The following is a 523019-nucleotide window of genomic DNA, read 5'->3' as shown; positions in this document are numbered from 1 at the left end:
CTTTAAACCAAAATGGAGTGTTCTGTTTAAAGCAGATCAGAGATCCTGTAGATTATCCTTCATTGCACTCTTATTTGGAATACGGTATTTCCTTTATCTTTGACTATTGAACTCTTCCCCAGCACTCAAGGACTAGTTTGAATGAAACTTGTCCTTGGAGTCTTCCTAGGTCCTTCTTCTTGATAAATATTTTTCAAGCGCCTATGTGCCAGATACTACTATGGCCAGATATTGCAGATATGCAAAAAATAAAATAACCCCTTTTCTCAAGTAGCTTACATTCCAGTGGGAAAGTGTTTTCTTCCTCCTTGGTATAGATATAGTACTTTATCTGTGCCTCTCAGACACTTGTCATATCAAACACACTGCATTATTTGTCTCATCTTTCTTACATTATTTTATGGCCTTGTGGACAAAGACTGTCCCCTCCTACCCCATAAATACTCCTGGTAATATGAGCTGCAGAAATTCTTGTTGAATGAATGAACTCCTTTTTCTGTCAGTTCTATTCTTAGCTGTGCTTTCTCTTGTTTCTAATAATGGTGGTGTCTAAATCTAGGGCAGAGGTTTGATGTCTGTTTTGAAATTAGGGTATTTTTTTTCTGGGGGTGAGTGGGACTTTGGAATTTATAATTTCTCTGCTATGCTAACAGTCCTGTCTGTGCTCGTTCAAGATGTTTACTGGGGGATACTTCATGCTCCTCACAATGCTGGAAGCCCATGTGTTCTTTCTCTTCTACTTAAATGTCAGTGTGAAACAGGTGCTAGAGGTTTAAATGGGATAGAACAGAACACATACCCCAAAGGGCTATTTGCAGGGGTTATGTTTTTCTCAGTTGTCTGAATTTAATTTAGCATTACTATCTGAAATAGTTTGGTTAGGCACCAAAATGGCAATAGTACAGAGTATGATTAAGAGACTTCCCTGGAAATTTACTTGTAAAATTTTGTAGTTTTCATTTGACATAAATAATTTAATTGCATGTGTTTGTTCCTGTCTCAGAAGGGCTCTGGTAATTTGGTGGGGAAGTTATTATACTTTAATAAAATAGTAGATAAATGGCAAATGGAATCTTGCTTAAAGATAGAGGATTAAGTTACAGGACATTTAAACCTCTTTTTCCTATCCTATGATTCATTCTGTTAGGTTTTTGTAAAGCCACATTAGTTTGACTTACCTTCTACAGGTTATCTTGAGTTCTCTTCCAGTTAAAATTTACAAAAAGCAAAACTCATTCCCATATAATATTTGTTCAGAGGTAAACCAATGTCAAATGGTATGCCAATCATTTGACATTCAAAACCAGAGTTTGAAAAGCAATCAAAATGTCAAATTATTGAGCTATTGTATTATTATTTTAAATATCATATTAAAGTTCTATAAGAAAAGCTTCTAACTATGATGTAGTGGAAAGATGCCTGGACTTGGAGTCAGAAATTATCTAAATTCCAAGCCTGCCTTTGATACTGGCTAACCTGTAATTTTTCTTTCTTTCCCTTGCTCAAATACAGAAAGAACAGGTCTTGTCTCAAGAAAATAAATTATCTTGAAGACCAACACTGAAGATTCCCCCGAAACCATAGATTTCTTCCTTCCTTTGATTTTCAGCAATTTCATTCTAGTATAAAACTTGTTCATTCCCACCCTCCAGCAAAAACATCCCCAGTGTTTTAGCTACCAAAGCAGTCCTTCCTAAGAAATCACTTCTATTCTGAGATACTTAGTCCTTTCTACATTATTTCCATTTGTTATACTTGCTTTTTCCTCACTCCTTACCAGTGGGTGTTCATCTCCCTCCCCTCTACTCTTTAGGAGAAAACCAATTACTATTGCTTTGAAGGATGGACTGAGAATGAGACCCGACTCCAAAATTAAATAATGAAAGTTTAAGAAAATGGTGCAGTTACTATAAAAGAAGTTAATTTGAGTGATATATAGCACAAAGTGCAAAGGATTAAAAATCAGAAAACCCGAGTTACAGTTCTAGATATCTTATTTGCCTACCATCCGGCCTTTGTAAAATCTATTTTTTAGGGAACTAACTTCTTTACCCACAAATAGACAAAATGATCTCTTACATAAAATATTATAAATTTAAATTGTCTTTGCATAGTCAGGGTTTAAATAAAAGATATCTTGTTGAAGAGTTTGAAGCAATTTTAAAAGGATTATATCTAACAATGCTAATAATAGCTAACATTTATATAAATACTTTGTCATATAAAATACTTTAGAAATATAGTTTTATTTCACCCATTTACAAGCCTGAAGCCACATTTTACAGAAAGAAAAGGAGGCTTGAAGAGATTTAATGGCTTGTCCAGGATTATACAGCTAGTAAGTAAAAAAGCTGGGAGTCCCAACCTTGATTCCAAGTTCAATGAATTTTCCATTTTTTCATACACATATATGTGATAAATGTATTCTAGGTTTAATTATACTAATGATTCAAACTGATATGGCACTTTAAGATTTACAAAGTACTTTCCTCACAATAATTCTATGAGGTATTGTTTTTCAGCCTTTAACAAATGAGAAAACCCAGGCTCATAAAGGATAAAAGTGCATGTAAGGTGCGATAGGATTGGGCGAAATGTAGTATTTCATTTCATCTATCCTCAGATACCATTTTTTAGCACAAAAAATTATATTTCTATTCTTATAGAGCAAACCTAAAAATTAAGATGGTTAATTGATCATTAATAACATAGCAGTTTTCTGAAAATGAACACCTTTCCAAATGAATTGTTCCTAACAAGGAATTAGCACACTATATTAACAGTACGTTAGTGTGTCATCTCAGTCACTGATTTATACTCTGAGGGATCTCTTTTTATGGTCAATTAAATAAACTGCATTTTCAGAACTCAAAATGTGAAGACTCCTGCAGTTGTAAGGGTCAAATGATTTCCCGTTTAGCCCCTTTTGATTAAAACAGTGCAAGAAAAAGTACTGGAACCCTCCAAGATGATTTGAAGAAGGAGAAGTGCCCAGGCTACACAAATAGCAATCAGAGACCATTAAGAAAACTGTGACAAGTGCTTGCTTCATTTTTTCTTTTTTCAGACTGCAGGGTAAATGGTATTTTACATTTCAGTCTTGTTGCATTTAAAGTAAGGCCCCCCCAGCTAAGTCATTTTCAAGACCAACTCCAATCAAAAGATATTGCTTAAAATTTCCCTATTTACTGCAGAAGTGAAAGGAACGATTGTCTATGCTGATGAACCAAGAAGATTGCCTTGAAAAGAATTTGATAGTTTTGTCTACCATTCCCATTATAATGTGATTACAATCTGTGAAGCAGCTTAAAAAGAGAAAAAGATTGACTCATACTGAATATCAAGATGGTTTAAAACAGCTGTCTTAGGTTGACAATTTTATGGCATCAGTTATTTTGTTTTGCACAGAAGGGGAACTCTAAGCCTGGCATTTATGTTTCTATATATTACATTTCTTCATCATGATTATTTTATTTATTGATTTACTTATCAACTTATAAAATTCACAATCATGAACAAAGATGAACATTGTTACATACAAAGAAAGAGGACTGCATGCAAAATTGTGAATCTCTCGTGTATAATTTTATTAGGTATTAAAATTTTCATAGTAATATGAACACTGCCATTTTTGCTTAAATTACCTTTTAAATTTTTCCTGCTTTCTTTTGTGTATTTTTAAATGTTTGATGTTTTTTCTTTTGTCTCACTTTCCTTTACTATATAATTCATCCACACACTTGTGCCCCATCCCATAAATCACTTTTTGTTACTGTTCAATCATGTCCTAACTCTTCGTGACCCTGTCCATGAAAGCCATTGAATTTTCTTGGCAAAGATAGTGAAGTGTATGTCATTTCCTTCTCCAATTTCAGACAAGGGTTTTGTAACTTGCCCAGGGTCACATAGCTACTAAGTGTCTGAAGCTGTATTAGAACCCTGGTCTTTCAGACTTTAGGCCAGGGTCCTCAAACTTTTTACAGAGGGGGGCCAGTTCACTGTCCCTCAGACCGTTGGAGGGCTGGACTATAAAAACCTAACCCTAACCCTAATGCTAAAATCTCTAATTTCTAACCCTAACCCTAACCGTAACCAGGCAGCAGTATACACAGTGCGGAATCCCTTCCCCCAGATCACCACTCACCATGCTGATTTCTTCCATTGTGCAGCAGTGTAATCCTTTGCCTCATTCTAAGGTGCCACAAAAAGGATTATGTCACCGGAAGTAGTACTGTATGTGAGCCATGCAGTGCTTTGTGGCACTGCCACATACAGTGCTCCTCTCCCTGACCACCAATGAAAGATGTGCCCCTTCTGGAAGTGCGGTGGGGCCGGATACCTGGCCTCAGGGAGCCGCATGTGGCCCTGTAGTTTGGGGACCCCTGCTCTAGGTCCAGCACTTTATCCATAGAGCTACCCAGCTGCCCCCATAGTGTTTTGTTTTTTTTTAATATTGTATACATTTTTCCTGGTTTTGAATACTTTATTCTCAATCAGTTCTTTCTAATATTTCCAGGTTTCTGAGTTTTCTCTTTCATTATTTCTTATGGTCCCAAAATGTTCCATTATTTTATCCATGCCATAATTTGTTCTACCATTCTCTAATGGATATCTACTTTTTTTTTTCATTCATTTGATACAACATAAGGTGCTACTATAAATATTTTTGTATATATGGTTCCTTCCCTCTCTTAGATCTCTTTAGGAGTATATACTTAGTAGTGGTGCCACAGTGTGAAAGATTATCTATAGTTTAGTGACATCTTCCTATATAGTTCCAAATGACTTTTCAGAATGGTTGGATAATTTCATAGTTCCCAACCATATTTAGTTTTCTTGACCTCCCATATGTAACAGAAAATTAATAATGAGTGAGGAAACAATTTGAGTATAAATGATCTTTTAGCTAGACAGTTTAAAAAAATAAGTCATTAGATTCCTCAGTCAGTCCAAATGTCCCAAATATAGAGTAAAGCAGATTTTTATGCACAAAAAACAATCAAATATATCCAAAAGTTCAATCAATTATAATTATACATATTCCTATTAATATTACTAATATCAAATGATTATACAAATTACATATAATTATAGATAGTTATAGGTAATTACTAAAAAATAACCAGGATATAAAATTAAGTAATTAATGTCTAATTGGTGTAAAGTTTAGGGTGGGGGAAGGAGTTGGTTTCTGGGTTGTTTAATCATAAAATGAAAAAATGGTGATTAATTACATCCACCTGCATGTGTGATAATTCAATTCATAGCTTATATAATCTAGTTTCCCATCTCTGAATAACAAGAAGAGTATATATATACAGAAATATATATTAAGACAAGATAGAGTCTATGTACATGAGCTAGAATTTGATTGGTCCTTCTAATTCTCACGCTAAATTAACTGCATTTTATACATAATCTTCATTTTTTTCTGATCACATAGTATTTCTAACAATGGTCATTTTTCTTTTTTGTCATTTTTGCTAATCTCATGGGCATGAAGTAGAACTTCAGAGTTCTTTTAATTTGCATTTCACTTATCATTGGTGAAATGTAATATTTTAAAACATGGCTATTGATAATTTTCCTTTCTTATTTTGAGAACTACCTGTTCATATTCTTCAATAATTTATCTGTTGGGGAATGAATCTTATTCTTTTATATTTGTATCAATTCCCTATTTATCTTTGTACTAGATCTTTATTAGTGAAACTTTCTGGGAAGACTTTTCTCAGTTAAATTTCTCAACTTATAACAGCATTGATTTTGTTTTCTGCAAAACCTTTTCAATATTATACAAATAAAATTATCCATTTTATTCTGTCAGCCTCTCAATTATTTGTTTGTTAAGAACTCTTCTGTACATAGTTGTAAAATATTCCTTTCCTTTCCCTTTTTTTTTGTTCACGATTTACCCTTTTATGTATAGGTCATCCATTCATTTAGAATTTAAATTGTGCTATATTCTATTGGTCTAAACCTGATTTCTGTTAGATGTCTTTACAATTTTCCTGATTGTGTTTGATGAATACCCAGTCTTCACATATTGTGTAGGATAAAAAATAAATGACTGAAGATTTCCCACTTTAAACAAATTGGATCAGAGAGCAGCCATGATAAAGCAGCAATAGTTTTATTCTTCTTTCAGAAAGGTGGCAGATCTCCCTAATGGCAATTTGCAAAAGTCTGGGTGTTAGAACAGACTTTTAAAAGTACTCCTGACAGATATTCTCCTCCCTCCTCTATCCAGCCCCCATGTCTGGGAGTAGGAGTAGGGAGTAGGGGGGTTGTTGGGGAGGAGGCTGTTCAGCACAATCTTAAGCATATGAGCTACAGTACAGTGAAGTGAAATAAACACCACAATATACAGAAGAATTAAATCTTCCAACATTCTCACGAGTTAAAAAAGTAGCTGAGCTGTGCCATTTGTCCTTGAATCAAAAATGTAAATGTACTTTCCCAGGCTTGTCCTATCAATATCATCCTATTGGACTTCTGGACTTCTCCTGGAACTTTTTAGATAAACAATTAACAAGAGGTAACAAACCAGCCTCTCATATTCCCCTCTCAACTGAGATGCCTCTGCCCTGAGAATACTGGGGATGGGGCAGGTAAGTCAAATATTTTAATTTAGAATCATACACTTAAGTCCATCTCACTTCTCATTAGTATAGTCTAAAAAATGAATAACATATTTAATTCTTTAAGCCTTTATTTTCATAAAAAGTGTTTTGTGGTTACATTTTTTAAAACATTGTTTTATTTGGTTATTTTCAAACATTATTCATTAGAAACAAAGATCATTTTCTTTTCCTACCCCCCCACCCCCAACCCTCCCATTGGCAGCGATGCATGATTCCTCTGGGTATCACATGTGTCCTCGATCCAAACTCATTTCCATGTTATTGGTTTTTACTTTGGGTTGTTCATTTAGAGTCTTTCCTCCATCATATCCCCTTCACCCCTCTAGTCAAGCTGTTGCCTTTGTAAATTTCAAAACTATTCAACCCTATTCAGACCATTCTTTAGAAGATGGGATCTAGCTATTTCCTGATCAATAACAATAGAGATACTTGGAATAACAGAATCAGGTCTTGGAAACTACAATCTCCACCCTACTCAGGGTAACAAGATTAGGAAGGGCTGCAGCAAAACTCAAGATTTAATTATTTGAGAATATGGCCTTCAACAGACATGTGCAAAAAGGACAGACCTCTGGGCGGTCCTAGGTCAAGCTAGAGCCACCATTGGCACATGTGAGACAGAGGTAGAGGACAGCTCAGGAGTTCTCGTGACTTCCTGTGAGGAGGGAGAGAGGTTGTTAGAGCCTGGTGCTTGGAGTGGAGGAGCCCACAGACTTTTTCTCCATTTTGCTCACGTGAGTGATAGGGACTGATCTCTTTTCTTTGCCTCAGCTATCCAGGGCCTTGGGCCTTTGGCTCAGCCTAAGCAGAGTGGGTATTTAAGCCCTATTTCCTTCTCTCCTTTTTCCCTCTCTCTCTCTCTCTCCTTCTAATACTTTTCTTCCTCCTGTTTGTAATTAAAAAACACCATAAAAAAGGTTGACAGCTGACTTGAGTTTTCATTTAGGAATTACATAACTGAATTCCTTGGCAACCTTAAATTAATATATATTAGTCTTTTAAAGTGATTTCCATATCACACCTTTCCTCGGTGTTTTTATTCCCCGTTTGTCCTCTGTTTGAGGGTAGTGTTTTTTTCTCCTTGATCCCTGCAGGTTGTTCAGGGACATTGCATTGACATTAATGGAAAAGTCCATTACATTCGATTGTACCACAATGTATTAGTCTCTGTGTACAATGTTCTCCTGGCTCTGCTCTTTTTGCTTTGCATCACTTCCTGGAGGTTGTTCCAGTTCCCATGGAATTCCTTCAGTTTATTATTCCTTTGAGCACAATAGTATTCCATCACCAACATATACCACAATTTGTTCAGCCATTCCCCAATTGAAGGGCATCCCCTCATTTTCCATTTTTTTGCCACCACAAAGAGCGCAGCTATGAATATTCTTATACATGTCTTTTTCCTTATTATATCTTTGGGGTATAAACCCAGCAGTGCTATGGCTGGATCCAAGGGCAGACAGTCTTTTATCGTCCTTTGGGCATAGTTCCAAATTGTCCTCCAAAATGGTTGGATCAATTCACAACTCCACCAGCAATGCATTAATGTCCCCACTTTGCCACATCCCTTCCAACATTCATTACTTTCCTTTGCTGTCATGTTAGCTAATCTGCTAGGTGTGAGGTGATACCTCAGAGTTGTTTTGATCTGCATCTCTCTGATTATGAGAGATTTAGAACACTTTTTCATGTGCTTATTAATAGTTTTGATTTCTTTGTCTAAAAACTGCCTATTCATGTCCCTTGCCCATTTATCATTTGGAGAATGGCTTGATTTTTTGTACAATTGATTTAGCTCTTTATAAATTTGAGTAATTAGACCTTTGTCAGTGGTTTTTGTTATAAAGATTGTTTCCCAATTTATTGCTTCCCTTCTAATTTTTGTTATATTGGTTTTGTTTGTACAAAACCTTTTTAATTTGATGTAATCAAAATTATTTATTTTACATTTTGTGATTCTATGTCTTGCTTGGTTTTAAAGTCTTTCCTTTCCCAAAGGTCTGACATGTATACTATTCTGTGTTCACCTAATTCAGTTATAGTTTCCTTCTTTATGTTCAAGTCATTCACCCATTCTGAGTTTTTCTTGGTGTAGGGTGTGAGGTGTTGATCCAAATCTAATCTCTCCCACACTATCTTTGTTTTCCCAGCAGTTTTTATCAAATAGTGGATTTTTGTCCCCAAAGCTGGGGTCTTGGGTTTGTCATAGACTGTTTTGCTGATGTCACTTACCCCAAGTCTATTCCACTGACCCTCCTTTCTGTCCCTTAGCCAGTACCAAATTGTTTTGATGACCACTGCTTTATAATATAGTTTAAGATCTGGGACTGCAAAGCCACCTTCCTTTGTATTTTTTTTTCATCATTTCCGTGGATATCCTTGAGCCTTTGTTCTTCCAAATGAACTTTGTTATGGTTTTTTCTAATTCAGTAAAATTTTTTTTTGGAAGTTCAATGGGTATGGCACTAAAAAGATAGATAAGTTTGGGTAGGATGGTCATTTTTATTATATTGGCTCATCCTACCCATGAGCAGTTAATGTTTTTCCAATTGCTCAGGTCTAGTTTTAGTTGTGTGGAGAGTGTTTTGTAGTTGTGTTCATATAGTTCCTGTGTTTGTCTCGGGAAATAGATTCCTAAGTATTTTATTTTGTCTAAGGTGATTTTGAATGGGATTTCTCTGTCTAATTCTTGCTGCTGAGCTGTGTTGGAAATATATAGAAATGCTGATGACTTATGTGGGTTTATTTTGTATCCTGCAACTTTGCTAAAGTTGTTCATTATTTCAACTAGCCTTTTGGTTCATTCTCTAGGATTCTTTAAGTAGACCATCATATCATCTGCAAAGAGTGACAGCTTGGTTTCCTCATTGCCTATTTTGATGTCTTCAATTTCTTTTTCGTCTCTAATTGCTACTGCTCGTGATTCTAGTACAATGTTAAATAATAGAGGTGATAATGGGCATCCTTGTTTCATTCCTGATCTTATTGGGAATGCATCTAGTTTATCCTCATTGCAGATGATGTTAGCTGATGGTTTTAGATATATACTGTTCATTATTTTTAGGAAAGACCCTTCTATTCCTATGCTTTCTAGTGTTTTTAATAGGAATGGGTGTTGTATTTTATCATATACTGTTCATTATTTTTAGGAAAGACCCTTCTATTCCTATACTTTCTAGTTTTTTTAATAGGAATGGGTGTTTTATCAAAGGCTTTTTCTGCATCTATTGAGATAATCATGTGATTTTTGTTGGTTTGCTTGTTGATATGGTCAATTATATGGATGGTTTTCCTAATATTGAACCAGCCCTGCATTCCTGGTATAAATCCTACTTGATCATAGTGAATGACCCTCCTGATCACTTGCTGAAGTCTTTTTGCTAGTATCCTATTTAAGATTTTTGCATCTATGTTCATTAGGGAGATTGGTTTTTAGTTTTCTTTCTCCATTTTTGACCTGCCTGGCTTTGGAATCAGTACCCTGTTTGTGTCATAAAAGGAATTTGGTAGAACTCCCTCTTTGCTTATTATGTAAAATAGTTTGTATAGTATTGGGATTGAATGTTCTTTGAGTGTTTGGTAGAATTTACTTGTGAATCCATCAGGCCCTGGGGATTTTTTTCTTAGGGAGTTCTTTGATGGCCTGTTGGATTTCTTTTTCTGATATGGGATTATTTAAGAATTCTATTTCTTCTTCTGTTAGTCTAGGCAATTTATATTTTTGTAAATATTCATCCATATCACCTAGATTGGCATATTTATTGCCATATAATTGGGCAAAGAAGTTTTTAATGATTGCCTTAATTTCCTCTTCATTGGAGGTGAGGTCTCCCTTTTCATCTATGATACTGTTAATTTGCTTTTCTTCTCTCCTTTTTTTAATTAGATTGACCAGTACTTTGTCTTTGTTTGTTTTTTCAAAGTACAAGCTTCTTTTCTTATTTATTAGTTCAATAGTCCTATCACTTTCAATTTTATTAATTTCTCCCTTAATTTTTATGATTTCTAATTTGGTTTTCTTCTGGGGGGTTTTAATTTGTTTGCTTTCAAGTTTTTTGATTTGCATGTCCAATTCCTTGATCTCTGTCCTCCCTAATTTGTTAATATATGCACTCAGGGATATGAATTTTCCTCTGAGTACTGCTTTGGCTGCATCCCATAAGGTTTGAAATGATGTCTAACCATTGTCATTTTCTTCAATTGAATTATTAATTGTTTCTATGATTTGTTCTCTGACTAACCGATTTTGGAGCATCATATTATTTCATTTCCAATTGATTTTTGATTTTGCTCTCCATCTACCCTTACTAATCATTATTTTTATTGCCTTATATAGATCTGAAAAGGTTGCATTAATTAATTCTGCTTTTCTGTATTTGTATGCCATGTTTTTGTGACCTCGTATATGGTCAATCTTTGTGAATGTGTCATGTGCTGCTGAAAAGAAGGTATATTCCTTTTTATCCCTATTTATTTTTCTCCATATATCTATTAACTCTAATTTTTCTAAGATTTCATTCACCTCTTTTACCTCTTTTAAATTTTTTTTATTTGATTTATCTAAATTTGATAGTGGTTGGTTCAGATCTCCCACTAGTATAGTTTTATTATCTATTTCCTCCTTCAATTCTAGTTGTTTCTCCATTAGGAATTTGGGTGCTATACCATTTGATGCATACACGTTGATTAGTGAGATTTCCTCGTTGACTATACTCCCTTTTATCAGGATGTATTTACCTTCCCTATCCCTTTTAATCATGTCTATTTTTGCTTTGGCTTTGTCAGATATCATGATTGCTACTCCTGCCTTCTTTCTGTCAGTTGAGCCCAATAGGTCTTACTCCAACTTTTAGTTCTGATCTTGTGAGTATCTACCCGCCTCATGTGTGTTACTTGAAGACAACATATGGTAGGGTTTTGGATTCTAATCCATTCTGCTATTTGTCTACATTTTATGGATGAGTTCATCCCATTCACGTTCAATGTTATGATTGTCATTTGTGAATTCCCCAGTATTTTGATATCCTCCCTTAATTCTGACCTTTCTTCTTTTGCTATAACCTTTTAAACCAGTGATTTTCTTTAAATCAGTCTCCCTAGTACACTCCCTTGTTATGTTTCCTTCTCTGGCCCTTCCCTTTTTGTTCCCTTCCCCTCCCCCCTCTCCTTCTCTCCCTTTTTGTACTCCCTCCCCCGACTCCCCCTTAGTTTCTCCTCTCCCTTACCCTGTTGGATAAGATAGAATTCAAGATCCCAATGGATCTAGATGCTCTTCCCTCTCAGAGTTGATTTCACTAAGAGTAAGGTTTAAGTAATATCAATTAGCACTCTTTTCCTCTCCTTCTTATAAGAGAATTCTTCCCCTCCACTTTCCGTGTGTATATTTGTGTGACAAAGATTATTCTATTTAATTTATTTCTATTTGTTCAAGTATATCTTAGTACCATAATTGATTTCCCCCTCCCTTTTTTCTTTCTTTTTGTTTTTTCCCCTCCAAATCATGCTAATGTCCCGATCTTTCCCTATGAGTGATTCTTCTGATTACTCTATTATTGCATACAATTTTTGAAAGTTACACATAACATTTCCCCCATATGTTAGTATATATAATTTTATCTAATTGTAGCCCTTACAGAAGAGAGTTTGAATAAAAGAAAAAAAAACACTTTTCTCCTTTTCCCTTTCTTTCATATTTACCTTTTCATGTTTCTCTTGATCTTTGTGTTTGGATATCAAACTTTCCACTGAGTTCTGATATTTTCTTTACAAATACTTCTATTTTGTTGAATGCCGATACTTTCCCCTGGAGGTATATAGTCAGTTTTGATGGGTAGCTGATTCTTGGTTGAAGACCCAGTACTCTTGCCTTTCTGAATATCATGTTCCAGGCTTTGTAGTCTTTTAGTGTGGCCACCACTAGATCTTGTATAATCCTTATTGATGCTACTCTGTATCTGAAGTTCCTCTTTTTAGCTTCTTATAAGATTTTTTCCTTAGCTTGGAAGCTCTTGAATTTGGCGATTATATTTCTGGGGGTTGTCTTTTGGGGATTTAGTATAGAGGGTGTTCTATGAACCCTTTCTATTTATATTTTGTTCCCTTGTTTGAGAATATCAGGGCAATTCTCTTAGATGATTTCTTGTAGTATGGCATCGAGATTTTTGTTAATCTTTGGTTTTTCAGGTAGACCAATGATTCTCAAGTTGTTTCTCCTTCTTTTGTTTTCCTGGTCTGTCACCTAGTCAGTGAGATATTTTGTTTTCTTCTAATTCATTAATTTTTTGACTTTGCTTTATTAATTCTTGCTGTTTTGCAAGATCATTGGTTTCCAGTTGCTCAATTTGGTCCTTAAGGCTTTTCTGCTTTAATCTTTTTGGCATTCAGCTGTAATTTTTTGGTTCTCTAATATAATTTGATGGTTTTCTTTTTGAACCATTTCCCACTTCTCTTTCCAGAGGGCTTCCATCTTTCTGATGATAAGCTCCATTTGAGACTCTTCCAGGGCTTGTGGACAATTTTCTTTCTTTCTTTTTTTTTTTTGGTTTTGCCTTTGTTTGAGTTTTGTCCAGTATTTCCCCTGTAGCCTGGGTTTTTCCTCCATAAACATTTTCGAGGGTAACAGCTTTCTTTTTTGATTTCCTGCTGGGATTTTGAGGCTCCTATGCAGTTAGCCATTTTTTCTGGATGTTTTCAGTTCCCTCTTTAGTCAGAAATCAGAGTCTGCTGAGCAAGTTTTTTGTGTATGGAGTTAATGAGCAGGCTCTAGATTTTCCTCAGACCTTTGTGGCTTTTCTCAGTACATTCCTCCAGGGGGCGCTCGGTGTCTGTGCTGTCTTGCCCTCCTGGTTTTCCGGTTTAGCTACTTTCGGAGGTGAGTCCCCTGCAGACCTAGTCAATTCCCAAGGACCCCCCAAAACGCTCCCTGTTCCTTCCAGAGCCACTCCTGTCTCACTCTCTGGCTCTGGTGGGCACGCTGGCTCTGGGCACCTTAAGTCTGCGCTCTCTCAGGTCTTAAGTTTTTCTGCCTAGCTGCCTTGGGGGGGAGGTCCCCCTGCTGTCCTAGTCAGCTCCCAAGGGCGCAGAAGTACCCTCTCCTTGCTTCAGAGGCACCCCTTGCTCGTTTGTCTTGGTGTGCGCTGGCCCTGGCTCTGGCCCTATACGTGGGGGTGGGGAAGGGTGGATCAGCTCTCATTTGGGTAGAAGCCCTTTCCCCCTCTTATAGACTGGTAAATCCCTGATCCCACGCACTTTCACTGCTGCGCCCTGCTCTACAGCTCCTCCGCTCCTCTGATAAAAATTCTTAAGGTCTTTTGGGGTGATCCTTATCGGTGTATGTCAGGGAGAGGGAGTAAGCCACGTTTAGCTGGCCACCATGCTTACCTGGAAGTCTGTAGTTACATTCTGATAAGTCCATGGCATATCTTGGTAGGTGGCCCCCAAGATATTTTATGCATTCTGTAGTTGTTTTAAGCAGAACATGTATTTTTAAAAATCTCATCCCACTGAGTTTTGTTGGCAATATCCTGAAAGGCTGATGGTTCTTGTAGGTTAATTTGGCATACTACTGTGTTTCTTAAGTGATGATTATGGCAATTAGCTTTTTAGAAGCATTTCTAGGTTTATCTAAATAAATTATCAGATATTATCTGTAAAAAGTGATAATTTTGTTCCTTCTTTGCTTATGTTTATTTTTCAAATATATTTTTTCTTATCTTATTGCTACATATTACATCTCTAGAATTACATTAAATAATGGTTGTGACAATGGAATACATGCTTTACTGTTCATAATATTAGCTAGCATTTATATATTTATATATATTTTTTAATAACCTTTACCTTCTGTCTTGAAGTCAATACTGTATATTGGTTCCAAGGCAGAAGAGTGGTAAGGGCTAGGCAATGGGGGTCAAGTGATTTGCACAGGGTCACACAGCTTAGAAGTGGTGAGGTCAGATTTGAACCTAGGACCTCTTGTCTCTAGGCCTGGCTCTCAATCCACTGATTGCCCCCTAGCTAGCATTTATATAACACTTTAAAGTTTCTAAAGTGTTTTACAAATACTATCTCAATTTGATCCTCAAAATACCTCTGTCAGGAGGGTGTTTTTATCCCCACATTACTGATGAGGATTCTGAGGCTAAAAATGATTGACTTGCCCAGTGTCACAAAGCTACTAAATGTCTAAGACAGGGTTTGTATTTAGATCTTCCTGACTCCCAAGTGCAGCACTCTATCCTCTGTGACCATTGCTATCATATAGGTTGGTAGATAGATAGATAGATAGATAGATAGATAGATAGATAGATAGATAGATGGATGGATGGATGGATAAATAGACTATATATACACACTATTCAACAGATTAAAAAGTATTTATTTCTATGTTTTTAAAAAGTAAATTCTTGTCATTTTGTCAAAAACTTTTTTGCAGCTATATAATCATCAGTTTTATTGTTTTTGTTACTAATATGATTCATTAGTTTCATAATTTTGCTAGTACAACTAGATGGCAATTATTTCAAATAATGGATTCTGTGGTATAGAGCCAACAAATCCAGGTCCTGATCGTAGTATATAATCTTTCAAATATATTGCTGTAATCTCTTTGCTACTATTTTAAATTAATATTTTATATCCATTAGAGATATTGGTGCTTTGTCCCATTATAGCAAGGATATGCAATATCCTTAGTAATATATTGTGGGAAGTCAGCTATTTGCTGAGGCAGGCTGAAAGATATCATTTGAAAACCTTGCTTCAAACTGTGTATTTAGATTTTTTGTTTGGTCATTATTTCCAAGGAGTCTGGCTACATTTCTTGACATATTTTCCATATTAGTTGTTTTTATTTAGCAGACAACTTTCATGTTTTCTTAAATTTTCAGCCTTTTTTGTTCTAATATTTTGTTATTTTATAGAATTATTTATTTCTATTTGTTTCATCCTATTTTTTCTTGGATAAGTTTTTTTTCACATTCTGTAGGAAGTTTTTAATTTTCCTCCCATTTCCTCCCTAAAAAACATGAACTTCACATCTAATTTTCTTTTTTATATCTTTATTTCTTAAATTCACTTGTGGAGTTATTTTCTTCTTTTAGGGTTAGGGTTAGGATTTTTTGGGGGACTTTTTTGCAACCCATGTAATTTCTTCTTCTTTGTATTCAAAGATTCCTTTCATTTATTTACTTCTCTAGTCTTAGTTCCTGGTTGAAACTTTGTGTCAGGGCCAGAATATGTGCCTCCTTATAATGTTACGAGTGGCATGTTTTGCTTAGTCCAATCCCCTTTGTAGTACAGTATTACTGTTTTGTTCTCCTGCTTCTGTTTCTTCCTCTTTATGGCCTTGTAGTTGCTGGTGGCCCAACACATTTCCATTTAGAGCCCCTACATGCTTTAGTTTCTGTTGTAGGGGTGAAGAGGTACACCCCTGGGGTTCGGGAAGGATACCTTTTCTAAGAATGCAAGACTCCAAAACTTAGCTTAAAAATAAAAAGAGAAATTTATTAATTTAGAGAGTAAGGTTGAGAATGGCCAGGAGGATGATACAGGTGGAACAGCAAGATGGAAGGTTGCTCCCTGGGAGGACAGCATGGATGGAAAAGCTGTCCCCCAGATGACATTAGTTCTGGGGATTTTATACTCTTGCAATAAATGCTGTGTCAGAGTGTGGACGTGACTCTAGAGTGGTAGCCTCTTGGGCATTTGGTGGGGTGGGGTGGTCATCTGACTGGGGTCTGCCTGGAGACAGAGGGAATGACCCTCATAAAGATTCCTTAGTTTTAGGGAACAGACAGATGTTTGAGATGTAGCCTGATAGAATTGAGATATAGCCTGGAGGTGCATCTCTCTGTCCATCTTAAATCTAAAGGAGGATCAAAGGAGGATAATCATCTCAGGGACCTATGGGGGTCATCGGATGTTTTAGGCTAAGAGTCATGAGGATATAAGGGAGCAAAGGAATTTCCCTGATAATAGTTTGCCTGAGCTTCTAGGGGTACAGTGCCCATGTCAGTTTCTATTTACCTAAAGTTTGACTAATTTCTAATTCATTTTGCATGTTCCCACTCAGAGTTCTTGCAGGTTTCAGGTACTGTTTACCACCACCCTTTAGTTTCCACTCTACTCTCCCTTCCTTCCCTCATCCTTGCTCAGAGCTTTTACAGGCTTCATACTGTGTTCACTGAAGTTCACATTGGCCTCTACCTCCCCATGTCATTTCTCTCAACAAGCATGCATGGGCTTTGGATAGTCTGGACTATGTAGAAAAGTGTAATGCTGTTTTTCTTTGGTCTCCTTGATCATTGTGCTATCTGGTATCACTTTTAAATCTTTGCTGGGAATGTTTGTGAGAAAACTCAATGCCTCTGGGACCTTCCATGTTGCTATCTTGACTATTTTATTGTGATTCCTTTAAGGTACAATTATCAATTATATCAAATAATTGTTCATAAACCAACTAGATGCTAGGGTAATAAATCAGAATATAATTAATACAGAGAAAATGAAACATTATTACCACTATGTCAAATTCATTTAAACTACTTTGACATTTAAAGACTAAGATTATGGTTAATTGTGAAGTATGTCAGGTGCCATTTAACATGGTTTTATGTAATATTATAAAAGGTGTCCTACATTTAGTAGGTTCTTAACCAATATTTACTAACTCATAAGTTATTAGGTATAGCTTAGTTTACATAATGGATGTAGATGAATAACAAAAATCTAGACAGGGAGTCAACTTTGGATAGGAGAATTATAGATGGAAGAGACATTAGAAATCATTAAGTCCAAATTCTGTCATATTATATCTGAGGAAACTAAAGTCCAGAGAGCTGAATAAACTTGCCCAAAGTCACTTACATAGTAAGTAGCAAATCAAGGATTTTAAGCCAGGTCCTCTTACTCCAAATCAAATACTCTTTCTCTTGAGTAATATTAAGAAGAGACTTGTGAAAAAGAATGTTATCCACATCTACAGAAAGGACTATTGGAATAGAAATGCAAATGAAAACATATGATTTATCACTTGTTTATTTGGGTATATGATTTGGAATTTTGGTTTTATAAGATTATTCTCTTAAAAATGAATAATATGAAAATATGTTTTGAATGATAATATATGTATAACCCAGTGGAATTGCTTGTCAGCTCTGGGAAGGGGGAGGGAAACGGGAGGGAGACAACATGAATCATATAATTTTGGAAAGCTTATGTGTAAATTTGTTATTGGAATCAAATAAAGATTAAAATTTAAATATAAAAAACTTTAGACAATATAAAATACTTGGGAATCTGTCAAGACAAACACAGGAATCATATGAACACAATTACAAAAATACTTCTCACATAAATAGTCAGATCTAAACAATTGGAAAAACATGAATTGTTCATGGTAAGCTGAGTTAATATAATAAAATTGATAATTCTACCTAAATTAATTTTCTTATTCAGTGTCATACCAATCAAACTACCAAGAAATTATTTTATAGAACTAGAAAAAATAATAAAATTAATCTGGAAGAACAAAAAAATCAATAATATCAAGGGAATTTATGCAAAAAATGTGAAGGAAGGTGACCTAGCAGTAACCGATCTCAAACTGCACTATAAAGCAACAATCATCAAAACAATCTGGTACTGGCTAGGAAACAGAATGGTGGATCTGTAGAATAGATTAGGGGTAACTGACCTCAGCAATCTAGTGTTTGATCAACACAAAGATTCTCGCTTTTCTGATAAGAACCCACTATTTGACAAAAACTGCTTGGAAAAACATTAAGGCAAAAACTAGGTATAGACCAATATCTATATATTTGTCGATAGATGTTTTAGGGTCAAAATAGGGTCAAAATGAATATATGATTTAGACATAAAGTGTAATACCATAAGAAAATTAGAAGAATGTAGAATAATTTACCTGTCAGATCTATAGAGAAGGGAAGGAAGGATTCATGACCAAACAAGAGAGAGAGGACATGACAAGAAGTAAAATGAATGATTTTGACTACTAAATTTAAAAGGTGTTGTACAAACAAAATCAATTATAAATGAAGATCAGAAGGGAAACAATAAACTGGGAACATTTTTTTAAAACCAAATTTCTCTTTTAAAGATCTTATTTCTCAAATATATAAAGAAGTAAGTCAAATTTATAAGAATACAAGCCATTCTGCAATTGACAAAAGGTCAAAGGATATGAGCAAATAATTTTCATATGAATAAATCAAAGCTATCAATTATCATATGGAAAAAAATTCAAAATCAAGATGATTAGAGAAATAAAAATCAAAATAATGCTGAGGCACCACCTTACACCTAACAGAGTAGCCAATATGATAGTAAAGGAAAATGATAAATGTTGGAGGGGATATGGCAAAATTGGGTCACTAATGGATTGTTGGTGCAGTTGTGAACTGACCTAACCATTTTGGAGGGCAATTTAGAACTATGCCCAAAGGGCTATAAAACTGTGCATACCCTTTGATCAATCAATGCTACTTCTAGGTCTGTATCCCAAAGAAAAATTTTAAAATTGGGGAAAGGACCTACTTATACAAAAATATTTATAGTAGCCCTTTTTTGTAGTGGCAGAATTGAAAATCAAGGGGATGTCCATCAATTGGGGAATGGCTGAGCAAACTGTGGTATGTGATAGTAATGAAATACTATTATGCTATAAGAAATGATAAACAGGAGGATTTCAGAATGAGCTGGAAAAGCCTACATGAACTGATGCATATTAAGGGTAAAAATTAGGGTTTATTGACTGAATATATTATACTAGTGGTCACCAGGGATTAATTCAATCACAATAAAATACTCAAATCAGCTTGGGATTTTTATGGTGGTTTAATTACAATAGAGGGAAGAAATTAAGAAGAAAAGAGAGAGAGGAAAGAGAATTTAAACTGCTCCAGCCTGGGCTGAGCCAGGCAGGAGTTCAGAGGCTTTGGCCAAGGGGCCTTCTCAGTCTAGCTTGGTTACCAGCCACAAAGCCTCCTCTGAGATGAGGGGTCTCATAGGAGGATAGCTCTTTATGAGGTAAAGGAAAAAGGAATCAGCCTAAACCACTCACTAAGCATGCTAAAAATTTCTCCCAGTCATCTCACTGGCAAGCCACAAATGCCAAACCACCAAGATGCCAAGCACACTGCCATGAGCTCCCCATACTGCCAAGCCCAATGTCTCCACAAGAGAGAGTGAGAGGCAGCATGAGAGAGCCCAAGAGAGCACAAAAAGAGGAAGTGGCAAGAAACATATAGACAGTTCTTTACATCACTTCCTGCGTCTCATGTGTACCAATGGTAGCTTAAGCTGACTTAGGACAGCCCAGGGGGTCTGTCAGTTGTTTCTTATTTGTCACTTGCTAGTACATGTCAGTCATAGGCTATCCTACTCACAGTTAAGGTGAATAGTATAGGGTGTAAGTGGTGGTGTATACATTCCTTGTTTGCTGAATTTTTAAGACTAAGCAGGGTGTAGAAAATCTAAAATTTACATGCAGAATGAAAAAATCAGAACCAGAAGAACATTGTACACAGTAAGAGCAATATTATGGAATAATCAACTGAGAAGACTTCGCTACTCCCAGCAGTACAATGATCCAGGACAATTCTGAGGAGCTTATGACAAAGAATGCTATCCATCTCCAGAGAAAGAACTGTTGGAATTGAAATACAGATGAAAACATAATATTTTTCACTTTAGTTTATGTGTTTTTATTTTGGGGCTTTGGTTTTGTGTGAGTATTCTCTTAAAATGGTGTCCAATATGTAAATAGGTTTTGCATGATAATACCTGTATAACCAAGTTCAAATTGCTAACCATTTCTGGGAAGAGGGAGGGAAGGAAAGGAGGGAAACAATTTGGATCTTATAACTTCAGAAAACTTATGTGGAAAATTGTTATTACATGTAATTGATAAAAATATCTTTTAAAAAAAGAACTGGTGATAAGCTTCCTTTATGGCATCTGCTATTGCTGGCATTGGCTACCTACACTTATAGCTTTAAATTACAGGAGTGGAAGTGGGAGTAATAGTGAGTAGTGCTAGGGTAAGCATGAACTCCAACCAAAAGAATGTTAGTTAAGTATGTGGAAGAGAGAAAAATACTGAAGGAAGGATTTGCAAGGACTTTACAAGGACTGGATTTGCAGTGTTACCTCATGCAAGAAGGAGATAGAACTCTGGTTGCCAACAGGAGATGGAAATGGAATCTCCAGCTAAGAAAATCAGGAGAGCAGTTGGAGATACAGCTTTTTTCCCTTCTGAATTGAGGAGGAAAGGAGCAATTCTCACTGAGCTTATCTGGCTACAAATCCCTTGTTGAACTGAAGAGATCCAGACTAACCATCTGTCTTTATAATTGTTGGATAGAGACTTTTTCTCTTTGGGGAAAGAAATAGCCTATCCATCAGATTTTCTTCAAAAGCTATATCTCTGATTCAAGAAAATACATCATCTTGAATATACAAAGATCATAAGGTCATCTGAGACTCAGTCCCTAGACTTCTGTTTCAAACCCCTGAAGAAACTCTAGGTGGAAAATAGATCAGGGACTTCCTGTTCCCTCTTTCCTAACCTACTATACCAAACCCATCCTCTAATAAATAGATCTTTTAACTCACTGAAGAATCAGACATCTTCTTTAATGTACTAAAGGGATCCTATATACAATCAGCTAAAGAAGAGAATAGTAATAGAGATTAAAGGGGATTTTTTCTTACCCTTCAGCTCTGGTCAGAGTTTCAACTCCATTTTCTCTGCAACAGCTCTACCTGAGAGGGAGTGGTATTTCTCTTTATCTGTTCCCTCCCTCTCAGTTACCCATCAAACTTTGGTTCCTGATCCCCCACTAGTATAAGTATAAAATGGGGGTCAATGTTGACATGAAGTTAAGCAGGGTCCATTTTAGGTATAGATGCTTACCTACTTGGTGTGATTTGAAGAGGGTCCAGAAAAGCTCCCTCTTCCTAAAATATCACATAACCCCCCTACCCTCGTTACAGCTATTAATCATTTTTGGGCCATGGTGCCCTTTTACAATCAGATAAATCCAAATATTATGGTGGTTTGTCTCTATATTGAAGGTGAAAATAAAATTGTAATTATTTTCTTCATTTAAATTCATGGACTTCCCCAGAGAAAATATCTGAAAAAGAGACCATTAGAAATTTCTTCTTTTCCCCCTTCACAGTGTTGAGAGTGAGTGGTTGGAGGTTGTAGTGGTGGTGTGGTGTTAAGGTCTTTTTTTCAATTAAAATCTTCCTGGGAGAAGTCAAGCCATTACAATTTTATTAGTTATAATTTTTACTTGTTTACTAGTTCAGGCACCAAACTAGTGCTCTGAGACAATAAGATACAACACTAATAAACTTTTATTTCTTGGAAAGGTAGAAGGAAAGATTCAGAAAGTTGGATATAATACAGAAAAAATAGTGACTTGTTGAAAATAGAAAATAAAGTCATCAGATTTAAGTTTGGCTTATTTCACAATATTTTCTAGGACCAGCCTTGAAGCTTAGGGTTACATATACATAAAAACCAATCTTAGCAAAGGATAAAGTCTAATTCTTATTACTGTGCATTTCTGACTGGAGATAATTTGAAGGAACAAAGACATTTGTAATAGTAAAAGAAGGAAAGAGCAAGGACAGGCATTAAGGTGATAATGGTGGAAGAGGACAGATTCATAGGTCAAGAAGCCACTTTGCATCTCTGTACACATACCTTAATTTGGTTAAAAGGAAATCAATAGGACTAGAAGATGAGACCCCACTGGGCAGCTGTTGGGAACCAAAAAAAGAAATTCTGGCTCATAAACCTACAGTATGACATCACCATTGAAAGAAAAATTGAGTCCCATCACAGACTATAGTAGAGAATGGTTCTTACATCAATTAACCTCCATTAAGCCAGGAAGAGTCACAGTTTGAGGGAAGACTCACCTAGTTTGTTCTCCTTGACCTCCTGCCTGACCCCATTACACCTCTCCTATGATGGAGAGGCTTCCATTAGGAATATTGAAATATTAGTCCCATAAACCAGCATACAAGAGGCCAGCAAGATGAGTGCATAAGGCACATGACAAATTCCAGCCACAAAGATAAGGCTCTAGTAGTTTGGGGCATTGCTGATCAAAAGGTGCAGACTGAGCTCAGAAGGAGGGTTTGGAGAGACGTCCATTCTCTCCATGGAGCCAGAGTGCTGTAGCTTCTGATATTTATTTAACACATACCTAGTCCAGGCTTCATTTCTACTTTGGCTCAGTTTGGTGGACATTCTGTCTCCCTTGTGACCCCAAATATAAATACCATATAAGCCAAAGTAAGTTATTTCCCCATTCTGTGACAATGAATGATAACTGAGGCTTTTCAGAGCCAGCAGATTTTTAACACTAGGCATGTTTAGTGATGTTTTTATAAAGATCACATGATTTATTCTTGGTCTGATCAATGAAATAAAAATAGTTAACTATGTTCAGGCTAGGAAGTACAAAAGGAGACTTCCTTAACTGATGAGATATTTCTAACAATACAAATAGGAAAGTTGTATTCTTATTTAAAAAAAACAATAAAGTACAAAAAAATTTTGAGCAATTTGAAATTTTGAAAAAATTGAGCATTTAAAAATATGATTTGGGGGGCAGCTGAGTGGCTCAGTGGATTGAGAACCGGGCTTAGAGATGAGAGGTCCTAAATTCAAATCTGGCCTCCTACACTTCCTAGCTGTGTGACCCTGGGCAAGTCACTTGATCCCCATTTCCTAGCCCTTACCACTCTTCTGCCTTGGAACCAATACACAGTATAAATTCCAAGATGGAATGTAAGGGTTTAAAAAAATATGATTTGGATAAAACATATTAGCTCTAGAACTGGAGCCCCAGAACCCGTGTTAAAATACTGAATCTGTTTATTACTCCCTATACAATTTGGGGCAAGACATTTAAAATGTAGGACTTTAGTTTTCTTTTATATAGAATGGCAAGGCATGGAGTAAGAGGTTTGGATTATAAACTCTTTAACTAGTCAATTAAGTCAATCAATCAATAAGCATTTAATAGATACTTGTTAAGTGCCAGGCATTGTATAAACACCAAGGTTACAAAATAAAAATTAAAAGACAAAAACCAAAATCTTTACCCTCAAGAAATTAATTTTCTACTGGGGAAAATACACACAAATAAATAACTACAAACTATATGCAAAGGTGGTAACTCAGTATTTGAAGTATATCTACCAATTTTAACTACAAAAAGGTGTTAATTAACTACAAAAGGTGAACAAACCAAAAAATGTATAATCTAACCAAAGAAGGTGTGAACTAAAGAGTGGGCAGTCCTGAAGAGGAGCATCTCCTGTGATTGGTAGATGTAAAATTTAGGGGAGGTGACACAAGAGAAAAAGATCTTTAAAAAGAGAACCAGAGGCCAGAAGAAGATATATATATTCATTTGATTCAAGTTAGATGGAAGAAATCTCACTCGGAGGAGAGACTGGAAGACAGACACTTGAACTTGGCTGTGGAACTGGACCCCTAGAGGATCGTGTGCAGGAGACCTCAGACTGCTTTCCTTTTAAATGGTCACCATTGGTGAGTGAAAGGCTGAATTAGTAACCCTGCCTTTCTCCGAGGTGTAAACCTTGGAGAAAGGCCCATCATCTTGAGACTTTTTCCCTGATTAGGGCCTTAGAATTTCTACTTGGCTCAGAGGAAGCTGGAGTTCTCTCTCTCTCTGTCTCTCTGTCTCTCTGTCTTTCTGTCTCTCTCTCTCTCTCTTTCTCTCTCTCTCTCTCATTCCTTAATATCTTCCCTCTATTATAAATAAACTAACATAAATTCTGTTTTACTTTAGTAATTCATTTTGGGATTTAGAAATTAAATCCCTGGCGACCACAAATTTAAATAACCACCTAATTAATATATTCTAGTCTCAACCACAATTAAATTTAATACTATGCATACCTCTGTAGCAGTACTAGAAGTAGGGACTGAACATAATTCTGGAGGAGAAAGTACAAAAGTAAATCCAAATAACCCAAAGAAAGGATCATGCCTGAATGGTTTGAGGTTTACTTAAAAAATAATTTTTTAAATGGATCTGTGATTTCATCTATGTAGCCAACTCTTGGATAGGTAACTCCTTCTACTGTTACAAACTGACATCTTCTCTAAAACTTAGAATCTTAGTAGCATTGAGTGCCCAGGCTTTCAAAGAAATTATGTGTCAGAATTAGAAGTTGAACCTAGATCTCTTGATTTTGATACAGGCTGTCTATTCACTATGCCATCACTACCTTTATTGATGAGCTGATTTCAAGAAATCTATTTAAAGGTTAGGGTAGCTATGTGGAGCAGTAAATAGAATAACAGGTGTGAAGTCAGAAAGATGAATGGTCTCGGACATTAGTAAACTGTGTTGTTACCCTGGAGAAATCATTTAATCTTGTTTGCCTCAGTTTCCTCATTTGTAAAATGAGCTGGAGAAGGAAATAGCAAACCACTCTAGTATCTTTGCCACGAAAACCCAACTGGAATAATAATGAGTCAGAGATGACTGAACCAACTGAACAACAACAAATTTAAAGGCAGTCCACTCTTATGTCATGGACCACTTTTGCAATCTAATGATACCTGATACTACTATGGTTTATTATCTATGTTCACAAGTTTTTAAATTTTTATTTTATTTTTAATTCAGAAAACCTATAGTAAATCAGCTTCTACATCCTTCTTCCCGCTACCCATGTTTGCAAACATGAATAGTCAAGCAAAATAGATTTCTGTATTGGCCATGTCCAAAAGAAAAAAAAAGAAAAAATTTATTTATCTTATTATGTACTCTAAATCTTTCACTTCTCTTCCTGGAGGTGAGTAACATGTTTCATCATTAGTTCTCTGGAATAATGGTTAGTCATTACATTGATCAGAGTCCCTAATTCTTTCTAAGTTGTTTGTCTTCTTATATTGTTATCATTGCATAAATTATGCTCCTTATTCTGTTCACTTCACTCTTTTTTTCATTTTTAAAAATTTTCCCAATTACATGTAATAATTTCCAACACATTTTCTGAAATTATAAGTTCCAAATTGTCTGTCTCCCTCTTTTTCCTCTCCCCTCCCAGAGCCTGTTCACTTAATCCTGCATCATTTCATCTAAGTCATCTTAGACCTTCTCTGAAAACCTCCCATTTATCAATTCTCTATGACTTAATAGTATTTCATCATATTTATGTACCATTATTTGTTCAGCCATTTTCCAAATTATGAGAAATTCCTTAGATTTCCATTTTTGCCACTTTGAAAAGAACTTAGTTGGAGTTAATTTTACCTAGAACTCTTCCTCCTTTAACCTATTCTCCTTCTACTTCCCTCTTCTCCTTTATCCATTTTCCTTCCACTAAGGAAATATATTCCTATACTTAACTTTGCCCAGTTCACAAGAGAGTGAGGTTCAAATGTCAGGCAATCCTTTTACCTTTTCCATGTGTGTTCTGATGTCTATTTGCTCACTCTGGTTGGATGAGATAATTTTCTCCAGACTATCTTTCCTTCTTGCTCTAGTATTCATTTCCCCCTGTCTTTCTATTCTTCTCTTAAGATCAAGACATAAAACCATGCTCAGTCCTTCTTTGACTCCTGATTGATGATTTGCTATTATTTCTCTTCCCAATTCTCTCTTCCATAGCTCTAATTTATTTTTCCATTTTTTACCTATAGTACTCTTGTTGCTAAAAATCTTTTTTTTACTCTTTAAAAGAATCTTGATTCATCTTTTTCTAGGAACTCTAGTTGAAATTGTGACCAAGCTATCTTTTTCTTTGAGGTTTTGCTAGTAGATATTTGAATTCATTCTCTCATTTGGGTTTGTGTCTTTAGTATCCCTGTTGCCATTATAGCTTTTTAAATGGTAGGATTCTTTTTATTGTAGTTGGCTCAATTTTCTGGCTCTCTTCCTGAATTTAGATGATATTAGACTAGACTCGTATACTTCTGAAGGGGAGGCCTGAGTTATTCTTGTTGCTCTTTTCTTAGAGTTGTTGAGTATTGCTTATTGCTAAGCCTTTGTCCTGACCTCTGCAAGTTCCTGACCTAGGTTTGGGTCAGAACAATAGTAATTGCAATTTAACCAAACCACTGTCAGGAAACTCTGCTGTTGCAGTTACAGAACTACAAGCTTCCCTTCATTCTAAGATTCCTGCCCTTATTAGTCTTTGCAGGTTTCAGAATAGCCTAAAAGCTAGAACTGAGATTTTGCTTTACTTCTAGGATCAAGGCCACATTGCTACTGCTTGCTTCCCTCCCCCCCCCCCCCACTCCCATGAAAGAGCATAGTCACAGCCTTAGGACAGTTTTCTGGCCAGCTAGACATGGCTATAGACTGCCCAGAAGGACTCCACAATAATGTGACTCATTCACAGATTCATCAAGTGTATTAGTATATTGGTACTTCCATCACCCCTCCAATGCTGACTATTTCCAACTTGTTCTAACTTTGCCAGCTGAGTATGAGTTGGAATCAGTTTTTATTTTTTTTTATTAGTTTCCATTTCTGTTTTTATTAGTGACTTGGAGCAATCCTTCAATGACATTTACAATTCTTTTGAGGACTGTTCATTCATAATAAATGGCAATAAATCAATCAGTGTTTCTTGGACATGACCATTTCTTAATAAAGCCACAATGGCTTTTTGAGATAATCATTTCCTTTTCTCGATGTTAACTAACCGTCTCTTAAATAAAGAGTTGCTAAGCCTAAACTTACTAACCAAATTCATTAACCTATTGTTTTTAAACTTCACACTCTTCCTTTTTCAAAAATTGGAACATAATCCATTCTCTAATATATCAACCCCTTCATTCTTGTGAAGACTGGATTTGGCTGTCTCCTGATTGTAACAATGAAGGTACTTAGCTCTTTCTTGATAGTGAAGATAAAATTGTAATCCCCAGTCTATCTTTAGATTTTAATCCCCAAAGTGTTAGGTCAGTATTTAAAGTAGATCTACCCACTTTAATTACAAAAAGGTGTTAACTAACCACCAAAGGTGTTAACTAATTAAAAAAGGTGTGAACACACATTTCATACATTGAGTGGGCAGTCCTGAAGAGGAGCATCTGCTGTGATTGGTAGATATAAAATTTAGGGAGGTGACACAAGAGAAAAAGATCTTTAAATAGAGGAAACAGAGGCACACACAAAGGAAATCAAGAAAGAAGAGTCACTTGGAGGAGAGACTGGAAGACAGACACTTGAGGAGAGACTGGAAGACAGACACTCAGACTTGGAGCGAAAACACTTGGCTGTGGAACTGGACACCTGGAGGAGCTTGTGCAGGAGACCTCAAACTGCTTTTCTTTTAGATGGTCACCATTGGTGAGTGAAAGGCTGACTTAGTTTCCTTGCCCTCTCTGGAGGTATGGACCTCTGGGAAAGGCCCATAGTCTTGAGACTCCTTTCCCATGGCTAGGGCTTAGAATTTCTACCTGGCTCTGAAGAAGCCAGAGTTCTCTCTCCCTCTCTCTCTCTCTCCCCCTTTCTCTCTTCCTTAATATCTTCCCTCTATTGTAAAAATAAACTACATAAATTCCATTTTACCTTAGTAATTCATTTTGGGATTTAGTATCCCTGGCAACCACCAATTTAAATATTTGGTCAAACCACATAAAATCTAACATTCTCCTTGATTTTTCAGAGATCAGAAACATTAAATCAGCAATAGTTTGGCCAGCTCAATTAGCATCACAGAACATAGTTTGTCTGGGTCCTATGACTTCAATTTATTAATGGCAATTAGGTTTTATTTTATATCACTTGATTCAATTTGACAGATATATCAATGACCACTTTAAGTATGAGGCAGTGGACAAGGTATTGAGGATAAAGATTAAAAACAATTGCATAATGTTGATATTCAAGTAGTTTATAATTATAAGGAAAGAATAACTATGCATACATCTAACTACAAATTCAGAATAGAATATGATAAAAGCAAAGGAGAAATTTCTTTGTCCTAACCTCTTCCCTCTTTTGCATTGATTTCACTGAGTATGGAGGCATATGTTGATTTTATCCAGAGGATGCCACCGATAGAAAAATTTTAACTTCACTCAAAGTTAGTGAAGTATTGACTATAACAACCCACTTTAAAAATTATAATAGTCAAGTGAGAAGGAGCATGAAAGAATGGTTAGAGAACCAGAAGTGGAGTTGAGAAATCTTGCTTTCAAGTCTTTCTTCTGATATATATTGATTTTGTGACCTTGAATATATGTCCTAATCCTTTTTTAAAAAAACTATTACCACCTGTCTTAGAATCAATGTGAAGTGTTGGTTCTAAGACAGAAAAAAGATAAGGGCTAGGCATGGGGTTAAGTGACTTGCCCAGGGTCACATAGCTAGGAAGTGCCTGAAGCCACATTTGAACCCAGGTCTTACCACTCCACACCTGGCTTTCTATCCATTGAGTCATCTAGCTGTGCTTTGTGTCCTAACCATCCGGGGCACAAAGATTAAGTTCAGAGAAAGTACTTTTCTAAATTAAGATAGGGAGTGCCCTAACCTAGAGTTTCCTATGCCAAGGAAATTATAGGTATAGTTTTTTTTTAGTATACAAATACTCAAATAGAAATAAATCAAAGTGAGGTGGACCACAGTTGTACCCCTAACTTAAATGAGAGCAGTACAAAGCAAAAATTATCAAAACATGATCCCAACAGAATATCCCTCTAAAAATTGCTTTAAAAATTGCCTTTTCATTCAAATCTGGCCTCAGCCACTTGTTATTATTTGATTCTATGGTCCCTTGTTAAATATAATTTTTATTGCATATGACCTGAAAATGATGCATTTAATACCTGCTTTTCTGCATTTAATTATAAAAGTTTTATATCTTAACATATGGTCAGTTTTTGTGCCACTGAGAAAAAAGTACATTCATTTCTATCTCCAAATAGCTATCATGTCTAGCCTATCTAAGATTTTATTTATCTTCTTAATTTCTTTCTTTATTTTTTGGTTAGATTTTTTTTCAAATTCTGAGAGGAAAAGGTTTAAGTCCCATACTATTAAAGTTTTATTATCTATTTCCAACTAAAATTCCTTTAACTGTTACTTTAAAAATCTGGATACAATAACAATTGGTGCATATATATAAGCATATATATGTATGTTTACATATGCATATATGTAATGCTTCATTATCTATGATCCATTTCAACCTAATGTAGTGTCCCTGTTTATCTCTTTTAATTAGATCTATTTCAGCTTTAATTTTGTCTGAAATCATTATTACTGCCCCAACATATTTTTTTTTAATTTTTAAACATTATTTTATTTGGTCGTTTTCATACATTATTCACTGGAAACAAAGATCATTTTCTTTTCCTCCCCCCCCCCCCCCCCCACCTTTCCCTCTCCCATAGCCGACGCATGATTCCACTGGTTATCACATGTGTTCTTGACTTGAACCTATTTCCCGGTTGTTGGAATTTGCATTATAGTGTTCATTTAGAGTCTCTCCTCAGTCTTATCTCCTCCAACCCTGTAGTCAAGCAGTTGCTTTTCATTGGTGTTTTTACTCCCACAGTTTATCCTCTGCTTGTGGGTGGTATTTTTTAGATCCCTGCAGATTGTTCAGGGACATTGCATTGATACTAATAGAGACGTCCATCACCTTCGATTGTACCACAATGTATCAGTCTCTGTGTACAATGTTTTCCTGGTTCTGCTCCTTTCTCTCTGCATCACTTCCTGGAGGTTGTTCCAGTCTCCATGGAATTCCTCCACCTTATTATTCCTTTTAGCACAAGAATATTCCATCACCAACATATACCACAGTTTGTTCAGCCATTCCCCAATTGAAGGACATCCCCTCATTTTCCAATTTTTGGCCACCACAAAGAGAGCAGCTATGAATATTCTTGTACAAATCTTTTTCCTTATCCTTATCCTTTTTCTTTGGGGTACAAACCCAGCAGTGCTATGGCTGGATTAAAGGGCAGACATTCTTTTATCGCCCTTTGGGCTTAGTTCCAAATTGCCCTCCAGAATGGTTGGATCAATTCACAACTCCACCAGCAATGAATTAATGTCCCTACTTTGCCACATCCCCTCCAGCATTCATTACTTTCCATAGCTGTCATGTTAGCCAATCTGCTAGGTGTGAGGTGATACCTCAGAGTTGTTTTGATTTGCATCTCTCTGATTATAAGAGATGTAGAGCATTTTTTCATGTGCTTATTAATAGTTTTGATTTCTTTGGCTGAGAACTGCCTGTTCATGTCCCTTGCCCATTTGTCAATTGGAGAATGGCTTGATTTTTTGTACAATTGATTTAGTTCTTTATAAATTTGAGTAATTAAACCTTTGTCAGAGGTTTTTATGAAGATTGTTTCCCAATTTGTTGCTACCCTTCTGATTTTGGTTACATTGGTTTTGTTTGTACAAAACCTTTTTAATTTGATGTAATCCAGATTATTTATTTTGCATTTTGTAACTCTTTCTAATTCTTGCTTGGTTTTGAAGTATTTCCCTTCCCAAAGGTCTGACATGTATACTATTCTGTGTTCGCCTAATTTTCTTATAGTTTCCTTCTTTATGTTCAAGTCATTCACCCATTTTGAATTTATCTTGGTGTAGGGTGTGAGGTGTTGATCTAAGCCTAATCTTTCCCACACTGTCCTCCAATTTTCCCAGCAGTTTTTATGAAATAGTGGATTTTTGTCCCAAAAGCTGGGATCTTTGGGTTTGTCATATACTGTCTTGCACCCCAACATTTTTTTATCAGTTGAAGCATAATATAGTCTACTCCATCCCCCTAGTTTTGCTCTGTTTCCCTCATTTTTAAATCTGTTTCTTGAAAACAACATACTGTTGGCATTTAGTTTTTAATCCATTCTGCTATTCATTTCCATTTTGGGAGTGAAATCCCATTCATATTAAAAGTTATAATTATTTGTTGTGTATTTATTTCCCTTTATTTTGTTTTTCTTCACTTTTTTCTTCTTTGGCAGTTGTTACCCAGGTGGACATCTGACTTGTCCAGATTCAGACAGCTACTAAGTGTCTGAGGCTGGACTTAAATTCAGGTCCTCCTGAGTCTGAACCCATGATTCTCTCTGGACCACTGAACTACATAACTATGAGGAAGAACCAGAAGCTACCAAACACAACAACCCAAGAATACAACCTACTGAAAGAAAAACTGTCAATTTGAAAAGAATGGGAAAATTGGAAAGCAGCAAAGTACCACAATAAGCATACACTAGATGTTACCTAAATATAAATAGTTATGTAACAAAAATTAGAAAAGAACAAGAGGTACCTTTTATGTTTCTTGCTGAGAGGGAATTCTTAACTAAGCAAAGTTTAGAGATAAGTATAAAAAATAAAATAAAAAGGTTCAATATTATAAAATTATAAAAGCTTTGCATAAATAAAATCAGTGCAACTAGACCAAGAAGGAAAATGTTGAATGGAAAATAAATTTTCCATTAAATGGCTATAAAAAGGAAGTAACACAAATATGCATAACTGAAAGTCACACATAAATACATAATGGTCAAAGGATAGGAACAAATAGATGTTAAAAATTAGAAACTATTAAAACCAAATGAAAATTGCTCTGAATCACTAAGAAAAATAAAAATTAAAGCAACTCAGGTTTTTGTCTCTTACCCATAAAGTAAGGCAAGTATGATAAAAGACATTATGTTGGAGGGGTTTTGGAAAACAGACATTAACAAAATTTTCAAGTAGCTATGAATTGATCCAACCACCTAAAAAACAAATTTCATAACCTTTGGTCTAGTCATCTCATGAGGAGGAGTATATACCCCAAGAGTATAGAAAACATGAATGTTTCATCTATACTAAAATACTTACATCAGCACTTTTTCTTGTATCAAAAAAAATTGAATAAAAGTATGGAAAAAGTGAGGTGAATAAAATTTCCTCTCATTTGAAGAATGGCTGAATACAATATGGTATTGAATATAACAGTGTTATATTACTCTAAGAAACAATAGGTATGAAGAATTCATAGAAAGATATGAACTGATGAACTTATATCCAACTTTTTAAAAAACATCTCTCATCTATGTCCCATTCCAGATCTATCCACTACTTCTTTTGCCTCTCCATAATTAACCATTTTCTTTCATCTTAAATCTTTTCCTTTCTTATTCTTCCCATCTTATAGCATTTGCTTTTTCTCTTGATGATACTTCATGCCTAGATCCCTTTCCAGTAAAAGCTACACTTTGACTTATTCTCCTCAACTTACTGGATATGATGGTAGATTTGGAATACTCATTGCTTTGAAGTTCATACTATATAAATGTATCACCCAATTCAGATTCTGACTCCCATCATCTATTGACTCTAAGAACACCCTCTTCTCTTTCTAAATAAGTTCAGGGCTAGACTCACACTTTACTTCAACTATTATCCACTCATACTAGAGTTGTTTAACAAAAACATTGATGATCTTTCAATTAAACTAAACTTTTGGTTATTTTATCTACTCAGTACCCATGACCTACTCTCCTCTCTTATCTTAGCTATGCACAGAGAAAGTCATACAATGAAGAAAGAGAAAATGAGTGTTAGGGAAATTCTATTCCTTGCCTAGATATTCATTAATAATGTGTTACAGGATTTTCTCAAGAATTACATTCAAACACACTAGCTTACAATTAGCAGGTTCTTACCTGTTTGTAAACTTCTTCTCCAGTCCTATGATACCTCTGAAGGTCTCTTTTTCATTGTTGTATAGTCATGTCAGTTGCATCTGATTCTTTGGGGTTTTTCTTGGCAAAGATACAGAAGTGGTTTGCCATTTCCATTTCCACCTCATTTTTTTTAAACCCTTACCTTCCATCTTGGAGTCAATACTGTGTATTGACTCCAAGGCAGAAGAGTGGTAAGGGCTAGGCAATGGGGGTCAAGTGACTTGTCCAAGGTCACACAGCTGGGAAGTGTCTGAGGCCAGATTTGAACCTAGGACCTCCCGTCTCTAGGCCTGGCTCTCAATCCACTGAGCCACCCAGCTGTCCCCTCCACCTCATTTTACATGAGAATGCAAACAGGATGAAGTGGCTTTTCCAGAGTAACAGAGTGTAAAAATGGAGACTTGAACTCCAGACTCTAATCCCCAGGAGTCCTTGCTAGCTCCCAGAGTGCCCTCTAATCTCACTGAGATTTCCACCTGAGCGAGGTCAAGAATTTCTATTTAACCTGGCTGTAAAGGCTACTGGGTCTCTTCCCTACTTCTGCTTCAGAGCACATGCAGCTCTCCACCTAGCAGGCAAGATGTGAGTGGTCGTGAATAGGCTCTCTGGGCCTAGACACATGCCTTTCTTACTTGTATTTTCTTTATATTTTAATCTTCAATAAACCTCTAAAAATATAATACTCCTTGCAGCGAGAAACTAATTTCTACCTGCCACAGCTTGGCCCCCTAATTTTAACTGTTACAAGAGTTAGTAAGTGTCTGAGATCAGATTTGAAATCAGGTAGATGAGACTTCCTAACTGTAGTCTCAGCACTCTATTCACTGTGCCACCTTGCTGTCCTCTTTAGTTCTCTATCATCTTTCAAATATCTTTAACATTGACTCAGTATTCATATTAATTTATTTTTTTATTTTTAAATTTTTCCATGGTTACATGATTCACATTTTCTCCCTCCCCTCATCCCTCCCCCCTCCTAGAGTTGACAAGCAATTCCACTGGGATATATATATATATATATATATATATATATATATATATATATATATATATATATAAAACTTGAATGTATTTCCATATTATTCATTTTTAAAGAAATTTTTAAAATTTTAAAGAAAAACCCCAAATCACTTGCCTATATAAACAAGTGATAAAGCATATGTTTTCTTCTGGATTTCTACTCCCACAGTTTTTTTTTTCTCTAGATGTGGGTAGCATTCTTTTTCATAAGTCCTGCAGAATTGTCCTGGATCATTGCATTGCTATTAGTAACAAAGCCTTTGATTCTCTCACAATGTTTCTGTTTCTGTGTATAATGCTCTTCTGGTTGTGCTTATTTTACTTTGCATCAGTTCAAGTAGGTCTTTCCAGTTCTTATAGAAATCCATCAATTCGTCATTCCTTTTAACACAATAGTATTCCATTACCCTCATATACCACAATTTGCTCAGCTGTTCCCCAATCAAGACATTCCCTCGTTTTCCAATTTTTTGCTACCACAGAAAGTGCAACTATAAATATTTTTGTACAAACAGATCCTTGCCCACTATTTTTTTGTCTCTTTGGAATATAAACCCAGTAGTGGTATTACTGGAACAAAGGGCATGCATTCTTTTAAAGCCCTTTGGGCATGCTTCCAAATTGCCCTCCAGAATGGTTGGATCAATTCACAACTCCACCAGCAATGCATTAGTGTCCCAACTTTCAGCGAGTCAAATCTGCCTGTTCTTTTAGTATCATGGAATGTAGCTTATTTGGGGCATATTATTTGAATTTAACAAGGACAAGTAGATTCTTTCTTGCTACCTCTTTATTTCTGTTATATATAAATTCAATATCAGTCATTCTTATTTTAACATTTTCAATCCAAAGGTCATTAGTCCTTGGTAGATAAAACAGAAGCAAAGTGTAAGCTGCACAAGTCTTCAAACATTACTTAGAACTATCTTCTCTACCCCAAATTAAAAAATGAATATGAAGATTTTTGAGGTTAGGCAGTATGAATTTTAAAAGGGTCTCATCAATATGAATTTGTTTTTATTAATGAATTAAGGAATAAATAATAAATAGAAACAAATAGTGAGGATTGGGAATTAAAGGGAGATTGGGAAAGGGGCAAGGGTTTCAAGAATAGAATAAAGTCAAGACTGAATAGAAGAAAGTGATGCTAGAACATGTGGAATGGACTAGGAGAACATCAGTTTCAGGAGGAGTTGAAGTAGGAAAAGTAGAAACTTAAATATCTTGTCAGAAAGGAGAATTCTAGAGTTTAGGATTTTAGAGGTGCTTATAAGAAGACACCATTTCATATACTTTAAGAATTTGTCCTTTCATCAGTGTTGGCATTTTTTCCATTGATTCATACAACCTGTCTATAACTTAATAAATCATCTTTGAGAATTGCTAAGGCAAAAACATTCATCTTCCATTGGCCAAACTAGTGATGAACCTTTCTGATTTTAGCTAGACTGGACAATCTATGCAGTCTGTCACCAGGACTATATAAACCTTTTAAAGTTTTGTAGGACCTGTTGGAGTTTGTGCAATCCTGGTATAGGAGTTAGGGCAGCTAAGTGGCTCGGTGGATAGAAAGCCAGACTTAGAGACAAAAGTTCTTGGGTTTAAATTTAATCTCAGATGCTTCTTAGCTGTATGATCTTATACAAGTCACTTAATCCCCTTTGCCTAATCCTTACCACTCTTCTGCCTTGGAACAAATACACCGTACTGATTCTAAGACAGAAGGTTAGGGTTTAAAAAAAGAAAGATAACCACAATACATCTAAAAAACAAATAAAAACAAATGCTAGAGCAGTCAACCCAACAAGTTATTTAGTGTCACATAGGGGACATAGATGACATATGTAGTTACCTAGGCTGTTAATCCAAGTCTGTACTCAGTTGGCACCTCAACTGTAGGACAAAGTTCTAACAAAGTAGTCAGTTGGCATCTAATTGTCTAACAGACTGCCAAATCTGAAAGCTGCCAAGGTAGGAGCATCCCTTGAATGTGTTGGCTGAAAGCATTATTTCCCAACTGTGAAAGTCCAAACAGCTGTTCAAACTAAAATAGAAAAAAGAAAAAAAATGAGGATAGCTTCAGTAGCCAGAAAAAATTTTGGTTTGTTCATATTAGGAAGGGTTAGGATTTAAATGGTCAAATGGAGAGGAGCTGTGATTCCTTTTGTTCAATAGAATTTTTAAAATAAATGTGAAAAATGAGGGTAGTTTTCCCTCTGCTTTCTTTAGTCTTTCTGTTACAGGACAAAAATAAATTCTTTACACTGACTGAACAAATCAAAAGGTACAAGGCTATAACCTCCTCCAATCTGGGATCAAGTAAAGGGTGAACAATTCTACTCTGAAAATAGACTATATTTAACAGCTGAAATGGACTTACTGTGTCATAAAGGAGTTGGCATGGAATTTTGTACAAGGAATAAAATGAGGTACTCTTTCTAAATTCATATTACTACTAAATTTTTTTTTATAATTCAGTGTTCTCTCAGCCTCTACTATGCCTAAATAGAATTGGCTAATTTCTTACCAACAGACTTTTTGCAAATTGAAATAAAAATTGGAACATTTGAAGAATAGCTTTAGTCTTCCAAATGATAAGTTGAAGGGCAATACTTTGTGTTCCCAATGGTAACACTTGTATTTATAATTAGCCATAACAGTCAGAATCTAGAGCAACATGTTAAAGAATAAGCCCTCTCTATATTTCTGAAAATTTTTAATCTTAAATAAAGGGAAGGTGAGCAACAGACTGAATTAATAATAATTTAAAATGGGCTGCTCTGAAAGAATAGGAAACTATAGGGATTACACAAAAGTGACATTTCTCTGGTAGCTTGTTTTTGTTTTCTTTTAATGGTTCATTTTCTTCATCTCATCCCCTAAAGTGTGGGTGGGCATGGACCAAGGCTTTATCCCTGACCTTCTTTCTACTCTTTCTATTTCAGTTATCAACCGTATGCAGATAAATCCCAAATCTATATATCTAACATATCTAGTCCTATTTTTCCCTATCTTTTTAAATTCCCTGCTAGCCATCTACATTTGTACATCTTACCAGCATCTCAAACTTAATATGTCCAAAATGTAATCCATCACTTCCTCAAAAACAAAAATAAAAAACCTTTCCTTCCTCCTAATTTCTCTATTTTTATTCATAACCCCAACATTCTCTCAATAGTCAAAACTATGTTGTATCTATTAGCAATGTATAATTGTAAATGTTTGACTATAAGGAAAGCTGAGCACCACAGAATCAACAATTTCAAGTTGTAGTGGTAGAGAAAACTTTTGAGCGTTCCTTGGACACTTTGGGCCCTTCCTGGGCAACTTACTTCAACCTCTCTGAAGTTGTTTCCTGATTTATAAAATAGGATGATAATGATAACATCTACCTCATAGAGTTGTTGAAAAGATCAAAAGAAAACATATATAAAAGTACTTTATAAATTAAAGACTTATGTATGTGTCAGCTATTATTAGGTAGTTTGTTTAAATGAATTATCTAATCCCAAGTCATTTGTAGATTCTTCTGGCCTTTTAATATTCTAACTTTTCCATACATGTACAAGAATATTCATAAATGCGTTCTTTGTAGTGGCAAAAAATTGGAAAATGAGGGGATGCCCTTCAATTGGGGGATAGCTGAACAAATTGTGGTATATGTTGGTGATGGAATACTATTGTGCTCAAAGGAATAATAAAATGGAGGAATTCCATGGGAACTGGAACAACCTCCAGGAAGTGATGCAGAGTGAAAGGAGCAGAACCAGGAAAACAATGTACACAGAGACTGATACACTGTGGTACTGAAGTGGGGCACTTCATAAAGTGAGTCCAACACCCAGAATTTCAATTATTAGAACCATGATTTATTAATAAAAGAACAACTAAAAAAATCTACCAGCTGGGACAGACTTCCCTAGTGGAAGCTGCTCCAGGCTAACATTAGGAAACAGTTTATATAGGGTTACAGGATACAGAATTATTTCCTTTCACATATAGGTTCTTATCTGACAATAAAACAAACCTTAACACAGGAATGTGAGGTCAGTGATGGGGGGGCAATCCTCAGATTTATTGGGGGTTGTTATTTAGGGTTTTTTTATTTTCACATGCACTTAGTCACTTAGCCCTAGTCAAATTGTTTATTTTTACATGCACTTAGTCACTTAGCCCTAGTCGGCCATATGTTATCTTGCTTCCATCCTGACCTTTTTGATATTACTGAAATTCCTTTTGTCTCTTGCCCCTTTCTGATTCTCATCCCTCAAGCCAAGTAGAGACTGGTCTGCTATCTGCATAAACAGCTCAACCTCCTGGGGGAGGGAAGCCAGGTCTGTTCCCTAAAAAAATGCTGGCAGGGATTTATCTTCTTTATCTATTTCAATTTTACTATCCTCCCCTTTTGGCAGGATAGTATAATTGAATGAAATGGACTTCTCCATTAGTGGCAATGCATTGATCCTGAACAATCCGGAGGGATCTATGAGAAAGAACACTATCCACATTCAGAGGAAAAACTGTGAGAGTAAAAACACCAAAGAAAAACAATTGCTTGATGACATGGGTTGAGGGGGATATGATTGGGGATATAGACTCTAAATGAATATCCTAGTGCAAATACCAACAACATGGATATGGGTTCTGATCAAGGATGCATGTAATACTCAGTGGAATTACACGTCGGCTATGGGAGGGGAGGGAGGAATAGAAAATGATGTTTGTAACCAAGGAATAATGTTTGAAAATGACCAAATAAAAAATAATGTTTAAAAACAAAACAAAAAAATATTCTAACTTTTCCCATAGCTTTTCAAATCTGTAGTAGTAGTAGTATATTTTGTTTTATTGACTATCTAGAAAATATGACTACTTTTTAAAAATGGGATCTGATATAATCCATACTCATTAGAAAATCCACAAAGGTTTGTTGAGTAATAATACTATTATCTTATATAAAGAGTATTTAATAATAATACCTCAAATTTGTTTGCCCTTTTAGACTTTGGCTAATTTGTAAATACTAAAAGACAAGAATAGTTACACATAAAGTTTTAAGTAGCTGATTTACAAAGGCAGGAAAACAATAGTGACAATGGATTATCCTCCCCATCTCTTCTGATACCACTAAGAGAGTTGTAGGACAAAAAATTGGGGATTCCTTGCAAAGACTGATCTGAGAAATGTATTAGTTTAACATCATAAGTTAGAATAAGGTCTCTCACAGAAGGGACTTCAAAATGAATGAAAAGTGCTCAGAGATTGTATCTTTCAGCATTGTCACCTACTGTCTAGCTTAATAAAAAGAAAAGAAAAAACCCTCAGAGCCCAGATAAGAGAGCTGAACTGTAGAAGCTTCTAACGACCCTAGGTTAAGGGTTGCTACCCTTTCTGAAAGAGCACAATACTATTCTAGTTGAGGGTTACAGATGAGTCTGAGGTAGAAAGCAGAGAGAAGAGAACTTTCATTGAAGAGTAAACCCAGTTGAGCTAAACAGCTCATGCTAGAAACAGGGCAGCTTAGCTGAGCAAATTTATCAAAGTGACTTATTTAGCTGAAATATAGTGTTCTGTGAGGCACCAGCCCAGCCCAACAGCAGAGTGATTCAGCCTAGGAGAAGAATGGCCCTACTTTGAAATGAATGAAATGAGTAGGATGAGAAATTACTAGATTAGAATGCTTGAGGGAGTATCTATCCATTCTTCCCTCCCTCTATCCATCTATCTATCCATTCATCTATCTATCTATCTATCTATCTATCTATCTATCTATCTATCTATCTATCTATCTATCTATCTGTCTATGTTTCTTTGTTTCTGTCTATCTGTGTGTGTGTGTGTGTGTGTTGAAGTCACCTGGTATAAGGGCAGGAGGCATGGTGAGAAATATTGAGTCAGGCATGGAACTGACAAAAGAAGGAGAATGCAAAGGACTTGTGATTAAAAAAATGCAATCTGCTCCCAGAGAAAAAGAACTGATAGAGTCTGAATTCAGAACAAAGAAAACTTTTTTCACTTTCCTTCTTAATTTTTTTATTTGTCTCCTTCTACAAGAGCATTAATATAGAAAAAATTTTCACACACATGATTGCACATGTAAAGACTGCTTACCATCTCTAGGAGGGAGGGAGTGTTAAATTTAATAAATTTAATAAATTAAAGGGAGGGAGAGAATTCAAGATTCGCAATTCTTTGAAAAATGTTGGAAACTGTTTTTACATGTAACGGGGAAATATTTTTTTAAAAGAAGGGAGGTCTGTTGATAACAGCTACCTGAATTTTGATTAGGTAGTAGATATGGATTGAGTGAACATCAAAGGAGGAGAGGTAACTGAATGATAGTAGTACTGGGAGAACTTGGAAGTGGCCATGGGGAGCACAGAGTATTCTAAATCTAAATAAAGAGTATTTTGTCTTAACCCGTGAGTCAGGGGAAATGATTGAAAGTGTAGTCAGTACAATCCTGAAAGACTTACGACTGGGAATGCTATCCACCTCCAGAGAAAGAACTGTTGGAGTCATCTTTCACATCAGTGTATTTTGGGTTTTATTGGGGGTTTTGGTTGTGTATGACTTTGCTCTTACAATAATGACCCACATGGAAGGGTTTTTTGCATGAAAATAGAAAGAAAAGAAAAAGAAAAAAAATAGAAAACATTGGAAGGGAGCCAGTCTCAGTGAGAGCCAGAAAATGGGAGTGGACAAGAAAAAGATTTAAGCTGGCATTCCAGAGAGCACAGTGAAAGGGCAGGTAGCTTTTCAGTGGGACATTACAAGATTTGGGTTGGGGGAATAAAAATAAGGAATCAGGTAGGCAGTGTGGGCTGGTAACCAGGGCTTGAATGATAACAGCATTGAGTTCAGAATCACTAGGGAGGGGAGCAGTTAGTCCAGTTAGATTTTCGTTGTTCATAGGGGTTTTGCTGAGGGAAACAACTGGTACTGAAGTGTATAAGCAGAGAGCAAAGTCTAAGAATAGTGAGTCATGTTAGAAGGTTGTTTAAAATAGTTTAATGTCAATATCAAGAGGGAGGAAAGTGAAGAATTAATCCTAGGATTTGTAGTTTAACAGTGACATCATTGAGATCCAGATGATAGGGAAAAAATGCCCACAAATATAGAGATGACAACTGATGGGGTCAGGAGGAGGGGAGAGATGGTTATTGCCATGAAGAAGAGAACTGTCTTTCAACAGGTTGTTGACAGATGGGAGAGCCATTTCCCATCATTTGTTTCAATGATGCTGAACAGGAAGACTGAAGTTTAGTGTGTGGAGAAAGAAAATAAGTTGTATAAAGAGAAAATGGGAGACATTTTAGTTTAGGTGTCTAATATTTAAGAACTAAAAGTAACAGCTCTTCATTACATTACCATTTCCAGTTGGGTTTCATAATTTAAAACAAATTCATAGAAATTAAATAGGGTTTCAAAAGTAGAGAAAAAATAGGACCTAAGATTACTTAACCTGAAGGAGATATTTGGCTCGTCAGATCAGATATGGAAGAGACCATAAAGATCATTCAGTTTAATGCCTTCATTTTATAGATGGGGAAACTGAAGTCCAGAAAGGTTAGGTTACTTCCTCAAGGTCACACAGGTCATAAATAGAAGAGTTGGGATTTGAACAAATCCAGCTCCAGGCAGGCAAGTGTAAAAGGGCTAGTTAATTAAGATCTCCTTAACTGAAGCCAGTAGACACAGACTAGATCTTTATCTCATCTTAAGGCAGAATTAAACAAAATATACAGCACTGAGAATTTGTATAAAAACGATTTCCTGATGATGAGGGATATTATTACTAAAGAAAATGAAAGATCCTTCTTCTAAAAATATTTTAAAATAGACTAAAATTTGATCTGTCAGATACAAAGTGTAATCTTGCCTTCAAGGAAAGCAGATTATGTAACAGTGGATTCAGAATCATGAAACATTGGATTCTTTTTATTCTCCTCTTTATCAACTAGCTATGTAACCATATAAAATGAAAAAATTGGAATAGATAATCTTCATGAAGCCTTTGAAATCTAAAATTCTTTGACTAGCTTATATTTTCTGATGCATTAATATTCTATTTTTGATTAAAAAATCTCTAGATCTATGCTCAGAAAAACCCAAAAGAAAGGATAAGTAGAGAAAAAATAAATTCACATAAATATACTCATCACTCAGATACACACTCTTCCCTCTTAGTCCAAGTCTTCAGCATCTCTCACCTGGACCACTGAAATATTCTCCCAATTGTTCTCCCTTCCCCAAGTTTCTCCTTTACCCAATCTATTCTCCAAAAATGCCTGCCAAAACAATATTCTTGGAACATAGATCTGACCATATCTCATTCTATCTCAAAAATTTCATTGACTCCCTGAAATTATTTCTTTTATTCCAAGAATAAAGGTAGAATCCTCAGCTTGGGTTAGCTCCCACTTATTTTTTCTGTCTTATTTTCATATCATTCTTCTTCATGTTTTCCCTTTATAGTCAAACAGTACTGTTAGTGTACTGAGAATTTGTATAAAAACGATTTCCTGATGATGAGGGATATTATTACTAAAGAAAATGAAAGATCCTTCTTCTAAAAATATTTTAAAATAGACTAAAATTTGATCTGTCAGATACAAAGTGTAATCTTGCCTTCAAGGAAAGCAGATTATGTAACAGTGGATTCAGAATCATGAAACATTGGATTCTTTTTATTCTCCTCTTTATCAACTAGCTATGTAACCATATAAAATGAAAAAATTGGAATAGATAATCTTCATGAAGCCTTTGAAATCTAAAATTCTTTGACTAGCTTATATTTATACAATATTATATTTACCAACTTTCATGCCTTTGTACAAGTGGTCCACCATGAGTTTCTAGTTTCCTTCAAAGTGCAGTGCCTTTTCTGGTCCCTTTGATTGTAAGTACTTGAAACTATTTCATATGATTTTGTCTATACTGCCTGTCTATTTACCTATGTATAAATTGTATTTTCTTCTTTTAAAAAACCCTCACCTTTTTTCTCAGAACCAATGCTATGTACTGGTTCTATGGCAGAAGAGAAGTAAGGGCTAGACAATGGGAGTTATTGACTTGCCCAGGGTCACACAGCTAAGAAGAATCTGAGGCCAGATTTGAACTGGCTCTCAATCCACTGAGCCACCTAGTTGTCTCCAAAATTGTATCTTCTTACTAGAATGTAAAGTTCTTTAATGGCATAGACTTTTGTTCACATTTGTACCTATAAAACAGGACTTTGGACATACTAGGTACCTAATAAATGCTTCTGGAATTGAATATCCAAATGAAGACCACAAATTATAGCCCAAAGAGATTTTATGTCAAACGGTAAGTTTTGCTAATTATAACTTAGGACTTAATACAATTATTATTTCTCTCATGTTGCACTAACAGTTAATTCTATTTCAAATTCAAGTATATTAAATATTGGAGTTATCATCAGATCAGTAATCTACCATTCTAGGGAAATGCCACAATCTGCTCCAAGGGAGAGGGATCTGGGAACTGAATCAGGATTCTCCTGATTCTGTTTTCCCATTGTGATGTTTCCTTTTTGAACAGGAATATTTCCCAAGTGGTTAATCCTGACTATTATACCCTATGAATAATGTGAAACTCTTGAGGCATGATTGGCAGCCGTTCCATTAAATTACCTATGACTTTTATCTGAAATCAAACAGAACTAAGGATGCTTAATTCTGTTATGCCTATATCCAGACCCTGTGTGCCCTTAGGCTAAGGCCTGGAGGACTAGTCTTGATGCTGTGATAGCATCATATATATGTAAAGGGAACCCCTTCCTCCCAGGATCCTGAACTTAATGCTTATCTGAACCAGCCTATTAGAGACATGGAACTAGGAATTATAGGTCAGGATCAGAGAGACTTTGGTTCCTGAGATGTGGTAGACAAGGGCAGAGGGATAGAATGTGAAGTGGAGAAGGAGGACTATAAAAAGGAGACTGTAGGGGAGGCTGGGTCTCTTTTTCCTCTGGAGGTTGGTGGCTCAGGCAGAAGACACTCTTGTGGGCTGGTAAGCTAGGAAATATTTTTTAAATTTCTTTCCCTCTTTCTTTCTTAGACTATATTTATAGTAAAATTTAATTGTTAAAAGCTACTGTCATCCTCGTGACTTAAGGGTTAATTATTTTATAAACAGTGACCACAATGATCTTTTTAAAAACAATATTATATTTCAAAAAAATTCTAAATATTACATTTAGCATAATATCAATTTTTTAATATTACATGTAACATTTTTCCTTTTTTCACAGCAAATCTCTTTAACCCTGGTAAGTAAAACTGTAATATTTTTATATAGTAAATCTTCTTCGTGCCATGCTTCAGAACCTCTTAATTGCTACTAGGGAATGCAAATATAAGGTACCTTATTAGCTAGCCCATTTGATGTCATTTATAAGATTAGCTTCATAATGCTTAAACTGGTTTTCACCCATGTAAACTAATTACTGGAAGGCCAATATAATTTATACTTTATAAGATTTTACTAAATTATACTAATAGACTTCATTACTTATCACTAGCAGACTTTAGCAGCGTTATCTAAAGAAATCTGGTAAAAGTGTAGGAAATACCTCAAAATTACCTAACTACCACTACCATCATTATCATAACTAACATTTACATGTATAAATGTTTTTTAATAAATTTATTTATTTATTTTATTTAGAATATTTTTCCATGGTTACATGATTCATGTTCTTTCCCTCCCTTCCCCCTCAGCAAACAAATAATTCCACTGGGTTTTACATAAATCATTGTTCAAATACATATATAGATGTAAACTTCTATGTAAAATATGCATGTTCCTTTTGTGTGGATTTAATCATGGAAATTCATTTTGCACATTTATTTGTAGCATTTCTTTTAAATAAAAAGGATTAATTTTGTAGTACTCATTCCTAGTTGGGGAAGTAAAACTTGGATATTATACATGATCAAAACTAAGATGATATGTTTTTTAGGAGACTTCTGTTTAGACTCTACATTTTGAGAATAAACAATATGTAGATTTAAAAACATATATAATTTACATATATCAACATATATAAACTTTATGTGCCAGGTGATTTATAATATTTATCTCATTTGATATTCACAACAACCTTAGGAGGTAGGTGCTATTAGTATCCCCATCTTACATATGAAAAAACTGGAGATGACAGAGGTTAAATGATATGCACAGAGTTTCATTAGCTGGTAAGTGTCAGTGGCTGGATTTGAACTTGGGTCTTTTTGAGTCTGAGTCTGGCACTCTATTCACTGCACCACTTTTAGAGAAGCTAACATAATTCAATAATCATAACTTATTGTTAAAAACCTGAGAAGTAGGAAAGAAATGGTTAATCAAGTGAAATGAAATTGAAACAAATGTCATCAAAGGCTGGGCAATTCAGAGTTCAAGAACCTCTAGATTTTATATTCTTCAAGTTTGTAGTTCCTCTCAGGAAAAAAAAAAATTACAGCTCCCATTTCAGAGACTGAGAGAATAGATACTCCTAAAAATACAAAAAAAAAAAGGTTTCTGAAGAGAATCTGAAGTCCTGGTTGGGGGGGGGGGGATGAATTTGTGATTATTGGCTTATGCAAGGATTAGATTACTGTGATTTAGGAAGAAAGATTGAGAGAATTTAGGAGAGAAGCAAGCAAAACAAATTTTATTTGTTTGGGGAAAGAATACAGTTTGGCTGCTTTAACAGTTTTTGGGTTCACTAAGTGACAAATTTTTAAGAGAATTAAACTTTATTTTAAAATAATACTATTGATTTGAAATGTTTCAATTAAAATATAAATCAAATATGGAAAGAAATGTGAACCCTGGTCAGCAAAGACCTAAATTTTAATCCCACCTCAGACTTTTCTGGCTCTGTGATAATGGGTTAGTCATTTGACTTCTCTGCCTCAGTTTCCTTATCTATCAAATTGGTAGAATTGGATTCAATGATGCTAAGTCTATGGAGTCTATGAAAATTAAAACAGAAATAAAAGATTTACATGAAGGATTTATAATGATTCAGTATGATTAGTCAAGAACTTAATTTTCCTTTATACCCATGGACATACTCAATAAAGTTGTCACAAAAGGATAGTAGGAAACTTTAAAGTGGGTTGAATTCCAAATACAAATTATTAGAACTTTAAAATATTAGAGCTTATGTAATCATTGAGTATTTCTTTTTTATTTACAAATGAAGGAAATTAAAATGAATTTCTTTAGAAAAAACACTTGAAAATTTTTGACATTAGGAAATTTAATATAGTTTCAAGAATGAAAGAATTTTTGTGTATGTTCTTCTTATTAAGAACGTTAACTAGCTAGCAAGAGGCAGTACAGCATGGTGGAAAATGAGGGTTTGAATTCCATCTTAGACACTAAGCTGTATGTCCTGGGCATGCCATTTAACTTGTCGGAGTGTTAGGGCTATTAGAAATAAAATGGGATAAATAATACCTTTAGCTACCTCATAGGTTTGTTATGAGACTCAAATGAGATCATGTATGTAAAGTACTTGGCAAATTTTATATTTTAACTTAAATTTTAAAGCACTACATTACCTTTGAATTATTACTTTATTCTGTAAAATTGAGATTTGAACTCTGGACTTCAATCCCCACAAGCCCTTGCTCCACTTCCCCAAAATGCTTTGTAATCTCATGGAATTCTGAGGTGGGCGAGATCGAGAAGGTACTTAAGCTGATTGCAAAGGCTTTGAGCTCCCTCTCCTTTTGGACTTCCATTTTGGAGCAGACGTGGCTCTTTCCATAATGTAGGTGAGGTCTTGTCTAGGCCTCTGGCCTAGGCACGTGTTTCTTATCCTGTATTTTCTTTAATTCTTAATCTTTAATAAACCTCATAAAAATATAATACTCCTTGCAGAGAGAAACTAATTTCTACCTGCCTCAGTCTCCCCTAAATTTTAATCTTTACAATTCTATAATGCAATATAGATTTAGGGATTAAATTTTTTTTTCTGTGAATCATTTTGTCTTATGCCTTCTTTTCTAATCATTAATTTATAAATAAAAACATCCATTTTTTGGATAGTATTGCAATCTAAATGTTTAACTGTTATAGGGTAGACATTTAAGTAAAATTAACACCTCTTTTTTGAAGTTAATAATTTGGTTTAAATAACTGATTTCCTCCCCCTCCCCCAATTTAAAATGTATACTTGCTAACACTGCTGGATGGTATTTGAGATTTGAAATTTGGTACTGGATTGTAATTCTTTTTTATCTTTAAGTAACTTTTTTTTTCCAAATAAGGAAGGTTTAGTAAAAATTGAGCACTCGCGTAAAAGTTTCAAAAGATGAAGAAGGTAGAAATAATATGGAAATAAAAACAGCAAAAAAAAATCCTCACAAGAACCACAAAAACAAATACAAAAAGATTTTTATTTTCAACAATACTGGTTTAAGTGAGATTCCTTATCAGATTCCATTAAACCCCAAGTGTGGATACCTTGGAATACCCTAGGAACCATATTAAAGTAAATACACAATTATTTTTAAGTAAAAAGAACCATTCAGTTCATGCTTTAGAAAGAGAAATTTTAAAAATGCAGAGTTAAAATTTAGAAGAATTTATTTTTATTTATAGGGAAGGCTGCAGTTGCTCATGTGTTGATTTCAATTTTTTTCTTCCATTTAGAAAATGGAAGGGGGAATAAATTTTCTTGTCTAAATAGATTAAAGATTTGAAAGAGTAATGAATCAGTCAACATATATTTATATGGAATGTTCAAATTAATTTGATTTTCAAGGAAACATTTTAAATGTTGATTTGTAAAGAATGACATTTAACATCACTGCAAAGGGAAAGAGTATTGTTGGTTTTGTTGTTGTTGGGTTTTTTTTTTTGGGTTTGTTTTGTTTTTACCCTGAGTGATGTTCTGGGATATTTGAATTTTTATTATCCAGGGCAAATACAGAAGCCTGAATATAATTCTGATTTCAAATTGGAATTGCTTCATAACTTGGAGGTTTATTTCCATGAACCAAATACAAATAAAAAAAAGTCATTTCAATAAGAGCTGGAATTGTAAGCTATATTAAGGTAGTGATAATGGGAGTTAAGAAAAAAGAGAAACCATTTCATTTTATATTACAAAGAAATAATGCAAATTAAATGAGAAGGTATGTTGTAGTCCAAATATTTTAAATATAGTTTTAAAAGATAGAAGAATTCTTCAAAGAAAAACTATATTAAAATTTATGATTGTTATATCTACACATTTGTTTATAGTAAAAAAGAAAAAATCCAAAATAAAAAGGCAAGCCATTTCCTAAATTCTATCAGAAGAACTCAATTATTCAAGCTAATATAGTTAAGTAAATAACTTAAAATAACTTAAAAATAACTTAAAAAAATTGCTGATGGATAACAAATTACATTTATACTTATTTTGTGAAAAAAGATAGGAGTTGCACTTAAGTCAAAACAAAACCAAATCCATCTCAAAAGGTCAAGTAATATAATTAGGTTGAAATTACTTCATCAGTGGTAAAGGTCTTGATAATTTGTCATAACTATATAATAAATTATAATAAATGTTTATCCAAGAGAAACAAAATTCTCACATTCGCTGTGTCTAGAAATCTATGCCTTATTCTTCCCCCACCTCTCCCACCTTTCCACCTTCCCAAGAAGGGAGGTAATATGATACAGGTTACATATAATTCCCTATTTGTCATATTGTGAAACAAGACTCACATCTCTAAATTTTATTCATTATAGCTCCCAGTTTTATACATATAATTTTGAAAATTAAGAAAAAGTCCATTTCTTCCTATGCTTTTTAATGTTTTAAAATATATATGTATAAATGGAAGTTGTCTTTTGTAAAAAACTTTCTTGGCATAAAATGATATAATCATGTTATTTTTAGTTTGTTTTTTTGTTATTGTTAAAATGATTATTACATTTATAGTTGTCCTAAAATAGAACTAACATATCATGTCTTGTATAAACCCAACCTGGTCATAGTAAATAATTTTAAAAATATATTGATGTAGTCTCTTTGCTAATACTTAAAACCTGTGATGGTGAACCTATGGCACACATGCCAAAAACAGCATGCAGAACACTCTCTGTGGGCATGTCTGCATGTCACCTGCCAGAGTTCCTTACTGGAAAGTCAGAGAGATTTGGGGAGGAGCTGTTCCCCTCCCTCTCTACATATGCCTGAGGACATTCATTACTTCACCAGCCCCTCTGCCCAACAGTCAGTGGGAGCACTTCCTCCCTTTCCTGCCTAGGGCAAGTGTGGATGTGGAGCTCCATGGGGGTAGAGAGTGGAACATAATACTCAGTCTGGGGGTGAGGCCTGGCACTCCATCTCCAAAAGGCTTGTCATTATTATTTTAATCAATATGTTTGCATTGATGTTCATTAGAGATGTTTGTGACTATGTATTCTTTCTCTTCTCTTTCTTTGGTTTAAGTATTAGAACTACATTTGCTTATAGAAACAGTTTGGAAAGATCCCTTTTTTCCTTTATTTTTGTAAGCAATTTAAATGCTTCTGTAATAAAATGTTCTTTGAATTTTTGATGCAGCCTGCTTGTACATTCATCTGTTTCTGTTTTTTTTTTCCTTTCCTTAGGAAGCTGATTTATAGTTTGCTCAATTTCCCTACTTAATGCTTGGTTATATACATTCTCTATTTCTAGTTCTCTTAATCTGGGATTTTATATATTTTTAAATTTTCATCAAAGTATATAAATTTTGTTAGTGTATAATTGAGCATAATAATATCTAATAATTCATTATCTTTACTTCTTTATATATGGTGAATTCTACTTTAAAATTTTTGAATTTGGTAATTTGGTTTCCTCTTTACAAAAACCAAATTATATGATGATTTGCTCATTTTTGTAGTTTTTAATTTAAGGATTCTGTTGATATCATTTTGATTTTCTATTTTTGCATATAGTTGGGCTTTTAAAATTTGTTACTTTTCTACTAGGTAGGGCTTGAGTGAGTCATAAGTAAATTCCTCCATACATAAAAATTTAATCCATATCACATTAAATTAAATTTGTGGTAAGAGCTGTATTAATTTTTTGTTGATTTCAAGTGGGAAACTAGAGACCGTTATGGAGGAAGAATAACTAGGCTGCTATGCTTTTACACTGCTTAAGATGAAGCTGTGTTTGTGTCCCTGCTGGGACTTTGCTCCTTTCTCTTTCATCCTCAAACCCTCACAGTTCCTTTCTCTCACTTAAAAAAATTATTAACTTTACTCAATGCCCAAATACTTTGTAGTTCATCCAGTGGTATGTGGACCAGGCTGATCCTTTAAGGAGATGGAATTTCATTTGTCTTTTGTATGTTTTTAAATTTTTTTCCAATTAATTAAACTATCTTCTTTTCCTCACATAATCCTTCTACTGATTAAAAAGCAAATAACAAACCTTGTCAAGCAAGACAAAGAACTGCATTGGTCATGTCCCAAAACTATATATTTATCAGTCTGTACTCTTGAGTCCATCACCTTTCTGGCCAGAGATACTTTACCATGAATCCTTTTGAATTGTGGTTGGTGATTATGTTGATTAGATTCCATATAGTCTTTCAAAGTTAATTGTCTACAGTATTTTTGTTTTTGTATAAATTGTTCTGATTATGCTCATTTAACTTTTCATCAGTTCAAACATCTTCCTAGGTTTCTCTGAAATTATTCCCTCCATCATTTCCATTTGGCTTTTTGAAAATTGAAGTATAAGACCCAGTTTAAGGGAAATTGAGTCAGAGATTATTCCTGAGTCTCAAAAGGGTGTAGGACAACTTCCTAAGTTCTTGATCTGGTTAGATCACAAAGATGTAAGGACATAGCCTTTTATATCCTTTTAAATTTGAAGTTGTGTTCTTTTGATGGCTCATTAGGAAGACTGAAGAGAATAAGCATGGTATATTCCAGGGCACCATGCTAAGTGCTTCACAAATATTATTTCATTTTATCCTTAGAACCACTCTGTAAGGTAGGTACTATTATTGTCCCCATTTTATAGTACAGGAAATGGAGGGAAACAGAGGTAAAGTGACTTGCCCAAGGTCATATAGCCAGAAAGTTTCTAAGTGTCTAAGAATTTGAACTCAGGTCTTCCTGACTCCAGGCCAAACTCTGTATCCACTGGACCACCAGCTGCCTCTGGAAAGTCATTTTTTAAAAATCAAATTATTAACCATAGTATCTCATTACATTTTTTTTTTGGTGCTTTAAATTTTTTTAAGTTTCATTTTTATTCTAATTATATGTAAAAACAATGTTTTACATTCATTCAAAAAATATTTGAGCCTCAAATTCTCTTCCTCTCTCCCTCCCTCTCCTGGCCCTTAACTGAAATGGTAAACAATCTGATATAAATTTTACAATTATGTAAAACATTTGTTCATATTTGTCATTTTGTGCACAAAAATTTCAACAAAAAATGAAGTCCAGACTCCAGTTTTTTCTCTGACAGAAGATGGCATTTTTCACTATGAGTCCTTTGGAATTGTTTTGGATCATTGTATTGCTTAGAATAAGTAAATTATTCACAGCTGTGCATCGTACAATCTTGCTGTTACTGTGTATAATCTTCTGGTTTTGCTCACTTCATTCTGCATCAGTTCATGCAAGGTTTTCCAGGTTTTTCTGAAATCATCCTGCTCATCACTTCTTATAGCACAAAGCATTCCATTATAATCATATACTATAATTTATTCAGCCATGCTCCAATTGATGGGCATCCCCCCTCACTTTCCAATTCTTTGCTACAATAAAATGGGCCATTATAAGTATTTTTGTAAATATAGGTCCTTTTCCTTTTAGTTAAAAAAATCTCTTTGTGATACATATCTAGTAGTGGGTATATACTGTTTTATAGCCCTTTGGGGATAGTTCATAATTGCTCTCCAGAATAGTTAAATCAGTTCACAACTCCTCCAACAATTTTCTCAATTTTCCCACATCCCCTCCAACTTGGGACATTTTCTTTTTCTGTCATAATAGCCAATCAGATAGGTATGAGGTGGTACCTCAATGATTTAACTAGTGTACCATTTTTTTTATGTAGCTATAGCTTTGATTATTCATCTGAAAATTGCCTGTTTATATACTTTGAACATTTTTCAATAGGGAAATTATTTATATTCTTATACATTTGACTAATTTCTCTATTTTTGAGAAATTATACCTTTATTACAGAAATTTATAAAAAAAGTTTTCATTATTATGGTTACTGTGTATTATCCTCCATCCTATTTCATATCCTGTTTATCCTATTGTCTCCTTTCACACTATCCATTCTGAAAAGGGTTTGCTTCTGATCATCACTTTTCCCAGTTTGTCCTCTTTTCTATTTCCATCCCCCTGCAATCCCCTTCCCCTCCTAAATTCCTATAGAGTATGATAGATTTCTAAACCCAATTGAGTAAAGCCAATTCTAATGAAGGTAAGGTTCAAGCACTCTCTGCCTCATTTCCCCCATCTTCCTTTCCACTGTAAAAGCTCTTTTGCATCTCTCTTATATGAGATAATTTATCCAAAAATATCTTTCCCTTAACCTTTTTCTCAGTGTATTTTTTCTCTTTACCATTCATTTTATTTTTAAAGATATCATCCCAGCCACACTAATAAACTGGTTGTGGAGTTGTGAATTGATCCAACCATTCTGAAAGGCAATTTGGAACTATGCCCAAAGGGCTTTAAAAGATTGCCCGGCCTTTGATCCAGCAATACCACTGCTGGTTTTGTACTCCAAAAAGATAATAAGGGAAAAGACTTGTACATGTATAGCCATGCTCTTTATAGTGGCAAAAATTTTGAAAATGAGGGGGATCATTTCCATCCCCCTCGATTGGGGAATGGCTGAACAAATTGTGGCATCTGATGGTGATGGAATAGTATTGTACTGAAGGGAATAAAGAACTGGAGGAATTCCATGTAAACTGGAAAGACCTACAGGAATTGGTGGAAAGCAAAAGGAGCAGAACCAGGAGAACATTGTATAGAGACTGATACATTATGGCACAATTGAATATAATAGACTTTTCTACTAGCAGCAATGCAATGATCCAGAACAATCCAGAGGAACTTATGAAAAGAGCACTATCCACATTCAGAGAAAGAACTGTGGGAGTAGAAATGCAGAAGAAAAACACATGATTGCACATGGTTTGATGGGTATGTGATTGGGGATTTTGACTTTAAATGATCATTCTCTTACAAATATTAATAATATGGAAGTATGTTTTGAATAATGATGCATGTATAAGCCAGTGGAATTGCTTGTCAGCTCAGGGAGAAAGGGGGGAAACAACATGAATCATGTAGCCATGGAAAATTATTCTAAATAAATAAATAAAAAAACACAAAATACAATTTCTCTTTGAAAAATATCATTCCATCATGTTTAACTCATGTTCCTACCTTCTGTCTATGCCTCCCTCTAATTGCCCTAATAATGATAAAGTTCTTAGGAGTTATAAGTATCACCTTTACATGAAGGGATGTAAATAGTTTAATTTTATTGACTTCTTTATGAATACTCTTTCATTTTAACTTTTTTTATGCTTTTCCTGAGTTTTGTATCTGAGAGCCAAATGGCTCCAGTCTTTTCATCAGGAATGTTTGAATGCCCTCTATTTCATATTTGAATGCCCACTTTTTTTCCCCTTGAAGGATTGCACTCAGTTTTTCTGGGTATATGATTCTTGGTTGTAAACCTAGCTCCTTTGTCTTCTGGAATATCATATTCCAGGCCCTCTAAACCTTTAATGTAGAAGCTTCTACCTCTTGTATTATCTTGACTGTGGCTCCATGATATTTGAATTTACTTTTTGGCTGCTTATAATATTTTTCCTTGACCTGAGATTTCTGAGATTTGGCTATAATATTCCTGGGAGTTTTCATTTTGAGATCTTTTTTAGGAGGTGATAGGTGGATTCTTTAAATTTTTATTTTACTTCTAGAATATTTGGGAAGTTTTCCTTGATAATTTCATTTAAAAATGATGTCTAGGCTCTTTTTTGTTTTTTTTTTCATGGCACCAAAGTAGTCCTATAATTCTTAGAATATTTGTCCTGGATCTATTTTCAAAATTATTTGTCTTTCCAAAGAGACATTTTAGATTTTTTTCACATTTTTTCATTCTTTTGACTTTGTTTTATTGTTTATTTATGTCTTATGGAGTCATTAGTTTCTACTTGCCCAATCCTAATTTTTAAGGAATTATTTTCATACCTCCTTTCCCATTTGGTCAATTATACTTTTTAAGGTGTTATTCAGGGAATGTTTGTACATTTGTTTCCATTTGGTCAATTATGTTTTTAAAGAAGTTTTTCTCTTTAGTGAATTTTTATTTATCCTCTTCTATTTAGGGAATTTTCCTTTTTAAAGATTTCTTTCCTTCAGTGGATTTTTTTTTTTGCTTTTTTTATCAAGTGACTTGTTTTTTAAGATATTTTCTTCTCTTCTTTTTATGCTCTCTTTACCAAGTTGTCTACTTTTTCATGATTTTTCTGCATCATTCTTATATCTTTTCCCAATTTTTCTTTTATCTCTCTTATTTGGTTTTTAAATTCTTTTTTGAACTTCTCCAGGAATTCTTTTGGGATTAAGACCAATTCATATTTTTCTTGTTGGCTTTGGATACAGCAGTATTGACTTTGTTGTCTTCTGAGTTTATATTTTGCTCTTTCCTGCCACCAAAATACTTTCTATGTTGATGTTGAATTTCTTTTCTTTACTCATTTTCCCAGTTTATTTTTTTAACAATAATAAAAATTGTTAATGTTGGGCTCTTTTCCTGTGGTGAAGGGAGTACTGTCCCAAATCTCATGCCCTTTGTGCTGCTGCTTTCAGAGCTATCTTCAGGCATCTACATGTTTTTGTTTCTTCCAAGGTAGTATGGTCTAAGGACAGGTGTATTTAATAGTCTCCTGGTCTATGCTTTGGTTTGTGAGCAATCACAAGAACTCTTTTTGTGCCCTGGAACTGCATTCAGGGTCCCCTCTCCCCTGCTCCCATGGTGGCAAGTTTGCCATTTCCTTCTCCAGTTCATTTTATAGATTTCCTCATCAAATAGAGATAAGTGATTTGCTCAGGGTTACACAGCTAATAAGACTCTGAGGCTAGATGAGTCTTCCTGACTTCAACACAGAAATTTATCCACTGCATCTCAGACTAATGTTTAACAAAGGGACCTTCTTTCTCTTTCTCATACTATGCACTCCACTTCCCATTTCCATACCGCTGTCCTTGGTTTGGAATGTATTCCCTTTGTGCCTCACTTTCTTCTTTAAGATATAGCTCAAGCACTACTTTGTACATGACTTTTTTTTAATCCTGTAATTGCCGGCACCTTCTCTCCTTATGTTTATCTTATTTTTATGAATTTATTCTGCATTCAATTATATATGTTCATGGTATTGCTATTGATAGAATAAAAATTCTTGTAAGGATTGCTTTATTTTGTGTCTTTTTATCCTCAACATTTATCATAGTGCCTGGCATGTGAAGACTTCTCTGGTGGATGAGAACAATTTGTTCCAGCGGCTACAAAGGTGGCAGAAGCAGGTGCTGTGGAGTTTTTATAGCTTGGTTAGATATTGAAAAAGCCAAGGTCATCTGTCCATTCTGAGCCATAACCAGTTGTCCTGAATTTCAACTTGCCACTGTACTTCAGTGAACTCTGGAAGAGACAGTGAGGCTGATAACTTTGTGCAATTCTGCCTCACTTAAATCCAAGTCATGCAGAAGTCAAATCACTGTGATGTCATTTTGATTTTCTTTGAGTATAAAGGACAATAATCAACCAATCGTGGAGATAGTATAAATATATCTATTCACTCTTGAGGAATTTAAGACCCATATAAACCACAACTCATGGTACTGAAAATAAACAGACATGATGGCTGAACCACTCAAAGTCCAAAGAAGAAGAGGTGCTGTGCTATAGGACTGGAGAAGAGTGAATGTTGCCTGAATTTTCAAAAAGAGAAAAGGATCTGTAAAAAGACGCTAGAGGATTTCATTTACTGACCAAGCAAAAAAATAGACTAAAGGATTGGTTAATGAACATCTAGAAAAGGAAGTAGTGATCACAAAAAAGTCATACTATACTTCTCATTTTTTTGATAATGTTGTAAATTTAATTCCTTTTCAGGAAATATCTAGCTCCCCCCCCCCATTCTCACACGAAGCATATATCCCCCAAATATTTTATCAGTTGCTAGTTGAAAGGATCTATCCACTGATAGAATAGTTTATCTAGATGTTAGCCAAGCATTTGCCAATGTTTTTCAAGCGAGCCTTGTGGAGAAAAAAAATCAACAACAGGGATATGTGAGCTAGCCTTCAGTAGTTAAGGGATTTGGAACTTGAATAACCAGTTGAATGAGCAATTATTAAGTCTGTATTTCAACTTGAAAGGAGAAATACTTGATCCTGTATTTTTTCTCCCACATTTTGCACTCTGCTTTCCATTTCTATATCTTTGTCCTTGGTTTGGAATGCTATTTGTATGAAGTTAAACATGTCATGATTATTAATTTTGAAGAGGACACAAAGAGAGGAGATATAGCTAATATCAGATCATAGGATTTGGAATTATAACAGGTATCAGAGATCAACTAGTCCCAGGGTCTTTAACCTGGGGTCTGTTAATATTAAAATTTTTTTGATAACTCTATTTCCAATATAATTAGTCTCCTTTGTAATCCCAAATATCTTATAACCTTCAAAAGATTACTTTGACTGCCATTGTATTCCATGGCACAAAAAAGGATGACTCCTTCAACTAGTTTAATCTCATTTTTGAGATTAATAAATTCATGCTATGCAATTTTAGGTGGCTACTTTCTGCTGCTTGGTGATACTTTTGTTCATCTGTTTATGACTACATTCTCTTCAGTGAAAGTTTTCCATTTTCAAATCAAGGTTTCTGTCCCTTCCCCATACCTAACATTTACCAAACATCCCTTTTTAACCTTTTCATGAGGAATTAGTCACATTCATTATGAGTTGCTTCACCTTTTCATCCCCAAACCTGTATATCTTCACCTTCCCTCTCCATTATTTCTTGTATGGAGGATAGTGTCCTTCGTTTATGCTCTTGACCCCATTCCTTTCTTCTTGACCTCTCTTTATCATTCCTTTTGTCTTGTGCTTTCATTTTCTCCCTCTATATTCATGGTTCCTCATTCTAAAAATATGCTTGGGCCTGCTTTCCTTCTCAAAGTGCTGTACCATTTTTCTCACTGAAATGAAAATACTTGCATTTCCAGATATAACCTCTCTTGTTAGCTTCAGTAGTAGTATCTCAAATTCAGTGGATCCCCAAATGAACTCATCTTTCCACCTTCCAGCTCATTTCTTGACTTTTCTAGCTATAAGAGAACCATAATTATATTAATCACATTGTGAAATTTTGAGTCATCTTTGGATTTCTCTTCTCTTGTTTCTATCCTTCTCCTTGGGCTTCTATCCAACTAGTTGATAAATTCTGTTCTATTTGTGCATTGTTCCATCTATGCTCATGTTTCTATTATTGGCAATACCATGGTTCAGGCCCTCATCTCTCTTACTTCAAATATTGCAATAGCTTTCAAATGAATTTCCATATGCCTGATCTCTTATTCTTCCAAATCTATCAAATATACTAGTATGATCAATCTTTATAAAGCATAATTCCATTCATGTCATTTCTCCCTCTCCTCCCAAAGACTCTTCTCCCCCCCAAAGTTTTCAGTGTTCTAACTACCAACAAAATAAAGTCAAGAACCTCAAACATTCAAAGTTCTCCACAACATGGCCCCAGGCAATCTTTCCAGACTACCTCTACTCTCTTATATGTTTGTGATGGAGTCATGCCTGTGTTCCCACTTTGAAGCTTTCTTGAGAAGGACACTGGAGTGGTTTGTCATTTCTTCAGCTTATTTTATAGATGAGGAAATTGGATGAGGGCAAACAAGGTTAAGTGATTTGCCCAGGGTCACACCATGAGGGTCTGAGGTCAGATTTGAACTCATGTCTTCCTGATTGTAGTCCTGGTACTCTTATCTCCCTTACAAGTACCCAACAGACAAATAATTGCCATTGCAAACCCTGAATACACCCACATTTTCCTGTTTCTCCATTTTTGCTCATACTGTTCTGCTTGGAATGATCTTCCTTTTCCATCTCTGCCTATTATAATATTAAACATCCTTTAAAGGTTAGTTCAAATCACAATTCCTGAAGGAAAGCTTTCTTCATCCTGTCAATCTGATATCTCTCCCTCTTTGAACACCCATAGCCCTTTGTATCTTTTACCATATTTTGCCTTCTATTTATGTCTTCCACTAGACTCAATTCTTTAGAGAGATCTTTGAATACCTTGGATTACTTACTACGGTATCATATATAATAGACATATTTATTTGAATTGTATTATTTGGTGATGTTTTGAGGATCCTTATCATACCAGAAATTCAGGAAGAATGGGATAATACAAATAACATTAAATATGCATTAAGATTTAATTAATATGATCTTGTGGTTTTAGTTTTTTCCCGTTGTTATTCTATAGATGGTAAGTAGGTGGAGAAAATAGCAATGATTTAGCAAAATATTTTATTGATGTCACCATGTTTATGCTATAGAGATTATATCTAACTTTTAAATCTTCAGGGATTTGACAATCTCTTGGTAGCTAAATTATCCTGAAAAAAAAAATCATTTAAAGTACTATCTCAAGGACATAAAGGGGAAAAACTGACTTGTTCAGATGATTTAAAGGAATGATTTTCTTTACAAATTGCTTTTCTTATTGGTTTTGATAGTATTCCTATGCATTGTATTGTTGCTATTTAGCTGTATTTTCACAATGGAAACTTATTAAGCCAATGGAAAAATTTATTCAAAATATAAGGAAGATATAAAAATATCTTAAAGAAGATATATGCCATATGACAAGTGATAATTATTGCCTATGCACTTATTTATGTGTGCCTATGCACTCTAATCACATTTAAAATAAGTGATTACTCTAAAAAATTTGAGGGTATACATTATGCTGCCTTTAAAACTTATGTATTTATACTTTTGTCATCAAAACAATGTGTTATTTATATTTTGACAGGGGATTGACATTTTGAAAGGCACATTCATGTTCACAATTAGTAAATATGTAATATTTATATGGTAAAAATGCTGTTAGAAATTTACTTCATTAAGAAATGAAAATGGCATTCATCTGAAGTCTACAGGGCTGTTTTAAAACTCAAGTGTAGGTAGTCCAAGGTAAACTGAAGTTTATTTTGTAATAATGCTTTAATATTCCCAAACAGAATAGTTCTTTACAGACTAAATTAACCAGAGAAATATGCCAATTCTGACTTCATTTCCATCTCACTGAATGATTGCATTCATTCTCTTTAGCTTTAAAGCTCTTCATTCTACTGTTTTTCAACACCCTTTATAGAATTCCAGCTTGCTTTTCACCTGTCTCCTAACAGTTTATAACATAGATGGCTGGATCCAGTCCATTGTTCCAATTGTATATAGCTTAAAAAGCTCTGCAGTATTTTACTCTTTCCATTGTATCTGGCTTCCTTGAGTGCTCTGCTCACTGCATTTTACTTGTGCTCTCTGTTTTCTAAACCCATTTATGTCTATTCTTTCTGCAGAGACTTGTTCATCAGGGAGCTCAAATTGACTTCTCTCCATTCTGTTTCCCTAACTAAAAATGCACCATTAAGGCTGATTGAACTCTTTTGAAGCACTTCATAAAACTGAAAAGCCATAAGAAATTAGGCTAGCAGTGTTTGCAAATACCTGTTTTTAGCTAAATTGATAGGAAGGAATTAGAAATAATTGGAAACTTTAAAATGCTATTGATATATGTTCACAGGTTACTTTTTTTTAAAAATCATTAAAACGCTTGAAAAATATTTTTGGGAACAAACCCCCAAGAACTCCTGCCCGCTTCCCTTCCAGTTTAGAAAGTAAAAAAAAAAAAGATCAGTGAAAACACAAAGATGATTTTTAGAAATTCTTGGAAAAATATCAAGCTAATATGTTTTTCAGTAAGCAAGATATAACAATGGTAGCTCCATAGCTGAGAGCATTGCTTTGAGTTACACTGTTCTAGTTTTTTGGAGGGGAGAGAGGTTAAGGACCAATCAAATGATTATTTCAAAGTTTAAAAATAGTAATTACTTGCATTTTCTGGACTTTTTATGCATCCTCTTTAAGAATTTTTTTTTCCTTTTGAAGAGCTTATCAGATATTGTAAATGAAAACTACCAAAACAAACACTTTAGCTGCAATGAAGAACAGATCTTTTAGGAAGGTTTCACATCTTTCATTTTTAAGTTGCATACTAATATAATTAAACAACAATTTTATAAAATTATCACCAGGTGTTCTGTGTCTTTCTGGTCAATATTTATGAAAGGAAAATAAGACCAAATACAGAAAAGTTTCTACAAACATTACAGAATCTAATACAATGACACTAAAATTGAGCATTCCCTTTGTAGGCAATATCCAAAAAATGAGCATCCTCTTGATATTTTTGAATAGCAATAGTAAAGAGAATTTCAGATCTTAGGAATAAAGGGAATTTCTCCCTCCAAACCTGATTGGAGGTAAACTAATTGAATTGTTTCTGTTATGCTTTCAACCTAATAAGGACATTGTGGAAAAGATATAATAAAAAAAGTATATGTGTGTATGTATCTATCTAATTGTTTTGGATAATTCTTGAATCATTTTGTAAAGATGTTCAATGTTTTTAGGGCTAGAATTTTTTTTGGAGCTTTCAGAAGCTAAAGAATTTCATAACTTTAATATATGTAGGCATAGCTTAAAAATTTTATTTATATTTGAAAAAAATATTTACTTTTGCCAAATAGAAATTTCTAAGTTCTGAAACTGTAGGTGATTCTTTAAAATGTCTATTACCTGAATTTGCAAAATCTGATTTGGCAAGATGTAAATAAAGATTATGATCATATAAATACTTTAAATGCATTGTGCTTTTTTCTAAAATAGGAAATTAAAGTGGGTTCAATAGTGGTAATTATATATTCTACATTGTGGAATTGCCTTCAAGACTGGAACTAACAAATTTTCCTCCATAAATGCTGTTTTGGAAGAAAGAGGCAACACAATCAACAAGAAAAATAATTGAGTGAACTTCAGAAGCTCTGAGTTTTATAGTAGAGGTACAAGAAGAATCTGTCAGTGTCCATTTTTGTATGTGTTAGGCTCACTGTGATCCCCAAGAAGCCTTGCAATGTGTGCTTACTCCTATACTTACTGTCATGATGAATAATTTGTTATCTTTTATGGAAATAGTATTTTGCAGAATTCATGAGAATCCGTAATACAACTAAGGATAAGATTTTTAGAAAAAATTAAATACTTGGTAAAATGTGGAACTTCATGAATAAAAGCCAATGAAATTGACACAGTATATTAATATGTAAGCATTCTTTTTAAAATAAGTATTAGAAAAACAACTACCAAGAAAATACAAATTATAATGCGAGTAAATAAGCAAATGAAATACTTTTTTTTGACCAAGACAAATAAACTACTGAAGATTCTTTTACATACAAACAATTCTTTTTCTTTTGTTTATTTAACATCTGTAGCAAGTTTAAGATAATCTATTCTGATGCCTTCCTCAGGGCCAGAAATCTCAAGTTAGGCTCACTCTCTAATTTCTAGGCCCCAGACTCAGACCTTTTTCTCATTTCTGATGAAATCTTAAATAAGTTTTTTCAAGGGTGTCAGATGTTCTATTTCTTTATTTTTTAAATAAAATTTTGATAGCTTTTGTTTTTATGCCACTGACATTTCTCAAGGGGCCCTTCCCTTACAGAAAGCAATGCATTATAACAAAGAATTTTTAAAAAGAGGAAAATAACAGTTCAGCAAAACTAGCTAATATATTCCATCTTCCATCATTTACAAAAAAAGAGGGAAGTGAATTAGCATTCTTCTAAAACTACTTTTATGTGCATATGTATATGAAAATGTGCTTGGACACATAAACTTGTATTTTTAAAATTTTTATTTGGCTGAAAATAATTTTTCCATCTAAATTTAAATCTGTCATTGTATATCTGTAGTTGCAACATTTGAGAGCAAGATATTAGTAAAAACCTATATTTCATACAAGATAATTATTTTAACATGAAATAACAATGATATTCATTTATTCTGTGGTGCTTAAGAGTTTATAAAGTATTTTCTTAATTCTAACCACGTGAAAGTAGATAGGAAACAGATGATTTAAAACAGCATTTTCTCCAATGTTCTTTCCAATAAAATATCATCGTGAACCTGATTGATCTGATTCTATATTTCATATTCTACTCCATTCCTTTAGGGGCCTGGAAATAACTCTGTTTCTAATTAGGCTATAATGCATTCATCATCCTTGAAATCTCCAACCTTGTTTAGCCCCTTGGATATAAATATATCAAAAAATTCCATCTGATTCTTGTACTTTCCAAGTCCCTTTTGCTGGTCCTTCTATATTTTAACAGTTACAAATTACACGGATGTTAAAAATTAGCACAAAATTTAAAAGCATATACAAGTCAAAATTACTAAAGTTATGACTCTTTTGAACTAATTCACTAGTCCACCTCTGCCATTATTTTAAACTTAGTAGAGCATGGTCTTATTTCATATCTGACAATGTAGAAAAAGGCAACTATTAGACACTTCACTCAAATAACGCTGAGTTTATCTAGTTCATTCCATGTTCTCTTTAGGATGTGGAAGTTGAGATCAGAATGATGAAGTGATTTTCCCAAAGCCTGAGACCAAGAAAATGGTAGGGCTGGGATTTGAACTCAGATCTTCTCCTCTCAAAATACTACAACAAATTTGCTGTTTTAAAAATATATCATTTCCCCTTTAAAAGCTATAAATAGATGATTTAAAAATCACCATAGCCTTAAATAACAAAATTTAGTTCAATGGAGAAGAGTAACTCAAATTATTTATCACTTATATGTGTAAAATGAGATTCCAGCAAAAAGAAAGTCCATTTCTGCAGTCAGCAGAAGTACCAGAGTTGGCTTTAAATTTGTACAATCCAAGGATCAACTACGACACCTCCTGGAAGACATTGGAACTGCATGGACATTTTTTTGGGGGGGGACATTGTTTTGTTCTTTAAATAGTCTTACTCCCATGTAAATAGCAATGAGGTTTAAAAACAAACAGAATAAACACACATTAAACATTGAATAATCGATCTCCTATATGGTTTTGGTACTTTGAGAATTAGATGAATTATATTACTCATATGTGGTGCTTAAAAAGAAATATTACATAACACTTGAATTCTGTAAGATTTAGAATAGTTTTAATGCCATTTATTTTTAAAATAGCAAGATCATAAATGGCAAATATTTTAGCAAAACTTTCTTCTATGTTAACAGAGAATATTGTGAAAATTACATTCCATATTGAAACAAAATAATTTTCTATGGGTCATAAGGTCATTAAACTGATGTATTTCAAAATACAAAAGAGAAATTTTGCAACTTGTTTTATGTGTTACATTAAAATATACAAGATATTCAAAAACTGTAGCTGATTGTTTGAATTTACTACACTAAACCTATGCTATATAATACATTCTAAAAACCATTGTAAATGGAATTTAATCTTTAAAAAAAAAATTTAAGGTGAGCACCCAGATTAAAGATGCACTTTTAGAACTTGAAATTATTTGTTGTGTGCCTATTGACCAGATGTGATCACCATCGAGCTCTTTCTCATTTTTAGGAGCATAAATTAATGACTGATTCATTAGCAAAATTTAGGTTCTTATTGGTGAACATAATTCTGCATCAGAAAATAATTGTGAGATCATTTTGCTTTAAGTGGTAGCCATATTTGATAAGGAATCTTCTCTTGGCCTTTACAAAACCCTAAATATTTGTGTGTGTGTATGCATGCATGCATGTGCCTCTTGTGTCTCTGTGTGCATATATATATATACTCCAATTCAAAGTTGCTAATTTTTTATAGTTTTCTTTCGGTAACATGTACCTGGCCAGAATATTATTTCTATGTCTTAAGTAGCATGGAACTAAAAGCTTGACTCTGTTTCATAATTTCTTTTCATATCTACTTTTTAAAAAGTGATGTGAGACAGAGCAACTCATTATTTTTCTTTGAGAATCACTCCTGAGAACTGGATCGAAAGTATGAGATATTAGCAAACATAAACCACTAAGGGTGAGATTTAGCTTACTGCTATATGGAGCTAGAGAAGATGAAGCTATCCACATATTGGTGTTGAGTTTCTCCATTAACACCATGATTAGCATATTCACATTTTTCATTACCCACCACTATCTGCTAGCTTTTATTTACACTGTTATTAAACAGATATAGATTTCTTGGGTCATGTTCATTTTTCTTATGCAAATTACATTCGATTTTGTCTGGAAAAGTTGCCAGGCATCCTGTAAGAAATAAAATACTTCTTAGTCACACTACTTTGGACTTGGTTTCCTTAAGAACAGTTAACTTGCAGAATAATAAGATAGTCATAAGTCATATGTCATTGTTCATTTGGTGAGGCATGTAGAAAGAGGCATAAGAATCATATTTGAGTGTGCAGAAAAAAATTCTAGTTTCTACTTTTAGTTCTACTGCAAACTAATATGAGTCTGAGAAGGTTAAGTGGTTATTATTGCTGCTGCTGTTTTGTTGTTGTTTTCCTATGTACAAATAAGCAGAGCCAAACGTGTAAAGATTACTTTCCCTCCATGTTTAGGTAGGGGTGTCTTTCAACACTGGCACTATTGACATGTGTCTTTGAAACACATAAAGCCACCTGTTATATTTTTAAAACCATTTAAAACCATTTTCCTTCTCTCTTCCTCCTTTCCTCTCTCTTTTCCTTCTTTCTTTCTTTCCTTCCTCTTCCATCTTCCTTTATTTTTCTTTCCTTTTCTTTCCTTTCTTCCTTTCTCACTCTCCCTCAATCATCTCTCATTATTTAACTGATCTATAAATTGCTTGAGATAGAAAGTCAGATTTATAGGACTGAGTAGAATTGAAGGTGTAATAAAGGACATGATATGGATTTGCAAATAATCTGCCCCACATAATCTCAGATTTGAATTTATGTACTCTTTTATTAACAAATATGCTAGAATAATTAGCTAATTTTAAGGGAAAGTTAAAAATATCCAAGGCATTTTTCCCAATAGTCTGCTCAACAAAGATCTCTATTGTATACTACCTTGACAAATTTTAAATCCTTTGTGTATTCTATGTGAATTACTACATAATTTTTACTAAAAATTTTTAATGACTCTTTACTTAGATGCAGAAAAAATTCAAATGGAAGGTTGAAATACTACTAGAGAAGAGTAATGCCAAAAGAATTAGGGGAAACCATGTTATTTCATAGGGAAGTAGAATTTATAGAGTAGAGTAGAGGGAAACATTAAAGATTATCTAATTCAAACTCCTCATTTGACAGCTTTACCTTCCATCATCTCGGCTGCCTTGGTACATCTGTGAAGAGCGAGAAGCAACATTTACTTGTGACATAAAAGTTGGAGAGATATTTACTCCTCTGAGCTGCTGAAAAGTTATTTCTGCATTGACACTACGGGGATTATTTGTCATACTTCCTGAATTCTTCATTTTTCTGTCTGAAATACAGAATTCATGTTGTAGAAAAAATAAAAACAATTATTGCTTTTGCATGAGAAGCACAATATAATTATTTGGTTAGCATTATTCTAGATAAATTAACTCTAGATGACATATTCTCAATACATATTTTAATATACTTTTACCACTTGGAATATTATTGTGCCATAATAAGTAATAAAAAGGACAGAGTCAGATAAGCCTGGGAAAACTTGTATGAACTAATGCAGAGTAAATAAAGCAGAACCAAGAAAATAATTTAAGCATAACTATAATATTATAAAAGAAAGATATGTGAATTTTAATTAATTCAATGAATAACCATAGTTGAAGAAGACATCCCACCTCTTGACAAGAAAACTATTTTGTTAGTAATGAGACCAACATCTAATTTAGCCAATGGGGAAATCTGTTTTTCTCAACTATTTTTAGTTATTATAAGAGAAAGTATTTATTTTTTGTTTAGGGGTAGGGATAGTTATGGGAGAGTAGTTATAGTGATGTCCCGCTAAAGAAGAAAAGAACATTAATGAAACATTTACAAAATATGCTGAAAAATATGCTGAAAATATGCTGAAAAAAGTAGAGCAAAGTTTAGAAAAGAAATATGACAAGTAGATCAGTATGGGAATTTCTGTTAAATTTATTATATACTTTTAAAAACTTTCAAGCTATACATAATTGAGATTCTGTTTCACATGCAATTTTCTTTTTCTGTTTTTCTTTGTATATATAAATGATTGTGGTTTTTGATGGTTGCCAAGTTCAAAATTTTAAAAAGATATAAATGCTGACAAAATTATTTTCCACCTCAGATGACCACCTTTGGGGCAAACTATTTTTGTAAACTGGTTTTAGTAATGTCTTGTTAGAGGTCAATGCTACTGGTAAAAACAAAACAAAAAAAGCTGTCCAGCTGCAACTAATTTAAGGGGTGCTGAAAGATGGATCTAATTTTCCTTCTACATATATCTTTGATCCTATTCCCTCTCATGTCTTCCAAGCAGATGTCCCCCACAATCAAACTCTTATGTATTGGCTCCTTTTCTGCTGTCAACAAACATGTCTATGTCTTTCTGGCCTTAAAAAGACCCTCATTGGCCTTATCACACTTTCAAGCTATCCCACTTTCACTTCTCTTTCTCACTTCTTAAACTGGTCATATGGCTTATGTGGGTTATCATGCAACTGAAACCGGTCCCTCCGAAGTTACTCAATTGGAGCACCTGCTCTCATCATCTTTGCTGATGGTCATCTTTTCAGATGATCACTCTCTCTCTGGGTTTTAATAACTTTGCTCTCTTGATACTCCTTCTCCCTACCCGACCACTCCTTGGTTTCTTTTGCTATATCATCTTCCATTCTCTGAGATTTATGGCTGTGGGCTGCTACAAGCTGTCCTGGGCCCTCTCATCTCATCTCTTAATACATTTCCTTTCTGTGATCTCATTACTTCACAGATTAGTTATCTTTAAGCAGATAACGCATAGGTTTAACACCCTCTCTCTCCTGAACTCCAGTTCTGTCTACTATCTATTAGATATTTTGAATTAGATGACCTATAGGCACCTTGGATTTAATATATTTAAAATAGAATTAAATGATCTTTCACCTAAAATCAGCCCCTCTTTTGAACTTGGCTGTTTATCAAGGATGCTACTACACCATCCGAATCTATATAATCTGTCCATATCTTCTCATTCCTCCTCTTCCCACATATCTAATTAATTGTTAAGTCTTGTTAATTTATCCTCCAAGACATCACATGACCACCATTCTATGATTCCAACCCCAATGGGCTGTTGGAGGAACCAAGGGAGGAACCTTGGAGAGCCCTTTCTCTTTCCTACCTCAGATCCCTGTTGGGACTTTCCTCTGCCCAAGCCTGCCCAATGCCCAGATCCCACTGGGCTGCCAGAAGGCTCAGCAGAGGTACCAACAGACATGGAGAGGCACAATTCCTTTTGTTTGGATGCTAAAACCAGGTGGGAACATAGAGCCACCGTTCTATTCTGTTTTGAGGCTCATCCCTACTTCCTGATAGTCATGGGCTGAACTCTTCCAACTTCCTAGTGATGGGAAAATCTATTTCTATATCTCCTACTGCCATTTGATTGATGAGTCATCAACCACAATCCTTTCAGTAACATGGAAGGAAACTGAGACTTACCCTCTGCATGTAACTGCATCCTATGGATCATGACGGCTTATCCCCTATCCTGGGTTACAATCTAGATACTCCAAGTATTTCTAAACAACACTGTCTACCTCATCCTAAGACTCCTTAGGACTCTTCATCCACTTTGCGGCTGAGCTCTCCTATATGTGTTCTCTCACAATTAAAATGTGAGCTTCTCCAGAGCAGGGATTATGGCCCTGTTCTGTTGTATCTCTGATGATTAGTGCAAGCTTTTTCATTCATTCACTTTTTCATACATTCATACATTCTCTGTTCAAGTTCTCAGCTACTGCCTGAATTATTGGAACAGCACACTTATTGATCTCCAGCCTTAAGTCTCTCCCTCACTCAATCTAAATTCTACATGGCTGCCAAAAGTGAGATTTAAAGCGCATGTCACTCTTCTGCTTAATGAACTCCAGTGGTTTATTATCTCTAAGATCAAATAGAAACGATTCTGTTTTGCCTTTAAAACTCTTGCACTGGCCTCAACTTATTATATATTACTACCTCCCCGACGCCCCTACTTTACTTTTCAGCCAAATTAATTTTCTAGTTCTTTACAAAAAAAACCCATCTCCTTTCCCTATAGCCTCTGGACAAGCCTCATACCTGTGACATACTCCTTCCTTACTCTTACCTTTTAGAATCCTTAGTTTTCCTCAAAAGCACAATCCAATAGCCACTTCCTAGGGTGGAAATTTTCTTGATTACTCCAACTGCTTACACACCCTCCCCATCCCTACTCTTGATTTTATTTTGCATAAAATGGTGAGGCCAGTCTTTATGAACATTCACAGTGTGCTTGGCCAATGCAATCTTTACAGAGAATTTGGAGTGATCTCTGATGTTCTGTAACATTTCAGTTTACTAACCATGTGGTGAATACTGAGTCTTTTTGCCTATTTCTGTCAAAGGTGCCACCACACAAACCATGCTTGTTATCCATCCTTATCTTTTTACATCAGCATCAGGGCTGAGGTGAATTCAAAGGTTAGCTAGGGTCTTGGCTTTTTTCTTGCTTGGCCATCTTCCAGTTAGACAATGGTGTCATAGTTTTAGTCTCAGGTCCTCCCACTTAAGGCTGACATGTGGCCTGTGAATATAGACTTCAGAATTTTTTTCTTAGTCTTTTTTTTTCTCTATCTTTGCATTTATCCTTTCCTGTTTTAGGTGAAAGAGATCAGAGTTAGCTTTGAGATTTTGAGCTTCAAAAGATCAATAGAGTCCAGGAACTGAAGTCCATGCTAGGATTTGCTAGAAGCTAGATGGAGAGGGGGGAAATCCCAAGTGACTTGCTCAGCCCAGTTCAGTAGTATTATCTATCCATATTGGTCGTACCAAGTTTGGAAGTGAATATGATGGGAATGAATGCTATTTTGAAACTATGCTACTGGAACTCATTCTCCCCAGTGACTGAGGACATAGAAGATAGCTTATTGTACAAGTATTGGCAAGGAGAGACAGAGAATATTTATGCTTTTATTCTTGCTATATCCCATTGTAAAAACTAATTAATGTTAATTATCTTAAGGGAACTGGGGCACTAAACATTGGCAGTTAACAGTGGGACAACACACTAGAATGGGGGCTTGAGCCAAAAGCAGTATAGATACTCCAAGGCTACTTGGGTGGATCTGAGCACCTCTAAGGAAGTAGCCAGCCTTGCTCTGGGACAGTAAGTCCAGAATGCTTCTATACTTTTATATATCAAAGATTTAGAGCTATAATAGGCATGTGTAACTAGAAGGAACATCTAATACAATTTCTTCACTTTCTAGTTGAGGAAACTTGAGGCTTATGGAGTGGTTTAGTGACTAGCTCAAGGCCATGTTGTCTTTCCAGATAGAATATAAGTTGCTTAAGGGAGGAATTATTTTATATTTAGCTTTGTATTTCTAGCACTTAGCCCAATAGCTTATAATAGTAGGTCTTTAGTGTTTTGTTTTGTTTTTTGATGGATTAACGTGGGCAATCATGGAACATTTGTGTGAGAATTGTTTGAATTCTTATGAAGAATTCAAATCCTTTATGCCTATATAGCACTCTTTGGCCTGATACCTAGATTAGGTCTTTCTTCACTCTTCAGACCCTGTGTGCTTCTGATCTCAGAATAAGTTTATAAAGTAATAGAATCTTAGAGTTGGAAGAGGTCTTGAGAGGTCGTCCAGCCCAAAATGGACCTGAACAAAAGTCTGTACAACCTATCAAAGAAAAAGGCATCCAATCTTAGTGTGAAGATCTCCAGTGAATGGGAAACCTCCTTAGGAAGGAGCCCATTCCATTTTAAGGAATTTTTCCTTTTATAGAAGTGAAGTTCCATCCTCTGGAGGCAAGCAGAACAAATGTAAAGCTTTTTGCCATGGGACAGTACTTGAAATGCAGACAGCTTTCATGACCTGACCCAAATTTTTTCTTTTCCAGTCCTTAACTGGCACCATCTCAAAGTCCTTTCCTGTAATGATGACTTTCTTCTGGATGCTCGCCAGCTTATCCATATCCTTTTAAAAAGGGGGTGACCAGAACTGAAAATAATATTCAGATGTCATTTGAATAGAGTAGGTTCAGTAGGACTTTCACCTAGATATTATTCTTCTCTCAATGTATCCTTAGATTGTATAAAAGTTCTTTGGTCATCATATGACATGGTGTTTCTCACTGACCTTGCAGTCCACTGAAACTCAAAAAAATTTTTTTCTCAGATGAACATTCTAGCTTGTCCATGAAGATCCTGCCTTATGCCTGTGAATTTGAGTTTTTTGAACCAAAATGTAAGTCTTTGTATTTATCTGTATTTAATGAAATCTTAATACATTGGTCGAGATACTAACACTACTATTGCCTCTGACCTTCTAGTAAGGACATCTATGTATAACTAGCTTCACCAGTTTAGACTTTCACAATAAGCCACAAGCTTCTGGCCCCTAATAGAAAACATTCAATTTTAGTTCTTTTTAATTTTTTTCCCAGTTAAGGAGTTTTCAGCTTATACCATGGAAGGCATTAGCCTCCACCCAAAATTGGGCAATGCAAAGTCATGAAGCATACATAATTGTCCATAGATACAGACCCAAATTGTGAGCAAATGTGGTCCTCTCACATTCAGATGTTTGAATAGAAGCCCAAACTCAAGCATTCAAATGGATCACAGGATCATAATGTAAAGCTGGAAGGGTCTTTGGAAGTTATTAAGTTTAATTCCCTCATTTTATAGATGAGGAAATTGAGATCCAGAGAGGTGAAAGGGCTTGCCCAAGGTCACACTGGGAGGAAGAATTAGTCAGGATCTGAATATGGCTCACCTCAGAGAGGTGAATAGTTTCCCCCCAGTGATACATAGCACAGCTCATCTATACCTCACTATCCTGTATAATTTTCATCCTTCTGTAAGCTTTCTAGACAGCATCGACTCAACATGCTATGGCCCTGCTTTTCCTTTGTCTGACATCATGAAAATACCACAGGAATGCATGGGCTTTCCACTTGTTATTTTTCACTCTCGTCATGTAAACAGCCAATATCCCCCCACCCCAAACATGAGCTTCTTTGATGATAACCTTTATTGTAGTTCTTTGTTATAAATTCATATTTATTAAATGCTTTTGCCTGTTCACACCTACCATTGAGTTATTTCCAGAGTGAAATGTGAGTGATTTCAATTCTTTGACAACTATGGTATTCCATGACTCACATCCATACTATCCCATCAATTGACTATTGATATTAAAAAGGTAACTTTTTTTTTCCTGAGTGAAGCTTGGGGCATTAAAATTGCTGTAGGGCAACTGAGTGGCACAGTGGATAGTGCAAGGCTTGGAATCAGGAAGACTCATGTTCCTGAGTTCATTTCTGCCTCAGATACTTACTAGCTGTGTGACCCTGGGCAAATCACTTAACCCTTTTTGCCTCAGTTCCTCATCTGTAAAATGATCTGGAGAAGGCAGTATCTCTGCCAAGAAAACCCCAAATGGGGGTCACAAAAAGTCTGACGTGACTGGAATGACTGACCAATAACAAAAGGAGTTGTTTACATTTTTCCAGAGGCAATATCTTCCTTCAGTTTAATTCTAGGACCAACTCATCCACTTTCAATGTCTGTCCAAGTCACATGTTCATTCAATTGCATATCACAGTTTGGATAACAGGCATTCTTCATCTACTTGATTTTTCTTGTGTGGCGAGGCCAAACTCGCATAAGGGTCTATGAATCTTGTCTAGGAGGCTCTGCAGTGATCCAAAGCTTGATGTAATAGCACAATGCCATCCATAAATTGAACTTCGGGAGAACCTTATTTTCTACATGGAATCCTTCTTCAACTTGCATTCTGATCTGGATTTCCTCCATAACCGTGGCGAATACCTCAGAAGCATACATCTCCCTGTCTTTATCACATCTCAGTAATGAGAGGGTTCTTGAATAAGGTTATCTTTCGTTTCCATCTTTCATGGTATCTTGCACAAATACAACAAATTTCAGAATCTTCCAACTTATACTGCTTGTATAAAACTTGATCAAATATAAAATGTTCAGCAGTAGAAAGTACTAAGTACCTTTAAGAAATGGAAGTGAGATTTTAAAAAATGAAGTGTTTCATTACACTCACCCTTATTACACTCACTGGTTAAAATATTTTCATTTACAGGAGTAAATGTGAAGTCAGTTCCGAAGTAATGGCCAAGTCCTTCATGCAGAATTACATTTGTTATCTTTATGGGAGGAGCTTTCACTTGGCCATTTTGTCCATAGTCCACTGGAGAGCTGGCAACAGGAACAAACTACATAATAAAATGAAACAATTAAAAATGCCTCATCTCCCAAGCTCTGGTTAGTAGGTTTAGTCCTCCCTACAAACCTATGTAATAGGTATTTCTGGCCCTAAACTTTTAGAGAAGTAGAATTTTTGTACTTGGGCGGGCTGAAATTAGGTAACAATTTCCGACTTCTTTCATGTCTCAACAAACTTTATTACAGATTCTATTTTGTAACTAGTCCTACAGAAAAATACACATTTTCTGAGACTGACCATCATCCCCACTCTCCCAGCGACTTCTGGATGAGAGTTTCTCTTCCATCTCCATAGTAAAATAGAATACTGAAATAATATGTAGGCTGTGAAATTTTCTTCTGAAATATAAAAGCATAAAAATATATTTACATTAAGATGTTTTAATTTCTTCCTTTCTCATAGGGCCTTAAAAACTACAATAGACTACAAATAACAAATCTGAAAATTTTTTCTGTTTGTCCACATAAATAATCAAAATAGGTAAAAGTTCAGCTCTGCTCTAAGGAACCAGATAAAAACAATCTTCATCTCTGCTTAGCTTTTGAAGCCTTTTAGAAACTGGCTCCCACCTACTTTTCTGTTGGATAATCTCCTTTCTTTACTCTACAGTCCAGTCAAACTGGCAATTTTGCTGTTTCTCACACATGACACACTATCTTATCTCCTGGCTTTTAAAATGGCTATCTCCCATATCTGGAATGAACTCCTACCTCACCTCTATTAGAATTTCTAGTTTTCTTGTAAGTAGCTCAAGTGACACCTTATTTTATTATCTGTATATACGTCCTTCCTGGGTGTCCTCTAAAATTTCGTTTTGGCCTTCTACTTGCTATTTATTTTGTTGACTTCTGGTCCCATGAGTTTAATTATCCCTATATAAATGACTCACAAATCTATTTCAGCCTGAGTTTTTCTTCCATATTACCAATGGTTTATTGGACACTTCAAATTGTATATTTCACAGGCACCTGAAACCCTGCAGGTATAAAACTTAATGCCACCTCCCCCCCAAACCCCACCATTTTCCTCTTCTAATGTTTCCTATTATTTGGGGGGGGGCAACAGTACCATTCTTTTAGTCATCCAGGCTCATGACCATAGCATTTTGCTTGACTCATTCTTCCTTGCTCCACATGTCTAATGACCAAATCTTGTTTTTTATCTTCACAATATTTTTCTTATACTTTCCCTTTTCTTCACTCACACATCTCCCTACTTGGTTCTCCCTGTCTTCTCTTACCTCTTCAATTCTCTCCCTTTTCCAATAGCTTTAGAAGCGAATGGACACATCTGACCATATCATCTCAACTAACTCCAGGGACTTCCTGGGATCAGGTTTCTTCTCCATTAAGTTTTTAAAGTTCCAACCTCTCTTTCCAACCATATGATATGTTACTCCTTTCTTTGCCCTCTTTGGTGTGATCAAAATAGCATTCTTTCTGTTCCTCATACACTATCTGGAATGTGCTTGTATCTTACCTCAACTTCTTCAGGATACCTTATTTCCTTCAAAATTCTGCTTAAGGCATGAAGGTTTTCTGATCCTCCCTCCTTGAAATGCTTATGCCCCTCAAGTTATCTTGTAGAGATTAAAAAAAAAAATCCGTGCCTTCTGCCTTAGAATCAGTACTAAGTGTGGATTCCAAGGCAGAAGAACAGTAAGGGCTAGGCAATGGGGGTAAGTGACTTGCCCAGGGTCACCCAGCTAGGAAGTATCTGAGGCCAGATATGAACCCAGTACCTCTCATCTCTAGGCCTGGCTCTCAATCCAGCTGTCCCCCCCCCCCCATCCCAGTAGATATTTTATATGAACTTGTTTATCTCCCTTAAAGGACTATTTCATTTTTGTCTCACAGTAGATACCTAATAAATTCTTGCTTGAGTTTTTTTGAACTTTGGTAGAAAAGAGGTTTCTCATAAAGATAAAACTTTACTTGCCTCCCTCATTTCACTAAACTGGCAATCTTTATAATTTTAAAATCTTTCCAAATAAGGATCAATTTTGAAATAAAATGTTTCCTATATCAGTTTGAAAGTAAATTTATTTTTTGTGCATGAGCAATGTGTCACAGATAAGTTATTTGTGAATATTTTCACATGTGTTATCTTTGGATATCATACTTTAAAAATCAACTGCTAAATAATGCATCTTTTTAGGGCAGGTTGAGATTTATGTAATCTTTCCTATAAACAGCTCCTGGTGAATAAACTCCCTCCCTCTAAGCACTGCATATTGGCAACTGTTCTGCAACTTGTAGAGTTCAGAGTCCCTTGAGTTATGGAGAGGTTAAGTACCTGGGATTACACTAGCCAAATGTGTTAGAAGTAGGGCTTAAATTAATCTATTCCTGACTATAATACCAATTGTCTATTAATTACATCACAACGTCTATCAAATATGTATCATATTAGAGATTCTATTCCCAATATTCGTCTATCAATAAATATATGGGATATCAAGTCCAAGTCCTTGACAATAAAGACCTAATCATTTTCAATTTAAGTAATTTAGAAATACAAAAAAGGGACCTATAGGTAAAAGAAGTTTTAAAATGTTAATTAAAAATAACTTAAAATAACAGGGATAAATGATTAAATTTTAAGCTGCTAGGCATAATCTGCAAAAAAAAAGTTACTGTTAGCTCTGGGAATCACCTTGTTCCCTGGGGACTCCTATCCTTTTGTGGCTCCTGAAGAACAAGGGTGTTTGGATCATAACCATAATAAGTATACATAAACCATACTAAGTACAACTCTTAGCCTATATAAAAATAACAATGTTGTTATATTTAGGTATTCTTTTAAAGGTAAAATTAAGTAATTAACTCATAAACAGCTTATAACTCTAAGTTGTAAAGGGTTTGTTCTGCTTGATTCTCTTCTCTATATCTTGAACAGTGATGAAAGTTCATCCTCCTCGATATGAAGGAATCTTAACCTCCTTCCTCTCCCAACACCCTCTCCCTACCATAAACCAACACACACACTCACACCATGTTATTCATATTCCAGCTGTCAGCTGGAGATGAGTAGATAAAGAATTCTTAAGGATATGCTCCATGTGGCTCTTTTCCTGCCTGTCTAGTCCATGCCACCTTTTTCTGCTAGAAGGACACATGCAGCAGAAAAATAAATCATCATGGGCCTTTCTTTCACCACAGAGTTGGAAGAGGAGAGTCATTCCTTACCTCTTACAATCACCTTTCACTGGGAAAATAGCAAACAAAACCAAGTGGCTTGGCTAAAGTTAAACCACATGTCACCAGAAATGATCAAACTACGTTTGAGAGCAACTAAACAAATGTTAGTAAAGAAACTATAAAGCCCATCTTAGACACAATTAAAACAAGCATTTTTCAGACTTTCATTTTATAAAGATTTATACTTTTAAATAAAAAATTAGAAAAGAATAATAATCATTACTGAATTTTTCCTTGTTTGGGGTTCAGAGAAGTGAAATTCAGCTCTTGCTCTGTCATCATAATTTACAGCAATTCCATCTAACATTTGTAAGTTAGGCAATCGATATATCAGCATATGTCGATGTGAAACTTTACGAGAAATCTGAGGAAAGGTAAAATGACAAGTAATCATTTAGAGTCATTTTCAGTTAAAAATTTAATCATGTTAGAGAAGCAGATTTATCCTACACATCAAAAAATGAAAACGAGTTAACATGTTTTCCAAACGGCAGAAGCGTATTAAAAGTTTATTGAGCTCAACAGTTTAATTCTGAAACTTCTTTTATGCTTATATGAAAAAAATTAATTTCTGAAAATGTCATTGAAGTTGCCATGTAGAGTCCTGGGCTCTCTTGGAAACATCTGTTTTAGTAAGGATAGGGCTTATCAATTTGCTGTAACCCACCCTTCACTCTCACCCTGCTTGGGGAGCCTCATGGTGGTGACTAGAAAAAGAATCAGCACTATCAGGGAGGGTGAGGGCTGTCCTCAAAGGGAAACGGATGAGAAGACATTGGTAGTCTTGCCCTGGCTAGAACTGGCTGTTCATTCCATTCAGACAGCTGTGATACAAGAAAAGCCAAGGTCATCAGCAATCATAGGTGTTTGCCAACAACCAGACAGTGAGACTATGAAACCTACTGAGTTCTCGTTTACACCAGATCCTTCAATCCAGCTCCAGCGACTTGAATGGGCCACAACCCTAGAAGGATTTTACATGGAGTTGAAGTGGAATGGTGAGGAAGCAGGAGTGACAACAAGGGGCAGTTGGAATGTTGGGGGCAGGGACTGCTGGGAGAACAAATGGACTTTGATTGGAGTGGAGTTCTAAAACCCTAGACTGAAAGCAGCTCCAATTCCCATCTCAGGATTGAAAATGCATCATTTTCTGAGGATTTCCATGTCATATCCGATGCCCACATTGACTGTGAATTGATCCTGTTTCTCAACACTGTGTGGAGCTGCCTGAGAAGGTTTACCCTGATAGGCAGGCTGAGTCAGTCCTGAAGACAGAAATATTTCTCTCTGTGCCAGCTTTACCTAAATAACATTTGTTGTTTCTTTAATATTAGATTAGGTTAGCCAGCATAGGGGAAACAATAAGACAGAGAAAGCTTCCAGGCCAGTCCTTTTGGTTGTTGGCCTAAGCTGAAAGGATTCATCATCAATGTGTGTTTTAGCTTAGGGAACTCCTGTTTGACCTCTTCCCTAACCTCCCCCCTGTTAGCCTATCCCAAATAAATAGTTGTTTTAATTAGCAGTCAGATCTTAAAAGGAAAGAAGGAAGGTTGGTGGGTGGAGATCTGATAGGGGAGGAGGATCTCTATCAGATCCAGGTAAAGTCAAAACCTGAATGGAAAGTCATTGATCCTCCTCCAGCAAGAAGTTTGATCAGAAGGGGACCCAGGGGGTTAGGTTTTGCAAACTGACCAGCTGTCCATTCCCACTCCTGTAGTGTTCCTAATCTGGTACAGACCTCTGCTTTTACCTGTACCTTGGAGGGGGGGGTTCCCAATCAAACTAACATTTGTACTATCATCCCAGGGGTCTCCTCTCCCTTTTAACAATCCATAGTTCTTTCAGCAGCAACTGATGACCAGCCCTAAGAAGTTATCTAGAGGAACACCATGGGAAAAAGAAGGGCACAGACTGTGTATATCCCAGAATCCCTTGGTCTTGATTCTGTGTGTGTGTGTGTGTGTGTGTGTGTGTGTGTGTGTGTAAGGGATTTGGATCAAGGAATAGCAGTTATGTGTCAGATATTTAAATATTTTATTTATGGATTATGCTCCAGTTATAAGCTATTTACTGCTGGACAAGAATACTGCATATATTATACCAGCATGTATATATATCTACTTTCAGGGAAAACTAATTCCATTTATGTCAAAGCCATGTGACTAGAACTTATTGAAAATTCAACCTATCTAAAAAGAAATTGGAATGAACCAATGATTATGGGCTCAGAGCTCATTTTGCTTGGAAATATCAAGAAGTCCACAAACCCCTACACAAAATGGCTTTCCTCATAGAGGAGGCACCAAAGGATAGCAGATCTGCTACCTCTCTACTACAGAGAGCATGGTTTTAATTAAGCACTTCCACCCCAGGAAAGGTATACACAATGGTCAAGGTGAATGTGGCATTCTTTGGCACTCTGTGCTAAAACTATAGCAAGTCTGCTCCATAGCTAACACACTTGCTATCATTTTAAACTTTTTCCTTACTCACTCTTTTGATCTCATGGCTTTCTCTGAGACTTGGCTCCCTCCTGATGACAAAGTCTCCCTCATGGCCATTCCTAGCACGAGCTGTACTTTTACATTCTACACTAGTTGAGTGGGGGGAGTTGTAGTATTCCTTGTTTTCTTTTTCCATCTTTCTGTTTTACAATCTTTAACCCAGTTTTTAGTCCTCACTGTGACTTCCAATTCCTCTTTCCCTCAGTTATCCCAGGCCACTGGTCTTGCTTTGGCTACAATTTCTTCAATGCCCTGTCTTGGCTCCTGGGTGAACCAGTTTAACCCAATATTATCCTCTTTCCATAAGCTTTTTGCCCTTTCAACCAGTTGCTGACCATGATTTGCCAAATTCTAGCCTTGGACTACTCCTACTCTCTACTACCTTTGTTTCTATTCATCTGTTACTGAAGAGTTGGAAAACGTGAAACTAATACTGACTGGGTCCACATAATTTCATCCAGACTCTCATTGTAGTGCAAGGCAAACCTTTCCCACCTCCTTAATTGACTCATTATCCTACTTGCTACAGTACTTTTTCTAAACCTTTCCATCTCTCTTCAAACCTCCCAAGTTATTCTCTTCCCTACTTGCCTCTTAGCAGAGTACCTTGCTTCATATTTTATTGAAAAAAATTGAGGCCATTCATTGAGAGCTCATTCTTCTTCCTTTCTCCTTGTTTCACATCACTTGGATAGCTATTCCCACTATCTCCTCTATCACTCACATGAAGAGATGACTCTGCCCCTTGCAAAACGTTAATTCTTCTACTAGCAACTTGATCCTATTATATCTCTTCTTTTTATGCAGTTTTTCTACTCTTTGACTAATCTTCAGTCTCATATCCCCTACCTGCTTCCCCTAATGCATATAAACCACACTCATATCTTTTCAATCTTTAAAAATCCATCATCGTCTATTCCTGTTCAATGTCATCCCTATTTCTTCCTTTTTGTGATGAAAATCCTTGAGAAAGTTGTCTACACTTGATGACTTCACTTCCTTTCCTCTCATTTTCTTCTTAATTCTAACTTCTGGCCTCATCAATTAAGTTACCAAATAATCTTTTAATTGCCAAATCTAATAACCTTTTTTTCCCTCTACTTTCATACCTCATCTTTTATGTCTCTGCAATTTTTGGCAGTGTTGATCACCCTTTTATCCTAGATAATGTCTAGGTTTTTGTGACACTTTCTTTCCTTTTTAGCAATGCTACCACCATTCTTTCAGTTCCTTAGGCTTGAAACTTAGTTGTCATCATGGATGTCTCACCCTCACTCACCCAATACTTGTCCTCCCCAATCTCTCATAACTAGTTTGCTTCCAGGTCCTACTGATTCTTTGTAATTTATCTCTCTCTCTCTCTCTCTCTCTCTCTCTCTCTCTCTCTCTCTCTCTCTCTATTTCTCTCCATCCATTCATCTTTCTTTTTAAAATTAAAAAAATCTGAATAAATTTCCATGTTTTCTTTCTTTTGACACAGTTGATGCTCTGGTGTAGGCCCTCCTCCCCTCATGCTTATAACTCTACAATAGCCTTCTGGTTATTCGTTTCAAGTTTCTCTTCTCTCCAGGCTATGCTCTACTTGGCCAAAGTGATCTTTTGACAGTTTAAATCTGACCTTGTCACTCCCTCTACCCTCATTCCCCACTCAATAAATCCCATTGGCTAACTGCTTTCAGGATTAAATATGAATTCCTTTTGTCTTTTAAAGTCCTGCACTACTTGCCTTCTTCCTACCTTTCCTGGCTTCTTACACTTCACTCCCTTCCATGTACTCCAGAATATAGTGACTCTTGTCTTCTGTTTCTCTTACAAGATACTCTGTCTCTTAAATCTGCATTTTCTTTCTCCTTTTTAACCCTTACCTTCTGTCTCAGAGTGTTGATTCTAAGACAAAAGAGCAATATGGACCAGGCAAAATTGGGATTCAGTGTTTTGCCCAGGATCACATATTTGGGAAGTTTCTGAGGCCAGATTTGAATCCAGGTCCTTCTGACTCCAGGCCTGGTGCTTTATCCACTGTACTACCTAGTTGCCCTAGTATTTTCACAGACTGAAAATGCTATCCATGCGTGAAAGCCTTCTCCTTCCTCTCTCTGTCTCCTGGCTTCTCTTGTATCCTTCAAATCTAGTCTAAAATTTCACTTTCTGCAAGAAGTCTTTCTCTGGATCCCTTAATACCATATCCTTCCTTCTATCATCACTTCTAATTTCTTCTGTATATTTTTTGTTTTTCTTCCCTCTTGAGAATAACAGCTTCTTGAGGGATAGGACGTTTTTGCCATTTTTTGAGTGCCCATTGCTTAGCACAATTCTTAGTAAAGAGTAAATACTTAACTTGTTTTGACTTGGTGAATTACATCATTTGGTGATTAAATTGTAAGCAGGTTGTGTTCATTTGTAAATAGGTTGTTCAGGACTCAAAGTGCTTTTCCAAATAGTGACTAGATGCTCAGGCTAGCCTACAAATGCCTATTTAATTTATAATATTCTATGCTTTCCAAATATTAGCCCGAGTTCTGGGGTCCCAGGAGCAGTGGGCTATGTGTTGAAAGAAAAAGAGAAAAGGAAGGTGAGATCTCTCACTATTTCTCACATTTGTAGTTTGCAAGCACAAGCAATTTGTGTTTGGCCCTCTTCTGCATCCCTTTCTCCAACTCTCTTCCATGGTGAGTGTTCTTACCATGTTTTAGGTACCCCTAATACACACTCTACTCAAATTTGCTCTTTATCCTTAGAAGGGATTTCTTGTTTCAAAATTTAACTGTTTCTCCTATCCAATGAAAAGTCTTATTCCTTCAGAGAAAAGGCTTTTAGTTAGAAGCAATGTATCTGAATTAATTAAAGTGATGGTCCATTAACTTCTCAAAAATACTTGAATTTTTAACAAAATTAATATTTAAAAGCACAAATCACTATTAATGGGTAGGATTACAGAGAGTACTAAGGATGAAGTGGAAAAATCAGGCATTGTCAAGGAAGATATTTTTGGATAATTTTTTTTCTTCATTTGGAAAAAAAGAGCTTTGACTCTAATGGTCATCTGTCCAAAGTGATTTCTATTTTCTTTTTGTTGTTCTGAAATCCACAGGCCCTCATAAAGTCTGTCTCACCCTGGTTCTCACCTTCCCTCATTCCCTAAATACACACACAGAAGGGAGTAATTCCCATTACACTAGCAGCTCAGTTCCAGCATGGTGACGGTGGAAGTAGAGGGGAGGCCATTTGTATATTTTGACATTTTAAATAGAACGTTTGATAAAATAACTTTATCCTGAGAGAAAAAAAACATGGTCATGGAAAAGCAAATTATTACACATGATTTTGTGGTGGTCAGGGTGAGGGCAAGCAACTAATAGCTTGCCTTTAAAAAGTCTTTTAGCACTATGCCATCCCAAACTTTGAAGCACTATGGGATGAAGTATAACTAAAGGACAATGGACACATAAGAAAGTGATATTGATATGGATTCAAGATATAAAATGAGACAGATTTTTGGGTGATGATAATGTGGGACTTTGTTTTGTCTGACCATACATATTTGTTAGAAAGATTTTTATTTTATGTTGGGGAAAGGTAAATAAAGGCTTGTTAATTGAAAAATAAAATAAAATTTTAAAAAGAGTCTACTTAGCCTTGGAAGGTAAAAGATTAAACAATGATGGATACCAATGGAAATTTATTAGGAATATTGATTTAAATATATAAATTATTCTATATGCATTATATAAAAGTTAGTAATTACTGAATAATCAATATTTATAATTTTTATGTTTAGGGCATTTTTAATAAAAAATGAAAAGACAGTGGGTAGGCATTTACAAATTATTTTCAACACTATATCCCATCTTTAGGATCACACATCGACCAAAAGAGTATAGAATCCTGCTGTATATGTTGTTTTATTACCACACACAAAAATTGACCTATCCTATTATTACTATTATTTTTTAAACCCTTACCTTCCGTCTTGGAGTCAATACTGTGTATTGGCTCCAAGGCAGAAGAGTGGTAAGGGCTAGGCAATGGGGGTCAAGTGACTTTACCAGGGTCACACAGCTGGGAAGTGTCTGAGGCCAGATTTGAACCTAGGACCTCCCGTCTCTAGGCCTGGCTCTCAATCCGCTGAGCTACCCAGCTCCGCCCTCCTCCCCTATTATTTTTAATGAGTCTTTTCCCATCAAGAATGTCTAAATTCTTGTTTCCTCTCACATAATTCTATTTGTAGGAAGAATATTACAATATTACACCCAAAGTCACAATACCCATCCCATCATTTGTCTGATGGCAACTACTGGGATTACACATATAGTGTTGTAGAGATTAGCAATTTAAAGCAATATGTACATATATATGTATAAGCATAAATGTAAATATTTATATATGTATATAATTCTTAAAAGCAGAACTTCAAATGAACACTGTGCTTATCAATTTGTCCCTTGTAGTAATGTATATAGTAATAAGACCCCAGTATAAATTTTCTAGAGATAAGGATAAGATTCTAAAAGGAAAACCATACATGTTTAGCAAAGAAGAAGAACTTGTCTACCCCCTTAATCGATTTGTGCCATTCTATATTTGACTCTTCTCTATATTTGTGCCTTTATGGAAGCCTATAACAACTTGTATTTGGAAAACTTGTTTTTTGTGATTTTTGTGTATTTGGAAGATTTAAACATACATAATTACCTCACAGAAAAAACTGTATTAGCGACTTGTATTAATGACCTACATTGACTTGATTTGTATTTTATGACTCCTTTTTGTGAAAAATATTTGTATTTACTTCAATGTATTATTAGTTTTATACCTCATTTGCACTCACACTGTGGACCATGGTTAAGAGAAAATGCATCTCAATTCTTGGGTAAGAACCTTTATTTTCTACCCCTCCTTCAGTGACACTGATTCTAAGATATTTTTGATTATCACTAATTATAGGATATATATATATATTTGAAATTATAGCACATTTCTTATAATTGCATATGCAATTTAATTTTCCTAAGCACATGTCATTTACATAAATTGAAAGATTCTAGCTTATTACATTAATGCAAGTTTACTATGTCCATTAATTCTAATAGTAACTGCCTGCCCAAAAAGCCTTAGACTACTAAAACTACCATTAGTATTTAAACATTATGGGACTTAGTATATATGTCTGATTTGAAGAAATGGCAACAAAAGGAGCACAGATTTGATCTACATAGTGCCAAAGAAGCACATATTTAATCTGAATGGTGCCAAAAGAGCACACAGGTCTAAAAGAGAAACCAATCCTGCTAGATTGTTGAAACTTTCTATGCCAATAAAAAAAAAATTAAAAAAGGACTTGAACCTTGTGTGTGAGAATTGAGGTTGAGATGCTTAACATATATTAAGACGCAGGACTCCTTGTATCACACTCCTTGTAAAATTTATATCAAGTACCTAATGATTGGCTATTCTGGCTCCATATTCTATTCCTGAGAAGAAACAACGAAAGATGAAATATATCAGACCAAGGAATAAAAATCTAGTCCCTTTTCCTAACCTTCTTGCTGTGATGGGTGACTGTGGTCCTGGTTAGTGAATGGGTAAGTGCATGATGTTAGACACGGATTACTTTAATTGGGCATTATTCAAAGTCCTGTTGTAATTTTGTATTTTTTTCTTATTTAGGATTTTTTCATATAAAATTTAGGATTGGATGTTTAGAAATTTCATCCAATAGTTATTTGGCTTTTATGTGCTATATTTTTTCTGATGACTTAATTGGCAGTGATTCATATGCCTCATGCTTCAGACAAGTCTTCCCTATGTGATTTAAATGGTTTTTTAAAAATATTCTCCTCAGGGGGGAATGTGTTTTTATTTAAAATGAAAAGTTTTAAGTCATTTAAGGAAAAGAAATGCCTCCCAGAATCCAAATGGAGAGACTGCATAAAGACTACACATTACTCTAGAGAACCTGAGAAAAAACCTAGATGCAGTGGGCAGCTGAGTAGCTCAGTGGATTGAGAGCCAGGCCTAGAGACGGGAGGTCTTAGGTTCAAATCTGACCTCATACACTTCCCAGCTATATGACCCTGGGCAAGTCACTTAACCCCCATTGCCTAGCCCTTACCACTCTTCTGCCTTGGAACCAATACATAGTATTGATTCCAAGACGGAAGGTAAGGGTTTATAAAGAAAAAACAAATGAACAAAAATCCAGATATATAAAATCTTTTGGGGGGGTTAAAAATGTCATTTGTTTTTCTTAAAAAATTCACTTGATTTGGTTAAAAAAATTCATTATATATATATATATATATATATAGTTGGGAAGAAGGGGACTGCCCCCTGATTTCTTTGTAAAAAAGCGCCAAATATTTAATTTTATTTTGTTGTAAAATTGTTGCCATTTCCCCCTTGTATTGATGTATATTTTATTGTGATTGTAAATTTATTTGTGTTTGTTTTGATCCATTGGGGAGACTAGTCTTTCAAAGGATCACGGGGAAAAGTTCATTTTAAAATGGCTCTGAATCCTGGGAGAATACATATCCCAGGATCCTCTATCCCAGCTTCCTCAGATGCATCCCTCTCCTTTTGTGGGAGGTGTCTGAGAATATATAAAAAGAAGGGAGAAGTGCAAGTTTTGGCACCTTTTCTAGAGAAGAGCCTTGCCCTGGGTAAGATCTTTTGGTTCCCACATACCTGTGGGAGATCTAATTTTCTGTAGCCTTCCAAAACCTTTATTTTCCTGGCCCAATAAACCTAACTGGCTATCCCTAAAGTCTGGCTTCATTCAATTTAAAACTATTCCTAGCATAATTATAGACAGAAGGAAAAGCCTATCAGGCTACCAGAGCAGGAGGGGGGGGACCCCACTATCTTCTTTTCCCTACCCTCTTCCCCTCTATTTTCCCATTACAAAGTGTTGGTTATAAGGAATTGGTCATAAGATAATATATAATTTGGATATAAGATAACGATGAGAGCAGTACCTTAAAATATTTAGATTTAAGGATTTTATACATTCTAAAGTCATTTCAGCAAAAATGTATTCCCCTTGGGAATTGGTGAGATTTATGGTTCAAGTGGATCACTTTCTTGGATCACTTGAAAGTGACATGCAGAAGATTCTAGTTTCAAATAATTTGTCAGTTTGTCTAAGTGGATAGATGGGGGAAAATCTACATTTTTGTAGGGCTTATATCCATGTGATTTTACTTCTTTAAAGTTTATTGAAAAAGATAGTTTGTCTCAATTCTTTTTCAGTTGACTATAGGAGGTAATACTTTTGTTATTTTATAAATGTATATGTAGATTAATTACTCTGGTGAACTCTATTTACAAAGATGTTGTTATTGATTTTAATATATTTGCTAATATATCAAAAACCACTGAGCATGCCAAATATTTTCCATAGTTAAAAGAATATTTTCCACTTGTATAAAAACAAACTTATATTTATAAAACAGCTTAATTAAAATTTAATGTCATTTTCAAGTACACGAAGCTGAGAAATTTAAATAATTGATATTCAATAGTCCTCCTATATAACCTTGCTGAATTAACTTAGTATCTTATACCTGATTTAGAGCTGGAAGAGACCTGGGTGAGGTGTGTGAGGGGGAGAGTATGAAATTCAACCTCTTCATTTTTCAGATGAGGAAACCAAGCTACAGACAGTATAAGTAGCCTGTCCAGGAATACAGCATTAATAAGTGACTGAGGCAGGACTTGAATTCAGGTCCTCCCAACTCCAAATCCAATGCCTTATTGATTATGCCAGGGGGCTTCTTCATAATGATAGCAGGTAAGTGCTGCAGCAGATAGTGTACCATTTTACAGATGAGACCACTGAAGCTGAGAAAGGTTAAGTGACTTGCTTATAAAGTCACATAGCTAAGCAAAAAATGTCTGAAGCAAGATTCAAACTCATTTTTTTCTGGCACCAAGTCTAATACTCTATCTACCAGGATACCTCATTTGTTATTGTTATTATTCTGTTGTTTTGATTGTGTCTGATTCTTTATGACCTCATTTGCAATTTTCTTGACAAAGATCCTGAAGTATTTTGCCATTTCTTTCTCCAGCTCATTTTACAGATGAGGAAACTGAAGCATATGGGGTGACTTTCCCAGGTTACTGAGTTACTGAGTTACTGAGCCTGGATTTGAACTCGAAAAGATGAGTTTTCCTGACTTCAGGCCCAGCATTCTATCTGCTGCAATACCTAACTGGCCCTAGGACACACAGTTACCCTCCACCAAAACTGCCTAATGATTAAAATGTAAACCCAGATTATTCTTAATAGTAGGGCTGACCAGCGGCAAGATTCTCTTTGGTTCACTGGCCACTATCTGTCCATTTATTTCCTAACCTCCCTTGCTTACACAAGAGGGCCAGAACACATCGGATGACCCACGTGGAGCAGAGATGAGTGAAACTGTTCCTGGCAATTTCTGAGCATAACTATCTCATGCCCCCTGTGATGACAACAGGGAGAGGGTGAGCCAAAGAGAACCAGCTACTGGGCAAGGAGCCACCTAGTCAGCCTAGAGGGAGAGATAACTTCCTCCTGTACGTTTTTCTTCTATCTCCTAAACCTTTGGCTTAAGACTGACATTTCTGCCTTGAACTTCCTGGGTAGGAGGTGGGATTTTGTCTTCTCTTCTTCCCCAATAGCTTTGGTTGTTGCTGGCCCATGGCAAGAGCACATGTGTTACTGCATCTGGACCTAAAGCTTCTAGTTGGCTTTTCTGTTTTGTGTTTCTTTCCTTGAGCAAAGGTAACTGAATAGCAACCTTTGAGATGGACATTTCCAGTCTTGAAAGTTCTTCTAGGACTGAACTTGGTTTGAATGTGGGAGTCACCATAAGAGTCTTCTTAGTAGGAGAGAGTGTCCCTGCCCTCAAATCTCAGGAAATGTTTTATATTTGTTTCAGGTATTTAGTGTCTTCATTTCTCCTTTAATTCCTCCACTGCCCCATGAATAATTGTTCCGTGAGTTATATATACCTTCCTATGAATTAAAGTCCAAGAGGTATTTACATTTAAATATTATCTCTAATTGAGGAATGAAAAGGTTCAGTTAAAGTCCTTTCTGGCATCTTCAAATAGCTGGGGAGGTATTTTGGAGAAGTCAAGGAGACCCTACTTGCTGTTCCTGAATTTAACTGTAAACTTTTAAAGATGCTCTGGGCTGGATCTAAGTAACAATGCCAAAAAAGAAAGTGAATATACTCACTGGATTGCCATATATTGTAAGCTCTCTGAGAGAAGGAATAAACTCAAGCTTTTCCAATTCTATCAAATCCTATTAAAAAAAATAAAAAATTACCATTTGTCTAGCTTCAACATTTTCAAATATAAGACAATGAGAAATAATTATAGCCTCAGTTTAGAAACCTTGAAACAGATACAATGTATGAATAAGTGAGACTCAATAGAAATTAGAATTTTTAGACACAGAGATATGTAACATGTTTTTTTGTTTTTGTTTTTAAGAGTGGAGAATATAGCTAGAAGAGAATTTTGAAATGATTTATTCCTAAATTCTCATTTGTTCAGTTCTTTCAGTCATGTCTGACTCTTTGCGACTCCATTTGGCATTTTCCTGTCAAAGTTACTAGATGGTTTGCTATTTTCTTTTCCAGTTCATTTTACAGATGAGGAAATTAAGGCAAACAGAGTTAAGTGACTTGCCCAGGGTAACACAATTAGTAAGTATTTGACTATGGATTTGAATTCATGAAGATGAATCCACACTACAATACTTTGCTACACAGATATACAGTATATAGGGAACAGTATATACAGTATATAGGGAAATTGAGGTACAGAAAGGTTATGTGACTTGCTTAAGCAAGCTAGATGGTAGCAGATTTCGAACTAAAATCAAGGGTTCTTGGCTCCTACTTAAGAATTCTTTTCACTACAAAAATTCCAAAAAAGTAAATGATTTATATTTTGCTTATTATTTATATATTTACTGATGCCTTGATATTTCCCTTCATATTCACTGATCCTCTTTTTTTTGGACTGGGTATATCTATCATCCAAAAATAAAACTCCCTAAACTATATATGTTAGTTGCACAAGTTTGCCAAATAAAATATTTCTGTGTAAGCTAGTTGGGGAATAGACAAACATGTTGAATGTAGGGGAAAGAGATATCACTGCAACCTTGGACAACTCTTGGAACAAAGAGAAGTCCCTCCCCCCCCCCATATGACTTAATTGCATTATTCAATTTGACTGATTTCATTGCCAGAAATCATCAGAAACCAAAAAAGGATGAGTAGGCCATTTAGCAAAAGTCCATATTTTTCACAGGTATCCATTTGGAGGAGGGCGAGACATGCTGGGTGAATCTCCAGAGGGAAGGTTTAAAGGAAGATGATATGGGAAGGAAAGGATGGATTTTAGTCTGTATCACTGGATGGAGTGTAACCACAAGGATGAGGTCAAAGATTCATTATAGTATTAAAGCTTGTGCATCACAGAGTATTTATTTACATGGAATAAAACATAAGCACACTTCAGGTAACAAAAAATGCAACACAGGCAAAATTCTCATTACAAAGTTCCCGTAGGAGTTCCTATATGGGAAAGTTCCTTTAGGATGGGAAATTCATGTCAAGAGGTAAGATTTAAAAGAAAATATCTGATACCTGAATTTTGTTATATCCTAGGTATAGTTTTTCTAATTTTACCAAAGGCTGCATATTGGTCAGTTCTCGTAGTCTGTTTTCTTCCAAATGAAGTGCCACAAGAGCACTAGGCTTAACAAAGGCACTGTCGCTAATAGCTCTGATGCGGTTGTGATCCAGTACCAATTCTTGAAGGGCTGGCAAATTGTCAAGTCCTTCAACTTGACTAATTTCATTGCCTGCAAGAAGATCAAATGGGAACAAAGTGTCAGTGGGATTTTTCAAATTGCTCTCATCTTTCTTTGTTTAGCTATTTTCTTTTTTTTTTTAACTTTTACCTTCTGTCTTAGAATCAATATTAAGTATGGGTTCTGAAATAGGAGAATGTTAAGGACTAGGCAATTGGGATTCAGTGACTTGCCCATGGTTACAAAGCTAGGAAGTGGCTGAGGTTTGAACCCAGGACCCCCCTCCCTCCAAACCACCCAGGCGTGGCTCTCTATTCCTTGAGCTACCTATTTCCCTTATAGGTATTCTTAAAAAATCAAAATTACAGCCTAAGACAATGAATAAAGCAAACATAAATCATAAAGTAAGGATGTCCAACAAAGAGAAAAATGGCCCAAGATGTTTTCCAGCAGTCACTATCATTATAAAAATATTTAGTTTCTAAAATTCCCTTGACAAGTCTTACAGAATGAGTCTAAGTCATAATTGCAAAGAGCCAGAATAATTTAATTGTTTACTAATAATAGCTACGAATAGATTTTAAGACTGAAGGTAAGGGTATTTTTTTAATGCATTACAATCAAAGTTGCTTTTTATTATCCTTTCTATCCTTCATTTTGTCAAGTATATTTTCCTAATCCATGTCTATAAAAGGATTTACCCCTGCTCTCTTAGTTTTCTTTTGACATGGTCTTTTAAATCTTAGTGCCCTATCCATTTGGAGTTTCTTATGAGGCTGCTTTTCTTAACCTAATTTTTGTCACATTACTTTCCAGTTTCCCCAGTGGCTTTTGGCAAATAGTGTCTCTCCTGACCATTACTTGGGATCCTTAGGTTTAATAACCCCATACTATGTTTTTTGCTTCTAGATCTTATTTATCCAACTTGTTTCTCCAATCATATTTTTTTCTTTTGAACTAGTAACACTTTTGATGGTTACTGTTTCATAGAATATATTGAAGTGTGATACAAGTAGGTATTATAGGAATGAGTTCTTTTTGTCCTTCCCCTGCCCCATCATTTCCCTTGAGATTCTTTGCCTTTCATTCCTCCAACTGAATTTTGTTATTATGTTATCTAGTTGTATTGCCACTTGGTGTTAAGGTAATGAAGATGTAAATGAACTTAGTAACCATCATTGACCTCTTGGTTTTTTAGTTTAATATCTTTCATAAACAAATCTCTAATAATTTTTTTGAAAATTGTATGCTAGGAATATCAACCAAGAATAACAAATCAGATGAATATGCTAATAAAATGTTCCACATTATAAGTTCTATTACTTACCTTGGAGAAAAAGAAATTTTAAATTTCTTAGTCTGTTGAGCTGCAACTGTACCAAATTACAAATTCCATTGTATCCCAAATGAAGAACTTCTAAACTCTGCATTATTGGAGGCAAATTTTCTGTAAGACTTGAATCCCTGAAAAGTATAAATAAGTGTGAGCCCTGGGCCATAATTTCAGATGCAGTGTCTCATCAACAAACCAAATTCTTACATATGCTTAATGCAAATTAATTTTTTAAATAACTGAATTGTTTTAAAATTCAGAATGTCCTCTTTAATAAACAGATATAGATAACAGCATGCTTTAGTGGCTAGACAATAATCTTCCAGCTCAGGAAGATTCATTTTTGGATGCAACCTTGGTTACTTAGTAAGCTTAGAGTTTCCACACTGGGAGTTCCCTACACCAATAAAATCAAAAGTGCAAACCAAGGAAGACTAGACCTGGATATATATATCCAGGCCTAGTCTTGTGTATATATATATATCCATCTAAAAGATCATTGTACAGAATATAATTTAAATATATATACACACATTTAAATGGTTTTTAAAGGTAAGATTTGTCAGAGATTGATAACTCTGGGCCCACCTAGGATAAAGATCGGAGAGCCCTCATCAGAGGTTGAGATCTCACAGTCTGTCTGAGAAAAGGTCTGCGTGCCCTTGCCTCCACCTTCTTTTATTTTCCCCTAACAAGATTGCTGGATTCTATGAACCCTGGATGATTCCTGGAACTATTATCTTGCCCCAACCATTATCCTACCAGCTGCCCTATTTATATTCTTGTCACACTTTTCCCATGGACTTTTCTCATGGGTGATTGTTTTTAATTACTGTGGTTTTTACCTTTAAAAGTTGTTACCAACTAGCAATAAACTGTACTCATTCTGCCAGAAGCAGGTGAAACCCTTCTGACTCCACACTGCATCTTTTGATTCTTACCTTTTCCCTTGTTCATACCTACAGGCAAGGTCCCTCTAATTCTACCTTTGTATTCCTCTATCATTTTCCCTCACCCTTACCTGGGGAACTCTGGTCCCAGTCCTATCCCCTCTCTGGGCTTTTACAAAGAATAAATTTATTAATGGTGCTAGAGTAAAAAAAAATCCTACTTATAGCTAGGCATGGTGACACATGTCTCTAATCCCAGTTATTAGAGGAAGCCAGAGGTTGAAATCTTGAGTTTGAAAGTTCTAAGTTCTAAGCTACAATGGGCTATATGAACTGGATGTCTATACAAAGTATGGCATCGACAGGGTGGGCCTTCAGGAGCCAGAGGTCATCACGTTGCCTAGGGAGAGATGAACCAGGTAGGAAAAGAATAGGTTGAAATTACCATGTTAATCAGTATCGAGATTGGATGAATTGGATGAACCAGTGAATAGCCTCTGAACTTCTAGTCTGGGTGAAATAGGTAGACACAATCTTTGGAAGGGGAAAAAAAATTCTACTTGCAGTCTTTTGAATTTGCTATGTGCCAGCAAAATTTACTCTGAATCTTATACTTATAAAAATATATGGTTATATACAATCAAATCCACACTGTTTTACTTAAATATCAAATATATGAGGCAATTCTTCCTCAGAAATCTTGGACTAGTTACATGAAAAATGGGTCACTCTGAGTGGAAAAGATAAAGGAAACTTGCATAAAGTATTATGTTCCTCCTAATCTGACAGATCAATGCAATAAAAATCCAAAACAGAAGAAATTTTATACAATTTAGTGAACTCCCCGCTAAGAACAGTTAAAATCATAACCCCTATATGCCTCAGGTTAAGACACTGTATCATATATTAATTTGTTATTCAAATTTTATAAACATTATTATTACTAAACTATGTGAGAAATACAAATTCCATATTTATCACATCAGCCAAATGTTTTTTATATAATAAACACTTAACAAACATTAGCTGAAATACTATGATTTTTAAATTATTGGCATAAAATTTATTTTCAAACTCAAGATGAACAAGGCTACTAAGAAGTATAATGGTTTTAAAACTGTACTGACAAAGTAAACAAACTAGAGAGCTATTAAAGACAACAATAAGGACTAAAAAAAATACAGATGTAGTCGCCAATGTATAAACAGATTATATACCAAAACACTGTGTTTAGAATCCAACCATTTCACCATGGAAACTGCATTATAAATCATGGCTAAGTTATCAAGACAATTAATAAAAGCCAATTTAATTGAATCAACAATGTGGATACAGAAATGCTGCTAATAATTTTGGACCCTTTAGTCTTGTGCCTCCTAAGCCTAAGGGGAAGACTAGGGGAACTATTTGTATTAGAAGCTGGGAGAGGGGGTTGAGGAAAAGACTTCAGCATTTGTGTGGATCTCTAACAATGAGAGCAAGAAGAAGCAGTGACTCTAGCAAGAACATTGGGGAATAGTTCTTGTGTCTGAAAACTGAAGCTGTAGCAAATGTTCCTTTACATGAATCATTAATAACATGGAAATAACCTTGAATCTGAAATTGGTAAATGCTAGAGAACATTATGCAAATACTAGTAAGAAGAAACACTAGAAGGAGTATTCCATTAATAAGTAAGAGGTTTTTATTAAGTTATTTGGGAAATGAAACATATTAGGTAACAGGGATACGGTCTCAAAGATTTGTAACAATGGGCTGAATCTAATGAGTTTAAATTAAAATGACAGATATATGTATGGTAAAATCTTATGCTTGGGTTAGAAGCATTAGGAAGGAGGACTTAAGTTTAGTTAAAGCTCATATGAGAAAGACCTGAGAAGGTTTTGGTAGACTGTTAAGAAGGTCACTGAGTTTAATGAAGCAGCTAAAAAAAATTAATGAGTTCTTGGGCCTCACTAAAGGAGGCTTATTGTCTTGTACTATTTTTTGGTTAGACCATATCTGGAATGCTGGATTCATTTTGGGGTGGCACATTTTTGGGAAGGACTAATTGTTCCATAACACTTATTGAGAGAGTTATTAAGGATTATCAAGGAATTCAAAATTATGATATGCAAAGAATGATTAAAATTACTCCATTTAATCTAGAGAGGAAAAACTTCAGGGATGCATTATTATTGACTTCAAATAAATAATGGGCTATTTTGTAGCCATGGAAATAGAACTGTTTTGCTTGGCCCCAGAATCTAGAGGGTAGAAGTAAGTGGCTAGAAGTTACAGGGAAGGAGACTTTAGATGGATATGAGAAACAACTTCTTAAAAACATATAATTTTCTAAGAGTGGAATGAGTCCCTTTAGCAGTTAGTGAGTTCTTTATCATTGGAGGTCTTCAAGTGGAGGCTGCATAACCTCTTGTCAAGGATACAACAGTGGAATTACTGCTTAAAGTATGGCCTCTACTGGACAGTCTTATGGTCTCTTCCAATTCTGAGATTCTATAATTACAGAAGATAGACTCACTATATTGAATATATAGACTCACTATTGAGAGGCTGATTTCCATAGTTTTGCTTGAGAATAAGAAGTTATGAATGAATTTGTGTAGAAAAATGCAATTCTAGATAACAGAAATTTGAACCTACAAATATTTTATTATATATCTTTGAGTTGTAAAAAACATAAAAACATAAAAAACATAAAAAGCACTCAATGTACTTTTTGAATGATAATTTGAGGCAAAGACATTCTTTTAAAATCATATGAATTTTTAGTAGCATTACAATATGTTATTGTTTCATTACTTTTTTTCCTATTTATTTCTTTATCTAATAAACATTAACTAATATTAAAAAAAAACAGGCTCATACAGCACCTGTTTCCTTTTGGTAGTGCTTGCTGTCCATATCCACTGGAGGTTACCTTCTGATAGAGAAGCTGCCTATTGCTTAAGTGAGTCTGAGGCTTTATTCGGGGTATTATTGATTCTATGTGATTATAGTTGAGACACAATACCTACATAAAGCAAAACATAAATAAAATATTACAACAAAACCACCTTTTTTTTCAACTCAGAAGCTAGCTTGCTTACCACCAAATGTGAAAAATGACAAGGGGTTCTCATTCTGAAATGTGACAATATTTTAAAATATTGGTGTTAGAATTCATGTCAATTTTATACCAGTCATTCCATTTAATTCTGAAACCATAGCTATAAGGCACAAATTTAAATATTTTAACCTTTCATCTCTATGGACATTCTGCTAATCTCAGGTCATTAATATATCTGAAAAATTAAAATTTGGAAGATGCAGATAGTTAACTACGTGAATAAAGGTAAGTTAAAACCCCCAACTACCAAAAGAAAGGATTTTGTTTATAAATCTTAGAAATAAAATATGCCTATTATCCAAATCAAAAGATTTTCTTTCTTTGTCCCCATTGTTTTTAACATTGATTGATTCTTTTTACTAACATTCTATATTTGTATTACAACTACATAGATTTTTGTATTTCTCTTAAAGAATTTCTGTTAGTATAATTACATATTTATCTGAACAAAGGGCCAAAGGGCTGCAATGGTATGCTTTGGAGAGCCCTAAGCAGCCTTGTAAAGGGCAGGTAATTATGGATAATTACCAAGTTCTATATATTTTATTTTGAGTATTTTTTGGATTTCTATTTAAGTGTATCTGATATTTTAAGATTCACAATATTTCAAACAAAATACTGAGGTAAACAACTTGCAAGATGCTAAAAAGCTGCCCAACTTTCCTATCCTGTGCCCCAATCAATTTATATTAGGAAAAGATGGAATCATTCCTCTGATTAATGTAGAAAAGACTGAACTAATATATTAGTACAATTTCTCCAGGTTTAAAACACCTTTGATGATAGTTGAGCCAGGGAGGGAAGAAAGGAGTCAGCTCTCTGTTCTGGGAGGCTTGATTTTTCTCTAACCTTGATGAAGATAATAATAGCATCAGTAATAGCTCACATTTATATGTGTTTTACAGTTTATAAAGTGCTCTCCTCACAATACTGGTAATGTTCCTCTTTTACAGATTAAAAAAAAAACAAACAAAACTGAGGTTCAGAGTTTGTCTTGATCATGTCAAATTGCTAGTAATAAGTAGAAGTACTGGGACTAGCACCAAGGTCTTTTGACCCTAAGTCCAGTGTTCTTTCAACAAAATCATTCTCCTCATGTTAATGAAAACTTGCATTTACAAAGTAGTTTGTCACTGAACAATGATTTACATTCATCAACTCTTTTGATCCTTAAAACAATTGTGAAGCAGGCAGGATAAATTGCAGTTTATAGACTGAAGCAGAATGAGATTAAGGGTCTTGCTTAATAAATTGTGGAGCATTTTGCTGGGTTTCGAGTGCTTGGTGCACACAGAAGATGTGAGAACAAATTAATTCTGTCCACTATTCCACTAGGTGGCTATATGCTAGAGGTTGTAATGGATTGTGTTATTCCTGGGATCAGGAAGATTCTTCTTGAGTTCAAATCTGACCTCAGACACTTATTAGCTGTATGACCCTGAACAAGTCACTTAACCTTGTTTGCCTCAGTTTTCTCACCTTTATAATGAGTTAGAGAAGGAAATGAAAAACCACTTTGCCAAGAAAACTTCAAATGAGGTGATGAAGAGTTAGAGATGACAAATGATTGAATAACTATTCTACTACTGATGTTTTAAAGTTCTGAAACAGATCTTACACACAGAGAAGATTTAGAATTGATTTTAGATAATTGAAATTGATATAGAAAGCTGTATTTGTTCATAATTACTGAGTGATAAGATTAATTTTATGTCAAAAATAAAAGTTTAGGGTAGTTTATATTACTACAAAAGTTGCAACAAAAATTAAAAGTTTTATGAACTTACCTTCACATTAGGCAGATAGATTAAGCCACTGAATGAGGTAAGATTGTTGTTCTGTAAATTCACATTACTTATATTTCTGAATTGATCCACTGGAATCAGATCCACGGTTCTGTATTTTGAAAAATAATTATAATTTTATAATTGGAGTTTTATCAAGGTTAAAAAATTTAGGAAGATTCATTACTTGTGTATGTGGGCAAATAACCTCTTATTAAAGTCTTCATATAAAATAATTTCTCTATTACCTATGTAGAATTAAAAAATTAAATTTCAAAAGTGTTACATTTTTGGCATTAATTTATCTAAACAAAAGAAAAACACAGAAAGACTAAATTTATATGTATTAGTCTCCTGTAGGTAGGGTAGGGAGGGGCCACTACACTTGTGGATGGGATTTAGTATGCTGATATGAAGAAAAGTAAGCTAAACATATAGGAGATTTGTGATTTCATTTAAAATAATCTTTTTCTTTGCTTATGGAAATACTTGTTTTCTTTGGTTTTGTAAAATTTGAAATAAAAACAAACAAACAAAAAGAGTAATAGAAGTTGTAACCAGTTTGATTTCTGCTAGTGAGCCCTCTGTCATATAGTATAGATATCAAGTTATTTCCATGTTGATTTTATGCTGGACCTCACCCTTTCACAGGCTTACAGACTAATACAGACTATGATACAGGTAGGTAACCAGTGATCTTAGAGGCACTGCTTCTAAAGCTACTTTAAGTCTTAACCTGGAACCACTTTTGTGAGTATAGAAGCATTTGTACATAAAATAATAAAATATTTTTTTCCATTTAAAAAGTATTATATTATAAAATTTTATTCAGTATTATGGTTAAACAGCAAAGTACAAATTTGAAGGAAGTGCTCTCAAGGTTTTGGTTTTTATCAGGCTCAGAAGACTTTTTTTCAACCTCAGTTATAAAGTAAGTGGCCCTAGAGATGGTCTCTTCTATTATGTGAAAAATATGATGTGAAAAAAATGACTTTCATTAAATGTACATATAAAGTAATTCTGATAAAAATACAGAAATAAAATATAAATGACTGGTTATATTATTTACAAGAAATTTCTCTACCTATAAAGACTGGATGTAAAACTTTATTTATTGTAGTATAATGAAGTTGTAGATAGGGAAGCTAAAGGGAAGATTAGTCCTACGAAAATAGAATTATGCATATTCTCCAACTCATAGCATGAATAAAGTTTTACATTGCACCCTCTGAAAGCATTACAATTTATAATGATCCTTAACTGCCTGATAATTAGTGCATTGCTCTACTTTAGTTTTCTCTCCTAAATTGTTATTTAATCCAATGAAGAAAAGAGTTTCTGAAAAGGATGCCAAAAAAGAGCTCAATCTCTTTTCTTCTTCCCATTCTTTGAACAAAGGATAAACCCCAAAATTTTAATGTCAATCTGAAGAATCACAACTATCAATGAAAGCAATTAGTACATTTGGGACAACAAAGTTAACTGCTGCTAACAATCTTAGATAGACAATGAGAGTTTTGAAATAGTGTTAGGAGAACTGAATACTTTTTTGGTTGGCCAACTTTGAATCAGTAGGTTAACAGGAAAATTTATATTTTTAATGAATACTTCACCATAGTACCTTCCAATTTAGGCTGTATACTATACATGAAAGAGTATTTTAAAATTACTAGACCTGATAGTAGATGTTGTCCAATTTAACTCATGCATTTGGGTGAAGCTTGAATGTCCTTGCCTTTCTGCAATCATGTCAGAAGTAAGTCTGCCACCAAATAAGTCTTTTGCATTCTCAATCTCTGGAGATTCCTAAATGAATATATTTAAAAAGTTATATTCTCTTCAAGATGATAAGTTCAGATGAATTTTAAAAGAACCATTGTGGGTTATATATTTATTATCATCACTGAACAAATTCAGATGCCCTTTTAAGTAATTAACCACTGAAATCCAAATAATTGAATGGATCTATAATTTCATTAATGTAGATATTTTTTCAAATTATGTTTCATGTTAACTGCATTAATTAATGCATCGAGTATTTATTGAGCATCAACTAATCAACTATCAACCAATCAATTAACAAGAATTTAATAATGTTAGTCACTGTGGTAGGTACAGGAGGATTACAAAAATAAAAACTAGTTCATATTTTTTTCAGAAATATATGTGATGATAAAAATATCTTCTTGGGGATGGGATCAAAATAGTAGTAGGGGCCTTCTGAATCTCCTACCAACTGGTCACTACAAAGTGTCTGAAAAGTACAGAAATCAAAATTGGACATGTAAAGGGTCTCTCCCACTGGACACAGCTTGAAAGGGAGGAAGTGAGTGGTGATTCTCATGCTACAAGGGGGTGAAACTGCACTAATTGAAGTGCAAGCTGATCACCCCTCCCCCATACCATCTCCCATACCAGTTAGAATGAGGGTCAAGGCAATCTCCAAATTCTCAGGGGCTGGCTGAAAGCACCACAGACTTACCACTGAGGGTTGTGCCAGGCTGAGGCAGTGAGACCTGAGGCAGTGGGAAGCAGGGTATATAGTCACAAGGCAAAATACTTTGAAGTGCTACACCACAGACCTATGCCGGGAGCCAACAAAGATCATGCTGTTTGACACAGTCACATATGGAAACTGGGGACTGCAAAACAGCCTCCAGGAAACACTCACTGAAACCCCCCTAAGTGACTTTCCTTGTTAATATACCCTTATTATTGGAATTGCTATGATTATTATTCTTACTTAGCCCCAGGAAAAATAGATGAGAGCAACATGCTTGCAGGCTTAATACAGATATCCCACTCTGTCCCTCAGAACATTACCAAGAGATCCCATTTTCAAAATTAAACCTAAGGATTCTTATATACCCACTTAGATAGGACCTTCTTTTCTAGGCATAAAAAATTTCTGGCAAATTTGTGGAGAGTCATCATTCCTGCTGTCTGAGAGAGTCATAGTATGGGGAAATGGAGACTGTAAAGTAGCTCCCCAAAAGATGAGGCAACCACTGAACCCCCTTTCATGTGACTTCTCCTTCTAATTTCCCTTAACAATGGAATTACTATAAATAATCAATGCATATATCCCACTTTAATCCCCCCAGATTATTACCCCAAAAGATTATAATCACAGAATTAAAACCTAAGGACCCACTACCCCCTCCCTCCCTTCTCTCTCAAGCAGAGGCACACTTAACACTTCACACCCATTTCAGGGAAAGCATTAAAAGTAAATTACTCATTCCTTTGAAATACAAGTTACTGACACACTTCACTGGTTCATAACCAAGCAACCTTGCTAGGTGCCTGAATCAAGCACAAGAAATATACAATTTGGAAATTGAAGAAAATCCCAATTCTGGTCTGTCTTAAATTACCCTCTAATCCTGTTATGAAATGTTTTGTTACCTACCTCCTAAGTGATTGTGATTGATTGTGAAAGATGACCCAAAGTAACAATGATTCCCCTAACTGGTCATTCCTTAGGTCAAGGGGAACTAATCTCTAGATCACCCTGTTTATGTCATTCTTCTCTATTTCTGTGATAGCAACAATATTTTGTTGACTATATCCTTAGGCTCCATGTCTGTTGTTAGGTCCTATGGAAACATGTATGTTGAAAAATGATTGTGTGCCAAGAAAGTATGTACTCACTGAACCTATAAAATAAACCAACCCCTGTGCCATGGCAGAGCACTGTGTGATACCTAACACAGGATTGAGCATACAGTGCCTCTCATCATTTATCTGACTGAACCGCCACACTCTAGACAGAAGGACCCTCCCCTCTGAGAGACCACTGGCTTAGCTCTCAAAGCAAACCTGTGCTCTCAATTCTCCAACCTATATCTGGGTTATGTTGATTCTACCCTCTGACCCTGCTCTTAGCAACAATGTTTTGTTGACTATCTCCTTAGGCTTTGCATCTGTTGTTAAGTTCTATGGAAACATGTATGTTGAGAATGAAACTGTGCCAAGTAGATGTGTGATCAGGAGGGTATGCTCTGCCAAGGCGGAGCAGTTTCTCTGTGAAACCCTGTATTGCAGGTTGAATACAAAAGCTGTCTCCCATTCATCATTATTTTGCCTAAGTTGCCAAACCCGGTCGGGAGAAACACTCAGCTTTGGCTTCGCATTCTGCAGGTTGGCTTGGGAAAGACCTATCCTTGAAAACCCAAGCCACAGCATCTGAGGAAGATAGCTTCAGGGCAAAACACTTTAAAGTTTGTGCTACACGAAGAATATCACAGATCTACCTGCTCTCACTCAGGATTCTGACAGGGAAGGGAAGATAATACCAAGGCAAATCCCTGTGAGACTGAAGCTAAGAAAGCAATGACCACCAACATTCAGGAATCCCAATCCTCTGGTGGCAAAAGGAATAAGCAACAGCAAAAAAACTCCTTAACCTGGAAATTTTCTATGGAGAAAAAGAACAAAATACAGAAGCAATAGCAGAGACTGAGAAACAAGCAAACACATCCAAAGTTTCCAAACAAGCTCAGGAGGAACTTAGAAGAAAATGTGATGTACATATATAAGCAAATATATACAAATAAAATAAAATATAATAAAATGTATACAAAGTAAAAGCAAGATAATTGGGTAGATAGAAGAATTGGAAAAGGCCTCTTACAGGAGATTGTGTTTGAATTATGCTTTGAAGGAAAATAGCATTTCTAAAAAATGCAGATGAAGGGGCAGTGTTTAAGAATGATGTTAGGGCAGAGACAGAAAGTGGAAAGTCAGACATGAGGATCAGCAGCATAGAGCCAATTTGGAAGTGAATGAATCACATTTATTAACACATTATATGCTAAGCACTTAGGATACAAATACAAAAAGTAGGATTATCCCTACTGTCAAGGAGTTTGCATTCTAAGTTGGAGGGATACAGGACAGAGAGGGAAGTGGTGGAGTCACACTCATGTACTTACCAATGAGGATAGTATGGGACCCCCCAAAAAGGATGGTCTCTTGAATTCTGCTGGTCCATAGGGTGCCATGGCAGGTTAGAAAAAAAGATGACCACACTAATCTGGAGAGCTTTGAAAGGGGATAATGTGTAATGCTGATCTCTGGAAAGGTAACTTGGGGCTAGACTGTGAAAGTCTCTAAATGTCAAACAGGCAAGTTACTTTTGATCTCAGAAAAATAGGTAGCTGCTGGAACTCTCTGAGCAGAGGCATGATGTGGTCAGACTTCTACTTAAGAATCTCTTTGGCATATGCAGAGAATGGATTAGAGAGGGGAAGAGAATGGAGGCAAGGCAACAAACTAGAAGGCTACTACAAATATTCAAATGAGAAATGATAAGACTGAACTAGAGTGGTAGCTGTGTGCAGGAGAAGAGGTGCATGTCAAAGATGTATAAGTATAGTCAATATGATTTGGCAACTGATTGGACATGAAATGTGAAATAGACTGAGGAATTAAAGATACCTCTGAAGTTAAGAACTGGGATGACTAGAAGAGTGGTGAAAATCTGAATAGAAATAGACAGATTCTGAAGAGGGTTGGGTTTGAAGCAAAAAATAATGAATTATGCTTCAGACAAGTTAAATTTTAGCTGCTTTTGGGTTATTCAGTAGGAAATGTCCAATAAGTAGTTGGTAATATGGGACTGGAGACTAAGAGAGAGAATAAGACTGGATGTATAGATTTGGGAGTCATTTGCCTAGAGATATCAATCCACTTGAACTGATTAAATCACATAGAGATAATATACAGAGAGAAGAAGACCTTGGACAGCATCTTGGGGGTACATCCATAGTTAGGAAATGCAACATAAATGTTGACACAAAATAGGAGTTTGAGAAAAAGTAGCCAGACAGGTAGAAACCAAAAAAGTGCAATGCCACACAATTTATAGGAGAAAGTAATCAGGAGAGGATGCTCATTAATGTCAAATGAAGCAGGTAAGTTAAAGAAGATGAGGACTGAAAAAAGGTCATTATATTTGACAATTAACTTTGGAGAGGATAGTATTAGTTACAAGTAGGAGTTGTGTACAATTTAGGTCCAAGTATAAGGTGGGCCTTAGGGCCATAGGGCTACCTCTTCATCAAAGACTGCAGTCAATAAAAGCAAAAAAGAATAAAGGATGATGTCAAGAAGCTCTGAGATGTAGAATAGGAGAGAAAAGGGGGCTCCTGTGAGTATTTCCTCAGTAAAGTTTGCAACAAGATTGTTGTATAATGAATATAAAATATCAGATAAGGTGAAATGGACAATTTTGACTAAAGTTTTTTAAAAAGTTTTTGCACCAAAAAATCAAATACAGTAAAAATTAAAAGAGAAACAGGCAATTGGAAAAAATTTGCAACAAATTTTTTTTGATAAAGGAATCATTTCCAAAATAAACAAGTAACTGATTGAAATTATTTAGTCTAAGAGCCATTTCCCAATAGACAAATTATCCCAGGATATAAAAAAGGCAGTTTTCAAAGGAAGAAATTCATGCTATTAGCAATCATAAAACAATTCAAAATAACTAATAATTATAGAAATGCAAATTGAAGCAACTTCAACATTCAAATTTGCCTATAAGCCTGACAAAGATTATAAGAAGAAAATAACAAAGGGCAGAGGGCTATATGAAAATAGGCACCCTGATACACTAACAGTGGAGATGTGAACTGATCCAGCCATTCTGGAAAGCAATTTAGAACAATGCTCTGAAAGGTAATGGACTCTGTTTGCACTTCCTCTGCCCCAACCATAAACATTGCTAGAATATCCCCCAAAGAAATCAAAGAGAGAGGAAAATATAAACAAATATTTATGGTATTTCTTTCTATAGCAGTCAAAAACTGGAAACTAAACTGTCCTGTTGGGAAATGGCTGAATGAATTGTGGCATAAGAGTTTGCCAAGAGGGTAACCTAGCCAACATTTGTCATAGAGACACTCAGACTAAGATCTTCCTTGTTCTAAAGCTTTCTATTCACTTTATCATACTGCCTCCCAAGATATTTATAATGATAAATAAAATAAGTGTATGCATAGGAATTAAAATAAAATAAGTATATACAAAGAGCAAAGCACAAAGTATTATGAGATCAAATGAGGGAAGAGATCACTGTCAGATTGTGGAAGGGATAAAGGAAGGCTTTCTGGTGAAGGTGGTATTTGATATGAGTCTTGAAGATGGCTAAGATAACAAAGGGATGAGATGACATAGGAAGCATATAGACATGAGGAACTGAGGTGGAAAATGTGAGATATGTGTGGAGGATAGAATATAGAGCATAGACTGTTGGAAAAGTAGAGTGAGATAAGGTTCAGCATATAGATCAAGGAACCAAACTGTAGAGGGTTTTGGATACTAAGTTAAGGAGTTTAGGCTTTACCTGGAGGTAAATGGGAAGCCAATAATTTTTTCTTTTAATTCAGTGGTTTGATGGGATCAGAACTCTGCATTAGGGAAATCAATCAGGTACTGTTGTATACATGTTGAATGGCCTAGATACAGAATGGAGGATTGTTGGGAGGACTTTGCAAGATATGATGAGGGTTTGAATGGTAAAGGAGGGGAGAGTATATGCAAGAATTATTATAAAGGTAGAATCAATAGGACTACACTGGATATGAGAAACAAGAGACAGTGAGGAATCAAAGACTATGAACAAGAGTCACTGTAAAAATGGTGCTACCACTGCAGAAACTGGATTAAAGAGAAGTCAAGGCTGGAAGTATAATCATGTGTTTAGACATGGGAGTTGAGCTCACTAAGGGAGAAGAATATTTACATTACAGAGTCAGCTCCTCAAAAGGAAGTAAATCCAGAGAAGAAAGAGAATGTTTAGAGAGGAAGAAGGAAAAAAAAAAAACAAGTGTATAAAAGCATCAATTAATAAGCATTTGATAAATGCCTATTATGTGTCAGACACTGTAATAGATACTGGGGATAAAGAATAAATTAATCCCTACTGGCAAGGATCTTGCAACTGGGAAGATTGGATTTGGCTCTCCCCTGATTGTAACAATGAAGGTTAGCTCTTCCCTAATTATGAAGATTTAAATTGTAACTCATGTCTATTTTTAGATTTTAATCCCCATAAGTATAAACACCCAACTTAAAAAGTTAAACATGGAAACCAGCCTATTTTTTAGATTCAATCACAAAAAAGTTCAAACACAGTACTTAAAAGTATGAAGATCTAGATCTTCATTTAGATTTAGATCTAATCACCAAAAGTGCAAATATCCCACTTAATCATGAAGTGGGAGGTCTGTGACCCACATGTGCGATAATGGGTAACAAATCAGAATCAACTAACTGCCTTCTGGGCAGTCCTAAAGCAGAGCGTTAGCTATGATTGGTAGACATAGAATTAGGGGAAGTGACGCAAGAGGAAATGCCTTTAAAAGAGGAAAGTGCTACACAGAGTTGGGAATTCTTGGAGCAGAGTTCAACTTGGACTTCCACTTCTGCTGGAATTCAATTCTTCATGCTTTCAAGTTGAGGCTGGTGAAGAGGGTCAGAAGGATCTGCTGACTCGTGGTGAGTGAGTGGTGAGTGAAAATGCTGACTCTTCCTGGATATTTTTCTGAAGAGACTAGCCTCAGGAGAGACTTCCCCAGATCCTCTGCTTTGTCAAGGCCAGCTAAAGACCAACTCTCCCGGTCCTGGTTTTGAGCCAGTGACCAGGAGTAAATTACTTATGTTACCTTATCCTCTCTCTGATTTCTTGCTTCACTCTTTCTACATTTTGTAAATAAATTGTAAATAAAATCTCATTGGAATTAACTAAATTCCTGGAGTCCAAACTCTTAAATATTCAAGTCCAACCCTTTAAAAATTAATCTCTTCCCCCCCCCCTTACACATCCTAACAAGGGAAAACAAAAGTGAATATAAATAGAGAATAAATGCAAATGAGCACAAAGCAGTCAAACATAAGGTAGTTTGGGAGGGAGATTATTAGCATTTGGGTAGATCAAGAAAAACTTCATGTAGGTGGCTCCTGAACTGTTTCCTGAAGGAAGAAAGGATTCCATGAAGCTAAAATGAAGAGGGGGTCCATTCAGGGCATGAGGCAAGAGAATGTAAACATGAGATGAAGTATTATGTGTGAGGAAAAGAGGAGTTTGTCTGATTTCTGGTGTGGAAGGGGAAGCCTCTAGTGAGACTCAGAACATACACTGGGCCCAAGCTAGAAAAGGTTTTAAATATAAACAGAGTTGTTTATATTTTATCCTAGAAACAACAGGAATCCGCCAGAGTTGATTGAGTGGAGAATGAAACAAGTAGATATATACTTAACAGAAGCCACATTAGCTGAAGTCATGTAGGACTGACTAGAATAAAGAAATCTGAGAGAGGAAGACCAACTAGGAGACCAGTGAAAATTTAAGATGTTAAGTGAGATGTGATGGACCTGAACTAAGGTGGTACCTATCTATCTACGTTAGTATACAAAAGGGGAAGGTTATATGCAAAGGATGTTGTGCCAAATTATAAAAAAAAATCATAAAAATGATTTGGCAGTTGTTTGACTATTTGTTTGACTATCAGAGATAGAGGAAAACTGGGAGAAAAAGATAATGCTGAAGGTATAAATTTGGGTGTCTGGATCTTGTGGGAGCATTCATGGTTAGGAGATATAAAAATATCAAGAATGATAAACTGGGGCAGGTAGACGGCATAGTGGATAGAGTGCCAGGCCTGGAGTCAAGAAGACTTGAGTTCAAATCTGCTTTCACACACTTTCTAGATGATTGACCCTGGGAAAGTCATTTAATTCCTATTTGCCAATTATTGCTCTTCTATCTTAAGAGTGGTTACTGAGACAGAAGGTTAAGGGTTTGGAAAAAAAATGATAAGCCAACAAAGAAGTCTGAGGTATTATCAGACAGAAGGGAACAAGATAAAAAAGTGGTACCATGAAAATCCACAGAAAATAGGAAGAAATAGGATCCTAGAAGAAAGTAAAACAATTATGAATTACTTAGTTTGTGCCTGGTGCTATGTGTGTGCATTAGACACTGAGAACATAATGAAAGGCAAAAAGTTCATGCCCTAAAGATGCTTATATTTGAATGTTGGTGCAAACACAGAAATAGCTGTGCACACACACACACACACACACACACACACACACACACATAAATTGAAAGTAATTTCAGAGGGAGTCATTGAGGACTCGGAAAAACTTCTTATAGGTGGAATTTCAGCTGACACTTGAAAAAACACAAGGAAGCCAAGTGATGGGGATGAGGAGGGGGAATATAATAGGTATGGGGAATAGTTGGTGAAAGTGCAAAGTCACAGGGAAAAGTCAGTTACAAAGTCAAATGACTCCAACTGTTGTTAATGAAGGAGGAGGACTGAGGAAAGAAAGTCCATTAGATTTGTCCAACAAGAGGTTACAGGTAACTCTGGAGTGATATCAATTTCAGTAAGCTATGAGGTTACAGATTCAAAGGGTTGAAGGATGAGAGGAGGAAGTGGAGGTAGACCTTTTTAAAGCTGATACTATAATGATCAAGCCATAAAAGTTAAGACAAATCTGAAAAGAGAATATTGTACATACCCGTCAGACCTCATAAATGTGTTGGTTAGTTTTGTTAAACTGCCTTTTTTATTGTTTGTTTTATGTTTGAAGTTTTTGTAACAAAGGATAATTTTCTGAGTAAGAGAAGAATATATTCAGAAATAAATATGGTATATTATGAAGTGTACTAATAAAAAGATAAAATTTAAAAACTAGGACATGCCTTAGAATAGATGTTCACTATCACAAGACAATACTATAACTTGAAATTGGTAACAACACAGATTTGTCTTGGATTCCATTCAGCTGAGTTTTGTTAGAATTACCAGGACTTCATTATAGCACCTATAATCTAGTTCCATGTATAGATTTAAACTTAATTAAGCATAGTTTTACTAAAGCCAGAGGAGACATTAAAGTGATGAATGAAGTTCCATTTCCAGTGTAACCCAGTGTAATTACTTGAGAGCATCACTTTGAATCCAAATTCTGAAACAGGTCCTATAATAAATAGAACTGTGATTATGGGACCTCTTATAGATAATAACTATATACAAAAGGGTTCTACAACTCCTTTCCATTAACTTTATCAAAGTCTTGGTGGTGCTAATTATAATGTTGCCTTTATGTTTAGCTCTGAATATTCCTCCTGGGCACATTAATAGTATTTTCTCTACTATAAAATGGTTAAAAAAATATTATCATGCCAGTAGTGAAAAATAATTTTATTGTAAGGCTGGGATTTCCGAGTATAGCAATTTAAGTTCACCCATGATGCAGGCTCATTGATCTCTATTATTGTATGGACAATTTTTAAAGTGAATAGATATTGAAATAACCATCACCCCTATGAATATGTGTATTATGATATGCATTACAAATAAACATGCATATGTGCATACACACATAACTATATATTCACACACAAATATGTAGATATGTATATGATGAGGGGTCTGACACATGTGCCTCAAATGGCATCTCTCCTCTTGGAGAATGCCAGGGAATTACTTCCAGTAGTCATGATGATGTGTAAGAAAAGTGCCTTGAAGAATAGGGGCAGCATGCATGTACTTGGTTCCTACTGCCTAACTATGTGTTGGAGAAGAGGCTCTTGGATCGGTTGCTGAGTCATTCAGAAAGCCCCATCGGCTCCAGACATTTCCTCTTTTACTCATGAGGGAATCTTGATGACTCTCACTTATCCCACTGTAAGGGAAAGGCTTCTCTCTTGTGTGGCTATATGATATAGTGATAGGATTTCAGTTTTTGACTCTATGTTTGTTCTTTTTTTCTTCCAGGCAAAGGGAGTAGAAACTCCATGACATTCTGAGTTCAAATCCCATAGCATCCTGACCTCCAGAGGCTGGGCTATGGACACAGAGCAGAACCAAAGACCTGAGAAGCAGGGAATGACCTTTAGGATACCAGGCTGGTGGAAAGTTGAGATGCAAACTCATTTAGCAGTCATGGTGCACTTGGACATGAATTTGGTGGGAACAATGCTATGTAGGAACTGAGTTAGTCACTTAGTTCCCTAGCTTACTCTTTTTTCTCAAGGTGTTGTTGGGAGAGTATGCCACTAAGGTGTAGGGGAAATGCTTGTAAAGTGCTCATATGTAAAGTGCCCTGAAGAAAAGATTACCCTTTGTAAAAACTAACTGATGTCAAGTGTTTAAATGTTTAAGGATTTAAGGATGAACAGACACTGGTGTTACTTTGAGGATGGTAAATGATGGCCTAGAGGAGGCATCTCTCTCTTTGCTAATGCTATCATTTTCCTTTTTCTTCAAGTTATTAATTAATAAATTCTTATAGGAATATAATGCTTGATGTATTTGGATATTAATTTTTAATTTTACAAAGTGCTTAATAAATGCTCTATCTCTCAAATAAGCATTTATTTTATCATCTAGAATACTATATATTCACACATAAAAATTCACAATTTTAAACCCCTCTAAAAATTTGTTTTATAGGTTTGCATTTTTCTAAACTTAATGAGGCTGGACATCATAGTATAAATGTAGCAAAGCTCAAGATGATTATAACTAATTAATTTGAAAATACATGATGTACCAAAATACCGTAGTAAAAACAACTCACTACTGAGATTCCATCCAAAGCTTTGAGATCTGGAAGGTGAAAGATTACAAACAATCGGTAGTTTTCTTGATTCCATACAATAAGATTTCCACACATGTCTAAAATGATGAGATTGTATAAACCCTAATAAAACAAAAAAAAACATTTTGAATTCACATAAAGTTGCTATGTATGCTTTTTTAATTCTCTGAAAAACTTTAGTCACCTTGATCATGAATCACTAATTGACTCTATACTTGAGAAACAATGAGGCACATGCATTTGCTTAATTAAACCTCTTAGGTCACAAGAGTCTCTTCCTTTAATACTTGAAATGTGATGATGGGAAGGGGATAGCAAATCATCACCCACAAGAATTAGATGAAGGAACTAATGGTGATGTTTAATTGTAGAAGAGAAAGATTTAGGGAGAATATGATGGTTGTCTTCAAGTATCTGAAGGCCTATCATGTGGAAGAGGGATTAGACTTCTTTTGCTTGAATCTGGAAAGCAGAATTAGAAGCAATGAGTGGGATTTACAAAGAGAGGAAAGTTTCAGCTTCATAGAAGAGTAAAGGTAGGGGGCAAAGGCTCTATCAATTTTGGATCAGTGAATTTACATGTGAAAGGGCCAAGAATTCTGGCTGAGTATGAAGGAGACAATTATCTTATGGGCCCTAGGACTATTCATATATGGATGATAAGGTAAGATTTAGATTTCAGAAACCTAGGAGCCCCAAACCTCTAGAACTGATTGGAAATTACTAGGCAAATAACATTAACAAATTTATAGCCTACCTTCAGAGATGAAAATTTGGGGATTATATTCGATATTCATTATAAACTAAAAGGTGGTTTCTGATCATAGGGAACAAGCCCTGTATCAAGAAAGTAGCAAAATAATCAAAGCTAAGGACCTTAGGTAGGTGGGATAATCTTTTTCTTTATTCTAAAGAACTTGGTATCTGGGTATGAGAATCTACTGTTAGGTGGATGGGTGGTCTCTGAACTCAAATTCTGAGTAAATAAAAGGGAGATATTTTTTCTTGGTCTTAGGGCGAGGGTGTGTGTGTGTGTGTGTGTGTGTGTGTGTGTGTGTGTGTGTGTGTGTGTGTGTGTGTGTTTTCTAAAAGACCTAACAAAAAAAAATAAACAAAATTTCTAAAAGACCTAACAAAAAAAAATAAAACAAAACAAAAGTATCCCATAGTTAAATATCTGGTAGAGCCTGGAAGACCAGTAGGGAACAAGCTTGACTAGCAGAGTCTACACAAGACCTGTTTTATTAGGTATTGGCAGGAACAACATGATGTCATTATTTGAAGGCATTTGTGGTTCCATGGTGTAGAGGTTTGAGTTGCCCTTTCACACATATGCCTTGGCCACATATATTCTTTATGTGCATTTTTCCTTTTTTTCTACTTGTGCACCCACAATTGCTGCATATATTGATGAGAGAAAATGCCACAGGTTTTTGGGGAAAATATTTTGTTGCTACTTTTCTTAAAATGTAATTTCATTAAATGCCTTTGCTCTCAAATAGTTGTATTCCCTGACCAACCATTACTGGTAAATACAATGTTTATATACAAGTTATAAATTTAGGGGGTGCAGAACCAGAGTACCTTGAATTTGTGGGGGGGGACCTAGCCTGTGAATTGGGCACTGCTTTTAGCAGCCACATAATGAACACTTGTGCTCCCTTGACAACTGGAGCTTTATAAAAACAGAACTGGTTACTTGAGGAAGTACCAAATTCCCATTACTAGAGTTCTTCAAGAAGAGACTGGATGACTATTTGTTAGGGAAGTCATCAAGGTGATTCCCGTTTAGTTTAGGTTGGACTGGATGACCTCAAAGGCCACTTCCAACTGAAGAGATTTATTAATAATATGGTTCTGTGCAATTCAACAATCCATGAATGTTTGATATAGTTACTTTCTCCATCCATGCACATTACAATTCCTTAACACCTTACTAAATACTCTTTTATGAGTTTATGTGACCAAAAATCTCTATCACCTGGTTACATCTTTTGGTGATGAACCTCTTTTAATCTGGCTAGATTATTGTTTGAACAATACATGACAAAAGAACAAAAGAAGACTGGATATGGTTTCCATGAGTGTCTAAGGAACTCCACTAGTCCTTTCTCAATACCACTGAAAAAAAATGAGACATCTTTTTGAAGATCTAACTGTTGACAATTGATAAGACTGGGTGTCTATAACCTATATTTGTTCATTTATCCCAATAGAGATTCTCACATATGTGGACTCTCTCATTGGGATATAAGTAGGTATGTATGCATGTATGTAAATATATGCATATACTTATATTCATATATGTCTACACATAAAAGATTTAAATGTATCAGCAAATCATTGCAAACTCTACAACATTAAAATTTACCTTTAAATTGTAAATCTCTTGATTGGTAGCGATAAAATTATTGTTTATATATAATTCAATTATGGTATAAGCTTTTTGTAAACCAATCAATGAAGTGATCTTGTTATTCTCAAGTGAAAGGTAATGAAGATGAAGCATATTTTCAAAGATGTGCTTTTCCAACCCAGTAAGGAGATTATTATTTATGCTGAAACGGGTTAGTTTGGTCAATTTTGAAATGCCTAGGAAAATAATCAAATGCAAGAGAAAATTCAGTACAAAAGAAAAAAATTAGGATTTAAATGTAAAGTTCTGGCTGTATCCCTGGCATTCTTTGACAGTAACAGAGAACTTGAAGGACTGAAGCATTAACTTCTCATTTTATTTTCTTCCATGAAAGAGGAAAAGATTATAGATATGTTTTTAGACCAATCATATTTTGTTTTTCTCAATTGAACCATTGTTCCTTAAATGATTAGAAAAGGTACTATCTAGGAAATAGAATTTCACTTTCAATTCATCTTGAAATAGAGTGAGGGCAATTAGGTAGAACAGTGGACAGAGTCCCAGGTCTTGAGTCAGGAGGTCCCGGGTTCGAATTAGATCTACCCACTTGCCTCGCCCTTGCCACACTTCTTAGAACCAGGTAAGGATTTTTAAAAAGTAGAGTGACCAATTTTGATCATGAATGCCTAGAGTTCCTATATATTACCAAAGACGTCAAGTTATTTTCTGAAGATTTCCAAATTATTTCCAAATTATTCAAATAACTAGAAAATGGCAAAGAGTGAATGAATAGTGATTATTAATGCCTCATTGTTATTTATTGCCATTCAAACTAAATCCATCCTGGTTCCACTGAGTATTGTATTTGAAAGGCCTGAAAGAATACCTTTATTGTTTTGTGTGTCCTAAAGAATGATTGTAGAGAAATACACACACACACACACATATGTTTAATAGTCACAAAAATCAAAGGAGGCAGAAGTCTAGAATAGAATTTCCATTTGAAAAAAAAAACTCCCTAGCATGAATATTATGTTTATATATACTCCTATAGAAAAAAAGAGGATATAGCTATGCTCAAATAAAGAGTAGATGCATAGCAAGAATATAGATTGACTGGAAGCAGGCTAGTCACTCTCCCTTCTACTAGGATGAAGAACAGGAATATAACTGTAAGGACAGAAGGAATAAGGTTTGCTCTCCTCTCTATGTTCAGAAAGGTTCATGAGTAGCACTATGCTATTTAGGAATGAATGAAAGCTTTTAAGCTATTTAAAATAAGATTATAATAACTATAACAAAACAATCACTACTGATATTTATATCTGAATCCAATGCCAGGATTTTCCTGTCTTTCAGGGAACCCTAGTGTTTTACATAAAGAACATAGAGATTTTGTGAGAACACGTCAATGCAAAGACTTTTATCCTCTAAAATATAAAATTATTTTTGTGTCAAAATATGGAAATATTTTGGAAATAAGCTTAATATTTTTTTCTATTTTGCTTCAAAATTCACTTGTTTCTTTTTTATCCTAGATGTGTGTGTGTGTGTGTGTGTGTGTGTAGAAGGGCGAGGTGCCATACCCTACCACAATCTCTCAGATTAGCATTTGAATTCCCTCAACATATTTCAGGCCCAACAACTGCTTGATCACATGGGTTGATGGGGATATGATTGGGGGATTAGACTCTAAGCGATCACCCTAATGCAAATATTAATAACATGGAAATAGGTCTGGATCCATGACACATATGAAACCTAGTGGAATTGCTTATTGGCTACAAGGGAGGAGGGGAGGCAAAGAACTTGAATCATGTAACAATGGAAAATATTCTACATTAATTAATTAAATAAAAAATTTCAATTAAAAATATATTTCAAACCCTAAAGTATTCTTTGATTAATTTAGTTTGGGTATTGTGATATAAAATTGTAATATTTTTCTTTTTGTGTAAATATAATGCAGGGGTGGGGGGCATGGGAGGCAAGAGAACAGCTGATCAATTTGGCAAGATTAAAGTATATGAACCTCTGTCTGAAAGGTCACATCTCTTAAAGATAGACACCTATATGCCTTAGCCCCTTGCCCAGAGAGCACAGTGAACACTTCTTATGACCAGGTGCTGCTTTCAAGGCAACTGGCAAGCTGAGAGTGAAGGAGAGGATTCTTGTCAAAGGAGCTGCCCTAAGAGTGTAATGAGAGTAGAAGAGCTCTTGTTCAGTGTTAGCAAGACTTAGCCTCTTCAATGCTGAAGCAGAGGGAGTGAAGAGGAAGCTTTTGGAAATGCATTAAGAGATGGCTTTGGTAGTTCTCTAGTTGTACAGTCCCCTTTGAAAGGAAGAAAGGAAGGATAAAAGGCATAGAATAGGCAAGATAACTTGTTTACTTAGTATCCTGTAGTATGTTTGCTGGCCTTTTAGGTCTCCAACTGCTAACAATCAAACTTGAATAAAGAGAAGAATCCTGGAAAAGAAGTCAGAATAATTTTGTCCTTCTCTTGAGCCTGAAATTTTGAATCAAGCTGAACATTCTGCACTGCCTCTCACCATTATTAAGGCTGTAGTTAATCATGTTGACTCTACTTGATGTGATCCTTATGAAAAGTTTCATTTTGTTTCAAAATTTTTTGAATAATTTTTGTTTTTCTTTAAGTCTATAAAATTTCAAAATACAATTTTTCAGTTTAAAAAGAATTACAACGTTTTTTTCCTTTTGTTTCATGTTTTCCTTCTTGGTATGCCAATAGATCTTCAAGGTTAGAACAGAGAAGTATAGCAAGAGGTTGAAGGATATAGAAGCAGCCACCTCAGCATTTTTGTAGTGGAAAGAACTTTGGATTAGAGAACCTGGGTTCAAATTCTGACTCTATCATCACTGGTATTAGGCATTAGGCAAACCACTTTACTATTCTGTACCTTAGTCTCCTCACCTGTAAAATGAGGGTTTTGGACTTGATTTCCAAGGTTTCTTCTAGCCGTAAATTTGTGCTCTAATGTATTTCTGTAAACGAAGCACCTTTTGTTACTCACATCCCCCAGGAAGAGTTGCAATTCTTTGATTCTTATGCCAAGAAACTTGTAAATTTCCTAGGAAATCCTGAGGAAGTCTTGGTCATAGGCTCATAGATCTAGATTTGGAGGGGGCCTTAGATAACATCCAGTCCAACCAACTCACTCATTTAATAGATGAAGAAGTTGAAACTCAGAGAGGCTGTCTTTTCCCCAATGAGGTAAAAAAAGAAGTAAGTAGCAGAGCGAGGATTCAAATCCATGTTTTGAAAAACACTGTATTATTTTTTTCTTGATGTATTAAACATTTATACTGCCAAGATTTCTCATTTCTGAAACCCATTACCTTCTAGCTTTGAGATGCAGTTTCCATCTAAAGTGAGCTCTTCCAAATTAACACAAGATTCCAAACCTTCAATTTTTGTGAGATTATTATTGCAAAATGATGCCCATCGCAAATTCACCAATTTTTCCAAATTAGTGATTTCAAAGAGATTTTGTCCATCCAAGTTTAAGGTAGTTATCTGTAAAAAAAATACTCTAAATGAATTGTCAATTCTTTAAGAGATCAAAATACTTTAAACAAAATTTTATGACAGACAATTGATACCTGATGGTTCATGTTTCATACGTGTACACACACATTAAAGGAATTCTACTACAAACTGAAGAGTAAAACTCTCAAGACATACTTTATATAAAATTAAGTTATGGGAGATCCAAAGGTGTGTTTGTATAGCATCCACACATGTCCAGGAAGTGATATGGGTAGAATCAGAAGGAGTGGACAAACTCCAGGGTGGAAAGAAAAATTGCATTTTGAGTACAGCTCTGCCACCATCTAGCTATCCTCCAAACCTCATTATTCTAGTCTCTGGACATTGTGGCTGAATCCTATTGACTTCCTTGATATTGCTAACACAAGGTCCATTTCTCACGTCTGTGCCTCTATATCCTCATTTCTACCTTCTAGAATCCTTCACTTATTTAAATATTCATCTCAAGCATTCCTTTCTATATGAAGCCTTTGTCAATTTCCCTCAATTGCTCATGCCTTCTTTCTCTCCATTCCCCTCTTCATTTTATATATGTAGCAATTGGGTATGGAGGTATGGTGTTGTATTATAGTAGAGTAGAACAGTCACAATTTCCCCTCTTCCTCTCAGTCTCTCCCTGGTAGAGGGTGGAGTGAATACTTCCTTTAGGCTTGACTTTTCCTCCCAGCCTTTCCCATGGCCCCATCCCTTGGGAAGGGCTTTTATTTTTCAAACCAGATTGGGAAGGAAAAAGATTGTGAACCTTTTCCACCTTCCACCCCCTCACATACAATAAATAAGAGAACAAGATAGATTTATAGCCACAACAGTTTGCTAGCTATAATCAGTAAAGCCAAATTGATAATTCTCTCTCTCTTTTTTAATTCTATAAGCTCTCAGAGAACTGCTCTGGCAAAATATTATAGTTGTAAATCTCTCATTCTCCTGGGCACTCCCCAATGACTCTTCTTTGCTGCATTGGAGCAAAGATCAGTCATGCAATATTTACCCTTGCTCATCATATTTTAAAAATGAAATTAAGATAATGACAAGCAAATTTCTTAATTTTGGGAAATAAGTACACACCTATTTGGGAAGAGGGAGGAAGAGGAAAGAGAGGAAATGGAAGAATCACATTTTGTTGATCTCTAGAGGATCCAGTGGGGATTCTTTTTTTTTTTTTTGCAATATTGCATCTACCCTTCTGCATCTCATTCACCCTCTACATGCCCATGAGCTCTAAGGCTGGATTCTAGAGCTGCTTCTTTCCACAACTTCATGGCTTACAAAGGTAGTTCTCTTCTGTTCCTACTTCCTTATACTGTTCTGATGCCAGAATGTTCTCTCAGTTTTTTGTATATTTATGCTTATAATCCCTTACGCTGGGTGGGTCAACTTATAAGTGCCCTTCCATAAAGCCCAAGTTAGGGTAAATTCTTAAGGTAATCAGTGAAAGAAGCACTGTTTTTTTTTTCCTGCCTAAACCAGGAAGCATCTCTAGCATATTAATTGCTTTGGCGATTTGGAGATTTATTCTACATATACTTACATATGTATATGTTATCTTCTCTGGTAGAATATAAGTTCTTTGAAAACAAGGACTATTTAATTTTAGTTTTTGAATACCCTGGTGGTACAAAGGAGGTGCTTAATAAATGCTAATTGGTTAAGTGATTTATTTCTTCCTTTATTTATATTTTCTAAAGTTCTTTCTATTTATAACATTGTTATTTTATTGATCAAGGTTACAAAATGGAGAAAGGGGAAATGGCTACAAGGGCTTATTAATATGAATTAATTTTACATTTTTAATAATGTTCTATGGATTTTGTCAAAATTAAAGCTTAGCATTTCTTATGACTATTAGGAAACCGATGTCTACTTTTTAGAATTTTACTTTCTAAACATGTAGTGTTTGATAGCTTTCTAGTTGCATGGTCTCCTTTGAGAGGAAGCAAGGATGGATATGAGACAGACTATCTTAAATTTGAATGAAAAGAAGAATTCAGGAAAAGGGGTGAAGATTATGTCAACTCTTTCCCACTAATGTGTAGACAACTTGATGTGTAGATAAAAGTTCAATACAAAGTCTGTTTAAACACATTTGGGATAATGTTTAATGTTATTCCTCTATTCTCAGATTAAGTTGTCTGTGATAGAAAGAAATCAAAGTTTCATAATGAGCCCCAAATGACACGGTTTTCCAGTTGACTACACTGTCATATAGATTTAAATAAAAACTGCAACAACCAAAAGCAAAATCAGAAATTGTCAGAACTTCTCCTTATCTGTAGAGATGACTTTACCTGTTTTTACCCATTAATTCTAATCTGTTCACATTTCTAGACAGTTCCTGCCCTTGGTAGGAAGTAAACAGACACATTCTGGCTCCTTTCATTTTGATGATCACCTGTAGCTCTTGCCCAGATTCCTTGCCTGAATTCTGATTCCCTTACCTAGACTTCTTGTCTTGGGTCTTGATCTCTGTACGCCTACTATTCTAACATTTTACCTATTAATCTGTCCATTAACACTCCTGGCCCAATACCTGACACTGACTTTAGTAACAAAATACATTCCCTTTTGAGTTTATACCCTAATCTCAGATTCCCAGTTCTGTATGACTACTGGTTTCTGGCAGACTACTTTACTTCTATCTAGGTTTCTTTGTTTTGAATTAGATTTTCTGATCTAGAACATTAACTGATATCCATGCTCCCTTTTTATCACCAATGCTCACAAAAATCAAATATAAAAACCTGATGATAAGCAAGTTACCACAATAACATCAAGTTTTACCTTAGAATACCAATTTCCACTAATATGTAAAAATGGTTCTGATTTAGTCATCTGGGTTAGGATTTTGGCAGATGGCCATATGCTAAGTATTCGTGGTCGAACTTCCTCAGTCCTGGAATGGTGTGAGAGGGTTATCTAAAAACAAACAAACAAACAAAAAACAACAAATACTTGATGAATAAAGGAAATAACATTCAGAGGCCTAACAGGAAGGATTTTGTTTCATAATCATAATAATAATGAACATTAACTGCTTTAGGGTTTACAAAGCATTTTATATCTCATTTTATCTTCATAACTCTGGCAGTTAAATGTTATTTTCATTCTTATTTTATAGATGAAGAAATGGAGTCATAAAAAGCTTATGTGACTTGTCTAGCTAGTGGGTATCTGAGGCTGGTTCTGAATTCAGATCCTTTTTGATTCCAAACTCAATGCTCTAACCCCCATGCCACCTCAATAAAATAAAATTAAAACATATTTTTAAGAGTGGTCTATATACTGTACTTTTCCACCTTTCTCTATTATTTAAAACATGATTTTAGATGTTTAGATTCACTTTTTCAACTTCTTTTTCTATCTAGTAAAAATGATTTCTTTCCTGAATTTTGACCAAGTTTAAAATTATATATGATTATATCTACTACACACGACTTCCAAAATTTCTTCTATTGGCATCCAATATTCTAAAGATACTTTGTCAAAAGTGTGGCATATAAAAAGAAGAGTAAAGTTATTCTTGAAACTTATTAAGGTAAGATATATAAATATAACACTGATTAATATATTTTGATTCTGTTTGGCCATGAAGTACAATTAAATTAAATGATGGAGAGGCAATTCAATAAATACCATCTTAAGAGCCTAAAAGATCTCAATTACATGTCTTACAAGCAAGTAGTTTATTTGTTCAGAAACTCTAGGAAGGAGTTTAGTGAGCTGAATTGAATACACATATCAGATATACGGAGGGAACTCCAGAAGAGGAATGCGCTTTGAATGATCCAGTAGATTCATCCCTATAGCTAATAATAGAGTCAAATGAAGCACACTTAACAAGAGAAAATAAAATTCAAGTAGCATGATATCTTGGAAATTAAGAACTATACCTGTTTCTCTGAAGAGCAAGATCATGGGCATGAATTTGGTATTTAACGGGGGTTCTGAGTTAATCACAGAGAACAAAAACACATCAAAAACTGGGCCTGAGGTACCTCTGACTCAGGCTCTATTATTCCCACATAGGACAATAGTTCCAATACAGTTATGTTTCCAAAGCTTGATGAGATGTAATTGGTGGGAAAGACAAAAGAAAATGAAAAAACTAATAATCTAGAAGGTGAAACTATATCATGTGTTTTTTTTCAGGGTAACAATAGTATCCTGTGAATACTCAAGAAATATTAAACTTATATATCCAACCTGGGTAATCCTTGTTCCAGCAATAAAATTGATAGCTGCATTTGTTTCTTCTTCAGTAACCACAAGTCCATTTAAATGGGTAAGAGTCTTTAATCTGCCAATAACACTTGGTCTTAATGTGGCTGGCTTAGGAAAAACAAAAATAATTTAATTTTAAAAAATATTACAGGTGATATTACATAAGTGTTTCATTCTTTTCCCTATGATTAACACATTTGCTAACTACTACTTTAAAATTACCTATATCTTAAATGATAATAGTATTTGTACAGTGGTCTGAGATTTGTAAAATGTTTTGCATACTGATCACTGGACTTGGAATGAAAGAGCACTTATTAAGTGCTTATTGACTGCTAAAAGTTCAGGGTACAAATACAAAAGTGAGACAGTTCTTGCTCTCAAGAAGTTCACATTCCAAAACAGAAGACAACGTAAATAAAAAAATTAATCTTATAATTAGATGTAAGTACTGGACAGATGACAAAGTCTAAAGTCTAAAGGACCATGGGAGCATAGCAGGGCAAGGAGGTCCTTCAGCAGGTGTGGAACATATTAATAACAAAAACCACAAATGAGATGTTGGCTATAATTCCTCACATTTATTGAAGCATAATTTATTGCTTAATGCGGGAGTGTTCTGAACTAAAATTCATGCATTGAATTACGCTGCCAAAGAGGGATGGAAAAAATAACAACACATCATCTTGTTACTAAAAATGTCCATCAATGAAGTTCCTAAATCAGGTATGACCACTTTTGATATTATTAGCATCAATAATGAATTAGGAGAACTTATTAGAAAAAAATGTGTTAAGTACAAAGGAATTAAAATAGATACCACTTATATTTGTAAATAATTGTATTGATAAAATGCTAGTGTTATGTAATAATTTTTTTTAAAAGGTCACCAAACAATAGGCTGAGTGCCTGGCATATGGCTGCTGATTGAACAAAAAACCTTAGGATGGGTATAATTGGCAGGAGAGTGGAGTGAGGCTTTGGATTATCTTAGATAGGGGTGAGAATAAGGGTTTGGGAATATGTTATGAACTGTATGGGAACAGTAGTAGTGACTCTCAGTATGGGCATGCTTATAAACTGGGCTCTGTAATTATCACTGAGGGGAGCAATCATTATAGAGGAAAGTTGTATTCACTACCACCAACATCGAAGCCTAATAAACTGCCATATTGGGCACAAAAACTACAAAGCCCTGGGAGTGGCAGCAACCCACTCCCTATCCCAATCACTAATTCTACTTCCAACTTAGTCTGAACAGTTATGATTCTAGGAAGCAGCCCTTTGGAGATGCAGTCTGACAATTGTTTCTGTGGGTATCACAGTTGAAGACCTAGGAAAAAAAAAGATTCTTCCTGCCCAAAGCTCTGGCTCTGTCAAATGGCTCAATATTAGAAATGGTTATGATCTTATCAGTAGAAATGGCATTGAAGAAAATGAACTATCATTTTCTTTGCTGTTGATGGTAGATGTGATAACTTACTGTTAGAATGTAAGCTCCTTAAGAACAGGAACTGCCTTGCTTTTCTATTTGTATCCCCAGTGTTATGCACATAGTAATTATTTAATAGATAAATTTTTATTTATTCATTCATTCATTCAGGTAGGATTTAAATAATACATTCATGAGGTGGGTCATACATCTGCTATTGATGCATGTATTAGCAATTATGGGGGACTTCAATTATACAGATATACAGAATTATGGAATTCTTGGACAAAAGCAGATACATTCTTAATTTGCCTTAATGATAATTTAATTCTCCAAAAGGCAGAAGCGACGAAGCGAACTGATACGGGATCTGATTCTTACTAACAAAGATGAACTAGATGTTAAAGTAGAAATAATAAAAATATTGTAAGGAAATTGCCACTTGATCTGACACAAGTGAAAGCCACACACCTTTGTCTTGAGGATAGTAGATTTCAAAGAGTTTAAAGAAATGACAGTATCCGAGGAACCAAAATTCTATAGAACAAGTCATCCTAGGAGAGATATATTCTCAAGAATGAAATTCTGAAGACATAAGGAAAAATAATTCCAATGAAAAGAGAAGAGAAGAGTTGTCTGAAGAAATAAAAGTAGTAGATGCCAAGGGAATTCACTAATTTACTTAGATTTAAAAAAAATACAGAAAATATAAGAAAAGGAGAGAGCACAGTCCCTTAAGAGTAGTGGCAGGAGGTGCTACGGCTCTCATGCAATAATGGACAACCAAAAGGACTTTATTAGTCATGCTGACGTTAAGAGGAATAGAAAAGAAGGGATAAATGATAGTATATAGAGGGATGATAATAGATGTTCAAAAAGCTGGACTATTCAACTCGTTTTAATTTTATTTCTTAACCCAGGAACTTGATCTTCAGAAGGAGGATGGAATAAAAATGATTAATAGGAAATTGGCACTTGTAAAAAGGGTGATTTTGGGGACAGGACCAGATGAATTATGTTGGGTCAGTTTCAGAAGATTATCTGTGGTTTGGGAAGGCCAACAAAACCCAGTCAGTGTTCTGAGACTACACACACAGACCACTCAGTGAGATGGGAAAGTAGGTTTAATTAAGAATAGGTAAAAGGGGTATGGGATAACCCTAAAGCTAAATTTCTAACTAATATCCAAAAGATCTAATGCCTCCAGAAGGAGATTCTTCATAGAGTGGTTTTCCTTCTCTAATCCTCTCCTAACTACCTAAAAATCCCAGTCCCTGCTGTTCTTGGCAAAGTTACAACTACTCCTCTCCACCCCCACCTCTCCCCATGGTATAAGGAACTGGTCTGTGTAAGCTTAGTAGGGCTCAGGGAAGATCCTAGATCCAAAAAGGACCTCACAAGCTCTGCAGACTGTTGGTCGGTCAGGTTCATAAGGTTCTGCTTTGATGAAATACAGCACACCAGACAGCAAGCAGAACAGGAACAAGGATAGGATCAGCCACTAAGGAAAAGCAGCCATACCTTCTCCAGAAATCTCTAGAGAGAGACCACAAGAGCCAACTGTCTCGTAGTAACAGCCTAACCCTTCCTGCAGAATTCCAGAATACTCTGCTGTTCCATGCCTCTGCCCTCTGCAAAACTTAATTCATCTTTTCCTTATAACACACCTGAACTGAGGAGATGGTAATAGAACACTTAGCTTCCAATAAAGAGTTGCCAAAAACTACTTCCTAGGGTAAGAAATGATAGAGTAACAGAGGAGTTTGCTAAGTATCTCTCAGTTATCTTTGAAAAATCATAACATAACAAAAATTATAAAACTATAAATTGAGAAGGGAAAATACTTGATTTTCACAATGGGAAAAAGGTAGACTTAAAAACTACAGGACTACATGCTTGACTTTGATTCCAAATAAAATTATTATAGAGATAATTTATGAGCAATTAGAAAGGGAAGTAAGTGGTGACCACTAAGAGCTATCATGGCTTCATCAAGAATAAGTCACCCAGATTAACATTACCTTTAGTGGTAGGAATAAGGACCTTGTATATCAGAGGAATATCACAGTCATACTAAGCTTACATTTAGCAAAACATTTGACAAAATATGTCACACAATTTTCTAAACAATATAGAATTGTAGGTAGATATGAAGTACTGCTAAATGGATTTGAAGCTAGTTAAATTAGGCATGAATAGATTGATATTATCCTAGGGACAAGTATCAAAAGGAGTGTTTCAAATCTATCTAGCCTTGGCTTTGGGTCTTGTCTTAACAATTTTATTAACAGATGAAGGCAGAGATAGCATATTTGTTAAGTTTTCAAATGACACAAAACTAGGATGGATCACTAATGTACTATATAATAGTTGGCATCCAAAGAATAAATTAGCTAGCCACTAGGTCAGATTTAATAAAATGAAATTTAAAAATTATAAGTGTAAAGTCCTATATTTAGGTTTTTAAAAATCAGCTTTACATATGAAGCTTGGATCAGCAACAATGTGTATGAAAATAATGAAGGTTTTAGTATACAATAAACTAATATAAGTCTATACTGTGTCATGGTGTCAAAAATGCAGAGTCAAGCACTTTACAAGCCAATAAAAATGTTCACTATATAAATGAATTATTATTATTAGGCGTTCAGAGTGAAGAAAGTTATAGTTTTGTTGTATTCTAATCTAGTCAGATAACTTTTGGATAATCTATATTCAGTCCTAAAAACTATATTCTAGGAGGGACTCTGCCCCAAATGCTTATTTCTTTCCTTGCTATAAGAGTAAGCTGTAAAATTGAGATTTGAACTCTGGACTCCATTCCCCAGGAGTCCTTACTAGCTCCCAGAATGCCCTCTACTCTCACTGAATTCTCAAATGGGCCGAGAGCAAAATGATTATTTAGAGGGTCTCAGCCCACGGTGGGCCCTCTTCTCTTCCTGGTTTCACTGGCAAACAGATGTGTCTCATGATGTGAGTGAAAGTTGGGTGGGCCTCATGGTCCACCTAGCATGTGCTTTTCTTACTTGTATATTCTTTAATCCTTAATCTTCAATAAACCTCTAAAAATATAATACTCCTTGCAGAGAGAAACTAATTTCTACCTGCCTCAGTTTCCCTAAATTTTAATCTTTACAGTTGGCGACCTAATGGGAGAAAAGACTCAACCTTCTGATTCTTTTCTTATCTTTAGTTCAGTTTTAATAGCTAGTGCCTAGAATTTTTTTTTAAGCCACATTTCTCCAAGATGCTTTTTAGAAAACCATCTTGATCAGCTCCTGCCGGCAGCCATTTGATTGAGACTTCTTGAGCCTTTCCCTCCCGCTGGCTTGGCCACTTACTGCCTGCAGCCCAGATCCTGACCTCTCTCCGTCCTCACCTGGTGCTCCGCCGCCCGGCCCTGCATTCCTGCCCCGACCCAACCCAGTGGTCTCTCGCTCATCTGGCCCAGCTGATCCCAGTCCAGAAAAAACTGGCCTCCGACCCAGATGGCTCATCACCCCAGCCCCAGACCCACAAGCGCGACCCCAGCCAGCTCATCACCCAGATCCTTGGAGCAGATCGCTCAGGACTCATTTCTACCAGCTGGTAACAGTATTGGCCACGTGGGCGGAGGGGAGAGACAAGAAGGAAAGGAGAACGGGTAATTTTCCCTTAGGCTAAGACTCTGAGTGGATGGGGTATTGACCATGGGGGGATCATAGCAGGGGAGAGAGAAGAAACAGACTTTTCTAAACAGGAACTTAAAAGCAATGGGCTATTTAAAAGGATACCTTTTGACTGTTCTGGTAATTTTTTTGACTTCACCTGTGTGTCAGGGAGAAGATTCAACTAACCTTGAAGGGGCAAATGGGTGGCTCAGCAAACTGAGAGCCAGGCCTAAAGACATGTGGTCCTGGGTTAAAATCTGGCCGCAGATACTCCCCAGCTGTGGGGCCCTGGATGAGTCCCTTAACCCCCATTGCCTAGCCCTTACCACTCTGCCTTCTGACAATAGACATTTAAATGGATAATTAATAATAATAAAAAACCCCAAAGAACTTTAAAGAGACTAGAGGCTATATTCTAAGGCATTTCAGACTCCAATGGTTTATAAGAAAAATCTCTGTATTTCTATTGCATTTTGATGTTTGCTTGGTTTAAGGTTTAACTTTGTGATTTTAAGGTCATATATTACTGGATTCAATATTATTCTGTTAAACTGTTTATTTTTAATGTACCGGGTTAACTACTGTTAAATTCTGTTGCTTTTCCCCTATAACCATATATTGAAAAAAATATCATTGTAATAATTTAGCCCATATATGAAAAAACAGCTTTTTTTCTATTTTTGCCTTTGTAAATTGTCACATAGAGGATAGATGGACTTCATCAGAACTGGTTACAATTGTATTAATAACCTTTGGAAAATTTTATGTGCTAAATATCTCAAATGATTTTAAGGGTTTTTAAAACATGATTTTTGTAATTTTTTTTAACAATCTCTGGTTATTTTTGCCTGCCCCTACCACAAGGTGTAAGGCCAATTCTAGCTGAAGTGAAATACAATTATAACCCCCAACCTTCCCGCATTTCTAAATATGTGAATGGAAGTTGGGGCAGTTAATCTCAGGGAATTTGTACCCTTAAAAAGCCTCCAAAAAAGGAGCACCCTTTTATTTATACTCTTCAGCTCACTACTTAACTTCCACCAGAATGATATATAGATTTCTTGATTATGTTCTTAACCCAAGATGAGTTTTATTTTGTTTCAAAAATATGTTTAAATACCAAGGTTGAAAGATTTGCTATGCTTGTAAAAAATTGTGACAAATACCCATCAATTCATAGGTTTTAAAAAATGCCATACAACAACTTATGTGAAATATGATAGTGTGTTTGTTTGCTATTGTAATTAATTGGGCTATTGAGAATTTTGGGGATTTTTATATCTACATATTTGTACTACTGTATTTTAAAAATGAAAAATTGTTACCTTGTTCAATTCATTTGCATTCACTCACAGTAGATCATGGCCAGGCATGAAGAGGAAATGGATCTCATTTTTGGTGAGAAAGCCTTACATTTTATATTTTCTTAGCTGACACAGAGTGTCAATGATTATAAGCTATATTTTTTAATTTTTTAAAGCTCTTTTATTATATTTTCTTGCATGTGCAATATACTATTTCAGTGGTTTTTTTTTATTTTTCTCTCCTTTTTATATTTGAATCACATGTCACCAGCATTAAGATTTTCTTTAACTTTTTGATTTTGCAGTACAATAAGTTTAAAAATCCATTTGTCAATGCATGCCCAAAAAGCTAGGAGGCTATAAAAATGATGCCACTAATTATTTTTAAAATTATGGGACTTTGCTTAATGATTCTGTCTGATTCCAGGACAAGTTATACACAAAAGAGCCATTGCACAGGGCCAAAGAAAAGCCAATCCAGGATGGATTGATGCACTTCTAAGCCAATACAAAGGTCTTGAACCTAGTGTGAAGACTCGAGGTTACTGTGTTTAACATGTTGTTACGACATAGGCTTTCCTTGTGTCCACACTCACTCTGAAGATACTCACAGACGAGTATCTCCAAACTTGGCTCCTACTTGGCTTCTATAATCTGGTCCCTTCCTTTTCTGCCTTTCATAGTGTGGTACCTTTCTGTAGTCCTGATTACTGACTGGGTAAATGCATCATTGCTTCGATCATTTTAATTGGGCCCTGATTCAAGGACTTGTTATAGATTTATTCTTCTTTTTACTTGGAATTTTTACACATTAAGACTTTAATAGTCTATATTTTCATCCAGAGTTTTTTTTTAATTTGGATTTTTCTTCTATCTTTTTAATATCTCCTGCCAATTGATTCATATACCTCATACCTCAGCCATGCATCCCTAAGTGATCCTGTTTTTTAAATCACCCTCTTAACGGGGGGAATGTAAAAAATATCATTATTTAAATTGCAAAGTTTAAATTCCTTTTGAGAAGAATTTTAGGTAAAGAAAGATGATACCTCTCTGAATCCAGAACTGAACTGTTGGAGAAGACACAATGAAGAAGCCTCCAGATCACAAGCTGCACAAAAATGAACTTTGGGTGTAGTTGATTGAACATTTATTTGTATCTATACTTTCATGCCAAAGGGGACTGCCCCCTAACTGGCTTTTTATCAATGTGTCCAGAAATTGATTATGTTTTTATGATCCTTTGGGGAAGTCCTTCCCAGAGGATCAAACGGGGGGAATGTAAAATTGAAATTTGAACTCTGGACTCCATTCCCCAGGAGTCCTTACTAGCTCCCAGAATGCCCTCTAATCTCACTGAATTCTCAAATGGGCCGAGAGCAAAATGATTATTTAGAGGGTTTCAACCCACGGCGGGCCCTCTTCTTTTCCTGGCTTCACTGGCAAATAGACATGTCTCATAATGTGAGTGAAAGTTGGGTGGGCCATGAGGCCCACTTAGCATGTGCTTTTCTTACTTGTATATTCTTTAATCCTTAATCTTCAATAAACCTCTAAAAAATATAATATTCCTTGCAGAGAGAAACTAATTTCTACCTGCCTCAGTTTCCCTAAATTTTAATCTTTACAAAGCACAGGAAGAAGAGAAACTAGAGACCATGATGTATAAGAATTATTGGAGGAACTGGGGATGCTTAGCTTGGGGAAGAAAAAATTTAAGGAGAAAATAGTTATTTTTTCAAGTACTGGAAGCATTATTATAAGGAAAAGAATTTGACTTATTGTTTAGCCTCTAAAAGCTGAATTAGATCAGTGGTTGGAAAATGCAGAAAAACAGATTTTTGGCTTGATATTAAGATGAATTTCCTAAAGATTACAGTTGTCCAAAAGTCGAATATACTTCTTTAGGAAATAGTATGTTCTTTATCACTGGAAATCTTCAGGTAGACATTAGATGAGTCATATGTCAGGAGATTTTAGAGGGCATTCAGAATCATGAATGTGTAGGGATTAAAAGATTATAGTAAAGTTTTACCAATAATATCAGTGACTAATTTGAGAGAATTGAAGTGGTTTATACCAGAAAAGAAATCTAAGATTTATTTCTGGCACAAACTTTTGTTTATTTTGACTACTTCATTGAGTTCATTTTATCAAATCCTTAATTGGTATCAAATTTATAAAAGAAAAACAGCTTGTCTATTTCTTACAAAATACCATTGAATAGTGAAAGACTGCACTGAAACAAAAATTATCATTGTTTTGCTCATCATAATGGAATAGAATATTTTATTTTTTAATGTTCTAATTCTACATTTTTTCTATTAAATTTTTTATTTTTAAAAATTTTCCATGATCAGATGATTCATGTTTTCTCCCTCCTCTTTTCCCTTCCCCCCCTCCCAGAGCTGACAAGCAGGAATAGAATATTTTAAAATAAACATATCTGATGCATACCTTCTGCCAAGGATTATGTCGAATATCAAGATTGAGAAGATTTGAAGTATGTTTGCATAAAATATTAATTTCATCTCCAGTTTTTTTCAGTTGATTCCAGCTTAAGTCTAAATATTTCAATTTTACTAGACCTCTGAATCCTTCAAGAGTTATCACATGGTTGTGGCTTGCATCCAAATATTCAAGATTATACTGAAAAAAAGATGTACAATAATGATGTCACTACTACTGCTAAACCATAAGTATTTACATTAATATAGTTCTCTTTCTATACTCAAAAAGTCTGGAAGGCTAATCCTCATAATGGTTATAATAAATAAATTCTTCCAAAGAACTTTCACCATTTCATTATAGATATTTTCTTACTGTTTCTTATCTACACTTATAAGATAAATAAGAGAAAAGTTGCTTGAATTTGCTTTTTTTTTAAATAGCAAAGGCACAAAATTAGTTATATAGAGTGGATTCAAAGTAAAGAAGACATCAAGAAATGCACTTCTTCAAATCAAATTGGTTTTTATATTTTATATTCACATAGCCTTGTAAAAACACATTCTATATTTTACAGAGGTAGAAACAAATCCAGATAAGTTACATTAGTATAATTAACCTTTACATAACTACTTCTGTAGCCTTGGGCAAGTCTCCAAAATTCTACACACTTCAGTTTCCTCATCTGTAAAAAGGGAATTAGAATTGATGATCCCTAAGGTTCTTTCAAAATTGAAATCCTTTGATCCTATAAATATATCAATTCAGACCAAACGAGGAAGAGGCTCTAGGTATATTGACTCCAAATCCATTCTCTGTCACTAGTTACCAGAAAAACATTTTTTTCATATTTTAAAAATAGAAATATTGAAGTACCCTCAGGTAAGGCAGATATGATTTTCTGCAACACTGGAATCATTCATAATTCCACACTATCTTTCACCCCTCCATATCCAAACTGTTGCCAAGGCCTCTTGATTTCACCTTTGCAACATCTCTCAAATATTCCCCCTTCTTTCCTCTGACACTGCCACCAATTGGGTGCAGGCCTTTATCACTTTATACCTATATTATTGCAATAGCCTGCTGGTGTTCTGCCTGCCTCAGGTCTTTCTTCACTCTAAACCATCTTCCATTTAGTCACCAGAGTGATTTTTCCTAAAGCAGAAGTCCTATGATGTCCCTCTACCTGAAATGTAACTGCTCTTCACCTCTGCCTTAAAGATGCCTTTTCCTCCTTTACGCTGTAGTCCAAGCACCACATTACATAGGGACATTTTCCTGTTCCCTGAACTGCTAGTGCTTTGTCTCCCTGGTCATGATGTAATTATTTTGTATTTAATCTGTACATACTTAATATATATATATATATATATATATATATATATAATTATTATTTTTAAACCCTTACCTTCCGTCTTGGAGTCAATACTGTGTATTGGCTCCAAGGCAGAAGAGTGGTAAGGACTAGGCAATGGGGTTAAGTGACTTGCCCAGAATCACACAGCTGGGAAATGTTTGAGGCCAGATTTGAACCTAGGATCTCCCATCTCTAGGTTTGGCTCTCAATCCACTGAGCCACCCAGCTTCCCCCTTATACTTAACATATATGCATGTTATCTCTCCTGTTTGAATGTCAAGATCCATGAAAGGAGGGATCTTTTCACTTTTTGCTTAGCACTTAGCACAGTGTTGGGAATATTAGATGCTTACTGCTAGTTAGTGCATTGACTGCTTGACATCCTCTCTCAAATTCGTCATCTCTTTTCCTCTCATACCACTAGCCTTGCTCACAGTCAACACCTCCTACTGCAATCAGCTTCTAACTGGTCTCCTTTCCTTCAGCACCTCTTCTCTCTATTCCATACTCCACAGATACTAACATGACAACTTAAAGCAACTATCTGAACTCCCCCACCCTCCACTCAATAAGCTCCAAGGTCTCTTTAGCACTTCTAGGATCAAGCCCAACCTCCTCCAGTGAGCATTTAAACCCTTAACAATCTAGCTCTTAACTTCCATTCTAGACTTATTCAACATTACTTCCCAATCGTATCATCTATAGGTCCACCCAAATTGCTGTTCCATAGACAAAATATTTAATCTTCTGACCAGGTGCCTCAGCACAAGTTGTGCTGTCTTCCATGCTTGAAACGCACAGCCTCCACATATCTGCTTCTTTGTACCGAATCTCCAGTGCCTATCACAGTGCCTCTGATATCTATGTCAATATCAAAGAAAAGGAAAACACTATAAAGGAAAGTGAAGATTACCATGTGAAATCTAGATAGGAAGGATAAAACAGAAAATAAGAAATAGTGGAAAAGAGATCCAAATAAAATAAAGTCATAAAGGAGATAATAGACTGGAAATGATAAATGAGGAGGAAGAGAATACGGAAATAGAAGGGCCTTTGGAGGCTATGGAGTCTAATTTCTTCATTTTACAGAAGATAACACCGAGGTTAAAAAGTTAAATGACTTGCCTAAAGTTACAGAGGTTAGTGTTTGAGGTATGATTTGACCTCAGTTGTTTTTGACACTCTAAGCTCAGCACTATTATTGAATCATCTAGTGGCCAGAATCTTATTTACAAACATAATTTGGCCATTACAAAAGGATGAATTAATTTTATTTAAAGAAAGCAATGCCAATAGAATTATTTCTTACCAAATAGTATACATCATCTAAACATGTAAATTCATTAAAGCTGATCACAAGTTTCTGGAGCCCTGTTAACTTGGAAAGATCCCTCAGTTTAGTCAAGCTGTTTCCATGAAGATTCAGACTCTAGATGAATGGTAAAAATAAAATAAAATATTATGAAAATTAATTCCACACTACTCTAATCTTTTTCAAAGTTAACGATTTAACTTCTATGATATTATAAAAATTTAAATTAAGTATTATATTATTATAAAGCATTCCAAAATGTTTATAGCAGCTCTTTTTGTGGTGTCATAGAATTGGAACTTGAGGGGATGCTCATCAACTGCGGAATGGCTTAACAAATTGTGGTGTATATCATTGGGATAAAATGCTATTGTGCCATAAGAAATGTTGAGCAAGATAGTTTAGGAAAAACCTCAGAAGACTTAAATGACTTGATGAAAAGTGAAGTAAGTAGAACCAGGAGAACGTTGTACACAATAACAATAATATTGTACAATGATCAACTGTGAATGACTTAGCTATTTTGATCAATACAATGATCTAAGACAATTTATAAGGATTTAGAATGAAAAATATTATCTACCTCCAGAAAAAGAACTGATGGAATCTGAATGCAGATTTTTTTCACTTACTTTATTTTTCTTGCTTTTTTCAAAATGGCTAATAACAGTAATATGTTTTACACGATTCCACATGAATAATTCATATCACACTTCTTGCCTTCACAGTGTGAGAGAGGCAGGAGAGAAAGAATTCAGAACTCAAAATTTTTTTAAAAATGTTAAAAATAATAGTAACATTTTAAAGCATTGGAAAATATTAAGTATTGTAAATTAAGTATGTAAGCATCGTTAAAATTAAGAAGCTAATCACTATATAATGGTATTTTACATATAAACATTTAATGTAATAATTTAAAAAGTGAAAAAATTAAATAGGAAACCATTAAAATATTGAATTCTCTTCCTGACCTATTTAATCCTAATTGATTCTTTGATCCTTTATAAAAATTAATTTTTATTGTGAAAATATATTAAGATAAAAATTAAGTTAAGAGTATTTCAGTGTGAGGGAGTTGGGAAAGGAAACAGAAAAACAGTCATTAAATTCACTATATATGCTACAATATCAACAAGTTATGAAATGGGAATTAGTTTTCTGAATGAATTAAAAAACAAAAAATAGGATTAAGTTTCAGGGTAAACTTTAAAAATCAGTTTACTGAATCCAAAAGGTACCCAGTTCCTTGTAGGAGGAGCAGAAGGCTCATAGATCTTAAGAAAGGGAAAATATAAGAAGATATATTGGATCTGAGAAAGACAAAGTATAGGCAGAGACAATTAACACTATGAAAGGCACTAGGACTGGACTACGATCACTCATTTTACACGAGGTGGGTTGGAAGACAAGCTGTGTTGCTGAAACCATGGACTCTAGATTCTTAGTTGAACATGCTCATTCTCTATCACTCTTCCTTCCTTGAACCTTTTTCTTGGAGCCAGCAGTTTTTTTCCTTTGAGCCTGGGAATTTTTTTTTTATCTTTCTTTGTTTGAAATATTGACTTTTTGTTTATAAATAGTGGTAATCACCAGCAATTACTATAGGGGTTTGAACTTCCTGGAAATACAAGTGAGAGGAAGCAGGAAGGTGTGAAACATTTCTAGAGAATAGAGATAGTTTTAAATATTGAAGTGTTTTGAGAAAAGCTTTGTCTCTATCTGGGGGCTCAGAATTATAAAAAGATAGAGAATTAATTATATCTGTTATTACCTAAAGTAACAATCAGTAAAAAAAGAAAAATGCAAAATAGTCATTAATCCTTAATAATTAATCAAAAGGTATATATAAAAGGTCTATTCTGTAACACTCTATTACAAATAAAAATGAAACAACCCATATTTAGAATGAGCTTGTATTTTAATGAAGAGATAAGTAAACATGTAAATGCATGCAGTACAAAATAAAGAGAATAACTATAGATATTACATAGTGTAAATGCCAAATAATTTGGGAGGGAGGGCATTAGCAGTTTGGGGGTGTGAATTTTAGTTTTACTCCACCCTTAGTTTTAGAATTCTAGCAACCAGGAAGGTATACACCCCCACTTAAGGATTAAGTGTAGGGGAGGAAGATCCATGACCCATGTGTGCTAGCAAGTGACAAATCAGAAATAACTGACTGACCCCTGGGCCATCCAAAGCCAAGTTTAAGCCATTATTGGTACATGTAAGGCACAGTAAGTGATGTAAAGAAGTGCCTTTATATTTCGTGTCTGTGGAACTTGACCCTGGAGGAGCTCGAGTATGAGTGATAAGGCTGACTACCTCTTTCCTTGGCTTTTCTGGAGTCCTTGGCTGAGGACTCTGAAATGCCTGCAATTTAGATACTGATAGTTTGTTCTGTAAAACAAACTTATCTATACCATGCTTGTTAATTCTTAAGAATGGCTTGGTTCTTTTCTGTATCTATGTATTAAATAAATATAATCTACTTGGTTATTCAGGAATGAAAATCATTTTGTCCTCCAAAACCCTTCATCTTACCTAGAAACAAGAAGATTAAATTGTTTTGATATGTATTTCATACAGTTTGGTTCCACCACTTATGATTCAAGTAAACTATGAATAAGATCTAGACTTCAAATTCCTGTTTCTTGCTGATTCCAAGTTCTTGGTTTTGGACCTCAAATTTTTTAACAATACTTACCATTATTTGGCTGTAAACATTAGACTTGGTAAATGAAAGTATTACTTTTTCATCCAAATTATTAAGTTTTGTTCTAGACTTTAACTTGGGCTCCATTTCTATAACCTCCTCATCAATTTTCAAGTCATGAGACAATACTGATCCATCTAGATTTTTTTTTGCTCCTTCTGCAATAACATTGTTGAGTGTAGAAAATAAAGAATGAGTCTTGACCTAAGCAAAGAATATTTATTAAAATATGTTTAAACATTAATTTATGTGATAGTGCTATTTTTGAACAGATGAAATTGGAATTTTTAAAAATTAAGTTTGTATTAGTAGCAAGAGAGATAAGTCAGTTAATAAAGATATTTTATACACCTAAAATGCTAGGTAAATTTCAGTTATTATTTTTAATAATACTAATATATTAAAAGACATTTTTACTTCTGAGTAATGGTATTTTTGATTATGAGTATCATAGTAGTTCTGATATGAAAATCAAGAAATGATGCTGAATTCTAGTTACTAGTTCCCATATTCTTTTCCATCATCTATTCTGCAGGGGGATCCTATTATAATAACTTATTATGCTGGGTCAGATATAATACATAAATAAAATCATATCACATACTTGAAAAACAACTATGCATACTATATCAACAGTTGAATAATTTAGTTAACTCATTAATAACTCTGTATCCCCAAAGGAGTTCTGTTGCATTTTAAAAAGACAGAAAACAACACATACCAGTGATATGTACTCAAATTCAATAATGTACTCTGGCAAGACAAAGTCATGATCAAACACAAACCACTTGCTCTGCCGAAGGTTGCAGTTACAGTTTCTGTGTGACAACAAGGAGCCTAATGTAAAAAGATCACAATTTCAAAATAGAATAATTTTTCCATTTCTAGTTTACATGTAGCAAAAAAAGTTTAAATACAAACATCATCTCCTAATATAACTTGTTTTCTTTTTCTTTGCATGAACTTCCCCAACACCCATAGATAGGCACATGCATTTTAACTATTTTTCTCAACAGTATGATTAATGTTGTTTTATTCACAATATTTTAAGAATTGTTTTACTTTTTCCTTCTTTGTACTCTATCTTTTTTACTTTCTTACCCAGTTCTTCACATCTTTTTGTCAGATATACAGCAAGCACTACATCAAATCCTTTATTGCCTCAAGCAGTGCGTTTACATTCTTTGATGACTTTATTAGCTTTCACAATTCTATACCTCTAGGTTGGGTACATGTAATATTGTATACATGTAATAGAGGAAAAGAGAGATAATGAAGGAAGAATGAAAGGGGTTGAAATAGTTCATAAACAAGGAGCCATTTTTTATGGAAATTGAGTGTAGAATTTGAGTTTTGTGTTTGAGTGTTGTAAAAATTAGGAATTAAAGAGTTTAAAATATCATACTAAACACAAATAGCAGACATACTTAGTACACATTTCCGAGGCATGAATACTGAATTAACCAGTGGATAGTTGACTTTACAGATAGAATCCTGTTCTCGAGCCTGAATGCTACGTCCAAGAAAAACTTTTGCCATTATGAGTATACCTAAATGTGTCAAAACATAAACATTTTTACTCAGAATATAATAATAATTGCTTTGAGTTATTACACAAATTATGAATACAGGCAAATCATCACTGTTCATATTACTCTCTGGGACCAAGTTAAGAATTTAAGGAATATTTTATGTGTAACAGGTATCTAGATTAAATATCATTGGTTCTCTCTTATTGTGATGTAAGTGAGGAAATATGGGAGAAAAGAAATAGTAGTTAGCAATATTACCTCAAGAGGTAATAATTCTCTGAGTCTAAAAAAAGTATGTGATCCTTGATTTCTGGTTAAGCAGTAATTGGATAAAGAATGTAAAATACCTGTTCTCTAGCTTTAATTCAGGTCACCTGAGCAGAACAAACAGGCTTAGAATAAAAGAGTGTTTTTCCCATTCTTATATTTACATTAAAAGGGGCCAGGATGGAAAGGCAAAACCTTATGAGAAGGTGAGGTACTACAAGGTAAATAATATAGGAAGAGATGGCTCATCTCATTTGTTAATTAGCCCCTAAACTCAGTCTTAGGTTGGGAACCCTAGAGAATTTTGATACCAATATGTCCCCTTATATCCCTGAAGAATGGTTTATGGATTGCTTTTTCCAGATTCCAAGCTATGGGCAAAAAGGCTAGGGTTGGTGCATTGCTTCATGGACAGTTAACATATAAAAAAGCTCAGATGTGTCATAATATGCCCCAGGGCACATATATAAATATAAAGCAACTGATATCACTTCAAATTTCACCGTAGTTATATTTGGGATTATGAGGAAATAGGGTATTTGTGGATAGTTTTTCAGGGTATCCATATCACATCCTGAATGACACCTGTCCACTGTCCTAGGTAATGTTTTTTTATAATGCTTTGTTATGCCCAAATAACATGGTCTAAGTTATTCTTTTTCCTAAAAATGTGGAATGGATTCATTTTGTTCTTCTGTTTCCATTTAAAAATGTTTAGCATTACTAAAATGAATTAATGTAGAAAAATAAATTTTATTCAAATTGGATAAAATATTGCTCATTCTATTTCAGTCTTACACTAACAAAAGAAATTACATAGGTAAAAAGACATAAGAATGAAATATAGCTTTTTTAAGATCTAGTTTAAATTTATGAATACATATAACTCAAATAAAATGGTAGTGCTTTAAGGTTGTGAAATATTCATTTACATTACCATGCCTGTACAATTCTGGATCAAGAGAGTTTTTCTTTTCATCTTTCATTTGCTTCTGTATAAATTCGATTCTGGGACATTCACACAGACTAAGACTGTTAGCAAGGATTACAGCTTCTCTTTTGTGAGACTGCAAAGATTAAAGCAAGGCTTAGATATGTTCACTTGACTAACATTTTTTCAGTTTTTGTATCTTCTAGATAATAATGCTTATTATTTCATTTGAATAGTATCTATGAAGCACATTTGAAGCATCAACTTATTTGAGTGGGCTGAAAATTATATAAAGGCAACTTTATTCTGCAAGTATGTAATATATCATGCAAATTGTGTGAAATGTTCTAGTTGAATATAAAAATAGGTTTGTTAAAAATGGTCTAAAGCAAAAGATTCCTGGAAAAATTGCCAAAACAATGACTTATCTTACTTTATGTAAGAGGCAACTGGGTGGCTCAGTGGTTTGAGAGCTAGGCCTAGGGATGAGAGGTCTGAGGTTCAAATATAGCCTCAGACACTTCCTAGCTGTGTCACTCTGGGCAAGTCACTTAATCCCTATTGCCTAGCACTTACCATTCTTCTGTCTTGGAATCAATACACAGTAGTTATTCGAAGACAGAAGGAAAGGGTTTTTTAAAAAAGATATTACTATATGTAATAGGTGCAATAGCATTATAATTTTAAAAAATTCCAATAAGCCTGTATAGCATGCTATTTAAGAATATAGGTCTTCTGATGTCAATAAAATCTTATTCATGATTTATATTATTCTTCAAGCCCATTAAACTTAATTACCAATATCTTATTCTATTAGACTGTAATATTCTTGAGGAAATGGTACTGTTTTTCATCTTTATATATCCAGCACAAAGTCTTATAAATATTAGAGGCTTAATAAAGGAAGAACTAAATAAACTAAATTTCCACAATTTGCAAAGTATCTTGGATGTGCAGTCTATAAAATTCAATTTAAAGTTATTAAATGCTATACAAAGCAAAGTGACTTACTAGGTCCTAAGGATACAAAGATGAAATGAGTTCATTCAAGGAGTTTATAATCTTTATTTCTCATATGTTTTAAAAAATAAAGTAAAAAAATACTTCAATATGCACTTAAGAGTTCATGGATTCATTCTCTGAATATGGATAGCATTTTTCATCATAGGTTCTTTGCAACTATCTTGAGCATTGACTTGATCAGAGAAGCTAAGTCTTTCACAGTTGATCATAGTTACAATATTGCAGTTCTGCTGGTTCTGCTTACTTCACTTTGCATGAGTTAAATGTAAGACTTCCCGGGTTTTTCTGAAACCATTCTGCTCATCATCTTTTATCATAATATTATTCCACCACAATTATATATCATTCCTATTAAAAACACTAGAAAATGACTTATGATGAAAAAGGATATCCACCACCACAGAAGGAACAGATGGAGCTCAAATACAGAGTGAAACATAGCATTCTTCACGGTTTTTCCTCCATTAATTTTTCTCTAGTGTAAGCAGTATGTGCCTTGTTTCACAATATGACAAACAGGGAAATATGTTATATGATAATATATGTACAACCTATAGAGAGGGTAAAAATAAAGAATGAGACAAATTTTTGGACATAATACGAGAATTTGTTTCTCTTGGATGAGCATATTTATTATAATTTGTTACATATTTATATTATATATTATATTGCTATTTATAAAAATAAAAGTAAATGGTAACAAAAAGCCTAGAGAACAACAGAATATTCCTTAAAACAATAAATACTATAAGATTAGAAGTATTATCACCACTTTTATTCAGTATTGTACTAGGAAATGCTAGTTAAAACAACAATGAGAATAAATTGAAGGAATTAGAAGAGGTAATGAGAAAATAAGCTATCACTCTTTGCTGATATGATGGCATACTTAGAGAATCAACCAGGAAACCAAGTGAAACAATGAACAACTTTAGAAAAGTTGCAGGATGTAAAATAAGGCTACGTAAATAATCATTACATACTACCAATAAAGTTCTACAGCAAAATATAGAAAGAGGAATCCCACTTAAAATAATTATAAGTCAATATAAAATACCTGGGAGTCTACCTGTCAGGACAAACCCAGGAACTTTATGAACACAACCACAATTAAAAAACACACACACACACACACAACTTGTTCAGTCCTTTTCTAACCAAAGGCATTACTGCAATTTTCAACTTTTTGCCACCACAAAAATTTTTGCATGAGTAGTCCTTTTCCCTTTTCTTTGATTTCTGTGGGATACAGATATACTAGTGGTATTTCTGGGTCAAAGGGTATGCACAATTTTATAGCCTTTTGCGTATAGTTCCAAATTGTTCTCCAGAAATGGTTGGACCATCGTAATAAATATCATTTGTTGAGAACTTCTTCCTAAAGATGAGAAAAAATTTCCTTAACACCTTTTTTTTGACACCTCCTAGGTTGTTTCTAAGTGGACATTAGGAAAAAAGGGTAATAGTAAGTTCTTTGACAAGATTCTGTTTATGTAGAATGGGGAAAACCTATACTGACCATTTTATTCCTATTTGTGTGGTCACTGATCTTTTTATTGATCTACTGATCTTTCTTTCCTTGACACACAAATGTTTCTCAGGTTGTAGTTGGCTCCTTTTCCCTACCTTTTCTAAGTGTTTTGGGGAATAGCCTGGGGCCACATGAATAACTGTCCAGTGGTTTGAGATGAAGGTGCTTTATGAACTGAAGAAAATGTGGGGTGCCTAGCCTCAATTGAAGTTCCGACATCAACAGGAGATATTAAAAATGGAAAGAACAGTTTCTATAGCCAGAAGAATTAGGTTAAAAACTTAATCTTTGTGATGTTTCAAAAATTACTTAACTTATTTGAGCCTCAGTTTCCTCATTTATCAAATGAAGAGTTAGACTTTGAAATCCCTTTGATCTTTGATCCTACCTAGACACTGAGAGTTGAGACTCAAGGTGGTAAGCATTTACCAAAATAAGCTGTCATGAGCCTACATGTAGCTAAGGAAAAAGATCTGCTTGTAAGTTATAAGAGACCACATGGTTCCAATTGCACCGGAGATCTCTCTTCAGTGTAGGCACTTGATTTCAGGGGAGCAATGCGCCACAGATGCATTAGAGGAGTGCTCTGGTCTGAAGAAGAACTTTTGAATAATAAACATACTCAGTATGATTCTTCTACCCAGGTTGTTAGAAAGCTTGTCCTCTGAGAAAAAAAAATAGATATCATTTGCTAGAGGTTGAAGAGAACAAAACAACTGCAACAACCATGGTCAATAATAGGGAAAGTGGCTAGATTTGAGTTATAGAAATAATGTTGAGTAGACAGAGGGAACCATGACTACTCTCTGATAAAGCCCAACCAGTGTAACATTTGAAACTCTAAAACAAGATTTTTGTTGAGTTATATGCTGTGGTTTTCATTACTTTCTAAAGACCGGGATGGGAGTCTTTTTGGTTTTTGTTATCTTGTAATTAAACAATTTATATTTTGAAACTGTGTCCTTCTAAGGGGATTTAGTGACTATGCCCCCCCTTTTTTTGCAGTGGTGGAAGTAGGGCAGGGAGGAAAGGAGGAAATGGGGCTCTCAAATACAGAGGATTTCAAATCATCTCGATGGGAAAAATGAGCCAAATAAATTAGAAGCCTCACCAAAATATTTCCAGGTTTTTTGTGTCAGGAGAATCTATGACAGAATGTTTAGACTTGTAATACACTTTCTTATAACTTACTATTTGATCTAAGACAGTTTTGGGGGGTTCACACTTGATATTTACTAGGTTTACAGGATCCCCTTGTCTAGAAATGCCCTTCACAAAGGCAGACTATCATCTTGTATATGACATTGTTTTAGAATATTGCTGAAGTACTGAGAGGCTTCTAGACAGTATGGGTCACAAACAGGGTTAGAACCAGATCCTCCTGATTCTAAGGGTGGTCCTCTATCTCTTTAGCACAAGCAATATTCTAATATTAATATTCACCAATGGGAGGAGGTAAGCATGATGAAGAGAAATTTCACTGTCTGAAGACTGTAGAGGTTCATAGATGTTCCCATGTAAGAAGTCCAGGTTGTTAGGTATTAAAGAAGTTCCTAGGTAAGAGCTCCCTCGAGGTATGGTGTTGAAGTCTAGAAAGTCAGAAGTGTAGTTGGGAAAGCATTTGGCTTCCCATCTATATCTCCCTGTTGAATATGCCTCTTTTCAATGTCATCCCAGAAATTTACTAAAGGAATTCCATCCAATGTGCTAGAAGCTCTCTTCATGCTTTCTTTATATACCTACGAGTCCAAGGGCTGTCCATCAAGCGATCCCACACTTTTGCTATGTGACCAGACCATTGTTGTTGTTTTCTTTTTCACTCAGATATCTCTGATGGTATCTTTTATACTACTTCTGAATTATTTCTAGCTTGTAAAGTGTTTTAGCCTGCTCTCACTTGCCATGTCCTTTTGAAGCTTTATTTCTTTAGAGATCTTTTTTGTCTCAAAGTCATACAACACAAATAGCTACCAGCATCTTGTGTTGATGCTATTAGCCTGTTCTTTCTTGGACCCAGTCCTCTCCTGGTGGTTTTCATCACTGCTTCTTTACCAAAGATCACATCTCAATGGCTTGATACTGGGCATTTTGCTGTTCTCTGTTAAATGTTTCAGTTCTGCCTGGTCTTTAGCTATCCAGCTTTCTTCAAGGTCACTTAATACTCTGTCCTACATCAACTTGGGATGTTGTAGTTGGTAAACTTGTTTTTTTTTTTCAGGAATAACTCTGTCAATGAGCTCTTCTAGTCCCCGTGACAGTACTGATAAAGGCTGTGGTTAGCAAATCTTTTTCAAAGAGGGCTGCTATATTTTCTGCCTTCTACTCTGTCAGTTATAGTCCTCAAATGAGGTGCTCTCTTCAGAGCTCCATGCTACTCTATCCTTAATCCTCTGTCAGTAGTTATGAAGCTCTTTTCTGCTCTTTCCAGCTAGGCATTTCAGCTGATAGTTAAGTTCTTCCCTTCAACCAGGTAGTACCAGAAAGTCACCAAAGCCCAGGAAGACATTAGGCCTATTCTTTCAAGTCTGCTGTTTTCATTTTTACTTTCTTCTTTATTGTATCTTATGAGTCTCTTTATTACTGCCATCTAACTTATGACCAGAAACCCATTTTAGTACTTGGGTTTTAACATATCCTTCTGCATAGGCAAATGTTGCCAAGACTTGACTTTCTCAAACAAAAATGAAGTGGAGAGAAATTGTGGTGAAAAAACTGTTTTAATATTCCCAAATCATGTTCCTTTATTTTACACAAAAAGCATATACTTGGAAGGCTTTGAATCTTTGAACCACTTTCCTCCAGTAACAGACTTTTTTCTTCTATGTCTCCTGCACTGATGTTTGCTCTTTTTATCCATTCTCCTTCTTGGGGCATCAATGACTTACTTAAATAGAGCTGGCAGGCATTACTTTCATTTCTGACCATTTTTATTCTTTATCTGATTTGGCATTTTTATTTCTGCTCTAAGAAGTGTTACTCACTTGTAACATGAAAGGTTACTTTGGGGAAAGATTCCTACAATGGTAAACACTAATTTCCTTTCAGTTAAAACAGAACTAGCTTCTTTTGTGTGATGTTATTTGGTGTTTGTCATGTCCAATTCTTCATAATATTTTACTTGAAGATAATATTCATGATATATAAGTGTGAGGCTTTTTAAGTATTTGCATGTTTTTGGTCTTTCCCATTTTAAAATCCCAGACCATGGTTTCCAACATGTTATTAGTCGTCTTTTCCTATGCTCAGCTTTGTAGCAGAGTCAACAAATATTATAGAATAAACTGATTTAATCTAGAAAATCTTAAACAGTTCTTTTCTATCTCTTCATCCTTTACAACAAATGTTAGTACATAAACAACAATTACCTTCATTGTGGTATATTTGGAGGTGCTTATCATGAGCACTGCAATGGGAAGTGAACAATCATACATATAAAAATAATGTATCTTGCTTTTCTTAGATTCACGATAAAACCAACTCTGCCAACTTCTTTGTGTCTTCAAGGAGGATCAGCAAACTATCTTTTCATTTAGCTGCAATTCTTTTTTATTTTTTGGTTTCTTTTCTAGCAAGACTGATGAGATTAATATACTTCATTTTTCATAAAATCTAGAGCTATGTGGAATCTCAGAAATCAACTAATCCAACTCCTAATTTTACAGACAAGAAAAGACCATTTTATAGAGGTTAAGTCATTTGTTCAAGGTCAACTAAGTATTAGGTACCAGAAGTGAGATTTGAACTCAGGGCCTTGGATCCAAAGCCAATACTCTTTAAAAACAAACAAACCTTACTTTCTGCCTTAATAACATCTCTAAGGCAGAAGAGCAAGTGGGGTTAAGTGACTTGCCCAGGGTCACACAGCTAGGAAGTGTCTGAGGCCATATTTGAACCCAGGTTCTCCCAACTGCACCCTGATACTCTACCTACCAAGCCACCTAACTGTCCCCAATGCTCTTTCTACTATACTATTCATTAGATAAGTTTTAAATTTAGAGAACCAAAACCTAAAATGTTTACAGCTGATCTAACATACTCTACATCCTTTTCTCTGTTTTTTTTTTAAAAAGGTCCTCCCAAAATGTATATTTTTACTCCAACTATCTGTCATCATCACAGAAGGGAGAGAAGCAAAGGGCTAGATGGAGGGGTTTGAGGTCCCAGCCTCATATCCTGAGTGGGGCTCCCCAGGGCTGGGCCCCTACTGATACCCATTCCTCTCCTTCTATAAACCAGTTAGAATTTATTAAACACTTAACTATGTGGCCAGGCACTATGTTTAGCACTGGGGATACAAAGAAAGACAAAAGATAGACCTTACCCTCAAGGACTTTATAGTCTAATAGGGGAGACAACAAGCAAACAAACACCTGCAAAACAAGCTATATACAGAATAAATAGGAAATAATAAACAGAGGAATAATCAAATAAAAATAAACAGAGGAAGTAGGAAATGATGAATAAATAATAAACATAGGGAACAGGGAATAATAAACACATTTTTAAGAGAAATTTGGGGAAATGCTTTATGTAGAAGTTGAGATTTTAGTAGAGACAAACCCAGGGAAGGGGGTAGGTGGAGAGGAAGAGGGAGGGCATTCCAAGTACAGGGCATAGACAAAGTGTCTTGAAACAAGAGATGGAGTGTTTGGTCCAGAGAACAGCCAGGAGGCCACTCTCATCATAGGTGTATAAAGTAGAAGATGACTGGAAAGAGGTGTGTGTGTGTGTGTGTGTGTGTGTGTGTGTGTGTGTGTGTGTGTGTGTGTGTGTGTGTGTGTTGGTTATGAAGAGCTCTGAATATCAAACAACTGATTGTGTATTTGATTCTAGAAGTGATAGGGAACCAAAGACTTTATTGAAAATTGGGGTTGGGGAGTGACATAGGCAGAATTGCACTTTGGGAAAATCACGTTAGTGGCTGAATGAAGGATGGAAGGGAGAGGCAGACAGACCCAGCAGTTGGCATGTGGAGAGGAGGGCCTGCACCAGAACGATGGCAGAGAAGAGAGTGTATTTGAGAGATGTTGCTAAGATGAAATCAACAGGCATTGGCATCAGATTGGATATAGACAGTTAGAGCTATCCGAGTTGAGGACGACACCTAGCTGAGGAGCCAGGGGGAACTGGAGAACAGTGTTGCCCTCTACAGTAATAGGAAGGGTAAGAGGAGGTAAGAGTTTATGGGGAAAGATAATGAGTTCATTATTGGACATAAGACATTAAGATGTCTTCTGGTTATCTAGTCTGAGATGTCTGATAAGTATTTGGTGATCCAAAATCAGAGAACCATTGAGAGGCTAGGGATGGATAAGTAATTTGTGAATCATGAGCACAATTCATGGAAGTCAATGAGATCTCCAAGTAGTATAGAGGAAGAAGAGAAGACTTAGTTCAATGTGGCCAGCCTACTGGTAATTAGCCTTCCTTAGAATTAAATGTTTGGAATTGGAAGGATCCTTAAAGATCATCTAGAGAACAATCTTCTTCAAGAAGGGGAAATTGAAGCCTGCAGGTGTTTTGTGAATTGCCTATGGTCACCCATAGAGTAAGTGATTTGAACCTAGGTTCTCTGACTATATCTACTGATATTTCTACTATACTACACTGTGCCTTCTGTTTTTAGGAAAAGAAAGCAGAAGTGTTGTTGCCAGGGCTGTATTCAGTCTTTCTAGTTGGGTAGAACTCCTAGAACTTGCCCTCCATTGTCAGGACTTTCAAGAACCCAAATGACTTCCATTTAAGAATGAGTTACTGAAACAGTCCTTAACAAGTTAAAAATTAAAAGAGAGAGCAGAGGAAATCACAAAAACTGCTTGGCTGATACTCTCTTATTATGGTTTATTAAGGAAGCATAATTTTTATGAATTAACAATTACCTTTTCATAGAGCAGCAGTTAACAGGATGATATAGAGAGAAGAAAAGAGAATATGGGAGGTTGGCTAAATCTACAATCAACCACCACATAACAGGCAAAGAGAGCTATTCTATTGACATTTTTAGTTACCCTGTTTGTTTCACTCTCTTTGAATCCTTTCTCAAGCATTTGCAGCAGTTGTTTTTTCTTTAGGGGAACTTCTGGATCAAAAACATAAAAAAGGTATTCCATCATCTTTCGGTGGTTCCTTAAGAATAATTTGAAAAAAAGTTTAGAACTGCTATCATAAAACTCAAAAGGAACAAAAAGAAAGTACTGATTAATAAATGGTATGTATTAATCTGCAAGGTATAAATTAAAGGAGGCAGTTCTTTCAAAACAAAATCAAATTATGAAAAAATATTTGTAAGATTAAACTTCTTACTCTGAATCATTTGCATCATCATTTTCCACAAACTTTTGGAATTTCTCTTCAAATTTCAGTCTCAGAATACGGTTGTTCATTTTAAAAATGCGATTTATTTTTATTCCTGTAATACCATATGCTCTGAAGTCCCAGGTACAAAACCGTGACAGAATTAACTCATAGCAGCAATTAAACCTATAAGGAAATAGAAAATATGAATGATTAAAGAAAAATGCACATTTTCCTTTCCCAACATAGTAAGGGAAAAATTCTATGAAATATTTATTTTACTTTTTTTCCCACTGGAGAAATGTTCTGTCAAACAATATAGCTATTTTATTTAAAATTTTACATACTTATGGTGAATTGGTTGATTCCCTCATTCTTCTTCTGAAATCTCACTTTCTACTACCTTTCTTAAATAATGGTTTAATTCTATCCTGGACAGGAATTATCCACATTTTAGAGTTGAGGAAACTACGGCAAATAGAAATACAGTGACTTATCTAGGGTCATAAGGCCAGAAAGATCTGAGGTGGAATTTGAACTTATCTTCCTGAGCCCAGGGTCTAAATGACTAAATCCTTTAACTCCACCATAATCCCATAAGTCATAAAAGTCCCACCACAATCAATTCTCAAATTAACAATCTGTTATTATTGCTCAGTTATATCTAACTCTTCGAGACCTTATTTGGGGTATTCCTATCAAAGACAATGGAGGGCTTTGCCATTTCCTTCCCCAGATCATTTGACAGATGAGGAAACTGAAGCATATAGGGCTAAGTGACTTGCCTAGGGTAACAAAGTTAACGAGTATATGATGCTTCCCAGTGCACTAAATAGCTTAATAAAAAATAAGAGGCTGATCTACACAAACAATAGAAAACAACTAATTGTCAAAGCTGGAGTCATTCCAGAATTTCGAATCACTGACACTTTAGAGCAAAAATGAACACCAAATTAGAGGAAAGAATAAAATGAGAAGAAACTGAATTATAATAGCTTTAAAAGGAATATATTTATTTTTAAGCTGTTAAGTCTGAAAATGTGAAAATAGATAACAGTAGAAGTATTGGCTCTGATTAGTCCTGGATTACTACCACCATCCACCTCTACCACTTCTACTTATTAAATGGAGGTAGAAGAAGTCATACAATCATAGTATTACATTAAATTCATGCTATCCAAACTCAACTAGTCTCTCACTTGCAGAGGATCTTTCTGAAGGACTTTCTGAAGGAAGATAACTGAGGCCAGTAGCTGTATGCTCCCTTTTCTCTTATCTTCAAAATCAAGTGATATCATCCTATATTCTTTCCTTCTTCCTACTGAGATGGAATGAAATGTGTGATTCCCAAAGTAAAATATTTGGTTTGCCCTCCTGCTCCAATATTCTCAGGGCAGAGGCTCCCAGTTGGCTTTCCCAGGGGAAGCATTTGACTTGTTGCAATAATGTTAAATTCACAAAGAACATTTGATTGTTTATCTAAAAATTTGCAGGATAAGTCTGGTAGGTGACTCCCAGACAAACAAACCAGGGAAAAATACAAAAGCTCAAGGAAGAATGACAGCTTAGTATCTTATCTTGAGGGTATATAACTGTTGTTGGGGGTACCTAATTCTTCTTTTGCATATTGAAACCTAGTCCACATACTCAAGATTTGTATGTCATAGGCACCCTCCCAACAAAGGGAGCTGGGCAGAGGGAAGGGGAATTTCCTGTCAGGAATACTATAAAAAGGTCTGTTTTACACATAGGCATCCTTAGATTGTCATTAGGGCAGTCTGCCCCCTTTCTGAAAGGAGAATAAAAACTGTTTTATTAAGCGTACTCCTCTCTCTGATTTCCAGTTTGTTAAAAGTGGAAATTTTTGAGCCATTTTTATTTCATCTCATTCATGCCAAGACAATTCCTCTAGAAGTATCTTTGAGTCCAAACCCTACATTCTTCTGCAGACTGCAATCTGTATTTTCAACGTCTTCCTATCTATCCTTTTCATCTCTAATACCTTCAAACATTTCCAGGTTTCTATCCTTAAAAAGCCTTCATTAGAATCTATCATTTTCTCAATATATTATCTGATATATTTTTTTCTCAAATTGTTGGGAAAACCTATTTAAACTTATCACCTTCATTTCTTTTCTTACAACGCTCTTCAATCCTTTGCCATCTGATTTCTGATTCCATCAATCACCTGTTCTCTTTGAAATTAAAACTGATTTCTTAATTGTCAAATCTGAGTTTTTTCCCCTCAGTTCTCACTTTCCTTAACTTCTCTGATGTATTTGACTGCTGACCATCCTCTTTTCCTAGATTTTCTGCTCTCTCCTGGCTTCTCCTCCATATCTGACTGCTCCTCAATTTGCTGGGTCATAATTCATATCAGACCTCTGAACTGCAGATCTTCTCCCAGACTCTGGTCTTGACTCTTCCTTTCTATATATTCTTTTTCTCATGGTAATATTATTAGTTTCTAAGAGTTTCATTATCATGTCTGTTCAATCATGGCTCATATCTATATGTATACATCTATAAATAGATTATTTTTTCCTCAAACACCACTCCTCTTCCAATCTTACTTGCTCTTTTTTTAAGGGTACTGCCATCTTTCCAATCACTCAGGTTTACAACCTTCATATCAGCTTTCATTTCTCAGTTCCCCAACAGATGCCAAAGCTTGTTGCTTCTATCTCTACTAATATCTCATGTATTTGGCCCTCTCTTTCTTCTCATGAAACTGCTGCCTTAGTTCAAGCCCTCATCAACCATCCATCTGGATTATTTCAACAACTTCCTAATTGCCTCAACAATCTTTCCCTGCCTCAAGTGTCCCTTCACTCCATTCTCTTCTCTACACTGCTACAAAGTGATCTTTCAGCAAGGAGCTTAAATGCATCACTCTCCTCCTCAATCAATCTCACTGGTTCCATATTGTTTTTAGGATAAAATTTAAATTCCTGTTTAATCTTCAAAGTTCTTTATAACTTGGCCCTAATCTCTTCTAGTCTTTTAAAATAGTACTCCACTTCCTGCAATGTATGGTCTCGTCAAACTGGCCTCTCCATTCTTTATACTTGACATTCCATGTCCTATCTCTGAGCTTTTGCATTAGTTTTTCCCCATGCCTATAATGCACTCACTACTTCTTCATACCTGTCTCATAACAACCCTCTCTTCAAGACATAGGTCAAGCACCACTTTCTATGTGAAACCTTTCCTAATCTCCCCAACTGCCTTCTCTCTCCAAAAGACCTTATATTTAGCTACTTTAAATTTCAAAAATTAATCCTCATGTATGTATTCTATATATAGTTATTTATGTACTTTTAATCTCCCCCATTAGATTATAAACTCCTTCACAGTTGGGATTTTTTTTTTACTTTTAATTGTTAAGTGTTGACACAAAGCCTGATATATATGTGGTTCTTAATAAATGTTGTTTGGTTCTTACCACTTCTTAAGGATATTTAATTGATAAAAAATAGCATGACAAGAAGGCCAAAAGAACCCCCAAACTGACTCAGACTGCAAATATTTCATCTCCTTGTCAAGTAGAAACATGATAGCCAAGAACAACATTAGTTTACAGTATAACCTCATTTGCAAAGCAGTACAGGGGAGAAGGATTTGCTTTTGGTCTACCTAGTTCTACTCAAGTTTCAGATAGAGAATCGCTTACTTTGAAAATTCTTTCCTGATTTTATTAGTTATTGATTCCCTGTTTTATAATAATTGTGTAATTGTGTATTTTTTTTTTTGGTGAGGAGGGCTCCATATCCTTTATTTACTTATCTGTTTAGATGTTGTATTTCTCTAGAAGAATACAAACTCTTTGAGGAGAGGGACCATCTTACTTTTAAAATTTGTATACATAACACTCAGCACAGGATCTTGGGCATAGCAATTTAGTATAAACCTGTTAAGTTGAATTATGTTTAAATTAAATTATCTTGAGAAACACTGAAAAGCAATGAAGAAAATGATATGGAAAGATGCCAAGCATCAGATTATTTAACTAAGAACATCATCATTCCAAAGGTAGTAATGAATGAAATTGGAAAGACAAGAAATAAACGTAATAGAACAGATTTACAAGGTGGTCTATTATCACCAAAGACAGTGGAACTACAACATGTGCTTTCTAAAACCTTATTCTACAATGTGCTATAGGAGGATGCTGAAATATTCTTTAAAGAGTTTGGAAAAAAAGGCTATAACTGACAAAATGCACACAGAAGAAATAAGTGTGAGAGGTGGTAACTGATTTTTAAAATATCTTAAATAGGGCAAGATTACAAAAGATTAAAAAGTCCACATTCCTATAACCAATTGCCCCAAAATTCTAAGACACATAATTAATGTGCCTATTTTCTCATCTTTAAATACTCTTTAAGATTAGTTTATGTGTGGAAATGGTTCTTGATGAAAATAAAAATGAAAAAGGTAGATTTTGTAGATGATTTTACATGTCAAACCACAATGACTGAAGTGAAGACAACATAGGATCTTGCTGGGTCTATTGCTAATAACAACACATGATTTAATTTGGTAGAAACAACCTTCAAGGTTAGAGATGCTTCCAATAAGATATGTCTCAAATGTAGGTCAAAATTTTATAAGGCACATGACCATAAGGATAACTTTTCTTAACAATTTTTTAATTATTGATATTGAATCTCAAAACAAGAAGACGTTCTTCTTGTTGGCAGATGATATTCTGCTGATTGCCTTGTCAGTGAGAACCCATGGGCAAGAATTCAGCTTAGAAATACACACAGGAAAAACCAGGAAGAGAAAGAACATAAAATATTCAGACTATGATATGTGGGGATCCCATTGAACTACAACAACAATACATATATCTTGGATAGATGCTACAGAAAGATAATGAGCTGGGTCCCGAACTGAAAAGGAAGAAAAGAATAGGCTAGATTGCATTTGGAAAATTGTGTGATAACCTCAATCATTCCTGACAAAAAAAAAAGACCTATCTTTTTGGAAGTAATATTCTTTTGGTGATTGCTTCATGGCTATATATGGGTCATGGAACACCATGATTACATAAAAGAACAAAAATTGTAGGTGATTCAAGTAACAAGGGAGACTACAGAACACCACTTGAATGATTTGCCTACAAGAAATATAGATAACCATCACATGTATTATCAAGAAAATACATGAATAGAAAAAGGGGGCAGACAGGCCACATAGTAAGAAATCACAAATAAGAAACTTAAGTTTTGTACTGACAGCCACAAAATGTTAAAGACCTAAAAGAAAGTCTCCTCTGTGTTAGGAAAACTCTTAATGAAGCTCTAATTGAATGATATGGACAAAAACAGAACAGGATGAGGCGGCTTGTATGAATTGCAATCTGCCACAGTAAAGAGATAGATCCATAGAACTAGATTTAATATTATTACAGAAAAAATTTAGGATCAGTTAAAAATAAAAATTATACATAAGAACTTTGATATTCTACCTCAGTCAAAGCCCAATTAATGTAGATTCTTCCCCCACCTCATACAATCCTATCAAGAAAAGTTGGATGAATTCTCAGTCCATGTGATCTATGTACTTGTTAAAAGCAATCAATATTAACATACACCAGACTTTCTTCTCACTATTAGCAGATATACAAATGAATCAATGGCCTATTTACAAAGCATAACAATGAAACCACGCAAAAGTAGTGTGTAAATAATGAGGCTAACCACATAGGGCTATTTGATGAGTAAATATAAAATATTGTGCTAAATGCTATATATTACAAAATACTTATGATAGCCCCTGTCACAAAAATATTATAATTTAATTTGTAGTTCCTTACACATTGTTTTCTGAGTGGCATAAAACTATTTACATGCATATTACTTGCAAAAATTTCTAAGTATTTATGAAATGTATGTTACCAATTTTTCATCTATTTATATTCTTTATAAATAGACTATAAGTTTCTTGAGAGCTAAAATTCTATATTCCATTTGTGATATCAACTCTACATATAACAAATACAATAAAATGTTGGTGACTGACAGCAGAACCAATTTCATTGGTAAGAATCAAGAAAGAGATATGTAGAAATTATTTGGAAACCACAATGCTTTTTTTTTCCCTTAAAGTAATTACAAAAAGGTGATTTTGGTAAAAAGAAAATATTTGATTTTACTTTTTGCTTTTTGTTTTGTATATGGGGTTCTAGCCAAATTCACCAGCTCCATGTTCAAATGCTAGATCTTAAACTAGAAAAATAAAAGAAATTAGTATTTAAATGAAACCAAAACTATAAAATGATCTCTTAACATAAGTGAAAAAAATGGCAGAGGCTATAGTTTTATTAAGACTATATTGATGCTGACAATAGCACTTAAATTCTGTCAATATATGTATGATTTTTCCCTAATAAAGTGGCAAGGCTATTCATAATTTACCACAATTATTTAAATACATCTTAGTCATTTTACTTTTATATAAAATTCTTTTTTTTAAGTGCTAATATTGTATCAAGTAAAAGAACCAGTTGATACTATTTGTGTTTCACATACACTGACTGAGCATGGGTGAAAATCTAAAATGTATTATTCGGACAATTTTTTTTCATTGCTTATATGGGAATTAGCATGAATTTTGGTTATGCCATAAATACCTAGCAGATTCTAACATATTTGTGTATACATTTTTATAAGCACTGTGTATGATCTAAGAATTATTCAATAAACTTTGATAATCTCAACTTTTGTTCTACATTTTTGTCCTTCATTACTGCGCCTGCCTACCTAGTTTCAATGCATATTTTTCTGTTACTTGAAATATCTATATACATCCTGACTGTCTGCTTAGTTCTGTTTTGATTATGGACTCCCAAGGATTTCTGTGGGTGAGTCCCTACTCATACCAGCTTTCTACTCTTCATTCGCAGCTTTTCTTGGGCAATTTACTTTTAGAGTTTTAACCCACCCCTACCCCTGGCACTGCCACTAAGACACATCAGATCTTTTCAACTCAAATGATAGTCTGCTCATATTTATTTGAGTAGTCAGAAGAATTATTTATAATTCTATATAAAATTTCAGTCTTACCAGTCATGTGATGTTGAGCCTTCTTCAAACTGGATATTCCCCACTGTTTCCAATTCAATGAACAAAAATGGCACTAGTAAACCATGTTTTTTCTTCTTCCGTTTCACTTCATTCTGATAAAGTATTTCAATTCTATCAAAGAAAAATATATATGGTTACTGTAATTAATAAAAGATTATAATATATACAAAAATACTTTACCATAGTAGTTTTATAAGTTAAAACAATTTAAATGTCTTTTGTAATCCACAAAGCTTAAAATACTTTTTTTTTTTAACCCTTACCTTCTGTATAATTGATATTGGTTCTAAGACAGAAGAGAGGTAAAGGCTAGGCAATTGGGGTTAAGTGATTTGCCCATGGTCATACAGCTAGGAAGTATTTAACATACGATTTGACCTAGGAACCCCCACTTCCAGGCCTGGCTCTCTATCCACTGGGCTATCTACCTGACCCTAAAAATCTTCTTTAATAGGGAAAAAGCTACAAATAAAAAATAAAGTTTGGTTCTAAAATTTGACTATATATAACAATTTTTTTAAAGGTGCTCTATCCTTAGCAATTAAAAAGACCACCTTAAGCTTTACTAATTTCCTAACAAATATCAGAAACTTTGTAGACAGTAAAGGAATAGCTAACATTTTCACATCAAGTCCTATTTAAGACATAAATAAGAATAAAGATCTATTCTTAGCCACATTTCCTATCCCTTTTATTTCTAGTAGATATTGCTGATCTAAGTTTATATCAAAACAACAGTTGGCATATGTAATGTGCTATTCATTCAGAAGTATATTATTCTCTATTAAACTCTATTAAGACAAATAAATCTGACTATCTTGAAAATGACTAACCAAATGATGCTAGATCACACGACTTAAATTGTAGATGAACTGACCCAATGTGAGTTCAAAAATTAAGGTAATTTTGGCCTCAGTGGTATCTCTAATGATTTTTAGTCACTTCATTTGCATTTGAGCCCTAGGGCCTGGTAGGGTAACTTTCCCCTATTTATTAGGTTCTGGCACACCTAAAGATGCTAGTGAAAGAAGTATGACTGGTGAGGGTAGACATCACTATCCTCAAGGTAAAGACTAACTATATATAGCTAGGGACTGAACTAAGAATATATTTCATAATTTGTTTTAATAATACTAGTTGGAAATATTTTCTATTACTGAAGCCATAGACTTGATTTCAATTTCTCATCTACATATTTGACATTTTTAGCCTAATTCAATGTTTAAAAATGCATCATCTATATAATTCAACAGACATACTCATCTAATTTTTTGGTCCAGAATGCTATTCTTTCATTGAGTGCATTTCGTTTTTCAACATATTTCTTTTCAAAATTTGCTTCCTCGGCAATTTCACTGCTAGATTTCTCATAGTGAGCCTTTTTACCATGATGAGATTTTTCACTGTATATTTTACCATTTTGTCGTAGTTCTTCTAATTCCCATTCCAGCTGTCAAAAAAGAAACAAACAAAAAAACATGCCATGCCAGGTAACAGTTAAAAGTAAAATATAACATAACAAAGCCCATATTTGCATGATAGACCTAACATTTTAATAGAAGATTTTTCAATTCATTAAAAATATACACCAAAGTCCTACTCACAGTTCATTATGGTATGTGGATATCCCACAGTTTTCAAGTATTCCACTAAAACATAAATAGCCTGTGTGTTTATTGTCTGATAACCAACCTACATTTGGAGAGGTTCCTCACCAGAATAGCTACCAGATGATGAATTTTGTTGGCTATAACAACTCATAAAGATTACCTTCACTAAAGTAAGAAAGACTCGAACTCTTTAAATAGTATCATACACATAGATACAGCTTACATATTTGGAAGAATTGAACTAAACAGTTAAAACTCTCTATTTAGACTTAACCCAGTATTAATCTAGCTGGTGTGAAGAATGATTCTCAAAGGCTTTGTCATCCAAGGTTTGAAAGTTGAAGAATCCATTTAACTACTGACTTTGACAAAAATCACGTCAGAAGTTTGATTTCGGCTTTTTATTTATAAGTCAACAGCATTTTAATGTCTATTATGTGGACAAAAAAGAAGTATAGACATTTTCATTACTCTCAGTTTATTTAGAAAGAATATAGTAAAATAACTTTGTAACATGAAGAAAAATTTTAAATAATATAAACTGAGTATACCAAATGTGGAAGTAATGCAGGCAGGATTCTCTTGCTGTTTCAGTTGTCTTGGAAATCGGAATGCCTCAGTTTGGAAGTATTTTCTCAGGCAGAAAAGAGTTTCGCATATAGGTTCCTTATATTACAGGTTGATTTCCTGGTTAGTACCCATTAGTCCTAGTTACTGAGCAGAACAATTCCACAATGGCAGCATTCAATTAAATTAAACAAATATTCATTAACATGACAGGAACTTAAAAGTTCCTTGGGGTAGGATGTACATTTTTATTTCAAAGTAAAATTTTTTTGTATTAATTGAAATAGAAGTCCTTTTACTGTTAAGTATCTATTATATGCAAAGTACTGTAGATGCCAGAGTTGCAATGAAAGAAATGAAAAAAAGAAATAGAATTTGTCTTCAGGTTAAGTGAATTCTTTTTTTTTTTTTAAATTAAACTCTTACCTTCCATCTTGGAGTCAATACTGTGTATTGGCTCCAAGGCAGAAGAGTGGTAAGGGCTAGGCAATGGGGGTCAGGTGACTTGCCCAGGGTCACACAGCTGGGAAGCGTCTGAGGCCAGATTTGAATCTAGGACCTCCCATCTCTAAGCCTGGTTCTCAATCCACTGAGCAACCCAGCTGCCCCCAGGTTAAATGAATTCTACTGGGGGATATATCATGTAAAAGTGCTAAGTAAATATAAGATAATTTGATAAAAGAAAGAATAACTGAGGACTCATAAAAGACATCCTAGAGTATGATCCCTGAGCCAAGACTTTGAAGAATTCTGAGATGCAATAGAAGTGGGGAGAGCACACCAGGCATAGTGGACAATCTGTGCAAAGGGAGAAAGGTCACAGATGGGATGCCAAGCCTGGGAAATGGTTGGTAGGCTAGTTTGTTTGAGACATAGGACTGTACATAGAGGAATAATGTGTAGGTTACAGGCATAATTTTGAAATGGTATTAGATACTGAATATTTCTGGCTGGTGGAGTAAGCTAGATTTGTACTTTGGGAAGATTATTTTGGCATAAGCATGGAGGATAGAGTAGGAGGAGGGAGACCAGATGGGAGATCATTCAACAGTTCAAGAAAAAATTGAACTAGAGTAGTGACTATATGTGGAAATAAGTTGGATATGCAAGATAGAGAATTGACAAGACCTGACAACTGATTAAGGGGATGTAGGGGACAAAGGAGAGGCTAATTAAAAAGTTCTGAACCTGGGTGATTAGAAGAATGGTGGTACCATCAAAAGAAATAGGATAGTTTAGAGATGGGCTGACTTAGAAGGGAACATTAAATCTATTTGAAGAATAGTGATTTAGAGGGATATCCAGATTTAGAAATCAAATAGTAAATTGAAGTTCAGGAGTGCAAGGAAGCCTAGATAAATAATTTGGGGAGTCATAAGCCTAGTGCTGATAAGTAACAACAAAACAATAATAGCATTAAATAGCATTTTAAGGATTGCAAAATGCTTCAGAAATATCTTTTTTTCTGATGTAACAAAAACATGTGATAAAAGTGTTATTATTTCTATTTTTTAAAAATGAGGAAAAGGGCAAGCAGAGATTAAATGACTTGCTGGAAATGAAACAGTTATACATCGGGGGCTGGATTTGAATTTGAGTCCTCCTGACTCCAAGTCTAACACTCCATCCACTCTGTGTCATTTAGCAACTCTACTGAAAATAAATTCAACTACCAAAGGAAAAAACTACAGGGAGAAGTGGGTCCAGGATAGAACCATTGGAAGACACCCACAATTAGAGTTGCAGATGATAAATCAGCAAAGGTCACAGAGAAAAATGTGCTCAAAGAAGTAAGAGATACAGGAAAGAGCAGTGTTATGAAAACAAAGGAAAGACAAAGGGATGTCAAACTGATAAGACAAAATCTAAGGAGTTTGGAAGGGTGAGAAATGAAGGAGATAAAATGAGGAGTCTTTGAGAGAAGATTGACATGCTTGAATTTCATTTGATTTCGCTGTTTTTTTTTTTAACTTGTTTCAGTTGTCTGACTCTTCACAACCCTAGTTGAAGCTTTCTTGGGAAAGAAATTAGAATGGTTTGCCATTGCCTTCTCCGGTTCATTTTATAGATGAGGAAACTGAGGCACAAGGTTAAGTGACTTGCCCAGGATCACACAGCTAGGAAGTGTCTGTAGCCATATTTGAACTTAGGAAGAGGAATCTTCTTGACTCTAAGCCCCAGCACTCCATCCAGTGTGCCATCTAACTGCACTTTACTTAATAGATAACATTATTAAAGTTTTTCCAAAATTGATGGTATATACAACAGAAAATGCATTAGATATGGAGCAAGGAAATTTCTTGGGTCATTTCTCACTTACCAGCTAAGAGACTATGAACCAAATCTCTTAGCTTGTTTCCTCTTCTGCAAAATGGTAACAGCCCTTACCTTGCTCATTTCAAAGGACTCTGATGGAGTTCAAAATAGGAAATGGAAAAGTGTTTATAAAATGAAAAACACAACATAATACATATATGTATATATATGTGTGTGTATATATAAAACAAACACACACATGTAGGCTGTAGCTACTCATAATTATTCTTATTTCAAGGTAGCTTTTAACCATTTTGTAAATAAAAAAGAATAAAGCATTTATTAAATGTGCAAAACAATGGAGAGACAAGTCAAAAAGTATGGCAATTCTTGCTCTTGAGGTGTTCATATTAGAATGGGGAAATAATACATATGAAAGAGATAAGTCAACTAGAGTCCAGACTGGATAGGTTCCATGGCCTTTAGCAAGCAATCAGAAAGTTGTGACTTTTCTTTAATGTCATTTCCAAGGGTATCATCACATCATTTTCTGATGTGGAAGCTTTTGACAGTGCCAGGGGCTTTGGTGGCAAGAATTTTTTTTACTATCATTAAAACATGTGCCTTAGTACTCACAAGAATAGTTGTCAGGGTACACCTCCACAAGGGTTCTTTCACAAGATGATGGCTACAGACAATGGGTTGGAAGAACTGCTATTTAGGAGATTCTTAAATGATGACTTGAGGTATCTAAGCTCCTTGTACAAAGAGGATTTACATATCCTTCCCCCCTTTTTATTATTAAGGTATGATTTTCCATATTCTTAATTCTAATCATGGATCTCATTCTACTAAGGAATTTCAATGATATCCATGAGGTCAAATTGACTTCTTGCATTGAGCTTGCTAGTTCTCTTCACCTGTAACCTACAGCTTATGCATGTCTGTTGTAGACAATTGAAGCTTTGGATTCAGATTCTTATTTGGATTTTTCTCTCCTGAAAATTCTGAGAATTTCTAATTCTGAAGTAGTATGCAGAAGTAACTCGAACAAAATAAAATAAACTGCTGACTTACAGAATAGTCTTTCAACTTATTACATATTTCAAAATAACTTTTAATACTCGTTAACTCTTTGCCACAAAATTACATTTTTATCACATAGATATTAAATGTACTTTTGAAGAACAGTTCATTTCCACAAACTTAGCACATAGGTTTTTGATAGGTTTTAAATTAGGTCAGTTTCTAGGACATTATTTTGTCTTTATCTTTTAGGTAAATTTCTTAACCTTTCAGAACAGATGACATGGTGCAAGATCATGTTGGAATTGTTTGAATCTAGAACAATTCTGCTTTCCAGCATAACAATATATTTGTCGGTTCATATTTTCTTAATGGGAATAAGACCACCAACCCCACTGGAAGTAAAAACAAAAGTCCCAAACATTTTTTTTTTGCTTTGAAAACTTCACAATTTGATGAAGATATACAGATCTTTTAAGCTCACACCTATCTTCTGGCTACTGAATGCATTTCAAACATAAACACGATCTATTCTCCAATTTTCAGTACTATAATCTTCATATTATCTTGTGCTCATTACATTTATTTTTATTCAGTGGAGTAGTAAACAACTTTTTTTTTAAACTTGCTTTTCTCACTGTTCTCCTAATTCCAAGAAACCAATGCCATATATAGCAGAATCAATAACAATCCTTCAAAGTTCCAGGTCCCTTTGAAAGTCTTTGTTTTCTGAGAATTACTCTGTTTTGCCATAATAGTTTGTCAATGTATGATGTTTTTCAATTTTGTCCACACTTTCCTTTGTATTTCAGTATTGATGGATCCTGTTTTACTGTGGTCTTAAATGATTATTAAACACATGATTTTCCCCAAACCAATGCTAATAGAAGTATCTTTGAAAATTACTGAAGTGTGTTCTTTAAGACATTCTTTTGAGTAATAGCCATTATTAAAAATCACAGATTTAAAAATATAACAAAAGAGAGCAATAAAATATGTTTATGGCATGAAATCCAGAACTCAGTTAACAGACAGAGAACTAAGTAAAAGGTCAGAAAAACTGATTAGCCTGGATTTGCCTGGTCAAATTTAGACAGAAGAAGCTCATAAGCATGTATGATCTATGCTGATACAAAATGAAATAATGTTAAAATTGTTTCTTGTCCCAACTAACTTGCACATTTCTGATTTCTTCTTTTTACACTTCGGTCATATTATATGGTATGTTTGGTCATGATATACAGACTCTTATGGAGTTAAAAATAGGAAATATAAAAGTGCTTTTAAATGGAAAAACCCTACATACTGTTTTGCTTTCTTTTAAAGCCCTTTTGACTAAATTTTAAAGGCTCCAGGTAAATATATTTTCATCTGCCCTTGTCAGGTATAACATATAAAAACCTAGACGGGAATCCATCATTCCTATATTTTAAACATAGTCCACAATTCCAAATCTTTTGCTCAGGTAATTTTACTCACCATGTGTTCAATTCCCAAATTTGCCTTTCTCTGACTGAAAAGTGATGAAAATGTGTTCTTTCTTTCTTTCTTTATTTTTAATGAGATAATTTGCTTCTCTTGGATGAGAATATTTATCATATCAAAGAATCATTAGTATAGTCCTCCATCTCATTGAACTGGTACTGAAATACATATTCTTCCCTAGATTTTTTTAAACCTTTAACTTCTATCTTATAATTAATATTACATATTGGTTCTAAGGCAGAAGAATGGTAAAGGCAACTAAATGGGAATTAAGTGACTTGCCTAGTATCACAATAAATGTGTGTAAGGTCAGTTTTGAACCCAGGACTTCCTGTTTCCAGGCTTTGCTTTCTACCCACTAAGCCACTACCTGCTTCCTTCCCTAAAATTTTTAATCTAATCTTATCTTCCCGGTATTTTGTCTTAGTAATTCTTGTCTTATCTTCTTTCCTGAATTATTTCTGTTTTCTAGTCTTTGTTCATATGAATCTAAATATTAGGGCAAATGTACTTTACTCAGGAAAAAATGTTTTGTTTTAAAGCTATTTTTAATTGAAAATTTTTATTTAATTAAGAATATTTTTCCATGGTTACATGATTCATGTTCTTCCCCTCCCCTCTTTCCCCCCACCATAGCCTACACAATTCCACTGGGTTTTATTTGTGTCACTGATCAAGTCTTATTTCCATATTATTGATATTTGCACTAGGGTGATAGTTTAGAGTCTACATCCCCAATCATATCCGCATCAACCCATGTGATCAAGCAGTTGTTTTTCTTCTGTGTTTCTACTCCCACAGTCCTTCCTCTGAATGTGGATAGTGTTCTTTCTAATAGACTCCCCCAGAATTGTCCTGGATCACTGCATTGCTGCTAGTAGAGGAGTCCATTACATTCAATTATACCACAGTGTATCAGTCTCTGTGTATAATGTTTTCCTGCTTCTGCTCCTCTCACTCTGCATCAGTTCCTGGAGGTTGTTCCAGTTTACATAGAATTCCTCCAGTCCATTATTCCTTTGAGCACAATAGTATTCCATCACCAACAGATGCTACAATTTGTTCAGCCATTCCCCAACTGAAGGGCATCCTCTCATTTTCCAATTTTTTGCTGCCATAAAGAGCACAGCTATGAATATTTCTGTACAAGTCCACTTGTGTCCTTTAACCTTCAACTGATTGCTCAAAGCTTTATAAACTTTAAGAAAAGTTTTGTGTATTCATGAATCACCATAAGATTATCACTGTCATAAGATTTGATTATGGGAGGTTTTCTGTCACTTTCTGAACAAATGTCCCAAGATGAGAGATTGATTCTGTTTTTTGCCTCACTTCCCTGCAGCTATTATTATTCATGTTCTTCTGTGACCTTACTGGATGATCTCACACCTGACGGCACCTATGGACTCACAAGCACCTACTTTTCTCCTCAGAGGATTTGACTGCTGTAACTTCAGGAAGGACAGAAGACATGTATATGTGCATGGCTATTTTACAGAACTGAATTTGTGTAGGAGTCAGTTTTGCATAGATACAGAGATTTCTGTTTAGAGTCAAGACCTGTTTTTGCAATCTGCCTCAGATCTAAGCTGTATGAGGAAAAAAGGGGAAGGAGGGAACAAGCATTTATTTAGTGCCTGTTATATGCCAGGCACTATTAGCAAGTGATTTTTATGGATATTATCTCATCTAGTCCTCATAACAACTCTGTGAAGTAGGTGTTATTATTTCCATTTTACAGTTAAAGAAACTGAAGCTTAGAGAGGGTAAATGACTTGCATGGAGTCCCACAACTAATTGTCTGAGGCTGGATTTGATCTCAGGCCTCCTGATTCCAGGCCCAGTGCTCTATCCACTGTGCCATCAGACACTCTTAGTTATGACACTGGGTAGATCATTTAACCTCTCTGGATCTCAATTTTCTTATTTGTAAAATGGAAATGATAATAGCATCTACCTCAAAGAGTTGTAAAAGACAAGTGAAATCATGTATGTAAAGAGTTTTACAAACTTTAAATAAAGTGCTATAAAAATATGTCACTATTTCTGGCCTTTATATTGATATTAAAGTACTTTGAGAATGCATGCATACATGAATGAGTGATCAGGAACGTGTTCATTACTTGCTAAATCTGTCATTACTAATATATAAAAATTAATACATATACGCATATATGTATATACTATTTTGTACATCTAGAGCTATGATTTCAAATCTTTAATTAGACCATGTAAGTAATAAAAATACTTTAAAAACTCTGATCCTACAGTCAAGTATAAAAGTCTGATTCCTAATTCATTAAATTCATCCTGCATTCAATAAAATTGAAGCTGTTGAATTTCAAATGATCAGATTCTACCTTTTGGAATTCTTAAAACAATGAAATCCAACATATTCTAATAAAAAAGGCACCATGGTATACAATGAAAAAGTTGTGGTTTGGTTTAAAATTCTTACTTTATTTTATATCCTAATAACAGCAAGGAAGTATTTTAGCAGAGAAACTAGAAAATATATAATGCATATGCCTCCTTAGTTTCCAATAAAAATGCAGCAGAAATATAGCTTAACCAAATTTACTGCTATGATACATTCATAGAATTATACTGACAGACTCATTTTTAGTTATGACTTTTTATGTATTTTGTACATAAACTTGATTTCTTTTTTGTTTACTAAGACTCATTAAGCACAAAATGTAATTAACTTAAGGGCTTGGACCTAGTACCTGAACCTTGTTATATGAGAGAATTCAAATCTTTAAAATTCCTACCATATGCAAAGCATGTCCAGGGTATAAAAAAAATTAAAAAGTAGTCATGCTCTCAAGGAACTTATATTCTACTAGAGGATATAAATATAAACAAATTAGGGAAAAAATCATTAATTTAGGAGTACTAACCAGGAAGATTCCTATAAGAAGCCTTCTAATCTGAGCCATGAAGGAAGCTAAAGATTCTAAAAACAGAGGAGAGGAGTATTTTACATTTATATTCCTGTTACAGGAGACAGAGTAGGAAAAATCTCAGGGTCTGGGGATGAAATCCTGAATTCAGGGAACAATTAGTAGTCCAATTTGGCTAGAATATAAAATACATATATGATGAGGAATAATGGAAAATAAAAATTAAAAGGAGGTAAACTACATTGTGATAGGCTTGAAATGACAGGCAAAGGATATTATGTTTTATTGTAGTCAACAGGGGCTCACACTAACTTAGAAAAAAACAAATTAATATTATGTTTTATGGAGTTTTTTAAACAAACAATTCCTGAGTTTTGAAGGCCACAAGGAGCAGGAGTTTGAAACCTTTGCTATAAGATGATTATTTTGGTGGTGGTACCTTACAAACCTAGATGCTAGTTCTAGATGTGTAATACATCTAAACAAACTAAAATAAATTTTTTCTTTTTCAATTAAAAAACCCCAAAATTTGCAGTATTAATGTTTTTGCATTTGCCTAAACAAATCTCTTTAGAATAAAAACAATTAAAACTCACATTTTTTATAATGAAACTAAATAATTTTATACGTTCTTCAGGCAATTTCTGCAATTTGCATTTTCTTTCATTCAGCTTCTCAAGTTCCTCATTAAGGTTCCTATGAACAGTTTTTATTCGCATAGTATAATACATTATTTTCTTCATTGCTGTTGTCTAGAAATGAGAAGAAAAGCAAATAAAATTTAGACTAAGTCCATGAACAAAATTATAATTTAAAAATATTGTTTTATTGATTAAATAAAACATTTGTGACCAGGGTAATTTCTCTAACATTTTCTATACAAATACTCCAATGTATCCTAAATAGTAAAACACTTAGCCTATATTATTTTTGGTTACAATGATAATTAAGGGAGGTGATGACTTTGGTCCAACCACATTTCCAATACTATGTTCAGTTTTATATACTACATTTTAGGAAGAAATTTTATATTCTTGCTAAAACTGAAAGTCAAAGATATAAAGAAATTGTAGAGAAATGGGAAGATGGCTAAAACTTTTCCTTGATGAGGAAATAAAGGAGTTAGTGGAGTTCCTAATGCTTAGAAAAATAGGCATTTAATAAATTCTTATTGAGTTTATTTCATTGGCCTTCAAGGGTAATAAGAAATTTTATTTTATGGGACATTTTATCATCTTACCTCACAATGCTCATGATAAGCACAAGTTAAAGATTATGAAACAACTGTGGCTTCTGTGACATTTGGTGCAGTGACTTTAAACAAAGAAATTCTATAAAGAAATTGTCAGATTCTCCAAGCTATGTCAAAATATACCTTTATAACTTAATTTTAATTTGAAGAAGGAGGACATTAAGTAGGGCAATGAAAGGCATGTTGGAAAATATGGTTTAAAATTATGAAATGGAAGTTGTACAAAATTGCTGATTCTTTTAGATTCTTCAGGAAGCCCCACATTTATATAACACAAACACTTTCTTTAAGAAGAGAGTTGGGAAGCACTGGAGATATTATGTTAATAGGGAAGGATTAGTTACTGATGTGAACAACAACTCTTAAATACACATTTATTAAGCATCTTCTATGTGCCAGAAACTGTGCTAAGTGCATGGAATACAAAAAGAAGCAAAAGACTATCCTTCCTCTCAAGGAGTTTACATTCTAATGAGGGAGACATCAAACAAATATATATGTTGGAGCACAAAAGACAATACGGCCATCCAATGCAGCTGAGGAAGTCTCCAGGTGTAACGATTTTTCGTGCCAATGGACCCAGGCTTCCAACACCAAGAGAGTGGGACTGTCTCTGTGCATCGGCTTTTCCACTTAAATCTCCTTCACGCACAAGTGTCTTTGTGCACACTCATCTATCATAGATGAAAGCACACAAAAACAATCATTATCCTCGGTTACTGAGAGACTACTACTACTACTACTACATCTATCAAACTGGCTACCATAATGGAAAAAGAAAATAATAAATGTTGGGAGGATGTGGGAAAATTGGGACAGTAATGCATTGTTGGTGGAGTTTTGAACTGATTCTGCCATTCTGGGGAGCAGTCTAGAACTATGACCAAAGGGTTATAAAACTGCATTCCCTTTAAGCCAGAAATACCACTACTAGGTCTGTATCCTAAAGAGATAAAAAAAGAGAAAAGACCATATCTATACAAAAGTATTTAGAACAGTCCTTTTTGTGATGGCAAAGAAATGGAAATTAAAGGGATGTCTATCAGTTGGGGAATGGCTGAGCAAGTTGTGGTATATGATTTGATGAAATAATATTGTGCTATAAGAAATGATCACTAGGAGGATTTCAGAAAAACCTGGATAGACTTATATGACCTGATGCAAAGTGAAGTGAGTAGGACCAGGGGAATCAGCAATATTGCACAATGAAGGACTGTGAATGACTTAGCTATTGTCAGCAATACACTGATCCAAGACAAGTTCAAAGGATTCATGATGAAAAGTGCTATCTACCTCCAGACAAAGAACTGATAGAATACGAATACCCACTAAGCCACTGTTTTCACTTTAACAACTTATCAGCCTATGGAGGAAGATGGAGGAGGCCTCTGACTAATTTTAGAGAGGCCCCTCTGGGGGAAATGTAATGGAAAAGTCTCAGATTTCCCCTTTAGGGATCCCCTTATGCTCTAAGGGATGGCTTTGCAAGGCTCACACAACCAGAAGCTTGCTACAACGGGTGATAGATAGCCCCTCCTGCCCCTGCACCGGCTGGAACAAAGCAGTTGTTCCACTTCACAGGACACTGTTACTCCCTGTGCTGTGGCCTAACAAATCCAAGATGGATGTCTGTCCTTGCAGATATTCTGATGATGTTCTGTCATGTAACTCATGGAAGCCATTGTGAATGTATCAGGGAACCCACAGAAACCCCTGGTTGGGTATGAATCTATAAAATACCCAGAGTCCCTTACCTTGGGGCCCAGTCCTTAGAGGAATGATCTAGGCTAGGTCTGCATGTGCATGCATAATAAACCTCCTCCCTTTCTTCCTTTTGAGTGATAATTAGGGTTTTCCTTATGGCTAAACTGAAAATTCCACAACACAACTAGTAGAATACACTGTGAATATCAGATAAGATACTTGCCAATTAGACCTCATGTAGAAGATATAAACAGGGAAATTCAATTCTTTGTCAAGATATTCAATAAAATAGATTCTTCATCAGAAATAGGTTGGTCTAAAAGTGTCACAGTGAAATAGAGAACTGAAGTATTATATAAAATATTCAGGCAAAAAAAACAAACTCCAACACACTTTTCAGCAAAAGTTTTTAGAAAATTATAAAAATTTTAATTCCACAGAAATGGATCTAAATTATTCATATAATTAACAACATTCTTTAATGCATATTGTGGACACACAGCTATGATAAGAAAATTACTTAACCAAACATATTACATCAGTTAAGTTTAGTTATATTAGTTATGCTTATGGATGTACTTACATCAGCCAGTTCTTTGATTTGTTTTGGTGACACATCAAATGTGTCAAGTCTTTGAAGACGAGGCAAATGATACAGCAAGTGTGTAGAATAATGACAGAGCAGACAAACTGGATTAGGTTTATACTGAGGATCATTCAGACTCAAATCCTTTAAAAGGGGTAACTTGGTTAGGTGAGTGAGTTCCTAAAATAAGGACAATTATAAAGCATCAATCAATGGCCATATCTTCCTAGATGAGGTATCTGAACATATAAAAAATATTGCATCTATTAAAGTAATGGAGCATAATCATATATGTACCTAAAATGTAAATATGATTTGGGTTCAATCATTTTAGTCATATCTAACTCTTCATGACCCCATTCGTGTTTTTATTGGCAGACACTGAAGTGATTTGCCATTTCCTTCTCTAGCTCATTTTACAGATGAAGAAACAGAGGCAAACAAGATTAAGTTATGTGCCCAGGGTTAAAAGCTTGGAAGTGTCTGTGACCAGATTTGAGCTCAGGAAAACCAGTCTTCCTGACTTCAGGCCTAGTACTTTATCCAATGTGTCAAACTAGCTGCCAGAAACACAATTTAGCTACCTACAATATATTTCTCTAGTAAGAAAGTTTTGTAGTGGCTAAACTATATGTTGAAAAACCAAACAGTCTGTGTCCAGTTGTATGTTATTAAAGAACATTAAAAAATAATCACTATAATATTCTAACAGAGAGTTTGGAACTATTTACTTCTACATAGGGACAATTTGATGGATCTGTGATCTCATTTAAAAAGAAAAGACCATGTTGAATAGGGAAAAGCACTGAATTTCAAGTTAGGTCATTTGGGTTTGAATCCAGCCTCTGCCACGTATTACCTGTGTGATCTTGGGCAAGTCACTTTAACCAAGTCATTTCTCTACTCAAGAAGCTCTAGTGGCTCCCTATGGTCTTTGTGATACTCTTATCTGGCATTCAAAGCCCTTCAGGAACCTAGACTGCTTGCCTTATCATGAAAGCAACGTTCCCTAAAACTTCTTGACCTTTGCCTAGAACCTACAAATAATTAACTTTCTCTGCTATGTATCTAACAGCTTAATTGTAAGTGATATCTCTGGAAAACTGCTCTGGCAGCTGCTTTGGGGAAGCAATCTTCATCTTAGAGGAGTTGTTTCTTTCTTTGCCTTACTAGAATCTTGACAGCAACATTCAACTTCCTTTCCTTATATCACTAAACTCTCTTATTTCTTTCTAGGGTTCCATTCTCCTTAACTTTCCTCTTAAGAGCCCTTCCTTTGACTCTTCTTCCCCTTGTCATGTAGCCCAAAGTCCTTCTTCAACTTCTCTTCAAATTTACCCTTCATAAATCCAATTCCTATATTTTTTGTAATTCAAAAATCTTTCAAAATTACTTCTTTTTAGCTTCAACTTAACTTGCCTCTTATGAACAAACCAGCTAATGTGACTATGGGCAAGTCAGTTAATTTCACTGGGAATTTTAGAATTGGAGAAGGGCTAAGTAAAAAGATGATAAGCTCAATGTTGGCCATTGCTGAGTTGAAGATGTACTATCATTACTATTGAATGCTGAGATGTCCAACAGGCAGCTGGAGATGTGAGAATAGAACTCGGGAGAGAAGTTAGGGCTGGATAAGTAGATTTGAGAATGATAAATTGAGAGATAACTGAAACCATGGAGCTAATGAGATTCACAAGTGAAACAGTATAGTGGGAGAAAAGAAAGCCCAGGGCAGAACCTGGGAACCTAAAGGAGACTAAGGAGGACAGAACCAGGATAGACTAATATTATGAAAACCTAGAGAGAAATATAGAAAACAGGGTGATCAGTGGTGTCAAGGGCTGCAGAAAGACAAGAAGGTTAAAAAAGGTCATTAGATATAGCAATTAGAAGATCACTGAAGCCAGTCTATGGAGGATTAAGAGTAGAGTGAGAGGAGTGGAGGCATACAGTATAGAGGATCTTCTTAAGGAGTTTACCTGGAAGGATGAAGAAACCCAAGATGATAGCTGACAGGGATGAATGGACTGAGAATTTTTTAGGATGGAGAAGACAGGGGAGCAAATGGGGACAACAGAGGGCTGTGAGCTGAAAAGATAGTGTTTACTGTTTTCAGACTTCTACCTCCGATATTGGTGATCTCATCCACTTTTATGGCTTCAATTATTACTCCTGAGCAGATAACTATATCTGCAACCTCCAAATGCTGCACCTCCACAAGGCTTTCCTTCTTCCTATCACTTCATTTCTATTGAGGGCAGCACCTATGACTTTGGCCCATGATTTAGGAGTCATCTTTGACCCTTCCTTCTCTTAATCCTCACATTCAAACAATTGTCATCTCCAGTTCATTCCATCTCCACAATATCACTCACATTTGCCCTTCTTAATTCCCACTTCAAATACCCCTGGCTCGGGTCTACTTCTCTTTCTCATAGAATACAGATTATAAGACATCTCTCAATCAGTCTTCCTTCCTCCTGTCTATCTGGATTTTGGCCCATCTTTTATACTGATGTTTAACTGAAAAATTTTTTGATGGCTCCCTATCACCTACAAATAAAAAGTATTGATTCCTGGTTCTGGCATTCAAGGCTTTCCATAACATGGCACCAAATTACCTTTCTACCCTATTCTCAATACTTGCTATAAGATACTTCTGTATTTATACCTTTACAAACTCTGTTTCAATTAAACTGAAGTCTCTTTGTGTTCCCTGATATCATACAGTCCTCTTGTAGCTTTGTGCTTTTTGCATTTATTGTTAGGGTCCCTTTCAAGTACTAATTCAGGTTTCAGCTCTATGAATTTTTTCCCCGATTCTCCTCATTAAAAGCAATTTCTCATTCTCTCTCTTCAAATATATACTAGCCTATACCTATACCTCTTTTTGGACATTCTACAACTCCCTCCTTTAGGATTGTTATTTCTTTACATGTATTTACTTTCATTAGATTATAAGCTACTTAAAAGTGTGACCATGAAAATGTGGGTTCAAGACCGCGAATTGCCAAAACTGTAAAGATAATTTTTAGTGTCTTGATTTTATCAAAAATAAGTGGTTGCCATGGGAAAAATTCCCAAATATGAAATACCCAAGTCAGCTGGGTTTTATGGAGATTTTAATTAATATGAATGAAGGAATTAAGGGAAGGGAGAGAGACAGAGAGGAAATAGTAGGAAAAGGCCTTTTGGTCTAGGCCTTTCTCTTTAAGAGAGAAAACTAAATCAGTCTTTTATCCACTAACCACAAGATTTTGTCCAAGCAAGCTCTAGTGTTCAGAGAGGCCCTCCAATTCAGCTTCCAAACTCAGATAAGTTCAGAGGCCCAGCTACTCCAACTAGTCTGAGCTCCAACTCTTCCCTAAGTTGAGAGAGCCAGCTCCTTTTAAAGAGAAATTTCTCTTATGTCACCTCCCCTAAATTTTCACATCTACCAATCACAGTAGACGTTTTCCACAGTACTGACCATTCTTAATTCATATCTTCTTTTGTTAATCACCTTCCCCGAGTAGACTAAAACTTCACAACTCTTGCTAAGCTTGCCCTTTGTAAGTTGCTTGACCTTTTAGTGATTAATTTAACCTTTATAGGTACTTAGCGCCCTTTTATATTAGATCTAAAAATAGACCTAGCTTAAGGTTCTAGCTTTACTATAAGTATGAGTTAGGGACTTTTTCATTGTTCCATCAGGAGTTTACAACTTTATCTTCCCCTAAGGCACTGTCTAAGTATGGGTGGAGTAATGTTAAAGTTCCCAATACATTTCTGATGAAGTACCTCCATTGTTTAAATGGGGAATAGCCTTAACCAAATGTTCTAAGGTAGAGTCTGAGAAGTTTTAAGATTCACAAAAGCAGGGTTTATGTTGTATTATTTTTATGTCCCTAATGTCTAGCATAATGCCTTTTTGATAACAAAGTCCAGATTCATGTATTTTTTAATGAATTTTTTGAGAAGTCATTAAAGCAAAGAAATTTGAGCAGAGCTAACTAGTTCAGAATAATTTATGTGAGTTCATTTTCCCTTGATTCAATAGGTTGGTGCCTTGGAATAAAGCTTAGGCTCTGAACTACAGAGCATATCCTAGAGAAATCTCCTTAAGAACCTTTCATATTACTAATGATCAACATCATCTATAGATCAAAGTTAATAGCAGTTCATGGTTTATAAAGTGCTATCCTTATAAAAGAGCTTTAATATATTATCATTTCATTACAAATGAAGAAATCGGGGTTCATCATTGTAAAACAGAGCAGAGAGTGTGGTCTGACAGCATTTTAAAGGAGAAGCTATATATTTTTTTGTTATGACCACAGAGCATAATTTTATAAAGAGCAACATGTATTTTTCCTAAAGCCTTCCCCCACCCCCTCCATTCAACAAACTCCAGCAGTTTCCTTTTATTTCCAGAATTAAGTATGAAGTTCTCTGGCATTTAAAGCTTTACATAACCTGGCCAATTCCTACCTTCCTGGTCTACTCTATAATCCAGGTACAATGTCCTCTTTGTTGTTCTTGGGACCCTCCATCTCATCTCTGTGCCTGGAATGCTCTTCTTTTTCACCTCTACCACTTAGTTCCTATAGCACCCTTTAATATGTGGCTCTTTGAATGGGGTTATTTGTGCATGTAGAGGAGTTTGTCTAGGCAAGAAGAAGGTCTACCTTTTCATGTGAGGAACAGATGAAGGAGGAAATAGTGGCAGAAAGCATCTGAGTGATATGAAATGAAGAGAAGGGGAGAAGAAAGAGCCCATAGTGAATGGCATCAATATTTTCAGTGATTTATAAGCCAAGATTCTTTGCTGAGGTGAGGTGAACAATGAGATATTTGAGGAGCGATGAAAAAAGATTAGGAAATCCCACTGTAGTGATTAGGAGAGTAAGTCAGTTTAGGGGGTGTAAAAGGATTGCTTCACAACAGTGAGGATCAGTAGAGATTATATAATGAGTCAGCATGGTTTTAGGATTTCCTCCATCTTATTTTAGCAACACATAAATATGAAAGAAAGCAGTGAATAATGGGAGTAATCCAAGGATAAGGTCTAACAGAACAATGTTTACTCTAGGAGAAAGGCTTAAGGGATTCCAGAGAAAAGGCCAGTATAGAATTGATTCACCAAGTAGTCAAGAAGGAGAAGGAAGGAAAGTGTCATCATGGTAGAGGTGATGAAGTCAGAAAGAACAGAGAGGTTGGAGGTCACAATGAATATGAAGAACAGGGTTTAAAACTGTAAAACGGAAGAGAAGTGGAATGATAATTGATTGTGATCAGATATGAGAATTATTATTTGTTGAAGGACCTATCTGTGCAAAAATATTAATAGCTATTTTTCTAATAATAGCTCAAACCTATATGTAATCTACATATGCATCACAGTACACTAATGTAATACAATATTGTTATGCCAAAAAATGACAAATATGAAAAAAGACCTAAAGTGCATGACTTTCGACAAGTCATTTGACCTCTCTGAATATCAAATTCCTTAACCTTAAAATGAAGGGCTTTGACCACAGGACCTTTAAGTCCCAACCAACGTCAATATCTTTTTTCTCTTAAGTGACAAAAAATGTCAGCAAAATAACAACAAACACATTGGCTTATAACAATATTTAAAAATCACAACAAGGAAATGGATCTTTGGAAGGCATTCAGCACAAATAAACTGTTAATTTTTTCTGTTAAAATATGTATAATAATTGCAATCAAATTAAGGATAATTTGTTTATTAAGGTTTTACTTGAAGATGTATTACACATTTATATGTCAATTCTTTATTTTTATTTGCTCAAGTTATTTTATTTATAATGAACATTTAAAAAACAAAATGCCATTAATCTATCACTAGTAAAATTTTTCTCCTAAAACTTAAGTTTAAAAGATCAGGACATTTTGTAATCAGACATGAAGACTTTGTGGTAATCTTAATTGTTGAAGGTCCCTAAGACTCACAGAGTAAGTTGCCTGGAGTAACTTATGGGGCAACAACTAATTAATCTACCTTCCAAAAATACATTCCATTTCCATCAGCAAGATCGCTTCTTACCTACTTTTTTTCTTTCTCCAAAATAAAAAGGAAATATTTATTTAGACATACCCTGAAAGAACATATTTGGTTACCAGACAGGTTTAGTCTCTCTATTCGTTCATTGAGGTCCAAGCATTGTCCTTTATAAAAAAAATATAGTAAAACAAGAATGAAATATCATTTTATTCACTGTGATAGTTTTATGTAACACAGAAAAAATTAACATGTTTGATAGTATCATTGTGCAATTAAAAACTGATCAATCTATAATAATATATCATTATAGAAACAGGTTAACATGCCTCTTAAAAAAGAGTAGACTAAAAGAAAAAAAAACAACCCCAGCATAACAGTATAGGGATAGGGGAGTGGATCAATTTCACTAGTATAGGGAACACCCTGGAGAGAACATTCTCTTTACTAGTACAGTTTGGTACCTTCCCAGTGTGTGGAGTGGAATTCGTTGGGGGGAGGCTCATACCCCAACATATCACTCTAATGAGCAGACAGGAGACTTGATAAAATGGCAGATAAAAGCTGCTTTATTTGAAGAAAATGGCAGACAGCAGGGAAAGGTGGGAAAGGGGGAGGAGAATGGAAAGAAAGGGATTCTGCCCACATAAGCAGCTTGCTTGGAGCAAAAATATCCTCTTTTCCTGTAGGTACAATCACAGACTTTTATAATAATCCTGACACAAGATTCGCCTCCTGCCCTCTGTCTAATCCCTTGGAAGGGGGTGGGGGGTTGTGATGTTTATAGTCTTGGGCACATGATTTTCAACATTATGTACTCCTAAAGACCCCCATAATCCAGAAAACCCATGATTATCATGGGATTCCCAGGCTGGGACCATAATGATACTTTTGAAACTCACTGTACTTTCCCTCCTTCAACTTATCTTATAGTTTGGCTTTCTTCCCAGGGTACAGATAAACCCTTCTCAAAGTTTTTGAAAATAAGTCAGGAAAATTAGAAGTTTTATGGGGAGGGGAGCAGGTAGTTTTAGTCTAAGGAATAGTAACACTAAGGGGTCTTGAGAACTAGAGTTACAAGTCAAACAAACACTACTCTGAGAATTACACCACAAATTTCATCCCACACATCTGTAACCTGAGAGTCTGAGAGAGTTGCCTAGGACACTCAGAGGTTAAATGATTTGATATGGGTCATATATAGGACTTGAACTCAAGTCTTCCCAGAAACATTAGGCCATATAGCCTCTTTAAAATAACTTAGTTATTTCAAATGCAAAAGTAGACATTACCTACCAATGCTAGTTATAGAATTTCCAGCAAGATTAAGGTCTTTCAAATTCTTCAAAGTTTGTAAACCCTATAAAATTTAGGAAAATTATAATTTAGATGAAATCATAAAATATACATTTGTAAATCTTGAGATAATCAATTTTCCCATTTCTTCTCTGAGTTCTGAGAATAAATTCCCCAAAAGAGTGAAGAGATTCCTTCTTAGCAGCTCCTTTGGGAGGCTTTTGCAGAAAGGTAGGGGAAAAAAATCTTATTACATTTCATTATTCTCTCACAATGGTTCTATTTTCTTGAGTAAAAATGTCCACATTTATTAAATCATAAATACTATGATTAGTTCAGATGATTTAGATTATGTTTAGTTTTTATATCATTAGCTAAAATATGGTGTGGGACATTTCTTGAATATAAATAACACTGCTTAAAGATGTACAAGAAATTGTTTACAGAAAACAAAACAAACCACCTCTCAATACTCATCTTACCTCAATAGCTCTGATTCCATTGTGGTTCAACCAAATGACCTCTAGCTTTGTTAGTAGTTCCAAATTTTCTATTTTGGTAATCTTATTATAATACAAGAATAGTTTTTCCAAATTTTTACATTCTTGTAAACCTTCAATTTTCTGTAGCAAAGGAAATAGATGATTATTTGTTGAAGTCATTTCAAATTCAGATTTTCTCTTTAAGATAAAAAGTGTTAAACTCTAGTCTTAGTTTTTAAACTCAAAGAAAAAAATGGTCTCATGGTGTGAAATCACTATTGACTAAAAACTAGAGCGAATGACAGTGAAGTGAGTAATAATTATTGCTGGAAAAGCTTTAAAAATATAAAAAGACACCCTCCCTCTTAATTGCACTCTCCCTCCTACCCCCACCATTCCAGGTATAACTAACAGCACAAGTGACTCAATTATCCTTATTTACATATGGTGTGCAGAGAATCAACAACAGAATTGTGTGAAAAGTTCCATTAAAGCATTAGGATACAAAAGAATCCACAAAAACCATCATTTCCACATAGAATTAGCATAAATATACAATATAAAAGGAGAATAAAATAACCTTCATTTAAAAACTATAAAACATAAAATATTTAGATATTAACACAAGATTTATATAAATACATCTATAGTTTTCTGAAATGATAGATATATAATTGGAGAATTGGTCACTGATAATTATTAGACTATATCAATATCATGAAAATAAGCATTAATATACAAATTTTGTATTATAGCAACCAAAAAAAGGGTTATACTTCATAGAACAAGTCAAAGCAATAATAAAATTCACTTGTAGGAGGAGCAAAAAACATAAGACTGTCTCAAGGAAAATTAAAAAACAAACCAAAACACCAAAACAGGAAGTAAGAGGCCAGATTTCATAGTACATTACAAAGCAGGAACCATTCAAAACTATTTGGTATTGATTAAAAACAGAAAAGTAGATCAGTGAACATATATAAATATGCTATTAATAATATGTGATAAAATAAAGAATATATAACTATAATAATAAAGAATCAGAAACAACTGAAAAAAAGAGTAGTTTTCTGGAAGTCTCCAGTATATTACAAACCCCAAAACATCAATTACTGGAGAAAGAACTATCTATTTGAAAAAAAAACAACTGGGAAAAATGGAAACTATTTTAGGAAAAATTTGATGTAGAGCAACACCTAATACTAGATATCTCAATAAGCTAAAAATGGTCACACTAAAAAAATCCGATATCAATATAAAGAGGTATTTTTTTGACTACATTATAAAAAGAGGTTTCAAAGAAGGAAAACCAATGAAAACAGGGAATGAAAAAATAAACTATTGTATGTAGAAAAAAACATTTTCAGCAAATATCATTGATAAAAGTATGATACAGAAGAAATGTAATTATTCAGTTAATTAGTTCAACTGCATGTTCCCTGCCCCTATCCTGGATTACCCTTATCATATCTATTTTCCCTTTTAAAAATTCATATGGTCAGTCTCAACAGAGTCCTCCAGTCAATCTTTTCACTCTTAGGTATTTGAAAGTCATGCTGTCCACAAAAGCTGTTCTAAATTCTTTCTTCTTTTGTAAATCTGTCTGCTACTTCTACTTCAAAATAGAGGTTCTAATCTCTGATATAAAATATTACTGTTCTATTAAGTATCACTTTATATTTTGTTCTATTAAATACTACTGAAGAAATAAAGGTCACTCAAAATGAACTCTAAATTCACTATTTTATACTTCAAAATCATTGGATCTCCTATTTTTTTCTTCTAGTCTCAAGATAAAGAGGAGGTTCTTCTTTTAAAGGACTCAATCCCTCTACTTGTGCTCTAGATCCCATCTCCTCCAATCTGCTCCAACAGACTACCTGGCCATAAATTTGCATAAATTTGTTTTTCTCATTCTCAATCTCCTGGCTCCTTCCTTGTGTCAAATGCAGCTACTATGAGGCAATCTTGCTGTGATTGCAGTGCTACAAACTGCCTGTTTAAAAAAAAAAAGGAGAAAAGAAACTGGCTACACCTGGAAGCTGAGTTTTGACCAGATGTTATCACACCTCAGAATCTGGATATTTTGTAATACAATTTAACCCTCTTGAGCACTCCTCCCAATTGCTGGCCCTTCAAGCAGCCTTCTCAATAGACTTTTGACTCTTATGCAACAAAATCTCCAGGCTGTACCTTCCAAGAGACTCATTCCCAGGGGAAATGTATTAAAACCCTATTCCCCTACCCCTAATGGGCATATTCCTTTGTCTCGATGAGGTGTCCGGAACTGTAATCCCTTTGCCTTGTTTAAAGCCCATTATTGCTACTTTAGTAGTCTTCTTTAAAGCTGGGATACTTGCTACCTACAAACATACTCATCTTCCTCATCTTTAAGAAACATTCATTATTGTTTTTATTTCCCTTTCGTATCATAGCCAAGCTCCTAGAAAAATACATGTACTTTTATTAACAGTACTTTCTCTCCTCTCTCTCCTCAAGCCTATGCTTCCAAGGATTCTAACCTCATCACTCAACTGAAGCTTCTCTTTCCAAGGTTATTTTATCTCTTAATTACCTAATAGGGTAATAGGTAATAGGTAATAGGTAATAGGGTATATAGGTGGCATAGTGAATAGATTTAGACCTGGAGTCAGGAAAATCTGAGTCCAGTTCTTGCCTAATTGACACTAAGTGACTTCACCTGCATCTGCCTGTTTCTTCATCTGTAAAATAAGGATAGTAGCAATATCTACCTCTAGGGCTGCTGTGAGGATCAAAAGAGATATTTGTAAAGCACTTAGCACAGTGCCTGGCACATGGCAGATACAATATAAAGGCTACTATTATTATGGATATAATGGCCTCTTTTCATTACTCATCCTTTTTTTTTGTTCCTCCTGTCAGGCTGCTTCTTTTATTTTTGTTTTTTGCTAGATCATCCTTTATATCTTACTCTCTCTAGTATGAGTGTTTTGTTCCTCAGGGACATCAACCTTCTCTCCCTCTCTATCATATTTCTCTTGGTGATGAGACTTATAAGAGGTCATTGCACTAAGGCCCAAGTGAAAAATGGTGAGGTTCGGAACAAGGTTGAGTTTAAGCATGTGTGGAGAGAAGGCGACAGATGAGACAGTTATGGAGGTAGAATTGATATTTCATTATGGTGAAGAAAAGTGAAACACTGAGACTGATTCTGAAATTGAAAATCATGGTGACAACAAGAATGGTGATGCTTAAAGCAAAAATAGGGAAGCTGGAAAAAACTGAAAGTTTGAGAGAAAAGATGTTATGTTTTGAACATGTTGAAGTTGATTGTAGACATCTACTATGTAGTTGGTGATGTGAAACTGAAAATAAGGAGAAAGTCTGGATCCATAGATCTGGAAGTCCTCTACACTGAGATAATAGTTGAACCTATGATAGTTAATGAGATCACCAGTCTCTCTCTCTCTCTCTGATCCTATCCATCTTCCACAGATGTGGTAGTGATATCCCCAAAATGCAAGTCTGTCTATATATTCTCTTGCTCAGTAAGCTCAAATAGGTATCTATGATTAAATATAAACTCTTCTGTTGGCATTAAAATTACACTTACAGCACATTGCTCTTTCTCTGATCTATTGCTAACTTTCTAAACATACCATTCTTGATCCTGCCCTGGTGACTTTTTTCTCCAGTTCCTGGAAATTTTTAGTTCCTCATTTTCTCCTTGTAGAATTCACAGATTCTTTTGAAGCTGAAGAGACAACTAGGTAGGGTAGTGTATAGAATGCTGGACCTGGAGGCAAAACCTGGCCTCACACCCTTAATAGCTATGTGACCCTGGGTAAGTAATTAGAGCTTAAGCCACTGTCTGCCTCATCTGTAAAAAGGAATAATAAGACCACTTATCCCAGGGTTGGTATAAGGATCAATGAGAAAATATTTGTAAAGTGATTTGTAAACCTTAAAAGTGCTTTATAAATGCTAGCTATTATCTCAAAGCTATCCTCTATCTCCTATGAGTCCTATCTTGATCTCTCCAGGAGTCAGTATCCTCCTCATAGAAATTAGTTTGTATCAAACAAAACAGTATGCAGTATCAAGGGCCTGCTATACCTGGGCCTGGGTTAAATGATGAGAATAAAAATACAAAAGTGAAATAATTTCTAACCTTAAGAGACTTACATTCTATTAGAGGAGACAGCTTATAAGTATATATCCATAATGCATGTTTTATGTGTTATATACTTCTAATATATATAGAAAATATGATATAGGTATATATGATAAATGATATAGAATATCATATATGATATAGAATAAATCACATATGATATAGAAAATAATATATATAGAAAAAATATATAGAAAATCATATGATATAATCAACATATCATCTAATATTCATTCTATTGTGTAATATATGTATACCTGTATGTATGAATAGATATGTATATTGAAAAACATATATACACATGAATGTGTATAAATACATTTTATGTATATTTTATTTTTCATGATATAGCAGTATCTGTGCTAAATTTTGAAAGAAGCTAAACATTCCAAGGGAATATAGGACAGGCCTGGGAGATAACCAATACACAGGCATATAGATAAAAGAGAGAGTATATAAACAACATCTAGATAGCCAGTTTAGCAGACTACAGAGAACAGGAAAATAGAGTAATATGTAATAAATTCGGAAAGGAAGGTTGGGCAGATTGTAAAGGGTTTTAAATGCCCAGAATGCTATATTAGAGACCAAAGGTAATAGGGAGCCACTGGAGTAGAGGAGTGAACTGTAGCAATCAGCCCCCTGCCTTTGAAAAATCACTTTGTTAGCTATATAGAAGATGTATTAAAATATGCAAGGATATGAGGCAAAGAGACCAACTAGAAGGCTTTTGTAATAGTTTAGGCAAGAGGTGATGAGAACCAGAATAGATTTTGTGAGAAAACAGGATTCATTTGTACTTTGGAATAAATAACTTCTAAATGCACAAGTCCTTTGGCTCTGAACTCCAGTCAGAAGATTTTATATTTGATCCTGTAGGTAAGAAGGAGCCACTGGAGTTTACTGAATGGAAGGGGAAGGATTAGGCTTGCACTTTAGGAAGATCAACTTGACAGAGGAGTAGAAGATGAAAGAATATAGAAGGCCATCCAACAGGCTATTAAAATAGTCTACTCTTCCATCAAACAGACTTTTATATGTAGATCACAAAGTTAAGTTTAACTTGATGCTGCCAGAACCCCTCCTTATAAATTAAATCCCCATAACAAAAGGAAGGGAAAATATTTGTAAGAGAAGGAAATTAGTACTATGTTCAATACTTAGTGAAGTTGCGCTATTGATATTTGGCCAAAGAACAGATCAAGAGACCAGAAAGAGAACTGTTCAGAATTGGTAAAGAAGTCAAATAATATTGTCCAAATGGGATTATATTTTGGAGTCTATACCATTTCTACATGGAATAGCATTTTTAAAAATTAAATAGAATCAAACTATTCAAATTACGGATAGTTTGTGAAAAAGAAACATGGAGGAGAAGATGGTAAAATTGGATGAAAATTAGTAACTTCATTTTCTATATGAAGAGAAAAAATGAAGAATATTGCATTCTTATTCTGGGGAAACTGGGGCTGATGTTTTTAAATTCCACCCATCCAGCCTGCCATCTCCACTTCCAACAAATTCTAAGGAAAGGAACAGGTACTTTGCATTCCTGGTCCTCTACACAGAACATAGATGCAGATAATATGTCCTCTAAAGAAAGACTTTTGGAGGGGGAAGAATGGACACAAAAAGATAACAAATTCATAAATCAGGTATATTTTCCATTCAAAGAAAAAAAATCCTTATAAACTGTAATGCTACCATAAAAATTTTGTGTTTTTCTATAATCTTAAGGGTTTAAAAATGGAAAATATTACTTTTGTAGAATTTATGGGAGGTTAAAGAAATATAAATAAATAAATATATGTAGGAGATTAAATACATTTATAAAATATGTATTTAATCTTTTTCTCAAAGCAAAAAAACAATGAAATATATGTAAGAACATTTAGACCTACCGTTAAATGGCATTCTGCAATCCAAAGTTCTTTAAGTAATAAACATGACTCGAGTCCTGAGATTCTGGAAATATTTTGAGCTACTACTGTGAGACTTGTTAAATTAGGAAAAGATGCTAACCCTACAATATATGGATACCCTGAAAAAAACATCTCCAGTTTCAAAGTTTCTGGTCCTTCTTGATCAATTGCGTCAAAACATAAACCATTGCATGTGCACTGTTATAAAAGAAAAGATTCAGTTATTATATATTATCTGACAATTATTCTGCCATTAAAAATTATAACTCTTGATCATGTATGTAGCTTTTTCCTCTTAAGACAACACTGCAAATCATCCTAGTTACACATTTTATTTCTGAGCTCACAGAGACCAGACTCATGGTTAGAAATCTGGATTATTTCTGTCTCCAGAAGAACAAAACAATTCCTTTTAATATCTCTTCAACTCCATTATCATTTCTGCTTTCCTCCAAATCCTATACTCTTCTACATATGTCATATGATGAAATTTGGATTGGACTTACCAGTTCTTTAACGATATCGTCTTGGTTCAGGTTTTCACTTTCAATCATCTTCCATTAAAAATAATAGACATAATAAAGTATCTGGAAAAATGAAAATCTATACGAGATATGAACAAATTTCTCTAAAATTTAATAACTCTTTAATTTTCAGTTTTTCCCTTTCAACATTTTATTTTCAAACATGTCATTTAAAAATTATTGAGCACATAGCTTTTTAAAGTGAGAAGACATAGTCAATCAACAAGTTTATTTGAATGACCACTCTGCACCCAACACCATGCTGTATAAAAAGAAAAACAAAACAAATACATTGGAACTGTCTTGAGGTCTAGACTTTTGATTCAGTTATTTATAACTTTTTGTTGTTGTTTTGCTCAGAGCACTTGTAAAACTTTGCATATACTTCCTATAAACTATATAAGTATTTTTCCATTAGAAAATATCCTTATAAAAATTTCAATTGCTTTGTGGTTCTTGGAAATCACAAAAGAATGTTTTATATACACACATAATTGAAATAGTTATTAGATAATTTAAAGTTATTAAATATTTGTACATAGTAAGTGCTTAATAAATGCTCTTTCATTCATTCAAATTAATTATTTCAATTATCTCTTTTTTTTTTTTTCAAATAAAAGGTTCTGGACTAACTCTCCCTCAAAATTATTCTGGACTAACTCTCCCTCAAATCTGTTCAATGAGACCAATTAGGCCACAGATGGCATTGAAAAGCTGTCTTTTTCCAATATGGGGGCTTATTTTGTAGCAACCAAGGTCTTCCCTGCAAAATGGAGGCTTTAAATTATTGGAACTGCATTTTCCCCCAAACCTAGCCATAACTTGGAGAAGGTACAATGGATCACTACAAATCCATCTTCTCTAATGCTTAAAGAGTTTAAAATGCATGCACTACTGACATGCCTTCCTTCTACTTAGGACAGGACAATTAGTATACTTATTTCTCTCAGACCAATTCTGGGAATGTAGCAAGAATTTCAGAAAATTCTTTTAAAAAGCAGTTTGGTGACAATATGGAAAGAGTGTGGGATTCAAACTTTGGAAGATCTTGGACACTGTCTTAGTGACTATTCTCAATTTCTCCATCTCTGAAATGTGGCTAACAATAGCACCTATCTCAGAGTTGCTAAGAGGATCAAATGAGATTACCTTGTGTTTAATGCCGGCTTTATAAGTGCTAGATAATATTATCTTTCTCTAAAGATAGGTACATAGGTTGCCCAGTGTACAGAGCACTCTCAGGAGTCAGGAAAACTTGGGTTCAAATCTTCACTCAGACACTTACTACCTGTGTGAACTTTAGCAAGTCCCTTCACATCTGCTTGGCTCAGTTTCTTCAACTGTGAAATGGGGATAATAGCACTTACCTACCAGGAAGATCAAATGAGATAATATTTGTAAAAAGGACTTAGCACAGTACCTGGCACAGAGTAGGTGCTGTGTAAGTGCTTATTTCCTTCCCTTTTCCCCGTCCACTCTAAAGATGATCTGGTCCCCATAGTGGGTGGACTCTATGCAAATGCTTATTCCTTTTCCCCTCTTCTCTGCCCTTCATTCTAAAGATGACCCATGATTCCATAACAGGTACTATATAAATGCTTATTTCCCTCCCATTCTAAAGCTAGGTCTCCATGGTTGGCATTAAATGAATGCTTATTCTGGGAGGTAGAGCCAGGATGGTAGAGAAGTACTCAGCCAGCTCTCCCAACATTTTCCTCCAAACAACTTTAATGCCTCAAATCAAATTCGAGAGTGAAAAAACCAACAAAAAGTTAAGACTGATTCTTCCAGCTGTGGTGAAGAGCAACTGGGTTTGAGAGGCAACTCCATTGTCTAAGGGGTCCCCAAACTACGGCTGTTGGGCCACATGCGGCCCCCTGAGGCCGTTTATCCAGCCCCCACCACACTTCTGGAAAGGGCACCTCTTTCATTGGTGGTCAGTGAGAGGAACACTGTATGTGGCGGCGCCACAAAGTGCAGCATCATTCACATACAGTACTACTTCTGGTGACATAATCCTTTGTGTGGTGCCTTGTTCTGAGAGTAACTGAACAAGAAAGAATGAGGCACCTCGCAAAGAATTATGTGGTTGCACAATGGAAGACATAGCAAGGTGAATGGCAATCTGGGGGAGGGGATTCTGCACTGTGTATACTGCTGCCTGGTATAGTGGTGGCGGTGATGGGCCTGTGCAAGGTGTGACAGGCCCATCACAGCCAGTGCTGCAGCCTCCGCTATCTCAGACAGTGGTATACAGATTTGTTCATAGTGTTGTTGGTTTTTTTTTATAGTCCGACCCTCCAATGGTCTGAGGGACAGTGAACTGGCCCCCTGTGTAAAAAGTTTGGGGACCCCTGATCTATATCCATTTCCGAGTAGTATTATTTCCAGCTCCAAGGGCTCAGGGGATGCTGGAAAAAAGTATTTTTTTCTGATCCCAAGTAAGGTGAGGCCCTGAGAAGGAACATCAATTGCAACCCCAAAGGATCATAGGTCTGAGTAAGTAGAAGGGTACAAAGAGAGCACTCATCTCCCTCCAGATTATACCACCTAGACAAACATTGAAAACTTCCAAATTCCTATAATTAGTTCTGAAATTAGCAATTTTCTATGAAAAAGCTTGAGGTTTGAGACAGAGCCCCTTGCCTCCCATATCAGGAACAGAAGCTAACAAAATGTTCCAAATTAAGATATTGGGCAAACAACAACAAAAAGAACTTGATCATAAATAGTATTATGGTGATAGGAAAAGTCAACACAGAAACTAGGAAGAAAACAATGAAGTCAAGAAAAGCACAAACAAAGCCTCAAATAAAAAGGCATAAGCCTGACAAAAATTCCACAAATTTAGTTGAATAGAAAAGGAGGTACAAAAAGTCATTGAAGAAAATAACATTCTTTAAAAATTAGAAATTGGACAAGTCAGAAGCTAATGACTCCATGAGAAACCAAGAAACAATAAGACAAAGTCAAAAGAAAGAAAAATTGAAGCAAATGTGAAATATCTCATTGGAAAAACAACTGACTTGGAAAAACAGATAAAGGAGAGATCATTTAAGAGTTACTGAATTAACTGAAAGCCGTGATAATAAAAACAGCTTTGACATCATATTTCAAGAAATTATTGAGGAAAAACTGTTCTGGATATTCTAAAATCAAAGAGTAAAAGAGAAATTTAAAGAATTCATCAGTCAACTCCTGAAAGAGATTTCAAAATAAAAGCTTCCAGGAATAATATACCCAAATTTCAGAGCTCTCAAGTGAAATAGAAAATATTTCAAGCAGCATACAAGAAATCATTCAAATACCATGGAGCCACAGTCAGGATCATACAAGTTTCAGCAGCTACCACATAAAAGAAGCATAGGGTTTAGAATAAAATACTCCAAAAAAAGAGTAAAAGAGCTGGGATTACAACCAAAAACAATCTACCTGGAAAAACTGAAAATTCTTCTTCCTGGAAAAAATGGATATTTCATGAAAGAGGACTTTCCAGTATTTCTGATGAAAAGACTAGAGAGTTCAATAGAAAATTTTACTTTCAAATATAAAACTCAAAAGAAGCATAAAAAGGTATATATGAAAGATAAATCATAATGGATTTAATAAGTTTAAAATATGTACCTTTCTATATGGGAAGATGATACAAGTATCTTCTAAGAATGTTATCATTATTAAAGTAATTAGAAAGATTCCACATAGAAAGAGAATGAGAGAATAAGTTGATTGCATTAGGATGATGTAAAAAAATCGTGTAATGTAAGAAAGGGTGATCCAGGGGTTTACAAACTAGATTCTTCTCTCTCCCCATTTCCCTATCTCCTTCAATTCCCCCATCCTCCCTCTCAATAGTCTCTTCTCAATCCTTCCTCTTGTTTCCCTCTCAAATCTTTCTATTACAATAGGCAAGAAAGAGGGATGCCTTGGGAGAAGGGGTAAAGAAAATAATGGTGAAAATTCTCATAGAAAAAAGGTGTATAAGGAAGAACTTTTACAGTGGCAGGAAAATGGGGTATGAGGAAGGGCTGGGCAATACTTGGACTGCACTCACATCTAAATTGGTTCAAAGAGGGAAACCCACAAATACTATTGGTAACAGAAATCTATCTTCCCCTTCCTCTTTCTTATTGGATAAGATAGATAGATGAGAGGAAAAGGTGGTGGAGAAAAAGGGGGCAGACAAAAGGTGATGGTCAGAAGCAAAACAGACCTCAGAGGGATGGGGGGGACAGAATGGAGGGAAATGCAGGGTTAGTAATTATAACTCTGAAAATGAATGGGATAAAACCAGCCATAAAAAGGAACCTGATAGGAGAATGGATTAGAAACCAGAATCCAACAATATATTGATTGCAAAAAACAGACTAGAAACAGAGAGAAACACACATAGAGTTAAAATAAATGCTTGGAAGAGAATCTATTATGCTTCAGCTAAAGTTAAAAAGGCAAGGGTAGCAACCACAATCTCAGAAAAAACAAAAGCAAAAACAGAACTAAATGAAATGGATAAGCAAGGAAATGACATCTTGCTAAAAGGTGCCACAGATAATTAATACCAGTACTAAATATATATGTACCAAATGGCATAGCATCCAAATTCTAAGAGTAAAAGTTAAATGAATTACAGGAAGAAATACAGTAAAGCTATATTCAAGAAGGACCTCAAATTTTCTCTCTCAGAGCTAAAGAAATTGAAATCATAAAATAAATAAGAATGAAGTCAAGGAAGTAAATAGAATCCTAGAAAGCTAGATATGATAGAGCTTTGAAGAAAACTGAATGGTAATCAAAAGAATACCTTTTCTCAGCTTTATATGGCACCTTCACAAAAACTGACCATGTTATTAGAGTATGAAAACCTCACAATCAAATGAAGAAAAGTAGAAATATGATGTACACCCTTTCCAGACCATAATGCAGGAGTAATTATACTTATTAAAGGATTATAGAAGCATAGATTAATGGAAATAAAATAATTTAATCTTAAAGAATGGATGAATCAAAGAACAAATCAGAAAAAAATCATTTTTTTCATTAAAAAGAATGATGAGGGGGGCAGCTAGGTAGCTCAGTGGGTTGAGAGCCAGGTCTGGAGAAACAAGGTCCTAGGTTCAAATCTGGTCTCGGACACTTCCCAGATGTATGACCTTGGGCAAGTCACTTAGCCCCCATTGCCTAGCCTCTTCTACCTTGGAACCAATACCCAGTATTGATTCCAAGACGGAAGGTAAGGGTTTAATAAAAAAAGAAAAAGAATGATGAGACAATATTTCAAAGTTTGTGGGATGAATGAAAGTACTACTTAGGAGAAATTTTAAATTCCTAACTGTGTATATCAATAAAAGAAAGAACAGATCATCAAACCTGGCACACAAGTAAAAAAAAAAACTTGAAAAAGAACAAATTCCCAAATCAACATCAAAATGAAAGTTCTGAAAATCAATAGATTAATAGAATTGAAAGAAAAATGTCATTGAACTAATACTAAAACTAGATGCTGGTTTTATTTAACCATTCCCCCCAGCAAAATAGAGGTTTGGTTAATTTAATTTTAAAAAGAAAACTAAATTGCTAATATCAAAAATGAAAAAGATTAATGTGCCACCAGTGAAGACGAAACAAAGCAATTATTAGGAATTATTCTGCTCAAAGTATATGCCAGGAAAACTGACAATCTAAGTGAGGAAAACTGACAATCTAAGTGAAACTGATAAATATTTATAAAAACATAAGCTGTCCAGATTACTAGAAAAGGAAATAGGATCATTTCTCTTAGAAAAAGAAACTAAACAAGTCATCAATGTATTCCCTAAGAAAAAATCCCCAGGACCATGTGGATTCACAAATGTAATCCATAGAATATTTAAGGAACAATTAATCCCAATACTATATAAACTATATGCAAAAACAGGTAAAGAGTCCTACCAAATTCCTTTTATGAAATAAATTTTGTTTTATTTTGATATCTATTAGAGTAAAAAAAGAGAAAGAAAACTATAACCCAATTTCCTTAATGAATATTGATGCACATTTTTAAATAAAGTACTAATGAGGAGATTACAGCAATATATCACAAAGATTATACACTATGATGAACAGATGGGATTTATAACAGGAACACTGGGCTGGTTCAATATTAGGAAAACAATCAGGATAGTTAACTATATCAATAACAACAAAAAAGATCTTATTATTCCAATAGATTAAAAAAAAACCTCAGATAAAATGCAATTTTGCACATTCCTATAAGAAACATAAGAATAAATGAAGTCTTTCTTAAATGATAGTATGTATCTAAAACCAAGAGCCAGAATTATCTGTAATAAGCATAAATGAATACTTCCCCAATAAGTTTAGGGATGAAGCAAAGATATCCATTATAACCACTTCAGTATTGTACTAGAACTGCTAGGGACAGCAGTAAGACAAGAAAAAAGGAGTTGAAGGAATAAAAATGGGCAACGAAGAAACAAAACTCACTGCAGATAACATCAATCTTAAAAGAACATCAACTAAAGAAACTAGTTGAAATAAATATAGCAAAGTTGTATGCTATAAAATAAACTCATACAAGTCATCAGCATTCCTTTGATTCATCAGCATCACCAATGAAACACAACAAAAGATAGCAAAACAAATTCCATTTAAAATAACTGCAGAAAAATTGGGAAAAACTTGTTACAGAAAGTTTCTGATAAAGACACAATTCTCAAATATATAGAGAACTGAGTAAGAATTTATAAAAATAAGAGCCATTCCCCAGTTAAAAAATGGTCAAAGGATATGAACCAATACATTTTGGAAAAAGAAATCAAAGTTATCAATAGTCACATAAAAAAGTATCTAAATCACTATTGACAAGGGAAATTCAAATGAAAAACAACACTGAAGCACTGCTTCACACTTATCAGACAAGCTAACATGACAGAAAAGGAAAATGGCAAATACTGTAGGGGATGTGGAAAAACTGGGATATTAATGAACTTTTGGTGGAATTATAAGTTTATTCAACCATTCTGGTGAACAACTTGGAACTAAGCCCAAAGGCACATAAAACTGCATATTCTTTAACCCAGTAATACCACTACTAAGTCTGTATGCCCTCCCCCCCCCCCCCCCCCCGCCAAAAAAAATCAAAGAACCGGGAAAAGGACCTATTTATACAAAAGTATGTATATCAGCTCTTTTCGTGGTGGCAAAGAATCGTTAATCAAGGGGATGCCTATCAATTGGGAAATGATTGAACAAGTTGTGATATACGATTATGAATGATTAGCATAATGGTTTCAGAAAAATTGGGGAAGACATATGAAAGGATGTAGTGAGCAGAACCAGGAGATCTCTGTACATAGATAACTGCAATACTGTAAGGAAGATCAATTGAGGAATTAGCTACTCTGATCAAGACAATGATCCAAGATAATTCCAAAGGACTCAAGATAAAAAATGCTGTCCATCTCTTGAGAACTAATGAGCGAATTCTGAATGCAGACTGAAACATTTATATATTTTTTTAAAACCTTTTTTATTATTTTATTTTGTTTGTGATTTCTTTTGCACTGTAGCTAATATGGAAATATGCTTGACACGATCTCACATATATAATCAGAACCAAAGCACTTGCCTTCTCAAGGAGAAGGGAGGAACAAGGAGAGAATTTAGAATTCAGTTTTTTAAAAAATGATCGCTAAAAAAAGGAAAAAAGCATATTCATTTCCTTTACCTACTCTCAAGCTAAAAAAGACCTGGGTCTCCATAGTGGGCTCTAGATAAATACTTATTTCTCTACAGTCCCTCTTCTCACAGTAAAGACAACCTGGACTCCCATAGAGGGCGCTATATAAAAGCTAATTTCATTCTCTCTCCTAATTTTTAAAACGACTTGAGTTCTCTTCAGCACCCTGAAGAACAGATACTTTGCCTCAATGACCGAGGCTACCCAGAAAGGAAAGCATCATTAGCTCCACGGCAGGTTGTAGGGAGGACTAGGACAACGGATACCTCCCACCCTGGGCCTCCCGCTGGGCTTCAAACCCTTTTCAGGGGGTCTCAAAGTTTCCTGGAGCCCCTGTGCAGGGGGTAGTGGGAATAGAGGGCCGAAGGGTACACTCACCTTCTTCAAAGTGGGACGGGGGCTTCCAGTGTAATTCCAGACCGTTCCTGACTCTCTTTCCCGAGCTCCCAACCTTCCCGCTATAGCAAGCAAGGCCCGGGGTTCCAAGACCCAGGCCTGCTGCGTACTAAGAGCCTCCTCCCGTAGGCAAGGAAACCAAGAGGCTTCTCTGCCCCCAGCCTCGCTCCAAGCACGGGTACTCACCCTCCGAGGGGGCGGGGGAAATTGAACTAGCAGCCAACCAAAGACCAGAAGTGTCACGTGAGGACGAGCGCCGACCAATCAACTAAGGGAACCAACCAGTCAGCGACCTGCTCCAAGTTGGGCTGCGGTCAGAGTAGAAGAAAAGTTGTCTTATGACTCAGTTTTTCTTTTTGGACTTGGTTTTCACTTCTGCTGTTTAAACATTCGGGGCAGAGATGAGGATGTGCCCGAGTCGTGGCCACAGAAGTAATGAAGTCTTCTGGAATTTCTCAGGCACCCTCGGGTCTTCAACTTGTGCCCCACTGATAGGAATAATCTTTCATCTACGGTGGCTTAGAAGGATACCCTTAACGAGAGAATGGTGCTGTGAGATCACAAGGCTACGAGAAGGCTGGGGACCCTTGGGGGCAGGTCAGAGGTTCCGAGCATTCTTAGATGTAGGGCAGGGACTTTAGAAATCGGATATCCCAAACCCAGCATTTTACAGAAGAGGAAACTGAGGCCCAGAGAGATGGAAGTGAATTAAACAGGGTCACCCGGAAAGAACAGAGTTAAGGTGCAATTTAGGTCTTTTTGTTCCAAGTGCAGGACTCTGGAACATCACATCAGGGTTTGTGCCATGGGACCCCTTGTCAGAATATTTTATGTGTTATACATAAGAATTGCAAAGGGAACCGTTTATAATAAAACGTTATCCAAGTCGTTTTTAAAAAGTTCGTGTATCTTAGATTTTTTAACCGCAGCTTTCTAATGGCTTTCACAATGTAAAGAAATAAGTGGGCTTGGCATTGATTTTCTTTTCCTTTCCTAAGAATTTTCTTATTCATTATGACTTCGGATATTCTGTCTTACGGTCATTTCCAAATAAATATAATTGGAAAATGTGTTCAAGAACAAAAAGGGGGTGGGAAATAGATCTTTAAAGTTGGTCAGAGAGACAACAGTAGAGACATCTGTAAGAGTGATGTAATTTCATATAGATTCATAAAATATGTTGTGGCTCTAGTATCACTACAGAAACGTTTGGAATGTTCTATTTAATCAGTTAACCAGTACCATATTGGGTCACCAGGTGTCCTCCTTATTCTATATTACAATAGTAGTACATCCTGCATACTTTACTTCTGTTTTGAAAAAGATTGTGAACACATGATTTGAAATATTTCGGTTTCTCAGTTAACAATGTGCCTTTATGTACTATAAGTTGAAAAAAGAATAACCAACACAATTACAATTATAAACATATATGTATGCATATGTTGATTATAGATATATAGCTCCCAATGTCATTATTGATGGGCACTTTTGCTACCTATTCATTATCTAGTCAAAAGAAATTTAGTGTAGAGATAAAACAAGTCTACTTAATATTAGCAAGGTGAATTTTGAATTTTTAAATGTTTGAACAAAAAAGTTACGATTTTCAAATAGAAAATAGTGTTCATTTTCACATAGTTGCTGTGATTGGATTTATATTTGGGCAACATGTCTAGAATGCTTAAGAAATAAACTCTAGTAGTTCCCTATTATCTTAGATTTAGAGCTAGAATGAAACTTAAGCTCCATCTAGTCCAACTCCTTCATTTTACAGATGAAGAACTGAGGCCCAGAGAAATTAAATTACTTGTCAGGTAATAATTAGTAGAACTAGAAACAGCCTCTGGTCTCAAGGAGCTTTTGTTGTATCTGGGTGAGACAATAAATACATATATAAGTATAGATACACATATATGTGTAGACATAAGGTGATTGGGAGGAAGGGAATTTATACTAGCAACAAATGAAACTGAGAAATGCTTGATAGCTGGCAGTTATATAGTGCTATAGAGTTTGAAAATGCTCTACATATATTATCTCTTTAGAGCCTTATAATAATACTATGATATGAGTACTATTATAAACTTGCTCAGTAACACTTATAGTTTACCTTCTTTTCTCATTTTTAGAATTATGAACATTTCTTTTTCTCCACTACTGTGTTACTTCTCTTCATTTTTTGTTTTTTTGTTTTTAATTTTTTAATCTACCAGTTGGAGCAGAACCAAGATAGTAGAGAAGTACGCAGACTCAGACCCACCTGATCTCTGCTAAATTACCCTCCCCCAAAATTATGGCATAATACTAAAAAAAATTCTGGAGTAGCATAACCCACAAAAAGATGGGGTGAAATAATTTTTCAGCCCCAAACAATTTAGAGGCAACTGCTCAGAAGGAGATTACAGGTGTCTCTTTGTTGGCTCTGAGTACAATATTCTTGTTGAATTGCCCATATATAAATCCAGATTGCAGTCCTGGGTCACAATTTCAGGGTGAGGAGGAGGTCACAGAAGACCCTGGTACAGGTTCCAGTGTGGAAAAGAGTACTTGTAGTTACTCACAGACCAGAGCACAGGCTGGGAGAGTATTAAACAAATCTCTCCTTACCTCATTCTATTTTGGAAAAACTAGAAACAAGATAGATCCACAGAATTAGCTCTCAAGTGTGCTGCACAAAGACAAAAAAATCAATACTGCTATATCCAAAGCCTCTAAGAAGAATGGGAATTGTTCTTAAGTTCCCCTCCCCCCCCAATTAATAGAGGAACTCAAAAATAGATTAAAAAAAACCAAGAGAAGTAGAAGAAAAAATGGGAAAAGAAATGAGAATGATTCAGGAAAATCATGGAAAAAGTCAATAGCTTGATAAAGGAGACAAAGAAGTACTGAAGAAAATATCTTAAAAAACAGAATAGGTTAATTGGCAGAAGAGGCACAAAAATCTACTGAAGAGAATTTCTTAAAAAGCAGAATTGAACAAAAAGCAAAAGTTATACAAAAATTCACTGAAGAGAAGAACTTCTTAAATAGCAGAATTAGCTATATGGGAAAAAAGGTACAAAAATTAATTTAAAAAAATCTTTATAAAAAAGTATAATTTCCAAATGGAAAAGGAGGTACAAAGACTCAAGATAATCATGCCTTAAAAATAAAATTGGGCAAGTGGAAGCTAATAGCTCCATGAAATATCAAGAAAGAATCAGAACTGAATCAGCAGGGAGAGGGGGCTCTCAGAGCTCTAAGCCCTCAGTCCATCACATCATCTTCCAAGAACTGAAACTGGTAAAACCCCAGAAAATAAGCTGAGAATAGTATCAAGGAAGGATTGAGTTTAAGAGCATATGCCCAACTTTCCTGAAAACAGAGCCTACCTATAATTAAATAGGAAAAATTGAACAAACACCAAAAAAAGAATCTAACTAAAGAATTTTTATGGAGACAAAGAGCAAGTCACAGACACAGAAGGGGACAGTGAAAGCAAAGGAAACACACAAAAGTCTGTAAAAATTGAATTAACATTTCTACCCAGACATATATTTTATAAAAGTTTATTAGAAAGGGTAGACAATCATAGTTTTAAATCTCATCATTCCTCTAAGTAACCTGACCATGAGTTGCCTAGCCCTTCCTCCTTCCCCCCTTAACTGCCTGCCCTGTTCTCACATTTGTTCAAGCCCACAAAAGCCTAAAGGCCCTGTCAGTCACTGCCCCCTCACTTAGGAGGGGGAACCTTGACACAAGTCCAAAAGAAAAATATGGATTGGACAGAGATTCTGGAAGAGCTCAAAAAAAAAAAAAAGACTTCAAAAACCAATTAAGGGAGGCAGAGGAAAAGTGGGGAAGAGAAATGAAAATGATGCAAGAAGAAAGGGAAGTGACACAAGGAGAAATGAAAGTGAGACAAGAAGAAATGGGCCAATTAAAAAAGGAGTACAAAGCATAATGAAAAGAATAAAAAAACAGAGGAAAACATGAAATATTGAAAAAAAAACTGACCTAGAAAATAGATCTAGAGAGACACTGTGAGAAGTATTGGACTACCTGAAAGCCATGATCAAGAAAAAACCTTTGACATCATATTACAAAAGATTATCAAAGATAACTGCCCAGACAACCTAGAACAAGAAAATAAAATCAAAATGGAAAGAATTTACAGATCACTTTGAGAAAGAAATCCTCAAATGACAACTTCCAGGAATGTAATAGCTAAATTCAAGAGCCACCAAGCCAAGGAGAAAATACTTCATGTAGTTAGAAAGAAGCCATTCAAATACCATGGAGTTACAATCAGGATCACAGAGGACCTTGCGACTTCTACATTAAAGGATCTAAAGGCCTATATAGAATATGCTATTCAGGAAGGCAAAAGATTTGGATTTACAACTCAGCGTCATTTATCCAGAAAAACTGAGTATTTTCTTTTTTGGGGGAAATAGACATTCAATAAGATAGAAGATTTCTAAGTATTCCTGAGGAAAAATCAAATAAAAAATTTTAAGTCCAAACATGAGACTAAATAGAAGCCCAAAAAGGTAAATAAGAAAGAGAAAATTTAAAGGAATTATTTTGGTAAAAATATATATCTACATGGAAAGAGGATTTCTGTAATTAAAAAAATTACTCATAGAAGTAGGAAAGATAGACGGAATTTGCTCAGAAAGAGGGTGGAGAAGTAAGCTGATTATGATGATATGATATATATTATATATGATGTGTATGAAAATGTGATGATATGAAATGATATGTATGTATGATATATGTATGCATATGAATATATTAAAAAATCAATCAAAGGCTAAGAGAGTTGCACTGAGAGAAAAGGGAAAGGAGAGAGAGAATGGGGTCAATTATATAACATAAAGAGGCATTAAAATCATTATAGAGAGTGGAGATTAAGGGTGGTGACAGGCAATGCTAAAACTTTACTCTCATGTAACTGGCCAGAGAAGGAAAAACAAGTATACTCAGTGGGGTATAGATTTCTATCTTACCCTACAGAGAAGTAGAATGGGAATAAGACAAGGGAAAAGGAAGGTAATTGGAGGGAGGGCAAAGTGTGTGTGGGGTGACAAAAAGCAAAACATTGGTGAGGAGGTACAGATTGAAAAAGAATAAAGCTTATCTTAAGGGGACAATATGATGAAGAGTGATGCACAGTAATAATAACATTGGATGTGAATGGGATAAACTCACCCACAAGATGGAAGCATATTGCAGAGTGGATTAAAAATCAGAATCCTACTATATGTTGTTTACAAGAAACATATTTGAGGCAGGGTGACACATAGGTTAAAGAAAGAATCAAAGTCAAAAGAATAAGAAAAATTATAAAATGTGAAATATTTCATTTGAAAAAACTGACCTGAAAACTAAATCCAAAAAGAGACAATCTAAGAATTATTGAAATTATCTGAAAACCATGATTAAAAAAGTGGTTAGACATCGTCTTTCAAGTAATTATCAAGGAAAACTGCCCTAATATTCTAGAACCAGAAAGTACAATAGAAATGGAAAGAATACACTGATAATCTCCTGAAAGAGACCCCCAAAGGACAACCCCCCAGAAATATTATAGCCAAATTCCAGAACTCACAGATCAAGGAGAAAATATTGCAAGCAGCCAAAAATAAACAATTCAAATATTGTGGAGCGACATACAGTAAGGATAACACAATATATAGCAACTTCTACATTAAAACATTGGAAGGCCCAGAATATGATTTTCCAGAGGGCAAAAGAGCAGGAATTTCTACCAAGAATCACTTAGCCAGTAAAACTGAGCATGATCCTTCAGGGTGGGAAAAGAGGTATTTAATGAAATAGAGGATTTTCAAACATTCCTGAAGAAAGGACCAGAGCTAAATGGAAAATTTGACTCTCAAAAACAAGACTCAAGAGAAGCATTAAAAGATTAACAGGTGTAAAAATGGAGATTTGAACCCCAAACTTCAATTCTCAGGAGTCCTTGGTAGCTCCCAGAGTTCCCCATAATCCCAGGTGAGGTCCCCACCTGGGCCATGAACAGAGAGGGATATTTAAACTGACTCCACATTCTACTCTCTCTCTCCATACTTCCACTTCTTAGCACATGCGGCTCTCTACCTAGCAGGCAAGATGTGAGTGGTTGTGAAATGGGCTCTCTGGTCCTAGACATGTGCTTTCTATATTTGTATTTTCTTTATTTCTTAATCTTTAGTAAACCTCTAAATATATAATACTTTTAGCCTAGAAACTAAATTTTAATCTTAACACAGGAAAGACAAAAGACATTCAATAAGTTTAAGCTATTCACATTCGTATAAGGAAAGGTGATTCTTATAATTCCTAAGATCTTTATCATTATTAGGGCAATTGGAAGGAGTATACATAGACAGAGGACAAAAGTGTGAGTTGAACAAGATAGGATGATATAAAAACTTAAATTAAGGCATGAGAAAGAGGGATCTGTTAGGAGAAGGGGGAGGGGAAATAGAATGGGGTAAATTATTGCACATAAAAGAAGCTTTGAAAGAGCTTTTAAAGTGGAGAGAAGATGGAGGAGTTGGGAAGGGGGAATATATGAACCTTACTGTCATTGGAACTGCCTCAATGAGGAAAGAACATACATAATCAGTTGGATATAAAAATCTATCTAACCCCACAGGAAAGTAGGAGGAGAAGAGGATAAGAGAAAGGAGGTGGTGCTGATAGAAAAGAGGGCAAATTGGGAAATGTGGTGGTCAGAAACTAAGCAGGAGGAAGTAGGATACAGAGTAATACACAGTAATCATAATGGTGAAAAATAATTTACAAGTCTCTCTAATAAAGCCTAAATTCTCAAATACATGAAGAAATTAATCAAATGTATAAGAATATAAATGGTTAAAGGTTATGAACAGGCAGTTAGACAAAGTAATTAAAGCTCTCTATAGTCATGCAAAAATCCCCATAATCATTATTAATTAGGGAAATGCAAATTAAAACAATACCTATCAGACTGACTATTTTGACAGAAAAGGAAAAATGACAAAACTTGGAAGGGATATAGGAAAATTGTGATACTAACACCCTGTTGGGGGAGTTGTGAACTGGTTCAACCATTTTGGAGAGCAATTTAGACCTATGACCAAAGGGCTATAAATGAGTTCATACTCTTTGAACCCAACAATACCATTACTAGGTTTATAATCCAAAGAGATTTTTTTTTAAAAGAGAAGGACCTATATTTACAAAAAACATTTAAAGCAGCTCTTTTCTCTAGGTTTTTTGTGACAATTAGCTTTCCCATCTGTTGACTCACTTATCACAGGTATGCCCCAAGGCTTTGTCATTTGTCCTCATTTATACTTGGTGATTTCAGCAGCTCCTATGGGTTTAGTTATAACTCTATATAGATAAATCCCCAGGTATATTTATCTAGTTGTAATCAGTAATTGTTAGTTGGAATCTCTCTTTTGAGTTTCTCCCAACTACTTTATGAACATCTCAAATTAAATATTCTATCAGCATCTCATGTCAAAAGCAAAGCTCAACCTTTTCCCCTACCCCAATATGCCCCTCATCTAAATTTCCTTATTATGGTTTAGGGCACTTCCACACAGTAACCCAGGCATACTACATTGCTGTCACTCTCAACTCCTCTCTCTTATCCACATATATAATTGTCAAATCTTTCTCATTTTTTTCCTCTAACATCTATCACATGCATCCCTTTCTTTTTATTTACATAACTACTACCCTAGTTCAAGCCCTTGCCACCTCTTACCTGAGCCATTGCAATAGCCTTCTAACTGGTTTCCCTACTTTAAGTTTCCTCCCACTTTGATCCATCCTTCACTTGTCCACTAAGGGAATTTTTCTAACATTTACCTCCATAAGTATCTCTTATTCTTTCATGAGAACCTCTCCTTCCCCCTTAGAGGACTTTGGTGCTATTCACCAACATACCCAACAACAACAAAAATGGAGAATAAACTTTTTAAGTAAAGGAATCAAGATTAGTAACAACAACAAACATTATGGCACAGTGAAAGATCCATATAATTAAGATAGGAAATTCTTCGAGGAAACCAGTCTCCATTAGCAGAAGAAAAGGTGAAAAGATTCTAATCAACCTCTTGACTGCTCAACCAGTGGGGAAAAGGGCCCCACTTCTTTACCTAAACTGTACTTTCCTGTGGCTAGTGTCTGTTCTGCCTACAATGTACATCTTTTAAACATTTTCATCTTTCTTTGCTTTACCTATCTCTCTGTTTCCTACCACTTCTTATGGTTGCTAGAGCTCGTCACCTCTAGACCCAGACTCATCAGCAAAAATAGACAACCTCCAGGGAAATACCTTGTTTGCTCTTGGAAGATTGTGGGAGAATTTACATTGAAACACTACCTGAATACAGTCTGATGTGGACTGAAAGGTTAATAATAACTGCCCCATTCCAGTGTCCAAAGCCATCTGGACATTTATCTTGCTCTTATAAATATGTGTGTGTGTTCAAGCTTTGTAATTATAAAGAAAGATACTATCTTCAGTTTGTAGATTGATCTGGAACCCTATGACACATTTATAATAAATTTATTTATTTATTCATTCATTCATTTAAATAACAAATTTCCACATAAGTTTTCTGAAGTTATATGATCCAAATGATCTCCCTTCCTCCTTCCCTCCCCCACCCCTGAGCTGGCAAGCAATCTAATCTGGGTTTATCACACAAAGCACATTTCCATATTATTTATTTTTGTAAGTGAATAATTTTGTAAAACCCAAACTCCATAACATATATCCGAATTAAAAAATGAAAAGTCATATGCATTCATCTGCATTCCTACTTCAACCATTCTTTCCCTGGAGGTGAATAGCATTCCTTGTCATTTAATCCCTCAGAATGTTCCTGGATCATTGTATTCTTGAGTGTAGATAAGTCTATCACAATTGATCATTCCGCAATATTTCTATTACTGCAAACAGTGTTTTCCTGGCTCATTTTACTCTGCATTAGTTCATGTAGGTCTCTCCACCTCTTTCTGGAATCATCCTGTTCATTATTACTCATATAGCACAGTAGTATTCCATCACCATCAAAAACCACAATTTATTCAGTCATTCCCCAATTGGGGAATCCCCAATTCCCCCAAAATGATGGACATTCCTTAAGTTTCCAATTCTTTGCCATCATAAAAAGAGCAGCCATAAATATTTTTTTACAAATAGGTCCTTTCACTTTTAAAAAATCTCTTTGGGATACAGACCTAGTAATGGTATTACTGAATCAAAGGGTATGCATTCTTTCATAGTCCTTTGGGGATAATTCCAAATTGCCTTCCAGAATGGTTGGATCAGTTCACAATTCCACGAACAATGCATTCAGGTCCCAATTTTGCCACATCCCCTTCAACAGTTTTCATTTTTCTTTACTGTCACATTGACTAATCTGTTAGATTTAAGGTAGAACCTAGAGTTGTTTTAATTTGCATTTCTCAAATTGAGTGATTTATAATCAGTTTCTTGAAAAAATACATTGTCTTCCTTCACTTGGATTCCTTCTTGAATAACTAGCATATCTAGAATCTTGTATAATATACTGAGAGGCAGAATGTGTATTAGAAAGAGGGATGATTTGGAGTAGCTTCAGCACATGATAACTACATGGTTTAGAGAAAGCCACTTTGATCTTCCTAAGCCTCAGTTTCCTCATGCACAAATGAAGAAAATAATATGAGGCAGCATGGAATTGGTGGATAAGGAAATGCACATACTAGCTGTACATAGGCAAGTCTACTTAACCCACCCAACCTCTCAGTGTTCTGAAGTAATTTCTCTAAGACTTTAGGTTGCAGGTGAGTAGTATCCACTAGTGGAGGGAATCTTCTATTTTAATTAAATAACAACTCTCTATGCTGCCACTAATGACATTTAAATTACCTACTTCAAGAAATGATTTATACATCTTAAAACACTACACATACAGAGAGATATACATAAATGAACATATGTTGGAACCACTTAAATAAAAATACAATAAAACATAGATATTGTTTATATGTCCAACTATATGTTGCCCAACATAGTCCCTCCCTGGCCCTATTTGATGTGATATAGGCAACATTCAAGGTTTTTTAAAAACTACTTTCTATTAATTGAGTACTATTTTTAATGATCCACATAGACAGAAAGTCCTTCAGTACTCTTTCTTTAGGTGACCAACATATATATTTATGCATATTGTGAATGTATTATACATGTACTGAATTATCCTGTTTTCAGTAGGATAATAGAATATGAAGACAAATTTTAGTCCTTAATTGCTGAATAAAATTGATATGTGGAGTTTCCCTGATTTATAACATGTCTTCTTTTGAGTTACAGTTTACAAAATATTCTATGATCTTTTGCATGTCTTTATGAGTATGTTTCTGGAAGAGATATTTATATCTAAAAGCTCTTAGATTAGTATTTAAGGGCTATACTATTAATCCCTTAAATTGAATGTATTTCTTGGAAAACTTAAAATATAGCTTAAAATAACAACTTCCAAGTTTTTGTTGTATCCTTTAGATGATCATAAAACACTCTGGATAGAATAAAACTGAATCTGATACATAAATCTCTATGTTGTTTATAAGGAATGATTCACATTCCTTACAGGATACAATACACAGGATACACAGGATACAATATACCTTGGATTAACCAGTCATACCATCATGTAGTAATATAAGTTTGTATGCTTTAGATTCTAAGAAATCATTAGATGAATGGAACCTTAAGAGCTCATTCTTATTTTTCAGGTGAGGAAATGATACCTGGAAAGCTTAAAGGACTTACCTAAGGTCACACAGCAAAACAGAACAACCTTCCATTGATCTTTAGTAAGTAATACCTGATCTATAGTTCTGAGACTTTGAATGTGTTAAGATGCTTTTTTTAGAAGTTAAATATAATATCTCTTAAACTTCCTTTTCCCTACTATTTCAAATTTAAACATATCTAGTTTTAACCTAAAGCCATTTTGTAAATCTGGGAATTCATGGTAGATTATGTTTTTCAGTATTGTGTCCTACAATTGTGGTATCAAAATCAGATAGATGTGGAGACCATTGCAGTGTATATAAAGGATATCTGAAGTTGCATTTTGACTTGGAAAATCACATATTAACATGATCTATGTTCTATTGTATTTTCATTTACTTTTAAAAATGTTTCCAAATTATATTTTATCTTATTCTGGCCAAACTTGAAAGTGGTAACACCTTTATTCTACGGGACTTCAAAAAATTATAATATTGCCAGTGACAGAAGTTTGATTCCATGATGTTTGCTCTTATATCTTTGTTCTTGAAGAGGATGATAAATAGTAGCATTTCTTTGTTGTTGTTGTTGTTGTTTAATTTCTATTTTTAAAATTGTTTTATTCTGAGGTTGTAAATTTCCATTAAATACTTATTTTTTAAAATTATACAATAAAATTTATACTTTACCTTGAAAACTGTCATTGTCACTACTTACTTCTGAGTATCCTCCTAGTCTCTTCCATTCATTAAAAAATATTTCAATGGCTTTCTTCTTTTTGGCATTGTAATTGTTAATCTACCTCACCACTCACACTACCAATTAAAAAACAAGAAAAAGACAAAACAAACCCCCCAAAAATCCCACTTTTATAACAAATGGGCATAGTCAAGTATGATAGATTTACACAATGGTATTGTCTATGCATATGGTATTGTCTCCATGGATATTAAAGTGATTACTTCTCTGTGAAAAGGTAGAGTATATATAGGTCATCTAAGATATAATAGGTTGTCCTTGATCGGATTTTTAAAGTTTTAATGATGGTATTTCCTTAATGATCAAAATATTAGTCCAATACTTTAGTGACAACTAAGGAACAGTTCTCTTTTCTGTTTAAAACTCTCAATATGCAAAGCTAGACAAAGATGGTTTGTCCTATCATTCTAAATTTCAGGTAAGCTTCATCCTTCTGAAAAGGCTAATTGTGGTTTCATAATGTCCATAAAGCTTATCTCAGGCAAAATTGTGAATTTGGTAAAGTTTGTATTTACCCTATATCATCTTTCCCTTCCATGCCTTTACCCTCTTCTCAGTAACCCTAACCCTAACCCTCCCTCCATACTCATACACCTGTTTTACTGGCAAGTATCTTTTAGTTAGTCTTATAATTCTTCCCAGGAATATTTATATTTTTTTCACTGGGGTTTTCTTGAAGATGGAAAAGTCAACAAGATCCAAAGGAATAAACATCATTATCAGACATTATGATAGATGAAGGGAGAATATTATTGTTCAATACAATATTGTCCAACGCTAATGATCATACCACTTAGGTGCCAAGACAATATAGAAGACTAACTTTGTTTATTCATGCTAATTTTTTGTTTTGTGATCTCATCATCTAAATCAGAAATGTTAAATAAGAGGTCCTAAGGCTGCAATGTGACCTGCAAAATTCCCAAGTGAAAACTGTAATTGAAAAATATTTAACCAAATAAGTAAACATACAGTAGAATATAGATAATAATAACATATGGTTTTCTAAGTCAACATGTGACCCACAGAGATCCTTATGTCCCTCTTGTCTATTTGAATTTGACATCTTGGATCTATGTAGTTTGGAAGTTACCTATTGATTTCTTGACAAATGGGACCAGAAGGAAACAGAAGGAACAAAATTATAAGCCACCCTTCATTAGAAAGTCTGGTTTAATTGGTAGTTAGAATGTAAATTCCACACTTGAATAACTCCCATAATTAGTGACATTTCTTTTCTTTCTCTTTGTTTAAAGAAATGATTTTACCATCTTGTACCATAGGCTTTTCATAGGCCTTGGAAAAGGTAAGGTGAGTGAGCTTTGTTTTGGCTGCTCTCCCACCTCCCTGTTGGGTGTCCTCCCGCTTTGTTGTATCCTTCTTCTAAGTAATCCAGTGCTCTCATGCTGCCTCCTACCTGCCCAATGTTGTTCCCTAGATTGAATTTCTTATTCAATATCCTGTTCTTTGGTTCCATCTTCTTTTAAAACATGGTCTCAACTAGCTGTCACCCACCATATAAGAAAGTTAGGATGAAAAAATAGTTAGCAAAGTGTGAATGATGCCTTCCTGTATTATTATTATAAGTTGAGAGACACACATTTTTAATTAAGGAATAAAGATTTAAGTAAAGGGAAAAAAATTAGAGGGGTTTTTTTGGATGGAGATAATAGTTAATTAACGTATGGTCACCAAAGAGTATAGCCTCCAGATTTTTAAAGGAGAAACTAAAGGAACTTAAGAAGGAAATAGAAATGACAGTAAAACTATACTAGTTGGGGACCTCAACCTTCCACTTTCAGAACTAGATAAATCTAACTAAAAAAATAAACAAGAAAGAAGTAAAGGAAGTGAATGAAATAGGGAACATTACACAATGTAAAATCAATAATTCTGATTATATTAAATTAAAAAAAAATTACAAACAAAACCAGTGTAACCAAGATTAGAAGATAAAACACACACTGGGAAAAATTCTATAACAAATTTCTCTGATAAAGGTCTCATATATTAATATATAAAGAACTAAGTCAAATTTGTGAGAATATAAGTCATTCCCTAATTGGCAAATGGTCAATGGATATGAATAAGTAATTTTCAGATGAATAAATTAAAGCTATGAATAACCATATGAAAAAATACTTCAAATCCCTCTTGATTAGAGAAATGCAAATTAAAACAACTTTAGGTTCTACCTTAAATCTTACAGATTGGCCAATGTGACAGTAAAGAAAAATGAAAACTGTTGAAGGAGATGTGGCAAAATTGGGACCTGAATGCATTGTTGGTGGAATTGTGGACTGATACAACCATTCAGGAGGGCAATTTGGAATTATCCCCAAAGGACTATAAAATAATGCATACCCTTTGATTCAGTAATGCCACTACTATAGGTCTGTATCCCAAACAGATAAAAAATAAATGGGAAAGTACCTGTTTGTACAAAAATATTTATGGCTGCTCTTTTTAATGATGGCAAAGAATTAGAAACCAAAGAGATGTCCATCAATTAGGGAATGGCTGAATAAATTGTAGTATATGATGGTGATAGAATTCTATTGTGCCATAAGTAGTTATGAACAGGTTGATTTCAGGAATAGCTGGAAAGACCTACATGAACCAATGCAGAGTAAAATGAGAAGAACCAGGAAAACACTGTACACAGTAACAGAAATATTGTGGAATGATTAACTGTGATAGACTTAGCCATACTCAGGAATCCAATGATCCAGGAACATTCTGAGGGACTTATGACAAAGAATGGTATTAACTTCCAGGGAAAGAACTGTTGGAATAGGAATGCAGATGAAAGCATTTTTCATTTTTCTATTTGGTTATATATTGTGGAGTTTTTGTTTTATAAGATTAATGACTTACAAAAATGAACAATATGGAAATATGTGTTGTGTGATAATATATGTATAACCCAGATTGAATTGCTTGCCAGTTTTGGGATGGGGGAGGAAAGGAGGGAGACAATCTGGATCATATAACTTCGAAAAACTAATGAGGAAATTTGTTATTACATGTAATTGCTAAAAAAGGAAATAAAATTGAAAACCAAAATAAAATTAAATACAAAAGTGAAAAAATATATTAAGCACTGTGTAAGTTCTGGACATACAAAGAAGGGCAAAAAACAATCTCGGTAGTCAAAGTGTGGAAGACAAGCAAATAACTTGCTGGATTACAACTAAGAATAAATAAAATATATAAAAGATGAATTAGGGATAATCTCAGTGAGAAAGTACTAAGATTTAAGAGGACTGGAAAGGCTTTTTTGCAGAAAGCAGGACTTTATCTGAGGCCTGAAGAAATTCAGGAAGCTTAGAATTCTAGAATACTAAGATGGAAGTGCATTTTAGGCATGGGGACAGCCAGTGAAAATGATTTAAGTTGGGAGATGGAACTCTATGTTCTAGGAACAGGAAGAAAGCCAGTGTCACTGGATCACAGAGTACATGGTAGTTGGGGGGGGTAGAGTGTAAGAAAGCTAGAAAGATAGGAAGAGACCAGGTTTTAAATGGCTTTGTAAGCCAGAGAATTCTATTATTCTTTCATATTTAATGTTTTGTGGACTGTTGTACAAAGTGGATAAAATAATCATCTTTTGTAATTGAATACAAGATGTTTCGAGTGATTTTCATTGTACATAGTTTGAGTTTAGTAGGATTCCATATTTGTGGGGAAATGTTCTAAGACCTTCCATGGATGACTGATCCTGAGGATATAAATTAATACCTGCTGACCCTATATACAAGTATGATGTGATATTTTCATATGGCACTGTATTGTAGTACCCCATTATCCACAGGGAATAATCCCCAGGGGATGCCTGAAACCAAATATATTTCTCTTTATAGGGCTATGTTTTTTTCTCCCTACTCATGCCTCTTGGCTCAGTGCTCCCATGAACTCTGACCTACCCAAACCTTCCAAGTGACAACAAAAAAAAAAACTGATAGTTGCATGGTGCAGACCACTCTGCTTTGAGAGGACATTAGAGGTAGAGAAGACCTTTGTCCCACTTGGCCCATCCTGACTGGGTAACTGAAACCATGGAAACCAAAACTGAGGTTAAGGGAGGCAGTGCATGGAACCACTATACTCAGTATGATGCCATCACTTTCAAATGTTCTTAAATTTCTGTAGATAAATGTTGTTCAGTCTTTAGTAGGTTTCTGTGTGTAATGTTCCAATATCTGCCACCATTGGGGATATCCTTTCCCTCTTGCCTTTCCTCTTAATACCACTATCCCAGCCCAGCTGAGATGTCCCAGAAACCATCCAGGATGCAGGAAGACTTGCCACCACCACCACAGAGGTGCCTAAAATCTTGCTTCCCCTTTTATCTCCTCTATTCTGGAGCTACCCAGAATCCATCTGAATTCTTTCACCTGAGATTCTTCAATTTTTTTCCTTTCAGGTTTTAGTAGCTCCTCAATTTAATCTATTTCATTTACTCTTGAATTAGGAAAAAAGATAAATTTCATGAATTCCTGACACTGGTTGGCAAATTGTTGCCTTGTTCTTGTCTTTTTTAATGGTTACAGCTTGAAATGACCCCAGGATCTCTATCCTGCTATTATTCTCTTACACAAACAGATAAAATAATGTTTGTTGTTGCTGAACAAAGTATTAAGGTGTAATTACAAATTTTTTAGGCTCTCTGTTCTGTACAATGTCTGTAGTACCTAGGACAACAGGGATGGCATGCATCTTACTCTGTTCTCACATGATGTTTCTCACCTCTGTTGGTCTTCAGTGTGAAAGCTTTTGTTTCTCATGGCTTTAAGATTATAAACATTTGATATAGTGATATAATTTAAATGTTCTGAAGTTTTTTTTTGGATAGGTGTTATGTCTGGATAGTTGTGGACAACAGTTTGGTCTTTTACAGCAGTGACTACTACTCCATAATCACAAATAAGTCCACAGGGCAGCCATTTTTTTCTTTGTCTGCACTTTGATGGCTGAGTTTACTCAGATATCTCCTGTGGAGGGCTTTTCCATCCCACTCTTAGGTCATAGTTTTTTTGTAAACTTCCTCTGAAGAAAAATCATTGTTTTTCACCCTCAATTTAATAGTGTGTGTCTGTTACCAGCCACTATTACTTAGTGAAAATATTTCAGTAGGTCTTTGATTTGTTTATCTCATACTCTGATTCTAAGAATGTCTACCAAACCTTCTTCATTTTTTAAAGGAAGAGAGCATCTTTCTATAGATGTCTTAGCATGATCTACCTTAGCATTTGTTTTATTAATATAGTATAGGCTTTGGTATGATATGATACTTTCAAAATCAGTTATGGTCTATGTTATAGTTCAAAAAGTGTATATTAAAACTGGCTTTGTGTTGATGTTAATTGCTTTAAGTGTCCTTCCCATTCATCTTTGATTTCAGGATGCTAGCAAGTCTCTTAATTTATTCTTCTACACCCTTGTTTTTCGTATCTTTATGTTTAATGTGTCTTGCTTGGAAGAGGTCAAGTTATTTGTAGTTATTGTCTTCTTCAGTTGGTTCAGTTTGATCTTTGGATTCAAGTTCAAAGCCTGTAGGTGGCTTTCTATATTTCCTTATTATATGTAAGAATTTTATACTCATAGAGTTTTTTTTTTTTTTTTTTTAATTTTAATATTATTTTATTTGGTCGTTTTCATACATTATTCACTGGAAACAAAGATCGTTTTCTTTTCCTCCCCTCCCCCCCCCCCCCCCCCCCCCCCGCCTTTCCCTCTCCCATAGCCGACGCATGATTCCACTGGTTATCACATGTGTTCTTGACTCGAACCCATTTCCCTGTTGTTGGAGTTTGCATTATAGTGTTCATTTAGAGTCTCTCCTCAGTCTTATCTCCTCCAACCCTGTGGTCGAGCAGTTGCTTTTCAGCGGTGTTTTTACTCCCACAGTTTATCCTCTGCTTGTGGGTAGTATTTTTTTTTTTTAGATCCCTGCAGATTGTTCAGGGAAATTGCATTGATACTTATGGAGAAGTCCATCACCTTCGATTGTACCACAATGTATCAGTCTCTGTGTATAATGTTTTCCTGGTTCTGCTCCTTTCGCTCTGCATCACTTCCTGGAGGTTGTTCCAGTTCACATGGAATTCCTCCACTTTATTATTCCTTTTAGCACAATAATATTCCATCACCAACATATACCACAATTTGTTTAGCCATTCCCCAATTGAGGGGCATCCCCTCATTTTCCAATTTTTGGCCACCACAAAGAGCGCAGCTATGAATATTTTTGTACAAGTCTTTTTGTCCATTATCTCTTTGGGGTACAAGCCCAGCAGTGCTATGGCTGGATCAAAGGGCAGACAGTCTTTTATCGCCCTTTGGGCATAGTTCCAAATTGCCCTCCAGAATGGTTGGATCAATTCACAACTCCACCAGCAATGAATTAATGTCCCCACTTTGCCACATCCCCTCCAGCATTCATTACTTTGCATAGCTGTCATGTTAGCCAATCTGCTAGGTGTGAGATGATACCTCAGAGTTGTTTTGATTTGCATCTCTCTGATTATAAGAGATGTAGAGCACTTTTTCATGTGCTTATTAATAGTTTTGATTTCTTTGGCTGAGAATTGCCTGTTCATGTCCCTTGCCCATTTGTCAATTGGAGAATGGCTTGATTTTTTGTACAATTGATTTAGTTCTTTATAAATTTTAGTAATTAAACCCTTGTCAGAGGTTTTTATGAAGATTGTTTCCCAATTTGTTGCTACCCTTCTGATTTTGGTTACATTGGTTTTGTTTGTACAAAAACTTTTTAATTTGATGTAATCCAGATTATTTATTTTGCATTTTGTAATTCTTTCTAATTCTTGCTTGGTTTTGAAGTATTTCCCTTCCCAAAGGTCTGACATGTATACTATTCTGTGTTCGCCTAATTTTCTTATAGTTTCTTTCTTTATGTTCAAGTCATTCATCCATTTTGAATTTATCTTGGTGTAGGGTGTGAGGTGTTGATCTAAGCCTAATCTTTCCCACACTGTCCTCCAATTTTCCCAACAGTTTTTATGAAATAGTGGATTTTTGTCCCAAAAGCTGGGATCTTTGGGTTTGTCATATACTGTCTTGCTGAGGTTGCTTGCCCCCAGTCTATTCCACTGATCCTCCTTTCTGTCTCTTAGCCAGTACCAAATTGTTTTGATGACCGCTGCTTTATAATATAGTCTGAGATCTGGGACTGCAAGACCCCCTTCCTTTGTATTTTTTTTCATTAATTCCCTGGGTATCCTTGATCTTTTGTTTTTCCAAATGAACTTTGTTATGTTTTTTTCTAAATCAGTAAAAAAAATTTTTGGGAGTTCCATGGGTATGGCACTAAATAGATAGATGAGTTTGGGTAGGATGGTCATTTTTATTATATTGGCTCGTCCTACCCATGAGCAGTTAATGTTCTTCCAATTGTTCAAGTCTAGTTTTAGTTGTGTGGAAAGTGTTTTGTAGTTGTGTTCATATAGATCCTGTGTTTGTCTCGGGAGATAGATTCCTAAGTATTTTATTTTGTCTTGGGTAATTTTGAATGGGATTTCTCTTTCTAGTTCTTGCTGCTGAGCTGTGTTGGAATTATATAGAAATGCTGATGACTTATGTGGGTTTATTTTGTATCCTGCAACTTTGCTAAAGTTGTTGATTATTTCAATTAACTTTTTGGTTGAATCTCTAGGATTCTTTAAGTAGACCATCATGTCATCTGCAAAGAGTGATAATTTGGTCTCCTCCTTGCCTATTTTGATGCCTTCAATTTCTTTTTCTTCTCTAATTGCTACTGCTAGTGTTTCTAATACAATGTCAAATAATAGAGGTGATAATGGGCATCCTTGTTTCACTCCTGATCTTAATGGGAATGGATTTAGTTTATCCCCATTGCAGATGATATTAGCTGATGGTTTTAGATATATACTGTTTATTATTTTTAGGAATGACCCTTCTATTCCTATGCTTTCTAGTGTTTTTAGTAGGAATGGGTGTTGTATTTTATCAAAGGCTTTTTCTGCATCTATTGAGATAATCATGTGATTCTTGTTGGTTTGCTTGTTGATGTGGTCAATTATGTGGATAGTTTTCCTAATGTTGAACCAGCCCTGCATCCCTGGTATGAATCCTACTTGATCATGGTGGATGACCCTTCTAATCACTTGCTGGAGTCTTTTTGCTAGTATCCTATTTAAGATTTTTGCATCTATATTCATTAGGGAGATTGGCCTATAGTTTTCTTTCTCTGTTTTTGGCCTGCCTGGCTTTGGAATTAGTACCATGCTTGTGTCATAAAAGGAGTTTGGTAGGACTCCCTCTTTGCTTATTATGTCGAATAGTTTGTGTAATATTGGGGTTAACTGTTCTCTGAATGTTTGATAGAATTCACTGGTGAATCCATCAGGCCCTGGGGATTTTTTCTTAGGCAGTTCTTTGATGGCTTGATGGATTTCAATTTCTGATATGGGATTATTTAAGAAAACTATTTCTTCTTCTGTTAGTCTAGGCAATTTATATTTTTGTAAATATTCATCCATATCACCTAGATTGGTAAATTTATTGCCATATAGTTGGGCAAAGTAGTTTTTAATGATTGCCTTAATTTCCTCTTCATTTGAGGTGAGATCCCCCTTTTCATCCTTGATGCTATTAATTTGCCTTTCTTCTTTCCTTTTTTTAATTAAATTAACCAGTACTTTGTCTATTTTGTCTGTTTTTTCAAAGTACCAGCTTCTAGTCTTGTTTATTAGCTCAATAGTTCTGTCACTTTCTATTTTATTAATTTCTCCCTTAATTTTTAGGATCTCTAGTATGGTTTTCTTCTGGGGGTTTTTAATTTGTTCATTCTCAAGTTTTTTGATTTGCATTTCCAATTCCTTGGTCTCTGTCCTCCCTAATTTGTTAATATATGCACTCAGGGATATGAATTTTCCTCTAAGTACTGCCTTGGCTGCATCCCATAAGGTTTGAAAGGATGTTTCGCCGTTGTCATTTTCTTCAACGAAATTGTTAATTGTTTCTATGATTTCTTCTCTAACTAAATGGTTTTGGAGTATCATGTTATTTAATTTCCAATTAATTTTTGATTTGGGTCTCCATGTACCCTTGCCGATCAATATTTTAATTGCCTTGTGATCTGAAAAGGCTGCAGTTAATATTTCTGCTTTTCTGCATTTAGGTGCCATGTTTCTATGACCTAGTGTATGATCTATTTTTGTGAATGTGCCATGTGGTGCTGAAAAGAAGGTGTATTCTTTTTTGTCCCTATTTATTTTTCTCCATATGTCTATTAATTCTAATTTTTCTAAGATTTCATTCACCTCTTTTACCTCTTTCTTATTTATTTTTTGATTTGATTTATCTAAATTTGATAGTGGTTGGTTCAAGTCTCCCACTAATATGGTTTTACTGTCTAATTCCTCCTTCAATTCTCCTAGTTTCTCTATTAAAAATTTGGATGCTATACCATTTGGTGCATACATGTTGATTAGTGATATTTCCTCATTGTCTATACTTCCTTTTAGCAGAATATATTTACCTTCCCTGTCCCTTTTGATCAGGTCTATTTGTACTTTGGCTTTGTCAGATATCATGATTGCAACTCCTGCCTTCTTTCTATCGGTTGAGGCCCAAAAGGTCTTACTCCAACCTTTAATTCTAACCTTGTGAGTGTCAACCCGTCTCATATGTGTTTCTTGAAGGCAACATATGGTAGGGTTTTGTGTTCTAATCCAATCTGCTATTTGTCTGCGTTTTATGGGTGAGTTCATCCCATTCACGTTCAAAGTTATGATTGTTATTTGTGGATTCGCTGGCATTTTGATGTCTTCCCCTAGTTCTGACCTTTCTTCTTTAGCTTTCTCCTTTTGAACCAGTGATTTACTTTAGGTCAGTCCCCCTAGTCCCCTCCCTTGAGATGCTTCCCTTTCTAGCCCCTCCCTTTTTATGCTCCCTTCCCCTCCCCCCTCTCCTTCCCTCCCTTTTTGTGCTCCCTCCCCCCTCCCCCTCCTTAATTTTCCTTTCTTTCTTGCCCTAATGGATAAGATAGAATTCAGGATCCCACTGGATCTAGATGTTCTTCCCTCTCAGATTTGATTTCACTGAGAGTAAGGTTTAAGTACTTCCACTTCACGTTCTCTTCCTCTCCTTCTCATATGAGAGTTCTTCCCCTCCCCTTCCCATGTGTATCTTTATATGGGAAAGTTTATTCTATTGATTCCCCCCCTATTTCTTGAAGTTAATCTTGGTATTATCACGGTTCCCCCCTCCCTTTTCCTTTTTTTGCCCCAACTTTCCCCAAATCTTCTTGATTCCCCAATCTTTCCCTATGCATGTTTCTTCTAACTACTCTTATGATGATACAATTTATGAGAGTTACACAAAACATTTTCCCCACATATTAATATATATAATTAGATGTAAATGTAGTCCTTATAGAAGAGAGTTTGACTTAAAGAGAAAGATAAGATTTATCTCCTTTTCCCTTTCTTTCATATTTACCTTTTCATGTTTCTCTTGCTTTCTGTGCTTGGATATCGAACTTTCCACAGAGCTCTGGTCTTTTCTTAGCAAATGCTTGGAAATCTTCTATTTTGTTGAATGCCCATACTTTCCCCTGGAAGTATATAGTCAGTTTTGCTGGGTAGTTGATTCTTGGTTGGAGACCCAGCTCTCTTGCCTTTCTAAATATCGTGTTCCATGCTTTGCGGTCTCTTAGTGTGTTAGCCGCTAAGTCATGTGTGATCCTTATGGGAGCCCCCTTGTATCTGAAGCTCTTCTTCTTGGCTTCTTGTAGGATTTTCTCCTTTACTTGGAAGCTCTTGAATTTGGCAATTACATTCCTAGGCGTTGTCTTTTGGGGATTTAGTATAGAAGGTGTTCTATGAATCCTTTCTATTTCTATTTTGCCCCCTTGCTCCAGAACGTGGGGGCAATTTTCTTTTATAATCTCCTCTAGAATAAAATCCAATTTGTTGTTTACCTCTGGTTTTTCTGGGAGACCGATGATACGGAGATTTTCTCGTCTTCCTCTGTTCTCCAGGTCCGTGACCTTCTCAGTGAGATATTTTCTGTTTTCTTCCAATTCATTAATTGTTTGGGTTTGCTTTATTGATTCTTGCTGTTTTATCATCTCACTTTCTTCGAGGTCCTTAAATCTGGTCATTAGGGACTGGATTTGCTTTTCAGCCTTGTCTGCCCTTGTATTGGCTGCTTCGAGTTCTTTTTCCAATTGAGCAGTCTTATCTGTCAGACAGCTGATCTCTTTCTCCCATTTTTCTTTCCAGAAGGTTTCCATCTTTTGGATAAGTTCCAGTTTGAGATCTTCCAGAGCTTGTTGATAGTTTCCATTTTGGGAGGCGTGTTCTGAATTTTTTTGGATTTCCTCTTCATTCTCCTCTTTCCCTTGGGTACTTCCACCATAAAAGTTTTCAATAGTCACTTTTTTCCCTTTCTTCCTGGAGGCTTGATTTTGGGCCATGTGAGCCATCCCTTTGGTGGTTTTATTTCCCTTTCCTTTTTGGTCTGGGGTCTGGGTTATAAGAGTGGTTTTTCTGTGAATTTAGGTTGCTTCAGACTAGTTCTTCCCAGCCTCCGAGCCCAGGTATTCAGCTCCGCCCAGATAATCCGTGCGCCTTGTTCAGCGCAGCCCGCCCGAAGTCCGCTGGCTTCTCCAGTGAAAGCGCCCTGAGACGTTTTTTCCCTGGCAGTCCCCAGATCCTAAGGACCCTGGAGTGCCCCCCCAGACAGAGACGCTCCCCACTCACTCGCTGTCCCGGTGAGAGCTCAGGTAGCTCACTCTGGTTTAGTGGGGGAGGTGGGGTGGGGGAAGGGCGGCTCAGTTCACTTTTCTGTGCAAGCTTTTCCTTCTTATTTTAGTGTGGAAATGTTCAAGCCCCACGTACCTTTGCCTCTGTGGGGTACTGGGGAGTCCTTCTGTTCCTCCAAAGGTGATTTTATGCTCCTTTGATGTAGTCTATTTCGTTCGGTGCTGGGGAGAGGAAACGTGGCGCGTCTAGATTGCAGCCATGATTACCCGGAAGTTCTACTCATAGAGTTTTAATGATACTTTAATATCATTTAGAAAACATTCCATAAGATGGAGTACTTTAATTATGGCAGAGAAGGGTGGAACCATATGGTTTGATATCATCTATCTAATTAATGATTGGTTCAAGTTGCTTTCTAATTTGGAAATCATGTTTAGTTTTACTTAGGAGACATGATCATGGATCAAATCTAGGCAAGACTAAGCGTTTTAAACTATCACCTTGAAAAAAGTGTACTCTGCTTTATATCAATTGTTACTAACTTTTTGTGTTGTGGGCATATCTTAATAGTTTTTTAAGTTATCATCAATTTCTCCCTTTCTATCTTACCATCTCCAAGTTTATATTATATATGGGGTACATGAATGAGCTCTAAGTACAGAATTGTTATAGAATAATAACAATAAAGATATTGAGAATAATTCTTCCCCTGAGAATAAAAGGACTTTTAAGAAAAGGAACATGGGGCCATTAATTTTTGTTGTTGTTTTGGTATCCTTAGTACTTAGCACAAAGTCCAGAAAGAGTTAATACTTGTTGAAGGGGTTAGGGTAAGAATAAGGAACCAACATTCTTCAACCTACTTGACTGCTTCACTTGATCAGACCTGAATTGTAAACAATGGAACATATCCATAAAGTAATCCTGGGATATACTGGTTCCTCTGTCTGCAATCTGAAAGCTAATATACCAGCATTCTACTTTTACACTGTCTATAAGGTTCCACCTTAGCAACTAATACAGGCCGGCCTCAGGGTCTCTACGTCTCTTATTTGTGTTCTTGGTCCCAAGACATCATTCATGTTTCAGTAGCCTAAAGTACCTCAGGGATAATGTGGGGCTGGGGATATTTTTTCTTCATAGTCACATTTCATCCTTTCCCCAAATGAGGAAAAAAAAGATTTAAGTAGATCACTCAGTCTCTCCCTAATCTGGCCTGCTAGAGCCCAAGGCTGACGTGAGCTTTGAAGCATTTTAAGGAAGCAAAATCCATTTTCACCTGCGTAATAATAGGTTCTGTAGTAGCGAGTCAGCAACCGCGGCAGGAGGAGGAGCAGTAGCGGTAACAGCAGCAGGACGAGAGGAAAAAGAGAAGGGGGAGGAGAGGGAGGAAGGAGGAGGAGCAGCGTGGCGGCAGCAGCATCGGCTGTGTGATACTGCAGCCTCCCAAAGTCCCTTATACAAGCAGCATCAGAGAATAACCCAGCCCGCCACAACCTCTAGCCAGAGTAGCCTCCTCTTCCTATAAGAGAGAAGTGAAAGACTGGAGTCCAGCAGAGCCATGTCTGTGCCTCCGGATCAAAAAGACGAGCTGCTGCTTCTGGCTGGCTCTGGGTCACAGTGGTTAGGGGATGGGAGGGAGGAGGAGGAGAAGGAGGAGGAGGAGAAAACAGTGACGATGAAAGGGTTTCACCGGCCACCGTCGCTGCCTCAACATCAATACCCGGCAGGAGAGACTTGCCAGAGCGGGGGAGAAGGCGTTGGTGAAGGGGAGCAGCAAGAATTGAGCTCAGGCAAAGATCACCAAGAGGAGAAACACCCTCCCGTTGCCATGGAGACTGCATCCACAGGTAAAGGCGAGGTGCTTAGATCCTCTACAAATCTGCGTAGATTCTTATTGCTACCTCTCCAACCCCACTATCCCACCTCTGCCTTCTTCCACCTCAAACTCCTTTTCCTCCACTTCTTTTATTGCGACGAGAATTTGGAGATATTACTAGACTAATAAGAAATAATTGTATAAATGTAAGTAAACGTAACAAATAAAAACAAAATATTTTTATCTTCTTTTGGGGAAAAAAAATATAATTGGCCTCCTAGGCTCATTGCCTTAGAAACAGCTTTAGCTTGCGCCGCCGGCTCAAGTTTCTTCTCTTTTCCCTAGGGGTAGGGGGCTTCTCGTTTAGCTTGTAGAGATAATTTTTTAGGGCGTGTTTCCACGTAGCGTGGGCGCTAGCAACAAGGGCTAGAACAACAAAGCGGAGCGGACGGAGGCCCTCAGCTCCTTTACAGTTGTTGGGGTTGGTTCAGAAGAAGGATGCGGTCATTACTCTTCTTCACCACCTGCTGTTTCTTCTTTTTTCTTCCTTCTTAAGACTCCTCTAATTCCTAACGCGTTTTAGTTTTTCTCTGATCTATTAGAAAGGGAGGGTTTCCAATGGTCTTGGGAGTAGAAGTCCCCACCATGAACTTATTTTCTTTTCCTGCGGGGCACTGTGCCTTCGTTCTGTTGAGATGTTATTAAAACTTCGAATGCACAAGTGGAGTGCGCACCTTGGAAAGGGATTTGTGGTTTTTGAGTAAGCAATAAGTGGAGCTGGTTCCAGAGCAGCCAGGACCAGACCCAGCATATTTGACTCACTCCCTTGAGACAAGTTCCTCTTTGCTATGATACCTAGGCATCAGACAACTTCCCAAAGCATTGATCTTGCTCAGTCGGACCTGTGAATCAGGTGCTGCCACTTGGTTGGAAAACAGGCGTTGTAGGGAGCAGCAGGGTATGAACCAGAGCTGCGTTTCTAGAGGCTGGGGTAGGTGGTGCTGTGAGTTGTGTGCTCAATATGGATGTTATACTGATGCAGACCATTATGAATTCAGTGTTATCGTGAGAGAAAGGGCTGGGGTGGGACGAGAATTGCACATTTTTTTGGAAATGTAGCTTTTCAATACAAGGGAACCTGATAGTGGTAGAAGGGTTGAATTGGGAAATGATGATGGTGTACTGTTTATTGGTTGGTCTCTGGAGCAGGTGGTGAAACATGAACTGTCCACTGGGGAAGGGAGTAAGGAGAAAATAAGGAAAGGAAAGGAAGCCAGGATCTAGGAGAGGGCTCTGTTACACCTGCCAAGTCCGCCTCCTTGTCCCACTTCTTTAAACAAGAAGTAAATTAGTTAGTTGAGGTGAGGACCTCTTTAATATGATGTTCTAGTTCTCGAAGGATGGAGTTTCTTAGCCATCTTTTGCATAAAAGTTATGCATAGATAGAAACCAGGGAAGTTAGAAATGGTTGGAAATTGGGAAACAATATGTGTTTTATTCTTGGAATAGGACAAATAACTGTGGAATGATACAACTCAATAAAACAAAGGCTATAAAACCAAAATACACCATTACTTCTGAGTAGGCATCCTCAGAGGCCATCTAGTCCTACTTCTTAATTTTACAGTTGAGGAAGCTGGGGCCTATGAAGTGATTTACTGAAGGTCATACAACAAAAAGCTTATGAGTCAAATTTGAATTCAGATTTTCTGGACTAGGGTTTTTACTAAGGTATCAGACAGCCTCCAGTGACTGTTTTGGAATGGAAGGGAATTACTTCTAATAAAGACTGTCCACCAGACTCCTTTCCTTGTCTGCTTCTGAAAAACACTATACTAATATAATTGATAAAGTAGGAAAACACAATAATTGGATATAGAATAGCAATGAGCAAGGGATTACACTTTGTCATGCAAGAGAAGATAACTTTTGTCATTGGTGATTATTGGTTATAACTGAAACAGGGCTCAAAATCCTTAATTAGTGTAATTATTAGATTATTCTTCAGGAAAATTACTCCCACCTTATTTTGACCAAGTAAGTGTTCAAAAGATGAAATGTCCAGGGGAAAGGAAATTTGTAATTATGTGCTTATAACATTCTAATATCTCATCCCTACTCCCATCTGAGTATAGTGGGATATCAAAAGTATTAAGGAAATTTTAAAGGGAACATAGTTGTCATATATTCTGCATCTATTTTGGATTATTATTTTATGTTGTAGGATTTCCCTCATGAGAGCTGAATAATTTACTTAAATTTTTATATTTCTTGTGAAATACAAGTGATGCTCATGGACCACTACAAAATATCCAGATTTAAATAATGATGTAGAAGTTTATTACCAAGCCTTTCAAATTTCCAAACAAAATGTGGGCCATATTCAATATGTTACTTATTGCTGCACTGCTGTTGCACCCAGATTCAGCTGGGTATATCCTCCTCCCTCTCTACACAAAAGCAAGGAGAGGAAAATGTTGTTCACCTCATTTGTTAGGAACAGTGCCCTTTGGGACTCAATTCAAATTAAAAATCGACTTAGGCTTTGGAGAAACAGAATTGTAAACAGATTGCCATCTCCCCCCTCCATAAGGATTAACTTGTGAGGCAGATTTTAGAGCTTAAGAATTCTGTTTTATGAAGAAGAGGCCATGCCACCTGGACAAAAATTCTGTTATTTATTTTTATACATTGGTGGTAATTAAAGTTTCCTAAGAAACATTTCCAAAAATATTGTTCAGACTGATGTCAGTTATCTGCAGGAATGAATATATGTTTTAACATCATTAAAGTAACTATACACAAAAAGTCTTGCTCTTTTTTAGATTTTTAGTTTGAATCTATCCTTTTGACTAAATTGAAATATTCACAATTAAATGTGAAAATGTTCACATTACTAATCGGTCAATCAGCAAATATCAGTTAAGTGCATTCCAGGCATTTTGCTAGGTACTGGAGAAAAAGAAACAAAAACCTTACAGATTTATCTGTCAAGGGACTTATATTCTATTGAGGGAGATGACATTTACATATATAATCATATAAAGAATAATAAGATATATACAGAATAAAAACAAAATACAAGGTTGTTAAATGCAAGGAAGTTAGAGAAGGAAGACACTAGCACTTGTGGGGGGGTTGAGTAGAAGATAGTATTTGTAGACTAAGTTGTAAAGGAAATTAAAGAATCTATAAGTTAAAGATGGGGAGGCAGTGCATTCATGTATAAGGAGGATCATCTCATGAAGCATTCTCAGAATTGCCCTTCCTGGTTATGTCCATTATGCGAGGTCTGCTTCCAGCTATGTGGTGCTAAGGGAAATTGATAATTTTTATGATACAGCAAACTTTATATGTTGTCTTGGTCCTCCCTAACCCTGTGACGGTGTCAGTGCATACACTTAGAGTGTCAATTAAAAGAAGAGATGGATGGCTTTACTCTTTTCTGAGGCAAGTAGCTAAGTGGTGCAGTGGATAGACTGCCAGGTCTGGAGTGAAGAAGACCCATATTTCTGAGTTCAAATCTGGCCTGAGACACTTGCTAGTTGTGTGACCCTGGGCAAATCACTTAACCCCATTTGCCTCACTTCTTCATTGGTAAAATGAGCTGGAGAAAGAAAGGGCAAAATCACCCCAGTATCTTTGCCAAGAAAACCTCAAACGAGGTTATAAAGAGTAGGATACCACTGAAACAATTGAATAAATGCACTCTGTTTCTAGAAGCCCCATGAGGGATCTGGGCTGTGCTCTTCCCCCCCCCCAATCTCATCCCATCTCTTCACTGTTCCTCATGAAACACAGACTCAACTAGATAAGCTTGTCCCAGAACCCCTGACAGCCTTTGCTGCTTTGTGTTTTTTTTTTCCTCAGTAGATGATTTAGCATTAATGCCTTAAGGTGAATGTATCTAGGCTCATAAGTTCAAGAGATTCAGAAATCCTGGGCCTAATGAATAGATCTAGCTGGTGGTAAGGGAAGTTCTTGCATTGGAGAAGACAGCCATTGACAAATGGGCCAAACTTGGACATTTTACAAGCAGATACACTGAGATTTGTTTGGATAGTGCAATCTAAATGAAATGTCAAATGTCTAATCTACAGTGCCACAAATTGCTTTTTTTTCTGATGAGATCTATGTCAACATTCTAACATGTTAACAATAGTCATAAGTTAAGTTGCTGAATTCTGTTTTAAGGTGGGTTTTTTTAAAAAGTAGGTTTGTGAGTGTTCTATGATTATCATTCTCTTTTTTGTGTGTAGAAAATAAATGCTTATTCCATGCCTGATTCGTATTGTTCACTGAGGACCTTTTTGGGAAAACCTTACACATTGATAAAGTAAACCTCAAGTAATTTGTCCTTGAGTGCTGATGTGGAAGTTTAACAAGTCAAAGAGTGAGAGAGAAAGGACCTGTAAAGACTAACATCTCAAGGACTGACCTTAATCCAGGGCTTCTTTCAATGTCTAGAGTAGATGGATCTTTTAGGGAGAGGGAGTTGGTATAGTATCCTAATTGCTGTGAACCTAGTGCCATTTCTTTTTTTTTTCTTAAGTTTTAAAAAGTTTATATATTTTTCCAGATTACACGTAGATATAATTTTAGTATTTTTTCCTAACATTTTGCAATCCATGTTCTCTTCCTCTCTTCCCTACTACCCTCTTCCCCAACATCGTAGGTAACATGGAATAGGTCATACATGTTATCATACAATACATATTTCCATGTTTGTCATGTCATGAAAGAAGACACATATTGCTTATACTAGAGAAAAATGCATGAAGGAAATAAAGTGAAGTATGATATGCTTCCATCTGTATTCAGACTCCATTGATTCTCTCTATGGCAGTAGATAACCTTTTTTCATCATGAGTTTCCTGGAATCTGGTGATAATTCTTTATATTAGACAGGCTAGTTGGGTATCCTGTGCAGGGGCCCTGAAGCAGGAGAGAAAGTGTGTGTGTGTGTGTGTGTGTGTGTGTGTCTCTATCAGAGACAAGGCTACTCACAAGAGCGAGGGAAGGGGAGTAAATATATAATGATATTAGAAAGATAGGCTGGAATCAGGTTGTAAAGGGCATTAAAAACAAGATGTTCATATTTTATATAGAAAAAAAAATTGGGAACCAGAGTAAAAGAGTGACCTGGTAAAATCTGTGCTTAAAGGAAATCACTTTGACAATTGTATTGGAAAATAGATTGGAATAGAGAGAGGCTTGAAATACAGAGACCAATTAGGAGGCCATTGCAAAATTCCAGCTGAGAGGTGAGGAGGTCCGATATTAGGGTCATGGCTACAGAGAGGAACATAGACAAAAGATTCTGAGGAGGGAGAAACAGAACTAAATGCTAAAAATAAAGCCTAAGTTTGTTTTCTCTGAAATTTCTTAATCACTGTGTAAAAAAGTCTGTTGCTAAAGGAATATATAGTTTACTATTATGCAAACTCTGGTACATTATTACATTTGTTAACCTACAAAACAAAGATATATTCCACAATGATAATAAGAGCAACAATTTTGCTTTCTCATAATCATTTACTTTATGCTTAAAAACTCTTCAAAGGGAATATACAATAACAGGAATGCAAAAGATAAATTGTGTCTATATGTAGATAGATAAAGAGAAAAGCTGATTATCTATGTCAGGAGTTTGGTACTTGTTATTAAACCAAACTTGTGATTTCATCAATGTAGGGAGCTCAAAGCAGATCTGCTATTTATAATCTTAGAGAGTTGCTTGAGGCCATAAAAAGTAAAGTGAATCCTCCAGGGTCATACTGTCTCATACTTTTTTTTTATAAATAATATTTTATTTGATCATTTCCAAGCATTATTCATTAAAGACAAAGATCATTTTCTTTTCCTCCCCTCTACCCCCCATAGCCGATGCGTGATTCCACTGGGTGTCACATGTGTTCTTGATTCGAACCCGTTTCCATGTTGACAATATTTGCATTAGAGTTTCGTTTAGAGTCTCTCCTCTGTCATGTCCCCTCAACCGCTGTAGTCAGGCAGTTGCTTTTCCTTGGTGTTTCTGCTCCCATAGTTTATCCTTTGCTTATGAATAGTGTTTTTTCTCCTAGATCCCTGCAGATTGTTCAGGGACATTACACCACCACCAATGGAGAAGTCCATTACATTCGGTTATACCACAGTGTATCAGTCTCTGTGTACAATGTTCTCCTGGTTCTGCTCCTCTTGCTCTGCATCACTTCCTAGAGGTTGTTCCAGTCTCCATGGAATTCCTCCACTTTATTATTCCTTTTTGCACAATAGTATTCCATCACCAACATATACCACAATTTGCTCAGCCATTCCCCAATTGATGGGCATCCCCTCGTTTTCCAGTTTTTGGCCACCACAAAGAGCGCAGCTATGAATATTTTTGTACAAGTCTTTTTGTCCATTATCTCTTTGGGGTACAGACCCAGCAGTGCTTTGGCTGGATCAAAGGGTAGACATTCTTTTTTTGCCCTTTGAGCAAAGTTCCAAATTGCCCTCCAGAATGGTTGGATCAGTTCACAACTCCACCAGCAATGAATTAATGTCCCTACTTTGCCGCATCCCCTCCAGCATTCATTACTTTCCTTTGCTGTCATGTTAGCCAATCTGCTAGGTGTGAGGTGATACCTCAGAGTTGTTTTGATTTGCATCTCTCTGATTATAAGAGATTTAGAACACCTTTTCATGTGCTTATTAATGGTTTTGATTTCTTTATCTGAGAACTGCCTATCCATGTCCCTTGCCCATTTATCAATTGGAGAATGGCTTGATTTTTTGTACAATTGATTTAGCTCTTTATAAATTTGAGTAATTAAACCTTTGTCAGAAGTTTCTATGAAGATTTTTTCCCAATTTATTGTCTCCCTTCTGATTTTAGTTACATTGGTTTTGTTCGTACAAAAGCTTTTTAATTTGATGTAGTCAAAATTATTTATTTTACATTTTGTGATTCTTTCTATGTCTTGCTTGGTTTTAAAGCCTTTCCCCTCCCAAAGGTCTGACATGTATACTATTCTGTGTTTACCCAATTTACTTATGGTTTCCTTCTTTATGTTTAAGTCATTCACCCATTTTGAATTTATCTTGGTGTAGGGTGTGAGGTGTTGATCTATTCCTAATCTCTCCCATACTGTCTTCCAATTTACCCAGCAGTTTTTATCGAATAGTGGATTTTTGTCCCCAAAGCTGGGATCTTTGGGTTTATCGTATACTGTCTTGCTGAGGTCGCTTTCCCCCAGTCTATTCCACTGATCTTCCTTTCTGTTTCTTAGCCAGTACCAAATTGTTTTGATGACTGCTGCTTTGTAATATAGTTTAAGGTCTGGGACTGCAAGGCCCCCATCACATGTGTTTTTTTTTTTCATTATTTCCCTGGATATCCTTGATCTTTTGTTATTCCAGATGAATTTTGTTATGTTTTTTTTCTAAATCAGTAAAGAAATATTTTGGGAGTTCAATGGGTATGACACTAAATAGATAAATAAGTTTGGGTAGGACGGTCATTTTTATTATATTGGCTCGTCCTATCCATGAGCAGTTAATGTTTTTCCAATTGTTCAAGTCTAGTTTTAGTTGTGTGGAGAGTGTTTTGTAGTTGTGTTCATATAGTTCCTGTGTTTGTCTCAGGATATAGATTTCTAGGTATTTTATTTTGTCTAAGGTGATTTTGAATGGGATTTCTCTTTCTAGTTTTTGCTGCTGAACTATGTTGGAGATGTATAGAAATGCTGAAGACTTATGCAGGTTTATTTTGTATCGTACAACTTTGCTAAAGTTGTTGATTATTTCAATTAGCTTTTTGGTTGAATTTCTAGGATTTTTAAAGTAGACCATTATGTCATCTGCAAAGAGTGATAGCTTAGTCTCCTCCTTGCCTATTTTGATGCCTTCAATTTCTTTTTCTTCTCTAATTGCTACTGCTAGTGTTTCTAGTACAATGTAAAATAGAAGAGGTGATAATGGGCATCCTTGTTTCACTCCTGATCTTATTGGGAATGCATCTAGTTTATCCCCATTGCAGATGATATTAGCTGATGGTTTTAGATATATACTGTTTATTATTTTTAGGAATGACCTTTCTATTCCTATGCTTTCTAGTGTTTTTATTAGGAATGGGTGTTGTATTTTATCAAATGCTTTTTCTGCGTCTATTGAGATAATCATGTGATTCTTGTTGGTTTGTTTGTTGATGTGGTCAATTATGTGGATGGTTTTCCTAATATTGAACCAGCCCTGCATCCCTGGTATAAATCCTACTTGATCATGGTGGATGACCCTTCTGATCACTTGCTGGAGTCTTTTTGCTAGTATCCTATTTAAGATTTTTGCATCTATATTCATTAGGGAGATTGGTCTATAGTTTTCTTTCTCTGTTTTTGACCTGCCTGGTTTTGGAATCAGTACCATGTTTGTGTCATAAAAGGAATTTGGTAGAACTCCCTCTTTGCTTATTATGTCAAATAGTTTGTATAGTATTGGGATTAACTGTTCTCTGAATGTTTGATAGAATTCACTGGTGAATCAGGCCCTTGGTATTTTTCCTTAGGAAGTTCTTTGATGGCTTGTTGGATTTCATTTTCTGATATGGGATCATTTAAGAATTCTATTTCCTCTTCTGTTAGTCTAGGCAGTTTGTATTTTTGTATATATTCATCCATATCACCTAAATTGGTGTATTTATTGCCATATAATTGGGCAAAGTAATTTCTAATGATTGCCTTAATTTCCTCTTCATCGGAGGTACTGTCCCCCTTTTCATCTTTGATGCTGTTAATTTGCTTTTCTTCCTTCCTTTTTTTAATTAGATTGACCAGTACTTTGTCTATTTTGTTTGTTTTTTCAAAGTACCAGCTTTTTGTCTTATTTATTAAATCAATAGTTCTATCACTTTCAATTTTATTAATTTCTCCCTTAATTTTTAGGATTTCTAGTTTGGTTTTCTGCTGGGGGTTTTTAATTTGATCGCTTTCGAGTTTTTTTATTTGCATTTCCAATTGATTGATCTCTGCTCTCCCTAGTTTGTTGATATATGCACTCAGGGATATGAATTTACCTCTGATTACCGCTTTGGCTGCATCCCAAAAGGTTTGAAAGGATGTCTCGCCATTGTCATTTTCCTCGATAAAATTATTAATTGTTTCTATGATTTCTTCTCTAACTAAACGATTTTGGAGTATCATATTGTTTAATTTCCAATTAGTTTTTGATTTGGTTTTCCATGTACCTTTACTGATCATTATTTTTATTGCCTTGTGATCTGAGAAGGCTGCATTTATTATTTCTGCTTTTCTGCATTTGTGTGCTATGTTTCTGTGACCTAATGTATGGTCAATTTTTGTGAATGTGCCATGTGGTGCTGAGAAGAAGGTGTATTCCTTTTTATCCCTATTTATTTTTGTCTCATACTTTTAGTGAACTTTTCAAAAGTTCAAGTCTAATCTTCATAATTAGATTATAAAAGGTCAGAATGCCTTGTGCGCATTATACATTGTTGGATTCATTAAAAAATACTCATATTTTCTATTTCCAAAGAGTTGTTTTGGGATAGTAATTTGCAATTCTATAACAACTCTGACAAGTGTTATTTGTTCTCCAGTTGGAGACCTTTGATGAAGTCATCAAAGCATGTCATTCTCTTTTGGAGTATTAGGTTTTGTTTTTATTTTTTCAAGCCATCATCTTTTAAGAATTATGGAGAATTAGGTATGTATTCCCCCCCCCCCCCCAAAAAAAGAGAAATGGACAAATGTTAAACCAGGTTTCAAAAAGGAAAAAAAAAGAGTAGATTTCTGAAACCGCAAAATGGTAAGTTTGATGTTGATAATTGGCACAATTCTAGACTTTTATTTAACAGATGGGCAGTGGGCACTTAGAAAAGAATATGATAATCATTACTAGCAATCATATCTTCACTAGGAAAGATTCATGTCAATTTTCTTCCTTCTTCCTTCCTTCCTTCCTTCCTTCCTTCCTTCCTTCCTTCCTTCCTTCCTTCCTTCCTTCCTTCCTTCCTTCCTTCCTTTTTTTTAAACGAATCTCAAAGATAAGCAGTCAAGATAATTCCATTTACATGTTTCTTGACTCTAGAAAGGCATTAGACAAAATTTTTCCTCATGTCTTTTGAGGATAAAAATAGAGAAATGTCTAGATGATAACTCTCCTAGATAGATTTGTACTGATTGAACAACTATAGCCAGAGTTTTAATTAATGATTTTATGTTAACTCAAATTGTTTGCTACAGTTGTAACCTTATGCTATTCAGTACTTTTATTAGAGACTTCCTTAAGCTAGAAGCTTACTTTCATTCTCCTCATGGTCTCTAATGGGAATGTTATCTTCTCTCCATAATATACCCGAAGTTCTCACATGGACTCTCAGGATTGAGTTTATTGTTTTGTAATCATAATTCTGAAAATAATAATAATGACATTAAAAATAATGGACATTAATATAGTGTTTAAAGTTTGCAAATGAATTTTCACATGTTACCTTACAACAACTCTTTGAAGCAAAAGCTATTATTATCTTCATTTTATAGATGAGGAAACTGAGGAAACACAGCAAGTGACATCTCCAAGATCATAGATTTAATATCTGAGGCAGGATTTGAACCTAGGTGTTTTTTATTCCAAATCCAAAATATCCATTTATGCCACCTTACATGGTCTTTCTTTTCAATCATAAAATTCTATTATATAATGAGTTTATGGTGCTCCATTCATATTACTTCAATACTTATATAGCCAACTTTTATTTATTTATTTTTATTATTACTCAAATTTATCCACTATTGTCCCAGCTCCTCTCTTCTTCTATGCATCACAGTAAGTATCATCCAGGAGACAAAAGTGTTCATACAATATTTTTAAGGTTCCACCTTTTAGTTTACTCTCTGGAGGTAACATTTATAATGCATTCTTCAAGAATTAAATCTTTAGCTGGTGTATGATGTTCTCTTGGTTTTACTTGTTTTACTGTTTATTATCCCATGTAGTTCTTTCCAAGTTTTATTAAAATCAGCATGCCCATTATTTCTTATGACACAATAGTATTCTATCACAATCATGTACCACAGTTTGTTCAACCATTCTCCAGTTGATGGCCATCCCCTCTATTTCCAGTTCTTTGCCACCACAAAGAGAGCTAGTATAAATATTTTGGACCATATAGGTTCTTTTCCTTTTCTCATGACTTTCTTGGGAAATAGACGCAGCATTGGTATTCCTGGTTAGATAATTAACTTCCTCTTCACCAACATGCAAATGAGCAAATATAAATAGGTAAATGAGACAGATTTCCCCATTACTTATAAATCAGGATAGCTTGAATTTACATGTAGATTACTACAACCCCCCTCCCAAAATTCCAACCAGATCCTTCTTTATCTACAGTATTATATGCCAAGAAGGACACCGACAATATAGATTTGGAGAGGGAGGCAACTTGAACAGTGAGTGGGATGATTTGAAGAAACTGGAGATCCTTGTCTAAAGAATAAAAGACTAAGAGCAAAATGATAAATATTTTTAAATATTTTAAATATTTCAAACACTCTTATGCAAGTGTCCAGTAGAATTTAAGCTATTCTAGGACCAGGATTGTTTCATTTTTATCTTTGAATCTCTAAAATCTAGCACAGTGACTTGTATATTTTTGTTGTTATTCATTCCTTTCAGTTGTATCTGACTCTTTTTGATACCATTTAGGATTTTCTCATCAAAGATATTGGAGTGGTTTGTCATTTCCTTCTCCATCTCATTTTACAGATGAGGAAACTGAGGCTAAGGGTTTAAGTGATTTTCCCATGACACAAAAAGTAACAGGCCAGATTTGAACTTTAGTTTTCTGACTCGAGACTGCTGTTCTATCCATTGTGCCACCTCATACCTACTTATATATAGTAGGCATTTAATATATGCACTTATACATGTTAGATATTTACCATATGTATTCTTATTGAACTGCAATTGAATTATATAGATTGTAGGATAGAAGGTAAGGGTTTTTGAAAGAGGGTATAAATATCAATTCTGAAAAACAGAATATAATTCAAATCCCTCTTTTTGGTAGAGAGGTAGGTATTTCTGGGTATCACTAATACCAGATGTTGTCAGAGATTTTCTGTCCAATGTTGTTAATTGTTTTTGTTTGCTTGTTTAATACAAGGATTCAGTAGTGGTTTTGTATAGAGAACTAATGCTGATTAAAAAACAAACAAACAACACAAGTCAACAGTAAAAGAGAGAGGAAAAAGAGAGTATAGGCCTATTTTACTCTAAGAGGGAGAAAGTTATTGGGTGTCATATTTTGAATTTTGGTGTGGAAAAACTTTCTAATAGCTAGAGCTATCCAACAATGTAACAGGCTGCTTCCTGAAGTCAGAAGATTATATAGTCTACAAATGTTCAAGCAAAGGCTGAATGACCATAGAGATGTTGTAGAAAGAATCCTTGCACTGAGTAGGATATTAAGTCAGATGACGTTTAAGATCTTTGCTAACTTTAAAATTGTATTTATTTAAAAAATTAATTCCTCTACCACCAAAATGAGACCAATATATCCACTAAATGAATCATTTTGTGATAACAATTTAAGATTTAGAATTCTAAGAGTTTTGGATTTAGAATTCAAAGAGATCTTAGTTTATCTTGACCAATCCTCCTTATTGTAGAAATGGAGAGATTGAATTACAGAAATGTTAAGCAAGTTGACCAAGTTTACACAGATAGTAAGTAAAAGACTAAAGAAGTAGGAGTCAAAATAATTCTTTTTATCTTCCTATGTTAATTTGCAACTGAGTCTAGGAAATCTAACTTGTACTGTACTGTACTGTACTAATTTGAATTCATCTCTTCTGATTCCAAATCCAGGGCTCTATTCAGCACACTATGCTTAAAGTCTTTTACTATTTTAACTAAGGGCACACGGAAAGACAGATGTTTCTATATTGGTGACATTTCTATTTGGAGGACCTAACAATTCCAATTTTAGATGGCAGCATCATTCATATGTGTATCTCAAAGAAGAAAAGTAAAAAGCCAATGAAATCAGGAAAAGTACTCAAAACTACACAACCAATTTTCAAATGTGAAGATTTTTAACATATATTTGAAATTAAAATCAGTTACTTATTTGTAAATTAACATTGACATTCTAATAATCTACTTACCAATTTTAATCATCATGATTCTGTTCAGCCTTAATCAGGTAACTCAAACATGGCAGAAACTAGACTCAAGACAGATATAATTTCCGAAGTTTCTCTCTTTGTTTTTCTATTTCTCTTTACATCTTTTTATACTTGTCTATCTTTTCAATCTCCATCTTGATCTTTCTCCCTGTCTCTAATTTTTCAATTTTTTTTCTTTTCATCTCTCCCCTTTTGTCTTCTTGGTAGCTGAAGAATGGTTTCCCAAAATAACCAGATGCAGTGACATATCTTAGAATACCCTAGTAGCTTATTAATTCTTAAGGGTTTCAAAGTAAACATATCCTTTCCTATTAATTTTCTATTCACCTTTCCCCCCTCACTCTAGTGTATCTCATCATAAAATTGTATTTAATGGATTGCCTCATGAACTATTTTAATATGTACCTTTAATTTAATAGTTTTGATCACTGATGATAAGTTATGCTTAAATTATTCTAAGTTGTAGCTCCCTAAGGGTAGAGAATGTGTCTCATATTTTTCTTGTATTCTCCACAGTGTCTAGCACAGTAAGTGCTCAATACATACTGTTGAGTTGAATTGAAGATTCTTGGATTTGTTACATTTTTTTTTTATAAAGAAGAATGGTGTATATTAGAGTGACAGGTAAGCTTTAGTGGTAATGGAGTAGGAGTTAAAATAAATATATTATTTCTACCTCCTCTGTTCATTTGTAACCCAGTCTGGGAAATCCAAGCATCTCCATTGTACAAGTCATTGTGGTGTACTTATTTTGGGAGAAATAATTGCTCAAGTTGTTTGAAAACTATCAAGAAGGGACTGAGATCAATAATCAAAACTATGGTTTCACCTTAAACCTGGAAGTTGTCAAAGTAATGGGAAAGTGTTTGTTGATTTTTTTTTAAGACTAGGTCTCCCCATCTCAACTAGTTGGAATTGCATGGGCCACTTATGGGACTCATCACACTACTGATTAGCAAAGCAGCTTTGACGTGTTCTGTTTTTGATCTGTGACAGTTTTCACCTACTTAAGCAACTTGATAGCTTCCCTACTCCAAGGGACTCATTATATGAATAACAAACTTAGTTCAGACACTACATCTGCCTAGCCAGCTGTAGCTCAGAATTCCCAAGCTCAAGCAACTCACTGGCTTCAGCCTTTTGTAGTTGGAATTATAATGTTAATAATAATTAGATTGTAATGTCCCATCATTCCTCAGTAGGAAGGTGTTTCTAATAGAAATGGGAGGACAAATGAAAGAGAGCTAATGAAATTCAATTCCACAAATATTAATTAGTTTACTATATTGCTAGGTATAGTCCTACATACTGGGGATAGACACAAAGATGAAAAAAACTGACTGTCTTGCTTTCAAGGAGTTTACAATCTTTGTAGTGGGATCATTGTATATGGTGAAGATAAATGCTTAAGATCATTTGAACAGACTTGGTAAATTCCCAGAGAATTTCTACTTTGTGACTTAGCTACCTGAAAAGACATTTGGTCCATCTATATATTTTATCTAAGAAAGTTTAATGTAAGCTTCTTGAAGGAAGGACTGTTTTTCATCTTTGTATATAGAATTTAGGACAGAACCTTACCTATAAAGTCTGATAGGGCAGTGTAGATAAGCCTTTTAGAGACCAGGTGCCTTGCTCTGTCCCTTGACCCCTTGCCCCACAGAGGGGAGGGAGAAAGCTCTCCTATTAGACTGCTGGGCAGAGGGGTAGGTGAAATGAGTCAGGTAGTGTAGAGAGGGGGAGGGGAGTGGCCCAGGTGCTCTGCTTCCCTTCAGCTCTGCTGCCTATGAGCTGCCCACTTTACCCCCTGTCTGCTCCCACTGGACTGCTGGGCAGAGAGAGGGGTGGGTGATGTGAAAAAATGTTGTCAGGTGTGGTGGGGAGAAGGAAGGGAGAAGCTCCTCCAGAGTCCCTCTGCCTTTCTAGTAACTAACTCTGTGGTGGGGGGTGGGGTGGGGAGGGCAACATTTGTGCCCACAGAGAGTTCTCTGTGGGCCCTCTTTGGCATGCATGCCATAGGTTCACCATTATTAGTATAGGGAATGTAGAGGACAGAAATTCCCTCAATCTATGCAAGTTAGCATTTTATCTGAAACTGATAGTTTTAAAGATTTGAGTGAAGCAATGAGAGATTAAGTAATTAGTCCAGGGTTACTTGAATATAGGTGGTCTTGGTTTTGAGGTAAATTCTCTATCCATTATAAGAATCTAACACTTGTTTAATAAATGCCTGCTTGTATGATTTTATTTATGATAAAATGGTTTTTTATTTTTGTTGGCATTTAAAAATATTCTTGTGTTAATGGTAATATGTTATCTTCTGAGCCTTATTCTTCTTGACTAGCCTGCTGCATGTAACACTATTACTCTTCTCCCTATTCCAAGTAGGTGACAAAGTGGCCTCCTCTTTGGAAGACTCCACTTTCTGGGTTCAAATCTGGTCTTAGACACTTTATTAGCTATGGGACCCTGGGCAAGTTACTTAACACTGTTTGCCTCAACTTCCTTATTTGTAAAATGAGTTGGAGAAGGAAATGGCAAACCATTCCAGTATTTTTGCCAAGAAAACCCCAAAATGAGATTACGAAGAATTGGATGCAACTGGAAATGACTAAATGATAACTACAAAATGTCTTTTGGAAGTCATAAGACCAGATGGATGGATTGGAGCTTGTAGAAATTGCTTTTATCATGCCACTATTGAGAGCAGAGAAAAATTGAGCAGGAGGAGGGAAGGTTTAAAAAGGAACTCCTTTCCAGTCTATTATGCTTTAGGAAGTAATATGCTTTTGTGGTAAGTCTTAGTAACAATAATGACTCACATTCATGCATATGATGATAGATTTAGATTTGGAAGAGAGAAGATCTAGTTTATCTTCCTCATTTATTATTAAGGAAACCTAATTCCAGAGAGGTAAACTTGGGGCCTCTGGCTTCAATTTCCATGCTTCTTTAATTCCTCAGGTTGTCTCCATTATATAGTATTTTAAAATTTAGCAAGTACTTCTGTAAATTAAGCAGTAGAAATATGAAGAAACTGGTGTTTAGAGGTTAAGTGACTTGTACATTTCTATGTTCTATTTCCTTCAAGTCCAAATCGTTCTGTTCCAAGTCCATTAATTCTCTTTTTATTACATTCTACTGATTTTTTTTAAAGTGACCTATTCTTGTCTCTGAAAATAAGGATAGTAAGGTCTTGGAATCTATTATTAATGGGAAAATAAATGTCATGGAGGAAGAAGCTGATTTTTCCATAAGGTAGAAAGCCACAGAAGGAAGGGGCTACCTTCCCTCCCCTTTTTCCTTCTCTCTTGAGATCAGTCAGCAGGAGAATGTAATAGGAGAATTCAAATTCATCCCTCTAAAGCTTTGGTTGACAGACCATGTACTTATTTGTAAGCTTATATGAAAGTAAACTTTTTGAAGGCAGGGACTATTTTTGATTCTTTGTATTCATTGGACTTAGCACAATGCCTGATTTATAGGAAATGCATGAGCCTGTCATTTTTAGTTTAGTTTTTTCCATCTGTCAAACACAAATAATAAGATCCTTTCCCACAAAAGAAAAATAATATTTTGAAAAGCAGAGAGACAGTATGATAAAGTGAAAAAAGCCCATGCTCTGGAGTCAGACAATTTAGGTGTCAATTTCAGAGAAGATGCCAGTCTGGGTTGGTAGGAGTGGTTTCCTCATCTGGCAATTTCCTATATCAACTAATTAACCAGTCTAGTCCCTAGACCTAGAGAATGTCCAAGCAACTAAAGTGGATTGGTACCATGGTATATTCCTTGTATGTAACAATAATAACAGCTATTATTATTAATCTTGGTAATATTAGTGATTGGTAATAAACATAAGCCATTATTAACAATGGTTGTTAATATAAATATTTATAATTAATGATTACATTGTTAGGTGTGATAGGGGTCTGCATAACATGAAATCATCTGACAAAAGTGAGATCAGATTTTTTCTTGTCTTGGTGATAAGAAGGTGAGATTAAAAAAAAAACCCTTAATGTCTATTTATTTTTAAAAAAATTATTAGTTTTACATAATTTGAACTTCACAATACCCTCCCTCATAGAACCTTCCCTTGTAACCAAGTAAAGGACAGCTAAGTAAAATGGACATATTCATGTCTGATGACATATGCTATATTTCTCATCCACCTCTCTATTAAGAAGAGGAAATACTTTCATTCCTTTGGAATTAAGATTGGTCATTACATCAAGCTGAATTCTGATGTCGTTTCTATTTTCATTTTTGTTGTTGTGGCTATCGTGCATATCATTCTTTTGTGTCTACTTTCTTCAATTTGCATCAGTTAATATTCCCAAAATTTTAAATATAAAGTCCCCAATTTTTCTGAAACCCTCATAAGAATCTTTTATTATGATGCAATAATGTTCTAATTATGTTTAGATAACAAGATTTGTTCCTCCAGTCATTGAAGGACTTTTAACAATGAGGTCTCTGGAATGCAAAAGAAGTGTCAATGGAGAAAGAAAGTTCATGCTGTTTTAAGTTATAACCATTTCTTAACCCTTTTCTGCCAGAAGGCCAGGTGTATTAGAATTTATGAAAGTAATAGATTTTATTATGAATATATTAGATTTTACTAGAATTTATTAGATCCTTACTAGTAGTATGTTGCTAGCCTTTCAAATACATTGCCTACATTCATTTTTTCCTCTCACCTAGGTATATGGAAGACTTTTGTTTTGACCAGTTTCTCCCTAGTACCCTCTGAGTATCCCCCAAATAAACCATGTGTTCTAAATTTGAAATTCTATAAAGTGAAAGTCTGTATTGCTTATTCCAATACTTTCTCAAATGCCATCTCATATGTTAGTTATCAGTTCACGAGCATATTTCTTGGCTTCTTAACTTCTATAAGATGTTCTTGAGAGAAGAGACCAAGTCTTATATGTCTTTGAACCCTAGTATGTGAAAAGCTGTACTATGTGCACAGTCTTGCACACAGTAACCACTCAATAAGTATTTGTCATCTTATTGGAACAATAGTTGAGGTGAGGGAGTGCTTTTATAAAAACTTTTCTGTCATTATGAACTGGATGAGTTCCTTATTTTCTACCAGCAGGCTTTCTCACAAGTCTCAGACCTATATAGTTTTTCCTTAGCTGACTAATCCCTTGCATAATCAAATTTGGGGGAATAAAGTTCATCTATGTAGAGTTAGCATTAATTTGAGAAAAAGAACAATAAACAAGATAGAGCTAAGTGTTAAATTGTGCAAATGTAGACTATAAATGTGGTAGGAGTTGTGAGAAGGTGGAGATCAGTCATTGAAAGTTGGAGCAGTTAAAAAATCTGTTGAATAGTGAAATATTTTCTAACTATGTTTTATTCTCCATGTAGGAGGTGGGAGTTGAGTTAGATTTTGAGAAAGTTTTTCGTGATGACAGACTGACTCTGTGATTTAATAGTGATCTCTGAATCGAGCTCATTCTCCAGGCTCTGGCAAGGCCTTGCTTAAACTATCTCAGGCAAATATCTTGTTAATGTGTTCCATTTTTAGATAACTCAAGACATGGAAATTCTACAAACTTTCTTATAAATGCATCTGAGAATTTGATAAACATAATTATCAGAACACTTTTTCTTGTAGTTAAGCAGGAACTACTGTGCTCTAGTTCAGATATATTTTATTTTGAAGTGAAGGTAAAGACTTTCTACATATAAAGGGATGCAAAATGCCATTCTACTTATTGGAAGAAGGTTAAATGTCAGATAGTTGCTCTCAGGAATAAGTAGCTGTTTCTGTTAAGAATGAACATCATGTAAGTAAGGATCACCTGGAGAAACATTTCAGCAAACCCCAATTATACAGAAATTAATTAGAGGCAGCTTAGCAAATAGAGAGCCAGACCTGGAGATTGGAGGTCCTCGGTTCAAATCTAGCCTTAGATTCTTCATAGCTGTGTGACCCTAGGGAAGTCACTTAATTCAAGTTGCCTAACCCTTACCATTTTTCTGTCTTGCAGCCAATACTTAGAATTGATTCTAAGTTAGAAGGCAAGAGTTAAAAAAAATCAATCAGAATAAAGCAATGAGTTAAGATGGGTCAAGGATGGTGACTTCACAGTGTTATTCCTTTAGCACTCTCATGGGTTAGTTACATTGTAGGTTTTAATAATAGGAAAAAGGATGACTGATTGGATTTCATCTTATGTAATTTTTTAAAAGGTCACTAATTAAATTTAAAAAATTTGTTAACCTGATTGAAATGGCTTGAACCAACTTAGGACATTGGATTATTTGCTCCTTTCCTGAAATGTTTTTCTGACTATTGATTTCAGCAGATGAAATGAAAACAGACTTAGCCATTATGGTCTCAGGGCATGCTTGTTAAATGTATATCAATCTAACTTGTTTTCATGCAGACAAGAGCCTCAAGGAGAGAATTTTTAATAGTGTTATAGCCAAGTAGTAAGAACATTATTTACAATTACAGAAGTCAATGATTACTGTATTTTCTTTCAGTATCTTCCTCCTTATTTGATGTAAGCATGAGTCAACTATGGCAGTGTTCTTAGCAGAAATGATCTAAGTATTTTACTTATTTTTAGATATTTGAAATGGGATTTTCCTTTTTATGACTTATTGCATTTTTTAGTTTTATATAGAAAAAGTGTTGGTTTTTGAGGGATAATTTTGTAGCCTATAACTTTGCTAAAGGCATTAGTTGTTTCAATGTGTATCTTTGCTGATTATCTAGGATTTAAAAAGGAAACCATCATGTCATTTGTACCTAAGGGTAGTTTATTTCCCCTTAAAACTATATACTTCTTTAATTTCTTTCTTTTGTCTTATTGCTATTACTAGTATTTTCAGAATGTTATTATTAAATAATTATTTATTATTTATTATATTATTATTATATATATTATTATTATATATTATTATTAAATAATAATGGAGAGAATGGACCTCCTTGCTTCACTCTTGTATTAATTTAGATCAGAGATACTTATTTTAAAAAATATCTTAAGATTATGCTATTTTCCTCAAATGGGAGAATAATAAAACCCAGATATCCCTTTATGTTATGTTTTTAATAACTCTTGAAAAAATTTCAAATGGTATCAAGAATAATATTAAAACTTTCATAAGATCAAAGGAGCATCTGATTTCCCTCATTCTGCATATAAGGAAATAGAGGTATTATAGATTTTCTATGAGTTACACTACTCTATACATGGAGTAAATGATATGACCAGAGAAATAAAACCTTACTCATTCATTCATTCACCCAGCAAATAATTATTAAATACTTCCTTTATGTATAGCAAATATTTATTGAAAATCACCTCTACCTATAGCATTATGCTAGATATTATGAGTAATACAAAGAAATATCAATATAATTTCTGTCCAAAGAGTTTAAAATCTAGTTATTATTATGGGGTTTTCCTTCACCAGAGCATCTCGTGCCCTTTCATCTCATGGGATTCTTGTCTATGTCTTTTTAATAAAGAGACTACCCCCCCATGCATAATATTTTTTATTTAATTAAATAATAATAATTATTTATATTTATATATATTATATATATTATAAAAATAATTAATGGGAAGGACAGTCTGAATTAGTGACAAGTCTTAACTATAAAACTTTAAAAAATAGTAATATTCTTTTATTTTTTTCAAGTATAATAGCAACCTGAATTTATGACTTGCAATTACCAAACAGATCCTGCCAGACCTGCTTTAGTGACTAGATAAGCCTGATTTATAATTTGTCTGTCCGTTTTCCCTATATGTTATCTGAACTGGACATGACCAGATCAACGTTGGTTATATACAGGAATGAAGTTCTTTAAAACATTTTTTATAGGCAGGATATTCTTCTTCCCCTATCTTCTTATATTACTCATTTGTTTAGCAATACATTTCTATGGATAATATGTAAATTAATCTCATGCCATATTGTTTTTATCATAATTCTGAATTAATCATACATTTAAAGGATTGGAAAGTTTCAAACAATCTGATAATACTATGTTTTTTAAAAGGAACTACTACAGTATTTATGTCAAGCATTTGTTCATCATTGTTATGTTTGCAGAAGTAGCATATGAGTACAAGAAAGAAGTGTGGTTAGTTTCAGTAATACCGTAGAGAAAAATTCTTGTCTGGATTTCTTCAGTTTATTTCAAATGTAGGGAAATGTTTTTCTAGAAGAAAATCAGAGGTGAGTATCTTTAAAAGATGTCAGGAGTAGAACTATTAGAAGCTATCAAAAGCACTTCTTTAGAAATGAGGGCTTTGTAAATATTACCTCTATAAAGTGAGTTAATCTCCTCTTCTCCCTAGAACAAATCTACGTGTGAGAGCAACTCCCAGAAATACAGATTTTTAAATTTATCGACTGTGTCATTCTATAGATAGCAAAACCTGTCTGTCAGTAGCTAGTCATAGTAGTTAATTTTTAACTACAGTGTTACCTAGGTTAATATAAAAGCCTTGATCAGACCATATCTGGGGTATTATGCTGTCTTATGACAGACATTGATAAAATGGATAGATTATGGGGAGGAGGCTAACTAGTATGGTGAAGGGCCTTGAGATTTTGTCATGGAAGGATTATTTGAAAGAATTATGTTTAGTCTGGAGAAGAGAAAACCAAGAATTATATAGGTCTTCATATATTTAAAGCAGTATAACTGTGGATCTGGTTCTTAATCCACTGAGCCACCTAGTTGCTCTCTTCCCCTGACATTTTTAGGGGACCTTGAGGGACTGGAGAGATGTCTTTCTAATTGCTGTAGCACAAAGTCCTCACCTGTGTGCTTTCCTCCATAATTATCATGCTAATTGAGGTTAGTCAGCAAAAATTAACTTTTAGAAAGTAGGTATTTACTAAGGTGGAATAGTAAGAACAATTTGTACAAAACATCACCTCCTCCAAGAAAAAGAGTATGTGACACTCTTTTGCACCAATACATATAGAGTCCAGTCATGAAGTTCCATTTAGAAGTTCAATATAGTGCTGTTTTCTATAGACCTCCTTACAGAGTCCCCAAACTGCCGTTCTTCAGTGTGTCTGATTTGTTTTTGGTTCTTATTGCAGATAGAGCCATCAGCTCTTACTGGTCTGGAAATGCTACTCAAAATATTTATGAAAAGTACAAATATTCCAACTTTTTGAAGTTAACAAGGTCATCCTCTAGTCAAAGGTGATTTCTCTCCCTTCTCCCCAACCTCCTCCCCAACCAAGATCTCCCTTCAGGAACTTGGCTGGACTGCTCTTTCTTCTATGCTGTCAGAACTATCAGAAGCAGGAATCCTGGGTTCCAAAATGGTATGCCCTTTTGTAGAAGAGCTATGGGGCATGTCATCGGAGTCATGTACCAATATGCTTTCTATGAAACTTTATTTCATTTCATCCAGTGGCTCTCAAGGACTTTTCAGCCCTAATCTAATGTCCTTGTTTGATTGATTCAATAGTGGTAGCCTTACCTAGTTAAGATACTATTAGTGGAGGTGATTGATTCATTTGTTGTTTGAATTGATCCTCACTTTTATACTTATTATACTTGTTCATGGAATTTTGTGAGCATTCTTTTTTATTTAACTAATTACAAAGGTGCCCTTGATATTGACCTCAATTATCCCAAGATCTTATATAATAAAATGCAGTAGTTTACCATGATCATGCCATGAACAACTACTGATTTGTGTCATAAGATTGTAGAGTCAGAGCCTGAAGGGGCCATAGAGGTCATTAAGTCCAACCCCTTTCTTTTAGATATCGAGAGAAGGTAAGTTTAAGAATTGTTAAAGGTTACATGGATAGCAAGTAGGAAAGCCTGAATTTGAACTTTGGTCTTCTTTCCTCAGATCAGTTTTTGAGAATATTTACCCTGGAGAAAAGAAAACTGGTTGGTGTTAAGGAGGAGGAGTATAGGGGAAGGCTCATTTTCCTGAGTCCACTAATGGTCTCAGACACTTAATAGCTGAATGACTCTCAGAAAGTCACTTAACCCTGTTTGCCTTAGTTTCCTCACCTGTAAAATGAACTGGAGAAGGAAATGGCAAACCACTACAGTATCTTTGCCAAGAAAACCCCAGGTGGAGTCACATAGGGACATGAATGAAAAACTATTGAACAACAACAAATTTGAAATATGGAAGAGAATGAAGACTTTTTAAAGTTTTTCCCCCAAATGGGAAAAGTAGGAGTAATGTTTAGAAATGATAGAGAAGAAAAAATTTTAGGTTTGATGACAGGAAAAAGTTCTTAACATTTAGAGGTGAGATGGTAAGTTGTCACTAGGTAGAGATAATCACGAAGGGACTGGATGACACATTGTAATGGGAATTTCTTTTGTCGATGGATTGGATTAGATTGCTACTGAGATTTCCTCTAATTCTGAAATTCTGTGATTTTTATAAAATGTATTACTATTTATCCTATACTATCATGCCTCTCTTATTCTACAGTATAACTTATTCCTTTCCTTGAATATGGATATCATCCTGAGGCAGGGATTTAAAGGAGGACACTGCTAGGGTAAATCTGAGTGACCATATGGTAAAGAGAGGGAATAACCCAACTCTATAATGGGCTATGTTGTTTGGAATTTTTGCTGTCCAACTACAAAATTATGAAAAAGCTAAAGGATTTGTGGGAAAGCCACATGAGATTTGCAAAGAATAAGATATTTTTGGGGGAGATGAGATTTTCATTGATACTCAGGGAAAATTTTGAACCTAACAAAGTAATTCAGTGGAAAAGGGTTCTCCCCTCCCACCCCAGTGGCCTTTTTCATATAGTTTTCAATGATAAAAATTTGCACAATTTTTATTTCCTAAGTAAGTTTGTTTTTGAGGATGTATTTTTAAAATCAATATGATCTAAGCAGTAAGCTTTTAAAGTTTAAGATTTTGTTTGTCATATTAATATTGTCTGACTCTTGATGACCCCATTTGGAGTTTTCTTGGTAAAGATACTGGAGTTTGCCATTTCCTTTTCCAGCTCATTTTATAGACCAGGAAACTGAAGCAAACAGTATTAAGTGATTTGCCTAGAGTAACAGAGCTAGTAAGTGTAATAAGGTCAGATTCTTAAGATTAAGCTTAAGAAAGATTAAATTTAAGTCATTTAGATTTGATTATAGCTCTATGGGCTTTGGGCAAGTGTCTTGATTCTTCAACTTTTGCAACTTCAAATTGCATTTGACAAGTCCTGCTACCTATTTTTAACTCAGGGAGACGTTGGGTAGTCACAGTCCTTTAAAAACTAACTGGGAGGTCCTGAGATTTAAATCACTGGAAGTGGCCAATAGAGATAAAATGACCATGGACAGGGGATGTTTTAGAGAGAATTTCTGCATTGACTGGAATGATGAACTACAGGGAAACTTCAAGGACAAGGACCTTACTAATTCTAATGATTATTTTGCTATGAGAGGCACATGATTTTAAAAGCAGTGGATTTGGTGATATGAATTTGAAATACAAATCTGTCGCTTACAAACTGTGTGATCATGGGGAAATAATATAATCTCTCAATCCGTTTTTTAACTTGTATAATTGGAATATGAACACTTGTATTACCTACTTCACAGTGATGTTATAAAAATCAAATAAGATAACATGTAAATTACCTTATAAACTGTAAAGAGGTATTCAGATATTAATCTACTAGAAAAGGAGAAATTGGTGGCCCTCAAAGTTGATAAGATACTTTGAAAATGTTACCATGTGTGTATGTTTTTTTGTGAGTATATATATATTATGTATTTGTATATATATGTATATACACAAATTATTTATAGTTGAATAGTGCTAGCATTTTGTCATATTTTAATGGAAAAACAGATATGTTCATAAAATGATTGGTTTAGGACAGTGATGACAAACCTTTTAGAGACCAAGTATCCTACCCCCCACATCCCCTTTCCCCTGCCTCCCCTATCCCATACAGGGGAGGAAGGAAGCACTTTCATTGGGCTGCTGGGAAGGGAGGGTGGGTGATGAGAGACACTGTGGACAGGGGGAGGAGAATGACCTGGGTGCTCTGCTCCCCTCTAGCTCTGCTTCCCTCCAGCTGTATGCCACACTGTGAGCTGTGCTCTCCTCAGACCTAGCTCCTCTCCAGCCCTACTATGAGAATCACCATCTGTGCTGCACTTTCATACTTTCATGCAGCATGAGCTGCCTTCCTCCACCCAGTGCCTTACTCCAGACAGGGGAGGGATGAAGGACTCCCCTGGGGCCACTGGACAGAGGGGTGGGTAAAGTGAGGAATGTCCAAAGGGGTATAGTGAGGGTGAGGGGACCAGCTCTGCTCCAAGTCCATCTGGCTTTCTAATAATGAACTCTGGCAGGTGACTACAGGTGTGCCCATAGAGAGGGCTCTGTGTGCCCTTTGGCACATGTGCCATAGGTTCACTGTTACTGGTTTGGGGTGGGAAAAATGTCTGGCCTAATTTACTAATCTTTAAAAAATTCTTGGCCAGTGTAGTTTTCATAGCTGATTTTAAGTCATTTTCCCCCTTTTATTTAAACAGTGGCAGATCCTCACTTTTTTCTTTTGTCTTGAGAGTACACAAAAATGGAGAAGAGGCTTCATGTGCAGAGAAGGCTTTTCACTGATGTCTCTCTCCAAATCTCCAGATTTATGCTTGGTTCATGAATAAGTAATTTTCCTCAGGAATCTGTTTTAGGAAGCATTTCAACTCAAGGATTATTGCATCACACTTTAGGAAAATCCGTAGGGATCTATACTGGCAGACCTACTTTTGGACTTAACTCAGGAAGCAGGTAAGATGATGGGCTTTGGAGGACATCTGCATAATGTAATTGCATAGAGGCACCACACATGGGCAAGTCAAAGGTTTTGTACACAAACTGTTTACATAAGACCTTTCCCTGACCCTGAGTTGGATAACTGGTTTTCAGGCATTCTAATTTTTGGAATAATAAGACTAGATTTCCATCAGACTTTACACAAAACTCTGTTTCACACCTGTCCAATGCATTTATTATTGTTTGGTTTATAGCTGTCCACTAATGTGTCATATCCCTCACTAGATTATTAGCTATAAAACCCTTGGTTTATCTAATCTTTTCTCATGTCTAAGAGTGTTTTGTACACAATAGATACTTAATAAATATTTGTTGAATTGAATCTGTCTCAGAAGAGGTCTCAGAAGGCAAGAATGCTTTTAAAAATTGTGTTGCCAAGTACCCTGAAAATATTGAACAAAGTGCTTTTTGTACGGAAGAAATTGATTGACTGACTATGGGGACAGAAGAGAGAAAAATATCCCATAAGATAATTTCTGTTAGTCTACTCTACTTCTGTCTTTGTTCCATGGTTTAGAACATTCACTTCTACACAGTGGCAGTTTGGACAAGTGCAAAGACCATACATAGAGAGGCCTTGGGGTCAGGAAATGTACTATTTTCTATTAACACTAACACTCAATTTATGTAGTATTTTGGTTATAAAGTATTTATTTTGACATATATTATTTGCTTATATGCAACCCAGTGAGGTAGAGAATACAAGCATTAACTTCCCAATTTACAGAAAAGGATTAGAGAACCAATGCTGAATGATTTAAGTGGTCTGCCTGAGGCCACATAATTCACTACTGGGAGTAGGAAGAACCCATATCTAAGTCTTAGAATTCCAAGTGTAGTGTTTTCCCACTACATTAATAAGTCTAACATTATAGTCTTAGGGAGATAACCTCCTAGATTCTAAATGCCTCAATTTTTAAATTTTCTTTTCTTCCTTCCTTCCTTCTTTTTAACCCTTACCTTCCATCTTAGAATCAGAACTGTTCATTGTTCTGAAGGCAGAAGAGCAATAAGATAGATAATGGGAGTTAAGTGACTTGCCTAGGGTCACACAGCTAGGAAGTATCTGAGGTCAAATTTGAACCCAAGACCATCCATCTCTGCCTGGCTCTTTATCCACTAAGCTACCTAGCTGCTCCTACCTCAAAATTTTCCACTGAGGTAGCACATGGCTCAGTGGATTGTGTTGGACCCGGTGTCAGGAAGATCTGAGTTCAAGTACAGTCCAATATACTTATTAGTTGTGTGATTCTGCTCAAGTTACTTAACTTCTGTCTGCTCAGTTTCCTCAACTGTAAAATAGGGATAATAATAGCACTTCTCTCCCAGGTTGTTATGAGGGTTAAATGAGAATATTAGAAAATAAATAACCTGGAACATAGAAGGTGCTTAGCAATTCCTTTTTCCCTCTATAAAAATTTTAAGTACTATTGCTTCTTCACTGCCCCATTGTTTCTCTCATAACCTATATTATAATAATTTATTTATAATATTTCTCTCACAACCTATAATATAATTTATTTGAGGGCAGAGCTTGTTTCTGATCATTGCTTTTTATTCCTCTAAATAGTTGGCACACTGCCGAGTACATAGAAGGCTATAGATTTTGACTGATTTTTAGAGTTTCTATCAAATTTAGATAATAAAACCTTTATTTTTTGTTGCTTTAAAATGATTATCTCTATCCAAATAGAAAGATAAATGGGTGGATGGACAGATTTAGTTGATAGATAATCAAGTGCTATGGAAATTTGCATTTGAAATTATTTACCTTATACAGATCTATCAGGAAAGAATTAGTTATCTTATTTACTTTTTTTTCCCCATCAGAAACTGAAGGATGGGAGACCAGTAAAGAAAACAAACAGTAAAATCAAGGAATGGCTTTTCCTCTGGGTGCTATTCCAAGTTCATTTCACTTAATAGCTTCAAGTGCACCTGCCACAAATTTGGTCTCCTGATGTTTTAGCATTTGTCAGGAGATGGAGGATATTCTAGGGAAACCAACGCATAAATCTAGGTGATGATTTAACAAATTTTTGTCTTACTCATGGAAGATCTATATTCATACACTTGGATTTATTCCATTTTAAATGTATTCTAGTAGTGTAACAATCACATTATTTGATTCCTTTATAAAGTTCAATTAGCAGTGCCTTCAATTGATACAAATAGCAATTGATTTTGGCATGAGAGAGTTTTTACATTAGTGTTTTTCCCATGAACCTTTTAGTTACTGCCTAATGCATATTAGGAATCAATGAGGGAAAAACAATCTTTTTCTCAGATGAGCTACTAAAGAAGAGAACTTCACAGTTCAAGATGAGCTGAACAAAGGATATGATGGAACAATGATAACAGAGGAGGTCTCATTTTATCACCCTCCAAAACTTTTATTGTTAAACAAATATAACTGTTTACAACTGAAACATCAATAATGTTGACCTTAAATAAAGTTTTTGACTTGCAGCTTAATTTATCCAAAGAGTTGAAGAAAGAATACTCAAATGATAAGGAAAATTGGAAAACTCGAGATTGATTGTAGTCCTAGCGTGATTTCTACCCAGAGTTCTGTGATATTGAAAGAGTCTAAATTAAGAATGACAACACATGTAGTCAAAATAGTTACTAATTCTTTTTTTTTTCAGATTTAATGTATTTTTTTATTATATGATGGACTTTTTACCTCTTTAATTAGAAGTTACCATACTGTTTTTAGCAAAAGAAATATGCAATTGGAAAGAAGAATGCTTTTCTACATAGATTTCAGGTTTCTTGTTAGGCAAAAGTCAAAGGCCCATATGTGATCATCCCCTGCATGTGCCTCTATCATGGGAAAAGAATGATGTTGAGGGCAAAAGGGTATGGACTCATAGTCTTAGGTAAGCACAGAGAAGAACCCGACTCTGCAGAAACAGGATGGTCATATCAGGCCATCTATGTCACAGGTAATGTTTTTCCATCTTAACAGGAAGAAACAACTGAGGAAAAACATACAGAAGTTACCAGAATTAATAAAGTGTAGAACATGCATTACAAATCTTTAAAATGTCAGAATTCTATTCAAGTGATTCTGTATTATCCCAGGCTTTCCCCTCCTACTTTCCCCTTCCCTTTTCAAATAGGTAATATGACAAATGCACATCTTTTACAGTGATTTGAGTAGTAAAGAAAAATAAGAATCTTAATTTTTTTCAGTCTATATTTATGATTTAAACAAATTAAGAAAGCACACAAGGGTGCATTATTAATTCTATAAGGGATTTTTTTTGTTTTTGTTCTCTTCATTCAGGCCCCGTAGGAATCCTCCATTGCTAAACTAACCTGTATTCTTGTGACAAGACAGGGAAATGCTGTCCTGAGAGGATTTACAGATTCTCAAAGCAGCCTTTTCATGGAGTAAATTGAGGCCAGACACAAAACACTTTGGGATTTTGACCTAAATCTTAACCCATTTATTTGCTTAATATAAATCTAAATCTGGCTCCCCCATAGCCCCTCACCTTTAAAATGTTGTTTGCAAAACCTACTGTCCTGTAATTGTTGTGTTTTAAATTTAAAGATGGTAAAAATGAATGAATGAATGTTGATAACAAAATCAACCAATGGCTACCTAATTTTATTGGAGAGACACTAAACTTAATTAGTCGACTATTTTTTCAAAAGACATGATTTTACAAGAAATACATCTCTTTAGTATGTTTAAAGCAATCCACACTCTTTTATTTCTAGTTTAACTGAAACTACTACTTTCTCAGAGACCTTCTGAAATGTAGCCTATTCCTTCTACTCATTACTCCTTACTACCAAGATATAGAAAATTGATATTCCCTTCCTTCTTACTGTTTCTTTCAGGCTAGTTTTCCCTACTGTCACTCAGCAGTCTTATTCTTTGTCCTCTATGCCTGTTCCTCCTCCACTCTTTCTGTCTTGATTTCTGTCATTTTCTGACCTCTAAAACACAAACACACTTCCACTTTTCTTCATTGAGTTCAAAACTTGCAGCATAGTCTTTTTGTCCTATCATCTGCTATCACCCTTGGCACCTTCAACAAAATCCATGTTGATGATTTAATCTCACATTTCCTCACCCTCCTTAACTCCAGTGACTTTCATTTCAAAGGCCATGTTAGGTACTGAGGACAAAAATTCGGCCTTCTATTTCTTAAATCTTACTGAAGATTTTACTGATAATATATAATCCCCTGATGTAAACACATCTTACAAAATACCATAAGGATACATATACTAATCAGCTTCTTTAGCTATTCAGTTTCTCAGTTGACTACTGTGGGCTGTGAAAGGTAAAACAAAGACAGAAGCAAGCACATATAAGTAAGAGTTTCAAATAAAACCAGCTCTGTCTAGAATTACCAATGTGGTGTGAAGGGAAACAGTGTTAGGAAGATAGCGTTGTAATCCTCTGGAGGGTGAAACAAACTGGATCCTTTTTTTTTTTTTACATATGCTAATTTAGGGAATGTAGGTGATTTTTTTGGAAGGGCCTGAAGTAAGAAAAATCTGAGTTCAAATCCAGATTCAGACACTTATGAGCCATGTTGACCTGGGCAAGTCATTTAACCCCATTTACCTCAGTTTCCTCTTTTGTAAAATGAGCTGGAGAAACAAATAACAAACCAATATCTTTGCTAAGAAAACCCCAGTGGAGTCACAAAGAGTCAGACATCACTGAACAACCAACAGTTTAGGGTACCCTTTGACTAAATACACAAATCATAAATTAGCTACATAAAAGTACTCAAAAGAGTTCCTTTGGGGTCAAGAGCAATAATCATAGATTTATCAGTAATAGTAATACTAGCTAGTATATATATAGTGCTTTGAGATTTGCAAAGCACTTTACAACTATTATCTCATTCAAATCCCACCCTGGATATTTATTACCTGGGTGACCTTGGACATTTAACCTTCTTGAGTTTCCATTTGTCCATCTGTAAAATATGTTAATTAAAATAGATGCCCTCCTAGGTTCCTTATGCATCTAGGTTTATGATTCTTGTTCTTTTCATATGTTGAGCATATTAATACCCTTTGTGTTACTTTTCAACTTTGAAATAAATAATGAGATAGAAAAAGTATCCTGGAGATAAAAAAGTCAAAAGGAAATCAGAAAAATGAAATGAGATATAACCAATACTGATTTATTCTCACTAATGACTGATAAACATCCCTATCAGAAATGTAAACTTAAATGTATTGAAGAAATATGCTTTAATTTATTTTGGGGTTTGGGTTTTATATAACTATTCTTTTACAATAATGACCAATATGGAAGTATGTTTTGCATGATAATACATTTATAATCCAGATCAAATTGCTTACTATCTCCTAGAGAGGGGAGGGAAGGAGCCAATTTGGTTCTTATAATTTCAGAAAACATATGTTGAAAACTTATTACATGTAATTGGGAAAATAAAATATCTTTGAATTAAAAAGAAGAAAATTAAAAAAAGAAGATATTAAATGACTTGCACAGGGACACACATCTAAGAAGTGTCTGAGACCAGTTTTGAACTCGGGACCTCCTAACCCCTGACTTTATACTAGTAGGTTTGCTTTACTGGAACACTTTTTCCTTTTTTAAATAGCCATTTCAAATGATGTTTTTTTCCCCTATATTTACATGGATTGACTTTTCAGACGTTAGTCTCCCTTTCCCACTTCAAAAATATACCAAAATTTATGCAAGCCAATACTATAAATACTACATTTCAAAAGACTGGTCTTTGAAGAAAAATTTTTTCTCCTTTTTCCTTTTTGATCGAACTTGGGGGATTTCTTTATCATAGAGAATGTGTAAGGAGATTCCTTCTATATAGACATGGTAGTTTTAAAGTAGTTCTAGATCAGTGGTTCTCAGCATTTTGTGTTTTTCATGTTCCTTTTCAATGATAACAAAAAACATCTTTGGAACTCTCAGGATAATTTAATATACCCCTTATAATAGTCTTTTTATATTTATTCAACAAGTGTCTATAAAAACTATAGTGATAACTTTATCTCCTAAAGCTCCAAATTAAAATTTACATTCTATAATTATAGTCACAAAATATAACATTTTGTTCTGCTTATAATATTCAAATTATAAATAGGAAATAATAAAAACAATAAAAATAAATAATTAACAAATATTTAATGTGAAATATTCTGTAAAAATTAAAAGAATACCATAAGACTTTGATTCCATATTAAATTTCTTTATTTTTACTTTTGTTGAATATCAACATTTTAATACAGGGGGATGATGAGAAATGTCATCAGGTGTGGGTGGAGAGGAGGAAGGGAGTAGCCCCTCTGCACCTTCTAGCTTATATGCCACAGGTTTGCCAACACTGATAAATACTATTTACTTTTCTCCTGGCTAATAACAAGTGCTTTGCTAAGTGATTAAACAGTTAAAGTTCATTTGTACATATTACTTTGTTTCTAACAGTATTTATAGATATTTTTAGCATGGAAAAAATCTCAGATGTGACTTTCTTCTCTTTCACTTCTAGGACAGTGACAGCATTCTCACAGAAATTCTACTGAATGACTAACCAGTATTATCAACCAGTTCATTTGAAAACAACACAGACAGAAGAATAATGGCATAGGTGGAGGATGAGTTTAAGTCAGAAAATAACTTTAACATTGCAATAAGAGGCAAAATAAAGTTTGTTTCTGCAGAATGTTTATGATGGTCCATGATGGTTTCATGATCACTTGTAATATCAATGCCTAGTGATCATGGTCTAAAAAGAGGGCTGAGATTTACACTACAAGATCATTAGGATACTGCAGTAGATACATTTCTGACTTTAGCCCCTTAATGACCAATCTTTGTGTCAGGTTGTTAAATTGCAAACTGCAAAGCATTGTATTTGTATTCTCATAAAACCTACATATGCATATTCATCCTGTCCACAAATATATCATGAGAGAGTTTGTTTAACATTATGCCAAAATCTAGGAATGCTATATTTATATTATTCCTCTGGTCAAAAAGGAAAATGAGTTTAATTTGTTATTAATGAATTTATGCTTCTACTCATTGATCCTCACTGTTCTTAAATGTTCCAAAAATATTTCTGTAATCCTATGTCCTGGAATTTTGCAAAGAATCAAAGTGAAAATTTCTAGTGTATAATTTGAAGACTTCACCTTTTAAAGAAATTAAGGCAACAGTCAGCTTATTTCTAGTCTAAGAACATCTATCCTGTCCACCAAAATTTTTCACAGATCAACATCAAGGGCTCAGCAGTCACAGTGAATGAATAATGCATGAGATTCTGAATCTTGAATAATATGAAATAATACCACTTCCCAATACAATTCAAGAGAGATGGGATCTTGACTAAGATTATGGTTGCTATTTAATGAGGAGGGATCATAGCAGAGTGCAAATTCTATGTCTGAAAGAATAGGCAGAAAATCAGCAGTCATCTCACAATGTTTTGATGATTGAATCATACCAATGGATTTTGTTTCCCTTTTACCTTGTAAGCAATGCCTTGCAATACTCTATGTATTTCACTTTTTATCATGCTCTGCTAATTATGCCTACTTATTTATGTTTTGCTTTATAATTAACAAAACCTTTGGTGTGCACCTCTCATTACCCATCTGTGATATAAGGAGAGGTATTTTCATGCACATTTTTCAATCGGTGAAGCCAAGGCTCTTTAAAGATGAGTAAGTTGTTCAAGACCATACAGCTAACATAAGCCAGGGCTCAAACTTCCATCTTTTAGCTCTTCTCTGGTACCTTTTTTTTTTTTTGCACTGCTGTTAACTAAAAAAAAAACTTAACTTTGACCCCTAGATAATTAGGTGAGTAAGTGAGGAAATTTGATTTTCAAGATCTGCAATTGTGATTTTATTCAAAGAAAATTTTGGAGCATCAGTCTATCTCTTTAAAGTTACAGTAGCAGACTATAAAAAGAATGTAAGGCATTTTTTTATATTTGAGTAATTTGGAGCTTTTTAGAAACTTATTACTTTCTTCTTTTTCACTGGCTCTATCAGTGTGCTGACAGGCAGTATTTCTTGCCAGAGAAGATGTTTAGTAGGTCACTCAATGCTGCTCAAGAAAAGGAATAGATATTATCCTTCAGTAGTAACTGGATGAATTTAGATTCACCTGGAAGATATGAAAACAATCAGTGGCCCAAGGCCACCCATTCCCATTAGGCAGTATAAAACTTCAAAGAACCTTGAAGAATCTTTACTAGTTTCCTTTAGCTGGTGTGATATATACATATCCATAGGTATTATATATTCATCTATGTGTAGATACGTATTTCTATAACATACTACATATATATATATATATATTGTTGTTCAGTTGTTTTTCAGTCATATTCCGCTCTTCATGACCCAATTTAGGGTTTTCTTGGTCTCCTCAGCAAATTTCTCTTCATCATTTGCCATCCTCTCAATCTCTTCTGGCATGAGACAGTGTTGGTCCTTGGTGATTGTAATCTTGTTCTTGTTGCTTTGGCCTTTGTCCTCACCTGTGCCCTGAAGAGTACCATTCACATCTATTTCCAAGGTGACTTCAAACTGAGGTAACCAACCATTTAGGAGCAGGAGAAATTTCCATTAGGTCAGATGTTCCCAAGAGGTACTTATACTTGGTCAGAGGCTACTCACCTTCACAGACTTTGATAGTGACAGTTGGCTGATTATCAGAAGAAGTGGAAAAGATCTGAGATTCCTTGGAAGGCACAACAGTATTTCTTGGGATCAATCAATTAAAAGACTGGTTGTTTGTATACTATTAATTATTATATGTTTTCATTTCCCCTAAACAAGCTCCTAGTTTTAAAAGGTTTAACTTATTATGGCTACATCCTTTCCTCTTTCTTTTTTTTCCCTACTCTTTGAAATCTGGTTTCTAACTTCATCACCCAACTGAAACTTCTCTGTCCAAAGTTGTTGATGGTCTCTGAACTGTTTAATGTGCTAATATTTTCTCAAGCCTCATTCTTCTTGATATCTAAGCAGAATTTGACATTATTGACCACTCCCTCCTCTTGGATGCTCTCCTGAGTCTTCATGAGATTGTTCCCATTTGGTTCTCCTTCTATTCGTTTGACTCTTTGGCCTTCTTTACTAGATTATCATCACCCACATCACATCCTCTAATTGTGCATGTATTCAAAGGTTTTGTCCAGGACCTTCTTCTCTTGTTCTTTACATTACCAGTGGTGTTCTCATCAGTTCATATGGGTTTAATTACCGTCTTTATAATGATTCTTAGATTAGTATCTTTTCAGTCTTCCTCTCTTTCCTCAGCTTCCATCATAGATAACAAACTGGCTAGTGGATATTTTGAATTGCACATCCTAGAACCATTTCAATCTTAACAATGTCCAAAACAAAACTACCCCCAAGAAAAAAAACAACCCCCTTTTCCCTCCTAAAACTTTCCCTCATTCACATTTTCCTCTTGCTATTATTGCTGCCATCCTTCAGGTCTCTCAGGTATGCATGCAATCTCAAAATTATCTTTGAATTTTCATTCTTTTTCACCCAGAATATCTAAAAAGTTGCCAAATTTGATTGTTTCTACCTTCAAACAGTTAAAATAAACAAAACTTCTTACCTTCAATCTTATAATATTGGTCTAGGCAATGGGAGGTTAAGTGAGTTGCCCAGAGTCACATAACTAAGCAGTGTCAGAGGCCCCATTTGAACCCAGGATCTCCCATCTCTAGGCCTGGTTCTCAATCTACTGAGCCATCTAGCTGCCTCCAGAACAGTTTTATATTCATCTTATTTCCCTTCACATATCCACCTTGCTAGTCCAGTTCTTCATCAATTCTCACCTTGACTATTACAATAATTTCTTTATTGGTCTTTCTGACTCATTTTCTCTCAGTAAAATCCACATTCCACAGCTGTCAAAGGTAATTTCCTAAAGGTCTGCTTGTCACTTCCTAATTCACAAAACTCCAGGGGCAACCCATTAGCTCCAGAATCAAATTTTAAGTCCCCTGTTGGCATTTAAAGTTTTCTACATCCTGACCCCCATCTACCTTTTTAGCCTTATTACACATTATCCTCCTTTACACACACACTCATACACACATGCACACATCTGCTTTCAGATCTGAACTCTGTTCTTCCTGATTCTAGATCGAATACTTTTTCAATAAGCACTGTGCCACCTAGCTGTTTCTGAGTAGCTGTGTAGTAGTAAATATTCCTTGAGAGTAGTAAATATTAGTTGATAGTGGTTAATAGTAATAGTAGTACTAATAAAAGTTAGTAAGAAATTTCTTGCTTATTCTCTCTGTGCATTTTCTTTTTTGCCCAAGTCTCAGGTCTTTTGTAGACTGCTACAATATGTATGGCTTATGATAGAATATTGTTCTGAAAGTGTCAAGTCATTACTGTTGTTTTCAGAGGGGAAGAGAGTGAAAAAAAACAACTTTACTTTTCTTGGTTTCTCCTTCTTACATTTTTATTAAGAAAATTAAATATGAAATAGAAAATTTTGTACAAGTAGATGATCATGGTTGACAACTACATTTTAAAAATTATAACTATTTCAAAGGTTTTCAAATTGAGAGCTGTAAAGGATGTCTTAAAAAAACATGAAAATACTTTTGACATAAACATCACTCTATTACTGTTATGCTAGCTTGTGGAAAAATTTATTAGTTATATTTCTGAACATGTATATAATGAATAATTACCAAGAACAGTGGGTTTATTTAACATATATCTGGTATAGCTAAAGATTTAATGTGAATATCTATAGGAGATATTCACATGGACCATTAGCATATTTATTGATTATACTTTGGTTTATATTTACATTTCAAGGCTAGTCATTAATTTTCTAATTAGAGTATTTTGTATTCATTAGTAGCAAATGAACATTTTGGTCAGCCTCTCTTCCTAGTATGAAATGTAAGAATTATGAAATTTTAATATACCTGGAAAAATGCAAACATACTTTTATTTGCTGATAGCTATAATCAGAAGCTTTTTGGGGGTTGTTAATGAATAACAAACAGCATTGGAAACAGAAGTATAAGAAATAATGTTTCATTAATTTACAAATTAATCATTTTCTGCTGTAGGTATTGTTTGACCTTTAACAAGTAGAACATTTTGGTATATACATTATTTAGAGAGAAGACAGTAAAGCTTTATAGCTGTAGTTTTAGTTTTATTATCTTATAAATATTTGCTATAATCCTTTTGATTTCTTTTTCATTTAATGTATAAAAAACATCTCATATTCCAGTTTTATGAGAACCTTTAAGAACAACTGAATGTGATAAATCAAAACCTATCATCCATTCTTTATCTTTGCTGCTTTTTTGTTTTTTGATATATCTCTTTTCCTACAGTTTGGAAGCTACTTCATGGACTTGGGATTTATAGTGTACTATCTGATAAAAATGAAATATAAATATAATTCAGAAGATATAGGAGCAGAATATTGATGATTGACTGTTTAAACCATGTCTTTAGAAAATTCATGATCTATATTTAGAGGATCCTGGAAAGACCTCTTTTTATGTGTCTTCCTGGCATGGATAATTTGAGTAAAAGTGGCTTTTATAAGAACGAGAGAGAACATTTAAATGGAGAGAGGAAGCTGTTAGGGACAGCACCATGGAAGATGTGGTACCTGAGCAGAACATTGAAGAAAGAGAACTATCAGCCGTTAACCAACACACATTTATTAAATACCTATTATGTGCTAGGTGCTGAAGATACAAAGAACAAAAACTGATCCTTTCACTCCATGAAGGTAGATAACTGAGGGAGATAAAGAGAGAAGAGTGTCTGTCAAGTGTGGGGGAACAGGGATGGGAAAATGCTGGATGAATGTAATGTTTGAATGTAATGTGAAGTATGTTAAGGGAAGGGAAAACTCATCAAAGGGTAACACATTAAACTAATTCACACCTAAATCTTAATTATTTAAAACATACATTTGTGCCTTGATAGAAAAGGCTGAATAATCTTAAAATTATTGGAAACCTGTTGGGCAGCTGAACAGAATAAAGAAAACAAAACACTAAAGATAAGCCTTATATATTTTATAGTTTTGCTTGACTGGCTCCAAATTTTAATGCATACCTTTGATAATTAGAAGAAGAGCATTAGAACTGACCAGATATCTGAAGGGCTCTTTTGTGGTAGATAGATTAGTCTTAATGGAATATAGTTAAGACCAATGAGTAAAAATTACAGGATGCAGATTTTTGTTTAATTAAAATTACTAATTTTTCAATTAACAGACATTTCCCATCTTAGGAAAAAAACCCTTCATAACAAATATGCATAATAAAACAAAATAAATTGCTATATAATGTCAAAAACTATATGCCTTGTTCTGCATCATACATTTACATTAAGGATGTGGGTTCCATGCTTCATCACTGGTCCTTTGAAATTGTGGTTGGTCATTGAATTGATTAGCATTTTTAAATTTATCAAGATTGTCTTTAAAATGGTATTATTGTGCAAATTCTCTTAGTTTTGCTCCTTTCACCCCACATCAGTTTGAAAACCATTCCTTTTTATAATTTCTTTTAACACAATAATATTCTATTACATCCCTGTACCATAGTTTGTTCAGCTGTACTCTACTTGATGGTTACTCCCAGTAAGAAGGAACTGCTTAATAATTAGAGTAACCATCAAGTAGAGTATTTCAAGTATATCAAGTAGCAATTCTTAATCATGGAATATTTTCTTTTTTTAAAAATTTTGCTCTTATTATGCAAAACACACTTCCATATTGGTTGTTATTGTAGGAGCACACTCATACATAACCAAAATCCCAAAATAAACCATAAATACACTGATGTGAAAGATTATGATTTGATCTCCATCTAGTAGTTCTTCCTCTGGAGGTGTATAGCATCCCCCTGTCATAAATCTTTTCAAGATTTTCCCAGATCATTGCATTGCTGAGAATAACCATGTTTTTACAGTTGATCACTATACAATAGTGCAATTGCCTTGTATAAATCATTGCATATTTTCAGGAGAATTATTTAACAGGGATGTTATAGAGAAGTTTCCTGCATGAGATGTGGTAGATTAGATTAGAGCAACTCTGAGGAATACTTTTAATCCTTAATTGTCTCTGATGATTTTCTCCTGCATGAAATGCTTATAACATTTGAATGATACATAGCATAAATTGATTGTAGAATTGTTTTCACAAGCAAAGTTCTGACTTCTGGTCAAGATGGCAGCGTAGAAGCAGCAAAAGTTCAGACCTCGGAAACCCTTCCTTACCGATCCCAAACAGAGTGCCCCTAGGACACCGAAATTCAAGCTGAACAACAGGATAGACCTGGGGAACCCTCCTCCTAGACCTGGATCAAAAGGTACCACACCCCAAAAGCCAGAACCCTAGATCACTCGGATCTAAGGGGTAGGCAGAAGGAAGGTCCCAGGACCCATCACCCCCAACCCAGAGTGCTGAGCCCACGGCAGCAAGTGGGAACCTCAGGGTTCTGAGGACTCACCTTGAAAGCAACCTGAGCCAGTTTCTGGGGAACCCAACACAGACAGCAGGGAAACATAGAGAGAAGGGGGAAGCCTGTAGCCCCCTGGCTGGGTCCTTCTATCTGAGTCTCAAGGGAGGTCCCAGCTTTAGGGCACCAGCTGAACCCAATCCCATCAGGAGCCCTCAGAGCTACTGAAAGGACAGAAAACTCAGGGCTGGCAAAGGGGTTGCTCTGAAGAGCTTACCTTGAAAGTAACCCGGGCCAGTCTCCGGGCATTCAACACAGACTGTGGAAGAGGAGGTTGTTTTTTTTTCTTCCTTTTTTTGGCTCGGGGGGTCATTCGGCTCACACCACCTGAACCTAATCCCATCAGGAGCCCTCAGAGCTTCTGAAAGAACAAAAACCTCAGGGCCGGTGAAGGGCTTACCTTGAAAACAACCGGGGCCAGTCTCCAGGCATTCAACACAGATTGTGGAGGAGGAAGTTTTTTGCTTCAGGGCTCATTTGGCCCAAACCAGGTGAACCTGATCCCATCAGAAGCCCTCAGAGCCCAGGCAAGCCACGACCCCTCCCTCCTTAGAGAGCAGGGTCTTCTGAAAGAACCAGCTGAACCTAATCCCATCAGGAGCCCTCAGAACCCAGGGAGGCCACGCACCTCCCCTCTTAGAGAGCAGGGTCTTCTGAAAAAACAGAAACCTAGAGGCGAAGTCAAGATGGCAGCCTAGAAGGAGCATAGACCTGGCAGCCTGGCCAGAGCTTTGGAGATCCTCCATATTTGCTCCAGCCGTCCAGGAAGTTTAAAACTCAGAGTAAACCCAGCCCAACTAAGCTGAACTCAATCCTATCAAGAGTCTCCAGAATGCAGGGAAGCCCAGGCTCCCCATCCATCCTCATTGACTGCTAGACTTTAAGCCAATCAAAAGCCTCCAGAGGACAGGAAAGCTCAAACCCCCAACAACCCTCCCCCAGAGATTACACCAAGAGATCTTCTGTTAAAGCTCCAAGAGGGGAGACCGATAGAAGTCCCCAAAAAACAAAAAAATGAGAGGAACAAGAGCACAGACAAATACGGGAAGTAAAGAAGGGGTGAATTTGAACAAACAACAGAAACAGAAGAAAGAAACTACAATAGACAGCTACTACTTAGCAAATGGAACAGAGGAGGAGAGATCAGCAAACGATAAACCAGAAATCCCAGCGAATTGGATACAGGCTGTGGAAGAACTCAAAGCACAACTAAGAGAGGCTGAAGACAATTGGGAAAAGAACTTAAAAATTAAGATAAGTCATCTGGAAACAGAGGCACTTGAACTAAAACAAGAAAATAGTGTCCTGAAAGCCAAAATCATCCACCTGGAAAATGAGGCAAAGGAGATGAAAGATGAGGCAAAGGAGATTAAAGACGAGGTAAAGAGGATGAAAGACGATCTTCAAAGAAAATCAGACCAGAAGGGAAAAGATGACCAAAAAGCCAGAGATGAAATCCAATCTTTAAGAACCAGAGCAAAACAACTAGAATCAAGTGACCTCACAAGGCAGCAGGACACTATAAAACAAAACAAAAAGAATGAAAAAATTGAGGAAAATGTGAAGCATCTCATTCACAAAACAGACGATTTAGAAAATCGTTCAAGAAGAGACAATTTAAGAATAATTGGACTACCAGAAGACCACGACAAAAGACAGAGGGGAAAGTGGAGATTGAAAGAATCCACAGATCACCCCCTGTATTTAATCCCCAAATGACAACACCAAGAAATGTTATAGCCAAATTCAAAAACAATCAGATGAAAGAACAGATATTACAAGCTGCCAAGAAGTCATTCAGATACCATGGAAACATGGTGAGGATAACACAGGATCTGTCTGCATCCACACTGAAGGACTGAAAGGCATGGAATATGATATTCTGGAAAACAAGGGAACTAGGTCTACAGCCAAGAATAAAATACCCATCAAAACTGACTATATTCTTACAGGGGAAAGTATGGTCATTTAACACAACAGAAGAGTTCCAAGCATTCATAAATAAAAGACCAGACCTGAACAGAAAATTTGAAGTCCAACCACAGAACTCAAGAGAATCATCAAAAGGTAATTAAAAAAGAGGGGGAAACAACAACAACAACAACAACAAATTTTTAAGAGAATCAATAAGTTAAAATGATATGTATCCCTATAAGAAAAGAGGTCATTGGCAACTCTTAAAAACTGTTGCTATCACCTGAGCAGCTAGAAGAACTACACTCAGAGGGAACAGTGACAAACTGTATAGGATGAAAGGACAAGGCATAAATAGGTATATAGATATATGCATGCATAAATACATATACATGTGTATGTATATATATATATACATGACTAAAGCTAAAAAAGAAAAGAGGTTATGACTAAAAGAAATGGGAAAAGAAACAAATGGGGGTAAATTTATATGTCACAAAGAAGCTCATGGCGGGAGGGGGGAGAACATCGATACACTGGAAGGGTAAAGAGGTTGGAGATAGGAAATATTCAACTCTTACGTAATTTGAAACTGACCCAAAGAGGGAAGAACAATCCAATCCTTTGGGGAAAAGAATAGATTTGCGCCCTATAGGGGAGTAGAAGGGAAAAAAACAGACTGGTGGGGAGGGAAGCAGTACAAGGGAGGGAGATAGGGTGGGGGGGAAATTTTAAAAAGACTACAGGGGAAAATAAGGGAGGGAATAAGAAGGGAGGGGGTAGAAAGGGAAGTACAAGGGGGACTGATTTAAAGTAAATCACTGGACTAAAAGGTAGAGCTGAAGAAGAAAGGTTAGAATTAGGGAAGGATATCAAAATGCCAGGGAGTCCACAAGTGACAGTCATAACTTTGAACGTGAATGGGATAAACTCACCCATAAAACGCAGATGAATAGCAGAATGGATTAGAATCCAAAACTCTACCATATGTTGTCTTCAAGAAACACACATGAGGCGGGTAGACACCCACAAGATCAGAATTAAAGGATGGAGTAAGACCTTCTGGGCCTCAACTGACAGAAAGAAGGCAGGAGTGGCAATCATGATATCTGATAAAGCCAAAGCAAAAATAAACCTGATCAAAAGGGATAGGGAAGGTAATTATATTTTGTTAAAAGGGACTTTAGATAATGAGGAAATATCACTAATCAACATGTATGCACCAAATAATATAGCACCCAAATTTCTAATGGAGAAACTAGGAGAATTGAAGGAAGAAATAGACAGTAAAACCATATTAGTGGGAGACTTGAACCAACCATTATCAAATTTAGATAAATCAAATAAAAAAAATAAATAAGAAAGAGGTAAAAGAAGCAAAGTTCTAAGATAAGCAAAGTATCTGTCCTACACAATTCATGCCTCATACTTTACTATTGAATAAAAATGTTCCTTCTTCCCCAAGTGAACTTTGCTTTCACATTGGCTTTCATTTATTCCCTTTGAATATGTATGTGAAGGAATGGGGGGGGGGTGAGTACTTGAAATACTCTTTGCTCCTCTTTGCCGATTCCAAATCTTCCCCCTTCTACTATCACCCAAAAACCTTTGAGGCTCATACAATCCAAGTCCACCATCCAATCAAAATCCTAGTAGTAGCTGTTGTCCACAGACCTCCAGGACATCCCCTTCCTTTCTTGATGAGATTATTTCCTAGCTCACAATCTCTCTCCTTCCCAGCTCTTGCCCTCATACTAGACGACTTCTGACATATCCATATTGATACTCCCTCAAATACTCAAACCTCCCTTCCTTTGACTTACTCATTTCCCATGACTTATTTCTTCAAATCCCCTCAGCCACACACAAAGGTGGTCATTGATATCATATTGTATTTAGTGTTCTGTTAACAGATCACAATCAACTGGACTTTTACCTTTCTATGTGCCCAACTGTACACTTCCTCTACAACTGTGACCTGCAATCAATTGCCCAGCCCCTTAGTTCTCTGCTGGACCATCATTCATGTACTGGCTATACCCTTCTCCTTTCCCCATTTTGAACCCTTAGTGAATCAGTTCAACCCTATTTTGTCCTCTTTTCTTGAGTTCCTTGTTCTCTCCTCACATTGCAGACTCAGGTTAACATTTTAGGTTTCTTGCCAGACTTCCACAGTTATGTGAAATGCCAGGGCATTTTTAAAGCACACAATCTCTACTATACATCAGAATGGCTGATATTACTTTTCTTTGCTATTCTAATCTTCCATGAAATGGATGCCATATTATAATATTTTTATTATATGATTCTTGCTCTTAGCTCATTCTCTTCTTTTTTGAAGTTGTATAGAAACAATATAAGAATAAATTGCCATTCATCAACTCATATTTCTGTGTGTTCTGTAAACTATTGGACAGGTAAGTAAAATGTTTGCTTTTTCTAACCAAACGAGAGTGTGGGGATATAGCATCATCTATTGTAGATTTACTGTAAGAGAACAAGGCTAATATGGGCTATTATAGTATTTTACTTTATAGTTATTTTCCAGGGGATGCAATTTATATCTATCACACATACTATTCTAAATAGAATAATCTCAATTATAATGTTATCTACTTTTATTTCAAAATGGTAGTTTTTTGGGAAGACATCCAATTCTATCAAATTTTATTCTTAAACAAAAAAAAAAAGCTTACTTTGGAGAAGAAAAAAATAAGACATGTGGAATAGATTTATGGCACACAAAGAATAGTTTTGTAAAATCACAGAAACTATAATTTACTTCTTATATGGTTAAAAAAGTGTATTGCACTTAAATTCCCTCTCTGTGTCCTCCCTTCCCCCAAAAGTCTGGTTGTTAAACATTTACTAGCACTCTGTTGTATCAATCTATAAACATCGCTTAAGCTCAGCAGAAGGGAAGTAGTCTCAGGGAATGAAGCCATCATCAATCATCATGGAAGCATTTACTACCAATCCTCATCCTCTTCGTCCTCCTTGTCTTGCTGCTGCTGTGGCTGCTGCTGCAATTGCTTCTATTCCCTTTTCTCATCTTCTGGCATTCTAATATAGTAGTGATTTAAGGTTCACAAAGTGCTTCATATTATCTTATTTAGGTCTCACAATACCTCTGAATATATATAAATATTATGTAGCAACCGCTCTGGCCAAGATACCTCTATTGATTAATTTCTTCTAAGAAATCATTCACTGATTCATTTTAAATCAGTAAGGCTGATTTCAACTCAGAGATGAGTTGAAATATTTGTGTTAACTTACCTGCTTGCTGAATTGGTTTAATGGTCTCTGAGATCTCCTCAGATATGAAGTTCCATAAGTCTAAATCCCCTGACTCAGTTTCCTCATTTGTCAAACAAGGTCAGACTAAATAATCTCTAAGGTCCCTTTTAAAGTTAATGTCCTATGATTCAGAGGTTCCTATTTACACGAAAATATTTACATAGGTGAACCTCTGAGAGAACATGGGTTCTAATTGTCTGTTGGAGTAGATGAGTCTGACAGACCAACATTCTGAGGAGACTTGGTTGAATGATAGCATCTTGAGAGGCAGCTGTGTTTACTGCTTGTATAATATTTATGCAGTGGTACTATAAACTGCAAGTTTCCTCCCCTTTAAAAGAAAAATATTTTCTTTTTTAAATACTAAGTCCCCTTGAAGCATAGAACACAATTATTTCTGCAGTGCTATTAGGCAAACTGTCTAGTTAAATTGCAATTATGTATTAGTGTAGCCACAGAAAAGATATAATAGAAAAACTAGTCTGAACAAGTATATTGTATTATAGTAGGAGTTACTCTATTTGTTTTGAAAGCAAATTCTAAAATATGCTAATGTATATATTTTAATGCATGTTTTTCTTTTTCAAAATTCCAGTCTTACATAGAGAACAGAAATTCCAAGTTAACAGGATGAGGTCATTGGCCTCTTGTTTAATGGACCCTCTCATCTATACCTGTATATTTTTTGCAAACCACCATTGATTCTGCCTGTATTCCATGTGGTGCCCTGTGCAGGAAATTCAATAGCTGTGTCGACTAGAAAGGAAGTAAGCTGATGTATTTCTAGAATATTTCCCCTTACCTCTCAGAGTTATTGTGGGAATAAAATGGATAGTATTTATACCCTGCTTTGCAAACCTTAATTTGCCATATTGATGCTAGCTTATAATCATAATTTATTTATCATGCCAAAGTATTGTGAAAATCCTAGAATATTTGATGGCACATGGAAAAGCTTATGTTAAACATGCCACCAACAACACTAATACTGGCAAGAAAAATGGACGCAAAGCATTGTATCATATATTAAAAAAATTTCAACATTCTGTGACTCAACCAATCCTTGAATTTTTATTTTATTATCTCTTAAAGACAATTGAGTAAATCTTTCAAGTAAGAATATTGTATCAATCACTTGAGGTAAATGAGTGACATGAAATCATATAGCTCCACATTAAACAGCTCCTTCATCTTGTGGAAATTTTTGGACTGTGCACCAAAGAAGATTATAGACTTTGAATTTGAAATTAAAGGTCAAATTGAACTGAGTGGAGATAATACTTACACGTGCTTTGATCTTCTCCAGGAAAGAGAAACTTAGCATGGAAAAGGTATGACTGTGCATCTAGGAGACTGCCTGGCATTCTGCAATCTAAGTTTAATGGAACAAATGCATTAGAATAATTGATGCCAGCATAATACTGGTTTTAAAGCATACTTTTGGCATAGTAAAGTGGATAATAATGGATGTAGAAGGTATCCATACAAAAATCATGCAATGTTAATGAAACACAGGGCTAATTACTCAAAGGCTATGTAAAGACATACACTTCATCTTTAGAAAGGAGAAAGAATGCTCAGGTACATAATAAACTAGGTAAACATTTACCAAAATACTCTGGGAACACACAGGCCACACTTTTGAAAGCTATTGTAAAGTCTGGCAACAGGTATGTATCTTTGGGCTTTTCCAATATAACCAAAATTAGCTAATCTCTGGATCGAGCCTATTTGAAAGTCATGATCTGGTAGTGGAATCAAAACAGACATTTTTAACAAGAATTCAACAACATTTTGATAAAAAGAACACTGGACAAGTGGTTGAGTCATGTAGATTTGTGTATAGAAACAGATGGATTTATGTAAACAATTCAGGATTGGACCATTGCCAGAAGAAACTATAGAAAGATTCTCCTTAAATGTTCCTGGCTTATTGGATGATGCAGAATATGAAAGGAAAAATTGGCAACACGTCAGATCAAGCTGAAAAAGCTTAGCACTTATTAAATATCTAGAAAGTAGATGACCAAAATTATATACCAGAATAAGGTTCTTGTCCATTATAAGCTAACATGATATGTTTCCTATGCTATAGATAACTCATTAACATCCTTGAGAATCCATCCATTAAGCAGTTAGATCTATAATATTAATTCATATAGAACAGTTGTTGACAACTATCCAGAACATTTATAATAGATTACTACATATCAAATGTAGTCTCTAAACCACATAAGATAAAAAGCTTCCAGAATATTGACACCCAGAGAAATTAAAGCCATATGAGGAAATAGCTAGGTGGCTTAATGGATAGGAATGCCAGGTCCGAAGTTGGGAGGACCTTGGTTCAAATCTGACCTTAGACACTTTCAAACTATGTGACCTTGGGAAAGTCACTTAATCCTGATTGCCTAGCCCTTTCCCTTCTGCCTTAGAACTACTATTATTAAGAAAGCAAGGGTTGTTTTAAAATTTTTTTTACATGGGAATTGGATAAGCTGTTCATTTTGTCAGCTACTGGACTTGTCCTACACACATTTGAATGAGTCTGTAAAAGAACTTCAGTCTTAAAACTCTACTTCAAGTACAAAAAGTGGTCATTTTATTTCCTTGGTTAATAGTTCACACAATATTAAGTATGAAAAGAATAATAAAACAGAGTAGTGATTCATCTACCTGAACCCTATCAAAAGTGATAATACTAAAATATCACTATTAACAGTAATTATCTCAGAGCAGCAGCAATATATTATGTAAGAGGTGATAACATGAAATTGTCCAAGGTTAAATAGTCATTAAATGGCAAAACTAGGACCCAAATCTAAGCCTTTACTTCAAGCTCTATGCTGTTCCATGTTCTCTTTTCCAAAGGAGACATTCATCTTTTCTTCAAGACTAAGGGTGATTCTTGAATTTCTACCATTCAAGATTGATATCTGTTAATTAAATCATTTACCTTGTTAAAGTACAAATAGCTTTGAAAGAAGAAGCACATTAAGTTGTTGCAGTTTTCTTATTCTTTAGAAATTACTTCATACCAATTTTGTTTGTTTTCACAATTGATGGTTAACTAAGATCAGAATTTAATAGTGGAAGGTGGGCACAGAAATCTGTACCCTCAGGGAAGGGCAAGTGCAGGAGTAGTGCCAAAATTCTGGGTTGGATGCGACCCTGAGGCAGAAAAACTGTAGTGAGGAGAGGGGAGAAGAGAAAGAAGAAAGCTGAAATTAAGGGAATAGCAAAGACAACTCTTCACTGTTTCATAAATCCATGTAGGGCCAGGCTCTGTTCCCAGAATTAATTTCAAGAACCCTGGAGACTTTTTAGTTCCTACCTTCTAAGAAGAAATACAATTGTTATTTTTGTTGGTTTTTCATGCCACCATCATTCAGAATGACAGAATCTGATTAGATGACTGATTTCTACTGCCTTGTAATGAACAACAAAAACTACACTTGCCTCAGCTGGCAATTTATATGATTTATAATATTGTTTTATTTACTGTGTCCCCATTTCAAGGAAGCTTCATTCATAGCTGTAGTTTTGCTATGGGTTATAGTTCCCTATTGTGTTCTTTAAAAGATTAATGACTGGAATTGAAAGATATTGACATGTAAAGCAGACAGATTTCAATATATGTATTCACCCACATATACCTATCCTGATGAATAATAGTGGCAAAAGCATTGAATTTGGAAACACAGTTGCCTGATTAGAGTTCTGGCTCTGTCCCTTTCACAAATTTTGTCCAAGATAGCTTGAATTTTCACTTGAAGTTGAGGGACAAGGTGAGTGCAGTCATGTCCTTGATCCTTATTGAGAAAGACCCATACACCCACAGGTATTTGGGGAGCTTGTTTGGGACAACCCCATTTTATTTGCTAAAGACAAAAAATTTTTAACCAAGGAAGAATATATAAGAAAAATATATATTTGTAGAATTGCTCTCCCTGCTTCCAGCCAACCATATATTGCTAATGCTTTGCAGCAACTATGATTTCTTGGTCTTTCTTCTCTCCCTCTACACTCCATGTCACTGACAATTGGGTGAGTTGTTAGATAAGCTATAAAGGAAAGAGCTCATTTTCTTTAGTTCTTCAGGATGTGTGACACATAATTTTCCTGCTGGGTTTGGAGAGAAGAGCTGCCCTTCCTCCTGGTCCTGGCAGTCTGGTAACTGCTTCTACATGGTAGCTAGAGCAAGGGGCTTAATAGGTAAATTTGAACTTGAATTTCTGACTGCTTGTATTTCGTGTTCCTACTCTGAGCATAGGTGACTAAACGTGAATCTTGAAATGGGTACATTCAGACTTGGAAGCAATCTTATGAATTCACAAAGAACTTGGATCCACTGAACAGAGCTGTCTGGCATGGGGGTGTTTCTGTACCAAAGACAACAGAGAGAAATGGGATATAAGAGCTCAACTCTTGGCCTGGTTTGCCAGAAGACACAGTACTGGCTGGAATGGTTTGAGCAGCACAGAACTGAGGCAAAATATAAAAATGCTTTAAGCCTCAATATACTAAAAGAATATAATAGTAGAGATGTTACCATATGTAAAATAGGGATAATTATAATTATGCTACTGAATAAGAACAATATCCTAAACTGTTAACATCCTTGCAAGTTGAAGGTTAGTTTTTCCTCAAGAGGTATTGAAGATATCCTTTAGAATTCAATGTCTCAGAAGATTCAAGGCCCAGGTAGGCTGATAAGGTCACTTTCTGGTAAGCTAGGAACAAAACAGCTATGAGGAGCAAGTAGACACTCTTAGCACCTTCTGATGCTTCATAGACAACAATGGAAAACAGGCAAGGGAGCTTTGCTCAGCTGAATCAGTTTGGTGTGTCCTTAATGCACATCCTGAATATTCTCCTGCTATGGCTAAGTAATCTCTTTTTGTTAATTGCTGAATGATCAACAAGTATCTTATTTTGTTTGACTATCAAACCTGAACTACCAGGGGACTGGCCTGAATGAAGCATCACTTCAGAACCTAGCACACAGTGCTGTTGTGAGGATAAAATAAAATAACATATATATTCTTTCAAGCCATTGAGAATAGATTTAATGTGAACTATTTATTAATTCTTATAATTGATTGTTAATCCAGATTTCTTAAAAGTTACTCCTTTCTTCCATTTCTCTGAACAAGTTGTACTGGCATAGTCTTCTATGTACAGAACATTTCATCTCTGGTTTCTCATCTCTGGAATGGACTCCTTCCTCATGTCTGCTCAAGCCCTGCCTTCTTCATGAAGCCTTGCCCGATTCCTTTTAGTAGCTGGTGGGCTCCCTCTCAGAACTCACCTGTATTTCTTTTGAATACAGTTGCCAAATCTTGCCATTTTTACCCATGTGACATTTCTTATATCCAAATACTTCTCTTTATTCACATAGCCATCAGCTTAGTTTAGATCCTCACCATCAGTTACTTAGGCTATTGCAATGGCCTCCTAAGTGATCTCCCTATTCCCAATCTCTCATCACTCCAGTCTATCCTCAACACAGCTACCTAAGTGATTTTTCTTACTGGCACATCAAGTCATTTCCACTCTCCTAATCCACTGATTCTTTATTGGCTCTAGGGCAAACCAGGTGGTATAGTAGATAAAGTTCTGTGCCTGGAATATCAGGAAGACTCATCTACCTGAGTTCAAATCTGGTCTCAGATACTTACTCGCTGTATGACTCTGGGCAATTCACTTAACCCTTTGTGCCACAGGTCCTCATCAGGAAAATGATCTGGAGAAGGAAATGATAAATTACACTAGTATCTTTGCCAAGAAAATCCCAAATGGGGCAATGAAGAGTCAGACATGACTGAAATGCCAGTAAAATTAAGGAGAATCTCCTCTACTTGACTTTTAAAGTTCTTCACAACTTGGTCCCAACAAACTTTTATACATTATTCTGTTTTTTTTTTTTGCTGTTATGCCCTATCTTTGTCTTTGTTAGTCAGACATAGCACTCCTATTGCTTATGCTTTTTTTTTGTCTTATCCCTGAAATGTACTCATTTTTAAATCTTTATTTCATGGAATCCTTTTCTTCAAGATGCAGCTCAAACACTGTATTCTTAAAGGCTTCAAGCATATAACCCATAGACTTTGACCCACACCACTGAGTGCTATTGAGCCATATTAAAATAATATTGGGGAATAACAAAATACAAATATAATAAAACAAAAACATTAAATTTTAAAAGAAAGTAAATCAGTGATCTTCAGAGATTCTTATGTGACTTCCTGTTTCTATTTAAGTTTAATACTGCTTTTCTACCCCAAGACTTTCCTGATTCTCCCAGCTGTTTGTGCCCTCCTTTCCTGTTATATTTACTTAATCTTGCTATAGTTTTTTCTATTTGTTCTGTACTTGCATATTTACACATTGTCTCACCAGATAGAAGCAAGCTCTTTGACAGTAACAATTGTTTCAGTTTTTGTAGTTGTATCATGGTACCAAGGACAATGACTGCCACTTAGTAGATTCATAAATGCTTGCTGATCCATCAATTGTGTCAGCAATAAAAAAGTTAACAGGAGGGGAACAGATAAGATTACATTTAGGGAATTGTAAAGCTCCTTTAACATCTCCTAGACCTGTGTTGGCAAAGATATGGCACCTCTGGCTTGTAGGAGACTGCTCTGTTCTCCCTCTTCATAGTGCCTGAGGACAATTTCCACATTCTCTGCTCCTCTATGTAGCAGCCCAATGTGAACACTTCCTTCCTCCACTATCTGGGGCAATGTGTCTTTGGAGGTCTCACAGGTAGCTTGAAAGTGCAGTTTGGGCTTGCAATCTTTTTTTCCCATCTTTTTTTTAACATTATTTATTTGGTCATTTCCAATCATTATTCATTGGAAACAAAGATCATTTTCTTTTCTTCCCGCCCCCCCCTCCCACCATCTCTCCCATAGCCAATGTGCGATTCTACTGGGTATCACATGTGTTCTTGATTCGAATCCATTTCCATGTTGTTGGTATTTGCATTAGAGTGTTCATTTAGAGTCTCTCCTCAGTCATATCCCCTCTTCCCCTGTAGTCAAGCAGTTGCTTTTCATTGGTGTTTTTACTTCCACAATTTATCCTCTGCTTGAGGATAGTGTTTTTTAGATCCCTGCAGATTGTTCAGGGACATTTCATTGATACTAATGGAGAAGTCCATTACCTTTGATTTGTACCACAGTGATTGTACCACAGTGTACCTCTGTGTACATTGTTTTCCTGGTTCTGTTCCTTTCGTTCTGCATCATTTCTTAGAGGTTGTTCCAGTCTCCATGGAATTCCTCCACTTTATTATTCCTTTTAGAACAATAGTATTCCATCACCAACATGTACCACAATTTGTTCAGCCATTTCCCAATTGAAGGACAGCCCCTCGTTTTCCAATTTTTGGCCACCACAAAGAGCGCAGCAATGAATATTCTTGTACAAGTCTTTTTCCTTATTATCTCTTTGGGCTACAAACCCAGCAGTGCTATGGGTGGATCAAAGGGCAGACATTCTTTTATCGCCCTTTGGGCATAGTTCCAAATTGTCCTCCAGAATGGTTGGATCAATTCACAACTCCACCAGCAATGAATTAGTGTCCCTACTTTGCCACATCTCCAGCATTCATTACTTTCCTTTCCTGTCATGTTAGCCAATCTGCTAGGTGTGAGGTGATACCTCAGAGTTGTTTTGATTTGCATCTCTCTGATTATAAGACATGTAGAACACTTTTTCATGTGCTTATTAATAGTTTTGATTTCTTTGGCTGAGAACTGCCTGTTCATATCCCTTGCCCATTTATCAATTGGAGAATGGCTTGATTTTTTGTACAATTGATTTAGCTCTTTGTAAATTTGAGTAATTAAACCTTTGTCAGAGGTTTTTATGAAGATTGTTTCCCAATTTGTTGCTTCCCTTCTGATTTTGGTTACATTGGTTTTGTTTGTACAAAAACTTTTTAATTTGATGTAGTCAAAATTATTTATTTTACATTTTGGGCTTGAAATCTTTAAAAGGTTCATTGACACTGTCCTGGACCAAAAAAGAGTTCATATTTTATATACTAATATTCTATCATTATCATTTGATTGCAAATTATAGAACAACAAGATCTTCAAAGAATTAATTCGTGTAACACAAAGGGCCTGGTGGATGTAAACAGGCTGTAATATTTAACAAACAAATCTTGAAAAAAGAACTGGCATAAATATGTCATCAGAGCAATGCATAACTGAAAAAAAATATGATGACTGAGTCATAAAGAATGAGCAATAACTGGGGACAGCTGGAATACTTCTCAGGGCTTCTTGCAATATCTGAAGAAATTGAGGAAGGCCTTCAGTATGTTTAAGGGCAGCTTTATGGTGCAGTGGATAGGATGCCAGGACAGGAGTCAAGAAGACTCATTTTTCTGAGTTAAAATCTGTCCACCAGTATTTACTAGTTGTGTGACCCTGGGCAAGTCACTTAAACCTGTTTGTTTCAGTTTCCTCATCTATAAAATGATCTGGAAGAGAAAATGGCCTTCAGAATCTTTATCTAGAAAACCTAAAATGGGGTCACGAAGAGTCAGACACAATAGAAATCATTGAACAGCATCAACCAGTTTGTTGGGTGACTCCCCTATGATAAATTAATAGGAAGACATGAACAAGAGATGCACACATGATGGAAAGAAATGGATAGTTATCCACATCAATAAAATCACTGATATAATATATTAAAAGGAAATAAAACATTTATTAAGCACCTGTTCTCCTCCTTAACCATGTCTTTGATGCTCTTATGTTATCAAGTAGGGAGGTCATAATCAAAATAGCAGTAACAATACCTAATATTTGTCTATTAAGTGAATATTTATTTTAATAACCCTGTAAGGCAGACTGAACATCAATACAGTCAATGAAACTTGTTTTATAACTCACATTTAAAAGAAGAAATTCAACCCCAAATGTCATAACATCTTTTAAACTATGTACTAAGTTTCTGTCACTCTTAAATTCTTTGTCCACTGATTCTAAATAACATTTCCTCCTATGTGGTCATAATTAGCATATACACTGCTCTCATGGTTCTTATTTTTCTTTTTTGCTTCTTATTTGTTAATAAAAGTCTTCTTTATGATTCTCAATTTTTAGTCTATTAATTAAACTCCAAACTCTTTCCTGGCATTCAAAACCCTTCTAAGTATTGATTTAACCTATCAATCAAATATCTATTAAATATCTATTATGTGCTAGACATTGTGCTAGGCAATTCTTACTCACATTGCGTTTATACTCTAATGGGGCTAGGATAAGATGTACATGTAAAATATATACAGCATAAATACAAAGTTTATAAATACATAATTCACACACTCTTACAGTATAATTCAACACAAGGTAATTTGGGGAAAAGGCCATTAGAAGATGGAGGAGGATCAGGAAAAAAATTCATGCTGAAGATGATGTCTGAAATGTATCTTCAAGGATGGCACAGAGAGGTTGTGATTTCTTTATTTGTGGCATAATGCCAAACAAAGGGAGGGCTTGAACTCATGTTTTCCTGACTCTAAGTCTAGCATTCTATCTACTACTACAGCTATCACTAATTATAGCTAACATTTCTAAAGCACCAATCAGATGCTAGGCATTGTGCTTAAGACTCTACAAATATTATCTAATTTTATTTGCCTAATGCCTCTGGGAAGTAGGTATTTTCATGAGTACCCAGGGACATACTGCTAGTCATTGTGGTTGGATTTGAACTCCACTCTTCTTGACAAGCCTAGCACTCTATCCACTCTGCCACCTATCTCTACTATATCAAGCTTTTCTTTTACTTTTAATGTTTTGGGTAACATGGAGTGATATGGATGCAATCTTTATTGTTGTTAAATCGTTCAGTCACATGTGACTATGTGACCTGATGAACTTTTGTTATTGGAGCTTTCTTGACAAAGATAATGTAGTTTTGCATTTCCTTCTCTAGTGTGTCCCTATTTTACAGATAAGGAACTAAGACAAATAAGGGTTAAGTGACTTGAACATGGCTAGTAAATGTCTGAGGCCCAATCTAAAATCAGATCTTCCTGGCTCCAAGCTTGAAGCTCTACCTAGCTGTCTATGGAGAGAATACTACTTATTTAAGGTGACTTTGGTAGTAGCAAGATTAGCAAGTAAAAATTTATATAATTTTCAATAGAAGCTAAAGGAATTTTAATGTTTTCAAAAATCATTTTTGAGAACTCATAATTGGATATATTTATTGCACATACTGTATAGAAAAGATATATATCCATTAAAATAAAGTCTGTTGCAAAGGTTTTCCTGGAATATATATGCTATGAGTAATGTTTCAAAGTGGGATAATTTTATAGCTTTAACAAGATTTTTCTGTACAAAAAACCCTTATAATAATCTCAAGCTTCATTTTGTCTTAGAAGTGCAATATTACATAGAGTACAGTGTTTATTTTTCATCATTTAGGTATAATATTCATTAGTTTCACAATCTGACTACCTGTAAGCCCAGGGTCTGCATCTTACAGCTCTTCATGTTTACCATGGCAACTATTACGATTAATTGCTCAAATTAAGTACATAATAACATGGAAGAAAAAGAGGAAGGAAAAACAAGAGGCTTAGAACTGGAAAGTGACTTTAGATATCATATATTCTGACTCTTTCTTTTTATTGAAGAAATGAAGTCTAGAAATTAATGACTTGTTCAAGTCACATGTAAGAAGTAGCAAAGCATCAAGTCTTTCCCAAGTTCTTTGACTCCATATCTAATGAACTTTCCACTATATTATTGTAACCAAGAAAATGTGGGTTTTGCCAAGACTGTGAATTGCCAAAACACTATAAAGGTTTTGGCCAAACTGTAAAGATAATTTTTAGTGTTTTGATTTATATAAAAAAATAAGTGGTCACCATGGGAAAATTCCCAAATATGAAAATAACCAAGTCAGTTGGGTTTTATGGAGATTTTAATTAATACAAATGAAGGAATTAAAGGAAGAGAGAGAGTAGAGAGTAATAGAAAATAGTAGAAAGGGATTTGGCCTAGGCCTGAGCCTTAAGGGAGACTAGTCAGTCTTTATCACTCACCACAAGGTCATCCCAAGCAAAACTCCAGTCCTTCACTGAAATCCTCAACTCCTGAATTGAGTTCAGAGACCAAGCTCCTCCAACTAACTCCAAACTCCAACATCCACGGTGAATTCCAACTACCTCAAATTCAATAAGTCCCTTCCTTTTAAAGAAATTTTCTCTTATGTCACCTCCCCTAAATTTTCATGTCTACCAATCACAGTAGATGCTTTCCCCAGGACTGTCCATTCTTAGTTCACATCTCTTTTTAGTTCTCACCTTCTCTGGGTAGATTATATCTTCAGAGTATTTCACATCTCTTTTGCTAAGCTTGTCTTTTGTAAGTTGCTTGACCTTTTAGTGATTAATTTAACCTTTATAGGTACTTAGCACCCTTTTGTATTAGATCTAAAAATAGACCTAGCTTAACATTCTAGCTTTACTATAAGTATGAATTAGAGACTTTTCATTGTTCCGTCAGCAGTTTACAACTTTATCTTCCCCTAAGGGGCTGTCTGAGCAGGGTGGAGTAATTTTAAAGTTCTCAATACATTTCTGACCAAGTACCTATATTGTTACAATAGTGAATAGCTTAACCAAATCTTCTAAGGTATAGCTTGAGCAATTTTAAGATTCATACTGTCCTGCTTTGGAGAAAGAGAATAAGAGAGAGGAAGAGAAAGAAGAGAAAAGGTCAGAGATGAGGGGGATGAAAGTGGCTAATTCCTTTCATTCATTCAACAAATAATTGTGATGCTATTTTCTTGTTGGAAATGTGTACAATATAAATAAAGGCAGCCAGCTCTTACAGACTTGGAGAACCCATTGTTAAATGTTTAGTGAAAGTATTTATAATTTGGAAAATGGAAAATGCTACAGATCAGGACTTGATTTATTGTTTTGTTGATTGTCTAGACTTAAGAAAGTGACAGAGAAAGTGTTAATGATGTAGATTAAACTTAAAATGTGTCCTGCATACATTTTTAACAGTGTTTTTTAGTAAAATATTTACAAGCACATCCCTGAATAAGGCACATATAATAGACATCTGTATTTCTCCACTGCATCAGAGATATTGTGAAATTCAGTTTTTACTACTTTAATATCTCCCTCTCTTGGTTGTTACAGTTTGGTGTTTGGGTCAAAATTGTAATCCAAACCAATATTGTAAAAAGACTTTTTCTAAGTAGGTTTTCTGTCATATTATTACAATAGACTATTATTTTGCTGGTACCACAAGATGGAATATGGATAATTTTTGCCCAGCATGCCACAAAACAAAACTGAAGCCATTGTTTTCACCATGTGAAATAGCAAAATCCTTCTTGGACAGCTCTTTTTTTAGGGGAAAAATTGTAAGAGAACTTAAATCTAGGATTTAGAGTTTGGATATTAAAAATAAACTTTTGAGAAAGGTTCATTTAATAGCACTCTTTTTGTTTCCACAGGAAATATTACTTATAATAATCCATATAAGTGTTTAACTATAAATATTTGAGCAATATTCTGTCACATTCTTCACATGTGTGTATGGTGTGATGCCAGTGACAAAAGCAAATAGAAATAAATGTTTGACTCCTGAACAAAATAATAATAGCGTTTGTCTATAGACCTCTTAAAATTTGCTGGCTCTTTCTCAGTATGGTGCAGATTCTGAGACTACTTCCAATCCTGACTCCTACTGGCATGTCATTTTCACAGAGCTCTAGGGTACCTGGAGAGGATAGAAGGGTATTGTTTTCTAGTGTCATAATTCAAAGCCACTACTCTAGTTATTTCTGATTTATCAGTTGAGATCAATTGGCTAGTCAGACTTAATTTTTAGAAATGGATATTTATTAAAGTGGTATGATAAACTGGCACAAACCATTGGTTTACACTGGGAGCCCCATAAAGACACTGTTGCCAGTCACTATTGTTGCCAGGTTGTTGTTTGGATGCTGATAAGAAGTAAAAGTCATTTGACCCTCTAAAGTTCACAAGGTCATCCTCTGGTCAAGATGGTGGGGTGAGGAAATAAAGGTTCTACACCTTCCCTTCCCAAGTAATACTTGAGAGCTTGGCTCTTTCTCCTTTAAGTTGGATTCAGGACTCCAAACTGGCTTGCTATTTATAGAAGATATACTGGGCATAAAAATGAGGAAAACTAATATTATGCTGTATTTTATTAATCTGAAATTCACCCTTTACCTTACTTTTTCCACTCAATTTTATGAGGCAGTTTCTGAAGAAAATGATCAACTAATGTGATCACTCCCAGCTCCCAATATACCTGCTCATTAAACACGATAAACTGGGCCCCTCCCAAGTGGTACCCCTACCTTCTGTTTACTCTGTAAATAGAGAACTAGCTTGGGCTAGAGGAGAAGTCTCCTAATCTTGCTTTTCCTCAACAAAGTTAGGGGTGACTTGATCTACAAGAGGAAAACTAAACCAGAGAGACCCTTGTAATATAAGACCAGAATGAGGCCACTTACACTCACACTGAGGAACTAGAGAGAGAGGAGTGTGAAAGTGTTAAAGAAATGAAGAGAGGGGAGAGATTGAGCCTCCCCTCTCTTCCCCTTGGGGAAAGCAGCACAAATTGTTTTCTAGAGAATCAGAATATGTCCCCTCACAGATTGGGTTGAATAAGGAGGCCAAGGACAGGAGGAGAAGGTCCCAGAAAATTGACCTGCTGCCTCCCTTCTAAATCTTGGCTGTTGTTGAGAAGCAGGGCAACTCTCTTGCTTCTGGATTTCCCCAAAATCCCAATTGTTCCTTCTCCCTTTTGAGAACTGGGTTACTCCTCAGCCCTGGTCTGGAACTAACCTTCCTCCTTGGGGAGAAAGGTATAATTCTCCCCAAAGCTTCAGTCCCTTTCAGTGATGTTGGGAAGCAGGCAGATCTGATCTAAAAGGATAACTCTTTATTCTTGGGGACACATAAGACAGGGAGAGTGGGATTGTTGGATGAGGAAAGTGGGAAATGGGAACCCCTATAAACTAACAACTGACCTTCCTCCCCAAATCTTGAGGGTTCAGGCTATCTGCCTGACCCTCCTTTGGTCAGTTTTTGGGGTTGTCCTTCCTCCTAATCTAATCTAACTGTGAAATGAAGTCCAAATATAATTTTGGAATAGAGAGAAATCTTTAGTAGATGGCTTTCTGCAAAATCCCAAACTACTTTTATTGTCTTTGGCTGGATCAGGGGGATTTGGGGTTCACTGGAAGGTAGACAATGTCCATAGAAACCCTCTATCTCAGAGGTCGTCCCTCAGACCATCCACTCCAGGAGAGCTCCCAAGAAGAAGTGAAGTAATTGTTTTTGAATCCTCCCAGTTCCTCTGTTCCTTTCTGGAATCTTGGGTCTTCCTTGCCCTTCCCCTACTTGGATTGTTCCTTTTGCCATGCTGGTTCTGATTTCCTCTCTTACACCCTGTTCGGAGTGGTTTTGTGTTCTAGCCAAGATTACCAGAGGCAGTAAAGCTTATCAAGCAAATAACATCCCTTAATTTCCAGAGAAGGGTGTGAGTGTCAACCATCTATCAACTGAGATTACTTTATCATTGTCAAGGGAGGTCCAAATGATGCATCATCAGGCCAGTCAGAAAGGAGACACATCTAGGTTTAAAAGACTGTCAGAGAGTGGATTAGAATCCAAAACCCTACCATATGCTGTCTGCAGGAAACACACATGAGGAAGGTAGATACACATAGGGTGAAAGTAAGAGGATGGAGCCAAATCTATTGGGCATCAACTGATAAAAAGAAGGCAGGAATCGCAATCATGATATCTGACAAAGCCAAAGTAAAAATAAATCTAGTTAAAAGAGATTGGGAAGGTAACTACATCCTGATAAAAGGCAGTATAGACAATGAGGAAATATCTGTACTCAACATGTATGCACCAAATGGCAGAGCATCGAAATTTCTAAAGGAGAAACTAGAGGAGCTCAAGGATGAAATAAACAGAAAAACTATACTTGTGGGAGATCTGAACCTTCTTCTATCTGAACTAGATAAATCAAACCAAAAAATAAATAAGAAAGAGGTGAGAGAAGCAAATGAAATCTTAGAAAAATTAGAGTTAGTAGACATGTGGAGAAAAATAAATAGGGACAAAAAGGAATACATCTTTTCAGCAGCACATGGTACATTCACAAAAATTGACCATGTATTAGGGTACAAAAACATTGCAAACAAGTGCAAAAGGTCAGAAATAATAAATTCAAACTTCTCAAACCACAATGCAATGAAAATAATAATTATTAAAGGTACATGGAGAGATAAATCAAAAATTAATTGGAAATTAAACAATATGATTCTCCAAAACTGGCTAGTTAAAGAACAAATTGTAGAAACAATCAAGAACTTCATTGAAGAAAATGACAATGGTGAGACATCCTTTCAAAACCTATGGGATGCAGCCAAAGCAGGACTCAGGGGAAATTTATATCCCTGAGTTCATATTTAAACAAATTAAGAAGGGCAGAGGTCAATGAATAGGGCATGGAACTTAAAAAACTAGAAAGTGAACAAATTAAAAATCCTCAGATGAAGACTAAATTAGAGATCCTAAAAATCAAAGGAGAAATCAATAAAATTGAAAGTCAAAGAACTATTGATTTAATAAATAAGACTAGAGGCTGGTACTTTGAAAAAACAAATAAAATAGACAAAGTACTAGTCAGTCTAATTAAAAAAGGGAAAGAAAAAAACCAAATTGACAGTATCCAAGATGAAAAGGGAGACCCCACCTCTGATGAAGAGGAAATTAAGGCAATCATAAAAAAACTATGCCCAATTATATGGCAACAAATATGGCAATCTAGGTGATATGGATGAATACTTACAAAGATATAAATTGCCTAGACTAAAAGAGGAAGAAATAAATTACCTAAACAACCCCATATCGGAAAAAGAAATTGAACAAGCCATCAAAGGACTCCCTAAGAAAAAAATCCCCAGGTCCAGATGGATTCACAAATGAATTCTATCAAACATTCAAAGAACAACTAATCCCAATATTATACAAACTATTTGACAGAATAAGCCAAGAAGGGGTTCTACCAAATTCTTTTTACAACACAAACATGGTACTGATTCAAAAGCCAGGCAGATTAAAAACAGAGAAAGAAAACTATAGTCCAGTCTCCCTAATGAATATAGACACAAAAATCTTAAATAGGATACTAGCAAAAAGACTCCAGTAAGTCATCACAAGGGTTATCCACTATGATCAGGTAGGGTTCATACCAGGAATGCAAGGATGGTCCAATATTAGGAAAACCATCCACATAATTGACCATATTAACAAGCAAACTGACAAAAATCACATGATTATCTCAATAGATGCAGAAAAAGCCTTTGACAAAATGCAACACCCATTCCTATTGAAAACACTAGAAAGTATAGGAATAGAAAGGCCTTTCCTAAAAATAATAAACAGTATATATCTAAAACCATCAGCAAACATCATCTGCAATGGGGATAAGCTTGAAGCCTTCCCAATAAGATCAGGAGTAAAACAAGGATGCCCATTATCACCTTTACTATTTAATATTGTACTAGAAACACTAGCATTAGCAATTAGAGAAGAAAAAGGAATTGAAGATATTAAAATTGGCAATGAGGAGACCAAGCTGTCACTCTTTGAGGATGATATGATGATTTACTTTCAAAGTAACCAACAACTTTAGCAAAGTTTCAGGATACAAAATAAACCCACACAAGTCATCAGCATTTCTATATATCTCCAGCCCAGTTCAGCAGCAAAAATTAGAAAGAGAAATTCCATTTAGTCACCCGAGGCAATATAAAATACTTAGGAATCTATCTGCTGAGACAAACACAGGAACTATTTGAATACAACTACAAAGCACTCTCCACACAATTAAAACTAGATCTAAACAATTGGAAAAACATTGATTGCTCATGGGTCAGACTAGATAACATAATAAAAATGACCATCCTTCCCAAACTTATCTATCTATTTATTGCCATACCCATTGAACTTCCAAAAAACTTTTTTACCGAATTAGAGAAAACCATAACAAAGTTCATTTGGAAGAACAAAGGATCAAGGATATCCAGGGAAATAATGAAAAAAAGTACAAAGGAAGGTGGCCTTGCAGTCCCAGATCTAAAACTATATTACAAAGCAGTGGTCATCAAAACAATTTGGTACTGGCTAAGGGACAGAAAGGAGGATCAGTTGAATAGACTTGGCATGAATGACCTCAGCAAGACAGTCTATGACAAACCCAAAGACCCCAGCTTTTGGGACAAAAATCCACTATTAGATAAAAACTGCTGTGAAAATTGGAAGACCGTGTGGGAGAGATTAGGTTTGGATCAACACCTCACATCCTACACCAAGATAAACTCCGAATGGGTGAATGACCTAAACATAAAGAAGGAAACTATAAGTAAATTAGGTGAACACAGAATAGTATACATGTCAGACCTTTGGGAAGGGAAAGATTTTAAAACCAAGCAAGACTTAGAAAGAGTCACAAAATGTAAAATAAATAATTTGGAAAACATCAAATTAAAAAGGTTTTGTACAAACAAAACCAATGTAACTAAAATTAGAAGGGAGGCAACAAATTGGGAAACAATCTTCATAACAAAAACCTCTGGCAAAGGTCTAATTACTCAAATTTATAGAGAGTTAAACCAGTTGCACAAAAAATCATGCCATTCTCCAATTGAAAAATGGGCAAGGGACATGAATAGGCAGTTTTCAGTTAAAGAAATCAAAACTATTAATAAGCACATGAAAAAGTGTTCTACATGTCTTATAATCAGAGAGATGCAAATCAAAACAACTCTGAGGTATCACCTCACACCTAGCAGATTGGCTAACATGACAGGAAAGGAAAGTAATGAATGCTGGAGATGTGGCAAAGTAGGGACACTAATTCATTGCTGGTGGAGTTGTGAATTGATCCAACCATTCTGGAGGACAATTTGGAACTATGCCCAAAGGGCGATAAAAGACTGTCTGCCCTTTGATCCACCCATAGCACTGCTGGGTTTGTAGCCCAAAGAGATAATAAGGAAAAAGACTTGTACAAGAATAGCTGCACTTTTTGTGGTGGCCAAAAATTGGAAAATGAGAGGCTGCCCTTCAATTGGGGAATGGCTGAACAAATTGTGGTATATGTTGGTGATGGAATACTATTGTTCTAAAAGGAATAATAAAGTGGAGGAATTCCATGGAGACTGGAACAACCTCCAGGAAGTGATGCAGAGTGAAAGGAGCAGAACCAGGAGAACATTGTACACAGAGACTGATACACTGTGGTACAATTGAATGCAATGGACTTCTCCATTAATGGCAATGCAATTTCCCTGAACAATCTGCAGGGATATATGAGAAAAAACACTATCCTCAAGCAGAGGACAAACTGTGGGAGTAAAAACACCGAGGAAAAGCAAGTGTTTGACTACAGGGGAGGAGGGGATATGATTGAGGAGAGATGCTAAATGAGCACCCGAATGCAAATACCAACAACAAGGAAATGGGTTTGGAGCAAGGACATATGTGATACCCAGTGGAATCATACATTGGCTAGGGTAGGGGTGGCAGGAAGAGGGGGGGAGGAAAAGAAAATGATCTCTGTTTCTAATGAATAATGTATGAAAATGACCAAATAAAATGTTTAAAAAAATAAATGACTGTCAGTGCTCACTCAGGGTCTTTGGTCATTGAGAGAGGGAGGAGAACATTATACACAGAAAGTGAAACATTGTGGAATGATCCAATGTAATGAACTTTGCTACTAGTAGAAATGCAATGATCCAGGACAATCCTGAGGGACTTATGAGAAAGCATGCTATCCACATTGAGAGGAAGAACTATGGGAGGAGAAATGCAGAAGAAAAACATATGACTTATTATTTGTTGATATGAGTATATGATGTGGAGTTTTGGTTTTAAAAGATTACTCTATCATACAAATGAATAATATGGAAATAGATATCAATGATAATACATGCACAACCCAGTGGAATTGCGTGTCATCTCTGGGAGGTGGGAGGGAAGAGGAGAAGGAAAGAAAATGAATCATGTAAACATGGAAAAATATTTAAAAACAAAAAATATGGCTAACAAAAATTGTCTGCTCATATCTTTTGCCATTTATCAGTTGGAGAATTGTTCTTATTCTTATAAACTTGATAAAGTTCTCTATATTTTAGATACATAAAAGGAGGTATCATAAACAAATTAGGGCAGGGAACATATTACCTATCAGATTTATGAATAGGAGAAGAATTTATTAACAAACAAGGAATAATTTTGATTACATTAAATTTTTTAAAAATTCGTACATTTAAAACTAAAGTAGCCACGATTAAAAGTTAAGCAGAAAACTGGGGAAAAATTTTTGTAGAAACTGGTTTTCTTGTTTATCTGAATTAGTCATAACTTCCCTGGAATGGCTCTCCTCCTCACCTATGCTAGCTTCTGTGTTTACCTGAATTCATGCTAACTTCCCTGGAGCTGATTTTCCTTCCCACTTTTGTCAGTCTTTTTTGACTGAATGTGGATATTCTAGGTTCTTTTTTTCTTTTCAGTTTTCCTTTTCATTGTTCTTTCTGGGATTTCTTCAGGTGTTTTCTGGAGTTCATACAGGAGAGGTAGGTTTCTCTATGACCTTTCATAATGTGATCCTAATAGGAATTCTTAGATTAGTATCAAGTATTGATTGACACTGATCATGAGATACTAACCTTTAACCCTATTTTACCCAAAAGGCATCACTATAGATAGACAGCTAAAGATTACTCTTCTCCTTCCAAACAATCCTTGGGTATGGGAGTTGCTGAATACTTCTCAAACTACATTTCTCTGTCGCCAGGACAGGGTTTTAATCAGGAACCTATCCTTTGGCAACTACCTCCTCCTTTATGTTTCCCCTTCTCATTTCTCAGGTCTAAAGCAAAATAGAACTTACATTGAAGGTATAAGTGACTGCAACAATTTAAACACAGGGAAATCCTGTCTTTGCTCTTTTGGGAATCTCATATGATTAATCATCATAATAATATACATACACATATGAATACACACACACACATATATATGTATATACATATGTATGTATATATAGATGCCAGACCCTCAAGCGGCTACTCCTGCCAAACCAGAAAAATTACTTTACAACCAGTTAAGTTTTATGTATATAAAACAGTCAGAGTTATCCTGCTTGAGCTCTCTGACTATAATTAAAGTCTTAGATGTAGAACAATTGAGATCAATCTCATCTTTTATCTTGGCAAAGCAGACTTAAAAATACTACAAAAATAGCAAAAAACAGTTTAAAAGGGAAACAGGAAATTTTATATTTAAATCTCATCCTTTTGGATGGAAACTGAGAAGGGAAGAAAATGTAGAGGGAGGAAGGAAATACTCCATCAGTCTCCAAGAATTTCAGCTGGAAAAAATTCACTGGCAAGTGGACTTATCACTCATATTGGTTATTATTGTCTTATTTGCCTCTGATGGATAAAGATGCTAGCCACAATCTTCCCAGCCCCTGCCCTCTACTTTTCTTGTCTCTCCCCTAACTCCTGCTTCAGATTCTCATTCAAACCTTCCAGGCAGACATAATCTCACTTTGTTATCTAAATAACATGGTTCATCACGGAATCTTTTTCTTGACTAAGAAGGGGGATAAAAAATTTCAAAATCTCATATTTTTTGATGAGGATTTAGAAAGGATTAATCAAAAATCTATCCAAACATCTCAGACTGAAAAGACCCTGGACATAGTCCTGTGTCCTATATATATGTGCATATCTCTAATCTAATCTAATCTAATCTATCTATCTATCTATCTATTCATCTATTCATCTGTTGTGTGAATGTCAGAGTAGAATTCTTTTATAGCAGAAACTTCTCTCCCCTACCATTCATTAGCACTATTAGAGTCTTTTATAGGATATTCATTTCATTTGAATTCTCTACAAAATATCAAAACTTTCTCAGTTACCAGGACAATGTTATATAGTAAGGGACTTAATAAACATCTATTGAAGATGATATTAAAATTAAAACTTACAAACTAGCAACTAAAATTTTTCTGTGTTTGAGGTGATCAAACCTAATAGTATGAAAGTACTAATAGTTTAGTATTATTAGTATTCTAGATAACCTACATTATGTGTTAAATAGGCTTTTGTTGAGTGATCTTTGAATCTGAGCATCTTTTCTAACTTTGGACTATGAATTAATTTTATTAATTTATTTTTGGATGGTGGGGGGATATGTTATTTTTTTGGCACCGAAGAAAAACCTAAATGAATTTTAAATATAGTATTTTCTTCCCAAACAATTAAACAAAACAGCATAAAATAGAGATTGTAACTATAACTAAATACCCTATATTCTTGCAGAGCCATAACTAGGGCAGTTCAACTGGAGCTTTGCCCTAGAGTGATGAAAGCACTGAGAGTTCTTCCTATCATGTAAACAACTGAGTTTAGCACCTAATTAGCAAGAATGATGAATTAAAATTGTAAACTCTCAGATAGAGCACTCCCTCCCTTCTGTATTCCCTATCCCATAGTTGTAACATAGGCGACTTCCTTCCCAGGCTCTACCCATCCTCATTCCCATTCTGTGTTCAGATGAATTTATCTTCAAAAATTAATTTATGGGGGTAGCTAGGTTGCTCAGTGGATCAAGAGCCAGGCTTACAGAAAGGATGTCCCGGGTTCAAATTTGACCTCAGATACTTCCTAGCTGTGTGACCCTGGACAAATCACTTAACCCCAATTGCCTAGCCCTTACTGCTCTTCTCCCTTGGTTCTAAGCCAAAAGGAAGGGGGTTTAAAAAGAGTTAATTTTGAACATTAAAACACATGCATTTTGTGCTGCTTTCTCCAGCCATAAAAAAGTTTATAGATTTATACCTTTATGATCTATGAATGCTACAACCTTCCAGTGGTAGTCTTTTTTTTTTCATGGAGTGACTTTTAAATTTTAAACCATTTATCCATTTGGAATTTATTGTGGAATGTGGAGTAATCTGCTGGTCCAGACCAATATTTTGTTTGGTGTGGTGGTGTTTTTATAGAATACTATGTAGTTTTATTAGTAGTTTTTGTTGAATAGAGTTTAGTTTCTTAGTAGTTTGTGTTCTTGAGCTTATTGGACATTAGATTGCTATAAGTATATGCTGTTTAGTTTCATAGATCTAATCTTTTCTACAGATTGCCTTTATTTTTGTCTATATTCAGTCATTTTCAGTTTTGTTTGACTATTTGTGATACCATTTGGGGTTTTCTTGGCAAGTATACTGGAGTAGCTTGCCATTTCCTTTTCTGCTCATGTTACAGAAGAGGGAACTGAGTAAAACAGAGTGTAAGTAACTTGTCAAGGTCACGCAGTGAATAAATAGCTGAGTCCAAATTTGAACTCCTGTCTTCTCCAGATCAGGCACTCTTATTCACTGTGCCACTAGCTGCCCCAATATACTTTTTCAATACCAAAGTATTTTGATAACTATTTTATAATATAACTTGATAATGCCAACCTACTACTTTTCCCCTACTTTTTTATTGCTTCTGCTTTTATATTTATATTTATTTTTTTTAAATTTAAATTAATTTATTTAGTCAATTTAGAACATTATTCCTTGGTTACAAGAAACATATTATTTCCCTCCCTCCCCTCCACCCACCCTTCCTGTTGCTGATGCACAATTTCACTGGGTATTACTTGTGTCCTTGATCAAAATCCATTTCCATGCTGTTGGTGTTTGCATTAGGATGTTCATTTAGAGTCTACATCCCCAACCATATCTCCTTGACCCATGTATTCAAACAGTTGTTTTTTCTTCTGTGTTCCTACTCCCACAGTTTTTCTTCTGAACGTGGTTTTTCCTCTGAATGTGGATTGTGTTCTTTCTCATAGACCCCTCCATGTTGTTCAGATCACTGCATTGCCACTAATGGAGAAGTCCATTATGATCGATTGTACCACAGTGTATCAGTCTCTGTGTACAATGTTCTTCTGGTTCTGCTCCTTTCGCTCTGCATCGATTCCTGTAGGTTGTTCCAGTTCACATGGAATTCCTCCACTTTATTATTCCTTTGAGCACAATAGTATTCCATCACCAACATATACCACAATTTGTTCATCCATTCCCCAATTAAAGGGGAATTTTCCAATTTTTTACCACCACAAAGAGCTCTGCTTTTCTATTTAAAAACTTTTGTTTCTCTATATGAATTTTGTTTTTATTTTGTCTAATTTGATAAAGTGTTTTTATGGGCATAAATTAATTTGGTTAAAATTTTATGAGATAGTTTTTGTATATTTTTTTTAACAATTTCTGTTGCATAAGGATTTTATTGTTGTTGTTTGGATGGTTTTTAGAATTTACTTAAAAATCTGTTTTATCCTATAGGAATTCAATTTTACCTAAGTCAGTTTCTCTTCCTGAATTGGATTGTTTAGGTTTTGTATTTCTTGTTTTGTTAATTCCAGTATTTTCATATATATATGTTCACCCATATTATTTGAATATTTGGTTTGTTAGTATATATGATGAGAAATACTCATTTATGACAATTTAGTTTATTTCTTCTCCATTTCATGAGATTCTCCTCATTTTCAGTTATTTACTATATTTTTTAGTTTTTAAGTCTAAAGCTTGTTCTTATTTTCTTGATTTATTACAATTTGTATTACATTATAGTCCATAACATAACCATAGCTCTGATTCAAAGGGGAAATGGAATATTAAAAACTTCAAGATTTTCTCCTTTTAAAAATTTATTCATGTATTCTTTATGCCCTAGAGCAAAAACAACTTTTACAGGTATTATGTAAGCTCAAAAAAAAAGTGTACTTACTCTAAGATACCTCTTCCGTTATTTCATAAGTCTGTTAAATCCATTTTTCCATTATTTGGTTCATCTTTAATAACACAACTGGAAGAAAGTTGTATCCTTTGCATATAATTCCATTGTGCTTATTTATTGCCTGTCAATCAGGCACCCAAAGCATTTATTAAGTATCTACATTGTGTCAGGAACAGAGGATGCAAACACCAAAGTGAAATATTGTCTGTTCTCAAGTAGTTTACTATGTAGCACAAGAGAGATAACGTACATACATTTACAGTAATATATACAAGGTATTTTTTGAGAGGAGGTTTTAGTAACGGGAGAAGATCAGGGAGGGACTCGTGTAGGAGTTGGCATTTAACTGAACTTTGAAGAAAGTTTGAGATTCTAAGAGGCCAAGGGAGGAAGAAGTGCATTTTAAGCACAAAGGACAAACTGTACAAACACAAGGAGATAGGAGGCAGAATGTTACATATGAGCATCCTAAGATCAGTTTGACTGAACCATAGGGTATAAGAAAGGTAATCATTTATAACAATATTGAATAGGAATAATAAAAAGGATACATATTTCTTAACTGTGCATGGTACCTTTACACAAATTGGCTACTTTTTAGGGCCTAAAAACCTCATAAGCAAGTACCTAAAAAGATAAGTATGAAATATATCTTTTAACAATGATAGTACAATAAAATTATAATCAATAAATTTAGTTTGAATGGAAGGAGATACTTTCACAACTATGGAGGAGGAGGATTCTTGACCAAACAAAGGTTAGAGAGCATCTTCATAAGAGATAAAATGTATAATTTTAATTACATAAAATTTAAAGTTTTGCTGCAGGAGCAAAATTAAAATTAGAAGGGAAATGGTTAACTGGAAAGAAAATCTTTGCAGTGAAATTATCTGATCAAGGTCAAATGTTCAAGACATAGGCAATTTGTACTGATATATAAAGGTTAATGGATATGAAAGGATAAGCTATTAACAATGGCATAATAATGCTCACTAACAATGAAAGAAATACATATTTAAAATAGCTTTGAGATTACCCTACCTACCCATCAGGTTGTCAAGGGTGGCTAAAAAGGAAAATGATAAATATTAGAGTGTCTCTGGAAGGATAAGCATGCTGGTACATTGCTGGTGGAGCTGTTCAGGAAAGCAATTTGTAACCAGATCTTCAGAGTGACCAAGTTGTGCTTGGTCTTTCACCCAGGGACATTACTACCAGGAATATGTCTAAAGTAAATTAAAAAAAAAAGAAATGACCTTTATGTAAAAAAAATTATAGCACAACTTTTTATGATAGCAAAGAAGTACAAAACAATATGATCCCATTAATTAGAGAATGGCTCCACAAACTCTTGTATATTAGTGTAACTGTGCTTGAAGATATAATGAATAGGACAGATTCAGAGAACTCTAGGAATGCTTGGAAGAACTGATGAAGAATATTGAGTGGAGCCAGAACAATTTATATAAGTATAATATAATAAGGATTAAGAATGAAATTATTAATACTCAAGAATTCTGATTAATTAGGAATTCTGAAAATTAATGATGAAGCATGTTTCCCCCCTCTTGATAATTAATTGAGAAGAAATACAAACTAATACATTTTCTTTTTTTTTTTAAACCCTTACCTTCCATCTTGGAGTCAATACTGTGTATTGGCTCCAAGGCAGCAGAGTGGTAAGGGCAATGGGGGTCAAGTGACTTGCCCAGGGTCACAAAGCTGGGAAGTGTCTAAGGCCAGATTTGAATCTAGGACCTCCCATCTCTAGGCCTGGCTCTCAATCCACTGAGCCACCCAGCTGCCCCCCTAATACATTTTCAAATAGGGTCAATGTATGGATTTGATTTTTTTTTCTATATATGTTACAAAGGAAGGTTTTTGTTATGGCTATGAGTGGTTTGCAAGGGGATAGGTGGTGATATTTAATACAAAAATAAAGAAAAGAGCAACAATGACATTTAAAAAATAAAAGACATTCTAAGAAAGGTCAAAAGAAATACAGGTAAACAGGGCAGTTTGGGTACTATTAGATTAAATTTATAATACTTACATAGTTTCCCAGTTTCACATTCAAATTTTTTCTATTCTTCGGTGTATATGGAAATGCTAATGTTCATGTTTGTTAACTTCATGACAAAGATTATTAATGAGACAGAAATATCAGAAAGAAAGGAAACTCTCTTTGTTTCTGGTACATAGAGTAACAGGTATTAGTTCTCTTTGTCCCTTTTTTGGGACGTGAATGGAGAAACAAGAGGAAATTCTTCTTATTTCTTTTCTTTAGTCCTCTTAATCCTCTTTCTTTTCCTCTTCTTGATTGGAAGCTGGGAAGTCTGCATGGTCTCATTTTAAAGTAGGACACCTCACCCCATGAGAGTGAACCTAATTCCATGGCATTTGCAGGAATTCTTGTGTTTTGTATCTTTACATTTACTATTAAGAATTATGGCCTCAATTAATATTAGTCATTATTGATGGATTTGCATGAAGAATATTTGCATTGAGCTAGGAAATTTCTCTGAAGTCCATGTGTATTGCTCTTCCTCATTAAATATCTCTCTCCTTGAAAATAGGAGTAGATTGGACTAGGTAGTATCTAAGGACTTTTCAAATTTTAAATCTGTGATCTTATGTAATACCTGCCTTCTGACAAGAAAAAAAAAAGAATCACTACTTTTATCATTATCAGACGAAAGCTATATCTATTATTTAATTCACAGGTAGGATAGTTAGGCAATTCACTTGGGATGAAAAGGCAACTCAGCTAGCAACCCCAGCTCTGCTTTGGCTTCCTCCTTCATATCTACTTATTTAAATCAAATTTATTCTTCAAGGCCCTATTCCATTAGCAACTGCTCCATTAAAGCTTCCCTGATCACTTTCCTGCTTCTTCCTACTCTCCACTTACATAGGTCCTTATCACTTCTCCTCTAAATTCTTTTTGCAATAGCCTATTTGTCTCTGCTACAAGCTTCTACCCACTCCACTCCATCTTCAGAGTGATTTCTTAAAGTAAACTCCAGCAGTTCATTAAATGTCTTCACAACTTGTCTCCTTCTTACCTTTCCAGCCCTCTTGTACAAACTCACTGATGCCCTCTCCCCACCATCTGCTGAACTCTAAAACCTGGTGTACTTAGTATTCAATACCCATAAACCACCACCTCTTGCCTGAGCCTTTGCACCAACTGTCTCCCATGCCTAGAGTGCTCCCCACCATGAATGCTCCCTCCTTACTCCTGTCTCTTGGGATTCAACACTGTGTTCAAACACCACCTAACACATGATTGATTTCTTGATCTCCACCCTTACTCACAATTGCTATTGCTCTCTTTCCTCCAAAATATCATGTATTAATTTTGTGTATCTTATGTATATACTTAAGTGATATTCATATTGTATCCTCCACTGAAATGCACGTTCTCAGAGACTTTTGCTTTGCATATATGTTTGCTTATTGATTAATTGATTGATCTCTCCTAGTCATAATGAATCACAGGATCTCCCTCTTAACCTTTTGTTCTCAATTCAATTCAGAAGACAATATGAAATTCCAACGGGGTACAAGGCACTATGCCAGCTGAGGATACAGAGATAAAAATGAAACAGTCCTTTCCTTCAAAGTTTATATTTAGCAAATTCACTCCTTAAGCCCATTCATGAGTTAAGAAGAATCTACTCCAAGCTTGTGAAGAATTCCTCTGGCAGAATGGGTAGAGGAGAACAATTTGTTCCAATGGCCCTGAAGGTGCCAGAAAAAGGCATTTTGAGCTTGTTCAGGCAGGGAAGATGCCATGGTCATCCACTGCATCCTGAGTTGTTGCCAGTTGTCCTGACTTTTGTTTTGCCCCTGAACTTTGATGACATTGGAAGATAGTGGGAAGCAGATGACTTTGTGCTACACATGCGAGTCACGCTACCCTGTGATATCATTGGTCCTCTTTGAAAATTAGGTATGAAGAACAATTTTGCAAAGGAGATAGGTCACCTAATACAGATCTTGAATACATCAAATCTATTGTAAGAAAATTAAGAAAAAGTTGAGTACTAACAACTGGGTGATTTTCTATCTATCATATTTTCATTTGTGTTATAGTTATTTGTGCAGAGTTGTGCTGGAGCTAGTTCAAACTGGCTCTCTGAACTCACTTAAAATTTCAATATGAGTATTTTCATCATAGAAATGATAAATACCTACTTGTCAGAAAATATTTTATTGGTTTGTTCATTGTCTAGACTTGAGAAAGCAATGGATAGAATGTTGATGATGCAGATTAAATTTAAAAGTTCAGTCTGCATGCTTTTTTAAACTAGAGAGCTGATTATTAAATATTTAGTCATTTATGCTTGTATCTCTATAGTTTCTCCTACTAAAGTGTAAGTTTCTTGAAGTCAAGGGCTACTTCACAGTGGATGGTTCAATTGATGGAGCATTGGACCTGGAGTCAGAATGATCTGAGTTCAAATCCAATGTCAGATACTTACTAGCTTTGTATTCCTGGGCAAGTCATTTAAACTCCATATGCCTCAGTTTCCTCAACTATAAAAAGGAGATAATTATAACATCCCCCAAAGTTGTTCTAAGGTTTAAATGAGATCACATTTGTAAAAGCCCTTTGCAGAGTATCTGGCACAGAATAAGTACGTAATACATGTTTACTCATTTTAGTGGAATGAAAAACATGAGTCACTCAATTTAAAGTCAGGGGATATGTGCTGCAATCTTGGTTCTGCTACATACATGTGATTATATGACCTCAGACCTCAGTTTCCCTTTCTGAAAAATGAGAAGGGGGGCCCTTCAGTTTTCTTCTCTGTAATATGAAGTAGATGGAGTAGCATGACTTCTTAGGTCTCTTTTTATCCCTGTGATATCTTTGATTTGATTGCCCCAATTTAGAAGCTTTTGAGGAGATATTGCACTGAACATATATTTGGGAAAAGTAATCTTTTTCTTCTGCAAGGAAGTAGGTTAAGGTAATTGATGAAATTGGAAAATTTTTTAAATAATCAGTTATAGAGCATAAAGTTTTTTTAATTATGTAGAACCAATTTTAAATATTCCTTTTAAAAAGTTTAGAATTCTGGGGGCAGCTGGGTAGCTCAGTGGATTAAGAGCCAGTCCTAGAGACGGGAGGTCCTAGGTTCAAATCTGGCCTCAGACACTTCCCAGCTGTGTGACCCTGGGCAAGTCACTTGACCCCCATTGCCTAGCCCTTACCACTCTTCTGCCTTGGAGCCAATACATAGTATTGACTCCAAGACGGAAGGTAAGGGTTTAAAAAAAAAAGAAAGAAAGAAAATGAAGGGCAAACAACAACAATAATTTAAAAAAAAAAGTTTAGAATTCTAAATTCTTTCCCTCCTTTTCACTCTCCTTCCCTCCCATCCTTTCCCCTCCCTCAAGATGGTAAGCAATCTAATATAGATTTTACATGTACAATCATATAAAATATCTTTTCAAATTAGTCATTTTCTGGAAGAGATCTCAAAAGAAAAAAGAAGTAGAAAGAAAGTGAAATATACTATGTTTCAGTCTGCATCTAGATCCCATCAGTTCTTTCTCAGAAGGCAGATGGCATTTTTTATCATGTCTTGTATTACTGCATTGCTGAAAATAATTAGGTCATTCATAGTTCATCAAAAAATATTGCTGTTGTGAACAGTGTTCTTCTGGTTCACTTTACTTTGCATCAGTTTATATGTCTTTCCAGATTTTTATGAAATCATCCTGTTTGCCATTCCTTACAGCACGATAATATTCCATCACAATCATATACCATGATTTGTTCAGCCATTTCCCAATTGATGGACAACTTTCAATTTTCAATTCTTTGCTACTACAAGTAGTTTTCTAAATATCCTGATAGTACAAAAAAGTATTATTGGATGAAGGCAACTGACAGAATACAGTGAATGGCCTTTAAAAGAGAAGGCTGCCCTACTTTTCAGGTAGTCATCTCTTAGATATCAGCTCTAGAGGAAAATGTTGCATTTTTAAGGAATCTCTACCTTTTATTTTGTGCTTTTTGCAGAGTGCAACAAAGAGGAGGAAGAGAATAACATTCTTCAGCAGAAACACATGACCATAGGGAGCATGTGCTTGAAGGCAGTTGGAGGCAAATTTGAGGCCACAGCTTTCTGAACCCCCAACTTCAGGGTAGAGTGAGTTCAGAAAACAGAGAAGGGCTTGCTATCTGGAGCTGAGATCCTATCGTTTTCCAGTGTTAAAACATAAAACTACACTAATACTTTTGGAACACACTGCATCCCAGATTTAATATGTAGAACTGAAATGGGCGGAGTCTGGTCCAGGAATGAAGGTCAGGTTCAGATAGTATATTGGTTTTCTAGGACAAACCCAGCTCCCTCTGTCCATTTGTAAAACTGTCCTGACCTATAGGTGCATCCCATTAGGACAAATAAGGCAGCACTTGCCCATAGCCTTCTCCTAGCACAATAGGGATCTAGGATCAAGCATAATGGGACTAATTCCATGCTTCTTAGCATAAAAGATAGATATTTGAGTCATTTAGGAGACTGTTGACACTCTCCCAGGTTTGCCTTGATCTTTGGCTTGCAGACACTGACTTCTTATTTTGATTGAATTTATCTTTGTGTCTGGATACTATTTACTGGCCTGGTACTGAAGAAAATGCCCTTTCCTCTGTCTCCTCCCAAATTGCTTTGCTAACCTGATACTTTACCTTTCTTCATGTATCAAACAAGCTCATTGTTCTTACCCTTTGGATATTTGACATTTCTTTGGTTCTCCCTAACCAGGTTCTTTTTGTGGAGAAGCCCTAGCCTTAGCCTGTGCCTCACAGGTAGTGTAGACCAGAGTGGACAGAAGAGCATTTTAAAGACATTTATTTTAATGCTTTTATCTGGGCAATCTGAGAGCCTTATGAATTATTGATGTTGATTACAGAATTTTGAATCTCAGAGTTGGAAGGGAACTAAGGACCTGAACAAAATACTCAGCCTCTTACTTGAAGAACTCCAATAAAGAGGTCAATGAACTGGGAATTGTGCTGGAGCTTGCTTAAGACTTCATAATACTAGGAAAAAGAGAGAGAGAAAGGATTCTTTCTTGCTAATGAAGGCTAGATTATTTCTGGTAAGGGATACTATAGAGGGGATTCCTGTACAGGCACTGATTGGATTAGATAGCCTCTGAACTTCTTTCCAAAGTACATTCTGTGATTCTGTGAACCTCTGACTTTCTGTGATATTTAGTATTGACATACCTCCAAGAATAGGTGAAGGCTCAGAGGATACTGTCAAAGACCCATTCAGGTATCTCTACTTGCTCTCTCTTCTGAAAACACAATCAGCTTTGCCTTTGGAGAATCCGTATAAAAATGCTGCTTTAGAAGCCTGGACAAATCAGTCAAACAGCTAAAAACATTAATTGAGCATATTCTTTTTGCAAGGTGTTATGCTAAACCCTAGGGATACAAGTATAAGCAAAAAGAAAGTCCCTGCCCTCAAGGAGCTTAAGGAGGAAGACAGCACATACAGGAGGAGCTTCTTCTGTCTTTCTGCCATTTGATCCATTTAATTTTATGATTCTGGCAACCTCAACTATCTAGAATGTAGCTAGAGCCAGCAGAAATAATATAAAAAAGAAAATAGCTGCATCAGTATGTTCGTTTGCCACTGATGACTGATTGGTGCCATAATGTTGGAGGATTGAACTGTGATTCAGTGTGTGAAATTAGAAACCAGAGTGTTTGCTGAGGGGATTAAAAGGTGGTCGAGTGAGTGAAATAGAAAAAGATGGATGGTGGAGAGGAAACAAGCATTTATTAAACATTCAGTATATGCCAGGCCATGTGCTAAGTGCTTCACAGTATTATTTAATTTTATCTTCACAAGAACCTGGTAAGAGAGGTGATTTTCCTCATTTTTATTTTAGTTTAATAACAAATTTCCACATAAATTTTCCAAAGTTACAGAATTCATGTTGTGTATCCCCCACCCCCCATTTTGGAGTTGATAAATAATTCAGTCTGGGTTATATGTATGTTATCACACAAAACATCCTTCCATATTTGTAAAACCAAGCCCCAAATCATATAACCAAATAAATAAGTGATAAATCATGTTTTCATCTGCATTCCCATTCCAACAGTTCTTTCTCTGGATGTAGATAGCATTCTTTTTCATAAGTCACTCAGAATTGTCCTAGATCATGGTGTTGCTGTTAATAGCAAAGTCTATCACATTTGATCATTCCACAATATTTCAATTATCATGTATAATGTTCTCTTGGTTCTGCTTATTTTACTCTGTATCAGTTCATGTAGGTCTTTTCAGTTCTTTCTGAAATCATACCGGTCATCAATCAGTAGGTGCTTTGAATGGAGTAGTATGGACTAGGTCAGTGTTTCCTGGGTGGGGATGGAGTATTGGTAAATGAATGTGAGGAGTGTTCATTTAAGGACTTTTAGAACTGATTTTGTGTTGTTCAATAAGGCACACCTGAGGCTATTTTGCCCACTGTCAAGTTTAACTTAGATAAAAAATAGGTAATTGGAATTTAGATCAGGCAGAGGCATATAAACCCTTCCAGCATAGCTAACTAGAAGAGTTCTAGGTGTTGGTGTCTTTGTACTCATTTATTTGTATGGCACAATGTCTGCAATTCAGAGCTAAGGAGGATATGTAAAATCCTTTGCAAACTGTAAAAGCTAGTTAACTTCTTTATCCTCATCTTCATCCTCAACATTATCATTATTATTATTACTATTATTATCTGATTAACAGAGTTCTGAGCTTTTAGTTGTCCACAATTGGGAAGGAGAGCATTCAAAGAGAAGTCCTCAGAATCAGTGTCTGAATGGGAGTATTTTTAGTAGTAAGTAGTCAATGCTTCTCTGTGGGAGGAGAGACCATGTTATTTACTTTCATTGTAAGAGATTTTTTGCTCAGAGATTCATTGCCATGCCTTCCTAATTTTGGTACCCTTGGAATTGATTCTTGCTTCAATAGGAAACAGTATCATTGAGCTTGGAGAAACTTTGAACATCGTCAGATTCAGTCTTCTTGATTTTATAGATGAGGGCATCAAGGCCCAGAAAGGTGAAATCCTTGGGCCAAAGGTAACAACACAGCAGAGTAGGCAGTACTAGAACCTAGCTTGTCTAATTCCCAGTGTGGTGCTTCCCCCCCCCCCCCCCCCCCCCCCCGCCACTACAGCCTGCTACTGCCTATGTACCAGTTTCTTGGCAGAGGGACAAGGTTGGCCAAGTATCAAGGTTTCATTGTCTTTGGTGCACTGTTTTGGTGCACTGTAACTGTGCCCAGACAACTTACCTACCTCGTTTCCTGAACTTCTGCTGCTTAGATTGTGCATCTCAGTTTCTAATCTCCTGTAATTCTTTGACCTTTTATTTCCTGTAGATTTTCTATTTCTTGAATGCCTGATTTTGGACTGATCACTTTGATCTTTTAAGTATCTTTATCCTCCTAATTCCTTCCTGCCTGCCTGATTTTTAACCAATTCTCTTGCTATGGGGCATAGTATTATGTATCCTACAACTAAAGGACCAGCCAGATCTTTGCTTCTAATTTAACTATGTCAAATTGGGTACATTCAAAAGTGGCCAGATTAATGAGCACAGCAAGAGGAAAAGTTGTAGGCAGTAGCAATGAACTGAAATGAAGTGCATCCATATCATCTGACATTTACTTTGTCTTACATCATTGGATGTTTAAGAAATTTATTACGTGATTGATAAAATAAGCCTAAATATTTCCTAATATTGAGAACAAAAAAAGGAGATTGTACATGACATAAAGTTCATTTTTCTTAAGTATATTTTAAATTTAATATAATAATAGATAGAATTGCCCCTTCTGTACTTCCTTTTGTTTTCTAATGAACATTTTAAAAATGTTTTACTCTTTATTAAAAGATAATTTCTGATCATTATGAGCTTGACAAGCATCATGAGTATATCTCTATGTACAAAAGGGCAGGAAAAAAAAGAGGATTTACATATGTAACTGTGAATCCCATGATGTACAACTTGGTAAGATAAAAAAAAAAAGATTCCAAATTTTCCATAGCATTTGCAATGCTGTCATTTTAGTATTATTTCTCTTGTGAAAATTTTTCTGCCCTTTTTATTACTCAATGCTTCATTGATACTCTTTCTTCCTTTTCTTTTTCAATATCACTATCTTTGTGCCTTCAGGTCACACCCCTTCCAACTCTAATGCCCATCCCCACCTGACCCAAGACTTAGGTGTCATTCTCAACTTCTCTCTTACCCTTGATTCTATCTTCAGAGCATCTTTCATAACCTTTATCCCTTCTCTCCTCTGATACTGCCATAACCCAGTCACCTGTTGCTTGGTCTCCCTCTTTCCCCATTATAATTCCTCTTCCATTCAGCTGTCAAATTATTCTTCCTAAAGCTGGATATGACTGTTTTCACTCCTTTCCCATTGGGTAAACTCTAGTTTTAGGATCAAATAAAAAACCAGGATCAAATAAAAAACCCAGTTTGCCATTCAGAACCTGGCTCCTCAGAGGCTAGTGCCTTTAGAAAGGTCAAGGGAAAGGGGAGTCAGCCTTATCACTCAAGTTAAGTTCCACCTCCAAAGTCTGCAAAAGCCCTTCTCACAGTAAGTGACATGAAATATAAAGGCAGTTCTTTACATCACTTCCTGGGTCTCACATCTACCAATGGTGGCTTAAAGTTGGCTTTGGACAGCCCAGGGCGTCAGTCAGTTGTTTTGATTTGTCACTTGCTAACACACCCTGGTCATAGATCATCCTCCCCCACACTTAATCCTTAAGTGGGGGTGTATACATTCCTGGTTGCTAGAATTTTAAAGACTAAACAGGGTGGAGTAAATCTAAAATTCACACTCCTACCTTTCCAGTCATCTTACATCTTTCTTTGCATTCCCCCACACCAGATAATCTGATATCCATTGACACTGGCCTCCTTGCTGTTCTTCAAATAAGACATTCCATCTTTAGACTCTAAGCATTTTCAACTGATTCCCCACCCCCACCCCAATTCCTGTAATACTCTTCCTCCTCATATTTTCTTCCCAGTTTCCCTGGCTTCTTTTAAGCTCAAGCTAACATTTCGTCTGCAAAAAGCTTTTCCTGATTCCCTAAATGCTAGTTCCTTCCTTCTGTTGATTATCTTCACTTTATGGACACACACATGCATACGAACATATATGGAGGGAGGGAGGGAGAGAAAGAGAGAGAGAAAGAGAGAGAGAGAGAGAGAAAGAGAGAGAGAGAGAGAGAGAGAGAGAGAGAGAGAGAGAGAGAGAGAGAGAGAGAGAGAGAGAGAGAGAGAGTTGTTTGTATGTTGCCTTTTCTCAATGGAGTATGTTCTTTTTGAGACTATATTTTGTTTTTAAAAAAAATTTCTAGGGGACAGCTGGGTGGCTCAGTGGATTGAGAGTCAGGCCTAGAGACAGGAGGTCCTAGGTTCAAATGTGGCCTCAGACACTTCCCAGCTGTGTGACCCTGGGCAAGTCACTTGACCCCCATTGCCTAGCCCTTACCACTCTTCTACCTTGGAGCCAATACACAGTATTGACTCCAAGATGGAAGGTAAGGGTTCTTAAAAATTTTTTTCCCAGTATTTTGCATATTCCTGCAAATATTAGCCACTTTTTTTTGGTCTTTTTTTTTTTTGGAAAATTTTATTTAATTAGTCAATTTAGAATATTCTTCCTTGGTTACAAGAGTCATGCTCTCCCCCGCCCCTCCATCCAACATGCAATTCCACTGAGTTTTACATGTGTCCTTGATCAAAACCTATTTCCATATTGTTGATGTTTGCACTATGGTGATCATTTAGAGTCTATAACCCCAATCCTATCCCCATCAACTCATGAGATCAAGCAGTTGTTTTTCTTCTTTGTTTCTGCTCCCATAGTTCTTCCTTTGGATGTGGATAGTGTTCTTTCTCTAAAATAAATATTAGCCACTTAATAAATGCTCATTGACTGACTGAATAAAAATGTGTTTTGCTCCGTACAGTATGTTAGTAACTTTTGGGATATAGTTCTAAATTGCTTTCTAGAATGATTGGATCTCTTCGAACTTCCTCTAAGAGGGAATTAATGTATCTGTCATCCAATTGCCTTTCCAGTAATTTCCATTTACTTTTTTTTGGGGGGGGGGTCATCTTTGCTAGTCTAATGGATTCGAAGTAAAATATCAGCCTTGTATATTATTAATGATGTGGAATATTGAAATATATATGTAGTTGTTATAACTAGCTTTTCTTCCTTTTAGAAATAGTTTCATATCTTTTGAATAGATGAATATTGAGGCATGCCTCATTTTTGTAAATTCCCTGTGTATTGTGGATGACAGACCTTCATCAAAGACATTTGTTACAAAGATTTTTTTCCTCAGTTATCTCTATCTGCTAATTCTAACTATAGATTTTGTTTGTAAAAATATTTTAAATTTTTATGTTGTTGAGGAAGCTAAAGTGGATCAATGTATGGACTTCCAGGCCTAGAGATGAGAGGTCCTGGGTTTAAATTTAGCCTCAGATACTTTCTAGCTGGGTGACCTTGACCAAGTCACTTAACTCCAATTGCCAGCTCTTACTACTCTTCTGCCTTGGAATTGATTCTTAATATAGATTCTAAGGCAGAAGGTAAGAGTTTAAAATTTTTTAATGTTGTCAAAATTATCCATTTTATCTCTTATGGCCAATTCTATCCTTAGTTTGGCCAAGAACTTCTACCCTACCCCTAGTTCTCAAAGTCATGTCCTTTCCTATTCTTCCAATTACTTTATGAGAGCAACTTTTATATCTAGATCATACATATATTCATTTGGACTTAATTAGTGTATATTGTGTGAGATATTAATCTAAACCTAATTTCTGCCCAACTTGTTTCCAGGATTTTTAAAAAATCAATTTCTGTCTAATGGGGAGTTGGTATAATTGTTTGAGAAAATAAATATTTATATATGTGTTATAGTTATTTGAGAAAAGAAATTATCTTGTTTCTTATTTGCCTATTTTTATTCTGTTTCCTTGTTTGATTCCATAGTGAATATTTCTAGAAGTACACGGAATAACAATGATGACCAATGTCATCCTTGTTTCATCCCTGATTTTATTAGAATGGTCTCTAGTATTATTTTGTGCTTTGTAATTGTTCAGTCATTTCAGTCATGACCAACTTTTTTTGACCCCATTTGGGGTTTTCTTGGAAAAGATACTGGCTAGAGTGGTTTGCCATTTTCTTCCCTAGCTCAGTTTAAAGATGAGGAAAGCAAGGCGAAGAGAGGTGAACAAATTTCCCAGTCACACAGCTAATTAGTGCCGGAAGGCAAATTTGAACTCAGGAGACTGAATCATCCTGATTCCAAGCCTTATACATTATCCACTGTGCCATCTAACTGCTTCATAATACTAGTTCTTTTTAAAAAACATAAATAGTATTTATTATTTTAAGGAAAAGTTCATTTATTCTTATATTTCCTAATATATTTCAGACAGAAAAACTGAACTATAAAGGAAATACAGTTATGCCTCACTATACTGTGGTTCACTTATCCTGGCTTCACCATATTGGGACTTTAAAAAATCTAATTCTGTATCACAGGATTTTGTAAAATTATGTAGGTTTAAGAGTGTTTATAAGAGTGTGGGAAAGGTTTATAGGAGAGTGGGAAGGATTTATAAAGCATTAAAATGTATATAAATAATAAAATAAATATAATGCTATTACTTCAAGGATTTTCCTATTGTGGGGGTCTGTGGAACATAATTCTTGCGATAGGTGAGGGATCACTGTACCAAAAATTCTTGGTCAAAATGGATTTACAGGAGAATGCTATCCAATTTCTTTTGGAATTTAGAATATAATGAATACAAAGTTTATTATATGCATTTGTTAAGAGTATAGGCACAAAGAAGCATCAATTGATATACAGAAATGAATCTGAATATGAGCCATTTCCAGTGGTACTTATAATATAGAAAAAATACATAATTCTTACTGACATGCATAGATTTACAGTAACATTGATACCGTGGGTTGTAATGCGATGAATAAGGACAATCCAGAGGAACTTAGGAGAAAGAATGCTATCCACATCCAAAGAAAGAACTGGGGAACCAGAAATGTATTAGAAAAACAAATGATCGATCATGTAATATTATAGGGTTGTGATTAAGGTTTTGATGTTAAAGGATCACTCTACTGAGAATATTAATAACATGGGAATCGGGTTTGAACAATGATACATGTATAACCCAGAAGAACTGCTTGTTGGCTTTGGGAGAGGGGAGGAGAGGAGGGATCATGAATCATGTAACCATGGAAAGATATTCTAAATTGAAATTAAAAAATGGATACTGTGAGAGCAGTTTGAATTGTTTCAGAATGGTGAAGAGACTTTTTAAAAGATTTTTTTATTTTCTATACAATTTGGTCTGGATTTTACATGTATTATTATGTAAAACATTTCCACATTGTTCATTTTTGTAAGAGAATACTCATATAAAATTGAAACCCCAAAATAAAAACAACAAATAAACTAAAGTGGAAAATAGTATGCTTTCATCTGTCTTCCAACTCCAACCATTTTTTTCTCTGGAGGTGCATAGCATTCGTTGTCCTTCAGAACTATCCTAGATTACTGTATAACTGAGAGTAGTTAAGTGCTTGATGATAGTACAATATTGCTGTTACTGTGTACAATGCTTTTCTGGTTCTGCTCATTTCATTCTGCATCAGTTCATCTAGATCTTTCCAGCTTTTTCTGAAATCATCCCATTCATCATTTCTTACAGCAGTATTCCATCACAATCATATTCCCCAATTTATTTATCCATCGCCAAATTGATGGACATACTTTCAATTTCCAATTCTTTGCTACCATAAAAAGAGCTGCTATAAATATTTTTATACAAGTAGGTCCCTCTCCCCTTTTAAAAATTTTCTTTGGGATCAAAGTAGTAGTGGTATTAACAGATCAAAGAGCATGCACTGTTTTATAGCCCTGTGGGCGTAGTTCTAAATTGCCTTCCAGAATGATTACATCAGTTTTCACAACTCCATCAACAATGCATTAGTGGCCCAAATTTGCCACATCCCTTTCAATATCTATCACTTTCCTTTACTGTCACCTTAAGAAATCTGATAGGTGTGAAGTGGAGCCTCATATATCCAGTTTTTAAAATAGTTAATATATACACTGCGTAAATTATTATTAAAAATGAGAAGGAAAATGCCAGTATCTTTTTAGGAGAAAGTTATAGTCCAACTGCCTAAACTAGGAAGGATAAAGCAATGAAAGAGAACTATAGAAAATATCACTAATATTGATTCAAATTAAAAAAAAAACTGGCAAAAATATTTTAGCTATTTATTAAGGAAATCATTAATTAATATGAATTTAAAAAAAACTAAAAATATTTTAAAGATCAATTCATATTAATATTGGGAATGCAAAGGTTCTTCAACATTAGGGAAACAATGTAAATTAACCATATTAAAAACAAAAATATCTCAAATCAAGGTACTCATTTTTGTTAAAAACTCCATGAGGCATAGGCAAAAAGTAGCTTTTTTAATATAAAAAAAACCAATATATAAGCAAAGCGAGAAAAAATGTAGGTTTACCTGTGGAATATTACAGTCTGTGACTTCTTTACTTCTATCTTCTATTAATCAGAAAGTGAAAGAGTGAAAAAATTATAGACTGTCCTTTCTCCTTCCTCTTCTCAGGAGTGGGACATGGAGCCTTAGATTCTATCTCTATCCAATAAACAACTAAATAAATGTGGGCAAAAAGTCCAGATCACTCAGTCCCCATGCTGGGGATATGCATATGTGTGTGTGTGTGTGTGTGTGTGTGTGTGTGTGTGTGTGTGTGTGTATCTATACATATATATTCTGAAGAGATAGCCTTTACTGTCAGAATTGATCAGATTATAGCTTCCATCTCCATTTACTTTGATTATAGAAAACTTGTCATTGTTCATATCATCGTAATCCTCATCCAAAAGCATCAATTAAAAAGCCATTTATTAGTAGTATATTGATAAATAAAATGATTTTAACTTTGCTAATTTCAGAGAGCTTACTTTTGTAGTCAGTGATATAAGTAGTCTTTCAGTAAATGAGAAGGATGAGTAAGACAGTGGAGTGTTTTAGATTACTATAGAGAGAAATATCTAAACTTTTTCCTAAATAATATTATTTTGCCCAAGTAATGTCTTTCTTCAACTATGTTAGAACTAAAGGTTGGTGGTAGTTGACTTTTTATGCTAACTGATTAAATCAACCAGACTGTGGCAAATGAGAATCTTTTCAGGTCCAAATAGCACTTCATTCTATATTTAGATGTATAAAATGCAGAACAATTTTTTTCTGGTTAAAAATAGGAGTAGAGTGAGAGCCAGACCCAGAGATAGGAGGTCCTGGGTTCAAATTTGATGGCAGACACTTCCTAACTATGTGATCATGGGAAATTATCTGAAGCTTACCACTCTTCTCCCTTGGGACCAATACATAGTAATGATTCTAAGATGGAAGATGAGAGTTTTTAAAAATTAAAAAAGGAGTAGAGTACAATATTTTTCAATTGACTCAGTAAGATGTTTTTGGGTTAGTAAGTTTTTAATAAATGTTGAGAGATTATTGATGAGGCAGCATAGAGTAGTAGTTAGAGTATATATAGTATTTAGAGTTAAGAAGGTTCTGACTTTAAATCCCAGCTTAGATACTAACTCTGTGAGCAAGTCAACTAACTTTTCTGTGCCCATTTTCCTTATTTGTAAAATGAGGAATGTGAAACTGATGGCTTCTCAGTTCCCTTTTAGCTATGATCCCATATGTTGTAACCAAGGAATAGTGTTCTAAATTGACTAATTCAAATGGGGAAAAAAAGAAAACTGTTAGCAAGAAACTATTCAACATCTATGAAAGAGCATTGGATTTGAAATCAGAAAACTAAGGAGCATATACTGGCTCTGCTATTTCCCTGTGAGACCTTGAGCAAATTAGAAGTTCTTTGGGCCACCATCTCATCTGCAGAATGTACAGTGAAGATAATTATAATTTGTTTAACATTGCCCATCCAACATAATTCTGTAATAATGTTAGTAATATATTATAACTGAACTATACTATAACATTGTAAAGCTGTGTTTTTTTGGTTTATCATCCATTCATATATCACAATATTCATATGAATACATAGACTTGTTATGGAAGTAGCTCTGCCTTATTAGATCATTTCACCTAAAGCACTTTTTGGGGGGGTTGGGTGAAAGGACATAACAAGAATATGCAGAGTACATCTGCAAATGCATTAACAGAGAAGATGCAACCCAGTTAATGAGATGTTTTTCTATCAGAGTTTTACAACTAGAGGTAGATTCAATGTAAGAGTCATAAAAGGATACCTGCAAGGATATTGTCAGGAAAGGGAGGTTATCATATAAAAATATTATTATATGGCAATCTAGGTGATATGGATAAATATTAAAATATAAATTGCCAAGATCAACAGAAAAAATTGAATACCAAAATAACCCTATATCAGAAAAAGAAATTGAACAAGCCATCAAAGAACTCCCCAAGAAAAAATCCCCAGGTGCAGATGGATTCACAAATGAATTCTATCACACATTCAAAGAAAAACTAATCCCAATATTATACAAACTATTTGACAGAATAAGCAAAGGAGTTCTACCAAATACAAATATGGTACTGATTCCAAAGCCAGGCAGGTCAAAAACAGAGAAAGAAAACTATAGACCAATCTCCCTAATGAACACAGATGCAAAAATCTTAAATAGAATACCAGCAAATAGACTCCAGCAAGTGATCAGGAGGGTTATTCACTATGACCAGGTAGGAGGATTCATACCAGGAATGCAAGGATGGTTCAATATTAGGAAAACCATCCACATAAATGACCATATTAACAAGCAAACTGACAAAAATCACATGATTGTCTCAATAGATGCAGAAAAAGCCTTTGACAAAATGCAAAACCCATTCCTATTGAAAACACTAGAAAGTATAGGAATAAAAGGGCATTTCCTAAAAATAGTAAACAATATATAAGTAAAACCATCAACAAACATCATCTGCAATGGGGATAAAATAGAAGCCTTCCCACTAAGATCAGGAGTGAAACAAGGATGCCCATTATCACCTCTATTATTTAATATTTTACTAGAAACAGTAGCTGTAGCAATTAGAGAAGAAAAAGAAATTGAAGATATTAAAATAGGTAATGAGGAGACCAAGCTATCACTCTTTGCAGATGATATGATGGTCTACTTAAAAAATCCTAGAGAATCAACCAAAAAGCTAGTCGAAATAATCAACGACTTTAGCAAAGTTTCAGGATACAAAATAAACCCACATAAGTCATCAGCATTTCTATATATCTCTAACACATCTCAGCAGCAAGAATTAGAAAGAGAAATTCCATTTAAAATCACCCTAGACAATATAAAATACTACCGAATCTATCTGCTGAGACAAATACAGGAATTATATGAACACAACTACATAACACTCTCCACACAATTAAAACTAGATCTAAATAATTGGAAAAAACATTGATTGCTCATGGGTAGGATGAGCTAACATAAGAAAAATGACAATACTACACAAATTAAATTAATTATTTAGTGCCATACCCATTGAACTACCAATTTTTAAATTGAATTATAAAAAACCATAACAAAGTTCATTTGGAAGAACAAAAGATCAAGGATATCCAAGGAAATAATGGAGAAAATGAAAAGGAAGGTGGCCTTGCAGTCCCAGATTTCAAAATATACTATAAAGCAGTGCTCATCAAAACAATTTGGTACTGGCTAAGAGACAGAAAGAAGGATCAGTGAAATAGACTTAGGGTAAGTGACCTCAGCAAGATTGTCTATGATAAGCCCAAAGATCCCAGCTTTTGGGACCAAAATCCACTATCTGATAAAAACTGCTGGGAAAACTGGAAGACAGTATGGGAGAGATTAGGTTTGGATCAACATCTCACACCCTACACCAAGATAAACTCAGAATGGGTGAATGACTTGAATATAAAGAAGGAAACTATAAGTAAATTAGGTGAACACAGAATAGTATATGTGTCAAATCTTTGGGAAAGGAAAGATTTTAAGACCAAGCAAGAGTTATAAAAAATCACAAAATGTAAAATAAATAATTTTGACTACATCAAATTAAAAAGGGTTTTTTACAAACAAAACCAATGCAACCAAAATTTGAAGGGAAGCAACAAATTGGGAAACAATCTTCATAACAAAAACCTCTAGTAAAGTTCTAATTACTCAATTTTATAAAGAGCTAAATCAATTGTACAAAAATATTAAGGCATTCCCCAATTGATAAATGTGCAAGGGACATGAATAGGCAATTTTCAGTTAAAGAAATCAAAACTATTGATAAGCACATGAAAAAGTGTTTTAAATCTCTTATAATCAGAGAGATGCAAATCAAAACAGCTCTGAGGTATCACCTCACACCTAGCAGATTGGCTAACATGACAGCTATGGAAAGTAATGAATGCTGGAGGGGATGTGGCAAAGTTGGGGCATTAATGCATTGCTGGTGGAGATGTGAATTGATCCAACCATTCTAGAGGGCAATTTGGAACTATGCCCAAAGGGAGCTAAAAGACTGTTCGCCCTTTGATCCAGCCATAGCACTGCTTGGTTTGTACCCCAAAGAGATAATAAGAAAAAAGACATGTACAAAAATATTCATAGCTGCGCTCTTTATGGTGGTAAAAAATTGGAAAATGAGGGGCTGCCCTTCAATTGGGGAATGGCTGAACAAATTATGGTATATGTTGGTGATGGAATACTTTTGAGCTCAAAGGAATTATGAAGTGGAGGAATTCCATGTGAACTGGAATGACCTCCAGGAATTGATGTGGAGTGAGAGGAGCAGAACCAGGAGAACATTATACAGAGAGATTATGGTACAATAGAATGCAATGGACTTCTCCGTTAGTGGCAATGCAGTGATCCTGAACAACTCAGAGGGATTTATGAGAAAGAACTCTATCCACATTTAGAGGAAAAAAGGTGGGAGTAGAAACACAGAAGAAAAACAACTGCTTGATCACATGGGTCGAGGGGGATATGATTGGGGATGTAGAATCTAAATGATCATCCTAGTGTAAACATCAACATGGAAATGGGTTTTGATCAAGGACATATGTGAAACCTCATGGAATTTCACGTTGGCTATGGGAAGGGTTGTGGGAGGGGAGGGAAAGTATATCATTCTTATAAACAAGGAATAATTTCTAAATTGATTAATTAAATAAAATTAAAAAAAAGAAATATTATTAAACATCAACTTAAAAAAGATAGGTAGCCTAGGGAAGAAAGAAAAGTGAAAGGATTAGTTAAATCAATAATTAAATCATTAAGATTTGACTATGCTTTCATATTGCCTTAACCTTCATTTCCTTTTCTATTAAATTCTAAATGTAACAGCTGGCATTTAAGAAGCAATAAAAATTCTCTAAAACAGTTTATATCTCATTATAACTCAGTAATATACTTATATTAAAAATTCCATAAAGCACAGACACAAAGTATCTTATTTGAATATAAATATTATAGTTATATACTATTACTACTAAATATGTAAATTAATATTAATATTAGTATTAAATATATAAAATAAAATAAATATAAATAAATATAATAAAAATATTTTAAAATCCATTTATAGTCAAAGCTAGAAAACATCCAGATTTTCCTCTATGTATATAGATCCTGGCAGTCTGTGACCTCCTTAGGCAGAGGTAAAGCTGGTAAATATTCAACAATAAACTCAAAAAATATATGGACAACAAACTTCTATTTTTTATCCCTTAACTTCAGTGTTAGAATCAATATTTTGGATTGCTTCCGAGACAAAAGAGTGGTAAGGCCTAGGCAATGCGAGTTAAATGATTTTCTCAGGGTCATATAGCTAAGAAGTGTCTGAATTCAGATTTGAACCTAGGACCTACCATCTTTAGGTCCGATTTCAATCCACTGAACCACCCAGCTGCTCCCACAACAAACTGTTAAATTTAATCTGCATTATTAAGTTCCTTTGTTCTCTTAAAAATTTAAACAATCAACAAATCAAGCCCAATTTGTAGTGTTTGCCAGTTTCAAGATGTAAGTGCTCACGTTGAAATTCCAGCTGGCTTTCACATACTCCTGAATTTATAAGCATAATTATTATTGTTATTTGCATTTTATAGCAAAGAAAACTGAGGTGGTAGGGAGGTTAGATGTCTTGCCTAGAGTAAGGGGTAGAGTTGGAATTCAAATCCTGCTTTTCCTAATTGAAACTTAGGTCTTGATGTCTTACATCATGATGTTTATCAGTACAGTTAACTTGTAACGATTCAGCAGATGTGCTATATCTTAAGGAGAAACTTTTCCTTCATTTTTTAAAATTTGAATTAATTTATTTAGTCAATTTAGAACATTATTCCTCAGTTACAATAATACATTATTTCCCTCCCTCCACTCCACCTACCCTTTCCTCAGCTGATGCGCAATTTCATTGGGTATTACATGTGTCCTTGATCAGAACCGATTTCCATGTTGTTGGTGTTTGCATTAGGATGTTCATTTAGAGTCTACATCCCCAAACATATCCCCTCGACCTATGTAATCAAGCAGTTGTTTTTCTTCTGAATGTGGATAGTGTTCTTTCTCATAAGTCCCTCAGAATTGTTCTGGATCATTGCATTGCTGCTAGTAAAGAAGTCCATTACACTCGATTATACCACTGTGTATCAGTCTCTATGTATAGTGTTCTCCTGGTTCTGCTCCTCTCTCTCTGCATCAATTCCTGGAGGTTATTTCAGTTTACATAGAATTCCTCCAGAGGGAATCCTCTCCCTCTATCTTCTCCTTAATTCCTTCTCTCTATATTAATTAAAATCACCATAATTTCCAGCTGACTTTGGTATTTTATTACTTGGGATTTTCCCTGGTGACCAATTTATTTAGAATTTTAAGTCACAACACTAAAATTATCCTTACAGTTTCACAATGGATAGAATGCCAGGTCTGGAGTTAAGAAGACCCTTGATTCAAATTTGACTTTAGGCACTTCCTAGCTGTGTGATCCTGGGCAAGTCACTTAACTCTATTCACCTAGCCCTTGCCCTTCTGTCTAAGACTTGTTACTTGAATGGAAGGTAAGGATTTACATACATACATACATACATATATATATACACACACACACATACACACATATATATGTATATGTATATATATATATAAAGATATATATATATATATATATATATATATATATATATATATATATACACACATAGATCCTTAGATACTTTAAATCCAGAGTTCCTCAAGGCAGCCTGATTCCAAGGGAAAGATGATGGCCAGCCAGTCTCAGGGAATCCAGCAACTCTTGCAAGCAGAAAAATGAGCCAAAGATAAGTTGGAAGAAGCCAAGAAGTGTATATAAATGGAGATTTTGAACCCTAGACTTCAATCCCCAGAAGTCCATGGTATTTCCTAGAATTCCCTATAATCTCTCCTGAGTCTCCATTTAGTGAGATCACAATTGGTATTTAACTGTCAGTAAAACCTCCCATGCTCTCTGCCATTGCAATGATGTAGGAAGTTAGTGGTAAGCTAAGTGTGAAAATTCTGAATTGGCTAATCAGACATGGGCATGTGGTTTTTATTTTGTAATTTTTATTCCTTGATTTCTAATAATCCTGAATAAACCTCAAAAATATATTTTTATTAGTAGAAATGTAATTTAATTTTTACAAAGTCTATTCCACTGATCCTCCTTTCTGTTTCTTAGCCAGTACCAAATTGTTTTGATGACCACTGCTTTGTAATATAGTTTGAGATCTGGGACTGCAAGGCCACCTTCCTTTGCATTTTTTTATTATTGCCCTGGATATTCTTGATCTTCTGTTCTTCTTTGTTATGGTTTTTTCTAATTCAGTAAAAAAGTTTTATGGTAGTTCAATGGGTATGGCACTAAATAGATAGATAAGTTTGGGTAGGATGGTCATTTTTATTATTTTAGCTCGTCCCACCCATGAGCAATCGATATTTTTCCAATTGTTTAGATCTAGTTTTAATGGTGTGGAGAGTGTTATGTAGTTGTGTTCATATAATTCCTGTATTTGTCTCAGCAGATAGATTCGGTAGTATTTTATATTGTCTAGGGTGATTTTAAATGGAATTTCTCTTTCTAATTCTTGCTGCTGAGATGTGTTAGAGATATATAGAAATGCTGATGACTTATGTGGGTTTATTTTGTATCCTGAAACTTTGCTAAAGTCGTTGATTATTTCGACTAGCTTTTTGGTTGATTCTCTAGGATTTTTTAAGTAGACCATCATATCATCTGCAAAGAGTGATAGCTTGGTCTCCTCATTACCTATTTTAATATCTTCAATTTCTTTTTCTTCTCTAATTGCTACAGCTACTGTTTCTAGTAAAATATTAAATAATAGAAGTGATAATGGGCATCCTTGTTTCACTCCTGATCTTAGTGGGAAGACTTCTATTTTATCCCCATTGCAGATGTTTGTTGATGGTTTTACTTATATATTGTTTACTATTTTTAGGAAATGCCCTTTTATTCCTATACTTTCTAGTGTTTTCAATAGGAATGGGTTTTGCATTTTGTCAAAGGCTTTTTCTGCATCTATTGAGACAATCATGTGATTTTTGTCAGTTTGCTTGTTAATATGGTCATTTATGTGGATGGTTTTCCTAATATTGAACCATCCTTGCATTCCTGGTATGAATCCTCCTACCTGGTCATAGTGAATAACCCTCCTGATCACTTGCTGGAGTCTATTTGCTGGTATTCTATTTAAGATTTTTGCATCTGTGTTCATTAGGGAGATTGGTCTATAGTTTTCTTTCTCTGTTTTTGACCTGCCTGGCTTTGGAATCAGTACCATATTTGTATTTGGTAGAACTCCTTTGCTTATTCTGTCAAATAGTTTGTATAATATTGGGATTAGTTTTTCTTTGAATGTGTGATAGAATTCATTTGTGAATCCATCTGCACCTGGGGATTTTTTCTTAGAGAGTTCTTTGATGGCTTGTTCAATTTCTTTTTCTGATATGGGGTTGTTTAGGTAATCTATTTCTTCCTCTGTTAGTCTAGGCAATTTATATTTCTGTAAATATTCATCCCTATCACCTAGATTGCCATATTTGTTGCCATATAATTGGGCATAATAGTTTTTAACGATTGCCTTAATTTCCTCTTCATTGGAAGTGAGGTCCCCCTTTTCATTTTTGGATAATGTCAATTTGGTTTTCTTCTTTCCTTTTAAAAATTAAATTGACCTGTACTTTGTCTATTTTATTTTTTTTTCAAAGTGCCAGAATCCAGTCTTATTTAATAAATCAATAGTTCTTTTAATTTCAATTTTATTAATTTTTTCTTTGATTTTTAGCATCTCTAATTTAGTCTTCATCTAAGGATTTTTAGTTTGTTCAATTTCTAGTTTTTTAATTTGCATGCCCAATTCATTGACCTCTGCCCTCTCTAGTTTATTAATATATGAACTCAAGGATATAAATTTCCCCCTGAGTACTGCTTTGGCTGCATCCCATAGGTTTTGAAAGGATGTCTCATTATTGTCATTTTCTTCAATGAAATTATTGTTTCTATGATTTATTCTTTAAATGGTTTTGAAGAATCCCATTGTTTAATTTCCAATTAATTTTTGATTTATTTCTCCATGTACCCTTACTAATTATTATTTTCATTGCATTGTGATCTGAGAAGGCTGAATTTATTAATTCTGCTCTTTTACATGTGTTTGCAATATTTTTATGCCCTAATACATGATCAATTTTTGTGAATGTACCATGTGCTGCTGAAAAGAAAGTATATTCCTTTTTGTCCCTATTTATTTTTCTCCACATATCTACTATTTTTTCTAAAATTACATTTACTTCTCTTACTTCTTTCTTATATTTTTTTTCATTTGATTTATCTAGTTCAGATAGAGGAAGGTTCAGGTCTCCCACGAGTGTAGTTCTTCTATCCATTTCATCCTTGAGCTCCTCTAGTTTCCCCTTTAGAAATTTGCATGCTATCCCATTTAGTGCATACATGGTGAGTACTGATATTTCCTCATTGTCTATACTGCCTTTTATCAGGATGTAATTACCTTCACTATCTCTTTTAGCTAGACTTATTTTTACTTTGGCTTTGTCAGATATCATGATTACGACTCTTGCCTTCTTTTTATCAGTTGATGCCCAATAGATTTGACTCTATCCTCTTATTTTCACCCTATGCATATATACGTTCCTCATGTGTGTTTCTTCTAGACAGGATATGGTAGGGTTTTGGATTCTAATCCACTCTGCCATTCGCTTGCATTTTATGGGTGAGTTCATTCCATTCAGAGTTATGATTACCAGCTGTGAATTTCCAGGCATTTTGATTTCTACTCTGTGTCCTGCCTTTTCTTCTTTCACTATTTCCTTCTATACACATGTTTGTTTTTAATCAGTCCCCCTAGTTCCCTCCCTTATTTTACTTCCCTTTCTACCCACTCCCTTTTTATTCCACCCTTATTTTCTTTACAGTCTTTTTAAACTACCCCCACTCTCTCCCTCTCTTGTACTGCTTCCCTCCCCACCAATACATTTGTTACCATTCTACTTCCCTATATGGTGCAAATCAATTCTCTGCCCCTATGGATTGGATTGTTCTTCTCTCTTTGGGTCAATTTCAATGCACATAAGTGTTGAGTATTTCATATATCCAACCTCTTTACCCTTCCAGTGTATAGATGTTCCCCCCCCCTCCTGCCATGAGCTTCTTTGTGACATATAAATTTACCCCCTTTTGTTTCTTTCCCCATTTCTTTTCATATTAACCTTTTTTTCTGCTCTACTTGTATATATATATATATACATGTATATGTATTTATGCATACATATATCTATATACATATTTATATCTCGTCATTTCATCCTATACAGTTTCTCATTGTCCCTTTTAAGTGTAATTCTTTTATCTGTCCAGGTGATAATAACAATTTTTAAGAGTTACCAATGACCTCTTTTCTTATAGGGATACATATCATTTTAACTTATTGGGTCTTTTTTAAAAAAGGGTTTGTTTTGTTTTGTTTTTCTTTTTCTCTTTTTTAAAATTACCTTTTGATGATTCTCTTGAGTTCTGTGCTTGGACATCAAATTTTCTGTTCAGGTCTGGACTTTTCTTTACAAATGCTTGGAATTCTTCTATTTTGTTGAATGACCATACTTTCTCCTGTAAAAATATAGTCAGTTTTGCTGGGTAGTTGATTCTTGGTTTTAGACCTAGTTCCCTTGCTTTCCAGAATATCATATTCCATGCCTTTCAGTCCTTCAGTGTGGGGATGCAGCCAGATCCTGTGTTATCCTCACTGTGGTTCCATGGTATCTGAATGACTTCTTGGCAGCTTGTAATATTTTTTCCTTGGTCTGATAGTTCTTGAATTTGGCTATAACATTCCTGCGTGTTGTCAGTTGTGGATTAAGTACAGGAAGTGATCTGTAGATTCTTTCAATCTCCACGTTTCCCTCTTGTTCTAGAATATTGGGGCAGTTTTCTTGGATAATTTCCTTTAGTATGATGTCCAGGCCTTTTCTTTTGTCATGGTCTTCTGGTAGACCAATGATTCTTAAGTTGTCTCTTCTGGAATGATTTTCTAAATCTTCTGTTTTGTGAATGAGATGCTTCATATTTTCCTCAATCTTTTCATTCTTTTGATTTTGTTTTATAATGTCCTGCCGCCTTGAGAAGTCACTTAATTCTAGTTGTTTTATTCTGGTTCTTCAAGACTGAATATCATCCCTGGCTTTTTGGTCATCCTTTTCCTTCTGGTCTGATTTTCTTTGGAGGTCATCTTTCATTCTCTTTACCTCATCTCTCATCTCGTTTGCCTCATCTTTCCTCCCCTTTACCTCATCTTTCATCTCCTTTGCCTCATCTTTCATCTTCTTTGCCTAATTGTTCCTCTCCTTTGCCTCATTTTCAAGCTGGTTGACTTTGGCTTTCAAGACACTATTTTCTGTTTCCAGATGACTTATCTTAGTTTTTAAGTTCTTTTCCCAATTGTCTTCAGCCTCTCTTAATTGTGTTTTGAATTGTGTTTTGAGTTCTTCCAAAGCCTGTATCCATTTTGCTGGTTTTTCTGTTTTATTGCTTGATGTTCCCTCCTCCTTCTCTGTTCTGTTTGCGCTTTGTTCATTGCCTGTATAGAAGCTGTTGATTGTAATTTCTTTTTTCTTTTTCTGTTGTTTGCTCATATTTACCCCTTCTTTACTCCCTGCAGTTGTCTGTTCTTTTGCTCGTCTCATTTTTTTTTGGATTTGGGGTTTTCTGTCAGTCTCCCCTCTTATAGCTTTGTTAGGAGATCTCTCAGTGCAATCTGTGGGGGATGGTTGTTGGAGCTTGAGCTTCCCTGACCTGTGAAGACTTTTGATGGGATAAATTTAGCTGGGTTGGGCTGAATATATCCTGAGGTCAAAACCTCCTTGATGGCTGGAGCAATATGGAGGGTCTCTGCCACTGTGACCAGACTGCCCTTTCTGCACTCCCTCTCTACCACCTGTGTTTGATGCTTTGAGCCTGGCACAGTTTTGCCCACAAGGTACACCCTCCAGACCTGCGCCTTTGTCCACCCAGAGATTCTCGCTCTAGGTGGGGGAGGGGTACTGGGACCTTCCTTCTTCCTTCCCCTTAATCCCGAGTGTTCTTGAATTCTGGCTTTTGGGTGGTGTACCTTTTGAATTGAGTCCAGCTGGAGGGTTCCTTTGCTCTTTCTTGTTGTTAGGTTTGATTTTCAGTCCACTAGGAGCATTTAGTTTGTAATTGCTAAGTAAGGTTTTCATAGGTCTGAATTTTTGCTGCCCCTACGCCGCCATTTTGATTCTGCCTTGAAACTTTTCCTTTAGAGGAAATATGCTGTAGTTAATAAGAGAAACTGGACTTAGATCCAGCTTTAAATCCTGTTTCAGAAAGTTACAAGCTATAGGATTCTCATCAAGTCTCCTAACTTCCCTGGGCCTCAGCTTGCTCATATGTAAAAAGAAATATTTGGACTTGATGGTTTGTAAGGTTCCTTCTAGCTCTAAATCCACGATCCTATGAATTCAGATGTAGTATACTTGCAAGATTCAAAAATTCCTTGCTAAAAATGGAGTCAGAGAAAATTTTACTTTGATTAAATATTTTTAAAATCTCCATTCAACTGTGGATTTTATCAGTTTTTAAAATTTGTTTATAAGAAAATAGCTTTTAGCTTCAGATCACCACAATATATATTATTTATTTTCAATACTGCTTTTCTTCATTTATTCTTTGCCTCAGAACAGTGAAGCACTCTTGTGTCACTGCTATTTATAGACTCCCTCTGGGTAATTTTAATCATGTATTGTTTTCATCACTCCCTAGCAGAAACCAAATGATAAGAGCTTCTTTTTAGTGTTTTGTGTTTAATGATGTTAGTTAATCAATTCATAGCTTATATATATTCTATGTTTTTTCCTTTGTTCATTGATATGCTTTATTTTTATATCATGTTTATTTCTGAAAATGTGCCCCACTTTCCCTTACCTAGCAAATCCTGCATTGTAATAAAGTTTAAAAAACAAAAAGGAAAAAAAAAACCACAACTTTGACCACATCAGACAGTATATAGCCATAGTCCTCTACCTCTGCAATAAAAGAAGGTATATTTTCTAAACTCCTCTCAGGGTTGAAGCATAGCTGATAATATAGAATATACCTTGTAAAATAGATTAAAAACTTACTCTTTGCTCTTGTTAATGCCCTCTTTATATTATCCTACTGATCAATTCCTTTAAATAAAATATTTAGGAAAGGAATAATCAAATTAAAGTATAATTCATAAACTCTTTAAGGTTAAGGAAATCATTTAGCCTTGGATTAATTAGCCTTAATTAATAGGAAATTGTAGCATTTTTTTACAGCCAATCATTTGGAACCTTATTTATTGAGCAGAATTTGTTATAAATTGAGTGTATCTTTTACTTCCCAGAGAGTTTAGCTATCAAAGTATCAAAAGAACTTGATTATTAGCCTAACAGTAAAGTTTTTTTTTTTTTTGCTGGTTCCATGGGCTCTGGGAAGCTATTATTCACACCTCTTTTTTCTAAGGGCCTCTTTTGTTCTGGTCTCATGCATATGATGAATGTCTAGCTCAGTCTTGAGGGTGACTGCCTCTAAAAGGAGAGGACTAGATTCTCTTTTCTCATATTCCTTGGTTCCTTTAAAAACCCACCTTACTGGTTCAGTGCAAAACCATTTAAAGCTTAGGCTTATCATCATATCAAGAGTTACCCCCAAAAAGGAGAAGAAATCATTTTTAATGTTCCATGTAAATCAGATTTGGGATAGATATTTATTTCCTAAATACAAAATAAATGTTACAATACCTCATGCATATCAAATAATAACAAAATAGAATTCACTCTCTTGACTTAATAAAGATTGTTATTTCAATCTTATCACAACAGTGGTTTGTGGTATTGCTAGATATTTTAGCTCTGCATTTCCCCCAAATCTCCCTGCTACATTTCTGCTGGTAAAATGGTCCACCCAAGCTTGACCTCGTATTCTATTTGGAGGTTATTTTCTTTAGGAGAGCTGAAGAAGTTGGCGAGGATTCCTCCCTAGGGCACCAGTCAGTTCTTATCAAATAACCTAGGACCTCTGGATTTCTGGATTTCACTAGGTGATCTCTAAGCCTAGAGTTCAGCTCAGAATAAACATTTGTTCATCTAAGGAAAGGAAACACAAAGGAGAATAGGAAACTGGTGGTCCTGATGTAGCCTTGCCTAATTGAGTTCCCTACTTTAGCTACTGCTTGAGTGTGGTCTTCGTGATACCTATATAGAAAAAAGACCAGCCCCTCTCTATCCTCACTAGATGTCTCAGAGGATCGTGATGTCACCTGAAGGGTTGATGAAAGAGAAAGGAAGCTGGAAACAATCCCTCTTCTTAACTCACAAAGTCCCACTGGCAAAGAAAAGAGGAAGGATTATTCACAGTTTTCAGCATCATCTCCAAACAACAAGTCTTTTCAGCACTTTGCCACCACATGTCTGGAACCAGCCAGGAATTTTGTCATCTCCTAAAAGCTCAAGTGCTGAGTCACAATGTCTCTGGAGTATATAGAAATTTCCAGATAAGCTCCAAGTACACAATCCCTGGGATGGCCCCAATAGGACAATTCAACCTCTGTTTCGTGAGGCAGGAGCATCTATGCAGGATCCAATGGCATATCTCAAAAGACAGGATAATGACAAATGGCTATTCTAAATGCCCCAGACAGTTCTCTTTTGTAAGTGATTAGCCATTTGAATTTTATTAAGCCAAAATTTTCCCATCTGTCAAATAGGATAGTGACTTTTTCTGCATAATAATTATATTGCAAATAATTTAATGAGATAAAAAATGTGCTTTGAACAACAGAAAGCACTAAGAATGAATAATGTGAAGATTATTCTTGCAATAACAATTTTTATTTGCATATAGTACTTTATAATTTTAAAGTGCTTTCTTTACTTCATTTAAAGTGCTCTATTGAGAAAGATATGTGAGAGTAGAAACAGAAGAATGTATGATTGATCGCATGGTTTGATGGGGATATGATTGCAAATGTAGACTCTAAATGATTACTCTATTGCAAATATTAATAATATGGAAATTGGTTTTGATCAATGAAACATGTAAAACCCAGTGGAGTTGCTTGTTGGTTCTGGGGTGGTGGTGGTGGTGGAAAGAATATGACTCATGTAACCATGGAAAAATATTCAAAAATAATTAATTAAAAATTTTTTAAAGTGATCTATTGAAAGAATGCTTTCCACATCCAAAGAAAGAACTGTGGGAGTAGAAATACAGAAGAAAAACATATGATTGATTACACAGTTTGATGGATATATAACTAGGTTTTTGGGCTTTAGTAGAACACTATTACAAATATGAATAATATGGAAATAGGTTTTGAACAATGACATATGTATAACCCAGTGGAATTGCTTGTCAACTCTGAGAGCAGGGAAAGAATAGGGGAGGGAAAGAACATGAATCTTGTAGCCCTGGGAAAATGTTTGAAATAAAAAAAATTTAAATTAAAATAAAATAAAATAAAACAAAGTGCTCTATTACCTCATTTAATTTTCACAGCAATCCTGTGAGGTAAACAGGAAGTCAATGCAGTGAGAGGTAATGTAGTATAGTATAAAGAATGTTGGACACCAAGTCAGAAGGTTTGATTTGATTCCTGATAACACTCTTAATAGGTATGTGATTGTGGTCAGATTATTTAACCTCCATGAGGTTTTCTCATCTGTAAAATGGGATTATAATCTATTTATATCACCAAACTATTATAAGGAAAGTTCTTTGTAAAACTTAGAGCAATATAAAAATTGAGCTATTATTTTCATCCATTAGCTCACAAATAGAAATTATTCATTTTTTAAAAAGACAGCTCAAAATCTAGAATGCTTTTTACCTATCATTTATACATAAAAAACACCAGGTGGATAAAACACAATTATTTTTCCTCCTTCCTTTAGTTTTCATTCTAGCTTCAATTTATTAGTAAGCTCATATGGAGATTTTGGAAATTTCTAAACCTAAGTCACATAGTTGTCTGGGTCCAAGGAGTATGATCCATACCCAAACAGGGAATTAAAAGTAAACAAAAATGACAAAAAACTTAACTTAGAAATGTTCTTGGGTAGCTAGGTCATGCAGTGCAGAGAGGGCCAGGACTGGAGTTAGGAAGACTCATTTTCCTGAGTTCAAATCTTACCTCAGATACTTTACTAGCTATGTGACTTTGGGAAAGTCACTTAATCCTATTTGCCTCAGATTCCTCATCTATAAAATGAGCTGGAGAAGGAAATGACAAACCACTCTAGTATCTTTGCCAAGAAAACCCCAAATGGGTTTGCAGAGAACCATATATGACTGAAAATGACTAAACAATAAAAGAAATGATCTAAAGGCTTTTATTCAACAATCACTTTAGCTCAGTATGATAACTCATAACCTCTGGTTTGGCTAAACTAAAACACTTGGCTATCTTTGTCAAGAAGTCTAGTTCCAGTCTCTTATGGGAATTGACTAAAAAATGCTGTTGACTATTATAACTAAGTCCCAGAAGGTGAGAGCAGAAAGAAGTTACACCACCAAGAGAAATTACTAGCAATCATTGATTGCCCAGTAGAATAACCATCGACAAAATTATGCCTAACAGTGATTACCAAACCAGGAGAAACTAGACGATCAGAGAGAAAGTCTATTGGGAGCAATGTGATATCACCAGGAGGCATAAGCAGCCTTTACAGTATTGGGAGCTTCACTTGTCCCTGCAATGTGTGCCCTCAGCATACAAATTTCCTATATATGTTGTCTTCCATGTGTGTTTCCTAGGAATGTCCACTCATCACATAATATGTATATATTCATGAGATGATATATTTTAGTATTGGGGTTGAGTTCTATCACTACTTAACTTATATTTTTTATTGATATCTTTATATATATATATATTACTTTAAAAAATATCCCCCATTTTGCCAGCAGGTTATTTCTTGTAATAAAGAAGTAAAAGAAAAAAGTTAGCAGAACTAATCACCACATCTTTTGAGTTTGACAGCACATGCTATATTCCATACCTAAGGCCCTCTTCCACTGCAAAGAAGGAAGGAAGTTATTAACACTTGCCTTCTTATGCAATTTTATTAAGTGCCTTTAAATGAAACTAATTGTATCATCTCATTGACTATTTAAAAAAATACATTAGTTGGGGGGGAGAGCTTCATTAGATTTGATGTTTTGAATGGATAAGGACCTATTTTGTATTTAGATTGTATAGCTTTTCTAGGGGCCCCATATATAGAGAATTGGCGATAGAGCATGTGTTGCTTTGCATATGTGGAATATGAAGTTAAGTGACTTGCTGGGCATCCTATAGTTAGTACCTAGTAGAGCAGTTACTCAAACTCAGATATCTGGTCCAAAGTAGGTTTTCAACTAGTCATGTTGTTGTTCTTCACTTATGTCTAACTCTTCATGAGCCCATTTGGGGGTTTCTTGGCAAAAAATACTGGAGGAGTTTGAAATTTCCTTCTCCAGTTCATTTTACAAATGAGGAAACTGAGGTAAAGAAAGTTAAGTGACTTGCCCACAGTTACCCAATTATTAAGTGTCTGAGACCAGATTTGAACTCAGAAAGATAAGTCTTCTTGAATCAAAGCCTTCTATCTACTATGCTAACTGGCTGCCCCTAAACTAGTCTTATATTTCTTATCAGGACCAGGAGCTCTGTAAAAGGAGAAAGGAAAATGATAAAAAAGAATAATAGCTAAAATGTCTTGTCTGGAATCAATGAGCAATTTTCTTCAACTGTAGTGAGGCTTTAAGATATTCTATTCTTTTTATTAAAAAAAAAGTATATCAACTAGCCTCTAAGATAAAATTCAAAATGCCCAAACATTATTATTCTAGGCCACCATAACCTGACTTGCACCTCTCTTTACACTGTTTTCCCCCTTTCTGTATTCTCTGTTCTAGCCAAACTAGTGTGTTAGCTATTCTCTTGACTAAATATTTATTCTGTTCACTACCTATTTACCTTTAGGTTTTTTTGAGGGCAGGGACTCCTTGTTTTGAAGCCTTCTTACTTTCTTCTTCATTCCCAATATGCCTAGTAGAATGCTTAGTACACCCTAAGAGTTTAAAACATACAATTAAATTTAAAAGTTGTAATCATCTGTAAAAAGTCATATTTATGAATTAAAGTAACATGTAAAAATTCAAGCAGATTTAAAAAAAATTCTTTCAGGCTCTGTGTAAAGATGCCAAAGTAACTGATTGATTCAGCCAACTTAACTTAAAAGTCAGTCACTTGAATTAAAAAAAAAATTGAACCAGCTTGTTTAATGTCATGTCGACATAACAGTCAGAGGACTGTTGAAAATTTTCATTTCTCAGCTGGTTGTTGTGTGATTGGATAGGCACAGACAGAGCCTCCAGCAGGAAAATGTAATTTTGTTATTTGGAAAGCATTCTCATTGCCTTGAAATACTCAATTTCATCAGCTTTTATGATAGTTTGCAGTTATGTTAGTCATAAAAGTAATTATGAAAAGAAATAGTAATAAATACAGCCAATGGAGAGGGAATCAAATGTATCTTTGACAAGCTTAATTATAGATACTCCTAATCCCTGTTTTATCTCTTTATACTCATGTGGATAGCATAAAATGACAGGAGCCCACAAAAGAATAATTTCAAGGAGTGACTTGTCACATAACTTGTGGGGAGGGGTAAAACTAGAATCTTATATGTTTCTCATTTACTGACAAGGATAACTGACTTTGAAATAATCCAATGAAAGTTTCCCCAGATGGAAGAAGTTGTCATTCTACAATTTATAGGAATTTGTGATCAGAATGTTTCTAGTTATTGAAATAATAAACTTGACTTCCAGCTGCAGTTTGCCAGTCTACTAATTTCATGATCGTGGTTGTTAATTCATTTCAGTTATGTCTGACACTTTTTGACCTTATTTGGGGTTTTCTTGACAAAGATACTACACTGCTTTGCCATTTTATTTTTTAGCTTATTTTACATATGAGTAAACTGAAGCAAATGAAGTTAAGTTATTTGCCAGGGTCACCCAGCTAGTATCTGAAGCCAGATTTGAACTTAGGAAGATTCATCTTCCAGACTCCATGCTCAGTGCTCTACCTACTGTACCACCAGAGTGTCAGTTTCATGATCACAGCTATATTTACCTGACAGGATTTTGTATACATCCATACTTTTTGATGAAAGCACTTAATTTAGCATAGCATTTTATGTGTGCTTATGATTCATGCACATCTGTAGTGTACACAGATACTATTGGGGTTTGCTTTTGTAAAATGGAAGAAGTCAATTCCATTTCTTAGAAACCGTAAAAAGTCTTCTAGCTATGTGACCCTGGGCAAGTCACTTGACCCCTATTACCTAGCCCTTACTTCTCTTCTCCTTTGGAACCAATATTTATTATTGATTCTAGTATGGAAGGTAAGGGTTTATATAAAGGAAAGGAAAAGAGAGTAGAGAAGAAGAGAGGAGAGGAGGGAAGGGGAGGATAGAACAAGGGAAGGGAGGAGAGGGGAAGAGAGAGAAGGGAAGGGAAGGGAAGGGAAGGGTAGGGAAGGGAAGGGAAGGGTAGGGAAGGGAAGGAAAGGGTAGGGAAGGGAAGGGAAGGGTAAGGAAGGGAAGGGAGGAGAGGGGAAGAGAGAGAAGGGAAGGGAAGGGAAGGGTAGGGAAGGGAAGGGAAGGGAAGGGTAGGGAAGGGAAGGGTAAGGAAGGGAAGGGAAGGGAAGAGAAGAGAAGGAAAGGGAAGGAAAGGAAAGGGAAGGGAAAAGCAAAGCCTACATATGCTAGATGAAGACTAGACTTTTGGATTTCCAAGGATCTGCCATCTATACTGGTTCCCTCAGTGGGATAGCTCCTATGCATTTATATCTATACTCACTGGTGGCCTCAGCTCACAACCTAATTCTAGGCAGTCATCTTTTAAATGTATGCTTTTGTCAGATGGAGGAGAAAGGGTTTGGATGGCTCACTGTAAATCCATCGCCACTATGGGGGGGGGGGGGGAAGAAACAATTCAAAAGACACTTTACTGATGATGGATAGCATTTTATTAACATGTAAAAAACAGCATGTATTTCTGAATGTTTTTGGTCTAGATTTGTGATTGTACCGGTAAAAGAGAACTGTCTCTTAATACAGATCAGCAGCTTGTGTATAAACGATAATTTTATAGAGTGACTTGCTGGGACACCTAGAGATTAATTGATTTTCCCCTGGTGACACAGCTATTACAAACCACAAGATTTTAACCACAGTCTTTTTGACCTCTGGGCCCAAACTGCTTTTCATTCATTGCTGTAAAGTTTCTCAAATGGAGATCTAAGGTTAAAGGACGTTAAGAAATTGAACTCTGATTTGAAATCGAGTAAGCTTAATTTTGGGCAGCTAGATGACACAGTACTTAGAGTACAAGGCCTAGAATCAGGAAGACTCATCTTTCTAAGTTCAAGTCTGGCCTCAGACCCTTACTAGCTGGGTGAAAAACATCACAGAACCCTGTTGGGCTTGGTTTCCCAGTCTATAAAATGAACTGAGAAGGAAATGACAAACTACTCTAATATTTTTGCCAAGAAAATACCAAGTGAAGCCAGGAAGACACAAATGAAGAAAAAAGGCTTAATTTTAAGTCTTGAGTATTTTTAGTTGGCATTTTCTAGAATGTGGTTATAGTGTTAAAAAAAAAAACACAACCCAAGAACTTCATGATGTTTTATTATTCAGATTTTATCTGCCATATTCAGTGAGAGGATTGCAACAATCAATTTAGTTCTGTGAATTGAAATAATTTTTCTATAGTAGAAAGCATGCTGGATTTGTGAGCAAGGCATAAATGAACTGCCATAAGAAGAAAATTTTGTTCATGAGCTAGATGGATTTATAAGTGAATTCTATCAAGATTTAAGGAGCAATTAATATCAATGCTACAAAAATTATTAATAAAAATAAAGACACTAGTCAATCTTCCAAACTTCTTTTATGAGGCAATTATGGTACAGACATTTAAACCAGGGAGATACAAATCAGAGAAAAAAAAACTAAAGGCCAGTCTTACTAATGAATACTGATACAAATATTCTAAATATAATACTTACAAGGAAATTATAACAATGTATACAGAAATAATTCACTTTGGCCAAATTAAATTCATTACAGGGATGCAAGGATGTTTCAGTATTAGAAATAGATTAGAAATTAGAAAATAATTTGCATAATTACTCATAAAAACAAAGAGAATAAAATCCCACTTATTTAAAAAATGCAGAATGTCTTTGATAAAATATAGCATATATTTGTATTAAGAACCCCCAAAAGGACATATTTAAAACAAAAGTTATTATTTACAATAGAAAACTACTAGAACTTTTCCCATTACAAAGAGGTATAAAGCCAGGGTATTCTTTTTCCCTCTTATTAATTGACATTTCTAGAAATATGAACCATAAGCAGTAAGACAAGAAGGAGAAAATAATGCAAAAAATGACAAAGAGGTGGGACAGGAATAATATCTATTTGTTTATGATGATAATATACTCAAAGAATCATCAAAATTAAGAGAATTGGTGGAGAAACTAATTGAGAAAGAACTTAAGCAACTTAGATTTAAAAATAAATCTACAAAACATCACCAGCATCTCCATATAGATCTCTAGAGCAGGGCCATAAGGTGATGGATAGAGAGCTAGTTATGGAGTCATGAGGACCTAGGTTCAAATCCCCTGATACCTATGGTTATGTGACCTTAGTCAGTTAAACTTTCAGTGTCCAGATGAATCTTTAATATGACAATCAGTCATTTAATCATTCAGTTAACACAAATTTATTTAAGACCTACTATCTGGTAGGCACATAGTAGATGCTGAAGATACAAAGACAAAGACAAAAATAAAAACAATCTGTGCCCTCAACAAGTTTACATTAGGTAACAAAAGATAGCAGAGAAGGTACTAATCTACCCAGGAAGAGAAAATTCCCAGTGGGAGCTCCCTATATAGATAAAATATTAAGATAAATTAATAAAAAACTTTTAAAAATTCAATATAGTTCTAGTAAAAACCAGGTAGAAACTATAATAAAATTCTATTCAAAATAATGACAAAGTACATAAAATATCTGAATGTTAATTTATTACTACACTATGTACACATACATACATACATATGTATGTGTATATATATATTATATATATGTATATATAGTAATACTTCCGTTTTCATTGACATAGGTTATCTTCAGTTTTCATTGATTTTTGTCTTGAAAAATTTGCCTCCGAATTTTGGTGTTTGACTTTGATGCTAATTTTGCGAAAATAAAGGGCGATCCACATGTTCTCCTATTCAGTGTGATCAATACATGTATTGAAAAGCAAATAAACAGTAAATCCATTTATACATACAGATAGCAAATGAAAATCAGATAAAGCATATGGAGGAGAATAAATATGACAATATACAAAATGAATGAGCTCTCTCATTGGGAGTGAGATATCTCATCTCAGTCAAGTAGAAATTCTCCCATAGTATCTCAGCTGAGAAGAAGGATATAATCAAGGTAACAACTCCTCTACATGTCAGCTTCTTTCCAAAGTCTTTCCAGATAGTGCCTTGATAGCTAAATTCCTCATGAAGGGGGATTCAACTTCCAAACAATAACCTTTCTCTCCCCTCCTTGTCTTCCATAAGCCAAGAAGAGTCTTGAGAAAGGTAAATGCCTTGTTACATGTTCATTTATTCTTTTCATTAGTCTTTTATATTCATTTCTTATTGTTTTTAGTATTAAACACCATATTTATTCTCTAGAAAATGTGTTTTTGGTATATATATTTGGAGTGTCTAGAATGAATTAATTGGATTTACATTGATTCATATGGAAATAGTTGCCTTGGTTTTCAGTGGTTTCAGATTTCATAGATTGGTTTCAGATGGATTATCAATGAAAACCGAGGTATCTGTCTATCTATCTATCTATCTGTCTGATATATATGTAATGAAAAATACTCATTTCTCAAAGGAAGACCAATAATTAGAGAGACATTCTTTGCTCATAAGTGGGCATGAAATGGTGCATAGTATCATCAAAATTAAAACTTAAAATGGATATAAAACCTGGTTATGTTACCAAAATACTAGATGAGAAGAGAATGTGATACTTTTCAAAAAAGAATTACAATAAGATCTTTTATTTATGGGGGATATATTGTAAGACCTACCTTAGATGTCTGAAACAATACATCTAAGTAAACATCTATTGACTCCCATATATATGTGCTCTTTTTCTGTGCTCCTGCTCTTCAGCTGGAGCACTCCAAGGCCTCATCCTCCCCCGCAAAACCTCAAAAAATTGAAAATGGAAGCAGAAGAAATTACTGCATAAGGTAGACCACTGCTACAGGTAGATTTCTGCTGTTTTCCCTGGGGTGGACCTCCAGTGCTTCTGGTTGTGAAACCACAGAAAGCAAAACCACGGATAAGAGTGCCCTGCTATATTAACTAAACAAAAATTAGAAGAATTAGATGACCTGAATTCAAATCTAGGCTTTTAATACATGTTGGTTGATTTATAAATTAATTTATTAGGCAAATCACTCAACCTTTCCAGATCTTAGTTTCCTCATCTACGAAATGAAAGAGTTGGAATAGATGGCTTCCACCATCTTTTCCTACTCTTAAGCCAATTATTCCAAGTGGCATAGTGGATTAGCCTGGAAGCCAAGGAAGACCTTGATTTGAGTCTTGACTCTGATACATCCTGGCTATGGGACTCTGGACAAATTATTTAAACACTCAGTGCTTGAACCTATGAATCTTAAATTGGTTTTATTTTAGATGGGATACATTTTAGAAGCCCAAGTAGATGAAGAGACAAAGTCATAACTATCAGAAAGCCCAAGTGTCCATGCTGTTTATTTTTATTTGTTCCTTTTTGCTTAGAAATGCTCAGAATTTGGTATTTTTTATGTTACACAGCATTAGATGGGCTAGCAGAAAGTGAAAGCAAAGAGGAAGTTCATTTGCTAATGTTTCATTCCATCTCCATCCTCAACAAGTTGTTGAAAATTGCTTTTCAGCATATAGTTCTATTAGCTCCCTCAGCTGTAAACATGGGCCTGTCATGACTTCATTTGCTTTTTAGACTCAGCACTTAGTGTACACCTCATCAGTTATTCTAGTGGCAAAACAAGTAATTGCTTGGGAAAGTGTCCATGAGAAATGCCTTTTATTTATAATGAGGTATCGAACCTTTCAGTTTTCTGGTTATGGTATACATCAAGTGGTTCATGTCTCGGAAATGCTTGTTGTGCACAGATACTGCCTATAATGACTTCTTAAATCAAATATATATCCCAAACTGAAAATCTTAGAGTATTCTAAACTTCAGCCATTAATATAATCTGTTGCCATATCCTGTTTATTCTTTCTTCAAACTGTTGCTTGTACCCATTATGCTACTACCCTAGTTTAAGCCCTCATAACCTCTGGCCTGCATTATTGAAATTACTTTCTTAAATGAATGCTTTGTTTCTCATCTTTCCCCTGACTATGTCCAGTTCATAGTTTTATTACATAAGTCTGGTCACATTAGTCCCCTCATTAAAATCTTTAGATAGATCCTCTTTACTTTCAGAATAACATACAAATTTCTTACCTTTGCATGCAAAGCCTCCCATGGTCTGTGTACAATCTCCTTTCCCAATCCTTTTTCATACCACATTCCTTCACATACTCCATATTCCAGATAAACTAGACCATCCCTATTTGGGCACACCATCTCTCCTATCTTGAATGAACTCCACTCCTCCCCAACATTTCTATCTGTTGAAATTTTTCCCTTCCTTAAAAACTCAGACCTTCAGGGACTTTCCACTTAAAAGGGATTAGGGATTATCTTCTTCCTTTCCTCAATTCTTTTTGCTTAATTTCTCCTTTGGACTTTTTTCATTTTGAATTGGATTGTGTGTGTGTGTGTGTGTGTGTGTGTGTGTGTGTGTGTGTGTGTGTGTGAATATGTGTGTTTCCCTCACTTACAAAATTGTAAGTTCCTTGATTCCAGTTTTTTCCCCAGTTTATTATATCTGTAGTGTCTAACAGAGGCCTTTGCACATCATAGAAGATTAATGAATGTTTATTGAAATATACTATAACAATTTTGTAATATAGTGTGATCTCATGTAAAATAAAGGCTCTAAAAGGCATTATTACTCTTTTTAATATTTATATATAGATTATGAGAAAAATTTCATATTTTGTATAGCAAATAGCTTTGCAAAATGTAATATCTCATCTCAACAACATCAGAAAAACATTTTCAAGAACAAGATTAAGGTTGGAATAGCTTGAATAGCATTAACAGGGAGAAATGGAGGGAGAAGAGCAGATTAGGAAATTAGTAACTATTATAGTAATTGGTACAAGTTCCAATTTCATAAGTTAATGTAATGCATGGAGCTTGCTCCTATCCCTTCTCTTCCTTACATTATTTTATAACTGGTCCTACTGTAGGGAAGAGCAATAATCAGACATTGTTAGATCTTCATTTCTGTTCTCTCCTTAACAAATTATTTTCTCCCCTCCCTACCTCCCAATTTTTATTACTGAATATAGTGGATAATCTTTAAAGTCTGCTTCCTAAAGGAAATTTATTAGATACTAAAACAAAAGACATTATGATAAATCCTGAGGTGCTGGTAGCACTATTTTTTTCATTCAATTTCATTCAAAATTTTCATTATTTGAATGGGGCTGAATTTTCAGGTAATAAAATCTAGGCCTTTGAAAGTGCTGCTTTTCAAAGCACAAAATTGACCACCCTAAAAACAAATCTATATGTGTTCAAACAAATGGACTGGGCACCATGGCAAAATTATTTATGCATGCAGGCACTTATTTATTCATTTACAGAGTGCTACTTTATATGTAGCACTATAGTGAATACAAGAGATTATGTGAGATAAGCTTTTAGTTGGATTCACCATTGTCTAAATAATGAACACAGATTGACATATAAATTTAAAAATTCAAAACTTATTTACCTTCAACAAAGATAAAATTTCAGATGCATAAATAAAATAACAAGTGATGACTTATAAAACAATTGTTGGTTACATAAATTACATATGTAGATATATTTATGAAAATTACAAAAGCTCCCTATGTGCTTTTTTTGTCTCCTGTTCTCTTACCCTTGTGTATATTTTTTCAGATGATTCTTCTCTGTTTTATTAATTTCTTTTTTGCGTCCTTAACTCTTTTCATTATTCATCCTTTCTGCTTACTCTACACCTCATTCTCTGATTCATGACTCCTTTCATAACCTGGTTTTTCTTTTCTCAGTATTTCTCATGCAGCCATAGCTTGCAAGGTATTGACTCTAGGCTCTTCTCACAAGGTTGTTTCTGCCATTACCTTGTAGGGTTTGCCCCATGGATTCCTTTTTTCATTATGCCTTATTCCCAGAATAGAGCCAATTATTGCTAGTGTCATAGAGGACACTGCTGCATACTTCCCCTGCCATGGTTCTATTTATATAGCTCACCCCTGATCTAAACCCTTCCCTGATTACCTTCCCTTATACTTTTGTCTGAAAAATCTTCTCTCTGGCATGCTTTCCCACTCTTCCAGGTGTGAATTGCTTCTCAGGGATCCAAGTCTCTCCATTCGCAATGTAGACTTTTCACACACCAAATCCCTGAGATCATACTTCCTCTGCATCCTCATTTTCATCAAGATCTTCATCTTTCTTCATAGGTCATCTCTCTTCACCCAAAGGAGCATTCACTAGTGGAAACCCCTCCAACTACCAATGTAAAGCCTTGTTCTTATTATCCCTTCTTTAGTCTTTCCCATCTCTTCATGTACCCTTGTAGGCTCTTCTCTTTCTGAGACCATAGAGGTCATCTTCCCCACAATTTAAGCCTTTGATTTGACCTTGGCACATTACTCATTCCTTGTTAGCTTCTCCTTTCCTCCTGTCTTTCACGTATTATTCTCCCATGTTGTAATATAATCGCCCCCAAAGAAAAGAAAGCCATTGATTTACCTGTAGACAAGATATCACCAGATTCTTTCATAAAGCCCCCAGTCTGCCTGTTTCACCTTTACCTTTACCAGATTTTTGCTTTCACCTTGTGTACATTTAGAAAGAAGTCTTACTTGTGTTTGTTGCCACTCCATTACAGTCCTTGCTGCATTTTTTTTACTCCTCAATTTCTATTATTTGAGGTTTTCAAGAGGTGAATAAACTTTTTGTTTCCAATTTTCCTTCCAAAATTATTTCAAACTCTACCTTATTTTATGTATGGTTAAGCTCAGATTTTTAGAATATCTGTATCCTGATTTCCTTGTTCTTCAGAATACATTATTCCATTCCATCCTACATTTTCTATGGGGTGCAGAATAGTCTTGCATTAATCAGATGCCTTTTACTTTGTATTTGAATGTTTTCTTTCTGATGCCATGAAGAAGTTATTTCTGAATTGAATTGATAAATCTAGCAATTATATGTCTTGAAATTTGCAATCTTGGATTTTTCCTGGAGGCAATCTGTGAATTATTTAAATTAGATTTTAATTTTCTTTGTTCAGAAGTTCTAGAACATTCTCTTCTATTTTTTTTCTTCCTGATTGCATTCTTCTGGGAGACCTATGAACCTTAAGTTGTCTCTATGCATCTTGGCCTTTGAGATCAATATGTTTTGCTTGCTTTGTGAGAATATTTTCTTTTGATATTATTTCCCCCCTTTTTCTTCTTTTGTAAAGTTTTCCTCTGCAGATTCTAATCTTCTATTCTTCCCTTTATTTTTCCTGCATAGGCCATATACTCTACTTTCATAAATCTCAACTATTTTTTGAATGACTCTGGAACAGCATGTTGTGGTTTCAAGTTTCTCAATTTCCACCAGTCTTCTGTAGTCAAGTCTTGGTTAATTTTCCTTTGTTTTGCTGTATTTATTTGTAGAAGCCTGAATTGGTAATTTCAGTCTTTCCCATTCTCCTCCCTGTTTATTTTCCATATCATTCATATTCTGACTCCCTTCTGATTGTGATTTCCTGAAGGGCTGGATGTTAAACTAGATCAGTCTTCTTTCACACTAGGCAATTCATGGATCCCTTACCTAAATCTTAGCTCCAGCTGAATTTTGGGTAGGCAGAATGGACCCATCCAACTGGATGCTATGCTCTTTATCTTAGGCTTAGTGGAGTGTACCACAGATTTCTGTTGCATGGACCTGAAGTCTCCATGGTCCTGGAAAGAGGGAGAGGGAACCAGAATGTGGTAGTGGATTTTGTTGTAAGCCTGTGCTATGTTCTTGGTTCTACTAATGTGACAGGCAGTGTGGGAGTTAGTGTGGGAGCAGTGCTGAGTGAGCTCAGCGTTAGAGTATCAGTTTCTGATTAATTTTTATCCTATTTTACTTACTTTGTATTTTAAACCATGAAAACAGCTGAAGTTGCTTTATCTTTGATGAAGAATTTCTTTTTTAGAGTTTTGAGATGACATGGGGTTCAGAGAAAATATTTAGATCTCCATCTTATTGCTCATAATGACCCTAAATTCTTGTAAGTATTCCTCTTTTTTTCTTTGTGTTCTTCATATTTGTCACTTCTTAACAGTTTGTGACATAATTGATGGCAATTTAACTAAATCATTATTTCCTAAGCACTTTTGTGCAATGAAATTCTTATGGATACAAAGATGAACTATATCAGACCTGTCCTTAAAGAGCTTACAACAAACTAATAAAGAATAAGATATATAAACCAATAACTATGATATATAGCAGAATATTCTAAATACAAAATGGTTTCATAGTAGATATGATAACTATGGTTGACTGTGAAGGAAGAGAGACATTTTAACAGGTGAAGAGATAAGGGGAAAGGGAAAGAATTCAAGCATGAGAGGAAGCATGAACAAACTCAGATTGAGATGGAAAAAGGAATTTCTGGATAAGCAAATTCAACAGATTATATTGGTTTTGTGTTATTACAGACTTTTTTTAATGTAAGGATTATAGAATCAGATTCTTACACTTTTAATCTTCCTTCTGTGCCCTGTCTATTGGAAGAAAAACAAACAAACAAAAATAAACTCTAACTCTAACTCAACAACTCTAGAGGGTAGGGATTGGAATAAACACAAAGAAAATCTACGAGTTATGGATAATTGGCCATCAGAAAATCCATTGTATGCTTTAGTTCTGTCTTACCTTAAAGAACTAATAGAATTCCCAGATTTCCCTTATTTTGGTAGTCATAAATTAACTTTATTGTCCCTTCATCATCATGTACAGGTATTCCTTCCATATTGTAGAGGTTGAGTGTCCCTGCAATCTGGAAAATCAATACAGAATTTTTTCTTTTTTCTTTTATGGGGTATTTACAATACTTTATTGAAAATTTGGTTTAAGTATTTGGCCAAAGGTTATATGTATGTCAGTGTTGTGTGTCGTCTGTTGACTTCTATGTTCTTTTTGCAAACTTTAATGTTTGATTTAATTTTTAAAAAAGAAATTGCTTATATTTATAGTATTAAAAAACAAAATATATTGGTATTCTATGGAACTATGCATTTATTTCATGCATTTATGAGTTTCTGCACCATTTCTATGCCATCTGCTGGCCTTTGTGTATTATCTGACTTCTTCAAAACTTCCCAAAAATTCCCATTTAATTTCTAATCTCTAATTTGATATAGCTAAACTGCAGTGGGGAAAATTTCAATGTGGAAGGGATAACTCTCTGTGGTTCTCAGAAAGTCTATCCCTTAGCTCTACCTTTATCTTTGAGCTGCATCATATTGTCAATGAGTACATGGATTTCTAGATTTACAGAATTAGAAATCCAGACTCAAGTTCCAACCCTCTGGGACTTCTTCCTGTATTTGAATGATGAATCAATTTTAGTTGAGAGATGAATATAGTTCAGATAATCCCCCTTAATAAACTCACATTCTTTTTTTTATTTGAAAAAATTATTTAATTAATTAATTTAGAGTATTTTTCCATAGTTACATGATTCATGCTCTTTCACTCCTTTCCTTCCCTCCCCCCCATTGCCAACACGCAATTCCACAACGCACATTCTAATAGGGGAAAGAACACATATGGAAGGTTTTAGCTGCATCACATAGAAAAGTTCCATGATCCTTAGGGTACAGCAGAAAACAGATGTTAATTCCTCTTCTTTAATGTCATTTGCACTGATAAAATCATAGTTTCTGATGTTGAATTATTTGACAGTGCCAAGCACTTTCATGGAAAGAATTTTCTTTTCTTTGTTTTCAGTAGTTGTGGACTATAGCATCTTGTTCTACATCAGTGAGCCCTAGTCATAAAACTATGGCAGGCATACCTCCTTGGATACCATGTTTAATTCAATGTTAGCTTAAAATAGCTAAGCAAATAAATGATAGTGAATGACAAAAGAAAGGAACAGTAAACATCAACCAAGTGGCTGTGAGTCCACCACTTTCTTAGATCCCTAGACAATGCAGAAACTTGAAAGGCCATAATTTCTAAGAATTGCAGCTTGAGTTTGTTGAGTGTTCCATGACTTCACTCCCTGTGTGCACTGCAAACAACAATATTTCCACAGATTGTTCTTGCTCCCTCATTCTTTATATCTAACCAGTTGCCAGGTCTTATTGATTCTACCCCTGCAACATATCTAGAGTCCTCCTCCTTCTGTCCTCTCATGTCACTATTCTAATTCAGAAGTTAATAATTGCTCACCTGTATGGCAATATGATCTTATTTTTTTTCTGGCTCATTTCTCTCCTTTCTAGCCCCTCATTTACACAGCTCTCCAAATGATAGTCTTGTGGCACACATTTGAAAATGTCCCTTTCCTCTTGAAAAATGACAATGGTTCCTTCTTTCCTCTGTGACAAAAGTCTTTCCCATTTGGCTTTTAAGCATCTTTCCAATCTGACTCCTACTTGCCTTTCCAAATTTATTTCATAGTGTTCTCCAATACATGCTCTATGTTCCAATTAAACTAGTCTACTTTCTATTCCATACACATATGAGTAGGATAGTAAATATTTAACAATGAAGTTTTTGAAAAAAATGTATACATCACACACTTTTAGATTTAATTCACATTCCTAACATTTTTTATCACTTTCTTAAGTGTAGACAATCATCAAAGTACTATAACGGGGGGCTTATTGACTCAGAGGATAGAGTGCCATGTCTGAAGATGGAAAGTCCTGGGTTCATATCTAGCCTCAGACACTTCCTAGCTATGTGACTCTGTGCAAGTCATTGAGCCTATATGATATAGGATCATCCTATAGTATGTATCTTTGGATCCAGTGTGAAATGGAATTTATGAGGAGCAATAATTTTCCTGGTTTCCAGTGTCTAGGGGCTAGTCAGGACTTCTGACTTCTTTTGACACTAGTTAGCTCATTATAGAACAAGGTTACTGGAGAAAAATTGAGATTGATATACCAGCTCCCTCTCTCCACATTTCAAATTATCTTATTTTCAATATCTCTCATCACCTCCTCCTTTGCTTTAGTTGGAAGAGGTGACCCTTGTATTTGCCAATGCCAAATTTGCTGTTTATTCCTTTAATCTTTGCCTGTATGCCTTCTACTAGGAATCTTTCCCTTCTGTCATCCTCTCTTTCTCTCTAAGTCTTTGTCTCTCTCTCTTTCCATAATTTTCAGATTCTTCATAGTCACTGAATTCTTCCATGTGGGCTACAAACATAACCAGATATCTTTTGTCCTTCAGAAACCTTAATTTACCATCTCTTCTCTTCAAATTATGAAAATTAATATTGAATTGTGTTATTATTATGAAATCATTTTACCTTAAACTTCCCAAGGTCAGGCTGAAACAACCTGCTAGCAAAACTTGAGGCTACAGTCAAGTTCCCTTCTCCTCCAGGCTATCAGAAATGGGTTGGGAGGATAAAAGAATTAAAGCCAGGGCTGACCAACTATGGTGAACCTTAACCAAGGGTGAAATTGGTGGTCTGGCCTCATGGAAGTATGAGTATTTTCCTGGTCCCAGAAATGATACAGCTGTCCTGTGATGAAATAGTGATGGAAGAGTTGAGATCTCTAAGTCAATTTCCTCTCTTGAAATATTTACCAATGGGAGTCTATGGGGGGACATCCTAAGGTTGAAATGTCAGGCTAAGAAGAAAGAGGACCCCACTCCCTTTATAAGCAAGAGGCAGGACTCTCTCTCTCTCTCTCTCTCTCTCTCTCTCTCTCTCTCTCTCTCTCTCTCTCTCTCTCTCTGTCTCTGTCTCTCTCTCAAACCCTTGCCTTCCACTGTGTATTGGTTCCAAGGCCAAAGAGTGGTAAGTACTAGGCAATGGGGAGGAGGGGGGTGGTTAAGTGACTTGCCCAGGGTCACACAGCTGGGAAGTTTCTGAGGTCACATTTGAACCTAGGACTTCCCATCTCTAGGCCTGCCTCTCAATCCACTGAGCAACCCAGCTGCTCCCTCACTCTCTTTTTAACAGAAGGAAACTGGTGAAAATATCCATTTCTTGTTCATTGGAATTGCATGCTCCCCATTAGTAAACAATGTTATTCTTGAAGAAATGGCCTTATATTCTTTAATGGTTAAAATCTGATCGCTACAAAGTTATCATCCTATAACCCTCCTCTCTCTCAAAGCAAATTCCTGAAGAAGCTATCTTCAGAAACTGTTGCCTCTACTTTCTCACAGTCACTTACTTCTTAAATCCCTTGCAGTTTGGTTTTTATTTCTAATACTTGCTTAAAACGACTCTCTCTAAGGCCACTAATAATTTATTGAAAAATTCTTTCTTACTCTTCATCCTTCTTCATTTCACTTCACCATTTAACACTGTTGACCACCTCTTCCATCTGGATACTCTTTCTTCCTTGGGTTTTCAAGATACTTCTCAGTTTTGGTTTCCCCCCAACATTTCTAACCTACCCTTTCCAGTCCACTTTGAAGATTCGCCATGTCCTGCCCCCATGTTTGGGTATATACTAGCATTCTGTCCTCTGTATTTTCCTCTTCTCTTCCCAAACTTTGGGTCATCTAATAATTTACCATGAATTCAACTATTATTTCTATGTATATAACACTCAGATCTCCATATAAGATCTCTTTCATATCTGTCTGGAGCTCCAATAATGCATCTCAAATTTCATGTTGGATATTGCTATGCAGAATGCCTCATAGTCAAATCAAATTCAATGTGATCAAAATAGAGCTTATTTTCTTTCCCTTTATACCCAATTCTCCTCCTAATTTCTTGACTTCTGTTAAGGGCTTTTCCTATTTTTTCAGTTACCCAGATTTCCATTTTTGGCATCATTCTCTTCACTATTGTTCATCCCTTATATCAACCAATCTCCAAAACTTGTGAATTGTTTCCATTAAAAAATTTCTTGGGAGGGAGAGGGAAAATGTGTTGTGTGAAGCTAATAATGCACACAACTCCTATAATTTTCTTATTGTCATTATTTGTGTGGATTAAGAATGACTTTTGCTTTTCAAAATATTTTGAGGTTACTATAAAAAGATAGGCATGCAAATACTGAATGCTAGTGACTTATTTGCTATTATTGAAGAAATTCTGAAGAAATGTTTAAAGCAGTGGTTCTCAACCTGTGGGTCACGACCCTGGCAGGGGTCAAATGACCAAAACACAGGGGTCGCCTAAAGCCATCAGAAAATACATATTTCCCGATGGCTTTAGCTGCTGAGAAATCACACTACTTTACAGCAAGATCTCGGAAAGAATAGGGACCCTGCTGCCCACACATTGTACTAATATTAGTTACCTATCAGCAGCCCTCCCCCTATGAGGATGGATTTAACTTGTTGCCTGGAGACTGGACTCAAACAGAGACCCAGAGAGAGCACCAGGCACTGGCTCCGGAGGGGTTAAGAATGAGTCCTGGAGCGGATAACTCCTGGAGCAGATAACGGAGCCAAGTAACTCCAGCAAAGTGAAGCCTCAGCTCGAGCTGGAGGGAGCTGACAGGAAGGAGAAGTCAGTTACATTCCACTCCAGTGCTCAGGCTGCCTCCTGCTGGATTAATATTTCTCAACATTTAATTAAATATTGTTTTTGTGATTAATCACGATGTTTAAATTATGTTTGATTTGTAGTAATGAGAATACATAATGCATATCAGGTATTTACATTCTGAATCATAACTGTAGCAAAGTTACAGTTTTGAAGTAGCCACCAAAATAATTTTTTGGTTTGGGGTCACCTCAACATAAGGAACTGTATTGCAGGGTCACAGCATTAGAAAGGTTGAGAACCACTGGTTTAAAGAGTGAAGCACTGTCATTTTAAGATTTATTTTTAATGCTGTATTGTAAAAATTAAAGTTCAATTCCCTCTGTACAGTGAGCTTTTTGATTGAGCATACTATAGAGTACAATATATAGACTTTTTTACAATGAAAGGAAAATGTGGACAGTTTTGAGCTCAACTCCATACCTTTCAACAAGTACCAAGAATTCATTCATGTTTGTTTGTATTCTTTGCACCAAATGTTTCTTCCACCTAGAAATGTGATTAAGTATTTAAAATAAAACTTGATTGATAGTGATTTGACTGTACTCAACAAGAAAGATTGCTGGCAATATTTTAGTGCAGTGCATATATTAAAGGTATGCTATGACTAAAAAATAAAAAAAAATACAATTTTCTTGCAACCATTGTCTTTTCCCTACTCACAACATAGCCACTCCTGTGGCTTCCTACTTGGTCTCCCTGCATTTGGTCTTTCCCCTCTCTAATCCATTCTCCACAAAACTGCTAAACTGATTGCTAAATCATAAATCTACTCATGTTATTTCCCTGCCCAAGAAGCTCCAGGGTGTCCTCATAGCCTCACTGATAAAAAAAACAGGCTCTTCTATTTAGCATTTAGAACCATTCACTGTCTTAGTTTTTCATGTCTTTCAAGTCTAATTATCTATTTCACCTTCTTGCACATTCTAGTCCAGTGGTTCTCAACCTTTCTAATGCCATGACCCTACAATACAGTTCCCCATGTTGCAGTGACCCCAAACCAAAAAATTATTTTGGTGGCTACTTCAAAACTGTAACTTTGCTACAGTTATGATTCGGAATGTAAATACCTGATATGCATTATGTATTCTCATTGCTACAAATTGAGAGGTTGAGAACCGCTGTTCTAGGCTATAACCAAACTAGACTTTGCTGTTCTCCATAAATAATATTTCATCTCTTGTCTTCACACCTTAGCCAGGCTGTCCCCAGTGCCTGGAATTATTTTTCTCTGTCTTATGGAATTCTTGACTCCCTTTCAAGGTCAACTCAAATGCCATTTCCTTCAAGAGAATTTCCTCAATTTCTCCCCATTATTTTTCCATCCCCTCAGTCACTGTGTGTTTATTTCCTATTTATCCTGCATTTATTAATCTGGAAATAGTTTGTATTCTCCTAGGAGAACATAAATTCCTCGAGGACAGGGATTTTTCTTTTTTTGTATTTCCATAACCAGCACATAGCACAGTGCCTGGAGTACACAATGGTTGTTTAATAAGTGCTTGGTGTAGAGATCCAAACCTGGAGATGGAAGGTCCTGGGTTAAAGTCTAGTTTCAGATGCTTCCTAGCTGTACGTTCCTGGGCAAGTCACTTAACCTTGATTACTTAGCCCTTACCATTCTTCTACCTTGGAACCAATACTTTGTATTGATTCTAACATGGAAGGTAAGGGTTTAAAAAATTAAAGCTTGTTAATTGATTTACTTAGCAATGACAAAGAGTAATAACTAATCTTTCTATCCTGGTGGCTTTCTTTGCTGCCTGCCAATTGGTATCAAGCCATGTGCTGATACATGTTTTACAACCTGCTCTATAACAACAACAACAACATATATATATATATTTTATATATATATATATATATATATATATATATATATAAAACAACACAACACAACACAACCTTGATTTATAGCATTTGTTGGTTTCTGAGCAAATGCTCACAATGAAAATTGAGCATTCTACTTCCAAGATCCAGTTCAAACTGCTTCCAGGCTATTCATATGATTTCTGAAGGGAGCAGAAACTACAGCACAATATGGACTATGCTATCAAGGTTGGAGTCCCTGATGCCAATGGTCAAGAAGTATTGATTTGTGAAGCTAACTAGAAGAAAAGATTCAGCCCTATCGTAAAATATGCATTATGATCAGGTGAGATATTACATTTTAAGTGCTTTTCAAACTTTAAGGCAAGATCAAGCCACCAGTAAGATATGAAACCAGATCTCTCTGACTATTAGTCCTATAAACTCAACACTATCCATTCCATTTTCACTTCTAGTGGTAAGAAATGCTAGTTTGATCTTATGCAAGACTGGTAACTTTCCAGTGACTCAGGCCATTCTCTAGTATTTATTAGCCTGCCTTGATAAAGGGACTTTCCCATATTTGGATTTCCTTCCATAGACAAAATCACAGAGCCTTTGTATAGTCAAATAGTTCACATTATGCCAGTTTTATAAAGCTGGAAGAATTCGGTCACTGTCAGTCTTCTTCAGAGAAGTTCCCCCTAGAGGATGACTTTTAAAAATCAGGGCAACTTGGGTCATGTAACAGTTACCAGACTGTAGGTATATAGCAAATAGTTCTATTTTGCCAGTTGTAAAGTTCTTCTCCAAAAGTAGGAACAGTAACTTCACCCATTTCTAGATGGTCGATATCTGATCTTTGTAGGCATTGTGATGAATTCTAGTGTCAGACTTGGAGTCAGGAAGACCTGACTGTCTGTCTCAGACACTTACCAGGAGTGCGACTCTGCTTTGCCACTTATTAGGTGTGAAAACTCTGGTTTAAGTCACTTAACCTCTGTCAGTCTCTGTTTTTTCTTCTGAGGATAATAATAGCAACCACCTCACAGAGCTGGTGTGAGGATCAAATGAGATAACATGTAAAGTGCTTTACAAACCTCAATGTGCTATAGAAATGCTTGCTATTATTTTATGTTGATTATTGGAGAAAAGACAGAAAAAGCCACAAAGAATATAAACAGTACATGTCCTATATACACTTCATTAGGGAAAACCAGTTCATTCTCTTCTCTCCTGCAGACTTTTCAATTAAGGTGTCTAATATTTTCATTCCATAACTCACTAAGTGCCAAGTAGAAGTTAATTTGCTTAAAGTCATATTCTACCTAATTGTTAACCAACTGAAAACACTCAAATAAAGCTGACTGTGGCTTGTGGGTCAATCAGTATGTGCCTTTCTTTATGCACACCAAAATATAATATTGGAGGAGCATAGAGAAGATTATTTTTAGGAGTTTAAAAAAGGTCATAAAGATTTAATGTTCAGATTAATTATTGATACAGTAATTTCTACTTGGTGCTTTTCCCAACATACATTTGGATTTGGCTCTTGTCAAATGTATCTTCTTGAATGATGAAATATAGCCCCTTCGACAAGTTCTGTAAGATTTTCATTGACATGGAAATTATTCTCATACCTTTCCCTCATCACAATATTTCTTTTAAGCTAGGTGGGATGTAGGATCACAGTGACACAAAATTTGTGTTTTGCTCTTTAAGGTTTTGCTTGCAGATTTTTCATGGAGTAACAATAGTCCCAGAATATTGAGAAGTATATGGACTAGCAGGTCCCAATGTTGACTCCTGGGTATCCCTGAGACACTTCCAGGTGGTCTGTGAGGGTAAAACAATTTTCATAATAATACTAAGATATTATTTGCTTTTTAAAATACCCCTCTCTTTTGAAATGATATCTCTGTATAAGGCCTAATTTTCTTCATATACTTTAACCAAAACAATGTATTACAATGATTGAATAAAGAAGCAGATATAAGAATCTTGTCTTCTATTAAACCAGAAATGAGAGAGATTTGCAAAAATATATGATTTTTTTTGTTTTGGAAAATATAGTTATTTTTAGAAAATATTACTGATATTCACATGTAATTGATTTGTTCATATTTTAATTGTTAGCAGGTGCTTTATTATTCTATTAGCTTTAATTTCTAATAAGATATATTTGGATAGGTAAAGTTGGGGTACTTAGTGATTTTTAATTTCATAAAAGAATCTTGAAACTAAAAAAGTTTGAGAACTGCTGGTCTAGACATTTGTGCTATTCAAAAGTTGCTTAGTAGAGAAAACATTAATATTTCTGGCCTCATTTGTCGTCATTTTTGTAAACTATATCTAGGAAAAGATACATAGGATATTTGATCCCTGGTGTCAGTGAAATAACTTTTTTTGGTAATTGCCAATTTAATGGGTGTGAGGTAGAATATCAAAATTGCTTTATTTTCATTACTTTTAGAAGTGATATGTAACTTTTCTATATGGCTGTTGGTAACCTACCTTTCTTTGAGAAGAATCTATTTAGAGAAATAACTTTTGTATATACACACATATGAATAAATTCTCTATATATCTTAGAAACAGAATTTATCATAGGAATTTGCTGTAAAGCCTTTTTTAATTGTTTGCAGTTTCCCTTTAATTCTAATTGCATTCACATTGTTTGGTCAAAACTTTTTTTTTCTCCATTAAAATATCTTTTAATTTTTCCCTACCATCTTTATATATATATATATATATATATATATATATATATATATATATATATATATGTGATCAGCTCCCACATCTCTGTCTTTCCTTTCTTCATCTAGCTCAATCCACAATTACTGGTTCATTCATTGCATCCCAGGTCATTGCTGGTCATCTTGACTTCTGTCTTGCCACTAGATGTTGGTGAATCTGGAAGAGATAGTGTGGTCAAAGACTTTGCGCAACTCTGTCTCACTTAAATCAAACTCTTCAAAAACAGAGGACTAACAACAACTATACACTTAATAAATCCTTAACAACTGACTGTTAAATCCTCCTTTTTTTGAGTGTAAGATTTATGAGTTATTTACTTTTGTCTTTAGGAATGTGGTATTCTAAGGTTTTCTCTATTTTTTTTTAGTTGCAGCCTAGTATTGTGTGATACTGGATGTATTTCTTTCATATTCTTTCTTTCTAACTGTTTGGAATACTTTTTCCATATAGAAGATCTGAGTTTTTATCATGGCATTTCTATCATTTTGTAATTTGTGTAATATTTCATTAAATGATCTGATCATTTTTAATTTTTAATTTTTACTTTGCCCTATGGTTCTGTTATATCCAGGTAGTGTTTGTTTATGATTACTTAGAATGTAATATCCAGATTTTTGGTTTTATCTTGCTTTTTTATAGAGTAAAAATTCTTAAAGTAAAAAATCTTGCTTTTTATTGAGTAAAAATTCTTAAAATCTTTCTCCTTGATGTAGCTTTCATAGTTTATACCATTTATACTTTCCTGTTTCCCTCCCCCCCCAACCTTTTGAATTTGTTCTAATATTTCTTGTTGTGTCATGGAATCAAGTGCCATTTTCCATTCTGTTCTTTATCTCAGTCCTTCTCAACCTCTTTAGTATTTTCCACCACTTCCTTTATTCTTGCTTCTCTGGGATTTTATGACATAATTCTGCCATGGTTCTCCTGCTTGTCTGACATACTTCTCAGTTTCTTTTGCAGGATCATCATCCATGCCCTGACCACATACGTGGGTGTACCTTAGGGTTCAGGTGCCTTCTCTCCTCCCTTTTTTTGTCTTCCCCCCTCCTTCCTTTCCACTCCCATTCTCTTTCCTCTCTTCTCCCCTCCCATTCTCCCTCTTCTCTTCCCCTCACCTCTCATCTTCTATTCCTCTATCAGTCCTTATCATCTTATCAACTTCCATTATTTCAACTATCACCTCTGTGCCTATGACTTCTAAATCTAACTCTTCCCTCTCTCCTGATCTCCCCTCTTGCTTCTTCTCCAACTTCTTGTAGGACTAACCAACTTAGTTATCTCATATAATCTAAAATTTAATATGTGAAGGATAAAGTTCATTATCTTCCTATATAAATGGACTCTTCCTCCTAACTTCCCTTTCTCTTTCTAGACAACCTAGTTTTAGAATCTTGCCATTATCCATAACTCTTTACATTTTGAATTTATATTCTTTCCTTTTTTAAACTAGAGGCAATACAAATTAAGCCAATTAGAGCTAAGTTTCATGCTGAAAATAGAAAATGAACTTAAATTTTGTAAAAAAAAACCTCATTAATCCATTATACTTAACAAAATAAATGATGTTGAAAAATAGAGTAGTATTATAATGCCTTTAACTTCAGGTTTACATATACTTATCCAAATGCCACAGGCTCAACCAAAAGCTACCACTCATTTTTATCTAGAGACTATGCTGACTAATAATGATGATGGCACATTGCATCCATGTCAAGATTTGACATAAGCCATCCTGTGTGTAATAAGTGAATAATTTTTGCATTGCATTCACAATCAGTTGAATGAATTTGCTATTAGTCTCATTTCTGTTGACTTTTAACTCTGTTTTCACAGAAAACAGAGGATAAATATGCATATATGTGAGTTGTACTTGAAAATATGCAATAATTTCAGCCATTGTGTACCTTCCTTTCACCATCTCCCATCATCCCCTACCCAGGATGTACCTTAAAGTCCTATAATTTGAGAAACTGCCTCAAAACCACTCTTCTTAATTTCCTTATTGTCAGAATTACCCTATTTCTTCCAGTCACCCAGGTTTACCCCTCTATTCAAGAAGTTGTAATGGTTTCCTATTACCCTTAGTATGAAACATGAATGTTTATGGCATTTTATAATTTGGATCCAGGCCTATTACACAATACTATCCCTCATATTCTACTCTGAAAGCAAAGTAACTTCATTTTTGACATTAGAATTGCCGCCTCCTTGACTCTTTGCACAAAATGTTCCCCACGCCCAGAATTTTCTCCTTGATCTCTGCATCTTGGAACTTCTAGCTCTACTTACTAATGACTTAGCTCCTTTCTAGTTCCTTTAAGAGGTAGAAGTATCTTGACCCTTTCAGTCTATCCTATCAACATCATGGTGGAAGTAGATGGGGAACCACACTGGCTGGACATCCATTTTGTATTTTTTTGTGCTTTGACTTGTACCTGTTATGGCCAAAGAATCAGAGAAACTTTTTTGATTCTCCACATTGTTTGTACCCACATACCTTATAAAACAAAATAAAACAAGTAACAAAACACAACAACAACCAAACCCCCAAACTATATTTAAATTTGTCTTGTAATTTTACTCATCTGTGAACATATTGCTTTCCCCTAATAGAATGTATGTTTCTTGAAGGCAGGGATTGACTTTTTGATTAACCTTTATTCTAAAACATTTCTGACTCTACCAAAAGATTGATTAAATAATGACTCCCATTAGTAACCTGGAGTTTCCTTTCTATTGATATAATCTTTCTTTTTTTGTCTGTGCTATTTTATTCAGTATTCTCCATGTCTAGTGTATGGGGTGCTCAGGGAGGAGTAATATCTTTGGTATGGAGGGCTTGTCGTGCTCTCCTAGGGCAGCTCTCCAGCCTTTGACCCTCACCTGACACCCAGCTCTCACTTGTGGCTCCTAGTAGCTGCTAGCATGTGACAGTGGCCACACCATGGGCAACGGCTACGACAGGCCGGCTAAACCTTGTGAGGGTAGCCATTGGGTCGTCGTGGACCCCTGGTGAACCAGGGCTTTGCTCACCCAGCATGTGAAGACTGCTTCGGCGGAACAGACGGAAGAAACCAACAAGAAGGTTCAACGGCTGAGATGGCGATGCAGCAAGGCACTGTGGAGTGCTTAGGGCGTGATGGAGCACAAAAGACAACATGGCCATCCAATGCAGCTGAAGAAGTCTCCAGGTGTAAAGACTTTTCGTGCCATTGGGCCCAGACTTCCAACGCTGGGAGAGTGGGACTGTCTCTGTACATCGACTTTTCCACTTAAATCTTCATGCACAAGTGTCTTTGTGCACAAAAACACACAAAGACAATCGTCATCCTCAGTTATTGAGACCACTACTACTACTACTAGTGCCTTCTGACTCTTATTCTGGAACAAAACATTCTTTGTATGTATCTTTCCAACCTCTGTAGTTTAAAAGCCTTTGACTTCTTATTTCTTATTCCTTTTCTATATTTTATCACATATTTTTTTTTATTCTTCCCCTTTGCATTAAGGCACAAAAGAGTATATATTGATTCAATTGGGAGGATTTTTTAACAAGTTCTTTGTAGAACTGCTCCTTCATGTCCTCCTTTGCAGCTGATATTGGTGCATAAGTTACAGTTATCTTTTTAGTGGTTTTAGTCATCACGACAACTATAATGCGAGATGATAAAATGAGATGATCTTCCTTATTGTCTTTGGATACACAATAAAACCAATTCACCTAACTTTTATTTGCTTCTCCAAAGGGAACCAATCCATTTAACTTTGTATTTGTATGTGTGTGTGTGTATGTGTGTGTGTGTGTGTGTGTGTGTATGTGTATATTCAATGTCCCAAATAAGAGGTCTACTCATTTGTAACTGGAAAAGGATCCCACATTTAGAACAATACTTCAAGTAATGCATATAGATAACCTAAAAGCTAGGAAATTCTTAGCACTCTCAGGCTTTATTTTGCCTCTATAATGATGAAAATAGATGAGGGCACCATATAAGGCCATTTTTGAAGATTTTATATTGTTTTGTTGGTTTTCATGGCCAAAGAATCATTGTGGTGATCAGCCTATTAGTGATGAACCTTTTGGTACTTTATCTAGGCTGATCCTTGGAAACTAGATACATTATTGTTCCTTGATTTATACTAAATGCAAGCATGGATGAATCTACTCAAGCTTGCAGTGTGTTGTATAGCATTTGTTGCTTTTGTATGCACAATAAACCAACTCTGCTAGGATCTGATAGAATGTCAGAGTAGAAATATGTAGAAATGTTTTGTGGAAATTTGCAAAATGTAAACATGAAACCATTTTCCTGTCCTCTGCCACACACACATGCATACAAACATGCTCCAATCAGTTTATCAAGTTCTGTGAAATCCAATATAATTCTGGCAAAATATAACCTCTGACAAATAGTCCTTCCACCTTTCTGTATTCATGGAACCTTTGTTCATTATCTTCTCTATCCCATCCCCAAACCCTCTAAACTTTTGAATTTTCTTCTCAGTATCCAGGGCACCAATATTAGCAAGGGGTATTTAAAAAGAAAGATATTATGAATTTTAAAAAAGCCAGGATTTAAAGACATTGGATTATAAGGACACAAGGGATAGGTATGAAGATAGGTAAAGTAAAAAGAAGCTTATATTGCACTTTTGCTTGATTTTTTTCTAAAATTGATTGAAAGTGTCAGTGAAAGCAAGTAATATAAAGAAAATGAGAAGAGATTCTTTACATACCTGAGAACCTATATCATAAAGGTTTCTTCTTTCTTTAAAAACAAAGAGTTATGTCACACATTCACTGTAGGCAGTCTTCTTCATGTTGGATATTCTAATCCTGCCTTCACATCTTCCTTCCTTCCTTCCTTCCTTCCTTCCTTCCTTCCTTCCTTCCTTCCTTCCTTCCTTCCTTCCTTCCTTCCTTCCTTCCTTCCTTCCTTCCTTTCTTTCTTTCTTTCTTTCTTTCTTTCTTTCTTTCTTTCTTTCTTTCTTTCTTTCTTTCTTTCTTTCTTTCTTTCTTTCTTTCTTTCTTTCTTTCTTTCTTTCTTTCTTTCTTTCTTTCTTTCTTTCTTTCTTTCTTTCTTTCTTTCTTTCTTTCTTTCTTCTTTCTTTCTTTCTTTCCTTATCTTCTGTCTTAGAATCAATATTATATATTGGTTCCAAGGCAAAAGAGCTGTAAGTTAAGTAACTTACCCAGGGTCACAGCTATTAAGTGTCTGAGGCCAGATTTGAATCCAGTATCTCCTGTCTCTAGGCTTAGCTCTTTATCTACTGAGCCACCTCGCTGCCCCTTTCCCTCTACTTTCTACTTTCTATGTGGTTCTTTGTACCGCTGTATTTCTTCTCTTGCCTTGCCTGCCTGAGGAGAATGAGAATCCCTTAATCCCTGAATAAGACCCCAGTTATCACAATCAATCAGTATGTAGCCAAAGAAAGTGATTAATCTTGGAATATGATTAATTAGAGATTAATAGAATTGTAATTAGATTAATAGAATTCTAGTAATTATATTTTATGAAAAAAAGTTTAAATTAATACAGTAAATGTAGTTATTTCCTTTTGTTACAGTAACTCTCGATAAGCCAGTATTTTTGCAATATGGTAAGTAAGCAGAAAAAACTATCAACCATATATAGCATGTCTAGATAATGAGTGGTGGGTCTTTGTAGGCCTGCTGACTGTGGGTCAGCACCATAAGGCACATAGGGAGGAGCAGAGATAGAAAAAATAGAATCACCCAGATAGAAAAAATATCTGGACTTGATAGGCGAGATAGCTGATCTTTGAATAGAAGAGATATCAGATATTTTGATAGAAGAGATATTATCATAATAAACTAAGAGATATAGAAACAAGGGGAAAATCCTTCATTCATTCATCATAGGTATGAGGAAACCCAATGACACAGCTTTGCTGAGAGACACTGGTCTCTCTCAATAAGCCTATTATTGGCTTAGAGTCTGCCCCTTTGTTTTATTTCAGATTGGCTGAAAAATATTTATTACCTTACTTCCTCTTACTTTCATTTCCCTCTGGATCTCCCTGTCTACCCCAGAATGGAGATACAGCAGCTATTTATAGGGCCAATCTAATATGAATTGACTCAGAAGCCTTGACTTCTCTGTTTTTCAGCCTGGGCTGGTTTGCCTCTCTTTAAGCAATCTGAGGATCTTTCACCACTGAGCTCCCACCAGAATGTACCATATTGGTGTCTACCCATGTGAATTCCCAATCATCCTTATCCCTGTTGCACTTCAGACCCCTTGAACTCAAGCAATCCACCAATCTCACTCAGTCCTGTCAGCAGCCAGGGTTATAGACACCACTACACTAGTCTTTCAGATTCCATATCTATAAAACGAAGAGGTCAAATTGTTTAATTTATAATGTCTGGTTGCAGGGCAGAAAATCCAACCAATAATATTAATAGGTGGACAATAGCTAACCAATGTTATGTGATTTTTTTCTTTTTAAAAGAAAATTGGTCTTTAAGGTAATCACTCTCTGGACTTTTTTTTAAATTTTATTTTAGTTCTACACTAAAAATCTGTCAGAACTTCCCCCCTTCCCTGGCATTGTTTCATAATGCTCTGAAACTTGTGATGAGTTTGTACTTTTTTCTTAGCATGGTTACTGGTTGACCTCTAGTTAAGAGCTATCTGAGAAACTTAAAGATTTTCTTTTGTCAAAACATATTTTTCCACTAACAGATTGTCCAACGACTTGAAAAACCCTGCAAGCTATTCATGCTTTGGTTCTTCATAAGAGGGGGGGGGGGAAATTACTGACTCACCTTTTCTTCAATATTCATTTTGCAGGTCCATCTGCTAAACTCATTACTCTAGTAGATCAGCTTTGAGGATATAAAGGGAGAAAAACATTACTCATATTTTTACCTTAAACACAATACCAACGTTTGGCTCACAAGAAGACTCTGGCTATGCCTCTCACTTAACTATCTAATTATACCAATTAAATAGATGGGGAATGGATGTACCTACCTTTCCTTACAATATTATGTGCAGCTAAGAGACAGCTAGGTGGTGTGATAGATACAATGCTAGACTTGGAATTGGGACCACCAGAGTTCAAATTTTTCTCCAGATACTTCCTAGCTGTGTGACTCTGGGCAAATCACTTAACTTCTCTGTGCCTCAGTTTCCTCATCTATAAAATGGGGGTGATAATAGTACCTTCTTTCTAGTGTTGATATATCAAATGAAATAATATTTACAAAGAACTTTGAAAACCGTAAAGCATTGTACAGTATAAATGTTAGTTATTATCCTATTTTCCTAGGTAATTTTATTTCTTAAGTGGAACTATATATATAATATAGTACAGAGATTTTCAGCGTGTGTCCTGTATATTATTTACATCAGTCTCTCTAGGCAGCTCTGTCATTTCCTCCAACTCATGGCATATTGCCCCATCCATAGTAGAAAAGCTAGAGCACCTGGGGCCAACTGATTTCTTGATAGAGATGAGAGACTAGTTCTCAGAGAGGATGAATAGGAGTAGCCAGGGGGAAGTAGCACAGACAACCTTTATTTAATCTCCTGCCATCCCTCAAAAGGGAAGCCTGAAGTATTTTGTTCTTTGATTTTGACCTTTAACTTTAGAGTCTCTTCAGGGACTCTAAGTCTGGTCAATCTATGTTTTTTACTTCCTATCTTTGCATTCTTGAAATTCAAAGGAACAGACAGTCAGAAAAAAAAAAAGCCCAAACCATGGTGTGATGGCGCTCATTTTATTCTTGCTACTTTTTATCTATTTTTTCAGTTCTTCTCTTCTTTTAATTCCCTTACTATCCATTCCATGGTACATATTATAAGTTAGTAGAGGCTATATTGAGTAATTAATAACAATAATAATAGCTGTCATTTGTGTAGCATCTACTATGTGCCAGCCACTTTATAAACATTATCTCATTTGATCCTCACAATAGCCTTGAGGTGCTGTTATTATCCCTATTTTATAGATGAGGAAATTGAGAGAGACTCAGGTTAAGTGACTTGCCTGAGACCACACAGCTAGGAAATGTTTGAGACTGGATTTGAACTCAAGTCTTCTGATAGCAGGGACAGTGCTTTTGTAGGCATCACATTTTATTAGGATTAAATAGATTTGGGGTTAATTTTAGTTTAGTAAGCTAAGGACAGGGTAAAACTGCTGAGAGGAGTTTTATCTTAAGCCCAGTTAGTGGTTGGAGTTCCAATTGCCAGGGGTCTCTTAGAGGGAAGCTCTTCTTTGAGAGGTTGGCTGGATCCTGCTGTTTGCATCTATTTTGGAAAACTTGGGAAACTGAGAGTGGCAGTTGAAGGAGGAAGCAGGTTGGAGTGCCAGAAACAAGTTGTAGTGAAGATCGAAAGAAGAGAGACTTTGTTTTTCTACCTCTGTATGGCTGAAGGTAGAGGCAGGCCTTTTGAGGCCTACCAAGCCCTAGAAGCCTGACCTAGTCTGACTAGGCCAAGAAAGTACTGGCCGTTGGAGGAGTGAGCTGAATGAATACAAGGAGGCAGTGAATAATATATACATATATATATATACACACATATATAAAAATAAAAATAGATAGATATAGATTGTAATTAGCATAGATTATTTACTATAGATTTTGGGTATAGTGATAGATTAAGGAGATCAGACAGAGAAGGCCTGGTCTTCAGGCAGAAGAGGCCCCTTATGAGGTTATAGTTTTGGAGTGGGATAAGTTAGACCCTTTTTAGATTTAGGGATCCTATCCTCAACTTTTATTACTTATCCTTACCTTTCCTTAAACCATTAATACTTATTAAATAGAGGTTTTTGTTTTTACAAGCTGTCTTCAGAAACTGTTTACTTTCAGCCATTTTTTTACTAGGCCCAAATCTGTTACACAGTGCCTCAGCTCAACTGCCTTTTACAGCAACAACTAGAGCCTAAAAGAAGATACAGAGTATCTCCCATTTTAAACCTTACAATTATCTTATGCCTTACACTCTAGTTCAGGTCAAATCCTGAAATTTCAATTATTTCCTTCCTCATGATTTAAAAAAAAATGGTACATTTAAAATTTGAGGTTTGCCCTAGAATCCTATAGATACTGTATTTTTCATTCTTTTAGTCATTCAGCAACTGCTTGCTATCTGCTAGGCACTGTTCTAAGCACAAGGAAAAAGAAAAGTTGAAGAAGAAGACATGCAAAAAAATAGCAGAAATAGAGACAAGCTGTTTCATTGCTATCAAAATGGTTTAGTTGAGTCAAGATTAATAAGATCTTTTCAGGAGGAATTAAACTCAGTGGAACCCAGCATATTGTTTCAGTCTATTTCTTCTCAGTGGCATCATTTCTCTTCCTTGGTTCTAAGATTTATCACAAGTACATGTTCTGATGATTCTGTTGACCATCATTTTTATTTTCTCCAAATGAGTACTGAGTACAAGGAGGAAGCATGCAGTAAAAAGAACTCTGGAGTTAGATGGCATAGGTTTAAATTCCATATCTGAGGCTTCCTACCTATGGGAACTAGAACAAATCCTTTGACATTTTGGGGCTCAGTTGCCTCATCTGTAAAATAAAGGAACTGAACTTGGTGGCCTCTAAAATCACTTCCCACTCTAGATCTATGTTGGTAGGCAAATGTTGAAAGAGCTGAGGAGGGTCCTCCCAGAATCTCAGAGCCAAAAAGTCCTTTGGAAGTCATCTAATCAATTATGTACTTGATCATGAGGTCCCTTAATGATGTTATCCCCCAAAGCAGTCCTGCAGTCTCTGTGTGAAGACAACCAGCTGGTACCTCGAATCTATTAGCTTCTGAGGCAGCTGATTTCACTTTTATATAGTTCTAATTTTCCCAAGTTTTCCCCTGTGTCTACTTCTCTTCAACCTCCACCCATTGTTATTTTCTGGGGTCAAACAAAGATTCTATTCTCCCTTTCTCATGATAACTCTGAAAATACTTGCATATAGCTCTCAATTGCCTTTCCCCATGTCTTTTATTTCTCATCCTCAGTCCTTCAATTCATTCCATAGAGCACATTACCCAATCTTTTAACCATACTTTTCAAACTCTTCTGGACACATTTTTTTTTCTAGGACTTTCTTAAAATCTGGTGCCCAGAAAGGAAACGTGCTATTCCAGGTGTAGATCGATCAGGGCAGAGTAAAGCAGAGTTGTTTCCTATCTGTTTCTGAACACTGTTCAATAAATGCAAGAGAGGATAGAAGGAGATTTTTGGCTTCTGTGGCATACTGTTGACTCATACTGAATTTGCAGATCATTTTTACAAAACTGCTGTCTAGCCAGACCTTTCCCATCCTGTATTTATAAATATGATTTTTAAAAACCAAGTGTAGAACTTTACACTTATTCTTATTAAATGTCAACTTGCTCAAATTGGCCCATCATTTTGACCTGTCAGCATCTCTTTTTGATCCAGACTCAACCAATATGTTTAGTTATCCTTCCAGGCTTTGTGTCATCTGGAGATTTGATAAGCTTGCCATCTATTCTTTCATCTAAGTCACTGATGAAAACATTGAACAGCAGAGAGCTAAGCACAGATTCTTGGTGTAGCCTACATCTTTTACACTTATCCCCTTACAGCTTAAATATAGCATATCTTTTGCCTTCCCTTGGTAAAATAATCTGGTTATATAGTAAAGAAGGAAATGAGCTTGTTGTGGCATGACCTGTTCATACGGAAGCATACAAATTTTAAAGATTTTTGTTGCCCTTTCTAAGCATGCACAAATATACTTACTAATATATTTTCCAAATTTTCCAGAATTCAATCTCATTAACCTATAGTTTCAGATTTCATCCTTTTATGAAAATTGTTATATTTACCTTTCTCTTGTCCTTTAACACTTTCTCCAAGATCTTTTAAAGATTATAATAACATTAACAACAGTTCAACAATAAAATCAGCCATTTTTTTTTTTAGTAATCTAGGATGTACTGTATTTCATCTATATTGAGTGACTTAAACATGTTAAGATCAGCAAAATTATGCCTGCTTGTCTTCTGGCTTATCTTGGCTTCCCACTCCCTGATATCCATATTCGTGTCGTCCTTCAGAGTTGAAAGATAATTCTCCTTGGAAGAAAAACAAGAAGCAAAACAGGTAGTTCAGCTTTTTCACTGAGAACCTTGGATTTAAGATGATGTCATCTGTTCTCATTCAACAGATGAAGTGATCCTGAATTTTGGCTTTAATTTTCCTCTTGTTTCTATCAGAGTTTAAAGAATCAATAGCAATCCTTTAAAATTTATTATTTTTTTGTTTTCATAGCACCAAAATTTCATCCATCATCCCCCTCCCAGAACTATCCCATGTAACAATATTTTTAAGGAAAAAAGAGAAAAAATCAGCAAAATAGGGCAATACATTAAAAATGTTTAAAAATATAGGCAATGTTGCATGCCTGTGGATTTCTCATCTCTGTAATGAAATGTATGAATGTGTGTGTATATGTGCGTGATGGCGTGTCACATTTCTTCTTTAGAGGTATAGATTTTATTTATACTTGTACAACATCCACTTTTGACTGCCTTTGCAGCGGATTTTTTTTTTACTTATACTATTGTAGTCTTTGTTTTCATGACTTTATTTATTTCACTCTTCATAGATTATGTAAATATTTCCAGACATCTCTGTAGTCATCAGATTTGTCATTTCTTACAGCACAGTAATGTTTCATAACATTTATGCATCACAATGTATAATCTTGCCTCATTGATTGGCAGCTACTTTGTTTTCAGTCCTTTGTTATGACAAAAAAACCTAACAGCAATTCTTTTTTTTATTATTCTTAGAATTTGCCATCATTTTCAGTTTATTCCAACAATTTAGTGTTCCTGCCTCAGTTTTAATAGCACAATGCTATTCTTTTTCACCTCCCTAGGTACTGGTTTTTTTTTGCTTCCAGCTTTTATAAACACATAACACACACATATATATATATATGCATTCTTAATGATGAATTCCTTATGTATATAAATCAATCTCTTGCAAGCTTCCCTCTTTCCTCCAACTTAGAAAATTTCTGCTTGTGTCTTCGTAATTTCATTACTGAAAGCTTCACATTCCAATTCACATTGATTTCCCTTGCAAACGTAAGGACCTGATGATTCTACATATCTATTCTATGAAGAATAGAAATTACTCTTAAAAAACTTAAAGTGGGGGGCAGCTGGGTGGCTCATTGGATTGAGAGTCAGGCCTAGAGATGGGAGGTCCTAAATTAAAATCTGACCTCAGACAATTCCCAACTGTGTGACCCTGGGCAAGTCACTTGACCCCCATTGCCTAGTCTTTACCACTCTTCTGCCTTGGAGCCAATACACGGTATTGACTCCAAGATGGAAGGTAAGGGTTTAAAAAAAAAAAAAAACTTAAAGTGTATTTCCTACTTTGTCTGATTTTCCTTAAATTCTCTGTTATAAACTCTGTATTAAAGTAGTTATTTGTTTCTGAGGTGGCTAATGGTTCATTTAATTTTTCTCAGCACTTCTTATCAAGTAGGTAATTCTCTCCTAGGTAATTTATGTTTTGATGTTTATGAAAACTGAATTATTGAGTTAAATAACTTCTCATCTTCTTTATCTATTCTTTACTTGAATCCTGTTTCACTGACTTTTTTTTTCTATTTTTTAATCAGAGTCAAATGATTTTGTTTTTTTCAGAGGCCCAGAAGTACAAGTGTCTTTCATTTTAACCTTCTTTCATTATTTCGCTTGGTGTTGTAGATTTATTTTTCTTCCTCTAAGTGAATTGCAATTATTTTGCCTAGCTTTGTAAAAGAAACTTTTGGTTGTTTTATCAGCATATACTTAAAGCTGTAAATTAACTTTTGTAGTCTAAAATTTTTATTATATTGGCATGAATTGCTTTTCCAGCTATTTAAGTTTTCCCCTATATCGTTAAAAAAACCCTTACCTTCTGTTTTAGAATCAATATAGTGTATTGGTTCTAAGGCAGAAGAGCTGTAAGGGCTGGGGAATGGGAGTTAAGTGACTTGCCCAGGGTCACACAACTAGGAAGTGTCTGAGGCCACATTTGAACCCAGGACCTCTTATCTCTAGACCTGGCTCTCAATCCAATGAGTTACCTAGTTGCCCTTTTTCCTTATGTCTTACTGAGTCTGTCCAGCCTTTGGTCTTTTTGGCTTTTTGAGTTCAGTCCTTTTCTTGTATTCTCAATAACTCATCTCTCTATTTCTCATGGTTGGGTACTTTGCTTTCCACTGTTGCACTGACCCCTGACATTAGATAGACGTCTTCTCTGGGTTGAGGTGTGTGGGAATTTAGTTGGTCCCTTGTCCAGAATATATTCAGTGGGAAAGATTGAGCACAGCTGGGGTTCTAGCCCTTTTGTCCTTGGGCACAAAAGCCTGTAGGACTTCTTTCTCAATTCAATTCTGGATTGTCATCTTTGCCCCATCTCCCTCCAGGTTCCTTTACCTTTCTTCTGCATGTGGCTGTGCAGAATCAATGTCTTCTGTCTCTCGTGGTATATAGTGGAGTTCATGCCAAGTCAATGATGGAAGTGTAGCAGGGATCCCTTCAAGCAGATTGTGAAATACAAGTCTGTAGATTTCTGGCTGTGTCCAGCATGTGGCATGGGATGGAAGGTGTGAAAAGTAGGAGCTCTAGGCATTTTTGTTATCTGATATTATAACGTTTTTTTAACTATATGTGGTAGGTTTTTTTCTTGCTAATTCAAAATCAATTAGTCTATATTGGCACATTATATTACTTCTTATGAGTTAGTTAGCACTATGTAGGAAACAAGCACTTTGCCATTCTGCTAGAGACATCTACTATATCTTTTTCTCTTTATATTAATTTGTTTTATTTTCAGAACTACATTCTTTCCCTCCCATTTCTATCCTCTATTTAGAAAGCAAGGAAAATGAAATCCCTCTTACAAATATGTATAGTTAAGCAAAGCAAATTCTCTTATTGGCCCTGATCATACAATCTCTACTGAGTCCAATACCTCTCTATCAGGAAGTGGATAGTATTTCATGGTGAGCTGTCTGCAATTGTGGTTAGTCATCGCATTGATTTTTGTTCCTAAGACTTTCAAAGTTTTTTTTCTTTAAAATACTGTCATTATAAAAATTGTTCTCTTGGTCTTTCTCATTTCCCTCTCCTTCTGTTCACACAGTTCTTCCCAGGTTTCTCTGAAACCTTTCCCTTCTTCATTTTAAGAAATGAATTCAACACAATGATATTCCATAACATTTATATTTACATATTATGATTTGTTTGGTCACTCTCCATTTGATGGATACTCTCTCAGCTTCTAGTTCTTGGCTTTTATAAATATTTTGCACACATGGGCCTTTTCCCTCTTTCTTTAATCTTTTTAGGGTAGACAAACTTAAAGACCAGAGAGTAAGGGGAGTTGAGACCTTATTGAAATGGCAACTGTGGTAGTTGGTAAGAGTGGGAGTACAATCAATGATTTCTTTTTTCATCATTTTTTAAAAAAGCATAATGCTGGAAAAATTTCATTCAGAGTTAAAATTTTAACCCTCTTCTTTAGTAAGAGACTTTCTAGTCCTAATTGTTGAGAGTAGAGTAGATAAGGGGAAAAAGAGGTGACCTTAGCTATGAACCTCCTTATAGAATTCTATATTTTTTGAATGTTTATCTTCATGTAATACATTGTTATAAAAATTACCTCATCTTTAGGGAGTTCATTTTAGTTCATAAATTCTTAGTTCAGTCATAATCATTCTCTCAGTTTAGAAAAATTACTAATACACAGACAGAAACTAGATATTATGCCAAAGCCATTACAATCTGCTTTTTAGCTTGTCATTTCACTGAAACTGCTCTCTTCAAAGTTACTAATGATCTATTTTGACAAATCTAAAAAATTTTCTCAATCCTCATTATCCTTGACCTCTCCACAGCCTTTGGCGCTGTTGCTCACTCTCCTCCATGATAATCCCTTCTCTCTAGGTTTTCAGGGACACCACTGTCTCTCTTGGTTTTTCTTTTACCCATTTAACTGTTCCTTCTGTCTTCTTTACTGGATCCTTGTCTAGATCATTACCTTTAAACATAGGTATCCCTCAGGGTTCTGACCTGGACCCTTTTCTCTTCTATCTCTATACTACTCCTCATGAACTTATCTCCATGCTAATGGTTCTGAAATCTTCCTAATCTGCCCCAAACTCTTTGCTGACCTCCAAACTCACATTTCCAAGTGCCTTTCAGATAGTCCAAACTGGATATCCAGAAGATATCTTTAATTCACCCTACCACTGAACATATTCTCTTTCTCCATTGTCTTCCTACACATACCTTCCCTATTACTGTAGAGGAAAACTTCATTCTCCCAGTCCTGTAGTCTCACAATCTAGAAGTCATCTTGGAGTCTTTGCTGTATCTTGAACCTTCTTGCCTCCCATATCCAATCTATTGCCCAAACCTATTAATTTCACTTTTAGAACATTTCTAGTATACATCCCTCTTTGTCCTTTGACACTGCCACTCCTCTAGTATAAGCCTTTATCACTTCAAAATTGGAAAATTGTAATGGTCTGCTGGTGAGCATGCCTATCTGAACTCTTCCCAATCCAGTTTCTTCTCTATTCAACTATTAAAGTGATTTTCCTAAAGTTCAGGATCAATCATGTCATCTTCCCCCCCAAAATAAACCCCAGTGGATCCCTACTGCCTTGAGGATCAAATTAAAAATGTACTATTTGCCATTCACAGCTATTCCTAAACTCTCCTCTTCCTATCTTTCCAGTCTTTGTGAACCTTATTCCCTGATATGTACTCTTTGATTCATTGACACCAGCCTCCTAGCTATTTCAGAAGACACTTTGACTCTCAGCTCTGGGCATTTTCTCTAGTTGCCCCCCATCCCTGGAATGCTCTTCTGCTTTAGCTCTGCCCACGAATGTCTCTGACTTTCCTTAAATTACAATTAAAATCTCTATTGCTGAAAGGCTTTCTTAATTCTAGTACCTCTCTCTCCTTTCTGTTAATTATTTCCCATTTATTCTGTACATAGCTTATTTTGAATATATTTGCATGTTACCTTCTCTATTAGATTATAAGCTCCTTGATGACATTGAATGTCTTTTGCTTTTTCCTGTATTCCCAGCACTTAGCACAGTGCCTGGCATATTGTTGGTGCTTCAATAAAAGTTTGTTGATTGATATCAGCATTTCTGGGTCAAAGGGTTTTTGCTGTAAAGATTAAAATTAATATACAACAACTATTATATTTTAAAAAGTTTATTAATAATAACTAAAGTAAAAAAAGCTAACTAACCCAGCCCCTGGTCTTGAGAAAAGAGAGCAAATGGGAGGAGGTACAGAACTTATAAATCATTACGTGAAGATGCAAATGTGCACAAAGGGAAAATCATTCTGGGTAATGTAGTTTTAGGGGTTCAAGAATTTCTAGCTATACATTTCTATAAAGTCATCTTACCCACTGTGACCCCCATTTGAAATTTTCTTGTAAAAAATACTAGAGGAGTTTGCTGATTCTTTCTCCAGCTAATTTTATAGATGGGGAGACTGAGGCAGATAGGTTTAAGTGACTTTCCCAGGGTCACTCAGCTAGGAAATATCTGAAGTCAGATATGAACTCAAGTCTTCCTGATTTCAGTCCTGGTGCATTATCTCCTGTGCCACCTAGCTTCCCTGGGATCAAAGAGTATACACAGTTTAAAATACTTTGGGGTTCCAAATTGCTTTCCAGAATGACCAGACAAGTTTACAACTCTCTCTGTCTTCTTAATGTATAATGCGATTCTGTCTGCTCCCATGCTTCTATCCATTTGATTCCTTTTGAATGAAGTATATACTTCCATAATCAAATTCCCATTATGAAGCCTATTCCACCAGTTCTTAAAACTATAGCTGCAGGAACTTGGGGATTGTTGGGTAATGACTACCTTCCAGATGCTCCGCATTCCAAGAATTACATTCATATTGATTTAATTCTTTTCCTTGCATAAATTTGCTTAAGTTATTTTTTAACCCTTTCCAAGTGGTGGGCACAGGATACTGGTCCTCCAGAAGCCCATCTGAGAACTGGGGATTTGCTCAAATCATTTATACATGTGATGTGGTTCCTTATTCCATTAGAAAAGTGAAGAAAAATCATCTGTTGTTTGGAAGAGATATTTTCAGGAAAGTAGTTCTGTGGTGGCCCAGTCTTGTATTATAGTAATCTGAGGCAGAGTTTTGGCACATTGTAGATTAACAGGAATTGTGCAAGGTTCAGGTGTATTGTAGACTTCATTACTTTTGAGCAGTCAAAACCTCATTCAGGAAGCCATTGGGCTAAGTCATAGATGGAAAAAGGGAAGAGTAATTGTCTCTTATTTTGAGTTCTCAAGTGAAGATCAAATGAGATATTACTTATGATATGTACTTATCAGAGTGCCTGGCACATAGTAGACAGTATAGTAATATTAGCTATTATTATTAAGGGAAGGTAACTAATTATTGGGGCAGTTTTAAAGGGGATCATTAGTCCATCTACTAGTATCAGTTGAACTGAATGACATGTCACTTCTCCCAACTGAAATTCCTCTTAATTCCTGAGTTCCTCTGATTTTATACCAGATAATAATATAAGCAAGGGTAAGTAGTAAATATGTGGCAAAGATTGAGTAGGCATTCAGCCCTTACTACTTTTTTTTCCCTTAGCAATTTGGAAAAGGAACTGATTTCTTTGAGACCACATCTTTCTTTTTCCCACTAAAATGACCAGCAGTATGACCTTCCTCCACACCTTTGTCTCTAATCTGACCCTCATCCAGAGAGGAATCTCTAATTCTTTGAATATACAGAATTTTGCATAACACTGGGATATGATTCAGTTGTCAGGCTATGAGTTAGTATTTGGAAATCATGTTTTTGTTTCTGTCCTAAAATGAAATAAAGATCTCCGTGTGCCTTTGTTCCAATCAATTACATTTTATTCAATTAAATTTGAATCAACAGAGATGTAAGCATTTCCTAGGATCAGAAGAATATTTGTCATTTTCTTTGCATAAGTGATCAAAACCACAAACAACAATGTTTGGAATAGTTTTGAGATTCCCCAGAAGAAGGGTATATGTGCCACCACAGAACCCTTGCTTTTGCTAACAGACAAACAAAAATGAGTTAATCTATTTGTTTGACTATTGCTAATTCCTGTTGTTTTGATTTGTAGGTGTTGCAGATGAGCCTTATGCTAGAGATTATACTTCTTCAGCAGCAGCAAAAGAGGAAGGAGCCTTTTATACATCTTTGATTTCTGACGTCCATTGTTCATCTCAGCAGGATTCTATGTATTTTACTGGAATCCTTCAGAAGGAAGACAATCATACTACCAGTTTAGAGAGCACTGAGGAGCTGAATGCACAAGGCCCTCGCTTGCAAGATGCATCTGGCTTGGAGTCTCATGCTTTATTTAGTTCTGATTCTGGAATAGAGATGACTCCTGCAGAATGTACAGACGTGAATAAGACCATAGGAGATCCTCTAGACCAGATGAAAGCAGAAGCTTATAAATACATTGACATAAGTAGGCCAGAGGAAATAAAATGCCAGGAACAATGGGAATCAGGCCAGGAAAACAAGGATTCTGGTTTTAAGAATGAATGTGCTGAAGCATCTGTAAAGTCGGAGTGTACCCCAGAAGCAGAGACACAGGTTCCTATGGAGGTAAAGGGGGTCAAAGAACATTTATTGGAAGAATCAACGTTTGCACCCTATATAAATGATCTGCCTGAGGATCAGCACTCTGTCTCCCTGGTTACAGCACCAGTCAAAATCACACTGACTGAGATTGAACCAGTTGCTGAGACTTCTGCCCAAGAGAAGAGCCCAGAGAAACAGGATACTCATCTGAAATCAAGTCATGAAACTGTTCCAACAGTCACTGTCTCAGAACCAGAAGATGACAGTCCTGGATCAATGACTCCACCATCTTCTGCAACAGGTAAAAAAAAAAACTTTAAGAAAACCATTCTGTAGAATTTACACAATAAATGAGTTATAAATGTGTTCACATATTCCTTTAAATGAAAAGTTCTTAACCTTTTGTATCATTGACCCCTTAGGCAGTGTGAGTTAAACTTCTGTGCCTCTTAGAATTACATCTCATAAAATAAAAAAAATATGAAGGATTACAAAGGAAACCAATTCAAGTGAGATGCTATGGTATATATACACCCATATATACAAACACATAAACATACATATATAGGAAATTCATAAACCCTCTGAAATCTATTCAAAGATAAGAAAACTGGGGATGCCAAGTTAAGAACCTTTATTTTAAATAATACTTAATTTACTAGATTTATAAGGGGTTGGAAATACATCTATTGCACCAAAGTAGAAGACCTGGAGTTTGCTTCAGCTCTTCCGTGTTGATTTATACAAAACTTTATTCTTTATTAGAGAGGAGGATCAGAGAATGGACCATCAAAAGTTGAACTTCCAACGTATATGTACTGTTCAGGGCAGGGAGGGATGCCTGGTATATTTCTAGGTTAGGTGTTGTTAACTCTCTTTTTGTATGTCATAAACTCCTTTGCAGGATGGTAAAGGCTACAGACCTCTTCTCAGAATCACATTTTAAATGGACAAAATAAAATGCATAGATTACAAAGGAAACTTATTATATTGAAATTGTTGCCATTTTTTTAAGTTTATGAACCCCAGGTTAAGAACCCTCCTTCTAGGTTGCTTTACTGAACCCAGCAATTGCAGTGAAGCAGCAACACAAGCTGGGCAGCTTATGAAGTGCAATGGATAGAGTTTTAGGAAAACTTTTAAGAAAATGCTTTCCCTGAAAATACAGTATTCTCATCCTCTTTTGAATTCCTATACTACTGATATAGCATTTATAGCATTGTATATTTAGTTATTTGTAGCCTTCTCATATCTCCTCTATGAGACTGCAAACTCCTTGAAGACAAGAGCTGTGCCTTGTACTTCTTGGTATCCTCCAAAGAACCAGCACCATACTATGCACATTATGGTGATGTTTCCTTAAAATGTGGCATAATTCAGAAAGCAGTGGTATCTCTTCAGCTTGGCTCCCTTGCTGATTAATTGTTGCATATTGTGTCAGAGCACTCTATAGATAGGGCTTAATTGGGAAGGATCTCACAGGATCTGATACTATTTTTAGAGCAAGAACTAGGAATGCTAGGTCAGAATAAGAGATAGAGAGAAAGCAAGAGAGAGAGAGAGAGAGAGAGAGAGAGAGAGAGAGAGAGAGAGAGAGAGAGAGAGAGAGAGAGAGAGAGAGAGGCAGATAGAGAGAGAAAAAGAGAGAGAGAGAGAGAGAGAGAGAGAGAGAGAGAGAGAGAGAGAGAGAGGCAGATAGAGAGACAGAGAGAGACAGGAAGAGAGACAGAGACAGAGAGAGGGGGGGATGGAGAGAGAAGGAGGAAAAAGAGGAGGAGGAGGAGAAGGAATGATTACTCCAAAGGGCATATTAGTGGATCTATGAATAATCTAGACGTTTAGCAAGGTGTAGAGAGTAGTGGTAGCCTTTCATTTGTGGAAACTCTGCTTCTGCTTTGGAATTTATGGAAACTGATTTGGCCTCTTTTGTAAAGGTGACTAGACTCTGAAACAAAACCCAGCAGATATAGTCTCTGCTTCCTGTTTCCCTTGTTCTCTCAGTTGCTCTGGGGGTGAAATGTCAAGGATGCAGGTTTCAGTATATGATTTTTAATTTCTATTCTTTTAGTTCTGACCAGATAAGAAGTGTTTGAAAAGAAAGAAAACACCCACAAACACCTTCTTTTTTAAATTTTGAAATGTCTCTTCTCTGTATAGAAGAGATATTTGTATCAACTGATTCATTTCAACACAGCATTAGTGTATTCATTCAGATGGCTCTCTTAGCACAGACTCTTCTAGAAATGATGTCTCAAGTACTTACATTTTCTTTTCCTTTTAATTGTCATTAATCATATTTATTTGCCCAGTATCCTTTACTCAAATATTTTCTTATTCAAGTTTTCACTTATTAAACTAATAGAGTCTTAGCTCTAGATCTGGAACTTCAGAAGGCACTGTCTTGTATGATCTTGCTTTTCTTATATTTTTCTTGCTAATAGTTCCTTAATAAGTATAATATTATTCACTAAAGACTTATTAAGTGTGTAGAGCACTGCGATATTGGAGAGATGCTGACCTCTTGGAGCTTGCAATCAGTGTAGTTGAGTCACAAAAATCTGGGATGTGCTAGTAAATGTTTTTTAAAAATATGTAATCACCCTACACTTTAAAATTTAATCTGTATTATTAACATTTCATCCACCATTTCTTAAGCCTAGACAATCAACAAGACAATAAAGCAAGTCTTGATTTCTGCTGGTTTCCATAATAGAAATGTTCATGTTGAAATTTTAATAATTCACTCTTGCCTTTTGGAGTTGATGTTAGCACACCCTCCCTAGAAGACAGAAACCTAGATAACTATACTACCTTATATTACATATTCAATAAAGAAACATTTTATACGTGTGCCAGTTACTGCCCTAGGTTCTGGTGATACAAAGACAAATAAGAAACAGTCTAAAAGAAAAGAACAAAATGATATGTGAGATATAAAGAGTGCAAGATCATTGTGGACAGCAGGGAATGAGGGAGGACATCATGGAGGAGTTAGTTTGTATTTTTTTTAATCCCTTACCTTCTTAGTGTCAATTCTGAGGAAACAGTGGCAACAGCAGGGCAATTGGGGTTAAGTGACATCTAGGAAGTCTGAGGGCAGATTTGAGGCCAAGTCCTTCTGTTCCAGACCTGGCTCTCTATCTGCTGTACTACCTAGCTGCCCCTAGTATGTAGTTTTTCTCTATACGTGAGCTAGGTACATCTCCCAAAAAGTTAAATCCAATATAAATGACATGCCAGTTGTGTTTGGTCATGTGTCCTTGCTTCTCATCAACACTCCTCAAGAGTACCCTAGGCAAAGAGGGAGGCATTTTTAAGCACTCCTCCTAAGCTTCCTCTAATCCAACATCTATGCTGTGCCAAGCAGTGTGCTGAATCCTGTAGGAGAAATTGCGTGTCAGCTTCATGGTGGGGAGGGGCAAAGAGGGAAGGGAAAGAACATGAATCATGTAATCATGGAAAATATTCTAAATTAATTAATTAAAAATTTGCCATTAAAAAAGAAAAAAATAGTAAATTCTGTAGGAGAGGAGATTTTTAAATAACCACAGGTCTGGGAAAAGTGGGAAAAATTGATCCCATCCCTAATTAGACATTTCCATCCAAACAGACTGGAACTTATAGATTTGAGAAAGACAGCCAAGTGGGGAAAAGATCTGAGTTTTAATCCATCCTCAGGTACTTGTTGGCTTTGTGACCCTGGGCAAGTCACTTCACTAATTCCTGCTTCAGTTTCCTCATCTGTTAAATGGGGATAATTATTATTATATGCTATTATTTTATTATAATATATAGAGTATATATATATATTATTGCATATAATAATTATTATTACATGCTAAGTTGGCACCTACCTCTCAGAGTTGTTGTGAGGATTAAATGAGATAATATTTGCAAAACATTTTACAAACTATAAAGTGATATGTAAATATTTGCTATTAAATTTGAATCCTTAACTGGTAAGAAAGTATAGCCAGTGGTGTCATCTACCCCCACCTGAATTATAGCTTTGTTATTAGCATTCTAGCATCATACATATGAGATACTTCCATCTTTTCCACTCCAATTCATTAATTCCTTATACTAATCTTCAGGCTTTGAAAGAAATGAAAAATAGGCTATTCAGATAGTTTAGGCAAGGAGGATGGATGGTGGGACGGAAAAAAAAACAAATGGATATGGAATCAAAGGTCCTGGGTTCCAATCTGCCCCTTGGGATCTATATGACCTTGGGCAAATCACAGCATGACTTTCCTTATATCTAAAATGAAGGACTTAGTGGTACCCTATGCTCTCCAAAGTTCTTTTCATCTCTAAAATTATGATCCCTGCACATTCAATGCCTTGATACAAAGCCAAGCTGAGTCAGCCTTCTGCCCCCAAACACATTAGGGTAGTTCTAGGCTAGTTTCATCTAAGGATTACAAGATTTCTCATAAAGACTTGGGATATTCTTCATCAGCATCTGAGTTGGGCTAACCGCTAGGGAATAGACCAATAACATTTCATGGGAGTATCTTTCATTGTTCATTTGTAAGAACTGGTAAATGTAGGAAAATGGAAATTTGTTTATTTTTTAAACCTTTACCTTCTGTCTTGGAATTCATACTATGTAAGGCTTAGGCAATGGGGGTTAAGTGACTTGCATAGGGTCACAAAGCTAGGAAATGTCTGAGGCCACATTTGAACCGAGGAGCTCTTATCTCTAGGCCTGGCTCCCAATCCACTGAGCCAACCAGCCCTCCCCCCAAAAAGGTAATTCTTGCTAGGGACCTGGCCTGATTTATAGGAACAGTACAATTCTTTCATTCACATTGCCCCAAATATTTGCATTTTACAGTACCAAAATAAAGCAATAATTAAATTCAGTTTGACAAATTAATTTAGTATCCATTCTGTACAGGACAAGAGAGAATGTGGGGTAGTGAATAAAGAGCTGACCTTAGAGTCAGAAAGAACTAAATTCAGAGTTTAATTTGGTCATGTTTTGTGATTGTGGACATATTACCTGACCCCTTGGTGCCCCTGTATAATTCTCTAAGACTTCAAGTTATAGAAGAGTCACTAATCTGAGTCTGTGAAGGGATTTCTACATCATAGTTCCCAACACTGATGAAATCATTGATTTGAACAAAAAGAAAATCTACAAGGCACTGTTTTTATCCTGTTGATATCTGAAAACTTGTACCTGACAGCCAGAAATCACAAATATTCAAATGTCAAAAAAGTAGGTTTGTATCTTGCCTCTTCTATTTACCCCTTTATGATGTTCACCTCAGTTTCCTCATCTGGTAAAGGAAAGCATTGGACCAGGTGACCTCAGCACTTTCTTCCTCCCCTGATCTTTGATTTTTTGATAAAATAAATTTGTCCCTTCTTTCTAGGAGAAGAGGATAAGAGTCAGATTAAATAAAAAGAAAAATAGTTATTTTTATATTGATTAATTTTTCATCCTTTGTTTCAAGGCCCAGAGCATTAGTCTAAGACTTGTTCTCTGCTCAAGCTTTTCACAAGTGTGTGTATATGTATATATGCATACACATATGTATTTCTGGTAGATATAGCTCATTAGCATCCATATCTCTGAAAGATTCTTCAGATAGACAACAAAAAGGACCGTGAATTAAACATGAGGAACAAAGTAAGCTGGATTGATTTTAGGAAATTTTAGAGTTGCTTTAATTATGGTTTTAAAGTTCCATTGTTTCAATAAATTTTATATTGATAATGATAAATTGAAAGGTTGTGACAGATTATATTGTTAACCAGGACTGCATCATCAATATTAAAATATCTTCTCCAAAGAGAAAAAAATACAAAGTAAAATTTTTAGATATTATATACCACATTAAAACACACAAAACTAAAGTTTACTTTGTAAGAAATCATTAATCCTGGGTTTATTTTTAATATTTTAAATTAATTGAATATTTTAATAGTCAGTTGCCTTTAGAGAGACCTAACAATAATTGGACCATAAAAGTAATTAGCTTTTCAGTCTAGGTGGCCTGTCTCTGTGCCTAACCTTGGAAACAACCTAGATTTTTGTCTGCAAGATTGTTTCTAAAAAAAATAACAAAGCATCTTCTCTAATGAAATTTTGTTTCTTCTGTCTGTCTGTCTTTGTGTGTGTGTGCCTTCTCTATTTGTTTTTGTAAAAACAGAACCATCTGGCTCAGAGTCCCAAGGTAAAGGCAGCCTCTCAGAAGATGAGCTTATCATTGCCATCAAAGAAGCAAAGGCAGTATCTTTGGAAGCCACTGAAAGCCCGCAGGAGATGGGACAGGTTCCTGATAAACCAGAGCCCCAAAACAAGTCTGGACCACCAGGTGCTCCATGCCCTTTGGACCATGAAGTTAGCAGTGCTGAATCTGGTGACTCAGAGATAGAACTTGTCTCTGAAGATCCTTTGGCTGCAGAAGAAATGATGCAGTCCACCTATATGACTTTTAGCCATATCAGTGGTCCTCCGCCATCTCCTGCCTCTCCTTCTATACAGTACAGCATCCTGAGAGAGGAACGAGAAGCAGAATTGGACAGTGAGCTCATCATTGAATCTTGTGATGCCTCTTCTGCTTCTGAGGAAAGCCCTAAAAGGGAGCAGGACTCTCCTTTGATGAAACCCATAATCATGGACATTATCCAGGAGGAAAATGGTTCCAGGACAGAGAACCTTGGAGCTTCAGAATATGATGAGAGCAACAGTGCCAAGGAGAGTAAAATGAATAGGCAAAACCTGGCAGACTCAGCATCATACCTGAAATGCTCCTTTGTTTCCCCCCAAATCAGCACTGAGCTCCCTATGTCTGATGGCAGAACTGAAGAAGTAAAGGGGAAACTATCCCAGAAGACAACAGCTGATGTGACAGGTGTTAATCAGAGTAATCTGCCTCCAAAGGACTCTGGGCAAAAAAGCTGGTCCTCGCTCCCATTGCTGATTTTAAATAAGCAAAAAGGTAATTTTGAAGCCTTTATGATTTAATTAGGTTTGTTTGCTTGGATTGCCTTCTCTTGTCCCCCTAAAATTCAGTATTAAACAGATGGGGTTATTCTTTTTCTCCCTCACCTTCCCAGATCAGAATTATAGGCTAGTTATACAATTGACTAGGAAACAATTCCAAGGAAGGGGACAAAGAAGAAAAAAAATTTAAATTCACAGCTGGAATTTGGGTGACTGAATCAGATGCTCTGAATGGTTCCTTTGCTGGCAGAGCCCTTCCATACATAATAATGAGTGGTTTTGTATACATTCTCAGTTTCTCTCAATGAAATAAGTAAGCTCCCTCCAGCTTCTCCAAAAGTCATGGCTGAATTTCCTGTTTTCTGTTACTTTCTAGTTCCTTCTCCATTCTCTTTCTTCCTCTTCTATCCTGGATGGTAACAATTTTCTCCCTTACAATCTCAGGACTGCTGGGTTCAAAAGTAGTTCCCAGCATTAACCAGTCTTTATTTTTGTTTTTTATCAGCCAAATAGTCTCAAGTTGACAATGCATTTTCTGACCTCTCTCCTAACTAAGAGATCATTGAGCCTAGAGTTTTGGGTCTCTGAGGCTCTGGGGAAAGATGGAGCATTGTTTGCAACTAGAACTTATTTCTCTAGGATGAAATAATACAAATCATTTCCCCCTCTAAAATAACCTATAAAGTGATTTCCTTATTTTCAAAATTGCTTACAAATCCAGAGTGTTTGAATTTTGCCATATGATCTCTCATGTATTGATCTTTGAGTGGAGATTTTGAATGTCAGTGATTAGAGAGAGATAATATACAGCAATCATGTAAGGGAAAAATTGACATAGTTGATTAAGATCTTGATGTTTTTACTCAAACACTGGGTGGATGTGGATGTAGAAATCTTTCCAATAAACAGCCTATGGACTTCACCTGGATTTCATGTTACTACAGTAAAAAGTCTAAGTGAACAAGTAAGACTTTTTGTAAGAAAAGATGGATGTTGATGCTGACCACCCATAGCATGGGGTTGCCTGCTTGAATAAAATATTAATGTAGACCTAGACAACTACAATATCGCCTCAGTTGCCTGCCCTGCTAATCTACCTGCCTTTCTATTTCTTTGGAATGAATTTGGATTTAAATAATTCCAAAAATATAAATTCATTTTGTTGCATATACTAACTTTATGCTACTAGCATCATCCTATAAAAAAATTAGGGAACCACTTTCATCCCCATCCCCTATCACTTTGAGGTTAAGCCTCTGGGTTCTTCAAAATAAAACTGGAATAAAGGAATTTTAATGGCAATCAATTTCTAGAACATAATAAAAAAAGACTTAGAGTGAACATTGTTCTTAGTTATTTGGATCAGAGATTTTGTGTGATTGCAGTGGTCATCAATTCTTCTTGTCTGATACATTGGGTAAGTGATAAAGCAACACTAGACAGGAGCAAGTTTGAAAGCCTCCTTTCTCATTGACCTTGGACTGCATTATGTAGGGGACTTTGGCAAGTAAATTCCATTTTTATTAGGCTAATGCTAAAATTAGATTCTATTCTTTGAATACTGTCTGGAGACATGCCAGGTTAGAATTAATAATTTACTAAGGATAATCTACACAGAAAAAGTAAAGCTTAGGGTAAACCACACTTAACATAAATTGTATGACATTATTATAAAACATACTTCTAAAATTAATCCCTGACTAATGCTTATTCACTGATGCATAGCTGTATATATTGTTGTTTGCAATAACATTATTGATACTAACTGATATTGTTATCTAGATTCTTAGATAGATCTGTGGTCTCAGTGTCAGTACTATTCTGGTACTGTTCTCAACCTTCCCATGTCCCATATTCTATATTCTTGTTCGTATTCTTTGTAAAGAATCCACCCGATATCCCTGTGCTCCTTTTAATGTATCAAGAAAAACAGTGTAGTATATATGTGGTATACCTGCTGTCCTTTTTGTTAAATGGCTGGACTACCTCCTATTCTGACCAAACATGTTCCTGATGATGTTTTCTTTTTTTTCACTCCTCATATCCATGCCAATATTGGTAATGTGCTGCATTTTGCAAGCATTGGTCATGCATATTTCTCCCAATATTTGAGGTACCTATAATTCTAATTCTTTTGAGAATGTGATATTACAAGATTGTGTGCCATATATTATTTTTAAAAAATAAAATATATTGATAAAAAATAAAATTTACCTTGGACTGCATTATGTCCTTGGACTCACTTTCCCTTGTATTACTATGAGAATGTTGATATTGAAGATGTATTTTTGTAGTATCAAGTAACTAAAGATCATGGAAAATATTGTACTTTCCCAAATATGGACAAAGCTTAATATTTTCTTTTTAGTCTATTTGTGGGTACATAAATGTCTATCCAAAATACATACTGCCATAATAACATAATATCCATCCATGTAGCATAATTTGGGCAACAAAGGGGGAAAGAACAACACATCCATTTCATTTTTCAGTGTGGATGATGAGTTTTGTCAATTTTGAATGACTTCTAAAGTACTTCTCAAATATGAAACACAGGCCCCTATATGTCACTGAGACCTGTTTTAGGGCATCTTTGAGGTCAAAACTAAAAATAATTTTAAATTTAAAATTTTCAAAATAATACTAAGATGATTAGCCAATTAAATATTTTTCCAAGTATATATCAGATTTGTTATTGTTTCAACCCAAATAACACAGCACAACAGAATAAATACAGTAAATTTAAATTTAACAGATCAAACATTAAATACAATAAAAACATTAAAAACAGGTTTAAAAAAGTAGAAAGAAGAATCTATCTTCTATTAAACCAGCATCAAGGAGTTTTCGAAAAATCTGTAAAACAATGTCATTCTCACCATTTGGAGGGAAATATAATTATTTTTCATACAAATATGTTATTTATGTTAGTATAACATGTTTATTATTATCATTTCAAAATAAATAGTTTTAAGTTCATTTTTCATTTCTTAAGTGGTAAAAATCAATAGATATAAGCCACATAGACAAAAGCTCTTTGAATTCCTAAATACTTTTTAAGATGGCAAAGTGGTCCTGAGACTAAAATATTTGAGCATGACTTTGCTATTGGTTTAGGTAAAGAGAATTTGCTGTTATCTGGGGCTGGGTATGAATAGTATAACATTATGATATCCATACAACTTAAGACATAATTATTTTTGACATCTTCACAAGATGAAATTTTATAGTGTCCCTTACTTACGGAGTGACTTGGGAACGTAAAGTTGAAATAGAAGACAAGATACTTTTGTGGTGGGGTGGAGGAATTAGGGAGAAACCCTAAACCAAAAGCTGGAATTATGTGACAAAGGATGAAAGGTATAATTCCTGTGACTATGAATAAGAATGCTTCATAACCCATTTAGAAGCTCTGCCTGCTCCTGTCACTTCAGACTGTGTGAAAGTTACCCAGTAGTGCCTAAACCAAGTGGAGCAGCCAGGTGGCTCAAGAGAGAGAAACAATCCTGGAGACTGGAGGTTCTCAGTTCAAATCTACCTTCAGCTGCTTCCTAGCTGGGTGACTGGGCAAGGCACTTAACTCCAGTTACCTAGCCCTTATAGTCTTCTCTCTTAGAACTGATATTTGATGGATTCTTTTTAAAAATCTGTACTTGTTATTGATGAATTAATTTAGAATATTTTTCCACTATTACATAATTCATGTTCTTTCCCTCCCCTTTCCCAGAGCCAAGTTGCAATTCCACTGGGTTTTACATGTATCTATTTAATTGATTCTAAGACAGAAGGTAAAGGTTTAAAAGAAAAAAAATAAACATATCAGGCAACTTTTAAAAAGGACTCAATATAGTCACTAAAATAATCATTAATCTCACTTTTCCCTTAAGATTTCAGGCATCCCGAAATCTGATTTTTCAGTTAGACTTGCTTTATCAAAAAACAAACAGCAAAACAAAAGCTTTTGAAATAGCATTTTATAAAAATCTTTTGCTTTTATATTCTTTCCATTTTCCCAAAGTATCCTTCTCCCTATTCCTTCAGAGAACTACGGGGGGGGGGGGGGAATTAAAGGTTTTGACTAAATTTAAGAGTATGGTCGCTAGATATTAATATATTTCAAATGAGAATGACTTTTATAGTAGTTTATTTACCAAAGGAGAAAGAGTGAAAGTAAGAAAATCAGAGAGTAGATATTTGCTCCCACTGGGTCTGAACCAGGCAGGGTTTAAGAGGCCCCAGCAAAAGGGGCCCAGAGGTAAATTAAACTAGGGTTTTAGCCATGAGGCCTCATCTGAAATAAGGGGCCTCTCTGGAGGCTAGTACCTCCGGAACAAGCCAGGGAAAGGAGTCAACCTTTTTCACTCACCCAAGTGGTAGTTCTCATAGAAAATAAAAGCAGTCCAGGGTCCTCAGTCAGAGCTCCTCCAGGGTCCTTCAAGTCAAGTTCCAAGGGAAAAAAAGCCCTCCTCACAGGAAGTTCTTGCCACTTAGAAAAACCAATCCTTTTATCACTTCCTCTGCTTTTATTCCATTTTACATGGACTAATTACAGCTAAAGCTTTGCTTAGGACTACCCTGGGGGCAGTCAGTCAATTCTGATTTGTCACTTACTATAGCACATGTGGGTCACAGACCTCTCCATACTTATGGATAAGTGGGGTGTACTTCTGGCGATTAAATCTAAAAGTGGGCAGTGGGAAGTTAATCCCATTTTTGCAATCTCCTGTGATAATTTGGGAGATTAGCCTCCCCAGTTGATCATTTGACATAATCATCTTGTACCCCTAAAGATCTTCTACTATATTGCATACTATATTCTACTATATTGCACCTTCTGAGAGGAGACTACAATAGTTAGAGATAAGAGGGAATTAGAAGAGAGAGAATGCAAACCAGTGTTTGCTAGGCACACACTTATCAAATAGTGATTTCCGGGGTGTTTATTATTATTATCCCTAATATGGTTTATGAAACAATGGATAACTGAATTTGGTTATTTCTGATTTTTCCTTCTGTGGTGTGTTCCAATGATCTAATTTGCTATTTTTTCAGCCAGTATTAAAAATATTTGATAATAATGGCTTTTTGCTATTGACTGAAGAATGGGAGTGCTTTTCTGCATTTCTTCTTTCTTTCATTTTTCCCTTTGATATTCTATATCTTTTACTCCTCCAAATGAATTTTGTTATTGTTTTTCCCTAGCTCTATGAAGTATCTTCTTGTTAGTTTGATTAGTATTGAACAGAATCTATAAATTATTTTGAATAATATTGTCATTTTTATTATATTATATAGTCCAGTTTTAAGTACAGATTATCCTTCTATTTGTTGTTCTTTTCATTTTAAGGGAAATTTTATAATTTTATTATATAAGTATTGAATATACTTTAGAAAATTGATTCCCATAAATTTTATTCCATTTGGGGGTTGTTTTGAAAAGTATTTCATTTTCTGTTATCTGAATAGAAGTACCCCCATGTAATAGAAGTTATTGCATGTCCCAAATCATGTAGTTGGATTTTATCCCCTTCCTGTCTTATGATCATTCTCCTTTCTAATGACCATACCATCTTATATCTGGTTCCAGAGTTTCCCATCATTCTAGACTACCAGCTCATACATCCTTCATCCATGATATTCTCCTTTGTGGGCACAACATTCTCTTAAATAATGTGACCCCCCTTCCCCAATGCATCAACTTCCTCTAATGACACCCATCAAGAAATCCCTATCTTTTATCAAAGCAAATATTTTTGATGTTCTGTATTGGAACTCCTTTCCCTACACTGGCTTAATATTCCCTCTACCATATGTTTGGTCCCCTATTTTCATTCTCTCCCTTTTCCAACCTTTCCCATTCTCCTACAACCACTCTTCTTTCTGAGAGACTATCATCTGTCATCCTTTTATTGTTTAACAATAGAATTGATAATGGTATGTCATCAGTTCTTCTCTATTTCCCACCTCTTCTTTCCATATTTGTGGACCATCTTTTTTTATTCAATTCTATTCCTCAAAATATACTGTTTAATATAATATATATGTGAGGTGTCTATCATAGGGTTTATCTATGAAATTTTTATTCTAGTCTTCCACCTTCACTTCTCTTCTTTCTGTTTGCATCTTTATAGCCTTGCTTAATTTGTTTTTAATTCTTTAATCATCCTTTTCTATTCTTTTTTTCTTAACCCTATAAGTTAATTGTTTCCTCTTTTTTAAAACCCTTACCTTCTGTCTTAGAACTGATACCAAAGATCAGTTCCAAGGCAAAAAGAAAGGTAAGAGATAGGCAGTCAGAGTTAAGTGGCTTGCCTAGGGTCACACAGCTATTAAGTGCCTGGAGTCAAATTTGAACTCAGGAATCCCTGTTTTTAAAATGACCTCTACCTATGGGGTGTTTTTTTCTTCACTTATCCTTTTCTTGATATATGTACATATGTCTCCCTTTAGGGTATGTAACTTGAATATTCTGCTCTTGTCAGCATTTTTTTTCTTTTGGGGGGAACATTTAACCCATTTTCCGGAGTGTCTTATCTTGTTGATTTATGATTAGGCTCCTGTTTGCAGGAAATATCATTTTGATTTGTTAGCTCTAAAAATGTTTGCTAAATAGTTTTTCACTTCCTTTTGTAACTTCTTATGCCAAAGAATAATATTGTGTTATTTTAATTTCCTTTATTTTTAATTATTTTTTCTCCTGGCTATTTGAAAAATCTGTTGTTTGCCTTTGAAATTGTTCTATTTAACCATTATGTGTCTTACAATATGAAGCACAGGGTATTTCTTTAGAGATAATTTATGAATTCTCTCAACTGAAACTTTCTTTTCTTGTATTCAGAAGTTCTTGAGAGTTTTATTACTTATTTAATGGTGGTATTACTTTTATGTATTTATTGTGTTCTTCTTCTGCACCTATGATCCTTGGGTTGTTTGTATACATCCTGTCTTTAAGATCAGTTGCTTTGCTTTGATAGTGCCCTTGTCCAGTTTTAATATTATTGATTTTGCTTCTCTTTTGTTAGATTTACCTCTTTTGTTAGATTTTTGATTTCCAATTGTTTTCAATTTCCTGTACAGACTTTATCTAATTTTTTCCCATTTGAATAAGTTTTTTAGTCAATTTAGAACACTATTCCTTGGTTACAATAATCACATTATTTCCCTCCCTCCCCTCCACCCAGCCTTCTGGCAGCCAACATGCAATTTCATTGGGTATTACATGTGTCCTTGATCAGAACCTATTTCCATGTTCTTGATGTTTGCACTAGGATGTTCATTTAGAGTCTACATCCCCAACCATATCCTTTTGACCCATGGATTCAAGCAGTTGTTTATCTTCAGTGTTTCTACTACCACAGTGTTTCTTCTGGATGTGGATAGTGGTTTTTCTCATAGGTTCCTCCCAGACTTTATCTAATAGAAAAAAACCTTTACCTTCAATCTTAGAATCAATACTTTGTATTGGTTCCAAGGCAGAAGAAGAGTTATAAAGGCTAGACAATGGGGGTTAAATGACTTGCCCAGAGTTGCACACATCTAGGAAGTATCTGAGGCTGGATTTGAACCCAGGATCTCCTATCTCTAAGCCTAACTCTTTATCCAGTGAGCCACACAATTATTATAAATAATTAAATAATATATCTTTAATATTGCATATACATGTATGTGCGTGATCTTAATAATATAATATATGTCTTACTGCACAGTCTTTAAAGAGGACTCTACCACCATGGATTCTTTTTTTTTCTTTTCTAATCTCCTAATTGAAGCTTTCTAAAAACAATCCTACATCGAAAAATCCGAGTTTTTAGCTATATTCAGGTCTAAATCTTCTTTTATAGATTTTATTTTACTTTTGAACCGGTCTGGAGTTTCTTGTGTTGTTTTTTGCTTTCTTAAGAATCCAGGAGAATTTAGCAAAAAGAAACTGAGATTAATTTTCCTTTGTTTTGTAGAATTTGTTAATAGAGCTTTGTTTTCTCTTTGAGAGTTTGTTCTTCATCCTTCCTTCTGGCATTAGGATCCATATTATTGATTTATCTGCTTTTGCTTTTGGCTTTTGTTGAAGACTTTTCTCTAGAAATCTTTGGTGTTTCAGTCTACCCCTTTCCATTATATTTCCTTGTACCTCATTCTTTATTCATGAATATATGTTCAAGTTGGTTTGCTTGACTCTGATGATTTATGTCCTTGCCCTGAGTACTGTCATGATTGAAATTTTTAAAAAGGTAAACTAAAACAATTCTTTGAGGAAGATAGCATTTATTAACAGTGATGCACATACTTATCAATAAAGTCAATAGCTTGCCTTCATTTATGTCAAAGACTTTCAAGTTGAAGATGGAGTACATTTTTATTTTATTTTTTAAAACCTTTACCATCTTAGAATCAATTAGTGGATTAGTTCCAAGGCAAAAGAGCAGTAAGAACTAGGAAATAAGGGTTAAATGTCTTGCCCAGGAAGTATCTGAGGTCAGATTTGAACCTAGGAGCTCCCATTTCAAGACCTGATTCTCAATCCACTGAGCTACCTAACTGCTCCCTGCAGTACATTTTTTTATGCATAGAACAGAACAAAAATCATACCATTGATTATGGAATTTGCAGCATCGTGGGACTAGGGAATCATGATTGACCAGGTCCAATTCTCTCCCTGTCTTAGAAAGCCTTTTTTGGAATTTCAGCACCATCTCCAAGGTGCTGATACTGAACAGGAACACCAAGCAGCCTGGAAAGCACTTGGGCATGAGACAAGGCCACCTGAAATTTATAAAGATTGGGCCTTTAAGATGGGACTAGTCCAGTTCTCAAGGATGCTACACAGATAGCATTCAGCTTCTCAGAAAGACTGAAGTTATATGAAATAACAAACATCTCTTGGTGGCAATGCTTTGCAGGTGCTGCTGAGGTGACAATTAGAATTGTACTTCTAAAACCAAGCTCAGAGATTCTCTTTAATTAACAGTGATTATGGGGAAGAGATAAGCTTCTTCATTCAGATGCATAAAGAAGCTTAGATTGTTTTTTCATGAATAGAATAATTTACAGAATGAAATAAACTATAAAATACAGACTAGAACAACAGATTTGAATATAAAATACCAAATCGATATTTGCTTCTTTCATCCTGTTTTTCATGAAAGATATATCTGAATTTCCACCCTCCTTCCTTCAAGCCCAGCCAGCCACCCACACTGCCCCAATCTCCCAGTTTTTCCTTTCCTTTTTCAGCTGAGCTGAATCAGCATCTTTTGATTTTTTTTGTAGAGTCAGGGAAAGTCAGGGAGGATGTTCCAGGAAAAATGTCTGCAGCTTTAAGAGTCTAATCTGGGGGCAGCTAGGTGGCTCAGTGAGTGGATAGAGATTAAGAACTGTTTTTCTAGGTTGCTTTACTGAACCCAGCAATTGCAGTGAAGTAACAACAAAAGCTGGGCAGCTGAGGGGTAAAGAATTTTAGGAAAACCCATATTCCTGTGTTCAAATTTAATCTCAGACACATCCTAGCTGTATGACCTTGGACAAGTCACTTAACCCCAATTGCCTAGTCCTTTCTGCTCTTTTGCCTTAGAATCAATACATGGTATTGATTGATTCTGATACAGATCATTTCTTTGCTTTTTGGCTAAGATCAAGTGATTTTAATATGGAAGGTAAGAATTTTTAATAATAATAAAAAGAGACTCTAACATGGTGCCCTAGTCAGAAGGCAGTATGTCTTCATCCTCTCCCCTTTCCTCAAATTTCTGGGAAGAGGTGTGGGATAGGACAGACATTCCAGAACACATACCTGAGACTTAGCTTGTGTCCTGGACCCTAGCACTTGCAGGCTGGTAGAGTGCTAAGAGAGCACACTAAGAATTAGAGTTCTCCTGTGTTAATTCCTCTGTTTCCCAGTTGTACTTACTCTGTGTCTGGTTCAAAAGTAGCGCCCCTCTTTTTTTTGAGTTATCAGGTTAAAGGGGTCAAGATGGCCATATGACCTCGAGCCCCTAGATTTCCTTTAAACCTTTTTTTCCGTTTAAACATTTCCTTTAAAATTTTGAAGTATAAAAAATGCTTTTCCTGTGACTGCTAAAGCACTGTGATCATAGGTAGAGAAGACATGACATGTTTTTAGCAAGTTATTGGACTTCTCAAATTCCTTTCCAGCCTTCTTATTTTATGTCTATGCTGTTACAGTAGATGAGATGAGAATGTTTCTCCAATTCCTGCTCAGGTAGAGAGCATCAGGTCATTGGATATATGGGCAAAAATCATTGCTTATTAGTGTATTGCCACTGTGCAGCTCCTCTCTACGAACCCGGCTCTCTTGTAGAGCTACCAAGAAGTAGGGCAGTGAGGTCATCTACTACTACTATAATGGATTGCTTAAGCCTCTGGCTGTGAAATTTAAGCTTTGTGGATAAGGAGAGTCTCATCCTTCTGGCTTGGTACTTCAAGGTAACGGGTAAAGAATAGAAAGAGCACTGATCCAGCAGTCAGACAAATGTGACATTGAGTATCAGCTCTGCAGTTTACTTGCTCTGCCAAATAGAAGCGGCTCGGTAGTCCAGTGTATTGAACCTTGGACCTGCAATCAGAAAGATGACTTCACATCTAGCCTCAGACACTCACAGCTGTGTGTCCCTGGAGAGTCATCTAACCTCTTGGCCTCAGTTTCCTCATCTTAAAATGAGGATAATAAATAGTAACTATGTTCTGGGGTTGTTGTGAGGATCAAATGTGAAATTTGTAAAGTGTTTCACAAACTTTAAAGGAAAATACAAATGCTAGTGTAAATTTTAAAAAAATAATGTCCAGTACTCGAAGTACTATATACTCCAAGTACTATATTTATAAGATTTATTAATAATAAAACTTGAAGCAAAGGAAAATAAAAGGCTAGGGAAGCAGAGAGAGTTCACCAGCCTCACACATGAAAAAAAAAAGAGCATCAGGGAGGAGCCATGAAAACTTATATACAAAGTAAAAGATGAATGTAAACAAAAAGGGGAAAGGAATGGCAAGCCATGAGGGAAGAATTCTGGGAGATGAAGTCCCAAGGATACAAAATTTCCATGTATACACTAGCTATTATTAATAAAGTACAGAGCATGAAAAGTGCGAATTGAGTATCAATTGTATGTGTAGTAGAAAACTTAGGGACAGAGGCAGGTAGGTAGCACAGTGGATAGAGTACCATACCTGGGTTCAAATTTATTCAAATTCCTATCTGTGTTACCCTGGGTGAGTCACTTAACCTCAATTGCTTAGCTCTTGCTGTTCTTCTGTCTTAGAATTTATACTAAAACAGAAGGCAAGAAGTTTTTAAAAGAAGAAAAAAAGTTCAGGGATAAGCAAAGTGAGCAAGGATAGTCCTTTAGTTGGATAATGGCTCAACAAATTGAGGTATAGAACATTAAGAAATAATAAAACAAAAATCCATAAAATTATGGGAAGTTTTATGAATTGATACAGAGAAAAACAAGAAAGAGTAGGAAAAATATGCACAATGACTACAACAAAACAAATGAAAAGAACAATGAGATGAACCTACACAATATGTAATTATAAAGATAATGTTTGGACTTAGAGACTTCCTTTATTGCAGAGGTAGCAAGACTTCGAGGTGGAATATTTCACATATTGTCAGATGTACTCAGTATGTTGATTGGTTTTGCTGAACTTTCCCCCCTTTTTCCTTTCATATGTTAAAATGAAAATATCACTGGGTTGATGGAAGGAAGAACATATTCTTAAACAATTGTGGTAAAAAACATAAGGTGTCAATCATAAATATAAATATATAAGCAAAAATTTTAAAGCATAATAACCCTATTTCTCACCATAGACCTACCTCCCTCTTATCCCTATGGAAATCTTTTTCAGGGGCACCCTTATGTTTCCTCTTCTGGGGCAAATCTCAGGATTCAATCAATTCATTCTAGTCCTTCTCCTACATTGAGTTTTAACCCACTGATTGGCACATAATAATAACTTAATAAATGTTCTACCTATTCTTGTACAACCCCACAATCTTATAAGAGATTATAGAAATTATTATCCCTTCTATCTTCATCACTCTCAGAGTTAAAATCTCATTTCTAGATCCCCCTGTTACTTGCTTCCAAAGATGTTCTACTGTTTTTCCTTCCCTAAAGATCTTGACTCATAAGAGGGTATGTTGTTTAGTCCATGGAATATTCATGGAGCTTTCCTCTTCCCTTCTGATTCTTTAAGAACCCTTTATGTTTATATACTTTTAGATCCTCTTTTTTTCTTCATGATTCATTTTTTAAATTTTATCCTTGAGTTCAGTTTTTTAGAGTGGTCTGTAGACATGAAACAATTGTTTACACTGTTTAATATTTTCCTGATACTTGTACTTAGTTATTTTCCTTTTATTTCTATTATCTGCAGGGTTCACAAGTCAAGTGTTTTACTTATGCCAGGAATTTTTAAAAAGAATATTTTAAATGTCTTTCTTTAGTTGAATATTCCCTATTGTCCATTGATGATAAGACAGTTTTGTTTATTATTTTCTTGTGTTGCAAACTTAAGGTCCTTCATATTTTGGAATAACATTTCATTCTTTTCTTCAATTTTTGATGGCTAGGGAATAATACTAATTATTTAATCAACAAATCAGTGAGTATTATTAAATCTGCTACATGGTAGGCAGTGTGATAGGCATTGGAAATATAAAACCAAAAAGTCAAACAATCCTTGTGTATAAGGAAATATATGGTCTATTCAGGAGAGACTGTATGTTTATAGATAGATATAAACAAAAGAAATACAAAGTGACAAAGTGATTTGTGAAGGTCTTCATAGTTGTTGGGAATTGTATAGAAGACATCATATACATAATTATATAATTATATATATACATATATATAATATAAAAGGAAAGGCATTATATAGGAGGTGGCACTTGATCTGAGCCTAAACGTAAAGTAGGGATTCTGAAAGATGGAGGTGAAGGAATAAGCATGAGATAATGCATAGTGAAAAATCACAGAGTTGGGATTTGGAGCATCATGTAGGAAGAACAGTAAGAAGGCCAGTTTGTCTGGATTACTGTCTGCATCGTGGTGAATAAATAAGGCTGGTTGGAATCAAATCATCAAAGACAACATCAAAGACAACAAAGAGCCAAATTCAGGAATTAAATTTGATTCCAGAATTATTAATAGGAGACCACTGGAGTTAATTGTATTGGGAGATCACTTGATGAGAATTATGCTTTAGGAAAAATCACTTTTTTCTGGGACAGTTCTGAAGGGCTTATGCTATTCATCTCTAGAGAAAGAACTGTTGGAGTTGGATGGTAGTTCAAAGTGTATCATCTTTCACATCAGTGTATTTATGGTATTATTTTGGAGTTTTGGCTATGTATAAGTATGCTCTTACAACAATGACTAATATGGAAGTGTATTTTGCATAATAAAATTAAACTTAAAAAAGAAAAGAAAAAATTACTTTGACAAGTGATATGGAGAGGGTGGATTTTAGTGGCCAAAAAACAAAGATACGAACTAGAGAGAAGGAGACTGATGTGAATGATGTTGTGACTGATGTGAGAGATATTGTAGAGGCAGAAATGACAAGATCAGAAACATGAGGTATGTGAGCAGGAATGAGGCATTGAAAATGATAACAAACCTGGGTTTCTGAAAAGATTGTAGTATCCTCAACAGAAATGGGGAATATTCAAAAGAGGAGGGCATGTAGGGTGAAAATATAAGTTATTTAGGGATATGTGGAGTTTGGGGTGCTTGAGAGACTTTGAATTCAAAATGATGTTAAGATTTTTCTCCTGATTATTCACAAAATTAATTTATTGGTATGGGGAATTGTGAAATTTAACCACTACAGATTTGGATTGTCAAACATGAGATTTTTCTCTGGCAACCATGTGTGAATTTCACTGATCAGCATTTTGTTGTATGTATCCAAAGTTTATAGGAAGTTAAAGAATTTTTTCCACAGTACAATATTTAAGTTTTTTGAACTACCAATTCTTTTGCTACTCTTCTGCCACATTTTCTGCCACTTCTGTATTTTTAAAGTTATAAATCTGCAGTTTTTTTAGTCTACCCCACTTATTCAGAAAAATATTCCATTGTGTGTTCTTAGTTTCCCGGTTGTCTTCACTGATTCTGATTTCTTACCCAAGTTCCATCTTAATATCTTATTTTTTAAAAGAGATGCTTACTGCCTTTGGCAAGCAGTATAGACTGGGGTTGTGGATGATGAGGGAGTACTTTAAATAATTTTTCTCCAATGTTATCTGAGAGGCTTTTACCTTGTGTGGTGTTCTTGGCTTCTTATCCCATGGATTCAGCTTTAGTTATTCTATAAGTGGATCATATTCACTTTTTATGATTTTTAGTTTGGAGACATTTGTGAAAAACATCTGCTTCACCATCTTGCTGATCACATAAGTATTATATTTTTAAACAACCAAAGGTATAGACAATTTTTTTGTTCCTGTTAAGGTATTTGGAAATGACCATGGAATATATTTTCTAGGCAAGTTCTCACTAAAGTCCTATTTTTTTGCCACTTTGTGGCTAGGAGATAAAGCTGGGTTATCAAGAGTTCTGCTTAGTAAAGCATGACTCTTGTAGGTCATACATCCCCCAAAAGGCTTTGCATATAGGTATGATGACATAGCTATGATTACATGGCTAATAAGCATCAGAGGAAGAATATGAACCCAGGTTCCTTTGAACTCCTCTTCTTACCACTTCAAAGGATGGTACATTTTATTTTTCCACCAAGCAATAGATCCATTTGTTCAGGACATATGTGTATGTAGTTACCAAGATAATGCATATTCCTATGTTCTTTCTACTGAAGTTTTCACTGCCCCTTTATGAAAAAGTATTCACTGTGAACATATTGATTGAAAGCTCCAATTTTGTTGTAAATGAAGGTACACCCAAAAGCATCCTTCATGCCTTCCCATAAACAAAAAAGGGGAAATAATTTAGCTAACTTTCATGATAGTTCTTCACCATATATTATCAACTGTCATTCTTTTCCCATAAATCTGATCATCTTACTGGTATATTTTCATAGTTCATAGTCTATAGATGTAGAATTAGAAGGGACTTTATAACTCATCTAGTACAATGTCAGATACAGTTAAGAAAACAGATCCAGAGAAGATAAATGATATCTAAAGTAACATTGGTAGTAACTATAATTAGGATTCAAACCCAGATTCCTTTGACTCTATATCTAGCATTCTTTCCACTTTTCTCATGTTTTCCTTAATTTGTTGAACATGTTAGTAGCAATTCCCTATATCCCTGTCCTTACCATCCTTGTTTAGATTCATCAGCTATACAATTATTGTTTGTACTAGGTGAAATGGGTTATATTGGGGTTTAGAGATAGATGCCAACCACAAATCCCTCTCTCATCAAAGGATGCTCATGCCTCAGTGAGCTGTTCATTTAACTTGCCCCTCTCTGTCCTTGTTTTTTGGTTTGTGATTTCAATTATTTGTGCCCTTGACATCTCTGACCTTTCTATCTAAGGTTGCCAGGAATCTAATGCCAATCTTCTCCTTCCTACCTCCAGCTAATGTCACTGAAATTCTTCCCTCCACATCTCCGCATCCTGAGCCAATCCACTGCATTATCCATTCCCATACTTTTAAAATGAGATATTTATGAAGATAGAATTGAGGTAGGAAATCACAGCTTTCAAATCAGAGTTAATAAAGACAAAGAGGTTATAGACCTTCACACATATAATGGAGAATTTTTCTTAAGAAATAGAATTTTGACAAAAGAAAATGTGATGCTTAAGTTTAAGAGTATGAAATGGTAGAAGATTCGTCAGAAGAGAAGCAAACCAGTAGATAAGGAAACAAATATTTATGTCTTTTTCCCACCAAGTGAAGCTGTTACTTGTCACATTCACCCACTAATATACTCTATCCAATTCTTCCAAAGGCTCCCTCTCTACCTTAATAATCTGTTGTTTACCTCCAGACTCTTTCTTCCTCAGTCTCTATTGTCATATCTGTTGAGGCACTCATAAATAGAATTGGAATAAATCCATAAGGATGAGATCATTCTTATTGTCTCTGGGGTCAGGAATGACCCCTGTCCTAATCTTGTTACCCTTTCCTGATGCTTATTAGCAATATATACATGACTAGAATCAAAATTTCAATAAGATGATTCTGATTCTTAGGTCATGTCTTGATGGTAATGTTTTAGTATGAGGTCATCATACTCTTAATTCTCTTTGTCCTTGACGTTTCTAAGGAAAACAGTTTTGCCTATGTGTTCCACTTTTCACCCAATCTTATCTGGACTTCAGGCTTTGAATTGACATCTCCAGTGTGGCTCTCTTCCTTTGCTTCAGAGCCCACACCTAAGAAGATGTTCCTGAGTCAACTGAGATGGAACCCTTCTTTGCAGAGGCACTGTGATCCTCTAGTTTCTATTGGTATTGACTTCACCTTGGCTAACTGAGATGATAGCTATGTGCAAGACAAGTAATGTGTTTAAAACAATCCATCATAAAAAAAGAATGACAGTAACCAGGGAATACTACAAATACAAAATATGGAACACACAGAAAATAATGAAAGAACATGAAGAGGACATTGGTAAACATGGCTACAGACATGCCGGCATCCATTGTAATATTATTGTTATAATGTAACTTGTACTTACACCAAAACAAACAAAAATAGATTTCAAAAAAGTCAAAGCAGTTTTTCTCTCAAGATGGCTACTCCAAGATGGCTGCTGGGGTCTGTGATGCAGTTTCAGTACCCCCCTTCAGCAAGCGAACCCTTAGAATTCTATGTAACTCCCTAAGTTTCTAGCTAGCTAAATACAAAAAAAAATCATACAATAAACAGACTCTTAACCTAGCTGGCTTGCCAAATAGTTAGGGTAGGATTTGGGGTAAAGGAAACACAAGAGGAAAACATATAAAAATCTGTTTTATTGTTTGGGAAGGGAAAGGAATAAGGGCATAGGGATATACTTATTCTTATTCTTAAAACTAACTAAACTATGTTACTATGAACTAAAACTTAACCAAATACCCCAATTCTCACAGAAGTCCAAAATCAAATAGAACCAGGATCTTTTGTTGTTAGATGTCCAAGTAATTTCTGATGTCCAAGTAAGACTGATGCTGCCAGCAGCCAGATACAGGGGAAAAGCTTCTTCCACAGTTTGATCACAAGGAAAATCTTCTTAAGCCTTTATCTGAACTTCCTCAGGAGAGAAGACAGTCAGTTGGAAAGATGGATTCTTCACCTAGATCCCTCAGACTCTGGCTCCCATGCCATTGTCAATCATTCCTAGGTTTGCATTTCTCAGTTTTTTGCACAGTTTTGCAAAGTGCAAACCTTTTCATCCTTTATTACTTGTGAAAGAACAGTTCAGGGTTGTCTATCAGATCTCTGGATGTTTTCTGTATTGTGAACTTATACTCTTTCTCGGTTACTACTTATTTCTCTTTATTAGTCTCTGTAATTAAGGATCTAATCTTAACATAAAGCTAGAAAGCTCTTCTTCTTTATGCTGAATAATAGGATTGATAAATGTGGCGTATGCTTCCTTTGGATTTTAACAGCACCCTATTTCATTTCTAAGCTTTGCAAATATGTTTGCCATGTAATTCCAGGTTGTGGTCCCTAGGTCCTGCACAAAAGCAAGCACAGTTCTTTTCAGATTCTTCATTTATATTCTGTTTTCTGACTGTAGTGCATGACAGTGCTGTAATGGATCTGACACCTGGTTAATACAAGCTTCCTATTATTATTCTCTGGAGGTCATGGTTTCTGTCCTGAAAAGATTTCCAATTTGGACGTGAAGTACTTCTATGGCAAAGGATCTTGCATCTCAGCCTTACCTGTATGGGAAGGATCACTGCATTTTCAGTCTGAAATATGAATCTCAGTTTATCTGAGAGAATGCTTTCTTTGCTTCTTGATATCATGTCCAGGATTAGTCACTGTCTGATACAATCCTTCATTGAACAGCATTAACTTTTCCTGTTACCTCAATGGTAAGGTGCCTGAAGCAACTGGAAGCATCACTTCCTTGTTTCTTGTCTTGAAAGAGAAGACCTACCTTTTGAAGTAACTTTTCTTCCACAGAAGGTAACCTACAGACTAGTTCCCAGGTAGTCTGAGAGAGAGAGAGAGAGAGAGAAAGAGAGAGAGAGAGAATAAATAATTTTAGGGCATGGAAGAGAAAATCTCACTGGCAGCAAAAAAACGAGCAAAATAAGGAACAAGGCAAAAACTAAAGTATGATGTGATGAAAATATCATAATAAGGAAAACGTCATTGAATAAACACAATACATAAAATTAAATTGTGGAGACAAAGATATAAGAAAAGGAAGAAAGGAGAGGAATTCTGATAAGAAGGTAAAAAAACAGAAATGAGCATGAGTTGCTTTGACTAAAGGTAGGCATTTAAGACCAAGCAAGAGAGAGAGAACATTACAAAATGTAAAATGAAAGGCTTTGATTATATCAAATTTAAAAGGTTTGTACAAACAAAACCAATACAACCAAAATTAGAAGGAAAGCAACAAACTGAGAAAAAAAGTTCATAACAAAACTCTCTGACAAAGGTTTAATTTCCCTATTGTATAAGGAATATATAAATCAAATTTACAAAAAAATGAAGCCATTCCCCAATTGACAAAAGGTCAAGGGACGTGAATAGGCAGTTTTCACTTGAAGAAATCAAAAATATCAATAAGCACCTGAAAAAGTGTTCTGTATCCCTCCTGATTAGAGAAATGCAAATAAAAACAACTCTGAGATACCACCTTTCACCTAGCAGATTGGCCAATATGGCAACAAAGGAAAGTGATAAATATTGGAGGAGATGTGGTAAAATTGGGATACTAATACACTGCTGGTGGAGTTAATCCAACCATTCTGGAAGGCAATTTGGTATTTGGGCATTAAAAGATCATTCTATTGCAAATATGAATAACATGGAAATAGACTTTGAACAATGATACATGTATAACCCAATGGAATTGCTTGTCAGCTCCAGGAGGGGGGAAGGAAGAGGAGAGGGAAAGAACATGAATTATGTAACCTTGGAAAATATTCTAAATTAAATTGAAAATAAAAGTATATAACAAATTCACAATGGTAATTCCAAAGCTCCCATTTGTTTATGTCTCCTACAGAGCTTCCTTCTGCTGTTTCATTTTCATTTTAAAAACCATTGCTGCTTTGGCTTTCATAACCTCCTCCCCCATTGAAAAAGCTCTCTCTTATAACAAATATGCATAGTTAAAATAAATTCACACATTTGTTGTATCTGAAGATGAATATCTCATTCTGTATCTTTAGTCTATGGACTTTCTATAAAAAAGCATGGTTAATCATTGGTCTTCTAGAGTTATGGTTGGTCATGGCATTCATTAGAATTCTTAATTTTCAAAAAAAAAATTTTTTTTAAACAATTTTTTTGAAAAAACAATTTTCAAAATTGTTTTCTTTTACATTGGCATATTGTATAAACAGTTTTTCTGGTTCTATTCACTTCTTTATGCTATTCATAAAAGTCTTCCAAAGTTTCTCTGAATCTGCTCCTTTCCTTATTTCTTACTTCATAATTGTATTCAATTATATTCCTATATAACAGTATTTTTGTTTGTAATTTAATAACCCTTATCTTCTGTTGTAGACTTGGCAGGAGAATGGTGGGTGCTAGGCCATTGGTGTTAAATGACTTGCCCCGGGTCACACAGCTAGGAGGTATCTGAGGTCAGATTTAAACCCTGGACCTTCCATCTCCAGGACTGACTATCCACTGAGCCACCTCGCTTCCTCTATCATAATTTCTTTAGCTATTCCTTAATTAATTTTCCCTCCCTAGTTAGAGTTCTTTGCTATAGCAAAAAAAGAGCTTTATAAATATTTTAGTACAAATGGATTGCATTCCTTTCTTTGATCTCTTTTGGCTATGGGCTCAAAAGTAAAATCCCTGGGTCACAGAATATGCACAATTTAATGAGTTTTGGAGAATATTTCCAAATTAATTTTCAGAATGGCTGTATACTCAACTTCACCAAAAATAAATTAGTGTGTCTATTTCACCACATCCCCTACAACAATGGTAATTTTTATTTTCTATCATATTTGTCAATCTGATAGATGTAAAATGAAGTTTATTTCATGATGTAAGATTCATGAAGTTTATTTCATTTGTATCTCATTTTTTTCTTTTAAGAACTTTCTGTTAATCTCTCCTGAACACTTATTTACTATGGAATTGCTCTTGTTTCTGATTCTATTATATATTTGAATCAGTTGCCTATCTAGTTTAGTCATTAGACCTTTATTAGACAAATTTGCTGCAAAGACATCCCCCCTAATTAGTTACTTCTATTCTAACTGCATAGACTTTATGTTCAAGAGTTTGAATTTTATGAAGTTAGAATATTCCATTTTGTCTCTTGTAGTCTTTTCTATTCCTTGCTTGAACAAGAACCGTGCACCTATTCATAATTGAGGATTTTTCTTTCTCTTTTCTAATAATTATTAATAGCAAATATTTATCAATAATTATTAATAATAGTTAATATTATTTGTTATATGGTTTTTATATTTAGGAAATGTATCCATTTGGAGTTTCTCTTGGTATATTATGAGAAATGTTAGGCCAAACCTAATTTCTGACAAACTTCTTTCTGGTTGTTTTTTTCAGAAGCTTTTGCTAAATAGTGAGTCTTTATTCAAGAAATCAGGGGTATTTAGGTTAAACATTATACATTATACTATTATGTTTATTTGCTTTTGAGTTTTATGTATTTAGTCTATTGTACTGATAAAATTTACAAATTTTTAATCAGTACTAATAATTTGGATAATTATTACTTTGTAGTTAATATCTGTTAAGATCTCCATTTTTTTTCTTTCAATTTTTCCTCTTGAAATTCTTGACTTTTTTGTCCTTCCAGATGAATTTTGTTGTTATACATTGATAGCTGGATTGTCCTGGTATTGAATCTATAAATTATATAGACAGTAGTATCATATTTATTATACTGGCATGGTCCAACCCTGATAAGCTAACTATTTTTAATTTTTTGTTGGTCTCTATTTTTAAAGAGCATTTTATAGTCATAATCATTTAACTCCTGTGTGTATTTTGTTAGATGGATTCCTGGATAGTTTATACATTTTGTAGTAATCTTGAAGGTAATTTTTGCATATATTGTTGCTAGGACTTGTTGATAAAATATTAAAAGGGAAATGACTCTGTTAAGTTTATTTTATAACCTGCTAGTTCACTGAATTTCTTTAGTGATGTAAGATTCTTTAATTAAACCATTATTTCATGGTTTCATTAAACCATGACTTCTTCCTCTCCCGACTTCCCAAGGTGAATATTAGCTTAGATGGTTCTGTCTGTTTCTCCTTGCACAATTTCCCCCCAAAGGACTTGGTTGTATCCCCTCCTGTGACCTTTGGGTATAGTTCTCAGGTCTTTTGAAAGATCCCTAGTACTTTGTTCTATCATTGAGTTAACCTTGTTTTCGTTCTGCTAGCTCTGGGTGATGCACTCCTTCAGCTAATGTTCTTGACATTCATTTTTTCTTCCACTATTGCTCCAACAGGATAGGGCTGAGATATTACTAACTTCAGGTCCTGATTCTCCATATTCACCTTTTGAAACACTGGAATATCCTCAACCTCAGAACTACCCCCACCCCAACCCTGCCCTTCTCTCCTTGTGAAATGTATCTGTAAGCAAGCCCTCATGGCAAGTCCCTACTTGAGGCATCCTTTCTGCCTTCATGCTTCAAGCCATTTAATAGTGGTAGCACTGGCCTTTACTTCCTAGATACAAATTTGAGCAATTGGAGGTTTCTGGTAATCTTTGTGTGCAATGCTGGACTTTTTAGATATTTTCTGGAATAAATATGGGAGAACTGAGCTCATCTGCTATTTTTTTTAAGTACCATCATAACCACAAGCTAAAAATTAATGTCCAAAATTATTTCTTTAATCTAAAAAATTCCATGCCTGAATATAATTCTGTTAGGTCTTCTTTCATTTATGGTCTCCACAGTTTTATGTTCTTTGGGGAGGCCAATATAATCCCATATTTTACAGTTCAAGTGAATATTTGCTTTGAATTCCATTTAAGTATCCAAGAGAGGAAATGTCCCTTTCTTCTCTGGGAAGTTGGACCAATTTATTCAGATTACTTTTATCTGCTTCTTGATGTCTGGCAAAGGTGTAGGGAGCCATTTTTTTCTAGTTTGGCAACAGTGCCTGGATACCAAAAAGAAAGAGTTTGTCATTTCTGCTAAATAAGGATACAATTTAGTCAGGTCGTGAGTATAGTACTAATTACAGAAATGAACACTACATATAAAAACAGATGTGAAGAACTTGGTGAGAATTTGGGGGGAGCAAAAAAGATGATTAAAGTATTGGGAGGAAATTTCAAATCTAAGAATGAAGGTTGAAACAACTGGTATTTTTTCATCTCGAGAAGAAGACATAAGGTATAACATAAGAATCTTAAAATATGAAAAATTCTTTCAAGGATTCTTTATGTTTTAATCAATTAATAAGCATCTATTAAGAAAAATTATTGTGTTCCAAGCACCATGTCAAAGCACTGGTGATACAAAGAAAGGCAAAAGCAGTTTTTGCTCTCAAGGGGCTTTGATTCTAATGTGTTAAACAAAATATGAATACCTAGGCCCATATGTGATATATGTAGAAGGAAACAAGTGCAGAAACATGGAAGGACCCTTACAGAAGGTAGCAATTGAGCTGAATATGAAAGGAAATTAGGGATTCTTGGAGTCAGAAGTAAAGAAAGGTCATTCTGAGAATGGAAGTCAGTCAATGAAATGGCATCAAGATAAGAGACATTTGTGAGGCATGCAAATATAGCAGTATGGTTGGATCATAGAGTGTGAGGAGGGAAATTGAATGTAAAAAGTCTGGAAAGGTAGATGAACAAATTTAAAAATTTGTGATGAACTTTAAATATTGAACAAAAGATTTTAAATTTGCTCCTAAAAGTAATAGCATTTTGAATAGTGGTGGGGGGTGCGTGATCTAGTCAAACCTCCATTTGAGGAAAATCAATTCAGCAGCTTTGTAGCAAATGAATTGCAATGAAGAGTGATACTTGAGCCAGGGAAAAATAATTAGAAGACTAATTGCTATAATCATCTATGGCAGAGAAAGAGAGGTGAGGGACCATATTAGGGAAGGGGCTGTTTGAGTGGAGAGAAAATAATAAATGAAAAAGAGAGAGAAAGTAAAAAGACAATATTTGACAACATTGACAATGTGAGTTGGAGATGAGACTGAAGGTATCTGGCTGGGTGACCAGGAGAATGGCAATGACCACAATAAAAGTTGGAAAGGGGGAAAGAGGAAAGACATTAGGAGGAAATATGAGTCCTATTTGGACATTCTGAGTTTGTAATGCTTGCCAGACATCCAATTTCAGATGCCCAAAAGGAAAAATTATTGACATGAGACCAAAGCTCAAGAGAGAGAGACTAAGATTATTGCCCTATTCAATGCCATGTATATAGATCTGGGAATTATATACAGAGAAAATAATAGAACCTATGAAAGCTAATGAACTTTTCCAAGTGCTATAAAGGGTTGAGAAGAGGGTCCAGGACAAAACTTTTGGAGATATCCATAGTTAGTAAGCATGATATAGATTCAGCAAAAGAGACTGAGAAAGAGCCATAAACATCCAGAGAGGAGAGATTATCCAGGAAGATAAGGTGATCAACATTGTTAAGTGCTATAGTGTTGAAAAAGGATTAATATTGGTAAAAGACTTTTAGATTTGGCAAATAGGAGATCACTGGTTACTTTGGAGAAGCAAGTTTCAGTTGAATTGATGAAACTGGAAGCCAGTTTGTAGAGGTTTTAGAAGTGAGCCAGAAGAGAGAAAGTAGAGGAAACAAGTGTGGTTGGCTTTCATACATTATTTACCCTATAAAGAGAGAAGAGACACAGGGGTTATAGCTATTGGGGATAGATTGATTAGGTGAGGGTTTTTTAAGGATTGGCAAAACATGGATGTTCATAAGTTTCATCAGGAAAAAGAGCCAGTAGCTAAGGAGAGAGAGAATATTAGAGTGGATATGAGAGTATAGTCAATTGACTGGAGGAGACAGGAAGAGAAAGGATTCAAGGGTGCAAATAAAGAGGTTGCCCTTGGCAAGAAGAAAACCTACTTTTTTCATCAGAGAATGGTTTGCATCCTTTAGGATACTAGGCATATAGTAGTTGGTATTCCATAGATACTTGTTAATTACCTGACCTAGTCAATTTTCCCAATATCATTTCTCCATTGCATTGGGCATAAAACAAGAAGTATTAAGTTTAAGGGATTAACATATTAAAAATTAGTTTATCCATAAGATTAATTTTTCTAACAATGGGAGATTTGGAGTACTCTTCCTTGGAAGTCTTTTAAAATGTGACATTTTTTAACTGTTTGGGATAATTTTAATGCCTAAAAGACAGGAGGAAATGTCAATTCATTTTCATTTAATTCCACACGAATTTAGTAAATTCCTTTCACAGACTGTGGTTTGCATAGGTAGACTACTTCCAACTTATAACTGAGTCTTTGAATGACCAAAATCATTCTTCTCCCTTTCATTTTTGCAACTTGGGAGTCTCCTTTATCCCTATATTTCCCCATCTGCTTCTTGAGACTTCAACCACTAGGTTCCCTTTCTTATTTCATTCTTGTTTTGGTACAGACTGAGTCTGCAAAAGCAGGAAAAGTAGGGGTGAGGGAAAAAGGAAGAGTAAAATTTCTTTTCTTCCCCTGCCCTCCAAAGGTACCAAAGTGCTCTTTGATCCCTTTGGCAACATCTTCATATATGTCTTACTGCTCACTTTGAGGATCCTCTTACTATACTTGTCCCTAATATGAAATTTGTCTGGATTTTTCTCTGAACTATAGATGCATCATTCTTTAATCCTTTGTGTGTCCCTTAGTACCCACAGTTACCACCAGTGTGTGTCTGTGTTCTCATCCCATTGCATTACATAAAAAAGAATGGAAGATGAGAATCTGAGGAATTTCTCTGTTTCCCAATGTTAAATAGATATTTCAATTGATCATTATTATCTTTAAAAATAGGAAGGGGAAAAGGAGAAAAGTGGGTTGGGATAGGGTGAATTTTGCCAAATCTCCATAATTTTGTGTTTTTCTTTGAGGGGATAGAGAGTTGAGAAGAAGCTAAATTTTTCTTTTCAATAGTGGGCCAGGGAAGAAATGATACCTAGGTTTTAAACAAGGAATGTAAGGCTAATTCTAGAAAGAAACCAGGTGGGCCAGCTTTATTCTGAAGAAAGAATAACTGACTGAGATTCAGTCCAGGACTGAATCATGTCCTAGGAACACACTGTTAAGAAGGTCTAGTCCTACCCTTAGCCCATAATACCTCCAAGCTCCCATTACTAGCCACTCTCAAATCTGTTCGGTCTGGACATCACCACCACCAGAGTACCATAATGGGAGCCAGTCATTACCAGTGACAGGTGGAAGAATTTGAGTAGTTTCAATTCATTAGCCCTTACCTCAACCTTAAAAACAAAGAATTCTCCTTTAGAATTGAAAACAAGTTATTAATTGAGACACCTTTTTAAGTGTCTCAATTAAGCTTTTTTAAACATTTCAGTAATTTTTGCCCCTATACAAATTCTGATACTACCATTTCCAGGAGGTAAGACTCTGCTGTTGGATGGGAAAGGCAGACTGGGTAGACAGGGAAGTCTTCTGAACCGACACTGAATATTCATTTCTCTTACCCTTTCACAAAATGTATAAATTAGCTCTGTCCCCCCAAAAAAAGACTTCCTGCATGTGACTTCTTAGTATATCCTTTTGCATTTTAAGTCTAACCTATTCTTATCCCTAGAACTGTGTGATTTTCCTTACCCTCTAATGTACTGAACTGCCTTTGAACTAAAATGTACTTACAACATCAAATCACCATTACTTGAACCCTTCTGTCTCCTCTTGCTTGGGAGATTCTGAGACTTGATTCATGGTTTGACTAGGAAATGCTATGTTTTTTCCAACAGTTGCCCCTCTTTCCATTTTAATTGAAGATTTTCGATAATTTTATTATAAGCCAACAGAATCTTTTGTCCCATTTCCCTTAAATCTCTATAAAAGAGAGAATTGACTCAGTACTTAGGACATAGTAGGTATTCAACAAATGCCTACTAACTGACTGACCCAGATGGCCCCCAAAGGGCAGCTCCAGATCTAAAATTCGAAATCTCTATGTTCTCCAGAAATAACTTCAAGACTGGTGAGAGATGCTATAGCTTGATGCTAATTCATTAATGATGAGACATTCATACTTTTATCTGAGATCCTACACATTCAGTGCAAATGATTCCATTGTCTATGTGAAGGTGAAAATTCAGTGTATATGTAAATTACCTCCAATCTTACTATCATTTGGATGGGAAGGAAAAGGGCTAAGGAAGGGGAACTAGGTTAAACTCAAACTGACCCTAACAATTAACTTCTCGGAAGAATGCTGCTAAACATCTTTCCTCTCATATGTGATTTCTGGCTTACAAAGGAATGGTTAAGAATTCAATTGTCCACTCATGCTTGGTGCATGCCTTGGGATCTCAAGTTCTAACAGAAAGTTCAATTAATTCCAACTAGATATGAGTGGAGTGGGCAATATTCTAAACCACTTAATCAAGGGCAGGTGGTAGGCCTAGTTCTATAGCTGACCCTTTCTAAGAGACATCAGCTGTCTTCTAGGGCTACAATTATTTTTAGGACAAGAGGCTAACTCACCTTTCAGACACAGAAAACATTAGGTCGCATAGAAGTTAAATAGTATCTGAGGGATTTCATTAGTTGTTTTTGTTTATCCATGATACAGAGCAATGGGTTGTTGATTAGGTGATAAACAATGTCCAAAGAACTGAAGCAGAAATATGACCTGGGGGAGAAGGGGTAGAGCATTGAGTTGACAGAAGAAGGATAAAGCAATAAGTCAAGGTAACAGATATTTATTAATTGCCCACTATGCATCTAGCTTTGTGCAAAGCACTGAAATAGGATGTCTGAGCAGAAAATGGCCAAGGGAAAATTTGCTTTGCTAATGGGAAAATTCTAGAATGAATAATTAAAGAAATAATTGGGAAATATTGAGGAAGGGAAGCAGTGATTTTTCATCAAGAACAAATCATACCAGATTAACCTAATTTCCTTTTTCTTTTGATAGAATTACTAAATGAGTTGATTAAGAGGATATTGTGGATATGATTTATCTAGATTTTAGTAACATTTTATAAATTAAATTTAGTTACTAAAATTTAGCAAATTTAATAAATTATTTTATACTATTCTTATGGAGAAAATGGAGGGACGTAGATTAGATGGCATTACCATCATCTAACAATGTCAAAACTGATTCTAGGTCCAAATCCAAAAAGTAGTTTTTAATGCCAGTATGGAAGGATGTCCAATGATGTACCCTAGGGATTTGTAGTTGGCTTAACAGTTTTAATCAATTATTTGAATAAAGGTATGATTGGTGTGCTCACCACATTGGCAGATGACCCAAAGCTGGTTGGAAAAACAATATTAGGTCACAGAATTAGGATTCAAAAGGATCTTAATAATTTAGTGCATTGGGTTGGATCTAATAAGAAAAAATCCATAGGGATAAATATTTGCACTTGTGTGCAAAAAAAATCTTCAGAAACAAAAAACAAAGAAGGATTGTTTAAACAGTAGTTGTTCTGAAAATGATCTGGGTTTTAATAGATTGACAGCTTAATAGGAGTCAGCAGCAAGGGAGGAGTCAAATGGCAGCTTAGAGGCAGCAAAAGTCTAGACCTCCACAAAACCCTTCCTCACCAGTCAGACACAATGCTTTGAGGGGGCTGAAAACCAAATCTAACAACAGGACAGAACTAGGGAACCCTTCTGTTGGATTCAACTTAAAAGGTATGCTCCCCCCCAAAAAAGCCTGAATTCTTGTACATTAGAATCTCTGGGTGGGCAAGGATGCTACTCTGGAAGAAGGACCTTGCTGGCACAGCTGTGCTAGGCTCAGGGTGTTGAACACAGGCAGCAGGGAGGCAGCTAAATGAGGAGCACAGAGAAGGCAGTCTAGTCGCAGCCAAGACACTCCATCTTGTTCCCCACCCCCCCTTTTCTGGAAGTTTTGTCCTCAGGGCACATCCAGCTCTGCAGATCAACTCCACTCTGGCTTAATATTATCAATAGGGCAGATAAGAAGCCTTCAGAGGGCAGAGAAGCTCAAGCTCCAACACCCCTACCCCACAGACTGATCAGAGAGCTTTGCTGACTAAGCTTCAAGGGTGAGAAATGCAACCACTACAGGCTACAACCTTAATACCAGGGTGGGAAGCTTAGCTCCTTTTCAGCTTCTGCTGCCAGCTGGGGAAGATCTGACCTCAGGGCTCAACAATACCATCAACCTAACCTAGTCAATCAGCAGAGCAGAAAAGAAGTCCCTTCAGGACTGAACAGCCCAAACCCACAGATCTAGCACTTAATGAGAGGAGCAAGACTACAGGCAATTACAGGGGGAAAAGAAGGAGGAAAATGTGAATAAACAACAGAAAAAGAAAAAATAAATCACAATTGACAGCTTCTATCCAGGTAATGAACAAAGAGCAAATGGAACAGAGAAAGACAAAGGAACACCAAGCAAAGACACAGCCTTTGGAAGAACTCAAAATACAATTCAAAAAACAATTAAGAGATGCTGAAGACAACTGGGAAATAAACTTAAAAAGCAAAATAAGTCATCTGGAAACAGAAAATAGTGTCTTGAAATCCAAAATTAACCAGCTTGAAAATGAGGCAAAGAAGATGAAAGATGAGAATAAGAAGGATGACCAAAAAGTCAGGGATGAAATTCAGTCTTTAAAAACTAGACTCCAACAACTAGAAGCAAATGACTTTACAAGGCAGCAAGAATCTATAAAACAAAATCAAAAGAATGAAAAAATTGAGGAAAATATGAAACACCTCATTCACAAAATGTCAGACCTTGAAAACAGAGCAAGGAAAGATCATTTAAGAATTGTTGGACTAGGGGGCAGCTGGGTAGCTCAGTGGATTGAGAACCAGGCCTAGAGACGGGAGGTCCTAGGTTCAAATCCGGCCTCAGCCACTTCTTAGCTGTGTGACCCTGGGCAAGTCACTTGACCCCCATTGCCTAGCCCTTACCACTCTTCTGCCTTGGAGCCAATACACAGTATTGACTCCAAGATGGAAGGTAAGGGTTAAAAAAAAAAGAATTGTTGGACTACTGGAAGAGCATGACAACATAAAAGTTTGGACATTATTTTACAGAAAATTATCCAAGCAAACTGCCCAACATTCTTGAGCAAAAGGGAAAAGTGGAGATTGAAAGAATCCACAGATCACCTCGTATATTTAATTCTGAATTGACAATGCCTAGGAATATTATAGCCAAATTCAAGAACTACCAAACCAAGGAAAAAATATTACAAGCTGCTAGGAAGAAGTCATTTAGATACCATGGAACCACAGTTAGAATAACACAAGATCTGGCTGCATCTCCACTGAAGGACCAGAAGGCATAAAATATGATTTTCCAGAAAGCAAGAGAACTAGGTCTACAATCAAGAATTAACTACCCAGCAAGACTAATTATATTCTTGCAGGGGAAAGTGTGGTCATTGAATAAAATAGAAGACTTCCAAGCATTTGTAAAGAAAATATTGGACTTAAACAGAAAATTTGATGCCCAAACATAGAACTCAAGAGAATCACCAAAAGGGAATTAAGAAAGGAAAAAATAAACACTTTTTAAGGGCCCCAATAAGTTCAAATTATTTGTATTCCTATAAAAAAGATGATACTGGTAACTCTTAAAAATTGTTTTTAGAACATGGGTAGCTACAAGAATTATACTTAGAGGGAACAATGACAAAGTGTATAGGACAAAATGTCTCTCTCTCTAGATAGATAGATAGATAGATAGATAGATAGATAGATAGATAGATAGATATAGATGTATGTATGTATACATAGATAAAAACTAGAGTTTAAAAAAAGAGGAGAGGTTAATACTAAGAGAAATGGGAAGAGTAAAAATGGGGTAAATCAAATTTAAATTTCATGAAGATTCTCATGGTGGGAGCAGTGGGAGAACACCAATACACTGAAAGGGTAAAGAGGTTGGAGACAGAAAATACTTAATTCTTACATGCATTGAAATTGACTCTAAGAGGGAAGAACCATCAGATCCATTGGAGCTGAGAATTGATTCATGCCCTATAGAGAAGTAGAAAGGTAACAGATGGACTGGTAGGGAGGGAAGCAATACAAGGGAGAAAGAGTGTGAGTTTAAAAAGACCATAAAGAAAATAAGAGTGGAATAAGAAGGGGGGAGAAAGAGAAGTAAAATAAGTGTGGAAATTAGGGGGACTGATTAAAAACAATAACACTGGTGTGGAAGGAAATAGTGAAAGAAGAAAGGGCAGGACTAGAAGAGAAAATAAAAATGTTGGGGAATCCATAGGTGGTAATCATAACTGAGAGTGAATGGGATGAACTCACCCATAAAATGGAAGCAAATAGCAGAGTGGATTAAAAACCAAAATCCTACCATATGCTGTTTACAACACACATGAGGGAGATGGACACACACAGGGTATAAATCTATTGGGCATTAAATGAGAAAAAGAAGGCAGGAGTCTCAATCATGATATCTGACAAAGCCAAAGTAAAAATAGATCCAGTTAAAAGAGATAGGGAAGGCAATTACATCATGATAAAAGGCAGCATAGACAATGAGGAAATATCAGTACTCAACATGTATGCACCAAAAGGCATAGCATACAGATTTCTAAAGGAGAAATTGGTGGAGCTCAAGGAGGAAATAGATAGTAAAACTATACTAGTGGGAGACCTGAACCTTCCTCTATCAGATCTAGATAAGTCAAACCAAAAAATAAACATGAAGCAGGTAAGAGATGTGAATGAAATCTTAGAACTAGAGTTAATAGATATGTGAAGAAAAGTAAATGGGGACAAAAAGGAATACACATTCTTTTCAGCAGCACATGGTACATTCACAAAGATTGACCATGTACTAGGGCACAAAAACCTGGCAAACAAGTGCAAAAGAGCAGAAATAGTTAATGTGACAATTTCAGGTCATAATGCAATAAAAATAATAATTATTAAGGGTACAGGGAGAGGCAAACAAAAAACTAATTGGAAACTAGATAATATGATTTTCCAAAATCAATTAAAGAAAAAATTATAGAAACAATTAATAATGTCATTGAAGAAAATGACAATGATGAGACATCCTTTAAAAATCTATGAGATGCAGCCAAAGCAGTACTCAGGGGGGAATTTATATCTTTGAGGGCATATATTAACAAATTTTGGAGGGCAGAGGTCAATGAATTGGACATGCAAATTAAAAGTGAACAAATTAAAAATCCCCAGATGAAAACTAAATTAGAGATCCTCAAAATTAAAGGAGAAATCAATAAAATTGAAAGTAAAAGAACTATTGAATTAATAAATAAGACTAGAAGCTGGTACTTTGAAAAAACAAATAAAATAGACAAAGTACTGGTCAAACTAATAAAAAAAGGAAAAATAAAACCAATTAACAATATCCAAGATGAAAAGGGAGACCTCACTGCTAATGAAGAGGAAATTAAGGCAATTATTAAAATTCTATTTCCCAATTATATGGCAATAAATATGGCAATCTGGGTTATATGGAGGAATATTTAAAAAATATAAATTGCCTTGATTAACAAAAGAAGAAATAGAATATTTAAATAATCCCATATCAGAAAAACAAATTCAACAAGCAAAGAACTCCCTAAGAAAAAATCCCCAGAGCCTGATGGATTCACAAGTGAATTCTATCAGACATTCAAAGAACAACTACTCCCAATACAATGCAAACTATTTGACATAATTTGCAAAGAAGTAGTTCTACCAAATTCCTTTTACGACACAAATATGGTACTGATTCCAAAGCCAGGCAGGTCAAAAAGAGAGAAAGAAAACTATAGAGCAATCTCCTTAATGAACATAGATGCAAAAATCTTAAATAGAATACTAGCAGAAAGACTCCAGCAAGTGATCTTGAGGGTTATTCATTATGAGAAGGTGGGATTTATACTAGGAATGCAAGGATGGTTCAATATTAGGAAAACCATTTACATAATTGGCCATATCAACAAGCAAAGCTACAAAAATGACATGATTTTCTCAATACATGCAGAAAAAGCCTTTGACAAAATACAACACTCATTCCTACTGAAAACACTAGAAAGTATAGGAATAGAAGGTACTTTCCTGAAAATAATAAACAGTATATATTTAAAACCATCAGCAAGCATCATCTGCTATGGGGATAATTTAGAAGAATTCCCAATAAGATCAGGAGTGAAACAAGGATGCCCATTATCACCTCTATTATTTAACGTTGTGCTAGAAACACTAGCAGTAGCAATTAGAGAAGAAAGAAATTGAAGGTATTAAAATGGCAATGAGGAGACCAAGCTATCACTCTTTGCAGATGATATAAAGGTCTATATAAAGAATCCTAGAGAATCAACTACAAAGCTAGTGGAAATAATCAACAACTTTAGCAAAGCTGCAGGACATAAAATAAACCCAATTAAATCATCAGCATTTCTATATATTTCTAACACATCTCAGCAACAAGAATTAGAAAGAAAAATTCCATTTAAAATCACCATAGAGAATATAATATACTTAGGAATCTATCTGCCAAGACAAAAATAGGAACTATTTGAACACAACTACAAAACACTTTCTACACAATTAAAACTAGATCTAAATAATTGGAAAAATATTAATTGGTCATGGGTAGGATGAGCTAACATAATAAAAATAACAATCCTACTCAAACTAATTTACTTATTTAGTGCCATACCCATCAAATTACCAAGAAACAATTTTTACTGAATTAGAAAAAACTATAACAAGGTTCATTTGGAAGAATAAAAGATCAAGAATATCCAGGGAAATAATTAAAAAATGTGAAGGACGGTGGCCTTATCAGTACCAGATCTCAAACTATATTCTACTGCAATGGTCATCAAAACAATATGGTACTAGCTAAGAGACAGAAGGGAGGATCAGTGGAATAGACTTGGGGTAAGTGACCTCAGAAAGACAATCTATGATAAACCCAAAGATCCAAGATTTGTGGACAAAAATCCACTATTTGACAAAAACTGCTGGGAAAATTGGAAAACAGTATATTAGAGATTAGGTTTAGATCAACATCTCACACCCTATACCAAGATAAACTCAGAATGGGTGAATGACTTGAGTATAAAGAAGGAAACTGTAAGTAAATTAGGTGAACACAGAATAGTACCCCTGTTAGATCTTTGGGAAAGGAAAGATTTTATAACCAAGGAAGAGCTAGAAAAAATTATAAAATGTAAAATAAATAATTTTGATTACATCAAATTAAAAAGAAACAAACCAAACCAATACAACCAAAAATAGAAGGGAAGCAACAAATTGAGGAAAAATCTTTATAACAAAAACCTCTGACAAAGATCTAATCACATAAATTTATAAGAATTTAAATCAATTATACAAAAAATCAAGCCATTCTCCAATTGATAAATGGGCATGGGACATGAATAGGGACATCAATTTTGAGATAGAGAAATCAAAACTATTAATAAGCACATGAAAAAGTGTTCTAAATCTCTTATAATCAGAGAAATGCAAATCAAAACAACTCTGAGGTATCATCTCACACCTAGTAGATTGGCTAACATGATAGCAAAGGAAAGTAATAAATGTTGGAGGGGATGTGGTAAAATTGGGACATTAATGCATTGCTGGTGGAGGTATGAATTGATCCAACCATTATGGATGACAATTTGAAACTATGTCCCAAGGGTGCTAAAAGACTGCCTGCCCTTTGATCCATCCATAGCACTGCTGGGTTTGTACCCCGAAGAGATAATAAGGTGAAAGGCATGTAAAAAAACATTCATAGCTGTGCTCTTTGTGGTGGCAAAAAACTGGAAAATGCGGTGATGCCCTTCAGTTGGGGAATAACTAAACAAATTTTAGTACATGTTGGTGATGGAATACTATTGTTCTCAAAGGAATAATAAACTGGAGGAATCGCATGTGAACTGGAACAACCTCTAGGAATTGATGCAGAGTGAAAGGTGCAGAATCAGGACATCATTATATATAGAGACTGATCACTGTGGTACAACTGAATGTAATGGATTTCTCTAATAGCAGCAATGCAATGATCCAGGACAATTCTGAGAGACCTATGAGAAAGAATGGTTTCTACATCCAGAAAAAAACTGTGGGAATAGAAACACAGAAGAAAAACCACTGCTTGATCACAAGGGTTGATGGGAATATGATTGGGGATATAGACTAAATGATCACTCTAGTGCAAATATCAATAATATGGAAATAGTTCTTGATCAATGACACATGTAAAACCTAGTGGAATCATGCTTTGGCTATGGGAGGGAGTTGGGGATAGGGGAGGGAAAGAACAAAAATCTTGTAACCATGGGAAAAATTCTAAATTAATTAATTAAATAAAATTTCCAAAAAAAAATAGGAGTCGGCAGTGTGACATGTCAGTCAAAAATTCCAAAGTGATGTTGGTTTCTATTGAGAGGCATAGATTCCATGAATAGGGAAGTTTCAGCCTTGCTAAAATTCATTTAGAATATTGTATTCTGGGCACCAGAATTTGAAACAGTTGTTGACAAGCTGGAGATTATTCAAAGGAGGGCAGACATGATGTGAAAGGTCTTGAGCTTTTGTCATATTAATTGAAGAAACTGGGCACTTTTAGCCTGAAGAAGGGAAGACTGTGAAGAGTTAGAGAGGTTTGTAAACTTCTTATAGCATTTGAATTGCTGCAGAATCCAATTTAGTACTGATGATGGGGAAAAAACTTCCTGACTAATTGCATTGCCTCAGAGTAGAATAGGCTGCCTACACAGGTGAATGGTTCTCTTTTCTTGGAAATCTTTAGACAAAGGATGCATGACTAATTGTTAAGTATATTATAGTAGGGACTTCGTCTGTATATGAGTTGGACTAGATGACTGCTGAGGTCTCTTCTCACTTCTAAAATTCTGTGATTCATTGGTATATAGGTCCTCATAAGGTAGAGAGGGAACACTTGGTCATGTATCCACTTTCTTTTAAGATGTGAAGGGCAGAAGTGAGCAAGAAGGGTGACAACCTTTAAATATTGAGAATCCTGCATAGGGGGAATGATGGGCCTCTTATATCTTGCCCGAAGAAAGAAAAAAATCAAACTCAATCTTAGCCAGTGATTCCCAAGAACTATGGCTTAACTTCTCACTGAGACCACTCAGCACACAACTACGTTTTCTTCTGAATATAGACTTAACCTACCCATTTTAAGTTGGCTCTGTGAAAACTTGTTAGGGAAAACAATGTTCTTGTGGCAATTAATACAACAAATAGATGATCAGACAAATGATATTACAGTGTGAACTGTGGTTTTTATGATAAGAATTGGTTATAATTTATTAATAATGTCATTGAGAAAAATGTCTATCAGAGTATTCTTAGGCCTGTATAATATTATCTTTCTAAATTTGCATCCTAGAAAGTGCCTAGATCTGTTAATAATCCTTCCCAGACCTAAAAGCCTAAAGAATTGGCAATACAAAATGCAAGTCCATTATTTCTAACTTCATTACAAAATGTTCACATTTGATCTCCAGGGAAGTTCATTTATCCTTTCTTAATGTGAAAAAGTAATGAGTAAAAAGAAGAAAGCAGATGAGCTATTTCTATGATGACTATCTTGATTCACTATTTAATGTCTGTTGCCATCCAGTGGTAATAATGTAAATGTCCAGCCTCATATTTTAAATTTACATAAAGTTATCATGACAAACATTATATTGTAATTTTGCAGGTTATATATTGCTACCTGTAAGTAATTATCTAATCAGGGTGAATCCACCTTTCCCTAGTAGACATTGCAATTTTTGTGATTCTTGTCTGTGAGGTTCAAAAAGATCTTGCTTTGAAGATCTACCTCAAAGTTTGTGCTAGAGGCCTTCCTTCACCTTTTAGATAATTTGTATATGAACCCACCTGAATATTTTATTTTTTGCCCTTTCAGTCAATGATGTAACTACAAAGAGGTGATCTGCCATTGAAAATTGTCTCTGAAGACCTTTCTGTTCCTTTTTGTTTCCCAGGATTAGTCTAGAACTATGCTAAGTTTCTATAAATTAGCTCTTGTAAGTTTTGGTTTCCATTCTCTTTAGTATTATCATATAACTCTCTTGTCCCAGAACAAGAGTATAGATAATTTTTAAAGCTATTAGTTTTTTTATGGTATATATATATATATATGTATATATATGGTAGCCCTATAACATTTCCCAAATTAACTGAAAAGTGAAGCATTTCATTTTCAACAAGGCATAAACATCTCAACTTGATTCTTTATAAAAAATAAAATTTTATTGATATTGTTTGGTTTTTTAATAACCTAAATTTTCCTATCTCTTTTGCCCTTTCTAAAGAGCCTATAACATTTTGTTTAAAGAAAAATGAAGAGAAAAATTCAGCAAAAACCAACCAATGTGTACAAAAATGCTTATATAAAACTAATCAATGCATACAAAAATGTAATATTCTGTACCTATAAATTACTCACCTATGGAGAGCGTTTTATCACATTTCTTCTTTGGTCCTGAGTTTCTTTTTTTTGTATTTTTTTTTGCAAATTGTCTTTTGTTAGACATGGAAAACAATTGGTCATAAAGTCATAAAGTAAGTAAACAATGTCTGAGGGATTTGACTCAACTATTTCTAGAAATTGTAAATAAGATAATATTTGGGTTAATTTGGCTTCTTAGATGAAAGTGCTAAGTATCTTTTTTGATCAAAATGATTTGAAGTTAGGCAATATTCAGAAATATTCTTTGTATTCAACAACAATTTGTAACAAACAGGTTAAAACAACACAGGTAGTCAGTTTATTTTTAAATGGAGGGACAAAACCATAAGAAAATTGATTGAATCAGCAAAACAAACCAGAAAAAAATTTTTTAATGGATTTAAATGTTGATCTGACCGATTGTTGAACCATTTATGCATCATACACAATTTAAATTTTACTTAGTAAGCTTCTATTGTATAAATTAGATAAAACAAATTTTATCAGAAAATATTCATTTTAAAAAGTAAAATATGCAAAATAAATTCCATTGAAGAAAAGATAAAATGATGCATTAAAATTTAACTAATTAATTCTCTACTTCTAAGAATACATCATTTTAATTCCCCTTTCAGCTCTAAATAGACATTCTTGTAATATTAACATTATAAAGATTATAAAGCATAATAATATATTTATGTAAATTTTATGCACTCTAAGCATAATTTGACTTTTAATACTTTCCATGATTTATATTTTTGTTATCTTAGAGATTCTATTTTTTCTTTAGAATTATCTATTTGGTTGAAAATATTACTAGCAAACATTTGTGAAACATGTACTATATGCTAGGCACCCTTACAAAGCACTTTACAAATATTATTTCATTTGATCCTCTTAATAACTCAGGAAGGTAAGTGCTGTGAAAGCAGAACAAAAATAAGTGACTCACTAAGGTTCACAGAGCTAGTAATTTTCCCAGGCTGGATTTGAACTCGGGTCTTCCTGACTCCATCCTGGTGCCACCTAGCCCTGTTGGAGAGTAAAGACCCTAATGTGAATCCTGTGGACCATGGTCAGTGTTGCCCCCAGTAAAAGAAACACAATTATTACCTTTAGTCTGACTGCCAGTCTGTTTGAAAGTGAATTTACTTTCTAAGTTAAGATACAATATTATCTGCCTGAGTGGCAAGCTTTGTTCTCTTCATCTCTAAGTGATATTTGCCTCTAGGAATAATGCCATGCTATCCACAACATCTAGTGTCTTTATAATAAAAAGTAGTTATACAAATGCCAACCTATCATAAATTGGTGTAGTTCCTGATCATTGGAAATCAGGATCCTGAAAGATCTTCCTTCCTTCGAGTAACAGCTTAGATGTGACCACCAGCTCCAAAATAATAAAAAGAACAGAAAATGTTTAGTAATCTGTATAGTAAAGATAGTGGTACTCCCACAACAATAGCATGGTGTGTTGCTACTGGCACAGAAGAGGTGCCCTGCCAGAGCTGGTTGTTCTGTTCTCTTAATTCAATTATCTCTTGTCTTACATCTTTAGTTTCATTACTGTGGGGTCTGTAGCCTTCTGTACAAGCTACCCATGATGAGCACATCTAGGGCTGGGGAGCACCTGCATGGTTGAAGAAAGACATGAGGGTAGGAAATTTGGAAGAAAGATATTGGGAAAGATTAGAACTTGGCAGCTGGGATTGATTTGATTTCCCTATCTCAGAAAGCCAGGTTTTCACCAGGGGACACTGGATATTAACCAACCTGCCAGTGATTCCAGAAGGAATGCCTGGGAACAAGCATTTAATAAATACCTGTTAGGTTCCTGGATGCTAAGGGCTTTACAAATAGTATCTCCTTTGATCCCCACAACAGCTACTATTATTATCCCCATTTTACAATTGATGAGACTGAGACAACAGAAATTAAGTAATGTACCCAGGATCACACAGCTATGTCTGATGCCAACTTTGAATTCAGGTCTTTCCAATTCCAGGCTCAGCATTTTATTCACTGCTTCCTGGAGGGCAGGTGACTATCACTCACCTATTGGAGCTCCTTCTTCCCATCTTTAGACTGTACTTAAGCCATAACTTTCTAGAAGGTTCTGCACATTCACAGATCAAAACTCTTGGCTCATTCCTTCACCTAGTCAGTGACTCTTATTCTTTCTCATTCCTTGAAGGTGCTTCATCAAATTACTTCTATCAAGGTCATAATTTTAAGGAGTATTTATGATAGTAAAGGAAAATAAAATCCTCTCTCTCTCTCTCTCTCTCTCTCTCTCTCTCTCTCTCTCTCTTTCTCTCTCTCTCCCACCCTCTCCTTCTCCCCTCCCTCTCTCCTCTCTCTCCCTCTTTCCCAGGTCTCTCTCGTTTATCATTATATATATATATATATGTATATATATATACATACATATATACATATCCCCACACATATGTGTTATATATATACATATGTGAAGATATTGGAGAGATCTTCTGTTAAAAAAAAAGTCCTTAAGGATCTCTTTCTAATATAAAATGCTTCAGACATCTGCCTACTCAGATCTGGATGTGATAGTGTTCTAGGATTAGTTGAAAGAACTAGGGAATGCTTAGCTTTGCAAAGTACATTACTGTTATGAAGATGAGGAAGCAGGTTTAATAACTTCTAACTCTGAGGTTCTTGACTCATTCAGTTTGACTCCAGAGGGTAAAGTAAGAATGATTGCTCATTAGGGAGGCAGCTTTGTTTGAATATGAGAACATTTCCTAATAATTACAGCTTTCCAAAATTAAAAAACAAACTTTAAGGAAGATAGAGTTCAACATAACTGGAGATGCTCTCACAATTCAACTCAATTTAATAAATACTACATGCACTGTGGGCAGCAGGGTGGTGCACTGGGTAGAGTGCCTGGCCATGAAGTCAGGAAGATTCACCTTTATAAGTTCAAATCTGATCTGAGACATCAGCTTTGTGAATCTGGGCAAATCCCTTAATCCTGTTGGTCTCAGTTTTGTCATCTGTAAAATTAGCTTGAGAAGGAAATGGCAAAGCACTTCAGGATCTTTGCCAAGAAAACCCCAAATGGGGTTGCAATGAGTTGGTCATGACTGAACAACAGATGCTTACTATGTTGTCAGGAACTGTGGTGGTGGAAAGAATATAAGACCTGGCTTCCTAAGATTGGTCCTGGCTTTGCCAATTAGAATTTGTATGACTGAGCAACTCATTCAACCTCTTTAAGTCCCAGTTTCTTCATTTGTAAGATTGGATAATAACACTTGTCCTACCTAACTTAAAAATAGTCCAATAATGAATGTCAATCAACCAAGGGCTATCCTAGGTTTATGGAGGTTAATCAAAAGACTGACAATCAGGTGAGGGATTTTTTTATGCCTGTAGCAATTCATTCAATCTAGTTCAATAACTGTTATTAAGCACCTATTATGTATAATGGGACCACAGTGGGAATAACAAAAAAAGAAAATGAAGCCATCTCTACTCTCAAGGAACTTACTTTCTACAATAATGGAGATTCTATTGAGCTTCATCCAAGTCTGCACCAATCATTACTTGTACCAATAGCTTCTTTAAGTAGAAAAAGTTATCTATGTATTTTAACTGTATATTAGACAGTAGGCTTCTTGAAGACAGTGACATAAGATGCAAATAATAGCTTCTTAATCAATGTATTTTGAACTGACTTTCCAGTTCTTCATTTCTGTTCTGGTCAGTGGAAATGAGGACCTATAATTTACAAAGCACAGGTCCCACCCATGATCTAGGTAAAGGGCTTCATCAGACTTCAGGCTGGGTTGGAAGGTGATAGTAGGAATAAAGGACTTCTAGGATGAGGAGAGAGAAGACAAGTATAGGGATGAAAGTCTGGAATGAGGGTGCTATGGGGTTGAAGGTAAGTAGCCAATAGAGGAAAGTCCCTCATATGCTTGGAGATAGTTCCAAGTTGTGGCTGCTGTTTTCTTTTTAAATCCAGGAACCTGAAATATTACTCTGCCACCATTTCTATTGTTTCTACCTAGAGAAATTTAGCAGGTTTATCTCTTCCTGGCCAGACACTGATCCGAACAGCCAAACAACTTTTCTCTTTTTCTATTCTCTAGTACACAAAACAAGTTTTAAAAAGAGATTATTCTATGATAGTAACTATGAGAAGTAGACAAAGGAGGATGTATTGCCTTCTTTGTTTCTTCTTTTCTTTCTTTTCTACTTAGATTCTTAAAAAAACCTATAGGAGCTAATAGAATAAACTAAGGACTGAAATAAAATTAATCTACATTTAAGGAGGAAAAAACCCTAAAACTGATTATTCTGGGATTGTCTTTATATCCCCTGAGATTAGCTCAAAGTCTGGCACATAGAAAACAATAAATGCTTGTTGACAAACCAATTGACTGACTTCCAGCACAAGCCCCCCAAAGAGGCTAGAGATATTTTAGTGAAAATGATCATGGCGCAGGGTCTGAGAATGGACAGTATTGGGTTTTGCTTTCAGACGGACGAGGGAAATACTAATGTTGGAACTGGAAGAGTGACAGTGGGACTTGAAAGGGAGGGAAGGAAGGAGTAGTTTCAGGGGATTATTCTGTCTTCTTCCTTCCTCATTTGTGCCACTAAAAACCATGCTGTGAACCACCCTGCAGTGAGGTGGGAGGTAGGCATAGAGAGAGGAGATAACAGATGGTAAGGAGGGAAGAGTGTAGGGAACTTTATTATTTAATTTTAGAAGTGGAAGGGACTTTTGAAACCATTTGGTCAAACCTTTTCATTTTATAGATGAGGAAACAGAGACACAGAGGTGAAATTACTTGTCTTAAATCCACAGTAAATGACAGAATTGAGACTTGAACACAGGTGAACCAATTCCCCAAAGAGTTTTCTTTCTTTTCTACCAAAAGGCCTCCTTTCATGATGCATCATTGGGAAAACAAGGTCTACCATTAGTCAAACAACTCCAATTACTTCCAAGATGCCTATTAATATTTGGAGGATATTTGTAAACCAGGTACAAATAAGTTGGAAAATAAACACTATGCATAAGACATTGAGCTCTATTTGAGTCACTATTCATTCATTCACCCCAAAACATTTATTAATCCAATTATTTACAATTTCTTTATTTAAAGAAGACAAGATAAAGTTACTACTGTCTCTTTCTCCAAGCTGTTAAACAGTATGATATTACCTGTGAGGTGAAAGCTAATGCTTAAATGCTACAGTCAACCTCCTACTGATTTTCTGTATGGCTCAGGGCTTAATAATTAATTAACTTCTCAATACCTCAGCTTCTTGCCCAGGAAATGGAACAGTATTTGTTATAGTTCTTTTTCATGGCTGTCTGGAGGTTTAATTAATATTTATAAGGCTCTTGAAATGGACCCAAATAGCCTTTATAAGGTACTTAAATTTTACAGTCTTCTCTCCTAGGACCTCAACCGATGCTATCAATATTATTTATCCTGCCTTGCATCTGACAATCTTTTTTAGAGAATCATGGGAGACCCAGGTGCTACATTAGGAATCACATCACCCTATTAGCTTAGGTGAGAAAATCACAAGCCTCCCTTCAAGCATTCCCAGGCAAGCCAAGCAGGCAATGTGTTTACATCGTCTGTACTGTGTCAGTTGTATTTCAACATTATCCAAAAATATCATGCAGAGGTATTTGGAAAGAAGGAAAACAAATCTGCCTTAAAAAAAAAAAAACCCACACAATAAAGTCTGTCTGAGAGTTGCTGCTGTTGCTATGGTGATACCAGAAGCAGATTTTCCCTGCTCTGCCACACTGAGCCAGTTTCTGAAAAGCTTCCAGTGAGTGTGGGCTTCCCCCCTCCCCTTCTATTCTGAATGTTTTTTTGTGAGGCCCAACCTTGTCGGAATAATATTAACATATTCCTCTTGTGAAAGCATGCTAGGCACTAATGTTTGAAGTTGTTTTTAGCCAAATGATTTAACTGTGCAGGTTTTGTTCTTAATCAACATATTTTAAATAGATGGACTCTATAATCAGCTGTAATATAGCTCAACTAAAAGCAGAAGGAAATGTTAGTTTAATATTTTAGTGCCATCTGCTGTAAGTTATACAGAATACTGCCCCATCTGGTTACTTGCTGCAATTCCCTTTTTTAAAAAATAGTGCCTTAATGACTTGGGAAGACTGAAGAATTCTGTCTGCAAAGCATCAGTGTTGACTGGTCCATCTTCTCCAGCTTGGTCTCTTTAGCTTCTGATTTTACCTCCTTGTATATTTCTGCTTCTTTTAGTATCTTCTAGTATTCAGCGTGATTTTTATTTTTACCAAACATTTATTCCCCACTGCATAACTTCAGGAATGCACTCTTAACAATCAAAAAATCAGTTTTTAAAGGAAATGGGAATCTTGGTGGGCCAAGGAAGGCCAGACATGCCTATGTCTGGAAGGACACTTGCATTCCTAAAATACATACTGTGGTGCCACTGCCAGAGGTGGCTGGATGAGCCAGGTGCATGATTCTTTAATTCATGGATAATTCTTTAATTGAAGAAACATTTATTTATTTAAAGTCCCATTAATGTTTAGCATGAGATCTTATGGAATATAAAAGAGGGAAATAGTGTGTTTTAGTGGAAAATGTGTAGCACTGGGAGCCAAAAGACTCTAGTTCTTTTCCTTGGTCTTGATCCACAATTGACTTATCTGTCACCCTGGCTAAGTAACCACCTTGAAAGCAGGGACAGTGAGTATTAGACTAGATGACGTCTACAACCTATTCTAGCTATAAGATCGATGATTCTTTGGAGAAGATATGGTCCCTGCCTTCAAGGTAGTTATATTTTATTTGAGTACGAATATAAAATCTCATGCAACTTTATCGGTACAAATTTTGAATTTGGAATAAAGGCATCTGGATTTAAATCATACCACTACCATTTACTGCTATTGTGATCTTGATCAAGTCCTTTTACCTTGAAGGAGTTTCAGTTTCCTCAACTATAAATTGACGAGGTTCCAGAGATGACCTCTCTGGATCCTTTCTGCTGTAAATCTATGATCCTATTAATGGTACCACTTCTATATATACTCTAGGAGTTCAGAAGAGGGAGGGCTACCAGAAAAATATCAACTACTTTTCTGAAGCATGGCACCTCTACTTCTTTTGGAGCCAATGGATCTTTCACACACATAATCACATACTTCCTTTTGAGTTTGATGAAATCTTTGTAACAGGGAGACCCTTGGAGTCAAGGAGTTGGAATCATGACTAAAACACTGTGAGAATTAAAATTAATATACAGTAATTCAAGTGTTATATTTTTAAAGATTTATTAAAATAAAAAACTAGAATTAAAAGGAGCTAACTAACTTAAGCCATGAGAAAGAAAGAGAGAGAGAGGGAGGAGTTACAGCAAACTTATAACCAATCTCTGCAACCAAGCAAACAGGAGGATGTAGGGAACGGGAGATGCAAAAGGAATTTGGGGGGACATAGTTCAAAGGTTCAAGATTTTCCAACTATACAACACTTAAATATAGATTCTTATGTAGACCTACCAAAGTTACTGACTTGCAATATGATACTAGATGAGTTTATTAGCCTCACAATGCCTTTGTTTTCCAAGTTATGGAAAAAGAACAACAGCAGTAATAATAAGGATGTCAACTGTAAATCAGCTAAAACCAGGGAAAGTAAAGAAGGATAAAAAGAATCATTCCTGTTTACCTTTAAGAAATGCCAAAAGTTTTCATGAGGTAATGACCATATTTGTTTTGAATTTGAAGACATGAGCCCCAAAGGCAATATTTCCATTATAATTATTTGATTACTATTATATGTGGTCATAATCTGTGTCACTGGGAGGGAAGCAACAAATGAAAGACATGGGTTGAGCCCCTACTATGTGCCTAGCACTGTGAGGTTGGTAGGAACACAAAAACCAAAAGATACTAACGTGACTCTCAAGGGGTTTACAAGATAAAAGGGATACAAGCCTGACAATTGCTGAACTCATTCCAAAGCAATCATAGATACCCTTCCTGTAGGAATCATGAGGTGCAAACCAGATGGCCCCTGCTAGTCTCTTTGAGGAGTAGTGAGGGTTGTGAGGAAGGTATGGTGATGGAAGCAGTGGGATTGGAGTAGGGAGAGTAAGTGAGAAGTAGGAATACAGGAGTGTTGGGTTTCTTATCTGCTCACACTCAGAAAACTTTTCTGAAAATACCTTTCTCATCCCAAAGGAGAAGTTCTTGCCCATTATGTTTTAGAAATATTCCTCTACATTTCATCTTTTCAGATCTAGGACCATCTTTGTTAGACCACTTCAGTGGGCAGTAATTGATGTGTGACCCTGGACAAGTCATTGGCCCTGTTTGTCAATTTCCTCACCACTCCAGTGCCCTTGCTAAGAGGACCCTAAATGGGGTCACAAAGACTGGGACATGACCGAACAAGATAAAAACAACAAAAATTGGGGGCAGTAAATTGGTCTTTTTTTAATTTGTACTGGTTAACAATCTCTCTGATAATACCTCACTGTGCTTACTTAACACGTAGGTGACATTTTTGTGGCCTCAGTACAGCTTTTTTGAGTGATGGATCCTTTCTCTTCTTCCTTACTATTTTCGTGGCAACCAGGACACTAACCCAACTCCCTCCAGCTTCCTTGTCTGTGATTTCAGCATAGCCTCTCTGTTTTTTCTCCATGAATCTCCAAAACCTGTGACTGTTTCTCTATTTTCTTTTCACGCCCTTCATATTTTTGCCAGGATGGTGATAAACTAGAAATATGGCAATCATCTCATCTTTATGGCCATAATTCAACAAGCATTTATTGTTTCCTCTGTGCTAGGATAGGGGCAACTAGGTGGAGCTGTGGATAAAGCACCATACCCAGCAGATCTGATTTCAAATCCAGTTCTCAGACATTTAGTAGCTATGTAACTTAACCTCACCTCCTTTGCCTTAGTTTCTCATCTGTAAAATGGGTACACACTGGATAAGGAAATGGCAAACCACTCCAGTGTCTTTGTCAAGACAACCCCAAATAGGGGTCAGGAAGAGTCAGACTACCAAACAATTACAAAGTTCCTGACAATTCTTTAGCCTGATTCAGATTTGTGACCTGTTCTGTTTATCTGGATTTTTAATGTGTCTGAATCTAAACCATTCCGTTGACAACAGGCATGTAGTGGTGTTTATGTCTTCCATTTTATTTTTGCAAAGACCTCAGTGTTTTCATTAATAAAATACCTTGTAGGTATATAAAGCCCTTCCCTCATATCCCTGTGAGGTAAATAGTGCATCTAGCATTATTGTGCCCACCTTGCAGATGAGGTAACAGAGATTCAAATATTGAGTGATTTGCCTAAAGTCATGAAGTTGGCAAGTGACAGGATTTCTGAAGTCATTTCTGCACTAGCTGCCTCCAACAGTGAAGGATCTTAAATCAGGATGATTTATGGAGGAATGTTGTATAACCTTCTGGGGGAGTGGGGAGGGAGGTTTCAAGGCAGAATAGATTATTATAATCTCCTTGGAAGTGGTTTAGGTTATACTCCAAAGGTTTAGGTCTTTTCTAACTGGCTTGAGAACACGAAACCTGCTGCTTCTTGTGTTGTTATCCCTTGTTGGTTTTTGCACCCAAGAGAAACTTCTGTCAATCTTACAATCAATATTTATTTATTTTCAAAGTACTTTTACATTAGGGTTCTTAAATTTATGTATGTGTCATGGACCCAGGGGCATGCTGGTAAATGTTTACCAAATGGTACCCCTTTCCTCCCCTTACAAATGCATGATGAATATGCCCTTTTAAGTTTAATCTTCATTATTAACACTTTTCCATCCTTAAAAAAATGTAGACAGTCACCAAAATAATAAACCAAGCTCTGACATGGAGCATGTGGTGTTTTCTGAAGTGTAAATCTCCCCTCTAAAAATGTAACAATTGACTCTACAAGCTGACTCCAGCACAACCCTTTTGGATTGCTTCTCCAAATGATGTTTTTAAATATATAAAATACAATGTTTAGGATTGCAAAGTCAATACAGTCAGTTCTCATTTAAAAAAAGTTTCCAGATGCCAGTTTAAGAAGATCTGCTCAAAATCAAAGGAAACAACATTCTGAAAATTAAGTGATTAGGGACAGGGCTGTGGCACTTAACTCCTACCTGCTCCATGTCCTCACTATCTAGTAGATTGAACATGGACAGGGAGTCACAGTTTTCTTGAACATCAAAATTGGTATCATTGGAAGCAGATGACCAACTGGTTAAGGCAGATTTTTGCATATTAAGGACTATCTTTCAAACTAGTCATTACAATGTTTTAGCCAAATAAGCAAATCTCAGAGGGTTGGTTCAGGAAATCATTAACCTTCTGTTGCTGAAAAGCTATGTGAACACCGGCGAATACTCAGAAGGAAGCCTTCATATGCTGTCTCTGTAAGCAATAAATTGACCTCTAAATAGGGAGCAGATCTCCAAAGTGATTGTTGTGACATATTGTTTCTCTCTGGGTAAAATCTCCCTGTGGTTGGACTGTGAGGCTCTGATGAACTTAAGTGCTCCAACAATGAGGTATTCTTTTTATTTGTTTAACTAATGCTTACCATCAATGCCTCCTTTATTTCAACCTCTTAAGATGCTTCTAAACTGTATTTTTGAAATGTCTTTGACTTAGGAAATACAGATTCTAAACAAAATAGGATGTTTCTTGGGGATTCACTGGCGATTATGCTAGCCACACAGAATCATTATTTTTTAAACCCTACCTTCTGTCTTAGAATCAATACTAAGTATCTGTTCCAAGGCAGAAGAGTGGTAAGGGCTAGGCAATGGGGTTCAAGTGACTTGCCCAGGGTCACACAGCTAGGAAGTATCTGAGGTCACATTTGAACCAGGACCTCCTGTCTCTACACCTGACTCTCAATTCACTGAGCCACCTAGTTGCCCCCAAGAATCATGATTTTGAAGATCAACTGTTTTAGTTTTCTAGAAGGTACAGTTTCTGGAAATGGAAATGGAAAATTAACTTTTTTGGATGAAATCTTAGAAGAAGGCCTGTTTGGAGGTTTTCATTTGTTGTCATTTGCCACTTCCTCCCAAAAAGTTAAATACAGAAAAAATAATTGGCTAACTGAAGGTTTTGTTTCCAATTAAAAATCTATTGCATTATTTATATTACTCTTTAAAAAGCAATTTTCCCAAGGAAAAGTTATTTGCTTCTTTCTTAATAGCCATCTTCTGATTTGGTTCATAAGCTTCAAGACACATTTTATTAACCATGCACTGAGAGAGAAACCAGGATCAGCAAGCAAATGAATGTTTCTGTCAACATAGATTTTGTGAATGTTCTCCGGGACAAAGAACCAGAGCCCAGGTCAGCTTGGTTCCCATTCACTGCACACTTGAAACTGTTCCAGGGGAAATATAGACACATTAAGACAGATGGTCCAGAACATTACTTAAGTCCCAGGAAGATTTCTAGTCACAGCCAAGACGTCAGTAAGTGCTGTTGATGTAATACTCAAGGCAACCTATCTGAAAGCAAACTGTAATTCTAGCATTGAGGATGGGGTCCATTTTCCTAGTGACAATCAGTATTAGGCATCCCAGATTTTTCTGGTTTTGTCTTCCTTTATTTTTTTTACCATTGACTACTATAGTCTGGAGGTTTCAATAAAACTATAGAGCTATCATGTCACTTTATATTCCACACAGAGGCAGATTAATGGACAACAAAGGTGAAGAAGCTAGTGTTTTTGAACAATATATGTTGATGACAGTTGTGTATTTCCCTCTTTATTGAAGCAAGAATAGTCACTCAAAAGTCAGCTTAGGTTAAAAGGAAATAGCATTAGTATCTGAAAGAATTTTAAAAATACATTTGAAAAGTTCAGAATCAATAACAATGAATAAACATTTATCAATAATTATATCTAGCATTTACATAGCACTTTAAAGTATATTATGTTTTATACATATTATTTTATCTTCATAGCAACTTTAGGAAGCAGGTGTTATTATTACGTTCATTTTTACAGATGATGACACTGAGGCAGGCAGAGACATCGAGCTTTTAAGTATCTGAGGCAGAATTTGAACTCAGGTTTTTTTGACTCCATGTCTAATAAATACACCATTCAGCGTCTGACATTATGCTAGTGCCTGAGGATACTGACAAAAATGTAATAGTCCCTGACTTTAAAGAGGTTACATTTTTTTATGAGGAAATAAGATATACCACATGTAGCCCAAGTTATGGATTTACTCTCCCAACTGTGACTTGCCCTGGCAGGATGGATCCCTAGAGTTTGACTTATACTTTTCCCCACAAGGAACTAGCAGTAAGATTGTAAGGGGTGAATTTTTTTTCCTCGAGTAGCTCAGAAACTATCACCAAGCTTCCTCCATTGATGATCAGTTGAGATAAACTAATTAACCACACTTCATTAGCATTTAGAAAATGTTTTCTTTAAAAAAAGTGGCACATTAAGTTGGTACAAAACATCCTCCCAAAATTTATGTCATGCCTTATCATTAGCATATTGCAAATTCCATGAGAAAGAAGGCTCAGGCATAGATAGCACCTGTGGTAAAGGAGAAATACCCAGCTCTAAGAGATGAGAATTATTTTTCTTTCTTTCACTGGATACTCATGTGCTTTTCCTAGTCATGACGCAACTTTCTGCTGGGTTCCTTGTAGAGTCCTTGAAGTTGCTTTTCTTAGTGGGTCTAATTTGCTCTTGGTTGTCATTAGCTATTTAGGGGATGCATCTAGGAGACCAATACAATGCCCAAATCTAAAAAGTCCAGACAATGAAAATCTTCCAGGTCTTTTTTTTTTAAACTTTTACCTTCCATCTTAGAATCAATACTGTATATTGGTTCCAAGGCAGAAGAGTGGTAAAGGGTAAGCAATGGGGGTTAAGTGACTTGCCTAGGGTCATACAGCTAGGAAGTGTCTGAGGCCAAATTTGAACCCAGGACCTCCTGTCTCTAGGTCTGGCTCTCAATCCACTGAACCACCCAGCTGCCCCCATTTTCCTGGTCTTTTGAAGTTTATAAGGAATTCCTCTACTCATGGACAGGGCTGGTGGAGGGAATCTACTTTCCCCCATCTAAACAATTGCCTCTCTTATTGTTCTATACTCTAGACTGTCAGATGCTTGGAGGTTTGGGTTCTTACTCACTGTTTTATAGAAAATCCACATCAATATCAATAATACCAGCTTTTGTGGAACATCATTGTGTTTTACCTAATGGCCTCCAAGGACTTCTCGTGACTAACCTAAGGGGCTTTATTGTTTGATCCAATAGAGATGCCTGGCTAGGACTTTTTCAGATCTAGTTCATACTTTTGATGGATTCATTTGAAAAGACTTGGTGACCTCCTCTACTCTTACATCCACATTTAGACTATTACAAAATATATGCACAAAAATTTACAATGTCATGCAAGTGAAGGAAGTAGCATTTAGAGAGTGTTAGGAAAAGCCTCATGTGCTAAGGGCCAATTGGATTGAATTGTGAAGGTCTAGCCACTAGGAGGGCTTGTAAGCAGGTTTCCAGCTCTCATTTCCACTGCTGGATGGCATCAAGCTATTCACACTTCCTTTTCCTTAGAGACTGATTTTTTCTTTCAAATCATGGTCACTCAGGAAATGCCAAAAGGATCTGGGGCTCCCAAGGTGCATGATTTTTTTTTAAGCTAATGATCTCTAAGGGTTAACTGTTGATCTTGAGTAATTCTGCAAAGTTGTAGCCAGGTGGCACCGTGGATAGGGTACCTGGCCAGAAGTCAGGAAGAAAAATTCAAATATGGCCTTGGACACTTATTATTTTTGTGAGCCTATGCAAGTTATTCAACCCTGTTTGCCTCATTTTCTGTATCTATAAAATGAGCTAGAAAAAGAAATGGCAAGCCACTCCAATATCTTTGCCATCAAAACCCCCAATGGGATCATAAAGAGTGGGACACAACTGAAAATGACCAAATAACAATTCTGCAAAATACATGTACCAAACAAGGCTTTCAAGAAATAATACTGGCATTCTCCTTATCTATGTGATTTGGTCTGTATGATTTTGCCCCCTAGCCCATTTTTTTTTAAACCCTTACTTTCTGTCTTGGAGTCAAGACTGTGTATTGGTTCCAAGGCAAGAAGAGTGGTAAGGGCTAGGCAATGGAGGTCAAGGGACTTGCCCAGGATCACACAGCTAAGAAGTATCTGAGGCCAGATTTGAACCTAGGATCTCCCATCTCTAGGCCTGGCTCTCAATCTACTGAGCCACCCAGCTGCCCCCTAGCCCATTTTTTGAAAGAGTACGTTTTTATCTTTTCTGTATCCTTGTCTGCATACTTATTTATTTTTGAGAGAGAAGGATCTTTTTATTTTTATTTTTTATAATTTGTTAATCAAATAAATTTAAAAGGCTCTATTTTTAGAAAGGACAAATAATCATAGAAAACACAATAGAAATTACAAACTATGTGTTTAATTAAACAAAGATAATGTTACAGATTCATTGTAAATTGGGCTTTTAAAAAAACCCTTACCTTCTATCTTAGAGTCAATACTATGTATTGGTTCTAAGGCTTTTCTGCATATTTAATAACTACAGCAAACCACAGCTTGAGCTGTTTGTCAACAAATCATTCTTCTATAAATAGCAACTGATTTAAATAACAGAAACATAAAATTAAACAGGGAAGTTGAAACCCTAAATCCAGCTGCAGCAGCCAAGCAGAGATAATGGGGAAACCAGGAAATCAAAGGGGTTGATGTCCAGAGAAAGTTGACCACCTTCTGGAGAGAGGGAAGAAGTGAAGAAGGAGCACTGCCTCATCGTCCTAGCTAGCTCACCTTGGGTGAGCAGTGCCAGTTAAGTTCAGTCCATAGTTCATTCTTGGGATGTCTTTGCCTTCCCTTCCCACTTTGTCCGTCAAAATTCCTGGTATGAGCTTCATCAATTCTGATGGCTTCTTTCCTGAGCTACACGTGATGGCTTCTCCTTGGGCATCACTATATATTCCTTGCATCCTTTTCACCTTTAAAGAAAGTGAAGCTTAAGGTCAGGACCAAAACCAGTGATGTGCCAGAGTCAACTCATGAGAGCCAGTTGTTAAATTTTCAATGTGATCACTTACACTTTGGAAACAAATACTACATATCAGAGATTGATTGTTGGTTTGTTGATTGTATAGATAAAAAGAAGTGATGAAGAAAATGCTGATAATGCAGTTTAAACTTTGAAGTGTGGAATGTATTTAGAAAGCTGGTTGTTAAACATTTGGCAAAATACTACTGACCAAGACACCAGTAATTTGGGAAAAACTGACTAAACTGTGCCTTCAACAAGTAGCTGCCCTCTTCTAACATTTCTGAGGGATAGACAACACAATGGTTGATAGATAAGAATCTGTGATTTTAACCTTGCTTGATCATGGGGGTCAAACATAGGACTCTAGGTCATATTGGTATATACTCCAATATAGGAAGAAACATTAAAATGTAATTGGGAAATATTTAACAAAAATAAAAATACAACAAAACATAGATAACATTAATATATGGTTCTTGAGGCAATATAAGACTACAAGGATCATTATGTATGATTCAGTGACCTTCATTTCTATTTGATTTTGATACAATTGTGTTAGTTCATTGGGCTGCATATAATAAGAAATTCAGTAGCGATAAATGGAAATGAAGACTCAGAGAGATAAATAACTTTCAAAGGTAATGTAAAAGGATGTGATATAAGCCTAAATCTTGGCTCCCAAACCAGTGATCTTTCTACAAACTGCATTCCTCTCTGAGTCTTCTCTTCTCCAGGCTAAACATGTCTAGTTTTTTCAACCAAATCCTCTTATGACATGAATTCAAGACCCTTCACCATTCTGGTTTATTTGCCAGTTAACAAGATCTTTTTTTAAAGCTACAAAATATAAATCAGAGAAAGTATACCTAAGAGAAAATATTTCAGACTATATCAATTGAAAGAGTTCTTCCTTTGGGAACAAGATAAGAGTCTCCACTTTCTTAGAGATAACTGGGTGGCAAAGAAGATAGAGAGAGAGCTGGGCTTGGGAATACTAGAGTTCAAATTCATCTTCACTTACATACTAGCTGTGTGATTCTGAGCAAGTCACTTAACCTGTCTGCCTCATTTTCCTTAACCGTAAAACAGGAATAATAATAATAGTACTTAAAACAAAGGGTTGCTATGAGGATCAAATGAGATAATTATTGGTAAAGCATTTAGCATAGTGCTTGGCACAGAGTAGTTGCTATATAAATGCTTATTCCCTTTGCTTTCCTTTAACACAAGAGCAAATACTCCCACATTTCTAGTGTAAGAAGTTGGAAATAGGGACAAGATCAAAAAGTATTACATTCTTCCTAGAATCTTTTTTCCTTTGTGAATCTGAAAAGAAGTTGGATTCGTGTATCTTCTATCAGAAGCTAAAAGGCAGTAAAAGCCAGTATAGCTCTTCTGTCGTGCTCTCAGCGACGTTGCCCACGTACCTAGGACACATTGAGTAATCAATTTCCACTGGTAAAGAGAGTCCCACCCCAATGGTCCTTTGATCTAAGGGTTATGCCTGTAATATTGCTATATAAAAAAGAATAAAAGAGGCCCTTTTCCATCTGCTATGATATAATAAATACCAGAAGTATTCTCTTTGTATTTATAGATTTCACATGAATGGTCTTCTTACATCAAGACATATGCATTTCTAGTCAAAGATATCTTCCTCTTATTCTTATATTTGAACGCCTAATGATCAAACCTCTTTAGTTAATTCAGATAAAGCAAGAAGCTGGCCTCCTAAGGCTCAGAGGGTTGGGTGAAAGTGTAAAAAGTTGCTTACTTGAGAAAGAAGCTATTTAATATAAAAAACCTATTAACTCATGTGAAAGGGGTGACAAAGAAGCTTACAGTATGGCACCCAAAATGACTTTTTACCTTGACTGGAAAATCATTTACAGATTATAGTTTTACAAGAGAAACAGTAATAGGTATGGAAAGGGGAGGGATGAGAAAGAATGCTGTGGAACTGTCATGTCTTCATTTGAGGTTTACTTTTTTCCTTTAGTTTGACCTATGAGGAGACAGAAAATGGGGGGGCTTGGTTGACTCTGAACATTAAAAAAGACATCTAGGCTACATCAATAGTGAAAACAATTCAATAGTGAAAACAATTTGGGACACAGTAAAGGTTATTGGAACAAATATCTGGTTAGATATAGTGGCACATGCCTATAGTCCCTGCTACAGGGGTGGCTGAGACTGGTGGAGGGAGTTAGGTGGGGGGCAGGGGATGGAGGGAGGAAAGAAGAAAGGAAAAGGGGAAGGATGAAAGGAAGGAAAAAAAGGAAGGAAGGAAGGAAGGAAGGAAGGAAGGAAGGAAGGAAGGAAGGAAGGAAGGAGGGAGGGAGGGAAGGAAGGAAGGAGAGAAGGAAGGAAGGAAGGAAGGAAGGAAGGAAGGAAGGAAGGAAGGAAGGAAGGAAGGAAGGAAGGAAGGAAGGAAGGAAGGAAGGAAGCAATGAGGGAAGGAAGCAATGAGGGAAGGAAGGAGAGAAGAAAGGAAGGAAAAGAAAATCTAATTTAAAGTTTGGCATTGTAAGGATATGCAGTGAAAAGAGCACCAAACAGAGTAGGAAGAATGAGATTCCCTTCAGTCTTCTTTGATTCTGTCTTTTGCTAACTATATGACACCAAACAATTCCTTTAACTCCAATGGGTCACAGTTTCTTCATCTGTAAATAGTTTTTAGACTAGATTTAATTCTGAGATTCATTCTACCTTTAATATTTTATCTGACATTGCATAAGATTCATTCATCTTTGGAAGAGAATGTAAGATAAAGACCTTGCTGAGAGGACTAAATGGAATGGAAAACTCAAAGCCTCAATTGGCTTGATTTTGATACTTCTAATTTCTTTTGCCTGAACTTGTAACCCCAGGCTATATGTATAGAGACTTTGGTGAAAATTCCGAAATGAATAAATAGAATATCCTTGTAGAAACAATCTGAAAACAAACAGATTGGTGGACCTGTTTGGCTTACACCCCACCCTGCCTGTGGTATTTATGTAGAGGATGAGATGGATGCTATTTTTCAATTCATTACTCCATCAGAGTAATTAGCTCAGTCAAGAAGAGAAGAATTTTGGCTTTTGAGAAGAAAAAAAAATGACACCTTGAGGGTAAGAAATTGCTTATCCATTAGCTTTCCACACAAGCTGTGCTTTTGTCCTTTAAACTAGTGTCTTGACAATGTAGAATGATTAATGACTCTGGCATTAAGCACTTTCTGTACACCAAGGTGATACTTCTCTGGGCCAAATCATTCATTTATATTCCCAGTGACATTTAGTGGTGCTTATGTAACTTTTAAACCAAACTGTTCTTTTCTGTTGCTTTGGATTAAAAAAACATAGGGCCTGTTGAAAAGTAAGTAGAGAGATATCTAAAAATCAAGTCATCTTTAATAAATGAAAGTAAAATGATTAAATGTAATATTAATTAAAATATTGTGGTCACCATTATAAAATTAACTCTTGAGTCAGAAGTCTGTTAGTAGTTCTTAACAATGTAATTTTAATAAAATTGGAGATATAGGGGAAAATGGGATATGTTGGAATGGGACAAATACCCTAAGCCAAATCAGGAAGCCAAAATTAAATCGCATTTTACAGAATATGAAGAAAAACAAAATGATAATTCCCTGAAAAATATAAACCACATTGTTCCTGTCCTTGAAGTTCAGAGTCTAGTCCAGGAGTTCTTAACCATTTTTGTGTTGTGGGCTCTTTTGGCAATCTGGTAAAACTTATGGACCCCTTCTTAGAATAATGTTTTTAAATGCAATATGTAGAATTTCAAAAGAAACCAGTTATCTTGGCATATACTTATCACAATATTTTAAAAACAAACTCAAAGACTGCAAATTAAGAACCTTTACTCTAGTTAGGGAATAACTTTCCCAAAGACAACTGTATATGAGGTCTTAAATTCAGTTTAGGTATAGAGCATATTTGTTGAGGCAGAGTGGAATTGTGGAAAGAAGACTGAAATTTGTGTCAGATCTGAGTCAAAATCTGGCTATTTTCTAGCTTTGTAACCTGGAGCAAGCCATCTAATGTTTTCATCTCATTTGTTTTCTCAACCTTCTGGATTCTGATCTCCAAGTCTTTAATAATGTTATTGTCTGAAAAAAAATGAGGATAATAATAACTCACAACTATGTGATATCTGAAGATTTGTGCAATTCTTTTCTCATAATCAGTCTGTGAGACAAATAATACTACTTGGAGATAGGACTTATAGATGGAACACAGCACCACCTCACTTGTTATTCTGAGGGAAAAACCAAAACTTTGCAAACTACTATGAAAATGTAAACTACTCTTGTCTTATCACTGTTATTCACTGCTGGCGAGCTTTTTGACTTCTATAGTTTCTGAGTCCTTTTACAAGCTCTTAAAATACATATACATACATAAAATACATAATCATGCAGCAATGATTATTTTCTAGTGCAATTAATAAGTATGAAGCTCAGATGAGCAAATCCAGCCCTGAGTTCAATGGGAAAAATAGCCAAAATTGTTTTACATTCTTGTCACAATAATGCTTCCGATGATAAATTTGCTTGTTATTCTTTCAGCTCCTTGGGGTGGGATTGCTTTCCATCAATCTATTTATCTTGTGTGTTCAAGGACATCAAGATTTTTTTTATTAGAACTTGAATTTGTGACAGTGAGTCTTCATACTCTAACTTATTCATGTCTGAGTTGAGGATATAGCTAGGCAGTAGGTCACTTTCACCTATTCCCTCCATCAAGAGATATACTTCTCATCAGTGTCTAATACCTTCTCCATCTCCTAAGACTCCAAGCCAGGCTTTCTTCTATCCCCACAGTATTTAGTCCCTTCTCTTCACCCAAACTACCACTTTTCAGAGGTTCTAGCCCTTATCACCTCTGGCCCAGACTACTATAATAGCATATGAAATGGTCACTCTACTTCCAGTCTCTCCCTTCTATAATCCATCCTTCTCATACCTGCCAAAATAATCTTCTAAGGGCATAAGTCTGACCATGCCACTCCCTTGACCAAAATCTTCAGTGGTTCTTTATTTTCTATAAATAATATAAAATTCAGTCTTTTAACTGGGGCTAAACATTTAAATCTCTACCTAGTTTGACTCCATCTGACATTTCCAGACTTCACATTACTTCTCTTTATTCACTTTTAGGTTCTAGATGAACATTCCTTTCAAGACTTTAGTTCCTTTTTTACTGCCTACTCTCATGCATTCATCAAACTGGCCCCACGACTGAAATACATTTTCTCTCCTCCTTATGATCTTTTGATATCTTTATATAATTTCCAGCATTTAGCATAGTGCCTAGCACAGAGTAGGCACTTAAATGTTTATTGATTAATTGATTCCTCAAAGCTCTTGAAGTCTTCCTCACTTAGACAAAGCCTTCACTTTCCACCTTTTCAGTTGTTAATGCTGTCTGCTTGCTCAAAATTTCCCAAAGGACTTTGTTGGGCGGTCCTTGTCTGAGTGTAAGCATCCAAAAAAGTTTTCCAGGACCAGGGATTAAATAACTTGTCCATGGTCCCAAATCTGGTGTATATCAGAAACAGAATTTGAACCAAGGTCTGTTTGTTTCTAGGGCCATCCCTCCAACCACTACTCCATCTTGCTTCTTGACTTTTATGTAATAAGGCTAATTAAATTAGGGGCAACTAGAGGGAATAGTAGATAAAGAACATGGATTTGGGATGGCTTGAGTTTCAGGTTAGCCTCAGATTAGTGTTATAACCCCTGGGAAAATCATTTAATCTATCTGCCTCAGTTTCCTTATCCATAAAATGGGGACACTAACACTGATCTTTCAAGGTTATTATGTGGATGAAATGAGATATTTATAAATAGTTCCATTAACTTTAAAGATCTATGTAATTTCTATTATTTTAATGTCAACAAACAATATCTATCATCAATATGCATTTAATACAGAAAAATACAATTAGTCACAAAGACCCAATGTAAATGTGCATTTTATTTATTTAAAAAAAGGAACCAGATAAAATTTAGTGAGTTCAGTGAAGAATGAAAGAAGAAATCAAAGGTAGAGCTATGGATGAAAGTACTGAATTATTGAAATTGCCACACTAATATCCCAACAGAACCTTGGAGTTGCTTAGTATTACAACACTTTGTCAATTTTATAAATTTTCTTTTTCTTAGTTAAAAACTTTCAAACTTTAAGAAAAAAAAAAGTTCCTCAATTATTTCCTAAATTAAAAGGAATGGATTGTTCTGATCTCCCCATTCCCACCAGGGGGAGTTTTTACATGCTTGGGGTAAAAATTCTGTGACTTACTACTGTTCCTGGAAGCTGGAGAATAGCCAAAGGATGGCAACCAGAATGGCAAAAAGTCTTAAGTTCATGTCATATGTGGATTTGTTGAAAGAACTGGATGTTTAGTCTGGAGAAGAGAGGACCGAGGGGGGAAATATAGTGTGATGGGGAAGATCACTGGTCTGGGAGTTAGAGAGCTCAGGTTCAAGCCACATCTCTTTATACTTACCTTTGTGAGCTTAGAAAAATTACTTAATGTCTCTGGGCCTCAATTTCCCCATCTGTAAAATGAGGGATTTGAACTAAATTATTTCTGGTGTACCTTCCAACTCTTAAATATATGATTCTATGACATGTTGGCTCTCCTTAAACATTTGAAGGACTATCTTTTGGAGGAGGAAATTAGACTTATTCGTTTTTGAACTTAGAGGTTAAAGAGAAGGATTGAGTAGTGGTCACAAAAAGATCATTTTAGGCTTGTTGTCAGGAAAACAAACAAATAACTAATTTTCTAACATTTTAAACTGTCATGAAGATACAATTTTAATGATAATTTTCTGACATTTGGGGATCCTTGTTCTCTCCCTCTCACCCCTCCCTTCCCTAAGACACCAGGTAATAAGATATAAGTTGTACACATGCTATCATGTAATTCCTATTTCCATGTTCATCTTGTTGTGAAAAAAAAATATTGCTTATACTAGAGAAAAATTCACCAAGAAAACAAAGTGAAGAATGGTATGCTTCAATCTACATTTAAACTCCATCAGTTCCTTTCATGGTGGTGTTTACCCTTTTTTGTCATTAGTCTCTTGGAGTTAGCTGGGATCCTTTCATTGCTGATAATAGGAAGTCATTCATAGTTGGTCATTTCACACTATTGCTATTACAGTGTACAACATTCTCCTGGTTCTGCTCACTTCACTTTGCACCACTTAAAAATATTTCCAGGTTTTTTGGGTGTGTGTGTGTGTGTTCATCCTATTAGCTATTTCTTATGGTACAATAGTATTCCATTAGAATTATATACCACAACTTGGTCAGCCATTCCCTATTTGGTGGACATCTCTTCAGTTTCCAGTTCTTTGCCATCACAAAAAGAGCTTCTATAATATTATTATAAATCCTTAATTTTAACTTTTGAAAAATGGAATCCTTGCTTAATCTTCCTTAGAAGACTTTCCACAAAGTCTGGATGATTCCTTGTCAGATATATTAGAGCTGGAATTATTTTCCCACATAATTTGGGTTCCTTCTCCCTTTCAAATTCTATGATTCTGTGGCTAGCCCTAGGTCATGGTTGTATTAAATAGCCCATGTCATCTGACTCATTATCTAACTATTAAGCAGGGAACAGATGTTTTATGTAGATTTGTTTCTAATCTTCACATAATAATAGATATATGCAGACAACCAAAATGAAAAACATTTTGGGGAGCTTAGAGATCACTTACTCCTCCTACCCCCCACATTTAACAGGCAAGGAAACTGAGGCACTGTGAGACTAAGTGACTTCAATCAGGCATAAAATTGTATGGATGCACCCCCTCATCATAGAAATCTATACCTACAGTCTCTCGTCATGAACAGTTGAAGAGAGAAACTGAGTCTCAGAGAAATTAAATGATTTGTCTGACATCACATGGGGTAGCTAGGGGATTCAGTGGATAAAGCACTTGGCTGGGAGTCAGGAAGATCTGAATTCTAATCTGGTCTGAAACACTCACTATCTGACCCTAGATATGTCACTTAACCCTGTTTACCTCAGTTTCCTCATCTATAAAATGAGTTGGAATAGGAAATGGCAAACCACTTCAGTATTTTTGCTATGAAAATCCCAAATGGGGTCACAAAGAGTTGGGCACAACTGTAGCAATTCAACAACAGGTTACTTAGATAATTAGGATAAGAACCAGAATCAAATAATCATGCAAAGCCAGTAAAATCAATCAAAGCAAACTCTGAAAAGGGAGAGTAAAATAAGACTTGGAAGAAATGAAGCATGAGACTGATAAAGGCTATATATAACAAGGACTTGCAGGTACCATTTTAGAATAAATGTACAGTATATCCTTTTGCTTGATTTGTCACAAATATTTTGAACTCAGATGTTTTCTAAAACTGTGAAAGGGAGTCAATAAAATAATTGGTGATTTAACAATCTAATATATGGCATGATACTTGGTCCTTGAAGTCAGACAATGACTTGCAGAATACAAGGAAACTCTTCATAGCAAGGGGAATCAATTTTCAGCCAGAAGTTAGAATCTAAGGTTAAATTAGATGGCCCCCACTTTTTTCCAAAACAGACAGGGAAAAGAAACACTTTTCTGCCTATTAAGGTCAACTACCTGAAACCAAAGAGACCACAGGAAGAAAAGAGTAATTCTAAAGAAAAAGAAAGGAAAGTTTCGAGAGAGCTACCACTGAGGTAGTGCATCTAATCTTTCAGGAAACGGAGGTAGATGAACAGATTTTTACCTTTTTAAAGTGCCAACTCACTGAAGTAACAAAGAAAGTTTTCAGTGATTGTGGTAGAATTGCATTAATTGGTATCATTCAAGCCTACATTGGACAGAACCAAGAAAAGTATATCAAAAAGTGTTCTTGCACTGGCTAGAGACAAACTCTGTGACCTAGTTTCTTTTATTTCCTGAAATAAAATAGCAAGAATTAAGGAAAACAATTATCATCCAAAGAACCTGCCATATTAGCATAAAACTTTATATTTCTCTCATAATTCAAATATACAAAATTAAATTTCCCATAATAGCCATTTAGTATATAATTAGTATCTCTTGTATCCCATTTAAAACTGATCTTAGAAGAAATCATATTTCATCCATCTGTGCTATAGTTTCCTTGTCTGTAAAGTGAGTGGCTTGGGACTAGTTCATCTCTAAGGACCTTTCCATCTTTGATTCTGTATAATTTTGGAGAATTACATGGCTCAGTGGTTGGAACACTGGACCTGGTGTCAGGAAGACTTAAATTCATATCTGGCCTCAGATTCTTATTAGCTCGGTGACTAGACAAATCATTTAACTTTGTGCCTCAATTTCTTTATCTGTAAAATGTGGGAAATAATAGTATCTACCTCAAAGGGTTATGAGGATTCAAAAAAAAAATTATCATTGTAAAGTGCTTAACAGTGCCTGGCACATAGTAAGCACTACATAAATATTAGTTGTTATAATTACCATTAATAGTAACTCCCTCTCAAGCTTGTTATAAGGATCAAATGAGGTAATGATTGTAAAGTACATAGTAAGTGCCCACCTCCACCTAAAGCATTAGTTCTCTTTGCAAAACCTCTAAGAATTTACCATTCACTGACCTATTGTTCTACTTATCATCTTTGTGCCTTTCCAGATTATAATTCTCTTCCTTGGCCACCATTCCTCTATATGTATTATCTCCCTAATTAGAATAAAAGCTTCTGTATCTCTAGAGCTTAGCATAGTGATTGGCACATAATGAGCACTTAAATAAAGTCTTCATTTATTGCTTTAAATGCCTCTCCTTAAATACTTGTAGTGATAGAGAATACACTGTCTCTCAGGGCAGCCCAATTTTTTTTAGACAGCTTTATTTCTATTTATTTTTAAGAACATTTTTCTTACATTGATCCAAAAATATGCCCCTGGTATAAGTATAATTAATTTCCCCCCCTGGTTCGTTCTCTCTCTCTCTCTCTCTCTCTCTCTCTCTCTCTCTCTCTCTCTCTCTCTCTCTCTCTCTCCTTTCCTTTTTTCTTCTCTGTCTCCTCTTCTTTATCTCTCTTCTCTGCTCTCTCTGTCTCTCTCCCTCTCTCCATACACACATATCTATGTATAATATACACACACATAAAACCACACATAAAGCAGATGGACATGTATGCATAAGTTTGTACTTGGTGACCATTTAGCTACAGCCAGAAACAGAGAGACTGAAGTTTTGTCCCAGTGTGACTGAAATCCTAGGGTTCCTTCCCAAAATGGTGCTTGTCATATAATAGATGTGATCCCTCTCTCATAGCCTGCCTTAAAACCACTACTTACTTCTTTCAGGACATAAGAAACATGAAAATAGGTATCTGAGTACAGATATAACCCATATCAGACTATTCACCACCTTGGGGATTGGGGGAGAGTGTAAGGAGGGAGAAAATGTGAATTCTAAAATGTCAAATACTCCTCTGCTTCTGCATGGGCACCTACTATGTCTTAGGCACAGGGGTAAGTGCTGGAGATGTAAAGACAAAAATGTAATAGTCAGGGAGGGCAAAGAAGGCAATATAAGGCTGCATTAGTAGCTGGAGAATCAGGAAAGGCTTCATTTAGGAGACAACATTTTGGGCCATGCTTTAAAAAAAACTGGAAATTCTAAGAGGCTGATGTAAGCACAGAGAGAGAGAGAAAGTACATTCTAGGCATGAAGCACAAACTTACAAAGGCATACATGGAAACAGGAGTTGAAAACTTGCATTAATAATAGCAAAATGGTTGATTTGGCTGGACTCAAGAATGTAGGAGTAATAAATTAAGTTGGAAAAGTTAAGATTGGGTCATTGTAAGAGGCTTCAAATGCCAAATGGAGGAGTTTGTGTTTGATCCTAGAGATGATTGGGTACCACTGGAATTGCTTCCCCAGAAAATGATGTGGTCAAAATGGTATTTGAGTAATACCACTTTTTAAAGCTATATGGAGGATATATGAAAGAGGGGAGAGACTTGAGAATGGGAGGCCAATGAGGAAGCTGTGGAAATCGTAGAATCAGAGTTTAGAATTCATAGAATGCAGTCATCCCTCTCTATATTGTGGTTCACTTATTGTGGCTTCACTGTATCATGGTTTGTTTGTTGTTTGTTTTTTTAATCTAATTCTGTATCCCAGAGTTTTCACTATATCGCTGGATTTGGTGGATGAATACTCTTCTGCACCCAATGGAAATGCAGTATGCCCTACTTGGGGATTTTCATCTATTGTGGGGGTCTCTGGAACATAACTCCCCAATAGGTGAGGGATAGTTATATTCAGAGGAAACTACTCTTGGTACACTGAATGATAGAATTAATTTGGTTACAAAGATAAAATTTTTAAATGACAAAATTTATCTTTGAACTTATTTTAGTAATCCAGACCAACTCACATTATAAAAACTCAGGAAAACCCTATTACTCTTAGTTGATATGAGGAATGCTCTTTATGTGCAAATGGGCAGGTAGGTGGCACAGTAGATAAAGTAAGACTTCTCGTCCTGAGTTTAAATCTGGCCTCAGACACTTTGACACTTACAAGCTGTGTGAGCTTGACAAGACACTTAACCCTATTTGCTTCAGTTTCCTCATCTGTAAAATGATCTGGAGAAGAAAATGGCAAACTACTCCAGTATCCTTGTCAAAAAAAAATACTCCAAAGGGGAGTCACAACTGAAAAATATTTGGATAGTGCAAATACTGATTCCTTTTCTGGAATCTTGGAAATGACCCAGACTTATTCTTTTCTTCTTTCCTAATAGATAATTCCTGAAGGAAAGAAGAAAAGAATAAATGTTGGTCAATTTTAGAAGAGTCTTCTTAGGCTTTTTGCCTTAACAAAAATAATTGGAGTTATATATGAAGTTATGTAAAATGTACCACAGTATTAATGCTAAGTAATTATGAAAAGACTACCATGAAAGTAGGGCAATAAGGTGCTGCAGTGAATAGAGTTCTGAACCTAGAGTTAGGAAGACCTAAGTTTACTTCTGGCTTCAGACACCTATTAGCTGAGAGATCCTGGGCAAGTCACTTAACCCTGTTTGCCTCAGTTTCCTCATCTGTAAAATGAGTTGGAGAAGGAATTGGCAAACCACCCTAGAATCATCGCCAAATAAACCTCCAAAAATGGAGTAACAGAGTTGGGCATGAATGAAATGACTGAATAACAAAAACCATGAAAATAATTGTAGAACATAACTTAATATTGGTTGCTGAGAGTAAACTGGTGTTGAAATTCTACAATAAATTTTCTAAGACCCTTAAAATCAAGACAATCTATACTCTGACACTTGGTGACTGAAAGGTAGGGGAAAGTGAGCAAGGATAGAAAAATATATAGGAAAATATGGTTCAGAAAAAAATAATGAGATAGGACAAAGATTTGTGGAATCCACAGAAACCTAACTCTTCTAAAATATGGACACTTAAAAAAAAAAGGTTTAGTAGCTCCTGTACATAAGGATCACTAAATAATACCATAAATAATTAAATAAATTATATTTTTAAAGATTTTTAAAAAAGGCTTGTTAGTGAAGGGGAACTAATCCCTGAATCAACTGTGTATTTTCTGTGAGACTATCAGTTTGTCAGAGATAAGATTAGAATAAGACAAACAAAAAACAAAAGGAAAGAAGAATAATAGGGGAAAAAAAGCATTGCATGCCTTTAACCCAGCTTATCCCTGAATTTAAACATGTAATTGACAAATAAGAATTGAAAATGGAGTACAAAAATGATATTAATATTGACTAAATGTTTTAGTCAATAATAATTAATAGTAATTGACTAAATTGATAGTTTGTCTCAATTAATTGATTGATGAATTAATTAATGGATATTTTCAATAAATTCATCTAGAAGTGGCAAATTGATTGGCAAAAAAGAGATCAAAAGAGTCCAGAAAGTATCTTAGTCAGCAGACTTCTGATTTGACCATCAAATGGAAATATGAATGTCAAAGAAAACCCTGGATCAGAATAGAAACTTCCTTGTAAAATCTTGCTAAGAAAAGGTAATAGTGATGAGAAGTATTGTCTCCTAAAGCAGCAGAAGTTAAATACAGTTTGAAGACTGTTTGGTAAATTATATAAATAAGCAATATCTTCCCAAGAGTATTCAAGGATAAAAATATAAGGATGAATACAAACAGAAAAAATGGAAATTTGCAACCAAAAAAAAACCCCAGATACATTTTAACATACTTTATAATGCATAGTTGAACCTCCACACTTGGACCAGAGTATCAAAATACCAGATGTGTTTATCAAGGAGGTAAAAATAGCTTTAAACAAAGAAAGTCAGGAAAAGTACTGTAATTATAATAGAACACTACATATATATATATATACACACACATATATACACTCTGTTCCAGTTATTTGAGAGAGAGAGAGAGAAATTTTATATTCTACAAGGTAATTGGAAGAGGAGAGGATAACAACTATGTGGGGAAAATATCAGACATAATAAATTCAGAGGAAAAAATATCAAGAACTATGTGTCTACTATCATCTATATAAAATTTTTATGAGACTCTCCTTATATATGAATCAACAGCATCATCAAAGAGGGCATTAGAAGGGAATAAGAAGAAGAATAACCTTGGCTATTGATATTCAACAATAGACTGCATATTCACCATTTCACAATTAACTGAGAGATATAAAGTATGTAAAATCTCATTCTGCTTATTATTTGTTGATTGTGATAAGACTTTTGACTCAGTAGAATAAAATGCCTTAATATATGTTTTACAACAAGATGTCTCCCAGCCACCCATCAAGGTTATTCAAGATTCTTTGGGACATACAAAAATGGAAATAATCCTGCCTGTTCACAATAAACATTAGTAAAAAATATAAAATAAAGAGAAATGTGCCCACCAAAGATATTTATCACTGAGAGGATGGAGATACTATGCAAACTCCAGTTGAGAGATTCCCTACGAATGATGGAGTATTCCAGACCCCATCACATGGTGCTGACTGCATCAAACCCCAGGAAGAGATCTGTAATTATTCAAAGGAGTTTGGCTTGTTCATTCACACAAGAAAAGCCAAATAAATAAAGAATTTCTAATGCCAAAATGTATTTGAATGGGGAACATGTAGAACTTGTCCAACACTATGATTATCTGGCATAGACAGTATAGTTGGACAGTAAGAGTTGGGTCCAGAATTGAAGATGAGAAGGAGGAGAACTGGATGGATGCTTTCAGGAAATTGCAAAGTATTTTTTAGACCCCAAACTTCCTGTGAAAGCAAAGGCTCATCTTTTCAACACTAACATTTTTTAGTGTTGTTATATATTAATGAGTTATGCAACACTTCTATTTCTGTAGAATTAAAATGACTCTCAAACAGAATGGAATTAAAAATTGCATGATTCATGTGATCAGGCCATAACATATAACTAACAAGAAACTCTAAAGGGAAACATGAATAGAGAAACTCATTTGAAACTGTGTAATTGGAAGAGAAGATTGAATCTGGCTGTCCATCTCTCATTTCTAGCCTTTGACATGTAAGCAGTCCATTCAGTCCATGTGAGCAGTCACCTCAAGACATCAGAAACAAGGAAGGAAAGTCTGTAGCACATTTGATGGACTTGCTAAGGCAAACCTGAAAGAGAATAGAGACAAGAGTTGTAAGGGGGAAAAGGGGTTATTTTTTTTAAACCCTTACCTTCCATCTTGGAGTCAATACTATGTTTTGGCTCCAAGGCAGAAGAGTGGTAAGGGCTAGGCAATGGGGGTCAAGTGACTTGCCCAGGGTCACACAGCTGGGAAGTGTCTGAGGCCAGATTAGAACCTAGGACCTCCCATCTCTAGGCCTGGCTCTCAATCCACTAAGCTACCCAGCTGCTCCCCGTGGGGTTATTTTTTAAAGGGTTGGACTGGATTATTTAAGAGTGTGGTCACCAGGAATTTATATTAATTCCAAAGAGATTTATTTACAATTTATTTACAAAATGTCAAAAGAGTGAAGTAAGAAAATCAGAGAAAGAGAGAGAGGATAGGGTAAGATACCTAGCTTAAGCACTAAGTAATTTACTCATAGCCCCAGGCAGGGAGAGTTAGTTCTCAGGCCTTGGCAAAGCAGAAGACCTGGAGAAGTCTCTTCAGAAAAATCCAGCAATTAAAAGTCAGCTTTTTCACTCACCATGTGTCAGTTCAAAGGAAGAGATTTTAGAACAGTCTCACCAGGAAACAGGGTCTCATGTCCAGTCAGCACATTCTTCACCAGATTCCACTTCAAAGAATGAATAACTACCAGCAGAACAGCCCTCAGGAAGTTGGCACTCCCTTTTAAAGACACTTTCTCTTGTGTCACTTCCTATGCCTTCCTCTAATTCTACATCTACCGATCACAGTTGAAGTCCTGCTTTAGGACTGCCCAGGAGGCAGTCAATTGATTCTGATTCGTCACCCACTATCACACACATGGGTCACAGACCTCCCACTTAATGATTAAGTGAGATGTTTACACTTTGGGGGATTAGATCTAAAAATGGGCAGATCTCCATATTCAACTTTTAAGTAGGGTATTTACACTTTTGGTGATTAAATCTAAAAATAGGCAGGGGTTATAATTTTAATCTTCACAATCAGGAGAGAGTTAATTTTAATCTTCACAGAGTCACACAAAATGGTCAGTCCCTTTTTTTTTTTTTAAAGACTCAGCAACTGGAATTAAGTGACTTGCCTCAAGGTCATAGCTAGGAAGTATCAGGCTAGATTTGAAACAGGTCCTCCCAACTCTAGCCTAGGAGCTCTATCCACTGAGCCACCTTGCTGCAGTCTTGCAAGGGTTGAAATCTGCATTGCTGGAAGCAGCTTCCTAGAGAGTGAGACTCATATCTGTCATGCATTTAAGTATATTTGTACATACTGTTCTATTCATGTTATGTGATTTTTTAAATCTAAGAAATATATTTTGATAAGAGAGAACAATAAACTGAATTTAATAAGATGAAATTTTGTGAGGATAAATGTAGTCTCATTTTTGGTTTCATAAAGTAAAAAAAAAAAGAATGGGAGAATAGTTAGCAAGCTGGATAAAATTGAGAAATATTTGTGAGTTCTAGAAGACTGGAAACTAAATAATCAATGGTGGGTATAGCTGAGTGTCTCAGTGGATGGAGAGCCAGGTCTATAGATGGGTGTACCTAGGTTCAAATCTGACCTCAAATGCTTCTTAACTATGTGACGCAGGCAAGTCATTTACCCATACTTGCCCAGCCCTTACTGTTCTTTCTGCCTTTGAAACAATACTTCTTATTGATTCAAAGATGGAAATTTAAGGGTTTAAAAATATTAATTAACTATGAGCATCAGTGACCCCAAATAGCTAATGAGACTAAATCCTTCATTAACAGAATTCTAGGTGGCTCAGTCAATAGAGAGTCAGGTCTGGAGATGGGAGGTTGTGGGTTAACATCTGGCCTCAGACACTTCTGACCTATGTGACCCTGGAAAGCCACATAACCTCAACTACTTAGCCATTACTGCTCTTTTGTCTTGGAACCAGCATGCAGTACTGATTCTTAGACAGTAGATGAGGGTTTAAAAAATGGGATCTTAATGACTAGGATAAAGTCCATAGCTGTGGTGTAATCTATTCTGGTTAGATAATTCTAGAGAACTATGTTTGGTGATGAGTGCTACATTTTTGAAGGACTTTAGAAAGGTGGAATTTGTCCAAAGAAGAGTGGCTAGAATGGTAAAGGAATTTGAAACCATAGAATAGAGGATTGGGATAATTATGCTGGAGAAGGCTTAGGGAGAGAAGAGAGCAAGTACTTGAAGGATCAGTACATAGAAGGATAAGCAGCATCTCAGAGTTGAAAGAGAAATGGTCTTGGAGTCAGGAAGAACTGAGTTTAAGTTCTCATTCTTGGGCAAGACTCAAACTTGGATTGTAATAAAATCACAGATAAGTTATTGACCTAAATCTTTAGAGGAAGTTGCCACATCAAGAGTTCTATATATTGACGAAATAAGAAGTCTGGATTTTCATTATGTCATCTCTTCACCTTCATCCCAATAAAAAGAAGAGACCTCAGAATTGTTTTAAGTACCCAGAGGGCAAAACTGGGAGCAGTAGGTAGAAGTTTAAAAGTGGCACATTTCAGCAAGAACCTTCCCAAGTATTAGAGCCGTCCAAAACAAGGAGAGGTTACTTCATGAGGAATAAGATCCTATCGCTTGAGATCTGCAAGTTGATATTTACTGCAGATGTGGTAGAAATGATTCCCACGCAGATATTTGGAGTTTTCTGAAGTCTCTAACAGTTCTGAGATTCTTTGAGTCTATCAAGAATTCACTCCTCATTTGTCTTTTTCATTTTCATTTGTCTGGTCATTTGTGAAGAATATATTGTTTGTGGTACATTTCTGGGTGGGTGAGGCAGAGACTTTGGTTGGTAACAGTCAGAATGATTCCAATGGTTAATTCCTGACTGAATTTATCCTTTTGTCTCTCACATTTTTAGATTCTTTACCCTACTCCGTCCCTACCCCCAATATTTTTCGGTGGAATTTCATTAACATGTTTCCTATTACCTTTGTGGATTTAATGGTATGCAATGCTTATTATTTATAATGACTATTGGTGCAAGTGAGAAGAAATCTTAAACTATAGGATGTCAAAACTGAAATGGACCAGCCTTATTCACTAGAGTTTTCCCAGGTTACATATGAAGTCTATGTTACAGATAAGGAAACAGATCTAATGACATTGTGACTGGCTCAGGTTCACATAACTAGTTAAGTGGCAAAGCTTGGAACACATATCTCCTAGTCTTACCTAATATTTTTTTCTAATATACTTCCCAAACTTACAGTTATGGGATGTGTATGTGTAAAGGTGTGATGATGATGATGATGATGATGATGATAATGGGTATTGGAAATGTATCCTTGACCAGTACAGAAGGGAAGGAGGTCTACTATAATATTCTTGAACTGAATCTTTAAAGAGCTATGATTCCCTGCATCAGATTTTATAGTTTTGTTTTTGTTGTAAGCAGAAACCATCATTTTCTCTCTCTCTCTCTCTCTCTCTCTCTTCATGAGAGAAACTGTTGGGGGCAGTGACAAACTAACAGGTTACTAACTTAAGTGCTTGATACTGAGTGCTCAGATACCATGGTGATGAGTACCATGGAAACAGACAGACTTCGTTTCTCAGTGGTGTTTGGCTTGCTTTGGGTGATGAGGGATGATAGTCCAATAAAGAATTCATTGGTGCTATATTATTAGATGGCACACATCCGTTGTATCTAGACAGGCTTTACTGGACAGTGGTACTAAGTGTGACAGTGATAAAGCTCCCTGGGGAAGAATGAAGAAAGTTCACAATCACTGTCAAACAAAATTTTCTTACAATAGAATAAGCAAATGTAGGCAGAAGCTATGGAAAATTACACGACATTCAGGGTACAGCCAGCTTTCATTTTTTTTCAGTCAATAAACATTTATTGCAATTCTACCATATTTGAAGTACCTTTAAATGAAAATGAATATCATGCAAAAACTTCATTTTATCCCAGCAGTTCAACTCTCCCTTCTCCCCCTACACTATTTACTAGTTGAAGTAATACAAAGCAAAATATTAATGATTTGTGGGGAGAATGAATTCAGTCAAGCCCAGAGCTTGGAGATGACAGACAGACCTTGGGCTACACTAGAACTGATGGTAATTAACATTATGAGCAGTAGTAAAGTTAGTAATAATTATTACTTCCCCCCACAATCCAGTCAGTTTAGTTCTGTTAAACTTATCCACAATAAGTCCTGTTTGTTCTCTCCTTCTGAACCACACAGTCACCAACCCTTATATATAGTACCTCATCACCTTTCACCTTCCTCCTACATGTGAAAAGTCTCCTTATCTCTAATTTCTTCCTTTCTCAAATTATACTTCACATAGAGGCTGAAATAATCTCCCCATGCACTAATCTGCTCATGTTACTACTCTCTAACATGTTACTCTTAAACAAAGCAAAGCAAAACAAAACAAACAACAACAACAAAAAACAATTTCACTGACAATCTGTTAACTCTAGAATAGGAAAAAAAAAAACATGAACACTTTATCCTGACATTTAATTCTTTCCACAATCTGATACTGATATCTTTCCAGCCTTATTTCACATTACTTCTCATTATCCCCAGTAGCCACCCCCAAAGCCTAGAAGGATCAATCATTCTCTTTTAGACTAATTTCTTCAAGGCTCAGTTCAGGTCTGCCTATCTCTTTGAAAACTTCCCTGCCCAACTGAAAGTGATTTCTTCCTCCTCAAATTTTTCTAAAGTACTTTATCTGAATGTTTCCTTTTCCTCCATCATACTTCACCTTGTGTTAAACTTATCTCTGCACATCTTGATAACTGCTAGTAAAATGTGCGTTTCTTAGAAGTAGGGATTATGTTATCATTATTTTGTTTCTCTAGTACCTCAAAAGTCAGAATTCCAAGATAGCTAAGAGACTATCTAGTCCTTTCCTCATTTCATAGACAAAGAAATCAAGGATCAGAGAAAGGAATCGAGTTGCCCAAGGTCCTACAGAAAATAAAGGCAGAGGCAGATTTCAAAATCAGATCTTTCCAGATTCCATATTTAGCACTGATTCAATCCATAGTTCCTATTTCTTGCTGTTAAATTGTTATGCTCCAAGTTTTCAATGTTCCTTCCACATATAAACAGTTATAATATACATGTGTGCATAGATACACATATATAGAAGCATATGTATACACATGCATATGTATATACAGAGATAGATATACATAGATGGATGGAAAGATAGACAGTCAGATACGTAGATAGATAGATAGATAGATAGACAGACAGACAGACAGACAGACAGACAGACAGACAGACAGACAGATAGATAGATAGATAGATAGATAGATAGATAGATAGATAGATAGATAGATAGATAGATAGACAGGTAGTTTTCTCCTCACAATAACCCAATAAGAAAGATAACACCGACCACTGACACCTGATATCTTGAGACTAGCATAATGTATGCTTAAGGAACCTGATGGAGAAATTAAAAATAAAGAAAAATTATGTATTCATCTGTTCTAATTAGTAGTTTTAGAAAAGTTAGATTCTCCAGAAAAGGAAGATAAAATTGCGTTAGGCAATTAGAGGCCAGGATGAATGAGCCTGGACCTTTAAAGACAATGACTTGTAAGCAGAGGAGTATGTGGATATGATAACCAATAGTCCAGGTTAAAAAGGCAATACTATTAGATTCAGGGACTCATAGGTTGGGAATTATCATTGCTGAACCTCCTTTTAGAAAATGAATTAAATAAACCCTGGTGAAATTAGAATTGTAAGAGAAGACAAGAAGTAGTAAAATTGAGGATTAAGAACCAAGAAAAGAGTCTCAGGTGTATTTCACTGCCACCCCACCACCCCACTCAGGATATTAATTCCTAGGGAAAGAGGATGGACAGGAACTGAGGAGGTTGCAGGATAAGTTCAAATAATAAGCTACTGCCATCATTGGGACCATGGTGAATGAAGGTATGTTCAAAATGGAGACAATCCAGAGTTTTAATATTTGCTGAATTCCATTGACTTGGAGAATTTAAAGAAGAATTTTTTTTTTCTTGCAAAATTCACTGTACTAGTTAGAGGCCCCAGATAGAAATTGCCTTTGCCACTTTTAGGCAGTTTAGAAGTCTAAAATATGGCAAGTTCTGTCTGCATCGCCCCACAAAGGTGAATTCCCTTTGAAGGAAGTTTGTAGATAGAGGGAAATAAGGGAGAAGGTAATTTTTTAAAAAGAGATGAGTTTGGTAAAATGTATTAATGCCTCTCTCTATGACCCTCCACTCCCTATGAACAACTTGCATCAGATTCATTTAGATCCTGCCTTTTGGGCAGGACTCAACCAGAATGACATCACACTTTAGGTATGAGCCTTCTCCTTTGGGCCACCACTCTACAGACCTGAGCAGATCAGTCAGTGAAAGGACAGATCAGAGGGAGAGCAGGGTAACTTAGCAAGTCTACACATAAATAGGGTTTTATAAATATATGTAATCCGTGGAGATATGGGAATTATCAGTATTAACTATTGTTTATATTGCTAGACATAATGAATATGTTAATAGATTTTGCTTAACTCCTTCAGTATCATCCTTCTCCCTTCAAAGGAAGGGAAGGTTTATTATGTAAAGATGTAGGAGATGTAGGAAGGATATGGTTGTTAAGGACTTTAATGATTAAAAAAATAAAGCTTTAAAAATTTTTATAAAAAAAGAAATGGGAGTAAATCTAAATAATCACAAGAAAGGGAGCAGTTAGTAGGTGATGAAAACTATCATTTCACTCTACTCCAGTTCATAAAAATCTTCCGAGGTTTCTCTAAATTTATAATATTCATAAATTATTGTAATGCAATAATATTTCATTACATACCTATAGCACAATCAATTTCACCATTCCCCAAAGATTGGGCACCTATCTTGTTTCCATTTATTTGTTAGGACAAAAGAAAAGCACTCCTATAAATATTTTATGCATACATGGGTGCTACTCTTTGGTTTTTAATCTGTTTGAAGGGTATACCTAAAAGTGGTATCACTGGATCAAAGGAAATGAACAGTTTAGTGATCTTTTTGGTTTATTTCCAAAATATTTTCCAGAATGAAAGCTGATTCTCATTTCCATCAATCATGTATTAGAATTCTTGTTTTTGCACAGCCCTTCCAACAATTTTCATTTTAGTCTTACATCATTTTTTATAATCTTATGGATGTGTGGTAGAATCTCAAAGTTGTTTTAATTTGCATTTCTTTATTATATTGAGAACTTTTTCACATGGTTGTTGAAAGCTTACATTTTTTCATTTGAAAACTATCTTTTAATCACTTGTACATTGTTAAATGGCTTACTTGTTTGCTTTTTAATGATTGTATCAGTTTCCTATATATTTTGGCTATTGGAGTGAAATGAACAGAAACAGGAGAAAATTTGCATGATAACCACAACAATGTAAAGAAAAACAACTCTGAAAGTTGATCAGAAGCTCTGATACACAAGTAATTAATTATGAAAAAGATTAAACATGAAACATGCCTCCCGTCTCTTGGCATAAAGGAGAGGGACTAGTGGTACAGAATGAGACATATATTTTCAGACATGGACAAGGTATGGGATAATTTTACTTAACTATGTGAGGTTCTAGATGTGGGATAGTATGGGGTATTATTGAATTAGTGTGTAGCATTAGAGATGCAAAAAGTAAAATAACCAATAATCTATATAGAAGAAAACAAAAAAGTTTATAAAGAAACATAAAAAGTAGTCAGTCTTATATTATATGTATACAATATATTTAATATATGTTCTATAATGATATATATGTACATTGTAGATTATATCAAATTTACATGTAGATTATATCAAATTTATATGATATTATGTATAGATTAGTTATATATAATTTTAATTAAACTGTGCATAAATAAATTTCATGGTTTCCTATCAAATTTTTAAATTTGTTTTTTGAAGTGTCTGTTTTTTGCTATATTAATTGGTAAAAATTATTTTGACTGGTAATACCCTAACCCGCAGAATACATGTATGCTAAGGATTAAATGACTGCAAACAGGGCATTGCCCCCTACATATAGTTAGAATTAAGTTTCTTGGCTTCCTGCCCTTCATTCCTTATTGGGCAACTCAGAATTTTCTCTGATTTCAGTGGTCTAAACTACCCCATTTTTGCCTCCAGCAGATGATGGAACAATCTCCAACTAGTGCTATGTCAGCTTTTTGACTAAAACTCTGTAATTTTGAGTTCTGATTGATTTTGGACTTTGGAACAAAGATCACAGCTTATTGTGTGTCCAAGCCATTAGCCTGTCCCTAGAACTAAGGAGAATAGAGTGTGTGGGTGGTGGTGGGGGGTGGAGCCCTCTCTGGTGTTTCTTGTTGGCATCTATCCTTATGTAGCAATGCCACTCTTGGGGAATAGTTGCTTATGATTTTTAAGTTCATTACAAAATATAAATAATAAGATTCAATTTTAAAATGACAACTTGAGTAATTCACACTCTGAATAATAGTAATTGAATTAATAATTACTTATCTGCAAGTCTTTTAGATCAATCTCTCTTTTAAGATGGAAGTGGTATACCAGGAAAAGAGTTCTGCTTATAGAACAAAGGGTCCAGATTTGGAGCCCAACTCTGCTGCTCCCTAACTGGGTATGATCTTAGGTCTCCCTGTCCTCTCCTGAAAAACATGGGGGGGGGGGCGGGAAGTGGAGGGTTTGGACCAGGTGAAATCTAATGTTCTACTCAATTCCGTAACTTTATGAAACTAAAGGTAGTATATATTTTAAACAAGGAGAGATGAGAATAATACTTTCAATCAGATACAAGGAGTTATAAATCAGTGATGACTTGACTTTTGTCAGGAATATCATCGTTAAGTGTGTTCTCTGTCATCATGGCTAAAATGATCATCCTGGGATATTTAAAAAATAAAAATAAAAAGCAATAACAACAATCTTCTTTGAGAGAGGGAAAAAGAGGGGAAATTGTTAATTCCTCTGGCAATCTTCCACATGTACCAGCCTGGGGAGACAAAAGTTGCCCTCGTCTTTATTTTGACGCTGTGGTTTCTGCTTGACAAAGTGAGTCTAGCTTTCCCTTTCTCTGACTTCAGCAATGCCAGTTGTTTTAAATAGCTTTGCATAATTTATCTTTTTTTAAATCTTAGAACAGTGTTTAGATGCCAAAGCACTTGAGAGAAAAAAGGAGAATTAATTTGTCTTTGTTTTAAAAAATGTTATTTAGGGGTAGGATTGAGAATGAAAAAAATGGCAAGATCCTGAAATAAGCCATATGGTCTATTAGAAAATATCTTTAAAAAGCACAACACTTGTTTATTACGCTATTTTAGGAATTTTTATTAGTGGCCATGCAACTTTCCTTCAAGGACATTGCAGTGATTCTCAAACTAATGGTGACCTCCAGAATTTAGAAAGATGATGAATTTGCTTTTGGCCATGTGCTTTCACCTACTCAGGAGCAATATAATGGATAAAGTTGATCATTTTACTATTTATCTTTGGCATTTGGTTCCAAATTTTTTATCCTTTTTCTGTTAAGGTAAACTAGTCCTAGGGAAATCAGTACTCTCCTCAATGCCTGTTTTAAAATATGTCCCTCAATTCACTGGAGAAAGAAATGTCAAACCACACCAGTATTTTTTACAAGAAAACCCCATGGACAGTGTGGCCCACATGGTCATGAAGAATTGAATGTGACTGAACAACAGTAAATTCTTACTAGATTATCCTACAATGAACTAATTTGGCATCTCCCCCTAAATTCCTGAAAATAGTATTTTTGTTAATTTATTTTTTACCATTTGCCTTTCTTCTAAAAGTACGGCTTGGTAAAAATATCCCTGTTAATTGAGGGCTCTCATTACTGAATTCTAGTTAGTTATGCTTTATTTTGTATTTGCTTACAGATTCTTAACTTGGTCTCACTGTTGCTCACCAAAGCAAGTTACCACACACACACACACACACACACACACACACACACACACACACACACACGCACACGCACGCACACACACATAATATATAATATACAATGCTATCACATTAATAATATCTTTAACATTTACATTAATCATGTAAATTAACTATATTGTTCTCTTGATATAATATTTGATCCATGATAAATTACTGCATCTTCTGCCATTCTTCACCCTAAATCCTACAGGATAACATAATACGTTATATTCTGAATGTCCACTATACAAAATTGGAAATTTTTGTTTTATTTTAATTCAGATCAAGAGAAGTCTATTAAGTACCTTATCTGCACTCCACATTGAGCTAGGCACTAGAAGAGATTCAAGCAACATGTATTAAACACCCACTATGAGGGGCATACTGGGTTAGATACTAAGGGAGATACAAAGATTTACTGTTTCTTCTCTTGCATAGCTGACAATCTAATAGGAGAAGTGAGATAGGGTCAACAATAACAATAATTGAAAAATAAAGCATGATAAAGTGTTGTCCAAAGTCCAACTTAGTAAAGATCATTTCCTCTTGAAGAGTCAAGGAAATTTTAATGAAGGAGATGAATTTGAGCTGAGTGGGTTTTGAAGAATAGATTATTTAATAGAAGGTATATTGGAGCCTATTCTACCTGGCTTGGTGAATGTAGACAATTGTTAAATTTTACTGTGAGCATTTACATGTCAGAAATCAGCTAAGGCTATTAAATTGGGCTTGGTTTATTTTTTGTTGTTGTCGATTAACTGTACTTAAGAAAGTGTTAATAATATAAATTAAACTTAAAAGTATGCCCTGGATACCTTTTCCTCAGCTCTGAGATCCAGTTGTTAAACATTTACTACTAAGCTGCCCCTGGTTGAGTTTCTATTAAAGGAGAATTATGGATGTGGGAAATAATGGCCAAAGATATACGGGTAAGATAAATGGATGGTATAATAAATAGATCTATTTGGCTAGAACATTAATACCAGAGGGGTAGAGATCAGCTGAGAAGTGATGAGTAGTGTAGTGTGAGTTAATGCTAGGAAAGTAATAATAATCTCCCACTGAAAAATGTGGACATGTTGTCCCATAAAAAAAATCATGGAGCAGAAAGAAGTAGGCAAAAGTTTTGCCTCTCTTAGGGTGTATGTGTATATATATAAATAGCTTTGCTTTGGTTTTCCTCATTTGAGTTTGAATGCATTTGGTATCAACTTGAAGGCAATCCTCTTTAGTGCACTGGAGATGGAGCTAAAGGCACATGATTCAGAAACCACAGATATTTATTTACTCAACAATAAATAATTTCCTAATGCCCAATGCTTCTGGCTGCATACCTGTTTTCTTCCAACAGTGTGCTCTTATAGCTGGGCCAAAAGGAGAGTGATTATGCTGATGCCCAAGGGCATACACCCTCAGACATCTCTGTTCTATTGCCACTGCCAAGCATCAGAATGAAATCATTATCTGGAAGATTCTGGCCAAAGTCTGTAATTTTTTTCCTCGTCACAACCCACTGCATTGTTTCTAGTATATGTAACTGCTCTCAGCATACTAGGTCCTTAAGAAAATTCTGAAAGGGTCAGAGGATTTAAAACCATTCCCACGACTATATTTGATAATTCTTGTTTGCTTGTTTGTTTTTGACATACACATTCACAAATTATTTAACAAAAATAATTATAAAATATGTTATATATATATATATAAATCAAAATTATTCTTCAATTCCAAAACGCATAATTTGATTAATTTGTTTTTTTCCACGGAGGAATTTCACCAATTAAAAAACAAAATGTGTTTTTACTCATGAAACTTAGTCATATTTGTGTTTTACTTTATGAGTTCAAACAAATACTTCCCCTATTTTTTAATCCTGTGCTGAGCACACATTTGTTGTTTTAGTGGGGTGAGATGGCATCCTTCCTTTTAAGAATTTTAGATGGGAAGATATAGAAGGTGTCCCCAAAGTTTTATGTCTTAATAGCTTTTATAAGATATAAGAAATATACATAACATAAAAGAAAAACTGTATTTATCTACCTACTTACATATCTTTCTGCATGTGTGTGAATATACATGCAAACACACATACTAAGCAACACTGTCTTTTTCCATATATGTAATACTCTCTCCATATGTATTCCTATAAAATATAAGCATGTATATACATATATGCATATATGGAAGGAGATGCAGGAGGAAAGAGAGAGAGAGGCAAAGAGACAGAGACAGAGACAGGGACAGAGAGGCATAATCATTCCTTTTTTCACCACAATAGGACTATAAAATGAGATGTAGAGCTTGAAGGGATCCCAGAGGACTTCTAGTTTAACAGTTCTCACTGAAGCAAGGAAATCCTTTGTATACCTCCCTAACCCACTGTTTCCTACAGTGCTCAGTACTGGAACAAATAGGTGTCTAATAAATTTTGTTGACTAATTGATCCACTATCATTATTCACCATAATGGCTCTTCCTCTTTTCATCTCTCCTCAAACTTCCCATTACTCCCCTTCCCTCCACTCTATCAGCTAAGAACCATACACTGTATTTCACTGAAAAAAATGAAACCTAAAACTCTCTCTTCTCAATGTGTTTTCTCTCTCCTTATCTTGTTTTCTCCCATTATTTCCTTCACACCTATCTCACAGGAAGAGATGGCATTTCTTTTTGCCAAGGCTAACCCCTCTAAATGCATAAGCAATCCCATTCCATCCCATCCTCTCCAGAAGACTATCTCCTCTATCATCTTTGCTCTCTCACTACCTTTCAATGTCTCCCTGCTTAGTGGCTATTTCTGTGCTGCCTAAAAACATGCCTGTGTCTCCCTATCTTTAAAAACAAAAAAGGCCCTCTCCTAATCCATCCATTCCTAGCTATCATTGCATGTATGTCTTCCTTTTTCTTGCTAAATTTCTTGAGAAAACTATCTACAATCAGTGCCCCTCTTTTCTTTCCAGTCATTTTCTTCTAAACTCTGCAATTTGGCTTCTGTTCTCATTAGTCAATTGAAACAGCTCCCTCCAAAGTTACCAATGATCTCTTAATTGCCAAAATTAAAATCCTTTTTCCAGTCCCATTCCCTTTTGACCTCTCTGAAGCCTTTAATATTATATATCATTCACCCTCTTCTTGTTCCTCTTTACTCTAGTTTACTGACCATGTGTATTCTCCAAGATTTTGTCCTGGGCTATCTGTGATATTTCACTTAGTGATCTCATCAACTGCTGTAGATTGAATTCTGTAGATGATTCTCCAATTTATTTATGCATTTAATCTCTTACATCTCCCATTTCCCATTAGGTATCTCACATTGGATGCTTCATAGACACCTTAAATTCAGCATGTCCCAAATGGAACTTCATATCTTAATATGTCTCCTCTTCCTAATTTGCACAATGTTTTTCAGGGTACCACCATCTTTTCAATCATCCAGGCTCTCAACCTAAGTGCCCTTTTTGATTCCTCACTCTAGCTCACCATCCATATACAATCCTTTGTCAATTCCTGCCATCTTCACTCTCTCTTGAATTCCTTCTATTCTCATCTGGTGCAGTTCCTCATCACCTCACTCCTGGACTATCAGAATAGCTTTCTAATTTCTCCTTACCATAAGTTTTCCATAAATTACTTTCATTCAACCCTGTTCCTACACTGTCCTTTCCTCCTTTCCCCACTCATCTATTCACATTGTTTCAATTATATTTCATTGTTTAGGGGATTTTTGAAAGCTATTATCCTGTGTCCCACATCACATGTTCCAATTTTAACATCCAGATTGCTCCCCTGATCCTTTTTCCTCTCATTGGCTATGCTATCACACCTCTGGAATTGTTAAATTTTACAATTATGTGTCTTGTGAAAATTTTGGATCTCTTTCTGGAGGCAAATGAAAATCTGCCTCTGGATTCTTTTGATCATTATTTTGTTTTAAATGTTCAGAAATTCCATAAAGTTGTATTATTCTCTCCTTTCTGTTTCTCAGGATTTTTTTATTTGTAATGTTTTTCTGTGATAATATATTCTTGTATGCCCTATCTTCAAAATCAATGGCTTTTACTTATATAGATATCATTTATTAGTGAGTGCTTAATAAATATTGAGGAACTGATTATTCTTTTAGTGTTGTTGCCTTTTGCTTCTCTTTTTCCCCAGATTTTTATCCACTTTAATATTTTCATATTCCATATCTTTTCATCTTTCCTTTTTTTGATATGTACAGATAAGAGAGAGAGAGATTGAGAGAGAGAGAGAGAGAGAGAGAGAGAGAGAGAGAGAGAGAGAGAGAGAGAGAAAGAGATGTTGATTACTGGGTTCTCTTCTTTTCTTTCTTCTTTTCAACTACTCTGATCAATCTTTTTATTATTACATACTCTCTTGAGATTCCCCAGAATGTTTCATCAGTTCACTTTGTCTTATATTTTTTCATTCAAAGTGTTTTGTAATGCCTTCGAGAGTTTAGTACTTCTTTTTCTTTTTAGTTTTATTATTCTCTTGGTTGACTTATCTGTTTGTGCTTCATTGAATGTTCTTTCCTTGGAAATCTTTGACATTACAACCCTTTATTTTGTTTCCTTATCACTCCCTTTCTTACTCCTCCACTCTTGGTATTATGTACATTGCCAGAGTTTGCCTGCTACATGCATTGGCCTCTTTCAACTTTGGGAGATTTAAGTGTCAGTAACCTTAGCCGTTGCCTTTAGAAACTTTTGGCACTACAGGATGTGCCCCAGCTATGTTTCAGTTCCCTGATTTACCTTCTCTTCTTTGGCTTTAGATGGACTAAATCAGTGTCAGCTACTTCTTGAAAAAATTTGAGGGTAGGGAGACTGTTCTAGATAGTTTCTTAATCTAGAGAGTGTCTAATCTAGAGGCCTCCCAAGATAAAAGGCAGCAGGTTACCCCCTCCCCACACACCTTCAATGTCTGGCTAGAAACAGTGTCTTCCAATGCCAGTTACTGAATATTATAGAGCGAGCAGGAAGTGAAGTATATAGAGCAAATCTCTACATGCAGCAAGAAGGGATTACAATGTAGTCACTAGCCAGTCAGGTTTTCATTGGTTTCTGTGGCCCTCTAGGAGTATATAGAAGCTGGTAGGGTAAAGATGCTTATTGAGCACTTTAAGTATTATTAGCATTCTCTGGTGTTAGATTTTACTTTGTCAGGGTTTTCCGGGGGGTTTTGTCCTGTTGACTCAGCTATAAGTATTCTACATCTGGCACATAATTCTTCTTTTGTTGGGGTGGGGGGAGAGAGTTGAATGTTAGAGGTATCTGGGGAAAGTGTCTAGTCCAATATCTTGTTAGTCACATGGCCTAGAATTCTACCATCTCTTGCAGTTTTAACAGTCTTACTATACAGCTTAATAAATGCTTTTAAAAATTCAATATGTTCTTTGGCCCTAGCTGAGTTCACTGTTCTGGAAAACCTATCAAGACCTCACTAAGTTAGAATGATTTAACTATCTCATTTTAAAATGCTCCCTATTCCTCTAGTATTGTAGTTCTTGGATGATGACATAGAGAAAACATGTTTTAGAAGACGCTTAACCAATTATTCTTCTGTGCAGATATGTTTCTTCAAATTCCAGAATTTCTTGTTTTCTATTTCACCTGAACTATTATAACTTAGGAGACAGTAGTGGAGTCATCCACTTTTTAAATATTCTTTTAGGGGGCAGCTGGGTAGCACAGTGGATTGAGAACCAGTCCTAGAGACGGGAGGTCCTAGGTTCAAATCTGGCTTCAGCCACTTCCCAGCTGTGTGACCCTGGGCAAGTCACTTGACCCCCATTGCCTAGCCCTTACCACTCTTCTGCCTTGGAGCCAATACACAGTATTGACTCCAAGACGGAAGGTAAGGGTTTAAAAAAATATTCTTTTAACTCATCACACCCAGGATAAAAACTATTTTGAGTTTTATGATGATGATGTTTTTAGTGACATCTCCCAGGATGCTATAACCTTCATTTTTTAACTACTTCTGTTTTTCCATCACCTAAATTTATTTCAATATTTCTCCCTATTCCCTTCTGAGAGAGCCAGCCTATGTGGCAATTATTTTAAAAGAAAAAAATAGAGGAAAAAAATCATTAAGATGCATCAAATAAGTGTGAAAATACATTCATATCTACAAGAGTCTTTTCATTTTTTCTTCAAGGATAGTCTTGTTTCTTTGTAATTTTCCAATATTTACTTTAGATTGTTTCATGGTTATATATGCATATGTTTGAGGGGTAGCTAGGTGGCTCAGTGGATTGAAAGCCTGGCCCAGAGAAGGGAGGGCCTCAGTTAAAATGCAGCCTCAGATCTTTTCTAGCTGTGATGTTGACCAAGTAACTTAATCTCCATTGCCTAATCCTTACTGCTCTTCTGCCTTGGAACCAATATGCAATATTGAGTCTAAGACAGAAGGTATGAATTTATACATATGTTTGTATATACATTATATGTATATGTATGTATAGACAATATACACACATCCACATATATGTATGTTTGTATTTCCATTGTTGTTACCATTGTTTATTGCTTATTTTTCTCTGCATTGGTTCAAATAAGTCCTTCCGTGCTTCTTTGTCTTTATCATATCCATTGTTTCTTGTGGCATAATAATATTCCATGATATGTTCAACCAGTCCCCAACTGACACAGGCGTCTACTTCATTTTTATTTGTCTTCTACTACAAAAAATGCCTCTATAAAATATTCAGGTATGTATGGGCACTTTTCATTACCAGTGGTCTCCTTTGACCACCCTCCAAATCGCCTTTCTTCCTAGCTCCTCACTGTCACTTGATGCAGAGCGTCTGTCATTTTAAGGATGCCTGATCCAATTTTACCCTACCATATGACAAGTTGTTATGGACACACACTCTGCACCAAGAGAAAAAGCAAATCTTCTCTGCAAGTACAAACATAGACACTGAATCTAGATCTGGTACAACTTCATAACCACAAATGGAACTCTGACATTCAAAGAAAGAATAGAGTGTTTTTTTAACCAGGAGGTAGGACTCACCAAATTTAGAACAATTAACACCTGTAGTTTTCTCTGGTCTGGTTTTCTCCTGACAAGAAGAGTAAACAAAAATACACACCAGAGGTTATTTATCATTTGGATCAGCAAAGTGGCTCAGTGGATTGAGAGTCAGGACTAGAGACAGGAGATTCTAGGTTCATATCTGCCTCAGACATTTCCCAGCTGTGTGACCCTGGGCAAGTCACTTAACCCCCATTGCCTAGCCCTTACCACTCTTCTGCCTTGGAGCCAATACACAGTATTGATTCTAAGATGAAAGGTAAGGGTTTAAAAAAAACATTCTGTCCTTGATTTTTGTTTTTTGTATGTCTCACATGGCCATCATCGCCATACCTTTTTCTGGCTTCCAAATGCAGGTGGCAATAGAAAGAATAGATTGTGGTCCTCTGCACTTGCCCCTTTGGACAAGTTAAAGATATGTTTTCTTTAACAAAGGAATTAAAAAATTAGGCATGTGGTTCATAAATATCTGTCTTCCACCTCTCATAGGCTATGTACAATCAAAAGTTAAAGTGACTAAGGAAAAAAGGTTCAATTTTCTGAGCATATTGATTTATTAAGTGATATACAGGAATTGCTGAATTTCAGATCGGGACCTGGTCCCTTTCTCAACTAAGGGCTAGACCCCAAATACATGGGGAAACAGACTCTTATACATTAAACAATTAATCAAATAAGATCAATTACTTAAAAAGAAATAATACAACATTTGGACATCTGATTTCTAATTGGGTAGAAGATTAGGGACTTTTTAAGTTGGGAAGGAGAGGGTGAACAGGTACAATTTCCTAAATTTAAGAGGCGTCCCTCTCTTCCCCTAAGTAACTACAAACAATCAGACGAATGTGTAAACAATAACTGATTGGTCAGGATCAGGCCAGTTTTTGGATAAGACAAATAGGTTGCTTGAGGTATAAAATTATGAGAAAACACCTTATATCAGTCTTAGGAACTGACTGAATTTCCAGTCAACATAGCCTTGGTTAAGGGTCTCTAAACAGCAGGTACAGGTGGTCCAGTTTCTCAATGCTCACAATTCCATAAAATTTTCTCATAAGACAGAATCTGTCCATAGTTGAATAGAAAAGGAAGTAAGCTTGTATCAGGACCGAATCACAAGATGAAGTCAGTTTGGTTCACTCAGTTCCTACAATTAACCATTTGCTATTCTAATCCCTTTAGTTCCTTCAGCCTTTAGGTGAAATAAATTGATCAGGGAATTGAATTTAGAATATGTCTTCCTTTTTACTTGTTTACTGTTCCAATAATTTTCTTCACTGGATGAGCATCTTTTAACAGGTAAACTAACAGCCTCTTCTAGATGAATATGTCTTCCTATGGTGTTACATTCTTAGTCATGTTTCTACCATTACCCAAACTGCAGCTTCCTATTGTCTTCACCATTCACCAGATTGTGCCCACCCAAACCACTGTCTTACTTAAACATGGAAAAAAGCACTCTCTTAGTAATGGTAATTTTTCATCTCTTTTATACTCAGTGTGTCTTGGTGCCCCCCAGTAAAGAGTACCCAGGATCACTGGAGGAGAAATATTCTTTTGTCCTCTTTGAAAACTAAGTCATAAAAAGAGAGGCATTGATTGTACATTCTCATTTACTTGTTTACTTGCCTTGCTGTCTCATCAAACTCTGTGCCACCGATTTAGTCTATTTTTTTGTACATTTGCTTCTCTAAAGAGCAGGGATTCTTTGCATACCTGCAAATAAGTTCTTCAAGAAGAGGATCTGCTCTTTCCATCTATGTTTCCAATGTCTAGCACAGTGTTTGGCCCAAAGTAGACACATGTTTCTTTAATGAATGGATTTATATTCTTTTAAATATTCAATAATATCCTAGTTTTCAATCTGATTTCAGTATTGTTCTTTAATATACTTTCAATGGAAGAAATGGTTTGAGGCAACTTTATACTAATAACTGATGAAATATTTATTCCTTTGAAATTTGTCTCTTTTTTTAAGGCAAGAATTTTGAAAACGTGTAAAGGCTGTATGATCTATTTAGGAGCCAGGATAAAGAGATATCTTGAGATTATATAAATAGCAAGCAAGTTTATTTATTGTTAAATAGTACTGAAACATATAGTACATGCATATAAATGCATTCCTGTGGATATAAACACACATATATGTATATATTTATAGTATTCTCCAAAGTTGTGTATTTATTTTGGGAATACATATCCATGTGTATATATGACATATATGATATGTGATACATATAATTATCATGATATATATAATCAAGTATATATGTATGTATCTATTCCCAAAATAAATTGATTGGGTATTTCTTAATCACAGAATTTAAAAGCAAGTAGAGGTAACAGTGTCTCTTTTATATGAGGTTTCCCTTTAATTTGTAACTGTAATACAGTATCTCTATCAAGTGGAAGGAAGGAAGACTATGCAAAAGAGCTTGGTTTCAATCAATCAATACACATTCATCTCCCTATTACACTCTAGTTATTGGTCTAATACCATTTATTGACTTCCCATCAGATCTTGAGTTCTGTATTATTGTGGTGTAGCTTGCTCCAGGCTCCTCATTCTTTAATCATTAGAGTATTGTTGGGGTTTTTTTAATGATTCACTCTATTTTTGGAAGCATCAGAAATTTCTAAACATCCTTTTGTGGAAATAGTAATACAAATACAAATATGCCCTCCCTGATTGGTTACTTTGTATTTATTTTATACCTAATGTTCATATGTACATGCTATTTTCTCTGAGTACAATGTAAGCTTCTTGAAGGAAGGGACTTGATTTTTGTCTTGGTATTTCCCAATATAGTGCCTGGATCATATTAGATGTCTAATAATACATACTTGCAGGTTGAAATCAAAGTAGTAGCTAATCAAATGTTAACTGAATGTTCACTTTGTGCATCATGTTAAAATTTCAATATGAGCATTTATTCCTTAGAAAGGTGTAAAATGTCACAAATATGTTCTTTCAGTTATTTTATCTTTTGTTTAAGCTCCCAGGTATCTTTGTCTTTGCACTAAATAAGATAACATTTGACATATGTACACCTATGTATATATAACATAAAACTTTATCTTACATGTTTATCAATTCTTTCTCTAGAAGTGGGCAGTCAGCCATCTTTCTAACAATGTTTCGGTTGCCGTGTATGGTGTTCTCTTGGTTCTGTTCATTTCACTCTTTTTATAAATAATAAATTTTTATTTTTTCCAGATTAAAAAAACAAAACAAAACAAAACAAAGTAGTAACTAACTATGACTCTGGATGGAATCATCCAATATCTTTAAGGCATTAGTTTTCTCATGCAGAAAATTGGGATTGAGACTAAATGGGACTCTCAGGTCACCTTTCTCTCTATTATTTGACTTGTTCAGTTATTTCAACCTTGCTCAGCTCATCATGACCCAATATGGTGTTTGGTTGGCATAGATACTAGTGGTTTACCATTTCCATATCCAACTCACTTTATAGATAAAGAAACTGAGGCAAACAGGGTTAAAAGACTTTCCCAGGGTCACACAGCTATTAAGTATCTGAGGATCTGAACTCATGAAGATAAGACTTCTTTATTCCAGGTTTGGCCCTCTATCCACTGCACCACCCACCTGCATTATATGATATGATATGATATATGATGTCATATCATATATCATATCATATTATATATAACATAACATAACATAGCATAACATAACATAACATAACATAATATAATATAATAATATGATATTATATAATATGATATAACATAACATAACATGATATAATAATGTGATATGATATGATATAATACGTTATATTATGTTACATTACATTATATTATAATGTTATGTTATATAATGTTATATTATATTATTATAATATTATAGCCTGATTCAGATCTCCTTTAGTGGGTTCATGTTTAATTTTAAATCCAAATTGAACTTATCTCTCCACCAAATGCTGATCCTTATACTCACTTCACTGCATCAGTGATAATTACATTCAGAAAAATCTTTTAGCTTAATTTTAACTTGAAAGCAACCTTGATTATTAAAGTAAGAGTAATGATAGTGGTTGGTCTAAAAACATGTATTAAATACCTATGATGTGCCAAGTACTGTGTTAAAAGCCAGGGAAACAAAGAAAAAAGATAGTCCCTGCTTACAAGGAACTAACAGTCTAATGTAGCAGTAGCAGTAGCAGCACCAGCAGTGGCAGCTCAAATTTATCTAGTGATTTTAGGTTTTCAAAGCACTTTGCTTAAATCATTTTGTTTGATTGTCTCTCCTTCATTCCCCATGTTTAATGTCCCCAAGTACAAAAAAGAAAACTGTTAATGGATCGTTACAAGAATTTTTATAGTTCCTCGGTAAAGTTTACCAGTGATTTTTGGGCTATTTATTATATGCTGTTATGAGTTACAAGTCTAGAGCAATGGAAATTCTATGGCCATATTCAGGCAGAGAGTTGTCAGTTCTGATTCGCCTGGTTCTTAGCTGACCAGGTCCCTATTAGGAATGGAGACCATTCTGTATATTAAGAAATATTGCTGACTCTTGGAATTCCTAACTTCCTTTCCTTCTCTATGAGAACTTCATAGATCTCCCTATCTCCCTATCCCCAGCTGTTGGTGTTTCCTTCAATGACTCTGTATTTACTTTGTGTATGTTTTATGGGTACTTGTATGTATACATGGTTTCCTATTTATAATTTTAGAACTGGAGAGGGCTTCTAGGATGAAGAGATTTCGGAAGTAAGGTAGAGACAATCTGGAAAAGAGTGAAGCTGTGTATTAATTTTGTTTAAATTTAATGTTTACTTATTTCAGTATCTACTTAGTAGTACTTATGAGATGCTAAAATGAGTATCTACTTTTATTTAGTAATTAGTATCTACTTATATTTTATGTATAAGCTCCTTGAGGTCAGGAGCTTCTTCCTTCTTGTTTTTGTTTTTGTTTTTGTTTTTGTTGAGATAACTTAATGCAGTGCCTGGTCCATAGTAGGTACTTAATGGACATATTTTGACATAGTAGGAACTTAATGGATATTTGTTGATTGACTAAATCAAGAAATGTATCCTGTGAAAAGTTATTATGAGTATATCAGCCTTTAATTTTTATTCTATTCTAGCATTCCCAAATGGAAACTTTCAAACAAAACTAGTTTACAAAAAACCCCCAAACAAATCACTAGTCATCTATTGATGAATCTCTTCATTCCAAAAACTAAAGAAATAATTGTAACCTGGGTATCAAGTTTGAAGACTTCTTGTTGTTCATTAGTTTCAATATGACTCTTCATGACCTCGTCTAGAGTTTTCTTTGTAAGATTTTACTAGGGTGGATTGCCATTTCCTTCTCCAGTTCATTTTATAGAAGGAAACTGAAACAAATGAAGTTAAGTGACTTGCCTAGGGTCATCACAGCTAATAAATGTCTGAGGGCATATTTGAACTCAGATCTTCCTGACTCCAGACCTATGTCTCTAATCCACTGGACCACCTACATGCTGATGTTTATACTCATTTGATACTATACAGTGTATACTTTATATCAGTAGATACATGCACTGATGCCATACAGTGGAATAGTACTTGAATCACAGAAAACAGAATGGCATACCAAATTGGCATTAAGAAAAAACAACCTTATCTTATGTATTGGTTCTCAGGCAGAAGAGAAGTAAGAGCTAGGCAGTGGGGGTTAAGACACTTGCCCAGGGTCACACAGCTTGGAAATCTGGCTCTCTCTCTCTCTCTCTCTCTCTCTCTCACACACACACACACACACACACACACACACACATACACACACACACTCATTAAAAAAAAAACCCAGTAAGCTGGGACTCAAGGGAGAAAGAGTTCCAGTGAGATGTCAAATCATCATCAGGTAATGTTGATTAAACTTCTTCAGTCCCAAGACTTTCTAAAATGTGATACTCAGTCACTGTTCCTTCTTCAGAAGAAATTTCTATGCTAAAAGGAGAAAAGATATAGATAAATTAAGATCATTTATTTAAAAAGTATGTTCTTTGTAAACATCATTAATGTGTACTCTTGAGATTTGCTGAGTTTGTATTTTTGCCCAGAGTGTATTGCTAGTGTAGGATCCATGTGTCAGGAATGGGAAGAGAGTTAATTCTTTGAAGATCACTGAAGGGAAAAGAAAGGTCTAATGGGTGTACTTGAAAGGAAGTTATAAAGAAGAGTAGTGAGAGAAATACTAAATGGTCAAGGCACAGCCAGGTCTCAGCTCTTTTTTTTTTAAATTTTTTTATTGAGTGTTCTTCTATTGAGAGCCAGAGACATAGACATGTGAGCAAAGTTAAGATGTAGAACCAGCTTGCTGAACCTTTCACATTCTTTCCTTCAAGGTTTCCTCTCTGATGAGGCCCCTTGACTGCCAAAGACCCTCCATTGACAGGGTACCTACCAGGCCTACCTTTTAATGCAGTGCTCTGTATACCAAATCTATCTAAATTACCATTCTTTTCATGCTCACCACACTCTGCTTTCCCACAAGAAAAATGGACTTCTTTCTATCATAGGTTCCATTCTGGGAGGGCTTGTTAGAAAATCTGATAAATTGCTTCCCCCTAAGATTAATAGATGATGGATTAAGGTATTATATCCTTCTGGAACAATTGCATTTTACCTGGACACTTCTAATACTACATAATGTTTGAATTTCTATTGCGGCTATTTCAGGCAGCATGACAGAAATTCTTTTGAGAAGAAGGAATTTTTTTTTAGTAAGCCTCTTCAAATTACACCGTGTAGGTCACCACCCTTGGTCTAGGATGGCAAAATCAAATGAAGGAGGCCAAAAGAAGATGAAGTACTCAGAATCAGAGGAGACAAATCAGAAATAATACAGAATACACAGAGATCCTTGAAGTTGAAAGGGAAATCAATAAGGAACCATGAGAGCGAAGTAAGAAAGGGAGAATAGGTTTTAATTAATAGTCATGAAAAGTGGGTCACATTGTTTCTTGTTTTCAAGGCTGTCTGTAGTGAATAGTCAGAATTTATAGATCTTAGTTCAGCTGTTCAGGAATAATTCATTTTTTGATGATAGGAAGAACCTTGTTGAGATCCTGGCAATGCTGGAAGTCTAAAGCATTATTCCACCACCAACATATATATATATATATATATATATATATATATATATATATATATATATATATATATATATATATAACATTTTTACCCCTTAATTTAATTTTTATTTGGCCCACTTATTTCTAATAAAAACTTTGAAAACATAATCTCAAGTACTTGATACTCCTCTAATATTGAAATTACATTTTTCCTTCAGTTTTCAGAATTCTGACTGTGGCAATTTGCTTTAATAAATCTGATTTGTTCATGTCTTTCTTTAGAAATACAGACTGAACACTGATCACCCTCCTCTGGAAGGTAGATTTGTTTTTGTAGTCAATACTGAAAATGTAATTCCAGGGTGGGACATGCTTAAGAAACCGTATAATTTGGAGCACCCAGGAAAGATGGTCAATAGCCCAACTCTAATTTAAGCCTGGATTAAATAAATACACTGGCTAGAGATACCAGTCAAGTCTTTTCAGGGATGATTTGAACTTAGTCTGGCATGAACATTAATAATTCAGTTTGGGATTCTTTATAGTCAACTAGGCTATGACATATTCTTGAAAAACTCTGGACTTCTGAAAGACTGAAACAAACTATATCCCAAGTAGCATCTCCCACCTTCTCACCCCAGGGCAAGCTCAGGACTATCCTGGTGAGGCCCAATGCTATTTGCTTTCATGATTTCTATTTGATATCCAAACTACTGACCATATAATCAGTTTCTAAACTTTTCATCAATTCACTTTGTATTTATCAGATTTATCTACTTTGTGTATGTTTAATTTTGTTGAATGAAAAATAGTTTGCTTGGGTCTAAAATCTAAAAAGGTCATTTAGGTGGCACAGTGGATACAATGCCAGAGCATGGAGTCTGAAAGATTCATCTTCCTGAGTTCAAATCTTGCCTCAGACACTTATTAGTTATGTAACCTTTTGTAATTCACTTAACCATGTTTGTCTCATTTTCTTCATCTGTAAAATGAGTTGGAAAAGAAAATGTCAAACCACTCCAATATGTTTGCCAAGAAAACCCCAAATGGGGTCACAAAAAGTCAGGCATGACTGAAATGACTGCACAAAAACAAAATCTGAAAAAAAAGTTTTTGAAATCTCTTTCTCAGGTATATTTAATATTGTTCTTCAGAGGGCCAAGAACCAAAGAATATTAATTTCATTAGAGAGCCTTTGCTTCATATTTGTGTTACTGCTCATTAGACTTTTTATTTGGGGGCCTGGGGGAAAGGGTTGTGAATTTTCTAGGTGAATATTTTAGGTGTTCATTAAGCTTTATAAAAATGACTCAACAAATTATTAAATCACATTGCAATGTACTGCAACTTTAAGCCACAGAAATGACTGGATTTCTTCATAGTCTTGAGAAATTTCTGGAAAAATTTTTATTTTATTTAAAGCTATAATTAATCCTCAGAAGCACCTAGGAGACTCCCTCCCTCCACTCTGCCATTTCCTTGCCTTTGATTTCCTCTCCCTCTCATACCAGTTTGATTTTGTCTTTCCCAGTCAGGATCAGTTCACCATTTCCAGGGTAGAACAAACCTGAGCTGCCCAACAAACGCATTTAATTTGCAAGGCAACTGCATCCTTTTTTCATAGGCAACAGCTCCCCAGGGCAATCACATCCCAGTGCTGATTTGCTGCAGTGAAGACTGCAGCACTTACAATATGCCCTCCCCCTTTGCCTGTTCTGCTTACAGCATCAGTCTGTAGCCAGTGCAAGGAAGCAGTGATACCCACTAACCTATTCATGCTTTGGAATGCCCAAGTGGTAGCACAGTAAGTACCCTGACAGAAAGCAACAGAGAGACTTCCTTCGCCACCCCAAGATGCAGGCCAGTGCCGATTCTACCAAGATGGACTGTCTGTGGAGCAACTGGAAATGTCAGGGTATTATATTTATTCTAGTAATGCATGCCTACAATGAGAGGGGAAAGCCTGCATGGGAGAATCTCATAGAAGGACTCCATCCATTTTGTATTGTTACACCTGTGGGACCTTTGCATGCTTTTGTAACCAGGAGTTTTTGACTGGAGTGGTAAATCTGTTTACTATAATCACAAATTGGTGTTTGGATCTTGTTGTCTGGTTTTCATTTTCGAAGGTGGTACATGATGCCTCATTTTTGCCCGTCCCGGAGGCTCCTTGTAGAAACATTACTCGTTTATCTAGCATTCGCTTAGGCTTTCCCCTTCTCTGGGGTTTATTGCCGGATTCTTGCTGCCATGCTTTCCCTGGACAGTGTAGCTCTCTACATTAAATTCTTCTGAGAGAAGGAAATCTCCTAGAAGCCCATTTCAGAGAGCTCTCTAGTGCATCCTTTTAGAGAGGGACACACCCATTCCAAGGTATGTGTTTGTGGTCAAACAAAAGAGACTGGCTCTAGGGAACAGCTCTCCCTAATCTGAAAAAAGACTGTGGCGTAGCTATATATTATTGTTCAATCGAACATGACTTTTTTTTTTTTCAGGCTCCCAATGAGGTAAGCATTTAGCTTCTATTTGTTAGTAAAATACAATGGTGTGAGGAGCATCTGTTGAACAATACCCTCTGGCATAATGGATTTTTTTCTCCCCTGAAACAGACTGTATTAGAACTGGGTGTGGCTACCCCCTAGCTTCCCTTACATTTCTTTTCAGCCATTTTTATTCAGCCTCACACTTCACAGCTAACATTCATCCATCCTTTGTTGTTAGAAAACTCAGTGCCTAACCTTTTTCAGGGAAGAGATTGCCAGGGAAAAGGGATTAATTGCAAAAATGCATCTAGTGCTGTAATCTTGAGAGCTGATCCGATGAAGCCCTTTTAGTATTTGAAAATAGCAGTTGTGAAAAAGGCATATTTTGTTTAGGCTGCATGGTCTGTAGCATCTATTACACTCTAACAACATCTGATTTTAAATAGCTGGCTGTCTTCCCATTTATAACATTGCTTCGTGGACAGAATAGAAAGTCTTTTTGTCTGTAAAATAATCCTGGGTCCTTTGTATCCTTTCATCTTTAACAAAGAAAAAGTGAACATAAACCTTCAGAATTAAGAACACTTAGTTTTCTTTTGTGTTTTTCATTGTGATCAGCATGAAACACCAGAATCTTTTTGTAGATCAGAGGGATGGATCTGGAAGTCAAGTAGTTTCAAAGTAAACAGTAAACAGATTTTGATAATATAACCGCCAGGACATCAGGGACTCATTAGTGGCTGCTAAGAGCAAGGATTTTTAGAAAGTGATGCCACCTCTACTGTGCAGCACACATTTATTCTGGACCTTGGAAGTTTTTATATAATACTATGTTTTGCCATTTTAAGATGGGTGTTATCTATTTGTTAGCTTTAAAAAGACACCCCCCACAGTGCATAATGCTAAATTCAATCTGATACTTCCTTTAGACATGTAGGTTCAATTTTAAGCAGCATTTTGACATGCATTTTTTTACTAAGATTAGACCCTGACCAGTAAGGATGTTTATTTGTATTCATTTGTACACTTGAAAGATTCAGGACATTATTTAGTTGTTCAAATACAATTGAACCCCTAATTTTTCCCTCAGCTGACCTGTTTGTTACAAATTTAAAATAAAACAAATCTATTCCACCACATCATTTGTAATGAGAAAAATAAAGGCTGAGAATACTCAATTGGTTTAAATGCCTATTTATACATTCTAGTTAAATGTGTGTCGTTCATAGAGTATCATTTTAGTTGAGCCATGTGTCTTTAAAATCCTTTATTGAAAAATAACTCTAGTTGTCTAGAACATTATCATTAATATTTGTTATACATTGTAACAAATCCAGTATCATTCAAAAACCTTATTGATATCTTTTGGTTTTTATATCACTCACACACACACATATAACTTCTCAATTCTATATAATCAGTCACTTTTTGTAACAAAGACTAAGAAAAAATCAGTTAAACAAAATCAATACAATCACCATGTCTGATAGTATATGCAATAGTCTATACCTGTTTTACCTTGCTTCTTGAAAGAACAACTTATCTCTCTCTCTTTCCTCTTTATTCTTTCCTTCCACCCCCGCTTTCTTTCTTCCCCACTTCCCACCCTTTCTCCTTATCATCTCTTCCATGTTTAAGTGCAAGGACTAGTCATGAGCCCAATCCCATTAATGATCACCATCTGGTTTATTTTCATCTTGTATTAGTTTACCCTTCCTTAGGCTATCTGGAGGTCCCCATTTCCCAGGGGCTCACCTTATTAATGGTGAATTTAATCTGCACACAAATTTGGCATAGCCCACTGTAGCTTAGAACTTCTGAGCTCAAGAAATCAATCTGCCAGCCTCAGCTTCCATGCATCCCAAAGCCATTTTCTCAACTCAATCCAGGGCCAACTTTGATTATAATAATGATGTGACATTCAGTTTGGGCAATCTTGTATTTTAAACATTAAAGACCGCCTAAATCCCCAGGATACAAAATGTTCATGACTGAATATCATTTTCTTCTCCAGAGGAAGAGACTATCAACTAATCTGAACCCATTTCCTAGTAAATATTCTTCCATGTGTTTTCCCCCCTTTATTAATCTTTCCTTTTATCTTCATCTAAAATCATTCTTCTCTTAATGGATCTGGAAAAATAAGCTTAAAAATAAATTCAAATTATAGGATGCACATATGCAAAAGTCATGGAAAAGTGTTCCAGAAAATAAATTTAATTTAATAACATTTGGGAATAGAATGAAATGACAATTGAAATACCTTTATTGCTAAGGAAAGTAATAGTTGTTTTGATTTGATATAAGGAATAAACAAAGTAAAATTTTAGTTTTCTTCATCTTACAATTTTCTTTTTAACTCAAAATTTTTGTGTCAAAATTGGAATGAATCAAATATTTTACAAGTATCTCGAGGAAACGTACTATAACAAATAATACTTTGTATGTATATCCACATCTAATCCAACTATGGATTTCATGTTAATAATGCATTTGATTTCTGTCATGAGAGAGGATGACAAAAGCAATTCTTTCCTAATAAAATTTTTGGCTTGAAAACATGAGGTGAGCAAATGCAGATGTCAGATACTTCATGAGCATAAAATGGAGGTGAGAAAATTATTGTGGGAAAGTTTAATGCAGATATGACCAAGATAGATGATGGAATCGTGGGGAAAGGTCATGCTGCTTCTCAACAGGTTTTAAAATATGAATCATAGACAAATGGGATATTTTTTTAGCTTTAAGATGTACATTCCAGCCAAGTCCAATAGCAGAGCCACAAGTTGAATGAATAAATTCTAAATCTCATTTCCCTATTATAAATATTTCTTTACATTGATTTAATGAAAAGTAAAGTATAGAACTGTGGCTATTATGTGATATAAACCCTATTCTCCATTCTGATAGAAATAGTTTAAGCAGAATCATTACAGCAAGGTAGCACAGAGCAAGAGTGCTGGACCTGGAGTAAGGAAGACCTGAATTTAAATCATGGCTCAAACACTTACTAGCTGGGTGATTTTGTCCTCTCTTAAACTTAAGTAAAATGATAATAAATAATAGTGCCTACCTCCCAGGGTTGTGAGGATCAAATGATATAAACTATGAAAAGTGCTTTGAAAATCTTAAAGCAGTATATAAATGTTAGCTATTGTTATTGATTACTTCTTCATGCTTAAACCCATCTTAGCTCATGTACTTTGTACATGTAAACACATGCCCTCCCCAGAAAATAACACATGGAAAGGAAAAGTACATTTTCCAAAGGGTGTGACACAATGAAATTCATTTTTTACAAATACATTGTCCCAACAATTGGTTCCCCCTCCCCTATCCCAAATTCTCTTTCCTAAATGGGATGGGGTGCTTGGAGATACTAACCAAATATTGGGGCATCCTAGAGCACAGTCATGAAGATAAAAATTAATGCCTTTATTTGGCAGTTTATGGCAAAATAAAAATTTTTACTCAAAAACAGACCAAAATGTTTAAACATGTATCCATATAATATCATTAAAATGAGTTATCTTATGTGGAATATGTAATAAATATCTATTATATCATTAAGGAATTTTTTTGAAAACCCACAATAATATACTATAGGACAGCATGAGACTATCTTTTCATTGGTGGTGGAGGGGTTGAAGGGAGGGAAAGAATTTGAAACTGAAAATAAAAATGAAATAACTGAGACCAGGAAAAAAATTCCATTGAATGTAAAATAAAAAACAGTCCAATTGAGGAACATACTTGAAAACTGAGAATAAAGTTATATCCATAAGGGAAATGTAATTAAAATAAATAGGTAATTTGCTGAGATGAACTGGAATAAAAATTAGATATGTGTGTATGTATCTATGTCTATATCTAATCTATCTGCCTATCTATATTTTTAGTTTCCTCATCTATAAAATGAGATAATAATCCTTGAACTATTTATTTTATAGAATTGTTTAAGAAAAATACATAAAATTGTGAATATATAACAAATATGTATGTATACATACAGATATCCAGATATTATAATATGATGTCATTTTTAGAAGTGGGGAATTAAAAGTCTACATTAATACTAACCTACCATTTCAATGGAGTAGGAAACTCTTCTCCTTCAATGCAGATGAGCAACTTTTTGGCAATTTAGAGTCTTCCAGAGTTCCAGGGGAGGTGTGTGTGTGTGTGTGTGTGTGTGTGTGTGTGTGTGTGTGTGTGTGTGTAACTGAGGGGTTAAGTGAGTCACTTAGAGTCATATAAATTGGGGTTCAAATTCATCCTTTGGTACATACTTGAATTCTAATACCCTGTGTAGCTGAATTAGTATCTAAAATATGCAAAAATGGAATGGTGGTAAGAATTTAATAAGATGATATTTAATTTTTAGAAATTTAATCAGACTAATGGAGGTCAAGTGGCTAGGAAACTCTCTCTCTCTCTCTCTCTCTCTCTCTATATATATATATATATATATATATATATAATATATATGTAATAAAACTCTAATGGTTTTAGTGGAGGTCAGTAAGACAAGGACAGTAGGAGTCAGCAGTATGATAAAACACCCAAAAAAGCCAATGTAATTTATTGAATACACTAATAATAAAACTGTAATGTCACTGGAAGTGACTCAGTAACATGTTCAGGCCTATTGCCCTTCTTACACATGAACCTGCAAGAGACAAAAGAACATTTATGATCAGAAGTGTCCTAAACTCATGCTCAAACTCACCATCTCTTTTACATTTTTGTAGGTGTTCAGTCATTTTTCATTTATGTTCAACTCTTTGTGAGCCCCATTTGTGATTTTCTTGACAAAGATTCTGGAATGGTTTGTCATTTCCATCTCCTATCATTTTACAGATGAGGAAACTGAGGCAAAAATGACTTTCCCCAAATCTCATAGTTAGTGTAGATTTAAACTTAGGAAGATAAGTCTTTCTGACTTCAGGTCCAGCACTCTGTCCACTGCACCACCTAGTTGTCCCCTGTTATATTAGTATACCATTAGGGAGCTGATGGCTTTCTTGACCTCAGTTTTAATCAAAGGACTTTTGAGGTACAATAGTTAGCTCTTACCCCCATCCAGTAATCATCGTGTTGGGGACACAGTAACACGGATGCTTGATGAGGTAAACATTTGGTACAGTTTGGTGTGCATTGGGCCCTTGATGAAATGGCCTCATGTGCACTCTGAGCTCAGTCCAGTTTTGTTAATGCATACAAAATCTATATTGTATTAAATATCACCCACCAGCCCTTGCAGACCACCCTTCATCCTTCCTTCTCTCTTTCATTCTCTGTGACAGAGGCATTCCCCAGTTAGGTCAAATTTCTATGCAGAAGCAGAGTTTGTAGCCACTCGGTGCATACACCTTAAATGTATAATATATACTCTAAGGCTTCCATGTATGCACTGAAGATTCAGCTGCTCTTCAAACATTTATTTATTTCACATTATTCTCCCTCATGCATTCTACATTGCAAATAAATTGCTGTTTCCCATACACACGATTCCATCCAGAGATGGGATTCCAACCTCTGAGGCTTTGTATAGCCAGAGTATATATCCCTTTGTATAGCCCTCCTTATCTCTGCCTCTTAGAATTCCTAGCTCCTAAGCAAGCTCCTTTTCTAATCACCTTAGTTGCTAATATTCTTTGACTCTTGAAACTCCTATGTATTTACTTTTTAATCCCTCAATAAAATTCAAGGATGCTGTAGGGAAAGAATTTTGGTTTTTTGTCTTTGTATTTCCAGCAGCCAGCAAATGCCTTGAACATAGTAGAAATGTAATAAATGTTTGTTGAATTGAAATATGTGGCTTAGTGTGCCCTGCTTGTTGAGTGCCTTTGATAGAATTCCCACTGTATGACTCCTTTGTGCCATACCCCCATAGTTATGCTAGGTAATAGATTTTTAGGAGGGATTTTGAATTATCAGGATGGTGAGGGAATTGGAAATCATACCATCTGAGAATTGATTGTATATCTAGGTGTGATAGTGTGCACCTATAATCCCTGATAACAAGAGGCTGTGGCTGGTAAATCATTTGAGCTTGAAAGTTCTGAGATTGCAGTAGGACTAAAGCCAATGGGATATCTCTCTTGTCTGGTACAAATATGGTAAGTTCATGGGAATACAGGGTCATCTGGCTGCCGAAGGAAGGACAAACTGGACCAGGATGGAAACAGAGTAGGATGACCTTCTATGACACCCGTGGTGTGATTGGGGCAATGCATAGCTGCTACATTTCAACATGAGTAACATAAGAAGACCTAGTCAGCTCAAGTAAAGAATCATTTATTAATTGCTTATTTTGTGCCAGAAACTATGCTAAGAACCAAGGATACATAAAAGGGCAAAAACAATACCTAACATCAAGGAGCTCATAATCTAATGGTATGTAAACAACTATGTACTAACAATAAGATAGATAGATAGATAGATAGATAGATAGATAGATAGATAGATAGATAGATAGATAGATAGATAGATATTAGAGACAATCTTAGAGGGAGGTACTAGCTTCTCATAGAAAGTAAGATTTTCTTAAAAGAAGCTGGGAAAACCAACATTTAGAGATGAGGAAGGAAAGTGATTCACTAATTCTCACATTCATGGACTCATTACTCCTACCTTGATTATTCTACTTTTAGCTCTAACATAAGGCTTCCTCTTCCCTCAAAAGGCACCAAAGTAAACAACAACAACAACAACAACAACAGAAAGGTACAAGATGAACAAATATGATTCAAGTTTGGAATAGATCCCTATTTTCAATGCCATAAAAGAGGGAGGACTCCTAGGCAAGGAAGAATAATGGTGTGCTTAACAGAATGAATAAAAGAGAATTAAGTAGCACCACTATTTACACAATTTTGGAAGGCTAGTATTCAAGCCTCATTAAGAAATGAAGAAGTTTTCAGGAGGTTGCTAATTAGCCTTAGTTCACATTTTACCTCTACTGATCACAGTCTGCTCAAATGTCAACCCTGAGCTTCTATTGCTGTTGCATAAGTGTTTGCTCTTGGAGTGGAGTGGTCAAACTGTCTTGTAGAGGCAGTATACCCTCTGCTATCAGGCATTGCCATTCCAAGAAATGCTATTGCTACCACCTCATTGGCAGAAGTTACTGCCACTATCATAGTGGCCTTTGAAGTTTCCCTAAGGTCCTGTACCAAAGGAAAGAAAACTCCAAAGGGAGGTAGCTCTGTCCTAAGTACAGACTTACCTATATGAAGTACATGAATGCTCTGCTTATAGGGTAGAGGAACTTGACCTGACCTCTGTCCACTTAACTTCTGAAGGAGCTCAGTGATTCCTCACACTTCAAAGCAGGAAGGAATAGGGTAAACTAAGGGGCAGATCATCCCTTTAATACATCCATTGAGTTTTGGCTTAGCAGTCAATTAGAGTACTCAACCCAATGATGAGTCCTTCTTAGTCCAGTAGCTGACTCCAATAGCCCCTTCCCCAAGCTTTTCCATGATCACCAGAAATAACTAAGAATCTTCCAAAGAGTTTGGAGAGGACTGAAGGGAGAGTATCTGAGGAGAATCTGTTGTACAAGTATTTAGTGGCATAGCTGTGATTTTGATTCCACTCCCGTAATTCCAATTTGAATTCTCATTACACAGCACCCTGCTGCCATTTTATAAATTGGGGAACTGTCCATATATGTATTCCAACATATACATACACACAGACATGTTCTGATTTATGGATACATATGTCTGTGTATGCAATGCAACATGTATACATTGTGCTATATATTCCACAACTTCATATATACATGTGTACATGCATCTTTGTACATATCTATAACTATGTGATATATGTATGACATGACTGTGTTTCTATACATATATAAGTGGATTTTAATATTTCTGTCATATATGTATCTACATACTACATAGCTATATATCTGTGTGTATTACATATAACAATGTATGTATTTCAGTGATATATCTCTATATGTCATTGACCTTTGGAGAGGCAGAGACATAGACTCAGGTGGAGAAGAACTGTATTTAAGCCTTGACCATGACATGCATTATGTTACCCTCAGCAAATCAATGAACATCTCAGTGCCTGTTACAGTGCCTACTATTTTGTTGTCTCACTGTTAATTGCAAATAAGTTAAGGTTATTTTCTGGGGTTATAGGAATGCCAGAAAAGGGGAACTAATAAATCTCCGATCCATTTTCTTTCATACATTCATACTTCTTTGTATTTCTAGTACTAAGCAAAATGCCTGACACATAGTAGGTGCTTAATAATTTGAGAATTGACTTAGAATACTACTTAATATGGCCCTTCAAGATTTGCAAAGCTTTTTTATAAATATCTCATTTTATCTGACTACATTTAGTGGCTGTTGTCCTCTAAATGAGTTATTTTATGAAAAACTAACTGCATACTCAAGGAGGAAACAGGTCACATCTAAAACCACTTATCCTAATGAGATAGATATATCATTGAAATATACATATTTATTACATCATATATAATACACACAGAGATATATAGCTATGTGCTATACATATACACAGCACACATAAACATGCATGTATATTATTGTTATAAAAATGTTATTGGGAGCCAAAAGAAATCTGAGGAGGGCTAGAGATAAAATAGGATTCCTGTGGTGTCTCTGGTCTTGAATTGTGTCTACACCAGTTATCTGGAGGGTGAAATGACCTGGAATCTCAGATCAGCTAGAGGAGAGGTGGTAAAGTAGCAAAGGGAAGGGAGACCATTCAGTTCCCCAGAGTCCTAGTGGGGGGAAGTATTACAACACTCAAAATGGGTTATCCTCAACTCTCATATAGTACTGAGCCTCGTAATCTCAATCAACTAGAAGTAGTAATAGCACCAACTGATGGGGTAAGTGGCCAAAAGGGATAATAGCCCCAAAGATGAGTCTCTAACATGGCAGCTCCCTAATGGACACCCCTCCATAGGATTGTAGCACCAAAGAGCAGTTACCAATTTTTCCTCTTTGTGCCAAAAATATCTAATCCTCTATGGACAAACTAGGATCATTTCTGTTTTCTAGTTACTGGGAGTTCTGGGGCAATGGTTGGCTAAATGTGATGGTAGTCATTAGATCAGGACATTGGTCTAATTTTCTGCAAAAAATTCTTTAATAATTCTTCAGAAATAACTGTTGAGGATAAGGAAATGTGTTAACAACAAGAACTAGGATGTTCAATAAAACAAAAGAAAACAACCAAAAAAAAAAGAAACAAACCAGCCAGTTTATTTGGGCTGAGATGATGGTAATAACATAGCTTACACATAATAGCTTTTTGCTAGGGATGATGGGTGGGGGAGGGAGTCAATGTTTGATTCCTGAAATTCTAACACCAGGCAAAGTTAGCAGAAGCCCCAGTACTTCAGCTGTTTGAGCAGTCTCAGAACCTCAGAAACAAAAGCACTAAGGCGTTGCCCAGTCACAGCAATACCAAAGTCAAAATCTTGTTGCCAACACTCTACCATTTCAGAATTTTTTTCTTATGTGTCTCTCTACCTATGCCTAGGATATGATTATAATTCATATTCTTTCTCTCTTGTTCTCTCTGTGCCTGTCTTGCCATTTCTATCTTTATCTTTCTCACCTCTCTCTCATGTCTCTGTGTGTGCCTGTCTTTCTTTGTCTTTCTGTCTCTCTTTCTGAGTTTGTCTGTTTCTATTTCTTTCTCTCTGAGTTTGTCTTTCTGTCTCTCTCTTTTTTTTTTGACTCTCTGAGTTTGTCTCTGGCATTTTGTTTCATTCTGTCTCAATCTCTCTGTCTCTGCATCTGTCACTCTGTGCCCCTTTCTTGGATAAGAGCTCCCTTCATCCCAGATAATGCAAAGGAGAAAAAAAAAGGTTGGGGTATTTTTTCAGTTTCTCTAAGGGAAAAATCTCTGTTTTTTTATCTCATCCTATGCCCAAAATATCCATTACTTTGTATTGGTGGCCACTAATTCAATATAAAAAAATTGAAATATTGTAGGTATTGGACACTTAACAGTTTGGGAAAGCCAGCAACTGAAAAATGGGCATTTGGCTTGCCTCTCTTTCACCCCCTTCCCCCACAGGGATTCAGGAACTAAACTGTCAGGCAATTAATGGAGAACAGCTGACTTTGGGCTAAGTAATTGTCAAAGAGAAAAGGGAAAGCTTAGCATTCCAAACACCCTGGCACAAGTCTCATTCACCAAGGCTTCCGCCTCCACCTATCAGCTTCCCCAGGCTGTGAATAGTGCCCCTCAGTTCTGGATCTTCAGTACTTCCACTTAGCCACCTGCAGCCCCTGGTTTGGGAAGTCTGGATGTGATGCACCACTCTGCCCGAGGTTTAGTCCCTTCCTCTCTGTGGCTAGATAAGATGGATCCTGACGCAGTGTCTTTCTTGGCATCCTCCTCCAAAGGCAAGTTCAATTTCATGGGCACTTGGAAACTCTGTGTAGGGTCTGTTCACCTGCAAATAGACCTTCCCATGCTTCATGTGTTCCCTGTAAGACTCTGAGAATGGTGAGTGGAGGGGAGCGTACCTCATACATGAGCAAAATTTACACTTTTGAAAATGACACTATGAGTGTAGGACAAAATAATAACTGGGAATAGACTGCATGGGTAAGCAGAATAACAACAAAAATAGTTGCAGCTTCAGCATCATAAATTTTTGTTTTTAATTTTAAATAGCTTGGCCACTATCAAGGAGAGTAGCCTTGAGGCACTTTACAAGGCTAAATGGCAATAGAGCCTTTGCTTTAAGGAGTTACAGATCTAGTTCTATTAAGAACGATTAGTTCTGAGGCAGCTAGGTGGTTTAGTGGATGAAGAGCCAAGCCTAGAGATGGGGGGGGGTCTGGGTTCAAATGTGACCTCTGACATGTCCTAGCTGTATTACCCTGGGCAAGTCACTTAGCCCCAATTAGCTTACTGAATTTCTGCCTCAGAACTAATACTTTGAATTGATTCTAAGACTAAAGGTAAGGGTTAAAAAAAAAAAGATAAGTTCAAGGGGCAGCTAAATGGTACAGTGGATAGAGAGCCAGAACCAGAGATAGGAGGTCCTGAATTCAAATCTGACCTCAGATACTTCCTAGCTCTGTGACCAACGTCAAGTCACTTAACCCTGATTACCTAGCCCTTACTGCTCATCTGTCTTAGAATTGCTCCTAAGATAGAAAGTAATGGTTATTTTAAAAAAAGAAAGAACAATTAGTTCATTCACTAAAATGAAGAATGTTTACAGTTTATGGGGGAAAATAACAAATCTATCCATATGTGGTAACTACAAATCAGATGTCATGGAATGAATGGTGGCAGTCATAGTTTAGTTATCTGATAGCTAGTGCCTCAGACAACTCTCTAAGACTATAAATTGTGGAACAGTTGTCTATCTAAAGTGGTAGTGAGGCTTCCAGTCAAAATCCAAGTATGTATCAAATCTTCCCCTTCCCAATAAAATATACTAGGTTTATTGCCTTATGGAAAAGCAAGAATGAAAATACTATGCTGTGACCATGTCGTACATATTTAAATAGATTTTCAAAATATTATAGCAATGAAAGAGAGGAAGCTGGGCAAAAATTTCAGATATGCCACTTACAAATGAAGACTGTATGTCCCTGGGCAAATCATTGAATTTCTCAGTTCTCTAGGAAACTCAGTCAGACTATAAATTACAAAGCAAATGTCCATCTGCACTGATACAGGATGTTTAAAGCCAGGGTTCCTTAGAGTAATGAAATCATTGGTTCAGATTAAAAAATAATAATAAAGCACAATCATGATTAGATTATGTTATTGGATGCATGCAGAAACAGCTTCCCAAAACTGTTTTTTCACAGTAGTATTTTTTAAAAATTCTTATCTTCTGTCTTAGTATTATTTCTAAGATAGAAGAACTGCAAGGGCTAGGCAATTAGGGTTAAGTGACTTGTCCAGATAAGAAATATCTGAAGTCACATTTGAACTCAGGTCCTCCCAAATGCAGGACTGGCACTGTATTTATTAAGCCATTTAGCTGCCCTGTAGTGTTTTTTATTTGTTGAAGGGAAATTAAATAAGCTAGGGAAAATCCAAACCAAATGAAACATACCAGACTACTTTTTAAAAATTGTGTTGTCTGAGTTTTATATAGGATTCTTTATGAAAATTTTACTCAAGATTCAGTCTCAAATCATTCCTCTCATTTAAGGATTGTTAGTTTCTGAGAACATAGTAATGATTTTTTAAAAATTCAAACCATATAGCATTTCTCTTCTGTTTACAGGTGAATTTTTATGTTCATGAAATTGAACATTAGAACTGCTTTCTGAACTCATAATAATTTGTTCATTCAGTCTGACAGGTTAACATTTCTTTAAACAATAATTATTTATTGACTGTGTCACTGGCCCAAGTCACCAAAATTACTAGTTATGTGTAATAGATCCATACTGGTCATGGCAACCTAGGGTACTCTTTCTTATTAGGGATCCCCAGTTCTGGACTTATTCTTCACTGAATCTAGTCCCAGAAAAAACAGACCCAAAGAGGAAAGTTAAATTCATCTTGCACTTTCTGGCTTATAATACTCCATCTCCAAAATAGAACTTGAGATAATTCTCTCTTAAATTAAGCTTAGGTCTGGTTCAGGTCTAGAACCTATCCAAAAGAAATTAACAGAGTCCTTTCTAGAAGGGTACTCACACAAAGTAGATCTACCTCAGGAATGAGCAATAGGCTTTGAGGCAGGAAATCCAGGTTCTATTCTTGCATTTACCTGATAATATCTGTGTGGCACAGGACAAGTTAGCCAAAAGAAGTTATTTCATAGGGCACCCACTGAGAGTCATTTTCAAACGTATCCAGTCCAGCATGTATTCTTGCTGTTGGATGTTGACCTCCACTACAATTGCTAGGTAGAAGAAGAAATCCTATCAGAATGTCCAAGAGAGAGTTATAAAAGTCCCTAGGCATACATTTAGAAGAGAGGAAAAAGAGCACCCTCTTTTCCTGTAAAATTTGCTGTGTGGACAGCTCCTGGTCCTCCATGATTAGTCCTCTTTGACACATCTCCTTGTCAAAAAGATGGCAAGGTAAGACTGCCATATGGGGACCAAATCAGCAACCTCTGACTCTGCATGACCTTTATTGAAAGGCCAGAGTATATGTCTTTACACTGGCCATCACCTAGACTTGATGATTCCATGAGATAGACCCTGCAGCCCAATCATACTCCAAAGAGTGGGCTCTAATTCAACGCCATCTGTATCATCTTAGTTCCCTTACTCATTTCATTTTTTTCCTAATCTATCATTCTCTTTCTAACTTGTCTCCCTATTCAAATTAGACCCCATTGTATAATTTCAGTGTTTCCCCTTATAGCTCCTTAGACTCCTTAGACTCCTTAGACTCCAAGCTTCCATTATGCCCATCAAGTCAATTAGCAACTCAGTAATTTTGGGTGTCATCTTTGATCCCACACTTGGACCAGGAATGCTGCTGGAGAAGGCCATGAAATTGAACTGACCTATATGGTCTATATCTAATTTATATTACATAATAAAACTTCTCTTCTCCCTACTGTCAACACTCTATGCCTTTATCACTTTACACCTAGACTGTTGCAATGATCTTATTTGATTTTTCCATCTCTTATACCTTCTTCTTCCAACTCATTTTATATGTTGATGGCAGATTAAGTCCTTAAAATACTGGGTTATTTCCAACATATTTATCAAATGCTAATTACATGGTAATAATGTCCCTGCCCACTTCATTTAGTTCCAGTCCTCATGGTGTCTGCAGGCTTCACAAGATTTAAAATCTTAGAATGATTCCAAATTTAAGCCAAAAAGATCTCAGAGGGCATTTAATCAATTTCTTTATTTTATAGATGATAGATAATTTTCAATTTGACTAGTATTGCACAGGTTGCATGTAGAAGTGGAATTTGGACCTTGGTCCTCTTGATACCAAGTCCATTTTGCTTTGCTTCTGGACCTTGATTACTTTTCTGAAGTGCTAGTTATGGTGGCCCCACCCCTCCATGTGATCCCTAATCTTTTTTTTATCACGGGGTATTCTAAATAGCAAAGTCAGAGAAAGGAAGAGAGGAGGCAAAAACAGAGAACTCCCCAGAGCAGATAAAAAATCATTTTGCATAACTTTAGTCCCTTGTGTTAGGTAAAGGGTAATTACTCTTCTGTGCCAGGATCTTCAGAAATTTCTCTTTCAGTTTCTATTCATAAACCATCTCCTTGGACCCAGAGTAAAAGAGATCTCACAAAGATATAATAGGTCAAGCAGAGTACCAGGATACCTTGCTTGGAATGTCACCCCATCTTCTCCCTACTTTTAAGTTCTACCCTTTTGCCAAGTTGCACCCCTTTTGGGAAATTTACTCTACCTAGACCTGTGCTCTGAAGACCCTCTCCCAAGCTAATGTGTCTTGTTAATCCTGTTTTTATGGGCATGTTCTGTTAATTAAGGAGGCGACTAAGTGATACAGTGGATAGAGTCCTGGGCTTGGAATCAGAAAGATTCATCTTCATGAGTTTGAATACAACCTCAGAGACTTTCTATCAGTGTGATCCTGGGCAAGTCACTTAACCCTATTTGCCTCAATTCCTCATCTGTAAAATGAACTGGAGAAGGAAATAGAAAACTACTCTATTATCTTTGTCAAGAAAACCCCAGATGGGGTCACAACTTGGTACATGCCTGAAAATGACAGAACGTGTATTATAGCTTATCCAAGAACAAGAGTAGTAGCTTATAATAATAATTGCCATTTGTGGTTTATTAAGTATTTTATCTACGTCCTCTCCTTTGATATTCACAACAACCCTCATAAGGTATATACCTATAGGTATTATCTCAAGTAACCAATAATGTAGTTACTCACTTCTATGTATTAAATTCAACTGATGTTTGTGGCAGACGATTGTTACCTTTGGCATATATTAAATCAAATTAGGGGCATAATTACTCATTCTATAAAAGAGTTAATGATAGAAATAAAGTTCACTTTAAATACCAGGCTCCCTAAGTGGATTTAAAATATAATTCAACCCACCTGAAAGAAAGAGACAATAAATGAGTAATTCGGGAACATAAGCCTGGCACAGAAGTAGCATATGGTGGTGATGAGGGACTTCAATTATCCAGGCATCTGGTGGAGTACTCTCTGTGCCAAAAGCAGAGCAGCTAATACCTTTTTTATTTGCCTTCATAATAATTTTCTCTATAAAGAGCTGGAGAGGCAAATGATGGGGAACTTGTCTTCTAGACTGAATTTTCACCAAAAGGTAGAACTAGTTGCTGGAGAGGAAATGATGGGAACCTTGTAGGGAAGTAAACATTTCAATTTATAAGTGATGATGGAGGAAATAGATTCTGGTATGTTTCCTGTCTCTTGATCAGTGATATGGAGATTCCTTCCAACAATGTGACTAGAAGCTCATCTATTCCTGCTTAACCTTGTAACTCATATCAGGGGATCTGCCCATAATACTCAGGAGCCTTTCTCATTTTCTATAGTCATTGAAAAGACAACAATGAAATCTACATAGTGATCAACTATCCTTCATTCTTGCCTTGTGGCCAAACCGTATTCTGATTTTGTTTATTGAAAGAATGTCAAGGGGGCAGCTAGGTGAATTCCAACGTAATGAGAGCTGGGCCTAAAGATGGGAGGTCTTGGACTCAAATCTGGTCTCAGATGCTCGCACTTACCTCCCATTATGTAGCCCTTGCTTCTATTCTGCCTTAGAACCAATACATTTAAAAAAAAAGAGAGACTTACAAAGTTGCATTCTAGTAGACATCTTTTAGCTAAGTTCATATTTATAGACCATCTAAAAGGCATATAATTCTTAATACTTGTTGCTCCCTTTTCTGAAAGTCTGCCACATAATTAAAAGAGCAGAATGGTGGATGGGAAGGAGGGAACACGTATTTGTTAAGAGCCTACAATATGCCAGCCACTTTGCTAAATGTTTTACAAATACTAACTCACAATGCTCCCAACAATCCTGGGAGATAGATGCTATTCTTATCTCCCTTTTACAATTGAGAAAACTGAGGCAGGCAGTGATGAAGTGATTTGCTTAGAGTCACATGGCAAATAAGTAACAAGGGCCATTTGGGGGGTCACTATACCAGGGTGAGCACCACTTTGTATTTTTTTTCTTTTCCTTCATGGATTATCATGGCTAAAAAAACTATAAACAAATAGCCAGTGTACTGGTACTAAACTTTTCTGTATTTACCTAACCTGACCTCTTTTGTTGGGACTATACTCAAAGCTTTCCCACCATAATAGGGCATTACAGAGCATAAACACTGATGGTATGGCCAGAACCCAGCATCACTCCATGGTTTTGACCATTAGCTCTATGAACCTCTAAAGCTCCTACCTAGTGTTTTATGGAGTAGTTTGACATGTCATAGATTTTAGGAGAGTAGATTTCAAAGTATTCAGAGAAAGGATAGGTAAGGTAACATGTATTATAGAAGTCATCTAGAATAAAACACAGAAAGTACTCAAGAATTAAGTTCTTAAGATACAAAGAGTAATAATCTTGATACAAAGGAAAAAAAAGAATTTTGTAGAGACTGATATGAATAAACAGAAAACTAATCAAACGACTTAGATGTTAAGGTGGTTATTAGATATCCACCAAGTCTGAAAGGCTTTAGCCCCTATTAGTGAGCCTTTTATGCTTTCAGGAGTTCAAGAAGCTATGGCAATTTAACTAAATGCTAGTAGTTATCTGTATTAAGGTAAGCGCAGATTGAGTTTCCCCTCATCTATGAGCCAGATTTGTCAGCTTTTAAGGAAAAATTAACCTAACCTATGGTGCAGAGTTGGAGTAGGAGAAGGGTAGTTAGGCTATCTTCAAGTATTTGGAAGGTTGCCATGTAGAAAAAGGATCATGATTTTCTTTATGTTGGTTTAGTTTTGCCTTTCTTTGTATCTTAAGCCCTTACCAAATAGCCTAGCACATAGTAGGCATTTAATAAATGCTTATTGACTGTTGGACTCAAAGGACAAAATCAGGAAGCAGTGACTGAAAATTCTAAGCAGTAAGATTAGATTTAGTTTAAGGAAAAGCTTAATAATCATTAGAACTATACCAAAGTGGAATGGATTATTTCAGAAGATCATAGGACATTGACTTCAAAGGAAGTCTTCAAGCAATGGCTGGATTATGTCTAATCAGATATGATGGAAAGGACATTTTTGTTCAGGTACCAGTTGGACTAGAGGGTCTTTGTATTCCTTTGCTATTCTGATTCCAAAAATTCAGTTTATAGCATTTTAGCAAAGCATCTATTGTGTAAAATAAGATACCTACTTAAGAAATTATGACAAAACAAACAACTCACTGCCTTAATTAATTTCTTCCTTCTTTACCTACCTACTTGGAAAACTGTCATTAACATTAGATGCTAATTAATGGATACATTGCCCTACAATTTATATTCTAAGTTAATTTCACTTAGTTAAATCCTTCTGATTCTTATTTATAAACCAGTCTGAGGTCCTTTCAGTCATTCTCTTCACTTATTCCATTCCTATTCTATTCTTTTCTATAAACAAAAAAAAATGTATCTTGGAGATTTGGTGGGGGGGTTTCTAATAGTATATATGATTTTTAGTAGCAGTCAAACAATTAGGCAGAAATACAGATGAAAATCAAAAATAATACCTTTTCCCCCTTCAGACTTACTAATTATTAAGAGCTGCTATATTTTTTCTTGAGTCAAAATGTTAACACTTCAAATGAAGATAAATTGCCTCAAGATGTCATTTGTTTGAAATGGAACATCACTAATTAGAGGACAAAGTAGTTCTTTATATGTTCCTTCTGGCATTTGTGTTTAGGGACAGCATTCTTTCCTGGCTTATACAAAACAGAGCTTAATTGAAGTAATTACCAATCCTCTAAGTGGTTGTTATGGTGACATTAACTTGTGTCACTTCAACTAAACTTGATTAGATTTAACCACTTTCCCAGTTTACATGGCCTGGATTGAATCATCCTATTTTGCATCATGATCTTGAACTCAGAAATTCTTCTCTTTGTTTACACCCTAAATTGCTCCCTTGCCCCTACTAATCCTGCCTATTCTTTATCCTGATTGAGACCTTACCCCTTAACCCAACCCTAAATTACTATCAGTTCTATTCATCAGTCCATCAGTCCATGTATGCCTTCACTAGGATTAACCATAGTAACTATCCTTTAAGTAATTCTCTTTTGTCTTATCATTGTACTCATTTTTTCTAATTCCACCATTCAATTTCCCCCCTATTGACAAGAAAAAGTCACAAAAATACTAATTGGGTCCATTACTAATTGATACCATGATTGTATGATAGCATTTTTTTTCTTTTTTATTACACCCCCCTCCAGTATTTCTCAAAATTCAGTGGAGTTAAGTTCAGCAAATATTTTAAGTGGTTAGTATTTATACAGGGTACTGTGCTTAGCTTTGGGGATACAAAGACAAAATGAAGCAATTCTTATCTTCAGAATCCTTGTCACTGTACTAAGGAGATGCAACACTTATACAGGCAAGACAATCTGAGAAAAAAAAAAGACACTAATAAGAGAAGGTGGTAGGATATCAGGAATCAACCAGTTCTTAATATAGAAGGTAGCAACAGAACTGGGTCCCAAAGGACACTAAGGAATCTCAGAAATATGGATGACAAAGAATTTATGAATTCTATGGCATTGCACAAGATGAAAAGTTGGGACACTGAGTATGCAGAATTGCTAATAAGCCACTTTGCCTGGAAATGTAGACTATATGGAGGGGTTGGTGATTTAAAAACTAGTTAGAAAAGTTATTGGAGCTAGAACGAGGAGGTCTTTTGATGCCAGACTGAGAAATATACATTTTATCCTACCTTTTTTAGGGTGGAGGGTGATGCTGCCAAACTGGTGACTTAAAGAAAAGTATTTTGGCAGTTATATTGATGTTAGAGAAGGGAAAGAAAAGGAAACTGCAGAGAGGCTATTGCAGAATAGTCTGTGCAAGAGGTCACAAGGATCTGAACACTTTAGTTAAAGTTAAAACTTTAGTTTAGTTAAATGAATAGAAGGGAATGTACACAAGAAGGTCTGTGGAAATAGAATAACAAGATTTGTCAGCCTATTGTATAATAGGAAAGAAGGTGAAAAACAATAGAGGATGAATCGGAGTTTATAGTTTTTAGTGACCAAAAAGATAGTGGTGCCCTTAGCCAGAAAAAGAGAAGTTTTTAGGAAGGGAAGGTAGAAAGAGTAAGATAATAAATTCTATTCTAAATATGTGCAAAATATTTCAGTTTTCTCAAGCCCCATTTCTCCTCTTTGTACTCCTCCTAATGCAATGTGTCTCCTATTTTACTGAGAATTTCAAAACTAATGATAACCCCATCAACTCTCCTCTCAAATACCTCAAAAATTCTTAGCACTTTAGAGCTAAATGGCTGAGACCTGAATTCAAATCCATACTTAAAACTTTCTCTTCCTTTCCTTCTTTTTCAAATGAAGAAGTGACATTCCTCTTTACTATGGATAATGCTTTACTCCTAAAATGTTTTCTTACCCATGACCTCCCTCTTATACATACTCTCTGCTTTAGTCATATAAGATTGTTTCTCTACACACCACATTTACACCTCCTTTCTCTCTGCCTTTGCATTGTTTGTCCCTGATACCTGGAATGCTCTCTATCCTCTTCTTTATCATGTATAGCCCCTGGGTCACTCTAAGATTCAGCTCAAAACTCATTTCTATGGGAAACTTTTATACATTTCCCCAATTATGAACCTTCCCATATCTTGCATGGAGCTATTTTTGTACAAGTCTCCTTTTTTCAGAAGTAAAACTCCTTATTTCTGGGCAGGGACTATTTCCAGTTATTATCTTTAAAATATTCAACACTTACCACAATGCCTGGCAAATAGTAAACATTTAACAAATGATTGCTAATTGGTTGATACTTATAATTATTCCATTATCTCTTTCTACTCTTAGCCTCAGTACAATTATTCTCCTATTACATCTAAAATGTTTTGTATACATCATCTCTACCTCTCTGTCTATACCATGTTTAAGTTTTTCTGTCCTAAGGAAAAAATTGCCCATTAGCTCTATTCACTCCTCTAGCTATCATCTCATCTCTCCTTCCTTTCATTGTCAAACTTCTAAAAAGAATAGTCTCCACTTCATGAGAGAATTACCCACTCATTCCTCAAACCCTTTCAACTTAACCTTCAGTAACTCTTCTGTAATTGCTCTCCCCAAATTTATCAATGGATTCCTGAATGCCAAATGCAATGGCCTTTTCTTATAGAGATTTGATATTGTTGACAACTCATCTGAATTCTCTTCTCTGTTGCAATTTCATTTTGTCTAGTTTTTATATTGTTCAGTTTGATTTTTCTCTTTTTTTTAATCAGGATTACTCAAGGTTAAAATTTTTATTATCTTTTCAAAGATTAACTGTTAGTTTTTATCAGTTATATGGTCATTTTATTTTCTAATTTTATTTTTTGATATTTTGGGGTTTGTTGGTTTTCTAATTTTTACTTGACTATTAAGTTCATTAATCCTCTCTTTTATTTTGTTAATATATATTTTAGGGATATAAATTTCCCTCTAAGGACTGCTTTAGCTGCATCTCAGAAATTTTGGTATGTTGTCTAGTCATTTTCATTGTCTTTTACATATTTGATATTTGTCTCTATGATTTGTCCTTTGACTCTATCGTTATCCAGTATTTTGTTACTAAGTCTCCATTTAGATCTGTGTATTTTGCTTGGACTCTTTGCATTAATTAATTGTGTTATAATCTATAAAGGATATGTTTAGCATTTTTACTTTTCAAAATATGTGTTTGTAATGTCTTTATCTGATTATCTTTCTCACCTGTTGCAGAGAAATATTTATTTTAATATGTTTGTTCAGAAGATGCAATAAATCTTAAAACTATAAATTTTCCAATTTTTTTCACTTCAATATATTAAAATTTTATTGTTTTTAGCTTCCAGAAGGGAATATTAAAATCTACCATTATTATGCTACTATCTGTCTTTTTACAATTCAGTTGACTCTTCCTTATCAATTTAGATGTTATGTCACTTAATGTATATGTTTTATATATGTATAAATTCATCATCTATGGTTCTTTTAAACATAATTTATCTCTGTTGATATTTGTTTAAAATTATTACTTAGCACAATAACATAATTGCAACCACTGTTGTTGTTTTTTATTCATCTCTTGCATAGGAAATTTTATTTTCAGCTCATTTAGATTATATCTCTCTCTTTTTAAAAAATATGTTTCTGGTAAGTAAAAAATTGGGTAGTTTTTTTAATCCATTTTCTTTCTGTTTACTGGATTGTTTAGTCAATTCACATTTAAATTTTTGAGCGTAAGGGTGGTGTTTTCCTTGATTTTTTTTAGCTTTTTTTTAAAAAAGATGTTTTCAATATCCTTCCACTTTTAAGATAATATTTTGTCCTTGCAGGTAGTTTTGCTGAAACTACATTGATACAACTATTACCTTCTGTCTTGGAATCAGTACCATATATTGATTCCAAGGAAGAAAAGCAGTAAGGGCTAGGCAATGGGGATTAAGTGACTTGCCCAGAGTCACACAGCTCAGAAGTATCTGAAGTCATTTTTGAACCCAGGACCTCCCATCTCAATCCAGTGAGCCACCCAGCTGCCCCCACTGACCTATTTTTACAAAGTTTTTTACACATCACTCCCCTCATCAACTATATTTTCTAATTTAAATAGTCTGCTTATTGTTCTTCAGACATAATATGCCATTTCCCATCTCTGTGCCTAAGTATGTCCACAACAAGAATGCACCACTTCCTCACCTCATATTTGCCCTGGTTTCCTTCAAATATCAGCGCAAGTGCCCCCTCCTGTGTGCCTTCTGGATTCCCACCCTGCCTGCCCCGCAGAGAGCGCTGCCTCCCAAGTCCCAAGGCTAGATCTTCCTTTGTGCTAGCTCTGCTTCGTGCAAATCCATATGTCCCAACTAGAAGCACACATGTATGCATGTATATGTGCACACAAGTACCTCTCTGTGCATGTACAAGTACAAATACCTGTATGTCTCTTGTATGGATACAGACACACAAATGTGTATACATACGTACATGCATACAAGCATAAACAAATACCCATATATAGATATAGACTGAAATACATATCTATATATGTACACCTACATTCACCCTAAATACCTATAAAATAAGTGTATATATGTATGTACACATACACCGGTATACATACCTGTATATACTGATATATAGCTATATATCTATATGTACACAAGCAAATGCGTGTATATAAAGGTTTATATATACATACATGTGTCTATCTATATATCTGTCTGTCTATTTTGCTATCCATCTGCCTGTCTGTCTGTCTATCTAGCTACCTATCTATCTGTCTATCTATCATTTATCTGTCTGTCTGTCTGTCTATTTTGCTATCTTTCTGTCTGTCTGTCTATCTTTCTACCTATTTATCTGTCTATCTATCTATATATCAGTCTATCTATGTATCTATTTATCTGTCTGTCTATCTTTCTATTTATCTGTCTGTCTGTCTATCTATTTATCTGTCTATCTTTCTGTCTATCCACATATAAACAAATACCTATATACAGGTATATTTCTATGTATCTATATATGTACACCTACACTCATATAAATCTCTCTCTATATCAGTATTTATCTATATATCTATATATGTGTATACATACACACACAAATACCTGTGTATATATAGGGAATCACCTGTATGTGTATACATGCACAGAGGCACGGGCGTACAACACAAATACCTGTGCAAAATGTTGATATAAGCTTTTCTTTCAAGTCCAACCTTCCAGAAAGAGACATCAGAAGTCTGGAGATAAAAAGACACCCACAAACTTTGCTCCTGGAAGCCAGTTCTTTCCTTGACTTATGACTTTTTTTTCTAGTAGCAGCTGAATCCCAGATTCATATGCCTTGCTTACACGGATGAATACTGCTTGACCACTTTTTCCTGAGAGTACCAGCCCCAAGATCAGTTTCTGTTTGCCAACCTTTTGTCTTCCTAGAACATAGATTCTTAACCTTTTATTGTGTTGTGGATCCTATGACCGTCTGATAAAACCTATGAACCCCTTCTTAAATATAGAAGATAAAACACATAGGACCAATGATATCGAAATATAGTTATCGCTTTTTTATAAGTTCACAGACTCTAGATGAAGAATTCCTCCTTTAGAAAGAGGAACATTTTCTCCCATAACCTCTCTATTTATAAGCCTTAAATAGTGTGCACATAGCTAGGCAAATTTGCTGGCCAATGGGTTTTAAAGCAGGTAAATGAGGTTTAAAATGAGAAATAGATTTTAAAAATAGGCAAGCAGGCATTCCTGGCTAACTCTGAGAGGAAATTGACTTTGCTAGGAAATAGAAAATGTCTCCAGAGCTCTTCCCAGCCAGGAGGAGTGGCTGTGTCACAGCAAAGGATCAATCTAAATCTCCTGATAGACCATCATGGCTTATCTGTTGGCATGCTTCCACTTCCATGTTCAGCTCTTCAGCCCTTCTGTCCTACTTTCCCAGGGTTATCTTGTGTTTTCTCTTTATACAATTCCTTTTTTTTTTCCCAAAGGAAAAGCTTAAGAGTCCTTCCCCTAAATTCCCTTGCCCCAAAGAAAGGCTGTATTTATGTGCTGACCTTTCTCCCCTATAATAGAATTTAAACTGCTTTAGGTCAGGGATAGTTTCATTTTTACCTCAGCATCCCCATTGTCTGGGGCAGCTAGTAAAACAATGTATAGCGTGCTGGGCCTGAAGCCAGGAAGACTCATCTTCCTAAGTTCAAATCCAGCCTCAGTCACTAAGTGAGTGATCCTGGGCAAGTCATTTGACCCTTTTACTTCAATTACCTCATCTGTAAAATAATCTGGAGAAGAAAATGGCAAATCATTCCAATGTCTTTGTCTGGGATCACATAGCTAGTAAGTTTCTGAGGCCAAATTTGAACTCATGAATATATGTCTTCTTGAGTCCAAGCCCAGTGCTCTATTCACTCTTCACTGTGCCATCTATATTTATATCTAGGTCATGGTTAGGACTGCAGAGATGTTGCTCCCTAGGATATCCTCTTCAGATATTCAAGACAAGCTCTTATAAAAAAGAATTTGAAACGTCTACCAGGTTGTAAGGACTCAGGTTGCATGGATTAGTTCCAGAATGTTGTTTGTTTTCAGTATTAGCTTGACAATCATCTTAAAAAAAAAAAACACCAAAAATCTTCCATCTTGGAAACAATACTCTGTATTGGTTCTAAGTCTGAAGAGCAATAAGGGCTAGACAATGGGAGTTAAGTGACTTGTCTGGAGTCACACAGCTAGGCAGTATCTGAGGCCAAATATGAATCTATGATCTTCCATCTCTAAACCTGACTTTAAATCCACTGAACTACCTAAGCTGCCTCCTTGGCAGTCATCATAAAAGGAGCTTCTTCTGATTCCTAGCTAATTAGAAAAGCTCAGTCAAAGTGGCTAGAGACATTTTCACCTTGATAAATTCATTTTGTTTATCTAAGAGTTGTTAATAAATATTCTTTTGCTGCTTTTGAGCTCCTTGGGTTAAATTTCATTTGAGGAAATGGTGTCTGATTCTCTAAATAAGGTTCAACTAGGTCCTCGAAAATACAATATTTAAGCATTAAGAATAGAGAAGGGAATATTTAGTAATCCCCTACTGTGCACCAGGCACTCTGCTAAGCACCTTACAAATATGATTTCATTTGATCCTCACAACAACCCTGGGAGATAGGTGCTATTATCACCCCCATTTTACAGTTGAGGAAACTGAGGCAGACAGAGATTAAATGACTTCTCTTGGGTCTATTACTAATAAGTATTTGAGGTTAGATTTGAACTTGGATCTTTCCAAATTGTTAAAAGGATTTTCATAATTTCCCTTTTTCTCTTAATAGACAGGTTGGGAGTTTCATAGAATTTTCCTCTGTCTCTTTAAGAGGCAATAACACAGATTGACCCTCCATCTCTTTAAGAGGCTCTCTATAAAAGAAAGAAAGCAGTTAAGAGAATGGCTCTTGCTCTCTGACTTTCTAGGGAGCAAGGCTTGCTGTGGTTCTCTCTCAGGCAAGAAGATCTGATAGTCAACTGTTGAGAGGTGGAATTTAGATACAGATTTGAGAAGAAGCCTATCTCTGAGGGGTTTTCTTCTCAGCACTTTGTCAGAGAAAAGTCTTACTCTAAGACTTTTTCTCCTCAGAATCTGAGGGTGCAAGAGAACTGTCTGTGTTTCACCACTGAGTTTGATTTCAGAGACTGGTTAAGGAGGCTGGAGGAGATAAAATCTTATTTTATTAGTTAGGAAGATAGATAGTGAATTTAATTTTAGTTAGTCAGAATAGGTTTAGTTAGGCCTGCTTTGTCAGGCAAGAAGATTCTTAGATTTAGGGTTTCTTAGAGATTTTAGATTAGGGTTTGAATAAGGCATAGTTATAAGAAACTCTCCTATTTCCTACCTCCAATTTCCTATCCTAACCTCTCATAGAATAGTGTTGGTGCTATACAAAACTGCTCTCCACAATTTCATCAAACTCCCATGAATACCTTTTACCCATAACAAAATCCAAGCCCAACACTACTCACTGAACCACACTGAGATTTCAGTGGTTGCAGATGGGAAAACTTTTCTGCAACTCATCATTTAAAAGAATTTCCTAGAGTACTGAGAGATTACGCAATTTGCCTGCAGCACAGAGCCATTTTGTCAAAGGAATATTTGTCAAAGGTAGAACTCAAACCAAGACCCTCCAGGCTCTGTGATCAACTTCTTCTACACTATACCATGTTTCCCTTATAGATACTATACTATTATTCATGCTATATACTATTACATTTTAGGTACTATACTGTTATTTGTATTATATACTATTACTTTATAGATCCTATACTATTTATAGCATATACTATTATTTTATAGACTTATTTATACTATATTCTATTACTTTATAGATATAATACTATTTATAGCATATACTATTATTTTATAGACACTTATTTATAATATGTTCTATTACTTAATAGATACTATACTATTATTTATACTACATATATGTATATACCTTATAGACACTATACTATTAAAAAGTTTTAATAGGAAAATGCTTGTCTATAAAATGTGAATTTAGCTTATTTTCTCTTTACTTAGAAAAAGGATTGTGATAGCATCTTATAGGGAGAGTTTAGGACTTGCTTAGCCAACCAGTGTGTTTTATTACATTACTTAGTGGGGCTTAATGTTTTCTATGTTTCACAGTGGCTATGTCATTTAGAAAATTTCCAGCTGTGTGAAATTTAAAGAAAAAACGTTTTTTCTTTAAGTTTTCATTTTTCCATAGAAAGAAGAATAAGAATGTGTTGTTCAGTTGTTTTTTTCTATCATGTCTGACTCTTCATGACTTTGAGATTTTCTTGGCAAAGATACTGCAGTGGTTTGCCATTTCCTTCTCTTGCTCATTTTATAGATGAAGAAAATTGAGACAAACAGGGTTAAGCAATTTGCCCAGGATCACCCAGCTAGTAAGTGTCTGAGGTCAGATTTGAAGTCAGGAAGATGTCCTGACTTCTGGTCCAGCACTCTAGCCACTGCTCTGCCTAACTGCAGGAAATACAGTAGGAAGGCTCTACTTTTGACTCAGATCAGAAGGTTTGTAGGCAACAGGCTTAGTTCTGACCCCATCTTTGCTCTTCCTTGACATATGTGTGCTCAAAGTGTTGGGATACAAAACAGATTATCAGTTCCAAGGCAGAAGAGTGGTAAGGACTAGGCAACTGGTGTTAAGTGACTTGAATAGAGTCACAGATCTAGAAATTATTTGAGGCCCTATTTGAACCCAAGTTCTCCTGCCTCTAAGCCTGGCACTCTATATGCAAATTAAGCCACTTAAAAAATGCCCTTTTTTCCAGTCTTTTTACAACTTAATTTCCCTATAATTGGCCTACTTACATTTCTTCTAATACAACACCCCATCTTCCATTTTGGGGCTTTTGTACTTGATGTCCCCAAGCCTGGAATGCTCTGGCCCCTCATCTCCAGCTCTTATTTTCCTTGGTTTCCTACAAGACACAACTCAAACTCCAGCTTCTTCAAGAGGCTTTCTTGGTCTCCTACCTGCATGTCATACACAAACATTACATATGCATACCTGTACATATATACCTATTCTGTATAGATGTATCCACTTATTTACACGATCTCCATTTGAAAGTGTGGTACCTGAAAGCAGGAACTATTTATACTCCTTTTGTTTGTATTCCTAGCACATAGGATCATGCCTGGCATATGCTGTTCATTATTCAGTTGTGACTGGCTTCATGATCCCATGGCCTGTATCACACCAACACCATCCAAGGGGTTTTCTTGGCATAGATACCAGAGCCATTTCCCACTTCCTTCTGCAGTAGATTAAGGCGAACAGGGATTAAGTGATTTACTCAGTCACACAGCTAGAAGGTAACCAAAGACAGACTTGAACTCAGGTCTTCCTCACTCCAGACCCTGTACTCAATCAATGAACCATCTACCAAGCCCTTAATAAATGTTTAGTTGTCTGTTTCAGTCAGTACAGTACAGAAGTGTTGATAGAGTCGACCCATGATACAGCTGGATTTGAAACCACTTCAACTGTGCCAACATTTGCTTCTTAACCTTTGATCCAGGCTAGGAATATAGATTGTGGAATGGCATAATCTTTGTCCTTGGGCCACCAGAGTCACCAGTGAATGTGCCTAAAGACTAGTGTTGACAAGAGGGAATAAAGACCTGGTTTTCAAATAATGGACACCTCTAACCTAATGCCCTAAATTTAGAATCCTTAAGTAAGAGGGAAAAAAGATGGATGGCAATGCTTTCAGTAAGGTACAGTAAGTAAAACAAATAAAATTTAAAGTAGCATATTTAGGCACACTCAAGACACCTTTTTTGCATGTTTATGATGACAACTCTACATTATATACTGGGTGTCATGCAAAAAGGTAAAACTTTGAGATATATTCCTGAGGTCAATTGATTATTTATTCAATTTTCTTCACTGATTGCCTCTAGAGTAGTGATTTTTAACTCAAACCCCCTCAAAGATAACTATATTTCAACATAATTGGTTTCCTTTTAGTTCTATTTAATTTTTGACATGTACATTTAAAAACATGATTCTGAGAAGAGCTCCATGGGCTTTACTAGACCACCAAAGAATTGCAAAGAAGGTTAAGAACCTCTTGCTTGGATCAATGAGATAAAATTTGTAAAACTCTTAGCTTAATGCCTAGCACACAGTAGGCATTAAATAAATGCTTATTCCTCCCCCCCCCATGCTACCCTTTAACCCTAACTAAAATAGCACACAGATAAATGCTACTAGTATTTCAAAAGGGATAGTTTTTGTTTGTGCATTAGCAGTTGAACTAGAAATCCAAATTCAGAGACTGGATTTGAATCCATTCAGCTAAAAGGCATTCTGAAGAAATGGTACTGCCTGGTGGATTTCATGGATATAGACTATTTACTGGTTTGAAAACTGTTTCCCACATTAAGTATCTTTTGGTTTTTGTTCCTCACAGTGATCGACCTGTTGTATTGGCGTGATATTAAGCAGACTGGCATAGTGTTTGGAAGCTTCTTGTTACTGCTCTTCTCTCTGACCCAGTTCAGTGTTGTCAGTGTGGTAGCCTACCTGGCCCTGGCTGCACTCTCGGCCACCATTAGCTTCAGAATCTACAAGTCTGTCTTACAAGCCGTGCAGAAAACTGACGAAGGGCACCCATTCAAGTGAGTACTTGCTTCCACAGGGGTCTTCCTCATCCTGGGTTCTCTGATACATTGCTTTGGCCCTTGTTCAATCACATACATTAGTTTTTGGCTATTTATACCTTTAGATAACATATGAAACACATTTTCCCATAAATACCTGTATTCTTGCCAGTAAAGCTCTTCAAACAATCCCTAAAGGGCATCTGCTTTTCTGCCTATAGCAATTTTGTCTAGTATATATTATTTTGTCTAGTATATATTATTAATATGGCCTCTTAAAAAAACATACCTTGGGTCCTAGAATCAATACTCTTTTGTTTCCAAGGCAGAAGAGTGGTAAGGGCTAGGCAATGGGGAAGGGGATCAAGTAATTTGCCCAGGTTCACACAACTAGGAAATGTCTAAGGTCACATTTGAACCCAGGACCTTCAGTCTCCAGGCTGAGGTCCCTAGCTGCCCACTCAGTGTGTTATTAAGAAGGTATCTTAGTATAACTTGGGATACAACATACCCCAAAGGATAGAGAGCCAGGGAAAACTGAATTTTAAGTCTTGCCTCTGATTTGTATAATTGGGTAAGTCATTTAACTTCTGAATGCCACCAGACAGGTCTGTAAGATTGGACATTGGGCAGCAAGGGTTGGTCTGTGACTGAATTTCCTCACTGGAAGTTCTCTATGCCAATCCAAAAGATATCTTAGCACCAGCAAGACCATCCTTTTGAGGATGCAAGAATCAATATTTACACACTGTCTTCATAATTCTTTCTTGCCATATACATGCACTACATTTTTATACAGGTGAAATCTGATTTGAAGGAGCATAGAAGGCAAGGAAGAGATGTCACAGAAGGGTAATATGCAGCCTGAGGGTGTGTGTGTGAGTGGAGGGAATGGGGGCATGTTGACACCAAGCAGCCACCACCATTCACATCTCTCCCTCTCCCCAACACAGACACACAACTGACATGCCTTCTCTTGACACATATGAATGTATATTTTATATCATCTCCCATTGCCATCTTACTTTCCCTTTCCCTTGCTGACTACCTCCTGAGATTAAAGGTGTCTAAGTGTTAGCAGTGCAGGATCTGGGGCAATTATATCCATACTTATATTATATGTAGAGACAATCTTGAATAGCAGACTAACAACAGCAGTAGCAAAAGAAACAATAACCATAATAATAATTGATAAAGGTTTATTAAGTATTTACTATGTGTCAGGCATTGTGCTAAATGCTAGGGATACAAAAAGGAGGCAAAAGTCATTCCATGCCCAAAAGGAGTTTATAATCTAATGACTAATATTAATAACCTCATAATAACTTTATGAAATAAGTACTATTGTTATTATTTTCTTTTTATAGATAAGATAACTGAGGCACAGAGTGCTTAAGTGACTTCCTCAGGAGTTATAAAACTAGGGTCTTTAAACTCAGATCTTTCTGACTGCAGGCATGAAGCCAGAAAGCCAGAAAGACTCTTTTTAACTGACCTCAGATACTTGCTAGCTGTGTGTCCCTGAGCAAGTCCCTTAAACCTAGTTGCCTCAGTTTCCTTATCTGTTAAATAAGTTGGAAAAGGAAATGGGAAATCACTCTAGTATCTTTGCCCAAAAAAAACCCCAAATGGGGTCATGAAGAGTCAGACTTGAATGAAAAACAACTGAAGTTTCTTTACTTCAAGTCTTGCATTCTACGTATTGAACTATCATACATTTATAGATCAGATTAGTGACAAGATTACTATAATCCAAAAGCTTTGTCACTAGGAAGCTGGTGAATCTTTTGATATTAATGTGTTGGAAAGAGTTGGGATCATTCTTTCAAAAGCTAAATTTGATAATTTATACAGATGAAAATCATTGAACAGATTCTGCTATAGAATAAATAAGAAAATTATTTAAACTATTACAATGACCCTTATTTTAGTTTTAAATCTTTCCTACCTAGAAGTTTGAAGTTAAGCCTATCACCTCAGAAAGGGAGCAAGGGATACTCAGTGCTGATTCATTAGGTATTGGCAACTGGAATTTGCAGAATTTTAGGGATGAAGATGGGGATTTGACATGTGAATTCATTGGTATAGGGAATCCCCAGATAGGGAAACTGTAAGAAAACTGACAGCTAGATGGTATAGTAGATTGAATTGTGGGCATGGAGTCAGGAAGACCTGAGTTCAAATGTGACCACAGATACTTACTAGCTCAGTAACCCAAGGCAAATCACTTAACCTCTATCTATCAAAGTTCCTCACCTTTAAAGAGTGAGAATCAAATGAGTTAATATTTGCAAATATAAAGTGCTTAGCACAATGCATGGCACATAGTAGGCTCATTGCCTTTTTCCCCTACCATGCAGATCACTACCTTCTCTGAATTCAATAGTCTTAGGAAATTTATGAGTTCACCAAAGAACACTTGTGTAGGGTTTCACAGCAGATACATCTTGCCCATTTTAAAAATGGTTCCTTCTTTCCAGATGAGGATGGACCTGGTCAATGAATAGAGATTTGTGTGATTATCTGGTGGAAAGGAGTTAGTCTGAATAATTAAATATGTACCTGACTTGCCATAGTGGAAGCCTGAGGTCCCAGATTCATCATATCATTCTGTAACATTTTGTTCTTAGTATTGAGTATACATGATCATAAAATGTGTTTTCATTGGTTGAGAGTTTTCTTACCCCAACTAATTTCTTTAATTGCCAGCACCCAACCACCTATCATCAGCTTAGCAATTGAAGGTGCTCAGCTCAAAGTCAAAATTTCCAAGTAAATGCTTCTTCCAAATGAAGTTCATGCGTATGTTAAAGTTGCTTATTTGAAAAAATCTTTCCGTTGTTTAATGACATATTTGACTCCTCACAGTCCCTGAACCACTGGGCACTTTATATTTTAGTTTTTCAAAGTAAATTTTACCGATTCTAAAGCTCTTTGTGCTGTCATATTAGCCCAATAATTTGTATGGTAAGAGAAAAACAAAACAAAGGAAAACAATTAGGGCCTTGTGCCAATTAGGTGTGTGGTAGGAGCTATTTTCTAATTCAGTCTGATGGGAGTATCTCTTTTTGCTTGTTTGTTCCTTTGTTTGTTTGGCAGGGCATATCTGGAGCTCGAGATCTCTCTTTCCCAGGACCAGATTCAGAAGTACACAGACTACCTGCAGTTATATGTGAATAGTGCAGCTAAAGAACTGAGAAGACTCTTTCTGGTCCAAGATCTGGTGGATTCCTTAAAGGTAAAAGGGCTGAAGTAGTTCACTGTTTGTTCTTTATTTTCTTCTGAAGCCAAAATACTAGGGGCTTGTAATAAAATAAGCCTCATTAGGGCAATATTTTCAATTTGTTTTTATCCATTACATTAGAGGGGGTGTGGATTAGATCATTGGTTCTTAACCTGGAGCCCCAGGTTCCCTAAGAGTTCAGGGCATCCATGAACTTGAATGGGAGAAAATAGCATCTTAATTTCAATGTAATTACATGTCTTTTGTAATCCTATAGAGTTTACTTTTTGCATTTAGAAACCTATTCTGAGAAGGGTCCATAGTCTTCGTCTAAATGCCAAAGGGGTCTATGACACCAAAAAAGGTTAAGAACCCTTGGATTAAATGTTCTCTAATGGTTTTTATAGTTCCAGTATTTCATGATAAATAAAGCAAAAATAGTACTTGCCCATGACTTCATAACCTGCCTTCCCTCACTCATCTTTCCAGTCTTCTTATACCTTGGAACTTTCCCACACTTCATAGCCTGGATTCCTTTTTTTCTTCCTCACATAAGACATTCTGTCTACTGACTTCATGCATTTTTACTGCCTGCCCTACCATGCCTAGAATTCTCTCCCACCTCATACCTACTTCCTGGCTTCCCTGAGCTTCTTTCAAGTGCCAGCTAAAATCCTACCTTCTTTAAGAAGCCTTTTCTGATTCTCCATCTTACTAATGTCTTTGCTCCCTTGATTACCTCAATCTATCCTTTGTGTCTCTTATTGATGTGTAGTTGTTTGCATGTTGTCTTCCCCATTAAAGTATGAGTTCCTTGAGAGCATCGACTTTACCTTTAAATGTATCTCCATTGTTTAACAAAGTATCTGACATAAAGACAATCCTTAATGATATCTATTGACTAGCTACTGCCTGACTCTCAAAGTGTCTTTTGCTTTTGGACTCAAAATTATTTTGAAAGGAATTCTCATTTGAATCCCATGTAGCACTTTGAGGCATCTTTTTTGGACCCAAAGCCTTTATACACTAAAAAGTTTCTTGCATTATCTAAGATTTTTTTGTACCTATTAGCATGCTCTTCTGTTGTTTGACTGTACACTAATATCAGCTTTGAAGCTAAGTTATATGAAAGAGTCTAGCACAGCAAAGTGAATTGAAAGCATTGGGCTCTGTTCTTGGCTCTACCATTGACTTAGGGATCTTTGGATAGAAGGAACTAGGTACTGAAGCAGATAGAATGTTGGTCTTGGAATGAAAAAGACCTGAGTTCAGCTCTGGCTTCAGAAACTTACTAGCTTGTGCAAGTCATTTGGCTTCTGCTCACCTCAGTTTCCTCATCTGTAAAATGGGAGTGATAATAATGGCACTTACCTCCCAGAGTGGTTAAGAGAATAAAATTTCCAAGATTTTCACATCTTTGAGTACTAAGTAAATGGTGGTTATTCTTATTATATTTTTCTTAATTTATGGGATTATGTATAAGATGGATAAAATCAAACAATCAACATTTATTAAGCATCCACTATATGACAGGTGGACAGCAAGAAGGCTCAATGGATAGAGTGCTGAGCCTGAAGTCAGGAAGACTTCTCTTTCTGAATTAAAATCTGATCTCAAGACATTTGTGTGTGTCAAGTCACTTACCCCTGTTTGTCTCAATTTCCTGATCTGTCAAATGAGCTAGAGAAGGAAATGGCAAACTACTCCAGTATCTTTGCCAAGAAAACATCCAATCATATTGTGAAGGATTGGACACAACTGAAACAAATGAACAACAACAATATGGCAGGTGCTGCTAAAGATACAGATAATCTAAGATGTGTTCCCTGAACTTAAGCAAGTTAGAATTATTACAAAATTGTCAAATGATGGAATATGATAAAAATACTTTTTTTACTATTCATAGTAATCTTAAGGTAAATATTAAAATTGTATTCATAATAGGAAAAAAACATGACCCAAAGTAGTATTTTTACCCTGTTGTCTTAGAACTTCCAGTAGAGATTCAGAGGGTGCAGAGATAAATGAGGACTTGATTCCTTTTCCTTCCATTTGGGTTAAATTTATGCTATAATGTTAAGCATTTTTTGCTGATTTAATTGTAAATTTAAGTCAAGATCTCATCTTCCAAGTAAATAGATTCTGGACCTGGGGTCAGTAGGACCTGAAAGTCTTGTCCTTAATCTCTTTGAGCCTCATTTTTTTCATCTGTAAAATAGGATATCAATAGTAATTGGGTAGCTGTGAGGATAAATGAGATAATGTATGGAATTTTTTTTGCAAGCCTTAAATTAGTATATAAATGAGAGCTAACTATTTGAAGACCTAATGATCCTTTTAATTTCAGTTTGCAGTGCTAATGTGGCTACTGACTTACGTTGGTGCTCTCTTCAATGGCCTGACACTGCTGATAATGGGTAAAAATAATTTGGTATTACAATTTAGTGTTATTATTTAATCTTTACATAGAATTTATATGGAATTGGATGCTGTCCCCAATGTAATTTTTAACTTATTTTTTATTTTGTGGATTCTGAAAAAAAAATGAAAGTCGCAAAGTCTCCCAACTCAAACTAATTTCATTGCCATGGGGTAACAAATTATATATATATATATATATATATATATATATATATATATATATATATATATAATCAGGGATATCTAAATGGCTCAGTGGACTGAGAGCCAGGCCTGGAGATGGGAGGTTCTGGGTTCAGATCTGGTCTCAGAAACTTCCTAGGTGTGTGACCTTGGGCAAGTCACTTAACCCCTATTGCCTAACCCTTACTGTTCTTCTGCCTTGGAACTAATATACAGTACTGATTCCAAGATGGAAGGTAAGTGTTTTAAAATATATATAATGTATTATTCACTAAAATGTATTTTTATTTGGTCAGATTCTGTTTTATATCAGCTATTGATCTTCTTATTGGCTTATCTCACATTTCATGTACTATGACATTATAGATAAAGATGAATTATTTACCTGGGAAGTTCAGGCAGCATTTAGCCTCACTCCAAGGGAAAGTTGGATCATTTCTGTAGACCATTCTATGTCTTGTCTTTTTATTTTGAAGCATCCTTATACTTAGCATTTCCCCCCCTTGTATCCATAGAAGGCTAAAAGCAACAATCTAGTAGCATCATATAAATAGATGAAGTGATGTGTACATAGGATTGTTATTACTCACCAATCTCAGAACATTAACTGTGTAAATTTTTTTCTTCCCTAGCTGTGGTGTCGATGTTTACTCTCCCAGTAGTATATTTTAAGCACCAGGTAAATTCAACATGGTATTTGTAATTTGTTTTAAGTTTCAAAGTTGTGTCTTTTGGCATGCTCATTATTCCTTTTTCTTTGTAGGCACAGATTGACCAATATTTGGGACTTGTGAGGACTCACGTAAATACTGTTGTGGGAAAGTAAGTTCAGTAATGGGGTTTCTTAAAAGGATTGGTGTGTTATCCTTTAACATATTTCAGTGTGAAATTCAGTATAAGTATAGTCTTATGAATACTACATTTGGAGTCAGAGAACCTTATTTAAAAAATAAAATTCCTTAATAAAATAAATAAACTATAATGAAATAAAATTATAATATAAGAGGTTTGAACTAAATGATTTCTAAAGCCTTCATCAGGTAGAAATGCCAAGAATAGTCATGTACTTACTTATTTGAATTATACTGCTGTGCACTTTGCCATTAAATGATTTGAAAGCACAATTTCAGAATTTGGAAACAAATTAAATAAATAAAATTAATAAAATTAATAAAATTTTAAAAATAAAATAAAATAAAAATCATATTACTGATCATAATAAATAAATTTGATATAGATGTTCAGACTCATTCATGGAAGATATTCCATGTTCAGTTGAACTTACTGCAAGACCCACCTACCCAGTGCAATTAAAGACTTTTCATTATTGGGCTTAAAAATGTTAATCTGGTTAAAGATGATGCCACAAGCTTGTAATCTTTGTTATTGGAAGGCTGAGATTAATGTATTGCTTGAGTTCAGGAATTCTGAGCTTAAGCAAGCTAAAACCAATTAAGTGACAGTACTAAGTCCAGTATCAATGTGGTGAGCTCCAAGGAGCAGAGTACAGGAAGGGTTGACAGTCTGCCAACAGAGGAATCAGATAAAAAATGGAACAGGTTGGGGCAGCTTGGTGGCTCAGTGGAAATAGAATAAGGCCTGGAGACAGGAGAACCTGGATTCAGATCTGGCTTCAGACACTTCCTAGCTGTGTGACCATGGGTAAGTCTCTCTCTCTTTTTTTTTAATCCTTACCTTCCATCTTGGAGTTAATACTGTGTATTGGCTCCAAGGCAGAAGAGTGGTAAGGGCTAGGCGATGGGGGTCAAGTGACTCACCCAGGGTCACACAGCTGGGAAGTGTCTGAGGCCAGATTTGAACCTAGGACCTGTCTCTAGGCTTTGCTCTCAATTCACTGAGCTACCCAGCTTCCCCCACCCCCAAGGGTAAGTCTCTTAACCCCTTCCATAATATTATTCCTTTTTCTTTGTAGCCCTTACTGCTCTTCTGCCTTGAAACCAATATTGAATAATGATTCCAAGACAGAGTATAAGATTTTCTAAAAAATTGAGTAGGTTAAAACCTCCATACTTATTAGTAATGAGATCAGATCCATGAATGACTGCTTTATTTTTAGCCAATGAATGTTAGGGAGAGAAAAGAAAGAAAAGAAGAAGGGAAACTTTAGAAAGAAAGGAAGAAGGAACAAAGGAAGGAATGGAAGAAGGGAGGAAGGGAGGAAGGAAAGAAAGAAGAAAGGGAGGAAGGGAGGAAGGGAAGAAGGAAGGAAGGAATTTGGGAGGGAAGAAAAAAGAAAATCAAAGGAAGGGAAGAGAAAGAGAAGGAGGTGAGAAGGAAAAGAAAATATTTCTCTAGTCCAACCTCTGCTTGAAGCATGAATCCTATCAGCAGAATCCCTAAGGAGATCATCTAGCCTCCATCTGAATATCCTGTCCTAAATCCTATAATTCTCTAACTACTACTAAGGAGCTTACTACTTCATAAGGTAGCCGGTTTTATCTTTTGATATGAAAGAAGGTTGAACTTAATTCCAAATTAACATATCCTCTTCTTTCTGTGGTGCAAAGTATCTGGGAAGAGTAAAAATTTAGTTTAATAAAATAAAGCACAATTGGTGGCCAAAAGACTTGCTCCACAATCAAATGGCCAGTCACATTCATGAAGGAAGTAAGCTCCCCCAAATAACCTAGGTTTCTAGAATTTGAGGTCTGTGGATTAAAGACCTAATTCTGCCAGTGTTCTTACTGTGTAATCTTGATAGAATCAATGACTCTTCTTATGCCTCTGTTCAAAAGGGCATAATGCCTCCAGATTTTCTATTCTAATTCTAAGTATTTAAATAAAAACTGTAAGAAATACTGGGTGATATATTTCTGAATTAGCTGAGGAGGTGAATCCCTTCAGCCCATTCCAGCTCTGGCATTCTGTAATTGGGTGATAGTATTCTTTTTTTAATGAAGCAGCATGGTGTAGATTGCACACTAGAATGGAATGGGACCTAACGTTGAGTCATTTCTTCAGCAATGAATAGCCACATGACTTTTGTTTGGCAAGTCATTGAATCTCTCTAGATTTCTATTTACATATTTGTAAAATGAAGTTCATTAAATAAGTATACTTAAATAACATCACTTTAATAAAGTTTTGAGGGGCAGCTAGATGGCACAGGGATAGAGTGCCAGGCCTGGAGTCAGGAAGGACCTGGGTTCAAATATGGCCTTAGACACTCCTTTAACTATGTCACTTGACCCCAATTGCCTACCCCTGCTTGCTCTTCATTCTTAGAAGTGTTACTAAGACAGAAGGGTTTAAAAATAAGACTTTTAGACTGGTGAAAATGGGAAATAATTTAAGTTTTATTCCTAAATCCAGAGAAAAGAAAACTTTTAGTAGCTTTTAACAATTAATTATTTGGTTTAATTAAAATAGAGATAGTAAAATGAATATAGTAAAGGAGAGAAATATAGGAAAGAGGTAGAGAAAGAATATTCCCTAATGTCTATACTAATTATCCTATAACTACCTATAATTACTACCTAAAACTGCCTGTATCTACCTATAACTACTGCTAATAACAACTTCCCCATAGAGTTCCAACCCAATCCATCACAATCAAAACCAACCTAATCAGTGTTTAATCCAACCCCAATTAGGTCTGTCAACAAAGACCAGCCACCTTCCAAAAAGTTCAAGAAATTAAAAAAAAAAACTAACAAAACTAACAACTCAGACCAAAAGCCAAAAAACCCCAAAGGCACAAAGTTATCTAAAGGTTAAAGCCAAAAGCCCTCTCAGGAAGCTCAGGCCCACCTTTATATTCCAGTAACTAAATGCCAACCATCAACTCATACCCAGCAGCCAACTTCCCTGCCAGCCCTAATTATCAGCAACTGCCAACCTTACCAACTGATGCTTGCCCCCTTTATAATGTTTTCTACCTCACTTCTTGTCTCTATGGTTCCTACTTCCTGTTTCTATGGTTTCTCCTTCCTGTCTCTATGGTAAGAGGACCTCTAGATGTCCTGTTGAATTAAAAAAGGAATAAAGAATTCCTTTTTACAGTGGGTAAAATGAGATGATATTTTTAAGGCACTTTGCAAACATTAAAGTTCTATATAAATATTTTATTATTATCTACTGTAATAGGAAGAGGAAGTTTGCAAAAGGACTTTGCAATGTAAATTTCCAAGTCATTGACAGGGGCATGTGATGGAGAGTCACAACCTATAAACTATATTAATATAAGTTAACATATGAATATAATTATGTGTAAATATGTGAATCTAATACATAAAAATGTAATATATGACTATATTATAGCACAAATATGTATCATCCGTATATTATAAAAGTGCTATCATCTATATTTTATGACTTGAAGTCCAGATTCTTTGAAATACATCAGATTGATCCCCTATATCCAACTTGGATGATTTCTGGACATTATTCTGGCATTTGACAAAGTTTCTCATGAGATTATCATATATAATATTTATGTGGGCTAGAAGGCAATACAATTAGTTGGATTAGCAACTGAATGAATAATAATACCCTAAGTATATTTCTAAACATGAGATAAATTGGGAGGGCAGTGTCTAGTTGTGTGCTACACTACTCTGTTCTTAGACCTCTCCCTTTCTGTGCATTGTTAAATGAAGATATTGAAGGAAACCATATGAAATTTGTAGGTGGGAAAAAAAGCACAATTTAAAATATTTATAGTTGACCCAAAGCGAGGTTAATTAGTGGTAAATGACAAAATAAAGATTAAAAATTATCTAGAGAAGCTATAATTCTAGTCCAAAATCAAGATTAAATTTATTTTCTCCAAGTAACATATAACAAATATTCTGTTCTGCATTTAGGTTCAACAAAAAAAGGGTCTGGGCTTCATATAAACTATATTGGAGGGAGGCAGTTAGATTGTTTAGTGGATTGAGATTTTTAAAGACATAAGGTCCTGAGTTCAAATGTGACATCAGATACTTCCTAACTGAGTGTCCCTGAGTAAGTCACTTAACCCCCATTGCTTAGCCCTTATCTATCTTCTCCCTTGGAACCAAATGCATAATATTGATTCTAAGATGGAAGGCAAGGGTTTTTAAAAAGTTGTAGTAGGGAAAGGAGAAGGGATAGAACTGCTAAGAGATGATAATGACTGCTGATGGAGAGGAAGAAGACAGAGTTGCTTAACTCTGGTTCAGTTTCTTCAATAAGGAGAGTTATCTTCAGGCTGGAAGGGCAGAACCAAAAATTATGGAAGAGATCTCATATGCAACATAAAAAGAGAAATATTAAGAGAATTTCTATGAGCTCTTGATAAATTTGAATCACTAGACCCAGATAAAAATCCTAACAGAGAATGAAAAGAACTGGCAAAGTGATTGCTAAACCATTTTGACCTTTGAAAGATCAAAGAGAACAATGGAGGTGCCAGAGGATTAGAGAAAGAAGAATATCTTGAATTAAAAAAAAAAAACAAAAACGATAGTGGAATCTGCCAGCTAGTCCAGTGAGCTTGTCTTAAATTTCTTGTCAAATTCTAGAATGTTTCTTTAAAGGGGTGGTTAGTAAAAATCTCTGAAAGGAAGCAGTGATCATGAAAAATCAGTCTGGCTCCATCTAGAACAAATTAATGATCAACTAACCTCGTTTTATTTTTACAATATTACTATACTTATTAGACAAGTAGAATATTACTAATAGAGCTTACTTACCTACATTTTGAGCAGTTAAATTTTCCTGAATTCTATTTTGGCCTTAGATACTTACTAGCTATGTGATCCTGGGAGGAAAAAAAATATCACTTGCCTCAGTTTCCTCAGAAATGGCAAACCACTCCAGTATCTTTCCCAAGAAAACCCTAAATGGGGTTACAAAGAGTCAGTTATGACTGAAAAAACTCAACAACAGCACCTACATTTTAGTGAAGAATTTAACAAAATCTCTCATACTACATATTTGGATAAGATGGAAAGATACAGGGCTAAACAACAATACAATTATAGGTGGAGCGTCTGAAATACAGGACTAGTTAAATGGATAGCTAGAGTTCTATATGAATTTGGAAGGTTTCAAATGGACTTATAAATGACTTGCAATCATACTTATGATTAATCCTTTAATCCATAAAGATGGGTGGGATAGCTAACATTCTAGCTGAGTAAGTCAGGATTTTAAAAAATCTTCAACTAAGAATTAGGACTAAACAAAAGAAGGTGAAACTTAATAGAAATATAATAGTCTAATTTTTGTCTCAGACTATTTTAGCTACTTTGAGATTTAGAGGTTTTTATAGAAAAGATGCCAGCTAATGATGTAGAAAATAACAGGCTTTTTATTATGGTTGCATTTTAACTCCCAGGAGAAAAGATTAAACATATGACACCCAGAGTTATGAGGAATCAAATGGAAAGGGGAAAAAAAGAGGAGGACATATATATATATAAGGCAATTTTGGGAAGGGGTAATCACTAGATTTCAGGGACAAGAATCTTCAAACCATGACAGGAGAGAGAAAGAGATGAAATGATCATTCAAGAAACCCAACTTTAGATATGACATTCTGGTGTTAACACTGGTCACTTCTAGAAGATAAGAAGATGGGACGGTTTCATCAGAATTTCTCAGTGAAGCAGAAGTCAAGAAATTCATACAGAGATGTTGAGTCTCTAGCAACCATGCCTAGATGGTGTCCAGTCTCTGATGTGAGAGGCAAGAAGAGCCAGGGATAAGTTAGTGATGCCCAGTTGAGTGCCACATGGATCTGGAAATTCCTTATATGAAATGTTTTTAACAGTGGAGGGACTCAGGTAAAGGGTGTAAAGCAAAAAGATACTCAATCAGAGCTGAGACATGAGACAGTCTGAGAGGTTAATGAGGAAAGGAGGAAGAGAACAAGCATTTATATAGTGCCTATTGTGTGCCAGACCCTGTGCCAAGTATTTTACAAATATTATTTCATTTGAGCCTCACAACAACCCTGGCACATCGGTGCTGTTATTATCCTCATTTTAGAGTTGAGGAAACTGAGGCAAGCAGAAATTGAGTGACTTTTTAGGATCACAAAGCTATTAAGTGTGAGAGGTTATTTGAACTCTGATCTTCCTGACTCCAGGCTCAGCTCTCTATCCATTGTACCACCTATAGCTACCCCGATGTGTGATCTTCAGTGATCTTTACGTAGTGCCCCCTTTCTATTTGAGTTTGGCAGCACTGCCCTAGACCACACCATTACAGATGTGAAAAGAGTCATCTTATTTAAGTCATAAAAACTCTTTCAATTTATTAATTCTGCAAATTTGCCAATATTCATATCCAACACTCCTGCATAAAAAGATATAATTTGTAGAATTTGCCTTCATTGTGATGGATGTCTATTGTCATATCTGCTATTTGCTAATTCAAAACATTATTATTATATGTTATACTATTATACATACATTTATTCATATATCAATTCAACTGTTTTAAATTATATTAAACATCAGCATCATAAAAACATACAGCCATATGTTATATATAGTATGGATTCTAAGAAGGGAGGTAAGGGTTTTTAAAAATGATTTTCCTGTGTTTTTTACACAGACAGAAACATATTTCTTATAAAATATTTCCTCTAAGAATAATGACCCTCTCTTCAAAATTTAGAATAGTGAATTAAAATAGTATTTGAAAACAATTTTCTTTCTCAAATACAACAGTGATTGATTTTGACAAATCAGCTGTTCATTCTTAGGATACAGTCCCAATTGGTTTCTGGCTGCCATGCCCACCTTTACATCAAACACCTCTCAGATGCATCGCTGTCTGATAACATGCGGCTAGATAAAGCAAAGATATTTGTTGAAATAATAAATTAATTTTCACAAACAATGACATTGATGAATTGTCCTCTGATCTTCTAATGCTTTTCATTTTCAGGATTCAGGCCAAGATCCCAGGAGCAAAAAGGCAGACAGAGTAACTTGGATTCCCAACAGGCAACTAGGGATTAAACTGGAGTGGTTAAAAGCTCTGCTCTTACACTCTACTGCAAATCGATTGTTTCTTTCCCCCCATTACCGTGATCTTAGAAACATACTTCTCAACAGCTGTTTTTAGGCTGTTTCTGTACTCTTAAAATATCTGCAATCACTTGTGTCGAGCCCTATAGTATAGTAAAGAGAACATGTGTAGTGGATATGGTTTTTATTTTGTGTTGCTTAAAAAGTGCATGATGGTGAGACTGAACAATCTTTCTTTCTTTAGTGTTCCTCCTTCTTCCCTTCTCTTTGCAGTGCTTATGTAACTTTTAATGTTCCATTTAGCTAGGCCTTTCTTGCTTAGTGAGCTGTCACTAAGTCACTGGTTGGATTAATCTTTAATAACTATATATAGAATCGTAGGTGGATGTTTTGGTGTTTTTCCAGCACGTGCACACACACACACACACAAATGAAGTCAGTAGTACTTACAGTAACCAATTTTGTATAACTTTAAAAAAAAGGAAAAATGAAAATAAATACCCAGTACTTTTGTTGTATGGGATGATGGACTGATTTACATGTATGGTAACTGAAGAGTACCAGCTTGTTAACTTTATTACAATTTGTATTACTTTCTCTGTAGTTCCTAAATGGACTTAATTATGAACTCTGAATATTTGCACTTATGTACTTGATACTGAATGCAGAAATAAATGTTACTCAATATTAAAGGTCTCCTTTTTTATTCTCCTACTCTGCCTGTTCCCCACCTCTACACAGCTTTCTGGAAAGTTTAAGGGATTAAACCCACTGATCCAAGCATGGAAGACTAGTTTCTTGGCCTTTGGGATCCATTATCCAGTCTAATACAAAGACCCAATTCCAACAAATTATATTGACTCTTTGTGTAATATCAGCAAATATTATTGAGCAATAATGCAACCAAGGGATGTAGGCAGGGCGCACTGTTCTGATCTCATTGAGATTACTATTTTGTTCATTTTCCTACACCACATTTTATAAAGAAAGCCAACAAAAGATAACATAAACCAGAGGAGATTGACCAGAATGGTGAGGGATCTAGAAATGGTATCCTATGAGAAATGTATAAAGGGAATCAGGGAATTAAGTTTGGAATAATAACTTTAGCATTATTGTTATTTTTATTAATGTTAGCTGAGTTTTCACAGGTGACACTTGAAGGACTAACAGAGCAAACACAGGCTTAATGTCTCTGCTTTTTATAAACCTATGTTGTGAAAATATATCTCATCAATACAACCTCCAAGCTGTTATTAGGTTTATTGAGAGGTAGCCAGTCTCACAATAAAGCCAGACTCTGGTCAAGATCAGGAAGAGAGCCTTCAAGCCTTAGGAGATAGCCTTTTCATGCAAAGAAATCTGATGACATAGTGACAAAGTGATACAGTCAAAATTAAAATAGAATGGTTGTATAAATCTTTCACATTGGCACGTCCAATGATGCAAGTGCTGAATAAATTAGAAAGTACAAAAATAATCACCATGGTGGGTAGCCCATGTCTGATATTATGGTTGACCTTTCCAAGGCCTCTACAATAAGGGGTTGGGGTCTAATTGTTTTCTGCTGACAATTATGAAACACTAGGAGTCAGCAATTGGATGGCTGATATTTGCACCCTAGAGCAGCCTCCACCTCCCGAATAACCATCTTAAGCTTACAAGCAGCAGGGTGTGGTAGGCTTGGTAGGAACTTTTGGGTTACAGGCGTCAAAGTGCCTGTCAGCTAGATTTGATAACCCCCACAAGCTGTTTGTTACTTAGCAAATGTTTATAATTCTTATAAATTATAAAGCAAACTATATTATTTGTGTTATAATCATAAAGGCTAATACTATTATAATCATAAAAGGGGGTAGGAAATTTTACACTCACACCTACAGGGAACAAAGTATCAAGCTAATTAAATGACTAATAAAGGATGTCTTTATACCTGTTTCCAAACATCAGAAGCCTGCCTAAGTTTCATACTTCAAAGGGATTAATTAGAAGAAAACTTACTGGCTCACGTTTTTCAGTTCCAAAATATGATATAGACTATGTTTCAAAAATTATTAAAACAGGATACTTTTCTCTACACTCAAAACTCAACTCCATTGTCAAAATTTCTCTTCATTTATGACTATCTTTATATTATGCAGGCCATCCAGTTTGTGCTGCACACATTATATTTGTACTGGAAGAAACAACAGGAAAACTAACCATTTCCCCAAATTCCCCTTCTATGTCCAGTTTCTCTTACCACTCTCTCCAGATGGTGAAAGGATCGAGAGAAGGACACACATGTCTTTTCAGGGTCAGGGGGTCTATATCAGCTGGGATCAAGGGGAACATTGTGGGAGGGATATTTGTCCTCCTTCTGTCTTACCTTCTGATACATCTCTCAAAAGTTTCTGGCTCCAGGTTCCACATCTGATTTGCTATGACTTTCCCTAACCTGGAAGGAAGCTTTCACATTTGCTCTGAGTCCCAGTCCCTACCTCAGGTCACCAGAGGTGGCTGTTGCTCTGGAGTGTCCATCTGTCCATCTGTGTTCTGACTTTTTACTTTCTATGACCAGCATGGCTGAAGAATGTGGCTCAGAATCTCTCCCCTCTCTTTTTGTCTCCTGAGTGAAAATGCTGTAAGGACAATGAAAGAGGAAACAGAGGCATAGAGGGAGCACACTGGATAGAGTGCTAAGCCTGAAGTCAGGAAGACTATAATTTCCTCAATTATAAAATAGAGATAATAATAGAATGTACTTCACAAAGTTGTTGTGAAGTTCAAATGAGGTAATATTTCAGCAGCATTTTCCATAGTACATAATAAGTGCTTAATAAATGTTTATTCCCCTCTACTTTCCTTCCACCACCCCACTTTTGATTTGGAGAACATCTGGCCTTAGACACTTACTAGCTGTGAAATCCTGGACTTAACCTCTGTTTGCCTTGATCCATTGGAGAAGGAAATGGTAAACCACTCTAGTATCATTGCCAAGAAAACTCCCTGAACATGGACAGAATTGTCCAGAGTGGTAATGAAGAGTTAGACACAATTCCAATTGCCTATCCTTTGCTGTTTCTTCTGTCTTAGAATGGATATAAAGACAGAAGGTAAGAGGGTTTTTTTAATGACTGAGCAATAACAAACTCTTGTACATCTCCTACTTTTTCTGTTGTCTCACTAATATATTTCCCTAAATTTAAAATTCGGAAAGAGGACAGAACTAACATTTTTAAATGGAAGAACATCACATTTATTAGTATCTTGCTTTTTGAATATTTTTATTACTCTCTAGAGAGGTAGCATTGCACATAGTCAGAAAGATCCTGGTTCAAGTGTTGTTTATTATACATACTAGTTGTGTAATCATGGACAAATCATTTAGACCTCTCCGTACCCACAATCAAATCTAGATGCAGAGGTCTGCGTCAGTGGAAGAAATTTCCTTACCAGGAATTGCCCCACATTATTGAAATAAGAGATCTGGTGGGGAAGAATTAGATAGGGTAAATAAATTATACGATCATTGATATATTTGAAAGTTATTTTTAACAAATTGAAATTAGAGCATATCTGATGAGCATTATATTGACACATAACAGTAATAATTTTTACTTTTGAATTACTTGCCCTATTTTTAAAAAATAAAAAATCATTATGACTATGTGTCAGGTGCTGTGCTAAGTATTGGAGATATAAAACCCAAACCAAAACAACCTCTGTCTTTTGGGAGCTTATATTTTTATCAAGGGGTACCCTACCATTGTTAACGCAGTCAGACATTTTAAATTTAGGATTATAACCATTGCCTTGGTTCATAGCTGAAGAGGTCAGTTCTGGATGCAACTGATGGCAGTAAAAAATTAATTTTTTTAGGAGACTGTCATATTAAACCTAATAGAAATTTTTGGAAGCTATAGTGGAAAACCCTTTGCTAATGTCTGAATGGAAAATATCAAAAAGTAGGATGTGAAAGATTTTATTCTATAAAAGAATAAGTGAAAAGAAAAGATGGTTTCTCAACAGTTCAGACTTAGCCACTTACACTCATTTCTCTCTTCCCTGCTCTCACCCCTCAATCCACCTATAGGTAGCCATGAAGAGTACAATACTATACACATTTCCACACTTTCCACTAATGGAAATAGCATTTTTCACCTACAAAACCACTTAAATATCATCTACACCTGGGCCTTTTTCTAGATATTTGGAATATACTACCTTTGCAAAGCTACAACTTCTCCCAGGATCTTCTTGGCCAGTAAGGATCATTTTCTTCCCTTTCATTTTCCTTTTCTCTTCTCCATTCTATTCCCATCCCATACCTATATGGACAAATAGATGGAGGTGAATAAGCTCTCCTTCAGTGTTTCCTGAATAACCAATAAAGTAGTTCATTGAGGGAATTAATCCTAACCACATGTTTGTAATTGATCTTAGAAACAACATGGTATTTTGAAAATACAGATGAATTTAGTCTATATTCTATTCCTTCATCCATTTATGCAGTCATCCCAACATAGTCCCAGGTGAGCCTCACTCTCTTCAATCCCACCCTAATTAGCCACACTAATAGAAGAAAATATTGATTAATCCATACTAAACCCACACCATTGGCCCTCTCCAGTAAAAGGTCAACTATGAATTATGTTTAAACTACTAGTTAAGGTTGTCCTATGTATGTTGTATGTCTTATATCATTGACATTTTTATGACTAAATTTTGTATAAAATGTCATATCTTAGAAAGTAATGACTTCAAATTCTTCCTTAAAATTTTCTTTTAAAATTAAAAATTTTATAATATTCTAACTCTGCTTCCATTGTATTTTTTCTAATACATTGTAACTTGCTTGATATTACCAACTGATTTAATTTTTTTATCCATTCACAAGGCACCATTTTAGATATTGGAGATACAAACACAAAAGAATTATTTTCAAATAACAATAGCTAGCATTTAGAGTGTGTCTGAAGTTTCACAAAGAGCTTTACAAATGTTAACTCTTTTGATTCTCACGACAATTTTGATTCTGGGAGGGAGAGGCAAGGGAAGGTAGATGCTATTATTACCCTTATTTTATAGATGAGAAAACTGAGGCAAACAGGTTAAATGGATTGCCCAGGCTCACAAAGCTAAAAGGTATCTTAGGAAGAGTCAGATGTTCCTAACTCTTATTCATTCATTTTATTCACTGCACTAGCTAGCTGCTCTCAAGAAGCTTTCATTCTACTCAGAGATACAACATGTATTCAGATAAGTATGAAATATTTACAAGGGATATAAAAAGAAAAAGTCTAATAAAGGAGGGGACACATGATCTGAGCCCTAAAGGGAACCAAGAATTCCAAGAGACAGAAATAAGGAGGGAGAGCTTCTGCTCCCATGTGTGGGGAACAATGGAAGATAGAATATTTATGTAGAGAGAATATCAAGTTATCTAGTTCGAATTACAGAATGGCAGTAATATGAAATTTGGGCAGCTAGGTAGTGCTAAAGGTAGTTGAGAGAATACCCAGCCTATATTCAAGAAAACCTGAGTTCAAATTTGAACTCAGACACTTAAAAGCTGTGCATCCCTAACAAGTCATTTAACTCTATTTGTTTCAATTTCCTCCTCTGTAAAGTGACTTGGAGAAGGAAAGAAGGGCAAACCACTCCAGTATCTTTGTCGAGAAAACCCGAAATGGGGGTTACAAAAAGTTAGACGCAACTGAAATGAATAAAAAATGACAATGTGAAATTAACCTCAAAAAGCAGAGCAGGTTGTAAAGGACTTCAATTCCCCAATAGAGGATATTTGTATTATATACTACAAGCAAAGTGGAGTCTTTGAACACTCTTGAGTAGAGAAGTGATGGAGTCAGATTTATGTATAATCATGGGTTGACCATGTAGGTAAAACTTGAGGAGCTTGGGATCTGAAGATGACAAGGTAGGTCTCTTATTGTGCTGGGAGCTGTCAGGTCACAATGTCTTGACACGGTCACATGTGGAGGCCAAGAGGACACAAAGTGGCTCCTTGTCAGGATGGAATCATCCACTCAGCCCCCTCTATATGACTTCTCTCATCAACATCCCTCACTAATGGAATTGGTATGATTATTGTCCTCTCCCTAGTCTCAGAAAAAGCAATACGAGGGCAAAATATTTACACACTGTTCCCCCAAAATATCACCAAAAGATCAGACTCACAAAATCTAACCTAAAAGACTATCATGGGTTAACTTTTGCTTAGGTATATAAATCCTAACAAAAGCTGTGCCCAGAAATCCTCAACTCCCATGCACAGAAACGAATTCCCCTAAGCCAGTACATAAGTCATTTATAAAGATAGGTTTTTACAATATGCCTTAGTATACATCATGCCTCAGTGACATGATTTACCATCCAAAACCCTTTTTAGAAAACTCCCCAACAAACTCTGAAAAATGATTAGTCTAATATTAAATCTGAACTGTGTTTTAGTACCCCTTTGATCTCTCCACTTGATTACTATGGTTGTTAATTGTCTCTAGGATTTCTGATTGATTATCTAATTTTATTAAAGGTAATAAGTGATTTTCTTTGATTATCTGTAAGCTCAAGCTCCTCACAGGTTAATGAAAAATTAAGCCACCTTTGATGAAATCATTTATCTTGTGCAAAACCTTTCTGTATCCTGTCAGAACCAATAGTTACAATATGAGTGTATAGAATGATCACAGAATGTTAATCAAATGATTTGTCAAAAGTTAATGTCATTTACCCAATTATCTGCATTTGAACATGTATGTTGAATAATGTAGTTGTATGCCAAGAAAATAGATATCAAAATAAAAATCAAACCTGGGCCAAGTGAAGCAGCCATTCCATGCAGAGCCTGGCCTCAGACAGATACACATATACAGCTGTCTTCCATCATTCATTTTCCACCTCGCCTATTGAGGACCCCTGGGGCTGTGAGCAGGCCCTAGCTCTTGGCATTGTTGACTGCTGAAAAGTTGAAGCTGACAACTCAGTGGACCTTTAAAAGTGAATTTGTGGGGGCAGCTTGGAGGCACACTGGATAGAGTGTCAGGCCTAGAGTTGGGGGCTAGGTTCAAATCTGGCCTCAGACATTTCCTCGTTGTGTGATGCTGGGAAAATCATTTAACCCCAATTGTCAACCCTTGAGTTCAAGAATGTCAATCCTTGGGTGCTTTGGTTGGAGTCAACAGGCAGGAAGGAGAAGAGTACACGACAATTAATCTATAGCTCTAAGAACAGATAATCATCAATAAGAGAGTGAGCCCAGACTCTAGCCCAGATTACCAAAATATATGTATAGAATTTTCTTGGCAAAAATACTGAAATGGTTTTCTGTTTCCTTTTCCAACTCATTTTACAGATGAGGAAACAGAGGCAAAAGGGTTAAGTGACTTGCCCAGGGTCACACAGATAGTAAATATCTGAGGCCAAATTTGAGCTCGTCTTCCTGACTTTATTCTTGGTATTCTATCCTTTGAGCCAACCAGGTGACCCCATAAGAGGTCCTCACAAAAGAATAAATTCCTACTGTGATGAGATTCTACAAATGTTCCATTTTGTAGGTGGCATTGTGTCATTTTCAAGACCTGGAACATAACAAAGTTCCTTAGTGAAATCCATAGCAAGGTGAAAGAAATTGGCTTTCTAACTATATTGGGGGAAATCTAGCAGAGTATTGTGCACTCTGTCGCTACAAACATTTCTGTTTATTTAATGTTCATCCTATCTTTGCCTGTTTTCCCAGGTACACTCCCCCCCCCCCAGTTGCACTTGTTTTCTCCTGGAATTGATTTTAAATGGAAATTTTGCCTTCTTACTATATAGTTTTCTCAAGTTATGAAATAAGGATTCCCATTTGGGAAGTTTAAGGCAAATGGTATTTAGAAGATTATAGAATTATAGATTTAAAGCTTGAGGGGATTATTTTCAAAATCATCCAGCACACTCCTCTCATTTAACTGAAGGAAGGCCACAGAGGCTGTGACTTGCTCAAGATTGCTAAGAGAGTAGGCAGGAGGGATGGGAGTTGAACCTTGATGCTAAAACTCTGAAGTCATTGCTCTTCTCACTGTACCATGATTTAAACATCAGGTTTTAAAAATAATTTAAAATTACTTTTGCCAAGGATAGGATCCAGCTCTTTCTTTGAGTATTTCAGACTCAATTTAAATCCTAATTACTCTACAGGTGCTCACTGGAAAAAGCATAAAATATGTCATTGATAATGATACTGTCCTCATAGTAAAATATTATCTTAAACAGAAATAAATATTATTACCAAGTAGTTGCCAACAAGAAAGCAATTTAATTTGTTTTTCATCAGAAAATACGGGACTTCAGTGGAACTACTCATTGGCTACAGGATAGGAGTCAAAGGAGGGGAGGGAAAGAACATGAATCATGTAACCATGGAAAAATATTCAAAATCAATTAATTAAATAAAAAATTTCAAATAAAAAATATGGGATTTTCATGAAAATCATATTTGTAATGGCTCTGGAAAGGGATAGGTGTGTCAATAAACATTCATGCCATTCAATCTCTTTGGGTTCTTTGAACTTCAGACAAATAGTTTCTTTCCCAGTTACATGCCATAATCTCCTGCTTCTATACCTTTGCTCTCATTGTTTCATTGTTTTCTAAACTTGGAATGCCATCTCCCCAATCTCCAGCTGTTGAAATATTAACCAACCTCCATGATCCCAAGCAAAATGCCACCTCAAGCAAGTCTGTGAACAAGCACTCTGCTCCCTGTTCCTCTCTCCAGACTTGACTGGTCTCTCCTTCTAGAACAGCGGTTCTCAACCTGTGGGTCATGACCCCTGTAGGGGTCAAACAACCAAAACACAGGGGTCACCTAAAGCCATCAGAAAATACATATTTCCGATGGCTTTAGCCGCTGAGAAATCAATCTACTTTACACCAAGATCTTGGAAAGAATAGGGACCCTGCTGCCCACACATTGTACTAATATTAGTTACCTATCAGCAGCCCTCCCCCTATAAGGGGCAATGGATTTACCCTGTTGTCTGGAGACCAGACTCAAACAGAGACCCAGAGAGAGCACCCAGGCGCTGGCTCTGGAGAGGTTAAGAACGAGTTCTGGAGCAGATAACTCCTGGAGCAGATAACGGAGCCAAGTAACTCTAGCAAAGTGAAGCCTCAGCTCGCGCTGAAGGGAGCCGACAGGAAGAAGTCAGCATCTGCGGACCCCCTCCCCAGGCAGGACTTATGTCCTGCCCCAGTGCTCAGGCTGCCTCCTGCTGGATTAATATTTCTCAACATATAACTAAATATTGTTTTTGTGATTAATCACTATGTTTAAATTATGTTTGATTTGTAGCAATGAGAATACATGATGCATATCAGGTATTTACATTCTGAATCATAACTGTAGCAAAATTACAGTTTTGAAGTAGCCTCCAAAATAATTTTTTGGTTTGGGGTCACTGCAACATGAGGAACTGTATTACGGGGTCACAGCATTAGAAAGGTTGAGAACCACTGTTCTAGATGTTTGCCACATCTTATTAGCACATTTATAATATGTGTATCACATTCTGTTGAAGCCCTTAACCTTCCTTCTCCCAATGCCGTCACCTATGAATGCTATTCTATGTCCCAGACACACTCTTGATATGGATTTGTGACCATTAAAAACCATAGTGTGTAAGCTCCAATGGCGTGTTTCTTTTACCCAGCAACAAAAAACATTTAATTCAACAGTATAGCAAGAAAATAACAAGAAGATTCCCACTTATATTCAGTGGGGACTCTTTCCTACAGAGTATCACATTACCAGTGGGAGCAGGGAAACTGAGGATGTGTTTAAGGGGCAGCTAGTTTGTGCAGGATTTCCAGTTAGGAAAACTCACCTTCATGAACTCAAATAAGACCCTTGCTAGCTATTGTGACAAGGAAATCACTTTAAAAGACTGATATATATTAATTTAAGGTCGCCAAGGAATTCAGCTATGTAATTCCTAAATGAAAACTCAACTCAGCAGTCAACCTTTTATGGAGTTTAATTACAAACAGGAGGAAGAAAGGTATTAGAGAGAGAGAGAGAGAGAGAGAGAGAGAGAGAGAGAGAGAGAGAGAGAGAGAAGAGAAGGGAATAGGGCTTAAATACCCACCTCTGTTTAGGCTGGGCCAAAAGGCCCAAGCCCTTAGATAGCTGAGGCAAAGAAAAGAGATCAGTCCCTATCACTCATGTGACCAAAATGGAGAAACAGTCTCAGGGGCCTCCACCTCCAGCTTCCTTCAGAGCAAGCTTCTCAGAGTACAACCTCTCAGAGCAAAACCTCTCCAACCTCTTCAGTCCTCAGACCCCGCTATCTTTAAGGAAACCATCCAAGTTCCCTCCCCTCAGTTCTCACATCTACCAATCACTGTCCATGTCTTCCCTGTGCCAATGGTGGCTCTAGCTTAACCCAGGACCGCCCAGAGGTCTGTGGCTTTGCACATGTCTGTTGAAGGTCATATTCTCAAATAATTAAATCTTGATCCTTTGCTGCAGCCCTTCCTAAATCCTGTTACCCTGAGCAGGGTGGAGATTGGAAGTTCCAAGACCTGGTTCTGTCATTCCAAGTATCTCTATTGTATCAATTCTAAAATCAATCATGACTCAAAGAACTTCCTGTTCTATGCTTAAGCATAGGTCAAAGCCCTTTCCATTGTTCAGCAAAAGGTTTCTGTCCTAAAGTAATCTTAAGTAGGGAGGAGAAAGACCCTCCCATGCCAAGGGGGTTCACATTCCAATAGACTATCAGTAGGAAATTTTTCAAGTATGAAATTTCCCAATGGTGAAATTTCCAACATTTATAAGTCTAAGAAATTTTAAGGTTTACACTATGGGACCCTGGGCAAGTCATTTAACCTTGTTTGCCTCAGTTTCCTCATCTGTACAATGAACTGGAAAAGAAAATGGCAAATTACTCCAGCATCTTTGCCAAAAAAAACCCCCCAAAACCCAAATGGGATCATAAAGAGATGAACATGACTGAAAATGACTAAACAATCACAACTCGGTATAAGCAAGGAACACATGGAACAGTGGTAGGATTTGGTCATGAGATTTGGATAGCCATGACAACTTATTAATGTCCAGTGGTAATTTCATCACAGGAGTTATTTTCTCCATGGAATTAGAGAGTCTTCGGTTACTCTATTCTCCATGCTAGCTATTTCTCCTGAGTATTTATACCACTATTATTCTCTGCTCAGTATCTCAGTATCTCAGTGGCGGCTCTTTGCTAACATTTGCTACTCTGTGGCTTTTGAGCAGTCATTTCCTTAAGGTTGTCTTTTTTTTTGCAATCACATTATATAATTGACATAAAGTGCTTTGGAAACATAAAAGTGCTATATAAAAGTTAGTAATAATGATGATGGTGATAACGATAATCCAAACCCGCGCCACTAATTGGAAAAGCTGTAAGGAATTTTAAAAGTCTGCCTTCTGAATTCTTTTGCTCTTACTGCTTCTGGCCCTTCAGTTTAAACTTGTATTTGAATCATGGTCTCAAATGTCCACTAGGACATTTAAGACATTTGATCCTCTCTTTGCCCCAGTGCACCAATCTGGGTTCCCATAAAATCATTCTAGGGACTCCACTTACCAAAACTGTAAAGAATTTGGAGTAAAGAGATTCCTTCCCACTTTAATGCTTTTGTTTGGTCAACAAATTCACTCAAGAGTAAGCCAGAAAAGGCCAAGGTGGAGCCATTGGAGTTTTTGATTTCTGTCTTGCTTCATACCAACAACCCAAATCGCCATATTCCCTAGACTAATTTATAGACTTCCCCCAGTAACTAACATGGTGTTTTGCATATAATTAACAATAAATATTTATCTAATGAATGAAACTGAGTTCCCATTTTAAAAAATTATGGAGAGGGGTTAAGTGAAACCACAAGTCATTAAGAATAGGAATCTGAACCACATTGGCATCTTTTCTCTTTTGACTTCTTTTCCATCTCTTTTTCTGCTGCCAGTGCTGATGAGAGTATAGTAGAGAGACAGTAGAGAAGAGAAGATAGATCCTGAAAACATCTTAAATGTTTAAGAACAATAAGGCCCAAAGCAACTATTTTTTAACTAATGTTTGGTCAGGATATGTAACTGTCTGATCTCTGAATGAGAAATAAATATTTTAGTATCAAAGACCAGGCCATTATACATGATAAATGTGCTAGAGGTTTCTCAAACTGGCTAATGAAAATTAATAGCTACGTTTTTGTTTTAGCATTTACACTTTAGAAATCAGTAGTCCCTGGGATTCACAAATTGATTTACTGTTCCTTTGATTATTTACACTTAAGGAAATGATGGAGAAAATGTTAATGATGCAAAGTTTAAGGTTATATCATATACACATTTTCCTCCAGAGAGCATTAAGCATGCCAGCAAAAGAAAATAAAATTCTGAGTTCTCTTAGCTTCTTCCCATGTGTATATAAAATTGGGATCCTTTGTGACATTTTCCCCTCGTAACTATGGCAATTTACATGGAAACCAGAGGAGTACATAAGACAATGACTGAAGAATTTGCATTGGCTGAAATTCTCCTTGGTATCTTTTGTTTCATATATTATTTGGTTTTAAGCAATAGGGCCTGGGAGATACTAAAAAGAATTTAAAGAATTTTGAACCTCCAAAAATTACCTTTTGTGCTTGCTATTCCTATTTTTAAAATTTAATTTAATCGATTAATTAAGAAAAATTTTCCATGGTTACATGATTTATGTTCTTTCCCTCTCCTCCTCCCAACCCCCTCCCAACGTACAATTCCATTGGGTTTTACATTTGTCATTGATCAAGACTTATTTCCATATTATTTATATTTTCCCTAGGGTGGATTGTTTAGTCTACATCCCCAATCATATCCTCATCGACCTATGTGATCATGGCTATTCCTATTTAGAATTTAATTTGCATTGAACACAAAAGCAGAGTCCATTTTGCTCCTAGTTAGACAACCCTTACTGCTTCCTCTCATTACTCTCTCTTTAGAGGTTCCTCAATGTGTCCTTTTCAGATGTGTCCTTTTCAATGTGCCAAATTTACAGAATGTAATTAATTAGATCTATAAGATTCTGTCCAGATTCCACCATATTTTATATATATATATATATATATCTGTATGAACCCGGACAAAATATTTTCTCTCTATGAGCCCATTTTATCATCCATAAAATGAAGATAATAGTAATTATAGTATATTTCACAAGGATATTATGATTATCAAATAAAATAAAGGAGGTAGAATGCTTTGTACAAAATACAATATAAATACCAATTATTTTCAGAATAGAAAGTAAAGTTATTCCAGAAATTTGACTTAGGGAAAACATTATAAACTTGGCAGTTTCCCTCTCATCCTGTACAAAGGCAGGGGGCAGCTGGGTGGATCAGTGAATTGAGAGCCAGGCCTAGAGATGGGAGATCCTGGGTTCAAATTTGACCGTAGACACTTCCCAGCTATGTGACCCTGGGCAAGTCACTTAACCCCTATTGCCTAGCTTTTACTGCTCTTCTGACCTGAAACCAATGAATAGAGAAAGAAAGAAAGAAAGAAAGAAAGAAAGAAAGAAAGAAAGAAAGAAAGAAAGAAAGAAAGAAAGAAAGAAAGAAAGAAAGAAAGAAAGAAAGAAAGAAAGAAAGAAAGAAAGAAAGAAAGAAAGAAAGAAAGAAAGAAAGAAAGAAAGAAAGAAAGAGAGAGGGAGAGAAAGAAGAAAGAGAGAGAGAGAAAGAGAGAAAGAGAAAGAAAGAAAGAAAGAAAGAAAGAAAGAAAGAAAGAAAGAAAGAAAGAAAGAAAGAAAGAAAGAAAGAAAGAAAGAAAGAAAGAAAGAAAGAAAGAAAGAAAGAAAGAAAGAAAGAAAGAAAGAAAGAAAGAAAGAAAGAAAGAAAGAAAGAAAGAAAGAAAGAAAGAAGAAAGAGAGAGAGAGGAGGGAGGGAGGGAGGAAGGGAGGGAGGGAGGGAGAAAGGCAGGCAGGCAGGCAGGAAGGAAGGAAGGAAGGAAGGAAGGAAGGAAGGAAGCAAGGAAGCAAGGAAGCAAGGAAGCAAGGAAGGAAGGAAGCAAGGAAGAAAAAGAAAACTAAGGACTAACCAAAAAAATGGCCATAGGACAAAGTTGGTAACACAGATGGAAACAGATGAGAAAGAAAATGACTTTTAAAAAAGACAACAATAATATAGCATTTATTTGTAATTCCCTAATTCAGTCTAATTTGGAATTACCATGAACAAAATGCCACCTTCCCCCACCTATCCCCACCAACTCACCATGGAAAACTTACTTGAAATGATGCAGACTGAAGAAAGCAGGAGGAAAACAATATACACTGTAAGTACACAAATGTAAACAACATTAAATGTACAATAATGTAAGCAACAAGGGAAAAACAACATTAAGATGAAAGTGAATACTGAGTAATTATAATGATAAATTATGCTCAATTGCTGTTATTCTTTTAAATAAACATTTTTTCTTCTTTATGAATTTCTCTTCTTGTTTTCCTGTTTAGAGTGATTTCATTAGGGTTCCTATTGTTTCATTCAATTATTTCCCTATCTGCCATGGGGATGAATCTGAATCTTCTGTCATACAATCAAGTGCCCAAATGTTGGAATAGCTCTGCCCCACAGCTAGAACTTAACCACTTGGCTCACATTCTCAGAATCTGGAGTATTTTTAAAATCTACTAGAACTACTAAAAGAAGGTTGTTTTCTTTGGTTTGTTATTATCCAGTCATTTCAGTCTTGCTTGACTTTTTTCTTTTTTTTAAACTCTTACCTTCCATCTTGGAATCAATACTGTTTATTGGCTCCAAGGCAGAAGAGTGGTAAGGGCTAGGCAATGGGGGTCAAGTGACTTGCCCAGGGTCACACAACTGGGAAGTGTCTGAGGCCACATTTGAACCTAGGACCTCCTGTCTCTAGGACTGGCTCTCAATCTACTGAGCTACCCAGCTGCCCCCTCACTTGACTTTTTGTGACCCCGTTTTGTGTTTTTCTTGGCAAAGACACTGGAATGGTTTGTCATTTCCTTCTCTAGCTCATTTTATAGATAAAGAACCCAGGCAAACAGGATTAAGTGATTTGCCCAGGGTCACACAACTAATATCTGGAGCCAGATTTGAACTCAAGAAGAAGAATCTTCCTGACTCCAGAGCTAGCATTCTATCTACTACATACACCATCTAGTTCCCACCCAGAGAAGGTAGGAGTTAGGGGGTACTAAAACTTCCATGGATTCCTGTTAAAATTGCCTACACTTTGAGTTAAAGCCATCCATAAGGAAATTCTTACAATATATTCTCAGCTCTCCTTCAACACCTCAAATAGCAACAAAGCAGCAATGAAAGTAAAATAACAAGCAACAATAGAGAAAAGGAATTTTTACAGGGAAAAAATCATTATGCAAAAAAAACCTAAAAATGAGTAAGGAAAAAAGGCCTCAGTAAAATAAATATTATGGAGTCTATGTAAAAATTAAAATGAATATACAATGACTTCAAATATTATATTTTATATGATTTATTAATACTCACTAGAAGTAAAGGAATAAAAAGGTAATAAAATAAAGCCATGTGCCCATGGCTAATTTACCTGCTCAAACAACCCACTCCACAAATGTCCCAACCCACAAAGAAAAGAGCTAGCCATGGAAGAGCACCCTATTTATCCCCTGTCTATGTTAGTGAGTAATGATAGGAAGTCAGTGGGATCCTGGGAAATGTAGTTCAAAGGTATAAGATTTCCAATTACCCATAAAAGATAGAAAGATCAAGGCTCCAGAAGGAAAGAACAATGTAAAAGCACTATAACACGATCCCCAGAAGCAAGCAAGCAATCAATAAGCATTTATAAAACATCTAGGTGCTTAATAAATCAAAAGCAATGTGGCATAGTGAATAGAGAGTTGATCTTGAAGGCAGGAAGAACTGGGTTGAAGTTCCATCTTTTATATATAGTGGCTCTCAGACTCTGGGCAAGTAACTCTCAGTGTTCTAGGCAATTCTCAAAAACTACAAATTGAAGAGAGGATACTAACCTCCATTGGTAGAGAGAATTTCCTCACATAGGGTTTTCCTATAGCAGTGAAAGCATAGAACTGAAAGCTTTCTTTTTCCTTTTCATTTTCTCTATAACATGTTAGATGTTGAGGATACAAAGGTAAAAAGAAAAATATCCAATCTCAAGATCATATCCTATCACAGAGGATAATGAATACACATTTAAGTATAAAAGATATTTGGACAGGTTCAGATAAATTTCCCTTATAGATGTAGGAAGGAGTTTAAACCCTCACTGAAAACTGTGGGATTTATAGTACTCTTTCACTTTTCTTAGCCTAATATGGAAGGAATTTCACACAACTTAGAGACCTGGGTAGGATGAGGAAATCCCAATGGAAACCAAAACTAGTTTGGAGGAGGAAGGTGGAGAAAATGAAACAGTGAGAAAGGCAAACAGTTCTAGGAATGAAGTGGATAGCAGGAGAGTCACAGGACCGCTATGGTGACTAAGGATGAGAACTAAGTGTTGAGATGGAAGCAGTCTGACTCACTCTCCCAATTTATGACAACAAACTGACAATCTTCCCTGAAGAAGTGTCTACCCCCTTGGTGAGAACTGTAAGGAAGATCCACAGAGGTGTTTTTTTTTTTCCTCTTACTCCTCTCCCACTTACCATAGCTGTTTCTTATAAGGCATTCCTTTATTATTTATTTCTTAATTATGACTTAAAATATTCCCTTATACACATAAAATTATGGTCCAACAGGAATACTGTCTTATCTGGATGCATTTTTTATTTATTCCTTCATTCAAATACTTATTTATTTGTTTATTTATTATCTGGATAATCAAATGATTGATCAAGCAATTAATTAGTCAGAAATCTTGGTGATGAAAGTCAAATTCTTTCAACATCTTAAGTCATCATATATAATTTTAGAATCCTATTATTAATCCCTCCAAAACATCTCTAATTGGTGGATACTTAAAGAGAAGGTTGGTTAGTATTTTTCCAGTCTCTTCCTGATTCCTCTCATGAAGATGGGAAAATCAAATGTCTGATCAAAGGATTCTAAAATCTTTATTGATCTAGATCAGCGGTTATCAACCTCTCAATTGGTAGCAATGAGAATACACAATGCATATCAGGTATTTACATTCCAAATCATAACTGTAGCAAAATTACAGTTTTGAAGTAGCCACCAAAATAAATTTTTGGTTTAGGGTCACTGCAACATGAGGAACTGTATTGCGGGGTCACGGCATTAGAAAGGTTGAGAACCACTGATCTAGATAAAGAAATTAGGTTAAGGCTAGTTAACTTTACCCACTCACCTCAATGGGAGACCCAAGGACATTGCCATGCTGTCCCCAGATATACTTGGCCTGAACTAGTTTTTGTTTACTAGACAAGATAGAACTAAAATTCTCAATCTTTATTATTCCAATTTTAGAAGTCATTCTGGAGTAGGGAATGTAAGAGCATGCCTGTGATTGTCAGGACAAAGAGATAAGGAAGAAAGTTTGAAAAATGTATTACTGAATCTTATTAGAAATCAAATAATACAAGGGCAGCTTGGTGGCTCAGTGGATTGAGAGCCAGGCCTAGAGACTGGAGGTCCTAGGTTCAAATCTGGCCTCAGACACTTCCCAGCTGTGTGACCCTGGGCAAGTCACTTAACCCCCATTGCCTAGCCCTTACCACTCTTCTGTCTTGGAACCAATAAACAGTATTGATTCAAAGATGGAAGGTAAGGGTTTTAAAAAAAAAAAGAAATCAAACAATACAGTTAGAGCATTATTTAGAAATAGAAATTATCCAGCATTAGAAAAAAAATCTTCTCAAATATGGCAACTAGAATAAACTGGGGGTGTGTGACAAGATGTTATTTTATCTTATTAATAATTCAATAAACTACCCCAAAGCAGAATTTTAAAATATTTTAAATGGAATTTTCCTTTTCTGTCTCTTGCTGTTGAACTATATTAGTGGTAAATAGAAATGCTGATGACTTATGTGCATTTATTTTTATATCCTACAACTTCACTAAAGTTGTTAATTATTTCTATTAGGTTTTTGGTTGGAAATAAGCTTTTAAAGACTTTTTAACTGTTATCTGATTTAAAAAAATTTTTTCTTATTATATACTTTTACCTTCCAAGTCATCTCCAACTCTTCTAATTGCTCTCTGGTTTCTCATCTTCTTCCCACTAATACTGGACTTCATTCCCCTAAATCTCAGGATCTGATGGTGAACCCACCACAATTCCAAAGGACTCATGACAATACATGTTATTCATCTACAGATGGAGATCTGATGGAGTCAGAGTATAAAACTGAAGCATCTTTTTTCCTCTTTTATTTTTCTTGCCTTTTTTAAAAAAATATGACTAGCATCTACATTCCAGGGTTGTTGTAAGGATCAAATAAGGCAATATTTACAGACTCACTAATGTCCTGTTGGCGAAATTATGAGATAGTCCAACCATTCTGGACCACCATTTGGAACTATGTCCAAAGCGCTAGAAATCTGTGCATACCCTTTGACCCAGCAATGCTATTATTAGATCCAAACCCCAAAGAGATTGCAGAAGAGAAAAAAAGGGTATTTATGTACAAAAATATTTATAGCATCTCTTTTTTTGATACAAAAAATTGAAAATTGAAGATATGTCCATCAATTTGGGAATGACTGAACAAATTATGGTATATGATTATGATAGGATACTATTGTGCTATAAGAAATGATAAATTGAATGGTTTCAGAAAATCCTGCAAAGACATGAACTGATGTAAAGTGAAGTAAACAGAACCAAGAGAACATTGTATACAGTAACAGCAATATTGAAACAGTGATTGATAGTGAAGGAGTTAGCTACTTTAATCAAAACAACAATACAAAACAATTCCAAAGGATGCATGATGAAAAATATTATCCAACTCCAAAGAGAGAACTGATGAACTCTGAGTAGATTGAAACATACTTTTGTTATTTTATTGTCTTGGTTTTGTGTGTAGGTATATGGCTAATATGGAAATGTTTTGTGTGACTTCATATGTATAATAAACATCATATTGCTTGCTTTTGCAAGGGATGATAGAGGATGCATATTTGAATTTAATATCTAGGGAACCCCAAATTCTGGGAAGACTCACCTGATAGGTGCAACAGAGTCGTGTGTTTTAATTTGTCAGAGTGGCAGCCAAGATTCTTGACCAGCGGAAGTCAATGTATGTGATGTGCCTTCTAAGGTGAGGAATGAAGTAAAATCCTAGCCAATTAGAAAATCTGGATAGGTGGGATTAAAAACAGGTTTAAAAGACCAGTGGGACAAGCATTAGAATCTTGCTGCCATTTTTTCTTGCATGACGACCACTTCTCTCACTCTCCCCCTATTAGTACTGCTCTTATCTAACTTTCCCCAGCTGGAGCCAAAATGTCTATCTGTAAAAAGTGGCCACACCCTCAGGAGCAGCAGCAGCCCTGGTGGTAAAGGGCTGTCAACAGGCTCAGCTAAGCTTGGAGATCATCTAGGTAGACTGCTCATTCTTTCTTTTTCTCACTTTAACAAATAAATAATTATAAATGTAATATGTCTTCAAGATTAATTTTTGATTATAACATGCAGGAGAGAGGGAGGGAATTAGGAACTTTAAAATTTTTTAAATGAATGTTAAAAATGTTTTACATGGATTTGGAAAATATATATTTAAGAAAATAAAAATATGCATATATTTTAAAGCACTTAGCAGAGTCTGGCACATAGTAAGTGCTATGTAAATAACTATGGTTATTAATACAGAAATTTGTTTTGCATGACTATACATGGTTATAATAAATGTTGGGGTTTTTTGTCTTTTCATTGTGTGGAAGAGGAGGAAAGAAGGAAAAATTTGGAAGTGAAAAAAAGATTATGTTTACTTAAAATAATTAATTAATTTTTTAAAAAAGCAGAAGTCCAAAGTCAATTCTAGACTGCTAGAGCTACAGCAGAAGACAAAGTTAGCCTGAGAAAGTTCTTATACAAAAGGTGGAACAAAGAGACCAGGAAGTAAATGAAAGCCTGATGCCCTTTAGGAGGCCTGTAGCCAGAGCCTTGGTAGGTGAGAAGTTGCCAGCCACTGCTTACAGGCCTTCGGACCCACAAAGAACACTGAATCAGAATGATCCCCAATATCCTACCAGAGTCATAGCGGGGAACAAAACAAGCTCCTCAGAGTTGACAGGAGATGGAGTTGAAGCTGTGCTCAGCGGAAGGCCTTAAACCAACAGCATTTTTGATCTATCAGATACCCCATCAGGAGATTAAGAGACAGAAAGTAGATAATGTTCCCAAGGGCTCTTGAAGAAGACAGTATGATCTCTTATATCTAGGGGGAACCCTTCAGAGCTGCAGGACAGGATGGGACCCATTTTTGGTTGTTTAGTATGCAATGAGGTGGAAACAGAAATAGGTCTGAGAGCAGCACTTATATTGGGTGTGATTGCTAGAGATGAAGGCAGAGATCATTCCCTTATCTTACCTCTGGATCTGATGGAGCTGGGATCCCTGAATTAGGCACTAGTTGATATTTGGTGCAGTCCAGGCACTGGCACATTTCAGGGGCCAGGGTTATCAGTATATCTAACTCCCTCCAATGAACAACCATCAGCAGACACTCATTAGTTCCTGCCTATGTAGAGCTACAAAGGGGCACTTGTCGGAAGGAACTTGATTTTTCTCCTATCTCGCACAATTCCCAAAGCTCCACTTCCACCAGCCCAGGCCACATCTCCTTGCTAACCCCAATACAAGCTTTGCCTGACATGAGTAGAACTTGAGTGATAAATTCTTTTGAAGAGAGATTGAACCCAGAACACAACAGGCCCAATTCTCAGTTTTGCATATGAGGGCAGGAAGAGTATCAGGAACCAGCTATAACATCCATAATTACAGCAGGGAAGCAGCAGTGACATTCAAATTGCAGAAGGGACAAGCCCAGGGCACAGTCAAACATCCAAGAGAAATGGGAGGGGGAAGAAACTGGCCTTGGCTCCAAGACCCAATCTAGTGTAAGTAAGCCAGTATTAAATAAGTAAACAGAAAAAAAAAACCCTCTGAATATAGTGAAGAAATGTTTTGGATTAAAAGAAATCACAAGGTAAACACAGAAGAAAATAGCTAAACAAGCATAGGTGAGCTATTACAAAGATAGAATTGATTGGAGATTTATTGCCTCTGAGCCACCATCAGGTTTGAGTAGGAAATCAAGGGGTAAGATGAACAGTTGTGGAGTTATATTTAGTCTTGTTTTTTTAACAAGACAAGGTTCCTCTATTACTTCATGTACCTTCCACAAGAGTGACTCTCTAGGTGTATAGTTCTTTTCCCTTGTCTCAGTGTTAGAACAGAATGAGTATACAAGAAACTTCTGATGGAAAGGTACAATATCAAGATAACTGTTTGGGTCATGATGATGGTGCCTGTTTGCTTTGGGGATGAAGAAAGCAGTTCATGGTAAAGGTGTTTGGAAGGGACTGAGTAGTACTGGGGAAGTCACTGGGTGCTTATGGGATGAGGTGCATAGGCCAGGGGCAGCAAGAGGCTGTGAGTTCTGTGCCTTATTCCAAAAGCCAGGGGGTGGGCAGGGGGGGAGTGTAGCTGAAAGGATTCTCATCAACTTGGGATGGAAATTAGGCCTACCAACCAAATAAACTAATCTAGTGTTCAAAAGTTCAAAACTCCTTTAACCCCTCAATGATCTGTACATATAGGTCATGAATTTGGAACTTCTCCCCAGAATGCTCACCTCCTATGCCCAGCAGTGATATCATTAAGGAAGAGATTAGACTGAATGCTTCATGGAGTAGCTCTTAACACTTTTCTTTTCATCCTCTTAATGTAATAAAAAAATGTGGAAATAGTGTGGGTGATATATTTAATGAAATGTATAATGTGTTGGTAATATTGAGGGATATCTGGGGTGAACCAAAGAGATTTTCTTATATTTTGTGGCAGAATTTCATTTTTATACCCTTAGGTATGATAATTTTATGCTGAGGACCCCCTTGACAATTCAATGAAATCTATGAACCCCTTCTCAGAATAATGTGTTTTTCTTTTTTTAAAAAATTTAATCCATTTAGTGATCAGTTGAAGGTAGAAGATTTAGGGGAAACATAACAGATTTCAAATATTTGAAGACATTGCAAGTCACCTAAGAATTTGACTTGTTCTACTTGGCCTCATAGGGTAAAGTTAGTAGCAGAACGTAGACATTTCAGAGGCCAATTAGTCTGGGGGGGCAAAATATGTAACAATCAGCGGTGTCCCAACATGACATGGGCTGTCTTCTCTCTTTTCCTTCATTATTTATTTATCTTTAACACGTTTCTTTTTTAGTTCCAAATTCTCTCCCTCTTTCCCACTGAGAGATCAAGTAACATAATATCTGAGAAATCACTCCCACTGAGAAATCAAGTAACATAATATCAATTACACATGTAAAATTATGAAAACACTTTCATATTAGCTAAATTCCCCCAGAAGTGAGGAAAAATAAAATGAGAAAATTATATTTCAATATACACTCAGAATTCATCAGTTCTCTCCCTGGAGGTAGATAGCATTTTTTCATCATATTATTTTTTGAATTGCCTTGAATCAATGTATTGATCTGAGTAGCCAAGTCTTTCATAGTTAATCATCCTTACAATGTTGTTATTACTGTGATCAGTGATCTACTGGTTCTTTTCATGTTACTTTCTATCAGTTCATATGGGTCTTGCAATGTTTGTCTGAAACCATCCCCCTCCTCATTTCTTATAGTACAATAGTACTTCATCACAATCATATGCCACAATTTGTTCAGCAGTTTCCCAGTTGGTGAGTATTTTTCCCTCTTCCCCTCTAGCATTTGTCATTTCTGAAAGATGTGAGGTGTTACCTCAGAGTTGTTTCCATTTGTATTTTTCTAATAATACTTATTTAGAGAATTTTTTCATATGCCTCTAGACATCTTTGATTTCTTTTTCTGAAGACTGGCTGAGTATATACTTTGAGCATTTACCAATTTGTGAATGGCTCTTATTTTTGTAAATTTGACTCAGTTTTATACTCAGTACATATTTGAGAAAGAAGTCTTTATCAAAGAAATTTGACGTAATTTTTTAACATTACTTCATCATCTGTGATATTGTTTTAACAAAATGTAGTTTCCCTGATTATATATTTTTAAATTATGACTACTTTTGCTTTTGCTTTATCTAACATCATGCTACACTTGCCTTTCTTTTTTAGTTCAGCTGAAGCATACTAGCTTCTGCTCTGGTCCTTTATTTTAACTCTGTGTTTAAAATATGTTTCTCTTTAAAACAATATGTTGTTGAATTCTGGCTTCTAATCCATTCTACTGTTTCTGTTTTATGGGTGAGTTCAATCTATTTACATTCATATCTATGACTACTATGTATTTTCCTCTATCCATTTTTCTCTCGCTGTCTCTGTTTTTGCCTCTGTCTTTCTCCTGGCCCTCCTGAATGAACTATTTTGTTTCTAACCACTACCTCCCTTAATTTGCCCACCCTTTTATCATTCCCCTCACTCTTCTCTTATGTTCTTGTCTCCCTGTTTCTCCTTTGGGTAAGTTGTATATCTATACTGAGTGTGTTTATATAGCTTTCCCTCTTTGAACCACTTGCCATGAGAGTAGGAGTCAAGCATTGCCTGTCACACCTAAACTCTCTCATTTTCCTTTCCACTGTAAAAACTCCTCCTTGCATGCTTCTTTTATGTTAGAAAAAATTATCCATTTAATCTCTCCCTTTCCCTCTCTCCCAGTGTAGCCCTCTTTCTCATCATTTTCTTTTTGGGATTCTAACATACTTGACTTAACTGATGTTCTCAGGCATTACATATTTAATCTTCATATATAGGAATATAAATAGTTTGACTTCATTGAGTTCTTTTCAATTACTCTTTTATGTTTACCTCTTTATGCTTCTTTTGAGTCATCTGTTTGATGTCAAAATTTCTGTTTAGCTCTGGTCTTTTTGTCAAGAATGCTTAAAAGTCCTCTATTTCATGAACTATCCACTTTCCTCTTAAAATAGTATACAGTGATCCCTCACCTATTGCAAAAGTTACATTCTAGAAACCCTCGTGATAGAGGAAAATTTGCAAATTAGTGACGTTATATTTTATTATTTATATTATACATATATATGTGTGTATGTACACACACACACACACACACACACACACACACACACACATATATATATATATATATATATATATATATGTTTAAGGCTTTATAAACTCTTCCCTTCTCTAGTTGTTAGTGGAAATACTACAACTTTTCAAATGGTTTATTCAAACTTCCCAAAGAGTAGCATCTTCACAGCCATGTTAGAAAAATCCTCAGGAAACAATTTAGCTGGTAGGTTGAGTATTTTGCCACCTGGTGGACAAAATCTGTATTCACTCCCTTACTGGTCAAATTCTAAAGTGACAAAGTTTGGGCTACTTGCTACTATATAGGACCTCACATGTTATCAGGGTTATCCAACAAGTACACACAGTACCCTCACTACTGGCACAATAGTTATTTTGATTTGTCATTCCTCTATTAAACTGTAGGCTTCTTGGGGCTTATAGAACTAGACAGATAAAAATGGATCTCAGAGGTTATCTAGGGCAGAGGTGTTAAATACATGTGTGACTCATAATGCTCCTGAGTATGGCTCAAACCAGATTAAAATGTAAAAGGGAACCATTTAATAAAATAAAGATACAATAGAACATAGATTATGCTAATATATGATTTTCTAAGTCTATGTGCCTGTAGGGATACTTAAGTATAATTTAGTGGCCCCCATTTTGATTTGAGACTGACACCACTTCTCTAGTGCAATCTTTCATTTTACAGTTGAGGTAACTTTTCCTCAAGAAGGTTAAGGGATTTAACATCATATGGTCAATAAGTATCAGAAGCATGATTCAAATGGAAGTTTTGTTTCCAGAGCCAGCGCTCTCTCTATAGCATCAGAGGTAATCAATGTGCCACACTGGTACAATGATGCCTCCTTGAGTGTAGGGTCACTTTTCCACCATTTTATTTCCAATAGCTGCACCTAACACTTTAGGTGTTAAATAAATGCTGAATTGAATGACATATTATTGTAAAACAAATGCTAGAACCCTAAAATGCAGTGCTTATGAATTGAACTATAAACCTGTGTCAGGCATAGGACTCAGAGG

At 35.5% G+C, this 523019-nt stretch overlaps 2 protein-coding genes and 1 long non-coding RNA gene across 10 annotated transcripts; 2 read left to right on the top strand and 1 right to left on the bottom strand.

The window, feature by feature from the left end:
* Nucleotides 1–62459: 62459 nt before the first annotated feature.
* Nucleotides 62460–189159, bottom strand: LRRC9 (leucine rich repeat containing 9). Of its 6 annotated transcripts, none has more exons than XM_056810838.1 (33): nucleotides 188258–189158; nucleotides 180127–180223; nucleotides 179600–179818; nucleotides 173543–173683; nucleotides 173061–173124; nucleotides 171861–171931; nucleotides 165755–165937; nucleotides 162812–162967; nucleotides 153625–153815; nucleotides 152345–152476; nucleotides 145281–145457; nucleotides 144986–145103; nucleotides 136430–136559; nucleotides 135121–135243; nucleotides 134415–134530; nucleotides 133685–133897; nucleotides 130975–131094; nucleotides 128315–128506; nucleotides 119454–119579; nucleotides 118032–118166; nucleotides 115043–115220; nucleotides 111700–111920; nucleotides 109308–109430; nucleotides 98380–98510; nucleotides 96708–96816; nucleotides 94685–94824; nucleotides 90916–91052; nucleotides 89422–89639; nucleotides 87996–88064; nucleotides 76489–76629; nucleotides 72883–73054; nucleotides 65930–66098; nucleotides 62460–64895 (listed from the first exon to the last, which is right to left on the bottom strand). In XM_056810838.1, exons 2-33 carry the CDS (start codon nucleotides 180172–180174, stop codon nucleotides 64859–64861), a joined length of 4500 nt encoding a protein of 1499 aa, XP_056666816.1. In that variant the 5' UTR covers nucleotides 180175–180223; nucleotides 188258–189158; the 3' UTR covers nucleotides 62460–64858. The 6 variants fall into 6 exon arrangements, with proteins under 6 accessions (XP_056666816.1, XP_056666815.1, XP_056666818.1 ...); XM_056810837.1 differs by having other exon boundaries at nucleotides 180127–180207; XM_056810840.1 differs by having other exon boundaries at nucleotides 180127–180174.
* Nucleotides 189160–212705: 23546 nt separating this feature from the next.
* On the top strand, nucleotides 212706–498450 carry RTN1 (reticulon 1). 3 transcript variants are annotated; one of them, XM_001377156.5, is made up of 9 exons: nucleotides 212706–213411; nucleotides 354590–355360; nucleotides 361224–362015; nucleotides 483775–483982; nucleotides 487064–487202; nucleotides 489535–489604; nucleotides 490424–490470; nucleotides 490555–490613; nucleotides 497676–498450. In XM_001377156.5, exons 1-9 carry the CDS (start codon nucleotides 213123–213125, stop codon nucleotides 497716–497718), a joined length of 2418 nt encoding a protein of 805 aa, XP_001377193.1. In that variant the 5' UTR covers nucleotides 212706–213122; the 3' UTR covers nucleotides 497719–498450. The 3 variants fall into 3 exon arrangements, with proteins under 3 accessions (XP_001377193.1, XP_056666814.1, XP_007473027.1); XM_056810836.1 differs by lacking the exon at nucleotides 212706–213411 and adding an exon at nucleotides 326326–326356; XM_007472965.3 differs by lacking the exons at nucleotides 212706–213411; nucleotides 354590–355360; nucleotides 361224–362015 and adding an exon at nucleotides 453442–454534.
* LOC103092157 (uncharacterized) lies at nucleotides 213418–246108 on the top strand. The gene is made up of 3 exons (XR_001626225.2): nucleotides 213418–213586; nucleotides 227090–227197; nucleotides 245931–246108. It is a non-coding gene; the product is annotated as an uncharacterized LOC103092157 (long non-coding RNA).
* Nucleotides 498451–523019: the final 24569 nt, after the last annotated feature.

Source organism: Monodelphis domestica, chromosome 1, assembly GCF_027887165.1.
Source record: "Monodelphis domestica isolate mMonDom1 chromosome 1, mMonDom1.pri, whole genome shotgun sequence".
Taxonomy (NCBI): domain Eukaryota; kingdom Metazoa; phylum Chordata; class Mammalia; order Didelphimorphia; family Didelphidae; genus Monodelphis; species Monodelphis domestica.
Note: the sequence above shows the minus strand (reverse complement) of the source record. Positions and strands in the feature narration are given on the sequence as shown.

Bases quoted from the DNA above. Each gene is read 5' to 3' on its own strand.
- RTN1 (XM_001377156.5), top strand. From the start codon at position 213,123: ATGTCTGTGCCTCCGGATCAAAAAGACGAGCTGCTGCTTCTGGCTGGC. The intron at 489,605-490,423 runs GTAAAAATAATT...TTTCTTCCCTAG, and splicing joins CCTGACACTGCTGATAATGG to CTGTGGTGTCGATGTTTACT. The intron at 490,471-490,554 runs GTAAATTCAACA...TTTTCTTTGTAG, and splicing joins TAGTATATTTTAAGCACCAG to GCACAGATTGACCAATATTT.
- LRRC9 (XM_056810838.1), bottom strand. From the start codon at position 180,174: ATGATTGAAAGTGAAAACCTGAACCAAGACGATATCGTTAAAGAACTG. The intron at 115,221-118,031 runs GTAAAACTTGAT...TTTTTTTTACAG, and splicing joins GTGGAAATTGGTATTCTAAG to ATAACTACCTTAAACTTGGA. The intron at 111,921-115,042 runs GTAATGGGTTTC...TTATTTTCCTAG, and splicing joins CTGCATCTCAAAGCTAGAAG to GCATTTCAAAATTGACCAAA.